Source organism: Budorcas taxicolor, chromosome 15 (assembly GCF_023091745.1).
Source record: "Budorcas taxicolor isolate Tak-1 chromosome 15, Takin1.1, whole genome shotgun sequence".
Lineage (NCBI taxonomy): Eukaryota > Metazoa > Chordata > Mammalia > Artiodactyla > Bovidae > Budorcas > Budorcas taxicolor.
In genome coordinates this window covers 33,915,838-34,492,553 of record NC_068924.1, presented here as the reverse complement: position 1 = coordinate 34,492,553, position 576,716 = coordinate 33,915,838, and the positions used below count along the sequence as shown (strand labels likewise).

Below are 576,716 nucleotides of genomic sequence, written 5' to 3'. Positions count from 1 at the left end.
AATATATAGGACAATTAAGGGATCACTCACTGGGACTTAGAGAGTGTTGGGTCTAGAGGCTGGAAGGGGTACCACATTTGCTATCTCTAATGCAAACCTACTGCATGACTGTGGGCAAATTCCACCCTTCCCTACACCTAGCTTTCACCTAGTGAGGATACCCATCCCACTGCCCGTCATGTGACTGTATTATCTTGAAAAGTGTGGAGCTAGGGGACTTCCCTGGTGGTCCAGTGGCTGAGACTCTGTGCTTCCAATGCAGGAAGCCTGGTTGGATCCTTGGTCGGGGAACTAAATCTCATATGCCTCAACTAAGAGTTTGTATGCCACAGCTAAGACCCAGCTGCTGTTGCTGCTGCAGCAGCTGCTGCTGCTGCTGCTGCTGCTGCTAAGTCGCTTCATTCGTGTCCGACTTTGTGTGACCCCATAGACGGCAGCCCACCAGGCTCCCCCGTCCCTGGGATTCTCCAGGCAAGAACACTGGAGTGGGTTGCCATTTCCTTCTCCAATTTATGGAAGTAAAAAGTGAAAGTGAAGTCCCTCAGTCGCGTCCAACTCTTAGCGACCCCATGGACTGCAGCCTACCAGGCTCCTCCATCCATGGGATTTCCCAGGCAAGAGTACTGGAGTGAGTGGGGTGCCATTGCCTTCTCCCTAAGACCCAGCATAGCCAAATAAATAAATTTTTTAAAGAAGTATGGAACTGGGTGCATAAAGAGGCATGAAAGGACTTCTGGTGTAACATGGATTGTAATCTAGAAAACACCCAAATGTTCATCAATAGAGGGCTAGTGAAAGCAAAACCAAAAAACAAACGAACAATATCATAATTCCATGCTGTGGGATACTGCGAGGCAAACACAGAGAATGAAGTAGGGTTATGTACAGAGATGTGGAAAGATGTCCAAGGCATAGATATAGAGCAGTCTGTGTGTGTGGCATGAAACCATTTTATTTTTGCAACAGAAACAGACAGGGAGCTGCAATGTCTCTATGGGGAGGCACTGGATCTCAAGCTTTTCCACCTCCAAAGATGCTGGCTGGATTACATCAATAGCAGGCTTGAAGCAAGGGTATTCCCCTTTGAGAATTCTCAGCCTTCCTCAGAGTAGAATGGAAAACCTGGGAAGGATTTCACGACCTGGATTCTTGAGCTCAAAGGGCTCACCAGGTGAACGTAGTTGCAGGCAGAGATCATCCCTCGCTTTGCGTACAGCGAAAGGAAACCTGGGTACAAGGCTTCAAAAAACTTCCTTCTAGCTGTGATGTCGTTTATCCTTTAGTGCCCTGTCTCAGGTGTGTCAGTAACCACGACAGATGAGGTCATCAAGATGATAATGGTGACAGTAGAGAAGGAGGATATTTCAGGAAATTAGCCCTTTCAGTAACCCCAATCAATAGTGCAATGGTTAAAAACAAAACCAAAAATGGTTTTATCCATGCTTTGCAGTAAAAAAATGGTTTTATCCATGCTTTGCAGTAAGTGGAGAGAGTAAAGTAGGGCTATCCGTGCATGCATGCTAGGTCACTCAGTTGTGTCCGACACTTTGTGACCCCATGGACTGTAGCCCACCAGGCTCCTCTGTCCACAGAATTCTCCAGGCAAGAACACCGGAGTGGGTTGCCACGCTCTCCTGCAAGGCATCTTCTCGGCTCAAGGACCCAGCCTCCTTCTCTTCAGTGCAGTTGCTCAGTCATGTCCGACTCTTTGTGACTCCATGGACTGTCTCCTCCGTCCATGGCAAGAATACTGGAATGGGTTGCCATTTCCTTCTCCAGGGAATCTTCCAGACCCAGGGATCGAACCCAGGTCTCCCGAATTGCAGGCAGATGCTTTAACCTCTGAGCCACCAGGGCAGACCTTTCTCTTAAGTCTCCTGCATTAGCAGGCGAGTTCTTTACCTCTAGCGCCACCTGGGAAGCCCCAGGGCTATCCAAACCGACTTGGAAAGATATTTTCCCCCGCCCCCAACGCTCCCTTCAGGCAGATGATTGCGAAGGAAATTGCAGGCAGAGAACAGACAACTGATATATCAAAGAGAGAGAAGTTCTTGAGACCAGGAACCTGCACTCAACCTCCCTGCCTGCCTGCTGCACGTGTGTGTGTGTGTGTGTGTGTGTGTGTGTGTGTGTGTGTGTCTGCAGGGTGGGGTGGAGGGGTGGATAGCCACCCAGCAAGGGAAAGGCTAGGTGTCAGTTGTGCCAGAAAAATCCACACAAGGGCCATTAGCGGCGGGGGACCCTCTGCCATCCTTGCCTGGGTGGATGCTGCAGAAACAAGATGAACCCTCCCCAGTGTCTCGGCACCGTGTAAATGGGGAGGTGGGGAAGGAACTCCAAGAAAACCCAGGGTTAACATTTCCTGCCAGCCTGAAAGGGATGGAGGTCTGAAATAAAAATAAATAAGTTCTCGTTCTTGCCCACTTAAGCTCTGGTCCAAGATCACCCTCACCATAGTAACACAAGCCAGAGGACGACTGCATGCGTGGCCTGGTTTCTCTACACGCTTGAGGACAAGCCCATCCTCTCACTGTATTCCCAAAAGATCTGGCTCCCCAGTACCTTGATTTAAAATGGAGGCTTTACCGAAAGCCTCCATGGGGAGGTGGGAAGATGTGCTTTTCACACCTCACAACAGACTTGGTAGAATCTCCTATTTCTCCCCCAGCCCCAGCAGTCTTCTCGGATTTGTGTTTTCCTACATCTCCTCTTCCTTTTTTCCCACACAGCCTCTCTTCAAAACATGCCCCTCAGTCCCCAGGGCAATTCAGCATTTGCCTTCAGCTTCTACACCCACTCAGGGTTTGTCAAGCATGCCCTGTGTCCCTTCCCCAGCTGCTGACTGGCCTCAAGCCTGCTCTCTTCCTGGACAGATTATTGGGAGAGAGAATAAGATTTTTCTCTCTTTTGTTTCCCCAGCAACTGTTGAGTTCTTAGTGTATACCACACTTTACCTGATTTAAATCTCAGAGGAACTGCCTAGAAGTTACTATTATCAGAGAAAACTGAGACTCGGAGGAGTTAAGCTCTTTTCCCAGGGTCACACAGCTGGAGATTGGTAGAGAAAAGATCAAAACCCAGTTGGGGCCAGCTTCAGAGCCTGCTCTGTCAGTCACTCCTTAAAGCGATGCTGAGGGTCCTGAGCATTTTACTGCCTCTGAGACTTCATCTCCGGAGGAGGGGATGAATGCAGGCCCCGAAGGACAGACCTTTGGGGAAACCTACAGAGCTGTGTACTCTGCCTTTTCTCTGTGTTAGAAGCCAAAGGAAACACCCAGTCATGACATCCGTCACTGGCATCAGTCGGGGGGCCAGGTGGGAGGACCTGAGTGTGAGGGGGTCCTGTGGAGTGGGGCCTCACCTGTGGGTGAAGCAGGCTCTCAGGTGACCTTGCATTGATTTGTTTCGGAGATGAATTCCAGCGACAGAAGGAATGATTGCAAGTGAGATGCACGAGGATCCCATAAGGTGCGCTGGGCTGCCTCTTTCCCCACCCGAGGTCGCCCTGCAGCAGAATCCCCATCTGGGCTCCTCTCTCTGGCACAGCCTGGCCCCAGACAGGTGCCTCTGGCAGGTACAGCACAGCCTCAGCTCTCCGGGCCTGAGGGGCCCCACCAGAGCCAGGGCTGGAGGCAGGTGAGGTGGGGGATGCTGCTGGGCCACCTGTCTTCCTTTTAGCTTTCTTCCACCTCCCACCCACCCAGAGGGACCTAAGCTCCCGTTCCCCTGAACCAAGGCTCCTGGACCCAATTCAGTGCTGGGAATGTTCAGGTTCCAGTTCAGCCCCTGACCAGCCATGTGACCTTGGGCAAGTCAGCCTCCCTGGTCTTCATCTGTAAAAGTGGACGAATAAGTCTTCTCTCGGGATTCAATTGTGTAAGAAAGCCTGGCAAACTGGAGACCACGTATCAAGCTTTCCAGTTTTCAAATCAGCTTCTTAATCCAAGGACAAGACACTGATCCCCCTCCTAGTTTTATTAAGTGTAACTGACATATAACAATGCATAAGTTTAAGATGTATAACATAATGGCTAAATATATGGATATGATTATCACTGTGTTTAGTTAACATCCATCTTTTTACAGAGTTATATTTTTTTCTTGTGATGAGAATTTTTTTAAAGTTGCTCTCTTAGCAACTTTAAAATATACAATACAGTACTGTTCACTGTGGTCACCATGCCATACATTACATGCTCAGAACTTATCTTATAACTGGAAGTTTGTACCTTTTGACCACCTTCATCCATTTTTCCTATCCTGTTCCTCCACCCTCCATCTCTGGTAACTACCAATTCATTTCTGTGAGTTCAGTTTTTTTAGATTCTGCACATAAGTGCGTTCTACAGTTATCTGTCTGTCTCTGACTTATTAACTTAGCATAGTGCCCATAAGTTTCATCCATGTTGTTGCAAAGGGCAGAATTTCCTTCTTTTTATGGCTAATATTCCATTTCATATAGAGACCATATTTTCTTTATCCATTTATGCATTGATGGACACTTAGGTTGCTTTCCATGTATTGGCTATTATAAGTAATGCTGCAACACTTACTTACTGATTTTTAATAGTTGATTGAGTTCATACCTAAAACTTGACTGGGAAAGAATAAAATGCCAAGGCCTTTATAGCATTCTCTAGCTTGATCATCATCTCCCTTTAAAGCAGGTGATATAATCATCATTACAGACGTGAGCATGAAGCAGAGTGGAAAAGTCACTGACCCAGGGACCCCCAGCCATGTAGGTAGCAGAACACAGGTCCCTACCTGGAGCATCCTGCTGAGAAACAGGGGTGGGTTGGCGTAGGGGTGGGATAAATGAGGAAGGCCAAATGGGGTATGGGAGCTTTCCAGTTGGAAGGAGGTGCGAGGAGGTATGGTGGGGGTGTCTGGAAGTTGTCTCTGCAAAGCAAGCCCACAGTCCTTATTTAGACTTGGCCGCTTGAGGCTGTGCCTATATGTAAGTATATATACAGCCAACTTCTTGGCGCACTGATGAAAACCTGGTGTATAAATTAAGGTACGTGTGGGCATGCCTGCCACAGTGATTCTGTTGGGGAGGAAGAAAGAAGACCCTTCCCTCTGGTGCTTGGGCAAAGAAAGACCTCTTCACTCAGACAAACAGAGACCTGAAAGGGAGGGAGGGAAGGAGAGCTAGGGATGAGAGAGACAGAGGCGTCGAGACAGACTCACAGCCACTACCTAACATTTACCTACTTACTCGAAAGAGACATTCCTGAAGCACTCCCCTGTTATTTGCTGTACAGACTCAAAATTTATTTTCAGCTAAAAATTAGTGTATTAAGCATTCAAATTCATGAATATATTTAAGTTGAAGCTTTTTGAGTAGCCAGGGTGTCCTTGAGAAGACAATCATTTAATGATGTGAGTGTTCTGGGGCTTGGGCAAAGGACAGAGCCTGGAGAAGTTGTGTTGTGAAGAGCAAAGAGCCCAGTGGTTTGGAGAGAAGTTTCACCTTTTCCACTGGAGCTGGAGAAATCTAATCAAACTCCTCTGATGGTCCAGCCCCCTGGTGGGAGAGGGTTGGGGGAGGAAGACATTGAAATTTGCTTGCTCTCCTATTTCGGAGAAATAACTTGGCTCAGGCCATGGCCGCTCCAGTCTGTATCTGAGGCAGTTAGTCAATCCATTATAGGCTTTATTGGGTATCTGCTGAGTGCAGACTGGGTTTCCCAGATTACATTGTTCCCTGCAACCCTGCAAACTGAGTATTATTGTGTCCTTAGGAAGCTAAAGCCCAGAGAGGCTAAGGGACTTGCCGTAACTCACAAGCCAGTGAGATGCATAGCCTGCACTGAAACCCAGGTTCATCTGGATTTGGAACCATTATGTTTCCCATGCCAGTGGTTCTCAGAGTGAGATCTCCGGGCGAATGGCATTGCTAAGGAATTTTTTAGAAATGCAGATTCTTTGGTCCACCCTAAACTTACAGAATCTGAAATTCTGGGGATGGAGTTGAGAAATCTGTCTTATTTTTATTTTTAAAAGTATTTATTTGTTTGGCTGCACCAAATCTTAGTTGAGGCCTGAGGGATCTTCCATCTTTGTTTCGGAGTTTGAGGTCTTTAGTGGCAGCGTGCGAACTCTTAGTTGAGGTATATGGAATCTAGTCCCCTGACTAAGAATTGAACCTGGGAGCTTGGAGTCTCAGTCATCGGACTCCCAGGGAAGTCCTGAGAAATCTGTTTTAACAAGTCCTCCGGGTGACTCTAACCCCTGCAGAGTTTGAGAACCATTGCTCTCTACCGCATTGCCTTCTCATTAGGAATAACAGATGTCCCTGCCCTCAGGGGTGTACAATCTGCTTGGGAAAACAAGACAAACATACATGTTTTTTTCTTTTTTTTTTTTAAGGTGACTGGGCTTGCAGAGTTAGCTTTCTTGAAGTTTTAGGGGAAACAGTGGCCTTGGGAATGGCCCAGCCTATACAGGGGAAGAAGGGGGAGACTGGCTGGTTAGGGGGGATACCACTGTGTGTAAAGGTGGGAAAGCTGGGGTCAGACTTTTCCAAATGCAGTGAGGGAACCAGTAAGTCTGGCAGGGATGAGGCTCCATGAGGAAGGACAATGGGAGGCTGGATGACTCGTGCTCTGGAGTTTACAGCTGTGGAGCTCCCCCCAGAGATTCTGCCCCACTGTTCATTTGACAGTCCACATTTAGGAAGCATCTGCTGGGTGTGCCCGGCAGGGAGCAATGGGAGCTAATAATAGGCTCCCTGACCCACTGACTGCCTGCTTCTAGGCTTTCAGCCTTGGGCTCAAATGTTACTTTCTCATGTGAAGCCTTCCCTGACCCTCCCTCGTGGTAGACTACTTAAAGGTCCCTCCTTTTGGTCTCTCAGCACTTGGTACAGTCCCTGTCGCTGCCCTTGCCACCCAGTGATGGGCCATTTGCTGGTCTGCCTGACCCACTGTGGGCCAACACTGAGTCTCATGTAACTCTGGTTCTGGCACGTGGTGGGTGCTCAAATCTCAATATTTGTTAAATGAGTGAGTGAGCGGATGAATGAATGAACAAGTTGATCAATGATAATGTTTCCCCATGGGCACAACAGCTGTGTGCTTGCTCAGCTAAGTGGAAAATTGATGTCTATGAATTGATTCAGCTTTTTCATTGACTTACATCGTATCATGCAGGTGCACTTTCTTTGTCTGTCTTTAACAGATTCCTCCTCATTCATTTGTTGGCATATCTCTATTGAACACATATTATAAGACCAGCCCCTTACAAAATACAGAGACCCAGTGGTGAATACAGGGCTTGCTTTGAGTGAACTTATTCTTTAATCTTCTGGGAGTTCCCAACATCTCATTATTAAGGTTTTTTGTTTTAATCAGCACCCTATCATAGAGTGGATTTAACCTCTTTTAAATCAGAGATACTTTTGAAAATCTGGTATAATTTAGACCACTTCTCCAAAAGGAGATTTACATTCTGAGGTTCATAAGCTCTCCCTAAATCTATCTGTGGACCCTGAGTTAGGAACTGCAGGCCTGAGGTGGCTGCCCGGTGGGTGTTGGTAAAACTGTGCAGAAGGTATAGAGCCACACCAAGCAGGATTTTGCCCCTCGGTATCTGTCAAGTGAGTAAGGGGGCCTGAACAGTAGAGTCTGAGCCGACTCCGTGGTCTCAGGATCACCATAAACTGATGAAGAGTCTGTGGTCAGAGTGGCCAGCTGTGCAGCACACAGGCAAAGAGGAAGAAATTCTGCTTCCTCTGAGGTGAAAGCCTTCATCGCTTGCCTGTGATGCTCGCTGAGAACCTCCCTTGTCTGTCCACCTGTGACCAGCATGTGGACTGTGGGGAAATACAACTCCCTTAGATTCCTAGTTGAGGAAGTCAGAATGCGATGGTTACGAGTAACGTAGCTAGCGTAAAATTAGTCAGGAGAGTTATTATAAGGTTTATTGTTCTTTTTCGGGCTAGACCGAAACTAACTGATTGGAAGTCAGTTGTACTGATTAATACTAAAAGGACATGAACCTCATCAATAGATGGAAACATAGAGGAAAAGTCATACTACGTCTACGAAGTGTCAGTATCAGGGGTGTCTATTTAAAAAAAAAAAAAGGGAGCCCTAGCCTCCTGAGATTTGGAAATATATATGATGTAAAGAAGAAATTTTTGCTTTCACTTTCCCTAGAAGCATTTTGCCCTTTGTACACCATGAGAGGGTCTTCCCTGATGGCTCAGCGAGCAAAGAATCTGCCTGCAATTCAAGAGACACAGGAGACATGGCTTGGTTCCTGGGTCGGGAAGATCCCCTGGAGGAGGGCATGTCAACCCACTCCAGTATTCTTTCCTGGAGAATCCCATGGACTGAGGATCCTGGCGGGCTATAGTCCAAAGGGTTACAAAGAGTCAGATATGACTGAACAACTAAGCGTGTGCGTGCGCGAGCAAACACACACACACACACACACCCCGTGAGAATTAGATCTGTAGCCACTTGTTTAGATAATTGCTTTTACCCAAAAAGATAACAAAACATACCCAGCAATTCCACCTGTGGATGGATGCTCAAAATTATTGAAAGCAGAGTCTGGAAGAGATATTTGTACACCCATGTTCATAGCAACGTTATTCACAATAGCTAAAGAGTAGAAGCAACCCAAGTGTACACCAAGAACTGAATGGATTAGAAAAATGTGCTATTTCCACACAATGGAACATTATTCAGCCTTAAAATCACATGCTACAACATGGAAGAACCTTGAGGAAATTATGCTAAGTGAAATATGTGTGCTTAGTCACTCAGCTGCGTCCGACTCTTTGCGACCCCATGGACTGTAGCCTGCCAGGCTCCTCTTCCATGGGGATTCTCTAGACAAGAATACTGGAGTGGGTTGCAATGCCCTCCTCCAGGGGATCTTCCCAACCCAGGGATTGAACCCAGGTCTCCCACATTGCTGGTGAATTCTTTACCATCTGAGCCACAAGGGGAGTTGAGAAAAGATAAACACTGTATGATTCCACTTATATGAGGTACTTGGAGTAGTACCTCATATTCACAGAGATAGAAAACAGAATGGTGGTTGCCAGGGCTGAGGGGACAGGGGTTATGGCGAGTTATTTTAAATTTACTGAGGACAGAGTCTCAGTTGGGCAAGATGAAAGAGTTTCAGAGATGGATCGTGGTGATGGGTGCACAATAATGGGAATGTGCTGAGTATCACTGAACTGTGCACTTGAAAAGATTAAGACAGTAAATTGTAGGTTATGTGTATCGTGTCACAATTTAGAAAATGATAACAAAGCTTCTATCTCTCCAAGAGAGCCAGAAGGTTATAGCCAGGGCCAGGTCCCCAGGTTAAGCCCCTGAGGTACCAGGAAGATTCGAGCACTAGCTCTCTAGGTTTGTACATTCCAGAAGCTTAGATTGAGAATCCTTTCCATTCCTTCTCAAAGAAGAAAAGACTTTTTCAGTGTCCCTTTCAAAAGGGGAGAGAAATGGCTATCTGCCTCCTACAGATAAATGGAGAAAACCCAGTTTGCCATCCCTGGCCTATGGATTGTCCCATTACTCATGTAGGAGACTCTCCCATCTGGTTTTCATCTCATCACCTCAGGAGTAAGATCGGGGGCAATGGGAGGAGTGGGAAGGAGGGGCTGACTCCCTTATAATTGCCTATAAGATAATTGAGAGGAAATCTGCCTCTGATCTAGAATAACTCCTGCACACATTCAGGACACAATTAATGAGGATGAATATTAACCAGCACATGTGTGTGCATGCACGCACACCAGCACACACACTCAGCTGGTGGCCTATTGGGGAACAGGTGCAGCTTCCGTAGCAAGGGAAGGTGCAGGAGGACTTTGTGCACAGAACATGTGGACGGGGGGATAGCCCAACCCCGCCCCCACCAAGCTGCTGTAGTTGTGTGTGTGGAGCACAGAGGCAGGCTGAGCAACACCTCGACCTCAGAGTCCACCTTGGGGAAGCCCCATTCTGGAATGGGTCCCAAGCTCCTCTTTCTATCCATTGTAGATTAAAATAATAATAATAATGTTAATTTGAGATCCAAGAACTATCTCTAAGCACTTTACCTCTGTTCCTTTTGATTCTTACAATTCTATAAAGTGGGTACTATTTTGTTGTTGTTGTTGTTGTTGTTCAGTTGCTGTCACGTCTGACTCCATTGCAACCCTACGGACTGTAGCCCGCCAGGCTCCTCTGTCCATGGGATTTCCCAGACAAGAGTATTGGAATACGTTACCTTCTCCAGTTAGGAGATCTTCCTAACTCAGAGATTGAATCTGTGTCTCCTGCATTAGCAGGTGGGTTCTTTACAACTGCGCCACCTGGGAGGCCCCAGGTATTGTTTTCATAACACTTTTATAGTTGAAGAAATGGAGGCAGCGATTAAGTAACATGCCCAAGGTCAGATTTCAGTTCTCACATCTCTGGACATCTGGAATCAAGTGTTGGAACCCCTGTATCTCAGCCCGAGAGTTCTATGGTCATAGCAGATCTCTCACATCTGCAGTTCCTGTCCCTAAGTGGTGACCAAGCAGCCTGCCCTGGAGTAGGTGAGAGTTCCACACACCAAGGGAGTTATCCCCTGGCCACCTGAGCCTCCTCCCCGAGTAGATCACCAACAGAGGAAAAGGGAGACCAGAAGGAAGGGAGGAAAGAAGGGAGCTTTGGAGAACCAAGATCCTTATGGACACCACTTTGGGACTGCCCAGATCTATTTTTTTGTCCTCCGTGAGAGCACCCCAATTTTCCTCTTGGAACCCAGTCTTCCCCTTTACTGAGTCCAATAAGGTGCTGGTAGGGTTACATGGATGGACATGTGATCCAGGCCTGGACAGTTAGGGAAAGCCTACCCCCAGGACAAGTTTATTGGAACTCCTAGGTTAGAGGAGTGCTCTTCCCACTGAGATAGCACTATCTGGTAGAATATGTTTTGAATACTGGAGGCCATCTTGGCATCAGATGGAAGAACCTATCTGAGAATGAAGCCAACCAGTGGAGGGTGGAGCCAAGAGATGGTGTGATGGATAATTTTATGCCAACTTGGCCGAATGCTACTATGAAGGTATTTTCTTTAGATGAAATTAGCCTTTAAATTAGTAGACTTAAAGAAGATTATCCTCCATGATGTGGATGGGTCTCATTCAATCAGTTGAAATCCACAATAAAGAAACCCTACTTTAGGACATTAGGGTACTAATATCCCCTGAGGAAGAGGGGGACAGATTACCTTCAGACTCAAGCTGCAATATCAGTTCTTTGCTAGGTCTCCAGCTTGCTGGCCTGCCCTGCAGATTTTGGACTTACCAAGCCCCATAATCACTTGAGCCAATTCCTTAAAATCTTTTTCCCTTCCTTGACACTCACAGATGGCCAGAACAGATTCCTGATATCATTGTTTTAACACTTGGATCCAACCAGATCTGGCATCAAATACGCCTGGATTTTTCACTATAGTAGTCGTCTTGAATTGAATTTCTGTCACTTATCTCCTAAAGGGTCCATCTCAGGAGGGAGCAGGAGCTCACACTGACTGAGCTCTATGCCAGGCCCACCGCTCCCCTTTCACAGTCCCCTGGGCGTTGAAGGATGCAGAGACATTCGCATGGGCATGAAGTGGACAGGGTAGAGTGAACATGTGCAAAGACACGGGGAAGTGATAGAGCACGGCAAGCCCAGGAAATCCACGTGTGGCGGATGCAGAAAAAGTGACGGGCAAGACTGGGTTGGAGACGTTGTCAGGGGCTACGTGACGCAGGATTTGAATACCAGGCTGAGGAGTTTGGACTTTGTCCTGAGGACAGCAAGGGAGCCACTGAAGAGCGTTAAGCAGAGCAGTTAAATGAACTGACTCAGGCTTTGGTTGGTTCACTGAGCAGTGTGAAGCACACAGGATGCAGAGATAACAGAAGCAGAGCGAAATCATTTTATGGCTGGTGCTTTTCCTGGTGCTCTTGAAATAATATCCTAGACATCACTTCCCTCTCACCCACTGGAAGTAGTAAAGCACAGTGGTTAATGATGTGGCCTGCTGGAGCCACCCTGCCTGGCTCCCCATCCTGGCTCTGCCACTTACTGTCTATTTAACCCCAGGAGGGTCACTTAAGTCTTAGTGCCTGTTTCTTTAGTGAAAGTAACATCTTTGTCCACCTCTTACTAAAGTCTTATAATGATTACGTGTCATCACATATTGAGGGCTCAGCACAGTATTTGACACGTGGTAGAGTGGCACCGCTGGGGGGGATTGGGGGCAGGAGGAGAAGGGGACGGCAGAGGATGAGATGGCTGGATGGCATCACTGACTCGATGGATGTGAGTCTGAATGAACTCCGGGAGTTGGTGATGGACAGGGAGGCCTGGCGTGCTGCAATTCATAGGGTTGCAAAGAGTCGGACACGACTGAGCGACTGAACTGAACTGAAAGTAGCACAGTGATAAGAGCCCGCCTGCCAAGGCAGGAGATGCAAGAGACATGGGTTTGATCTCTGGGTCAGGAAGATCTCTTAGAATAGGAAATGTCAACCTGCTCCAGTATTCTTGCCTGGAGAATCCCATGAACAGAGGAGCCTGGCAGGCTACAGTCCATGGGATTGCAAAGAGTAGGACACCACTGAGTGACTGAACACACACACACACACACACACGCCTAGTAGTTAGTAGCCATCTCACTCCTACCAAGGCCAGCGGGCAGCCTCCTAGGCTGCAAATCCCAGGCCCCAGGGCACCAGCAGCGGCAGGCCCCTGCCCTCTGTCCTCTCCCTGTGCCAGCCCCACCTGCCTTCCCTGGAGACCTAGTCTGCCTCTCCAGTTCTCACAGAGGCATGGCCAGCCCAGGCCTCAGGGAGTTGGGAAGGGTCACTGCAGGGACAGGAGGAGAAAAGGGCTTTTAGTTCTAGAAACAGATTCCCCTCTAAGTCTCAATCTTGGGAATTAGGCTGGAATCGGGTAAAAACCAGTTTCCCAGCCCTGCACAAGCCCAAAGAGGGTGTCCTGGGATCACAGAGTCTGTCAACTCAGCCCTTTCACTCCGCCTTCCAGATGCAGAGGTGAGAGGCTCAAAGCCGGCTCCACCCCAGGGACTGGCTGTGGGAAGAAACTTCAATGACATGGACACAAGGCTAAAAGTTCAGAGTCAAAGGGTAGCTTTGAATTCCCGGCCGTTTCATCCTGTCCCCTCACTGCGCAGTGCAGTGGAAATGGCAGGTCTAACTCCACCTTAGGGGGACTTTGGACAAGACACCCTCTTTGTGGCCCTAATTTTCTTGAATACCCACTAATGGGGGTTAGATTCAAAGGTGGTTAAATAGTGTTCTGCTTAGGGGCCAGACGTTTGATCGGTTTTAACGGTTGCCTGGCTGGCTGATTAGAAAGAGTGCTAGGATTGAAGGAGTGATGTCCGCCCTGCATGCGGGAGGCAACGGGTGGTGTGTCGGCAGTCTTTGGCCTGGATGGGTTTTTCGTCCTGAGTACTCAGTCTTGGCTCTGAAGTGGATTCCCATGTCTGGCCCAGTCTCCCAGGTGGGCTCTGAGCCTCAGTTGTGCCCTCATGTATCACCCGCCCCTCCCCCACAGCAGGCCAAATACTACTTTTAAGCCTCCCTTCTATACATATTCTCTGAAGTTTTCCAGTTTTTAAGTGGTTGATGCCAATGTCTGCTGGGTACTTTGGGCTCAACCTGGAATAGCTTTGCGATACACGAAAATTGATTTCCTTGAATCATGAGAGTCAGGCGTCATAGAAAAGGAAGCTGAAGCCCAGGACTTACGTTCCCACTGTCTGCAGCTTCCCTTTACTTTATCCCCTCTTCTGGCCCGTCCAATAGCACACTCTCCCAGCTCTTCTTTCACTAACCAGGGGCTCAAAGCCCTCTTTGCCTCACTCATCCGGTCTTGATAAGCACTGATAAACTCATTGACCCTGATGTGCCAATAACTAAGAATAGCTGGAAATGAATTTCAAAGGGTGAGATTCCAGGCATGAAGGAGCTGAAGGCCTCAGCAGCAGTAATTGTAGGTCATATGACGTAGTAACTGTCCTTGAAGAACTGAACATTCATTGCTCTTCAACTGTGGGAAGAATTGTCCTGCTAATAGCCTAAAAACTGAGACATACCAGTGAGGGTTGCCCTGCCCCCTACAGCTCAGAGTGGAGAAAGGTATGGGCTCCTGAGACAGAGCACCTTGGTTTTGAATGCCAGCTCCACAACCTCTTGACTGTGGGACTTGGTGAAAGTCACTTCACCTCTTTCTACCTCAACCTTCTCTTAATAAGAGGGGTTGATGATGGCAGTCCCTACCTGGTGGAGTTGTTGAGGGGAGTAGATGAGCTTACCATAGAAAGACCAGTACCTGGCAGACAGCTGACGCTAAGTGCTGCCTGTTAGCACTGGGCTCCTTGGTGGTGGTGGGGTGGGGGTGGGGGTGGCAGCGGGGCAGGGCAGCGGGGGGAGCTGCAGGAATCTTGCTCATTGCAGTTTGAGGTGGCAGATACCAGGGTCCAGCTCAGGGATGGCACATAGGAGGTTTCCCTCAAAGGAGGGAACCCTTCCTTTAACCTTCACTTTGGAATTGTCGCCAGAGCCAGGTTAGGAGCCAGATAAGGAAACATAGAATTCCTCAGCACGGTTGCTCTCTCTGGGAGCCAGCTGTCAGGAGATCCTCGTGGCTTTGTCTCTTCTGTGATTGGAAAATCCAGCAGTTTCTCCCTCTCTCCTTCCTTCTCTCTCTGCTCCTTCCATTGATCATGACTTGCTGCCCACAAGTCTGCCCTTGCCTCAGCTGCCTTGTTGGGTGGTATGTGACTCTGCCCCAGCTGCAGTTGACTGGACATGAGATTGGCCCCTTCCCCCAAGACCGCCCATTCAGGTGAGTTGGCCCAGTCAGAGTCTGCCTCTGGAATTGAGAATTGGAAAATGGTGGTGGAGCTATGGCTGCAAGGCCATCTAGAATTAGGTAGAAGATGGTGATGGCTATGTTCAAAGTGAGCTCCGAGGATGCAAAAGAAGCTGGTGGCAGAGACAGGAAGCCTAGCCAGAGAGAGCTGCTCCTTTGAGGCACCTTAAATCAGAATCACCTTCCACTTCTCAGAAGGCCTGGGGACCCTCGGCTCCTCATCTTGGATCCCCATGATATGCTGACCACTCTTTTCCTTGGAGCCAGCCTGGGAGCTCATCCCTGGACCCTGAACCAGGAGGGCTTCCACTCACCCCCTCCAGCCCCTTAAAGCTATGTCCCTTCTGCCTCACATCTTGCCTCCTTCCATGAGGATTTGCTAGATGTAATTTCATGGATGGAGTGGACTGCCTGAAGCTGCCTTGCTCACATCCTGTCTTGGTGACTTCAAGAGAAATAGCTGTGACCATGCTGTCTGTGAGAGAAACTGGGACACCTCACACCTTGAGGTGACCCTCTGGAGCTGCAGGCTTCAACTATACTTTCTGGAATTGAGCAAAGTCCCTGCCACAAGAGCTTCATTTCCTGCCATCCTTCTGCTGAGAAGACACTGAAGAGCCCAGCCTGTCTCCAGCTTCCCCAGCCCGCTGCTCCAAGCCAGCCCCTAGCCATTGGATCACATCCTTCAAGTCCGTCCCAGATCCCGGCACTCAGATCTGTTTCTCATTCTTGAATAGGAGGCAAAACTACATGAATTTTAATTTGACAGCCTTGAACCTGCTGTCCAAAGCCACACTCAATCCTATAAGCTAGAAAAGAAATCTGCTTATTTTATTAGTGAGTTCAGAGTAAGGTTGTGTCATCAATCATAGCAGCAAGGAGACCAGGAGAAGGAGGAGAAGGATGCGGGGAGAGAGAGAGAGAGACCCAAGAGTCAGGTCCTAGCAGAGCTCAAGGGAGGAGTCTCCCAGATTCACTGGGCCAGGGGAATGACAGAAGAGTCTGGATCACAGGGCCTCTTCAGAATGGCTGGCTGCTCCCTCCCTCCATGCTGGCCTTCAGAAGGGTGGCCCAGGTGCTCCTTACGCAGCCCTGCTTCCAGGTCAGAGGAAGTTTGCCATCCCTGGGGGGTGGCTGCGGGTTTCCAGGGAGCCTGCAGGTGGCTGTGTCTCAGATTGTTCCCGGCATGACGATCAGGAGGGTGGAGCCACAGCTCACTGGCTTCTAGGGGTGAATTTGTTTTCTCCTCTGAACTTCAGAAGAAGGTCCTGTGGGGAAGAGGAACAAACCAGGCGGGTGCAGGCCTGCGGGCGGGCACTCAGCCGAGGGCAAGGCCAATGGCAGGGAGCACACACTGCACCCCCAGAGGCACAAAGCACTGCCGGTTTCCGGATGCCCCTCTCGGTGCAGGCCCCGAGCAGCCACACCCCAGCCATAGCCGCAGCACACAGGAGCCAGGGAGGGAGCAGGAGGGACACCAGGGATGAGGTAAGAGGGGACCAGAAGGCAAAGGGGCCGAGGTCCCTCGAAAACAGCAGATGGCAAGTGACGGAAAACATACGGCCACTGAGGCCACCCTGCCAGCCACAGGCACAGTTGAGGTCAATTGACTTGGGAGCATGAGGCCCTAATGTTCTGAGAAACTTGTAACCAAAAAGTCAGCACGTCCAGGCTTCGGTCTACCCCAGAAGCTGCCAGCTGTGGGCTTTAGGCCACACCAAACCCCAGGTTCACGGCCACCTACCAGCTCTGTCCATGGGCACCGTCCTGTCACAGGGCAGGAAATACATCCCAAAGCTGGGCTCCACAGTGTCCCACAGGTAGAGTCCAGAGTCAAGGGGGAGGGAAGGTGCCAAGGACAGTCTGGCCTGAGCCGGGCTCAGGCCACAGGTCACAACAGGACATGGACCAGACAGATAGGCCAGCTCTGGTTCTCTGGACAAGCCTCAGTTGCTTCTAAACTGCCCCGGCTCTACTCCAGGACAGTGTCCTGGTGGAGCTCCGAGGGGTGGGCTCACAGGGAAGGGGACATCCAGGCTGTGCTTCCTTTGGGCTCTCTCAGCCCATCATACCTGGTTTGAGGCGCTGCCTGTGCCCAGCAGAGAATGGTGCTCACTAATCCATCCTGCTCAGGGGGTGCGGTGGGGACCCAGGGCAGATCCCCAGGCCTGTGGTGAGTGAGGACACCCAGATCTCAAGCATGCTACAAACTGGGCTCTGCTCGGCTTTGCTGAGCAGGAGGGCCTCTGAGTCCCACAGAATTGCAGCGTCATCACCAGCAGGCCCAGGTGGCACTTCAGGGATGGCACATCCCCCAGACACCAGTCCAAAGAACGTGCTGACAGCGTGGGCAGCAGATGGCCACGACATGCAGCCCCCCTGCCTATTCACTGTGGGGGCTGCCGGGCTCCGGTTGTAGGAGGAACCCATGTCTAAGCACGGGAGCACGGTCCTCAAGGAGCTTTCGGACTGGCTGGGGGCTTTTGGCTGAAGAAGAGGGAAGAGAGGGGCTACATACGCAGAGCGGAGCAGGAAACACAAAACAGGGCTTGGTTACTCCAGGCAGAGCGCCTCTGGACTTCTCCCTTCCCTGGGCTCCCGCTTTGGGTCCTGCCTGGACCCTGGGTTCCAGAATTAGTTGCTACAAGACCTTGATTTCTCTCTAGGACATACAGGACTCAGCTTCTGCTGGGATGGGGAGCGAGCAGGCACAGCTGTGACAGGCAAGCAGGGAGGTGGGGGAGGTGCTGTAATGAAGTGAGGATGAAGGCCAAGAGAAGGGGGACAGTGAGGAAGGCGAGAAGGATGCAGGGGAGAGGAGTGAATGGGAGAGAGAGGGACAGGAAGGATGGGGGAGTGGGAGGGAGGGGCAAGAGAGACAGAATGAGACAGAGAGATATACACAGAGACAGGAATGAAACACACAAAGACAGGCCCTGGACCAAGGAAAACCTGCAGGGTGGGGCCGAAGCCTATGGCCCTGGCTACACGAGGTAAAGGAACTAAGGATCAGGAAGACCCTCCGGAGAACAAAAGACACAGAAGTCTTTAAACTAGCTGGTGATGGGGCTGGAGACGAAGGGTTGCTTGGAGAATCAGAAATCTGCGGCTTTGCCCCTACTTCATTGTTTACTTGGCCTGTTTTCCAAATGGAAAGAAGAATTTGAACAAGACGGACTTGCAGACAGCTCTGGCAGTACTTGGGGACTGTGACTTTGTTCTAGGCTTGTTCTAGACAGGGAGCTTTCTAGGATCAATTATTACTAGATGTTGTGTGCTTGGGCCATTCCTTCAAGCTGGAAGAGGGCTGGGGCTGGGGTGAGAGAAAGTGGCCAAGATTCCGGACGAGGAGGAAGACAGCAGAGTGGGCCAGGAGCCCGCACACACTTACAGCTCATCGTCATACTCCTTGGGGGGACAGACGGCGACGACAAGGTCGATCCAGTCCTGTGGGGAGAAGCTGTGTGACTCTGGGGCATGCTCAGTGGTCGCGGTGTGTCTGCCCCTGACACTCCGTTCCCATGCCTGGGCACTATGGCCCAGGACCAGCCAGCTGGGATCTTCTCCCCATGGGAAGGTGGGCCCAGGTGGGGCTGGAGGTCCTCCTGGTGGGGAGGACTCTCATGGTGCAATCCTTTGGTCTGGGGAAGCTTCCAGTCCCTGAGGTTTCAGAACCACTGAGACCAGAGTTGCCAGGTCCTTAAATGACACCAGATTCCCAAATGGTGATCTGTGGACCACAGTCAGGCAAAAACCACAGAATCACTCAGGAAATTTCTCCAAATTCTAGATTCATGGACTTGGTCCCCAGAAATCTGAGGTTAGGTCCTGGGAGACAGCATTTTTCAACAAACTCCCTAGGTCGTTCTGATGCACAGCCAATTAGGGAACTTCAGGCTCTTTCTGCTCCTAACATTTAAATCCCCTCAATCGCATCACCTCCATCCTTATCTTGTTCCTCATTGTCCATCCTTGGCTTGGGTATATCCAACACAAATTTTGTGGAATATTATTAGGCCCCTCTACCATGTAATCGTTCCTGATATTGAACTGAAATCTCTCCCCAGGACCTCCCTCCATCCAATCCGGTTCTGCCCTCAAAATCACAGAAAACACTCTGTTCCCTCTACCCTAATGCAGCACTTCAGATAATCAGAGACAGTCATCATGTTACCCGTAAGTCTTGTCTTCTCCACATCCCTTCATGGGGGTCCCAGGCCCATCTGGCCAGCATCCTCGGCACTGAACTTAATAGCTCAGGCTCGGCTGCCTGCATACAGTTGCACAGGTTGTGCACTGCACAACATGAGCGGGCACCACTCACACTGTAGTCTGTAGGAGGGCACCCCCTCTGATTGTGCAGTGCACAGCCTGGGAGACCTTACATGGCAGTCCTGACCCAGGAGGGTGTCTAATGAGCCAGAGCAGACTGCCACCAGCCCCTCCTCCATTCTGGGCCCTCTACTTCTGTTAATGCTTTCTGGGAGCCCCAAGCGCTCTTTGATTCCTGTTTGGCATGTACTTAATGAAGACTTTAAGTCTTTTTCTTGAGTGGGCTGCCACATCTGGTCTGGTGAAGTCTATTTATGCTCCTTGGTTTTTGGACTCAAGGTCAGAAACTGACTTTGTGAATTCTATTTTGTCAGATTAAGATCACTGGCCAGAGAGGATATGTGGGTGTCACCCAAGAGTTACCTGGACCTTGGATATCTGCCCTGGGATGGGGCACCCTGACTGTAAGGTCTGGCTGAAGAGGCCAGGGTTTGAGGCAGGCAGACCAAGGAGGGAAGAAGGGAGGGGGTTTGTTCTTACCCCTTGATTCCAGGCTTTCTGCAAGGCGGCCTCAGCCTCAGCCAAGGTGTAGTCTGTCACGATCTTGCCATTGATGGCCATGATCTCATCCCCTTTCACAATGCCACCTGCAGGAAAGGAAGGCTGACATGCAACTGGGCTGTACGTGGAAAACAGGGCGTCACTGTAGGGCCACAGAAGGGCCTGACTCTTGGATTCAGAAAGCTCATATAGGTTCAGAAAGCATGACGGGAAACAATTGACCAGGTTACTCAAAGGCAGCACTTCCTTCCCACCCCATCCACACGCCCTCCCCCGAGCTCAGCAGAATTGGGACACGAGTGATGAATTACAGCCAAGCCAACTTTTGTCCCTCTGACTGCAGAGGAAGGCTGACCTGTATTTCCGGTGAGGTTAACCAGAAACACAAGCTACTTCTGTGAGCCCTCCCTCTCTGTGCTTCAGCCGTTCTGGTTGGTTTTAGGTCCCCGAGCCCGAGTCCTTTCCTGCCTCAGAGCCTTCACATGCTGTTTCACCTGGAGCACTTGCCTTCACTCTTTCCTCATTTGTTCCAAGTCTGAGATAAAACCCTTGAGAGGTCTTCTCTGACTCACTCCCCACACTCAATCTCAAGTGCATCTTTCCTATTATTCTCTCATAACATAGTATTCTCCTGGTCTTTTCCTGTACAGCATCTTCACAATTTGTAATCATATATCTATTTGTTGACTGGTGCTCTCCCCTATCAGACCGGCAGCTCCATAAGGGCAGGGATTGTATTTTTGATTCACCACCACGTATCCAGTGCTTAATGAAATACCTAAAACAAAATAGGAATTCAACAGATAGTTCTTGAATGAATGTGGTTGAAGGTGTTCCTGGATAAGCGGACCTATGATCTGATAAGTTTGAGAAAGGCTGAAGTTATAAACTAAATGGAAGTACTCGCTGCAGGACTTGTCAGAGCCTTGAATATACTAATACAGTATGCTTGAGTATCCTGATATGTATTGTGCCTCTCCAAGAAGTTGATTATGCGTGGTTTCCCCACACATCTTCAACTTCAGAGCCTCTTCTTATTTTTTTGAGGACTTTCTCCCAGTCCTGGTGTCCACAGAACATTCTGTGTTATGTTGACACAGCTTACCCAGGAGCCTCGTGGACACGAAGGCCTACCAGACTGTGGTGTGTGCTACTGAAGATGGTGGCTGTGGTGGCTTAAAACACATGTGCTCCTGGGGGAATTTCACCAGCTGCTTGTATGTCCAAGCAGTGTGGGACCAAACTGTAGACAGCAGCTTCTTCTGGACAGTGGGTCCGGGAAGAGGCAGCTTTCACATTTTCATTTTGTACAAACCCAAGATGGAGCCGCAGGGCCAATAAGACAGTGCTTGGGCTGGGGTTTCATAAGGAGGGGAGGGCTCAGGAAGTCACCCAGCCATCCTGGTGCTCTTTCCCTGCTAGGCATGGCAGACAGGTGGGGCTGAGCATCAACCCTTCCCTCATCTGATGCAGGAAAGGAGGGCAGAGGAGGAGGCTGTGAGCTGGGTGGGGAGAGGTGGGTCCTGGCAGCTGCCTGATTGAGCAGGACCCCCTTCTATGGCAGAAATGAAGGCTCAGAGTGTGGCTGTGAGGGGTGAGCTCATGAAGGCCATGGGAGGCTGAGCTGGACTCACCCTAGTAACTCACAGAAGCCTGGCTGCCACCGTGGCCAGGTCCCCTTGCCATCACTCCACCTCCTTCCTCAGGCCTGCACCGCCCTCTGTTCTCACCTCAGCTTGTGGGAGAGACTCCAGCCTAGCACTGTCGAGAAGGGATCTGACCCCGGGATTCCCTGCAAGGGTGTGTGGTGTGTTCGTTACTCAGTCATGCACGACTCTTTGTGACCCCATGGACTGTAGCCCACCAGGCTCCCCTGTTCATGGGATTTCTTAGGCAAGAATACTGGAGTGGGTTGCCATGCCCTCCTCCAGAGGATCTTCTCTACTCAGGGATCAAACCTTGGTCTCCTGCATTGCAGGCAAATTCTTTACCATCTGAGCTACCAGGGAAGCCCTCTTTGGCCTGTAAAGGGACTCCTCCTTCAAGGACATCTATTCCTCCACAAGGAGTCAGGAGTACTGAAAAGCTGCCGGACTGGAAGAAGAATTCATTAGTGGTGGCATTTTGGACACTGACACATGAATGGGCTGATCATTTGAAGCATGAGTCTGTGCTGGGTCCACAGAGGCTACACTCATTAGCAGGGGCTGTTTTTTTGTTGGTAAGAGGATCAAGGCAAAGCAAGAAGATCTGCTGCAGAAGGTCCCCAGCTGGGTGGCACTTGTGCTGGCCAGTAAAGCAAAGGACCAAACAGTTGTGTCCAAGTGCTGCCTCCACTTCTACTGGCTGCAGGCCCTGAACCCTTCCTGTGCCTCAGTTTCCTGAGATGTGAAATGAGAGTGATAACCGGATCTGCTCTCAGGGTTGTATACGGATTAAACAGGTTAATGCACATGAAATACTTAGACACAGGCTATATGCAGGTACTTAGAATAACGTCTGGTGCAAGGCTAGTTCTGGACAGATGTTAGCTCTTATTGTTGTTAAAAGCACAGGTAAAGTTTCAGCGGTTTCTTTCTTGCCTTTACTTGTGTGGTCCTCTCTGTCTGGAAAGCTCCTTCTCTCCTTCTCAAGGCAAGCATTGACTTACCTTTAAAGGCTCAGCTCAGGTATCACCATCGCAGGGAGCCCTCCAGGCTGCCCCCTTTCCCTCAGTGGGTTAGGCCCTCAGGGTTCCCACAGCTTCCCTCTACCCTCTCAGTCCTTGGCCAGCCTGCAGCACACCACACTGGTACAGTCAGCATTCGGTGATTCTGAGGATGTTTCCACCCCTAAACAGGGAGCCCTTGGAGGGCAGAGTGGTGTCTGCGTGGCTCTTTGCTCTCAGATCCCAACACCATCATGTGCCTGCAGGGAACATGTGGGACTGGTGGATGGATCCAGCGGGGAGAGCATTCCTGAGAGCTGTCAGCCCGCTCCCAGCAGGCTGCTGTTTGCTTTCCTGGAGGAGCCGGTATAACCATCACACCATCCCCAAACCTGAGCACGGCTGGTCCCCACTCACCATGCCGCTCAGCAGCTCCACCCTCGTAAACAGCGGAGACAACCACCTTCCCGATCGGGGAGTCCACGCCGCCTTCCAGGGCCAGGTCTAAAGCTCCCTCCTGATGAGAGGGAAACAGGCCTTTGGAGCCAAGCAGACAACAGACTGTGGGCACCTGGGCACCCAGGACCCTCTTGTCGGGGCCACAGAGAGGGCAGGAGAAGTCATGGGGGGCAATGACGGGCAGTGCCATCAGCAAGAAAATGGGACGTGGGCACCAAGTGGGGCCTGGGCACGTGGTCCCACCAGAGGAAGGGGTGTCCCCAGGGGGGCGGAGGAGAGTGGGGATCTGGGAAGTCACCCAGGAGTCACTTTGAGAGTAGGAGAAACAAAGGACCAAGACAGGAGGGGGCAGGGACAGAGAAGCATGGTCCCCGCCCAACCTCCGTGTGCCCCATACCTTCTTAATGCGCAGGAGCCGGACGTCCTTCCCCATGATCTGCTCCGGGGTGAACTAGAGGAAGAAGATGGAGTGAAGGATGCAGGTGGGGGCAGGGGTGGGAGCGAAAGCCAGGCACCTGTGGGACTTTGGGCCCCAGAGAAGGGATGGACCAGGGGGCCCTGCCCACCCCACTCCTATCAGTCATCAACTGGGGGCCCCATGGACACCCATACACAGAGATGGCTTGTCCCTGGGATTGTTGTGAGGACTGGGGGACAGCATGCCAGGTGTCACCAGCACAGTGCCTGGTACGCAGTTAGTGCTCAGCAAGTGTAACTATTGTTATAAAGCACACGCACACACACTTCACAGTGGAATGCTGTTTGAAAGAAGCCTTCACAGGCAAGAGCCTCCTTGGGGCTCTTCACAGCCCCTAACTCATCCCCAGGACCCTCAGAGCCCAGAAGGCATCGCCACCAAATAGGCCACAACCCCCCGCCCCCTGCTCCTGGGCTTACTCCCCAGGGGAGGAGAGTCATCTCTCACCATGGAGTAGGGGTCGAAGCCTTCCTCATATTTCCGGAAATCCTGGAAGCAAAGAGAGAGTGTAAGGGCTTCGGGCTCCTCCAGGGGCACTGCAGGAAATAAGCTTAGGGTGAAGGAGGACAGCGAATGGCGGGAGGCAGGGAGAGAGCGGCGGGGTAAGGGGGCAGCTGTGGCCAGCATGGGGGATGTGGGGAGGAGGCTGGTCACCCCAACAGCCAGAGCATCTATGTCTGGGAGAAGCAGGAAGCTTGGGAAGCATTTGAAGGACCCCAGCCCTGGACCCTGCACTGTTCTGGAGGGGTGGGCATCTGTGGCTGGCAGGGGCACCTGCTGATGTCAAGGTGGTCTGGGCAGCCTTGCTGAAGGTTGCCTTGCCCACAGCTTTAGGTCTTTCAAGCCCTTTCTCAGTCCCTCCAAGCCCACTGGAATCCAGGTCGAGGTTCTGGGGGTGAAGCCAGGCTTTTCTCCACCCACTGCTCTAGCCCCTAAATAAGGATGATACAGCTTAGGGGTCTTCCTGTGGAAACCAGCTACAGCATGATGGGCATGGGGAAGGGACGTAAGGCACCCAGAGGAAAAGGGAGTGTCTGTGCTTGCCCAGTACCCAGCACCATTCTTCATGTCATGCTTATCTAGAAGGCAAGGCTCCCCCAGAACTCTAGCCAAGGGAGGAGGAGGGAGGCCCTCAGTTCAGAGGACCTGGCTTAGTGGGCGCTGTGGGGACAACATCCCCAAGAAGTAGAAATAAAGTGATGAGCAGGGAGAAGGAGAAGCAGAATCAGAAAGCACAGTCTTTCCAGGAGTCACGCACAGGCAGTGGAAGCCCAGGGTCCACAGACTGAGGGGCTGGGCACCCCAAGCCTCAGTCAGTCCCCTTGGCAAGGTGGGTGCAAAGGAGAAGCCCTGTGACCAATGCCCATACATGCTTTGTTGAGTGGAGCCATCCCCCAGCACACAGTCACCTGGGCCATACTGAGTCCCCTGGGGCTTGTGGTTGGCATCATGGGTAGCCACAGCCCCCTCCATGCCCAGCATGGAACAACCAAGCTCAGGGCACAAGACAGGGGCCAGAGAGCAGCAGACAGGCCCCTGGGCATCTGCCTCCCCTGCCTCCTCATGAGCCTTCATCACTCAGGCTCACCCCCAAAGAGCCTGGTGGTCTCCAGCCCGGCCCAGCTCTGAGGCCACTCCCAGGCTGGCATGTGGGTGTCAGGGCAGCAGAGAGAGAAAGGGGTGCAGCAAATCCACAGGCAAGAAGGGTAACGGCAGGACGTGGAGTCAATTCTCTTCTACCAAGAGGTCTCTGCCTACCCATGGCTGCTTCTTCTGGAAAACTGAGCTATGCTGGCCAGGGGTCTCCCTCTTTCCCTCCCTCTGAGAATCTGCTCTCAGCCACAGGCCAGATGGCAAGGACTTGTGCCTTGCATGAATTCAGATGAGAGATCTATAACCAACTAGCACCGGTCAGCCCTTGAAGGGGGAGTTAGCCCTTCATCCAACAGACTGGAGACACTGGGACCCAGAGAGGTGACATTCATGCCCAAGAGGGAGGTAGAGGATTTAGGAGCCTGACTGTGGAGCCCGACCTCTTAGGTTAAATTCCAATCCAGGGTCTGACACTGGCTGTGCCACCAAGGGCATGATTCCCAATCTCTCTGCATCTACAAAATGGGGATGATATAAGCGCTTACTTCCTAGGTTCTGGTAAAGATTAAAAGAGTTAAAATACATAAAGTAGTTATAAACAGTGCTTGGCACAGGACACCTTGGGTACCTGTCACTGCCCAGTGGGTTGGGGACAGCCTCCTTAGAAGGCCCTCCTGTCTCACTGTACAGCTGATACCTCCCCGTCCTTCCCTGCCTGCAGTCTGTTTCAGCCTGTAGTCAGATATTCGGCTATTGGTGAGCATGTTGGTGGGCTTCCTGAGTAGCTCAGTGGTAAAGAATTTGGCTGTCAATGCAGGAGACACAGAAGACATGGGTTCAGACCCTGGGTTGGGAAGATCCCCTGGAGGAGGAAATGGCAACCCACTCCAATATTCTCGCCTGGAGAATCCCATGGACAGAGCCTGGCAGGCTACTACAGTGCATGGGGTGGCAAAGAGTCGGGCATGTCTGAGCATGCACACACGAGGATGTTGGCTGTAAGATCTCCATCTTGGGCTCTTTCATCGGCAATGGCTAAACCAACGGCTGGCTCTGATGGTATAAGCCCCAGGAGGTGGGATGACAAATGGTTGCCTGCCTGAACCCACTCAGGGACCAGCAAGGACTTCTGCGGGCCCCGTGCACAGGTGTGCCCCTGCAGATAGAGGTCCTTGGGCCCCACTTTCTTCCTGATGCTGGTTTGGGGCCAAGTGGGGTTTGTTGAAGCTGTGATCTGCCTTGAGAAGGAAAGGAGGGGCAGGGGCAGGGAAATGCCTCAGGCAGTGCTTTCTCTCTAGGCTGCAGCAAGCAGCCATCTTGGCCTCTGTGACACTCTGAGCGTTCCCTCTTCCTGCTCCTCTATGAACAAACGGCAGCAAAATAGGTGAGTCCCCAGGGACCTGCGGCCTTCTCAGCTTGGGCATGGAGTCTCACCCCAGGGTTCCCACCTTATATGAGAACCCCCTGCCCAGAGCCACAGGGAATGGGGGACACAGTTTTGGCCTGAGGCTGCCAGCAGATGGTGCTAGGGGCCCCCTTGGAGCTGACAGGCACCCCCAGAGAGGTCAGAGCGGGAGGGGCAGAAGGAGGTGCAAAGGTCCACAGACACACGACGGGGATCCTTTACTTGTCGGAACGCTGTCTGATAAACCACCATCCTCTTCAACATCTCCTGTGGCTGCCAGAGGGGAAAAAAAGAAAATCTATGCTGGACTCTACCAATAGGTCTCCTCTGCCCCCTGGTGCCAGGCCTTGGGCCTGCCAGCCTGGGGCTGCCTGGCCAACATCCTTCCCCAGACAGACGCAGCCTGGTTTATGGTGGAGGGGGCCTCAACACCCCCAGACACAGCAGCTACCAGGTCCAGGCAAGCAGATACCACCCCTTGTCATCAGCCTGAAAACGCAATGCAGAGGCATCTGCAGGCTGTCACGGGAGAGTGAACTTTCGCTCTTTGGGGAGCTGAGAGGACAGCTAAAACTCAAAGTAAGTATCAAAGTGGCCCCACCCTGACATTTGGATAGGCTTTCCTTGAGAGGGGAATATAAACTCTAGCACGGCTCTTCCCACCACGGGTGGGAGGCCTGTCAATGGCTGGCACCTCTGGAGGGGGTGCACCCGGTCCCAATTTGCTCAGTCATAGGTGACGGGAGTGGGAGGGTAGACCATCCCCCTCCCCCCAGGACCACATCCCACACTCCCGGCCCCAGTGAGGAGTGAGGCGAGAAATGGAGAAGGGAAATGGGTCAGCTTTGCTCACTGCCCCATCTGAGGGTGACCCACCATAGGCCTTAGGGGCTCAGGCCAGAGCAACTGGAATTGCTGAAGGTTTTGACAAAATGGCATGGAGATAAGAACTTGGGCTTTGGAGTCTGAAAGACTGGAATAAATAGTCAGACTTGGCTCTGCCTTGGACAACCTACTTAACCTCTCTAAGCCTCAGTTTCCTCAAGTGTTGAACAGGGGTAGCAAAGGAACCATCTCACTGGATTATTGAGAGGATTAAATGGGGCCTGACACATGGAGGCTGATAATAATCAGTCCTGTTATTATTTTTACTTTGAGATGGCGCTCTAGGCCGTTTGATCAAGTGAGGAACAGGAATTTCACTGGTTGTGGCAACACCCACCTATACCCACATGGATTCACCGCCTGGCTAATGAGAAGGTTATTAGCCTTACAAAGAGTTATTACAAACACTGATGTGAGTTTGAATCCCACCTCGCTTTTCCTCTAGAGGCAGCAGCAGCAGCCAGGGGAGACAGCCCATGTCCACTCCTCTGAAGCAGCTTTGCAGGGGACCTGAGGGGCTTACCAGGACCTCGGATTTCACAGGTGGCCTGTAGACATAGTTGGACTCCTGGTGGACCATGACAGGCTTGGAGATGGTGGACACGCCAGGGCCTCGTGGAGGCTGTGGGCTTGGGCAGAATGTCTACAGGGGTTAGTTTAAAGAGAGGCCCATGTGAGGTCATGAGATGGGCGACCCAAGCCAACCACGGCACTTTGACACAAAGGCAAATTCACACCATGCACTGAGCCAGCCTGGCCCATTCGCCCTGTGGGATGTCCTAGGTGTGTGACCTTCAGCAGAGGGACAAGAAGTCCATCGGCCACAGTGTGTCCTGAGGCTACAGAAACGTTTGGGTGGTTCCGAGGAATCAGGGACTTGAGCTGGAGCCTGTTGTGGGGGCGCCAGCAGGCACTGTCACCTAGAGGATACTTTCAAGGCTCCCCCTCAGTGGCCACGGGTGCCATCCATCCCTTTCTCTTTCTAAGGAGGCAGCTGCAGTCCCCAGACTGCACACGCAGGTCTGCTGCTCCTGGTGGGTGGGCACAGAGGCCCTGGAGGCGGGGGCTGGGAGGGCGGACCAGTAAGCACAGCATCAGGAGAGCTGATGCAGCATGTCTTCTTGGCTCTGACCCACTTGATCATCTTGGGCAAGACAAATCGGGTCACAGCCCTGCCTCGAACCCTTCACGGGTCCTCATTGACTACCAAGCTCCTTGGATCAGCCCCCAGGGGCTTCTCTACCTTCCTTGGCAATCTCATCCCTCACTCCTTGCCCTCCTCACGCTGACTAGATTGAGCCTCCAAAGCGCTCGGCTTCCTTGCCCCGAGGCTTTTGCACATGCTCTTGCCTCCTGCTTTACCTGCCCAGGTGTCGGCTTGGATGTCACCACCTTTGGGGACCATTCCTTGAGCTTTTCCTCCCCACCCCTCCTGCATTTCCCTCATCTGTCATGGTGCACGGGCATTTCCTGCTGACTTGGCTGTCCTCCCACCAGACTCAGGACTGGGCTGTCCATCTTGTGCTGGCTCTCAGTGCCCAGCACAGCGTCTGGCATAGAGTAGGAGTCACTAAACAAGTTACATGAGTAAATGAAGGACTTGGTACGTAAGTGGGCGCATGGGACTGGGGGCAGACAGTGCCCTGGAAACCTTCCCCTGGCAGGTGCCTGTGCGGCGGACACGCGTGTTTGTTTCCACCACCCGAGACCTGCTGGGGGCAGGGCTGACTGTGCAGACGTGTGATGCCACACGTCCTACTGCAGCACTGGTGACCCTCGCCTGGGCATGCAGGGAGGAGGAGGATGGGCAGGGTCAGTGGTGCATGGACCCAAGTGCTGATGCAGGAGAGATGAAGCTCACCGAGACAGCTCACCCCCAACCTTCGCGGCTTTTATGTCCCTTAAGGCATTTAGGGTCCAGTTCTTCAGAGGCTCCTTGTGTGGGGGGAGCTTTTAATTTTCTCTCTGCTCTGATCAGGAACTAACAGTGGGAAACTTCATGATGACTGGAGGAATCCAAGAAAGTGGGACCTGGCTTTGAATCTTGACCCTGACTCAGAAGGCTGCAGTTTACCTCTGACCTCCTGTTCGCAGCTTCACTCAAATTTTCTTGTATCCTGATCTGTCACTGATCACAGGTAATGTCTATTGAGCGCCTTCTATGTGCTCCAAGTATTAACTTAGAATGAGTTCATGTGTTAATTCATTTGATTCTCGTAATAAGTAGATGCCGTTAGCATTCCCATTTTACAGATGAGAAAACTCAGGCTCAGACAGATGAGGCAGTGCATGCCCAAAGTCATAGAGCCAGTGACTGAGCCAGGATCCAAACCTGGGTAGCTCCTTCTCGTCATTGCTACGTCCATGGCACCTGCAATAGCCTTCTCCCATCCTACATGTATCACTATCCCCCAAGGCTTAGCTCTAAAGAGGTGCCGTCAACCTTCCATTAGAATGAATCCCTCCCATAGCACCTAGCCTGTGCTGCTGCTATAGCTGATTCCCGCCTGGTCAGCTGTTAATCCTTTAGCTGGGTCCTGGAGAGCACAACTGTGCCAACTGTCTCTGTGCAGTCTTCAGCTCTGCTCCCCGCACCCTGCCGCCACGGCCCCAACACAGAAGCACAGGGAAGGTGCTCAGCTGATTACTGAGCTGAATACATGGAGGAGAAGCTGCTGCCCATCTGGGTGGGTGGCCCCCTCAAGAAGGATGTTGGCTTCTGTGCCAGACGCACTCAGCCCCCTGCAAACCTGCTCTGGCTGGGCCTGGGGGCAAGACATCCTGGGAATGCCAGACTTCTGTCAGGGCTCAGGGCTCAGGGCTCAGGACCCCACTGGGAGTGCCTCTGAGAGCCCCCTGCTGGCAGTTGCAGCCTTGTCAGCATCTGGCACTTTCTTCGTTCCCAAATTCCTTTCTCCAAGCACTCCCGGATGCTCTGAGATGCTTAGTCTGCACTTCATGCAGGAACCCAAACCCATGCAGCAAAGGCTAATAAAAATAGCTGATCAGGTACTACTGACTACCCTGCCCTCAAACCCCACTCTTAGTCGACATGAGTTGCTGTAGTTCTGACTCAAGTCTTCCCTTACAGCTACTGGAGCAGAGAACTATTTCGTTTTTCCCTCTCAGGGATCAAAGCTCTGTGTCTTCACTGTGGATTGCCTCTTAGTCTTTGGCTAAAGAACAATTAATGAGGAATATGTCTTTTTGAGAAAGATCACTGTTCTGCCTGCTGACATCCAAGAAAAAGGGCCCTAATCTTTTAGCTGCAAATTTGGAGCTTTCTAGGAGCTATCCATTGTCATTTTTTTCCGTAGCTGGCAGTTGGCCAGAAATTTCTGGGTATTATGCTTCAAGCTAATATAGTTGGCTAGTGTCATAGAAAAAGGCTTGGTAATGTCTTAATACTTCAGTGGACTGACGGTGTTATCACCTCATTTACAGAGCCTAATACCGCTCCCCTGTTAAACAGAGGATTCATTCACCACATTCAAGGCTTCCTGAGCTAATAACAAGAAAGGACTACCTGGCATATAAATAGAGCTCTGGCTCTTCATTAACACAACCTTGCAAGTGCTACAGTGAAGGTTACCATCGGTACTAGCCAAGAGGAGCAGAGAGAACAATCAACACTGATACACTGTTGCTCACCCCAAGTATCACAGGCAATTCACCATACCATGCAGCACTGCAGAATCAGCAGAAGCCACAGACATGCAGGAAATCCACAACTGCAGGCTGGGGAGCCAGTGCCTGGAAAAGGGGCTGGGGTGATGTTTCCTCCCGTCTGCACTCACAGGAGCAGAGGGCGTAGGAAACAGCAGCCCGGCCCACTCTTCCTGCTTCCCTGCATCGCATGCGGAACAGAGGCAGTACCTTCTGGGTGGGTGGGAAGCTCCGATCAGGGACAGGAGAGTTGGCAGGCTTCCCACTGTGGTTCTTGGCCTCCCAGTCCTCTGCTGGATTGCCTGTCTCCCCAGCGCGGAAGGGGTGGTTGCCCAGTGCTTCTTCCAGTGCCGAGGGCAGTGGGCGGGTGGGAGTGAGGTCTTGGGTGGGGATGGAGGGCGGGGGAGGGATGGGAATGGGGGGTGGAGTGCGCTGCACCCAGGGTGAGGAAGAGGCACTCACGCGGCCCGATGAGGGCAGGACAGGGGGCGCGGGGACCTTGGAGGGTGGGTTGGAGGGTGGAGGGTGAGGCATCACAGGCAAGGCAGACGCACTCTTGGGGGGATAGTAGAACATGTCCAAGGGGATGTCATCCAGGTCAGTGGTGTGCAGGTGCAGGCCGCCTGCGAAGCGTCTCAGGGGCGGGGCCAGGGGAGACACAGAGGGCAGGGGAGGGGGGGGCGCTGTGGTCATCTGGGGGTGGCAAGGAAGTTCTGTCACTGAGGTGCGCCCCACTTCACGATACACTGAGTCTAATGCTCATCTGTTTCTCTTGCTGCTGGAGACCCACCACCCTCAAACCCGAACCTTGGAAGCGGAGGGGCAGTCAATTCTCTGCCACTTGGGTACCCAGCTGATCCCATACCAGGCGGCCAGTAGGGGGTACCCAAACCCATGGGAGTGATGAAAAGGCAACCATATAATTCATCATCTAAACTGGAATGCACATGACAGGGAAACGTACACTAATAATTATGCCAGGACAGCAGGCCTAACTGAGCATTTCTGATGGGCTGGGACTTAGAGGTCACTCTGGAAATAAGCCCAGAAATACAGACACACCTCCCTCCTCAAGAGGGGAGCATGGAGCGGGCTGGTCAGCGGCCCTGGAGGGTGAAGCTTGTCAGTGGCCAGGCTGCCTCCCGCTGTCCCCAGGGTGGGGGGTTCCAAAGGCAGCAGGAGGGCCTACTAGACAGAAGGGCTCCGGGAAGGGCTCTGTTACCTCTGAAATCTCATTATCAGCAGAGGAAATCTGCTCAAGGCGTGTCTGACAGAGCCTTTCCACCCAATACTGAATCTTTTCCGACTCCTCAAGGTCTTCCCGCTCTGTCTCAGATACCTGGGACCCAAGGCCAGAGCAAAATGGAGAGGACAGAGGGCACACTGAGTTACACATGGGTGGCACACTCAAGTCAACAGTTCAAAGCACTTCTTTAAAAACCCAGAGTACTGCTGAATGTGTCAACTACCTAGAAAAAGCCCCAGGCTTGTTCCACCTGGCCCCAGTGGAGGGGAAATAAGAGAGAGAGGGGTTGGGGTGTTAGCTTACAGCAGGTGTAGGCAGAATTCGAGAAGGGGCATATGCCTTGCATGGGATTAGCTGTCTTTAGGATTCCCACAAACTCTGAGGCTCTTAGGATTTTCCAAAAACGGTCCTTTTGTAGGCACATTCCAAGAGTCCAGCTTTACTGTTTGTTTCTTTATCCCTTCATTCCAGGCTGCCTTGTCCTCAGGAGCACAAGCGCAATGTTATCTTTAATTCTGTAGCTAATTTGTTCTAATGTCAAATCTAATGCATCTCACATTTTCCAGGATTTCTCTGGTTTTGTAATCTAATCAGCTTGGCATTCTGATTCTCAGAAGCCTTAAAGAGAAACATAACCTGAGTTGGTGATGGCGGGGGCGGGGTGGGCAGGGAGCTCAAACTGACCCAGATCTAATGACAGGTGAGTAGAAGGCTAACATCAGATCTACAGTCTGGGCAGAAGGGTTAGCCTCAGACTCAAACCCTGAGCAGGGAGGCCAGCCTTACGGCCATACCAAGGAGGAGAGGCCTAGCCTTGTGCTCAGTCTGTGGGGGTGGGGATTGAGGACAGACACAGACCTTTAAGCATGTGCATGGAGACCAACCTGAGACCCACAGTCTGGGCAGAGAGGCCAACTCCTGAGCAAGGAGGTGAGTCTCGATCCCAAGCATACACACCTTAGCCAGAAGCTAGTCTCGTGCTGGGGAGGTGGGAAGATTTCACCCTCCAGCCTGGGGAGGGGGCTGGGCTCACTCCATCCTCAGACTCCATCTGGGAACAGCTACTCTAGCTGGTTCCCCGAAAGCATGGTGGGGACCAACCAAACTGTCCCAGGGATGTTCCCTGGCCTGGGAGCAGGACACATCATACCTCCTGGGCTAGCCGGTTGATCTTCAGTTGCTTTTCCTTCTCCAGCATTTCCTCTTTCTCTTTGTAAAGCTTCTGCTCAAACTCCAGTTCCTTCTTATTCTTTCTCAACTCCTGAAGGCTATCATACTTGGCTTTCTTCTTATCCTTTCCTTTCTGAGCAGATGTGGCATTGTTTATACAAGGGTTACAAAGCAGTGTTGACACTGGCACGGCACAGCAAACAGGGCATTCAGACAACAGCAGGCACCTCCCCGCCATGAGTCCCTCTCCTCGGTCTGCTCAGTCACACTCGGCACTGGGCTTCGGGTTTAGAACAGGCAGGATGCTGCTACCCATCACAGAGCAAGACACACTTCCTGTGCCAGTCAGAGGAACTAGCTTACTGGTTCACTAACAAGCTGTGTGACCTTGGTTAAGCTCCTTAACCTCTCTGGGCCTGGTTTATCTCACCTTCAAAATGGGGGAAACACAGGTTTGCCATCTAGAGCCAATGAAACATCTATGAAAGCACTTTGTAAGCTTCCAAGTGCTGTATTTTAAAAAGGCACTGTATTTATTTCCCAGTGTCTGGGCATAAGCCTTCTCCATTATCTGGATGTTCAGACACCACAGATGCATCCTGGCAGATTCTAGAGAAAGTCTGAGACAGCTGGCTAAGCCTCATTTACAGAGATCCTCTGTCCTGAGCTAAAGGAGAAGGGGGCAGCCTCAGACCTGGAAGCCCAGAGCCAAGGACATCAATTTTGTCCTGCTGCTTTAACTCCGGACCTTTTCCTCCTGCAGAGTCCAAACCCACTGTTTCCTCTGAACTAGGTGGACTAGGGAGAAACTACAGGACTGGGAGTTGGTGTGGAGGGGCAGGTAGGAAGGATGGCCCTCAGGGTTCCAGAGGACTCAGGGCAGGCGGTGGGGGGTGGGGGGGTGCAGAGATGGAGGGCAAATGGACTTCTTTTTCCTGTTTGAATTAGCCCACAAAGTCTGCTTTCCTGGCTGCTTCTCCCATGGGCTTGCAGGGAAGCCAAGGAGTAAAGAACGAAGAGAATTAAGACTTATGGACTGCCTGTGTGCCAAGAGGTTTACACTGCTTATCCCATCCATGGGACTTCCCTGGTGGCTCAGATGGTAAAGAATCTGCCTGCAATGCAGAAGACCCAGGTTCAATCTCCCTTCTCTTGATGAAGGTGAAGTCCCTTGCCTGGTGTCAAACATCTAGCAAGTGGTGGTGCCAGAATTTGGACTAGAGTCTTCCAGGTCCCACAGTTTCCCCACTGCAACCTGATGAGCTGGGGCAAGGGGAGCATGGCAGGAGGGCATGTCGGCCCCTCGTACAGCATGGAGGACAGGGGCCAGGAAACGGGGAAGGAGGAAACCCGCACGTTCGCTGAACTCGCTCCCACCCTCCCAGGCCTTCCTGGGTGGGGCCTGCTCTCAGAACTCCTGAATCATCCCATCATTCAAGGCCAGGAATGAGAAATTGAGTTTCCCAGCAATGGACACATAACTTTGTTCACAGCTAGAGGGGCCTGATGGATCATTATGGACCTGTGACGGAGTCATTCTGTCTCCCTTCCTAAAGACAACAACCACCTCTGTGCACAGGTGCTTTGGAGATGGTCCCCCATCTAGCAGATGGGGGGCCCACTCTCAGAGCAGTCTATGAGCCACTTGAGAAAATGGTTTTCACTGCTTCAGAGCCCTGCTTGGTTCCTTCTCACCTTATTCACTAGACTCTTGGCTCAGTTGATAGATGACTCTCTACCCTCGTGTTATGGATTCAGACAACTCCTCAGGAGGAGTCAGAACCATTCTGCCCAATGGCAGCTTGCTAGACGAAGGGCATGACCTCCCACAGGGACCATCATAATAGGCATGGCCATTCTACTGCTTTAAAAACAAAAAACAAACAAACAAAAAAACCAGTGTTAAGATTTTAGGGCTAGGGCTCCTGGATGGGGAGGGAGCTGTGACAGTTTCTGTCCCATCTCCAAGAAAAGAGCACCTGCTTACTGATGCAGAAAGGCAAGCTGGCCCATAGCGTTGCATAGTGATCTCATAGTAGTAGCCTTCTCCGTATGGGTTACTTAGCTGTGTGTGAATCTGCCTCTCTTGCCAGATGGCAGGCTCCTACCAGGAGGGTTGGTCTGCATAATTTACTCAAGCAGTCCTGAGGAAAGGACTCAGTCAGGACCACAAAGCCTTCAGGCACTGGAATAGACTTTGTGAGGCCACATGCCTGGGCTTCTTGAGCCCCAGGGGGCCCAGGAAAACTCTGAATCTTTTCAAATAAGGGGAATTTTGTGCATTGCTGATCACGGCCATCAAAGGCCACTTGTAATACCTGGGGACTTGGTTCTAGCTGCTTGGAGACAAAGCATCTTATATAACTCTAGAAAAAAATGTCAGTGGATTTTCAGAGTCAGCATGAGGGACATAATTCTGTTGTCCTTTAGCGGTCAGTTAAATTCACTGCAAATGTTCCTTCTGGTCCAGACCGAGAGGACAGGCAGATGGGGGTGGGGGATGCTCTTGCTTCTACCTTCACGTAATTTTTCTCTCTTTTGGAAATGAAATGAAAACCAAAACACAAGTGATTTCTGGTATGACTAGACTACTGAGTAGAGGAAAGCAGGCTTTCTTCTTTACCAACAGCGATCCTCAAGTGTTGCGATTTCTGATGGGAGGTGTGTGTGAAGGAGACAGTAGTTCCTTTAGATTTACCTAGTTATTAGTGCTTGGAAAAGAATTTACCTGTAAATCTCCTCTTATTATTTTTTCAAGTAAAATCCTCTGTGGAGGGGGCATGTGTGTATGTGTGTGTGCACGTGTGTGTGTTATCTGTCTAGTAGAGACAGTATGTATATAGAGAAGAATTAGAAATTGAACCCAGTGAAATATCATAAGCCTTAGAGTCAGCCTGTAAGATGAAAAGGACAGCCCATGAGACCAAGACCTTTCTGAGAGAGGGGCAGTGTAGAAAGGGATCCCCTGAGACGCTCTGTTGTGCTTATTCAGTGCCATACACATCATTATCTGTGCTCCTAACGTAAAGACATTTACCCCTGTCAAGAGTAATACTGCCATCTATTATCTTAACAGTACCATGTTACAGGAAGAGGGTGGTTGTTTCCAGCACATCAGATATTCCCATTTTCCAGACAGGGAGATGTTACATATCATCAAGGTCACCCAGCTGCCAGTGCTTTGGTTTCTGGGGAACTGACATCCTGCCAGAAAGAGCCAGTCTAATGATAACACCTAAATTAGTTCACCCAGATTTATGCTGATGCCTGATTTCCAAATACCAAGTCATTCTGAATGTCCAATCTACAAATATTAACAGCAGCATTTTCATAATCAAATGCCAAAGTGGCTTAGGAAAAAAAAAAAAGAGGGAGCTTTATGGGGTCTGGAGATATAGGAATAAGATTTAGAGAGAAAACTCAAGGCCCCAGAGGCCAGAAAAATGCATTATCCTGGGCACATGCAGGGAAATTTCTAGGATAGAGCTAGGATTGGTGCGGCTTTGAATCCAGCCTGAGGCAGAAAAATCCCCACCCTGGAGCCAGTCTGTGTCTGGTGCAGTCAGCCTCATAACCTGTCCTGCATGCACCCAATTGGATTTTTCACTCTCTCTGACCTTGGCTTCTGCTCTTAGCCTCTGGTTCTACTTGACAGAGAAACAAAGCAGAAGATTCCTGCCATGGCTCTGCCCTGCCCCGTGCCCAGTGGGCCTGGTGCTGACCTAGCAGAGCCTGATGGTACCTGGGAAGGTCTCCACCTGTGAGTACTTCCCCCACGGTGCCCCTGTGAGAGCGTCCTGTCCTGTGACAATCGGCATCAGAGAGGCACAGAGGGGGTTAGCCCCCCCCAGGAAACAGGCGGTCACACTGTTGAGAGGCAACAGGAAAAGAAACAATGGAAAGGTCAAAACCCACAGCAAACGCAGCTGCCAACAGCACTCAGTCCTGGCCTACCTTCCGGATGGTTGGGAATTTGCCATCGTATCGATAAAACCAGCCAAAGGCTATAAGAACACAGAGAACAAAGTGATGAGATGCAGATCAGCTTAACTAGGGCATCCACAGGCAGCAGCCGGGAGCTGGTTCCCAAGGAACGTGTGGCTTTGTGAGCTGAAAGCAGCCCCGGCAAATCCAACAGCTGAACCACACCCTCTGCCTGACTCTCCACTTACCTGGCCTCACCCAGGTTGTAAAGCAGGCCCAAGACAACCCGAGAAACGGCCCGATTCCCAGGCACTGGGCCGCTGTCAACTGCCTCCCCCTGGACACTGGCTTCAGAAGTCAGTGCCAGAAAGTCCAAGACAAAGCCCCTTGTAGAAGGATGAGCTTTTCCCCATCACAGCCACAGTCTGCAAACACAAAGCCCCATTGAGTAAGGCCTCTCCTAACCGGAGTCGGGTCCCTCCATCCAAGAAACAACTCAAAACAAAAGGGAGCCTGGGTCTCTGCCTAGAACGACTGTCAGACAGGACAAAATGGTCTTGCCTCACAGTGTGGTCCATGTCCTCAGGTTTTAATGTCGAAAGAGGAGACCCTGCAGGGTGGGGGGAGGGTGTCAGCCCTGGGAAGGGTGCTCAGGCAGCAGTGGGCAGAAGAACTGCCCCCAGAAAAGCATATCCCCATCCAGGCCAGATCCGCAGCCCCTGCCTTCCCCAACAACAGCATGAAGGATGGGCTAATATCGCAAGGCTAAAGCTCCCTGGCCAATGGTGATGGCTTAACGACCCACACTTGATCAGCTTGAATTCTGGAAGAGGATCTAGAAAGCCCCCTGCTGGAGCCAGCACTTCCCTCTTAGTTGCTGGATGTTGGGGAGGTCTAGAGAGCCCTAGGGGAGAGGCCAGGGCACCAGAGGAGGAACCTGGGCCTGTGGAGTATTAAATATTTGAATCAGCGGTTCCAGCTAACATTTCAGTCCAGGCACAAGTCTTTTCCTCAAGGTTTTGTGGGCAGTGCTTGGATCAAGTCGGGGACTTGGAGGAGCTTCCCAGACTTCAGGAGTCCCCACCACATACTGGCCCCACAGAGCTGAGAGTGTGCAGGTTTGGCAGGAAGAAGCAGGCAGGGCAAGCAGAGCAGCAAAGCCAGGGAGCAAAGCAGGGGCTGCAAACCTGCTCTCCCCGCTTGTCCGTGCCTCCGTCCAAGTCATCTGCTGAGTCAAACTCGGGGTCCACGCCCAGATCGTCTACCCAGGAAAAGAGGAGGAAGCTGGTGAACCAAGAGAGACTCGGAAGACCAAGGGGCCAGAGGTGGCTGGGGGAGCCTGGGGGTCTGTGACCAGCTTATTCCGTGGGAGAGCTGGGAGGTCAGGGGCAGGAACAGGGCTCAGGAATCCAGAGGAAAGGTTTCTTGCTGTAGGACGGTGCAGGCACCACTTTCAGCCTTAGAAGCTCTCATTTCTCTGTCTTTTTTGGGCTAATCTGATCTGACAGCAGCATGAGAAGGATTTTGCAAGGTATTTGGTTGACACGGGAGGGGTGGTGCTGATGACGGGAACACCTGAGTATTTACCAAGGGCCTGCAATGGGAGAACAGATCCTCCCTGCTTCTTCTGATCATCCTGGGAGCTCTGGGTCCCCAGGGGATGTCAGAACTGTGTGGATGGGCAGCAGATGGAAGTTGGGATCTTAAGGAGGTGAGGAGATACCAAGGAGTAAAAGCAGTTAGGAAGACATGGATTTTGACCTAATGTGGAAAACACCAAACCATCTGTTCCAGTGGTTTCTAACCCGGACTCTGGCCTCCCTGGGGCCCTGGAATATTTGAGTCTGTTATGAGCTGCTTATTAATATTCAAAATATTAATGAGAAGAACTTTCCCATTATCAAAGGAAAAGGTTATAAGTATTAATAAGTTCCTTTGCTTTGGGCTCTGTTTATATTTACTCCACAGTGAAACACTTGCTTTCTTGCTAATGAGAGGGATTACTTAATGAAACAATGAACACAAAAGGATGACTTAATAGTTTGGTAGGAAATTAAACTCAGCTTCTAAACCATGGGGTCTAATGGGGTGGGGGCTACCAGATGGGATCCTTGATCGGGAGAAATGGCTAGAAAGCTCTTATTTAAACTTCTTTATCTCTCAAGCCTTCTTCCAGCTCTGGGATCCTTAAATACCCCTCTGCTCTCTGTTGCTTTTGCTAAGGAAAGCTATTTTGGAGCCTCTGTGATGGCGTGTCCTGGCTTTGAGGACTCCATATGGTGTTGGGGTTCTGCTGGGTCAGTCATGGGTAGGCAGCCAGATCCCTGGGACAGGGAGTAGGGAGAAGATCAGGGTGGGTCATTAAGATGACCAGGCAAGAGATGTTCCAGGCAAGAGATGTTCCTCTCTCTTTCCCGTCTGTTCAGAAATGCAGGGTCCACATAGGCAGACACTTGAGTCAGATAAATAACCAGTCAGCTGACTGGTCCCCCAAACTGAAGAGTGGTCAGGGAGAGGCAGGCTGCAGCCTAGTTCCATCAGCTCAAGAAGAGAGCATTCCAGCCTCCCAGCAATGCGCAAGAGGCAGGAATTGGGCTGGCTCAGAGAACTTAGTATATTTCCTGACCAATCTGCAAAGCAGAATTAAACTGCCGATGCAAACAGAGGTGGATGAAGGTGTAGCCACTTCAGCTCAGCTGGCAGGCCCTGGTCATCAGTCACGTGCTTCCCGGGTCCCCCTGAGAAAACACTTATATCTCGAGCAAAGGGAAAGTTCCTGCTCCTTTTATTCAAGAAGATTGATTTGGGTTAAAAGCAGTGAATAAATAGCTAGAGAGAGGGTTTTTATTTTCTACAGTTCCTGAAAGGGTGTGTTTGCTCTGAAGCACAGATCCAGTTTCTAGGAAGGTACTAAATTGACTAGGATTACTTTCATAAGAAGCAATTAAAATTGATTCCTCTCCTTTGGAAGCTCCTAATTCACTCCTAAGAGCAAATTAGCTCCCTGTCTAAAACACTGATTATTCACTGAGAATTTAGCTCAACTAACACCAAATGTCATAGGGTGACTGATGACAGCGTGCTTGGTCCTTGGGAGTGGACCCGAGATGACCCTGCCCTGGTGCCCGCAAGGAATGTGCTGGGGGCTGTCTGCCCTGCTCTAGGGAGGGGTGACGTGGAACTCTCCAGAGGCCCTGCACCTCTTGTTGACCCAAGTGGCCTGTGCTGGCAAGCTGATGTCCCTCCAGGGCTCAGTGTGACCCACAGTTGGGGCCACATCTGTCCAGACCCCATCACAGGATTCCACATGGCTGTTGCACAGCAGAAGCGGGGGAACCTCGGTTCTTGGATGCAGACTCAACTCCATATCTGGAGGATCCCAGGTCAGCTGAGCACAGTCAGCTGGAATAGATTCTGCCCCATGTCAGGTACAAATCAAAACAGCTGGAAAGTCAGAGTAAAGGCCCAACCGGGAATCCTGGACCTGTGACTGCCTCGCCCCCACACTGCTTTGCTCCTGACTCCCCACCACTAGCCCACAGGTGAAGCACTGAGACTGAACCCCCTCCTCTGCCCCTTGAAGAGACGTGACATCCTGGGAGCTGAGGTGGACAGCAGGTGGACAGGCGAGCAGTTGGTGGGGGCCTGGACTCAAAGTGGACGTGGGATCAGAAGACAGATGAGGAAAGATGGGAAGGGTAGAGGTTGCTGACGCCCCAGGATGGCTGAAGCTTGGTGCTTCGGAGGGTTGCACAGTTCTCTCCCCAACTCCACCCTCGGAGGGGAGTGACTGCGGTCCACGCACAGAGGTACAGGAGGTAGGGGTGTTCCCAGGAAGCTCCTCCCATGGCTACCCATCATCCGTGGATCACAGAGTCCTTCTCTCACGTGAATCCCTTCCCCTCTTTCTTACCGCTCTTTCACCACAGCCCCAGTTTAGAACCCAGCAAAAAGAGGACGTGACACCTGACATATGAAGATGATCATCCCTGAGCAGTTCCTGCTTCCACCGCTCTCTAGTCCCTCTTCAGAGGTCCAAGGGCACATACTGGAATCTGTGTCATGGGGCAGAGCGTGGCAGCAGGCCCCAGGACAAGGTGGGCAGGCAGACTCCACCCATCCCAACACCCTGGCAGACAGCCCCTGCACATGGCTGCCCCTCCGTGAAGACAGCCATGGCCGACTGGCCTGGGCAGCTGGTGGTAGGTGTAGCGATACCTGTACTTTTGTCAAGACACCCCCAGGGCCCTGGAGGAAGCCCTCTCCCCGCCAGCACATGATACATACACTTTGGCTTGCGAAGGGGTATTGGGTGCACCTCGGCGGTGATGGTTTTAGGTGACCGCAGCTGTTCCTTTGAGCCCCAGTCTTCTTCCCATTGCTTCCTGAACTTCTCTTCCTCCTCCACAATCCTGAAATACGATTCCCATGCCTGTGACTGGAGTCACAACCTTCACAGGCCAGCCTTCTGCCTATTGGAGAACCCCAACCACCCTGGGGAGTAGCCATGTGGTTCCAGTTGTGGTGAAGGAACCAAGTCCCTGGCACTTGTATTCTAAATCAGGTGGGAAGGCCACCCTGGCAAACAAAACCATGTTCCAGTCACCCCAACCTAGGAAGAGCCATTACTAGGATTATGGAATGGCTGCAAATAAAGGACGATCCACCAGGGGACAAGCTGCTGCTGCTAAGTTGCTTCAGTTGTGTCCGACTCTGTGCAACCCCACAGACGGCAGCCCACCAGGCTCCTCTGTCCCTGGGATTCTCCAGGCAAGGACACTGGAGTGGGCTGCCATTTCCTTCTCCGATGCATGAAAGTGAAAAGTGAAAGTGAAGTTGCTCAGTCATGTCTGACTCTTTGCGACCCCATGCACTGCAGCCTGCCAGGCTCTTCTGACCAGGGCCAGGTAAACTGGGCCTGGAAGTGGCCTCTGGGGCCACACTCCTGCAAGCACACCCACGTCCACACACAGATGTGTGCGTGCAGACATGTGGGGCCAAGGCACTCACTGTTCCATCTCCTTCCGGTATCTCTCATTCTCCTCTGCTGCCTTCTGGGCAATTTCCTTTTTCCTTCTGAAACACAAATTCAGGTTGACATGCTGGAGTCGACATAAGAGAAGTTAAATCTTCCTTGCAGCTAATCTCTGATTTGAGAAAAAGCTTTAAATATTTCTTCCAGGCTCCTTTCCAAGGATGCCTAGACCAAATTTGGATGCTGGGGAAGTGGGTCCAAAAAAGTCTGGGTCCCAAAAAAGTCTGTGTGGTTTCGCTTGGCACTGTTGAGCAGAGATGCTCCTCTGCAGGGGACTAAAGGCCATTCAGGGTAGGCCACATGCCATGCAGCCACCGCTAAACACCAAGAGGAACTGACTGAGTGAGGTCCTCCCAGAGGAGGGCCCCAGACCCCAGAAGCAATCCTGGGGCTGCTAACCAAGGCCAGGGTGGTTCTCCAGGCTAATTCTGTGATGGGAAAGATGGAAAGATCCTGTCCACCTTCCTTTCCCAAATTCTTACTATGCTTGTAGAATGCAGCTAGATTGGAATTTTGACAATGGGTTTTGAGTTATGAATTGCTAGCTCCATTTATTCTCAGTCATCATCCCAGCCTCTCTGGGGTTGGTGGGGGGACAGTTCTTAATCACCACAGTTGGGGTGGCCAAACTGCTGGGGTGTGAATTCCACAGCTTGGCCATATCTGACTTGGTGCACGAGCAGTGTAACCTCTCTGAGTCTCAGTGTCCTCACCTGTAAAATAGGTTAATAACCACATATCTTTCACAGTTATTATGGGAATTCAGTTTAGGAATATAAACAAGGCCCTCATGCAACGCCAGCCGCATGGTTGGTAGTTGACAAACGTTAGCTACTGCTAGTAGAATCCTCATTTTCCATATTTCTGAGTCTTGGAAATCAGGGGGTTTCCTTGTTAAAGAGGGTGGAGCCCAGTGGTCTGGAGGCAGGGGATACTTGCGCTGAGCATCACTGAACCCCTCTGGTGTGAGGACAGGCCTCGGGGGAGAGAGTGAAGTCAGCTCAGGACCCAGCCGACAGGAAGCAAAGCAGGTGGGATGGTACGGGGCCTGGAAGGGCTGGGCGGGGGCTCCCTGGCTGGCCACACTCACTGCCTCTCCATCTCCTGCTGCTCCTGGAGGATCTTGTTGGATTCCATTGCCAGCCGCTTCTGCATCAGGAGCTCCTGCCGCTGCAGCTCGTGCTGCCGAACTTCCGCCAGCCGCTCCCGGTCTGTCATGAACAGCTCCCGGCCCTTGTGGAGAGAAAATAGGCCCCTTGCTCAGTCCCCGGGGAGCCTAGAAATACAGAGCCAGAGTTTTGGGGGGGCCAAGATGTGGGTTGTCTTCTCGTCACCATCGCCCCCCATGTCAGGCATGTGGCTCCTGCTCTCTGTGACCCTAATTTCTGGCTGGGCAGGGGTCTTCCCATCAGCTATCAGAGCTTTAGGGACGGAGACCCCTGGGCCAGGAGAGTGTGGCGGAAGCCAGGGGTCTGAGTAGCTGGGCTGCAGGTAGGGGTCGTGGGGCCCCCACCAGCTCGTTCTGGACTTACAGCTCCAGCTACGATGGAGATGGTCAGGCTGCGGCTACTCTTCAGCACGTTCACGGCCTACAGGGGACAGACAGACAGTCAGCAGAGGCCTGACAGACCAGAGCAACCGAGGCCTCTGGGGAGCACAGAAGGGTTCAGACTCTGTGGCAAGGGAGAGGAGGGTGGAAAGAGGAGTGCAGAGAGGCTCATGGCCGGCAGGTGAAAACCCCACATCTCACCTCCTTGTGGTCCAGGTTGGAGAAGTCGATGCCATTGACTTCAACAATCTGGTCCCCTGTCTGGGGGAGAAGCGGAGAGGCATCAGCGTACTTGTACTATCTGGACACTTTTTCTGTTGGAAGGGCTCCCCCTGGAGGCCAGTATCGGACACTGGCTCTTCAAGTAGCAGAGCCTCAACTCTTTCCAATGAGCAGTGTTCCAACGGGGTCCTCCCAGGGCCCCTCCATTCTGTATCTCTTTCAAATATTACACCAATAGAGGTTCATTCCTTTGGTTGAATTTATGCATTTGCTTAAAAATCTCAGTTTGTAGACATAGGAGCCTTTAAGATTCTCATACAGTAGATTCTGTGTGGAATCATAATTAGTATAATAGCTAATATTAATTGATCCCTCCCTACGTATCAGACACAGTTTGAAGTATATGTGTTAGTTCATTTAATCTACACAATGACCCTAGAAGGAAGACTATTACCCCCATTTTACAGGATAGGGAACTGAAGCACAGAAAAAGGAAGTAATTTGTCAAAAGTAGAGGTTAAAAGTTCTTGTTTTAGCATCAGACCACCGAGAGTTGAATCCCAGCCCGGCCTTACCAAGTACATGATCTTGGGAAAAATCACATACTTTCTCTGGGGCTCGGTTTCCTCATCTGCAAAATGAGGCTAATGACAGTACCTAATTCTCAGAGTTCTCATACGTTTTAAAGGGCTTAGAACAATGTCCAATCCAGTAATCACTCAATGAATGTCAATTCAGATTATTGTTACTACATTCCCAAACTCAGGACCAAAGGATCCCAGAGCTGGAGAAGGGCTGTAGAAAGGGTCAAATGTCACCCACTCTGTGAAGCCTTCCCTTCGAGGGATTAACAGGAATCCTCAGCCAGTGAGTGCTGAGAGAGCACTCTGGGAAAGCATGTGCTGTATCCCTAGGAGGTCACAGTCTGATCTGGTATCCAATGGGGCCCCCCTGGAGCAGGCCCAGGGTCACTCACCTCCAACCCCACCTCAGCAGACAGGGAGCCAGGCTTCACATGGCTGATGAAGATGCCGGGTTTCTGGATAGGGCCACTGGAAATGCTGTGGGAGAGATGGGAGGTGTAGGTGAGCCTCGGCTCCAAAGTGCTTGCTCATTCAATGTCCTGCCCCATCTGCCTGTGTGTCCAGGCCACCTGTGAGCTCAGCACCCAAGTCCTCTGCCATCTACCTCCTCAGCCTCTGTCTACCAGTCCAGGTTCATTCCCCTGGGGCAATAACCACAGGAAGCTACTTCTAACTCCCCACACCCAACCTCTCATCCAACACATGCAGGTGCTGTTTCTTCTCTTTTTCTAGCATTTGCCAATGCTTTCTTTAAAACTCAAATGCTATCTTCTCTTCATGGTTTTAACCGAACTCCTTATTACTCTCAAGATGAAGCTGGTTGCCCCCTTCCCAGTGTGCCTAAAACACCTACAGCTAGGATGGCGTTTGCACTGTTATCCTCCCCTCCCAGGGCTGTGGCAGACATCACTAATCAATCAAACACTCTTTTCTACCTGAGCCTAGATACAGCCTTAAAGTTCTTTTCAAAAGAGTACTCCAGGGTGGCCGCTGCTGCTGCTGCTAAGTCGCTTCAGCCGTGTCCGACTCTGTGTGACCCCGTAGATGGCAGCCCACCAGGCTCCCCTGTCCCTGGGATTCTCCAGGCAAGAACACTGGAGTGGGCTGCCATGGTGGCAGCTACCACTAATTGATTAGAGATAGCACAGAGTAGACAATCTGTTTGCCATGCTTGCATGAGAGCCCCTCAGTACTGTAACTATGTGGTTGGCTTCTATATGAAGCTATAATTTCTTAGAAAGGAGGGACTCTTTTTTTTTTATCACTTACACTTGGCAGAAAAGTGTTAAATAAATGTGACAGAAAGGAAATAAGGAGAATCACTTAGGGAATTCCCTGGAAGTCCAGTGGTGAGGACTCTGCACTTTCACTACCAAGGGCCTGAGGTCAGGGAACTAGGATCCTACAAGCAGTGGGGCATGGCCAAAAAACGAAAAAATAAAGAATACCTTAAATAATAATAGCTAATATTTGCAAAATGCTTACCACCTGCCACGCACTAAGCTTGGTGCTTCACTCTGTCATCTCATTCTTTCTCACAACAACCTTGTGAGGTGAGGACTGTGACCTCTGATTTATAGGGAAAGCTGAGGCTTGGAGTGCTTAAGGAGTTAGTCCAGGGTTCTAGAGCTCATAGGTGGCAGAGCAGGGCCTAGAGCCTAGATCTCTAACCGTTGCACTTATGTGCTTAACAAGACCATGCCATGAGCCTCTCTGTCTGTTAGCAATCCCCTGGCTGCCTCTTAAGGAAGTCACAAAGTAATAAGTGGCAAGAAAACTGTGTCAGAGGTGGCCAACTGGACAGGCTCCTTTTGCGTGACTTGAGGGCCCACCAAAGGAACATGGCTCTGCTTTTGGGCCTCAGTTTCCTCCTCTGAAAAATGAGTCTGATAGAGCTGTCCCTCTGGCCCTACAGGACTGTTGTGAAGCTCAGAGGGGAAATCAAGCACCAAGAAGTAATATTACTAGTGGACAAAAATCTCAGCAGCAGCAGTGAGAAAGGGGAGCGGTGAGAGAGGCCAGCTGGCCATGAGTGAGCCCCAGGGTGCGCCTGCCACCCACCTGCAGCCAAGGCCCCGGGAGCCCACCAGGCTGATGAAGACCTTCTTCTCCTTGTTTTCCTGGCTGCCAGGGGAGCCCAGGCTGCTCCGCCCGCCCTGGTGGAAGGAGAGGCTGAGGTCACCAGGTGTCCACACTGCAAGTGGCCTCCTGTGCTCAAGGCCTCCAGGGTGAGCACTGCTGTGCCCATGCAAGCCTGACTGCCATTCTGGCCCTCGGGGTGTGTGTCTGCACTGGCTGGGCCACTGCCCACAGGGCCATTCTGGATGCACTGGCAGCCTGTGTGAAGCCCCCAAGAGCACCTCCCTAGAGCAAGCCCTCCTTCAGGCAGGCTGCCCCTCCTGGAAGACCGCCCCATCCAGACCCACCACCATGGTCCTGACCTTACCCCAGATTCTGACACAAACTGGTCCACATACTGCCATTTGAGGGGCTCGTCGGGAGAGCTGATAGGATGGGAATGTAGAAGAGGGGTCCTTAGGGAGAGAAGGTTAAGGCACCAGCCCAGAATCCAAGTCTGCCCTCTCTGAAGCCTCCACTGTCACTGGCCCAGGGGCAGAGCTGGCCAGACCCCAGGCCGACCCCAGGACCCTGAGTGCACAGGGGAGAGTCTGCCTGTGGAGGAGGGTCCTGCTCACCTCTTCACAGGGATCAGGCCGATGTCTGTGGGAGAAAGGGGAGGTGGGTTATGATGGCTTCTCTGCCCTTCTTTCCTCCCATTGCAGCTGGGTACCACCAGCTGCCAGACCCCACTCCACCGTCAGCAGCCCTTTGTCCTGGCCTCACTCACGTCTCACTTTGATGGACACAGTCTTCTTGGTGCGGATGAGGTTGATGACCTCCTCATGGGTGCAGGAGGAGATGGAATACCCGTTGATCCGGACGATCTCATCCCCTACCTTGGCCACAGACAGAGAGAACACGCATCGGGCGGCTGGGCAGGCTCACGGCCAGCGCCTTGTCACCAGCCACACCCCCTCCATCGGCTGGAGGACCCCCAGGGCAGGCAGCACTTCCCAGCAGTCTTTCTGCCCATTTCGCAGATGGGGGAACCAAGACGGAGGTGAGCGGCACAAAGAGCAGGAAGCAGAACTGGGGGTAAAAGTCAGAACTCGCTGCCCTCACCCCATGTCACTTCCATCCAGGGGGCACCATCAGGTTCTGGAACCCATGCAAAGGGCGACCTTTCACCCAGATTCAAGCGCTTCTTCCCTGGCCTTTGTCCCCCCAACCCCAAGGAGCAGGCTTGCACCACAACACCACAACTGAGTTGGGGTAGGAACTTCCATGGCTCCTGACTCAAGCTCACATCACGGACACACACAATCTCTTCTGTTCCATTTGATGGAAACTCACTGAACATTTTAACTCTGCCCTGGCCCTGGCCCTGACCTCTGAATTCCTCTTCTGGAAGAAAGCAATGAACACTGAATGAATACAAGGCTCTAGCATCAGATGTCCTGGGTTCAACCCCCTGCTTTTATTTTTATTAGCTGTGTGACCTTAGGCAAGTCTCTTGAGCTTTTTGAACCTGTTTCCCTCATCTGTAAAATGGGGAAATACTGTGGCTGCCATGAGAATTAAGAGAGTGTGTAAAGCCAGCTAGTGCCCAGCACACTGTAAATAACCAATAAATAGTTGCTGTTACCATTAATTGGGCTTCAACTGTAAGCTCTCTGCTCAGATCCCTCTTCTCAGGACTTTAGTCTCATTAACTGGGAGAGATGGGGGCTGAGGGACCTGCAGGGCCAGCCCTGGATACGGATCCCTGGTGACATCAGTCGGTTCCAAGCTGGACACAGCTGTGGGCTCCCCCAAGCACCTTGGCTCTGGGGGTCAGTCCTGAAGTTCCTCATTTAACAACCACAGGCTGGAAGGATGCCCAGACATCAGTTGAAACGGAGGCCCAGGAGGTGATGGTTTGCGCAGGGTCATGGTTCTGAGCTGCAGAAGAGGGACTGGTTGGTGGAGGCCCTCCCCAGTCTGAGACCAGCACGGGTCAGCTGAAGGCTTAATTCACACCACATTTGCTGACCTTTCGGAGGCTTGTCGGTGCATGCAGGAGACTCAGCTTGACTCCTTGGAGGGTCAAGGACTGGGCAGGCATCCAGCCTCTCAGGGGTCCCTTAGGCCAACTCCTACCCTCTACAACATCCCTGCCCCAGAGTCACCTTCTTCCTATTGTCACCCAAACACTTCCAACCTGGACATAGACCCCAGTCTTCTCAGGGGCCTGGGAGGAGTGGCAAGCAGCTCAAAAAGGTGACACGGGGCAGGGGAGGGGCTTGCTAAAGAACTCGCTGTTTCTGGGGATGTCTCAAGGAAGGAGAACAGCTGGATGACCTACCTGCACCCATTCTTCACAACAACCTGCATTTCTGCTAATAAGGTGAGGGAACTGAGGCTCAGAGAGGTAAGGAGACTTGCTCAATGTCATCCAGCTAGTAAAGAGTGTTGCTGAGATTTGAAGTCAGGTCTCCCTGACAGACAGCAAATGCTGGTTGTCTGGAAGCAGGAAAGAAGGGCGTCTGGCCAAGCTGGGCTGCAGTTCCCTGCATCCTGTCATCTCTGGATCTTTGCCACCTGACAGAGCCCCCGAGGACCACAGGAAAGGCAGGGATTACTCTGCCCATTTTACAGCCTGGACAGCCAAGGCACACGGGATCATTCTCCAGCCCTGGACTATACAGTAAGCTGTGCAGGGCAGAGGATGCAGGTTCAGACAGGATACATGTGGATAAAAACCTAAAATACCTCCAGTAGGGAGACTGGAGAAGGCAATGGCAACCCACTCCGGTACTCTTGCCTGGAGAATCCCATGGACGGAGGAGCCTGGTAGGCTACAGTCCATGGGGTCACTAAGAGTCAGACACGATTGAGCGACTTCACTTACACTTTTCAATTTCATGCACTGGAGAAGGAAATGGCAACCCACTCCAGTGTTCTTGCCTGGAGAATCCCAGGGACGGAGGAGCCTGTTGGGTGCCATCTATGGGGTCACACAGAGTTGGACACGACTGACGCGACTTAGCAGTAGCAGCAGCAGTAGGAAGACTAGAGCAGAGATGGAGTTCCAGGGCAGGGTCCAGGACCCCATTTGGAGTTCAGACTCACAGGTCAAATCAGCAGAGCCTCTTGGTGCGGATGAACATGCCCCACCCCTGCCTTCTGAAATCTTCCCCCAGCCACCCTGAGGCATGGGATCTCTCCAGAAACATGAACTCCAGACAGGTGAGTGGAGGCAGACCTTTTTCCCCAAGCTCCTCTGAGTGAAGCTCCGTCTTGTTCCGAAAGGGAACTTGTGGGACCCCAGCAGGATGATTCCCACACAAGCCCCAGCTCAATTTGCAGGATCAGCTTTCCTCTCCTTCCCGCCCCTGCATGAAGCCCTGCAAAAGGCCCTTTGTGTGAGGGCCACGGTGAAATGTCGATCTGAGGGAGAGCGGCACAAAGGAGAGATGAGCCCATCAACCTGAGAAAGGGTCAATAATTCATAAGCCTGAGAAACGGCAGGGAGGTACAACTCTAAGATTCATTAAAATGCCCCGAAGTCCCCAGGCACAGAAGCGTCGTTGAGAAATGGCCTGTCCTAGGAGGAGAGCTCACCCTGGGAGAAAAGAAAGGGCTCAGCTGACGCCAAGAGAGGGGCTCATTATGCTTTTTCTCTGGCTGTGTTTCTGGGCTGGAAAATGTGCGGCACAGGAGAGGGATAATGAAGGGGCTGAAATTTCAGACGCTCCCGGCGAGCCGTGAGACGGGGATTTACAACAAAGCACTGCCTGTCAGCGCCCAGTTTCTACCTCCCGCTCCACAGAGTCTTATACCAGCCTTCGGCCCCCTGAAGCCCCTGGCTTGGCAGCCCAGATTGGGGTGCTGATGAGAAACATGCTGGAAGCTCTGGGGAGGGTGTGGGAAGGCCTCTTTTAGCTGGACATATGAAAACACAGCTCTGGGCTCTGGCAGCAGTGAGACCTGAAGGTCTTCCCGTTGCTGCTCGGACACTGAGGTGTGGAGACCCCAAGGGAGGGACCCTGGGGAGTTGGACAGAAATCCCTGGGCTTGGCAATAAGGAGACCCAGGTTTAAATCCTGGCTCTGTCACTTAATGGCTGTGTGATTCTAGTCAAGTCCCTGATCTATCAACTCTGTAAAATGGGGATGATCCAGCCGAGGCATAAACAAAGAACTGGTTGTCAGCACGTTATCTGGCACATTACAGGTGCTTATTAAATCTCCCTCTCTGCACGTTTAACAAGCACACGGCATTTACTGGTATAGAAAGAATGGATAAACAAGATTCTGCTGTATAGCACAGCGAACTATATTCAACATCCAGTGATAAGCCGTAATGGAAAAGAATATGAAAAAGAATGTATAACGTTTATAACTGAGTCACTTCGCTGTACAGCAGGGATTAGTACAGCACTGTAAATCAGCTAAACTTCAATAAAACAACCATTTAGAAAAAAATAATACATTCATATGATTCAAAAGCCAAACAATCTAAAAGGTGTAGCCGTAAAAAACTCACTCTCACTTTATTCCCTATCCACTCGTTCCTCCTCCAACAAGTAACGGGCTTTCACTGGTGTGTGTGTGTGTGTTCCTGCATACAAATACAAACAGAAGTCATGCTATTCTAGGAGCATAAAATACATGCACATAGCATTTATGTGCCAGGTACTGACACAAGTACTTTGTAATATGAATTCATTTATTCCGTCAGAACAACCTCATGAGGTAGGCTGTTTGTCGTCCCATTTTACAGATGAGGAAACTGAGGTAGTAATTTCACCAAAGGCATCCAGCTAATGAATAGCAAAGCCAGGAGATTCTGGCTCCAGAATCTATACTTGAAGCACTGCACTATGCCAGGATTTCCTTCTCCCTTCAAGGGAGAAGGCTATGTATCCAGAACTTCAGGTGTCAGGGCATAACTATGCTTTTCCTTTAGACGTAAGGGAGGTGGGTGCAGAGCAGCAGAGGCAGCAGCAGCTGGAAGCCAGGTTCCCCGCTCCCCTCAAGAAAACAGGCCACACACTATTAGATATAAAGTGGATAATAAGGACTTAGTGCATAGCACAGGCAAAGCTACTCAGTACTCTGTAATGGTCTATATGGGAAAGGAATCTAGAAAAGAGTGGATATATCTATATGTGTAACCGATTCACTTTGCTGTACACCTGACACTAACACAACGTTGTAAATCAACTATGCTCCAATAAAAATTAAAAAATTGAAAACAGACAAGTGCCTGCAGCCAGATTTCTATGGGCCTGAGGACAATCTGTCAGGATACAGACGCCTTTTCCTCTCCCAAAGGCTCAGAAGGGTGAGGTGACCACGTTACACCACACAACCTAGTGTGGGGAGACAGGAAGCCTGAGGCCTGGTGCCACGACCCCTGGGCCCTGCTCACTCACCTGGAGCCCGACGCTGTCGGCCTGGCCACCTTTGATGAGGTGGGAGATGAAGAGTCCACAGCCAAACTCGAGGCCGCCACGCACGCTGAGGCCGAGGCCTTCGGGGTGCAGCCGGTCCAGACGTACCTCCTTCAGCTTCCTGCCATGGGAGGAAGGGCCGGTGACAGCCCAGCTCTGGTCCGATGGCCAGCACTGCCCCATCCACTTGTCAGCGACCCTGTCCATCCCAGGGTAACCTCTCCCACCCCTGCCTCCAGCCTGCAGCTCCCTCTGTTCCACACCTGGAGCGCCGGGGGGTCAGCTGGTCATACTCCACCTGGTGTTTCAGTGGGATCAGAGGTCTGATGGCATCGAACAGGGGCAGACGGCTGGGCTCGCTGATGACCAGCTTCAGGTCCCCCACAAGCACGGCCACGTCCATGGTCCTGCAGTGACATGGGGGCCCTGGAGCCTCATCCACAGCCATGGCCTCTGAGACCCAGGGATTCCCAGAGGAAGCAGTCCTGGGTTGGGTCCCCAGCCCTGGGCCCAGACCTTGGGTGGACAAAAGCTTAGAGCCCCTAACCCTGGGCCAGGTGCCTCAGAAGAGTCTGTTCTCCCATCTAAGTATCCCAAGGAAACTGTCCAGGTAGGGGTTGCTAAGCCATCAGGCAGATGGTAGCAAGCCAGGGTTCTCACTCATCTCTGCCTAGTTCCAAAGCCCAGGGTCCTTCCAGACAGGAAACGTCTGTGAGGTGGTGGCCAGCCCTCTCATACCCCTGCTTCTCACCTGCAAGCTGCAGCCGAGCTCTGTAAATCCTGAAATCACAGTATATCGCACGAGCCTCTACCTCATACCGTTCAGACCCTCAGCGTCTAGGGCTGACACTTTTCTGGCTACCAGCTGACTTGCTTATTCTCAGTCCATCACCTACTTTTAAAAGTGTAAGTTGCTCCCTTCTCAAAACCCTTTGACGGTTCCCCACTGCCCAAAGGGTGCAGTCCATCCTCTTTGGCAGGTTCAGGGTCTCTGTGACCTGTCACTGTGGACCTGCCTGGGCTGTGTAAATATTTGCTGACATAAGTGAATGGCGTGTCTATCTGATTCCCAGGAACACTGAGCATTGGCCCCCCTGAGCAACCCCAGGATTCAAGAGGGAAGTCGTCCTGTCTCAGAATGACCCATCGCAGGGCCTCCTGAAGATAGAGGTACCCGGGCTGCTCCACGGAACCTGGACCCCGCACACTTACTGGTGGTACATCCGCAGCACATCATAGAGATAGTCCTTTTCTGCATCATTTTCAATCAGAAAATCCACCTGGAAAACCCCAAGGCAGAGTTATATCTCCAGGCCCAGCACCCCCACAGCAGATCCCAGGACAGGGGAGGTCACTGACGGCGGCGGCAGGGGGTGACCCTCCTCCGCATCTCTTCAGGGTTGTGAGAAGAGGAGGGAAGCCAGAGGCCAGGCTGGCACCTGACTGCAACACATCAGAAGTGCAGACCACCCTGACGTGGCCACAGGAGTCCCTCTGCCTCGCGTCTGTATGTGGTCGGGCTGAGCCTCGTCCCCAGGGCGGTGATGCACAGAGCGATACATACGCGCATCATACTTGTGAACCCCTCGTGACGGTGATGCTCCCCCACGACAGCTGTACTGCCGATCACCTCCACGGCTATGTCACCTGTGTCCAGGCTGGCAACTCGAGTGTCAGCTCCCCGGTCTGGAAGAAGCCCACTGTCTTACCTGATGGTGGCTGTAGTGCCGGATGACTGCTTTCAGAAAGGATTTAGGCCACGCACTCAGATAGCACATTCCCCGCCCCCCGCCGGAGCCCCCTAGCACTGAATTCTCCCTTGTGCAGTCCTGGCCTAAGCTGGGTCGGTCCTGACTTCTGGTCACGCTTTCCCCTTCCCACGTCCATGTGTGCCTCCCCTGCCACCGGAGGGGGAGAATCAGGTTACGTTTTTTCAGCTTCCCTGACGTCAATGGCTGGGAGCCCAGGGTCAGGGTCAAGAGCAGGAGCCCCAGATTCCACTCCCTGGGACAGCTCATTGTGTATCTCTGCACTATGTCCTGAGCTCTCTCTTCAGCCCAGGACTGAGTGAGAGAACATGGTGGGGGCTTGAAGGGTGCTTGGATCCCTCCCTTCTCCAGGCCCAGCAGCATGGTCCAGGGCCTCAGCCCACATAAGGGAGAAGATGCTGCTGGAAGCTGCAAGCTCCCACCTGATTGGTCCTCAGAGGAAAATCGGAGCACCTTTGCCTTTTCTGTGGGTATCTTAAGGATTCTGGGAAGTTGGGGGGAAATCTGTCTGTTCCAACCCAGAGAGGACATATGAGCCCCAGCCCTTGGGATTTCTGGCCTGAGCAGATGGGTACAGAATGCAGACTTCTGGTCTTCACCTAGCAGTACCTTCTTCCCTCTTAGAATCAAGCTGAACATTTGATTAGAGATGAGAATAAGCTAGGAGGCTTGCCCTGCACTGACTCACAGTTGGGCTTCAGAAATTTATCCTGCCCGCTCCAAGGAGGGCATTCCTACTTCCTCCTGCTTCAGTGCCCCTTTCCTCCAGGCCAGTAGAAGAAGGGGACAGAAGCACGTGCTAGAGTGGGCAGCACTGAATCTCAGGTGGTAGCCTTGGCTTTTCCACTCACCACAGAAGCGGGCACCTCAAAAAGCCCACATCTGTGAGGACCCAGTCTGGACTCTCTCCGCACTCTGGCTGGGCTTGCATGAGAGGGGTGGGGAGCCACACTGAGACAGACGTGGACTGCCCACATGTGGCTGCCGTGCAGGAGTCTGAGCATAGAAAAATTCTGAATTTCTCTAGGATCAGGTTCAGAAATATTTAAATAAACTGGATCATATCACTTTCGTGCTTAATAGCTTCTCATTATACTTAAAACAAAACTCAAGAACTTCCCTGGTGGTCTGGTGATTAAGATTCCAGGTTCCCAGTGCAGGGGCCCTGGTTCAATCCCTGATCCGGGAACTAGATCCTGCATGCGGCAACTAAGACCCGGCACAGCCAAATTCCTTACCTTATCGAGGCCCAGCTTTAGCTCCTGCCACTCGTCCTAGCTGCACGAGCCTCTTTTCAGTGTTTCTCACAGGCTACACTAGCCTCAGGGCCATCACATATGTGTTCCCTCTGCCTGGATGGTTTCCCTCCTTCCCTGCATGGCTGGCCTCTGCCCCAGGGAGGTCTTCCTGCTCACCAACCTAAACAGAACCCACTCCATCACCCCAAAGATGCTTCAATTCCTTCTTTACAACAGTCACAATTTGCAATTATTTAAAGGCTTGCTTTTTTGTGAACTGGTTTGTTTCCTTCATCAGACAGAAAAACCCCACGAAGGAAAGATGAAGTCTGTTTTTTCTAAGTCTCTTGAGCCTAATGCATAGAATGTGGTCAGTAAAGAAGTATCAGAGGGGGATGGTTCATGCACAGTCAGATGGGAGGAAAGGAATCATGGGAGCTGAAGGGGAAGGGAAATAACATTTGCATCATGGGATGGCATCAGGAGCTTCTCTGGGCTTTACTCCACTTGTTTATCTCACCCGCCCTACAAGGCCAATTTTGCAGATGAGGAAACTGAAGACCAGAGAGGTTACAACATGTCACACAAGGTCCCACAGCTAATCAGAGACAGAGCTAACATTTGAACCTCAGTCTATCTGATTCTGGGGCTTCTCCAGTGGCTCAGTGGTCAAGAATCTGTCTGCAAGGAAGGAGACACAGGAGACATGGGTTCGATCCCTGAGTCAGAAAGATCCCCTGGAGTAGGGCATGGCAACCCACTTCAGTATTCTTGCCTGGAGAATCCCATGGACAGAGAAACCTGGCAGGCTTCAGTCCATGGGGTCACAAAGAGTCGGAGTCACTGAAGTGACTGAGCATGCACACATGCTATCTGATTCCAAAGCCTGTGCTCTCCCTGCTACACCACTGCCTGTGTGAGTCAGGACTTCCAGGGAAAAAACTTCAGGGCCTCTTCAGGCCAAAATTTCAAAACTTTTGCTCTCAAGCAGGTTCCCCTTATCTCGAATCCCCATCTCTCTCCTTTACACTCTTAAGAAATCCCTTTGGGTTTGGTCTATAACAAGCAAGAAAATACCTCTCGTGGATGACTCCTGGAACTACGGACGTTCTGCTTTCTATGAAAGCACAAAAAGCCTATCTGCTCTGATTGCAGTGAGGAGAGCCCAACCAAAGGGCTTCTAGCTCAATTCCAGCCATGGGCGGTGACATAAGACAAAGTAGAGGAGAGGGAAATCTCTTTTTGACTGAGACCTTATGACTGAAGCTCTCTGCAACCTCTCCTTGCAGAAACGCCTCCTGCTGCATCATTAAATGTAAGAAATGAGGCACTGTCCTCGGCAGACAGCGTTTATGCACTGGGTGGAAACTAGAAACGGAAGACAAAGGCAATTCCCAGTATTAGAGTCTAAGGTTCTGCTTTTCTGCATCCCAAGCACAGGTCACCTGGAGATGCTCTTCGAGGAAAGAGCCTATTTCTGGGGGTCCCAGGCTCCTGGTCCTTGTGGGCAGCCCTCCAATGCTGACCCCTGCATCCAGAGGTCCCCACCCAGAAACTATATCCTGTCAGTCTCCTTCTGAGGCAGCCTGCAAAGTTCAGCTCTTTAGCTCCATTCATTCTCAGAGCCTAGGTCATTCCAACCCTGACTTTCAGTTCTGCCCTTCCTTATCCCTCCAGGGTCATCTCTATCACCTCCCAAGTGTGACTCAGGCTGCAGCCAAATAGACCTTCCCCTAACACACTGGAACCGCCTCAACCTCATTCAGAATTGTCCCATCTATCCCCAGCAATTCAACCTGTCCATTAAAAAAATTATCCATTTATCATAATATCTGGGAAAGCATATCTGGCTTATGTAGAATATTTTTTAAACCCCAATGTAAGGGATAAATAAAAATGGTGGGAGTCTCGTGATCCTGACCATTCCCCACCCAGGAATGTCTCCAAAAAGACTCAGAGATAACAGCATCACTTTGTCCTCTGACCACACCTGAGTGAAAACACACACGCCAAGAAAGACAGCTGAGAAGGATGGAACTTTCTCTGGAAATCTGAATGTGCAGAAACATCACCACTGTAGTTCAAATTTTGCTTGTAAGTATTTTAAAAACATATATGATGTCTCTTCCTCCTGGAATCTAGGTTCAAGCAAACTCCCCAGGAGAGTCTCCCCTGTACCAGTCCAAGGGGCAGCTTCAGGGATCCTGTCCCTGAATGGGATGTGTGTCAGAATGGCTGTGTGCCATTCTCCCAAAATCTTGTGCTCAGCTACCTGTAATATACCTAGTACACAGCAGGTCTTAAAGTACCATGCCATGCAAACAGGCGCTCAGTGCTCAGTGGTGTCTGCTGAATGATGAATGAACTCCAGCGGCCTTAGTCTAGACCCTTCCTTCTATCCTCTCTGCCAGTCTGGAGTCACCTTCCCATCACTCCTCAGTACACAGACTCCTGGATCTGTCTCCTCTTAGCTCAGTTCCAGTCTCAGACCCACACAAGATGGCTTGCCCTCCCTCTTCCCACTGACCTCTGTTTTCATTTAAGGGGAGTCCAAGCCCCCTCCTCTAGAGTCTTTCCTGACCATGCCCAGCCCAGAACCTCCTTACCAGCCTCCCAGCCTGAGGCCCTTGACTGGCTCCCTCATTTGGGCCAGACTCTGCTCACAGACAGGCCACCATGTCTGAAGTTCTGTACTTGTATTGTCTTTAACAACCCTCTGAGGTGGATGGATATTACCCCCATTTGACAGATGAGGAAATCAAGGCTCAGAAGTAGTAGAGATGAGATGACTGCTGGCTCCAAAACCCTTGCTTTTTTCCAAACTACCACATGGTATCCACTTACCAGGTAGAACCTCCTTATTTGCATTTGTCTGATACACATTAATTGAGCACCAACTGTGTGCAAGACACCATGTCTTCTTTCTCTAACTAGATATAAAAAGCCTTTCCCTTCCTTGGATCCCTCCTGATGCTGGACACAGAAGCCCTAAGGAGACCACCATGTACAAGTAACTGTGTGGGGGTCTCTTTATCACATCAATACCCTATGGCCACTCATCTTGTGCCCACTCATCTTGTGTCCAGCATGGGCCTTCTCTGGCCCATGTTCAGCTGGCTCAGTGCTATTGGCCTGCATGGTAAGGGATCTCTCTCTCCTCACAAGGTGCAAGCCCTTGTCTAGGGCACTGGAAGTTGACTCTGGGTTTGGCCTTAGGTGTCTCCAACTTCACCTCCCTGCCTTCCTCCATACGGACTGCCCTTTCATATTGGCCTCACAGAGGAAGCACACAACCTTCCGCTCATGAAAATTCATGGATGCACTCAGCCAAAGACGGAAAAAGAGAGCAAGAAGCAGATTAAATAATGCATGTTGTTCCACTGGGTGACATTTGCCCTCCTAGGGCTGTGTTGGGATTAAATGAGTGAATATCTGTAAAGCGCTTAAGACAGTGCCCAGGGCTCCGAAACTTCAAGGGCTCTAAAATGTGTGCTGCGTCACCTCCCTTTTGCCTCCAGACCCACAACCCAGCCTCCTCCACCTAGAGGAGTGTCCCAGGAATCTTTGCTGGGCTCGCTGCCCTCTACTTCCTTCTGGGTTCAGCCAAGGAGGGCGGTAAGACACCTGGGGAGAAAGGGAGTGGGGTTCTGATTCCCCGGCTCTCTCCGTGCCAGACCACCACGAGGCAGGTGCCCCCACCTGAGGCTGCAGCGTCTGACTGGGCGTCTCTCTGCAGCCACTCTCTCCTTTGTTCTGGGACACCCTTCCCTTGCCCCCTGGGGAGCCCCTGGCCTCCAGCTGCGGCCGCTCCCTGGCTGTGTCACCACGCCTTGGCAGCTCAGCCATCCCCACCCTTTCTGTAAGCAGCCCCTTCATAAAACTCTTCAGTCTCCCATCTGAGTGAGCCACCGGCTTCCTGCTGAAGCCCTGGCTGGTGTGAAATCTTAGCTATAAGCACTGGTGGTACCAGCAGTATTTCTTCCCTGTGAGCTCTTCCTCTACCTATAAAAGTCACTCAGTCGTATCTGTTTGTGACCCCAAGGACTGTAGCCCACCAGGCTCCTCTGTCAGTAGAAATCTCCAGGCAAGAATACTGGACTGGGGAGCCATTTCCCTCCTCCAGGGGATCTTCCCGACCCAGGGATCAAACCTGGGTCTCCTGCATGGCAGGCAGATTCTTTACCATCTGAACCACCAAGGAAGCCCAAGTCTCCTCAAATGCCAGCTCCCCTTGGTCAAGCCTTTCCTCAGGCTCCCCCACAAAGCCTGCCCTGTAATTCTCTCTGCACAGGCTGACACTGTGTCCCCACCACTGCCGTGGGACTCACCAAGCTGTGTGAGTTTCTTCACCTGCCTGTCTCCTCACTAATCCATACGTGGTCCCAACACAGGCCTAGCGGAAGGAAGGCGGGCAGTGAGGCCACGCCCCCTTCCCCACGTGGGTCTGCACGTCTCCGCGCTTTCAGTTTCTTCCTTCGTAAAATGGGAATAAAAGTATCTCCTAGGATTCCACCCTTTTGTGAGAGATTAAAAATGGCTTTTAAAAAAATTCTTCCTTGAATGAATAGTTGTTACTTTGAACAGTGCCTGGAAAATAGCAGGTTCTAAGTGTTTGTTAGTTAAACTAGGAATAAATAAATATAAGTTCCGTGTTCTCAGCAGCTGGCAGCGAGTGGACCTCCATAAGTGTTGTTGGGATGTTGGGATCTAGTTCCACTTCCACCCAGGCCTGCACAGTGTGTATCCCGGACTTCAGCTCAGTCGCTCAGTTGTGTCAGACTCTTGGGACTGCAGCACGCCAGGACCCCATGGGCTGCAGCATGCCAGGCTTCCCTGTCCATCACCAATTCCCGGAGCTTACTCAAACTCATGTCCATCAAGTCGGTGATGCCATCCAACCATCTTATCCTCTGTCGTCCCCTTCTCCTCCCGCCTTCAGTCTTTCCCAGCATCAGGGCCTTTTCCAATGAGTCAGTTCTTTCTATCAGGTGGCCAAAGTATTGGAGTTTCAGCTTCAGCATCAGTCCTTCCAATGAATATTCAGGACTGACTTCCTTTAGGATTGACTGGTTGGATCTCCTTGCAGTCCAAGGAACTAAGAGTCTTCTCCAACACCACAGTTCAAAAGCACCAATTCTTTGGTTCCCAGCTTTCTTTATAGTCCAACTGTCACATCCAAACATGACCACTGTGGGCATCCCAGAGAGCACTGGGTTTATCTGACTCATGTTTTATTATCCTTTGTCTTTCCAAGAGACTTGTGTCATGCTTACTAGTTGGTAGCATTTGACCCAGTGCTGGGCTCAGCAGATCACACCCTCCTTATGCTGGTTCTCTTGCCTTGCTTGAGATTCCTTCTCTTCCTCGTCTCCTCTATAGGTTGGGGTGCCCCTGGCTCTGTCCTGAGTCTTCTCTCCATCAGCACCATCTCCCTAAGTGACTTCACCAGTCTCTGAGGTTTAAATACTATTTATACCATAAGAATTCACTGAGGCTTATCCCCAGCAGAGAACTTTTCTGATTTTCACACTCCTACCTCTACTGATCTCAGTTGCTTTTGTACTTGGAGATCTAAAAGGTATTTCAAAGATGAAACATTCAAAATGGAACTCTTGGTTTCCACCACCTCCAGCTCTGTCTCCACCAACCTACTCCTCCTCCTCCCAACACAGTCTCACCCTTGATACCTTTCTCTCTACACCTGCAACCATCCCATCAGCAAAGCCTGTCAGATCTACCTTGAACATGTATCCTGGGTCTGGTACTCCATCTAGTCCACTGCAGGAGCCTCCTAAGGGAGGTTCCCGCTTCTCCCCTTTGCCCTCTCAGTCTGTTCTCTACCAGCAGTCAGAGCAATCCTCTTAGAATGTAAGCCAATCATATCACTCCCCTGCTGGCTTCTTTCACTTAGAACAAAACCCCAAATCCTGAGTATGGCCCATTAGGACTCCACCACCCGTCTGATCCATCTCCCACCATTCTTCATTCCATAAGTCTTCTCAGAAACACCATCCTGCTTGCTGTTCCTAAAGAAGGCAACCAGATGCTTGCCTCAGGGCCTTTGCCTTTGCTGTTCCCTCTTCCTGGAATGTTCTTCTTACCACCTGAGACACCAGGTGTTCTACGCAATGACGTAGAAATTGGCTCATGAGGTAGAAATGACTGCATGCTGATATATCTGCACGACTCCTTCCCTCATTTCTTTTATATCTTTATGTCTTTGCTGAAATATCACTTTTTTCAGAGAGGTTTTCCTGACTATCCTATAAAAAGTACTATCTCGTCACTCTTTATCCCTTCACCTCACTCAGTTTATTTTTTTCATAGCGTTCATTACTACTTGGCATTTTATGACACTTCCATTGGTTTGCTTGTTAACCGTCTATCTTCCCTACTAGAATGTACTCTCTAAGAGGGGAGAGACTTTGTTTTATTAGCCAATGGTTAGAGTACTGCCGAGCATGTATCAGCAACTGAGTCAATATTTATTGTATGTGTGCAGGAATGAATGAAAGATTAGCAAATCCCTAGAAGGCAGAGGCTCTTCGTGACCTTATTTATCCCCCAAACCCCCCAAGCCAGATGCCTAGCTTTGGGCAGGGTACACTACAGATGCCCATGAATATGTGATTGCTGAACAGTCAATAAATACTTTTTGAGCAAATGAGTAACCAAGTTCCTGCAACCTGCGGGTGCAGTGTGCAAGAGCAGGTTTCTTTTGAAAAGCTGGTTCTCTTGGGGGGAAGCCTCAGTCTCTGATAACCTCCTCCCCTTGCCTTGGCGTCCTGGCTGAAGGCTGTGACCAGGAAGGTCCTGCAAGTGCTGCTCATGGCCTTGGGGAAACTGTACAAGCCCAACAGTCTCCGCTCAATGGTCTGGAGACTGTTTGGTCATCCATTAGGATGCTCTGTAGGCATCAGTGGGGAATAGTGAGGCCATTTACCAAATGGTTGCTGCACAACCAGAGCAGCCAGTATTTGAACACCTATTTCATCCTAACCATCCTGTGAGGTGAGCACAACGAATTCCATCTCACAGTGAAGGAATCTAAAGCTCAGTGAGGTTAAGCGGCTTGCCCAAGGTCTCACTGCAGTGCGGGACAGGACTGAGATTTGAGCTGATTTCTACCTCATTGTGTAGAACAGCTGGTAGCTCAGTTGGCGAAGAGTCTGCCTGCAGTGCAGGAGACCCAGGTTCCATCCCTGGGTGGGGAAGATCCCCTGGAGAAGGGAATGGCAAACCACTCCAGTATTCTTGACTGGAAAATCCCACAGACAGAGGAGCCTGGCGGGCTGCAGTCCACGGGGTTGCAAAGAGTCAGACACGACTGAGCAACTAACACACACACACTGACTACCTCATTGGAAAAGACCCTGATGCTGGGAAAGACTGAAGGCTAAAGGAGAAGGGGACAGCCAAGGATGGGACGTTTAGTTAGATAGCATGACTGACTCAATGGACATGAACTTGAGCAAACTCCAGGAGATAGTGAAGGATAGAGGACCCTGCCAGGCTACAGTCCATGGGGTCAAAAAGAGTCGGACACAACTTAGCGACCAAACAAGAGCTACCTAATTCCAGACGACGGACAACAGTAGACATTTACTGAGGCTTCACTAAGTAACAGGCTCTATTTAAACTCTCTGCACATGTGTAGGTCTCATCTATCACTCACAATAAACTTACTAGTTAAGTATTACTGTGATCCTCGTTAACCAAATTGGAGAACGGAGGCACAGAGAAGTTAATAACTTTCTCCAGGTCACACAGCACTTTCCGTGACAACACACTACCTTTAACGCTACCTCCAACGACTAAGGATTTATTTAGATTACAAATCATTCTCAAGGGGGTAAATCTGCTCTGAAACAATAAGGAAGGGGCATCTAAAAAGCAATCAACAGCAAGGTCTCTCCTCGGCTGCTTCATCTTCTCTCCCCAGTTCCCAGATGATCTCCAACCTGGGAGGGGACGGCTGCTGTGGCTTCCGAAGCAACAGGGCACAAAGTCCAGCCCCCGCCTTGCCCAGCACGCCCCGCCTGCACGCTCAGGGCATTAATAGGTAATGACTCTTGTGATGAGGAAGAGCAGGGCGGTGGAAACACAGAGGCCTGGGGCCCTTTGGGGCCCATGGGGCCTGGGGAAGAGAAACAGGGGCTAACCCAGGGGTTGAGTCAGACACCAGGGACCCCAGAAACAACTCTCTCAAAGAGGAAAAGAAAAGTACCTCATGAGGAGAAGACAAAAGAGGACCCGACATTACTTTCAACCCCAGGGCAGGAAAGTGAAATTCAAGCATGAGTCATCTTGGGGTAGGGGACGGGCAAGTGGGTTGCCTGAAATCTACACTCACCAAATGTCCCCGGCGGCTGAAATTTCTCCCCTCGGGTCCCTTTGCAACAGGACGCGCTGGTGAACACTGTCTCACACTCCCCTTGTTATTTCCCAGCCCCCATACTCCTGCGTGAATTTCCGGTTATCTCTCATCCCTGGGATCCCAAGGCCTCATTTTTAGAAGACTCCGGCCAGCAGGAGCTGTCCCCTTTGTGCCCCCACCAAACCTTGCTTCCAACACTCAGCACCCAGGTGTGGGTAGTTATTAGTGTAGGGTCTGTCTCCCACCCACATGACCAGCAACTTGAAGGCACAGACTGGGTGCTCAAAACATGTTTCTTAAATGAACAACTGACCGTTGGTCCTTAGTCCCAGGCCACAACCCTTAGTCCCTGTGGCCTCCATACTGCTGGCCCCTTGAGCTCCCCTGGGCCTCTCTGTGGTGAGAGAGGGGCCAAGCCTCCGGACCTTGTCTACCTGAGCTCTGCCTGCTCAGGCTTGGGAAGTGGGTTGGCTGGGTCTAAAGACACTGCCTTTCTGGGTGGGTCTCAAGGCTCAGTCACCCTTCCCTCAGGCAGGGCCTGTGGGTAGCTCCAGACACCACTGGCTGCACCCTTGGGCTCTGAGGCATCCTCAGGCCTAGTGGGGAGGTTCACTGGATCTCTTCAAAGGGTCCTCTCTGACTTCAGGGCCTCAGCAACTCCTGCACAGCTCTGGAAACAGTTCTGGGAAGCCTGGGTCAAACCCAGTGGTCTCCAGCAATGGTCTCTGACAGTCCTGGGCCACCAATGAGGCCCCTCACTGGTGGAGAGCCTAAAAGGTCTGGCTGACTCCCGTGGCCCCCTGGGCAGTCCCTCCACTGTTTCTCAGGTCCTGGGAAAAGCCCTTAGGTGGGGAGTGGGCTGCCTGACATGCCTCCAACTCGAATTTTCAGGTCAGAAGACAGATGGAGGCATCCGCTTGCCCTCCCTCCCAGTCCTCACCTCTCAGACACTATCCCAGAGCCTCTCCACACGCTCCAACACCCCAGAGCTGGGGGCGCTAGGAGGGAGCGGGCAGGGCGGGTGGACGTTGCCCACTATGAGGCATCTCAGAGAAATATCCCATCTCAAGCCAAGATCGGAAGGAATTCTAACCCCCCACCCCCACGCCCGCAGCGTATTAAGAAAAAGGACACCTTCAGAAAGGAAATCGGTTTAGTGGCTTCTACACCTAGAGTCCCAGTGCTCTTCCCTAATTTTACTGGGGATTCCTGCTGGCAACCAAAGGACCCTCAGGGTCCCACCCACCCAGAGCCCCAGGACCGGCTGGCAAAGGGAGGGGTGGGGCCGTGGGTATCCACCGCCCACCCACTCCGCCCCCGGACTCCGCGGGGGCGCTGGAGGGGCCGCTAGTGGCTCTGACCTTGTGCCGGAACTCTCGGGCCACCTTCCGATCCATGGCTGGGTGGGATCGAGCCGCTTGCTACACAGTTCCGCTCCTTCGGGTGCCGGCTGCTGGGTGACGGGCTGCCCCAGCCCGCAGAGGCGGCGACCGTGACAGGCGGAGCCTGGGAAGGAGAGGGTGGGGCCTGGGCCGGACGGGGCGGGGCGGCGGGAGGCACCTGTCCTGAATCTCGCCGCCTCTCGCTGAAGCCTGAGAGCCTCCGGCCAGGAGGGCCGTGGTGGCGGCATGGTGTCTATGGTGGCGGCAGCGATGGTTGGACGTGTGACTGGCCCTGCCCTTGGAGTGGTTCCCAAACACACGCGGTTAACGGAAAGGCTCTCAGGAAGCTGTCTGTCACCCCTTGCCAAGCATCTCACCTTCAGTATTCATTCTATAGTAGTCGCTTCCCTGGACTTTTCCAACTTGGAAGAAACCTGTTTGTGAACTCCTTGGGGCTGGGTCTTACTGTAGCCCACAGGAACCTGAACAGTGGGTAGGAGGGCCCCTTCTCTACTGACTTCCTCTCCCACAGTTCCCTAGCTCCCCTCCACTCACACACACACACACACACACACACACACACACGCAAACGCACAAGCATGGAAGGGCCTGGAAATGACATCCTGATTTATAGCCGACCTTTACCCGGGGATGAGGCCAGGTCTGGTTCATTAGATTCAAGTCAACTAAGATCTGAGGTAGGAGACAGACGGGCTCCAGGCTGGACATTTACAATCAGCCAGCCTGCCTCCTCTTTGCATTTCCTGAGGCAAGAGATAGGTGGGCTGCAGTTGAGGAACAGACCACCAGCCCCCTGTTTGCTCTCACAAATGGAAGCAACAACAGAAACAGGGTAAATAGAAAGTCTTTGTCTCCTGTAAACATCTCAAGGGAATAAGGCAAAAGTCCAGTCTGAGTGGAGGATACAGGAGACACTGCACATGTGCAGAAAGGCTCCTTGGAGTTAAAAGTCAGGGGAGAACTCCAGGCCACATGAGTCTTGCTCCTCCCAGAAGCCTTCACTTCGAGATCCATCTTGGCTGATGGGGTGTGTGCACACCCCAGGGGAGGGTCCCAGGGTAGGCCAGGTATGGGAAAAGAAATCAGGCAATTGGCCTGAAAGAAGACAAAGGCCCGGAAATACTGACCTATATAAATGATTTAACTGCCTCTGTACTGTACCCCTCCGCATTAGGGGGAGGCCCACACCCTTTCTCTCTGGGTGTGCATCTCAGCCTTGCTTCTATCTCAACTAAACAAACTGTTTCTCTATGCGCTCTCCCACTTGTTGTTGTGCTATGTCTCTAAAACAAACTTTGTACCTGCATTGACAGTTTCTGCCTCCGTGATAAATGCACTTTTCACGGGGGCAAAGATCCAGGGAAAACTTCTAGCCTCTAGCCCTTGCTGGTCTGGTGGCTAGGATTCCTGGTTTTCACCCAGGCTACCCAGATTCAGTTCCTGGGCAGGGAATGAAGCTCTCGTTTCAGGCCACCAGTCTCTGCTGCCCCACCCAGATCAGGTCTAGTGCTGGGCTGCAAAGATAGTGACGCACTACGCCTGAGACAGACTGAGAGCACAGAGAGGGTGAGGGTGATAAAGACAGCTGTGAATGGAAAGAGTGGGCACCTTTAATTACAAATTTGTTTACTTGTTTCTGCATTCCACCCAGGGCGAGGGCCTGCCCTGTTTGCACCACGTCAAAGGGGAGGGGACAGGAGATGGACTGCAGTCCAAATCAGCAAATTACTGTAATTTCAGAGGCACCTAGAGACCCCATCCTTTGCAGCCCACCCGCAATAGCTGAAGTTTTGCCAGCAGACTGTTTTTATTTGTCTAAATTATGACCTAATTTGAGATGTAAATCCTTTCTGAAAAAGAACCTTAAAATAGCATCCATATTCTCCCCTTAGTATTAATTAGTTATGTCAGAGATAAAAAGACTTCTGAGATTTTCAAAGGTCTAGGAAATGTGCACAAAATAAATTCCCCTCCAACTGACTTTTTTGACTTTCTGCATTTCATAACTATGTCATATGGCTATTTATTTCATGTATAGACTTCAGGCAGAGCAGCAAATGCCCTTATGATGGTGAATGACATCCATTGACACCCCAATCTTTCTTTTACCTGAACACTGCCCACACAGATGCTCTTCTCTAAATGCTTCCCTTTTGGTTTTAGGGACAAAACTGAGTCCTGGTTCTCCTTTCCCATTGATACCGGGCCCAAGCTCATACTGCTTGCTGTACAACAGACCAATAAATTGATAGATGACTTGTTGGGGACTTTATTTGTAAAGCCAGCAGACCAAGAAGATGGTGGACTAGAGTTCCAAAGAACCATCTTCCCTGAGTTAGAATTCAGGCTTCTTTTATACTGAAAGAAGAAGCAGGCATCTTTTATACTAAAGAGAGAGGGAGTGTGGTTGGATGTTGCAAACTTCTTAATGCTGGAATCCTTTGTTCTTATAGCTGTTCACATAGCTTGGTTCTCAACGTTCCTGTAAGCATCAAACAAGACAAATGTTATTCTCTGTTCTGAAACTTTTATCTCTGTATAAGTGGGAAAGTATTAGACCTTTAATGGTCAGAGCCCTGAAAATGGGTTATCATGTATATTTCACGCTATTGGCTACATTTTTGACTTAGAGCAAAAGCAGAATCAGTTCAGTTCAGTTCATTTCAGTTCAGTCGCTCAGTCATGTCCGACTCTTTGCGACCCCGTGAATTGCAGCACGCCAGGCCTCCCTGTCCATCACCATCTCCCGGAGTTCACTCAGACTCACGTCCATCGAGTCCGTGATGCCATCCAGCCATCTCATCCTCTGTCGTCCCGTTCTCCTCCTGCCCCCAATCTCTCCCAGCATCAGAGTCATTTCCAATGAGTCAACTCTTTGCATGAGGTGGCCAAAGTACTGGAGCTTCAGCTTTAGCATCTTTCCTTCCAAAGAAATCCCAGGGTTGATCTCCTTCAGAATGGACTGGTTGGATCTCCTTGCAGTCCAAGGGACCCTCAAGAGTCTTCTCCAACACCACAGTTCAAAAGCATCAATTCTTCAGCACTCAGCCTTCTTCACAGTCCAACTCTCACATCCATACATGACCACAGGAAAAACCATAGCCTTGACTAGACGGACCTTAGTTGGCAAAGTAATGTCTCTGCTTTTGAATATACTGTCTAGGTTGGTCATAACTTTTCTTCCAAGAAGTAAGCGTCTTTTAATTTCATGGCTGCAGTCACCATCTGCAGTGAGTTTGGAGCCCAAAAAAATAAAGTCTGACACTGTCTCTACTGTTTCCCCATCTATTTCCCATGAAGTGATGGGACCAGATGCCATGATCTTCATTTTCTGAATGTTGAGCTTTAAGCCAACTTTTTCACTCTCCTCTTTCACTTTAATCAAGAGGCTTTTTAGCTCCTCTTCACTTTCTGCCATAAGGATGGTGTCATCTGCATATCTGAGGTTATTGATATTTCTCCGGGCAATCTTGATTCCAGCTTGTGTTTCTTCCAGTCCAGCGTTTCTCATGATATACTCTGCATATAAGTTAAATAAGCAGGGTGACAACATACAGCCTTGATGTACTCCTTTTCCTATTTGGAACCAGTCTGTTCTTCCCTGTCCAATTCTAACTGTTGCTTCCTGAGCTGCATACAGATTTCTCAAGAGGCAGGTGAGGTGGTCTGGTATTCCCATCTCTTTCAGAATTTTCCACAGTTTATTGTGATCCACACAGTCAAAGGCTTTGGCATAGTCAACAAAGCAGAAATAGATGTTTTTCTGGAACTCTCTTGCTTTTTCCATGATCCAGCAGATGTTGGCAATTTGATCTCTGGTTCCTCTGCCTTTTCTAAAACCAGCTTGAACATCAGGGAGTTCACGGTTCACGTATTGCTGAAGTCTGGCTTGGAGAATTTTGAGCATTACTTTACTAGCGTGTGAGATGAGTGAATACAAAGGTTAAAGTAAAGGAAACAGATTCAATACGGAGTCAGATTTGTCCTTCCCTACTACACCATGAATGTTCCTTTTCAAGCTTTCTCTAAGACAATCTCGCTTTCACCCATTCCTTAACTGGTGTTCTTTAAGGTTCCGTCCTTGGCTTTTTCCTCTTCATGGGCTGTTTCCTAAGCCCATGGCTTCAAATACGCTGTGTGGAGATAGCTATCCATGCTTTATTTACCACTGTGTTTCCAGAACAGTGTGTGGCGAGGAGTAGATGCTCAATAGACTTGTTGACAGGATGAATGAATAAGGGCATCCCAGATATACACCTCTGCCCAGGGGCCTATGAAGGCTAACACTATCATCATCACCATCTACAAGGCCTGGCGTCTGGTTGGTGTTCTAACACTTAGTTGGCCAAGTGAAAAATGCAAAGTTTCCCAAGGCTCTCAGGCCCACATTTCTACCATTCCAAAATTTTTCCTGGGCAAAGTGTATCTTATTCACAAAACTAAAGTTGTTTTTGTCAAAGTCAGGCCTCGATGGGACCAATAATATCTCAGTGTAAGGCATTTCTGTTAGTCAACATATCCTGAACTAGGGGGGGCCTGAGCTAGTGCTGGACACACAGAGGACTAAGGCATGATTCAGCTCCTAGAGGTTGCATCCCTAGCTCAAAACTAGGGGTAGAGTGTGGTCTTGGGGACCCAGGAGGCTGTAGTGGGAAATGGTGTAAGCACAGCCTAGGACTCTGCAGGCCCGAGCCATGGTTCTGCCACTGACCATGAGTTGCACCTCCTGGGACCTCTGTAAAAGGAGTGCATAGGACCAGACTTATACCAGCATCTTGGGTCTCCAAGAACCCAGTAAGGAGCTTCCAGAACCCAGGTTCCTGAGCCAGGGATCTCTGAGGAGCAAGGGATGTTGGAAGCTGCACAGATGCCTGCCTCCTTGCTCCCCCAAGGGACTTAGCGCTGAGTGTGCTCTGAATCCAACCTCCCTCGGGGAAGGGCAGCCACAGGCCAAGAAAAACAAAGGCGGCCACCCCCAACCCCCCCCAACACCCGTCAGGCTCCTAAATTAGGGTAATAAGTTGGGCGGTCCTGTCTCTCTAGCTCTGGGCGGAGGCAAGTGCCTGGGAGGCGGAGCCAAGGGTATCCTGGGGCAAGAGAGCAAGAGGCCCGGCGGCTTCCAACCAGTGGAAGTGTGACTCTACCTTCGCCGGAGAGGCACTCGGACTCGGTCCTGCGCTCAGGCTTCCCAGTCCCCGCGCGCCCCTATGGGGGCCCCGGCGCCAGCGTTCTGCCTGCTCCTAGCTTGCGTCTGGCTGCCCCGGGGTGAGCCAGCAGGGGAGTTTCTGCCACTGCAGTCTCTTGGTGAGAGAGCTGTGGACTAGGGGAGGCCCGGAACCTGGGAGAACGTTTAGAGGGACAGACTTGGGCCAGCTGGAGAGAGGGGAAAGAAAGAAGGTTTGAGGGAAGGCAGGGGGACAGCCAGGGAGTGGGTCCAGGGAGCGGGACCGCAGAAGGAAGGAAAGGCCAGCCGCAGTCAGGGGAATGGCTCTCAAACTGGGCAGCGTGGAAGAGATCCAAGAAGGGGGAACCAGAGAGAACTGGGGCACAGGGTAAGAAGGAGGAGGGAGACCCTTGTTGGAAAAGAGTCCCCAGGGAGGGGGAGAAAGGATTTGAGAAGGCTGCAGGGAGAGAGAATGGGGGTGATGCTAGGTATGAGAGACGTTTCCCAGCAGGTGGGGAACGGGGTGAGAAGGGGTGGGAGGCATAACTTGAGTGGAGAGTAATCCCCCCACCCGCTATCCGCAGCACCCACACCCCGGGGCAATGCAGAGCTGCAGCCTGAGCCAGCCCAGGATCCCAGGTGAGTAGGCAAGAACTGGTAGCTACCCTGCTCACTGGTTTCATCTTCATTCCTGGCATGGGTGACCTCAGGGGTTAGCACAGGGGATGGGATGGGCCTGGGGGTGGTAGGGGGGCATGGCCCACTCCTCTCCCTTCACCCACACCAGGCTTGTTTCTCACCTAGCCACAGCCATCAGGAGGCAGCCCTTGCCATAGGGGATGCTGCCACGGTGATGGAAGGCCAGGTAAGGGGAGGCCTGGGGAACAGGGCGCTTCACTGGGCAGGGGCTTATTTCTGTCTGGTTTGAGGCTGTCTGGGAGCTTTTTAGGTGGCAGGAAGTATGTTTCTACAGTTATTCAAAAGGGAACCAACAAGATTCTTGGTATGTGTCTGAAGAATGCAAATTCATAGGATATTTCTACTTCCACTTTCCTAAACTCTTGGGGCGCTACAGCCAACTTTTGTTTATTTATAAATTGTGTTTTAGAGGAAGAGGGCACAGAGTCGCCATTGGGAGACAGCTGAGCTCTTTCCTTTCCTGGGTGAAAGCGGGAAGATGAGGGTTTGGGAGAGTGGAGTTCTCTGTTCCCTGCCTGGCCTAAACCCTGTCAGAGGTCCCTCTTCATCCCCTGAGCAGCGCCCCAGCAATGATGCTTTGAGGGGAGAGACAGAACTGGGTCCCCTGGTGGGGCCTGCAAGGAAGGGTTGGTTGAGAAGCAGAGCCATCCTCTAAGTCCTGACCATTCTCTGTTGCCCACCTTCTCCAGGTCCTCTGTGCTTTATTACTTTTTTGATTGAAGGATGATTTTCTGTCATACATCAGATCCTCTGTACTTTAGGAAGAGGTGGTGCTTTTCTCTATTTGCCAAACTTTGGTCGGTCTCTGGATCAAGTGACTCAGGTTCCTTTTCTAGTCCTGGCTTGTGTCTGTCTCCTTTCTACAACCACAAACATGATACAAATACAGCCCATCCGATAGCAGGTCTCCCAGAGAATCTTGAGCCTCAGTTCACACAACTTGGCCCTTGGGATCTGCTCTGGGGAGCTCCTTGTGCCAGCAGGATGGAAGCATCTTTTATAATAGAAAACAGTGTGTCCCAAATACCTGCCCTTTTGAAATAGATATGAAGATCCCAAGGAAGGAGGAGGCATGCTTACTTTTGAATGTCTGGATTATGTGGGGGTTTTGTATCTTTTTTTCCCATTTCTCCAGGCCCCAGATTGAACTGAAAGATAATGTCGTCATTCTTTTTATTTAGTTTTTATTTTATTTTTAAAGTGTTTTCATCATTCTTTTTATGGATGGGGACACTGAGGCAGGTGGATGGTTTGCCGGACCCTTAGGGCACAGGCAGATCAAGGTCTTCTAGCTAGCATGTTCTACCGCGTCATAAATGCCCCCACTGGACTCCAGCGATCCCTGTATTTTAGTGGGGTAGTGATCCTCCTACCCAAGCACTTCATTCCCCTAGAGGGCTTCTTTCCTTGCTGGATTCCAGGGTAGGCCTCCCCTTCTTTTCCTTGGGGAAGCATCCAGACCAGGCAACCCCAGTAGGTTTCTCACATTACTCCTTAGAACAAACAAGGGGTTAGAATGGCCGTCCTTGAAGGCAACTGGAGTTGGAGGAGGCTGGGCAGGAATAAGGCTACTTAAAAAGTGGCCTGTCACTTGGTCCTGTGATTTAATGTATTAATAAAGAAGCACAAATATTACCATTACTCATTTTTATAAAATATTTGATCACTGCATTGCAATATGTTTGATTTCCTTTATAATCTTATGTTTTATTTTATGTATTTAGAAACATCTGTTGCAAGAAGGGGCCCATAATTGTCACTAGATTGTCAGAGGGATTCATGGCATAAAAATGATTAAGAACTCCCCATCTATACTGAAGATGAATCATTTGGAAAGGATTTAAATTCTTCTCCAGAAATGGCCTCGATTCGTTGCAGCACAGGCCAGGCAGGAGGTGGAGAGATACAACCCACAGGAAGGACAAAGAGCTGGGGTTGGGCTCCAGGGACCAAGGGTTCTAAATACTTCTGTGTTTCTAGTCTTTTCTAGACCCTGGGGACTTAGCCCAGGGGTGAGGAGGTGACAGTGAGGGAGAAAATACATGAGACAAACACCCTCAGTGTGGTTAGTGCCTTGTCAGCCCTGTGAGCAAGATCACGTGCACCTGTTCCCTGTACTTGGGCCAGGCTGGGCCCTGAGTCCCAGAAGTTGTACAAATGAGAGGACTTAGGCCCTGAGAGTGAGGATCCTACTGTGCCAAGGGTCCCAGTCCTAGGTGACATTAGACCCTCAGGCTGGAGTGCTGAGAGGGACTGAACACAGTGAAATGATGTTCGGGAAAGTCCTGATTTCAGATGTTCATATCTCAGGAGACCATGGGATGGGGTTTCTGGTCTGGGAAACAGGATCTCAGCGGGGCTTTGCCTTTGTCCTCAGACGTGTGGTATCGGGGAGAGTTCTGACTTGGACGAGTTCTGAGAATGGCGGGTTGTGATCCGTGAGGCATTTTTTTGTTGATAGAGCCCAAAGACTGAGTTGGGGTGGGGGATGTTCCCCTGCCCTGGATTGAGGGGCTGCCTTTGTTTCCCAGCTCTGCCCCGTATGGTTTCTGTGGTGAGGAGGTGTGTTTGTTCTCCAGACAAGAGGGTTTTGTGCTGGGCTGTGGAGCATACAAAGGTGTACTAGGGAGGGAGTCGGGGGAGGCCAGGGGACACTGGGGAGGGGGGAGGGGGGGTTGTGTTCAGGCTACAGGCCTCCCCAGCCTGCCAGTGAGATGCCACTCGGGAGGGTGTAAAGCAGGCCTCACGCTACCTGAAAATCCTGCCTCCAGGCTTCTCAGAGTTGGGCTGGGTAACTGGGGCACCCAGCAGCAGAGGGCCTGCCCCCCTCCAGGTAGTGAACAGGAAGGGCTGTGACCTCCAGGAAGCCTGCCATCCCTGAGGTCAGCCCTTCATTGAATTCTTTTCCGTCTCCTCTCTGTAAAAGGAGGAAGCTGAAGTCCTGGACTCCTTGGCTATGTCTTCCTGGGAAAGGCGGCTCCATCGGGCCAAATGTGCACCGTCTTGTAAGTGACCCTCCTTTCCTGGGGCTCGTGGGAGGCCCTTGCCTGCAAAAAGGCCCGTGAGGGAAGCCCGGGACTTGTCTTGGGGCCTCCTGGGACCTCTTTTCCCTGCAGGGGTCCTCTTTCCACCATCCCCAGCCCCAGCGTCCAGCTCTACTCTGCTTTCTCCTTCCTGCCCGAGGAGTGTCCCGTTCTCACGACCACGCCCCTGCGGCTGTCCCCCCTCACACTGTCTGACTCCAGTGAGGCTGAGCTTCTTGTTTAGTGGTGGTTCTCCCCCTGGATCTCACTCTGTGTCTGTGGCCTCTCTCTACTATTTTGTGGGCTCTCCCCTCACCTGGTCTCTGTCTGTGGTCCCTCTTCTCACACTGTGGCTCCCTCCCTCGCCACACGCCACCCTGCTTTGTCCTCTCATCCTCGGCGGCCTTCCTTTTTACTACATTCCAAGGGCGAGGCCCCTCCGCTTCCCTTGGTTTACGCTATGGACTCTTCCCCTAAGCTTATGGAGCGATGAGGAAGAGCAGTCCATGAAAAGCTCTGGGCAGGCTCCTGCTCACCCCTCACGCTCCGTGTTCACAGCTTTGATGCCTTGCCTGGTGGCCAGGAACTTTTAGCTTAGGAAACTGAAGGCCTAGGTGGGGCTGGCCTGGGGCCATTGATACCTACCGAAGGTCAGTACTCAGACTTCACGGCCTATTAGGGAGAGGGTGGGGCAGCTGTCCGAGGCACCCTGCTCCTGCCCCATCAAAGCCAGCTCCTGAGGTAAGTTGGAGCTCGCTGTGATGGGGATCTGAGTTCCATGTCGCTCTGGGAGAGCGGGGGCCTGGGGTCCCATCGTGACGGAGGTGCTGCGTCAGTGGATTCTGCCATTCTCAGCTTGATGGGGCGATGCCTTGCGTCCCTCTTGCAGACTTGTTCTCCTGCTTTAATGGGGGCGAATGTGTGCACCCGGCCTTCTGTGACTGCAGGCGCTTCAATGCTACCGGGCCGCGCTGCCAGATGGGTGAGTCTGGACTCCAGTCCGCCTCTGGGAGGGGCCACAGGTTTAAGAAAATCTGTGGACCTGAGACTCAGGGGTCTGGCCTAGAGGGAGTGGGCACGGAACCCACTAGCCTTGGGCTCAGTGTCCACTGCTGCTGCACAGAGATGCCATTTTTGTCCCTGGCTCAGTGTACAATGCCGGCCCTGAGAGAGACAGCATCTGCCGGGCGTGGGGACAGCATCACGTGGAGACGTTTGATGGCCTCTACTACTACCTGTCTGGGAAGGGCAGCTACACTCTGGTGGGGCGCCATGAACCTGAGGGGCAGATCTTCTCAGTCCAGGTGAGGTGTTCACTGCCCCCTGCCTGTCCGGGAGGGTTCCTCTAGGCCCTGAAGGCTTGGCTGGCCTGGGCTCTGCTCGGCAGAGTTAAAGAGGCTGGCACTTTCCTTCACCCTCCCAGCTCCTGCCCAGGGCTTCTGCACCTGGAGGCAGCTGAAGGCTCCCTGGTTCTCACTCAACCACTCACTTCTGGTTGCCCCTGGCCACTCATTCACTTAGTCTCTCATTCACCAAGTATTTATTAAGTCCATAATTATACTCTTTTCCTGGCACAAAGCCTGGTGCTGGCCCTGTGGACAGCACCTCAGATGTGGTCTCTGTCCTCACATAACTTACAGTCTAATGGGAAAACAGACATCAAGTCAAATGAATCATTTCAAGTGTCACTGAGTGCAATAGAGGAGAATGTCAAACGGTTAGAAGAGCATGTGATGGAAACCTAACCTTGCCTGTTGGGAAAGATGGTGGTCAGGGAGGGCTTCCTGCTGCAGGAAGTGATATTTACGTTGATATTTGAAGAATGAATTAGAGCTAGACAAGTGAAGGGGTAGGGACAGACAGGAGAACACTCTAGGTCAAAGGAACACTGGATGCTGTGGTATGAACCTTAGATAAGAAAGAGTGTGGTGCCACAGAGGAAATGGTAGAGGTCCTGAGTGACTCAGCTTAGGGTGACCTCTTCTAAGACTTTTTGCATGCTCTGACCTCCTGAGTGGGCTCAGGGGCTCCTTTCTGTGGAACCAGAGTTCCACACCATTACCCTATCATTGTGTTTCTTTTACAAAAATCTGTTTCTGGGTTGGTCTCCTCTTCAGATGTAAGTTTTCTAGGCAGGGATCGTGTCTTTTCCATTGCTGTTCCCAGTACCTGGATTAATGCTCAGTAAAAGCTTGTCTTGTGTATGAACACATGTGAGAGTCACAGTCTCATGGTCAGACAGATTTGATTTTCACATTTACCCTGTGTGTCAAGTGGGCAGTCACCTGTAGGTATAGTCTCTACCTGGAGAAGAGTCTAGCTGGGGAGGCTGCTCTGCTGGAGGGCACCTTGGCCAGCGTGGAGTTAGGCTGAGAGGTTGGGAGATGGGGGAGAGCATGGTGCTCAGTGTCACCCCTCTGCCAGCTGGGTGTGCCCCTTCTGTCTCAGGCATAGCCCTGCCAAGGGACTGTCTGGGGGCCAGGCCCTGGATGGACCGGGAACCCTGACCGTCTTCACCTTAGAGTATCATGGGTATCACACATCATGACTGTATCATTTCATGGTGGCTCAGATGGTAAAAAAAAAAAAAAAAAAAAAAAAAATCTGCCTGCAATGCATGAGACCCAGGTTTGATTCCTAGGTTGGAAAGACTCCCTGGAGAAGGGAATGGCAACCCACTCCAGTATTCTTGCCTGGAGAATTCCATGGACAGAGGAACCTGGTGAGCTATGGTTCATGGGGTCAAAAAGAGTTGGACATGAATGAGTGACTAACACACAGGTGTTATGATTACGTAGACCAGTGGGGTGCCAATTCATGAGTTATGAAATGAATAAGTAATAAGTCATAACCAGCATTAAAAAAAAGACAAAATAGAATATAAATAGAAAATATTATAGGAATGCTTTGCACATTAATAGTGGTGAATATTATTTTGTAAAACTTTTTATTTTATTTAATTTATATGTGTATATATTTCTCACTATGGGTCATGGTCGCAAAAGTTTGAAAAATATTTAGGCTATGGAATGGCTTTCACAGGTCCTACTTTTAGTTGAAATGGCTCCAGCCTGCCTAACCATGTTTAACAATAATCTAGTGGAAGGTTTGTTCACTCATGGGATGGATTTTCACATTTGGCAGAGATACATTTCAGACTTTTCCCTAAACTCTGCGAGCCCCTGCCTGCTTTCCTTGGGTCCTGTGGCTTTGGAGGTGTAGGTTCTGTCTGAGCCGGGGCAGAGGAGACGCGCATGTGTCAGGCAACTCAGGAGTGATATGTGTGTGTGGGGGACAGCTAAGCCGCCTCTACCAGGGTGGTGGTAGGAGTGTGTGTTTATAGTGTGAGCATTGAGAGTGCCCTGTGATGTACCTATTTGAGATGTGTGTTGTGTTCATTATGAGTGTGAGATGGTGTGAGTGTATAACTGGGCCTTCAATCTGATGGGATAAGCTGGGGTGGATAAACAAAAAAGTCCGGAAATAGAGACAGCACAGTTGGATTGGAATCCTGGCTGTGTGTGTGTTACCCGTGTCACTTCACCTCTCTGAGCACGAGCCACCTCCTCTCTGAGGTGCAGGTAAAGATAGCTCTGACCTCCCTGTGGTGCTGTGGGGCCTGGGAGAGATGACAGAGGACAGGTGCTTGGCATGCAGCGGGCAGGCAGTCCAGCATTGGTGGGAGCTCAACAGGGTGCCTCTGGGCCCATAGCCGAAGCTGGGGGCCAGGTTAGTGGCAGGTGGTTGCACAGTGGCCTCTGAAATCCCCTCCAGGTGCACAACGACCCGCAGTGCGGCTCCTTCCCCTACACCTGCTCCAGGTCGGTCAGCCTCTTCTTTGCGGGCGAGCAGGAGATCCAGCTGGCCAAGGAGGTCACCCGTGGAGGCGTGAGGTAACTCCAACACCTTCTGCCCTGAGCTCCCCTACTCCCTGGCATGGGTGGTGGGAGAAGGCTGAGCATCTGCCCTTCTCGAGTTGTTTTCTAGGGGCAAACAAAATCTCCACCACTATGGCAGAAACATACTGGCAGGTCAGCTGGGATACAGAAAGACGAGTCCCTCATGATTTTCTGGAACTCTCAGGCCCTGTGGGTTTCCAGACAATGCATTCTCAGGCAATAAGCGAAGTTTCCCAGAGCTGTATAGGCATTATTAACGGGTTTTTGCTTTCACAAGTTGAAGGAAATCTTCCTGAATGTATCCTACATAGTTCAAGCCTCATCAGAGCAGACTTTGAGTACACTTTCACCCTTTTCTGATGGCATGGGGTCATTTGAATGTCACTTACCTTGTTGGGACCTCAGGGATGACTGAGGGACTATTTAAGGGGTGAAGTCCCAGCCTCCTACATCAAAAGTCCCCAGACTGTGGTCCTTTCGGAAATCTTTCTTGCATCTCTTCTTCACTGGCCTCTCCTTCCTTGGCTGTCCACTGCCACTTCATCTTGCTGTCAGGGGGGCCCTCCTGCACTGACCCTTATCCCTTTCTCATTTCCTGCTTCAGACCTGGAAACTGGGTAACCAAACTTTCTCGTGCTGAGTGCAGAATTGAAGATCCAAAGTGTTTCCCTGTGAATGAAGCCTTGGTAGATGGCTCTTTTGGTTCCAGCTTTGACTGGTTAGACACTCCTTTTGCTTTCTTCCTGATTTTCAGCTGTGTTAATGTTGCCAAATTCCAGATTGGCTAGGAGAGTCTGTGCCAGTAAAATGGGAGGATATCAAGATTGCCGGAGCCCTGAACTCTTTCCTTCATGTCCTGTTTGTCTTCTCTCTTGGCTTTTTCTTTGTCTCTTCCAACTCCTTTCTGGCTTCCCACCAAAAATATAAGCAAAGTGGATGTCTGTTTATACCATCACTCCTGTCTAGGAAAAGGAACTGGCAATTTCAGTCACTCTAAGATTTATTCCTGCCAGGGAAATTGCAGTTTTATTTTTTAAGTATTATTTTCTGCTTAACTAACTGCCCTTTATTGAAATACCATCAATAAAATATATGTTAATAATTTTTGTATAAAAAGTCGCCACTATTAGTGCTCAAAATCTCATGATTGTCCTCACTGTGATACCAGATATCAAGGGAAATTATAGTTTTGAAAAACAACTTTAAAACTCTGAAAACCAAGGAACCCCTTTCTAACTATGGACTTCTAAGCACCCAAGAAGTCAGGGGAAAGGAAAATAGGGGCCTGAGACCCTGTGGTGTCGGTGGCCAGGGGCTGAGGCTGATCCTGTGCACATGGTGGGCCCTGCGGGTAGAGGATGGTGGTCCCCTGGTGAAGGGCCTGGGCTGGTGGAGGTGATGTGGATGCCCTGAAGCTCTGGGCTGTATCCTGCAGGCTCCAGCTGCCTCAAGTGATGGGGAACCTGCGTCTACAACAGCTTGCTGGCTATGTCCTCGTGCGGCATCAGTCAGCCTTCACGCTTGCCTGGGATGGCACCTCAGCTGTTTACATTAAAATGAGTCCAGAGTTCCTAGGCTGGACCCATGGGCTGTGTGGGAACAACAATGCCGACCCCCAGGATGACCTGGTGACCAGCTATGGTGAGGCGCAGGCCAGGTGGCCTCCAAAGGGGTTTTGGTCAGGGTGGGGGATAGGCTGGGCTGGGAGGAGTGGGAAGGGACTTGGCACAGAACCTTGGGGTCATGGTATAAGACTGGGGGGAGGTCAGAGGCCTCTTCCAAGTCTGTTTTAACCTGGTTTCCGCATTTTCCTCTGGACCTCAGTTTCCTCATTTGTAAAATAGCTGTAATGAGAATTTCTACTTAGGTTGCGTGAGGATCTAATGGACACTTTGCCAGGTGATGCTGGCCCTGCAAGGTGTCTTGGGGATGGAGGGGCTGAGGGGACTGCAGGGTGCAGGGGCCAGAGGGAGCCAGGGAGAAAAAAGTTCCAGCTAGAGAGGCAGGAAGTTAAAGTGAAGAGTTTAGACCAAATCATAGCAGCTCTGGCCAGAGAGAAAGTGACCTATGAGCAGCCACAGCACACTGAACACTTTACCCGTAGCGTCTTGTGTAGTCCTTGCAATAAATTCACAAGGGGATGGTTTTGCCCTATTCACACGTGGGAACCTCATGCTCAGAGAGGCATGAGAGCTTGTTCAGACTCACATGTTCATTCCCTCTTGATGGCATGGTGCTGCTTTTCTGAGTTTAGAGTGGCAGGGAGCCGCTCCCTGGAACCTTGAGGGTCTTGAGCATTCTTGACTATGCTTACCAAACAACTCTTTCAGGAGAATGGCTCTGTCGGGAAATGCAGACTGAGATGGTAGCTCAGGAGGCTGGTTTTTCAATGCCTTGCCTTTCTCTTGGCATCTCTTCGGCTCCACCTGCTTCCCCTCTGGCCCCCACCTGCGGTCATGCTTCTTCTGCCCTACAGGGAAGCTGACGGATGATGTGGCGGAGTTCGTGCACAGCTGGCAGGAGCAGGCTCCCAACCAGCCTCCAGGTCCCACAATCTCCTCCCTGCCCCGCCCCCCATGCCTGCAGCAGAGCCCGGGAACCATGCAGGTGTGGCTCCTGGGCTGACCCCCCCTACTCCGGCCCCCTAACCCCAACCCTAGTGTCTGGCTTAGGTTGGTTCCCTGTCTACTTCTTGGATAGTCACTGGCTGCAGGGGACCAAGGTTGTTGGTGTCCACACCCCTTCCGTCTCCTCTCCATCCTCCTCCTTCTCTCCCTCGGGCCCAAGTTGGGGTGCTTCATGGGACTGGTGAAGTCAAAGGGCTGTGTGTGGCCCTGCCAGCCTCCAGCTCTGGCTCCTGGCCCACACCCCAGGGTGTGTATGACCGCTGTGAGGCACTGCTGCGACCCCCCTTTGACACCTGCCATGCCTACGTCAGCCCTCTGCCCTTCATGGCCAGCTGTACCAGCGATCTCTGCCAGTGAGTGGGGACCCAGGAGCGAGGGTGGTACTGGGCTGTGGGGAGACCTCTCCCAGTAGTGGGTGAGGGCTCAGCACGTGGGCCACTGAGCTTGATCCCAGGCAGTAACAGATATGCTTCCCAAAGTTCTGAAATGCTTACATATCTGCATGGGTGGGATAGACCATCCTCATTCAATCGAGGCCCAGAAATGGGGCCTGACCACCCCCGGGTCTCATCAGTCAGGGGCAATGCTGAGACAAGAGCCCAGATTTTCTGACCTCCAGTCTAGGGGTCTGTATACCTAGCTGCCTCCCCTGGCTCCCTTTCCCAGCTGTCGAGTCTGAGCCCTGGCAGACTCTATTGGGTGCTGGGGACTGGCTGCAGGTTGAATCTTATATCCTTGGCTTCCCTGCACAGATCATCAAGCGATGAAGCCACCTGGTGCCGGGCACTGGCAGAGTATGCACGGGCGTGTGCCCAGGCAGGTCGGCCGCTGCAGGGGTGGAGGAACCAGCTCCGGTCATGCAGTAGGTGCAGCCTGATTGTGGGCAGGGAGGGATACAGACAAGCTCTGTTCTGAGGCTGTGGGTGGCATTCCCAGGCCTCAAGTCAATGTCCTGTCCTGCTGAGAACCACAGTGATCAAGAGTATTAAGCCCTGAGGTTCCATCCCCATGAGACAGACGGGAAAACTGAGGCTCAGAGAGGGAGGGACTGACCTGGGGCCACCGAGCGTGATGAAAGTGACTCTCAGGGTCTCCCAGGTTCTCACTTATTTCCTGGTCACCCAGTGCTCCCACTGGGACCAAGAAAGCCCTCCTACCCCGACCCTAGGGCTTGGGTAGGCCCTGGTTGTGTCCTGGCAGAGCTGGGGCCAGAAGGGAGCGGGCAGGCCATACTATGCTGCCTTCTTTCCAAGTGGTGCTCTGCAAGGAGAAGGCCTTTGTCTACAACGAGTGTGTCGCCTGCTGCCCGGCCTCCTGCCAGCCGCGGACATCCTGTGTGGACAGCGAGATAGCCTGTGTGGACGGCTGCTACTGCCCTGACGGTATGCTAGTGGTTAAGTGGGTGCCCGGCAGCATTTCTCTGGCCTGGCATAGATGAGCATGAAGCCAGTGGTCAGAGCATGTCTGTTTGTAGAATGAAGGAAGGAAGGAAGAAACAATACATGAGCGAGTGAATGAATGGCTTAAGGGAGGTAAGGGTAGGGGCAGAGCCGTAGCTCTTGAAGATTCATCAGGATATTTAATTTCATTGAGACTGAGCTTTTTAAGGTGTGTAGATGGGGACAAGTTATTCAGTCATTCATTTATTCATTTATCACACATGTAGTTGTTTAAACTTTCATCCGTGTACTGCTTTTCATGGTGTATAAATCTGCAGCACATCTAATGGTGCAGAACTTGCTTGGTGAGGATGAGATAAAGAAATACCAAGATACAGTTGTTGACTTTAGGAATCTGAGTCTGGTTGCAGTGATGACACTTACACATATAACTCCAGTCTGAGGCATAATATGGTGAGGACCAGCTCAGGAGTTCAGACAAGAAAAGATACAGGAATTCATTTGTAGGGAGAGATTATCAGGGAAGGCTTCCTGGAGGAGGTGGCCCCTTAGCTGATTCTAGATACGGTGACAGGCTTCTGAGAGATGGAGAGGAGAAGCTAGTCAGCATGCACTTTGTGTGGGGTGAGTCGTTCTCAGAGCAAAGGTCTGGAGGTGGGATTATTTGCTCAAAGGGGATTCAGATCTGGCCTGAGCCATGCATTTACACTGGAGAAAGTTTGAAAGTGAGCTGGGTGGTGAGAGAGTGTGGATGAGTTGATTTTTATCACAGGCCCTGGAGAGCCATGATAGGTTTGTGAACAGGAGGAGGTGAGTTAAGTGGGCCTTTGCTATCACCCTAGGGCTGATCTTCGAGGACGGGGGCTGTGTGGCACCGGCTGAGTGTCCCTGTGAGTTCCATGGGACCCTGTACCCGACTGGCTCTGTGGTGAAAGAAGACTGCAATTCCTGGTCCGTGTCCACTGCTGGGGAGGGGAACGGTGACCTCTGGGGCTTTCCATCAGGGCTACCCCTCCACGGTCTAGGAGCCTGACCACATGGGGCACTCACTCAGCACCTCTGAGTCACAGATCTCATCAGATCCACTCTGTGGGTGGAATCTCCACCCATTTTAGAGCTGGGAAGACTGAGGGCTGGGAAGGAGCTCTGCAACCCTCTAGCATCTATCCTAGCCCTGAAGGGGTGAGTCCCTACTCCCTTGGCCTCTGTGTTTCAGCACATGCACTGCGGGCAAGTGGGTGTGCAGCACGTCCGTCTGCCCAGGTACGTCTGGCCCCACCTGGACTCCACCCCTTCTCTCAACCCCTCAGCTTTTAGGGCCGGGGAGCTCAGAGGGCCGGGCCTGCTGCTGGAGTGGGGCGCTCACTCAGTTCCATTGGCTCCGCCTGCCCCTCTTTGTGTTCTCAGAACTGCTCAAACTGATGAAGGGTTTTGTTCTGCCCTGGCAGGGAGGGTTTTTCATGGGGTCCCTCCTGAGTGTAGCGGGCTTGGACTGAGACTGGCCTCCATGCTCAGGGCCTGGTCTCCCATCAGAGGGAGAGGAGGGGACAGCTCCGTCTCTCTTCAGACAGACCTGGGGGACTTCTCCCCAGTAACCGGGGCTCTCAAAGGGAGGGCCAGGGCTCCAGGCACCCCCCTGATTCCTGAGGATGGGTGCCGTCTTCTCTGGGTGCTCAGAGCTGCAGGGCAGAGGCACACCCTGTGGGGCAGCCCCCCAGGTCAGCTGCCTCTCTCTGCCGCTCAGCTGAGTGTTCAGTGACTGGTGACATCCACTTCACGACCTTCGACGGCCGCCGCTACACATTCCCCGCCACGTGTCAGTACATCCTGGCCAAGAGCCGCTCCTCGGGCACCTTCACAGTGACGCTGCAGAACGCCCCGTGTGGCCTGGTAAGGGCTGGGACCCCAGGCTCCAGCCAGCCAGCTGCCCCTGACTGCCGCCTCCTAGAGAGGCTGGGGCTTTAGGGCAAGGGCTCAGGTCCTCCCACAGCCCCACCCTGCTGTCTGTTGTTTCTGGGCAGAGCCAGGGGACAGCAGACTGGGTTCTGGCTCCAGAGCATCTGTTGGCTGAGTCACTTCCCTGTCCTGGCCATCGTTGTTGTTTGTTTTTTTTTAATTTATTGAAATACATTTGATTTACAGTGTTGTGTTAATTTCTGATGTACAGCAAAGTGAGTCATTCTTTCTGGTTTTGTTTTCTAAATTTTACTGGAGTATAGTTGATACACAATGCTGTGATAGGTTCAGGTGTACAGCATCGTGATCCAGTTATACATATACATATATTCACTCTTTTTCAGATTCCTTTCCCATATAGGTTATTACAGATTATTGAGTAGAGTCCCCTGTGCTATGCAGTAGGTTCTTGTTGGTTACTGCATATTTTATATGCAGTAGTGTGTGTATATTAATCCCAAGCTCCTAATATATCCCTCCTTCTATGCCATGTTTCTTCTTGGCTAACCATAAGCTTGTTTTCAAAATCTGTTTCTGTTTTGTAATTAAGTTCATTTATGTAATTTTTTAAAAATTAGATTCCACATGTGAGTGATATCGTATTTGTCTTTCACTGACTTCACTTAGAATGATAATCTCTAGGTCCATCCAGTGTTGCTGCAACTTGCGTTATTTCATTCTTTTTTATGACTGAGTAATATTCCTTGTATATATGTATTACGTCTTCTTTATCCATTCCTCTGTCAGTGGACACTTATATTGCTTCCATGTCCTGGCTATTGTAAATAGTGCTGCAGTGAACATTGACAAGCTTGTATCTTTTCAAATTATGGTTTTCTCCTGGGCCGTGTCCATGAGTGGGATGGCTGGATCATATGGTAGTTCTATTTTTAGTTTTTGTAAGGAACCTTCATACTGTTCTCCATAGTGGTTGTATCATTTTACGTTCCCACTAACAGTGTAGGAGGGCTCCCTTTTCTCACACCCTCTCCAGCGTTTACTGTTTGTAGACTTAGAGCATTTTTTTTTAATGTGTGGCTGTGCTGGGTCTTCGTTGCTGCATGCACGGGCTTTTTCTCTAGTTGGGGCGAGCAGGGGCTGCTCTCTAGTTGTGGTGCACGGGCTTCTCATTGCAGTGGCTTCTCTTGTTGCTGTGCGCAGGCCCTAGGACACATGGGCTTCAAGAGTGGCAGTTCCCTGGCTCTAGAGCACAGGTGCAATAGTTGTGGGGCTCAGTTGCTCTATGCACGTGGGGTCTTCCCAGACCGAGGATCAAACCCTTGTCTCCTGCATTGGCAGATGGATTCTTTACCATTGAGCCACTGGGGAAGCCCTATAATAGTATTGTATCGATAGTATTACTACGTGTTATATTATTGTTGTGATTAGTTTTACATTATTATTATCATTCCCCAGGATGCCCCTTCCTATCTCTGCAGCCTAAGTCTCGTTAGCACCCTACACCTGTTTTCAGCACTGATCACAACAATTAACCAACTTTGTAATCTCTTATTTAAAATCTGTAGCCCTCATGAGTATGTATTCTTCATGAAGTCAGGGACTATATCTATCACTTTCATCAGGTATGATTGTGTGGAAGGGAAGTACAAATGGACCCAATGTGTACTGCCCATTTCGGGGATGAGACCCTGAGGCCCAGAGAATATTAGCTCATTTCCTGCCTGCTTATGAGTGGAGCTTGATATTCCACAGGGTGTGACACATGGAAAGAGCTACACAAACACCGATAAAAGGATGAAATTAAAGTCCTGCGTTGCAGTCAAGTGGGGAGGCCAGTGTTTCCGAGACTGGACTCTGAGCCATCTGGGGCCCAACTCTGCTCTGTGTCATAGCCTGAGGGTTGACTACCACTTTCATTTGTATTAGCCCAGTTCTGCCACTAACCTTCTCCAGCCTGGGCCTCTGCCTTCTCATTCCCCAGATCAGAGCATTTGGTTAGAGGACCCCTAATGTCCCTTGGGTCTCTGACACTGTGAGGAGCTTGCCCCTGGCCTCAAACCGTGCTGAAATCCCTGCCTTTGGAGGGCTCTGTTGGGCTCAGCAGGGAGACAGACTAACCCTCCCCATTTGGCCTTCCTCTCTCACTAGAACCAGGATGGAGTCTGTGTCCAGTCAGTGTCAGTGATTCTGCATCAGGACCCTCGGAGGCAGGTGACCTTGACCCAAGCAGGGGATGTTCTTCTGTTTGACCAGTACAAGGTCACCCCACCCTACACAGACGGTATGGCCCTGGTGGACAAGAGCTAGCTGAAAGTTAGCAGCCAGGCTCTTCTGGCAAAAGCATTGCTATATGGGCAAGAGCCCACATTCTAGTACTGGGTGAATCAGGCCAGGGGACACCTTGGTCCCAGGAACATGGACTCTGGCCTTGTAGAATTGTCTCTGCCCCCCACTGCAGTGGGTTTCATGGCAGTATGATGGCTTCTCCTAACTTAAGGATATTAATGGAGCTCTCTTCCATCTCCACTCTATTATTATCCTTTCTGATTTCACAAGGGCTTTGTGATAGCTTGTAGGAAGCACAGAATCTAACAAAAATGGCAGAATGATTAAGAAAAAAAATAGCATCAAAAAAACTAAAAAGAAAAAAAGAATAAGGACTCAAGGCTGAGAAGAGTGAAAATCCAAGGGGTGTAAAGGGGTTTAAAAAAAAGCAAGTCACAAAAGATGTAAAATTCACTACAACTAAATCTAAATTTTAAAACTGCTACAATTGAATCTGAAATCATATTTTCACCTTCCTAGTGGCCACTGTGAAAAAAACAAACAAAAACCGCAAAACGGGTAGTTACAGAATTCTTTTTTGCTAGAGAAGGAAACATACCAATTGCTTAGGGAGGCAAGTCTTTAATTGGCACTGAATGCCAGAAGAAATTTCTCATCTGGGGCTGCTGCGGTAGCTTCTCCCTGGGTCCTGATTTCATCATTGACCAGGATTTCTTCAGGGCTCCCCAAGCCAACCCAGAGCTTCACTTCTTTGTGGCAGAGCTTACTCTGTGTGAAGACTGGGCTGGGTATGGGGTGAGCGTGGGCTATGCAGGTGATGGCGGTGGATGGGGTGATCTTGTCCGAACTTCCTACATCCCTTCTCCTTCTGTGCCTAGACGCCTTTGAGATCCGGAGGCTGTCCTCAGTGTTCCTGCGCGTGAGGACCAACGTGGGTGTGCGGGTGCTCTACGACCGCGAAGGACTGCGGCTCTACCTGCAGGTGGACCAGCGATGGGTGGAGGACACTGTGGGCCTCTGCGGCACCTTCAACGGCAACACGCAGGACGATTTCCTGTATGTGCCCTGCCCCGGAACCGGAAGGAGAGGGGGAGGCGGGACCCTAAAGACTATGTGCACCTGGACACTATCTAATATTTCTCCAGAACCCCCATGGGTTCTCACTGTGCAAAACGTGCATCGTTGGTTGTTTATTCCTCTACATTTAAATTTAAGTATGTTTCTTTAGGGCGTCCCTGGTAGCTCAGCTGGTAAAGAATCCACCTGCAATGCAGGAGACTCTGGTTCGATTCCTGGGTCTGGAAGACCCTCTGGAGAAGGAATAGGCTACCCCCTCCAGTATTCTTGGGCTTCCCTCGAGGCACAGTCAGTTAAGAACCTGCCTGCAACGTGGGACACCTGGGTTTGATCCGTGGGTTGGGAAGATCCTCTGGAGAAGGGCATGGCAACCCACTCCAGTATTCTTGCCTGGAGAATCCCCATGGAAAGTGGGCATGGACTGTGGGGCTGCAGTCCATGGTGTCGCAAAGAGCCGTACAGGACTGAGCAGTTAAGCACAGCACATGTTTCTTTAAGGCAGGAGTTCACAGTCTTTCTTGTGCCAGAGAGTCATCCCAAGAGCTTGTGAAAATGCTGACTCCTCGGCATAGACACAGTTTGGGAACTTGGGAGGGGACAAAGTCAGCCTTTCCAGAAAGGAAAACAAATAATTGATATTGACGGCTGGAGGTTCTGGTCAGTCCTTCAAGTTACACGCATTGGGTGATATAGAAAGAAACGTGAGAGGCGTTCTTCGGCCAGAAATGAGAATTTGTTTGGAAAATCAAGAATACAAAAAACTTGAGAGCTTTTCCATGCAGGTACCTTTTAAAATGTAGCATCCTACTCTGCCTTGCCTGGTGGACAGCTCCTTGCCTGGTGTCAGGCCACCTGCTCAGAATGAGGGAAGCAGACCATGTTTATTTAGTGTGTGCTGCTTGCCGTACGCCTAGCCGTGAATCCTGGGTGGAAATAGTGCTCTGTGTAACTTGCATTCTCACAGTTCTGGAGCAGGAATGTGCCTGTGGTGGGCGCCAGGCGGAATTTGCCCCTCATGGACCTATGACCTCTGGCCATTGTACCATCTACACCAGTTCAGTAACCCTTGGAGACTGATGATATCTAGGAAACTTGAGTATCTCCCGCCTTTTGTTGCCCCTCGTGTGATTATTTCCCACCTGGAGAGAGAGGGAGGGAAAAGGAGTTTGGGGGAACTGTCTATGGAGGCGGGTGAAAGAAATCCTTACTCGGTGAAGTTTGGTTCATGGTCTCCCTGTTTATCTCTTTCTGACATGAAGACCCAAGGGTGGGTAGGGAGTGTGAGCTAGTGTATGGCCCCAAACCCAAATGGAGCCTGTTAAATGTGATGTGTGTATGTATGCCTGCACGTTTGTAATTGTATGTGTTTGAATGTGTCTGGGTAGATCTCCTTTTTGTTTGCATGTCTGTATATATTTGTGGTGTGTGTGTGTGTGTGTGTGTGTGTGTGTGTGTGCTGGTGGTATACGTGAACCTATGAATGTTATATATTTGGGAGGATACGTATGCATCGGAATGTGGATGCTCACTCTTATGTTTGCCTGTGTGTGTGTGTGTGCACATGCTTGTGTACATGAGCAGGTGGACGCTTACCTGGGTGTATGCTGTGTGTTCACTTGGGTGCACATGGGCCAGTGTGTGAATGTGGCTCTACCATGCCTGCAGGTCCCCAGTGGGTGTGCCTGAGAGCACGCCACAGCTCTTTGGCAATTCTTGGAAAACACTGTCCGCCTGCTCCCCTCTGGTCTCTGGCTCCCCGCTGGACCCCTGTGACATGCATCCGCAAGCCGGTGAGGTGGTTGGGAGGGCGGTGAGTAGGACTGGTTTGAGAGAGATGAGCTGGGAACCTGGGCGTGAGGAGGTTGACCATGTTGGGTAGGAGTGATCAAAAAGGAGGAGCTGTCAGGAGGGGACGGGCCTTCCTTTCTGGTGAGGATCAGGCAGAAGCCAACTTCACGTTCTACCCCCGTCGCTTACGCGCACACTTGTACTGGCTCCCCCATCTCAGGGCAAAAGTCCAGGTCCTCACAGTGGCCCCGCCAGGCCCTGCACTCTCCTCCCATCCCCATTATCTCACCTCCTCCATGCACCCACCCTTCACCTAGCTCAGCAGCACTGGCCTCCTTGCTTTCTTCTGACCCAGCCTGGTCTGTCTCCTCTCCAGGTCTTTGCACTTGCTGTTCCATTCTCCTGGAATGTTCTTTCCTCATAGACACACGCCTGACTATCTCTTTCAAGGTTTTAGTCTAACAACATCTTTCCACTGAGGCCTTCCGAACCACTGGGTTTAAAATCACAATTCCCCTCCATCCCTGCCTTGCAACCCCCATTTTCCTTCTCAACTTTCTCTCCTTAGATTCTTTACCTTGAAGTTACTGTTTAAGTTGTTTAGGGACGGTCTCCTCAACCCAGAATGTCTCCTACATGAGAGCAGGGACTTTTGCCTGTTTCCTGTTTTGTCCACCCCTGTGACTCCTGATATGAGGAATGCATTGCGTGAGTGCCTGCACATGCTCACGCACATATATACCGCAAATATATACACATACACGCATGCACACACACTCCTGTGTACAGTCCCTGCTGCTGTGGGGAGGCAGGGAGAAGCTGGGGCCCAGAGCACCAGGCAAATCAGACCCCTGACCCTCACCCGTTCATCTGTCTCCAGCCTCCTTTGCCCTGCAAGCCTGCAGTGTGCTCACGGGGGAGCTGTTTGCGCCCTGCTCCGCATACCTGAGCCCCGTGCCATACTTTGAGCAGTGCCGCCGAGATGCCTGCCGTTGTGGGCAGCCCTGCCTGTGTGCCACACTGGCTCACTACGCCCACCTGTGCCAGCGCCACGGGCTCCCCATTGACTTCCGTGCCCGCCTGCCAAGCTGCGGTGAGCGCCCCAAACTAGTGTGGCCCTGGGAGGGCACTGGAGGAGCCGGAGCTCCAGATCTGAGTGTCCACCTGCCCCCGCCCCCTGTCTGGCTGTGGGAGACCCCAGGGAGTGGGCTGGTGGCCAGGTAAAGAGAGGGCAGCCCCAAGTCAGGTCCCCTGAGAGGCTGCTGGAGGAGCACAGTTGATCTTCACAGCCCATAGGAGTGAGAGAGGCAGAGAGTGTGTGTGTATTTACACACCTGTGTATGTGTGTCTATGTGTGGGGTGAGTGCAGGACTATCGGGACGACCTCCACTCCCCCCACAAAATCACTGCCTAAGAGGAATGCCCTGCAGAGAGAAGGAAATGCCAGTGAGAGGGTCCAGGCTGAACTTGGGAGATGGGATCTACCTCTGTGGCTCTGCCATTCCGGGGCAGTGGGAGGCAGACTGGGTTCAAATCCCAGCTGTAACCTTGACCTGCTGTGTGACCTTGGGCGAATGTCTTAACTTCTCTGGCTCTGGGTTCTCTTCTCTATGATGGTGACCCCACTCCACAAACTTGTGGGTGTGTGAGGGAGGCAAAGCATGGTCACATTTCTCCCTACAGCGTTGTCCTGTGAGGCCACCAAGAAGTACAGCCTGTGTGTGGCTCCATGTGGACAGACCTGCCAGGACCTGGCTGGCCCTGAGGCCTGTGGGGTTGATGGTGGCAGTGACCTCAGCGGGGACGAGTGTGTGGAGGGCTGTGCCTGCCCACCAGACACCTATCTGGACACCCAGGCTGACCTCTGTGTCCCCAGGTGAGGAGGCTGACTTGAGCTCTGTGTCAGGGCCTAGTAAAGCTGGGGGTCTCCAGAGCATATGAAACTGGGTACCTGCCTGGGCCTCTCCTGTGCCTACTTCATCTCAGTCACAGGGCAGGCCTTGGAGGATAAGCTGGGCTTATCGGACACCCACCCCACTTTCCATCCAGGCCTCTCTCCCCAACTCTGGCTCTTGGGTCCAGTCTGACTTTGCCACAAGACAGGACAACCCCACAGAGCCAAGGGGGTCTCTACCCTCATCTCCCCTCTCCTTCCACACATCTCGATTGATCTGGTATGTTCCAGACATTTCTAGACAATTCAGCAACAAGCAAAACGGAATCCTGCCTTCACAAGAACTCACATTCTAGGTGGTGAGACAGATAAAATAAGCAAATAAACGAAACTTAATGGATCTGGTGGTAACAAGAGCTACAGCGCCAAATACAGCCGAGCGAGCCCAGGGAGTCCTGGGGAGGGAGGGGTTGCTCTTATGTCACATGAGGTGAACCTGGGAGAAAGGCCTTTCTGAGGAGCGGCACGTGAGCGGAGATTTGAGGAAGGAGTACTCCAGGCGAAGGGACTCGGGAAGCACCCTGAGACCTGGCTGTGGGCGTTCTCCTTGCAGCTGGAGGGCAGAGTGGAAGGGGTAGGTGGGAGGTGGTGACCTCACAAGATCTCGGGGTTGACTGGCAAGACCCCTGGTCCCCTCCAGGCCTTTTTTTTTTTTTTTTTTGTAAAATGGTATCACATTCAACTGAATGTGGGGGACATCAACATGAATGATGGGGGACATATTTGATTCACTCAGAGCCCTTTTTGAGCTGGAGTCCTCGCTTGAGATCCAGATGTGCGCCTTGGCCCCACCCCTTGAGGTTGAGTGTTGTGAGTGAGGGGAGCCTGTGAGGGTTATGTGGGATGGAGGAGGAGTTAGGGAGGGAGAAGATGGGGAACACTGGGGTTGGATGAGTACAGACAACCCGTCCAGCCCTCAGCTGCTCTGTTCCAAGGCCTGCACTTGGCTGTAACCAACTGTTTGAGGTATGGGAGGAGGAAATACAGTCTTTGCCCTCAAATGACCTACAAAGAGGAACCTATGAAGAGGGTCGCATAAGGATCCCCACTTTACAGACCCCCTGTAAAGAAGAGAAAGGGGGTGCCTAGCCTGATGTTGGGGGGCCTATACCTGGGTGTGGTATAGGCACCGAGCTATCAGAGCAGATGTTGGGTGTGAATGCCCCTGGCTGGCTGCAGGGCAGGGTCCCTGTCCTTGGTGGTCCCTGCCCCGACTCCAGAGTCACCTCACCTTTCTCCATTCGTGGCTTTTATAGGAACCAGTGCTCCTGCCACTTCCAAGGAGTGGATTATCCCCCTGGAGACAGCGACATCCCAACTCTGGGCCACTGGTGAGCTTTCTAGACAGCAGCGTTATTATTCCTGTCTTTAAATGGAAGTTGCTGACTAAAGAAAATGCAGCTGTGTGGAACTTTCCATGAAGTGACAGCCTCCCTCTCTACAGGGAGCCAGAGACAGCAGTGGGATGTCTGTCTGAACTCTGCAATGACCTGAGTGCAGTGACTTGGGGTCTCTAGGCCCTGCAGTGACTGGGTGGGCTGACCCCAGTGCTTCTCTCTCTCTCTGCAGCCACTGCAAAGATGGAGTCATGAGCTGTGATAGCGGAGCCCCAGGTAAGGGGGATTGGGAGGGAAAGGGCTCCTTCATGGTGGTGGGATGGGGGAGAGGAAGGTTGGGAGCTTGAGGACAGGCCAGGACAAGGAGAGCCCGCCCCAGGTCTCGTGCCAAACCAAGCTTTCTATAGTCCTTGTCCTCTTGGGAAATGCTGCAGCTTAGAGCGTGGCGTCGTGAGATCCTGTCCCAACCTCAGCTCCACTCTAGAGGCTGTCCCTCCTGCTTGTCAAGGAGATGCCAAGACTCTGTCTCCCTCAGGGGTGACCAGCTGGGATATCTGGCAGTCCTGATCTCCCCTGGCTCCTGGATTTCCTCCATCTGAACCATCACGTGTCTGCTGAGGCTGACTGTATCCAGTCCATGTGGGATGTGGGGGTCACAGCAGTGAGAAGGATAGGCTGGGTCTTTGAGACCCTCACAGGCAGTGGAAGTTGGGGTGGGAGTGCTGGATGACACAGTAGAGGATTGGCCGGTGAGTGTCTTGGATGGGCAGGGAGCTGGAACCCTTAGGGAGGGCCTTGGAGGGCAGAGGATGCTGCTAAGTATGGAGACAAGCACAGAGAAGATCAGAGAGTAATCACATGGCAGGAGGCTAAGAGCAGGGCCCCCAGACTCAGATAGCCCTGGCTCCACATCCTGCCCAGCCCTCCCCACCTGTGCAGCCCTGAGGAACTCCCTTCACCGCTCTGAGCCTTCACTTCCTCTCTTGCTGTATAACCTGGATGCCTGCCTTCTTCCCACGTTTCCTGGGTATCCCTGAAGTGTGCCTCTTTTTGTAGTTCCTGTCCTCAGATTTCTTCTCTTTGGGACTTTTATCTCATCTCCTGTGTCTGTCCCTTTCTCTCTGTTCCATCCCAGGCTTGGCATAGAACTCAGCCCTGTTTTATTGATTTCCTTAAGAAAGATCACTTGCATGGTATAAGTGTACAAGGCTGACTTGACTGAAGGCTCTGGGAGAGAGAGTGGGTTTATGTCACAGAAATACAGGTGAACGGGAAGTTGACTTTCCTGTTGTTAAACGTTCCCGGCCACTTTGTCACACTGCATGGCTGTCCGCTTCCTGGCTCCGCTTCTGGTCCCTCTGGGATGCTTCTTCTTTCTTTATCATGTCTTTTGAAAGCAGAAGTGGCTTCTCTCCATCATATGGGAAAGTGGGAGATAGTAATACCTCGCAGAGTTGTGGCAGGATAAATAAGAAAATGCAGGTGAAGAGCCGGGAGCAGTACCCGTGAAAGGACACACCTGGTGATTGGTACCAGTGGTGGTTGTCCTGGGAACCACAGTCGTGTGCTCCTGGGAACCTGAGGGATGTCTCAGGGGCAGCCTGGGCAGCAGAAAGCCTCAGAGCCCCATCTCTGCCTGCCTCCCCCAAAGGCTCGTCCACAGGTCTCCCTGCCCGCCCCACCCCCTGCCTCCCAGGAACCCATCCCAGGCCCTCGTGTCACAAGCATCCTTCTGAGGGTCCAGGCTCTGGCCAGCACCACCCTCTCCTCTTCCAGCTGCTGCCTGCCCAGCGGGCCAGGTCTTTGTGAACTGCAGCGACCTGCATGCCGACCCTGAGCTGAGCAGAGAGAGGACGTGTGAGCAGCAGCTGCTGAACCTGAGTGTGCCAGCCCATGGGCCCTGCCTCTCAGGATGCGCCTGTCCTCAGGGGTATGTCTCCGTGTTGCCCTGGGTTTCCATCCCCGAAAGGCTGGCAGAACCAGGGACCACAGGGTGGAGTGAGGGACAGAGAAAACCTCACACAGTCTTGCAGGGAGGCGCCAACCCAGGGCTGCCCAGGTACAGCGTCATAACCAGTGAGGAATCTGAGAAAGAACAGGAGGGTGGGGAGCCAAGCCGGAGTGGTGTCTGCCTCCCTCTGCTTTTCACCAATGTGTGATCTTAGACAAGGAAGGGGCCTCGCTCCTCTGAGGCTCAGCTTTTCATCTGTAAAATGGGAAGAGTAATAATACCTGCTGCCTCAAGAAATGGTTGTGAGAATTAAATGAGGTGCTGAAGGGGACGCACTGGGTGGGTGCCGAGCCTACCCTAGAGGTCTCATGGGCTGAAGACCATGAGAGAGGAAACCCATGTTTAGCTCTCAGCCTTCCTCCCTGCAAATTTCTGACCAGGCTCAAGCCTCACCCAGTGGAAGCGGTGTCCCTCCTGGGTGTCTGAGATGCTGCCATCACAGCTGTGTGATCTGCCTGCACTGACTTTATGGGTTGGCCCATAGGTCTTCTGCTTGCCAAGGTGACTGCAACGGCCCAGTGCCTCACTCTGCCCACTCCTGATGCTGGTCTTACTTCAGGTCTAGGCTGAGAAGACAGCTGGGTGCCTCGTCTCATGACTTGGCAGCATGGGGCTGTGTCCTTCCACCTGTGCAGAGCTCAGTGCTCAGCTGGGAGTCCCAGGCCAGGCCTGGTGGCCAGAGAAAGTGAGAAGAGGGTCAGGGCTTCTAGGGTGCAGAGGAGAGGGAACATTCAGCTGGAGTTTTGCTATTTATAAAACACTTTGGTATAGTGATGTCTTTCAATCGCAGAGCATCCTTGGGAGAAAGGAGGGGGAGGATCATTATTCCAATTTTGCAGATGAGGAAATTGAGGCCAAGGGTTGGATGGAAGGAAGTGGTCTGCCCAAAGATCCATGACCTGAATCCAACTGTGCTTAGTCCAAACCCTACCCTTCGGAAAGAGGATGCTGGCTCTGGGAGGCCTGGGTCTAGTCCCCTTCACAGAGGTCACGATATAGGTCATGAGCCTGCCGTTTCCCACACAAGGGCATCCACAAGGGACCCCTGTGAAGTCTGGAGACCTCGCACAGGATCCTAGACCTGAGACTCTGCATTTCTATAAATAACAAGCTCCCACGAGGTGCCGATGTTGCAGGTCTGGGGACCATACATTGAGGAACAAGCCTCTAAAGCAATGCCTGACATTAGGGATTAGTTTAACTCAAAAGATTCTGAAACCAGAGTGGGGTTCCCTTTTCAATCCCCAGGCTGTGAAGGGTAGGCTAGGATGTGAAGGTTTCCAAGGGCTGGGTGACCTTTGACAAGTGACATGACCACTTGGGCGACAGTCTTCTTGCCTGTGAGGCCCTGCTGCTGTTTGCAAGACTAGTCTGAGCAGACAGTACCTGAATCCTCTTCCTCTGCTCCAAGCCTCTCAAAGTTCAACCCATGCCCTGGTGCTGTGCCAAGAGCATTCACAGTCCAGAGGGCTTAGTGTTTGTCACTAGCTATGTGATCTTGGACGAGTCACTTAATGTTTATGAGCCTGAGTTTGCTCATTCTGTGACTTGAGGGCAGTAACACCCACCGTGCAGGACTCTAGTGAGATCTGATGAAGACAGCAGCTGTGAGGAGCTGGGCACACTAAATTCTCCAGAGAAGCTTGTCTTCTTCCCCTTGTTAGTGTTGAACCCCTATCAGCTCCTGGCGTCTTTGCTGTAGTGACTCATGCTCTGCGTTAAATGCCCTCTGAGGAGTTTCCACACGCCACAGGGGCTTGTCAAAGGGAAATTGTTACAGTCGCAACTGTAAAGGAAGGACAGGCACTTCCTGGCATCATGGAACATTCTCCTGGGAGCTGGGATAGGGCTGCCAGTGATAAGTAACAACCCCTGCCTGGGGCCTTCTGGGTCCCTGGTCCCCCTGCCACCCTCCTTAGTGTTTCCTAGAATCTCTGGGTGTGTGTATTGCTCCTGGGCCCCTTCAGGCATCTGGCGCTGTCTGTGCTGCTCCCAGTTCTTTTGCATCTTGGTGCTGAGCCAAGGGCTCTGGGGTCGCAAGGCAATATAGCATAGTGGTTAGGAGCATGGACTCTGGAGTCAGGCTTGTGTCCTGATTCCACCTCTTACTGGGTGGGCCAGTTAAGGTTCAGTTTCCTCATCTGGAAAATGGCACAGAGTAAGCACTCTCTATGAGTGATAGCACTGTCATCGTTTACTTGGATCCTATGCATTTGCAAATGCCCCTGAGGAGAGACTCTGTTAGCAGTTAAGGAGAAAGAGCAAACTGAGGCCCAGAGCTCCTCCCTGCATATTCCTGTCTGTGGTGGGCACACAGAAGGTGCTGAGGATACACACAGGTCTGCAAAAGGCCAAGAGGGAGTGGTGGATGGTGGGTGGCAAGGAAGGGCCTGAGGGTGAGGATGGAAGGTGATGAGCCAGTCCATCACTGGTGTCTGATTCAATTATGGGGAAAAGAAGGACAAGAAACCAATATTTATTGTGTATCTACTAAGTGCTAGGCAGTGTGCCCAGGTCTATGATTAAATTCTCTTAATGACCTTCGGAAGAAGGTGTCATCATCCCCATTTTACCTATGAAAAAAACAGAGACTTAGAAAGGTTAAGTGGCCTCAGGTAGAACATTGTGGATTAACCACATGCTTTTTTATTTTTTCCTCTCACAACCACAATGAAATGTTGGTAATGGAGTAAAAAGAAATGTATAAATCACCAGGGACAAAGGGAACGAGAATGGGACGACAGTGGCATGAGATGGGCCAATAGTTTTTGAAGAAGGAACCAGGGTGGCTGTGTAGAAACTGACCCTGCAGAACAGAGGTTGACGCTGATGCTTGTAGAGGGGAAGGCCAAGGAGAAACAGGCTACATGGTGTAGACAGCTTCAGGAACAGGATGCTCCAGGCATCTCAGAAGAGGCAGTGGTGGGAGCAAGACAGTGGGATATGTGGCAAGTCTGTGTAAGCAGCAGTTAATTGTCCAGATTCCCTTACCCCATCCAGCAGGAGAAAGAGAGGAAGAGTTTCTAGAAAAGTCAAATCAGAAATTTTGATCTTGGGGACAGAGGCAGGGATGAGACGCAGAGTGACGACAGGCAGATGAGTGAAAGCCAACTGGGGCCCAGCCCGCTTCCCCAGCTTGGTTCCTGGGATGGTGGCGTCAAAGTTTTTGCCTCTCAGGTCAGAAATGGAAGAGGATTCTAATCCTGAAAATTGGCTGGGCAAAAAAAAAAAAAATTTCTCCAGAAACTGACATTTTGGAGCATCCTCAACAAAATGGTGGGCCCCCCTTAAATATGCAGCTTCCAATCAATATGTACATAAAACACACAGATTGTAAATATACAGTTTGCTGTGCATGGGGGCTTGGTCGCTTCAGTAGTGTCCGACTTTGCGACCCTGTGGACTGCAGCCCTCCAGGCTCCTCCACCCATCGGATTCTCCAGGCAAGAATACCGGAGTGGGTTTCCATTGCCTTCTCCAGGGGATCCTCCCAACCCAGGGATCTAATGCCGCTGCATCTCTTGTGTTTCTTTGCATTGGCAGGCAGGTCCTTTTTTTCTTTTTAATATAAATTTATTTATTTTAATTGGAGGCTAATTACTTTACAATATTTTATTGGTTTTGCCATACATCAACATGAATCCGCCACGGGTGTACACGTGTTCCCCGTCCTGAACCCCCCTCCCACCTCCCTCCCCATACCATCCCTCTGGGTCATCCCAGTGCACCAGCCCCGAGCATCCTGTATCATGCATCCAACCTGGACTGGTGATTTGTTTCTTGTATGATATTATACATGTTTCAATGCCATTCTCCCAATTCATCCCACCCTCTCCCTCTCCCACAGAGTCCAGGTTCTTTACCACCAGCGCCCCCTGGGAAGCCCCATACAGTTTGCTGACCTTTGACAAATTTATACCCTCTTGTAACCCACACCTCCATCAAGATATAGAAAACTGCTTCCCCCTCAAAAAAATTTCTTGTGCCCTGTGTCTTTTCCCAGTTGGTATCTCCCCATACCCCTTCACTGTAGTTTTTTATTTTTGGCATAAATAGGCTCTATCTGTTCCAGAACGTCATGAAAATAGTCATACAGTATCTACCCTTTGATGTCTGACTTCTCCTTAGCATATGTCTTTGACTGATCCATTGTTACATTTCCCAGCCATTTGTTTATTTTTATTGCTCAGTAGTATTCCATTGTATGAATGTATTATAATTAAATCATCCACTCAAATGTTGATACATATTTAGGTTATTTGCAGTTTGGGCTATTTTAAATAAGGCTGCTTTCTCTTGGAAGAGCACTTCAGTGTGGAATTGAGTGGTAGGGTAGATGTACATTTCACTATGTAAGAAATTGCCAAACTATTTTCCAGAGAATTTGTACCATTTCACACTCTCATTGTGTGAGAGTTCTGGCTGCTCTATATCCTCACTAACACTCAATGTTTTCAGTCTTTCTCATTTTTGTTATTTTAGTGAGAACATAGTCAAATAACATTATGGTTTTAATTTGTATTTCCCTAGTGACTAGTGATGAGTACTTTTTCATGTGTTGTTTGGTCATTTGCATATCTTCATTTGTAAAGTGTCCAGTTAAGTCTTTTGCTCACTTTTATTTAGCTGATTTTTTAAAAAATTGAGTTGCAGAAGTTCTTTATATATTCTGGATGCAAGTACTTTTTCGGATATATGTATAGCGAATATTTTCTCCTAGTCTGTGGTTTGTCTGTTCATTTATTTAAAATGTCTTAATATGTCCAAACAGTTCTGATGAGCAGAGGTTTAAAATTTTGGTGATATTTACCTTGGCACTTTTTTCCTTATGATGCTGTCTGTGTCCTAAGACATCTTTGCCACAATTCCAAAAATATTCTTCTATATACCCTCTAGGAGCTTTATAAATTTTGCTTTTACATTTGGGTCTATAGTCTATCTAAAATTATTGTATTTTGGTATCTGCTGTAAAATGGAGTCACTTCATTGTATTTTTTTCTGATGGATATCCAGTGGTTCTAGCCCCATTTAAGAAGGACTTTTCTTGTTGAATTGTTTTGGCACCTTAAAAAAATCAATTGACTGTATAAATGTGGGTCTATTTCAGGACTCTTTCTTCTGTTTCATTGATCTATTTGTCTATCCTTAGGCCAGTATCACTCTGTCTTGATTTCTGAAGGTTTATAGTAAGTCCTGAAATCAGAAGTTGATAGTGCCCTGACTTTGTTCCTTTTCAAAGTTTTTTGGACACTTCTAGGTTTTTGAATTTCCATGTAAATTTATGATAAACTTGTCAGTTTATACAAAATGGCCATTGGAATTTTGATTGGGATTGTGCTGAACCTATAGATCAGTTTGGGAGAACTGACATCTTCATACTAGTGTATCCTCTAATCTACAAGTGGGTCACTATTGTTCCACTTCCTTGGCCTTCTTTAATTTCTCTCAGCAGTGTTTCCTAGTTTTCACCCAGAGGTTTACACATTTGTCATTGAATTATTTATAGATATTTAGTGTTTTTGCTGTTCATCCCATAGAAGTTGTCAAATTTATAGGGACATCAATAATAATTTTTCTTTTGCCTGTTTGTTCTATCATTAATGGAGAAAAATGTTAAAATCTCCAATTATAATTGTGCTTTTATCTTTTTTCTCCTTTAGTTCTGTGAGTTTTTGCTTCTGTTTTTGAAGCTCTGATACTTGGTGCATGCCCATTTAAGATTCCTATGTTCTGCTGATAAACTGATTTTTTTTAAAAATTAATTTATTAATTTTAACTGGAGGCTAATTACTTTACAATATAGAAGTGCACAGTCTTAGCCACAGGACACCACCAGGGAAATCTCTGACTCTTATTATTATGAAATATCCCTTGTTATTAGAGTTAATGTTATTTGTCTTGAAGTATACTTTGTGTTGGAAAAGGCAATGGCACCCCACTCCAGTACTCTTGCCTGGAAAATCCCACGGACGGAGGAGCCTGGAAGGCTGCAGTCCATGGGGTTGCTGAAGGTCAGACACAACTGAGCGACTTCACTTTCACTTTTCACTTTCATGCATTGGAGAACGAAATGGCAACCCACTCCAGTATTCTTGCCTGGAGAATCCCAGGGACGGGGAAGCCTGGTGGGCTGCCATCTATGCAGTTGCACAGAGTCGGACACGACTGAAGTGACTTAGCAGCATACTTTATGTAAGTTTAATATAGCCACTCTGTCTTTCTTGTAACTAGTGTTTACATGGTGTCTTTTCATTTATTTGTGCTATTATATTAATATTTCAACTATATCTTTGGGAAAAAGAGTACAGTTGAGTCTTGCTTTCTTAGCCAGTGTTACAGTTTTTCCCTTGTAATTAGACAGTTTATGCATTTGCCTTTAATAATCAGATTGAATTTAACACTACAATCTTATTTGTTATTTTTCTTTGTTTTTTCTTCTTTTCTTTCTTCTTTTGGGTTAAGTAAATTTAGCCTTCTATTTTTTCTCCTTTATTTCATTTAAAATATATATATTAGTATTTTTAATCTGTATATTTTTTAATTTATTATTGTTTTGGCTGCACTGCATGATATGTGGAATCTTAGTTCCTCAACCAGGGATCAAACCTACGCCTCCTGCATTGAAAGTGCAGTCTTAAGTATTGGACTGCCAGGGACGTTCCTATATCCTGATGTTTTTTGTTTTATTTTTGTAGTTCTCTAAAGATTACGATATGTATCTTTCATTTATCACCATCTACTATGAATTAATGTTTTCTCACTTTATGTAGACTACTTGCAACAGTCTGCTTTCCTTTACTTCCTTCTTGTCCTTTTTATTATTATTATCATACAGTCTACTTCTACGTGTGTTAGAACCCCACAATTAATTGACATTAAGTGAAAGTGGAAGTCAGTCAGTCATATCTGACTCTTTGTGACCTCATGGACTATACAGTCCCCGGAACTCTCCAGGCCAGAATACTGTGGTGTAGCTTTCCCTTCTCCAGGAGATCTTCCCAACCCAGGGATCAAAGCCAGGTCTCCCGCATTGCAGGCAGATTCTTTACAGCTGAGCCACAAGGGAAGCCCAATTCAGGTCCAGTTGACATTAATCTTGCTCTCAATGCTCAGTTATGTCTTAAAGAAATTAAGAAATAATTTAAAAAAATATTTACCACCATATTTTCCATTTTGGGAGTTCTTCATTCCTTCATGTGGCTCTGAGTTTCCATCTTCCTGAAAAAATTCCCTTTCACATTTCTTTACAATGCAAGTCTACTAGTTACTCCATGAGCCACCTGGGCAGAAGGGTCCATGCCCATGCCCATGCTGTGTTCATTAGTGTACAGCTAGTGTCCACGGGACAGCTGGCAACCAGCCTGGCCGGGGAGGTGTGGCTGGTAGAGCTGAGCCTTGCTTCCCGATGGCTGGCAGAGACTTCTGAGCTGGGCCAAGCCTGCCTCTCATTTTCCAGTTGCTGAGGTAGCTCTGAACCTCACTGGGCAGGAGCAGGATGGTGGTAGGTACATGGTCACTGTCTTCCAGGGTAGATGCTGAGAGCCATCCCAGGGCATCCATGCGGCTACAAGGTCGTCCACAGGTGGCAGAGATGGAAGGGTGCTCTCCTGACCATCTGCCTGCTGTGTCCTTACAGCCTGCTCAGACACGGGGATGCATGCTTTCTGCCAGAGGAGTGCCCATGCACTTGGAAAGGGAAGGAGTACTACCCTGGGGACCAGGTCATGTCTCCCTGCCATTCCTGGTAAGTGAGAGCCCCGTCCAGGCTCTACTTTTTGTTGGGGCTGCGGGTGGATATGGGATGTGTGATTGTGAGTACAGTCTAGCATTCCCCCTTCAACCACGTTCATATTTATCTTGTGTGATTGTGTGCTCTGTAGGGGTTTGTGTATATATACAAATATATGGACAGAAAGAATGAGGGGATGTTTTTGTGACTATAAATATCAGTGTGAGTTTGTTCATACGTGTATTTGAATGTGTGTGCATGTGTGTTTGTAACCGTGATGATGTGTTTGCATATTTATAGGATGTGTGTCAGTACATGTTCAAAATGCATAGACTGCACATGTGAGTGTATATGCACATTCAAGTGCGTGAAAAAGATGGACATTCAGATCGTGTTATTCCCATGATGAAATCCTCTGAACGCTCCCTGTCTCACTGCTAGCAAAGCTACCATTCTTACCGTGGCCTTCTAGGACCTACGGGATCGGAACCTCTGTTACCTCCCTAAGTTCCTCTTCTCCTCCTCCTGTCTCTATTCTAGCCATGTTGTCTTCCGGAGTGTTCTTCAGGACCTTTGCAAAGGCTGTACCCTCTGCCCAGGACACTGTTTTTCCAAATGTCCATATACTTAATTTTCTCACACCATTAAATCTCTGCTCTCCTGTCCTTCTGTCCATCTTATTTAAAATTGCAACCCACCCCCACACACATTCCCAGTCCTTTTTATCTTGTTCCTTTCCCCACATAGCACTCATTACCTTCTAACTATCACCCACTCGGGGCTTCCCAGGTAGCTCAGCCGTGAAAGAATCCATTTGCAATGCAGGAGATGCAGGCTTGATCCGTGGGTTGGGATAATCCTTTGGAGGAGGAAATGGTATCCCACTCCAGCATTCTTGCCTGGAAAAGTTCATGGACAGAGAAGCCTGGTGGGCTACAGTGCATGGGGCCACGAAGAGTCGGACACAACTGAACCACTGAGCACACACACGTTACCTACTCATGCTTACTTATTATTTTTTATCATTTAGTGTGTGTCTTCCTCCTTTAGAATACAAGCTTCACAAAGGCAGATATTTTGCTGTTTTGTTCACTGATGTACCTCAGACTCCTAGAATAATGCCTGGGATATGGTAGATGCTTATTACTTGTTGAATGAATGAATGATTGGAGTGGCAAAGAGAGTGTGGATATTGGAGTTGAATCGATCTCGAGTCAGTCTTGGCTCTGTTATTGATTGATTTAACCTTCTGAACCCCAGTGTCTCTTGCATAAAATGGGGACCCACCCTCGTATCCTTTGGGCCTTTGTTGGAGGTCGATGATGTTTGTTGGCACTCAGCCCAGGGGTACCCAGTGGGCACTTGATGGGCAGTGGCCCCACCGTGGGTGCTCAGGGTCGGGGGGGGCATGCCCTGTGAGGGGTCTGGGCACGTGTATTTCAGTGTGTGCCAGCACGGCTCATTCCAGTGCACCCTCCACCCCTGCGCCTCCACCTGCACGGCCTATGGTGACCGGCATTACCGCACGTTTGATGGGCTCCCATTTGACTTCGTGGGGGCGTGCAAAGTGCACCTGGTCAAGGTGAGCACCTGCGTATGTCTGCACAGTTGGCTCCATGGGTCCCCAGAGCAACTGATGCATAATTGGATGGTTGGGGCGGGAGGATCTAAGCCCTGGCGTTCGGCAATTCAGAGACTCAAAGAGGTGCTGAGGAGCAAGATCAGGGCTGGACAGAGCCCACCAGTTATAAATACCCCAATCCCTGTCCATTCAACATTATAACCTTGCCCTTCTTGGGTGTCAATGGTCTTTCTGTCTGTTATAGTAAAAATGAATACTTTCTGGGCCCTCATTAGATGCCTGGTGGTCTACCAAGCCATTTTAAAGCATTATTTCACTTAATTCTTACAGCAACCCTAAATGACAGAGTTTATTGAGCCCGTGTTAGAGATAGAGCAAATTGGGCTGAGGAAAGTTGGTATCTCACCAGGTTCACACACTAGTCAGTGACAGAATTGGGGTCAAGCTGGAACCAAGAAATCTGACTGGAGAGTTGGTGTGTAAAGGAGTCGTGTGTTAAAGCCACCAGCTCACTCAAAGGAAAAGGAATGGTGATGTAGGAGAGCATCTTAGAGGCAGGATCCCCTCCAGGAGGAGAAGAGGGTACCAACAGGGCAGGTGGGAGAGGCCTCAGGCCCTTTGGCCAAAGCCCTGCCCATCCCATCAAATAATAGTAATAGTAATACCTTTTACGGGCTCCCCTTGTAGCTCATCTGGTAAAGAATCCGCCTGCAATGTGGGAGACCTGGGTTTGATTCCTGGTTTGGGAAGATCCCCTGGAGAAGGGTAAGGCTACCCACTCCAATATTCTGGCCTAGAGAATTCTATGGACTGTATAGTTCATGGGGTCAGAAAGAGTCAGACACGACTGAGCGACTTTCACTTTCAATACTTTTTATGGAATAAGCCCTATCTATGGCGCAGACACTGTGCTGGGGTTTTTCATATAATTTAAATGATTCCACGAGACAAAGATGATAGACCCTGTTTTATTTTATTTGTTAAATCTTAAAGGCTCTGTGTGCTCTTCGCTAACATTTAAAACAATGGAAAGGCGTATGTTAAAAACGAATATCCCTCTTCACATCTCTTCTGTTCCTGTTGCTTGCTGAATAAGCACTCATAACAGACACGAGTGAATGCTGCAGGAACATGAGTAGGATTATGCAATTTGCTTTCATCACTTGATAGTATACTTTGGGCATTATCTCATGGTTGGTAAATTTCTCTTCTTTCTGTAGAATTCCACAGAAAGGATGTGCTCTAGTTTGTTTTATTATCCACCAGTATGTAAATACTCAATGAATATTTGTGTGGATGTGTCCCTAGACTCTTAGAAGTAGAATTTCTATAAAAGTTATCCCTTTAGAATGCTGTCTGGTGCCTGCAGATTGCCCTCCAAAAAGGCTTACACTACCATCATCAGTGTCTGTAAGACAGTGCTCCTTCCCTCACACTCCCATCAGCATTAGTCATCCCTATTATATATTCATTCACTCATCAAACACTGTTTGGAGAACCCCTACATGCACCAGGCACCCAAAACAAAACTAAGCTTCAGAGAACTGAAGTAAGTTGCCCAAAGTCACACCACTCATATGAAGCAGGAGTGGGTTGAAAACCACTTCAGAGTCTGCATCCCTCTACCCCGTGCCTCTCAACAGAATCTCTTCTCGCCCTGGTTTATTGCGCTAACTTATTTCCCCCCAGAGCACATCGGATTTCAGCTTCTCTGTGATTGTAGAAAATGTAAACTGCTACAGCTCTGGCATCATCTGCAGGAAATTTATTTCCATCAACGTGGGGAACTCACTCATTATCTTCGATGACGACTCAGGAAATCCCGTAAGGCCTGGTGCAGGTGAAGGTTGTATCAACAGTTTGCCCGTTGATGGGGGCAGAAGAGGGTTAAGGACTGGCTTCCTTATCACAGCACTTTCTCTTGGAGCCACTGAGTGATCAGTCCAGATTGAGTTCCTTGGTCATGACCAAGAACCCCAAGGTCACTGTCAGGACATGAGGGAGGCAGAGGAACTGGTGAACTCCTGGGGCTGGGCAGTGACTTGTTGCCAGGGCCAGCTGACCCAGCTGCTGGGGGATGCTCTGGCCTCAAGAATGCTCATCTCTGTCCCCCTAGAGCCCCGAGAGCTTTCTGGATGAGAAGCAGGAGGTCCACACGTGGCGGGCAGGGTTTTTCACGCTGGTGCATTTCCCACGGGAGCACATCACCCTCTTATGGGACCAGAGAACCACGGTGCACGTCCAGGCCGGGCCACAGTGGCAGGTAGTCACGTGAGCAGTGACCCTTATTGGTGCTGTGCTCCTCCCAGAGCCAAGAGCCCCTGGGTGTCCTTGCATGAGCTGTACCCTCGTGGAAGAGCCAGGCGCATCGTACCTCTGTCCTTTCTGCCCCGCCCTGCCCTGGGCCCCTTCTTTCTGACTCTCCTATCTCTCTGCACTCTGTGACCCCAGTAGCTGTTTCTAGGCCCATGACAGACTCCTAGGCTCATAGCGACCCCCCCGCCACGCCCCTGCCACCTATGGTTCACCCTGGGAATGCCTGAAACTGATCATTCTCTCTTCTTTCAGGGCCAGCTGGCAGGACTCTGTGGGAATTTTGACTTAAAGACGGTCAACGAGATGAGGACCCCAGAGAACTTAGAGTTGACTAACCCCCAGGAGTTTGGTGGCAGTTGGGCTGCAGTCGAGGTAAAGCCTCTCCAGGCTGGTTCACTCCCCTCCCCCAGATGGACCCTAGTCAGCACTGAGAGAGCCTGGCCACAGGTCAGGGCAGAAGGACATCGGTGCAAGGCTGCTCCCGCAGCCCGCTGTCAGCCTCTGAGCTGGCGTCCTCAGCCCTGTGGTCTGAGGGCAGGCACCATCATCCCATCTCTCAAGTCAGTCCCTGGACCAAGACGTGGTGGGAGGGCTGGGGCAGGGAAGCAGGCAGAGTCTCTGCCCTAGGAGAGGTGACCACCTAGTAGGGAAGATGAGGCTTGTTGAAGCAGGACCATTTTATCCATCTCTGTGAGGTCTAGCACAGAGGAGAGACCAAGAGAGAGCTACATGGGTTGAGGCAATCAGAGAAGACTTCCTGAAGGTGGCGGGACTAGTGTGGTACTTAAAAGATAGACCATATTTGGATGGCTGAATGTATCAGAGAGAAGACCTCTGAGAGGGTGGACAACATTATCCGAGGCAGAAATTATAGGAGATGTCTCTGAGGTTTGGAAGATGTCTGACTGAGGCTGCCAAGCTGTGAGGGGTGAGGGGACAGCACTGAACTGAGAGCAGAAGGCCTGGGTTCTTGTCTTAGACCATCCAGGGACTTGCTTGGTGACCTTGCATAAGCCCCAGCTTCTCTGTGATCTTCTGTGAAGTGAAGGAGCTGGAAGAGGAATGGCGGATAGATTTTACCTCGTGTGACAAATCTGATCAGTCAGATGAGGCTGCCTGGGAAGCCAGGCTGAGAAATGCCAACCCTTGTGTCAGGATCATCTGGAAGAACTGCGATTGATTAGTTATGTCTGCCATGGATGCTGCATTAGAGAGTGGTGATGGGAATGTTACATATTTGCCTTTCCTGGACTGAGTGGTCTTCCGTTCCTGATTCTCTGTTGGAGAGTAGACGGAGAGAAGCCTGTATAGACTGGAATCAGGGGAGCAGTTAGTCATGGCATGGAGCTCAGGGGAATCCTGAGATGGGACTAATGTTTTCTCAAAGCCTCAAAAAAGTGTGCTCTTAACAGAAAAGCTGAATGGGTGATTAACTTTCATTACTTCCCTCCTCTTACCCACCCCTTAATGTTATTTCTCTCTCAATAATTCCTATGGGCACACTCTAGGATGCTCAAGTGACAATGTAGGCCCAAGGGTGGAGGCTCAGCAGACGTCAGGGTGATCTGTGTTCGTTCACTGTCGCAACATACCTATAGACTTAACAGCATCCAGTCACACACGCGGATTATCTCACAGTTTCTGTGGCTCAGGAATCAGGGTTCAGACTCGGTTCTCTGCATACAGTATCACAGGCTGCAAATCAAGGTGCCAGCCAGGGCTGGGCTCTCGTCTGAAGGTGTCCCTGGAGAGGGCTCTTCTTTCCCAACCACTCATGTGGCTGTTGACAGCATCTGAGAGAACTGAGAACTTTCATTTTTTTGCACACTGTTGGCCCAGGATGACCCTCAGCTCCTAGAGACCACCCACAATTCCTGCCATGTGCCATTCACAGTCGGCGAGAGAGGGATTCCAGCCAGATGGGCCCTGCAGGCTTACATAACATGATCATATGCAGTCACTGACACACAACCACATCCACGCATCACCTTTCCCATCTCTTGTTGGCTGTCAGTTTGGTCCCTCCCACATTCAAGGGCAAGGGATTATCCAAGGACATGAACACAGGAGGCCAGCATCAAGGGAGATGCTCCAGGAGTCCCTCTACCACATCAGGCAGTGGGCGTGTGAGGGGTCAGGAGATCAACTGTGCTGCCTTTGCCCCCTCAGTGCCCAGATACTCTTGACCCCCGAGACACTTGTGTCCTGAATCCTCTCCGAGAACCCTTTGCCAAGAAGGAGTGCAGCATCCTGCTCAGTGAGGTGTTTGAGACCTGCCACCCTGTGGTGAGTGGATGCCGGGCTTTGCTGCTCCTGAGACCCACCCCCTCGCCCCGTCACCTCCCTGGAGTCCCTTCTGCCCTCAGACCCTCTGCCGTATCTTGGTCTAGAGGGGAGACTCACCTCTGCCATCCCCTGTCTCTGGCCTTTTCAGATGACTCTGTCCTGTTTCCCCGGACAACCCAGGACAGACAGACAGTCACAGCTTCTGTGCCCTTTTCAAGCCTATCTCCTTATGTCTCTTCCTTCCAATCAGGCTGTTCTTCTGAATGGTGAACACAGATCCCTCATGCTGCAGCAGCAGCCCTCAGGGGAGACAGAGGAGAGCTGGTGCTCAGCTCTGCATGGGCCCCTCCGGGGCCTCGAAGGCTGCTGTCAGACCCGTCTTGACTGTGTCTGGCCCTGGATGGGGGTTCACACCCCACATCTGTTTCTTAGCCGCACCCTGAGGCTCTGGATCCTATAGCCTAGGCCCAGAAAGGAGAGAGCTTAGTTCTCAAAAGCGGGGTCTGCCCAGGCCATGGAGTTAGCGTTTCCCTCTGAGCTGCCTGCCTTCTGCCCTCACCCAACATGGGCAGCGCACACCATCCTTCACACTTGTGCTGCTCCCTGGGGCTGAGTGGCATCAGCCCAGAAGCTAAAGGGCTAACATTTAGGGCCTGTCCTCTGACCTCTGACTTCTGACCTCCTCCAGGTCGACGTCAGTTGGTTTTACTCGAACTGCCTGACAGACACATGTGGGTGCAGCCGGGGCGGCGACTGTGAGTGCTTCTGTGCCAGTGTGTCTGCTTATGCCCACCAGTGCTGCCAGCACGGGGTGGCCGTCGACTGGAGGACCCCGCGCCTCTGCCGTGAGTGTCCAGACCCATCACCTGAGGGGGACAGTGGGGCCCCCTCTCTGGGCAGGCCTGAGGGGTCCCAACACTCTGGTGAGCATCTGTGGAGTACTTACCATGTGCCAGGCATCAGCATGGCTTGTTTATATAATTCCTCAAGTTATCAAGTACCCAGGTGGCTCTAGTGGTAAAGAACCCGCCTACCAATGCAGGAGACATAAGAGATGCAAGTTCAATTCTGGGTCCAGAAGATCCCCTGGAGAAGGGAATGGCTACTCACTCCAGCATCCTTGCCTGGAGAATCCCATAGACAGAGGAGCCTGGTGGGTTATAGTCCAAAGGGTGGCAAAGGGGTCAGACACGACTGAAACAACTTAGCACACATGTACCCTGTGAAATAGGACTGTTTATTCCTGTTGTTTTACAGTTGGAGAAATGGGTTAGAGAGAGAGAGATTCAGTAACATGCTCAAGGTCACAGAGGTTGGTAGAGGAGCCAGGGCTTATCTCCATGTGGTCTGGGTGCAAACCCAGGACTGTGCTCCTGACCAGTTCACCAGATAAGTCAGGAGCCCTGGGTTCCAGACTCAGAGCTGCATTTGCAAGCTGTGTGACCTCAAACTAGATCTCCAACCTCTCTGGGGCTCAATTTTTTTATCTGAAAAATAGGAATAGACCTGTCCCACAAGGTTTATTGCAGGGGTCAAAGGAGACAGTGAGTATGAAAGCCCCTGTCAGCTGAGACACATTAAGGCCCATCAGAGACACCACAAGATAGTAGGGTTTTTTGACCATTGGTGGTCTACAAAATGCTTTTGGTTGCACACTCCTATCAAGTAAAAACATATGCACATTCACACACACACACACACACACACATATATATACATAGGTTCAGTTCAGTTCAGTCGCTCAGTTGTGTCTGACTCTTTGCAACCCCATGAACCGCAGCACGCCAGGCCTCCCTTTCCATCACCAACTCCCAGAGTCCACCCAAACTCATGTCCATTGAGTCGGTGATGCCATCTAACCATCTCATCCTCTGTTGTCCCTTTCTCCTCCTGCCTTCAATCTTTCCGAACATCGAGGTCTTTTCAAATGAGTCAGCTCTTCACATCAGGTGGCCAACATATTGGAGTTTTGGCTCCAAATAAGTCCTTCCAATGAACACCCAGGACTTACTTCCTTTAGGATGAACTGGTAGGATCTCCTTGCAGCCCAAGGGACTCTCAAGAGCCTTCTCCAACACCACAGTTCAAAAGCATCAATTCTTCTGCTCTCAGATTTCTTTATAGTCCAACTCTCACATCCATACATGACTACTGGAAAAACCATAGCCTTGACTAGATGGACCTTTGTTGACAAAGTAATGTCTCTTTGTATATGTACATGTATACATGTATATATATATACATGTCATATATATATACACACACATGCGTGTACATGTACATGTATACATATATATACATATATGGAGAAGGAAATGGCAACCCACTCCAGTGTTCTTGCCTGGAGAATCCCAGGGGCAGAGGAGCCTGGTGGGCTGCTGTCTATGGGGTTGCACAGAGTCGGACACGACTGACGCAACTTAGCAGCAGCAGCACATATATACGTACATATACATGTACATGTACATATACATAGGTACATGTACATGTATATAATATTAGTAGTGTAAAGTATGCCACAAAACAGATACAAAAATAAATATTTAAAAGATGGAATAAAATCCACAGAAATTCGAATGATTTATTGTTTGTTCCTGCACATCAACGATCTTCCGGGCACAAGACGCCTCACTTTGGGACACAGCACTAGTGCTAGAGCCGACGTTACTGTCATTTTTCGTGGGGGCATGGGTGCTTGGCATGTCCTGAGCCCGGGGAGCTCCAGGCAGGATGACCTCAGGAGGAAGATGGAGCAGAATCACCTTTGGTTTCCCCTTTCTCTGCCTGTTTTACCCTGAGACCCACCGCAGATGCCTTAGGTCCTTGTGCAGTCTGCTTCTCCTCCTACTTTGGCAGGAGTTCTTCAGGAAGGAGGCTTCCCTGGTGACTCAGGAGGTAAAGGATCCACTGGCAATGCAGGAGACACAGGCAGATGCAAGTTCGACCCCTGGCTCAGGAAGATCCCCTGGAGGAGGGCATGGCCACCCACTCCAGTGTGCTTGCCTGGAGAATCTCATGGACAGAGGAGCCTGGTGGGCTACAGTCCGTGGGGTCACAAAGTATCAGACAGGACTGAAGCGACTGCGCGTGCACTTCTGGAAGGAGAAGGAAACATGTCTATTGAGGATCCACTGTGTGTCAGGCTCTGTGCCTTCTGTGCATTAAATCATTTAATATTCACGACTAGGGAAATGCAAGTGAGGCCAGTGCCTGGAGCCTGAGATTTAAAGGAGTACCGAAAGACTCAGTAATCAAGATAAATCACATTTTCAGGCAATACTTTTTAAAAATCAGAACTAATGCAAGAACATCTTCGATGAATAAAAAACCACAATTTTAGTAATAACAGGCTCAATATTATTGATTTTTCTTTTTGCCTCAGGCTCCAATATGGCTCAGCAAGGTGCTGTCACTGACTTTTGTCTTTGTTTTAAAATTTTGATAAGTTGTTCATCATGGATATTTTTCATTAATTCTGAAATTTAAAAAGTTGTATTAAAGTATGACATATCCTGATTACTGAGTGTTTTTTGAGGTTCCCTTAAATTTTGCACCTGAGAGGACCACTTGCTTTACTCCAGTTCAGACCTTACTGGTCTGTGGGGCAATACTTGTGGTGGTTCCCATCCTACAGAGGAAGACACTAAATTTCAGATAGGTTGAGAAACTTGTCCCCAGTGTGCACAGCTGATGAGTGAGAGACGGGATTTGAACCCAGGTCTGTGGGTCTCTAGATAGCTGGCTTTGGGGGCAGCCCGGTACACACTTGAAAACAGAGACTTGGAGATCTGAGTTTTAAGTTCAATCTTCTGAATCCACAAGTGAGGAAAAGCACAAACTTGCCCATAACCACATGGTGGGTCAGTCTACTTATTCCTAGTGCTCTTTCCAGAGGGCAGTGTCAAATGCAGAGGAATAATGTTCATCATGGGGTGTGGAGGGTGTGGGGTGGAGTTGGTGGTCTGTGAGTGAGGGAGGCCCTTCCTCAGCCTTTATCCCAAATCCACTGGGTCAACTGACTTCTCATGGTCTTGCTCCTGGGTTTAGGTGCCCCCTGCAAAGTGTTAGTGATAGTTGCGCAGTTGTGACCTTTGTGACCCATGGGGCAAGATGCCAAAGGGCAAGACCCCATGTACTGTGTAGCCCACCAGGCTCCTCTGTCCATGGAATTCTCCAAGAAAGAATACTGGAATGAGTGGCCATTCCCTTATCCAGGGATCGAACCCAGGTCTCCTGCATTGCAGGCAGATTCTTTACCTTCTGAGCCACCAGGGAAGCCCCCTGCAAAGTCCACAGCTTATCCCAATGGACTGATCCATGGCTGACTTGCCAAAGGAACAGGCTGTGGTGCTGTGCTAAGCCACTAGAGGGCGTATGGAGCACATACTTGGCGGAGCTCATCAAAGCCTGATGGAAACTGCACTCAGGGCCCTGGATCCTGGAGGCCTTTGGGTCCCTTTCCATGCTGTTGAAAGACCAGCTTCTGTCTTGTGCTTGCATTTCTCTAGTACCTTCCACATTTTCGACGGGAGCTTCCATTTCTTTCTTTTAAAAAAATTTTTATTATTATTTTTTTAATTGAAGGATAATTGCTTTACAGAATTGTGTTGGTTTCTGCCAGACATCAGCCACAGGCTTACATATGTCACTTCTCTCTTGAACCGAGCTTCCATTTCTTGATTCTATTCTTGCCCTTTGGGATCACACAGAATACACCCTTCTGTCCTAGCAGTCATTCATTCATTCAGTTCATGCTGAATGCCTACTCTCGGCCAGCCTTTGAGCTTTATGCTGGAGGCAAAGAGAGGAGCCATTGTATTTCTTACACTTTAAGACATCTGGATCAACCACCATGTCTGAATCCTGGAGTTTGGGAGGCAGGCCAGGTCCAGCCCTTGGGGAAGGAGGGAGAGTTGGGAAGCTAGGGCCCTTAGCCTTGTCCGTCTGTCCCAGGCTTCTCAAGAGGTCTCTGTTCTCTGTCTTTCAGCCTACGACTGTGACTTCTTTAACAAAGGTAAGCTCAGCCTTGAAAGCCGAGGCATTGCCATCTGTGCCCTGGTGCCACAGCTCAGCCCTCCTGAGGCCCTCCTGGCCCTGAGTGATGTGGGGCAGGAAGACTCCATCAGGCAGAGAGGGCCCTGACAGTGCAGGGCCCAGAGATGCCCTGGGACTCTGCCCAGCAGCTTCTGCTGCCTCTGTCCAGAGCCCAGGGCAGGCTAGCTTCCCGGGTGTGCTCATGTGGCAGCTTCACCAGGAAATGGAAACCCCTTTTGCACCAACATGCTGCCGCATAGCCTTTATCATCTGGCTCATCAGGCCCATGGATTCTTGTCTTGGGTTTCCTGAAGTTTTGAGTTGGCAAATGCAGATGCAAACTGCTCTTCCTTTGTTGGGGCAAAACCTGTGGTCCAGCGTGGTCTGTCAGATTTGTCTTCAGTTTTAACCAAGGTCGCAGGGTAACGGGATACGCTCCAACTTCTCATTAACTAGGTCATGACTAAAGACTCCAGGGAGGTTAATGTCCAGTGTTAGAACCAATTAGTCAGTTTAATCACTGGGGTTGGATGGGATTGGAGGGCTGCCCAGAAATGGTTTTCAGCACCGATCTTTGTGCGGTGGGGCCAGGTTGGCCGAATTAAAAGCTCATCAAGTCCTTGGTGCCATTCACCTTTGACTTCTGAGGTCCCCTCTGCCCCTGCTTCCAGGCACCATCCTGCCAGGAACAAGTCTATATGGGTACAAGCCCAAGATTTTTCCCTTGTTACCCACATGATCAGATTTTGGTTTGCAAAACGTCCCCTGGAGGGAGTATAGCAGGTGAAACAGTGGGGGCCTGACTAGAGGGACAAGGATACCAGGTAGGGGGACCATGAGATGAGAGGTGGACCAGGTACAGCATGATCATTCACAATAGCTGCAGTGGCAGCTCAAGGGGCACGGGTTTCCCAGACAATCACAAGAGCCCTGTAGCCAACCTCACAGGCTCTGGTGTGCCCTGCCTTCCAGGGTCTTCTTTCCAGCCACAGTCCCTGCTGTGACTGAAAATATTAGCCTCAAGGGGCTCCTGATAGCCCCTGACCTTTAACTCCTGGAGGCCTGAATCTGTACTGGGAGGACTGCAGTCCCTTCACAGGCAGGGTCTGTCTGACACCAGGCAAGACATTTCAGCAAGACAGCTCTGAGCAGAGTTTTCTCCCTTCTGTGGCATTTTGGGTGGCAGTAACTGACAAAGGACAAGCTGCTTCTAGCATCCTCCACCCACCCACCCACCCACCCACCCATCCATTCCTTGCTCGGCTTTTCTGCCAACATTTTCTCTGGTCCAGGCCCTTGCCGGGTGCTGAGGATGCAATGGTTAACGACACCTGTCCCAGTGGAGCTCTGGAGCCAGCCCACCCCGACTCTCTAGAGCCCACTGTGTCTTCTTCACTCCACATTCAGTTGGTGTTTGAAGCTGACCACTGGTGGGAGTATTCACACCATGGAAATCAGCAAACATTACCAAATGGGGGTTTGTGTATTCATTTTTTGAGTGCTGACTGTTCACCATTTCCCAGCACAGCACTGCCTGTGTCCCATCTGGTAGGGGAGACAGATGTGGACTCCCCAGCTGAGACCCTCCTTGTAAGAGCTGTGATCAGCATGTGCCATGCATCGACACTGCTGGAGCACAGGGGAGGAAGGGTGCTCACGTGTGAGAGGGTGTGGGGAGAGCTGCACCACAGCAGCGGCATTTGAGCTGGGCCCCAGAGATGGAGGAGGCGTTGGTCGCGGGCACAGACAGGGAGGACTGTGCTGAGTGGGTGGGACAGCACGGGTGGAGACAGAAGGTGGAGCGCCGTAGTGTTCTTACAGGGAAGAGCGGGAGAAGTTCGGTGTGGCAGGGGCAGGGGTTGGGGCTTGAGGGGTCCCTGAATTCAGGCCGGGCTCTTGGACTCTATCCGAGGGGAGAGGGGAGCTGTTGAGGAGTTGCAGCAGGGACTGGAAAGATGACTCTGGAAGGCAGGGCACACCAGAGCCTGTGAGGTTGGTTACAGGGCTGTTGTGATTGTCTGGGAAACCCATGCCCCTGTCCCGCCTGTGCCGACAACCCCAGGAACCCAAGAGACCCAGAAGTGACACATGTTTGAAAGAAGTGGATAGACGCTAATGCTGAGCCCAGGCCTTTCTGGCCTTTACTCTCCAGACCTCGGTGGGCAGAGACTAGGCAGATGTCTTCTCCCAGGGGCAACTTTGACCAGCACAGCAGCTGGGATGGTAGAGCCTCAGGCAGGGGGACCCAGATGCCCACCCCCACCCCTGTAGGGGTGGCCTTGTTTCCAGGCTTCCCACAGAGTGATTCGGGGGCTATGAAGGGGGTCAGTTCCTCAGTGGCTGGCAGCTTGGGCCTCCCGTCCCTTCCTTCTGGAAATCAAGGTCCCCAGGGCCTGGGGCGAGGGACCTGACCCAGTGGAGCTCTTGGGCCTCTCTTCTCCCCGCTCTCCAGCAAGTCTGGGCAGGTAGGGATAGATAGGAGGCGAGCAGAGACCCAGGGAGGCAGGGCTTATGACTGGGCCCCCTTTCTCCAGCACTAGGGAAAGGCCCTTACCAGCTGGCCAGCTTGGTGGCCGGCGGTGCCTTGGTGGCCCTGAAGCTGGCAGGCAGTGCCCTGGTCCTAGTGAGGGCAGAGGACGTGGCGCCGGGGGACATTGTGAACTTCCTGCTGACGGCTGCACTGTACAAGGCCAAGGCCCACGGTAAGGCCCGCCCCCTGGCCCTTGGTGGAAGGAGGGGCAGATGCTGTGGCCCTAAGCCAGCTCTGGTAGCTGGAGAAATGTGGGATTCCAACAGGCGCCCCTTTCCTAGTTGAGACAGGGTTCTGGGTCAGCCTCTCAGCCTCTTTCAGGAGACACTGTCCATCTTCTTCCTGAGAGATCAGGGAGGCCAGGGTCCCGATGAACCTGTGCACCCTGCTTCACACAACAGCTATGGTCCAGAAAACCCGGGTGGCAGTAATTACGACTTCCCTCCCCTCCCCTCTGTCTCTCTCTTCCTCCTCCTCTGCCCCCTCTATTTTTAAGATTAGACAGACTTCAAATGCCAGGGGGCAGCTGGCTAATGTCTCGACTCCAGCGGAACTTCTCCTGTGAATGGAGGAGCGGGTTCTTGATTTGCTCAGGTTGCAGTTCAGAATTCTGGATTTGGGGTTAACACAGACTGAAGCACACAGCCCATCTCCTGAGTCTCAGACCATCAGCAGACCCGAAGGCTTAGCTGTAGTGGGCACCGTCTTCTCTTCAGAATGCAATAGTGCCTGAGGGTTGGCAGGACCTTGCCTGGTGGGGAGTGACCCCCGGGTGGGATTTGTGTTGGGTCCTGGGCCAGCCAAAGCCTCAGTTCACCGGTGCTGGGAAACCTTCTCTTCTGTGACCATTTCTGCATGACCCAGCGTGCGGTCACTGTGATCAGTTTCTTCCCCAAATCCTGTTGGTCCCATCTAGTCAGTATCTCCTAATCACAAGGATGGTTCACATAGCCAGTTCCAGCATGGACTGGAGTCTTGAACCAAGACACGTCTCAGTTCATTCTAGCCTGAGAATTTAAGTTCTCACATTCTTAGGATCTGTGGTTTGTCTAGCTATGAGGATCATCCCCCCCCCCCCTCTATTTCTCTCCCCTCCTCCCTCCTTCCTCTTTCTCCTCTGTAGCTTCCCTTGCCTCCCTCCCTTTCATTGAGCCCTGTTCCCATGCCAGGCACAGAGTTGGGCACCAGGGAACCAGCGGTGTCCAAGACATCATCCCTGCCCACCAGAAACCCACCATCCCACTCGGGACACAAAGGCAGTTACAGTGCCTGTGGGAAGGTGGAGCCCCTAACTCAGTCTTGGGGAGTCAAGAGAGGCTTCTTAGAATATGTTCCTCGAGGGGTTGGAAGGAGCCAGGGAGGGATCTGTAATCCAAGTGGGTCTTTATCCTGAGAGCAGTGGGGGGCCATGGAAGGGCTTTAAGGAGAGGAGGGACACCCCAGCACAGCTCGGGGTGATGTCCATGGTGGGGCGAGTCAGGGGTACAGGAGGAGGTGCCGGGAGGAATCCCATCAGTGCATGGCGAAACGTGGGCATGAGGAGCCAGGGGCTAGGCTATGGGAGGGCCAGAAGCACCTCCAGTATCCCCCAAAGAGAGCGCTTCCTCCCTAGACATTCCTGACCTTCAGATCTGTGTGGTCTTGCTTGAAGAATTAAGGGTGTCTTACAACCTTCCAGACGTAATGTGCCATCTGCTTAGTGGGAACTTTCTATTCCCCAGTCAGTATTTTAGTCCAGTAAGAAAGGTCTAGTGGAGAGGGGGTGTTGATTTTCCAGTGGTTTTATGGCATGTTAAGCAGAACCTAGAGCAGCCTGACCCTGGAGAATGTCACTGTGGATGGGATGCCCCGAGGCTGTGAAAGCCAGCCTCCATTTCCGTCAGACCTGGGTTTCCTGAGCAGCTGGGGGCAGGACCTAGTGAGGACCCCGCTTCCCCTCCTACCCCATCCTGGGCTCCTTCCCTGTGCTGAGCCCAGAGTACTGGGTAGCAGAAGAGAACGTCCCTTCCAGGTAAGCTCTGGGGTGGCTACATGGAGGAGGTGTCCTTTGAACTTGGCATTGAAGAATGTGAAAGACCGTGATGGAAAGAAATGTCACAGATGTGAAAAGGTCACAAAGAGGAGGACTCAGCGGTCATTTAGGCCTAAGCCTCTCGCTGGCAGTCTTGAGCGCCTGTGGAATGTACTGAAGGGACACATGGCCGCATCCCGGCAGCACATCTCCCTGGAGTATCAATTTTCATTCAAGATTTTTAGAGGAGGTTATCTGTTATTGATTCTATTATTTATTATTAATAATAGATTTATTATTAATAATATCTCACTCTTTTGTAGTACCTACCATGTGCTGGGCACTGTTCTAAGTGTTTCACCTGTAATAACTCACTTAATCCTCACAACAGTCTTAGGAAGTAGGTGCTATCATTTAAATTATTTTTCCAGTTTACAGATGTGAGAACTGAGGCCCAGAGAGGTTAAGTAACTTACCCAAGGGCACATCACTTGGAAGTGACAGCAGCCCACTTTTTGATAGGCTGCCTCCCAAACAGAGAAATTAAAAGAAAAATAAAATTTAGAATGTGGAAGGTGAAAATCACTTGATTCATTAAGGTAAAACACAAGACTGTACAGTCAGTCCTACATCCACAGATTAAAACCAACTGCAGGCAGAATTTCAGATGTGAAACCTACAGATCAGGATGGATGACTTTTAGGACTTTTAACGTAACAGACTTGGGCATCTGCAGATTTTGGTACTGAGGGATGACTGTACCTCAAGGTTTGGGTTTCAGCCTCTCCCCTATTAGGAGGACTTAAGGACAAATGATTGAAAAACTTGATTTAGGGCAACCCCGATCTTCACAAAGGAGAAAGCCAAGACTCAGAGATGGGGAGTGACTTGCCTGAGATCACACAGCAAGGGACTTCACGCTCCACACCTCTGGGATGCCCCATGCCCACTCCTGGATCCCATCCCTAGGACTGACTGCATGGTGGTTAAGAGTCTGGACTCCAATCCTGCCTCCCTCGTCCACCATCAGTGTGACTCTAGGCCTCGCTTCTCTCATCTGTAAAATGGGAATAACAACGTCATCACCGTCTAAGCTATTATACAGAATTTGCTTCTTCTCTAAGTTTACTCCCCATGCCCCTCCACAGCCGCCACTTGAATGTCAGCTCCATGAGGACAGGGGTTTTGTCCTTTTGTTCTCTTTTGTGTCCCCAGTGCCTAGAACAGCAGCTGGCACATGATGGGCCCTCAGTAATATTAGCTGCTGAATGAGTGAGTTCACTACCTCACAGGGCACTCTTGGAATTTAATACAAGCAGCAAGCAGAGGGCTTACTTGCTTAGCATTGCGCCTGGCATGGAGTAAGTCCTTGATCAGTTGCAGTTGTTGTTGACATTAATAATGAATTCTTCCTCAAGTTATCTCATGTCTTCTCACAGCTGCCCAGGGAGGTCTAACAGGAACTCCTGGGGCCACGAGGGGAGGGATGGTGATGGGGGAGACGCACAAGGTCGGGTGCTGGGCTTTCACACGCTGTTCATCCTTCACAACCTGGAGGCGTTAATTCACTTGCCCACAACATGCCAGCCGTGGCGGGCAGGGACTCCAGACACCTGCTTGTGGATTTGGGTCCTGACCCTGCAGGGCTGTGTGTGTGTGTGTGTGTGTGTGTGTGTGTGTGTGTGTGCACGCGCATGTTTGTGGGTGGGGGGAGGATCCACCCAGCAACAATGCACTCTCTAGAAATAGGCCTTTGTGGAGACAAGAGAGAGGACAGAGGGGCCCAGCTCTGGAGCAGTTTCCCCTCCATGAGTTGGAGTCAAGTCCCCAGGTCCCCCAGCTCTGGCCCTCTGGGTTTCTGTGAGGGGCAGGATCACGGAGCCTGAAGCCTGGCAAATCAGCAAAGCCCAGCTTGTCCAGTACGTCCCAGGGAACAGAACTCCGCCAGGATGGCCATTTCTTTCTGTCCTGCTCCCCGCCGTTTTCTCAGCGTCTAGAATAGCACCTGGCACACGGAGGGGCCTCAGAGATGTTTGCAGGAGGGAGGGGGAAGGGGAAAGTGGGGGAGGGAAAGAGGGAGGAAGAAGGGAAAGGGGGAAGGGAAGAAAGGGAGGGAGGGGGTGGTTCGGTCACTTGCACAAGGCTCTGCAGTTGGGACTGTAACTCCCCCCATCGCCACCCCCCAGGCAGAGATGGTGTGTGCGGAGGGGTGGCCACGGGTGGGCCGAGGGGAGGTGGCTCAGGCTTGGAGGAGCAGGGCCCAGTCCTGGGTCGCTGAGACTGCAGACGGTGCCTGGGTGTCTGCCCCACCCCCGCCCACCTGGATCCCTCTCTGCCAACTTTAAGCCCCACCCCGTGGCTCTTTGCAGACCCAGATGTGGTGTCCCTGGAGGCAGCAGACAGACCTAACTTCTTCCTCCACGTCACAGCCAACGGGTCTCTGGAACTGGCTAAGTGGCAGGCTGGCGATGCCTTCCGCCACCATGCCTCCTTCTCGCTGCACCGGGGGACGTGGCGGGCAGGCCTGGTGGCCCTGGAGTCCCTGGCGGAGCCCGGGGCCTTCCTTTACGTGTCGGGCCCAGTGCTGGCCCTGCGGCCGTACGAGCACACGGAGGCCTTCCGCCGGGGCACGCTATTCCGCCTTCTGGGTAGGTGTCTACCCTGCCTCACCCTCCCTGCCCTCTCCCCACCTCACCCTTCCCATTGACCCTGAGAGATGAGACCCTCACTCTCCTGTTGCAGGGAGGCCACAGGGTGCCACCTCTGAGATGGGAGGGGGCCTGGCCTCTGTGTTGGTGGCCCAGGGAGCCTTGGGCAGTGCGGCTTGGTGCCCCGCCAGCCTCCTGGGTCTGCCTACTCCCACAGGCCATTTACATGGTCTAAAAATAGGGCGGCCTTTGTGGAAGCGAGGAGGAAAGTGATCATCCTGGCCACAGCTTGCGTAGCCTGCTGGCTCAGGTTTCCTGCTGATGGGGGCACATGCCTGCCCTGTGAGCTCAAAGACTGCCCACTGGGGCACAGACGAGGAGCCTGCAGACCCCCCATCCCGCTGAGAGGCCCCAGACCCTGGGTGGTGATGGGGCAGCTTCGTGCCCTTTCTAGCCGAGACCAATGACTTCCAAGGCTTTGCCATACCCCTGCCAGGTGGGTCTGCCCCCAGAGTAGTTGTTCTCTGCCTACACCATGGCGACAGTGATTATAGTGTCCTTACCACTCCAGGCTGGCCTGTCTTGTATGTGGACATGCATGTTTGCGCTTGTGTGGGCGCCAGTGCTGTATGAATTGATGCGTTTCCATGCACACGCATGTAAAAGTGTCCCCAGTCAGCCTTTCCTTTACCATCCCCTGCCCCTCCCAGCCCAGGGTGGGGCCAGCTCATTCTTACACTCAGCGGTCACCCGTCAAGTCCACTAGGGACCCCACCCAGCATGGATTCATCACTGGCTATGATGCCAGGACTGTGTCCCTTGCGGGAAGTCACCAGGGCAGAGTGAAAAAAGCCCAGGCTATGAAACCAGACAGCCTTGGGTTTGAATCCTGACCCCGGTCCTTGGCACTTGGAAGAGCCCCGGAACCCCTCTCCCTGTTTCTTCACCTGTACAATGGGGACATTTGCCTCAGAAGGTTGTTGTGAGGATTGACTGTCTCCTGGGCTTTGCTCTGGGCCTGGCTCACAGTAGGTGCTCCTCAGATGTAAATTCCTAGTTCTGGTCTCAAGGATCTTGGAAAAGCAGGCTTCTTTACAGTCAGCAGCAGTGTTGGGGACTGGAGAGTCAGGATGGGGCTGCTCCCTGCAGCCTGGGGAGCTTGCCCACACCTCCCAGCTCAGGCCACGGTTTCAGAGACTGGTCACTTGTGCCAATGTGGTCTGGGGTCTTGGTGGCTCAGACAGTGAAGAATCTGCCTGCAGTGCAGGAGACCTGGGTTCAATCCCTGGGTCAGGAAGATCCCCTGGAGAAGGGAATGGCAACCCACTCCAGTATTCTTGCCTGAAGAATCCCATGGACAGAGGAGTCTGTTGGGCTACAGTCCATGGAGTCTCAAAGAGTTGGACACAACTGAGTGACTAATATACTACCTCGAAACCCCCCATGGTCTCCAGACTTTCCCTGAAGATCTTTCATTTGTCAAGGCACTGGCTACAAGGCCTTTTTGGAGGAAATCACTTCTGGGAAAGTTTAATATTCCCAGCATCTTCTGTGCTGTTTCCTCATCTTTGAAATAGTGCTACCTGTGAGGATGAGTGAGTAAATACCTACGAAATGTTGAGTGTAGTGCTTGCTGTTAAGAGTTGGCTGTTGTTATCATTAGCCACCAAGGTCACAGGGGGCAGTTCTGGCCAGCAGGGTCTCAGAGGGGCAGGGTGACAGGGCAGCCTCATGGAAAGGTCAGGGGTCCCAGCCTCTTTGGCCACTTCTCAAAGTCCAGCCCCAACTGCCTGCTCCATAGTCCCACCCTGCTGAGACTTCAGCCCCCACAAAACCAAGGTCCCAGGGTCCCAACCCAAGGATCCCCCAGACACTGACCTCAACTCTCAAGAATACATTGTCTCCTTAGGTTGGCTTTTCATTTTATTTTAAAATTTCTTTTCAGTCTTCAGTTTTTTTCCATGAGTCCATTCATCTCTTCCATGGGGCAGGGTGGGCATGGGCTGAGCTGGGATGGCCTCTGTGCTCAGGTACCTGGTCGGGAGCTGGTGCCTGATGTCGCTCAGTCTCGGGGCCCTGGGTTTGGGTGCCTTTCCAGATGCCAAGCCCTCGGGGGCTGCCTACTCCACTTGTGAGTGGCACTATGATGCCTGTGCCAGCCCCTGCTTCCAAACCTGCCGGGACCCACGGGCAGCCGGCTGCCAGGATGTGCCCAGGTGAGGGGTCGTGGGAGTCAAGGTGCGTACATCAGTGTTTGAGCATTCATCTGTGTGAGTGGGTTTGTATGCCGTCTGTGAGTTTAGGCATGAGCTTGTACTGACGTGTGTGTGTTTTCAGATGTACTTGTATATATATGTTTTGTTTACTGGGTACGGGGATGTGTGTGAACCAGGGTGAACCTGACTGATATGGGCATATGTGAATATGGATTTGTGCATGTGTGCATATAGCTGAGCCCCGTGTGTGTTCATGTGGGTGTAAAGTGCAGCTGTGGGTGCACAGGTGTACACAGCGGTGTGTATGTACTTGTATATGAGCTGCAAGTACATGGGTGTTGGTGTAGCTGGGTGTGTGTGCATAAGAGTGTGTACACTGATGTTTTGGCGGACTGTGGACATATAAGTGTCTGTGTGAATGTTTTTGAGTCCTGCAGGTGTGGAGAAGAAACATGAAAATGTGCCTAAATGGAGACACATGTGCCATGTGTGAGTGTGGGCACCAGGTGTGCATAACCAGCCCTTGTGCTCCAGACCATTAACTAGCGCCCTGCTCTGTCCTCAGGGTGGAGGGCTGTGTGCCCGCGTGTGCCACCCCCAAGGTCCTGGATGAAGTCACACAGAGATGCGTCCACTTGGAGGACTGTGAGTGGCCTGGACTTCTCACCCCTCCTCCAAAGTCTTGTAAATCCCCCGATCTCACTGACCAGTCATGCTCACCAGAGCCCCTTGGTCCCTGGAGAAGCAAAGTCAGCAGAGGGGCCTCTGGAAGGTGATGATCCTCTAGAGCGGGCAGGGACTCATCCAGTCCATTACCCCACTTTTCACAGAGAGAAAAAATAAGGCCCATGTAGGGAAGAGTCTGGCTTGGGGTCCTGCGCTGAGAATGTGGCCAGATTCAGACCTGAGGTCACTGGGCTCTGGACTCAGGGTTTGAGGTGTGGGGCAGGGACCTGCTGATGTCTTGAGTCATCTGACACCACATAACAGAGGCCCTGGGTGGGTCAGCAGCTGCCTGTCCTCCTCAACGAGGATGCTAGCCTAGGAGCCTCCCGTCACAGCCCTGTCCTGTGATGACCACTGGACACAGGAGTCACCCCATTGGCTGAGCCTCTTCTCTCGTCTGCCCCAGGTGTGGAGCCTGTGGATTTGGCTCCCACAGAGGCCCTTGGCAATGAGACCCTGCCTCCCGGTCAAGCGCTGCCCACTCCCAGTGACAGGGAGCCGCAGTTTCCACAGGAAGCTACCAGGGCCTCATCCCACAGGCCAGCGCTCACACCGACTGCCCCGCTCACCACAGCCCTGAACCCGCCCACAGCAGCCACGGTGGGGCGAGCGTTGTCTCCAGGCCCCGCCCAGGCCACTCAGCAACAGCTCCTGGGAGTCACAGCCTCTAACCTCCCCGAGCACCCCACAGAGGCCCCAGCCAGCAAGGGAGTGACCACTGGCCACCCTGCTAGCCCTGGAGCCCCAGAGCCCTCATCCCTCCCCGTTTCACAGCATGTGCCCACATCTGGCATAGGGTCAGGTGCCATGGAGACGACCAGGGTGACCGTGATCCTGGCCGAGAGCCCCAACATCACAGTCTCCTCTCTGTCACCCCCTGCTCCTCGCTTTCCCCTCGTGACCAAAGCTGTGACGGTCCTAGGCCTTGGCTCCTTGCCCGTTAAGACGATGCCCCTCCAGCCCTTCCCCAGCCTGGAGTTGCCTGCAAGTCCTTCCTCCAGGCCTGTGGCTTCGCTGGCAGTGACCTCCAGGGCCCCCACTTCCTCAGCAGCCCGCGAGGCTTTGCTGACACCTGCAATGACGAAGGTCACGACTGGGACAGGGGTCCCACAGTCCATACAGGCCCAGGGCCCTTCCAGTCCCAGCAGCCCCCCAGCTGAGGCCAGAACAGCTGCAGAACAGATTCCTGCCCATCCCCTGGTGACTGACAGCGTGGAGACCGTGCCTTCCCCAGAGAAGGTCCAACCCGGGCCCAGCCAGCCCACAGGCCTGCCAGCAGCCCCACTTCCAAGCCCGTTCCCCGTGGCCCCAGCTCGCCCCTCCCAGCACACCACCACAGCCGCCAGGCCCCCAGCTCGGCCCTCGGGGACTGCAGCTGCCGCCAGCCTGTCTACAGTTGCTCACGCGCTGGGGGCCACACCCTTCACCACTCTGGAGTCCACCCGGCCAGCCCAGCTCCTCTCTGGCCTGCCTCCTGACACCAGTCTGCCCCTGGCCAAGGTGGGAACGTCTGCCCCAGTGGCCACGCCTGGCCCCGAAGGCTCTACTCTAACCCCTCCACTCCAGCAACAGGCCACGTCTCTCACCGTGGCCACGACTCTGCCTGCTGGGACCCTCGGTCCTGCACCGCCTCTAACCCCGGCTGTCGTGGCCCAGGGTCACCCTCCCGGTCATGTGGTCCCTCAGGCAACAGGCACGGCTCCAAGCCTGCTCCTGGGAGCCACACTGCCAACCCCTGGGGTCGTGGCCGTGGCTGAAGGGGCAGCCTCCACAGTATCTGCTGCCCCACGAAAGAGCACCACGGAGAAGACGGCCATCCTGTCCAAGCAGGTGTCTCTGCCTACCTGGGTATCCAGCTCTACCCAGGGAGGCCCCACGGAGCTCATGCCTGTGGTGGCCCACGCTGCTGCTACCTTGGTGACGGGGGCTGAGGGCCCCTGGGCTGGCACAGTGCCCCTGGTGCCCACATCCTACCCGCTGAGCCGAGTCTCGGCCAGGACAGCCTCCCGAGAGAGCCCACTCGTTCTGCACCCCCAGCTGGCTGAGGCCCACAGCACCTCGGCAGGACCTCAGCCCCCAGCGGTGCCGGAGGGAGAGGCCACCACCCAGCAGTCCGGGCGCTCAGCGCCTGCAGTCCAGAGCGTCTCAGTGGGTTCAGCCGAGGCCTTGGTGACCACCGCTGAGGCCAATACATCTGCTGCCTGTGTCGTGAGTGACTTGTCAGGGTCTGCCCCCATTTGTGGACCCTCTGTGCCTTCCCTCCTCCTGTGCCCCGGGGATTGGACACCATCATGCTCTCACATCCTCACGGCTGACTGCAGCTTCTTAGCCAGCTTCCAGTCTCCCAGTTTAGCGACCATCCTGGCCCCTGCCCAGGCTCCTCGGGCCCCTGATGACGTAGCAGGTCCCTGTTGGATGGCTTGGTGGGACAGCCAGTATGGCAGCATGGTGTGCTGGTGTGCGCGTAGCATGTTTATGTCTGTGTGCCCACGTGGGCCTCTGTGTGAACTCTTTTGTGTTTAGATGTATGGGACTCCCATGTGCTCTTGTGCATGTGATGTATGTTGTTGCAAGATGGTATATGTCTGTGTGTTTGTAGGAAAAGATAAAGTGTGTATGAGTGCGTGTTTTGGGTTTCTCTGAGTCTGAGCTAGTGGTCCGTACGCCTCTGTGCCTAGAGCTCTCTGCAGGGCCAGGCGGTTATGTAGACTCTGGGACTTAGTCCCTGACTCCAGTCTCACGCTCAGCCCAGCCCCAGGCCCTCGATGTTGTGTTGGGTGGGTGGAGGGAGGGTGAAGGCACCGTTTCCTCGTCGTTGTGCCTCAGGGTCCCCCGCCTGCCAGAACCTGCAAGAGTAAGGATCTGTGCCTTCACGGCTGGGGGTGGGCCAGGGCAGGGGGCATGAGTGGCTGGGGCCCCAAAGGGGTCACTCAGGCTGTTCCTCCACCCTGTGCACCAGCCGATCGCCGAGCGGGACTGCGTCCGCCACATTTGCCTGCAGGGCGAGCTGATCCGTGTGAACCAGTCTCAGCATTGTCCCTGGGGCGCCGCACCCCCGCGCTGTGGGGTCCTGGGCCTCGCCGTGAGGGTGGGCGGCGACCGCTGCTGCCCCATCTGGGAGTGCGCCTGTGAGTCGTGGGGTCTGCCGGCACCTCCCGGGTCTTCCTCATACCCTTACCCTAGCCCGACCTCTGCCCCTCACCTGTGTGGTCTCGGCTCTCAGGGTAACTTTGACATGAACCCGCAGTAGGACCTCTGACCTGGCAGATTCCCTACCCCTGTGACCTTTGATCTCTGTGGGACCCTCCAGCCAGCCCCCAGGCCCTCTGGATCACCCCAGAAAAGGCCTGGTGCTCCTGAGTGGCCTTGGCCCTGGGGGCATCTGTTTATTCTCGTCTCTCCCCTCCCCAGGCCGGTGCTCAATTTTCCCTGATCTGAGCTTTGTCACCTTTGATGGGAGCCACGTGGCCCTGTTTAAAGAGGCCATCTACATCCTCAGCCAGAGACCGGAAGAAATGATCACTGTCCACGTCCTCGACTGCAAAAGTGCCAACCTGGTGACTGTCCCCTGCTTCCCTTCCTTCTGGGACCTCAGGACTTGACTAGGTTTGGAGGGGAGACTGAGCAACCCTTTGTTGAGGGTTATCAGAGGCCCCTGCCCACAGCTCCTCAGGCAAGGGCGGGGTGGATGTTTTCTGGAAAGAGTTAGTGGAGCGCCACCTCCTGGCCCTTCCTAGGGCCTGCACCATTCACTGCTCATCTTAGCAGCCTAGGCCCCTGTGAAAGGTACTGAAATGCAGAGGCGCTAGAATGGCATCCCTAGGATGTGGTCTGTGGTCAAGGATGCTGGCTGCAGTGAACCACCTACCAGGATGCTCCCATGAGCCAGGTGGAAGGAGACAGCTTTTTGGGGGGGCTTGCAGGAGATCAGGTGGAACCAGAGCGTTCTGTGGGATTCTGTGCACCATCTGCACAGCTGCAGTGGGTGCTCTTAGCACATTGTAGGAGTGTTGGCTTAGGGGAATGGGGAGAGCTGCTCCCCAGGAGGAGGAGCCAGCAGCACTGGCCTCTGGGTTGATGACGGCGGGGTTCTCTCTGTAGGGGCACCTGAACTGGCCCCCGTTCTGTCTAGTGATGCTGAATGTGACTCACAAGACCCACGAGGTCACCATTGACCGCTTCAACCGCAAGGTGAGTGCATCAGGGAGCCGGCCCACAGGTCAGGGCAGCAATCAGGTGAGGGGCAGGAGGGGCTTTGAAGCTTATTCATAACTTGGGGTAAAGTTGGTGAGGGACCCTCTAGAATAAAGTAGTGCAAAATTAGATATACTTGGAGGTGATTTTCATTAGGATATTTGTGACCACTCTAATGTCAGGGGAGGAAGTGTGCCAGGAGGAATACTGTGACTGAAAAGAAGCTAAATGGCAAGAGAAAGTAGCCTTAAGTGATTGTGGTTAAAATATTGGATTGGCCAAAAAGTTCATTCAGGTTTTTCTGTAAGATGATGTGATGGAAAGACCCAAACAAACTTTTTGGCCAACTCAATATCTCACTTTTGCAATTTTTACAAAAATAGAAGGCCATGTGAACACACTACTAGGGGCTCTTCCAAGAAGGGGACTGTCTAAGCAAGGAGCCCTGAATTTAAGGTGCATCGGCTTCCCATTAAGCCCACCTCTGTCAAGGAGGCCGGTACCTGAGCACAGCCCCCCGCTGTGTGGGGTACCCGCCCCAAGGACCCTGCCTTTGCTTCTCCCAGTGGAGAGTGAGCTGGGCTTACTCCTCCTCAGGTCCCGGAGTCCCCGCTCTTCCCACCTCTTCCTGAGGTAAGACCTGCTGCCCTCTTATTAGAATCTGCTCATGAACGTTACAAGGTCCACGCCTTCTGAGGCTCTCAGAAAAACCCACTGCTTAGTCTTCAGCATAATACTCCCTGGGTTTTGTCCCACATGCTTCAGGATCATGGAGCCCACGGCACTGTCTGGTACAGCTCAAAAGTCTCAGGATAAGAGACAGCCAGGGACTTGCCCAAGGTTAAAGTTTTCTGACTGCTGGGCTGGGACTCCCTCTATTCAGCACAGTAGTTTATGCACTGGATCATTTGCCAAGTGATTAATAAAACAGTGATGCTTGGGTGGGAGGGTATAAAGTCATTATAAATATTTTAAAATCCTAATCTTTTCATCTCACATTTTTACAGAGTAAAACTGAGAATCCATAATACATACAAATTTAACCTTGTCTGTATGTAGCAGGGGTTGTAGCTTTGAGTTTGAAGTGTTGCATATCTAACAAACATGCACTGAGCCCCCAGTTTATGTCAGGCCTCAAGGCAGGTGCTGGGATTCAGAGGTGAGTAACTAGACATAGTTTCTGCCTTTAAGAAGCTCACGGTCCACTGAAAGTCATGATGAAGGAGCAAATCTGTCTTAAAGGCCAGCACAGATCTGGGAAGACCCCAGAGAAGGAGTACCCAACCTAGGGGCTGGAGATGTAGGGAAAATCTCCCAGAATAAAAGGACTTCCCCCATGGTTCAGTGTTTGTAAAGAATATGCCTGCAATGAAGGAGACATAGGAGATGCGGGTTTGATCCCTGGGTCAAGAAGATTTCTGGAGGAGGAAATGGCAACCCACTCCAGTATTCTTGCCTGGGAAAAAAATCCCATGAACAGAGGAGCCTGGTGGGCTACAGTCGATGGGATCACAAAGAGTCAGACACGACTGAGCAGCTAAACATATGAGCTTTGTCCCAGAAGAAATGACCTGAGCAGAATCAGGAAAGAAGAGAGTGAGTGGAAGGGCTCAGGATTTGTGCATATTTGGGCATATAGAAATTGCCTGCCTCTGGCTATTGCATTTGTTTCATTGTTTTGTGCTCATAAAAATGATTTCAGGATTTTTCTACGCCGCCTTAGACTGTGTCTTGCCTGCATGTACCTGAAACAGAGCCTGTCACAGAGCAGATTTTTAATAACTGCTAGTTGGATAGATGGGTGGAGGGATGAGTGAACAAACAAGCTGTGCTCACGTTGAACACCCGCCTCCTCACAAGGTGTCTGTGGACTCGCAGCCTGTGTGGCCCCCTGTGAGCTGGCACGGGTTCAGAATTGAGGATACAGGCCACATGTACGTGATCCGGACGCCGTCACACATCCAGATCCAGTGGCTCCACAGTTCAGGACTCATGATCCTGGAGGCCAGCAGAGCCAGCGAGGCCCAGGGCCGTGGCCTGTGCGGTGAGAGGGGACCCAGCTAGGGGAGGGAGGTGACTCCTTGGTCCACCTCTGTCCCCAGACACCAGTTCCCCTGGAACAGGGAAAGCTGGGACGGAGTGCCGTGCCAGAGGTGGGACCAGCGGAGCTACTGGAGCAGAGACCTAATGTCTTGTGTCCTGGGGCTGAAGTTGCCAGCTGGGAGATGGTGCGGGGCTCTGGCCTCGGCCAGTTGTCGCTTCAGCCAAGATGGTCTGTCAGCTTCCCTGATAGCCTCCTAATACCAGATAATCCCCCCTGTCTGCATATGCCTGGGCACTTCACAAAGCACTTCCACACTGATCTCACTTATTCCAGGTTATTCACACAATAGCCCTGAAGGATAGCCATTGAACTAAGGAAGAAAGGGGACTCAGAGGAGTTAAGTGGCTTGCCTAAGATCACACAGCAGAGCTGCCACAACACAGAACTGGTGCTCTTCAGACCATAGCATGATTACAGAGAGCTTTCCCTAAGAGCCTGGATGCATTTTGATAAGAAAAAGGGGGACAGGAGTCTGAGCATGAACTGCTGCTTCTTGCAGAAGCAGAAGGACCCCCACAAGACACTTCATGACAGACTGCCGTGGTTATAATGATGGATGACACAGGAATACTTAAACACACATACTTGCATGCCCTCCATCCGTAAATCTGCACCCATTTTATTCATTCACACTCCGTCCAAATGCCTTCTACATATGCGCTAACACATGTCAGTCTGCACCCTGCTCATTCTCTCCTTTGTGCACCACATATGTACCGAGTATCAGCCACTAGGGAGTAGGCAAAACAGGCAAAATGTGTCTTATGAAGCTTCCATTCCCACTGATATAACCATCTCTTCTCACACACACACACACACACACACACACACACACGAACAGGCACACACCCTTCCACCACCATCAGCACCTCCTCTGCCATCCTTTCTCACCATTTCTTCCTTCCACCGTTTATGACTGGTGAAGGGTGTTGTGGTCAACCTCTGGTGGGTCAGCTACTCCCTATGATGCCTTTTTGACACCCTTCCATCACTCAATGCCAAGACACCAAAAATCTGACCGTTGGGACTGTTGATAAAAATCTGAGGATTTTGTGTTAAATTATGCTTTATATTCATGAAATTAGTGGCTGGAGGCATCAGAGCAGAAGTCAGCTAATTTATCTCTATTTTATCCAAACTAACACTTGGTGTCTTGGACACCTGCTAGACAACTTGGGGAAATATTGAAAGAGTGAAACTATAAAGGAAAATGAATCTTTGTACTCAGAAAGCAAGACAGACCTGCAAACTGAACCTGTCACACAGAATTGGGAAGGTCAGGGACCATGCATCTGAAGGGCGTGTGAAGGAAGGACTTAAAGAGAACATGTTTCAGACGGAAGACAAGGGCAGGGAAGTGTATGTTCAGAGCCTAGATTGTGAGAGATGAAGCTGGAGGTTAAGGTCATGTTAGAAGCCGTGACAGATGAACTTGAGTCCCATCTCAGTGCCTTAATAGAGGTTTTTTTCCTTGCACATGTAAATTCCTAAATGGAGATTCTTTCCATCCCGTGGCCCTGCCATTTTCAACACAAGCTTCCAACTGCACAGTAGGGCAAAGAATTGGGCAAATTTTATGCATCCAGCCTGGAAGTGGCACCCATCACCTTCACTCACGTTCCCTTGGTGGGGGACTCATCACGTGGTCTCACTAGCCACAGAGAGCCTGGGAGAAGCAGGCTAGTGGACCTTCCAGGAGGAAGAGGAGACAGGTGCTATAATTAGCTAGCAATCTCTACTAAAGCAGATTTTTTGGAGTAACTTTTAGTTTTGATATAATGTTAAACTTAGAAGGTGCAAAACTAGTATAAGAAACTCTCATGTACTTTTTACCCAGATTTACCAAGTGTTCACATTTTGTCCATTTGCTTCTCTTTATTTCTCTCCCCTTGTACCTGTCTGTGTGTGTATATATGCATGTGTATATGTATCTATTCACTTATATATGTATATGTGCATTTTATATGTTCAGTTCTGTATGCATATGCTGTTTATATAAATGCATTTTTTTCTGAACCATTTGAAAATATGTTTGAGACATGGGTCCCTTTATCCTTAGGTACTTTGATGTGTGGCTCCTAAACAAAGACAGTTTCTTCCACAGGGAGTTTCTTGGCTTCTCTGTGTCGTATTTCTCTCATCTATAAAATGGGGATAGCAGTAATACCAGCCTCAAAGAGTTATTGCGAGGAATGTTCAGTGTGACAGCTGGGGAGCTGGGAGTGGTAGAGATTACTGTGGCCACGGGGGTAATTCTGCCCCTTTCAGGTATCTGTGATGGGGATGTGGCCAATGACCTCACCCTGAAGGACGGTTCTGTGGTGGGTGAGGCCGAAGACCCTGCTCCCTTTCTGGACAGCTGGCAGGTGCCCAGCACCCTGACCTCAGTTGGCCAGACCCGCTTCCGTCCAGACAGCTGTGCCACGGCCGACTGCTCGCCCTGCCTTCGCATGGTGTCCAACCGCACGTTCAGTGCCTGCCACCACTTTGTAGGTGTCACTGGGCCCCAGCAGGGGGGACCTCCCGGGCTGAGAATGGCAGCTCCTCTGCTCCTGTGTGCAGAAGGCGAACTCCCCAGAGGTGTTGATCTTGGGATGGGTTGGGAGCCTGCAGAAGCTCCTTGCTGCTTCTGGGCCGGGCTGGGAGGAGTTGAGCCCTGGCACGTGGGGGGTCAGAGTAGCAGCACCATCTGATGCACGGCCCAGGTCCCCCCGGAGTCGTTCTGTGACCTGTGGATCCGGGACACCAAGTACGTGCAGCAGCCCTGTGTGGCACTGACTGTGTACGTGGCCATGTGCCACAAGTTCCACGTGTGCATCGAGTGGCGGCGCTCCGACTACTGCCGTGAGTTGTCGGGGAAGGGAGAGGGGAGCGCGGCGGCGGAAGCGGGGCACCCCAGGGTCTCCTCCATGCCTTCTGTTGCTCTCACCTCTCACCCTTGTTAGAGTGGGAGAAAGGCTCACAGAGCTGAGTCCAGGTCTGGGCTTTCCCAGCTTCAGTTATTCATTCATTCACTAATGATATCAATTAATACATTTACAAATATTTTCTAAATAAATCTATAAACTACTAACAAATTTAAAATTTTACCTTTGTTATAATTTATATGAACACATCAAATAAATATATTTTTTATTTAGTTTCTTTGTTTCCTTGCCTCATCTATAAAATGGGGGCAGTCCCTTGAGTGTTGTTTTGAAGGTGACATGAGATAATGTGTACCAAGTGCCTCTCACAGGCCCATCACGTGTTTCCATCCAGTAAATATTAGCCCTTCTCTCTCAGTTTTTGGTCGTCTTTCTCTTTCAATCTTTCCTCTCCTTCGTTGAGGATGGATGTGAGAGCCGTTCCTCCCCACCCCCCATTATGTTTGCACTGGTGGGGTAGGCGGGGTGGACCAACCTAGAATAGTTTGATTTGTAAATGTGAGCACATCCAGAAAAGCTGGAGACAGCTCAAAGGAAGACCACATCTATAATATGACAGGCAAAAGATGAAAAGACAAGCTTATCTAGGTCAGTGTTTTCCAGGGGCTTCCCAGGTGGCTCAGTGGTAAAGAATTTGCTTGCCAATGCTGGAGCTGCAGAATATGTGGCTTTGATCCCTGGGTTGGGGAGATCCCCTGGTGGAGGAAAGGGCGGCCCACTCCCGTGTTCTTGCCTGGGAAATCCCATGGCCTGAGGAGTGTAGTGGGCTACACGGTACGTGGGGTCACACGAGTCGGACGCGACTGAGAGGCTGAGCATACAGGCAGTGTTTTTCAGACTGTGGACCCCAAGTCAGTGGGTATGAAATCAGCATACCTACTGATTTGGGGGTTGGCATCAGCATTTAAAAATGTAATAGAATTTAAAAAAAAACCAAAACCCTAGTGTGTACTACACCTAGAAAGGTTAAGTATTGTTTTGTGAAAAAAGGTTTTTGTTATAATGCATCAGTGATTCTTAATCCCAGCTACCCTTTGAAATCACTCAGGGACCTTCAAAAAGTATTCATGCCTGGGCCCCACAGTGACAAATGCTAATTCAATTGGTCTGGGATGGGGTCCCAGCCATGATGTTGCCAAAGCTCCGTTTTGCAGTCAGGCTTAAGGACCACTGTTTATGTGTGAGTGTATATTGGAACACAGTGTAAGATCTAGTTTTTACAGTCAAGGAAGTTTGGAAGCACTGATCTACAGCAAGATGTTGGCAAGTGTTTTCTGTAAAGGGCTAGCTAGTAAATAGTTGAGGCTTTTAATTGTCTCTGTCACAATTACTCAACTCTCCTCTTACAGTACAGAAGCAGCCAGATATAATAGTAAGGGCATGGGCGTACCTGTGTTTCAATAAAACTTTATTTGCAAGACCAGGCAGAGGCTGGATTTGGGCTGCGGGCTGTGCTTTGCTGGCTCCTGATGGGGAGGAAGGCAGCAATGCGCTAAACCCTTTTGAATTAATACCCTCTGCTGAGGCACAGATGAGCGCCCTACTCACCCTCCTGGGGTCTGAGCTGGGCCTGGTGCCCGCTGCTGTGCCCCTGCAGCCTTCCTGTGCTCCAGCGAGTCTACATACCAGGCATGTGTGTCAGCCTGTGAACCCCCTAAGACATGCCAGGATGGGATGCTGGGCCCGCTGGACCCAGAGCAGTGCCAGGTGCTGGGCGAGGGCTGCGTCTGCTCTGAGGGCACCATCTTGCACCGGCGCCACTCGGGGCTCTGCATCCCCAAGGAGAAGTGTGGTAAGTCCCCTCCCCAGGCAGAGGGAGTCTGCCCTAGAGTCTGCCCTAGAATCTGGTAGACCCCGGAGTCTCCTTTGCCCTCCTATGCCCATGACTGAGCCCCCCTGCATCCCTCCAGGTCCGCTCTGGGGGTGGTCAGTTTCCCAGGGAGGGTCTGGCCTGGGACGGTCTGGGTCTCCCCACCCCCATCAGTCCCCGGCACCTCGCCATGCCCACTGCAGCCTGCACAGACAGCACGGGCGTGCCGCGGGCCCTGGGGGAGACTTGGAACAGCTCCCTCAGTGGCTGCTGCCAGCACCAGTGCCAAGCTCCAGATACAATCGTCCCAGTGGACCTGGGCTGCCCAGGTCCCCGCCCTGAAAGTTGCCCACGCTTCGGGGAGGTGGCCCTGCTGCAGCCCACCGAGGACCCCTGCTGCCTGGGGATGGTTTGCGGTGAGTCCCACCCTTAGACCTCCACTGTTAGATGGTTAAAAGACTCCAGCTCTGCTCCTTGACCTTGATGGATAGGATAAGTCCTCGGGAAATGAGAGTGTCTTGTGGGGGTGTGTTGGGGAGAGTGGAGGACCACCGGGGTTGAGGGGAGCTGTGCCCTCTGAGTCAGGGTGGGGCAGGACTTAATGATGTGCGCTTGGAGCCAGGCAGCCTGGTGGACGCTTCCACTACCACCTTGCATCCTTGTGGCCCCAGCAGATCATTTAACGTGAGGTCCATTCTCCTGTAACACGAGGCTGATAATAGTGCCACTTCCTGGGTTGTTAGGAGAATTAGAGAAGTTGATGCTGATCTAGCAGAACTGCAAGCGGCACATGGCCCGCTGGGTGAATGTTAACTCTAATGGCTCGTCTGTCTCAGTTCTGAACCCTATGTGATCCTCAGAAGCCTTCTCCAGGAACATGGGTCCTGAGAGAAGTGCTGGGGGCCAGGTGTCCAGGGGCTGGGCAGTGCTGGAGGCTGGGGGGAGTCCCGGCCTCCAGGTGACAGGCCCTGTGGCCCCCTGGGCAGTGTGTAACCAGAGTCTGTGTGAGGGCCTCGCCCCCACCTGTGGCCCCGGCCACCGGCTCCTCACCCACTTCCAGGAGGACTCTTGCTGCCCCAGCTACAGCTGTGGTGAGAGGCCCAGGGTGGGGCTGGGGGTGGGGGGGTGGGGCGCCTGTCATGCAGGGATGGGGAGCATGCCTAGCTCTGGGAATGACTGGCTTCTGGCTGGAAATGAAAGCAGGGCGAGGGTGGGGGCCCAGGCATGGCCACACAGCCTCTGCTTCCAATCCTGAAATTCTGTTTCCTCCAGAATGTGACCCGGATCTGTGCGAGGCAGTGCAGGTCCCCAGCTGCCGCCAGGACCAGATCCTGATCGCGGGCCGCCTGGGGGACTCGTGTTGCACCTCCTACCTCTGTGGTGGGTGAACGTGCCCTCCGATGGCAGCAGGCCCACCCGGATCACTGCCACCGCCTCCCTCACCCCTGCTTCCCTGGGTGGCTGGGAGGCAAGGGTGGGGGATCTTCGGGTGGAAGGGGCACAGGGCAAAGGGTGAGACCCCTGACCAGGAAGAAGTGTAGGAGGAAACTACCACTGCTTCAAGCCGTACATTACTGAGCACAGGAAATTGGGTGCTTGTTCAGTAAAAGAACTTAGGTGGAGGTGAGGGAGAGTCCCCCCAGCTCTGACTGCAGGATGGGTCGCGTGGGACTGTGCACACTGTAAGTGTTACCAAGCCAAACTTGGGTCTGCTCACCTGCCCACAGTAAAGCCCACTTACTGACTCCAGGTTGTGGCGAAGGAAAGTGCAGCCTTTATTGCAGGTGCCAGGCAAGGAGAGTTAGTTGCTCAGCTCTGTGTGACTCTTGGCGATCCCATGAAGTATAGCCCTCCAGGCTTCTCTGTCCACGGGATTTCCCAGGCAAGAATACTGGAGTGGGTTGCCCTTTCCTTCTCCAGGGGATCTTCCCAACCCAGGGACTGAACCCCAAGTCTTCCACATTGCAGGCAGATTCCTTACCATCTGAGCTACCAGGGAAGCCCGTAAGGAGAACAGGCAGTTAGTGCTCAAACTTGAATTCCTTGCTTGAGGCCTGCAATAACCACGGCACTTCCCTTCACCACAACTGGGTGTCAGCAGATTGGCTTTCCTGCGGGCAGGCGAGCAGACCCAAGTTTGGTTTGGTAATGCTATGAGTCTGGCTCCTGTCACACCTGTGGTTTAGGGGCTTCCCACAACCACCTGCTCTGGACCACCCTTCCCAGCTCAGGGACTGCCTGTGACAGGGGTGGCCCGTCTCTCCCCTCAGCTTGTGGAGACTGTGCGGATCCCATCCCCGAGTGTCAGGAAGGGGAGGCGCTCACTGTGGACAGGAACACCACGGAGCTCTGCTGTCCTCTGTACCAGTGCGGTGAGCCCTGCAGGACGTGGGGGCCAGGGCTGGAAGGGGCTCTGGGGACCATCACAAAGTCCTCACTCTGGGATCCATGGGCATTCAACAGGGGGCAGCAAGGAGCCCCCAAGTGGTGGGCTCTGGGGAAGCCATGGAAGGAGGCCCCACCTGAGGAAGCTGGGCTGAATGGTGAGGGTCTGGCTGCCGCATAGATGGCTCTGAGGCTTCCGAAAGAAGGTCCCTGTCCTCCTCCATGGAGGCCCCCAAGAGCCTGGGTTGAGGCACAAATGCTTAGGCCACTGCCACCCACCCAGCCTGGATCGACAGTCCTCATTCTCTGACCCAGGGCCCCTGCCTCAGGGTCTCTACCACTTTTACCGTAGTCCCTACACAAGGCTGCATTCTGAAGCCTCTGAAGCCCTGTTATTTTGCAATGATAAATCAAAGTGGGCCCTTTCTGATATTTTTACAAGACATAGCATCTGTATGTATATAGGATGTACCTTAACATACTACTGTATACAATTACAGTAACATATTACTGTATACAATTACAGTAACATATTACTGTATACAATACCTAATAAGCATAGTCATAATACAGCCAGCATCATCGACCTTAAGCAAATCTATTGGATGAACATTAACAAAAGGGTTAAATTTAAATATGACTTAATTTACAAAAATTACTTTCCATACCAACTGTAGGAGAAATGTGAGGTGGACCACACCAATGCAATTTTCCTCCCTCCCTCCCAGGTATTCCATTGTCAATATCCTCCAATTCAGAGCATTGTAGGGGAGGGGTCTCTTCCAGGATACCCCAAGGGCAGCCCCAGTGGGATCAATTTCTAGAACCACCTTTGAAGCAATGCAGGTTCCCGTGGAGGAGAGTTCCCCCAAAGGCCCAGCTGTACCTGACCAAGCAGCTGCACCTGGGCTCAGAGGCCGCTTGTCACGAAGTGTTTACAAAGCTCATCCGAGCAGAGGGTCAGCATCTTTCCTCTCCTCCGTCCTCTTCAGCCTCTCTCCGCATCTCTCCTTCTCAGCTTCCCTCTCGTGTTTCTCGGGAAGGACTCAAGTAATGTGGAGTGAGTACAGTGGCATGGAGTCAGTCACTGTTGAGTGCCAGTCACTTCTAGCTGCGTGGCCTGGGGCAATGTACAACTTCTCTGAGCCAAGGCTTCTCATTTGCAAAATGCTGATAATAGCATGTGCCTCAAGGGGATATTGTGAAGATTAGAGATAATATACATGAAGTGTGTGCTATGTACATACTACCTTAATATAATGGTGCTTGGCATATAGTGCGTGCTATCGCTTTAGCCGTTTCTGACTCTTTGCAACCCTGTGGACTATATGGCCCACCAGGCTCCTCTGTCCATGGGATTCTCCAGGCAAGAATACTGGAGTAGCTTGCCATGCCCTCCTCCAGGGGACCCTCCCGACCCAGGGATCGAACCCGTGTCTCTTCTGTCTCCTGCACTGGCAGATGAGTTCTGTACCACGAGCACCCTCAATAAACAGAGGCCACTGATATTACCTTGTCCCAGTCTTCACTACACTTTTCTTGCAAAAGCGCTTAGTCTGTAGAAAGCACTGAATCCAAGTAAAGACAAGAAAATGAAAACACAATTTTCCTACCTCCCAGGTATTCCATTGTCAATATCCTTCAATTCAGCACATATTCTTCCAGATATTTTCCATGCCTTTATACAATATGAATGTGTTTTACCAAGTTGAGTTTATACCGTACATGCTCTTTTTAAGCCAGATTTTCAGTGAATGACCTTTACTTTTCTTGCTAATACATTTTCAAGTCCTATCACACCCAGTCTATGATTTGCCTAGTCTGTCCAATCCAGGATCCCAGCCAGACCCACACATGAACATTATGTCTCGTAAGTGTCTTTGAATCTAGTAAGTGCCCTTTCTTCCACGCGATGCTAAATTGTAGAGTTTGGGTTACGGTCCAGCAGGAAGTCCCACCCTCTGGATTTACCTGGCTGCCTCTTCTTGAAAGTTTTACATTGCTCCTCTGTCTTCTGTGCTTCCATAAACTGGAAATTAGAAGCAAGACTTCATGGATTCAGGCTAAAAATCTACACTATTCTTCAGCTTCGTCACACCAGGAGGTACATACTCTGTGGTTGCTGGCCCTGGATTAGGGTGACCTGTCCATCTTACATTTACAAATTTCCTCTTTCAAACAGAAAGTAACCTATCACTTAGACATTATACAAATGTCCTTCTCACCTTTTGCCTGTTAGGTTTTTGAAAATTGATTAATAATTTTTTTTTTTGCCAGTGATCATTTTATTTTATTTTTTATATAAATTTATTTATTTTAATTGGAGGTTAATTACTTTACAATATTGTATTGGTTTTGCCATACATCAACATGAATGAAAATTGATTAATAATTCTTACTTGTGCCAATATTTTTTTTTAGTAGATAAAATAAGTTTTACAGTCTTTCACCTTCTGCATTGTCCCTGGCACCTTCCCTCCCCACCAGAAAGTTGTGTCCAGGGATCCCCTCCTCCTTGTCTTGGTCTCTCAATGAACGGCTGGGGAATCCTAAACTAAGAGGGGACCTGCTGAAGAGCAGGACGAGGGGAAGTGTGAGCCCTTGAGTGTGTGTAGCATCTGCTGAAGCAGAGCAGACTGGGGCCGAGATGCTACTGGAGGAGGAAGTCTCCACAGCATGGGAGGAGGTGTGTTCTTAGAGAGGAACTGTCCATCAGGAGAGCTTCCCTTGGTCCTTGACCACCCTTGGAGCACTAGTCTCAGGGTGACACAGAATCCCAAGAGGAAGGCCCAGCTGAACGAGTTGGAGCTTCTGACGTTGTCATGTTGCTAATACCTCCTGGAGCAGAGCTAGGGTGTCCTGACATGGATCTATGGGGAGACTTCAGGAGCCCATACTTCGCCCCTGGACTCCAGAGGGTGCCTGAGGACGCTGAGGGGCCTCGGGGGGAGCCGGGAGGTAACCCCTCCTTAGCCAGTGTGTTTCTGAGGACTCCAGCTCCAAGGTGTTTGTGTCTGACGCGTCCCCTGCCCCCTCCTGCACAGTGTGTGAGAGCTTCCGCTGCCCCCACGTGCAGTGCGGCATGGGCACGGCCCTGGTGGAGGTGTGGAGCCCGGAGCGCTGCTGCCCCTACAAGTCCTGTGGTAAGTCCCTGCACGGAGACGTCCCTCCCCAAAGGCGGAGACCCAGGCCCGGAGAGGCGGGCGCGACCCAGGAGCCTCCCCAAAGGCGGAAACCCGGGCCCGGGGAGGCGGGCGCGACCCAGGCCTCTCCCCAAAGGCGGAGACCCAGGGCCCGGGGGAGGCGGGCGCGGGGCCACCGCTGTCCACCTGGCTCAGGTGCTCCTCCTCCAGAGTCACCAGACGGAAGCCTTCAAGTGGCCTTCCTCTTGGCTTCATCCGCTCCCTGAGTGCTGGACAGTTTTTTGTCTCCCCAGAATAAAGGGAGAAAATAAGCAACTTCCCTGTTGCAAAAAGGAACTTTTTCACCTAAAAAAAAGTCTTTATTGCAGCCATCGGATAGTAATCATGATTTCGTTCAAATTCACCTGAAGTCCTTTTGGGAAGCAGGTGGAGAGTGGCAGTGATCAGTAATGAATACCAGTGAACTTTATATAAAAATGGTTTTCAAAAGAGTTCAAAACTCTGTTTTGCATCCGGGTATTTTGCTTGCATTTACTAAAATGTAAACTTCATGAAGACAGGGATTTTAGTTTGTCTTATCCACGGATTTGTCCCCAAAGCACAGAAAAATCTCAGCGTATAGGTGCTTTAAACTATTTGATGCATGAGGGGGTGACTCCAAAGCGTGTTTCACAGCCACTGTGACCCTGACTTCTCCTCCCCCTGAAGCTAGAGCTGGTGGAGCCCTATGTCACAGGCAGCAGTGCCTCCAAAGTCAGCTCCTTCGCAGCTTAGAACTGGACCTGCTTATGGGCAAAGGTTCAGGGTAGAGCTCAGCTTGCTGAGTGCATACTTTGGGAAATACAAGTGATCAGAAATTCCACCCTTGCCATGTTCCTTCTTGAAGAGGCCCCACTCTGCTTTGCTCAGTGGGTTCTGAAGCACTGGGAGGGATAAAGCCCAGATGATGGAAGGGAACCTGGGGTTGACCCATCCACCTGCTTGTCCTCCCTGCACATTCAATCATGGGCCCGTCACACCCCACCTGCCCAACCAGGGGAGCTGCAGCCCCCATGTGGGGATAGAGGGAGGCTAGAAGAGAGACCAAACCTATGGTGAGGAATCTGGGAGACCCAGGGGGCTCCCGCCTGGACATCGCTGGTGAGGTGGGTCCTGGCCCCTCCTGTTTTTCAGAATGTGACTGTGACACAATCCCAGTGCCCCGGTGCCATCTGGTATGAAGACCCTGCCCCTCCCCGCTCCCCCTGGTCCCTCCCCCACCTTTCTTTCCTCCCTTTCCCTTCTCCACTCCTTTCATCTGGTCGATGAGCCTTGAACTGCAAGTCAGCATTCTTGTATCAAGTTCTGCTCTCTGGGCATAGTACCCTCGCTTGTAAAGTGGGTCTGATCATAGTTCAGAGTTGTGGTGAGGATTCAGTACTACAAGGAAGACATTGATGGTGGTGATGGCGGGGATGATGGTGGGGATGGTGGAGATGATGGTGATGCTCATGACAGTAGCTAATGTTTCAGTTCAGTTCAGTTCAGTCGTTCAGTCGTGTCTGATTCTGCGACCCCATGGACTGCAGCACGCCAGGCTACCCTTTCTGTCACCAACTCCTGGAGCTTACTCAAACTCATGTCCATCGAGTCAGTGATGCCATCCAACCATCTCATCCTCTGTCATCCCCTTCTCCTCCCACCTTCAATCTTTCCTGGCATCAGGGTCTTTTCTAGTGAGTCAGTTCTTCGCATCAGTTGACCAAAGTATTGTAGCTTCAGCTTCAGCATCAGTCCTTCCAATGAATATTCAGGACTGATTTCCTTTAGGATAGACTGGTTGGATCTCCTTGCAGTCCAAGGGTCTCTCAAGAGTCTTCTCCAACACCACAGTTCAAAAGCATCAATTCTTCGGTGCTCAGCTTTCTTTATAGTCCAACTCTCACATCCATCCATGACTACTGGAAAAACCATAGCTTTGACTAGACTTTATATACATTATCATATTAATTCTCATGATAACCCAAACGAGGTGGAGTCTATGATTATCTCAGTACAAAAAAGGAAACTAAGGTTAATGCAATGTAGCTAGTAAATCTCAGAGCCAGGATTGAAACCCAGGAAATCTGACTTCAGAAAACATACCCTTAACTATCAGGCTGCATGGCCACTGAGAAAAGTTGAAAATACTTTAAGAAATGGAAAGTTGTGTTTAAAGTTATGTTGTTTACATGATTTTCTGGATCAGAAGTATTCCCTCCCTCCTACCCAGCCCTCATCTCTTCTCATGTTTTCCCTCATCCCAGCCTCTTCTCCTTTTAACTGGGTTAGGAGGAAGGAAAGTGTATGAGCAGAGCAGGGCTCTTGGCCACCAGCCATGCAGGGGCCCCACTGATATGGCCAGTGGGTCCTCAGGATAACAAGGAGAGGCCTGAGGCCCAGAAGAGGAAATTGGGGAGCAACTCCTCAGCAGGGAGGAGCCACCTGGGCATCCTTATAAGAGGATGACTGAACTCACAGGGTGCCAAGGGCCCCCCTGGCCAACAGGCCTGCCAGACCCCTCCCTACCCACTGCAAGGAAACTACTGACAGAGAGAGGGCCCCAGGTGGCAGGCTGCTCCGGACGGTGGGGCTGGGCCTCCCCAGCCCTGGGGTGCTGACCTCCTCTGCTCACCCAGTGGGAGAAGTCCCAGCTGGACGAGGTGTTCATGCGCAGTGCGGAGAACGTGTGTGGCTGCGCCAAGTATGAGTGTGGTGAGTGGGGAGGGGGAAGCCAGGGAGGTAGAGCAGGTTGGGTGATCCAGGGCTGGGCCAGTCAGCCTGGGGCTGGTAGGGGTGCTGGGCTCTTGCTGACTGTCACCACCCTGCTCGCCCATCTAGTGAAGGCCCCCGTGTGTCTGAGTCGCAAGCTGGGGGTGATGCAGCCGGGCCAGATGGTGGTGGAGCTCTCAGCAGACGGCGTGTGCCACACCTCCCGCTGCACTGACGTGCTCGACCCTCTGACCAGCTTCTACCAGATCAACACCACCTCCGTGCTGTGTGACGTCCACTGTGAGGCGGTAGGGGGAGGGGGCTGGGGGCCCAGGGAGCTGGGTGTCAGTGGGGCACTTCAAGCTTGCCCAAGCTCTTTGGACAAGTCTAGAGAATGGGCATGGTAGGAGACCTTCAAGACCCCCTGTGCAAAGTGCTGAGGCCAGAGGGGAATAGTAAGAGTGCAGGCCTGGCAAGGGTGGACATTTGACAGAGAAAATACACATTTATTAAGCACCTACTCGTGCCTGGCACATTCCCTATCATCTTGGTTTGTGTCTTTGTGTTGCTACCGTTTGTTGAGTGCTTCTATATGCCCAGGTACCTAGGACAGCAACTCGCTTTTAGTAAGGCCTGGATCGGTATTAGTCGAGTAAAAGATGATGAAATTATTCCCATTTGTCAGATGAGAAAACTGAAGTTTAGGGAGGTCCAGCTGTTTGTCAAAATTTCCCCAGGAAGTGGGACCCAAACGAAAGTCTATCTGGAATGAATACTGGCACCCTTAATTAGCATCAATGCTGTCTCTTGGTCCACTGGGGCTGGGTCAAGGAAGGGCTATAAGGGAGGTTCAGGGTACATAAGGACGGCCTTCCTACTCGACATTGAAAGAGGCTGGGAGTTTCCTTCCCAGCCATCTCCAGGGCCCCTCCTCTGGTTCCTGGGCTCCAGGACAAGCAGAGAGTGGGAGTGCAGGAGGGTGGAGGTGGGCCCCGGGGCTGAGCCCATCGCGTCCCGCCCCATCCTACAGAACCAGGAGTACGAGCACCCGAGGGACCTGGCAGCCTGCTGCGGCTCCTGCAGGAACGTGTCCTGCCTCTTCACCTTCCCCAACGGCACCACCTCCCTGTTCTTGGTATGCAGCCCTTAACTGCGCAACTGGGAAGGTGTCCCAGGCAGAGACACCTGGGACCAGCTCCCAGGACTGGGTCCACATGGGGTCCTGGGCAGTGCCAAGTTCTGGGCGGCACCTGTCCTCAGAGCTGTGCCCTGTTGGTTCACTTGGGCCATTGTCCCCAAGTCCCCATCACCCGCCTCTGTTCCCCCAGCCCGGGGCATCCTGGATCGCAGACTGCACCCGCCTCCACTGCAGCAGCACTCCCCTGGGCGCCGTGCTTGTCCGCTCGCCCATCAGCTGCCCACCGCTCAACGAGACCGAGTGTGCCAAGGTCAGTGCAAGCCACCTCTCCCTACGGCACGGCTGGAGGCCAGGGGTACTGGCTGTCTTAGTGGTGGTGGCGGGTAGGGGCAGGGGTGTCTTTTGGTGTGGAGATGTGTGGAAGGAGGGCTTCCCTGGAACCCGGACGTGTCCAGCCACCTTGACTCCACCCTATCTCCACATCTCTCCATGTATCTTTGCTCTGACCCCATCATACTGCATCCACACACATCACACAAGTGTGTCCAGGTGCACACAGACATATACTGCCACACATTCTCAACACACTCACATACACACCAACATGGGCAGTCAGCCACTCACAGGCACCACACACTCCACAGGGCCGTTAACACCTCATCAGGCCAGTGCACAGGCCACACACCAAGGCACAATTGCACACATGCATCACACAGATGTATTGTTCAGTCCGGCAGTGAGCTAGTGGGTGTCCAGTGCTAGCATGGAGAGCTGGCATTCTGTACAGACCTAAAGGAAAAGGGTTGCCTGGAGGGTTTAGGGCTATAGTTGAAGTATTAGAGTTCCTGACATTCGGTTCATTTCAGTCACTCAGTCGTGTCCAACTCTTTGTGACCCCATGGACTGCAGCATGCCAGGCTTCCCTGTCCATCCCGGAGCTTACTCAAACTCATGTCCATAAAGTCGGTGATGCCATCCAACCATCTCATCCTCTGTCATCCCCTTTTCCTCCTGCCTTCAATCTTTCCCAGCATCAGTGTCTTTTCCAATGAGTCAGTTCTTCACATCAGGTGGACAAAGTATTGGAGTCTCAGCTTCAACATCAGTCCTTCCAATGAATATTCAGGACCGATTTCTTATAGGATGGACTGGTAGGATCTCCTTGCAGTCCAAGGGACTCTCAAGAGTCTTCTCCAACACCACAGTTCAAAAGCATCAATTCTTCAGTGCTCAGCTTTCTTTATGGTCCAACTCTCACATCTATACATGACTACTGAAAAAACCATAGTTTTGTCTAGACAGATCTTTGTTGGCTAAGTAATGTCTCTGCTTTTTAATATGCTATCTAAGTCGGTCATAGCTTTTCTTCCAAGGAGCAAGCATCTTTTAATTTCATGACTGCAGTCACCATCTGCAGTGATTTTGGAGCCCCAGAAAATAGTCTCTCACTGTTTCCACTGTTTCCACATTTATTTGCCATGAAGTGATGGGACCAGATGCCATGATCTTAGTTTTCTGAATGTTGAGTTTTAAGCCAACTTTTTCACTCTCCTCTTTCATTGTCATCCAGAGGCTCTTTAGTTCTTCTTCGCTTTCTGCCATGAGGGTGGTGCCATCTGCATGTCTGAAGTTACAGATATTTCTCCCGGCAATCTTGATTCTACCTTGTGATTCATCCAGCCCAGCGTTTCTCATGATGTACTCTGCATATAAGTTAAATAAACAGGGTGACAATACACAGCTTTGACATACTCCTTTCTCAATTTGGAATCAGTCTGTTGTTCCATGTCCAGTTCTAACTGTTGCTTCCTGACCTGCATACAGATTTCTCAGGAAGCAGGTCAGGTGGTCTGGTATTCCCATCTCTTTCAGAATTTTCCAGTTTATTGTGATCCACACAGTGAAAGTCTTTGACATAGTCAATAAAGCAGAAATAGATGTTTTTCTGGAACTCTCTTGCTTTTTCAGTGATCCAGTGGATGTTGGCAATTTGATCTCTGGTTCCTCTGCCTTTTCTAAATCCAGTTTGAACACCTGGAAGTTCTTGGTTCATGTACTGTTGAAGCCTGGCTTGGAGAATTTTGAGCATTACTTTGCTCGTGTGTGAGATGAGTGCAATTGTGTGGTAGTTTGAGCATTCTCTATCATTGCCTTTCTTTGGGTTTGGAACAAAAACTGACCTGTTCCAGTCCTGTGGCCACTGCTCAGTTTCCCAAATTTGCTGATGTATTGACTGCAGCACTTTAGCAGTAGCATCTTTTAGGATCTGAAATAGCTCTACTGGAATTCCATCACCTCCACTAGCTTTGTTCGTAGTGATGCTTCCTAAGGTCCAGTTGACTTTGCATTCCAGGATGTCTGGCTCTAGGTGAGTGATCACACCATTGTGCTTATCTGGGTCATGAAGATCTTTTTTGTACAGTTCTTCTGTGTATTCTTGCCACCTCTTCTTAATATTTTCTGCTTCTGTTAGGTCCATACCCTTTCTGTCCTTTATTGTGCACATCTTTGCATGAAATATTCCCTTGGTATCTCTAATTTTCTTAAAGAGATCTCTAGTCTTTCCCATTCTTTTTTTTTTTTCTCTCTCTATTTCTTTGCACTGATCACTAAGGAAGGCTTTTGTACCTCTCCTTGCTATTTTTTGGAACTCTGCATTCAGATAGGTACATCTTTCCTTTTCTCCTTTGCCTTTAGCTACTCTTCTCAGCTATTTGTAAGGCCTCCTCAGACAGCCGTTTTGCCTTTTTGCATTTTTTTTTCCTTGGGGATGGTCTTGATCGCTGCCTCCTGTACAATGTCACAAACCTCTGTCCATAGTTCATCAGGCACCCTGTCTATCACATCTAGTCCCTTAAATCTATTTCTCACTTTCACTGTATAATTGTTAGGGATTTGATTTATGTCATACTTGAATGGTCTAGTGGTTTTCCCTACTTTCTTCAATTTAAGTCTGAATTTGGCGATAAGGAGTTCATGATCTGAGCCACAGTCAGCTCCCAGTCTTGTTTTTGCTGACTGTATAGAGCTTCTCCATCTCTGGCTGCAAAGAATATAATCAATCTGATTTTGGTGTTGACCATCTGGTGATATCCATGTGTAGAGTCTTCTCTTGTGTTGTTGGAAGAGGGTGTTTGCTATGAGCAGTGTGTTCTCTTGGCAAAACTCTATTAATAGCCTTTGCCCAGCTTCACTCATTACTCCAAGGCCAAATTTGCCTGTTACTCCAGGTGTTTCTTGACTTCCTACTTTTGCATTCCAGTCCCCTATAATGAAAAGGACATCTTTTTCTGGGTGTTAGTTCTAGAAGGTCTTCCAGGTCTTCATAGAACCATTCAACTTCAGCTTCTTCAGCATTACTGGTCAGGGCATAGACTTGGATTACTGTGATATTGAATGGTTTGCCTTGAAAATGAACAGATGTCATTCAGTCATTTTGAGATTGCATCCAAGTACTGCATTTCGGACTCTTTTGTTGACCATGATGGCTACTCCATTTCTTCTAAGGGATTCTTGCCCACAGTAGTAGATATAATGGTCATCTGAGTTAAATTCACCCATTCCAGTCATTTTAGTTTGCTGATTCCTAGAATGTCGACGTTCACCCTTGCCATCTCTTGTTTGACCACTTCCAATTTGCCTTGATTCATGGAACTAAAATGGCAGCCCACTCCAGTGCTCTTTCCTGGAAAATCCCATGAACAGAGGAACCTGGTAGGTTATAGTCCATGCGGTCGCAAAGAGTTGGACATGACTGAGTGACTTCACTTTCTTTCACTTTTCGTGGACCTAACGTTCCAGGTTCAGATGCAATATTGCTCTTTATAGCATCGGACTTTACTCCCATCACCAGTCACATCCACAACTGGGTTTTGTTTTTGCTTTGGCTCCGTCTCTTCATTCTTTCTGGAGTTATTTCTCCACTGACCTCCAGTAGCATATTGGGCACCTACCAACCTGGGGAGTTCAATTTTCAGTGTCCTATCTTTTTGCTTTTTCACACTGTTCATGGGGTTCTCAAGGCAAGAATACTGAAGTGGTTTGCCATTCCCTTCTCCAGTGAACTACATTTTGTCAGAACTCTCCACCCTGACCCGTCCATCTTGGGTGGCCCTACATGGCATGGCTCATAGTTTCATTGAGTTAGACAAGGCTGTGGTCCATGTGATCAGACTGGTTAATTTTCTGTGACTTTAGTTTTCATTCTATCTGCCCTCTGATGGAGAAGGATAAGAGGCTTATGGAAGCTTCCTGATGGGAGAGACTGACTGAGGGGGAAACTGGGTCTTGTTCTGATGGGCAGGGCCATGCTCAGTAAATCTTTAATCCAATTTTCTGTTGATGGCCAGGGCTGTGTTCCCTCCCTGTTGTTTGACCTGAAGCCAAGCTATAGTGGAGGTAATGAAGATACTGGGGACATCCTACAAGAGGTCCCATGCACGCACTGCTGCACTCAGTGCCCCTGATGTAGCCTGATGCAGGCCACCATCAACCCACGCCTCTGCCAGAGACTCCTGAACATTGACCTTAATATTGAGCTTTTAAAGATTTCTGGTCTCACCTAGAATACAGTTATACACATCCAATCATTCTTTCTCATTCATACAGACACATATGCAAAATCACACATAAATCACAAAAATCACACACATATACTGAGACCCACACTCACACACACATACTTATTTACAAAAAACTGTCGCATCCATTCTTTTACCCATTTCGCTGTAGAGGAGAAAGGCTATCAGGGACCATTGTCCCATTTTAGAGGTGGGAGAATGGGCTTCCCTGATAGGTCAGTGGTAAAGAATCTTCCTGCCAAGTAGGAGATGTGAGTTCGATCCCTGGGTTGGGAAGATCCCCTGGAGTAGGAAATGGCAACCCACTCCAATATTCTTGCCTGGAGAATCCTATGGACAGATATGGGCCACAGTCCATGGATTCGACTTAGTGACTGAGCAGAAGCACAAGCGCGAGAGATGGCAAAACTAAGTCCAGAGGAAAGAGGTATCTTATCCAAGACTGAGAGAGAGTCCAGACCACTGCTCCACGTGGGCCAGTCCCTTCCCTCCTCCTTCCCTGACCCTCTGTGCAGGAAACACTAAGCAGGCCGACGGTGCTGGGGGCAGGGTACATAAGGAGAGCTACCACCACACAGACAGGAGGCCCTGGCACCCTGCCCCATCTCTACCCAGCCTCCAGCCTCACTGGAGGCTAAGGCAGTCTTAGATCCAGTGTCCCAACCAGTCAGGCTAGGCTTTGTGACGGCCAGCCCAGGGGCCCTTCCCGCTCTGGCCTGGGCCTGCTGGACCACTGGAACTCCTGGAACTCCTGCCCTGAGCATCATGGGAGGAAACAAGTCAAGACTCTTGCAATCTTTGTGCCTCTTGCTGGCATCTTGGCTCCTGGCCTGGATAGAGTCTGCCACCCACCTCTTCTCCTCTCCCTCTAGGTTGGGGGCTCAGTGGTACCTTCCTTGGAAGGATGCTGCAGGACATGTGAGTGAGCAAATGTAGGCTGTTGGGGGTGGGGAGGGGGCTCTGGTCGGGGGTACAGGGTATCATGTTGGGGCTCAGAGGGCCAGGTTCCTGGCCTGGCACCTTTGGTGGTGGCTCTTTCTGGGGGGGTACATGAAGAGATAACACCCCCACCGTGGTGTTCACAGAGCTGATGTAAGGCTGCAGGTGGGCAGGGGCCATTCTCACATCCCTTTCCCAATAAAAGGCCTCTGCTTCTTGTTGGACATGGGGGGCATTGGGATGTTTGATCCAGGAGGTCACTAACTCCCCATCTACTCTGCCTCCTCCGGGCATGCCCTGACTTCCAGCCCAGATGCCCCCACGTGAATTCTCCCTATGCTCCAGAGCCCTGTCTTGGAGGTGCCTCCTGGGTGGGCCTCAGGCGCACGGGCTCCCTGACTAGGTCTGAGTGAGAGCTCTGAGCATCTGTCCTCACCCTTACCCCAGGAACCCACAGCCCCAGCTGCATGTGTGTGCGTGTTCCCATCAGCCTGAGGACCTTTGACCCCATGCCTCCCATCCCCCAGGGCCCTCGGCCCTCCCATGGAGGGATGTAGGATATGGGACCCTTTTATGTCCAACTCACATATTCCAAGGACACTGAGCTCAGTGCCTCATTGGCTGATCTCTGTTCCCTGAGATCACAACTCTGTTGTGATCCCTGTGCGTCTGTTTCCTGGCACAGCTCATGTTCTCTGAATGTCCCAGGTGCTCCATGTGACCTGTGACCCATGTCCCTCTCCCCAGGTTTCCCGGGGACCCTGCTTCCCGTGGTCCCCATTAGCCCCGCCTCTCCTCCACGTGTTATTGTCCACTGCCACCCAGGTACTCCTCTCGGAAGCCCATGGGACTGGAGGCATGTAGCTGCATTGCTATTTCCGACAATGTCCCTATTGCTAGGTAGCCCCAAGCCCTGGGGGTGGGGGAGGGGGGCATGGTGCCCCTGCTCCCTGCCTTTGGCAAAGGCCATAAGGCCCGCAGTGCATGCTGGGTAGCAGGCTGCACCCCGGGCTTGCATGGGGATGCTTCATCAGTGCCCGCTCTCCTGGCACCGCATGCCCACCAAGGCCCAGTGGTTTGCTCCCGCTGGTCACTCAGCTGGTCTCAGTCCAGGACCCTGACGCCACAGCCAGGACAGCACTTGGTTCTTGTGCTTCCTGGGAGCAGAGAAGGAGGAAAAAGTGAACTTAGCTCTGGCTAGGAGACCTCCAGCAGGTGTGGTCAGAAACCCACTGTGGTGAAGCCCAGAGGCCGGAAGAGAGGATTCCACCCCATTTCCTATGGGCACACTGGGGTCACAGAGGGAGTCTATGCATCTGGCAAATATTTGTTTAGCACCAATACACCAGGCCTTGTTCTAGGCCCTGCAGATAGAGCAAAAATGACACAGTCTCATGGAGTTGACGTTTTAGTGGGAGAGTGAAAGAAAGTGTGAAAGTCACTTAGTCGTGTCCGACTTTGTGTGATCCCATGGACTATACAGTCCATGGAATTCTCCAGGCCAGAATACTGGAGTGGGTAGCCTCTCCCTTCTCCAGGGGATCTTCCCAACCAAGGGATTGAACCCAGGTCTCCTGCATTGCAGGCAGATTCTTTTTACCTGCTGAACCACAAGGGAAGCCATATTGCTTAGTGGGAGAGAGAGAATGGCAAGTAAAATTACTGTGAGATGGATGTAACTAGTTTTATGGGGGTTAAAATTTATGCACTTGGGGGTGGGCTTCATTAAGAAAAGGATACCAAACTTTCAAGAGTGAAGATTTACTTAGAATGAGAACTCATAACAAATTGTGGAAGGAGCCTGTGCAAAAGAAGACCCTAAAGCTTATGTGTCAAGAGCATCATTTCAAATCTGTCTCTCAGGATGGTGACAGTGCCCTGGGTAGAAATAGGGAAGGGAGGGATCAGGGAAGGAGGTTGGGTGGAGGGAGGATGCTGTCGTTTAAGAAGAGGATCAGGAAAGGCCTTAGTGAGGGAATATTTGAGCAGGTGAGGGTGTGCATGGGCCATGTGATTGGTTGTGGGAAGCATGGTCCAGGAAGAGGGTGTGTCATGGACCATGATAAGCATGGTCCATGCTTATCAGTTTCTATCTCTGCGATGGCCGTGCGAGGTGGGCCTGTCTTGTTTGATAGCTATGGAAGCTGAGTGATCCTGCTATGTGCAAGCATTGACTATGCTAGGGACTGGGGCTTCCATTCACTCCAGAAACTGCAAAATCTCAATGCCTAATCAAAAGTTCAGAGAGTGGAGAATACACACCCAGGGTCACCAATGGGTTAGAGATAGGCGTTGGGGCTTGGGTAGAGGGGCAGCTTGCTTTGTCCCCAGATCCTCCTCTCCCCTAGCCCAGAGCCCCCAGGCCATCTCAGGCATCCTTCTCTGTCTCACCATCTCCCCTGCCTTGCCGCCCCCAACTCCTTCCGGGGCACTGGGTCACGAGCTTTTCCTCTGATTGGGAGGGGCTGTAATGTGGGGCACTAACGCTGGTGGAGGGGCCCTCCAGCATGACACTAACCCCCCAAGTCTGGCCCAGCCTGCAGCCCCGGGAGCCCTCCTTAACCGTAGCTGCCTCACTCACCCTGTCCCCCCAGGTAAAGAGGACGGGCGCTCCTGCAAGAAGGTGACAATCCGCATGACCATCCGCAAGAATGAATGCAGGAGCAACACCCCTGTGCGTGGCCCTGGCGAGACGGTGGGGGTGGGGTGGGGTGGGGTGGGAGCGAACCAAATATGGGAATGGAGGGAGCTTTGCGGGGAAGGAAGCCACACAGGCTGCCTCACTGGCCTGCCTATCTCCAGGTGAACCTAGTGTCCTGTGACGGGAGGTGCCCGTCCGCCAGCATCTACAACTACAACATCAATACCTACGCCCGCTTTTGCAAGTGCTGCCGCGAGGTGGGCCTGCAGCGGCGCTCCGTACAGCTCTTCTGCACCACCAATGCCACCTGGGTGCCCTACACCTTGCAGGAGCCCACCGACTGTGCCTGCCAGTGGTCCTGAGGCCTGGGGGCAGGGGCTGGCCGGACCACTGTCTGCTCTGACTGGCCTAGTGTAGGGTGGGCGGCGGGGGGTGGGGGGGGCACTGAAAGTATGGAGAGCTGGTAAGTGCTGAGGGTGGAATGGTGGGCAGAGCACAGAGAGCGAGCAGAACCGGCTGCACTGGCCCATCCTGCCTCTCCCTTCTCCACATGTGGGAGAATGCCACAGCTTGGGGCTCAGGGAGTTCAACTCTGTCCCTGGCTTGAGATCTGGGAAGGGCCCTCTGTCATTGGAGACTCTGGCTGCAGTGTTGGTGGAGGAGGAGACAGCTTTCCTGAGAAGCTGGGACCAAGGCTGTACCCAAGACCCAGCAGAGAGCCTGGATCTGATGACCCGTCCTCCTCCTTGGCCCTCTGGACCACGGAAGAACCACAAACTCAGTAAAAGGAAAGAGGGCTTTAATTGCAACACCTGTATCTGCGCAGTGCTGTCCAGGAGGGCTTCCCAGAAGCAAAGCGGGTGGGTTCCCAAGTCCATGTGCTCTCACCAGTATCTGTGAGGTCAGGTCCAGAGACTGGGGAGTGTGTTCAGTGACCTTCAAGTTTCCCATAGCCCAGAGAGGGGAGCCCTGGTATTCTGTCATTGATCTTGCAATTCAGGAAAGGATTTAGAAGAACAGGGCCATACTCAGCTCCACTCTCACCCCTCAGAACCAGCCTCCCTGGCAAGTGGCCCTGGAGAAGTGTGATGGGAGGACCATCCGTGAGGGTCCAGCTCCACTCAGCCCCATGTGGCTGCACAGTCCATCCCTCCAAGGGCCTTAGGGTGTTTAATGATACCTTCAGCCTGCAAGGGCAGAACCTGGCTCTGCCGTGTGCCTTTTTCCCGAGTGCACGGTCTCTGGAGCGGCCCAAGTGTGGGTTTCCCAGCTCTGCCAGTGCCCAGCTCTCTGCTCCATGAGACTGTCCAGTAGGAGAGCAATGGTCAGTGGGAAGTGAGGCCTGACACGCGTTTAGCCGTCTCTGAGCCTGTCAGAGCCTGGTCTCTGAACCACAGCGTCCTTCCTAAAGCCAGCCTGGGGCTCCCTCCACAACCCACCACGTGCCACTTTGTGCTGCTGGGTCCTAAGGGTATGAACATGAGGGTGTTCTGACCCAGCACTGCCCTGTATGTCTGGAGACATGTGGCTGCCCTGGCGCCCTTGGGATCAGGGCCCTGTGCCAGGATGGTGCCCAGCTGTTCCTGCAGCCTCTTTGTTCCTGTATCTGTACTCTGTTTGTACATCCAGTAAACCACAGGAACCCATCGGGCCTCTGAGCATCTCTGAAGGTGTCAGGTTTGCTTTGAATCTGAAGGAATTTCAACTCTGAAGACAAGACCCTATTTTAGAACCCTGGAGGTCACCCTGACTTCTCCTGCTCCACCCTCGCTATACACTTACAGGTCGCCACACGTTATGATGATCACATTGATCTCTGGAATCACAGTGTTCCTGGGTTTCCATCCCCCCCCAGGTACCCCCTCCTGCCTGCTTCTCCTAGAAACCCACCTCACACCCCAACTCTGTGGCTAGAACTCCCAGTCCTGTTCCCCTAGCTTCTTCCTGGAGAACCAGCTCTTCTAGGCTAAGACATGAGTGAAAGGTTAACAAGAAGCAAATCACCAGCCAGCACGCTTCCTGCTCTGCACTGGGGGAAGATAGCGAAAGGTGAGGATGTCAAACCTCAATCAACACTGCTCAATGGCATTCAAGAACCCAGTACCCATAGTGCTGATATGAGTGTTCATTGATACAATTATGAGATGTTGATTTACATTAAAAATGCACATACCCTTTGACTCAGTCATCTTATTTCTAGGAAGCTGTGGTGAGCAGCGGTCCTCCAGAAACATCCACATATCAGTGCCAGGAGCTTCTGACTGTGTCCCTTACATGGTAAAGGGGCTTTGCAGATGTGATTAAGTTCAGGATCTTGTGGTGGGGAGATGAACCTAGATTATTCAGGTGGGCCCTACGGAATTACAGCAGGATTAGTGTCAGAAGAGATGCAATGATAGAAGCTGAGGCTGGAGTTTATGGTAATTTGTTACAGCATCAGGAAACAAACACAGCATCTAAAGAAGTAATTCCTAAAAAGAGGCATGTGCCAGGATGTTTATGGCACATTGTCTTAAGTTAAAAAAAAATTGATAACTTTAAATGCCTATCATTAGGGAATGATTAAAATAACCTAGTACAGTCACACCATAGAATACTGCTGCTGCTGCTGCTGCTGCTAAGTCGCATCAGTCATGTCCGACTCTGTGCGACCCTATAGACGGCAGCCCTCCAGGCTCCCCGATTCCTGGGATTCTCCAGGCAAAAACACTGGAGTGGGTTGCCATTTCCTTCTCCAATGAGTGAAAATGAAAAGTGAAAGTGAAGTCGCTCAGTTGTGTCTGACTCTTTGAGACCCCATGGACTGTAGCCAACCAGGCTCCTCCACCCACGGGATTTTCCAGGCAAGAGTACTGGAGTGGGTCACCATTTCCTTCTCCACCATAGAATACTATATAGCCTTTTAATAAACTGGTATGGTTGGCTTTTCAGGATATGTTCAATGAAAGAAGGAAATTGTGGGTCAGTTCCCAGAGAATGACCTGCTTCCTTTATGCACATACGCAGAGACACACACACACACACACAGACACACCCCACCTACCCACCATATCCCTCTCATTCCCTTGAAGGGTTTTTAGGACTAAGGAGGCCCTTCCTGGCTGTTTGGGCCGGCTGGTTCCATGTCAGCATTGCTTCTGGAATAGCCTGTTGGGTTCTGAGGGTCCCAGAGACTGCCGTTGCATACAGAAGGTTGAAGTGACCACCCCCGAAGAGCCTCAAGGCATATCTATAGCATCTCCCCCATCCTTGGTCTCCTCCCCACTCTCTGCACATGACTTAAAGCTTGAGGGAACCCTGGAGGCCACACACCAGACAGGTAAGGAAACAGAAGCCCAGGACCCGGCCATCAGAAAGCTGGTAGCGGAGCTGGGCGGCCGTCCAGCCTGCAGCCCCCTGTGACGTATTTGCCAACACGAGGGGTTTTGAGCTCCAGAACTATCCCATTTTCCGTGCTTCAGGCTCAAGTTCCCGCCCTGATTTTCTGGGCTTAATCCTCTTCCTGTGGAAATCAATAAGGACATTGTGATGGAATGATTCACGTTCAAGGTCAGGCCGGAGCAAATTGGAGGCGACATGCTGATTTTACTGCCCTCACTTAGAGGGGAGCCAATCCTGCTCTCAGACTCCTTAACCCTTTCCTTGCCTCTCCCATCCGCTGTGTCAGCACCTGCCCCAGCTTCAGGCTTCTCCCCCAGGCCTAGATCTCGGGCCTGTTCGCCCACCTGTGGCCCTGGCTTTTACATCTCCGTAAGCCTCTGACCACACGAGCCTTGAAGCCTCACACACTTGTCGTGGTGATTTAAGGGAAGCCAACTGCAACCATAGCCCCAACCAAAAAGGAACAACTTCAAGGTGAAGGTTAAATGCTGCCTGAGTAAGTTCACTGGCCATATCTTTCCTCAGGAAATCTCAGAGCAGAGTGTTTCCTTCTTCCAACCTTCTTTTCAGAATTCCAGCTCCCCTCTTCCTTGTTTTCTTGGGTTTTCCAACATGGGAAGATGGAGAAGCAGGAGGACCCAACTCCTTTTTTTTTTTGTAATGAATAGCAACTCAGATCTTTTCTTGGGCTGAAACATGATAGAAGTTTATCTCTTTCTTACTATGGAAAATGAAAAGTAGATGTTCCTGTGTAGCTAGAACCTCATATCCAAAATGATTCAGAGACCCCGGCTCCTCTGTCTTGAGGGTCTGCCATCTTCAGCACGAGCCTTTAAAAAGTGCTGTGCTTGTCTGCACCCCAGGAGGAGTGCAGGGAGCATGAACGCAGGTTTGAGGGAGCAGGACTGAATGTGTCTGGCTCTCTTCCACTCACATCCCACTGGCCAGAACTCATGTACATGGCCACACATAACTGCAAGGGAGGCTGGGAGACGTGGTCCAGCTGTATGCTCAGGAAGAAGTGGAGGTGGGTCTGGTGGACGGTGTCTTCTCAGTGAGGAGGTAGAGATAATGTGGACAATGCTAGGGAGTTTGGCTGAGGAAACAGAAAAGAGATAGGGCATAAGGTCAAAGGAAAGTTTGCTTGTTTGCTGGTTTGAGGAGGGTAGTGATTTGACCATGTATCCTGGAAGGAGCCAGTGGAGAGAGAAGTGTTTCACTGGGAAAGAGATCTAGGCTCTTAGAGGTCCCGTGGGTGGCACAAGGAGAGACAGTGATCGACAAAGCTGCCTCTGGCTGGATAGACCCTGCCCTGGATCTCTATTTATATCTGTGCCCCTAATATCTAACCCAGGGCACTGAAAAAAGAGAAATAACATGCCTTTAAACGTGAAAGCAAAGGACCCGGGCAGCAAGAAGTTAAAGGGTATGGGGTGGGCTGAGCTGGGAGCCAGGTGCCCCCCACATACCGTGGCAGTGCCAGTTAATCCCCTGCAGCAGGCAGGAGGCCTGCACAGCTGTCTTTCCCAAGCTGGAACCATACCCTACCCGGCCGTTTGCCCAGAGGTCTGGGCAACCCGTGGATGGGGGTAGGGGCGGGGGTGATAGGTGGGCAACACAGTGGGTGCTGGTACAGCCCCTGCACCCTTGGAGAACTTGTTCTCCAGAGCTGAGCATCCTCTGGGCTTGTTTCTCAGCTCTCATTCTCCATGAAGACCCACCTCCCTCTGGGCTGAGTGTCCTCCCCAGGCAGCTAAATCCAAACTCTGTCTCTGTTCCTTCCACACCATGTCTGTTCCCGCCTCTGCCTGTGGCCTGTGCCTCACCCGGAATGTCCTTGTCCTCCTTCCCTCTAGGCAGCTCCTCTCACCCTTCAGACTAGCCTAGACTCCTACCTCACTGCAAAACTCCAGCCCACAGGATCCTTCTGTGGCTGTTAGCACCACCCCCTACTCCCAGCCCTACATTCTGATTCCCTTGGGTGTCCCATGCCAGCCTGTGTCTGTGCTCTGCTCAGGGAAGAGGGAGGCAGTCCAGCCTCCAGCATGTATTTATTGTTCACCCATAACTCATTTACAACACAGGAGGAAGCTAAGGCTCAGAGAGGTTAAGCAACTGCACAGCTCTAGAGTGAGGGAGGCAGAACTTGAGCCCATGCTTGCTTAACTCTAGAGCCCACACTCATACTTTCCTTCTTAACTCTAGAGGAACAGGAGCATGAGGAGGATCGTGGGGGTGCCTGGTAGCTAGTGTCCCAGCCCCTTCTCTAGGAGGCCAGAGGGGACAGTGGAAAGAGGGCTCTAGTCTCTCTTCGGTTAGTTACCAGTTATAGGAATGCTGGAAAATTTCAAGCCTCCATCCCTCATTGTGAAGAGGGCTGACAGGTTCTGCATCCTAAGCTTGGCATGAGGGTCAAGTGAGCTCATGGATGGGAACGGGCTGGACAACTGCAGAGGCCGTGACTCTGTGTGAGGCTGCCTGGCTGAGCCAGGAGATCTCGGCCCAGCTGCGCCCAGAACAGGAGAATAAAAGGGGCTGGGAGTCCCACCCAGCCACAGCCCACCCTTCATCCAGGAGCTCCAAGGCTCATTGCTAGACTTTGCCTCTTCTGGGCCCCAGCCTGCGGTGCACCCGGCCTCCCCTCTACCTGAACTCGGCCACCATTTACAGACTATTGGAGATGAAGACAGAACAGGAGGCCTTGGAAGAGCCTGGACTATGGGGCCAGGCTCTGTCTCAGAGCAGCTGTGTAATTCCTTCTCTCCAAATTCTCAGTTTCCTTGTCACTAAAATGGGAGAATCTGGCAAAGTGATGGTGAGAATGTTTCTGGATAAAGCCTCTGGCCTATGGTAGATGTTGAATAGAGCTACTATTACCACTGTGGACAGAACCTTAAAGATCAGCTTCAAATCCCACATTTTCGGGAGCAGCAAATAGATCCTAGAGAGACAGTGACTTATACAAGCTCTCACTGCAAAGTGAGCCAAGGTGGAGGAAGAATCAAATGACTCCAAACCCAGTGCTCGCTTCACTTCCTCCTCCAGGGAGTCTTCCCTGAGCTCCAACCCAAGCCGGGCCTCCCGGCTTCCACCTCACGGTCTCCATCTCCGCTGCTGTCTGAGACACCTGCTGGGGCTTTGTCTCCTTCTGAGACAGGGCCTGAGCCTCGTGCTCTTGCTCTAGCCTCTCCAACAGTAACTAACACAACGCTGGCTCCTCTGCAAGGTGTTCAGACCCAACCCGGGGATGTTCCTGGGATTTGGTCGAACTGGACGACATCCACTCCCAGGATGGAGGGGAGCGAGGAGTAAGAGAGGGAAGGGTTAAAGGCTTGGCAGCTGGGGAGGGCAGCCTGCAGACGCCCAGCCCAGCACTGGGAGGCCTGCACCATTCCATTCCTTTGCAGATCAGTTACACCCAGCTGTCTCCCTCCCCACTGCCAGTGCCCCTCGGATTAGGCGGGAAAGGATCCCCGGCCTGCAGCCTGCACACGGCCCATGGGGAACAGCGCCTGCAGCCCACGCCTCTGCGACAGCTGCTGAGTGTCAGACAAGAACATAGATCAGCAGGATCCTGGCAGAGGTGCCCCTAGCCCAGGCCCTGCCCCCAACATGTGCAGGAGGGGCTGCCTGAGGAGAAAGGGGGTCTGCAAGGGATTTGGGAGGTACAGGGAAGGGACTGCTCCCAAAAATATCTCCTCTGCCCATATGTCACTGTGCCTCAAATGCCACCATTAGACATTTTGGAAACTTTGGGTCTTCAAAGATACCAATTAAAGCTACACTCCATGGAGTAGCTGGCATGCTTATGCACCGCTTGATGGAACTGTCTTGATAAAATTCAGAAAATATTTATTAAAGTATGGAGTCCTTCAAAAACTGTCTATTCCTTTGTCTCAGTAGTTCCGCCATGGATTTTCACTTAAAGAAAAATGTAACTTAAGCAGTTTATAATATGCAAACATATTCTGGGGTATAGTTTCAAGATTAAAAACATTAATGGCCTGACTATGCTCAGATTACTCAAAAAAGCCATATGAAATGACAAAGAAAAATTTTAAACTAGAAAATTATGTACCTATAATGAAAAATATGAAATAATTCCATCAATAGGTCAGATATGTGACATTTCTGAAAACTGTGAAGCACAGTGTACAGGTTGGACAGACTGATTGTTTTCCAGTTATGGCTGCTTCATTTACTAGTTTTGTGACCTTGGGAAGTTACTGAACTTCTCTGAACTTCAGTTTCTTGAACTGTAAAATTGGAATAATAATTATAATAGTTATGAGGATTATGCAAAGACTTTAAAAGTTCCTGTGTGGGAAACATCCTTGTGATCCTTTCATAAGAGGAACCAGCATCACCCAACGAATGAATGATATGGTATGTTCCTCCCCACTTTCCACCTACATAGTTGCTGGGGAACCCCACAGGGTGCCAATTCTAATTAGTCTTGACTTTTATTATAAATATTATCAATCAATTAAAGCTCACTGGCTATTTAGACAAAAAGAGTGTCCAAGTTGAGACAGCAAGGGAAATTTCCCTCAGTGAAATACCACTAATTCAAGAAACAAGAAGGACATGAATAGTATTCTTATTAACATTCCCAGGATATTTATGTATCCATAAAATAAGAGGCTTATATGTAAAAACACAGTCAAAAAAATGTATGTTTTAGCAATTGAAAACATTCATGACCTCACAGCAGAATACTCTGCAACTGCTGACTTGCCTGGCAATTATAAGCAACTGGAAAAATCGGACAAAATACAAGACATTTATGTCTTCAGACATCGGACAACAAGCAGTGCAGGGCTGGGATCCCCAAGGCAAGGGCAACAAATGAAGTGAATCTTACTAGAAAGCTCCATCTTTCTTCCTGGAGGTGTTTTCTGGAACAAAGAGGGGGAAGCCCCGGAAGAGTATGGCGGTCCCACGGAACTGAGGAGACAGAGATCAAATTCAGAAAGTCTGAGGCAGCTGGAATTTGTGTGGCAGACTATCAGAGCAGAAGTTGCTGTGTAGAGAAAGCTCCAGAAACCTGCATAGATTAAGTCTGCTGCTGAATACTAAGTGTACACAAGTAGGGTGCACATTCATAAGGTTGAGCAGAGAACTATAAATTCATTGTCAACTGAGCAGTTCCTGGAGCTTATACAGGGCTGGGAGAAATTCAAGTGCTGACCAGTCAGAGTGAAGAGACCTCACTGAACATCAGTGTGCTTAACTGACTCTCCAGAAAGGGTCATCCCTTAGAAATAGGACTGGATAAATAGAAATAGGAGTGAGTAAACACTAACCCTAGAGTAAATCCTACCCTAAGCCTACCCTAACCAAGCACAGAAACACACCTCAAACTGATCATGTTGTTATACAAGCAACTATAAGACCCAACAAAGTCTAAATATTCTTTAGAAAAAAAAATCCAGACATGTGACAACATAATAATGTCTAGAATTCAATTAAAAATTACTAGGCATGCAAAGAGGCTGGAAAATGTGACTCACAACAATGACAGTAATCAGTTCAATGGAAACAGACACAAAACAACAAAGGTGATGATAAAAGCTGACAAGCACTTTAAAATAGCTATTACAAATATGCTCAAAAAGCGGAGAAAAATATGAAATTACGAAGGAAAAAAAAAGAAAGATATAAATAAAGAAAATGGAACTTTCAGAGGTGAAAACACAAAATGTTAAATGAGATTAAGAATAGATCAGAGATTTCAGAAGAAAAGATCAGTGAACTTGAAGACATAATAAGAGAAAATACCTAAAATAAATCATAGGCTGAAAAAATGAATAGTGCCTCAGTGGCCTGATGAAGAGACTTTAAAATCCATGTAATTTAAGGCCCTGAAGGAGAGAAGAAGGGAAAGAAAAGAAATAATGGCTGAATCCAGAATATATATAGAACTTCTGTAACTCAACAACAACAACAACAACAACAAAAACCACAATTTTTTTTAAAGGCAAAGAACTTGAACAGGCATTTCTCCAAAGAAATGTATATATCCAAATGGACAATAAGCACAAGAAAAGATGCTCACCATCAATAATCATTAGGGAAATGAGACTCAAAACACAATGAGATACCATACTCATAAGTATAGCTACTATTCAAAAAAGAATCAACAAGTATTGGTGAGGATGCAGAGAAACCTGAACATATATTTGCACATGGTTGGTGAACATATAAAATGCTCCAGCATATAAAATGAAAATCCCTCCAGGGAGAAAGATGGAGCTTTCTAGTAAGAGTCACTTCGTTTGTGGCCCTTGCCTTGGGGATTCCATAGTTGTACAGCCACTATGGAAGGAAGGCTTTCCCTTAAAATTAAAAATAAAATTAGCATATGATCCAGAAATCTACTTCTGGGCATATATTTTAAAGATTTCATAGTAGGGACACAACAGATATTTGTACACTTACGTTTATAGCAGCTTTATTCACAATAATCAAAACACAGAAGCAGCCCACATCTCCACTGATGGATGAATGGATAAACACTCAATGCTTATGCATACAATGGAATATTATTCAACCTCAAACAGGAAGAAAAGTCTAACACTTGCTAAGGATGAACATCATGCTAAACGAACGTAGCCAGTTACAAAAGGAAAAATAGTGTATGATTACACTTACACGGTACTTAGAATAGCTTAGCTTTGTGGTTAGCCAATGAATTGGATGTAAGTTATGCTGAAACACTTCAAAATCCACAAGGTCCATACTCTGCCTACTGGCCTATATGTAGGCTGACGAGTGCACTCGAACTTGCAGTCATAGAATTGACATAGTGACAGAGTTTATTTTCCTGGGCTCCAAAATTACTGTGGATGGTGACTGCAGCCATGAAATTAAAATACCCTTGCTCCTTGGAAGAAAAACTATGACAAACCTAGACAGCGTATTAAAAAGCAAAGACATCACTTTGCCGACAAAGGCCAATAAAGGCAAAGCTATGGTTTTTCTACTAATCAGGTACAGATTTGAGAGTTGGGCCATAAAGAAGGATGAGCACTGAAGATTGATGCTTTTGAATTGTGGTGCTGAAGAAGACACTTGAGAGTCCCTTGGACTGCAAGGAGATCAAACCAGTCAATCCTAAAGGAAATCAATCCTGAATATTCATTGGAAGGACTGATGTTGAAGCTGAAGCTCCAATACTTTGGCCACCTGAATTGAAGAGCTGACTTATTGGAAAAGACCCCAATGCTGGGAAAGATTGAGGGCAAAAGAAGAGGGCAGCAGCAAATGAGATGGTTAGATAGCATCACCAACTCAATGGACATGAACTTGAGCAAATTCTGGGAGATAGTGGAGGACAGAGGAGCCTGGTGTGCTTCAGTCTATGGGGTCACAAAGAGTCAGACTCAACTTAGCAACTGAACAACAAAAACAAAAATAACAAATTGACATAAGAATAACATATAGATCAATAGAGTAGAATTGAAAGCCAAGGAATAAACCCAAACATTTATGGTGAATTAATTTTTTGACACACATGCCATTACAATTCAATGGAGAATAGTCTTTTCAGCAAATAGTGCTGGAACAACTAGATGGCCATGTGATAAAAGTGAAGTTGAACCCATTCCTTACACTATATACAAAGATTGACTCCAAATAGATTATAAATCTAAATGTAAGAGGTAAGACAATAAAAAAACTCTTAGAAAAAAATACAGGTAAATTTCCATGACATTGGGTTAAGCAAAGTCATCTTAGATGTGATATTAAAAGCTCAAGAGACAAAAGAAAAATAGATACCTTGAACTTCACCAAAATGAAAACTTCTGTTCTTCAAAAGACATCAGAAAAGTAAAACAAAAAATAAACAAACAAAAAACCGACTCCACAGATGGGAAAAAATATTTGCAAACTTTATTTCTGATAAGGGACTTGTATCCATACTGAACTATCCATAACAAAGAATTCCTACACATCAATATTAAATAACAACAGCAACAAAACTCAGATAAACCAGTTTTTAAAATGGGCAAAAAATCTGAATAGGCTTTCTCCAAAGAATGTGTATCAATGTTCAATAAGCACATGAAAACATGATCATTAGTCATCGAGGAAATGCAAATAAAATGCACATTCTTGCATCCACTAGAATGGCTATAATCAAAAAGTCAGATAATAATAGGTATTGGAGAAGATGTGAACAAATTGAAATCCGTATACATTGCTATCACGAGTGTAAAATGATGCAGTTACTTTGCAAATGGCCTCGTCGTTTCTCAAAATTCTAATCAAATGGTTTTCACTCTTCTTGTTGCCCAGTCATGAAGTCGTGTCTGACTATTTGTGACCTCACGGACTGCAGCACGCCAGGCTTCCCTGTCCTTCATCATCTCCTGGAGCTGGCTCAGATTCATGTCCATTGAGTCAGTGATGCTATCTACCATCTCATCCCCTGCTGCCCTCTTCTCCTTTGGTCCTCAGTCTTTCCCAGCATCAGGGCCTTTTCCAATGGGTCAGTTTACAGTGGTTTTCATATGACCCTGCAATTCCACTCCTAGGTATAAACCCAAGTGAAATGAAGATATATGTCACACAGAAAAAATTCTGAGAAAGATTAATTACCAAAACTCACTCAAAAAAGAACAAAAAATGTGTAGGACCTATATCTAGTGAATAATCTGACTTGATAAGCAAAATTTGTCCCACAAAGAAAACCCTAGGCCCAGATGTCTTCACTGTTGAATTCTATCAAACATTTATGAAATAAATAACACAGATTCCTACACAAACTCTTTCAGAAAAAAGAGAAGGAGGGAAAACTTCCCAAATTATTTTACAAGGCTGATATTACCTTGATACCAAAGCCAGCAGAGACATGATAAAAATCGAAACATCCTAATGTCTCACATGAACATGGGTGTGTGCATGCATTCATGCATGCTCAGTCGTGTCTGACATTTTGCAGCCCTGTGGGCTACAACCCGCCAAGCTCCTCTGTCCATGGGATTTCCCAGGCAAGAATACTGGAGGGGGTTGCCATTTTCTCCTTCAGAGGATCCTCTCAACCCAGGAATCAAACCCACGTCTCCTGTGTCTCCTGCATTGGCAGACAGGTTCTTTAACACTTAGCCACCTGGGAAGCCCAAACATGGGTGCAGAACTCCTTAAAAAGAATATTGGCAAACAAAATCCAGCAACTTGTAAAAGGGATTGTATACTATGACCAAGTGGAGTATTTCAGGGATACAAGCTGGTTTAACATCCCCAAATCAAGTAATATTATTAATAAAGTGAAGAACTAGTTCCAAGATTATCTCAATAGGCACAGAAAAAGCATTTGACAAAATCCAACACCCATCCATTAAAAGAAAATACTCTCAGAAAAGTAGGAACAGAAGGAAGCTTCTTAAACCAGATAAAGACATCCCAAAATTTTTCAACTAATGTCACACTTAATGACCAGAGGCAGAATATTTTCCACTAAGAGATTCTACCAGTGCAATAAAGTAAAACAAGAAATTAAAAGCATACAAAGTGGAAAGGCAAAAATAATGTTGTCTTTATTCATAAATTATATAATCATCTATGTATAGAATCTTAAGGAACTACAAAAAAAAGCTACTAGAACTATTAACACAATTCAAACTCAATATGCAAAACTCAATTATATTTCTATATAATAGCAACAATCTGAAAATAAAATTATGAAAACAATGCTAATCACAATAATATAAAAAAGAATAAAAGAGTTTGGAGTACATTTAAGAAAACTGCAAGACCTAGATACTAAAAAGTAAAAAACATTGCTGAGAGAATTTAAAGATGTGAATGAATGGAGAGCTATATCTTCTTCATGTATTGGAAGACTTGATATTGTTAAAGTGGCAATTTCACCCCAATTGAAATTCTCATCAATTCTTGTCTCTAGTCTATTTATCTGTAGCTCCATTTTGTTTTCAAGATTTTGGATCATCTTTACTATTATTGATCAACTTCCCAAAGTAACAGAAATAAAAACAAAAGTAAACAAATGGGACCTAATTAAACTTAAAAGCTTTTGCACAACGAAGAAAACTATAAGCAAGGTGAAAAGGCAGGCTTCAGAATGGGAGAAAATAATAGCAAATGAAGCAACTGACAAAGAATTAATCTCCAAAATATACAAGCAACTCTTGCAGCTCAATACCAGAAAAATAAACGATTCAATCAAAAAATGGGCCAAAGAGCTAAACAGACATTTCTCCAGAAAAGACATACAGATGGCTAACAAACACATGAAAAGATGCTCAACATCACTCATTATCAGAGAAATGCAAATCAAAACCACAATGAGGTACCATCTCAAGCAGGTCAGAATGGCTGCCATCAAAACGTCTACAAACAATAAATGCTGGAAAGGGTGTGGAGAAAAGGGGATCCTCTTACACTGTTGGTGGGAATGCAAACTAGTACAGCCACTATGGAGAACAGTGTGGAGATTCCTTAAAAAACTGGAAATAGAACTGCCATATGACCCAGCAATCCCACTGCTGGGCATACACACTGAGGAAACCAGAATTGAAAGAGATACATATACCCCAATGCTCATTGCAGCACTGTTTACATAGCTAGGACATAGAAGCAGCCTAGATGTGCATTGGCAGATGAATGGATAAGAAAGTTAGGTACATATACACAAGGGATTATTCAGTTCAGTTCAGTCACTCAGTCGTGTCCAACTCTTTGTGACCCCATGAATCGCAGCATGCCAGGCCTCCCTGTCCATCACCAACTCCCGGAGTCCACCCAAACCCATGTCCACTGAGCTGGTGATGCCATCCAACCATCTCATCCTCTGTCATCCCCCTCTCCTCTCGAACGCAATCCTTCCCAGCATCAGGGTCTTTTCAAATGAGTCAGCTCTTTGCATCACGTGGCCAAAGTATTGGAGTTTCAGCTTCAACACCAGTCTTTCCAATGAACACCCAGGACTGATTTCCTTCAGGATGGACTGGTTGGACCTCCTTGCAGTCCAGGGGACTCTCAAGAGTCTTCTCCAACACCACAGTTCAAAAGCATCAATTGTTTGGCACTCAGCCTTTTTTATGGTTCAACTCTCACATCCATACATGACCACTGGAAAACCATAGCCTTGACTAGATGGACCTTTGTTGACAAAGTAATGTCTCTGCTTTTTAATATGCTGTCTAGCTTGGTTGGTCATAACTTTCCTTCCAGGGAGTAAGCATCTTTTAATTTCATGGCTGCAATCACCATCTGCAGTAACATTGGAGCCCAGAAAAATAAAGACAGCCACTGTTTCCACTGTTTCCCCATCTATTTGCCATGAAGTGATGGGACCATATGCCATGACTTGGTTTTCTGAATGTTGAGATTTAAGCCAACTTTTTCACTCTCCTCTTTCACTTTCATCAAGAGGCTCTTTAGTTCTTCTTCACTTTCTGCCATAAGGGTGGTGTCATCTGCATATCTGAGGTTATTGATATTTCTCCTGGCAATCTTGATTCTAGCTTGTGCTTCCTCCAGCCCAGCGTTTCTCATGATGTACTCTGCATAGAAGTTAAATAAGCAGGGTGACAATATACAGCCTTGACGTACTCCTTTTCCTATTTGGAGCCAGTCTGTTGTTCCATGTCCAGTTCTAACTGTTGCTTCCTGACCTGCATATAGGTTTCTCAAGAGGCAGGTCAGGTGGTCTGGTATTCCCATCTCTTTCAGATTCTTCCATAGTTTATTGCAATCCACACAAGAGAATATTACTCAGCTATAAAAAAAGAATGCATTTGAGTCAGTTCTAATGAAGTGGATGAAACTGGAGCCTATTATACAGAGTGAAGTAAGCTAGAATGAGAAACACTAATAGAATATATTAAGGCATATATATGGAATTGAGAAAGACAGTAACGATGACCCTGTATACAATATACCAAAGAGACACAGATGTAAAGAACAGACTTCTGGACAATGAGGGAGAAGGCAAGGGTGGGACGATATGAGAGAATAGCACTGAAACATGTATATTACCACATGTAAAAGAGATGACCAGTGCAAATTTGGTGCATGAAGCAGGCACCCAAAGCTGGTGCTCTGGGACAACCCAGAGCGATGGGTTGGCCAGGGAAGTGGGAGGGGGGTCCAAGATGGTGGGGCACCTGTACATCCATGGCTGATTCATGTTGATGTACGGCAAAAACCACCGCACTATTGTAAAGTAATTAGCATCCAATTAAAATAAATTAATTAATTTAAAAAAAGAGAAATTCTCATCAAAATCCCAGCAAGCTTATTTTGTAGAATGTGACAAGCTGATCCTAAAACACATATGGGAATGTAAAGACCCAGATCAGACAAGACAACTTGGTAAAGATAAAAGCTGGAAAACTTACACTATCTTTATTCAAAACTTACTATAAAGTGACAGTAATCCAGATAATGCGGTATGGTCCTAAGGGTATGTGTGTGTGTGTGTATATATATATATATATATACACATATATACATACCAATGAACTACAACAGAAAGTTCAGAAATATACCCACATAACAATAAGAAGTCTAAAAAAGCAATTCTACCATGAACAAAATCTCATTTGACATTTAAATATATATGATGGCAAATAAACACAGGTAAAGCATCTCAACATCATTTGTTATTAGTGAAATCCAAATTAAAACCATAATGAGATTATACTACATACCCTCTAGAACGTCCACATACTGAAAGACTGACCCATCAAGTTTTGGCAAGAATGTGGATAAATGGAATCCTCGTTTCACTTTGCTAGTGAAAATGGAAAATCGTATAGCCACTTTAGTAACCAGTGTGTGAGTTGCTTTAAACGTTAAGCACAGGGCTTCCCTGGTGGCTCAATGGTAGAGAATCCGCCTGCTGATACAGGAGACACAGGTTCAATTCCTGGTCTCAGAAGATCCCACATGCCAGGGAGGAACTAAGCCTGTATGCCACAACTATTAAGCCTGTGCTCTAGAGCTCAGGAACCCCAACTACTGAGCCCACATGCCCACGAGCTCTAGAATCCATGCTCCACAACAAAAGAAGCCACTTCAATTAGAAGTCCATGCACCACAACTAGAGAGCAGCCCCCGCTTGCTGTAACTAGAGAAAAACCAATGGCAGCAATGAAAATCCAGCACAGCCATAAATAAACAAATGTTCTTTAAAAAGTTAAGCACAGACATTCTTTGATCAGTTTGCTCGATCAAAAATATTTGTGTTCTGCCTTCGTTCATGCTGCCCAACCCATAGTTCCTGCACTTTTCAATAGTTCAGCTTCATGGGCTGTGATATTCCCACAACCCTGACATACAGTCTACGTCACTAGCCAGCATGTGTGTGTCCACCCACGTACATGTGCAACAGAAACTTCCTCACACAATACTACACTGCTTGTAGGCAACACTTTCTGGCATGTCAAAATCCACTGGGTTTTGAAAAATTCTTATTGTATTCACTCAACTGACTTCTAACTAGTAGTAAACTGTAGTTTGAAAAACACCTCCAAAGTCAGGATAAAGGCACATCAGTTTACCTACACTGACTTTCTAAAGTTCAAGTTATCCTGTACGGACTGACCTGGATCTTCAAGTTGCTTTACATACTCAGAGGATAATGTTTTAGACAAACATACACAGGTTGAAAAAGGAAGCACTAACCGCTTAGAGTGGATCGATAGATTCCCATCACTGTCGGAGGCCTGTGGTTCAGGACCGGAACATGGAGCCATCCATGGATGTTTTTAGCAGCTCCTGAGTTCTGATTTCAAAGTCAACCATGTGTCTGATTCAAAAATAATTCACTCCAGGGAGATCAAATTCACTGAAAGTTACCTTCCTGCAGGACTTGGTTGTAGACATAGTTTAGGGTAGAGTACCCATAGCTCAGTCAGTAAAAAGTCTTTCTGTAATGCAGGAGACCTGGGTTCAATTCCTGGGTCAGGAAGATCCCTTGGAGAAGGAAATGGCAACCAGCTCCAGTATTCTTGCCTGGAGAATCCCATAGACAGAGGAGCCTGGCAGTCAACAGTCCATAGGGTTTAGTCACTAAGTGACTAAACCACCATCACCACAAGGAAAAGGAAGGGTGTGTACCTGACTACAACTGTAAACAATAGGAAACAATAGCAACAATTCTGTGAGTGGAAGAAGGGATGGCTGACTACAAACCTTCATATGAGATAATGCATCACATGAAGCAAGAGAAGGGGCCGAGCATAAAGATTCAGTTCAATTCAGTTCAGTTGCTCACTCATGTCCAACTCTTTGCAACCCCATGAACCACAGCACACCAGGCCTCCCTGTCCATCACCAACTCCCGGAGTCCACCCAAACCCATGTCCACTGAGCTGGTGATGCCATCCAACCATCTCATCCTCTGTCATCCCCCTCTCCTCTCGAACTCAATCCTTCCCAGCATCAGGGTCTTTTCAAATGAGTCAGCTCTTTGCATCAGGTGGCCAAAGTATTGGAGTTTCAGCTTCAACATCAGTCCTTCCAATGAACACCCAGGACTGATTTCCTTTAGGATGGACTGGTTGGATCTTCTTGCAGTCCAAGGGACTCTCAAGAGTCTTCTCCAACACCACAGTTCAAAAGCATCAATTGTTTGGCACTCAGCCTTTTTTATGGTCCAACTCTCACATCCATACATGACCACTGGAAAACCATAGCCTTGACTAGATGGACCTTTGCTGACAAAGTAATGTCTCTGCTTTTTAATATGCTGTCTAGGTTGGTCATAACTTTCCTTCCAGGGAGTAAGCATCTTTTAATTTCATGGCTGCAATCACCATCTGCAGTAACATTGGAGCCCAGAAAAATAAAGACAGCCACTGTTTCCACTGTTTCCCCATCTATTTGCCATGAAGTGATAGGACCAGATGCCATGATCTTCTTTTTCTGAATGTTGAGTTTTAAGCCAAGTTTTTCACTCTCCTCTTTCACTTTCATCAAGAGGCTTTTTAGCTCCATTTCACTTTCTGCCATAAGGGTGGTGTCATCTGCATATCTGAGGTTATTGATATTTCTCCCAGCAATCTTGATTCTAGCTTGTGCTTCCTCCAGCCCAGCGTTTCTCATGATGTACTCTGCGTTAAAGTTAAATAAGCAGGGTGACACTATACAGCCCTGACGTACTCCTTTTCTTATTTAGAACCAGTCTGTTGTTCCAGGTCCACTTCTCTAACTGTTGCTTCCTGACCTGCATATAGGTTTCTCAAGAGGCAGGTCAGGTGGTCTGGTACTCCCATCTCTTTCAGAATTTTCCACAGTTTATTGTGATCCACACAGTCAAAGGCTTTGGCATAGTCAATAAAGCAGAAATAGATGTTTTTCTGGAACTCTCTTGCTTTTTCAATGATCCAGCGGATGTTGGCAATTTGATCTCTTGTTCCTCTGCCTTTTCTAAAACCAGCATAAAGGTTAAGTAACCCAAACTAGAAGTGCAGAGAGCAGTCTGGATATGAGGGTAAACAGAGCCAGGGCATGTTATGACTTTTAAGGGAGGATATGGTGCAACATATTAACTATTCTCCCTTCCACCCATTGTACTATCTTCCATTCTAAGGCTTCTCTGGGAATTCAGTTGAACACACAAACAGCATGATAACAGATGGTGAGCAATTACTGATTGCAGTGATGGTTACAGAGCTGTATAAACTGCATTATACTTAATAATAAAAGACTAAAGGCTTTCTCCCTACATCTGAGAACAAAGGAAGGATATCTGTTCTTATAACTTCTATTCAGCATTGCACTGGAAATTCTATCCAGTGAAGTTAGGCAAGAAAAAGAAATAAGAGGTAGCAGCAGAGTCACAGATACAGAGAACAAACTAGCAGATACCAGTGGGGAGAGAGACAGATGGGAGAGGCCCTACAAGGCTGGGCTACAAGAGAAGAAAAATTATTATGGGATTTTAGGAAATCATGTGTACAGACTTTTAAAAATTGTAAAGCATTATAGGATTTAAAGAATCTTACTTTCAATAAAAAAATTTTAAGGTTAAAAAATAAAGTAATTTAAAACACTTTTAAAGAAATATAAGGTATAAAGAGTGGAGAGGAAAAAATAAAAGTGTCTCTGTTTACAGATGACATAATTGTTTCCACAGAAAATCCCAAAGGGTCAACCAAGAAGCAACAGAACAAAGTGAGTTTAGCAAAGTGGTAGGATATAAGGTCAACATATCGTCAATAAGGAATTTGAAATCACACTTTAAAATAAGTCCTGCGTCTGCCAGGGCTACCATAGACTGAGCGGCATAAATAACACGTTTATTTTCTCATAGTTATGAAAGTTGGGAAGCCCAAGGTCAAGATGCAGAGGTCTTTGACTCTCCATTCTCCTGCATTGCTACTGGTCTTTGTCATGAGCAGCCACTGAAGGTTCAGGAAGAAGAGCCTGTATGTGAATGTGAACCACCCTTTTGTCTGTTGCTCCCACAATCTCTGTACTTCTGTAATCATCCACATGTAGCCTTTAGCAATCTAAAACTTTTATCTCCTGAAATAAGTCAGAGAAGGACAAATACTATATAATCTTACTTAGGCATACAGATATAGAGAACTGATTGGTGGTTTCCAGGAGTAGGGGGTTGGGGATGGGGGAAATGAGTCACAGAGGTCAAAAGGTACAAGCTTTTCAGTTATAAAATAAAGTCATGGGAGCTATAGTTAATAATAGTGTGCTGTATATTTGGAAGTGGCTAAGAGAGCAAATCTTAAAGGTTCTTCTCACAAGAAAAAAAAAATAGTTTGCAGCTATGTATGGTGACAGATACTAACAAGACACTGTGGTGATCATTTCACAATATATACAAGTATTGAATCATCAGGTTGTACACCTGAAACAAAAATAATGTTATACGTTATTATACCTCAATAAAAAATAAATTCATTTGATGAATCAAAAATAAAAATTTTCTCTCTTTTCTTTTTACCTTTCTCTACGGCACCCTGGTGGCTCAGATGGTAAAGAATCTGCCTGCAATTCAGGAGACCCAGCTTTGTTCTCTGGGTCGGGTAAATCCCCTGGAGAAGGGAATGGCTACCCATTCCAGTATTCTTGCCTGGAGAATTCCATGGACAGATGAGTCTGGCGGGCTATAGTCCATGCGGTCGCAAAGAGTCAACAGACACAACCGAAGCGGTTGAGCACACATACCTAGGTCTCCTGCTCTACCAGAGGTAAGCAAATGCTCACTGTCTGTCTCTGCCTGAAGGGCCTTGTCTTCCCTGAAATTTCAACCTGCTTGGTTACCCTGAATCCTCCACTCTGGATAGGTTATTAGTTATTTCCTGCTATATAACAAATCATCCCCCAAATGTACCAGCTTAAAGCAGTATAGGAGAAATATTATCTCACCATTTCCATGTCTCAGAAATATGAGAGTGGCTTGATGGGGTGGTTCTGGTTCAGAGTCTCTTATAAGGTTGCTGTCTAGCTGTCAGCCAGGGCTATAGACAGCTCAGGACTTGAATAGGGCTGAAGAACTCTCCCCAGCTCATGCCTGCAGCTGTCAGCAGGCCTCAGTGCATTGCTGGCTGTTGTTGAGATTTCAATTCCTTGCTATGTGGATCTTTCTGTGGGTCTGCTAATAGCATGGCAGCTTGCTCCTGCAGAGCAAATGATGAGAGAGAGAAAGAGAGGGAAGAAGGAGAGATAGCAAGGGAGAGGGAGAACTCAAGACAGAATACCACCTTCTTTTATAACTTAATCTTGGACACGACAAAGCATCACTGCTGTAATATTTTATGGCGTATGCAGGCTGACCCTGGAAGGGTATAAGTACACAAGGGTGTAAATACCAGGAAGTAGGGGTCACTGGGGACCATCTTGGAAGGTGGTCACTACAGACAGTTTCAAGAAATGTAGTAGTTTCGTAGCTTATCCAACTTTTTCTTTTTGTTAGTACAGGAACAATGAGGGACTCTCCAGTTTTCCACACCCCAGGCATAAGCAGAAGCCTTGAAACTCTGTATTTAAACTCCTGTCTTACACTTCTCACTTCTTTGTTTTCTTGCTCTGTATTTTGAGAGAATTCCTTGGCACTATTTTTTAGTTCACTGATCCTATCTTGATTATGTTCATCAGGCTTTCCATTATTTTTTCCCCTACCAGTGAGGTTTTTATTTCCAAGAAAACTTGAGTGTTTTTTTTAAATCTATTATAATGTATTATATGGGATTAATTATGCAAGTGTTTGATAACTGCTGTTGGTCCAGGGATGGCGATATGACTCAAAGTTGCTCAAGTAGACTCAAGAAAAATACTTATATTCTATGGTTGAAGAGAGATTATTTTCCCCTTTCCCATTAAATTGAGTAAACAGGTAAAAATTCCTCTTTTCTTCTTGCAGTTACTTCATGACTAGGAGACAACCACCTTATGACATGGATTAAAGCAAAGCTGAGAAAGATTTTGAGGCTTGGATGCCATGGTTGAGCTCCTACATCAACCAATCCTGAGGCCCACTTTATCTCTGAACTTCTTGCGAATGAGTTACTAGATTCTCTCATTGTTTGATCCAGTTTGAGATGGGTTTTCCTGTAGCAAGATCCATCCTGTACCCATGTAGTCAGTCTTCCATTACTGAATGAATCCCTACTTCAAGCAAACAGAAAAAGAATCACACAGATGGAAACCTAATAAGAATGGGCTTCCATTAATGTAAACTGGTACAACCACTATAGAAAACAGTACGGAGTAAGACAGAGTTGCCATATGACCCAGCACTCCCACTCCTGGGCACATATCCAGAGAAAACTCTAATCTGAAAAAATTACATGCGCCCCAATGTTCACAGCAGCGCTATTCACAATAGTCAAGGCATGGAAGCAACCTAAATGTCCATCAGCAGATGAATGGATAAAGAAGACGTGGTACACATGTATAATGGGATATTACTTAGCCAAAGAATGAAGTAATGCCATTTGCAGCAACATGGATGTATCTAGAGATTACCACACTAAGTGAAACAAGTCAGAAAGAAAAAGACAAATGTCATATGATATCACTTAATATGTGGAATCCAAAATATGATATAAATTAATTTCTTTACAAAACAGAAACAGACTTACAGACATAGAAAACAAACCTATGGTTACCAAAGGGGAAAGATGGGCAGATAAATTAGGAATTTGGGATTAGCCAGTACAAACAACTACATATAAATTAAACAATAAGATCCTACTGTATAGCACATGGAACTATAGTCAATATCTGTAATAAACTATAATGGAAAAGAATATGAAAAGGATATATATATATATATATATATATATATATATATATGTAAAATGGAATCACTTTGCTGTATACCAGGAATTAACACATTACAAATCAACTATACTTCAATTAAAAAAAGAATAGACTCCCATTAACATTGCCTTTTATTCTTAGCCTCACTCCCCTCACTTATCCTCCCCTCACTCCCTCTTTTACAAACTGATCCTTAACTTTGCCTCCCTCCCACTCCTCATCTCCAATGAGGGGAACTCAGAGCTGTCATGAAACATCTTCAGGACAACTCTGGCTCTCACTGACCATGAAGCCAATTCAGCCCTTGACTTAGAAAGGTGAAGCATCTTTGATGCCTGTTGCAGGGCTTCACACTAGTCAGATTCGTAACTGAGAGCCTTGCTGCCCATTCTCATCTGTCCTTGTTTGATCACTCTCCTCTCTTAGGGCCCTCATATTCCTCTACATACAATCATTGAAAAATGAAAATGAAAGTATTAGTTACTAAGTCATGTCTGATTCTTCAGAACCTCATGGACCATAGCCAGCCAGGCTCCTCTGTCTATAGGATTCTCCAGGCAAAAATACTGGAGTGGGTAGTCATTTCCTTCTCCAGGGGATCTTCCCAACCCAGGGATCGAACCAGGATCTCCTGCATTACAGGTAGATTCTTTACTGTCTGAGCCACCAGGGAAGGCTGTACAATAATTGGGCTGGACCATATGTCTCAAGGTCTCTCTTAGTTCTGACATTCTAGGATTCCTGCACTCTGAGATACAACAAACTCTATCTATTCTGGTTAGCTCAACACTCCATTCTGCATTCGGCACAGAGCCTTTCAGCACTGGTCTCCTGCACTATATTGTATGATAAACATGGAGGGAGGAAGACAGAAGACCAGGTTCCCAAAGCTTCTGGCTCATGGCCCTGGAAGTCCCTGACTTCAGGCAGCTGATAACAGGGCAGCCTTTGCCAGGACTCACTCCCTTACTGGCCAAGAGGATTGTCCCTAGTCTATCGAGACACCCAGGGTATGAACAAACATGCCAAGAAATGATTTCCTCATCCCACGTGGGATGTGGGATGATGAAAGGGAAGACTAGGGTGACAGAAGGACACTTGGGAGATGAGAAGGAGCGGATTGGAAATCCCAAGGGGGCAGAGTTGGTCTAAGAGATCTCAGTTCTCTCCCCATCACCTGGGAGCTCAGTTGGCCTTTTCCTCCCCCAGCCCCTCCCCAGCAGCTACATCAGCATCCCACCCCTCCCTATCCTGAGCCTTGCTCCAATTTCAAAGCTTTCTCCAGCCCCAGCTGGGTGGGGAGACCAAGGAGGGGAGAAGGTATAATTTTTGTCCTATTTTGGGGACGGGATGTAAAGAAGGAGCTGGGTGAAAGAAGGCAAAGAAGTAGAGCCTTTTGAAATGAAAACCAGGCCAAGTTCATCAGAGATTAATGTAGGAAGCACTCCACTCATCTGATAGGGCCCAGATGGTGGGCAGACTTGTTGAGCTCGCTGACAGATCGTGATGGTCCACAGCCTGCCTCCTACTTCTCACCCTCATCTTGGAGAAAGAGATGCAGGCTCACCCCCTCAGGAACTTTGGGGTGCCCCACAGCTGACTCCAGACCAGCTGGGGCACCAGAACTCTACCTACAGGCTCTTTATGCCAACTGCTCATAAGCATGAGTCCATACATGCCCATAGACACCCACACACACAGAAAGGGGAAGAGAACAGACATGTGACCCAGGCTCCATCTTCCATGGGAAGCCTGGCCTGGAAAAGAAAGAAGCAGACTCTGGTCTCGTTCACTAGCCAGAAGTTGGTGGAAAGAGGGATATAGCTGCCACCACAGCTTGAAGCCCTCCCTCCATCTCCCCGTGGGCTCAGTCACTGCTCCATCTCTTTCCTTCTCTTTCTAGCCAGGCTGACTCTAGCCAGAGCTGTCTCTATTCCCAGTCCTGCACTTCCTCATCCCTACTCACTCAACTCCTTGCCATCTGGATTCCACTCTCTTCATCCCAAGAAAGGTCTTCTGTTCCAACCATGTCACTGCTAAATTGCAGGGACATGTCACATCTCAGTTCTCAATGGTCTGGACCTCTCTGCATTATAAGACAAACTGGCAGCTCCCTCCTTGAGCGTCCCTCTCCTTCCAGCGGAGCTCTTCTGGTCTCCTGGCTGTCCTGCATCTGTCTTCTTCATTGGCTTTTCTCCTTTTGCCTTTCCAATGCCTTCTTTCTTGTTCCATTAGGGGTGGGGGCTCCTCTTGGCACTGTCTTCAGTTCCTTTCTCTCTAGACACTCTCCCTGACACAGGTCTTCTCACCCAAAGTCTTTAAACACCAGCTCTAGGCTGATGCGTCCCAAAGCAACATTACCAGCCTCAGTCTCCCTCTGAGCCCCTGGTTTATCCAACCATCTGCCTCCTGAGAGCCCATTCTAGGCACCTAAAACTCAAGCCCAGATTGTGGTCCTTATCTTTCCCTCAACTTCTCCTCCTGAGTTCCCCATCTCAGGAAAGGACACCACTGTCTATACAGTGGCCAGAATCAGATATCTGAGACTCACCACACCTCGCACATCCTCACCGCCAACAAGGTCTGTTGATTCTACCTCCTAAATAGCACTTGGACTCTGCTTCTTTCCATGCTCAATGCCCTCAGGTCCCCACGTCTCCTCCTTTCTCTCCTGAAAAATTGTCAGCAGCTCCTATCTGATCATGCCACCTCCATCCTTGCTCTTCTCCAATCCATCTTTCAAAAACATCACATGATCACCATTCTAATGCTATCATATTAGACAACATCCCCCCGCCCCCTAGCTCCAATCCATTCATTGGATGCAGTTGACACTGCTTACCCTGCCGTTCAAGGCCCTACATATTTACCTCTAGTCTACTGTCCTGAGTGACAGTAAATAAGAAATATTTCTCTTATATGTTATTTCTCTTACATGTTACCCCTTATGCAATTCCCATGCACCCTACAATCCAGCCACAAAGATGTACTGCTCTCTCTATGCCTTGGCTCAAACTGCTTAAAATTATTTTCCAGCTTTTTGTCTGGAAAACCCAGATGCCACCTTGTCCAGGAAGTCTTCCCAATTTACCAAGAAACAGGACTGTCTTGTTTAAGTTCTCATGGCCTCTTTCACTTGCCTCTAATGCAGCATTTGTATTGACTTCTATTTTAACTCTTGGAGTTCTCCTTTCTTGGCTAAATTGTGATCTCCTTCAGAATATAAATAATGTCTGAGTCATCTTCATATAACCATTCTGTTGTTGTTGTTCAGTGGCTCAGTTGTGTCTGACTCTTTGCAACCCCATGAACTGCAGCATGTCAGGCTTTCCTGTCCTTCACCATCTCCCCAAGCTCACTCAAACTCATGTCCACTGAGTCATTGATGCCACCCAACCATCTCATCCTCTGTTGTTCCCTTCTCCTCCTGCCTTCAGTCTTTCCCAGCATCAGGCTCTTTTCAAATGAGTCAGCTCTTCGCATCAGGTGGCCAAAGCATTGGAGTTTCAGCTTCAGCATCAGTCCTTCCAATAAATATTCAGGACTGATTTCCTTTAGGATTGACTGGTTGGATCTCCTTGCTGTCCAAGGAACTCTCAAGAGTCTTCTCCAACACCACAGTTCAAAAGCATCAGTTGTTTGGCACTCAGCCTTCTTTATGGTCCAACTCTCATACCCATACTTGACTACTGGAAAAACCATAGCTTTGACTACATGGACCTTTGTTGGCAAAGTAATGTCTCTGCTTTTTAATATTTTGTCTAGGTTTGTCACAGCTTTTCTTCCAAGGAGCAAGCATCTTTTAATTTCATGGCTGCAGTCCCCATCTGCAGTGACTTTGGAGCCCATGAAATAGTCTATCACTGTTTTCATTCTGTAGCCCAGGGCTTAATGGGTGATGAAAACCCTTTGATGTTTAACTAATTGATTCTATCAAGTATTGTGGCTGCCTTCCCTATTTCCCTATGCTGATTGGAGGATCCTGAGTACCAGTCTAGTTGACCCCAGAAAGAACATAAGCAGAGCAATTCTTTCCAAAATGAGTGTCTTTACTAGCATAAGCAATACTATGAACATCTTTGCACATAAAGCTATTTCTATATTTTGAATTCTTTCCTTGGGACAACTAAGAAAGAACAGCAATCAGACTACCTGATTTTCTCAGGGAAAGGATAAGCCCCAAGAGTGGGATAAGCCTTCTTTGCAGGTCCTCTTGGCTTCCCAAGTGGTGCAGTGGTAAAGAATTCACCTGCTAATGCAGGAGATGCAAGAGAAACAGGTTTGATCACTCATTTGAGAAGATCTCCTGGAGCAGGAAATGGCAAGCCACTCCAGTATTCTTGCCTGGAGAATTCCATGGACAGAGGAGCCTGGCAGACTATGGTCCATGGCGTCACAAAGAGCCAGACTGGACTGAGGAAACAATCACACACACTCACATGCACTTGGGAACCTACCCTGGATCATACCACCAACCAGTGATTACAGGTGTCACATCTTATTAAACAGTTACAGAACATGGTGCCAAGAAGACCCGGGGACATGATGGAATGATTCTACACCATCGTGGGTGAGAATGCATGGCTCAGGGAAGGAGAGCAGCTCATCCAAGATTGTTCAAGAACATGACTAAGCCAAGTCTAAGGACCAGGGTTTCCTGAGTGTCATGCCTTGCTCTTGCTTCCGGCATCTCATGCCTTCTTTGGAATAGCAAGCAATTAACAATCCCCTAAGGGTAAGGCTAAAGACAGCTGCAAGAAAGAGTGAAGGCTCTGGGGGAAGCAGAACCCTTGAGGATAGGAAACAGTTGGCTTCTCCAAGGAAGCAGACCTTCACAACCTCTTCCATTCCCCTGTCTTCACAAGGGCAGTAACTAGGTGCTTCCCCAAGGAGACGGGAAAACCAGAGGGAATAGCCGGTGGGACTGAGGCACTTAAAGGATGCGGTGGAATCATCCTGTCCTCTCTTCATCATTCTTAAGATAATACATAGTATTAACAACGACAGTAATAATAAACATTTAATTGTCTAAGCCTCTCAATATCAAGCCATCATGTTATTCTTATCTTCATTTTACATATTTGTAAATAGGTTCAAAGAAGTCAACCAACTTGTCTTAAGCCACACAACAAAGACTGGAAAGTCCTCGACGCTGGGAAAGATTAGAAAGCAAGAGAAGGGCATGACAGCTGGATGGCATCACTGACTCAATAGACAGGAGCCTGAGCAAACTCTGGGAGATGGTGAAGGATAGGGAAGCCTGGTGGCTGCAGTCCGTGGGGTCGCAAAGAGCTGAACACGACTGAGCAACTGAACAAGAGACTGAAATGCGAATTTGCCAGATTACAAAGCCTACAAGACAGAAGTTTCCCAGCTTACAGCCAGTCTCAAGCCAGATATCTGCTGGGCAGGAGAGGCAGGAGTCCTGAGTGCAGACCCCTCACCTCAGAAAGAGTTGTGGTGAAGAATAAAATAGATATATGTGAACATATATCCATGGACACCTGACTGATGACAAAGATGCCACTGCAGTGCCACAGGGACGTGATGATATTCTCAGTAAACAGTGCTGGGTCAGTTGGATATCCATAGAGAAAAACATAATGCTGAACCCCTCCACCTCATACCATACACAAAATCAACTCTGCTTGGATTACAGATCTAAATGTGAAATGTCAAACACCAAAGCTTTAAAAAAAAAAAACAAAAACAGGAACATTTTGGAAATCACTTTGGCAAGTGATTTCCCAGGCAAGAATACCGGAGTGGGTTGCCATTTCTTTCTCCAGGGGAATCTTCCCGACCCTGGGATCAAACCCACATCTCCTGCATTGGCAGGCAGATTCTTTGCCACTGAGTCACTAGGGAAGCCCAGGGAATTGCAGGTTAAAACAACAATGAGACAGAGTCCACTACAGACCATTCAGTTCAGCTCAGTTCAGTTCAGTGGCTCAGTCGTGTCTGACTCTTTGTGACCCCATGAATCGCAGCACGCCAGGCCTCCCTGTCCATCACCAACTCCCAGAGTTTACCCAAACTCATGTCCATCGAGTTGGTGATGCCATCCAGCCATTTCACCCTCTGTCGTCCCCTTCTCCTCCTGCCCCCAATCCCTCCCAGTGTCAGGGTCTTTTCCAGTGAGTCAACTCTTCGCATCAGGTGGCCAAAGTATTGGAGTTTCAGCTTCAGCATCAGCTCTTTCAATGAACACACAGGACTGATCTCCTTTAGGATGGACTGGTTGGATCTCCTTGCAGTGCAAGGGACTCTCAAGAGTCTTCTCCAACACCACAGTTCAAAATGAGCATCAGAAGGCCCCAAATGCTAAATACAGATAATACCAAATGCTTACAAGAATGTGGAGCAACAGGAACTTTCATTCATTGCTGGTGGGAATACAAAATGGTACAGACAGTGTGGAAGACAGTCTGGTTGCTGCTGCTGCTGCTGCTTGTTTCAGTCGTGTCTGACTCTGTGTGACCCCATAGATGGCCTCCTACCAGGCTCCTCTGTCCCTGGGATTCTCCAGGCAAGAACACTGGAGTGGGTTGCCATTTCCTTCTCCGATGCATGAAAGTGAAAAGTCAAAGTGAAGTCACTCAGTTGTGTCCTACTCTTAGCGACCTCATGGACTGCAGTCTACCAGGCTCCTCCGTCCATGGGATTTCCCAGGCAAGAGTAATGGAGTGGGGTGCCATTGGAAGACAGTCTGGTAGTTTTTTATAAAACTAAATGTATTCATACCATACCACTGATCTAGCAATCAATCACACTTGGTATATACCCCGAAGAGTTGAAAATTTATGTCTGCACAGAAAAACTGCACATGGATGTTTATAAGTAGCTTTATTCATTTACCAAAACTTGAAAGTAACCAAGATGTTCTTCAATAGGTGAGCTGATAGATAAACTGTGGGATATCCAGATAAAGGAGTATTATCCAGCACTAAAAAGCAAATGAGCTATCAAGCCATGAAAAGACATGGAGGAAACTTAATGGTATATTACTAAGGGAGAGAAGCCAATTTCAAAAGGCTACATACAATACTGCATTCTAGAAAAGGCAAAACTGTAGAGATAATAAGAAGATCAGTGTTTGCAGGGATGAAGGGGAGGGAGAGATGAATAGGCAGAGCATAGTGGATTTTCAGGACTGTGAAACTCTTCTGTATGATACTATGATGGCAAATACATGTCATCATACATCTGTCCATGCCATAGAATCTACAACACCAAAAGCGACCCCTAATGTAAACTATAGGCTTCAGATGATAATTATGTGTCAATGTAGATTTACTGATTATAACAGATGCACCACTCTGGTGCAGGATGTTGATAGTGGAGAGGGTGCACATGTGTAGGGGCAGAGGGTTTTAGGAACTTCTTGTACTTGCCACTCAATTTTGGTGAGAAATTACAACTGCTCTTAAAAAAATAAAAGCCTTAAAAAAAGGTGACACACAGATTGCAAGAGGCTGTTGCAACGCAAATAGCCAACAAAGCACTCATATACAAACTCTTACAAATCAATAAGGGAATAAAAGACAAAGTAATTAAAAAAAATTCACCAAAACTTGAGTAGATACTTCTCAAAAAAAATTATTTTCAAGTGGCCAGTAAATGTATGAAATGGTGCTCAGCTTCACTAGTTCTTAATGAAATGCAAATTAAACCTATCACACAATATCACATGCATTCCATTACATGACTAAAAGGAAAATGACAGAAAATCCCAAGATTTGGTAAGGATGTGAAAGCCAGGACTTTGTGAACTGCTAATGGGAATGTAAATTGGTAGTATCATTTTGGAAAATTGATTTGCAGTATGTATCAAAGATAAACATATGGACAGCCTAAGGTCCAGCAATTGCACTCTTCAGTATATGCCCAGCAGAAATGCTTATATATATTCATCCAAAGATAGACCAGAATGTTCATAATAGCACCATTCATAGCAGACAAAAATTGGAACCCACCAAAAGTGTCTACCAACAGTACAATGGGTAAATAAATTGTGAGACACCACAGAATACAATAATGAGAATAAACAAATTATACCTACACACAGCAACAAGAATAAATCTTGTAAACATAATTTTCAGTGAAAGAACCCAGAAATAAAAGTATAGTGTATGGTATCATTCAGATAAATTTCAAATCCAGGGGAAACCGTTTGTAGTGATGGAACATTTCTGTGTCCTGATTGTGATGGTGCTTACATGTATGTGATAAAATTTTATAGAACTATATACCAAACAAAGCTGTACATAAACCTGGTGAAAGCTGAATAGATCTGTAGCTAAGTTTCTATCATTGTATACTGATGTCAGTTTCCTGGTTTTGATAATATACTATAGTTCTGTGATATATGATTGGGGGAAGCTGAGTAAAAAATATGCAGGAATTCTCTGTACTACTTTTGCAGCTTAGGCATCTAAGATTGTTTAAAAAAATTTTTTTAAACAGATAAAATCAAGGGTGCAAAAGTTAGGAGAGTAATTTCCCATTGGGGAGTCAGAGTGACTGCGAGGGGTCATAGGATCTTCTGCTATACTGTAATGGTTTGTTTCTTAATATGGGGGGGGGGGGGGTAACAACACAGACACGTTCATTTTATGAAAATTCATCAATCTGTACACTTATGTGTATTTTTTTCTATGTATACTATACTTCAATAAAAAGGTTTTTTAAATATATATTTTTAAAAAACAATGATAGGAGCTTGGTCCAGTGTCCAGCACACTATAAAGCCTAGGAAGAGTGTTTCTCTGTCTGTGGTTTTCTCCTGCCTAACTCTCCTGTCAGGTTCTAACTTGTGTTGTCCCTACTGTGGTCATGTCCAGGTGAGCACAGTTCATAAAAAAGCCCCCTTAACCCATAAACTCCAAGACTAGGAATTCCAGGCAGATATTAGGGAATAACAAGACCTTCTGGCAGGACAAATACACTGCAGTACAAAGTTTCAGGTGCCTCCACTCAGGACTGAGCACAATAAAGAAGACTTATTGTAAATACTAGGCACATAATTTTACTAATAACCAATAATTGGTTTATTGGTTAAAACAAAAATACACCTCCTGAAAAAAAAAAAAACTCTGAAAATCTAAAACAAATCTTGACAGTATAATATTCAAACAATATTCTATTGCTGTGAAGAATTTTATACAAACTACAAAGGGTATACTCTGATCTTGCAATGCCTCTGAGCGGGAGAAGGTTCAGTTATTTGAGCTTTTTTAATAAGCTGTGTTACACTCACAACTGATGCTCCTTCCCATAGTTCTTCAAAAGACTTTAATTTTTTCTAATTTGGAGAAAGAATATTCTTCCAAAGTCGAAAGGCATAAAAATTGTTCAGACTGTAGATTACATTTCAGAAAATCGGGTGCTTAGACTGTAATATTTCACAGTAACCATCCTAGCAAATTCAGGCTTATTTTTTGTCATTTAGCATTTAATGATTTTACACAAAGCAGCATTCTTAGTACTTCTGAATGATCACTTGAGAAGTCCTTTTACATTGTTAGCGTGCCTGCTACACTGGATTGTTCATCCAGTTTTAGTGGGTTTGGAGTAAGACATGCAAACGAAGCTGGACTTTTGCCTCTGGAAATATTTGGTCTTGATAGGCAGCTAGTGTATCAATTACAGGATGAAAAATGATGAACTATAATCCTTTCCTCTAAAGAATCTGCAGATCAGAGAACCATCATATGCTCAACAGCAGATGACACAAAAATGTTTAAAGTATTATCCTTTCAACCAGGAGAGTTTCACAATGTGGGAAATATGGTTTAAAACAGTTGAGTTTTGCATAGGCTTTAAGACAATGCCATTGGCCACTGTACACTTTAGTAATAACTGGATTACGATTTATGCATCACAGGTCAGATACGCAAGAAAATATACTTCTGTTTATTACTCTCTAAGCATTTTTTTTTCTTAATTCAAAGTTCCCTAACAGATGTAGGTAGGAGAAAAACTGTACTCCAACTCTCCTAGCTAAAAAATGCTGTGCGTAAGTTCTCTCTGTGGTAGTTACTCAGTCCTTCAAGATGCTCCACACTCACTCCTCTGTCTCTGCTCCCTGAGTGCTACAGAGACCCCTGGAGGAGAGAGGTCTCTGGCCTGGCTTCTGCTGGGGAAAGGGGAGCTCAACCCACCAGGCTTCTGGTCACAAACCTCATCCATTGCTATGACTGGACACCTTGCAGTCTGTGCTGAGCACAGGCAGATAACTCAGTGATTACTTTCTGGGAGATGATTGTCTTCTCCAGCTTCAGCTGCTACCTGGACCTCCAGTTTTGGCCTGCTAACTGCAGCGTCTTGTCGTGGGATCCTCATGCCTCCTCACAATGGGGGAGTCCTTGTGTCTCCACACCATGACCGCCAATCCTCAGTTCTCAGCCACTTTCTCTGTTTGCCGGAGACCTGTGGAGGCTTTGGGATCTCTTTGATAGCATGTGAAGACCACTTCAGGCTACCAGTCCAGATATGTCTTACAGTCAGACGGCGAGAGTGGGAGAAAGTGCAACAGTGGCATGAATGCCTGCAGCATTTCCTGATCCTGGTGGTAGATAAGTATTTCCTCTGCGGCATCTTTCATCTTCCTTCTCTGTATCCCTGGGCTAAGGCAGCACCCTCATCTTACGTTATCTTTTCCTAGCAACTGCAACGCTCTCAGCTTCCCCCTCCTGTCTGTCAGGGCTGCTCTTACATCATCCTCTCCTCCTTCCCCACTCCAGCCCTACAACCTCAAGGTTGATGGTGGAAATGCTATAGGGCACAAGCCCAAACCACTTGGTATTACTGTGTGTGTGTATGCACACACATATATATAAAATCCCTGACACATGATTCTGCAGATTGCCATATACTTTCAGCTAACAAGCAACCAAGTCCCAAAGGACCAACAGATACTGACACAGTGGTCTAGCTGTATCAATGTTCACACAAGCTTCCAGATTCTTCTTGCAAAGAGCAGGCAATGACCAGTTCATGTAGGACCTTCCAATATACTGACCAGGTATATGTATATTATTTTTGCACATGAAAATGATTGCATAGGACAACCTAACCCTAAGAGTTTAGAGTTGGATAAGGGAATGGCAATCCACTCCAGTTTTCTTGCCTGGAGAATCCCATGGACAGAGACGCCTGGAGGGCTGCAGTCCATGGGATTGCAGAGTCAGACACGACTGAGCAACTAATGCAACACAAGATTTTAGAGTAATAAATACAGGTGAAACATTCTTTGACAAAGTCTAAATTCCAAAAGCTGGATTTGACCAATACAGCAATTTCCTGTACCCTTTAAAAAAACCCACTGGTGTTTTTATTAGAACGATGCATTTTGTTTTCGTAGCTGCTTAACAAAGCAAGGACTAGGAGGATAGTTATTAAGTGCTATTGGACAATTGACAGAATGTTGTATTAATGGAATGGTGCAAAGATACACTTTAATACACCTTAGATCTTACTTCCTCTGTTGTTTAATTGTTGCACATCATGATACTGTAGTCATGTGTTTGAAACCAGAGTCTTCATCCTATATTTGAATTCTATGCAAGTATGCATTTCTTCCTTTTTAATGCTTTCATGTTCATTTTAAAACGCTTTAGAGTATTTAATAGCCCCAGCCAATATTCTTGCCACTCCTGAATGACATCGTTCTCTCAGAGCACTGGTCTTAATGCAATGTCTTAATACCTCCTCTTCCCTGTCTTGAGCCTCTAGTCTACACATGAAGACTCTGCCTGCCACTCATGAAGAACAGGTCCAGGTAGGACCAGCCACTGAGGTTGTCCACATCCAGAAAGAGAAGAACTGCATCCATGAGATCACTGAACACCATCCAGGTCTTCCCATTGGCTGATCTTTGGACAGTATCCTTAACCACTTAGGACTGGGTCTTTATTATTCTACCAGTTTCCTTCTCTCTAAATGCACAATAAGTAAGTAAAGTCGCTCAGTCGTGTCCAACTCTTTGCGACCCCATGGACTGTAGCCTACCAGGCTCCTCCCTCCATGGGATTCTCCAGGCAAGAGTACTGGAGTGGGTTGCCATTGCCTTCTCCAGGGGATCTTTCCAACTCAGGGATCGAACCCGGGTCTCCTGCATTCCAGGCAGACGCTTTAACCTCTGAACCACCAGGGAAGCACAATATAAACAGCTAATACTTGCTGAGAATGTATTATGTGCCAAATATTTTATATTCATTACCTCCTTTAATCCTCATAACATGTAGATATTATGTACTCTGTGTGTGTGTGTGTGTGTGTGTGTGTGTTAGTCTGACTCTTTGGGACCCCATGGACTGTAGCCCGCCAGGCTCCTCTGTCCATGGAATTCTCTAGGCAAGAATACTGGAGTGGGTTATCATTCTGTTCTCCAAGTATGTATTACTACTACCCCTATCTTATATCTGTGGAAAGTGAGGCTCAGAAAACTTTAGTAACCATCTGAAATCACACAGCCAGCAAATTATATTTGAACCCATCTAACTGCAGTGCTCTCAGCTATTAAATTTAAGGCATACAAAAGTCAAATTGTTGGTCTGTGCTGCCGCTGCTGCTAAGTCGCTTCAGTCGTGTCCGACTCTGTGCGACCCCATAGACGGCAGCCCACCAGGCTCCCCCGTCCCTGGGACTCTCCAGGCAAGAACACTGGAGAGGGTTGCCATTTCCTTCTCCAATGCATGAAAGTGAAAAGTGAAAGGGAAGTCGCTCAGTTGTGTCCGACGCATAATCACAAAGCTAAGACGAGTCTAATCTGGGATTCAAATCCAGAGCTCATCTATCTCCAATCCTTACTTCCTCACCCTACAAGACAGGGAGCAGGCATTTTAAAGTAGGTTTATTAGAGTTGCATAAATGCAGAAGATCATAGCAGGAATTATTAGCCTTTAAGTAGAAATTATTTCAAAAGTGTGCGAGAGCAGGGTTCTTCCCACTGACTGGCTGGTGGGGCTTACCAACCAGAAAAGGCGATCTTTGGTGAGTACATGGTAGATTCGACCAATGAAAGCTGCACATTGCGAGGAGTGGGTGGTGGATCTGACCAATCAGTAACTTCAAAAAGGGCCTTAGTCAGTGAAACTGACAAGTCGAGGAGTCACAGCTAGACTGCATCTCTGAGCTGGGAACGTTCTCCTTGGAAAGGTAATCTGACTTCCAAAATGGCTAAAGGCCACTCTGAGCTCTGACTGGCGCCAGGGTTCCAAAAAACAGGTTGGAGGCCATTCCCGCGCCAGCAGCAACTGCCAGCGCGCCTTTGCTCATAGATTAACCATGAGGTCAACCGTTTCAGTGACTCACCTCGTGAAAATGAGGCGGCAGTGTCAGGCCTTACTGTTTCTCTGTAAGCATTTAAATTGATTTTTACAGCTGGTTAAATTCTCCCCTTTGTTTTTATACAGAGGCTTAGGATATGGCTGGATATCAGCTCCAAAGATGTTACCAGGTAAAACAGTCCCCCACTCCAAGCAAGATGGGAGCCTCTGGGATCAGTGAAACTGGCTCACCAAAACTGTGGCCAGGTAGTGACCTACCTGAGACAGCTCCACGGGTGAGAGCTTGGGGAGAGCCACCACCAAGGACTGAGGGAGCTCCCTAACTAGAGACAGAGACAGCCACATCCTGAAACACCCTGCTCAGTGATGACCCCACCCATTGCCCCAAATTGAGATCACGTGCCTCCCATTTGGACAGAAATTTCAAGAGCTCCTGGAATTTTATATATGGAGAATCTCCATGGAAGGAGATCCTGGCTCCTGTGTCCCTCTAAGTTTATTTTCTGTTCAAAGTTCTTTCTTCCTTTGCCACCATATCCCCTACCTCACCCCTGCACACAAACGAGGTGCTGCTCCCAATTCACACAGCCTTCCAGGCACCACATCAGGTTAGTTTGGGTCACTCTGAAAGCAGAACAAGCAAGGCAAGGATTTGATGGAGGTGGTCTACTCAGGTGACCCCGGGAAGAAGTGTGGAGTAGGAAGAGCGAACCAGGGAAATAGGAAAAGCCAAAATGAGGGTGTGTTTCCTTCAGGCCTGTAGGCATAGCAGGCTCGAGTCCACTGGAACCTCTGAGAAGGCGGCAGATGCCTCGCAGAAGGGTCCACCCCGTGTATGATAGCTGGAGTCTCTGTCTTCCCCCCAACCCCCTCACTATTGGGAAGTTGTTCCTGGGGAAGTTAACTCCCTTACGCTTCCGGGTAGCATTTGCAGGCTGTGAGAAAGCTTGTGTGGTGTAGGAGATAACCCTGAATCAGAGTCAGAAAGACTCTGGCTCTGCTTGAGGGAGGACACTGGGAATGAGTCTGAGCTCACATAGTTTCACATAGGTCTGTCCTTTTCGGCCGTGACTGAAATCAGAGGCAGGCCAGGCGCTGGCGGAGCAGATAACACTGGCTACACACCCTGACTGCAGCCCTCCTGAACAGTGTTACAAACGCTGAGGGAAAGCAACAGGGAAATAAAGTCAAAAGGAACAAAAAATGTGAACCCAAACTGAAGTATGGAGGGCTTCACACTTCTACCCAAAAGGCATTGGAGAAAAACATATGAATTTTGAACTCTAAATATTTGGGTTCAAATCTACTTAGTAAATTAGTGACATTAGGTATGCTACCTGACTGCTTTAAGCCTCAGTTTCCCCAAATATATGATAGGTATAAAAATACTTACCTTATAAAAACAGTGATGTGCAAAGCCCTTGGGACATAGTAAGCCCTTTCTCAACATATGGCAGCTCTTGCCAAAGGGCCAGCATGTTTTCCACACCCTCAGCCACCTCGAAGCCCCAGATCATCTCTGAGGGAAGGAGGCTATTTCACCTTTTCTAGACAGGAGCTGCCTGACATCCTGGGGCTTTGAAGGCCAAGACCTCATAGCTTTATGGTCTCTGCCGTCCTCCCCCTCAGAACCTCAACAAAACCACTTCTTGTCTTAGATATTAGGTTCGAATCATTTAAGAGGAACAAGGGAAGCAGGTGTGAGTGAGATATGTAAAATCTGGGTATTTAAAAAATGAAATTATGTGGGAAAGATCAGTCTTTAGGAAACTAGTCTTTTTTCTCAACTAAATTCAGTTCAGTTCAGTTGCTCAGTCATGTGTGACTCTTTGCGACCCCATGAATCGCAGCATGCCAACCTAGATAGCATATTCAAAAGCAGAGACATTACTTTGCTGACTAAGGTCCATCTAGTCAAGGCTATGGTTTTTCCTGTGGTCATGTTTGGATGTGAGAGTCGGACTGTGAAGAAGGCTGAGCGCTGAAGAATTGATGCTTTTGAACTGTGGTGTTGGAGAAGACTCTTGAGAGTCCCTTGGACTGCAAGGAGATCCAACCAGTCCATTCTGAAGGAGATCAGCCCTGGGATTTCTTTGGAGGGACTGATGCTGAAGCTGAAACTCCAATACTTTGACCACCTCATGCAAAGAGTTGACTCATTAGAAAAGACTCTGATGCTGGGAGGGATGGGGGGCAGGAGGAGAAGGGGACGACTGAGGATGAGATGGCTGGATGGCATCACCAACTCAATGGACATGAGTTTGAGTAAACTCTGGGAGTTGATGATGGACAGGAAGGCCTGGCGTGCTGCGATTCATGGGGTTGCAAAGAGTCGGACATGACTGAGTGACTGAACTGAACTGAACTGAACTGAGTACTAAAGAAAAACTTCAAACTTTCCTCTATAAAATTTTCTGTTTCATGGGCTTGGTGTCCATACTTTGGGATGAAGCAATAACCTTTGGGTGACCATGATAATAAGCAAACTCAGATTCCAGAGACGAGTGTTCCTATGTGTCAGATCCATCCATCTGTGTTCCTCAATTGTGCTGAAAAGTGTTACATCTATAAAATACATTTTTAAAACATATTGCTCTTACTTCAATTATTTCCATATTTTTATTCCTGCTACTCCCTAAATTTCCAAATTCAAATGACCTGAAATTGGACTTCTTTAATCTGGGTTAAAAGGATCATGTGCTTTGGTTCAAAACTTCCCTCCCCTGATCTCCTCTGCCTGGTGTCTGTGGTTGGATGGGAGCCCCCATATCAGACCCCATCACCCAGACAATGGTCTGCAGAAACACTTCTTCAGGAGGAGCCAGGGAAAGAGCCTGGACTGTAACCAAAAAGATCAGAGCTTTAGGTAAGCTCTTCCATGGACAGGTTGTGTGACCTTGGGCAGGTGACTCGCATTCTGGGCCCCAGTTCCTGTTCTTTAAGGTAAGGCACTTAGACAAGAGGTGCTCTGAGAATAAGTGGATATGATCCTTGGGGGCCTAGGCAGAGGTCCCTGGATAGCTGGGATTTCCTGAGCTCCGCCATGGCGTCCCTGGTTTGGCTAGGGGCTCCCGCAGGGCAGGATCACGTTGCCCCAGATTCCAGGACTGGCTGCAGCACAGACCCAGGATCGGGTGACAGATCCATCCAGCCTGGACTGGCTCAATCTCTCAGCTACAGGCACAGCCATGGGGGCTGGAAAACCAGAGCTAATGCAAGCCAGCTGGAGGCCAGGACAAGATTGATGAAGGACAGGGAGAGGATTTGGCCAGGGGGTTGGGGGACAAGAGCATAATTAGTCCCGCCTGCTTCCCAGAGGCCCCCAAGCTGGGTAAACCTCATTAATTGGGAACCCCCAGTGGGGAATTCCTGCTCATGACCCAGGGAAGGAAGGGCTTGTTAGGAGTTAATTAGGAGTAGAAGTGCCAATCAGGGAAAGTGTTTAAACTATTAAATGACTAAGCACCTGTTTACTTACAAACAACTGATATGTCAATTATCCAAGCATCAAAGAAGGCCCCCTAGATAGTGATTACCAATCTCGGGTGATCCTCAAGGTCATCTAGGAAACTCGTAAGCATCCATCTCCAAAACAGTGATCCTGATAGGTCAGCCAAGGTTGAGAGCCACTGCCCTAAGCTAGCCACTAGCCCAGGATCTCTTAGCCCAATCTCAGTGGCTACTTGTAAGCAAGCAATAAGTAACACCCAACAACTACTATAGCTATTGCTCTTTCTGTAATTAATTTAACATTTACTAGGCATCAAAAATAATGCTTTGCTTTTAGAATGACTTCTTTTAATCCTCTTAATAGCCATTTGTGGTAGGTGTTGTTATCACTTGACTACAGAAGATGAAATAATTGAATTCAAAGAGAGGGAAAACTCACTGAAAATAATGGTAAGTGGCAGAGATTGTATTTGATCCCAGATATTTTAACTCCAGAGCTCAAATCTTTACTTTTTTAATGGTCCCCAAAGCCCTTCCTGTCCTTTGGCTGAATAAGACAAATACTCTATTAGGCTTTTAAAGATAGTCATAGGACTATTCAAGATATTGTCCATTATATTGATGTCACCGAAAGGGGACATTAACTGATTCAAAGATTCTAGGTTTATGGCGTCCGTGCCTGGGCCATTTTCCTTTAGACAAGACTATCACCTGGAATTATGGATTAGAAGAAGAAAAGAGGCCAGTCCCCAGTGCAAAATGTCAACACGTGTGCCCAGGTATTCAAAATGTTAAAAGCATTGGGCTCTAATCACAGCCACACCACGGACTCCAAGTGTGACCTGGAGCAAGGCACTGAACTTCTGTGGGTCTCAATTTACCCATCTGTCAAATGGGAATGCTGCTGTTTGCCTTCTGCTTTGTAAGAAACGAGTGAACTGTAAGCGAGGGAAAAGAGATTTCTCTGTAAGGAACTGTTCCAACTGATGTGGGGCATTCTTGGCATTAGGGAGCTTCTCACACAATTATGTGGCATCTTAGGGCTTGATAAGATGGCCTTTTAGGCCCCAGAGCCAATCTTCCCCTCCCTAGGTTGCAGGATGCTAAAGAAAGAACTTCCTAATTTTCTTTAGAAAACTGGCAAGATGGTTGACCAGATGGCCCCCCTTGGTCTTCCTGTGTGACACCTAGATTTGATTTTACTGGTCGAGCAGACCTAGTCCTACTCCTCAGGCCAACGGCAGCTTCTTCCAGAGCCAGCCTCACCTAGGGGCCCCATCCAGATGCCCGCTTAGTTCCCTTCCGGCCCTAGTGGAGGCATGAGCCTCCCCCGCCTCCCGCTCACTCCTCGCTCCTCGGCCGCCAGCCCAGCAGCTGTTGCCTCAGATCAGTGTGGACCATCTAATCCCCTCTCTAGAGCCCTGGCCCCCTCCTCAGGCAGTAAATTAAGGAGGATGTAAGAACAGAGGGCACCAGCGTCAGCAGAGCGGCATCCAAAACATCCTCCCCCACCCTGTGCCTGAGTCATAAGGCCCTGAACTGGCCCCCTCTCTGCCTGGGGTGAGGGAGGAGGTGGCAAGGAGACCCAGGCATAAGGCAAGAGGGAAGCCGGAACCCAGAGGATGGAAAGGGTGTGGGGACTATGCAGAAGAACCAGGCTGGACTCCTAGAGGAAGGCTCAACTGCCTTCCCTGTCACCTGTGTGAGGCCCCAAATCCATACACCAGAGTGAAAGGGCACGGAGCCTGCACGTTAGCTTCTTTGTCATGCCCTGCCTGCCTAACTCCACCTCTTCCACATGCCACACCCCTAACTGTCATGTCTCCATCCCTTAAATGGACAGAGAATAGTCAACTGACAAGAATAGGGAACACCTCACTCTAGGACCCACCCCAAATCCCTGTGTTGAGGGGCTGTGGTGGAAGGAGCTGTGCTAACCTCCTGCCCCTAAGAGCAAGATCTATAGGGCCGACCTTAGAATTCTATCATTCTCTGACTTTAAAACACCATCTAAGACTGTCTACACATATGATGTATTGAAGTTCATACCAAGAGCTTCCCAGCCTGACACTGATCTACCAAAAACTGAAACTGGAGGAAGAGGGAGAAAGATGGCCAGATAAAACTGATGTGGCACCTACTGGTCTGACCTAGAAAGAAGAGCCACCCAGCTTTTCAGAGATGCACCCTGGGAGGAGGAGCTGGCAAATATTGCAGTGGCTTTCGATGTAGAGATCAGAGTTGGGTGATGAACCGCATGAGCTTGAGATTTTAAGTCAGCAAAGTCAATATCATCTTTTAGACTTCATGGAGACACAGTGGGATGAGGACTCAGCCCTCAGAAACCAGATGGAAACATTTCACGTGCACAAAGAAAATGAATCTGTTCAGAGAGAAGAACAAACAATCCTGTGTGTCAAAAGCATCAATGTGTTTCAGCCCCGCTTTAAATAACACGTATATGCTGATGGCTATCCAATTTCTATCTTCAGCCGAGATTTCTCAACTAAACTCTGAACTTATATTAGCCTGCTTGATATCATCACTTGGATATACAATAAAGCTCTCAACCTTAACTCATCCAAAACTGAACTCCTGATCTGCTCTACGAAGCTTGCTCTACATATAACCTTTTCATCTGAGCTTGCAGCAACTCCACCCATCATGTTGCTCAGGTAAAACACTACCTTTGAATCTTCTCTTTGTCTCTCCTCTCCATTCCCACATCCAGTCTGTCATGAGATCCTGTTGGCTCTACTTTCAAAAGCTGTATCAAAAAGCTGACTACTTCTCACTCTCTCCACCACTGCCAATCCGGACCAAGCTGTAGCCATCTCTCACTGCAGAAGAGGTCTTGTGCAAGACCTCTTGTTTCTAACCCCTCTCCCTTGGCCAACACCCTATCTCCCCACCCAACCTGTTCTAAGCACAACAGCTAGGGGAATCCTTTTGAAAATGCAAGTTAGTTCTTCATAATTTTTCTGCTCAAAACTCTTCAAGGCTCCACATTTCTTTCAGACTAAAATCCAAAGTCCTGGCAATGCCTGCAAAGCTCTACATGGTCTTGTTTCATCCACACTTGGCCTTCATCTCCTGCTCCTCTTCGTCTTTCTCTGCTCCAGGTATACTGACCACCTTGTTATTTCTCAAACTTGGTAGACATGCTTCTGCCTTAGAACCACCTTTGTAATTTTTCTCACTACCTGGAATATTCTCCCACCAGGTATCTGCCTTCCTAACTCCTCCTTCCAAAGACTCCTTCAGGTCTTTGCTCAAATTTCACCTTTCAACAAGCCAAGGTCTGCCCTGATTATCCTTCAACTACAATCAGTTTCCCTCTTCCAGCAGCCTGATCTCCCATACCACAATCTACTTTTCTTCTGTTTTTAATATATAACACAAATACACACAAAGTACATAATTCACTATTTACTATCTTTGTGCTTGTTGCCGTCTCTCCCAGCTAAAAGGCAGTGGCACAAGACCTGTATTTTGTTCACTGCTGTATCCCAGGTGCCTAGAACAAAACCTAGCCCATTCATGAATGAATCAAGCTGGTGAAGGGGAGAAGAAAGTCGCCTAAAGCTCACCGGCCACGTTATAGAAATGGAGTTTGGCATACTGAAGCATGTCCCAGGGCTGACCCAGAGACCTATGTAAGCACATGAGGTCTCCATCCATCCGGATGTCCTGCTACAAGGGACTTAATGGCTAAAAGTCAAACATGCTGCAGACTCTGAGGTGCCTTCAGCAAAGCTATATTTATGACTGATTCAACCGAAAAGGGCAAAAACTAGAAGCAGCTTACTCACAATATTCCCCTGATTTATTCCGTGTATGCTGCCCTGTTGCAACAGGATAACTGTCCTAGTTCTTGATTGAGTCCCACCTCTTAACATTAGATGTCTGTCCTCCCACCCAGGGTGGTTCCAGACCTACCTCATGACAATGCCATTTATTGATTCCTTTGCCACTCAACTCAAATGGCTTCTTTTGTGGTCAACTTTTTCCCCATTTCCATTTTTGCCATCTGGGTTTGAGGAAGCACCTTTATTAGATTTCTTTTGCTGTAGAACAAGTCACCCCAAACGTAGTGGATTTAAACCATATCTACTCAATATCAACTGTCATTAGGGAAATGCAAGCTAAAGCCACAAAGAAGAAATACTTCATCCTTGCTAGGATGGTTTTAATTTAAAAAAAGAGAGAGAGAGAGAGAGAATTAACAGTGGTTCATGGGGTTGGAGAAATTGGAATCCTCACACACAACTGGTGGGAGTGTAAAAGTGTGCAGTTACTTTGGGAAGCAGTCTGGCAGTTCCTCAAAAAGTTAAACATAGGGTTATTATGTGACTCAGCAATTCTGCTGCTAGGTATACGCTTAAGAGAATTGTAAATGTGAGTCCACATAAAAACCTGTTCATGAATGTTCAGAGTGCTTTTTTCATAATAACCAAAAAGTAGAAACAACCCAAATATCTATCAACTGTTGAATGGATAAATATAATGTGCTGTATCTATACAAGGGATTATTACTCATCCATAAAAAGGAGTGAAAGACTGATACATACTACAATTTGGATGAATCTTGGAAATATTATGCTAAGCAAAAGGAGCCAGATGCAAAAGGCTGCATATTACATGATCCTATTTATATGAAATGTTCAGAATAGGCAAATGCATATATACAGAAAATGGATTAGTGTTTGCCAGGGGCTGGAGGAAGTGAGGATCAGGGAATGACTACTTAACAGGCTTCATTTGGGGGAGGTGAGTAAAATGTTCTGGAATTATACAGCAATGATGGTTGCACACTTTGTGAATATACTAAAAAGCATCGAATTATACACTTTAAAATATTCATTAATTAGTTCATGGTTCTGTAGATCGGATGTCTGGACAGACTTGGCTGGGCTCTAATCTCAAGGACTTACAGGCCTGAAATGAAGGTGTGGAGGGTGGCATGAGGCGTATTCTAAGAATCTGCTTCCAAACATACTTGCTTGTTGGCAGAGTCCAGTCCTTGTGATTATAGAGCTGGGGTCCCTGTTGCCTGCTGTCTCTCAGCACCTGCACGCCACCTGCATTCCTTCTCACATGGCCCCCTCTACCTCCAAGCTAACAAATCAGAGCTCTGAGTCCTCCTTATGCTTCAGATCTCTCTGACTTCCCTTTCTGCCACCAGGGTGTGAGAGTTCCTTGCTGGCAACGACTTATGTGAGTAGGTTAGGCCCCCTCAGATAATCACCCCTCTTTAAGGTCAACTGTATAACACACAGCATAATACAATCAGGGGAGTGTATTGTATCTCATCACATCCTCAGATTCTAGGGATTAAACTGTGGCATCTTGGGAGCCATTCCTGGAAATTCTGTCACAACAGCACCTGATAAATATTTGAGGTGGACTTGCTGACAGTTTGATCTCCCAGAGGAGCAAGCATTCCTGAGCACCTGTTCCACTTTGATGCTGGGAGTTCCATGAATGACCCTCTTCTCTTCCTGGTCCCTAGCCCAGCCCCAGCACAGGATACGCACTCCATGAATACTCACCAAGTATTTGCTGAACTGTCCCTACCCTACAGTAGGTCTCTGTTCAGCTGAGAAGACAGAACCATAAACACACGGGAAAGCTTCAAGTGCTGGTCACTGTGAGAGGAGGGTATGCGTGCTAGAGGCACATGGGAGGCCATTTCTTTGAAACTAGTCTTGACTTAGATGAAGAGAAGAGACAGGAACCCTGAAAGAAAGTAACCACGTCACCTTAGAACTTGTGATAACCACAGAGATTATCTGCATGAGATAATGCCAAGCATGTGCCCAGTTTTGGAAAGGCAAATTATAGAAAGTGGGAGAGCAGACAAACTCCCAAGAGCAGATATGTTATTCAACGGTAACATTATTTTTCAGTTTAATTTCAAATGACTCCCAAGAAGAAAATTGGGGGCAGTTCGGGGGGAAGGGTCATATCCAAGGAGAACAGTCTAGATAATAGGGCCTCTGCCAAGTGTCTTCTGGTGACTGCACTTGTTCTTTCAACAAGCATCTCCTGAGAGCACAGTGATAGGTGGGCTAATTCAGGGACAACCACACTGTGATAGGTGATCTCTGCCTCCTGGTTTAATGTAATCCATCCCCTTTGAATATGAATATCAGTGGAAGTAATGGAAGTTACTTCCAAGATCAGGTTATAAAAAGATGCATCTTCTGGGAGGGGGTTGGGATTTGAGCCCAGGTGTCTTTGTCTGCCTATTTTGTCTGGGGCACCAGAATCTGCTAAGTGGTCTTCACAGCATTATCCAGTCCAGTGTTGCTGCCCCTGTGGCCCCCGGGTATCCAGGTCAGGTCACAGCTGTGCTTTCCAGTGTAGTAGCCATCACCCACCACAAGCATTAGAGACCTGGAGTTGAGAAGCACTCTCATTAAGACCATCTGGCAGTTCGGAAGTGATTTGGCCCAGATAAGAAGAAAACGGGAGGCAAATAATCCTTCTATACCTGTGAGGGTTTGGGAGTCTCCTGTGGAGGCATGGGTTGACACTGCCCTGCTGTGGGGTCAGAGGCACTGGCAGAGCAATATCAAAAGACACATCTTTGTTTTGGGTGCCTTCTCTGTCTCTTTCCTCTCTCTGATCACTCACTCTGAGAGAAGCCAGCTGCCATGTTGCAACTTGCCCCATGGAGAGTCCCTCGTGGCAAGGAACTGACATCTCCAGCCAACAGCCAGCACAGAACTGAGGCCTGCCAACAGCCACATGAGTGAGCTGGACATGGATCTGCTCCTAGTCTTGCCACAAGATAACGTTAGCCCCAGCCAACACCTTAGTTACAGCCTGAGAGAAACCCTGGGCTAAGCTGCTGCTGGACTCCTGACCCACAGAAACAGCAGGATAATAAAAGTTTATTGTTTTTAGCTGGTAAATTTGACTGTATTTTGTTGTGCAACAATAGATAACTAGTACAGGAAGCTTTATACTAGAAGTGACAGTACTTTACAATAGTTATGATAAAGAATATAAATGAAGAATATACCCCAAATCAGAGGCAAGACATGCACCTGAGGATAAAACAAAGACAGGGCTCGATAGGAGGGAGTCAGGAGGGGAGAGGACTCATGTGGCGTGAGAGTTGGGAAAATGCTCAAGGTGGAAAACAGGATTTCTTGAGTTTGGTTTAGAAGCAGAATAAAGAAGACTTCCTGTGGGGGTGAGAGTGGTGAGAACTCCCCAACTTTATCCTGCATCTGTTGCCTCCACTGGGATCATGAGCCTCATTCATTCATTGCTCAGAGGTTGCCAAGAGCAGACTTGGTTTGGTTGGAGCAGACTGAAGAAGCAGATCCTGAAGAAGATTGTTCTATAACTCAAAACTCTGCCAAGTGCAGTCTTCTCTTTAGGCCCCAAGAAATCCCAAGAGCATGTGAAGTGAGATTGTTGAAGTGCTATGGGTGGCCCTTAGGAAGATCTGGGGGATGGAAGAGGTCATACGGGATGGAGCAGACGTCCTGATTTTCAGAAAGAAGGAGGCGGATCCATAGATACATGGGCTGGGGGTCCTGACCCGGGGAGAGGGTCTAGCCTAGATTCTGAAGAGAAGATGGTGAGTCCCAGGCCCCAGCCCAGCATCCCCTAAACAACTCAGGTCTTGCCTTGTGCAGTTTCTTAGTTTTTAAACAGCAAAGCATGAGCAATCATACCTGACCAGGATCCAGGGAAGGCTGTGGAAATGGCATATCCTGATTTCATCTGCCAGTTGACATCTCCTAATGTGGAAAGTGGAATAAAAGTAGTTTTAGGGATATTTATAAACATTTAAACAATTATGACCAGAAATGACCAATTAAAGGAAAATTATCACTGAGAATATCCCAGAAACCTGTCAGCCCCCACTGGTTAATAATATTAACAGTTAGCATGTATTATGGATTTCTATTGTATTAATACTAGAAACCATTCTGAGTACTTTCCATGGCTGTTTCATCTGATTCTCAAAACAATACTATAAGATGGATATTTATTATCAGTTCTATTGAACAGATGGAGAATCTGAGGTCCAGAGAAATTAAGTCACTTGACAAGTCACCCAGTTAGGATATCACAGAGTCAGGGCTGGCAACCCAGACTGCCTGCCTTCACCTTTATCATGGGGCCCTGTGGCCACAGAGAAGGCAATGCCCATGTTGTCATACCTGGGAAGAAGCATCTTGGCTCAGCTTGCATGAGAATGAAGCAGGCTCAGACATGGGCATGCATGCCTGCAATCCCTGTGTCTGTCTGTGCTATGTGAATCTGCATAATATTAACCTGATATTTGTGTGCCTGTGTGCTCTGAACCAGCAGGGTGTTGGGGAAAATCTGAAAGGAAGGGGGCAGGGCACAGCAGCCCTGATCATACAGTGCCCAGGGTGAAGCGAAGCAGCAGGAAGTTGGTCAGTGGGTCAGGCAGCCAGTCACCCGAGCAGGAGGGCGACAGGTGGGCAGGGCTGTCGGGGGTGACTGGCCAGCTCCCACCTGCCAGGGCTGTCCATCAGCACCAATGCTGACAGTGCCTGAGGCCAGGACCCCCACCAGGCCAGTCCCAGATGTGCACCCTTCCAGGGGACATCCCAAGGTGGCAGAGACCCCCTGCCCACAGCCAGTCCCAAGCCTTGGCCAAGCCCTAAGCACCCAGATTCCACCTTGTTCTCTCTTACTTATCCCCCATGCATTCATGCATCCTCAGTCGCTCAGTCGTGTCTGACTCTTTTGTGACCCCTTGGACTGTAGCCTACCAGGCTCCTCTGTCCATGGGATTTCCCAGGCAAGAATACTGGAGTGGGTTGTCATTTCCTCTTCAAGGGGATCATTCCCACCCAGGGATTGAACCTGCGACTCCTGTGTCTCCTGGCAGGCAGATTCTTTACCACTGAGCCACCTGGGAAGCCCACTCATCCCCATGCTGCTGCTGCCGCTGCTGCGTCGTGTCTGACTCTGTGCGACCCTATAGATGGCAGCCCACCAGGCTCCCCCGTCCCTGGGATTCTCCAGGCAAGAACACTGGAGTGGGTTACCATTTCCTTCTCCAGTGCATGAAAGTGAAAAGTGAAAGTGAAGTCACTCAGTCGTGTCCAACTCTTAGCGACCCTATGGACTGTAGCCTACCAGGCTCCTCCACCCATGGGATTTTCCAGGCAAGAGTACTGGAGTGGGGTGCCATTGCCTTTTCCGACTCATCCCCATACCAGAGGCTAAAAGTTGCCTTGGACGACTCAGACAGTGAAAGCTAAATAATGGGATGAGACGGGGTGGGGACACATAGCCAGTGGGTGCCCTTCCACATTCATCTGCCTTCAACATTCAGGTGGCAGGAAGTACATGACCTTGCTATCGTTATGGGATTGGAAAAGACAAAAGCTTCTCGGAGGTCATCTCAATCACACTTCTTTATTTTTCAGAAAAGGAAAACTGAGATTCAAAGAGGCCACAGAATACCTCTGAAGGTCCTGGGATCCATCCCAAGGTCCAGCAAGAGTCGGAAATCTAGAACTGAAGTTCAGCTTCCCTGGGGGGAGATGACTTCTGCCTGGGAACAGGATGAGCAGTTGGAGGCTGGAAATATGTGTGGTGGGGGAAGAAGGGATCCTGGAACTTTACAGATCCAAGTAGGGGAGGGGGACCCCAGTTCTGGCTAGCAGAAGAAGGGGTCAGGGCAGGTAAATGAGAGGGGTGAGGCGTGAGGAGGGTGGAGCCCAAGTCAAATCCAGTGGAGGAGTGGGCACGGAGCTGGCATTGAATGGCTCTGGGGCAGAGTAGGGCACCGCGGGTCTTGCAGTGGAGAGACTGGAATGGGGTCGGGGAGGTGCGGGGAGCTCTAACCAGCCGAGGACCCAGATGGAGGCTGTAGTGGGAGGAGCTGGGGGCGGGGCAGTGGGGCGCTAAGGGCTAGATAGGGTGGGAGCCCAAGGTCAGTGGCTGCGGAGGAAGCGCGAGGGTTGCCCGGGACTGGGGAGGTGGGAGCCGGGTGGAGGGTGGGGAAGGCCCCGCGGTGGGCTGGGGCTGCGGTGATGGGCGGCGCGTGGCCGGCCGCCCCCAGCTGTGGCGTCGCTCAGGCCCGGCTTAGCGGGCCAGGGCCAGGGATTAGGGGCAGTGGCCGCACCTGGCGGGGCGGCCGCAGGGCTAATGCTGTGTGACCGCGCGGCCCCGCCCGACAACTGGCTCCCTCCCGCCGAGCAGGGCGTGTGCGCGGGGGTGTGCGGCCGCGGGCGCGTGCGCACGTGTGCCACCGGGGGCCCTGCGGCTGTCGCTGATGGCCGGAGGCTGCGCGGGCCTGAGAGGGTCTCAACAGTGAGCTGCCGGAGGGGGGGGGGGGGGGCAGTGATTTGAAGGTGTGTGGGGACTTTGAGGGGCACGTGGGGGCCACGTGACTGTGTGCCACTGGGACAGCCATCACCTGTGATGGTGTCTCTCGGGTCCGATTCCCGGGGGCTTTGACTGACTGTGTCTCTCCGACACGACAGTTTCTGTTATCACCCTGTGCTGACCGTGTGCCACTGTCCAGGACCTTAAGGCTACTGTGAGACCCACAGACTCTACAGGGATGTCTCTGTGTCTTTAGCATCAGGAAGAACGTCCACCTTCCCTGGGCCGGGTGCCCACATCCCCTGTGCAGACGTAGCCTTTGCAGCAGTCTCCTCCCTCAAGCTGTTTCCCCACAGCAGTGTCTCAGCCATGTATCCTCCTGGTGCTGAGTGGCGCTCTCTAAATTCAGACCTGCCCCCTCAAGCCCATCTGGAACCCAGCGCCTTAGCTCAGGGGCCCCAGGCTTGCTTTCACATGGCCGAAATAACCAGATCTTGGCAAAGTCAGAATTGAAAATTCTTATCTAATGTCGCAGATAAGCCTCTGAGCCCTTGCACCTGCGGTTCCCTAGGCTTCCCTGGCGGCTCAGACGTAAAGCGTCTGTCTGCAATGCAGGAGAGCCGGGTTCCATCCCTGGATCGAGAAGATTCCTGTGGAGAAGGAAATGGCAATCCACCCCAGTATTCTTGCCTGGAGAATCCCATGGACAGAGGAGTCTGGTAGGCTACAGTCCACAGGGTTGCAGAAAGTCGGACACGACAGAGCGACTTCACCTTCTTTCTTTTCTGCCTAGATGAAGGTCCCTCCCTTTCCTAGAATGCAGGAGCCACCTCCACCAGGAAGCCCTTCCTGTAGCACCAGCCCAGCCCGCTCTTTTCTCTCCCTGAAGAACCTTGGGTCACACCTGGCTTAGGCCACTCCAGTGTCATCTGCGTCTCCTGGAGACAGGAGCTCCCTGAGAACAGGCAGGTCTAGACACATGATAACAGAGAATGCTCTCTGAGCGGAGACGCTGGGCAGGCAGAGACATGGACCCTGCCCCTGCCCACCGACAACTAGCAGAGGCTGCTGGGGACCTCATTTCTAAGAGGCAGGAGAGTCTGGCTCACTCCTCCACATACACTCATGTCCTCTGTCCTTCCAGGGAGGCTCCAAGCTGCTGGAGCAGCCCTAGGCTCCCAGCAGTGAGAAGCTGGGCTGAGCTGTCCTCACCCGCCCTCCGGCCTCACCCGGGCCCTTCCCCGGTCCTGTCTGCAGAAGCCAGGCCCCACAGCAGGTGCCTGGACAGACTTGGGGCTGGAGAGCAGGCCTGGGCGCAGCGGGCCAGCCTCTAGCCAAGAACAAGACTCATAGAGAAACAAGTTCCCAAATCCTCCTTTTCCTCCTTCTCCCTGCCCCCTCCTTGCGTGCTAAGTTACTTCAGTTGTGTCCAACTCTTGGCGACCCCATGAAGCCCGCCAGGCTTCTCTGTCCATGGGATTTCTCAGGCAAGAATACTGGAGTGGGTTGCCAGGCCCTCCTCCTGGGGATCTTTCCGACCCAGGGATTGAACCTGTGTCTCTTATGTCTCTTGACTTGGCAGGTGGGTTCTTTACCACTAGCGCCCTTTTCTGTGTGCTTATTGTCTGCCTTAACACAGTGCTTGACGCTGTAGCTACACTATTTAATCCTAAAGCAATCCCAAAATGTGGGTGTTACCATCCCCAACTTTCCAATGACACAGTAATGATTCAGAGAGGTCAGATGCCTTGTCCAAGGTCACCTCACTAGCCAGAGGCAGAGTGAGGATTCCCACTCAGATCTGTCTATGCCCTTGTCCCCCGTGCTGACCCTTGGGTGCTGCTCTCATCCCCATGAATGGTGACTTCGGCAGACCTCTGCCTCCCATATTAGGTGGGAGCTGTGGGTGCGGGCAAGGCTCCCTCTTAATTGCCCCAGTGGAGGCATTGGAAATGCTAATGGATGGTGTTACCTTGGCTGTTAGTATGGCAAGTGAGTGAAGTGAAGTCACTTAGTTGTGTCCAACTCTCTGTGACCCCATGGACTGCAGCCTACCAGGCTCCTCTGTCCATGGGATTTTCCAGGCAAGAGTACTGGAGTGGGTTGCCAGCATGGCAAGTGGTAGCCTTCAAGTCCCAGCTCTATCTTACCTGCTCTATGACCTTGGGACACTAATCCTCCATCCCTGTTTCCTCATCTATAAAATGGAAGAGATAACCGTCCTCTAGTGTTAGGAGTGGAGTGAACTCAGAGGTAATTCTTGTCATACAGTAGGCAGTATATGTGTTAGATATTATTGTTGGTATTGTCTCCCACTAGCCTAGAAGTCACTTTACCCTGGTAACCAACACAACATTTTAAATCTTTTCCAGATTCTTTTCTGCTATGGGTTATAGCTGCTTAGTTGCTCAGTCACATCCAACCCTCTGCAGCCACATGGACTGTAGCCCGCCAGGCTCCTCTGTCCATGGGATTCTCCAGGCAGGAATACTGTTGTGGGTTGCCATGTCCTCCTCTAGGGGATCTTCCTGACCCAGGGATTGAACCCACGTCTCTTGCGTCTCCTGCACTGGCAGATGAATTTTTTTTACCACTGGAGCCACCTAAGAAGCCCATAAGTTATTATATGCTATTGAATATAGTTTCCTGTGCTATACAATAGGACCTTATTGTTTATTTTGTATAAAGTAGTGTGGACACCCCATCTTTGGATCCAGGGTAGGGGCTACAAGCAGCACAGTCCCCTGGCCCACATACCCTTCAGGTCCCAGGGCAGAAGGCAGACAGAGCCTCCTCCACTGTGTGGGAAACCCCACACACACACACCCTGGGACCAAGATGCCTCCTTCTCACCCTTTTCTGGGTCTTCCCTGAGTAACTGGCAGCTTAGGCTTTGGGAATGGTGTCAAGTGGACCAGAAGTCACCCAGGAGATATCCCAAGCCAAACTTCTTTAGAAACAGAATCCTACCTTCAGATCCATAAAGCAGATGTGGGCATGCCATTTTGTTGTTACAAGTTAATTTTACCAGTTCAAATGTATAGTTCTTATTTCTTGTAAGGAACACTGTTTGTCTCTATCAGCTACAACTGAGCCTGGCACAGGCTAGGCCCTCAATAAATAATTGTTGACGGAATGGATAGTCAATTGGTAGGGGGGAAATGAGGTTATTTCGATAAATACAGATATGTGAGATGGGGTCACTAAGATAATTGGAGAATCCTACTGGGTTGAAATGCTCATCCAGCCTTTGTGGTAGCCCCGAGGCACTTCTGAACGGCCCAGGACTCCACCAAGCATAGTTTGAAAACAACTTGTCCAGCTCTCCTTTTAGTGAATGAGGACAGAGGGTCAGCAGCAAAGCTGGGCTGAACCCAGGCCTCCTGCTCCCTGTCCCAGGGCTCCCTTTCATCCTCTCAAACCCTCAGCATGATGCATTCTGGAGCCATGATGCAATGTGGTCCTTCCTGTTCATTTCGCCCTGGGTGCCAGCGGCCCACCATCCTGTTCCAGACATTTCCCACCAGCCTCTGCCCCAGGCTGGAGCCAGGAGGGAGCCAGGCCCTTCCCAACTGACTCCAGTCTGGGCTCTGTTCCTAATGTGTGTCATCCGGCAAAGGAAGGCCCATGGCCCAAGACCCTTCTTGGAACCCTAAGTGGCAGGCATTCCCAGTGGGTTCCAGGTTAGGGTGGGTGAGAAGTAGGGGGATGGGTACAGCCAACGAGGGCCTTGGCAAGGGGGGATCCAGAAGCGCCCCGCATCATGGGCCCCACAGCAGTTGGGGGCATTTATGGGCCTTCCTATAAACTTCTGAGAGGGTAACTTTATCCTGCTTCTTTCGGCCAAGTATTCTCCTCCAGCAGCTGGTCACAAAGCTGGTTAATCTCCCAGAGTGCTCAGCCTAAAACCCGTGACTCACAGCACAGCCAGTGTGGGGGAGGGGGCAGCCGCCTCCAAAACGTGGCGCCCAGAGTCAGCTGTTCTGGGGGCCTTCTCGAGTTTCTCCAACTCAGGTCTGATATTCGGGGCTCTGCCTCCCCTCCCAGAGTCCTGCTCCTCACTGACCCCTAGATTCGAGCCATGAGATGCTGGGGCCCTGGGAGGAGGGCCAGCTCCATGCCTTGGCTTTGACCAAGACCTCAGGCTGTCCCCAGGAATGACCAGCCGGCAGTGGCCTTCAAGGGAAGGGTGAGGTTTCAAGTGTAACTCTGGGAGTGAGCAAAGGAAGCCCTACAGCTGGGGGACCCTTACCTGTACGGACCTGAAAAAATTCCCTTCAACTATGACCCCCTCGCTTCAGAGCTGCTGTTGCTTGTCAGTGTGTGACTTGAAGCCCATGAGTAATGGCTGAAGCAGGCTTGCAAAAAGTAACACAAATGTCAAGTAGCCTGACGTGGGCAGAATAAATACAAGAGCTTTAAGGGAAAAAAGTGAAATGGCCTTAGAGTTGTAGAGACTTGGGTTCAAGTCCCAACTCTGCCACTTGTTAGCTGAATGACTTCTCTGAGCCTCAGTTTCTTCATCTGTAAAATGGGCTGAGTAATAGTACTAACTTCGGTGAGTTAATGTGAGAATCAGATGAGATTCAGTTTTGCCTACTTAGTAGGTGGGAGCTATGAATACTATTACCGATATCATCAGCATCATCATTATAGCTCAGAAGGCAAAAGGCACATTTTTATTTGTCAAGGACTTGTGTCTGTGTAGTTGTAGGGAAGCTAATGGTTTGAAAGTCTTTCAGTGACTCCTCTCATCTGACAGGAATCTATGTAGATGAGCAGGACACTGCAAATGATCAGTGAATGCCTGTCAACCAGTGACACTGTGCTCATCAAGGCTGGAGACCAAACTCAAGAAAGAGCCACGGCAGGTACCTGAGGGAAGGGCTCTACCAAGTAAAGCATACATCTTTGTCACCCTTTGCTGCTGTGTCCCTAGCAATTCTCAGTATCTTCTACTCTATCCCAACGGTCCTGGAAGCAGCCTAAGATTCCTGTGTGAGAAGGAACTAACCACTTAGCAGTTCCCTTCATGGGCCAGGCAGGCCTCTGTTAGACTCACATATCTGACCACATCTGATGTTCGTGGGGAAGACACACCATTGTCCCCAGAGGGTAAACTAATCACATTAGTAGACCTAGTTCCTCACGCCTGATGCTCATTGTCCCCACTGTCATGAGACTCTGCAGCTCTTCACATCAAGAGGCCTATTTCTTCATCCCTCGGTTCTCAGTTCAATCAGGTATCTTGTTGTGGCTCCCAAGAGGCTTGAGCAGAGGTTTGAAAAAATGCTACATGCTTTGGCTTGCACTTTTGCACCACTTCTCTCACCATGAAAACATGCCCAGCCAGCCTGCTGGATGATGACAGACCTGCAGAGAAGAACTGAGTCACCCCAGTCAAGTCCAGCATGGAGCAGCCACAACAGGTGAGGAGCCCAGCTGAGCCCACAGCAGCCCTATCCACATAGCCCACCTGCAGATTCATAAACTAAATGCTTATTGTTTGAAGCCACTGAGTTGTGGAGTGGAACATGACATATAAGCGTTATCATAGGAATGGATAATAGACACAAACCTTTTTCAAAAAATAGACTTTATTTTTTAGAGTAGTTTTCAGTTCATTTCAGTTCAGTCGCTCAGTAGTATCCGACTTTTTGCGACCCCATGAATCGCAGCATGCCAGGCCTCCCTGTCCATCTCCAACTCCCGGAGTCCACTCAAACTCATGCCCATAGAGTCGGTGATGCCATCCAGCCATCTCATCCTCTGTCGTCCCCTTCTCCTCCTGCCCCCAATCCCTCCCAGCATCAGGGTGTTTTCCAATGAGTCAACTCTTCGCATCAGGTGGCCGAAGTACTGGAGTTTCAGCTTTAGCATCAGTCCTTCCAAAGAACACCCAGGACTGATCTCCTTTTGAATGGATTGATTGGATCTCCTTGCAGTCCAAGGGACTCTCAAGAGTCTTCTCCAACACCACAGTTCAAAAGCATCAATTCTTCAGCACTCAGCTTTCTTCACAGTCCAACTCTCACATACATACATGACTACTGGAAAAACCATAGCCTTGACTAAACAGACCTTTGTTAGCAAAGGAATGTCTCTGCTTTTGAATATGCTATCTAGGTTGGTCATAACTTTCCTTCCAAGGAGTAAGCGTCTTTTAATTTCCTGGCTGCAATCACCATCTGCAGTGATTTGGGGGCCCCCCAAAATAAAGTCTGACACTGTTTCCACTGTTTCCCCATCTATTTCCCATGAAGTGATGGGACCAGATGCCATGATCTTCGTTTTCTGAATGTTGAGCTTTAAGCCAACTTTTTCACTCTCCTCTTTCACTTTCATCAAGAGGCTTTTTAGTTCCTCTTCACTTTCTGCCATAAGGGTGGTGTCATCTGCATATCTGAGGTTATTAATATTTCTTCTGGCAATCTTGATTCTAGCTTGTGTTTCTTCCAGCCCAGCGTTTCTGATGATGTACTCTGCATATAAGTTAAATAAGCAGGGTGATAATATACAGCCTTAGCTTTGCCTATTTGGAACCAGTCTGTTGTTCCATGTCCAGTTCTAACTGTTGCTTCCTGACCTGCATACAGGTTTCTCAAGAGGCAGGTCAAGTGTTCTGGTATTTCCATCTCTTTCAGAATTTTTCACAGTTTATTGTGATCCACACAGTCAAAGGCTTTGGAATAGTCAATAAAGCAGAAATAAATGTTTTTCTGGAACTCTCTTGCTTTTTCGATGATCCAGCGGATGTTGGCAATTTGATCTCTTGTCCCTCTGCCTTTTCTAAAACCAGCTTGAACATCTGGAAGTTCATGGTTCACGTATTGCTGAAGCCTGGTTTGGAGAATTTTGAGCATTACTTTACTAGCATGTGAAATGAGTGCAATTGTGCGGTAGTTTGAGCACTATTTTGCATTGCCTTTCTTTGGTATTAGAATGAAAACTGACCTTTTCCAGATTCACAGAAGAATTGAGTGGAAAGTAGAGAGGATTCCCATCTATCCACCATCCCCCTTAACACACACAATCTCCCCAGCTATCAGCATCCTGATACATTATTTGTCACCATCAATCAACCTTCATTGACACATCATAATCACCCAATGGCCATAGTTTTTATCAGGGTTCACTCTTGGTGTCTTACATGCCATGCTGTGCTCCTTAGTCTCTCAGTCAACTCTTTGCAACCCCCATGGACTGTAGCCCACCAGGCTTCTCTGTCCATGGGAATTCTCCAAGCAAGAATACTGGAGTGGGTTGCCATGCCCTTCTCCAGGAGATCTTCCCAACCCAGGGACTGAACCCAGGTCTCTCACATTTGCAGTGGATTCTTTACCATCTGAACCATCAAGGAAGCCCCTTACATCCTATAAGTTTAGACAAATTTATTGTGATATGTATCTACCATTATAGTTTCAAAGAGAATAGTCTTACTGCCTTGAAACCCCTGTGCTCTGCCTATTCATGTGTTCCTCCTGCTTGACCCTTGGCAACCATTGTTTTTTTGCTTTTTTTAGGATATCATATAGTTGGAATCATACAGTATGTAATGTTTTCTTCCACTTAGCAATATGCACTTAAGTTTTCTTCATGGGTCTTTTCATGGCTAGATAGATCATTTCTTTCTAGTACTGAATAATAATTCATTGTTGGATGTACCAGTTTATTTATGCATTGCCCTGCTGAAGGACATCTTGGTTGCTTTCTAGTTTTGATATGCCATTTTTAGGTGAGGAAACAGAAGCACAAAGTGGTTAAGTAGTACATAGCCATAAGTGGCAGGTCTGGGATGCAAATTTAGGTTTCATTCCAGAAATCACAAACTGAGGGGTGTAGGATCTCTCTAAACATTCAATAGGTGGACCCCACCACTGAGTTGTGGACAGGTGCAACCTTAAACATAACAGTTTATTGATTCCTTACTATGTTCCCAGCTCTGTGCTTTGGATCCACTTTTCATACAAGCTCTTATTTAATATCCACAACAGCACTTTGACAAATGTAAATTTACATATGTGGAGAGAGAGGCTCAGAGAGATTAAGGAGTTTGCCAAAGTCACATAGTCAGTAGCAGAATCGTCGTAGGCAGCTTGACTCCCAGAGCCCACAGTCTTAACCATACTATTGACATTACTTCCCTTCCTGTGGCTCTTATTTTTCATCTTCCTTAAAGGTTACTCCAGAATCTCTGCTTCCATCTCAGGGGCACACCATCTACTAGCCTGGGGAACAGTCACCAACCTCTTGACCATCTCTGCAAAATGAAGAAAACTATCCTTGCTTACCTAGCAGGAGTTTGTTGTTGTTGTTCAATCCCTCAGTCATGTCCAACTCTTTGCAACCCCATAGACTGCAGCACACCAGCCTTCCCTGTCCTTCCCCATCTCCTGGAGCTTGCTAAACTCATGCCCATTGAGTCAGTGATGCCATCCAACCATCTCATCCTGTCATCCCCTTCTCCTCCTGCCTTCAGTATGTCTCAGCACCAGGGTCTTTTCTAATGAGTTGGCTCTTCGCATCAGGTGGACAAAGTATTGGAGCTTCAGCTTCAGCATCAGTCTCTCCAGTGAATATTCAGGATTGATTTCCTTTAGGACTGACCAGCATGATCTCCTTGCAGTCCAAGGGACTCTCAAAAGCCTTCTTCAAAACCACAGTATTCCAAAAGCATCAGTTCTTCAACACTGGGCTTTCTTTATATCCAACTCTCACATCCATATGTGACTACTGGAAAAACCATAGATTTGACTTTATGGGCCTTTGTTGGCAAAGTGATGTCTCTGCTTTTTAGTATACTGTCTAGGTTTGTCATAGATTTCTCCCAAGGAGCAGGCATCTTTTAATGTCATGGCTGCAGTCACCAACTACAGTGACTTTGGAGCTCAAGAAAATAAAGTCTGTCACTGTTTCCATTGTTTCCCCATCTATTTGCCATGAAGTGATCGGACTGGATGCCATGATCTTAGTTTTCTGAATGTTGAGTTTTAAGCCTGCTTTTTCACTCTCCTCTTTCACTTTCATCAAGACCTTCTTTAATTCCTCTTCACTTTCTGCCATAAGGGTGGTATCACCTGCATATCTGAGGTTATTGATATTTCTCCTGGCAATCTTGATTCCAGCTTGTGCTTCATCCAGCCCAGCATTTCACATGGCGTACTCTGCATATAAATTAAATCAGCAGGGTGACAATATACAGCCTTGACGTACTCCTTTCCCAATTTTGAACCAGTCCATTGTTCCATGGCTGGTTCTAATTGTTGCTTCTTGACCTGCATAAAGGTTTCTCAGGAGACAGGTAAGGTGGTCCAGTATTCCCATCTCTTTAAGAATTTTCCATGGTTTGTTGTGATCTACACAGTCAAAGGCTTTAGCATAGTCAATGAAGCAGAAGTACATATTCTTCTGGAATTCTTTTGCTTCTATGATCCAATGGATGTTGGCAATTTGATTTCTGGTTCCCCTGCCTTTTTTCAATCCAGCTTGGACATCTGGAATTTCTCTGTTCACATACTGTTGAAGCCTAGTTTGGAGAATTTTGAGCATTACTTTGCTAGTGTGTGAGACAAGTGCAATTGTGCAGTAGTTGGAACATTCTTTGGCATTGCCTTTCTTTGGGATTGGAATGAAAACTGACCTTTTCCAGTCCTGTGAGTTTTCCAAATTTGCTGGCATATTGAGTGCAGCACTTTCACAGCATCATCTTTTAGGATTTTAAATAACTCTGCTGAGTTTTCCCAGAGAAGGCACTGGCACCCCACTCCAGTACTCTTGCCTGGAAAATCCCATGAACGGAGGAGTCTGGTGGGCTGAAGTCAATGGAGTCATGAAGAGTCAGACATGACTGAGCAACCTCACTTTCACTTTTCACTTTCATGCACTAGAGAAGGAAATGGCAACTCACTCCAGTGTTCTTGCCTGGAGAATCCCAGGGACAGGGGAGCCTGGTGGGCTGCCATCTATGGGGTCGCACAGAGTCAGACACGACTGAAGTGACACAGCAGCAGCAGCAGCAGCAGCAGCAGCAGCAGCTCTTTTCCAAATTTGCTGATATATTGAGTGCAGCACTTTCACAGCATCCTCTTTTAGGATTTTAAATAACTCAGCTGGAATTCCATCACCTCCACTACCTCTGTTCATAGTGATACTTCCTAAGGCCCACTTGACTTCACATTCCAGGATGTTTGGCTCTAGGTAAGTGATCACACCATTGTGGTTATCTAGGTCATTAAGATCTTTTTAAAAACATATATAAATATAGTTCTTCTGTGTATTCTTGCCCCCTCTTCTTAGTGTCTTCTGCTTCTGTTAGGTCCATACCATTTCTGTCCTTTATCGAGCCCATCTTTTCATGAAACGTTCCCTTGGTATATCTAATTTATTTGAAGAGATCTCTAGTCTTTCCCATTCTGTTATTTTACTCTATTTCTTTGCACTGATGGCTGAGGAAGGCTTTCTTATCTCACCTTGCTGTTCTTTGGAACTCTGCATTCAGATGGGTATATCTTTCCTTTTCTCCTTTGCCTGTCACTTCTCTTCTTTTCTCAGCTATTTGTAAAGCCTCCTAAGACAACTATTTTGCCTTTCTGGGTTTCTTTTTCTTGGAGAAAAAGCAGCAATTCAGTCCAGCAAAGATTTCTTGTCTCCTTTGTTTATGCCTGCGTAGTTTCCTGGGTGTGTCTCAGCCACCACACTTACCATGTGCTTTCTACAGTTTATTTCGTCAGGACCCATGTCATCTCCAGACACATAGTAGAGATGCATATAATTAGGATATAGGTTAAGCTGCTGAAACAACAAAGATGACTAAAAGTACAGTTTGTTTCTTTCCTACATAAAATTCCAGGGAGGGGCCAAAGACTTGTAGGGAATAACAATACTGGGGATCCAGGTTCTTTCTATTTTGTTGCTTTGTGATCTTTAGTAAATAACTTCCATCACATGATCTAAAATTGTTATATTAGTTTCCTATCACTGCTGAAACAAAGTGCCACAAACTTAGTGGTTTAAAATAACTAGAGGGATGGGATGGCAAAGGATGGTGGAATGAGAAGGTGGCTCAAGAGGGAGGGGATATATGTGTACTTATGGTTGATTCACTTTGTTGTACAGTGAAACCAACACAACATTGTAAAGCAATTATCCTCCAATTTAAAACAAAAACAAAAACATACACACACCTAGAGCCAGACATCTTGGAGTGTGAAGTCAACGGGGCCTTATAAAGCATTGCTATGAACAAAGCTAGTGGAGGTGATAAAATTCCAGCTGAGCTATTTCAAATCCTAAAAGATGATGCTGTTAAAATATTGCACTCAGTAGGTCAGCAAATTTAAAAAACTCAGCAATGGCCATAGGATTGGAAAAGGTCAGTTTTCATTTCAATCCTAAAGAAGGACAATGCCAAAGAATGCTCAAACTACCGTACAGTTGTGCTCATTTCACATACTAGTAAAGTAATGCTCAAAATTTTTCAAGCTAGGATTCAGCAGAACATGAACTAAGAACTTCCCAGGGTACAAACTGGATTTAGAAAAGGCAGAGGAACCAGAGATCAAATTGCTAACATTTGTTGGATCATAGAATAAGCAAGAGAATTCCAAAAAGACATCTACTTCTGCTTCATTGACTACGCTAAAGCCTTTGACTGTGTAGATCACAACAAACCATGGAAAATTCTTAAAGAGATGGGAATACCGGACCACCTTACCTGTCTCCTGAGAAACCGGTATGCAGGTTAGAAAGTAAGTTAGAACCAGCCATGGAACAATGGACTGGTTCAAAGTTAGGAAAGGAGTACATCAAGGCTGTGTATTGTCACCCTGATTATTTAACTTATATGCAGAGTACATCATGCGAAATTCCAGGCTGGATGAAGCACGAGCTGGAATCAGGATTGCTGGCAGAAATATCAACAACCTCAGATATGCAGATGACACTACTCTAATGATAGGAAGTAACAAGGAACTAAAAAAGATCTTGATGAAGGTGAAAGAGAAGAGTGAAAAAGCCAGCTTAAAACTCAACATTTCAAAAAACTAAGATCATGGCATCCTGTCCTATCACTTCATGGCAAATAGATGGGAAAAAAAGTGGAAACAGTGCAGATTTTATTTTGGGGGCTTCAAAATCACTGCAGATGGTGACTATAACCATGAAATTAAAAGACGCTTGCTCCTTGGAAGAAAAGTTGTGACCAACTTAGACAGTATATTAAAAAGCAGAGACATTACTTTGCCAACAAAGGTCCGTCTAGTCAGAGCTATGGTTTTTCCAGTAGTCATGTATGGATGTGAGAGTTGGACCATAAAGAAGGCTGAGCACTGAAGGACTGATGCTTTTGATCTGTGATGTTGGAGAAGACTCTTGAGAGTCCCTTGGACTGCAAGGAGATCAAGACAGTCAATCCTAAAGGAAATCAACCCTGAACATTCATTGGAAGGACTGATGCTGAAGCTGAAGTCCAATACTTTGTCCACCTGATGCGAAGAACTGACTCATTGGAAAAGACCCTGATGCTGGGAAAGATTGAGGGTAGGAAGAGAAGGAGGGCAACAGAGGATGGAGACGGTTGGATGGCATCACCGACTCAATGACCATGAGTTTGAGCATACTTCGGAAGACAGTGAAGAACAAACACCACCACCATTATCTTACAAGTGGCCTTCCAGGGCTAAGATTGAGGTGCTGGCAGAGCAGCATTCCTTTGCAAGGCTTTGGAGGGTAACTCTTTCCTTCCCTGTTCCAGCTTCTAGAAGCCATCTGCATTCTTTGGCTCATGGCCACATCACTCTGACGGGTGCTTCTGTAACCAGTTTTCTTCTCTGAATTTCCTGCTTCTGCCTTTTCCTTTATGGACTCTTGTGATTACCTTGGGCTCACCTAGGTAATGCAGGATTATCTCTCTATCAAGATCTCTAAGTTAATCACACCTGCAAAGTCCTCTATGCCATGTGATCCACAGGTTCTGGAGATTAGAAAAGGGATGTCTTTGGTGGCCCATTAATCTAACACAGATGGCCACTCCAGCTCCTGTCATTCACCCTTATTCCAACCAATGGGAAGGAGGAAAGGAGAAGTCATAACCAAGAAGTTGCTTACAAAGTCCTTCCATTCATACGTGAAAGTTCCATTCAGAACTTACTCACATGGCCACAGATAGCTGCAAGGAAATCTGGAAAATGCAGGCTTCTGGTCATGTTTCAGCCTAAAAATTGTATTAGTAAACAAAACAGCAACAAAACAAACAAACAAACATATGCCACAGAGGTGCAATCAGGAAACTCCAGACTATAGGAAACTCTGCAGGACAAAAAACCCAGCTTTTGTTTGGCCACGCCACAAGGGTTGTGGGATCTTACTTCCCAACCAGGGATTGAACTGGACCATGACAGTGGAAGTGCCCAGTCCTAACCACTGGACCACCAGAGAATTCCCTAAAAAATCGAGGTTTTGTTTTTCAATTAATAAATTACAAAGGAAGAAAGATATTGAAGTTAGATTTACAGGGGCTTAAAAAGATGACCCAATCACAATGTGTAAGCCCAATTTGGATCATGGGTCAAGCAAACAAATGAGCAAATAAAAACATATCTGAGATAATTGGAAATTTGATTATTGTTTGGATATTTGGTGGTAAAAGGAATTACTGTCAATTTTTTAAGTAGCCTGACGGTATTGTGCTTATGACAACAAAAGTTCTAATCTTTTAGAAATACATAATCAGATATGCACAACTGAAATGATATAATGTCTGAAATTTTTTCCATAACAGGAGGGGGGAAAGGGGACAATGCATGAACAGGTCAGCTTTGGATATGAGCTAATGGTTGTCAGAGCTGGTAGCCAGGCTCTTTACGCTGCTATGTCTCTTTCTACGTTTGAAGTTATTCATAATTTCAAAGAACTGTAAAAAAAAAAAAAAAAAGAAGAAGAAGGAATTTTGGTTACGGAGGGAATAAGAGGCAGAGGAGGGGCTGAGTGGACAGGGAGCATATTTGATGGGTCCAGCATGACCCCAATCCCAGATGCCTCTTTCCATGTTCTCCCCACCTCCCTGGCCTCTGGGACAAGCCACTGAGCCCCCAAGCCCAAACAGCTAAGGAGGGACAGTGAGACTAGAGACTTCTGAGCCTGGCGGATCAGAGGTCAGATGTCAGGGCAAAGGTGGCCACCTTTTGACCACAGAGAAACCAAATCAATGCCAGCCCCTGGTGACCTTACAATAGCCCATGCCCAGCATATGGGAGTGTCCTTGCTTAGAAGGCATGAAGTGGGGGCAAATTCATCCTTATCTATTCAGAGAATCCTGGGCATAAAGGGCTCTCAAGAAGCCATCAAATCCTTTCCCCTGTCTCCAAGATCTGGGCTTCCAAGAGCTGGCCAGATGTGTAGAACCAAGAGACCAGAGTTCCCAACCCAGGGCCTCCATAGCTAAGCCTTCGTGAGCCCTGGACAAGCTGCCTAGAGCCCTGGGCCTCAGGTTTCTACACTATACAGCAGGGGTGAATGTTGTTACTGGTGTTGGGTGGGGCAGGGCCATGGCCACTGAGCGGGACACTTCGCTGGACCCCAGCCTTTTCCAGGGCTGCCTTCCACAGAGCTGCCTCCTCTGGCCTCTCCCAGCCCCCGCCCCCCCGCCCTGCCCGCACCAGCCTCGCTGCATCTGTCATCAGCCTGCTCCGCTCCCCTCCCTGGGCCAGGCTTTGTTTGGGGGCGACTGGCAGGCTGCCCATGTGCACGGTGGAGGCAGCGACACCCACTGCGGCAGACAAGGCTTCACGGCTATATGGTTCCCCACGTTTCCAGCAGCCTTGTGCCCGCCATGGCCCCCGGCTCCGAAGGGTTCAGAGCCCAGAATAACCAGGCCAGCCCCCACACTGCCCCATCCTCACCCCACCCACTGCTTACTCAGAGTTTCCATCCAAAGGGAGAGCTCGCCAGGCAAAAATAATTCCCAAGCCCATACTGAGCACCGTGAGATGGGCCTCACTCAAGGATGCCACAAGCCTTGGCATATTGATCCGTTACAATCCTGAGAGATGGGCACCAGGAGTAGTCACGTTTGACAGCTAAGAAAGGTGAGACTCGGAGAAGGAAAGTGACTTCCCCCAAGGGAAGTGAGGGGCAGGGCCAGCATTTGAGTCTTTGTCCGTTGGACCCTTAAGTCCAGTGGAGGTGCTGGGAGCACAGCTCCAGGCACCAGCGACCCAGTCTCTGTGTCAAGGAAGAGCAGCATCATATTCTCCAAGGCCACATTCAGACAGGGCCTGAGAGAAGGTATGCCACACCTTCAAGCAAAGCCGAGGACTGACATTCATGGCCCCCCAGTGCTCCTTGGAGTGGGGACCCTCATGTTAACTGCCTTTCCAGTCTGAGGAACAGACTTCCACAGCTATGCTGAGCATCCCCCTCAGGGCTCCCTTTCACTCACCCCCGCCCCGCTGGGCCAGTGGACAGATCAAAGGACAGGCCTCTCCTCTGCGTGCCAAGAAGGGAGCCCCAATAGGGAGGCAGGGAGGCCAAGCAGGCAGGGACCCCTGGCCAGACCCCTCCCTGAATGAGAGTAGAGACAGGAGGCCAATGTCTCTCTCCTTGTCCAGAGAGTGAGCCCCAAGTAGGGGTGTGGAAGGATTCAGGGCCGGGCAACCCCAAGCACAGCAAACACTCTGGTTTGGGCTCCAATCCAGCCTCTCTTTCTGTACAAACTCGCTATCCTCTTCCTACAAGCCCTCCTTACACAACTCTCTGCCCACGACTGAACCCATTGTCCTACCTGGGAAACTAGTGGGCTTCACCTCTGAAGGGGGGCCCATTTATCCTTCTAGGGGGTCTGAGACCACAGGTGTCAAATGACCAGAGGAACCCCAGATAGTGTCTGTCAGCCACATGGGGACATCCTCTGGCCTTGCTTGGGCTGGTCTCTAAGCCTAGAATGTCTTTCCCTTCAGTAATCCCACTGGGCAACTCTGCTTACCCTCCAACACCTCAGGAAGAAGTATTCCCACACATCCTCGTTGGGGCAGTCTTCACAGCTATCCACAGGAGAGTTCCTTACCCCTTTCAGGGGTGTTTTGAGGATTCATTCATGAGTCTTCCTCCTCCCACTTGATGGAACTCCCAGAGACCCTGTCTGAATTGGCTTCAGATCTTGCTGCATTGCCCAGCTTGGAGCCTGCAACCAGAGTGGCTGCTTATGGAGGAATGGAGGGAGGGGTAGGCCGGTTGGGGCACCTGGGCCATAAATCTCTTGCCCAAACCAAAGGGGAGACAGGAATCAAGGAGGCTTCATGGAGCGGGGCAGGATGTAGGGCAGAGACAGATGACAGAGGTCCAGGGCAGTGTGGGTACCAGTCATGAGGCTCTCTGCCATCTGTCTCTGCCAGGAAACCCCTGTCCTGGGCGCCACTGGCCAAGGGTGGGCAGGTTTGGGGGAGAGAATCAGGCCTCCCCCAGGCGCCCGACCTCCCCTCAGAGGCGTGTGGCTGGGGCAGCTGCTGGGGGCAGCAGCTGGTGTCTGTCCCTGGAGCCCAGCGGCTGTGTGTGCCTTAATCCTGGTTCCTTGGAGCCCCCAGGCTGGCAGGTGGGCTGATTAGGCAGAGAGGAGGCAACGGGACGGTGGGGAGGAACTGAGGCCCCTCCCCAGACCCCACAGCTGCCCACTGGATCCTGCCACGTGTGCCGGCCCTATGGCCGGGCCCCCCATCACTAGCTCTTCCCTCGGCCCTGAGCTGCTCCTCCTCAACCCTGACATGGAGGCCTGACCTTCTCTCAGCAGGAAGACTCAGCTTAAAAAGTTCAAAGTAGAAACTGCAAGAAAAAGATGGATGCCACCGCCAATACGCCCACTTAGTATCTTTTTTTCTCGATGGAGTAGGGGAATTCCAGGCACATAGGTGGAGACAAGTGTTTACACTGAGACAAGGTACAGATGTTGTTGTTCGGTGGCTAAGCTGTGTCCAACTCTTTGCAACCTTGTGGACGACAGCATACCAGGCTTCTTTGGAGTCTTCTGGAGTTTGTTCAAGTTCATGTCCATTGAGTCAGTGATGCTATGCAACCTTAAGTCTGTGATGTATCCAAGGTATAGTTGTACCTGGCCTAGAATACAAGCATGTGGGACACAGGAGTGTTCCATAAGGTTGGTGTGCACAGTGTGTAAGGTATACATGTTTGCGAGGTATACATGGAGTGTGAGGTATACACATTGAATATGATGTGTAATGAGTGTAAGAAGTATGCACCGTGTAGACGATATGTCCTCTATTTAGGATATACAGATGTATGAGGTGGGCATGGGGTGGGAGATACAGATAGAATGTGAGTTGTACATGCTGTGTGAAATGTGCCCAGAGTGTGACTGAGGTGTCCATGGGGTGTGAGGTGCACACGGTGCGACAGACGTCCTTGGTGTCCATAGATGCATGGAGGGACGGCAGTGAGGGCAACGGCCCTTCCAAGGAAACGCGCCTGGCAGCTCTGTCCTGGGCCCTCCTGTGGACTGTCATAGGCAGAGGAGACAGACAGACATCTGGTTTTTCACAGATCCTTACGTGCACAGAGTGGAGGGTGACTTGGAGAGGCCTCTTCCTCGACCTTCTGCAGCATCCACACCATCTTAGCTCAAGGACAATGTGCATACTTTGATAATATTATTTCTTGTGCCTGACTTAAATCTGTGATGCTTCAAGTTAAACTTGCATTTTAGAAATTATTTTTTAGAGTATATTCGGTGAGGATGGTGAACTCTCCTTTCATGAAGTTCTCCTCACCCCAGGAGCCTAAAGCACTCAGTCTGGAAGGCTAATTAGCACCTTCCAGAACCCTGCCTGCGTTAGCACCTCTGGTCATTAAGCTCTTGTCACCTTATTTGTGCAGTTTAGTAAAGCAGAACAAGTTTGTACTTCAGACTTCAGGAACCTGGGTCCACGAAGAGCTCTGTGCCCACCTCTGTGACTGAGAAAGGCTCTAATTACATAAAGGATGAGCTTGAAGAGAAAGAGACTGTACGAGTGAAATCCGTGGGTCTTTCCAGAAGCCAAGCATCAGCGGTTCAGAATCTGGGCCTCAGCTTTCCCTGCCTCAGTTAAACAGTCAGGGCTCCCATTAATTTCCCTTCCCTGGCTTCTCAGGGCTTGGAGAAGAACCTGGAGGTGGGAGGGATACCCAGAGACTGAGGTGTGCGTGCAGCGAGGTGCGCTTGGCCCCTGTGTGAGTCTGGGTAGGCAGGGTGATAATCTGTGCAGCCTGTAGGGAGACATGCCCTTCCCTCCCCTCAGTGCCAAGCTCTCTCCCAAGCCTTCCACCCACTCTGTCAACACGCAACGCCTGGAACACGTGTTTCTGTGTGAACAAAGCATCACATCCTCACCTCACCCTGTCATTACGTCACCCATCCAAGCCATCCCCAAGCCCCATCTCACGCCACCCTCTCACCCTTAGCCTGCCTACACAGCATCAGACATTCAGGCCAAGGGCTCCTAGAACAGTGGAAGCCACACCTGTCTCTTCCTCAATGAATCATCTGCTCCTGGCGGAGGCAGTTATGCTAGAGAAGATACTCAATGGTGATCTGTTCTCCCCACCCAGAACTTTCTTCCCCAGATGGGCATGAGGCTGGCTCCCAAGCCTCGTTTACCTCTTCGCTCAAATGTCACTGTGTCAACCTGACCGCTCTGTTTCATTCTGCCCTGGCGCCCCAGGCCCACTCACCCTGCTCTGCTTTCAATATCTCTGTGCCTCCTAACCTACTCCATGATTTACTTATTAGAGTGCTTATTGTTTAGTCTACCTGTTAGATTGTCAGCTCCCCGAGGGCAGGGTTTGTTCTCTGCTTATACTTCCTGGCACAGAAGGTGCTGCATAAATATTTACTGAATGAGTGAACGAATCACAGAGCGGATGGCCGGCACTGTGCGTACACCCCACAGTGCACACACCACTCCATGAAGCCCCACCCTGCACACAAGGGGGTGCAGGTTACACCTATCATTTGTGGTCTCCCTGTCCCCTTCCCTGTCCAACTCCCAGTTGCACCCCTTTTCTCCAACTCCCAGTTCAACTACTAGACTCCCAAGCCCTGTTTGTATGTGGGAGGCTGGGGAGTAGGGTAAAGTGGGAAATACAGCCACCTGTGGAGGATCTCTGGGACCCTGACCCTGAATCTAGGACCACATCTATTACTGTCCTCAACCCAGACTGGCCTCAGTTCAGGACTAGGGATCTCGTTGGCAGAGACAGAACAGGGTTATCGAGGTGGATCCAGGGGCAGGAAGGGGAAGCCGGGAGACAGAGGGGATCTGAAGCTGGCCGTCCCCCACCTGACCCACTCCTGTGTTCACCCCCTGGCCCTGTGTCTTGTCCCCTCCCCCAGCAGATACATGGCCTGTGCCAGCCCTGGGGGAAGAGGCCACAGGTCCAGCCTGGGCAAGGGCAGGGTGCTTGAAGACCGGGGCAGGTGCAGGCTGGATTGGGTTTCCAGAGGCTATATATATATAAAGGCTGCCGGGTGCCCTGGAGCTGGCTGCTCCCTGAGGGTGCAACTCTGTGGGGCCCAGCCAGGCATGCATTCCTGCCCAGAGGCCGGCTCTCCATTTATAGCCCCAGGCAGGCAGGGCCAAGGGAATTGAGGAGGGAGGACTGGAAAGGGTGGAGAGAGAAGAGAGCCCTCCCTCCCTCCCTGCTGCCAAAGGAGCCCCTCATTGTAAAGACCAGAAGCAAACTCGGGCAGGATGAGGTGTGCCCTTGCTCCAGACCACACCGCCCACCACTCTGCTTAGCCTTGAGATGGAAGGAGAGGTGCTGGGGGAAGCCCACTCCGTAGGTCCCCCAGTCCATTGCTGTTGGCCTCTCCCAAAACAAGTCCTTGACTAGACTCTACAATGTAAGAGCTTGGACTCTTTCTGCTTCCAGGCTTGACATCTTTTTCCCTCTCTGCCCCCAAGCCAGCACTACAACTAAAAGGTCCGAGGTCCCTGGGCAGACACATTTCTCCCTAATCTTTTGGCAACAGGGATGGGATGGTGGTGTTGGCAAACCTTTGCCAAAAGATGTGGTGGCATGTCCAAGAGAGTGACCCCAAGCAGGCATGGGGGCCAGCCCTGGAAAGGTCTGTAAAGGTCACTAAGTTCAGTATTTCCCAAGCTCTTCAAGCAGCCAGACTTGCTGCAAACAAAATCCCACTTGGAATTCTAATAGAAAAATGGCATCATACCCCCAGAATGTGTATGCATTTTAAAACCATGCTTTCTAATTTCCAGAGAAGATGAAGCTACAAATCAAGTCAAAAACTGTCAGTGGAGTTTAGGTTTCTAAACCAAAAGAGATAAAATATTAAATGTGTTTGGTAAGTTTGAACATGCAACATTTACTTATTGTAAAGGCACCTTGATGACAGCCCTGAGGTGGTTTTTATGAATGCAAAACACAAAAAGCAAAGTTCTGATCGTTTAAATGTCAGAATCTAATATATTTCTGTGTTTTCTTTGCTTGCTCAGGTTTGAGAAGAATCCAGATCTGCATGAATAAATGGCTTGAAGAGCTTTACCTGGAAATCTCATGGTACCCTTCAATTAAAGAGTTTGATTCATTTATCCAAGAAACATTTATTGAGTGCCTACTATGTGCCTACCTTTCCAGGTGGTGCAGTGGTAAAGAATCTGCCTGCCAACGCAGGAAACCTGGGTTCATTCCTTGGGTTGGAAAGATCCCCTGGAGGAGGAAATGGCAACCCACTCCAGTATTCTTGCCTGGAAAATTCCGTGGACAAAGGGGCCTGTGGGCTACAGTCTATGGGGTCTCAAAGAGTCGAACACAACTGAGCACACACACATGAGCACACACACATGTACACACACACACACACACACATACACACAGTGTGCCAGGCATTCTGCTGAGGCTTGAACCAATGGGAAGAAATATTTATTTCAAACTAAATTACTAATATGATAACTATTCACATTCCTCATTGTAAATGTAAGTCAAAGGAAAAGACTCAAGTTTATTATAAGCACCAAATCTTCCTATAGTATGCTATGACAATATTGCAGCAGGCCATGCATATTTGATGAACTAAAGATCATTCTTCAGGCAGATAGACCTGAGTCTTTCCTGGGAAGAGTGACCCAGCATGAATGTCTAATCGTGTATGTGACTATCTTGTTCAGAAGAAATACATGCAGCCTCATTAATGACACTTTTCAAGATGTTCAAATATATGCATAGAGATTCAAGGCTATGAGGCCACCCATTCAGTCATTTGACATTTATCAAGTTCCTACTATGTGACAGCCACTCTGATGGTTTCAGAGAATACCATGGTGAACAAAGCATCCTTGACTTCTTGGGGCCACATCAATCAATGAACAAACCAACTAAGAAGTTAAGAGTGGCTGTGCTAAGAAGAAAATGAGCAGGGTGACGTGACTCAGCTACCATAGAGAGGATAGTCAGAGATATCCCAAGGAGGCGAGTTTGAGCTGAGACCTGATATATAAAAAGCAGCCAATCTTGGGAAGGGCTTGGCAGAGAAGCAGCAAGTAGAAAGCATCAAGGTAGGACCATGCTCAGAGTGTTGGCAGACAGGAAAGAAGGTCAGGCTAGCACTGAATGATTGAAGGGGATGGTGGGTCTAGGCGCAACTGCAGAGATGGGCTAAGGCCAGTTCATGTAGGGCCTGGCCCAGGTGAGGAGATGATAGTTTATTTAAAATGCAATGGGAAGCTTTATGGAATTTGAAGTAGGACAGAAATATAATCCCATGTACACGTTTAAAAGATTATTCAAGCCGCTGTGTATTGAATGGATCCTACTGAGACAAGAGTGGAAGTGAGAGGAGGAACCAGGAGGCTATGGAGGGCATTCAGGCCAGCAGTGTGGCAGTGTAGTCCAGAATGGTTACAATGGAGATGCAGAGACTTGAGCGATGTCTTAGAGGTGGCGTAGAGGTGGCGTAGAGATGGCGTGGTCAGTCTACCCATGGGCCTAGACCTCCCCTTTGACACTCCAGCCTCATAAACCCCCTCCCTGCTCGACCTTTCTACCTGGATGTTGAAAATGCATTTCAAATATTGTGCCATCCTGAACTCTCGGTCTGCCACCTGCAATCCTGCTCTTCTCCAATTCCATTCTTCCAGGAGTCATCCAAATTTCTCTTGCCTACATCCAATCACAAATAAATTGTGACGATTCTATTCCAGTGGTCAGCACCATGACCACCCAGATCTAAGCCACAATCACCACTCACTTGGATTATTTCAGTGGTCTCCTAGTTGGTCTCCCTGCTGTGCCTTTGCCCTCCATAGCCAGCTTGCTCCTGTTAAAATGTAAGTCAGATGGTTATTCTTTGCTGCTCAACCTTTCTGGTGACTTTCCATCTCAGAATACAAATACTTTGCTCCCTCTCTGACCCCATATCTTACCACTCTCACATTTTCTCATTCTGCTTCAGATATACCAGCCTCCTTCATGTACGTTAAAGCTGATAAACAGTCCTTTCCCAGGACCTTTGCACATGCTCTTCCTTCTATCTGACTCCAGATAGCTGCTTCTGCCCTCCCTTCATTCTGGTCTCTGCTCAAATGGAATCAAGCTAGAGAGGTCTTCCCTGACCACTCCACATAATGAAATAGTTTCCATCACTTTTTCCCCTGTCTTGCTTTATTTTCCTTCATTGAACATAACCTCCTGACATCATACATTTCCTTGCTTATTTGTTTATTATCTGCCAGCTAACTGTACAGTGTGAACACCATGAGAGCAGAGCATTGATTTTGTTCATTGCTGTATCCCCAACACCTAGACCAGCATTTGGTACACAGTGGACACTCCATGAGGTGTGCTGAATGAATAAATGAAGATGGTGCTATGGAGTGAGAGGAGGTGAGTACTTCCTAAAGGGGGACCTTCGGCACTGCTAGTGCCAGAGGTGTAGAAGTGGCACAGAAGTAAAGAAGATAGGGCTCCAGAAGAGAAGAGAAGGACTGAATTCTCAGAGCACAGAGGGACAGTTTGGACAGCTTCCAGAAGTTAGTGGGAAAGGAACAAGGATCATTCTTGCTTATATCTTTGGGCTCCAGGGGGAGAGACCCAGTAGGGGTGTCTGGTCCAAGAGACCTCTAGCCCAGGTGTGGAGAGGAAGGTGTGGACTGAAGTTCCAGGAAGAGGCTGAGCCACCCTACAGGACTGGAGAGGGAGCCCACCCCAGAGCTTGTGAGAGAGCCAGAGCTCCAGAGTTCCAGGCTGCCTCCTCCTTCTATTACTAGTCTCTCCCGTGGTCCTGCCGAGAAGGCAATGGCACCCCACTCCAATACTCTTGCCTGGAAAATCCCATGGACGGAGGAGCCTGGTGGGCTGCAGTCCATGGGGTCGCTAAGAGTCGGCACGACTGAGCGACTTCACTTTCACTTTTCACTTTCATGCATTGGAGAAGGAAATGGCAACCCACTCCAGCGTTCTTGCCTGGAGAATCCCAGGGACGGGGGAGCCTGGTGGGCTGCTGTCTATGGGGTCGCACAGAGTCGGACACAACTGAAGCGACTTAGCAGCAGCAGTAACAGTCCGTGGTCCTGGCTGGGGAGAAATGCCCTGAGACCTTCACAGGAGCCTAGCCCTAAGGCTACCTTGGCCTCCATAGGAGCTCAGTGCCCCAGCTGACAGCGGAGAAGGCTATAAGAAGCACAACTTCCAGTTGTCCAGCTGGTGTTAACGACAGAAGCAAGCCCTCTTGTTAGTATATCCTTGTACCTCGGACTGAGGGCTTCCACATCTTTGCTCTCTTTAGATTCTCACCACCACCACCACCCCACCCCCCCCCCCCCCCCCCACACACACACACAATCATTCTGAGAGATCGCTATTAATATCCTCAGATTTACAATGTGGGGAAACTGAGGTTCAGAAGGAGAGGTGACTTCCACAAAATCACACAGGGAACTGCGGGGTTCCGCTCATTGGTCTGCAAACTCCGCTCTCAAAGACTCCACCCTGAAGTCAGTTTCTCAGGTGGTCTCGGTATTCTAAGCCTTTGTGCAATGAACTTTCCCTTTTTTCCCCATCAGAAGAGACATCGCGGCTGAGACCCGCACTGGACATCTCCCTGCGGAAACGCGCAGGTTGAATTGGGCAGAAGTTTGCCTCCTTCCCTTCAGACTGGGACAGGCCCTGAGTTTGGAGAGATTGGCACGAAGCTTTAGCAGCGATCATCGACTCCTGTGTAGATGCGGCTGGGTTTCCAAGCGAGCAGAGAAAATGGGCCCGCGACCCTCTGAGTGATTCCATTGGCAGGAGCTGGCCAAGTGGTACGACCGACCGCAACCTTCAGTCTCGGGTTCCCCCACTTGGACTGAGTCTCATTTCTCGTTGCTCATTTTCCTGCCTCTGACTCTAGCTTTCTGCTCTCTCAATGTCTCTCAATGCCTCTTGGGTTAACCCCTCACCGTCTCACTAACTCAGCTTTGAGTGTACCTCTGCCTTATTGCCGTGTGTCTCTTTCCAAATCTCTCCCGATCTGATTTCTACCCCTATCCTGCTCCTAGGTCCCCACAAATCAGTGGACCGAGGGGACCCCAAAGTCAGCCCAAAGGTAAGCGCGCATTGCCAGCGTTTCCCGCGGAAACACGAGGAGTCCAGGGCTGGAGAAATTTGGAAAGAGTGTTCCCGGGAGCCAAGTGCAGTTGCGTTGGGCTGCCAGCCTCTGCCTTCCTCCCCGCCTGGGGAGGGGCCCGAGCGCTCGCGCGCGGGTGTCAAGGGGTAGGGGGCTGGCCAGTCTCTGGCCCCTGCTGCCACCCTGGGGATCCCAAGCTCCTCCCTACTCTGTTCCTATTGGCCTCGGGCGCCCCCGCCCCTAGCCGCTAGCTGGGGCTCGGGGGCCCTTAGGCTACTACGGGATAAATAGCTCTGGGAGCCTGGTGTGAAGGTAGGGGTGGGGAGGCCCCAGGGCGCTGCCGCGGCTCTCCTCGCCGTCCGTCCCTCAGGCGGGACAGGACCGGGGAGGGTGGGGAACAGCTGGTTATACATTCAGACCCTCAGTGCTTTGCTGTCTCATTGCCGGGGCTCCAGAACCGCAGTAAGTTTCTGGCAACCCCTGCCGCTGCCGCTGAGGCTGGGCAAAGCCAGGACCGCGCCGCCCCACGCCGGGATATGGAGCTGCTGTCGCCGCCGCTCCGCGACGTAGACTTGACGGGCCCCGACGGCTCTCTCTGCAACTTTGCAACAGCGGATGACTTCTATGATGACCCGTGTTTCGACTCCCCGGATCTGCGCTTCTTCGAGGACCTGGATCCGCGCCTCGTGCACGTGGGCGCTCTCCTGAAGCCGGAGGAACACTCGCACTTCCCTGCAGCGGCGCACCCGGCCCCGGGCGCGCGCGAGGACGAACACGTGCGCGCGCCCAGCGGGCACCACCAGGCGGGCCGCTGTTTACTGTGGGCCTGCAAGGCGTGCAAACGCAAGACGACTAACGCCGACCGCCGCAAGGCTGCTACCATGCGCGAGCGGCGCCGCCTAAGCAAAGTCAACGAGGCCTTCGAGACGCTCAAACGCTGCACGTCTAGCAACCCAAACCAGCGGCTGCCCAAGGTGGAGATCCTGCGCAACGCCATCCGCTATATCGAAGGCCTGCAGGCGCTGCTTCGCGACCAGGACGCCGCGCCTCCCGGCGCTGCCGCTGCCTTTTACGCGCCTGGCCCGTTGCCCCCCGGCCGCAGCGGCGAACACTACAGCGGCGACTCGGACGCTTCCAGTCCGCGCTCCAACTGTTCCGACGGCATGGTAAGGCCAGGACCCTGGGCTAGAGAAGTGCGGGCAGCTCTTGGTATATCAGGAATGTGTTTACGAGAGGGCAAGGAGCTGGCCATCTGGTAGGGAGGGTTGGGCGGGGAACCCTCCAGGGAGTGGACCCCCGGTGGAGTCCACTGCCACCCCAAGCAGCTGTCACTGGGGTGGCCTAGGGCTTTGGGGACGCACAGGAAGAATACGATCCACCCGACTGGGGGCACTGTTAGAACACTGCTGCGCCGACACGAAAATCTGCTTTTTCTCCTCTAATCCCTGTTGCCGAAATGCAGATTTGTGCTCCTGGGTGACTGTCTGCCCTCTCTTTGGCCCGGCATGCTGCAGACAGCTCCTGCCCACCCTAGCTCCCCAACCCAGACAGATCCGGGCCCGGAACTCTCGTTGCTGAGATTTGGGGAGTTGGGGAGTCGGGGAGGGGGCGGCTGCAGGGAATGGAGCTCCTACTCTGCGCAGTTCCCAGGCCTGACTCGGTCTTCGTTTCCATTTGCAGATGGACTACAGCGGCCCCCCGAGTGGTGCCAGGCGACGGAACTGCTACGACCGCGCTTACTACAGCGAGGCGCCCAATGGTGCGTAATCGCGCCTCCTTCCCCATCCCTTTTGAGCTACTCTGGCTTCTCTTTATCTAAGACCTCCTTGCCCCCATCCTGGGAGATGGTACCGGGAATGAAATACTAAGCATGTAGTTCCCTCCTTTTTCATCCTGAAGTTTCGTGGGATCCTCACGAATTCTGGCTGGCCCTCAGTTTCCGCGTCTGCCTCAAAGCACTGAACTCGGAGGTGGGAGACTTGTGCACCCCTGCATACTAACCTACCCCTCCCCGCGCAGAACCCCGGCCCGGGAAGAGCGCTGCGGTGTCGAGCCTCGACTGCCTGTCCAGCATCGTGGAGCGCATCTCCACCGAGAGCCCCGCCGCGCCCGCGCTTCTGCTGGCCGACGCGCCGCCGGAGTCGTCTCCCGGCCCGCAGGAGGCGGCCGCCGGGAGCGAGGTGGAGTGCGGCACCCCCGCCCCTTCCCCCGACACTGCCCCTCAGGGCCTCGCGGGAGCGAACCCCAACCCGATTTACCAGGTGCTCTGAGGGGTTGGGCGGCCTCATCGGGGGGCGCCGCTGCCCACGGGCCCGAGGGATGCTGCCCCTAGGGTCCCTCGCGCCCAAAAGATTGCGCTTAAGTGCCAACCACTCTCCTCCCAACAGCGCTTTAAAAGCGACCCTCCCGCGGTAGGAGAGGCGAGGGAACTGTTGTGTTTCCGCCTCCCGCACCCCAGGGCAAGGACATGGTCCTTCCCCCCGCAACACCCCCGCGCCCCCGCCCCACTCAGCGCTCTTCCCTGAGACCCTCTGTGGTGGCCACTTGATGTTACTCCGTGGGCCGGAGCTGACCCTTGAGGAGCCAGGCCCTTCCTCTTCCTCGCCCCCTCCCCCATGGCGGGGTGGGACCCACGCAGGCCTAAGCCCCGCCCCCAAGACCCCCGACAGCTTAAAGGGGCGTGCCCCTCCTTTCCGGAGCCCCCTGGTGACTTTAGCTCTTTCCCGCCGCTCCCTTCCCAGGTGTTAACAGGTGTAATGGTAACCACTCCCACCCCCCAACCCCCACCCCCGGTTCAGGACCACTTTTTGTAATACTTTTGTAATCTATTCCTGTAAATAAGAGTTGCTTTGCCAGAGCAGGAGCCCCTCGGGCTGTATTTATCTCTGAGGCATGGTGTGCGGTGCGACAGGGACTTTGTATGTTTATACGGCAGGCAGGCGAGCCGCGGGCGCTCGCTCAGGTGTTCGAAATAAAGACGCTAATTTATACCGCGGTGGCTCCGGCTTTCGCTAGGGTTGGGGACTGGATTTTGACAGCGAGGGAAATCCGCAAACTGGGCCAGCTGTACAGCAGCGACCCCTGTAGGCGGCAGACGGACTGCAAGGAGGAAGCTTGAGGCCTTTGGGAGGAAGGGGCGTGTATGTTTCCATTACGTGAGGAGGTTCTTCTGACCATAACAGCTCGTCACAGCACACAGATCAGTAGTCCTCATGTCAGGATGGATATTAGAGCGATCTGAGTAGTTAATAAAAGGTCCATGAGATTCTGATGTAAAATATCTGCCCCCCAGATACCCCCAGCCAGGTACTGGTATTTTTCAAAACTACTCAGTTCATGCCAAAGTGCATACCTTTGAGAATCACGCCCCTCCAGACACAGAGTGAAGCCAGGTATGGTGTCCAGAAGGATCCCTGGAAAATTATGTCTTCCAGATGCCACTCGAAATCCTCATAGGTATCATAAGGGGCTTAGAGCATTATGAGGAAAAACTAAATGAGTGTAAAGGAGTACCTCCAGGCTCTCGATGATGGGTGTGATCACGAAAGGACAGCAGGGAAGGCCAGGCAGGCACAGACACATCTACTGTAAGCAGCCCAGCACTTAGAGCGTCTTGGCACTGTCGGATCTCATAAGAAGACACGGGTCCAGAGCCTGCAGGGAGAGGGAAGCGTGCACAGCTGCATTGTCACAGGTGGCATCAGTGCTGGTTTCAAGCTATAAACACCCTGAGAGCTGAGAAGGGGCTTCTGATTTAGTCAGGGTGCTGGAGAGGGCTTCCTGGAAGAGGTGCCACTTGAACTGTGTCTTGAGGAACAAAAGGAGACGATGCATGCCCAATGCCACTGACCTCCCCTCACACACGTACACTCGGGGGACACACAGACATACTCAGGGAACACACACACATAGAAGTACCTCTGGGAGGGCACCCCGGATGGATGGCTTGGCAAAAGTTCAGCCCAACCCCAACCCCTAATCCACATACACGTGTCACCAGGACCTCAATGGCTCCTATAATCCCACTACTACAAATGTTTTTTTCCCTGAAAACCTTATAGGCCCACTTTCCAGGGCTCTTCTCACCCAGGAGGGGCAGATGTGAAGAGTGCCTGGGGAATGCAGGCAATGCATAATGGCAGAAGGAAGAGCCGGGGTTCTGCTCTCTGCTCTAGGAGAGCCTCAGCTCTCCCCTGTGTAGGGCCCCTGGGGAGCCACCCAGGGCTCTTTGCTGCTACTAATGATTCTCCACTTTTCATCTGGCTGCCACCCTAGATGTGCCTTGGGGCTCATTCATGAATTCATTCATTCAAATGATGCCAGGTCCCAGGCTGGGTGAAGACAGAGACTCGTGGACACAGTTCTGACCTTGGGATGCACCCAGACATTTTGGGAGGCTGGATCTTTTAGCAGCTGGTTACACGGTGATGAATTAAGTGCTAGAATGGGGACGTACGTGGAGAGGAATACAGTAGGAAAAGAAGGTATAGACAGCAAGCAGCCCCTAATAAGAATCTTGAAGGAGTTGGCCAGGAAAGAGCTGCCAAAGAAGGATGCTCCAAGCTAAGGATATAGCAAAGGTCAAAGGCCCAGAGGTGACAGAAGGTAAACTATGCCTTCACACAAGGGGCCAGAGGTGAGATGGGGAAAAGGCAGAGGTGGAGCCACAATGGACCTCAATTAGGCTTTATCCTGAAGGCCATAGGGAGCCACAGAGGAATCTAACCAGGGGAAGGATACAAAGAAATCTGTATTTTAGGAAGACCAGTCTGCGCTGGCAGAATGGATAGGAGGGAACAAGACTGGAGACTTGTCAGGAGGCCATCAGGGTTGCTCAGAGGAGACATGGTATGGCCTGAACTGGGGTAGTGACTGGGGATGGGAGAGAAAGAGGAATAGAGACAGTGGTGCCAGATAAAGTGTAGGTGTTGACAGGACACCGGAGAACCCTGAGGGCAGAGTTCCTACCTTCACAGAGCTTAAAGAGGGAAACGGCCACTAGACAGAGACTCAAGTGATGTTAGAAATGGTGGGTAATACCATAAGGAGAAACAAAGGGAGGGTGCAGTGGGAGATGATGGTGGAGTATGAGTGAGTAATCCGGCAAAGGGAGGAGGAGACAGAGCTTCTGCACTAAGGAACCAGTAGTTTAGAGGGTTATGGGCTCCTGTATATAAGAAGAAGGCCCCAATAGCCTATAGAGTTACTACAGCCTGTAGAGAGCTAGTGTGCAATTTGAAAAGGGGGTCTCCTCTTCCCCAAGGATGCTGTCTTGCACCAGGGTTCATGGCTAGGGATGGAGAGCAGGCTGGCCTTCACCCCTCTCTCACCCTCACGGCCAGGTGCACTGAACTCTTCACAGAGCCTTGTGTCTGGAGGCCCTGAGGAAGGCGGGAGAAGGAGCCAAGGGTGACCCTGGGCTGTTGTTTGCTTCAGGGTGGAAGGTGGTGCTGTTACAGAGATAGAGGCCTCTGCAGAAGAAGAAGCAGGCATGGGGGCAGACTTAGTCAAGGACACTTTGGTTACAGGTGACAGAAACCTAATTCAAACAAGGTTAAACCCTACAGGGGATATGTTGGAAGGACGAAGGGCCGTTCACATAAGGGAGCAGGGCTGCAAGCACCACAGCACCCGTGGGCCTTGAAAGCTGGGACTGGAGCCCCTCTTGCTCTTTGACACACCTTCTTCTTGCCTTCTTTCTCTCTCCTGGTCCATACTGGTTTTCTGCAGCAACTCAGGGGGTTACCTCACCATTTAACTCTACTTTGAAAATTCCCAGAAAAAAACTTCAACTAGATCAGCTTAAATCATGAGGGAAGATTTGAACCCAGGCAGAGAGGTTCCAGAGATTGCATGCTTAGTGGCCCGGCCCTAGATCCTCTGCAGAGGAAGTAAGGAGAGAGGAAGAGAGCATGTCAGGATGCAGGGGAGTAGCTAGAGAGCAGCCACCAGAGTGGCTCAGACGGTAAAGAATCCACCTGCCAATGCAGAAGACCTGGGTTCGATCCCCGGACTGGGAAGATCCACTGCAGGAGCCCATGGCAATCCACTCCAGTATTCTTGCTTGGAAAATCCCATGCACAGAGGAGCCTGGTAGGCTACACTCCACGGGGTTGCAAAGTCAGACGTGACGGAGTGACTAACACTTTCAGCTAGAGATCAAATCACCCCATGAATGATGGGGTTTGAGGTCCCCTCCTGACCTGTTTTTCATCTCAGTTCCCTGGGCAGGGCCAGAAGTGGGGGACATTTAGCTGAACCCCATTTGCAGTGTAGATGAAACATCCCTGTTCTTGGGGCCATTTCTGCCTGGGCAGGATCTGAGGAGACACTGGGCCATGCTCTCCATAGAGGCATGTGTGTGTCTGTACACACGTGTGCTCACACAACAGCACACAAGTCCTCAGAACATACCATCAAAGCTGGTGTTCCTGGAAGCTAAGGATGTTTAAGCTTTAGGTCCGGTCCTGTCTCTGGCATAAAAAGCCCTAGAAATAGGTTCACATGGTTTAGGTTTTTTTTTTTCCACATATTTCAAAGTAAAATATTTTAGGAAACTGGTTATGACCATTGTTTCTATTCTGACTTCCTCCCTCATGTTGGGTGGCATTTATGGGCATGTTGAGGTCCTCTCAAGAGGTGTACAGCTTGTTTGGGTATAGTGGAATATATTTAAAATAAATGAAATATAAAACAGAAGCAGTAACAATGAACAATGAAATAAATTACAATGATTCTGACATTGAGAAGACAATTGTACCCCTAACATCTATTTAGATCATACCAAATGGAGCTGTTACCCTCGTAAGTTCAAGGAATTTTTCTTAATTTTGAACAGGCTGCATTCTTCATATTTAAACCTGTCTTTCTTATCAAAGCCCATCTGAGAACTTTTTTAGAATTAATAAGCCCTTTTACATGTGAAAATACTGTATATTTTGTTAGTGTAATTTAATTCCTTAAAATTTGAAATATATCTATAATCTATTGAATAATGATTAAATACAAATTTTTGCTTTCAGTTTCTTTGTTAGTGTGCTTAAAGGTATAATTTTATTCTATCTTCATTAGAGGAATGATAAGTTGAAATTCCATTGTTAAAAATTATTTTTAAAAAGGATGCTACTCTTGTAGCATTAAATTTCATTATCTTCAGCATAAAGAGAAAATGATTATTTTCCTGTGGAGCTAGAGTGATACAGGCAGTGCGGTAAACATTATTCTCTGAAGAGTTATGCAGAGCCTTGACTCGCCATATACATCTATATAGTTTTAAATATTTTTGATGTCGTATCCTAGGACAAATTATAGATGGAATTGTCTCTGACTAACATTCACTTAATTCTTAATTATGTAAAATAATACCAGTATAAAAAATGTACTGGCAGGTTTCCCTGGTGGCTCAGTGGTGAAGAACTCACCTGCCAATGTGGAGGATGCAAGTTCCATCCCTGGGTCAGGAGGGTCCCCTGGAGAAGGAAATGGCAACCCACTCCAGTGTTCTTGCCCAGGAAATCCCATGGACAGAGGAGTCTGGCAGGCGATAGTCCACGGGGTTGCAAAAAGAGTCGAACACGACTTACCAAATAAACAACACCAAAAAGCAATTTATTAAAAGAGATAACTTTTGAAGGGAATTACTGATAAGACTCTTGCATTGTTTGGTAATCTAATCAACAAAGAAGAGTGAATTATCTGAGCATATTGGGAAACTATTTAAGTTTTTTGCTGGTCTAACACAAAATAGTTACATCAACAAAGAATAGAATTCATAATATGCCACTATAACAAGACCTCCAGTTCAGTTCAGTTCAGTTCAGTCGCTCAGTCGTGTCCGACTCTTTGTGACCCCATGAATCGTAGCACGCCAGGCCTCCCTGTCCATCACCAACTCCCAGAGTTCACTCAGACTCATGTCCATTGAGTCAGTGATGCCATCCAGCCATCTCATCTTCTGTCGTTCCCTTCTCCTCCTGCCCCCAATCCCTCCCAGCATCAGAGTCTTTTCCAATGAGTCAACTCTTCGCATGAGGTGGCCAGAGTACTGGAGTTTCAGCTTTAGCATCATTCCTTCCAAAGAAATCCCAGGGCTGATCTCCTTCAGAATGGACTGGTTGGATCTCCTTGCTTAGCATCAACAAATTTTTAAATGAACATTACCAATTTAAAAGCATTTATAATTAATCACCACACGGGAAAACTGAAAATACCTTGAACTCCTATAGTCCACAGATGAGAGAAATTTGATGGAGCTTCTGCCAAATTTGACAATTTTAAAAGTGTACATTTTAGATACACTTTCCAATAGATGTTTCCAATAGAGTGGTATGCCTGAAAGAAACTTTCCTAAATTATCAATGATATCAAAACAAGTTTTGATCAACTGTGTTGAGGGAGAGACTGAATTAGCTCTCAATTCTCTGTATAGAAAATGATATTATAGAACCACATGAAGAGGCAATTAAGGAATATACAGCCTGACCAGACACAACTGAGCGACTTCAATTTCACTTTTCACTTTCATGCATTGGAGAAGGAAATGGCAACCCACTCCAGTGTTCTTGCCTGGAGAATCCCAGGGACGGGGGAGCCTGGTGGGCTGCCGTCTCTGGGGTCACACAGAGTCAGACACGACTGAAGCAACTTAGCAGCATGGGTGGAAAGGGGTGGGCAAGACTGAAAAAGGCAAAAAATAAAAATTAAAAAAAGAGAGAGAGATCCAGAAGAGGAAGGCAGAAAGGATGAGGAGATGAGAAGGAAGAGACAGACCAAAATGGTGATGGCGATAATGATGGAAAAAAATAAATTGGTTCTAACTCAAGTTTTTTCTCTCCTATAAAACACTTAAATCCTCGGCACACAGCTCACTAGTATTAAGGGGGACAGTGTGAGGCTGTGTAGTATTTGTTTTTATACCATACAGCATCACTTTTGTATAGTTAACTTTTTTCCCCCAGATAACATTCAACTGTGGATATTAATTCACAAAGAACTTTCCCAGTAGAAGTGAGGTGCAAGTCCCAGCTGATGTCAATGGCCACATGTTTTCCAGGATGTGGGCCTGGCTGTGCCGCTGACCAGCTCTGAGACCTTGGGAATGTGGCTTCACCGTTTTGGACTTGAGCTCTCTCTCTCTGTGTGTAATGAATTAGTGAATTTAAAAGGTATGTTCCAGTTCTGAAACTAACTTAAAGCATTTCAGAGAAAGAAAAAGATAACAAAATTGGTCACTACAGATAAGGGAGCTGGCACCATGACAGATTCTTCTGAGCATAAGCAAATTATTTATAGCCTCCTGGTTTATTAATCCTTCTTTTACTTTTCACAATGAAAAAAATAAGGGATATAATTTACATATCACAAAATTCACACTGGTTAAGTGTTAAATTCAATGGTTTGTACTATAGCCACTGCCATAGCAACCATCATTATTATCAAATTCCAAAACATTACTCCCCAAAGAAACCCATACCCCTTAGCTGTCACTCCCCCTCTCTCTTCTCGCCCCAGCCCGAGGCAACCACTCAGTTATTGTCTGTCCCTATGAACTGGCCTATTCTGGACATTTGACATGAATGGAACCGCACACTAGGCGACCTTTGGTGCATGGCTTCCTTCACTTGGCATGTTTTCAAGGTTCATCCATAGTGTAGCAGCTTAAAAGTACTTCATTCCTTTTTATAGCTGAATAATATTCTACTGTGTGAATACATCATATTTTGTTTGTCCATTCATCAAGTGATAGATATTTGGCTTGTCTCCATTCTTTTTAGCTCTTATGAATAATGCTGTTATAAACAGTTGTGTGCAACTTATTGTGTAAACATATGATTTTAATTCTTTTGGGTGTATACTTAAAAGTGAAATTGTTGGGTATATCATAACTATGTTTAAGTTTTTGAGAAACTATCAAAGTCTTCCCCAAAGCAGCTGCAACCATTTCACATTCCCATCAGCAAGGTATGAGTGTTCCAATTTCTCTGCTTCCTCAACAAGCGCTGTTATGGTCTTTTTATTCTAGTTGTCCTAGTGGGTGTGAACTGTATCTCATTGTGGTTTGATTTGCATTTCCTTAATGACTAACGATGTTAGCATTTTTTATGTTCTTCTTGGCTATTTGTATATCTTCTTTGGAGAAATGTCTATTCAAATCTTATGTCCATTTTAAAATGAGGTCATCTGTCTTTTTATTATTGAGTTATGAGTGTTTTTATATATTCTAGATACTAGACCCTTATCAGATATATAGTCTGAAAATATTTTCTCTCGTTTTATGGATTGTCTTTTCTCTTTGTTGATATTGTTTTCTGAAGCACAAAAGTCTTTTTGGTTTTGGAGTCCAATTTATCTATATTTTCCTTTTGCTGCTTATTTTTGAGGCATCATATCTAAGAAACCATGACCTAATTCAAGGAAGAATTTTATAGTTTTAGCTCTCACATTTTAGGTATTCATTTAGTTTTAGTTGATTTTTCTAGATCTGAAGAGGGGATCCAGCTTCATTCTTTCGCATGTGGGTAGCCAATTGTTCCAGTGCTATTCGTTGAAAAGACTCTTCTTTCTTCCATTGAATTGTCTTGGCATCGTTGGCAAAAATTAAATGACTATAAAATGTATGGGCTTATTGCTGGACTCTCAATTCTATGCCATTGATCTGTGTATCTACCCTTATGCCAGTACCACACAGTCTGATTACATAGCTTCATAGTAAGTTTTGAAATGAGGAAGTGTGAATCCTCCAACTTTGTTCTTCTTCAAGATTATTTTGGCTACTCTGGGTCCCATCTATTTCATGAATGTGTCTGAATAACCCAGTCCTGGTGGTATTTTCAGTAGTCACAAACCTTGCCTGATACACTATGGGAGGCTGTAAAGTGGCATGTAAATTTAAAGCAGATTCATGTTGATGCACAGAAAGAAATAGTTATAAGGGAGGATGATGATTTTTTTTTTCATTTTCAGCCATATTTGATGAAGCTTTAATACAACAAATGTGGTTTTGTTAACTGAACATCATTTGGTAGTTGCAAAAAAAGTTGCAACTGTTTTCATTGGCATTATGAATGCTTCCAAGTAAATACAGCGTATTTAAAAGTATTATGTAGGTGTGTTAGAAAGTTAATAACAATATTAAGCTATTGTTTTTCTGGATTTTATAAAACATTTTTGCTATTTGTTGGCTTTCTAAATTTTACATTTGGTCCTGATTTCTTCTCTAAGTCTCAATAAATATTCACTTTTGTACATAACTTTCTGGTTGTTTTTTTTTAATGTGACCCCAACCCCTCTCCCCACCCTCACCTCCATGCCCCACCAAATGTCTAAACTTCAGGCCTCCCTAGTAGCTCAGCTTGTAAAGAATCTGCCTGCAATACAGGAGACCCTGGTTTGATTTCTGGGTTGGGAAGATCCACTGAAGAAGGGGAAGGCCACCCACTCCAGTATTCTGGCCTGGAGAATTCCATGGATGGAGGAGCCTGGTGGGCTACAGTCCATGGGGTTGCAAAGAGTCGGACGGACACAACTGAGCAACTTTCACATTCACTTTCACTTTCAGGACTCACAGAATCTGGACCCAGCCCTGCAAGGCTTGCCAACCAAGCTTACCTGCAGGCTGACTCAGACATAAGGGCCCAGGAGAACACACAAGGTTCCTACAGGGAGTCGCAGAGGGGGAAAGACTCGGTACAGCCATGCATCTCCAGCTATTTCTGGGAGAACTCGATGGTGCCGACTGGTCCTGTGGGGACACTCTTGCTGTAGTGCCCCCATCCACCCATTTTTCCTACATATGCACACCTGACCATCCTATGCATCCTTCACCACAGCCATCATCATTTCCCACTCCTCACCTCCCTCCTACATTTAAGAACAAGAGGCCAGGTATTGAGGTCCTTCTTCCTCAAAGTCAAGCTGACGCTCTGCCCCTGAGGCCATACTGCCACTGAGCAACGGGCTTGGCTGTGAATGGCACGAGCCAGGAGAGAGACACAGGATAAGCTGGTCACAGAGGGTTTGGAGGAGATGGGCAATCCGAGGGAAGGGGGATGAGGGAAGGAGAGGAAGTTAATGAGAGAGGCTAGCTCACTGAATCCTCACAAAATACTCCCTTTACACAGCTGAGGAAACAGAAGTGTGGAGAGAGAATGCGGCTAGTTTACACAGCTAGTAAGTAGCAAAATGAGCTTTGTAACCAAATCACTCTCCATCAGTGGTTCTAGCAACCAGAGGAAGTTTTACCCCCCTCCAAGGAGTTTTGACAATATCCACAGACCTTTCTGATTTGTCCTGAATGGGGAAGGAGTTCTACTGACATCTGGGCTTCCCTGGTGGCTTGGTGGTAAAGAATCCGCCTGCAATGCAGGAGGCCTGGGTTCAATCCCTGGGTTGGAAAGATCCCCTGGAGAAGGGAAAGGCTACCGACTCCAGTATTCTGGCCTGGAGAATTCCATGGACTGTATAGTCCATGGGGTCGCAAAGAGTAGGACACGACTGAGCGACTTTCACTTTCTACTGACATCTAGTGGATAGAGGCTAGGAATGCTACTAAACCTCCTAGGAGAGCCCCACGACAAAGGATAATCTAGTCCAAAATGTGAATAGCGCAGAGATTGACAAACCCTGCTCTCACACTTGCCTGGAAGATTCTTTGCCTTGGCCCTTTTCTAGACTTTCGCTGGACTAAGAGATCTGAGATCCACTCGCCCAGGGATCACAGGAAAAAAACAACTGTGCGCCCCACCCCATTCCCAGCTTCGGCACCAGGCTCAGTGCTCGCATCTGACAGCCACCGTCACCAGTTTCCAACTATGGCACCTCTAGTTTCACCCTCCCCTGTACATTGGAGGGAGGAGTTCTGATCTGCAGAAGAGATGGGCCTGTGTGGTGCACTGCTTATTATCTCCCCAAAGCCTGCTCTGTGCCCTGGTTAGGTTAGTTTTCAGATTTGGCCACAAGATGGCACCCCAACCCACCAGGAATATGAAGGCTCTTGGCCAGGGAGAGGGCACATAGGATGGGCCAACCTGTATCAAGGCCTGTGGGCTCTGGACTTGGGCCAGTTCCAGAGCCTAGCAGGACCAGATCTAAGGTCTGCAAGGGCCAGGTGTGAGAACACAGGCCAAACTTGGCTTCAGGACTCCCTTCACCTCTTTCTAGCCCATATTCTGCCTTAGTTCATTCTTCATCACTCCCATCAACCCCCTCCTCCAGCCTCAACAAGAGAAATGACAGGGCTGAGGTGTTATGATATAGGGCTTATTATTATTCATCAATAAAGAAACTGACACAGAGAAGTTGAGTAATTTGCCCAAGGTCATAGCTAGTCAATGGTGGAGCTAGGATTTGAACACAAGTAATTTGGCTCCAAGGTTTATGCTCTTGACCACTGAATAACATCACCCCACTGTTAGTTCACTGTACCCTGAGCCCTGCCTGTATGCTCTTTAGTATCAGCCACTGATACCAAAGACACTCTGCATAGTACCATTGCTTTCCTCTGCAAGGGAGGGAGCAAATGTCTACGAGTAAGAGGAATAGCTCAAAAGTGGTGATGTTCTCATCTGGGCTGAGGGTCTGTGGTTAGTCTTGTGGGTAAGAGGCTAAGACTCTGTTCAGTGGTTCCTCCTCCCAACCCCCATTTCTCTGGGGTTATTTCCCTTCCCCCACACCATGATGCCCTCTTGGTTTTTCTGGGCTTTATGCAAATGCCAGCCTTCTCACAGTGTGAAGAGGAAGTGAGAGAAGGAACTTTTATGTCTCTGCTTAGGATAGAGAAGGGGGGCATCATTTGGGGCCTCAGAGTGTCATCAAGGATGAAGGTGGGACAGCATGGGGCATCTCATGGGCAGCTACCCTCTCCCACCTGGGAGGCTCCTCTTTCTGAGCCTGCTCTGCTTACCTTGTAGGGGATTTTAGGTGCGATGGATACACTTTCACACTCCCCCTCCCTCCAGCCCTGTCCTGCTTCTTTCTCTAGCCCTACAGGGCTAGAGAAGGCCCTGACCAGGCCTTCTTCCAGCTTCCCTCTTCTAAGCACCCTTTGCCTCTCTCTGCTTCTACCCACCCCCTGGGGCATGCTTCAGTTTCCCATTATGGTTCACCATGGGGTAGAAGCCTGAGTGGGGTCTGCACTGACTCCCCAAGAAAACCTGGGTGGGTTTCCCCTTGACTCAGCCCTGGTTTAGGGCTCCAGACTCCTATGGCCTCTCACACGAGGATTCTAGGAGCCCAGCCCCTCTCCTGGCCTTTCTCAAATCACCCCACCCTCAGTGAGGAGCTACTGTGGCTCTGTGCGCTGTGAGGGGAAGCAAGCAGGGAGCGCTGGTGCAGCTGAGAGCTCTTTCCCAAGGAAATGAAGTAAGCTACAGTGGAGGCTAAGGAGCCACAGGCTGATCCATGTGGCCCTGCAGGAGAGGGAAGAGGTGGAGCCCTGTGCCCCTCTGGTTGGCAGAATCACAAAAAGCTTCCACAGGGAGAAGAGGGACTGGATATCTGGCTGGAAGGAAGGGAAGGTTTGAAAAGGCTTCAGTCTTGTGTCTCCCCATCTTGATTTCTCCCAGCTCTGTGTGTGTGAAAGAGAGACCATCTCTCTGTGTCCATCTTTTTCTGTCCCTTCTGGGGACTCTGTTTCTCCATTTTATCACCTCCTTGGGTTGAGGCAGAACTTTGTGACAGAACTATGTCCTGGGAATCTGAATTTGGGCCAACCTGGGCTGCACCAGGTCCAGCCTCCTCTTGGGTAGGGGGTGGGATTCACACTGATCAGGGTGAGAGGAGGACACTGAAAAACACTCTCACCTTTGTATTACTCTGAAGTCATCGTATTGAAGGGGAAACATCTCCCCTTTACAAGAAGAATACAGATCAATCTCTGGAGGGAGGAAGTGCCATCCTGGCCCCGGACTCCAGCTCTCTCTGTGCCTCTGCCCATCTCTGCCCTTGTTTCTGCCATAACTCCGCCTCTCTCTGTCTCTCAGTTGTCCTTCCATGACCCTTCATCTCTTGCTCTGCCCCTTGCCCCTCTCCAAACCTCTCCATTCCTCCAGACCTTTGCCCCAGCACACACAGCTTTCCCTAGAGCTGGGCTGGGATTCCCCTGGCAAGTAAGGACAGAGATGCCTGCAGCACAGCTTTGTCCCTAAGCCCACAAGCAGGTCTGTGGGTCAGTGTCGAGGGACAGCTGTCTGCACAGTGAGCAAGTGCCGACAGGTAAATAGAGCCTCGTGTCTTCTTAATTAAATCGCCCTTTGCCCAGGCAGCCTTGTGTTCGATTGGGCTGGGCTAGATCAATAAGTCTCTTTTCCCAGCACAGCCACCCCTGGAGCTGGGCCTGACCTCCCCAGCCCTGTCCTGGCCCACCTGCCCACTTTCCTGACTGCCTGGAGCCCCTGGAGGGGCTTGTGCCTCTCTGCCTGGGACCAAGCCTGGAACAAGCAAGGAGTGAAGGGGTGATGGCTTCATTGAGTAAACTGAGGGACTGCCAGCAAACATGGGCTGAGAAGGCCCAAAGTGCAGCTCCCACCCCAGCATCAACGGTGAAGCCCAGAATCACCGCAGGGGGCTGCTCCTATATAGCCCCCAGATATTGCATCAGCCTCCCCTCCAGTGTAGCTGAAACCCTTCGAGAAAGGCGGCCTGTCAATGTTCAGGACCACTAGGAGTTGCTTCTTCTCACCTCTAAGGACGGAATCCCTACTAAGGATCCTGGACTAGTGTGGAAGGATCAGTGAGCTGGGATCAATATGCGCAATGAGGCACTCACGGGAGACTAGGGTCAGCCTGGAGTTAAGAAGGGCCCAGGGTCAGAAAAGGGTCGAAAGGGGTTAATAGGGGTCCAGGATTATTAGGTTGTTAGCAGATGGCTTAGAGGACAATACAACCTAGTGGAGGTGTGTGTAGTGTATAGGGGAGCGCGGAGAATTTGGAATCCATGCAATAGGGTACCTATGAAAGCGACATGGGGACTCCAGGTTCCCTGGAAAGGTCGATATTAAAGAACTGCTTGGAGCGATCAGGATCGAGGTGTCTCTAATAGCGGTCAAGGGTGTTTCATTTCACTAGGGAATCAGACAGTCCCTAGTTGGGAAAGATAGGGGCGGGTACCAAACCGCCTTCTCACCTCAATTTGACCCAGGGGCGCGGGTCGAGACGTCTCCCAGAGCCCCCACCCACTGAGTGGCGCTCCCCAGGGCGGAGCTTTGGCGGGTTCCTCTCTCCCACCCCTCCCCGGGAGCCGCAGGATGGGTGCCCGGCTGGCGCCCCCAGCGCCGGGGTTGAAGGAGGCCGGGCTCCGCGCGGGCCTGGGAGAGGGGCGCGGAATCAGGGCTTTTTAGGACCCAGCGCGGCGCCTCCCTCCGGGGGCGAGTGCGGCTGCGCGCGCCGTGTGCCCGTGTCCGGAGAGCCGCGGGCTGGACGCGGACCGCGCGAGCGAGCAAGCGAGCCAGCTAAGCCCAGCAGCAGCCCCGGCAGCAGCAGCGTCGCGGGCGGCGGCGGCCGCCGCTCCGCGCCTCGCCTCCCCGGCCTCACCAGCCTTGCCTCGCCGCGCCCAGACCCGCCACCCTCGCCTCCCCGGCCCGACCGCCGCAGCCCCCTCGCCTCGGTCAACAGCGCCAACCGCCTGCCCGAAGAAGGGCGCAGAGCGCAGGGCGCAGAGGCACCGGAGTCAGTGCCCGCCGGCCCCGCAGACGGAGCCCAGTCGGGAGAACCCTAGCCCGGCCCCGCGCCGCTCCGCAACAGTCCGGGAGCTGTCCCTTCAGCACCGCCGCCGGAGCCGGAGCCGGAGTAGGAGCGCAATCCAGCGGAGAGCCCCAGATCCAACCGGAGCGCACGGAGCGCAGCGCTCCGCGGCAGCAGCACCGAACAGCACCCCTGGTGCCCCTGCCCGGGGGGCCCGCCATCTCCTTCGAGAGGCGGGGAGAAGGAGAGAGGAGGGCGGGCGAGCGGACAGGCGCGCCTGCCGCCGGGGGGAGCAGGCAGCCAGGCAAGGAGAGGGAGGGGGCCGGAGTCCGCCCTGCGCCCCGAGCTGCAGCCGGGCCACGCAGGGAGGAAGGCAGCGGGCATCCATCTCCCCCGCGCCGAGAGCGCGCTGCGACGACCACCTCACAGCAGAGCGCGAGTTTCCCGGCTCCCTCTCCTCCTTTCCCCTCGCCCTTCCAGGAGCTGATCTATGTCCGGCCCTGGAAGCAGCTGACCTTCCCCCGGATAGCTTTGTGTCGATTTCTCTATCTTCCCGCTGAGATGGGGACGGGAGCCCGGCCCCCCCACCCTCTTTTTCCTCCTCCCGGGGCTCGCCGCTGAGCGCCGCCTCCCCACACCTCACCCCCTTCCCTCTCTCCCTCCCTCCCTTCTTTCCTCCTCTGCCTCCTCCGCAGCCGGACTAGCTCCCTCCCACATCTGGCGCCCGGAGACCCTGGGGATCCCGCGCACACTCCCTTGAACCAGCACCCGACAGAAAGCGCCCTGAAGGGCTTGGGTTGCTCTCGGAGTAGCCGGAGCCTCGGTCCTCTGTCCCCCCGACGGCTTGGGGGGAGGGGGGAGGAGGCCGCGCGCCCCCCTCCCCGGCGCCAACTCCCCCTGGCGGCCGCTCCCATGGGTGTCGCTGGGCCGCGCCATGCCTAAGGAGGCGCCGCGATGGGCCAAGGGGACGAAAGCGAGCGCATCGTGATCAACGTGGGCGGCACGCGCCACCAGACGTACCGCTCGACGCTGCGCACGCTGCCCGGCACGCGGCTCGCCTGGCTGGCGGAGCCCGACGCCCACAGCCACTTCGACTATGACCCGCGCGCAGACGAGTTCTTTTTCGACCGCCACCCCGGCGTCTTCGCGCACATCCTGAACTACTACCGCACGGGCAAGCTGCACTGCCCGGCCGACGTGTGCGGGCCACTCTACGAGGAGGAGCTGGCCTTCTGGGGCATCGACGAGACCGACGTGGAGCCGTGCTGCTGGATGACTTACCGCCAGCACCGCGACGCCGAGGAGGCGCTGGACAGCTTCGGCGGCGCGCCCCTGGACAACAGCGCGGACGACGCGGACGCCGACGGCCCCGGCGATTCAGGCGACGGCGAGGACGAGTTGGAGATGACCAAGCGCCTGGCGCTCAGCGACTCCCCAGACGGACGGCCTGGCGGCTTCTGGCGCCGCTGGCAGCCGCGCATCTGGGCCCTCTTCGAGGACCCCTACTCATCCCGCTACGCGAGGGTAAGTGACAACTTAGCCATGAGAAGAGTGGGGCGGGGAAGGCAGCGTCCTCTGCCTCCCTCGGGCCGGGTTGGATGCGAGAACTGGTGCCGGGGGAGTCGCAGCAGAAAGGAGGATGTTTGTGCGCGTGTGGCCGAGACAGTGACTCTCCTCAAGGATGGCTAGCTTTGTACACATGTAAAGGCCTGTGTATTTCTGAATTGAGTATGTGTAAGTGAGTGTGAATGGGTGTGTTTGTGTGCATGAGTTGATGTATTTCTGAATTGAGTATGTGTAAGTGAGTGTGAATGGGTGTGTTTGTGTGCATGAGTTGATGTATTTCTGAATTGAGTATGTGTAAGTGAGTGTGAATGGGTGTGTTTGTGTGCATGAGTTGATGTATTTCTGAGTTGAGTATGTGTAAGTGAGTGTGAATGGGTGTGCATGTGTGCATGAGTTGATAGTGTGGCATGTTTATGTAAGTGTGGTGGTGTATATTTGGGTGGTAAGGTATGCGGTGAGAATGAGTGAGCATGTGCTGTGTGTTTGAGTGTGCAGGCGTGCCTGCGCATGTGCATTGCCATCTCTGCAGGTGTACAGGTGAAACTCTGAACTGTCCTTTAGATTTGGGTGTGGGGAGGGAAGTAGGAGCCCTTCCTCTCTCCCAGGTAAGGGGCGTGTGGGACCAGCCAGGGCCCACAGAAGAGGGCTTGAGACCTGATCTGCTGCCTGAGATGGACCACCCCACCCTGGGAAGCAGCCTCAGACCATCCCAGGGAGATGGTCAAGGGGCAGTCTTTATGGCTAATTAGCTGATAGATGGGGTGGGAGGGAGGGTGTGATCCCTCTGAGACCTGCTGCTGGAAACAGAGCCTGCCCTTCTTCCTTGTCAAAAGGAGAGAGGGCTGGAGGGGGCCTCTGGGCTTCTGCCTGTGCTGCTTCTAAGACCTGTCCGGACAGGGAGGGTGTCTACAGGGGTGTGACAGGGAGGTATGTCTTCATCAGCCACTCCCCTTTAGTGACAGCAGCTTGTTGCCAGGGAGAAAGGGCACCCTGCTGCCCACCCTGGCCCATCAACTGGCTCCTCCGATCAGTTCCCTCAAATGTAAAGAGAGAGGGGGGGGGCCTGGTGAATTCTAAGGGTCTTTGCTGCTTAGCTGAGTCCAAAAGGGAGACAGGGGTAGCAGCCACCTACCCTGGAAGAAACCCCTCTTGCCTTTGCTAGGCTCTGCCCTCAGAGATCTGAACAGAGGGGAAGGGTCAGAGCTGGGAATTTAAAGCAGAGTCCCTCCCCCATGTGTGAGCCACCCCTTAATCCCCTCCCAGGCAAGACATTACCTTCAATGCCCAATCTCCTTTGCTGCTCCACACCCCTTCCCTCCTGCTCTGGGAACCAGGGATGGAGGTTCGGGCAGGGGAGGGAGCAGGAGTGCCTGCCTGGCTGACTTCAGTGGGGTGAAGGGACCAGGGGGCACTGAAGCATCCACAGCAGGAAAAGGCTGTTTAGGCACAGGCCTGATGGACGTGTTACTGAGATCTAACACTCAGTGTTTTAGCATCTGAGGGAGAGGGCAACAGGTCTTATATATTAAATCTTAGGTCAGATCTGTGTGTGTTTGGGGCGGAGAGGGGGTGTGTGGAGATGCAGTAATAGGGAGAGAGTTAAACCCTCTGTTTCGGAAAGCCTGCCCAAGGTCACCCAGGGAGTTAGAGGCCATGGTGTACTGTGACCCAAGTCCCCTGGGACCCCGTCCTCCACTCACCTAGCCACCAGCTCCCTGCCATCTCCAGAGGAGACTGGGATCCTCAGAGGTCTCCTCCCTCCCCTCTCCTGACAGAGGCCACCATAGCCAGGGGATTATGTAACTGGAAGCTGTAGCTGAGCTGTGAGGAGGGGCAGGAGAAAGGGGACTGGGAGGTTGAACTGGGGCATGTGGGGGCAGGGGGCAGGGGGCAGGGGTTGCAGAGGCCTAGGTTAGAGCAGCTGCCCATTAGCCTGCATTTGACCTTGGGAAGCATCTTGCTACCACCACCACCCCCTTGTCCCCAGAAGCAAAGAGTAGGCCCAGCTTCCATATGGTCCTCTCCACCTCCTGGTGCCCTAGCAAGAGGCTGAGTCCCCCACCCAACTCCTGGGGTCAGCTTCAGGGCTCTGCCCCTAGCCCCTGAGTTTCAGGATAGGCAGTGGTCACGTGGGAGATATTGTAGCCCCCTACCCCATCCATCTCCTCCCACAGGCCATCCCCCCATGAAGATACATGAGTTGACTAAAGGGGGTCGTGTTGGTGTACAGAGTCTTACAGAAAAGTCCTGGTTCTCTCCAGTGTCCACTGAAGAGCAGCCTGAGGGAAAAGTTGAGCAGTGGGTGGGGGTGGGGGGGTGGGGGGGTGCGTAGAAGGTGCCCCTTCAGCCTGTCTGTGCGACATTCTTTCCCCAGTGGCCACATAGAGTTGTTCCAGCTCCCTTGGGTGACAGCTGAGGACACTGGGGCCTGCCCAAGGGCACACAGGAAGTGAGGGCAGAGCCTGGATTAGAACCCAGGCTTCCCGCTGCACACCCGGCTGGCCTAGCTGCATTGCGCTGCCTCTCTGCGGCTCATCTGCGCAGAGCCCAGCCGGCTGCCCGCCCAAACTCCCTCCTCCGTCTCGGCTCCGCCACCGCTGTCCCCTTTGTTTACCCCTCCCCGTCGTGGGCCCCAGGCCGCCTCAGATTGCTGTGTAGGGATTCAAATGTTTATTCAGGATTCCAGACCAGAATCCTGCGTGTGACATTGTAGATGTGTGTGAAAGACAAGCTGTATGTGTGAGAATCTGTGTAAGAGAGATTCTGTGTGGGTGTGAGAGGGTCTTCGTGTGTGTGTGTGTGTGTGTGTGTGTGTGTGTGTGTGTGTAAGGCCACATGAGAATAAAAGCATGTGTGAGTGAGACTCGGGGGGTGGGTGGGTGTGTGTGTTGAGACTGACTACGTGAGAGAGATTCTGTGTGTTTCTGTATCAGAGTAATCCCATGTGAATGTGAAAAAGACAGATTCCATGGGTTTTGAGAGAGGGACTTTGTGTGTGAGAATGGGACTGTGTGGGAGAGAGTGCGTGTATAAGAGAGAGAGGGGACTGTGTGTGTCAGAGAGCTGCTCTGTGCATGTGTGAGAGAGCAGGGTTCTTGGGGAGGGTGTGAGACTTGAGGTGAGTGTATTTCTGTGTGTGGCGGGTGGGACACAGGAAGCTCTGCACGTAAGGTTGCGTGCGCGAGACCATCTGTGTGAGAGGCTGTGGTGGGGAGCTCTATGTGTGTGACAGAGACCCTGTGGGTATGTGAGGCACGTGTGAGGCAGGAGCTCTGTACGGGAACCTGGTGTCACTGTGGCTGTGTGCACTTGTATGGGAGAGGGGCTTTGGGTTACCTGTGTGTGTGTGTGCCTTGAGGGAGGTGAAACTCAGACCCGCTTCCTGCCTGCTGCCTTTATCTCCTGGGGCTTCTGAGCTGCCTTAGTGAGTGGTTTTGCCCCCTATTCTCCCATCTTCAGTGGAAACGCTACTCTAGCCCAGGCCAGATAGTTGTTGGTAGACAGTGAGGCCACCACACTGCAGGCCTTAGTAGTGGCCCTGGGAGATAGGGGCGAACCAGGCGGGTGGGAGGTTCCATCTGAGCTCTTTGGAGGTAACAGTGCTAGCCAGAGCTGCTGGTTTGCTGGCCCCTCTCTCCTACTGGTTCCTGGGTTCCCACGCTGAGGGAGTGAGGGGTAGGGAGGTGAGCTGGGGCAGGATAAGCCCAACTTGTCTTTTGGCGTGAGGGGTCATGCCCCAGACACACACAAGCAAAAGATGACGATGACACTTTGTGGTGAGGGCCGTGAAGGGGCTTCCTGGGACTGTGAGAGTAAGAACTATCCCGGAGGAGGTAACTCGGGGATGGACTTTGAGGGGCAAGTGGGAATTACCCAGGCAGAGGGCCGGGAACAGCAGTGCTAGCATGCAAAACTGCTGAGGTGTGGGAGCAGGCAGGGTCATGTGGGAGCAGCCTGGAGCAGCCCAGCCTTGAAAACTGCCCTCCTCTCTCCCCTGGGGGCCAGCACAGGTCTGAGGCTCTTGGCTTTTATCTTTGATGTTCATGTTGTCATCAGGAGCATTGTTTGGTGTCAAGTCACACGTCACCAGTGGTGTGCCCTGTGCTACAGACCGCAGAGTGTCCTGTGCGTGTGTGTGTTGATGTGTGGACATCTCTCCCCCAAAGTCACTTGACTTTCCAGTGACAAAGAAGTGCCAGTGACCCCAAGCTTGGGAAGCCCCACCTCCACCCACCCCACTGCCCAGCTCTCCTCTGACGCCAGGTCTCCATCTCTCTTTCTTGTCCCCACCTGTTTGGAACCTGATGTAGTTCTCCTCTCCCCCAACCCCTGGGGAGGATCCTCCCCTGGCAGCTGGGATGAATTGCCCAGCCAGAGACTTCAGCCTTCCCTTGGGTCCCAGCTGACACTGGGCTCTTGGCTTGGCATGTGGAGGGACTGGGGACAGGGGTGCTAATTCATGGGCACATGTGAAGGAGACCCATGAGCAGGGCAGAAGGGCTCGGTGCCTTCCCCTCTGGCCACTCTAAGCACTCCTCACCAAGTGTGTCCACCATCCGGTGTTCCTCACCTTCTTGCAATGTTTTGACAGGTGTCCACGTGTCTTTGAATGGTAGACAGCCTCCCCTGCGCCAGCCCCCCAACCAGTAATGAAGTTGAAGTGAAGTTGCTCAGTCGTGTCCGACTCTTTGCGACCCCATGGACTATAGCCTATCAGGCTCCTCCATCCATGGGATTTTCCAGGCAAAAGTACTGGAGTGGGTTGCCATTTCCTTCTCTGGGGAATCTTCCCTACCCAGGGATTGAACCCGGGTCTCCCGTATTGTGGGCAGATGCTTTATCCTCTAAGCCACCAGGGAAGCCCTCCAACCAGTAATGAAAGTCACCAACCGAGTGTCTTCTAGTGAGTTTCTCAGCCTCTTCACCTCTAAAATGGGCATAATGATAGAACCTGTCCCAGAGGTTGATGGAAAGATTAACTGAGTTACCTACATGTTGGTGGAAAGCCCCAAGTCAGTGCTCAATAAATGTTGGCTTCTGTTATTAAACTCCTGTTGGTCGGATTAGCATTTCACTCCATGACTTTCTCTAGGCTCCACCCTTTGCCCTCTGTCCTATGCCCACTATCCTGGTTTCCAGCCATCTTTGTGTCCCTCAGGCCCACCCTCCTGTAGCTTCCCGACTCCTGTCCTGCCTCCAGCCCCTGGCCCTTCCATGTCATCCTCCACTTGTAAGCCACAGAGATCTCTTCAACTCACAAATCTGTCAGCTCACAGCCTTGCCTGCTTAAAACCCTTCGGTGCTTGCCCAGCCCATTCTGTGGCCCCTCAGGCCCTGCCTGTCTCTCTAGGCTCCTCTGGCCTGGCTCTCTCCATCACATCAGATGAGCTTCAGTCATCCTGGCCGCAATTCAGTTTCTTGCACATGACAGGTCCCCCTGCCTCACGGCCTTTGCATATGCTGTTCTCTTTTTCCTCCTGCGTTGCCCCTCTTTATCCCTGACACCCCTCCTCAAACCTCAGCTCCCTGGCAATGCCTTTCTGGACCCCACAGGCTGGGTCTAGGACCAGAGTCCTTCCCTTTAAAGTAGCAATCTAGTGTGTAACAAAATGCTCATTAACAGTCTTGCTTGATTCCAATCTGTCTCCTGCTCCAGAATCTAAGCTTCTTACATACTCAGTTTAATAGGAGCCATTATTGAAACAGACGAGGAAGGCGAGGCCCAAAGAGGCGTGCTTTGTCCAAGGTCACGTGTGACCAAGTTAGGGGGCTGGTTTAGAAACTCAGGTCTCTACCTCCTGGTTCCGTGGCTGGAAGCCCCGTCTACCTTACAACACCTCAGCGAGTACCGGGGTCTGGCACTCTTGGGGCAGGCATATGTGCTCCCTAACTCTGGGCAGTCTAGAATATGCCAGAGCTTTAGAGGAGACTGGCCTGAACCTCCAAGAGAGGGAAGTATGTTGTTTCAGAGGTGGGGGAAGGGAGCTGGTGCGGGCTCGTTCCAGGGCCCACTGCCTGGACCAAGGATCTCGGGGCCTCCCAAGACAGCTGAATATAGTGCTATGACTATTCTGAGCAGTCCCATGACCAGTGTATTCACTCTGGACCAAAAGGTCAGGGCCTCAGGCTGCAGCCTCCCATGGGCCCTGGGCCAGCCTGGCCACACCCTGGGTGCAGGCTCCAGGGAAAGGGGAACCTAAGAGGCTCTGGGGACGGTGAGATGCCCGGTCCTAGTGCTGGGGAACCACTTGCGGGGAGGGACCGCCTTTCACATGCACAGGACTGTTGGGTGCTGCCAGGCCACCTCTAACTACTGCCCTCATCCGGCAGAGGAAAATCAGGCTCAGAGCAGGGAAGACACTTGCCTAAGACCACACAGCCCATCAACGAGGCTCAAACTCCAACCCAAGCCTCTTGGCCTAGGGGCTGGCCGTTTGTATTTATTTGCTCTGTCAGTTTTAAGAGAATGTTAAATTCCACCTGGGCAGCAGTTAGCTGCCCTCCTTCCTCCCTTCCCCACTCCCCTCCCAGGGCCCAGTACAGCTGGTAGAGACCTCTCTTACCCAGTCAACCCAGACTTGGCCCAGATCCTGTATTCATCCCCCAGGCAAGATTTTCCAGAAGCCCCTTTCTTGAGTCACCATACTAATGGCTACTGTTTACTACCCAGGTGGTGTTGTGGTAAAGAACTCTCCTGCCAATGCAGGAAATTTAAGAGACTCAAATTCAATCCATGGGTCGGGAAGATCTCCTGGAGCAGGAAAGGGCAACCCACTCCTGTAGTCTTGCCTGGAGAATGCCACACACAGAGGATCCTGGCAGGCTATAGTCCATAGCGTCACAGAGAGTCAGACACAACCGAAGCGACTTAGCACACATGCACTTTATTTACTAAAGCATTTACTATGTATCAGACAGCCTTAAGGATTTGATTTACGTATTCTCATTCAATTGTCATACGAACACCCATGGAGCTGTACCATTATTATCACACCAATGTCCCAGATGAGGCTGTTGCAGCTCAGAGAGGTTAAGTAGCCTTTCCAAGGTCATTGTAGACCCTGAGTAGTGGACGAGCATTTAGCTGTAGGACCACCTGACCCCGGAGTTCCATCCATAACCGCAATTCAGTACTGCCTCTTGTCGCTATTCCAGGGAACTGGGGGCTGTGGCTGGCTGTGGCACAGGCTTGGGTTTCCTTCTGTTTTCCTTCCTCCTTCAGCAAACTCTCTTTCCCAGAAACCTGTTTGGGAATCCTGCTCTGCAGTTCTGGCCCCTGAACCATGGCAGGTGAAAGCCCAGCCTGGTGGGGTAAGATGATGCCCTGGCAGCCCCCAAGAAGAGGCTTTTCAGAAGGTGCCTCTCCTGCCCCTGCCAGCCGTGCAGGCCCCCGGAAATGTCTGGGGGGCTTGGGAGGATCAGAAGTTATCCTGCAAGAGGTGACACCTGGTGAGCATGCTGGCTCCTCCTCAGCTCCGCATTCGAGGCCTTCTGCTCTGGAAGCCAGCCACGGGTCCTGCTGCTCCCTTCTGCCAGGCTCCTCCCTTCTGCCAGGCTCCTCCCTGACCTCATCTTCAGCCCTCAGTCCAGCCTCCGGGTTTTTGCTCATCTATTCCCTCTCCCAGTAGCCTTTCTAGTTTTTGCTGAACCGAAAATCCATTCCCCCAGGTCCCTAATGCTTAGCCTGACTACTCCTGCCCTCTGTGACTCCTTTGGAAGTGCATGGTTTGGGTTGGGCAAGAAGTCACCAGGCTTGCCTGATTTGAGCTGACGGTCAGTAGGTCACTCCTGGGGGCCTGTGGCTTAGCACCAGCCCAGAGACGAGGAGAGACGAGGCCACAGACAGGACCCCCGTTGTGGGCATGAGGCAACACAAGGGCAAGATCTGTAGCCAGGCCACTAAGCCAACCAGGCTCCCATAGGCAGGTTCAGGCTATAGTTTCTCTCCCTTTGGAAGATAGTTCAGTTCAGGTCAGTCACTCAGTCGTGTCCGACTCTTTGCGACCCCATGAATTGCAGCACACCAGGCCTCCTTGTCCATCACCAACTCCCAGAGTTCACTCAAACTCATGTCCATCGAGTCGGTGATGCCATCCAGCCATCTCATCCTCTGTTATCCCCTTCTCCTCCTGCCCCCAATCCCTCCCAGCATCAGGGTCTTTTCCAATGTGAAGAGTCAACTCTGCATGAGGTGGCCAGAGTATTGGAGTTTCAGCTTCAACATCAGTCCTTCCAATGAACACCCAGGACTGATCTCCTTTAGAGTGGACTGGTAGAGGACCTTCTAAATCAGCAGTCCCCAACCTTTTTGACTGCAGGGACCAGTTTTGTGGAAAGCAGTTTTCCATGAACCAGGGTGGGGGATGGGTTCAGGATGATTCAAGCACAATACATTTATTATACATTTTATTTCTATTATTATTATATCAGCTCCACTTCAGGTCATAGGGCATTAGATCTCAGAGACTGGGGACCCCTGTTCTAAATGACCACCAAGTCCCTTCACCACTCTGACACTCCAGGAGTCTAGAGTTCCAAGCTTCAGCTTCCCAAAGGCACTGTGGGAGCCAGGCTGTGCATGCATGCTAAGCTGCTTCAGTTGTCTCTGACTCTCTGGGACCCTATGGACCATAACGCGCCAGGCTCCTCTGTCCATGGGATTCTCCAGGCATGAATACTGGAGTGGGTTGCCATGCCCTCCTCCAGGGGATCTTCCCAACCCAGGGACTGAACCTGCATCTCGCATCTCTTGTGTCTCATGCATTGACAGGCAGGTTCTTTACCAGCGCCACCTGGGAAGCCCCGGGAGCTGGGTTAGTCCTTACCTATTTCTCCTTCCACATTCTGGGCCCAGCTCCTCTCTAGGGCACATGTGAGCTCTCCTGGTGTCAAGCGGGCAAGAGCCCAGGGGAGGGGGTCTGAGAAGCTTCCTCCTCCATTCATTCAGGCTCCTGTAGTAATCCCGTCCTGCCTGGTGTCGCCACAGGCGCTGGACCCCTGGGAGTCACTGGGTGTGTAGACTCCCCCAGTCCTCTCATGGCATAAACCGGGGGGTACCACCTCCCTATGGTGTGCTTGCTCTGGCCCAGCGGGTGGCACCTACAGCTCTCTTCTCCAGGCCCTTCTCTTAGCTGTCTGCCCTTCACGAGTTGCAGAAAGGTGTACTGAGAGACCAGATGCTATGCCAGACTCTAGGAGCTGGAGCAGGGCAGGCTGGGGCTATCTTTGATGGTGCTGGGGCACTGCTGAGAAGGGAGGCAGTGGGCTGCTGCTGTGCTGGACGGGCCAGGGGTGTTTGCAATCGTTGTAATGGGGCTAGAGGGGTGTTTGCTGGGGACCCCCATCCGTGGCTAACTTTCAGTTTACTTCAGTTCAGTTCAGTCGCTCAGTTGTGTCCGACTCTTTGCGACCCCATGAACCTCAGCACGCCAGGCCTCCCTGTCTATCACCAACTCCTGGAGTTCACTCAGACTCACGTCCATCGAGTCAGTGATGCCATCCAGCCATCTCATCCTCTGTCGTCCCCTTCTCCTCCTGCCCCCAATCCCTCCCAGCATCAGGGTCTTTTCCAATGAGTCAACTCTTCGCATGAGGTGGCCAAAGTACTGGAGTTTCAGCTTTAGTATCATTCCTTCCAAAGAAATCCCAGGGCTGATCTCCTTCAGAATGGACTGGTTGGATCTCCTTGCAGTCCAAGGGACTCTCAAGAGTCTTCTCCAACACCACAGTTCAAAAGCATTAATTCTTCAGTTTACTTAGGATCCTTCAAAAACATCAGGCTTGAACTTCCCTGGCAATCCACTGGTTACGATTCCACATTCCCAACACAGAGCACAGGTTCAGTCCTTGGTCAGGGAAGATCCCACATGCTAAGCAGCCAAAAGCAGAAGACAGGTCCAACTCCTGGGCTCTGTCCCTGGAGAACTTGACTCCTGGGTCTGGAAGGAGATGGTCAGGATGCTTACTCTCCAGAGTCTGTTCTCCGGCGATGCTGATACTCAGAGAAGGAGGATTTGCCGTGGGGTCTGGGACACAGGCGTTGTTGCTCCTCAGTGTGGTCTTCTGACCAAGAGAATCAACATCACCTAGGCACGTGGTAGAAAGAAAGCGTTACAGGTCCCAGCCCTGCCTCCAGTCCTACCGATTCAGAATCTGTGTTTTAACAAGATCTTCAGATGAATCATACGCACACCAGATTCTGAGAAGTGCTGAGGCAGGAAACCGTTCCCAGTGGAGGGGAAGTATCAGGACACAGAGAGGCCTGGACGGGTGTCTGCGGGTTGGCAGAGCTTCGTGGGTGATTCTGATCTTTCCTTGTGCCCAAGACACTGACATCGGGGTGATGGGCCTGGAGGGTGAGCCCCCAGCTGGATAAATGACAGCCACTTCCATCCGGGTGCTGAGACCAAAAACCTCGACACCCATCCTTGATTCCTCTTTTTCTCTCACGGATCAGCAAATCCTATTGTCTCCGTGCTGAAAATACAGCCAGAACCCGACCTCGTCACATTGCCTCCACCGCTACCTCCCTAGCTGAAGCCACCATTGTCTCCCCACCCCCTCACCCCCCCGCACCCCCCCCCGACCCCGGATTCCTGTGAACTGTCCGCCTGCTTCTGCCCTTTGCTGTGCCTTCTGCACACAGCAGCCAGGGCCCTCCACTTGTCAGGTTGAGCCACCCCTGTGCTCTGCTTACTCAGGGAGCAGCCCAGGCCCCTACAAGGGTTATAAGGCTCCGCAGGAGCTGCCCGCACCCAGCTCTGTTTCCTCCCCACTCATCTGGCTCCTTGGTTTTCCGCCAGCGCAGCGCTGGTGCTTCTGCCTCAAGAACTGTCCTCTCACCCTACCTTCTACCTGGAGCACTTTCCCCTCACTGTTTACTCCCTCACCTCCATTAGGCCTGTACTCAGAGGTCGTCCCCTCAGGTTGCACCCTTGCGATCCCTTCCCCCATTTCTTGCTTTCCCGTTTTCTTCTTGGCATTTAACAGCATCCAACTGTATTTTATTATTGACCTTGTTTATTGTCCGCTTCCCCCACTAGAATATGTTGTTGTTCAGTTGCCCAGCCGTGTCCAACTCTTTGTAACCCATGAACTGCAGCACACCAGGCTTCCCTGTCCTTCACTATCTCCCGGAGTTTACTCAAACTCATATCCATCACATCGGTGACGCCATCCAACCATCTCATCCTCTGTCGTTCCCTTCTCCTCCTGCCTTCAATCTTTCCCAGCACTGGGGTCTTTTCCAATGAAATAGTAAAGAATGTTCTACTAGAATATAAACTCTATATTCTTATATAAGAATAAAAGCTTCACTAGAATTTAAGCTCCAGGAAGACAGGGATTTTTGTCTTTTACCCATTGTTCCGTGCTTGGTACCTGGAATAGGGCCTGGCACATAGCGGGTTCTAAATACATAGTCATTGGGAGAATAGATAAGGAGACCAGAGTTCAAGACCTAGGCCAGACATCAGCACCATGCTTCAGAGCCTATTACTGGCTGACCCCGTCCTTCTTTGCCTCACCTGGGAACACAAGCCCTCCATCCCAACTCACTGCCCACAACCAGAGCTCAGAGACTGAAAAAGTATTTTTGAAAACCAGGATGTGCAAGCTCTTGGGATGATGACATTGTGCATTGCAAGGACTCTGAGCTCTCAGGTCCACTTGGTCCAGCCGAATGCCCACATCTGACTTCCTTTGGGACTCTGTTTCTCCTAAAGACTAGCCAGGTTCTTTTTCTCCCTCTCCTTCCCCACCTCCTTCTCCATTCACCTCCTTCCCTCGCTTTACCGCTCCCATCGACCCCTTTCCTCTGTCAGCTGTGTTTGCATGAAGTTCTAGGTATTAGTTACTGGCTTTCAATACAGACTCATCCCCTGGAAGTCCTCGGATGCCTTTTGTCCCAAATTCCCCTGCTTAAAGCCGCAGTCCTGTGTTCAGTAGAAAGTGCATGGGCTTCGGGGCCGGCCCCCACTTCCTAGTGACCTGATCTTAGCGATATGCCCCGGAGCCCCGTTCTCTCCTTAAAAGCATGGCCTCTTGAGCCAGGAGGCCTGCATTCGAATCCCAGCCCCACTTCCTCTTTTCAGCTGTGTGACCTTGGACAAGTTCCCTAACCTGTCTGTGCCTCAAGAGAGGGTTATTAATAGCACCTGACTCATAGGGAAGTCGGGAGGATTGAATGTGTTAAGCACTTAGCCCAGAACCCGAACATAATAAGTGCTTAATTATCGTGGGTTCCATTATTGTCTTTTTAACAGTGCGTGGCTCTAGAAGAACCAAATCCTGGCCTGTTCACTACCTGCTTCCTTTTTCAGCAACTGACTCTCCCTTCAATACCTCTCTGAGGGTCACCTCACCTACTTGGCTCCAGGGGCCCCTTCTTCCAGAATCATCTCTCTCCCAGGAACCAGATCTCAGTGGTGTCATCTTTGGAGGCAGGCCTAGAATCCGTTTTGGTCCTGCCGTAAACCTGCCGTGTGCCATGGGCAGGTCATAGCCCTCTTCAGAGGGCTCGGTCACCCCCTCTGTTGTCACGGGCCACTCACCCCTGCGCTGCCTCCCTCTCCAGGCGTAGGGGGGTGAGAGAGACGGATGATGGAACTCCCGCCCACGGGCAGAGAGGGAGGGAGGCCGCTGACATCAGGCTGTGGTCGGGAGCCAAGCCCAGGGACCTAAGGTGCTGAGAAGTGTGCCAGTGTGGCGGGGGTGGTGGGCTGTGCCCAGGCATCCCAGTGCAGGGTGTTGAGACGTATCTTCACAGGGGACGCACAGGCTCAGGGAGCAGTGGCAGCAGAGCCCAGGCCGACCCCAGGAGCTGCTGGGGCCTCAGGGCTCAGGACTGGGGCTCCTGTTGGTGCCAGTGGGCAGTACCTATCCTCAGCTGGACTGCCCCACCAGGCTGAGTGGGAACAGGCTAATTTTAGCTGGAGTAGCCCCAGATAGCTGAGCTCAGGGGACCAGAGCCAGCCTTGCTGGGCCCAGAGTCTAATACTCTGTCAGCCGGGCCCACGGCAGCCAGAGGAAGCTCACTCAAGCCTCAGGGCCTCAGATGCTTGCCCCTTCTACCCTGGCTTAACTTGGCCCTTCCCTGCCAGCCTGGCAACCCTAATTCTGCTTTACTTTCCCCCATGGTGCACTCCATCTCACCTTCTACCTCCCCCATCCACAGTGTAGGAAGGGACTGCTGTCCCTACGTCCCGACTGTCCACATGAAGACAGTCTGTGTGGTTCCCCTGCCAGGGGGCTGCTCTTAGCACCTGGTCATTCATTCCACAAATATTTATTGAGCACCTACTTAGTAGGTTGCAGACACTGTTCTAGAAGCTGAGAGTGGAGCAAAGAATAAAGCAGTCAAGAATCCCTGCCCTCAAGAAGCTTACATTCTCAAGCAGGGAGAATAAAAAGAAAGAAATACATGTACTATTTCATGTGTCAGATGGTAAGAAGTGCTAGGGGGATATACAACAGAGGGAAGACCCGGGGAAGGCTGGAGGTGGTGACTTAACTCCTGTGGCAGGGAAGGCCTCCCTGGGCAGGTGATATTTCAGCAAAGACTTGCAGGAGGAGAGGGAGGAAGACATGTGGCATCTGCAGAGCAGAGTGGATGGGACAGGTAAAAACCCCAAGCAGGTGTGTGCCTGGGGTTCAAGGCGCAGAGAGAGACCAGGGTCCAGGGCTGAACCGGGGGACGGTAGGAGGAGAGCAGAGCTCCGCACAGCCCCCTGGGATCCCTGACAGTGGGATCTTACCCACAGTGTGTGTCCTTCCAGCACTTGGCTGTGCTCACATCTGCACTGCCATCTCCTCCCCTCTCCTGGCCAAAGGCGCTGCCCAGTCCGGACCTCCAGGAAGCTGGGCCTCAGGGAAGGGCTCTTGCTTCACCATCCTGGGGGACCTCTGTCCTCTCCTCAAAGGCAGCTGCGCCCAGGAGGAGACACTGGGCCACATGGGGCTGCCACCAGGGTAGGGGCGGAAGGGTGAGCTGCTCTCTGAGGGGTTGTTGGGCTAGAAGTTGGTGAGGGAGTCAGAGGTGGGGGCCCGTTCAGGCAAAGGTCCTGTCTGCAGTTTCCTGTGGCAGAACCCTCACTCCGAGCGTGCTGAGAGAGATGGTTAATGTGGTGGTGATGGGCCAGACTGGAGCCAGGCTGCTGGGGTCCAAATGTAGCTCTGTTGGCTGTGAGCCGTATGACCTTGTCAGCCTTGGCTGCCTCAGCTGTAAAGGGTGTTCTGCAGACGCTGGCCTCACCTGCTGTGGGGGGTTCTGAGAACGTGAACCTGATGTCTGTGAAGAGAGGTGCTGTAACGGGGGGCTTCAGTGGTTCCCCAGGGCCCTTCTCTGCCTGTGCAGGTGGTAGAATGGGGGAGTGGGACTCCCTTGGACCTTGTCAGCAGGACAGGACTGAACATACTTTGGACCACAGCCTCCTGCCGGGGCCACCGTCTTAGCACTTAGAGATGAATGTTTTATGCTCAACCTCAGGGGCTCTCTGAGCAGCTGGGAAGAACACAGCCACCCACTGGGTCACCTGGAGACCGCCTGAGCCCTGGGCTGAGGGCTGCCCTTTTGGAAGCCCACAGGGCTGTCATCTGCTAAGGGTCAGCCCCGGACAGCGTGCTTCTCCTTGTGGTGCCGTGGGCACTGGTCACATGGACCCTGAGTGGCCCGCACCCCTGGAAGATGGCCCTTGTCCTTCTGGGCCTTAGTTGCCTCACCTATAAAGTGTACATGATGGTGTCACCTGCTTCTCAGGGATGCTGGAAGAACCCACTTAGACCAGAGGCAGAAAAGTAGTTTCTGAGGGAGAAAATATAGTCAGAACAGGGCTGTGGTTGGGTGTGGGGTCGATGGGGGGAGACCAGATCCCAAAGGCGGAGGGCATGTGAGGAGCGGACAGGGTAGAGATGAGAGGGCAAGACTTGGATCTGGCTGGGCCTGGCTTTTGGTGCCCCCCGCCTCAGTGTGGGCTTGGGCAGGTGGTCTTGAGCCATTTTCTCCTGTGTGAGATGGGGAAGAGTCCCAGAGGGGTGGAGCCCTCAGCACGGAGCCCAGTACACAGAAGGTGCTGGCCAGGGGTTGGAGCTGGCTGTCTAGGGCACACTGAACCTAGTCCTGGGTTCAGATTCCCTGGGGATGGTGGTATAAGGAGGCCTGGCTGAGCCACAGACAGGGAGGCAGCCGCAGAAGCCTTGTCCGGTAGCCCCATAACCTCAGGGTCATGAACCACTGTCACCAATGATATATTTAGTGGCACAAAGGTCAGAAATGCCAGACACTGGCTTCCCTTCTAGGCGGCAGGAATCATGTCTCCTGAGGCCTGGCTGTCACCAAGAAGATATTTTTTCCTTGACTGGCAGTCTGGGGATCTGAGTAAAGGCCTCAGTGTAAGAAGTCACCATGGTTTATACTGACTTGCTGAGGCTTTCCACGTCCAGGGCTCTTCCCAGACCCTGTTGCGCTACCCCAGGAAATGCCACCCTTGACTTCAAGGCAGCAGAGGAAGTCCTATCTCTCACTAAATGAAAACATTCTAGAGGATGGGATTTGGATGCTGAGGACTTCAGGGTAGAAGGCAGGGTGGAGCCACCCAGCCTATCTGTGGGTTTGCTGATACAAGGAATGGATGGTTTGTGGAGTGAAGGAGCTGGAAGCTGGGGGCAGGGACTGGCCTCGGGAACTGGCTCAATCTCAAAGGTGAGAGGCTCTGATGGAGCAGAACCAGGACGGGCTGGAAAGAAATTGCAGGAAGAACCATGTGACAGGGAGGTCCTCAGGGCCTGGGGGTTTTCCAGGCTCTCTGCAGCCACTGGAGGAGGCCGTGAGAGGAGGATTGGCCTTCAGTCCCTGAGGATTGACCTCAGACCGCACTGAGCATACCTGTGGTTTCAATCTGTTCTGGGGTGGGGAGGCCACTCTTTCTCCTTAGGTCCCCAGCCTTGGCAAGCAGGCTTCCTTAATACCTCTGATGTGCTGGCTGAGGAGGGGCTCTCCTGAGACCCTGGATGAGCCTGGCTCAGGTATGCTGAGGTCCATCCACACCCAACTGCTTTTCTCCATCAATCCCCAAGCTCTAGACACAAGCTCCAAGGGTTTTAATTGCCTAACAAGGGCCAGTCAAGGGACCATGGACATGGGGGGCCAAGAGTTGAGCTTAGCAGGGCTTGGCAGCTTAGATGCAGCTAGTCTGGAGCTGAGGCTCTCACTTTGCATAAGGCACAGTGCTGAGACTACCAGGCCCCCTCCCTAAGCCCTGCTTCAGCGTTCCCCAGCACCAGGCTGCACCCGCTGCACACGCGTGCACACACACACACACACACACACACACACTGGCCCTGGCGATCTCCCTGGGAAACCAGGTCCCAGTGAGAGTGCCTGGTGTGCTGCTAACTGCTCATTACAGTCACGGCTACAGCTAAGTATAGCTCCAGCACACACAAGACCAAGACAACAGGGAGAGTCTTTCCATAAAACAGTTCCGCATGCAAACACATAAACACCCGCACACGCGTGCTCCCCACGCTCATGGGCTCGGACACCCATGAACCCATACTTGCCCCAATACAAAGTTTTACTCATTCACCCAGGCAGTCGTTCAGTCAGTGTTTATCCAGGGGTGAGGCATTTGGTTAAGAGCATGTGTTTTGGAGTCATGGAAAGCTGGATTTCAAATCCTAATTCCATCACCTTCCAGGTGTCTGATCATGGGCAACTTCTTTAACCTCTCTGAGCCTCAGTTTCCTTCTTTGTGAAACTGGGATGGTAACTGCAGTATGGACCTCTGAGATGGTGCAGGGGTCAATGAGATGGGGCACTGGGAGTGCTGATGATGAGTCCAGCTCAGGATGTAGCACACAGTGGATGTTTTTACCCTCACTATTGAATTCCTACTACGTGCCTTCCCCAGTGCCAGAAGCTGTATTTAAAGCAGTGATTTCTGGATGTTCCTGTGAAGCATAAAATAGGCACTCAGTGAATGTACGAAGCTTGAATGAATGACCACGTGAGTGAAAGCTGCATCCGCAGCTCGCTGGATGGAAGACTCCATGCTCACTTGTCTCTCGTCCAGGCTGTGTCTCTGGTAGGACTGAGATGTTCTTACGGGTAACATGGGGATCCTACAAGAGGAGCTGGAGCGGGTCTGGGCCCCCTCTCATTTTGCAGATGGGGAAATGGCAGCACAATGGCACCCGGCAGCGGGCATCGTCCAGGCCGAACATTCGGCCCTGAGTCTAGAGCTACCGCCATGAGCCAGCCTAGCACAGCAACCCAGTGCAGTGCATGGTATCTGGCTCAGCTACAGCCTCTGAGTCTCTGAGCCTGCTCAGGCCACAGGCCCGGTCCCGGCTTGGGCAAACACAGGAGTCGTACAGCCGCAGCAGGGCTGGGGCTGTCGGGCAGGCTGGGGCCTCTGGGCTGGCCCTAGACAGCACTCCATCCACTGGAGCAGGGGCTGGAACTGGCATGGGAACATGAAATTTCCAACCTGGGTAGGAAACAAGATTCAGGATTTGAGGGCAGTGTCACCGTTCCCTACCTTTGAATAGGCCAGCAGCTGAACTGCCTGGCCTTTCTCCTCCCATCGCACCTCCTCAAAAAGAAAGTGACATTTCCTGGTTCTTTTTTAAGCCCAGGCTGGCTGGGCCAGGCCCGGGTGTGGGGTGGGGAGGGGGCGGGTGGCACCAGGAGTCACACAGCCCGAGTCTCTCCTCACCTTGAGTGATCTCGAGGTGCTGGGAATAGACATGGTCTCATCTCCTCACCATGTGTTCCAGATTCCAGCATCCTCACCCCACAGCCTGCACTCGGGTTTTGAATTTCATGTTCCCATGCCAGTTCTGCCCCCTAGGCAGGACTCAGGCTGCTGAATTCCACAGTAAGCGCCTTCAGCTGGCAGCCTGCTGGGAGGGGAGACTGTCTGGCCTCTGAAAAGGAACTTTGGTACCCTTGTGCCCATTCCCCTCATTCATGTTCTCAGCCGGTAACGGTGCAGGTCTTTGCCCCTGGACAAGAGATGAGTGTGACTGGGCCTGCCACCTGTGTAGACATGAGTCTGCTGTCAACGAGCATACCCACTGCCAGTGTAGACCTGATCTGCTCTCGGTCACAGTGCCCCTTGCCAGTGTAACACACCACCTCTATGGGAATGAAGCTGATGACAACACAGCGAAGTGATTAGTGACTGCATCCAAGACCAGGTTCGTCACGGATTCATGGAGAGAGATTATGCTTTTACCAGCGTGGATATCGATCTGCTGAGAGTGTGGCTAGTGCTGGTGTAAACACAAGTTCGAAGCCAACGACTGTGAACCTTGCAAAGTAGAAGCAGATGCTGTATTAGTGAGTCTGTGACTGTGTGCACTGCCCGTGCAGGCAAGGGAAAGTGGGCGTCAGAGGAGGTGATCTCCTCCTGAGGAGGCTAAGGGAGTTGTGCCCACTACGTAGACAGATGGGTTGAGGCAAGCAGATGCATTGGATGGGAAGCTGTGCTCTTGCTTAGCTGTGCCCCTGGTTCCCAAGGAAGGGACCCCTCTTCCCCTACTAGTGTGGAGCGTGTGACTTGAGTCTAACGGCAGGGCCAGTCCTGATCCTCTGATCTGGCCGCCGCATGGGCCTTACATGCTAAGGGGGAGAAAGGCAAACAACAGACATGAAAATGAGCGAATTGGATGGTGTGAAGTGCCATCATTGTCCAGGTGGATGCTTAGAATGGGTAAGTGTTGCTGTATATACCTCGTACTTCAGTAAAGCTGGGGAGAGTTAGTGTTTGCCAAAGGGGGACGCGCTCCATGGGGCGAGCAGAAGAAGGAGAATCAGATCCGCGCGGGGTGCTGGCTGACATTTTAGAGTGGTCAGTGGGCCGCGTGCAATGGCAGGAGAATGAGCCACGAGGACGCTGGGGAAGGGCACCCTGGGCTGGTGTGAGGGCCCTCAGGCGGGCGTGCGTCTGGCATGTTTAAGGATTGTGTTTGAGGAGGCGGTGTGGCTGGAACAAGCCAAGGGGGACAGTGATAGGAGATGAGCTTGAAGGCGAATGGAGAACCCAATCCCGTGGGGACCTCAGGGTGTTGTGAGGCTCTTCCTCCAAGAGAAACGGGGAGCTGAAGCAGGGTTTTGAGCAGAGAAATGACACAATCAGATTTACATTTTAAAAGGATCATGTGGCTGCTGTGTTGAAAACACTCCGAGAGCTCCAGGAATATTGGAAGCTGAGGGACCAGTTAAGAGGCTCTTACCGTAAATCTACGGATGGGGTGGTAATTGTGGTGGTGGGAAGTGGTCAGATTCTGGATTTATTTAGATCTGAGCCAACAGGATTTCCTTACAATTAAATGTGAGGTGTGACAGAAAGAGAGGTGTCGAGGATGACTCCAGGGTTTTTTGGCAAGAATGTCCTGGGAGGATAGAGTTGCCATCTCTTGCAATGCAGAAGGCTGCCGGCAGTGGGGGTGGTATATAGGAGCTTATTTGACGTGCTGAGCTGCAGAGACACTAGTAGATCTCCACCACAGAGACGCGAGGGAGGTGGGTGCTGGAGTCCTGACGCAGATAAGCGTTTGGGAGTGTGCAGTTAGTGGTATTTGAATAGGTGATGGTATTTAAGCTTTCAAACTGGATGGGTCACTAAGGGAATGCGTGTCGATGGAGAAGAGCACCAAGGACTGCACTCTGGAGCACCCCACAAGTTAGAGGCTGGGGACAAGTTTGCCAAGGGTGTCAAGAAGGAGCAGCCAGTGAGGTGGGAGGACAATCAAGAGACTATGGGGACCTGGTAAGTGTGACAGAAAAGAGGGAGTGGTGAGCTGTCTTAGAGGCTGCTGATGGTCAAGGAAGGCAAGGATGGGGAATTGTTCCTGTTCTTTCTGCTTAGAATGCTTGTCCTTGGACCTTGCATTTCCCTAGTGATTTTTACCTACCTTTCCAACCCCTGTACCCTTGTCACTTCCTCCTGGAGGCCTCTCCAGTTCCCAGGCTTGTTGTTAAAAGCCCATTGAATGCTGTGTGCATTCCCCCCAAAGTCCTCATCTCCTCATACAAATATGTGTTTGCCTGCCTGGTTATTTGATAAATGTCAGTCTTTCCCAGCAAGACCTATGGCTGTTTTTGCTCACCTTGTATCCAGTGCCTGGCACAGGCCTGGGGTAAAGCTTAAATATTTTTTGGAGGAAACACAGGTGGGCAGTCAGCTGTGGTCCCACCTGTATTGTGTCCACTGCCCTCCCTGACCTGTCCCCCTTGGGGTCATCTTTTTGTGTCTCTCAACACACACACACGCACACATATGTACACACACATGCATACCCTATGGGGAGTCAGGACCCTTGACTCAGTGCAAAAACATAAGTGAGCCCTAGGGGAAAATTTCCCTGTGGATTCCTAGTGGACACTTCGTAGACCTTGGAGCCTTAGTTTTCTGATCTACCAAATGGGGGCAATAAAGGCTGTCCTACTGATGGCCCAGCTAGTGTGTGTGTGTGTGTGTGTGTGTGTGTGTGTGTGTGTTTGTGACAGAGAGAGAGAGAGCGCATGCATACACACACACACACACGCACATGCACAGTGTTTATATGGGATTCAAAATATGAAGATATTGTAAACTTTAGCCAGCTGTTCCTATGACATTATAATGGGAAGACAAATGCCTTCATCCAAGGGTTGCCTGGATGGATATGAAAGAGATTTATAAATGGAAGCCCTGGAGTATGGTGGTTTTAGCATCAGGGAGACCTGGTTTCAAATTCTGCCTATTGCTTCCCAGCTGGGTGGTGTTTTATTTATTTATTTTTTTGCACACATCTTAACCAATCTGAACCTCAGTTTTCTCATCTGCTAAATGGAGTTAATGACACCTCCCCTGGGGAGGTTTTTAAAGATAAATGAGATCATGTTTGCGAGAGTAGTCATTATTCCTTTACAGCAGAGGTCAGTGAGGCTCAACGGAGCCCAGCACTCTCACCACTGAGGTGGCTGTGAGCGCTGAAAAAGGCCACCTGCAAGTGGGTGCCTAACACAATCAGGCTCTGAAACAGGCCAGGAGCTGGCCCAAGATAGGAAGCATGGATGGAGCCAGAGGAAGCCTGGCACATGGGAGGGACAGCTCAGGGTGGGCCCTGTGGCCTATCTGCAGGTGTGGGCAGGGCTGTCAGAGGGAGGAAGTGTCCTGGTGACCCCAGAGGGCAGAACTGGGATCCCTGGCAGAAAGAGGCAGGGAGGCTGGCTTAAATAAGAAATACCTGTCTGGATAGCTGTCCAAAGACAGAATGTAGTCTCAGGAGCTCCTGTCACTGGTGGTCACCAGCAGAGACATCTGCTCTGGGTTATTGACCCAGCCCCAGAGGGAGTGCCTTCCTGCTCACTTCCTCATCTTGGAGTCTGAGTCAGGTGTTTCTTATTCCAGTCTGTGGCACAAGAAGGTTTGAGGCCCATGAGACACACGTACAACAGAATCCTTAGAAATAAGGAAGGAAAGAAAAGAAAATATGAGTTGGATAATGAAAATAAGAAATAGCAACTCTCCATACTTCCCTGATGACTCAGATGGTAAAGCATCTGCCTATGATGTGGGAGACCCGGGTTTGATCCCTGGGTCGGGAAGATCTCCTGGAGGAGGAAATGGCAACCCACTCCAGTATTCTTGCCTGGAAAATCCCATGGACAGAGGAGCCTGGTAGGCTACAATCCGTGGGGTCACAAAGAGTCAGACAAGACTGAGTGACTTCACTTTCACTTTCATATCTAGGTAAATGGTGGGTTCAGCCTTGAGCATCAAATTTAACTGAGCTTCCTGGCAGTCAGAGCAAAAGAGGAAATATGAAGGGTTCCATAAGTCATCATTTGCTAATAGGAAAGTAGACAAGCTCATCCGGAAACAGACATAGTTCTATATCCTAAACTAGAAGAGGAATTTCCCATGTGGAAGACTGGTATTCCTCCAAGTTTAAGATAATGGGAGGGTTTCCACCTTGCAGTGCAGGAGATGCAGGTTTGATCCCTGGTCCAGGAAGATCCCCACATGCCGAGGGGAAACTAAGCCCAAACGCCACAACTACTGAGCTCTGGAGTCCGAGAGCCGCAACTACTGAGCCTGTGTGCTGCAGCTCCTGAAGCCCACTCGTCCTAGAGCCTGTGCTCCACAGCAAGAGGGGCCGCCTCAATGAGAAGCCCATGCCCCGCAACCAGAGAAAGCCCACGTGCAGCAACGAAGACCCAGCGCAGCCGAAAAAAAAAACAAGTTAAACATTTAAAAGATGCTAATGGAAGCTGTTTACTGTCCATTTTCCAGCAGGAACCCTCAGGTCACAGGAGCAGGTGGGAAGGGCACCTTCTCTGGGGCCCTGACACCTGGTCTCCTTGGCCTGAGGCACGGCAGGGGAGCTCTGTGACCGCACAGCCCCGCTCCTCTGAGGCTCCGGGGCTTGCGGCTGACTGAGGTCGAAGCCAAGCTGGAGCAGCCTCATTCATCTCATAGGGCACAGCCAGGCCAACCTGCACTGTGGACATTTTCCATGGCTGTCTAAGGAGCCTTTGGAGGGTCTGAAATGCAGGGCTTTGGAGCAAAACCGATCCTGCCACTGAGAACCTCTGAGATCTGGAGCAAGAATCTTCTCTTCCCTAAACCCCAGACTCGTTGTCTGAAAAGCAGTAATAACAGCAGAACTTACCTCCCTGGGCTGGCGTGAGGTTTACACGAGACACGATGCTAAGAGAGCCCCAGGAAGCCTGCTCGACACCAGGAAGCTCCATCATCATTTTGTCACCCGAGTTAGGGCCAGGAAGCCCGGAGCTCACTGTGTGACCTTGGGTGTCCTTTCCTGTCAAGCCTCATTTCCTCGCAGTCCTCAGCCTGGGGCTCACATGGAAGACCCCACGGAAGTGGGCCTGTTGATCACCCCCACTCTGAGCAGCATGAGGCCGCAGTGCTGGGTCTGGGACATGGCCCCATCTTGGGCTGTGACCCTGGGAAACAGGCTCTGCAGGGCCAGGTGTTAGCTCTCCACAAGACTGTCATTTTCTTCTGGTTTGTTGTTTGCAGGCAAGTAGTTGCAACAGGAGCAAAAAAAAAAAATAGAGGGAAAAAACCTAAATTAGACACATTTCTCCCTTTAGCTGTTGCTGCTGTTCCTTGCAATCACTCCCCCACCCCCAACAATTTGGGTGGAAAAAACCCAAAATGCTGTGTTTGGATTTTTGTGGAGGGAAGCCTTGGCCCAGCTCCTGGAATACCAGTGTGCAAGGGAACTGGCAGTCTTGGGGTTTCTCCCTGCCCTGGAATTCCACCCTGGATCTGGGAAAGCCCTAGACACTCGGCCTTTCCCCAGGTGCCTCCTTGTGCCTTGCTTCCTGGGGCATGTTATTATTCTTATGATTGTCCCCATTTGAAGAAGGATGGGATTGAGCCTCTGCAAAGTGACTTGCCTGCCCTCACACAGCCAGTGGCAGAGCTGGGATTTGAACTCAGGTCTCAGAAGTCAAGCCCGGGACTCTCTCCCTTCTACCATGCCACCTGCTTCCCAGCCCCCAGTGTGGTCTCAGGCTGAAGAGGTCCCTTGTGCATCAGAGCTACCGGGCACTTGGGTCTCATTGGCCTCGTGGATCCCAAAGTCCAGGACGGGGCTGGCAGCATCAGAGCCACAGAAGACATAGATTAAAGATAAATGTCCAGCCCTGCCCACTGCTGTGTGTGCAGCCCAGGACTCTGCATTTGAGTCTCTGCTCAGTCCTGCTTCCCCAGCATAGTGGCCTCTACCCACCCCTGGCTCCTTTGTGCTATACCAAACGACCCAGAGAGGGCCTCTTACTCCCTGCTTTCCCTTCATGCTTCTGGGGGCTCTGGGTTAGCCTTCCCCCTAAGTTCTCCTTGTTGCTAAATCCAGAAAGTTCTCGCTGACCCTGTCCTGCCCGTCTCTCAGGAAACATGGCTCCCTTGTCCTCAGGGGCCAGGGCTGACCTCCGATGGGCAGGCTTGGGCAGGAGTGTGGACTCGTCCTCACTTGTGTCGTATGGCTGAGCGTGGGCATGGGGTGAATCTCTGAAGGACCAGGGTGCTGTTTTGTGATGGGAGTGGGGGCGGGGGGGCAGGTCCGCCTGAGTCTCCCAGGTGCCTCCAACTCAGCGATTCCCTGACCATAAGATTCTCAGCTTTTACATCCGACGTGCTCTGATGCTGCAGGTGCTATTTTGATGGGAGAGGGCCAGAGGTGGGAGAGGTCCACCTCTGGTTCATGGGGACTGAAGCAGCGCGTTCAGACACCTCCTTCTTTCTTTCTGTGTGCTGTTTCTTCTTAATCACAGCCACCCAGAGGCAGGGGATATTATCTACCCGCTCCCTGTCCAGGAATGAAGGCTCAGAAAGGGGTGCTGTCCAAGGTCACCAGCCGGGCCAGGCTCCAAACTCAAGCTGGTCTCACCTCGAGGTCCAGCCGTTTTTGCTCCAGCGGCTGCCTCCTTTGACAAGTCAGATGTATAGTACAATGGGAAGCATCTCCTGCCTGCTGATCCCTGAACTGGGTGCCAAGAGGGCAGGATCAGTGAGAAGGACCAGGGCTGGAATGCGGATGCTGGACAGAGCACTCAGGATGCAGCCAGGCCTCTGACTGGGCATTCATAGTGGAGGCATTTATTAATGGACCAAAAAGGAGATGGACCCCAAAGAGCCTCCTGTCCCCCTCAGAGCCCTCAGCTAGGCCAGCACAGTGTGGGCATGCCCAGCCCAAGGAAGTCCAGACAAGCCTAATTCAGTTTCCAAACTCAACTCAACTGACAATTTATTTAGGCCAATTGGCCATCCCGCTTGCTCTGCATCACTGACTCCGCATGGATTAACTTAAACGCAGCACACCCCTGCTGGGCAGATTTAATTAGGCAGAAAAACTGACCTGACGCCTCTAGGGGCTTGGCGCCTGGACACCAGCCAGGGCTCCCCTGATTAATCCCACTGGCCGGAGCCTTGCCCAGTGTCAGTATCCTCAGAAGTGACCAAGTCCAGCCCTACTGTACCAAGATGAAACTGAGGCTCAGAGAGGGGAGGTGATCTGCCAAGGTCACACAGCGAGGGAATGGCCAGATCAGCATGTTGCCCCATGCACCACATCACAACCATGGCCTTACTTCTGGAATGCCAAACTGCAAGAACACAGATTCCCCACGGTGAACCCCTGAACAGTTCTGAAAGACAAGCACAATTTTCTAAAGATGACTGTGATATAAATAATTTATAATGAAAGTCACAGCACATCTTGGTCATTTTAATAGATAGTAAATTGCCTTTCTGATTTATAGTTTTAGGGGTGGGGTTACGATAAAAATAACTTGGTGATTTATAAAACATCTTCTTAAGTCAACAGATCGTTAGTAGGTTTGTCTGACTTTACAGCCAACAGTCTCACCACCCTGGTTACCATAGAAACAGGATGCCTCTCTCTGTTGCCATGGCTACCTCTTTCTAGAACACAATTGGTGGGTCTCTCACAGTTTGTGATTCTGAAAAAAAGAAAGAAGAAAAGCCAGAACTACCAGTTTGGGTTTATGCTGCCTTATCAGGCAATATTGCCTGCACTGTCTTGAAATTTCTCAGAGTAACCTCTGAGGTGCGGCCAGACTGGGTGACGGCTGGCCCTGGGCTGCCAGGCAAAGCTCCCTTTGTGGCCGCCTGTTAGACTAGACGCTCAGGAGGGTCGGCCCTCCAGCTGGTCTGGGTCCTCGATGTGGGGGCATATAGCCACTGCTGCTGGAGAGGGCTGGGGAGAAAGGATAGGGTCTGGCAAATGGCAGGAAATCAGGAATTGGTGGGTGACAGGCAGGTCTAGGGATAAGAAATCAGGAGTCTGGGCAGGGAGGCAGGCTGAGGGCATCAGGGAAGGCTGGGGAGGCTGAGGCGGGCTGGGACTGCCATCCTGTGGGAGAGTCAGACATTGAGTCAGTCACACCCAGCGGGGGTGAGGCGGGCAGAGGAGGGGCCAGCTGTGCAGCGACGCCCGGCGTTCGGGGTGTTTGTAGGAGGCATGCTGTGTGGTGACCATCCGTGTGCTCTGAGTGTATACGCAGAGGGAGTGTGGGGGCTGTGTGGGTGTGTGCCTCATGACACAGCGCCTGGGTGCTCGTGCCCGATGGGCAGTGACGTGTTCCAGTACAATCCGTCTGCCCTGTGTTTTCTGTGTGTGTGTGGTCAGGACCCTGGGCTGTAGTTTGTGTGGTCACTCGTCACAGGTGTGTGCTTAGGTAATGGGTCAGGTGCCTACTCTGGGCAGCAGTGTGTGTCTGGGGGTGACCGTCCTCAGGTGCCCAGCCCTTGACGGCAGCTCCTATATTCCAGCCAGCTTTGGGGGCTAAAAACACAGCTCTGTGCACAAGGGAGCCGGCCTTAACTGTGTCTGGATGACTCGATCTTGGGAGCTTGACACCCATAGCTTGGACTCTGTGTGCCAGCCCAGGGGGCCGCAGGGACAGCTCCTAAGGCTCACTGCCTGGGCCTGCCAGGCAGAGGTTCCCTCCCTGCCAGGGGTCAGCTGATTCTGGGAACTCCCCATCCTTGTGCATCCACCCTGTCCCTCTGGCTGAGCTCCCTGAACAAGTTGTGGTCGTCTCTCAGCCTGCCCTCTCTGGGTCTGCCAGAACGCGGTGGGCCAGATAGAGATGCAGGCTGGGCCATCTGAGGCTGCTGTCGGCATTGATTCCCCAAGCAAGATGGGGCAGCCTCCCCACCCCAGGCACTAGCGAGCACTGGGCACTGAGGCCCAAGACCATTTCAGGCATTCTGGGCTCCAGCCTGTGGATTCAGGTATGCTGGTTCTCTCTCTCACTGGGGACAGACATAACCTGACCTCAGGGAGTCCGAGCTATGGGTGTCAAGCTCCAAGACTGAGCCATCCGGACCCCATCAGGGCCGGCTCCCTAGTGCACAGAGCTGTGTTTTTAGCCCCCAAAGCTTTGGCATCTCTGGTGGTGGACAGAGCTTAGACAGTGGAGCCAGATCAGCTTGGGTCCAAGCCTCAGCTTCATCACTAGCCTTAAACCTTGGTTTAGTCCCTGAACCTCTCCGTTTCCTTTTTGGCACAATATGGTACAACCACCTGTCTCACCAGCTCTGTGGGAAGGTTAAAGGTGCACAGTAGGCCTTTTAGCTTCTTTTTTTTTTTTTTTAAATGGATGTACTGGGTCTTTGTTACTGTGCACGGGCTTTCTCTAGTTGTGGCGAGTCGGGGCTGCTCTTCTTCGCTCGGGCTTCTCCTTACAGCGGCCCTTCTTGTTGCAGAGCACAGGCTGTGGGGCGTGTGGGCTTCGGCAGTTGCAGCTCGTGGGCTCTAGAGCACAGGCTCCGTAGCTGTGGTGAACAGTCTCAGTTGCCACGGCATGTGAGACCTTCCCCAACCAGGGATCAAACCCGCGTCCCTGCATTGGCAGGCAGATTCTTAATGGCTAGACCACCAGGGAAGCCCCAGGCCTTTATCTTAGACAGCTTCTCCTCTCTCCTTCCTGGCTCAGCTTCCCCGAGGATGGGCGGGAGGGCACTAGGAACTTGCTTGGCCATGGGCTCTTGCTTTGGCTTTGATGCACTGGGCTGACTTGCTAGTCGCTAGGCTTAGGAGATTGTGGCAGTCTGAGCAAGCTGGGGCGCTTTTCTCCACAGTGATCCGAAGGGCCCACTTGGACCCAGATGTTGCTGGGGCCCTGCCTGTGATAAGGGACTAGGTGCCAGCAGCAGAGCCTAGGAAGCCTGACTTCCACCTCCCCAGCTAGTATCTGACTCTAAGGCTGATCGCTGCTGCCCACCCTGGCACCCCCACTCCTTGGTCACTGGGGCCCAGAGAGGAAAGAACCTGAAAGGGATGGCCATTGATCCCTGAGAACCCAGGCTTTGTCTATCCTAATTTCAGAAGACCTGATTGCTTCCTAGGCCTCAGTTTTCCTGTCAAGACCTGTTGTTCAAGAAGAGCCAATGGGTGTAGAGCTCTGAGGGCCTTTGAGGGCACCTGGGAGGAAGTGAGAAGCCCCCAGGGACATCAGTGCCCTCTCTGGGCTGTTCCTGTGAGGCTCCCCAAGCACTAATGAGCACAAGTTGGAGACAGCCTCGCTGCCTCCCTGGGGGAAATTTAGAGGCTCCTTGGGCAGTGGGGTGGGGGGACTTCATTTGCTGCCTCCTAAGGGCCTCAGGGCCAAGAAGAAGTCTCCCCGAGAGAGGTGTCCCAGGAGAAGGGCTACTTAGTGGGGCACTGATGGGTAGATGGGTTTTTCCACGTGGAGATCAGCAGGAACACCCTGGAGGAAAGGGCAGCAGGTGCAGAGACACCGAGACGGAAGGTCAGAAATGGCAGAGGGTTGCATGTGGCAAGAATGTTGGGTGCTTGCAGGGAGAGGTCCCTGGGAAGTCAATGCGGTCAGGGCACAGGGAGCCTCACAGGCTAGGCTGAGAAGTCAGGCCTTTTCTCTGTGGCCAGATGGCCAAGCAGAGAGCTGGGATTCCAGTGGTTGCCCCCTCTGATAACTGGGTGGATGCTGTACTCGTGGCTGAGATTGAAGCCTACCGTATGCTGGCCTTTATGGCAGTGACCCCATTGGGAGAGAGTCCCATGTGCATGGAGGGGACAGAGGAGGACAACTGTGGGATGATTTAAGAAGGGGATGCCATGGCTGATGGAGCAGAGAGGAGAGGCAGCGCCTCCTGCCTTCCACCACTGGCCGGGATCAGGAGCCCAGAGGTGCAGCAGGCCCAGCCTCTCAGCATCGTTTAGAAACTCACAGTGTCCATGTTCCTCTCCTCTCTCAAAAAGACCAGGGCAGGAACATGACCTGGCCCTGGGAGTCTGGGCTGTGAATTCCAGGCTCTAAGACGGGGCCCTTCAGAGGGAATCTGAGGCCAAATACCCAGCATTTGGGGAAATGTTCTTGGCTCCAAGAGCTTTGACAACTGCTAAAGGAAAAAGTGCTGGAGCTGGATGAACCTGGATCAGAGTTGGTGACCTCTTCCAGTGGCTTCCAGTTTGCTTTCCTGGCCTGCCCCTGTGTTGTCCCAGGTCAGCACTATCTGGACCCTTAAAGTGCTATTTCCAGAGTCGGAAAACCTGGCTTAAGTCCCCGCACTGTCCCCATCGTGTCCAAACCCCATGTACTTCACAGGGCTGATGGGGGCTCATCTTTTCAACCCACTGCATTTTACTTGTCTCTGTGTGTGTCCTTTATCTTCAGCTGTGCAGGGGGCTCCCTGGGGGCAGGGCTGAGGTCTTATTGCGCTCTGTGCTGGGCATAGCCTGGCGCTCGGTGAGGAATGGAAGGAAAAAGTATGCATGGGTGGATGGATGGACAGGTAGATAGATGGGTAGGTGGAAGGAAGGAAGGGAGGGAGGAAGGAAAAAGAGAGAAGGAAGAGACAAATGAATAAATGCATGTCAGATGGAAAAGAGGGAGAGAAGGGAGGAGGAGCAAAGGAAGGGATAGAAGAAGGGAGAAAAGAAGGATAAATGAATATGTGGATAAAAAGGAGGGAGAGAGGGTAGAAGGAAGGATGAGTGGGTTAAAGGGATAAAGAAAGGAAGAAACAAAGAAAGGGAAGAAGGAAGGATGGATGGAAGGAAGAAGGCAGAGGGTCACACTCGATAGTAGTCAAGTATCAAGTTTTTAAAAATTGCATGACTCTCTAAAGCCAGCAGGAGCCAGCATGCCATGATGAGCGGCTTGGGTAGATCGTTTCCTGTTTCTGTGCCCCAGACTTCCATTTATAGCATGCAGTGTCTTGGACCAGATCATCTCTGAAGGCTGCTCTTACTCTGGTATTCTAAAATGCTGACTTTGTCCCTTCCCCTCTCCTCTCCCTTTCTGTCAACCTGGAATGTGTCTTTGAAGGTCCACACAGTTCTTCATTTCTAGATCTGTGCTAGGTTGGGTGTCAGGATGGCCACGGTCGACCCAGACAGGGTCACCACCGAGTGGGGAGCTACGTCAATACAAACCAAAGAAATTACTAGAAGCAGCACGGCTGCCTCTTGTGGCAGATAAAGAGTGGCACCTTGGCACTCCTTGAAGTTTTCTGTGAAGGCAGCTCTGGAGAATGAACTTGCCACCCATTCTAGTCTGTAGCCCAGATCCGCGTCCAGGGAGAAGGCCTTATGCTGTTCATGGTCTGTCTTGACAGGCTGGGAGGAGGGGAGTCCAGAGGGGAGGGAAGCAGCAGGAACATGAAGGCTGGGTTCCTGGGGAAGAATCCCCTGGCCAGGGTTCATCTACCAAGGGCAGTGTTAAAGTTCCATGATCCCACACTGGAGGCTGTAAGAAGAGCCCTTGTCTGGAATTCAGTCTGAGAGGGAAGGTTTGAAACTCTGACAGCTGCTTGATTTTCTTTCCTAGGGTACCCATGTTTGCTTGTGGCTAGAGGAGCCCAGTGGGTCATCAGATGGGGGTGAGAGTGACCGAACCAAACCACAAGGTCTCCTGAACCTCTCTCAGGGGGCAGGGCCACAGCAGGCCATTCTGGACAGACTGGGTTATCCTGGCCATTTCCTTCTCACCCGGGCGGGGGATCTGAAAGGACCAGGCACCCACGTATGTTTGGAAAACCTTAGTTCCCCAGCAGCTTCTTCCTTCCTCCCACCCACCCACTTCCCCTGGGGCCAGCCGGCCGCAGCAGGAGCAAAGCCATCTGTATGGTTTATGGTGCATTTGAGGACCCCTGGTCCCATTCTCCTTATGCCTGAATCTTCAACCCAGTATCTCTGACAAATGACTATTTAGTCTTTATTTCTGTATCGCCAGGATGGGTAACTCACTTCCAATACACGATGTGAGTTCCTGGGACAATAGAGAGAACTGGGTAAAGGAGTTGTGTGAGGCCTTGGGGAAGATACATCTTTTGCAATTCAACATAGGATAGAATATGAAGAGACTGCCTGCATGCGGTACAGGTCCATGAAAAAGAGAGTGAACAGCCTAGCCTAGGGATGGAAGAAAGGTGGGAAATGTGGCCTTTGTGGGGCCTGGCTCCACCATAGCTTCCCTGCCCTCCTTTCTTTGCCAACCTCAGCCTCAGCCACCTAGGTCACTTTTATCAGTGGTGGCGTGGGGTACTAAATGCTTTAATAAATCACATCTAGAGTGCAACGTCTCAACAAAGTAGAAGTTCATTTCCCACCCGTGTATTTGGTAGGTGTCTTTCCAGGGACCCAGCTACTTATGGTGGCCCTGCTGGCTTCCTTGGGCTTCAGCATTTGACTGGCAATCAGGGAAAGAGAGAGGGCATGAAAGGTTGAGCAGGAAGGTTTTGTGAGCCAGGGTGGGCCTTCACGCACACCCTTTTGTGCACTGGCCTGAGACCAGTCATATGACCCCGCCCAGCCTGGAGGGCAGGCTGGGAAATTATGGTCTAGCCACTCATCCAGGAAGAAAGGAAAGGCATTTGTCAAGACAGCGAAATCTCCGCCACAGCCTCTTCACCCTTCAGGTCTCTTAACCCCATACTCCACGCTCTGAAGAGGGGACGGTGGCCTGCCTGCCTGGCCCGTGTCAGAAGGGGCGTCCTGCAGGCATCTTGCCCCGCCTGGCCCCAGACTGGACCTGGCCCAGAGGTACCCAGTCTCTCTGCTTTGGGGGTAGGGCCTCCCCTCTGACACTGTGTGTTTCTCCTCCACAGTATGTGGCCTTTGCCTCCCTGTTCTTCATCCTGGTCTCCATCACTACCTTCTGCCTGGAGACCCACGAGCGCTTCAACCCCATCGTGAACAAGACGGAGATCGAGAGCGCGCGGAACGGCACGCAAGTGCGCCACTACCGGGAGGCGGAGACGGAGGCCTTCCTCACCTACACCGAGGGCGTCTGCGTGGTCTGGTTCACCTTCGAGTTCCTCATGCGCGTGGTCTTCTGCCCAAACAAGGTGGAGTTCATCAAGAACTCGCTCAACATCATCGACTTTGTGGCCATCCTCCCCTTCTACCTGGAGGTGGGCCTGAGCGGCCTGTCCTCTAAGGCTGCCAAGGATGTGCTGGGCTTCCTGCGCGTCGTCCGCTTCGTGCGTATCCTGCGCATCTTCAAGCTGACCCGCCACTTCGTGGGGCTCCGGGTCTTGGGCCACACTCTACGAGCCAGCACCAATGAGTTCTTACTGCTCATCATCTTCCTGGCTCTGGGCGTCCTGATCTTCGCCACCATGATCTACTACGCCGAGAGGATAGGGGCTCAGCCCAATGACCCCAGCGCCAGTGAGCACACCCACTTTAAGAACATCCCCATCGGCTTCTGGTGGGCTGTGGTCACCATGACGACCCTGGGCTACGGAGACATGTACCCGCAGACGTGGTCCGGCATGCTGGTGGGAGCACTGTGTGCGCTGGCGGGCGTGCTGACCATCGCCATGCCCGTGCCCGTCATCGTGAACAATTTTGGGATGTATTACTCCTTAGCCATGGCTAAGCAGAAACTACCAAAGAAAAAAAAGAAGCATATTCCGCGGCCACCGCAGCTGGGATCTCCCAATTATTGTAAATCTGTCGTAAACTCTCCACATCACAGTACTCAGAGTGACACATGCCCGCTGGCCCAGGAAGAGATTTTAGAAATTAACAGAGCAGGTAGGAAACCGCTTAGAGGCATGTCGATCTGACCTTTCACCTCTGCCCCCTGTAGCGATGACTCCAGATTCAGTCAGACTGCTTCCTTAGTTCCGTGGGTGACTCTGGACCCCACGCTCAGTCTCGAGGTGTGGCGTCTGGGGGCCCAGGGAGATGCTGGGCAGCCAAATTCACGAGGCGAGAGCCTGCTAGAACCTCACTGGTGGCCCCCGGTGAGGAGGTTGACACACTGGTCTCGTGGGGTTCTGAAGAGATGCCACGGCCCGCGAGGTTGCTGAGGACTCTCTTGGCAGGAGCCCAGGGGCTCCGCTGCTCGATGGGCAGGAGTTGGGCATGAGTCGCTGACTCAGGCCACTGACCCAGAGTCACGGCGGGGTGGGGTGGGTGTGATTGGGAAACGCCAGACAGCTGCCCATTTGGTCTTTACATGGCTCCCTTCGGGCAGTGCACGTGGCACGGATGGTGCCTGGGCTCTGGCAGGAGGTCCCTGCAGAGACAGCAGCAAGGATTCTCACCCCCCCGCAGAGCCTGTCTCCATAGCCGAGTAGCATTCCTGCTCCGATGCCGGCTGCCTAGCTCCAGGCGCGTCCTCGGAGACGCCTCTTGCCCTCCGTAACAAGCTTACTCACCCCACAGCATGCGGAACCAGCTCATCTTCTACCACCACTCTAGAGTTTAGCGTTTATCTTTAGGAACCTGTTGGAGTGACTCGAGCTTTCACGTTGTCTGTTTGGGTTGATGGTCCAGTGGGAGTTTCCGGTGGCCTTCTTTCTGATGGAAGCGGCTGGTGAGCAAAGGACTAGAGGGGGCCACCACCCGGGCAGCTTAGACGAAAGCGCTTCAGACCAGCAACAACCTCCCACTGAGAGTGTTCCCTGTTTCCGGCGGTAGGGACTGCAGCAGCAATACACGACATCCCAACCAGTGTACGCCCACTTTCCCGTGAATTCAGTGGGGGTCAGGGAGGAGGGAGGGGGGCCACGAAACAATACTAGTCCCCGTGGGATATATTCTCATATTCCATGGCTAGTGGCTCGTTATGGGACTATCTCAGTTTTATGAGAACCTGCACACAGCACATCAAGTTGCTCATGGGGCTCTGGTCCGAAGATAAAAAGCCCGTAGTCTACCTCCACCCACGGAATACCATCGACTTATTCTGTGGACACAGGGAGCTGAAGGGAATGAATGGCCCAGAACAGCATGGCAACGCTGCGCTCAGAAGGCGTGCCGGGCCGAGGGAGGCTGAGTGGGTGACAGGTAGTGTGTAGTCTGCAGAAGACACCCCTGTGCCCAGGGCAGGAGGTAGGGGCTGCAGGCTCCCTCAGCCCTAGAGGAGCAAGTTGTCCCCTGGTTTGAATGGCCTCCCCAGTGGCTGACTGATTCTTTCTTCCCTGATGCCCCACTCTCTGGCCCACCACCCCATCCTCCTCCTCATCCGGCTTCATCCCATAGCTATTCTGCCCAGAGTGGTACCCCCAAAGTCCACATCTCTGTCTGAGGTCTTTCTAGCCCCTTCACCTGGTCCCATACCCCTTCCCACTCCCTGGGATCCCTGTAGACACCTGAGAGGAATGTGGCTAGTGTTCTGGGCTGGGCCAGGAGCAGGACAGGGGTCTCAGAGGCTGGAATGGGAGGGCCTGGGGTGGGGCTGGACTCCTCGGCCAATGCATGGCTTCTGCTTAGCCAGCCAGGCATGGGCCGTGGAAAGCCCCTGCCCCACCTCTCTGCTTTGGATCATCTTGGCCTCCTGTTCAACCTCAGGAGCGCTGTCACAGCGAGGAAAATTCCTGGGGCTCTGGGCAAGGGTCTGGGTGGGCCTTGCCCCTAGCTTCACTCCAGGCCTCAGCAGGAAGAGTTGAGCCTGAGTGGCATCACCGTAGCACTCCTTGGCCCCCTGTCCCATCCTCCCCAGTGATTCACTCCAGTCGGGCACAAATCCTTCAGTCCCACACAGTGCCAGCACTCTCCATATGCTGAGGGCATGTGTGCATGCACACACACACACACACACATGCACACACACGTGTACACATGCATGCATGCGCACACACACAGAGTGCAGATGTGTGTTCTGATATGTACACCAGCTAGCCCCAGGACACAGGCCCTCTTCCCGCAAAGCCTGTGCCCTCCTCCCAGAGCCCCTGCACCCCACCACCACGACAGCCCTGGCCCCAGGTCTCAGGGATCCAGACTGCCCTGGCTTAAGCCAGGTACTTGGAGCCCTTCTCTCTGCGGCCCAGATGCCTCACTCCCTCCCGTCCCCCACACTCTGCCTCCTCCCCTTTCCCAAGTTCTTATTGCTCCTAGGGGTGCTGTCTTGACATCCCAGACCTGCTCTGAGCCTGGTCCCTCACCAGAACCCTCCTCCCTCTGAAAGCTGGTGTGTGAGAACCAAATTATCACCCAAGTGATAAGGATAAGTGTGTGATCCTTAGGGGGTGTCTCCCTATCTCTGCATCCCCGAGTCTCTTTCTGTTGGCCTCCTTTTCTGCTTGCAGCTATGCTCCTTGAGGGGCATGGGGTTGGGGTGTGTTGGTGAGTGAGTGCGGGGGAGGCCAGAAGTGAGGAAGGCAAATGTGATGAGGGGCTGGACCCTGCAGGAACTGAGAGCTGAGATGCAGTCCCCAAAACCTTGACAACCTTTCTCCACCCCAAGGGCAGTCAGTTGGCCCAGTGAGACCTGGGATTCTCCATTTCTACCTTTAGAACCTGGGCTGGGGCAAAGTGCAACATGCTGGGCTCTGAGGGCACTCCCTGCCCAGGGTCAGATTCCTGGGACTTAGGCAAGCCGTCCCAGTCATGCCAGTGACACCCTCCCCTCCACTCCCCTTCTTGGTCTCTCCTGCAGCCTCAGGTTGAGTGTCTGGTATCCTCGGTACCAAGGCTGACGTGGCCCCAGTGTTTGGGGGGTTTGTCCCGGCAGGGGTTGTAGGGTCTCATGGGAGGATGCCAGGATGGCACCCCCATGGTCAGGGACTGGGGTTGATAGTCCAGGAGAAGCTGCTTCTCTCGCAGAAAGGGGGTCCCTCCCCGACCTGCATTCGGGGGCCCAGACCCCCTGCTCTGGGCAGTTCAGAGTGCTCCCTCTGTCCTGCCATGTGCATTCACGTATGTCTCGTCCATCTCTGCTCCTGTGATGTGGGCTGCTCCTCTGTGGTGCTGCGTCTGGGGCTGTGGGGTCCCACCATAGGTGAGCAGGGGGCTGGCACAGGGGACGGGTGGTGGCCAAACCTCCCCCTTCCTGTCCATCAGCACCTAGGGCAACAGCGAGGTCCTGAAAAGCACCCCCGTCTGGGTCTGCCCCGAGCTGGGACAGAGCTGCCCCTGCAGCCTCCAGGGTCTGCCCTGAGCAGCTGAGTTCAAAGCGCCCCCTGCCCCGGCCCTCCACGTCTCGCCTGCTGGCTGCAGTGGGTGTGGGAAGTGGTGTACCCCCCGGGGCAGGGGAGGTGGCGGGATTGGGACAGGGGTGACCAGGCAGGGTGTGGGCAGGGCCCCTCTGCAGGGGCTAACCAAGTATCTGCTCAGGTGCAGGGCCAGGGTGGGCAGTGGGGGGGCCCTGAGTGGGGTCAGCGAGGCCCCCAGGTGGCTTAGGGGCAAGGTGCGGAGAAACAAGGGGCTCTGAGGCCGGGGCTGGGTGTTCTTTTCTGTGCTGTTCACATGCTCTCTCTCCCTCTCTCTCCACTAATCGTGTTTCTCTCTCTCTCCTCGTTCTGTTGCATGACTTGTGCCGGTTCTTGTGATTGTGCTCAGCTCGTGTCTCTCACAGACCGTCCCCAGTTAACCTGGGGCTTTTACCCTGAGCCCCCAGCTGGGCAGCCCCCCTCTGGGGGGCTAAACCCAAGGACATTCCCGGCCACCCCACCTGCCCCACCCTAGCCCTGCGTGCGCCCCCGGCGCCCGCTGCTGGTGTGAACAGTAAGTACCTTGGTGGTGCCCGGAGACCAGGGCACACAAGCCAGCCTGCTGGCTCAGGGCCGGACATCGGGTTCTCCTTGCTCCAAAGTTTAAAAAAAAATGACCCTCTCGCGGACACTCATCTCTCTCAGCCCATTTCAAAGCCTGGAAGCCATCTTTGTGAGACGCTGCCCATGCTGCCATTTCATCATCGCAGGCCCTCGGGTCTAGTGGGGGCCAAGGGGCCCTGGGCCAGGGAGGGCAGGGCTCCCAGCCTTCTGGGGAGCAGGTGGGAACTGAGGGACCTGGTGACCATCTCATCTAAAGGACAAGGTCGGGGTATGAGGGGGCATTCTTGGGTGAGCTGGCGCCTCTGGCTTTTTTCATGAGTTCCCCAGGTTTGGTGAGCTGGCCACTTCTTGGCCAGTCTCTTTTCCAGCCCTCCTCTGGAGTTGGGGAGGGAGAGTATGGTTCCCAGTTTCTGAGAGCACCCCACATCACAGATAAGCCCACAGCCCAGGGAGGCTGGCTCCTTCAAAGAGCAGGACCCAAACACTCCCGCCCAGGCTCGGCCTCTTCTCAGAGGACGTGTTTGGGAGAAGAAGCAGGCTCTGAGAAGGGAAGGGGGTCTGGCTCACACCCACCCAGGCAGCCCCCTCAGCTGCCCCCTGGCCCGACCCCTGCAGGGAAACCAGCCTCAGCTTCAGGTCCTCTAAAGGCTGTGGGAGCTGGCTGCCGCAGGGGCACGGCACTGGGGGGCAGAGTCACATGGAGGGTCTCAGGCTTGGCTACCCAGCCCTGGGTGAGCCCTGCAGGCGGTAGATACCTCTGCTGGCAGGCGATGGCCAGTGGAGAGATCGCAAGTTCTGGCTCTCCCCCAGGTGGAGATGCTGCCTGGTAGGACTTGCTGTTTTCCCCTAGAAGAAAATGTGCACAGGGTACTATGGGCTCCAACTTCCGTCCCCCTATCCACTGCCTCCTCCCTTGAACTTCATTCCCCTCTCCCCAGAGACCATTGGGAGGGCCAGCCAGACTGGGAAGCAGGGCCAGACTGGTCTGTGTGCGTACCTGTGTGCCCTCAGACACACCCCCAGTGTTAGGCAGTGCCCAGTTCCCCAGAGAGGCCCCAACCCCAGTCACGTGGTATCCGAGTTACCCTGGTAACTGGCCTTTCTGGTTCAGAGTGAATTGGGGACTGAAGCCCCTGGGATTTGTCAAGAAACACACTGTACATGAAATGCTTTGCCATCTTGTACGACAGACTTTTTTTTTAAGTTCCAAAATTATGATGGGATTTTTTTTTTTTTTGGATTTGCTTTACGAATAAACCTGATTGGTCCATTTCTCTTTTGACTGACTGCCTCTTTGTAGTGACATGATGTGTACACGGGTGGTGGTCCCGCCCGCGGGCACGCCGAGTGTGTGCACACGGAGAAGGATCACTTCTGCGTGTAGTTACATGATGTGAACAGGGTCACGGAAGAGGGTCAAATCGAGTGGAGACTCTCTCCAGCTTTTTGCCCCTCTTTAGCCTTTCAGAGGGCCTCCCCCTGTGGTCACACCCATGTTGGGTCTGTCTTCCCTTGAGGCTCTCACCCTGGAGGAAGTCTTTGAGGAAACTGCAGGCTTCCCTGGTAACTCAGTCGGTGAAGAATCTGCCTGCAATGCAGGAGACACTGGTTTGATTCTTGGGTTGAGAAGATCCCCTGGAGAAGGAAATGGCAACCCGCTCCAGTATTCTTGCCTGGAAAATCCCATGGACAGAGGAGCCTGGTAGGCTACACAGTCCATGCGGTCACAAGAGTCGGACATGACTTAGCAACTAAACCACCACTACCACCACCAGGGTCCACCCTGGGGACTGAGTCGGTGCCACCCTAACCAGGAAGAGTCTGCTTGGAGGGCAGAAAGCCGGGGAGGGGTCCCCAAGAGTGATGGGTGGGGACAGAGGCCGACAGAGCCCTCTCTGCCAGCTCCAGAGGCATCCACGATGCTGCTCTTGGATTTGGGGGAGCGCCCTGCTCTGGCCAGAGCTGCGCCCTCACCAAATGCGCCCCCAAACTTCTTCCCAGGTTCCTTCTCAGGCTACCGCAGAGGCCAAGACTCGTCTTTCCCACCCGAGTCCATCAGCCGCTGTTGTCTTTACACATCCATTTGCTCTGCTTTGCGGGGGATGCTGCCGAAAGGAGACGGAGGAATGGGAGCCCCTCCCAAACCCTGGCTGCTGTCACTGCCTCATGCCTGCATTCTTGTTGCGCCTGTGCAAGCTGACGAGGCCTGCTTGAGGCAGAGTGAGGTGGAAGACCCTGGCGTGGTCTGGGTGGTGATCGGAGTGGACTGAGTGACCAGCTTAAGTCTGTACGGAGAGGGAGCTGATCGAGTGGTCAACTGCATGGGGGACCAGGAGACTGCGTGACCAGGCCTAGTCTGTATGGGTGATGGAGCATAGAGAGTGATCGGATTAGGCCCATATGGGGGTGGGATAGAGTGATCAGATAGGGTGTGGTGGGGGAACAGCGTAAAGCAAATGACCAGAGAGGATCCATAAGGGCCTGGAGTGGAGTTGACCCTTGGGGTTTGGGTGGGGCGCAGGGATGCCTGAGCAGACAGCTGGATGTGGAGGGGGCAGCCGGGCTCTGGTCAGCAGCAGAGAGATCAGAAAAGGCTGCCACTCTGGACAGGAGTGTTTCTGCGTGTCTGTCTGTCTTCTCCCTGAGCTCTGTGTCTGGCCCTCTACCCATGATCGCATCCACACCATCCTGTCTCATCGGCCCTGCCTTGGACGTTGGGCCTGGCCCCTTAGCACCGCGCTTGCTGGGCCCATCACCAACTCATCTTTTTGCAAACTTTGAGCAAACCCAGGAACCCTCCTCCCCAGCACTGTGGGCAGCCCAAAGGCTGCCCGAACGAGCTGGGGACCTCCAGCCTTGTGCCTCTCCCGCTCACTTTTCTGTCCTCAGTCATGGGCTGCCCTTTGCTGATGTCCCACTCTGGCCTGTCCCCCTCCCCCCGCACTAAACAGTTTTCAGTGTCTCAATAGCTTCTGCTTATATGTTTGAAGATTCCAAACTGAATGGGGAGGTGGCGAAGGCCGCGCTGGCGAACGAAGACTGCCCCCACATAGACCAGGCCCTCACTCCCGATGAGGGCCTGCCTTTTACGCGCTCGGGCACCCGCGAGAGATACGGACCCTGCTTCCTCTTATCAACTGGGGAGTACGCGTGCCCACCTGGTGGAGGAGTGAGAAAGGGTATGTAGAGGAGGCCGGGGTGCTCTGCGTCAGCAGGCCTGCCTCGCGCTCCTGCACAGGGGTGGGCGGGGCGGCGGGTGAGGGGCGCTGAGGGGCAGGCAGGCACACTGAGGGGGGCAAGGAGCAGGAGGAGCCCCAGGGTCGGCCCCCGGAGGTCTGAGTCCCACCCTCCCCAAATGGGACGGCAGGCTGGCAGAGAGAACCTGAGGTCCACGCAGCTGTGGGTTGGAATTGAGCTTGGGGGTAGGAGGGGACTCGAGGACAGGCTGGCCGACTATGTTCCCCCAAGGCAGAGGGTTACCCAGAGACGTGGGAAGGTTCTCGACTTCCCCCAGGCTACTCTGGCAGATGGCAGGTCAGACCCGAAAGGCAAAGTGATCTCCCCTGTCCCTTGGCTGGGGAGACCAACAGGGTAGGCATGGGCTGGCTGGGACCTTGTGGGCCTAGCCACCCAAGATCCATGTTCTGGAAGAGGCATTCTCTAAAGAGAATCCATAGACCAGTTGGGGTGGGGGGCAGTCATGATGAGAGAGATAGCTTAAAGGCTTGGCAGTGAGGTCAGCGTCCTTGCAGAGGTAAGGTATGTGCCAGTCAGGACACTGCCAGTGGCAGATAGGAAACTAGCAAGAGGAGGTGGTTACGTACGGCTCTGTGCAGCCCCTTCCACTCCCAGCACCCATTTAGCGGCCCCAGGTGTGGTCAGCGCCCCCTTGTGGTTGGTGAAGGCGGAACTCCGTGGTGGTCAGGGTTGGATCAGACCCTTGCCTTGTAAACCGACCTCCTGGGGACAAGGCTTCCAATAGAGCTTGAGCATGGACTGGGGAGAGGTTTGGGGCGGGGGCTCAGCGCACCCCAGGGATCCAGGCTCCGGACACTGGGTAGGGCCTGGAAGGTGGAGGAAGCCATACTCGGCACAGCGGGCTGGCTGGGCGGCTCATGCATGTTGGGGAGCGGCTCACAGGCTCACACAGGATGGTTGCATGCTGACTGGGGTGAGCAGGTTGGGCTAGATAGTTGGCTTTTTAGAGCAACAGTTGGTATAGCTGGTGGCCATTCACAACTGCTCCAGTATTTGAAATGGTTCAATAATATGCGAGGAGAAAATAGAGAATTCAAAATAAAGGGCAAACCCAGAAGAGGAGAGGCAGCCCACATGGAGATGGGGAAGTCCTTCTGGTGCTTGGTGTGCTCTCCTGATCCAGGCTGGCCTCTGCTTCCTTGCCCTGCTTGGAGGGCCCATGGACCCCAGTGCGGCATACCACGCCCCGCATGGTGCTGCATGGAAGGGGGGCTGCTGGCCTGGGGGCTGCCTGCCCCATCCTCAGCACCTTCCATGGATAGGCCTGAAGCTCCCCTTCACAATCGGCTTTCTCCCAAGTGGAGGCTCTAGAAAACCAGGATCAGGGGCAAGCCCAGGGGATGGGAGAGGACGGCACGTAGACCTTTCCCCATGGCTGTGCTCTGCTGGTAAGGTCTCATGGGGCTGCCTGTCTCCCTCATCTTGAATGTTGGATCAGTCTGTGTGGCCTGAAAGAGCAGATAGGAGAGTTTCTTGACTGGGCTTCCGGAAGCCCAGGGTGTGTGGGACAGAAGCAGCCTGTAGGGAGCAAGGAGTCCGATGGCAACCACTGTCTGCAGGTGGTACCCACTCCGCAGTCCCCCAGAGGCACTGAGGGTGGGGAGCCCCCACCCACATGCACCTGGTCCCGCTCCCATGGAGTCATGACAGCCGCTGAGGACTTGCTTTTCTCAGGATAATGCCAGGCCATGAGCTGTGTGCGGGGTAGAGAACAGTTAGGGGCTCAACCCATTCCCCCAGGAGGGAGAGAAAGAGGCGTGCTGGGCTGGCTCACTGCATGGGAGAACCAAGCCAACTGGAGAAGATCCTGCCTGCCTCTGCATGCGGCTGTTCGGTCTTTCCTCCTCCTTCCTTAAAAACTAAGTACCAAGCGGGATGGGAAAGCCGAGAAGAGAAGCTCAAGTGTTAATTGTATTCTTTACATACAGATCTTTGCAAAGAAAGCCCTGTCATTGCTAAGTATATGCCGACAGAGGCTGTGAGAGTGACTTGACCAGGCGACTTGGCCCAGGACACTGGTGGCTATTAAGCATCTGGGTGGACCTGCAGCCCCTCCTCGCCCTCGGACAGAGTAAATTCACGCCATGCAGGTTTGCCGGACGAGTCCGAGTGGCCCAGGCCTTGTACTAGGACGGACGTAGCTTTTCTACGGCCAAATGGTAACCGACCGTAGAGGATTTCTTTTCCTTCTTTTTCTTTTTCTTTTTTTTTTTTTAAAAAAAACAACAACTTTTAATTTATTCGGGGAGGGGGTGGGATGGAGGGGTTCCTTAGCATGACTTGCATGAAGTTCAACAGAAAACCCAGCAATCCAAACCCGCGAGCCCACCCCCCAACAACTGTGTGATTACCCTGAACCGCGACAACATGAAGAAAAACAAGCAAGAGTCCTCTATTTTCTTTCAAAGCTCTTTCTTTTTATACATGTTGTTGGAGCCAAACTGTAAAGGCGTTCGGTAGAAACCTGTACAGTTTTTTGGGGAGGGGAGGGGAATGAGCAGGGTGGGGGCAGGAGTGGGGATGAGTAATGGATTGCTTCCCTTTTGTACACGGAGATTCGGAGATTCGAGAGTAAAGGTTCCCAAAAGGGCAGTCGGTCAGTCGTTGGTCATATTGACCTCACCTTCATAGTTCATCTCTCACGTGGAAACCGAAAACTTTGCTCCAAGTAGAATTGTGGAAACGCACTGCCGCCTTCTTCCCTCTGTTTGGCATGCTTGCGACCCAGCGGACGTCTCCCCAAGATCCCTGACAGCGGCTAGTCTAGGTTGATTCGATCATCTTAGCAGTGTGTAGATTCAGTGTGACCAACTTTCATAACAAATTGTTCATAGTAGATAATCAGCACCGTATGGATTTTTCAAGTGTTCTTTCAGAGCACCAAAAAAGATCAGGACTGTGGGAGGGCCAGTCCTCCTCCACCTTTATCAAGGCACAACCCGGCATTGTATGCAATTTAGTACTTCAGAGTTTAACAAAAAAACAAACAAAAACCAAAAAAACTGCATGCCCAATGTTATGCAAAGCGATTCTAGCATGAAATAAATTTTGTATCATGGTTTCTGTATAGTCTAAAGCAGATTTGTTTTCCTGAAGCAATCGGAGGTTTGCAGAGACGCAGTTCTGCATCTCGAATAAATATAGTATTTTCCCAACAGAAACAGAGGACAGTAGCTTGGCTTTGGTCTGATTCTAAAAGTAGTGGTGGGGTGGGGGGTGGGGAAGGATGATATTTTTGAAAAACACATGCTTGAGTTGAAAAAAAAATGCAACATCTCAAGCTCTCACTGCAGCTCGCAACATTCCTGGAAAGAGAGCAATGCTGCTTTAGTTCAGCACCCTCCCCTCCCTGGGCCCTGGCCCTCGATAATAAAAAGCTGACTTTGGACATAAAGCATGAATTTGGGTTTTTATTGCCTCCAGCAGTGTCACAACTCGGTTCTGGGCCCCTGGTCGGGCCTTCTGCGGCTGGGCTGGGCTGGGCTGGGCTGAGCCTGAGCCCTGGCTCCTCTGGTCTCAGGGACCCATCCAAGGTGCAGGCTGTCCTCTCACTGGGAGAAAGCCAGGACCGCTCTGACCACCCCACCCTGCCCCTCCCCAGATCCTGTTGGTTGGGTGTGGGGGGAGGCAGCCCTCAGGAGGAATCAACAAAAAAGGCCTTGACCTAAGATGGGCCCATCCTCTGGGGGTTCACCAACATGGAAACGTCTCTATGGATCCTGCCGTATTCATGACCCTTGAATCTGGTTATGTGGAGTTCCTAACCCCTGCCCCTGCCACTGCCCTTCATGTAGACCATGGTCACCTCCCTCCTAGGGCCATTCTTGAATCTGATGGAGCCAGAGGCAGGGGTCTGATGGGTCTGGGTGCCCCACCCAGCTGTACCCTTGCTGGGCGCTGTCCGGCAGCCACCCCATCACATACCCCTCATTCAGCCTGGTGGCATCTTGGAAGGGGTGCAGGCCTCTCCTAGGGTCTTGATTTGCTCACTTGGTCTTGATTTACTTGGGTATTTCATTTGGTTTTGGTCAGGGGTAGGGTGGGGATCGGCGTTCCAATTCTTAGAGAATCATTAGAGAATCTCAGGTGGTAAAGTCCCTAATGGTCATGGCAGGCCACCTCTGAACACTTTACAGATGAGAAATTGAGGCCCAGAGGGGAGTGCTCTGACCAGGACCACACACAAGTGGAGGTCAGTTCCTCCCGGATTTCCATTCCCCTGATCCCTGCCAGTACGGCCAAGTCAATGATCATATGGTGGGTAGAATGTCGAGTTCTCACCCAACAGTTTCTCATCCCCTCTGAGCACTTACCTCAACTTCTCAGCTCCCTGTGCGGTCCAGCCACCAATGAATAGGGAGTGAGGAGTGCAGCAGTGAGCAAGACCTCTGCCCAGGGGTCACGCTGCCACAGAGCTGCCTAATCCACTCCACCTGAATAACAGCCATTCATAAGCATCAGGACAGAGAGCCAAGCGGTGTCAGCGGCTGCAGGGAGGCCAGAGTTCCCTCGACCTGGGGTCCGTCCTGGGAGAAGTGCCTCTGGTGGACTCAGGTGGGGCTTGGCACGAGGCCATTTGGAATAGGGGTTTTCAGGGACACGGGAGCTGATGGGGAACAGAGATTAACATACACTGAGCATCTGTCATGTGCAGGACACCCGAGACAAGCTGTCTGATGAGGACCCACAATAACTCAACATGCCCGTTATAGAGACAAGAGAAGAGGCACAGAAAGATAAAGTCACTGGTTCAAAGCCATGCAGCTGATGAATGATGAAGCTGAGTTTTTAACCCAGGTGGTCTGACTCCAGAGCTTAGGTGAAGCCATCTCGAATCCTCATCGAGGACTTCCTGGGGCTGGAGGTGGAATTGGTTGGAACACCGGAGTTATTCGTCCTGAATACCAGGGTCCTCAGGCCATGGGTGTGACAGAAGGGCAATTTACCTGCTGCTCTGAGCTTTCCATGCACATATTTGACTACTTCAATTTCCCGCTTAAACACCTGTTGTCCTGAGAATGAAGCCAGAGTTCCTTAAATTGGCTGGCAAGGCCCTCCGGATCTCCTCTCCCAACTCTCACCTCTCTGTGCTCTGGTCTCTGGGGAATTTGGACACTGCCCTTTAGGACCTGGAACCCCCTTTCCACTTTCTGACTCACTACCCTCCAATTTCTATTTATCACTAAGTCACTTCACTCTGAAGTGGTGGATGCAGGTGGAGGGCTTTACTCTGAGCCCCTGGCCTGGGTTCACCATTCTCAAGCGCAGCCTCATCAAATTTTGACCTGATAACCCACTGGGACTGAAGGTGGTGGGGTGTTAAGGGGAGCCGGAGTGCCTGGGAGGGGAGCCTGTGTGGCAGGTTAGGATGTAAACATCCCCGAAAACCTGGTATGTGGCTGCCCTTCAACAGTCATTCCAGGAGCCTCAGACCTAAGACCTGTGAGCACACAGGGGATCTCACTCCCCTCTCTTTCTTCCTTCCCTCATTCTCATAGGGCAGCATGGTGGGGGGAGGGGGAAGGCCAATCAGCTTAGTCTAGCAGAAAAAAAATCATTCTTAGAGATCAGTGGGCATTTTCTCAAGGTGGCTTCTATGGCTCATTAGCTAATCACCGTCAAATGATTGGCTATCCACAGCATAGTTAACAAACATTTGTTAGAGATGAAAGCAGAGGGTGGGTGGGGGTGAGGGCATCTTAGAGCTCACGCGTTCAGCCTCTCCACCCTATGGTAACCCTAAGTGTGTACTGACCAGCTCATTCATTATTACCCATTGGGCACGTCCTCTGTCCCAGGACCCGTCCTTGGTGAAGGGTTCCAGAATCAACCAAGACCTGGTCCCTTGCTCATGAAGAGCTTGAGACCTAGTAGGAATGAAGGGCTTGGGCATCTACAAGTCTGTGAATAACCAATAGGGTTCAGAGGACCCCAAAAGTCTGGGAGACACTGCCAACAGCCTCTTACCCCACTGAAAGCCCTGGGGCTTTCCGGTGCTGCTCTGATCCAGCCAGTGAGCTGACGTGAAGCCTGTCCACTGCTGTCACCGGAGGGGACTGAAGGGTCCGAGGTGTCGCCTACTGCCAAGAGCCATTCATTCTGGCATGAGTGGATTAGCTGGGCTCCACAGGCTTCTAAGAAGAGTCTGGCTCAGGTTCTGAGGCTTAGGGCCAGTGCACCACCTTACCCTGACTCAGGCTGGGAAGGAGCCCCACGATCTTGTGCCCACAAAGAAGCCTTGGCAGGAGCATGAGGGCTCAGCAGCAGAGGCTTCGGGGTTCAGATCTCTTCCAGCAGGTGCCAGAACAGGAAGGGAGAACTCTACACGGCTGTGCTGCAAGACAGACTGCATGTGGGTTCCTCAGGCATGGAAACCCTGTCTAGAAGGTACAGGCCTGAGGACTCACCCATGTGGGGCTGCCTCTGATGCAGACCATTCAGCCTGTAGGATAGCAGGTGGCAGCCAGTAATGGTGGACTTGCTCCAGTTTGGGTCATTTCTGGGCCATCCGATTACTCCATCTCAGAAGGCTTGGTCTCCTTGGCAAGACCAGCTCAGTGTCCAGACAAGCCCTTCCTTCCACTCTGGAAGTGCTTAGAGGTTGGACTGGCCTCTACTGGTCCTGAGATGTGGGAGGACCAAAGGCTTTGCTGGCCAGCGCAGTGATGTAGACTCCATGCACTGGTGTTCAAGGTCAGCCACTGGCCATGGGTGGTCTCTAGGTGCAGGCCTGAGAAGCTCAGGGTGGCCCTCATCCCCACTCTCCTGAGTCGAAGCCCCTGCTGATCTCAGGACCACCCCTTGTCTGTACTCCTTTCCTGGCTCAAAGTACTGGATGGGTCACCTCCCGATTAGGACCCTGGGTCAGGAGTGAGGTGTGTGACCTTAAGATGGTCCCTTCCCCTTTTTGGGCCTCTCTTTTCCCACATGAACAACAAAAATGTTGGATAAGAGCAGTGGTTTTAAAACTTTTTCAAGGACCCCTTGTCAAGTGAAATCTTATGTGAAGCCAGGTTAAAATGATGCTGCTGTGAATAAGGTTGCGGGGGGAGGGGGGGGGCAGACCTCTGTGTAGTGGCTTTCCTTTACCCACAGCCCAGGCAGTGGCCACTGTCAGGAGGTTGCTCTCAGTCTCAGGAGACTGCTAGGGTCTGGAATACAGTTTAGAGGCCACTAGGCTAGAAGGTGATTACAGTCCTCCAGTCATGATGTTCTGGGCTTTTGTCATATTCTCAAGCCTTTGGAGCCTAGCATTCGCAGATTCAAATGCTCTTCTGAGTCAGAAGGAGGCGCTGTGCAATGCACCACAGCCCTGGCTGGCTGGTTGGTGATACTGCCCCCCAGGGAAAGCCACTTTCTGAGGCCTCTGGACAAAGGCCTGCTGGCAGTCACAGCAGAGGGAAAGGTGCCATGGGCCCCAGAGCCATAGCTGCCACCAGGGAAGCCTGAGGCCTGTGGTCTGGCCTGGCCCCTATTTCACCCAAAGGCCCTCTTCCTGCAGAAGCCAAGGGCCTGGTGGGCAGAGCTCAGGGGTTAGGGCTCTTGATGCTGCTTTCCCTTAAGGTCCCCCCCTCCACAGGGTGCCGGTCCCTCACCCAGAAATACAGCTTGGCAACTACACTCACACAGACTAGCTGCAGAGTCCTGCCTGGCTCAGAGGAAGACACTGACCTTGGGAGTTTCATTGGTTCTGAAGATTCCCTCATCTGGCCCAGGGGTCTCTTTGGCCTGGTCTTTCCAGAAGTCTTGTCTCTTCCTCCACTTACTCATCTACACTTCCTCCACTCCCACTCCAGAGCCCTCTCCCTCGGTCCCAGTCACCAAGGGAAGAAGTCCATCCTGTCCAAGGATTCAGTCACTGGATCAGGGTACATCAAACCAGGGTACCTTGAACCAGCAGACTGTATGCTCTGGATGCTGAGAATGAAACCCCAGAGCTGGACTTTCCGTCCCTACCAGTTAGGGACAGGCTGGAGACTTCTTGCTGCTTCCTATGTCCTTGGGTAAAGACCTCTCATGCACTGGGTAGAAATGATGTCTGTTTCTAGAGTCCAGACACCAGGCAGGCAGCCACCCATCATCCTGGTCTTGTCGGCCCACCCACAGTGCCTCCTGAATCCCTCTCAGGATTGCTGCAGCCTGACAAAGCAGTTCTCCAGGGACACGCTAGGTGGGTAAGGTCACTTTATTCAAGGGTCTCTGCCACAAGCCCCCCATTTCTGAACCTGTCAGATTGGGCTTGGGGAGAAGTTTCTGCATGTCTTTCCTTCTGGTTTCTTTCTTGCTCCATGGCTACTTGAGATCTGGCTTCCTTGGTGGCGTCCGGGGAAGGACTGGTAACCCTGGGGTGCTGGCCCAGGTCAGCGAGGGCTGGCAGCTGGCAAAGGGCCAGGGAGTGGCCAGCCCCGCAGCCCACATGGAGTCCCAAGGAGGAAGGCAGGCCCGGCACGGGCTTTGGGGCCCAGACATCCGCTTCGGTGCCGTCCCCGCACATGCCATGCTCGTTCCAGCCCCAGGAGTGACACACGCCACCTGAGACAGAGACAGAAACAGACTGTTGTAGCCGTGGTTCTGGGGAACAGGCCCAAAACACTCCCCCTGGGGGTGCGGTATCCCCGAGGACCCCAGGTTACACCTGAGGAAACCAAAGCTCGGCCACACCTGGGGGCCTGCCTGCCCTCCTACTTCACTCCCCCCACCCGCCACCTTCCTGCCTCAAACCTGGCTCTCCTCCTTGGCGCCTCCCTCTCCCTCCCCCTACAGGCACCTCTCTCTCTCTTGCACACCCGCACACACACACACACACACACTCCTAGACCCGCCAATTCTGCCTCTGAAACTCTCTCCAATCCTTCCCCACCCCTCCATCTCCTGATCCCAACCCCATTTTCTCTCATCTGGGTCACACCATCAGCCAACTAACCAGGCTGCTCACCATCCACTCTGATCTTCAAGGAGCATCAGGATAATCTCTGACAACGGCAGATCTAACCAGGTCACTCCCCTGCTTCAACCCTTCACTGACTTCCCACCGCCCTTAAAGGCTTTTTCTGGCCAGTGAGGCAGAGTGGTCTGGCTCTGGACCAGCCTGCGGGGCTCCCCTTTCACACTGTCCCCACCCCATTGCATGCCAGAACCCCTGCTTCCTTCAGCTCCTAAAACATGCCCTGCGGGACTGACCTTTCTCTCCAAGTCCCGGCTTTGCTGGGCTTCACATCCCCCTCATCCTTCAGATTCTGTTTAGATCATGCTCAGAGGCCAGATTTCCCAGCACCCAGTCAACCTGGATTCCTGTCATCGCCCTTGTACTTTTCCCTGTGGGCGGTGGATAGATGGTCTGGGTGGTGATGGGTTTATTCGCCACTCCTCACAAGACTGTCTGCCCTACAGTGAGGGAGGAACATGGATGTTCTGTTCACTGCCCTATCTCAGTTGTGGCTCAACAAGGTTCACTGAATTGATCAACAATTAAAGAACTCAGACTCCTACAGCCAATCTCTGAGCCAGCATTTGAGTGCATGTCTCTCCAAAAGCCCATGAGGCTCCCACCCCATCACAGCACCTCTTCCTAGGTTTTGGACCCTTTCCTGGAGTCTAACTAAACTCACTCACATTTGTCTATGGTTGTTAAAAAAAATTTTTTTTTTCTGGATATAAAAGTAATACATCTTCGTGGTAAAAGCAAGGGGGGTGTAGAGACAAATATGGATAGGTGTAAAGAAAAGCAGACTCCTAGAATCTTGCCCACTGCAATGAATATTTTAACTATTTTATTTTACTTTTTTTGGCTGCACAACACAGCATGTGGGATCTTAACTCCCCAACCAGGAATTGACCCATGCCTCCTGCATCTTTTTTTTTTTTGCCTCCTGCATCTTAACCACTGGACCGCCAGTGAATATTCCCACTATGAATATTTACAGTCTCTCTTTCAAATCTTCAATTTGTGAAACCTGTAAATATTTGTGTACATATCATCTTGCTTTTCTGCCTTGATAACATAAACATTTCTCCATAGAATTACAGATTATTCAAAAAGTAAATTAAAAATAAATTGTTTGAAAATTTGAAAATACTCAATATGCAGAAAAGTACAAATAATTTAACAGAAAGACATGTTCCCCAATCAGATTTAGAACATAAGTTAACATTTTACCATATTTGTTTCAACCTTTAAAAAAATAAATTATAAAGATACCATTTAAGACCCACCTCTCATCCTTGGCCCTCCTTCCAGGAAGTAACCACTATTTGAAGTTGGTGTAATTGCCTGCATGCTTGTTTTATATTTTTCTACATATATGTGTCCTTAAATACAATGTAATATTTTTAGTTTGTTTTAAAGATTTACATAAGTAGCGTCACTCAAATATATCTTTTGTTTTAACTTGCTCTTTATACCATTGTTTTTGAAATCTATCTCAGCTGATAGTTACAGATTTAGTTCATTTATTTCAACTGTGCATAGTATTTTATTATGCATAAATCATATTTTACTCACCCATTTCCCTTCTGATGGACAGTTCTTTAATGATGATCATTGCTGCTATTTTATCACACAATATATAATTTACAACAATCCTATTACTATTGTTGCTACTATAAACGGCACTGCAGTGTGGAACACGTGTCCTTATACAAATTGGTGTTTGTGCACACTGATCCCTAGAAGTGTGAGTATGGTGGAATCACACGTTTACATTTACCAGGTATGGCCAAGGGCTTCCCAGGTGGCTCAGAGGTAAAGCATCCACCTGCCAATGCAGGAGCCACTGGAGACGTGGGCTTGGTCCTTGGGTCGGGAAGATCCCCTGGAGGAGGAAATGGCAGCCCGCTCCAGCATTCTTGTCAGGATAATCTCATAGACAGAGGAGCCTGGTGGGCTACAGTCCGTGCGGGTGACAGAGAGTCAGACGCGACTGGGCACGCGTGCAGGTACGGCCAAACCGCTCCTCACTGTGGCTGCAGCCTCATCGTTTATAGTCCCGTCAGCAGTGGAGATGAATTTGTTTCCTTCTATCTTTGCCGTTACATTCTTTCGATTCTTATTAAATACATGTAATTATTTTGCAATTTTGACTACTAGTGAGATGAAGCATCTCTTTATGATACTACCCCTAAATTCCTTCTTCTATGTATTCTGTGTTTACATTCTTTCATTCTTCGCCTGTTTTTGGTTGCTTGCCTTTTCTTTCTTCCTAATTTGTAAGTGTTCTTTGTGTATTCTTTTGTTTATATAATCCTTTGTTATAAGCATCGTGTCTTCTCCCAGAAGTCTGTGGTGTCTCTTCACTTTGTTTATGGTGTCTTTTGTTATAAAGATTATTTAAAATGACTGCCTAGTTTTGCCCATTACGGAGATTAAACAGTTTCCTTAACCTGCATTTTATTATCAGATAGGTTGTTTCTAATTTTTCATTATTTTGTATAACATTTCTATGAACATCTTTGTGCATGAATCTTTGCCTACATTTCTAATTATTTTCTCAAATTAAGATTCTTAGAATGGGAATTTCTGGTCAAATGGCATGGACATTTTTGAGATTCCTGAGTATTGCTTTGAGTACTGCCAGAATACTTTTCACAAAGGCCACTCGAATATAACCACAGCAATCTGTGCGAATCTCTGTAGCACTCCAGTATTGTCAGTAGTTATTCATTATTATAATATTTTAAAATATTTTCTAATTTGAAGGCAAAGATTATTACTCAAAGATTATTCAGTCACTCAGTCGTGTCTGATTCTTTGCGACCCCATGAATCGCAGCACACCAGGCCTCCCTGTCCATCATTATCATTATTTTTATTTTACTTTTCTCATTCCCACTGAAACTGAAAAATAATTCTTATTTTTCTCAGATATCTGTATTTCCTCTTTTGTGTACTTTCTGCTTTACAAGTTTTCCCTGTTTTGCATAGAAGAGTTTAAGTGTTCAGACCCAAAAGCCAGATGGCCTGGGTTCAAAATCCCAACTCCTCCATGTATTAGCTGTGACCCTGGGCGAGTTACTTAGCTTCTCTGAGCTTCAGTCTCATCTGTTAAATGGGGGTAATAATAGTATCTTTTTTATAAAGTTTATACATACTTACTCATTTGCACTGTTTCTACTGTTTCCCCATCTATTTGCCATGAAGTGATGGGACCAGATGCCATGATCTTCGTTTTCTGAATGTTGAGCCTTAAGCCAACTTTTTCACTCTCTTCTTTCACTTTCATCAAGAGGCTTTAGTTCCTCTTCACTTTTTGCCATAAGGGTGGTGTCATCTGCATATCTGAGGTTATTGATATTTCTCCCGGCAATCTTGATTCCAGCTTGTGCTTCTTCCAGCCCAGTGTTTTCTCGCGATGTACTCTGCATATAAGTTAAATAAACAGGGTGACAATATACAGCCTTGACGTACTCCTTTTCCTATTTGGAACCAGTCTGTTGTTCCATGTCCAGTTCTAACTGTTGCTTCCTGACCTGCATACAGGTTTCTCAAGAGGCAGGTCAGATGGTCTGGTATTCCCATCTCTTTCAGAATCTTTCACAGTTTATAGTGATCCCCACAGTCAAAGGCTTCGGCATAGTCAATAAAGCAGAAATAGATGTTTTTCTGGAATTCTTGTCAGACTTTTTATTTTTGGGGGCTCCAAAATCATTGCAGATGGTGACTGCAGCCATGAAATTAAAAGACGCTTACTTCTTGGAAGGAAAGTTATGACCACCCTCGATAGCATATTCAAAAGCAGAGACATTACTTTGCCAACAAAGGTCCGTCTAGTCAAGGCTATGGTTTTTCCAGTAGTCAAGTATGGATGTGAGAGTTGGACTGTGAAGAAAGTTGAGCACCAAAGAACTGATGCTTTTGAACTGTGGTGCTGGAGAAGACTCTTGAGAGTCCCTTGGACTGCAAGGAGATCCAACCAGTCCATTCTAAAGGAGATCAATCCTGGGTGTTCATTGGAAGGACTGATGCTGAGGCTGAAACTCCACTTTGGCCACCTCATGTGAAGAGTTGACTCATTGGAAAAGACTCTGATGCTGGGAGGGACTGGGGGCAGGAGGAGAAGGGGACGACAGAGGATGACATGGCTGGATGGTATCACTGACTCGATGGACATGAGTTTCAGTGAACTCTGGGAGTTGGTGATAGACAGGGAGGCCTGGTGTGCTGCGGCTCACGGGGTCGCAAAGAGTCGGACACGACTGAGCAACTGAACTGAACTGATTCATTTACAAGGATTAAATGAATAAGTATACATATAAAATACATAGTATCGCAGTCCGCCCTTATGTGCAGGGGACACTTTCCAAGACCCTCAGTGAATGCCTGAAACCATGGATGGTACCAAATCCTATACTGGTTCTTCCTATAATAGTGGGCATGTAGCATGTACTGCATGGATGGGCTGCACAAAGGGTTGATTTACATCCTGGGCAGGATGGAGCAGGACAGAGCAAGTTTTCATTACGCTACTCGGAATGGCATGCAATTCAAACCTTGTGAATTGTTTACTGCTGGAATTTTCCATTTAATATTGACTGACCATGGTTGACAGTGGGTAACTGAAACCACAGAAAGCAAAATTGTGGATGAGGGGCCACTACTGCACTAAATAAACATTTGCCATTATTGTTCTCAAGAGCCTTACTAAGATTATTTTAAGAGTATTAATTCTGTGTATATGTGGCATAAATATTTTTCCCTCAGTTTTATTTAAAATTTTGCTTTGGGTGTTTTGATGTAAAACATAAATTTTATGGTTCCATATAGTACAATTTCTTGCTCTTTTATCTAATCATTTCTCCCATTGCTGTAAGAATTGGAAGCCCATCTCCATCCAGATCAGAAAATACTTTGATTGTTTCTTTTTTCAATGATCTGAGTTTGTAATTATCTTTACATTTCACTCATTAGCCACTGAAAAATCTGTTTTGTGGACCACTCTTTCACAGAGGGAGCCTGGCTGGCCTGGGATTACCCTTCTTCCTTTTCCCTGGGAGGAAGGCAGTCATTAGCCAAAAGCTTGGGCTTGGGGAAACACAGATGTCTGCCTGTTTGGCCCATGAGTGAGGAAATGCACACAGAGAGGATGAGCCCCAGGCTGCAAGTCCTGCAGTTCAGCAGGCGTTTCATCCAGGCCGATCTGAGGCACAAGGTGGACAGTGGGACAGGCTTCAGACCTGTGGGCTTCATTCGGCACCTGCTGCGGGCTTCGCGCCCGGCCCTGGTGAGCGGCACCAGCTGACAGTCAGCAGGAATGGGGGTGGGAGGAAGGCAGCGCTGACCTAGCAGCAGGACATGGCACAATGGGCACCTGGCAGGCCCCTCTCCTCCTGCCAAAGGAAACGCTCTGAGGAAGCCATGTGCAGGGCTGGGGTAGCCCACTGGGTTGAGAAGCCTGGCACAGGCTCAGATACAGCTTCTTCCAGCCCTCCCAAAGAGGCTGGCATGAGGGTAGGTGCTTTATATTCTTTATCTCACTTTATTCCAACAATCCTGTAGGGCAGTCATGCTTCAAAGAGTATTCTCATTTTAGAGATTATGAAACTGAGGCTCTAGAACCCAGGAGGTGTGGCTCCAGAGTCTATGCTAAACTCTGCACGTTCTATATCAGGGCTTGCCGAATTTATTCTGTAAAGGCAGACAGGAAATACTTCAGGTTCGATGGTCTCATACGGTCTCTGTTGCCTATTCTTATTCTTTATTACAAGACTGTAAAAATCATTCTTAGCTTGTGAGGCCATACAAAACAGGCCATGAATTAGATCTGGCCCGTGGCTTGTAACCCACCAGCCCCCTGGGACATATAGAACACATACTATGGATGACTGTGGACTATGCTACGCTTGCCATGGTTCTCACATCACCACACAGCTGTGTGACAATGGCACGTCTGTCCCCACCTCCCTCACGGGCTCCTAGGAGGAGGCCCACGTGTGTTGATATACATTAATGCCCTGGCACCCTGCCTGACACATGGGGACAGCTCATACCCGCATGAGAAGGAGGAAAAGGCAAGGAAGGCCATGCTGGTGGGAAACCCTCCCCGTAGATGGGGAGGCTGAGGGTGGAATGACAAGTCAAGGGTTCCCCAACACTGCAAAGAAACCTCCTGTAGAAAAAGACCAGGCTGCTGAACTTGGAGAGTGAAAGATGGGCTGCCCTGTAATAGAAGGGCTCACCCAAGACTTAAGTTCTGAGCTCCTCTAGCATTTTAGAAGATGTTTCACATACATACCCGCCTCCCGCCCTCACCGACGGCCACCTATTCAGGGGCACAGTGAAGACGGGAGGGCCCTCTGGACTCAGCAAGGTGCTACTGTTCTCATGTAGAGGTGGGAGCCCATGACAAGTCTCCTCCTAAGCTAACTGGCATATGGGACACCCAGTTTCCAAAACAAGTGCATTCATGACTCCTGGAGTTACACAGGGATCTCTGCAGTGTGTCTGGCACTCACCAGGCTCTCGAGATCCCACCTGATTGACCCAGAGCTGCTCCATGGGACCTGGGACACCTGTCTGAGCCTTGGGTCTCAATCGCTTCAGTTGTGTCTAACTCTTTGCGACCCTATGGACCAACCATAGCCTGCCAGGCTCCTCTGTCCATGGGGTTCTCCAGGCAAGAATACTGGAGTGGGTTGCCATGCCCTCCTCCTGGGTATCTTCCCAACCCAGGGATCAAACCCCTGCAACTCCTGCATTCCAGGTGGATGCTTTACCACTGAGTCACCGGGGAAGCTCCGAGCCTTGGGTAGAGAGCTCATAGATACAGAAGGATTTCTCAACCTCTAGAGTTCAGTGCCCTGCCTATGGGGCTCAGTGGAGCTGATTTGGGCTGTGACAAGTGACAAAGCTTAGAGCCCACCACACTTGCATCAGCCTAAGAGCCCTGCGGGCAGCAGAATCTCAGGGTGGGACGGTCCCTGGCACAGGTTGGACACAGCACCTCAATCTGTTCAGGTCTGTGGCACCTGCCTGAGCTTCTTGGCAACCTGGGTCCTCACAGGGCCTTATGGTGCTGGGACTGCAGCCCAGCGCTAGGAAGAGGGCAGCTTTTCTGTGGGAGCGTACTTACCTAGAAGAGGCAAACACCTGAGCATGTGTGGCAGAAAACCTTGGTTGTCCCTGAACCACAGAATTGAGACTATATTTCCCAACTTCTTGTACAGTGGAGTGTGGCCAATGAGTTGTTCATTGTTCAGTTGCTAAGCCGTGTCCAATTCTTCGTGACCCCATGGCTTTCCTGCCCTTCACTATCTCCCAGAGTTTGCTCAACTCATGTCCATTGAGTCAGTGATGCCATCCAACCATCTCACCCTCTGTTGTCCCCTTCTCCTCCTGCCTTCGATCTTTCCCAGCATCAGGGTCTTTTCTAAGCAGTCAGTTCTTCACATTGGGTGACCAAAGTATTGGAGCTCCGGCTTCAGCATCAGTATTGGAGCTTCAGCTTCCAATGAATATTCAGGGTTGATTTCCTTTAGGATTGACTAGTTTGATCTCCTTACTGTCCAAGGGACTCTCAAAAGTCTTCTCCAACACCACAGTTCAAAAACATCAATTTGTTGGTGCTCAGCCTTCTCTATGGTCCAACTCTCACATCCGTACATGACTACTGGAAAAACCATAGCATTGTTGATAATAGACCTCTGTTGGCAAAGTGATGCCTCTGCTTTCTAATATGCTGTCTAGGTTGGTCATAGCTTTCCTCTCAAGGAGCAAATGTCTTTTAATTATATTTGCAGTCACTGTTTAATTCGCAGTTACTGTTCACAGTGATTTGGGAGCCCAAGAAAATAAAATCTGCCACTGTTTCCACTTTTTCCCATCTATTTGCCATGAAGTGATGGGACTGGATGCCATGAGCTTAGTTTTTTGAAGCAAGCTGAAATGTTCTGTATTAGTTTATAGAACTCTTCTTCAAAGACAGGTGGCATGTGCCCTTTGCCCCTTTCTTCTCTGTCCCTTCCTCCATCCTGTCACTGGAAATGTGGATATGATGGCTGGAGCTCTAGCTGCCTCCTCTGACCATGAAGATGAGGGCTACAACCTAGGGATGGTGTTTCTCGGTTTCATATAAATGTTACTTTAATTCTCACAGCAACCCTCTGAAGTGTTCTTGCCTCCATTTTATAGATGAGGTAACTAAGCTCAGAGAGGTAAAAGAACTTGCCCATGGCCATTCTAGTCAGGACTAGAATCCAGGGCTCCCGAGTCTCAGGGTGCTTCAGTAGTTCCAAAATGGTAATAAAGTCACTGAATACTTAGTGTACGCCAGGCCCTGTGAGAAACACTTTATGTGTGTTAGTTCACCGAATCCCCACAGCAAGCCTGTGAGATACAACCTAACACACCTGGTGAGAAGGGGACCTGAATTCCAAGCCAGGCAAGAATCTCTCTTGTCAATATGTCATCCTCTCTAGCAAAAGCCCTGCTCCTCAGGTAGTGAAGACAGGTTCAAAGTCATGGCCCAACTGGACAGGGACAAGGTCAGTGATGGGAGGCAAGAGGTGTAGCAGGTGGGAGGAGGAGCATCCTATAGAAGAGCAGGATCCTCCCCGAGCCCTCATGAGCACTGGGGATGAGACCACAGCAGCTGCAGAAGACAATGCTTCCTTCTGCCACCACCCACCCCACCACATCTTGGGGAGGGGAAAGAAGGGGGAGAGATGGTGCAAAAAGTCAGGCCGCCAATGGTTCACCTTGCCTGCTGCCTGCCAGAGGCCAAACATGGACCTTGGGCCTCAGGCAGAGCTGCTCTTCTGCAACACCAGGCAGAGACAGAGACAGAGAGAGAGACAGGAGGGGTGAGGTCTGAGCACCTCACGGAGAGCAAGGCTCTGGATTCAGGAAGGTGGTAGATGTCCGTGTGGATGGAGCTGGCCTTAGGGCCAGGCAAGTTTCAGAGAAATGTCTGAGTGTCCAGTCGCCCAAGTTCACGGGTATCTCACCATGTGGGCCATAACTGGTGGTCCCTAGGTGCTGTGAGCAAGGAATTCAGGCTTCCTGATGTGTTTTGGATCCAGGTGGCAACCTCAGGACAGAAAGATGAGATTCAGGGCCAGAGTCTCTCTTGCCTGGACAATTACAACAGCTGGTTTCTGGGTGGGGGAAGTCAGGCTGAAACAGTGTGGACTAGGCCCTCTCGTGGACAATTTCCTGTCTCCCCACCATCTGCAAGGGACCTCTTAACCGATTCTCACGGCGGCCTGTCCCTCTTGGCTGCATCAGTGTTCTTTCCTCTGTTCCAGCCCCACAGGCTTGCCACTATTCCCTGAGTTCACCCAGATCTTTCACACAGTCACGATTCTGCTCAGATGGTCCATTTATTTCATCGTGTGGACGTCTCTCCTGGCTTGGACCCTGTACTGGACACAAGACCCTGAAGAGGAAAATTCAGTTTCTGTCTTGGGGCTCCCAGGCCATTAGGGTACACACCATGTGCGTGCGTGCTCAGCCACTTCCGCCGCGTCCGACTCTGTGTGACTCCACGGACTATAGCCTTTGAGGCACCTCTCTCCATGGACTTCTCCAGGCAAGAATACTGGAGAGGGTTGCCATTTCCTTCTCCAGGGGACCTTTCTGACTCAGGGATTGAACCTGAGTCTCTTACGTCTCCTGCACTGACAGGCAGGTTCTTTACCACTAATACCACCATGCTGCTGCTGCTGCTGCTGAGTCGCTTCAGTCGTGTCCGACTCTGCGCGACCCCATGGACCGCAGCCCAGCAGGCTTCTCTGGCCACGGGATTCTCTAGGCAAGAACACTGGAGTGGGATGCCATTTCCTTCTCCAGTGCCACCATGGGGAAAGACAATTATGGGGACCAATGGCATGTACAAGGGGGCTGGCAAGACAGTGTTTACTGTGGTATTGTTTCTAATTGTGAAAGATTTGAACGGAAACCCCAAAATACCCATCAACAAAGGAATATGCAAAGAAACTATGGTTTGACCCTACCATTTGAACCATATATGGGTCAAGTATATTGAATCATATTGAATAATATTATGAGTTATTTATAATAATTGAATAATATTGAATAATATTATGAATAATATCGAGTAATACTGAATAATATTATGAATAATATTATGTCAATATTATGTCTTGAATAATACACAGCTATTTAAAATAATGAGGTAGCACTCCATGGCCTGACATGGGACAATACCTCAGACATTTTTAAGAGAAAATAGGATACAGAACAATATAGAGGGATTATGACTTAATTTATGCAAAGCCACTATATATTTCTGTATGTATAGATTCTGAAGAATACATCCCAAACTGAGAACACACAGTCTCTGAGGAAGAGAGGGAGACATGCGGGAAGGATGACTGATATTTTCTCTGTTGTGTGTTCAAATATTTTAAAAACCAATAATATAGGATGATGATAATAAAGAAAGCAACAGTATTTCTAAGGGACAGAAGTAGCACAGAGGAGAGAATTATATGCTCTGTAGTGGACATGAGGCAGGTGTCACTGGAAATTCCAGGAATTAATTTTGAGCTGGGTTTTGAAGGATGAATAAGAGTTCACCCGTCTTAAGCAGAAGGTACTCACTGAGATTTGCCTACTTGGAGTGACCTTCACTGATCTTGCTGGCATCTTTTTGGCTGCAGGAGTAAATTTTGGCCCAGTGTAGGGCCGGGTCCTCCTGTGCTGTTGGAAGGCTGCTGATCTCACTTCCACTGAGTTCTTAAGGTACCCAGAGCTCTCTCAGCACACACACCACACTCCTCCTGGATCTAGACGTGTAACTGTCTCACTGGTCTGTGAGCTGGGATGAGAGCCAGGCCTGGGGTCTGGGTCACACTTGTCAACCAGCCCTCAGGTACGCGGTATGGGCAACTCAGGATGGAGCTACTGAGTGAATGTGGATACATCTGGGCCGTTCCCCTGCCCGCAGTCTTTCTGAGGCCCCTGCTCTGTCTGGAGAGCAGCAGAGCTGGAGCACACCCCTGACCCTGAGATCTAGTGCCATCAACGCCAGTCCTGTGCCTGGATCCTTATCTCCATCTCCCTATCTGTGGCCAGAGCCGCCTCCTGGCCACTGGCCTCAAGAACAGAGGGCCACGGTCACGCCGCCCAGAGAGGGGCAGCTCCTCCGCCAGGACAGCCTAGAGAGGGGCTGCGAGGACAACGGGCCACCGGGCCAGTCTGAGGGAAGAGGCACTCTCAGTGCAGCACATGTCTAATAATGCGTCCATTTGTCCCTCTCCGGGCCACTGATGCCCTCCAGGCAGGCTCCGAGGCAGCAGGAGGAAGCAGGCTTCCAAAATCAGGAGGAGGGGGTCTGCTGGCCCATAGTGTTACTCTGGAGATGCTTTCGTGACTGCAGCTCAAGAGGCTAAGCAGAAGCTGACTGGCCTGGGGTCCTTTCCAGATGAGGATCCACGACAGCGTTGAGGACAGGGTGAGAAGAAGAGGTGGGGTTTGGGACTGAAGGTGAGGGGGCCAGAGAGGAGGCTGTGGCTGTGCACCAGGTAGGAACGATGAAGGATTTAGGAAGGTAATGTTTAAAGGACATCCGGGATCTCACCAGCCAATCACTCTGCACGGGTGCTCCTGCAAGGGTGCTCCTGCAAGGGTGTCCTAACTGCTCTCTTGGCTGCCCCTGTTGTATTCTCTACACAAAAACTGAGTGAGGCTGTTCAAACCTGGCAGGAAGTCAGCACGGCACTGCTCTGCTCAGATCCTCCGATGCCTCTTCATTGACTCAGATAAATAACAGCTGGTGTCAGCTTCTTCCTGGACCTCAGGTTCTATCAAGTTCCACCTTGCTGACATCACCAGAGCTACAATGACTGACTCCCTTCCTGTTCTTCAAAGAGCACTGGCCTCCGGGCCTTTGCTGTTCTTGCTATCTGGAATGCTCTTGCCCTGACGTCCACAGGTTCACTCCCTCATGTTGTCAAGTATTTGTTCAAATGTCACCTTATCTGGGCTTCCCAGGTGGTGCTAGTGATAAAGAACCTGCCTACCAACGCAGGAGACATAAGAGACGTGGGTTTGATCCCTGAGTTGGGAAGATTCCCTGGAGGAGGGTATGGCAACCCACTCCAGTATTCTTGCCTGGAGAATCTCAGGGACAGAGGAGCCTGGCAGGCTACGGTCCATAGAGTCACAAAGAGTCAGACATGACTGAAGCAACTTCGCACACGTGCGCACACATTATCTGAGAGGCCCCTCCTGGCGACTCTATATGAAATAGCCGTCTACACCCCTCCCCATCTCTTGTCTCCTCATTTGCTTTATTTTTCTTTGTATTTTTAACTTGTTACTTACAATCTGTCTCCTGACCAGAATACAAGCCCTTTGAGAGCAGGACTCTGTTTGCTGCTATTTCTGCACCTGAAACAATACTCACAGTACACTAGCACTCACACCTGTTGTTTGAATGAACGGACACTCGAATGAATGAAAGGCTGGCAAGAGCAAGGAGCTGTCAGATCTTTCCCAGAGGCTAAAAGAGCCCACAGACCTGGGGAGGAGATGCCACACGCAGGCCGATTTCTGCTTACCATCAAGAAGAACACTATAAGGACTGCCCTGGAGAGGGGCAGGTTGCCTGTGCCAGAGGTTCTGAGCCTCCAGCTGGTGACGGCATTCCTGTGGTGGGCAGAGTCTGAGATGAGACAGAGCAGAAGTCCTTCTAAGTCTGGAGAACTTGCGTGGTGGTGTGGGTGGGTTTGGATGTGAATGAGAGAAAGAGAGAGAGAGGAAGAAGATGGAAGTAGAAGAGCCGAGGAGGGGGACACAGGCCCTGGGCCTGAGGCTGGCTTCCTCGGACCTGACAGAGGAATGGCCTTGGTTCAGATGATAAATAAAAATGGGGTGAATGGATGGGGTTTGCCCTCAGAGGTTTCAATCTGAGGCTGCAAGGCTGGGACTGTTCTAGCACCTCTGTTAGAATCTGATCGCTTAAACTGTTGTTCAGTTTTCCCTGTTGATCTCTCTCCCTTTACATAAGAGGAAGCAGGCCCAGAGTGGGGCAATGTCACGCCAAAGGTCCCCACCTGCCAGCCTTCTACTGCTCTGTCCCCCTCTGCATCTCTGCGGGCGCAACATTTGATGGTGAAAACAGCCCAGTGAGGAAGGGTTGGGAAGGGAGGGAAAGCAGGGTCTGAGAAGGTTCGGAAAGAGCCAGGCTGAGAGAGACGGAGGCCAGCTGTATGCACCCTACCTCCCAACACACACCCAGGGGTAAGGAGGTGCTGTGGCTGCCGTGGCGGCCTGGGTCACCTGTGGAGAGAGTGTGCTGCGGCACGTGGGCCCCACTGGGTGACTATTCTTAGGTCCAGGGAGCTAGGAGCGATGGATTTAGAACTTACGAGCTGGAAACGTGTTGGCCTGTTTTATAAACAACCAAACTCCTCCCCACAGACTGCCTTTCTGAATTCTGTGTTCTCCGTCAGAACTGCGGACTTTCTGGGCTTCTTGGCTGCACCGGGAGAAGGAACAGAAAAGACAGCTCGCCCTCTCGAGGGCCTGCCAGGACCCCAAGTGCAGCCAAGGGCTCTGTGTGACCCACTCACTGAATACAGCCGCCCTGGGAAGGAGGTGTTTTGATCACGCTCTATGGAAGAAGAAACAGAGGCTGGGAGAGGCCCCAGATCAGCACAGCCTGGGAGGTGAGGCTGTGAGTGAGGAGGCCCAGGGTGGAGTCTGCTGCTGCCAGCAGGGGTCTGCCCTGGAGATGGAGTGGTAAGGCCACAGCGTGGTGCCTGTGGGGCTTAATCCCTTTCAGTGTTTGCACATCGCTCTCCTGTCCTCCAGACTTCTCCACTGCAGGTAATAGGGAAAGACTGAATGCGGGAGGAGAAGGGGACGACAGAGGATGAGATGGTTGGATGGCATCACTGACTCAACGGACATGAGTTTGAGTAAACTCTGGGAGTTGGTGATGGACAGGGAGGCCTGGCGTGCTGTAGTCCATGGGATCACAAAGAGTCGGACACGACTGAGCAACTGAACTGAACTGAACTGAATTCAGATAACCTAGTGGCCTGTCCCACAGCCCCTCCTCTTGGTAGGTCCCAAGTTGTCATCATCCCTCCTAGAAGTCTGGTCCCCAGAGCTGGCCGAGGGCTCTATCTAGACGCACACTTGGTTCCTAGGGGCTGCCTGCATCAGTGCAGCCTGAGGCCACAATAGCTGTGTTGTCCAAGTCGGCTGACTCTTCCCACAGCCTGCTTCCACCCCAAAACTGTTTCTGCAGGAGCTGCTGTACTGTGATGTACAAACACTGGCCCCAGTGCTGGTGTCTGGACCTGACTGGGAATTTCAAGATGTCTCCATCAAATATCACTTTTCTAAGTGAACACAGCCACTTCTGAGGGGCACCAGCGGAGGGGTGCAGTGCAGCACTGAGGCCTGGAGCCTGGCCACAGCAGAGCCTCCTGACACTTTGCTCCCCACGCCTGTTTGGGAACCCCCAGGGTTCAGAAGAGGAGGCAGGGCACTAGTGCATTAGCGGGGATGGGAGGAAGAGCGTCTGTTCTCGAGTCCAGCAGCAGGTCCAGAAGGAACCACACTCAGGTTCGGAGGTTCGGGCACTAGAGTCCATTGAGAAGCCACGGGATGACACAAACCTGACCAGGAATTCTCCTTATGCTTTCCAGCCACTTCATAAATACCTGCTGAGTGTCTACTCTGGGCGGGGAGCTGTGCCCGGCTCAGCCTGATCCATTTGATCCACAACGACCCGGCTCCCACACAGGTGGGGTGCTCATCCCACTGTGATGGTGCCGGGAGCTGGGTGCCCTGGAGAGGGTACACCCAGAAAGGCGGCGGTCAGTTTTTCAAAGGGACCACACTCCCTTGGGAATAGGGTCTGTCTCTTATTGATCTCTTTTTATTCCACATGGCAAAATTTTCTTGAATTTCATGACATTAAAAAAAAATTATAGTACAATATAGGAAACAACTAAGGGATTAATACTTTCAATTTACATTAGTGCACTTTTTTTCCTTTTTAAAAATATGTTATTTTTTTACAGCAGTTTTAGGGTCACAGAAAAATTGGAAGAAAGTATACAGTTTCCTGCCCCCACACTCACAGCCTCCCCACTGTCAACATTCCCTACTTGAGCAATACATTGTCACAGTCAACAAACCTACACTGACATCATTATGACCCAAAGCCCACGGTGTACATTTAGCGGTCACTCTTGCTGAAATTAAAAAACGCTTACTCCTTGGAAGAAAAGTTATGACCAACCTAGATAGCATATTCAAAAGCGGAGACATTACTTTGCCGACTAAGGTCCGTCTAGTCAAGGCTATGGTTTTTCTTGTGGTTATGTATGGATGTGAGAGTTGGACTGTGAAGAAGGCTGAGAGCTGAAGAATTGATGCTTTTGAACTGTGGTGTTGGAGAAGACTCTTGAGAGTCCCTTGGACTACAAGGAGATCCAACCAGTCCATTCTGAAGGAGATCATCCCTGGGATTTCTTTGGAAGGAATGATGCTAAAGCTGAAACTCCAGTACTTTGGCTACCTGATGCGAAGAGTTGACTCATTGGAAAAGACTCTGATGCTGGGAGGGATTGGGGGCTGGAGGAGAAGAGGAAGACAGAGGATGGGATGGCTGGATGGCACCAGTGACTCGATGAACGGGAGTCTGAGTGAACTCCGGGAGTTGGTGATGGACAGGGAGGCCTGGTATGCTGCGATTCGTGGGGTCGCAGAGAGTTGGACACGACTGAGCAACTGAACTGAACTGAATGAACTTGCTGCTATACATTCTATGTGTGCATGTGTGCTAAAGTTGCTTCAGTCATGTCCAACTCATTGTGACCCTATGGCCTGTAGCCCACCAGGCTCTTTTGTCTATGGGATTCTCCAGGCAGGAATACTGGAGTGGGTTGCCATTTATATTCTATGGGTTTGAACAAATGTATAGACAGCTATCCACCATTATTATTTAATTGTCCTAAAATTCTGAGGTCCACTTATTTCCCTCTGGTTTTACCTACCAGAGATGAATGAATGAGTGAGTGAACGAAGAGTTACAGAGTGTCCATAAGGTTCAAGCTCAGTTCTAGCGGGAGGGGTATAGCAGAGAACAAGGCCCAAGGTTCCGGTACTCAAAGGGCTTACATTCCAACAGGGGACCAACAGGCAAGCAGACACATAACTCTTCAGCACGTGGCAGGTTACATGAGTTACGTAGAAACCAAAATAGAGTGATAGAATTAGAAGGACAGGTTGTAAGAAGTCTTTCCAATAAGGTGGCCTCTGAGCTATGACCTGAAAGATGAGGAGCCAGCCATACAGTCACCTGGAGGAAGGGGTTTCCAGGAAAGGCCCAAAGCCAGAGGGAGTTTTGCTGGTTCCAGGAACAGGCAGGAGGCCGGTGGGGTCTGGGGATCAGAGCCAGGGGAGAGGCAGGCCTCCGAGTGAAGGGGAGGCAGGGCCATGCGGAGGCGGGGGGAGAGGGCCAGAGTGTGTGGCAGGTGGGCTAAGAAGCCACTGGAGGGTTAAGAAGGGGGGTGATCAGCTCTGACTCACATCTGAAAGGGACGCTTGGTGACGGGCAAACAAGGAGGGAGACGGGTCAGGAGGCTCCTGCAGTGCTGGGGATCAAGCTGGCCAGGACGGGGTGGTGCTCGGAGAGGGCCAGCAGGAGTGGGGATGGAGGAGCAAACGGATTCACAGTCTATTTCAGAAGCAGGGTGTGTAGGACCTGCTGATGGAAATTTACAGGGAAAGAGTGAAAGAAGGGATCAAGAGGGACTCCCTGAACGACGGGCAAAGAACGTGCTTATTAAGGTGAGGCAGCCTGTGGGGAGTGGTCAGCCTGGGGAGCTTTGGACATTTTAAGACGGAAGGACTTTAAAGAAATGAGTGAGTGACCTGAGTGAGAAGTGGGAAACCATGGGAATAACAAAAGGCAGGGGCTATGAGATGTGGGAATAACTAAAGGCAGGAGCTACCAGGTAAATTTATGATGTGATGGGGCCCAGATGGCGCTTTTATCACTCTGAATTCCAGCTTTCTGAATGAAGCGCATGACTGGGATGTATGCATGCTACATGGGCTAATATATAGATTTCTTCCGTGAACGTCCCTACTTCATAAAACACACATTACACTGGAAACAAAATTACCACTTCGGATAATTATAACCCACCAGCCCAAGTTCTCCCACTGGTCCCATGGCAAGTGGCATTCTTCGTTCAAGTCTGTGAGCGGCCAGGCTCCTGGGCTGGGGTGCACAGGCTTGGGGTTCTCCCGGGCCAGGAGACAGCAGAAGCAGCATTCCCAGAGGATGCAGGGCTGGCACGGGAACACTGCAGCCCTGCTGCCAAACTCTGCTTGGGGTGCCTTCTAACTCCCAGGGAGTGTGGGGCCACCCAGAAGTGAGGGCCTCGGGGCAGGCAGCTCCCTGGCCCTGAGAAGAAACAGAGCCGCATCCAGGGAGGACCAGTGAGTCCCAGGCTGTGTGACTGATCACGTCCCCAGAAGGGGCTACTCAGCCTCCTGTGGTCTCAGTCCCAGGTGACAGACTCCCCTCGCAGATAACAGGAGTGGAGGCTCTAAGGCTGAAGCCAGGCGCAGGGTGCTAGTCCTCCAAAGGCACCCTAGCTCAGAAGAAAACCAGAAGTCTGGCTCTTGGCCTCTCAGGTTCCACACCGTCTGGTCCCCAGGCCCCTCCCTCATGCCCACTGCTGCTTCTCTGGTCCTCACTCACTCCTCTCCAGCCACAGTGGCCTCCTTGCTGTTCCTCCAACTCCCAGGCATGCTTCCTGCATTAGCGTTCACACTGGAGGTTCCTTGTGTCTGGAACATTCCTTCTTAGACATCCACAAGGTTCTTCCTCTCCCTCCTTTCACTTGGCTCTTAGTTCAAATGTCACCTTCTCAGAGAGCATTCTCTGACCACTCAACCACCCCTCCACCCCTCACACTGCTGTTTTCCTTCCTAGTATGTCGTGTGTGTGTGTGTGTGTTAAGCTGCTTCAGTTATGTCCAACTCTTTGTGACCCTATGGACCAACCATAGCCCACCAGGCTCCTCTGTCCATGGGATTCTTCAAGCAAGAATACTGGAGTGGGTTGCCATTTCCTCCTCCAGGGGATCTTTCTGACCCAGGAATTGAACCCACGTCTCTTACACCTTGTGCATTGGCAGGCCCACAGCATTATGAGGAAAAACTAAATGAGCCCCCCAGTATGTCACACCCCCCACCATATACCTGTCTTCCCACTGGAACGGACACCTTCAAGAGAGCAAAAATTTCATTTTGTTCAACTGCAGCATCCCCAGCACTTAGAACAGTGACAGGCACATAAAAGGTGCTCAATGGACATCTAGGAATGAATGGGTGTCACTTGCCCCAGGAGGAACTCATCTCCTTGAGGAGAAGCCAACTCTGAGAGCTGGGCAGGCCGTCCACAGGGGCCATCAATCCAACGGACCTGCAGTGGGTATGAATAGAGGGGCAGTCGGGGAAGCCCATGTCGAAGGCACCTGCGGTTTGAAGGGCACTGGGGCCCCCACTGTGGGGGCAGGGAAACATTATAGCTAAAGACTGGGCAGACTCCATCTCCAGCTCTAGGAGCACCAGGGCCTGGCACATTTCAGCTCTTTGCAGGAGCACCAGGACTCGCCCAGCTGCCTGCAGGCCAACCCTCCCCTTCCCGAGACAAGGAGAGGCCAGCTGTGGGGCAGACATCCCCGTCCTCACTCACTGGCCAGAGGCTCCAAAAGCAATTGTTGCTCACTGGCTATGGAGCCTGCCAGACTTGGATTTGATCTTGCCTCTGTCACCTACTATGTGTGTCTGAGCTTCAGTTTCTTCATCTGTAAGTAAGGATGATCATCTTTCTTTTCCTTTTTTTTTGAATGAACAGGTAGCGTGCCCGGCGGAGTCCATCACGCTATACGTGCCTAGATGGCCCTCGCTCCCATCCACATCTCTCCATCCACCGGGGGACAGCCGCAGGCCTCTTGCCCAGAATCTACCCCTACCCCTCCTTGGTGTGCTCTATCTTGCTGCCAGCCATGGGTAAGCTTGGGAGAATCCCCCAGTACGGGGCACATGACAGAAGCACGCCTTCCATCCTCTTCCTCCCTCCTTTCTGCCAGACTCCCTGCGTGGAGCCAGTAGATCAGATTTCACACAGGTTCTCGCCGAGGGTTCACATGAGTGTCTGAGGTGTCCTGACAGGCACAAACCGTGAAGCGTTGCCACGGAAACCATTCTGGTATTCTCTGCGGTGTCATTTGTTTTCTGGCTGAGCTGCAGTGGTGGTGCGGGGGGAAGGGCAGCGGATGCCGTACTGGGGGTTACAGTCCCCACAGGGGCCTCTGCTCCCACGGGGCTGTACGGCCCAAGGGAACACCCTGCTTCTCCTTGGATCTGACTTACCTCAACTCCAAGAAGCAGGCCACTGTTTCTCAAAGCATGGCCTGATGACCATCTGCACTTGTAAACAGTCAGAGTCCTGGCACCCATCTCAGACCAACTGTCGGAGTCTCCCATGGAGGCTGTGATACACACCAGAGTTTGAGAGCCCCTGGTGGAGGAGTCAGATTAGTTAAGATGTTTTCAGCCTCCCAGTGGGTAAAAGATAACACTGAAGCTACTCTGGTTGGAGCAGGGGTGAGTGGCTCAGAGCCAATACAGCCTCCTGGTACCCTCAACTGACTCCAAGGAATCCTAGGTTTTCCCAGAGCACAGTTTGAAAATCACTGGACCAGATGATTTGCAGTGCCTTCCCTAGAAGGGGAGTCAAATATTCATTCATTCATTTACCAATATTTATTAGGTGCTTTTTGCTTTCTTTATCCCAAGTCTTAGTTTGAAGTCATAGCTCTGCTACTTACTAGATGTGTAATCTTGAGCGAATTACTTTATCTCCCTGGGGCTCAAATTTTTCATTTGCATTGGGAAAATAATACTTGTTTTCCCTACCTCACAGGACTCTTACAATGATCAAATAATCAAATGAGAACACCTATGAACAAGTGGTTTGTTACTTGGAAAAGACTCTATAAATGCCAACAACTAGTGTTAGTAGCTAACTATCTGAAATCTGCAGAACTGAATTAAGTCCTTTCAGGCCCCTACGGACTGTTACTTTCCTACTCTTTGCAGCTAAACCTGCAGAAAATGTTACAGGGTATAGGGGACCATTGGTCTAAAAGCTTCCATTAAAAAAAAAAAAACAAACCAGCAACAAATATGGCTCAGTTTGTTATCTTCTAAATAGAACATTTCTATATTACCCAAATTTTCTTCAATGATCATATAAACAATTTGAAAAACTAACATTGTTGAAAATATTGTCTGAAATACACAGTTCTTTCCCCCAAAACTCTTTTTAAACATCTGATTCTTTAAAATGATTTCAAATGAGGCACCCAGAGCAAGGGCAAATGCCAGGCTGGGCAGGGCTGCAGCATGGCCCTACAGGAGGAGCACGGGGCGGTTCTGCCACCAACTCAACTCATGATCTTGGGTGAGTCACCACCTCTCAAAGGGCCTCTGTTTCCCCACCTATAAACCGAAGGCAGCAGCTTTACTGATCTCCAAGGGCCTTGCCAGCTCTGATGGTTAGTGTTTTAGGACAACGGTGTGTAGCTTCCAGCACCCCCAGGCAGTCCTCCACAGCACAGAAGCACCTGCAGTTTTGCTGGGCTCAAGATGGCTCAAGGAGACTGCCTTTGCTGAAAACAATGTCTCTCTCCCCAGTCACTAAATCAGAATCTCAGACTTTCCAAAGCACCCTCAGCCCTACTACAAACCCAAAGAAGGAAGATGAGGGAGTAAGCATGTAGAAGAGAGAGGTGGCTCACCTAAGAGCTGCACCTTTGGAGGTGATGGGGTCCCAGGAAGAACTACAGACCCAGAGAGGCTTCATCCGGTGGGAAGACCACCAGAGTTGGCATCAGAGGATAGGACTGTGCCCCTCCTCCAGCCCTTCCTGCTGTGTGCTTTGGGACCAGCCACTCCCTGCTACCAAGCTTCAGGGTCTCCACCACAACCTGGGCTATTACACAGGACAAATCCAGTGCTATGATGAGGCTCGTGTGAGAGTGAATGGAAACTTCTTGTATATTGTCAAGCTATACATTAGTTACCAGCAACACCATATATTGTGCCCAAAGATTGAGAGGGACCGACTCTACTGGTCCTTTAAGAAACACATAGCCCTGGGGAGTATAAGTCCTGGGCCTCAGGACAGGTGGGTATGAGACCTGAATGGCAAGTTACTTCACTGTGTGAGCTGAGCTACACAGAAAAGACTCTTGGCCTGGCCTGGTTCCAGTGTGATGGAGACCAGGCAATACTGAAACTGAAAGCAGTCAATAGGAGCACAGAGCCCATCAATGTGGACAGTTCTCTATTCCGAGCATTCATGTGTTCACCCAGTTAACAAACCTCTTATATCAACTTCAGAGAGAGTACTACTTCGCTGCCTTGGGTGTGCAAGGAAGGAAGAGGAGGGAAGGAGCAAAGATGAGTAAGATAGTCCCCATTTTTAAGGAATTTCCAGTCTCTTAATCAATAACATTTCCTGAGCTCTTACTATATACCAGGGACCCCACTGTACAACTTCCATGATCTCATTTCACACCCATAATACCACAACAGGGTGGGAATGTTCAGGATTCCTATTTTACCTCTAAAGAAGCTGAGGTTTAGGCTCACTGGAAAACTAAGTGATGCAGCCAGGACTCGAACCAAAGTCATCTTGGTTCCATCTCTAGATCCTCAGTTCTAACCACTATGGTCCATGGCCTCTGTGTTGCTGGGGACCTTAAACAACCTACCTTCCTCTGTGGGTCTCAACTCCCTCTATGAACGTAGAGGATCAGTGATTCCAGTGGGCACACACCATACTGCAAATGACTACAAACCAGGACAGAAAGCAAGACTTATCCACCTGACATGAGGTGTGGAGATTGGTTCCCAAACCTCAGGAGAGGAAGGGGTATGACATAATCTGGGTGAAATGAGGCCAAAGGCTGGGCTTTTGTCAAATAGGGCTCAAGCCAGCAGGTTTCAGAGAGGCCCCTCCACCAACCTCAGTTTTCCCATCACACTGAACTGCCTACCCCATCCCCCTCCTCCAGCCACCTGCCCAGGGAGGCCTCTGTCATGCAGTTCCCCTATGTTCCCCCAGCTCCCCTTATTTTTCTCCTCCAGGAGTTCTCTTCTGATCCTGCAGCTTTTCCCAGGAGACTATAACAGACATTCAAATTCTATTGCATCAAGAAGACATCACATCAATGGAACAGCCTTTTCCTTTAAGACCCTGGTCCTTGGTGTAAGGCTCCCTGTCTTCCCATTTTGCTCTGTCTCTAACGGAGAAAGAGCAGTGGCCCTTCTCCATCTGAATCGTTCACAGCAGCAGATGCCGGTAAGGTTGCCTGGAGAGTCTGGAAATGCCATGTTGCCATGGTAACAACAGACCAAGGTTTGGGATGCTTTATCCCCAGTGAGCTGCCCTGGCAGTGCTACTCCAGGCTGCTGGTGGAGTCTTCCTTGAGGGACAACAATAACAACAAAATCCCATTAATGGACCAAAAACTGCTCTGCTGGTGCCGAGTTTTAGCTCCTGCAAACACACTTGTGGGCTACTTCCCCAGCCCCTCGGCTGTAAAAAGAGGCCAGGCCCTGGCTGTCTGCACTGTGCCTTGCTCAAAGAGTAATATGGTTTTCAACTGGCTCAGCCCACAAAGCAGGCCCTTCCCCACTCCAGCCCCCAAATTACCACTTCTCTTGTTTGATGCCACCAACCAAAGTTCTGCCGGCATGGACCCTGGCAATTAGCACAGCATCCACATTTGTTGGGGAATTAAGAGCCACTGATTAGCCTAATTCCGTGCCATTTACAGGCAGCCAGTGTCAGCCTGAGATTGGCTTTTCCAAATGGTAGCCCAGAGGGAGGCACGATCATGGCTTGGGCTTGAAATGGAGCAAGGGCCTGGTGGGCCAGTCAGTGACCCAGAAGGAAGGCAGGACTCACCTCTGAGCCCAAGAACGTATCAGCCATTGCCTCCCCTAGAACTACCCACTGAAAAGGAAATGAAGCCCAGGAACTATTTCTAAACTGAGGTCATGCCTATTTCCAAGCCAATCTTGTCCAGACAGGGAGTCCATTTCCCTTTAATAGCATCCCTGCTGACTCCTGCTGGGAACGCCCAGCCATAGGACCAATGAGCCCTAAACTAGGGGCTCCTGAAGTTAGAGGCCTGAGTCAAACTCTAGCCATCTGGGCAGGACCCTGACACCCTGCTTAGACTCTCCTGCCATCCCACCGCCTGAGCCTTTTATCTGAACCTTTTATGTATCCCCAGGTTGCTCTCTGACTGGAGCCTCTTGGAATTTGAATGCCCGGTGGTGATCACCTTAAGATTCCCCTGTCAGAGGACCCCTCAATGGGCCCTCCAGGATACTGACATTCCCAGGCTCACACAGGCCCCTACACCTGGACTGAGCCCGATCCCCACCTGGCAGGAGCTAACTCCACAGCCGATATGAGTCCCCCGGGTTTCTACCCTTTTCTGCCAGTTTGCTCATACACCAAATAAAGGGGTCATGACCACATGGAACTAGCTAACTAAATACGTGCCCACAGACCCTGGGGAACTTCCAAAATCTTCAAGAAAATATACAGGCATCAAGACCTGGCTTGACAGGCCTTGGCCACTGAACTTCCAATGCAAACTCTAGCTGCTTGAAAACAGGGACTTAACCAGGTCTTTCTAGTCATTCATAAAACACTTATTGAGTTTTATTGGTAGATGCCACCAGGAATATAGAACGAACTGTTTGTGGCATCTGCCATCAAATCTAGGGGATCAGTAGAGACTTCCAAGCAGAAAAAGAAAGTTAGAGGGGAGGAGAGGAAGGGCATTCCAAGAAGGAAGCACAGGGCAAACAAAGGCCTAGCTGAGAAGGCAGATGGAGCCTATAGATCTAATGGTGGTAGTTAAGCTTGGAAGAAGTGTAAAAAGAAGTAGAAGGAAGTAAATTGGGGGTAATAGGTAGGGGGGAAATACAATCCTCAAAATGCTTGACTAAAGATATGGACCTCAGGAACCTCCCTGGTGGTCCAGTAGTTAAGACTCCCTGCTCCAGATGCAGGGGACATGGATTTAGTCCCTGGTAGGAAGATCCCACATGCCGCATAGTCAAAAGAAGAAAGAAGATACGGACTTTATTCAGGAGCTTTCAGGCAAGAGAGTAGCAGAATCAGAACCTGCTGACTGGATGAGAAGGTAAAGACCTGGAAAGGGTTGGCCTCTCCTGGCTCTGATCCTGGGTCTTCCTGGTGGAGGTCCTTCTGCCACAGTGTACATCAGGCTGGGGCCCCTAGGTAGGGAGGAAACCCTGGTTTCCACCTGTCTCATTTTCTTCTCTGTCTGGTGGCTCAGATGGCAAAGAATCCACCTGCAATGCAGGAGAGCCAAATTCAATTCCTGGGTTGGAAAAATCCTCTGGAGAAGGGAATGGCAACCCACTCCAGGATTCTTGCCTGGAGAATTCCATGGACAGAGGAGCCTGGCGGGCTACCATCCACGGGGTTACAAAGAGTCGGACATGACTGAGCGACTAACACCTTCCTGCAGGTCCCACCAGGGCCCCAAGCTCTTGGGGACAAGTGTCCTTGGGTGGAAGGCAAGAGCCATCTCTTCAGAGACTGCTCTGGTGATAGGCCTCCTGCCTCGCTCCACCCTCAGCCTGGGCTCCCTGGTCTCTGCTTGTGTTCCTGCACCCTCCTTCCCTCTCTCTCTCCTGGGCCAGGCCAAATGCTAGCCTAGCCTTCAGGGCTCAGCTCAAGTCTCCTTCCTCAAGAAAGTCTACAGCAACCATTCCTTCACTGAGCACTTAGAATGGCAGTTTCAAAGCAGGAAGGGAATAAAGTGATCAAAGGCCCAGATGTCTCAACTACACAGAAGAGGAAACCTGGGTCTGGAGAAGGGAAGAACTTGCCCAAGACAGATGAAGAGCTATTGATAGATCCTCTGGACAGCTTCCTGTGACCTTCACAGTTCTACTTTGTGTCTCCCATCCACGTCACAGATTGTGAGACTGTCTGTGGGGACGATGACTTCCACATCTTTGCATCCTTCTCAGTGCTGAGCACAGAGTCCTGGATTGCAGGGAGCTTGGGAAATAGAATTCTCAGTAGCTGAAGGCTCCCAAAGGCAACAGGTCTGTGGAAAAGCAAGACATGGGTGAAGAAGGCAAAAACCCTCCTTCCAGCAACTCTCCACTGTTTCTGGGATGGAAGCCAAGCTCAGCCACTGGATTGGGGGTGGGGACAGAGATGATGCATTCAAAGGGACTTGTATATCCGAAAGAGATTTCTACAGAGCTTCCTGGGAAAGCAGCTTCGAGGCTGGCAGAAGGGTTCATGCTGAGGTCAGCTTCCAGCCTGGGGCACTGGGGATGTTGGTAGCAGCAGCTGAGGGAAGACTTCTCTTTTAAAGCTGAGTCTTCAGATTTTTAGAGAAAAAGAACCCTTCAAGATGACGCACTCCAATTCCTGAATTTTTTGAACAGGGTAACTGAGGTCTCGGTAAGGAAAGGGATTTGATCAGGTCATACAACTCATCAAGGGTCACAGTGAGGACGCGGTCCAGGGCTCTCAATCCCAACCCAGGGCTCTCTGCAAAGCACCTTTTCTCAGTGGGGCTCCACATGGGTGTAGAAGGAGACTACCTGATGGAATTAGTGGCCACCGGTAAGTTCTACATTGTTTTTTAAAATGTCGAAACTCAGTTACTGAATCACTGATGGGTGATGCGGATGTAAAGAAAAGTACTGGGTTTGACTAAGCCTCCAACTGAAGAAGCCTCCTGCTTGAGATTACAGAGCTAGGAAAAGTGGAAGCAAAGTCAAAGACACCCTGGCCTCGAAGTCCTTCCTTTTTCCGCTGGCTTACACTGCCACACACGCTGTCTCTGTGCTCAGAAGTGAGGGAGAAAGACAGGATGGACGGACATCTGAGGGGTCCGACGAAGCGCTCCGTTAGACACATGCTTCCAGGTGAGCCCCGTGCTGGGCGTGGGGGACATGGAGAAGAAACGAGACCAGCTTCCAGGTGAGCCCTGTGCTGGGTGTGGGGGACACGGAGAAGAAACAAGACCAGGAGTGCAGAGACTAGGTGACTTCCAGGAAGACTCTAAAGGAGCAGCCTTCGTGATTGAAAGAGAAACAAACCCTGTCCTTTAAATTCTGAAGCAAGAATGAGGCTGACGCACAGGGATGGTGTGACGGCATGCTGGCGGGTCCTGCCTGGGGATGCGTGCCCCTGACCACGGTCGTCACCCTCCTCATAGAGCCCAGCACGGGGTGAGCCCCGCACGGGGGCACAGGAAGGCACGCGGGGCAGAGCTGCTGGGTTGACGCGTGGATGAGGGAGGTTCCTCCCCGGCAGGGAGTCGAGATGCAGCTCCAGGCCTCTCAGAGGAAGGGTCTGTCCCCCCACCCCGAGGTGGGGAGTGCTCTCTCCATCTGTAGAAGGAGCAGGATGCAGCTGGCAGGTCCAGAAATGCTGACACAGAGAGGGACAGAGCTTTCAGCCGCAACCAACTTCTCCATGGCAACGAGCTGGCAGAAAACTGCACAGGAGACTGGGAAGGCCGTTTTATTTTAAAATAAAGTCACTCGCAGTCTAAAATCACACATGCAGAGCAGTAGCGCCTGCCTCCCAGCCCCTCAGGAAGGGTGGGCATAACCCCTAGGAAAGGTAGCTCCTTCCGACCTGCCATCCCCTGCCCAGGGCCCCGGGTGCCTCCGCTCCTGCTGTGAACCTTCCCAGAGCTGTCAGGCAGAATCGCTCTCGCTCTGCAGTCCATGCTTCAGGGCACCACACCAACTCTGACAAGAGAGGGTAGGGGCTCCGCCAGGGTCAGGGCTGGCCAGGACCTGCAGCAAGCAGGCCATGGCAGCTGGCATCCTGGCGCACCAGGGCAAGGGTAGCTGCAGTGGGGTAGGGGGTTGGCAGGGAGGACGAGCAGGGCAGAGACCCCTCTCCTTCTCTGTCTCCTGATGGTCACATCCTGCTTCAGCCTTCAGGGCTCAGCTGTGTTTGCCTTCATCTCCCCGGGATGGCTTAATCGTACACACCTTCCACTGTAAATCCAAAGCTTTCTGTTTACATTTCAAATATAAAACTTTTCATTATATACGTCTGCTTACAGAAGCAGACAGACAATCTGCTTTGCATTACACTTCTACTCACTTATTCTGCCCCCAGTAGAGAACCTGGTCTGTGATAAAGCCTCAGTAAATGTTTTCTGAATGGAATCTACAGCATGAGAAAACATTTTAATTTTAGTCGCTAAATCGGCCCTCTGTCAGTTTAAGGGCATTCACTCATTTCCCTCCAAAGCCTTGGTGTTTTGGGGGCATGAAGGCAGTGTCATTCCCTCTTCTATGCTGCTGTCTTTCCTGCTGGGTCCCCCCACTAGCTTTCTGCCAACTCCAATGTGTTCCTTCCCTTATAGTTTCATAGACATCACTGTATTCAAAAGGGGACCCAAGAACAAGCTGGACTACGGATCCTGGGTTTAGCGCTAGCTGTATCACCTTCCAACTGTGTGAACTAAGGCAAGTCATTTAATCTCACTGGACCTTCTCTGCAAAATGGGAACAATTCATCTCCATACCTATATCCTGCCTACCTCATGAGTCTGGTATAAGGATGATGAATCATGAAGATGCTCTGGAAGCCACAAAGCGGTCTCTGGGCAAAGGTAAGGAGGAGTGTGGCTTCCAGCCTCTTATGAGGGAGGCATCTGAGGCCTGCACGGGGCAAGTGACTTGCTCACGACCACACAGGGAGACTGTGATGGAGCAGAGTCCAGGTCTTCTAATTCTTGGTCCAGAGCTTTTTCCCAACCTCATGCTGCCTTAGAGATTCCATCCAGGCCTTCTTCAACTTCGCAAAACCAACTCCACATTCCATTAAAACAAGAAGCATTCTAGATCACCTGGGGAGGATAAGTCTGACCAGGAACAGCTCTGTATTTCCAGGCTGAATGACACTTGAAACATTGTAAGCAGGAAGTTAACTCTTGAGCCCCCCATCAAGGCTTTCCTTTCAATTTCTCAGTCACTGCTAACTTACCCATGCCAGAAATCTCATTCTGGCAGTAACACAGTTTTGCTGCGGCAGAGCCCAGGTCTTCTGATTTGACCCTAGAAACGGCAGCACTGCACATATCAGAGAAGCAGATCGGAATAACCTGGACAGGATATAGGGAAAACTTGATATGGCTTGGAGCACAGACTTCAATGGAAAACCACCAAGGCTACTCCAGGCTTGACTTGGGAAGTAGGGACACTGATTCCCTGGAGTGTGAGGTCAGCAGAAACAGATCTGAGGGTCATAAGAGGGACACACAGGCCCTCAATCTAACAGCTCCAGGCCCTCATGTCAAAGATGTCACTGAGTGAGGCTTCTGACCTCTGTAATGATTTTGAAAAGGAGAAAAGGTGGAAGAGAGGGAAGGATATGTCCTTGTCTAGAACCCTAACCCATTCGTGGTGTGATGGTTAATTTTGTGTCACCTTGGCTAGCCCATGGCGACCAGTTGTTTGGCTAAACACTAGTCTAGATGTTGCAGTAAAGGTATTTTTAAAAACATTAGTTTGGCTGCATTGGGTCTCAGCTGCAGCATGTGGGATCTTCATTACATCACGTAGGATCTTTTGTTGCCGTGCACAGACTCTCTGGTTGTGGTGTAGGCTCAGAAGTTGTGGCGCATGGGTTTAGTTGCTCTGTGGCATGCGGGATCTTAGTTCCCTGACCAGGGATTGAAACTGGGTTCTCTACATTGCAAGGTGGATTCCTAACCGCTGGACCACCAGGGAAGCCCTTGGTAAAGGTATTTTTTAAGATCTGATTAACATTCATGATTGATTACAGTGGGCCTTGTCCAATCAGTTGAAGGCCTTAAAAACAAAGACAGAAATTCCCGGAAGAAGAAAGAATTCTGCCCCAAGGCTGCAACATAGGAAATCCTGCCTGTCTTTCCAGCCTTTGGACTTAAGACACTGAAACATCAATTCTTACCTGAATCTCCAACCTGCTGGCTTGCCCCAAGGATTTCAGACTTGCCAACCCCCACCACAATGGGAGACAATTGTTTAAAATAAACCTAGATAAATAGGTATAGTATATCTTATTGGTTCTGTTCCTTTAGAGAACCCTAACACAGGTAGCGGAGAAGGCAATGGCACCCCACTCCAGTACTCTTGCCTGGAAAATCCCATGGATGGAGGAGCCTGGTAGGCTTCAGTCCATGGGGTCGCAAAGAGTCGGACATGATTGAACGACTTCACTTTCACTTTTCACTTTCATGCATTGGAGAAGGAAATGGCAACACACTCCAGTGTTCTTGCTTGGAGAATCCCAGGGACAGGGGAGCCTGGTGGGCTGCCATCTATGGGGTCGCACAGAGTCGGACACGACTGAAGCGACTTAGCAGCAGCAGCAGCAGCAACACAGGCAGAGATGAGTGTTTCCATCTAATTCACCTTACTGAATCCTCCAAATGAATGGAGAGGTAGGTTTTGCTATTCTGATGTTTGTTCACAGATGAGGAAACTAAGCCATTTGGTAAGGAAGACTTCAAAGCCCTTACTTTATCAGTTTTACCACAGGGCCATGAAGAAGCAGAATTTCTCTAAAGAAGACTGGGACAGGAATTCCTGGCCAAATAGTGCTGCTGATTCCTCTGAGTTCTCCTTCTTGGAGTGAGGTAGCCTTTCCCTTCTCCAGGGGATCTTCCCAACCCAGGGATTGAACCCGGGTCTCCTGCATTGCAGGAGGATTCTTTAGCAGCTGAGTCACAAGGGAAGCCCTTCTTGGTGGAGAGGCAATTAATGCCAACAGAAATTAGGGGTATGAATAGGCCTGAGTCCTGCTCACTCAAGCAGGAAGACTTGATTTGCAGAATGCTGTCTTTAGGATTTCCATCCTTTCCGGGATCTGTATCTGGACCCAAGACTTGGGTCTGTATAAACACTGTGGGGTCTCATCACTTCTACACATGAGTTCTTACTGTTAGCCTTTGAGGGAGTGGGCTTTGCTTGTCTCAGTAAGCTCCTGCCGGGAAGCAGGAAGGCTGTGCTCAAGCGATGAGCCCTCACTGGGTGCTTTCTCTATGTGAGCCGCAGCCTTCCTCCACCTCTCAGCTGTCCTTTCTCCCATCCCCAGAGGTTTCTCACCACCACAGTGTCCCCTGGGGGAGGGGAAGCATTCTTCTCCTGAACAACTTTTACCGGAGGATCAAAGAGCCCTCTTGCTTCCATTCCCGTTAAAGCAGCTGAGGCGGAGTGGGATTTGCAGGAGGAAGTTTGTTAAATGCTAGGGGGCCCCTGAAAAGGAAACCATTACAGCAATTCAAGCACATCCACTGGCAGGCAGGGCTGCCAAGATGAGCCTCGACTCTTTAATAGCTCTCTCCTCTCTCCAAAGGGCTGAGACATACATCTGCAGCAGCCTCCGCTCAGCTTCCAGTCATCTGAACATGCAGTAGTTTCCTCTTGATTGCTATTTGGCTTACTGCCTCAAAGGCATGGCCTCCTGGGTAGAACCTCCCAACATGTTTTCAGGCCCACATCAAAAAATGATACTGTTTGGGAAGTCTCTGGTGGTCCAGCGGTTAAGAATCTGCGCTTCCATTGCAGGGGGCACAGCTCCATCCCTGGTCAGGGAACTAAGATCCTGCATGCCACGTGATGTGGCCAAAAGAGAAAGAAAGAAATGATACTGTTTGGGTAAATGTGGAGGTGGATGTGCAGTCCGAGGACTGGTTTCTGCTAGCCCAGGCCTGGCTACCACCCTTAAGTGCTGAGGGCATCGCTGTCTTGACACCCTGCCTGGGAAATCTGTCCTGCGGAGTCTTGTCCCACTCGGGCCCAAGTCAAGAGATCCGGAACCAACTCAGCCTCCTGGCTGGGCCAACCCCTTCACTCCTGGGACTGGTCAGAGGGTCATGCTTGCTCCACAGGTAATGGGCTGGGACGTGGTGATAGGTAAAAGACATCATCTTTCAGATGAAATCTTACCCCCCCTCAACAGATGAGTAACCTTGCACATTATAGACCAAAGAGTCCTCAGAGGACCAGGAAAAGCACTGCTCCCCCAGGAAGCCTGCCTGGCAGACACAGTCTCCCCTGTGTCAACTGAGACACCAAGAACCCATCCTCTCCTCTGCTGCTGTGTCAACACAAAGAGTTGTCTGCATGTTCACACAGCTGCTAGAGCTTGGGATCACCAACAACCAGCACTCCAGTGAGACGGACACAAAAGCTACCAATAATAATAACAATAATAACTAAAATTTACTGACAGGATATAAGGTATTGTGTTTCCCTGGTGGCTCAGACAGTAAAGAATCCATCTGCAATACAGGAGACCCAGGTTGAATCCCTGGGTGGGGAAGATCCCTCGGAGGAGAGCATGGCAACCCATTCCAGTATTCTTGCGTGGAGAATTCCATGTACAGAGGAGCCTGGCGGGCTACAGTCCATGGGGTCACAAAGAGTTAGACATGACTGAGTGACTAACACTTTAACTTTTTTGGTTTTACCTCATACAAGGTACTAAGCACTACTCTGAGCACTTCACATGCTTTAATGTTTACTCATTTATCTTCATCATAACCCTTAAAGTTAGGTACCATCATCACATTCATTTTATAGTCAAGAAGACCAAGGCACAGAGAGATTAAACTATTTGCCCGTATTACACATCTAATAACTAGCAGAGTGGGGATTCAAACCAAGGCATTCTAGCTCCATATCATTTAATCCCAAACAACAACTTTGCCAAGTTGGTCTTATTAATTCTGCTTTAGAGGTTGAGAAAACTGAGGCATAACCATTGTCAGCTAAGACCACATAGCTGCTGCTGCTACTGCTGCGAAGTCGCTTCAGTCATGTCCGACTCTGCGCGACCCCATAGACGGCAGCCCACCAAGCTCCCCCATCCCTGGGATTCTCCAGGCAAGAACACTGGAGTGTGTTGCCATTTCTTTCTCCAATGCATGAAAGTGAAAAGTGAAAGTGAAGTCGCTCAGTCGTGTCTGACTCTTCGCAATCCTGTGGACTGCAGTCCACCAGGCTCCTCCGTCCATGGGATGTTCCAGGCAAGAGTACTGGAATGGGGTGCCATAGCTAAAAAGAAGCAAATCAAGTATTCAACCCAACGGCTGCATCCTTTCTCAAGCTCTTCCTTGTAAGGATTGTGTTACAAACACTCCAGGCTGAATTCAGGGAGGCCAGCTGACCTCATCTGTCTTCTGGGATGAGAACCAGCAATGGATGTCCACTGTTCTTCCAGCAGGTCATTTTGAATGGGTCTCCACAGTACTTTTTATAGATGATTACGTACACAGCCCGTTTCCCCTTAGGGAAACAGAAGACCAAGATGAGCAAGCCTCCTGGGACAGTGGGCACACTTTTCTATTACACCGCATGGACTCTGTAGGGTTGCAGGTTTCTGCCCAGGTGCTCTTCTAGAAGTAGTCTAGTTATATATGAACATTCTTGTACCCAGTACTGAATGAGATACAGGAAGCAGTGTTTCCCAGCGGAAGGACAAAGGCTTAGAGAGTCTGAGAGCTACTCTTCCCTTCTGGTGGGGATTTAGGCAAGTTTCTTAATCTCTGAGAGTTCCAATTTCCTTCTCTGAAGCAAAAAAAAAGGAAACAAAATTCTTCCTTTTGGGATGGTTATGAAAAAAAAAGTATGAAATTTTATAGCAGAGAAAGAAAACATGTTTACTAAGCACCTATAATATGCTAGGCTCTCTGTGTATGCATCTCATTTATGTTTCATAAAAATCACACAAGAGAGACATCTCCACTTTATAGACAAAACTGGAACTCAGGGAGGTGAATGCTGTTCAAAGCCATACCACTAGTGAGTGCCACACCCGAGCGGTGAACCCAGATTGTCTGGAATGCGCCTGGAAACTTTACCACCTCACCAAACTCCTCCCTGAAAAGGCACAATAGGCTCTCCAACTCCACTGGGGTGGGGGGGTGGGGGTGCCTCAGGCTTTTGCCTGCCAACTTGGCCCTCTTCTGCAGGGCCAAGGCTGCACAAACCTCCCCAGAATTTGTTTCTGTGAGGTTTCAGTAAAATACATGAACAGGAATTTCATGCTTGGACTTAAGTGATCGAGTAGAAGGTGAAAGACCCTCCTGTGTCTTCTCCCAGGTTTCCGGTGGGACTCCTCTCTAGCTCTCAGATCTCAGGGGAAGGAGGAGAGGCTGCAATGGTTAAGGTCCTACAGCTTGATTCTGGGGAGGCGTTTCCTTGCAGAGCCTTGAGCCACCAGGATCTGGGATGCAGCAGGTGCTCTCATCTGCAAGATGGGTACAGAGCCTGGCCTGGGCAACTCCAGGCCCAGGGGGTGACTCAGCACCAGCTGGCCCTGGCCCTCTGCCATGGGAGGACATCCTTCAGACATTCATGGGCTGAGAAGTCAAAGCTGGGTCTTCAGAGTGCCTCTGATGGTGGTCTGTGATGGGGGCTGGGCTCTGCGAAGTCCCAGTAAAACTGCTGCGGCTCTGCCTTGTGTCCCTGGCTCACTGTCACCCAGCCCTGGGGCCTCTGCCTAAAAAGAGCCCGGTAATGTTTCCTCCCCTCTGCCTTCATTCTTCCCGTCCTAGTTGAGGCCTGCATCCTCCTTTACCTGGCACGATAATATTAACTAACAATACTCACTAATTTCTTCCTATGTGCAGACACTCTAAATACATTTTTTAAATTCTTATTCTTTTTTTTAAAACTGTCATAAAACACATATGACACGAAGTTTACTAACTTAACCATTTTTAAGTGTTCTATTCAGGGCTATTAAGTATATTCACACTATTGGGTAACCATCACCACCATCCATCTTCAGAGTGCTTCCTATCTTTTCATAATGAAACCCTGTACCCATTAAACAATAACTTCCCATTCCTTTCCCTTCTAAGTCCCTGCCAACCACTGTCGTACCTTCTGTCTGCTATGAGTTTGACTACTCTCAGAACCTCATAAACGTGGAGTCACACCGCATTTGTCCTTTGACAGCCGGCTTCTTTCACTCAGCATAATGTTTTCAAGGTTCGCCCATGCTGTGACGTGTGTCAGAATCCCCCTCCTCTTTTAAGGCTGAGTTAATGTTCCATGAAATACATTTTCTTATTTAATCCTCCTAATAGTTTCTATGAGGTAGATACATTATTATGTCCATTTTACAGAAAAGAAACTGAGGAACAGAGAGTCTAATTAAATGAGTCATTCATCTGGTAGGAAGCAGAGCTGGGGTTTGGGCCCAGGCTGTGTCACTCCTGAAACCTTATGCTTTCCCACTCTGCGATGAGCCCCACACCTTCTCTCCTACTTACAGGACTCCCAAGTTCCATCCTTCAAGCCAGTGATCTTTCTAAAGGCCAATTTAATATTGCCACTCTTCTACTTCACACCTTTGCTTGCTCCCCTCTGCTTACAGTCATCTTAAACTCTGGCATGACATTCAGGCCTGGCCCTGGCCCAGCTCCTATCTGCTTTTTCTGGCCTTTCCCCTCTCCTAACATCCACTAAAACCCAAGTCTTCACCAGCTGGACTCTGCGCCTTTCACCTTACTATTCTCTACAACTGAAATGCCCACTCACCAAATAAGGCAAACTCCTATTCATCTCTGAAGGCCTAGCCTAAATGTCACCTCCGCCTTCCCAGACTTCTCCAGGAAGTGTGTCTAGCTTTTCCTCTCTCCTTCTCTAGAACCTGAATGCAGCTCTGTAAAAGCACTGATTGCGCATAATCTGATTTGTCAGTTTATAAATCTGTCTCCCACACTATACCTGTGGTTGCCAACATATTTGAGCATGAAGACTCCCTTTTAACATCAGAGAATTTCAGGGTTTTTCCATACACACCGATCAAAGCAACATTTAATGACAAAGTCACCACAAATTAAGAAAAGCTTTTAAATTAGAGTCACCACAATACCATCTATATATAGTTGAAAACAATGCTTCTTGCAGGTGTACAGAGGAATCTGGGGGCCTTGTGGCAGACAGACTCTGGATTCTAAGGCACCAGAGTCTACAGTTTGGGAACCACTGCTCCGGCCTGAAGAGGCAGTCTTCTGATGAAAAGGAAGTAACGCCCATCGACCCTATTATATTCTAAGGCTGTGACAGTTACTTTTCATCTTTATCTCCATTAAATCTCAAAAAAGCCCACATTTTCCAAGTAAGAAAACAGAGCCTGGAAAGGTACAGTACGTTGTGGGAGGTCACACAGTGAGGCGGGCAGAGCAGAATCTAGTTCTGGATCCCTCTCTCCTCTTGCCACTCTGCCTCGGGGCAAGGACCACAGGTGTTCATCTCTGAGTGTCCGGCGCCTCACTTCTGGCTTTGCTTGGAAATGTCAGGGAACAAATGACTCAAACCGAGAGCCCTTCCCTACATTCTCAGGCCCTCCAGCTTGTAGCAGGGAGTCTTTGGTCAGAGACCACCCCCAGCTGCGGGCAAGCAGAGAGGTCCTTCAGACATCAAGGAACCAGAGAAGGCGCTGGGCAAAGCTCTAAGACAGCACAGCATGGCTGCATCTCGTTTAGCTGCTGTTTCCCTTATTTAGTAGGTACTCTTGCCCCAGCTCTGGGCTCTGAGCCCCTTCTTTGCCACCAGCGCTCTGCCCCCACTCCCTTCCTTCCCACAAACTTCCTGTCCGGCTGCACAGCAGTTGCTCTCAGCTAACAGTTCCCTCAGGCTAGTTCATATCTGATCCCAATGCCTGGTAAAGCTAGGTGTGGTCTGCCTAACAGCCACTTGTGTTTGAAACCACAGGAGAGATTTCTCAGAAATTCTGGTTGGTCAGGAGGCCAGGGGAGGACAGGAATGGGCTTCAGTGTCAGATACCTCCGGGCGTCCATCCCAGGCTCTGCTGCTTCCTTTCTGAGCGACCCTGGGTTAATCACGTAATTTCCCTGGGTCGTAGTGTCCTCCCATGGAAAATGAGAATAAAATCGACCTCCTAGGGTGAATATGCACAGGTCTTACACTCTCATACCGCATGGTAGGATGAACAGTGGCCCTCCAAAAGACAGCTCCGCATCTTAACCCCCAGAACCTCTGAATGTGGCCTCATCTGGAAAAAAGAGTCTTTACAGATAAGATTTTAAGTTAAGGATTTTGCGATGAAATGATTGTCCTAAATCATGGACGTGGATCCTAAGTGCCACCACAAGTGTCCTTGAAGAGAAAGGCAAAGGGAAGTCTGACACACAGAGAGAAGAGGAGGAGGCAAGGCGACCGCGAGACAGAGACTAGAGTGAGGTCAGGGAACGCCAAGAAACACCGGAAGCTGGGGGAAGCCAGGAATAGGTTCTTCCCTAGAGCCTCTGCAGATGTACCTAAATTAAGGACCCCAAAGTGAGATCATCCTGGATTATCCAAGTGGACCCTAAACCAGACATGTGTCCTTGAAGGGACAGAAGAGGAGAAAGACACAGAGAGAAGGCTGTGTGGAGAAGAAGGCAGAGACTGGTGTTTGCATTCACAGGACAAGGGATGCCTAGAGCCAGCAGAAGACAGAAGAGGCAACGGAGGATTTGCTCCTAAAGTCTCCAAAAGGAGTCTGACCCTGTCAAAGCCTTGTTTTCAGACTTCTGGCCTCCAGACCTGTGGTGAATATATTTCTGCTGCTGTGAGCCACTCAGACTACGGTACTTAATTACTGTGGCCCTGGGAAACGAACACACATTGTGTATCTCCCTAATACCACATATCATCCTTCATCTCCTGTATTATGTCAGAGCCATACAAACCACGTGCACAAGAGCCATACATACCATGCAAACCACGTGCACAAGAGCCATACACACGATGTGCACAAGAGCCATATAAGCCATGTGCGCAAGAGCCATACACACCACGTGCACAAGAGCCATACACACCATGCAAACCACGTGCACAAGGGCGATACAAACCATACAAACCACGTGCACAAGAGCCATACACACCATGCAAACCATGTGCACAAGAGCCATGCAAACCACGTGCACAAGAGCCATGCAAACCACCTGCACAAGAGCCATACAAACCACATGCACAAGAGCCATACACACCATGCAAACCACGTGTACAAGAGCCATACACACTATAGAAACCAAGTGCACAAGAGCCATACACACCATGTGCACAAGAGCCATATAAGCCATGTGCACAAGAGCCATACACACCATAGAAACCATGTGCACAAGAGCCATACACACCATGTGCACAAGAGCCATACACACCATGCAAACCACGTGTACAAGAGCCATACACACTATAGAAACCATGTGCACAAGAGCCATACACACCATACAAACCACGTGCACAAGAGCCATACACACCATGCAAACCACGTGCACAAGAGCCATACACACTATAGAAACCATGTGCACAAGAGCCATACACACCATACAAACCATGTGCACAAGAGCCATACACACCATGCAAACCACGTGTACAAGAGCCATATACACTATAGAAACCATGTGCACAAGAGCCATACACACCATAGAAACCATGTGCACAAGAGCCATACACACCATACAAACCATGTGCACAAGAGCCATACACACCATGCAAACCACGTGTACAAGAGCCATATACACTATAGAAACCATGTGCACAAGAGCCATACACACCATAGAAACCATGTGCACAAGAGCCATACACACCATACAAACCACGTGCACCAGAGCCATACACACCATGCAAACCACGTGCACAAGGGCCATACAAACCATACAAACCACGTGCACAAGAGCCATACACACCATGCAAACCACGTGTACAAGAGCCATGCACACCACGTGCACAAGAGCCATACACACCATGTGCACAAGAGCCATACACACCATACAAACCACGTGCACAAGAGCCATACACACCATGCAAACCACGTGTACAAGAGCCATGCAAACCACGTGCACAAGAGCCATGCACACCACGGGCACAAGAGCCATAGAAATTATGTGCACCAGAGCCATACAAGCCATATATGCACAAGAGCCATACACACCATGCACACCACGTGCACAAGAGCCATACACACCACGTGCACAAGGAAGCATGATTCGGGGAATGAAACTTCGTTTGACTGGTCACTGCTGTAACCCTAACGATTAGCATGGTGTTGGGTCCATGGTAGATGCCTGAGGCATTTTTAAAAATAAATGAATGAATTATAGTTCTCAGAGAACAAGAGCTGTCTATGATTTACTTCTATACCCTCAGCATGTCGAGGACACATGCTCCATATATGCGGAACTTCCTCCTCTCCCCTATATTCCAGCACTAAAGGGGCAACAATGAAAAAAGGGGCAAATCTTCTCGGCCTGGAGCCCAGAGATAAGCTTCCAGGCTCCAAAGAATAGACCTGTTTCCAAACCACCTCTAAACAGAAGGCTTGGAGAGAACCCAGGACTGCAGAATCCTGGGGATGATGTTGTTTAATTAAACCGAGACTCAAGTCACCAGTGTCTGGCCCGGGCTGGGCCTCTGGGACCTGAGCCGGCAACATTTCATCATTAGGAGGAAAGGAGATGACAAATTCTTTCCTGAAAGAACCCAGCAGGCAGTCAGAATTACTGGATGTGGTAAATAAAACCATTATTTCCAAATACATATCCTAGGCAGCACTAAATGCATTCTCCCTATCACAGGCAATACTAAATTTAGAACTGGCAGTTTGAGTCATATGCTGATTCCTGAAGAGAAAAACTAAATTCAAGGAGGGGAGAGATGAAGTGAAATATGAAAATAAAAATGCAATCTTAGTCCCTCAGAGCAACCTGTCAAGAGAAGTTCCTGCAGGGAATTCTGGCTATAAAGGAACTCCAGTGGGGTGGGGCTGGGCCCTGCTAGCTGCCACAGCGGCAATGGCCTTGAAGGAAATTTCTGGAAGACCCTTGTGTGGAACTGCAGAGGCAGGAGGGAATGCTGCATGCGAAGCCACACCGAGGGGATACTGTCTCAAAGCCCTGTCACACAGTCTCACTGAAGCTATTTCTCAATCCTGCAGTGAAGGTTCTATCACCCCATCACACAGCTGAGGTACTGAGCCTAATGGGGTGAAGTGACTTGCCCAAGTCATTCAGTGGGTAAGCAGGAGCGCAGGGATTTATTTCAATAAACTGCTAATTTTACAAGAGTGTTATTTTACAGAAAACTTGAAGAGACACAGTAGTTTCCAAACACCCCTCCCCTAGTTGCCCCTACTGTTAACATCTTAGGTCACTATGGTATATTTGTCATGCCTAAGGGACCAACACTGGTACATTACTACTGACTAAATGCTATACTTCGTATAGATTTTGACTTTTTTTCTTTAATGTCCTTTTCTGCTCCAGGGTATGGATACCACATTATATTTGGTTGTCATGTTTCCTTAAGATCTTCTGGTCTGTTAGAGTTCCTCTCACTTTCCTTGTTTTTTGATGATCTTGACAGTTTCAAAAAGTACTAGTCAGCTATTTTGTAGGATGCCTTCAACTTAGGTTTTTCTGATGTTTTACTCATGGTTAGATTGTGATTACGGGTTTTGGAGAGGAAGATCACAGAGAAGTACCCTCTCATCAGGTCATATCAAAGGTACAAAACAATTTATTACTAATGATGTTATTATAACTTCGATCACCTGGCCAAGGTAATATCTACCAGGTTTCTTCACCATAGAGTTGCCCTCCCTTCCACCACTCCCCCTTCTGTGGTCTACTCTTTGGAAGCATATTACCAAGCAGAGCCTATACTCAAGGAATGGGAAGTTAAGTTCCAGCTCCTAAAGTAGGGAGCCTCTACATAAATTATTTGGAATTCTTCTGTGTGGGAGAGCAGGGATTTATAGACTGGTGGTAGCTCACAGGCTCTGAGAAGTGGAACTGTTCTTGTGAGTGAGAGGCTCACTTCCAGCTTCCTCATTTCCAAAATGCTCATGTTTCTTAGGCAGAGGCTACTGGTGATCTACTCAACTCTCATTCTCTCCAAATTTTGTTCAGAGCAGTCAAGTGCCCAGCTAAAAGACTAACTTCCCAGCCTTCATTATGGTTAGGTGTGGCTAGGTTCTAGCCAAAAAGTTGCAAGCGGACACAGCGAGGTACCACTTCAGGAAAAGTGCCTCAGTGCTTGTGTGCTCAGTTGCTAAGTTGTGCCTGCCTCTTTGCAACCCCATGGACTATAGCCCACCAGGCTCCTCTGTCCATGGGATTTCCCAAGCAAGAATACTAGAGTAGGTTGCCATGTCCTTCTCCAGGGGATCTTCCCAACCCAGGGATTGAAGCTGCATCTCCTGCACTGGCAGGTGAATTCTTTACCACTGAGCCACCGGGGAAGCCCAGAGTGTCTTTGTAGGACCTCTTTTTGCCTTTTTTCCCTTCTGGATGCTTCCTGTCTGAGTGTGGATGTGGCAGTTAGAACTCTAGCAGCCATCTCGGGCCATGAGGAAACCTTGACCATGAAAACCTATGCTAAGGATAGTAAAATACAAAGATGGAGATTACTGGAAACAGTTACACCCTAGTGAGCTGGGTGAGCTGAGTATCACTAGACCTGAGCTGAGTATCACTAGACCTCTCATATGTGAATGTATTAGATTCCTTGGGCTGCCATACAAAATACCACAGACTGGCTTAAAGGACAGAAGACTTTCTCACAGTTGTGCAGGACAGAAGTCCAAGATCAAAAGTTCCCTGGTCGCCTAATGGTTAGGATTCTGGGCTTTCACTCCCACGGCTCAGTTTCAATCCCTGGTCAGGGAACTGAGATCCCACAAGCTAGGTGGCAGAGTCAAGAAAAAAACACCGGGGTTGGTTTCTGGTGAGGCCTGTCTTCCTGGCTTGCAGATGGCCTTTCCTCTGTGCTTACAAGAAGGGATAGTGAGCTCTAGTGTCTCTTCCTCTTCTCTAAGGACACCAGCCCTGTCAGATTAAGACTCAAGCTTTACGACTCAATCTCTGTTATCTCCTTCGAGGCCCTCACTCCAAGTATAGTCAGACTGGGGGCAAGGGCTTTGACCTACAAATCTTGGGCAGACACAATTCAGTGCATAATAGTCACAGAAAACTGACTTATCTTTTTTTTAGTCATTATTATTTCTGGTGTCTATTGCTAGCATGTGCACACAAATCCTTAATGACAGACCATCAAAGTCTAAGGAACGCTTTCTAAAGCTTCCACTTTGATGACCCTATGAGCTGAGAGTCCAAAGGAAAGTACCAAAGATGCCACCCTTCAAGTTACTTTGAACGCTGATTCATTAACATATTTGATTCATTCAACTGACAGATATGTATTCAGCACCTACCACATGCCAGATCCTGGGCTATGGGCTGAGGACACTACCATAACCAAATATGGTCCTTGACTTCAACACATTTATAGTCTTTAGTGATTGACTTACCCTAAACTCATCTCTTTCCAAAGGGAATTTCTATAACACAGTGAGTAAAACAGAAATGGAGATGCAAAACCAGGAAAAGGAGGAGGATCAAACATGTTATCCCTGCAAATTGATGTACACGCTATGTTTGACTCAAGCATTCAAGCTGGCCTTGAGCTTCCTAGGAGTCGTGACAAAGTACAGAGTGATTTGGTCCTGCTTTCTGAAAGGAGCATGAATCTTGGTCACTCATGGAAGCCAGATGTAAGTGGTTTCCTTTCTGAACAAATTCCAGCCACATGACTTGAATGTCCTGCAAACTACTATTTCCTGACCCAAACCCCAATGATTGCTCTAAATTCCATGAACAATGCATTAGCTCTTAGGTGCTCATAGAATAAAGCCAGAGAGCTCCATGGTTTACAGGCATGGCTTCAGTTTCCTATTCTGGAGCAGAGGGCTTACTGAAGACCATGAGCGATCCCTCTCAGATGGTGCAGAGAATGGGGGCTAGTAAATTCGCAAAGCTCTGAGGCTTGGACATTAGGTGAATGATTTAAGAAGAAGAAACAGCAAAAAGACAGGGCCTCAGAAAAAGGGCAGGGTAGATGGAAAGATGTAATACTGAAATGAAGTCAATATGATTCACTCACCCATAGAGTTCCCTTCTTGGTATATCATATCAGGTGGCATCTTACTGAGTATGGGTTTGAAGGGCAGCTCTGTTACTCTGTTACTAGCTCTGTATTTTCAGGGGTGTTAACAGCCCAGAGCCCTTGCTTCCTCATGTTAAATGAAGCTGATATCTACCTACTGCGGGGATTAAATAACAGAACATACATAACAACTTTTCCACAGTGCAATCATAGCAACAACAGTGTACCTATAAAGATGCTATCCATGCCAGGCACTGTATTACACACTTAACATGAATTAGCTCATTTAATCTTCACCATGAGATACACGCTATTGAAGAATTTAAAAGCTGTTGGTTTCTCCCCAAAGTTATGCCAAGCCACATCCTTGGATATCTTTGGAAGGAACGTACTAGTCCTTGGAAGGCTCTTTGAGAATCCATTCCATGCAAAGCAGCTTTGCTCTACATCCATTTGGTAACTATCTGTAATCCCCAAAGTTTGCTGCAACTAACACAGAGCTTTAACTCTTGGGCTTGCTGGTGGGAGTTTGTAGAACTCAAAGAAAACCCTAGCAGAAAGCTCTTTCCAAGCCCCATTTACGGTAGGAAGAAAGACACTGAAGAACTTGGAGAGTGCTATTCCAAGACAGTGACAAGGCTGGGAGGCTGGCAGGAATGGGGAGTTACTGTTTAATGGGTACAGAGTCTCAAAGTGGGTGGATGAAAACGTTCTGGAGATGAATGGGGGTGATGGCTGTACAACAAGGTGAATCTACTTAATGCCACTGAGTTGTACACATAAAATAGTGAATTTTATTATGTATATTTTACCACAAAATATAGTAATAGTAATAACATTACTACTAAAATAACCAGAGTGGTAAGGGGTCTAAAAAACATATATGATGGAAAGCACCCAAAAGAACTCATGTATTCTGCAGGTAAAAGTTTTTGAAAACCCCTGGTTTTCAGGATAATGAGAATATTAGTCACTACTTATCAAGCACATCATATACACAGGCACTTTATCTGTATCACCCTTTATTCTCCATTATGGCTCTACCAGGCATTTCTTGTTTAGAGGGATCAGGTGATGAGCCCAGGGTCACACATTTGGTCCACAGTGGTAATGATGAGATTTGAACTGAACCAGTTCAATATCCCACATCCTCCTATACCACACTGCCTCATTCAAATATGAAACAGCTACCTGGATCTTAAAATGCTGAGATTTCCTTTAGTCATCAGAGCCTATTCTGAACTGGGGTGGAGAGGGTGGTAGGAAGGGCAGACGTCCATCTTCTTGAAGGCTCCCTGGATTGCCAGGGCATGTGGGTAAACCTGAGCCTACTGACCGCCCTACACTCCAGCGATAGCCGTTCTGATGACAGGAACCTGGAGACCTTTGAGATTAGAACTGGAGACAATACGAGCTGATGCTGCCGTGGCTGCAGCGGCGCCATGGGTCACAGTGAGCTCCCAGGGCTGGGGAGGAGGCCGACAGCCAACAGAGAACACGGAGCAAGTTCCAAATACAGCGAGAGCTGCTGAAAGCATTACTCCCCCACAGCATAGTCACCGCAGCCCAGAAGAGAAATTTTGAAGAGTAAGAGGATGGAAGAGGGTGAAGCAGAGAAAGGACCAGAGACAGATGAGAGGGTTCTGAAGCCTCTGTTCGAATCCCGGCCTACTGTTCTGCTGGTGAAAGCAGACTTGTAATCACTCTGAAGCTGGAGCACAATCTCACAACTGCCTGGGGTGTCTTCCGAAGTCTCTTGGCATCCCTTCTACTTCTCAGTGACCTCCCTCCTGTCACTGAGTCATGGCTTCTATAGACAAATGGACTTGGGAAATAGTCCTCAGGTCTAAGTCAGTACCACAATCCCCAGATAACAAAGGTATTATGGCAGAGTCAAGGGACGAGTGCCAGGGAAATGGGTTTTCTGTGATGCTGGCTGTTGATGTGAGAACCCTGGACACTGACTGCCTCTTCCCCACTGGGCAAAATGCAGACTTGCTGAGTCTGAGGTTCTTTCAGAAAGCAGGAGAGCCTTTTGTAGGAGAGATGTTTGTAAACATTCTCTTAAAGGAAAACAGAGAAATTGTTTGAAGTTCCTCAAGAATAATGAGCCAAGCCTTGAGTAATAAAAAAATAAAATAAAATAAACACCTGTAATGTAGCAAGAAGTGGCTGTTACCCAGATGTGGCAGGACCTACTCTGCATGGCCAGAGTCAGCAGCAGAGGCATGCTCTGTTACAGAACCAGGAGCCATTATCAAAGACAAGGTCCAGAGACCCTGTATCTACTCCTGTCCTCATTCCCAACACATACCTGTATCCTCGAGTCATTAAGTCAGAACTCAAAATAATCTTACAAATGGTGTGTGCATGCATGTGTATGTGTGTGCACATATGTGTGTGCCTGTGTGTGTGTTCCCACCAATCCACAGGCTCTCGCTGCATTTCCTTCATTCTCCTTCAAGAATTACCTTCTTGCTACAGCACAAGGAACTCTGCTCAATGTTAAGTGGCAGCCTGGATGGGAGGGGAGTTTGGGGGAGAATGGGTATGTGTATATATATATGGCTGAGTTCCTTTGCTGTCCACCTGAAACTATCACAACACTGTTAATTGGCTATATTCCAATATAAAATAAAAAGTTTTCTTAAAAATGAATTACTTTGTTTCACTGATGCTATCGTGAACACTTGTAAGCTGGGAGGCATGAGCTACACGGGCTGCTCTATACTGGCAGCGAGAGTCACCTTTTGAGAAGGACCCCTGGCATCCTGAGCAGAGTGTGGCTGACCACCCTGCCACATGGGTCTAGCTGGAGTTGGCTGGGCTCCACTCCACACAGGGCTTGGCTGTCGCCTGCTCACTTTGAGTGGAGGATCCAGCACTTATTTTAGGCCCTTATAAATAATACATTCTGTCATCTTGATTCTTCAAGGCCTTCTTTTAAGCTACTTTTTCCCTCTTTGGGAAAACCACTTTTACTCTACGAGACAGTTGTTCATAAATCAAGAGGAGCTCCAAATGACCGAAGATTGAATTCCTGAATTTCTGACTTTGGAGGCAGTGAGCAGCCACCAAATCTGATTAGTTGAGGAAGAAGCTGACCTCATACAGAAAGAGGATCTTACTTCAAGGATGAAAAAACATTCACAATCTCTCTGATCCCTTGACCTCTGATCTAGGAAGTCCCAGTATCATACCTTTAAATACCATCTTCAATCCTTACCTTCCCAAGTCCCTATGGGTCATTTACGCTCAGTAAAAGGCTAAGGATTCTCATCAGCTGTAAAAAGGAGACAAGGCTACATGCCTGGCATAAAGTCAAAGCTCACTTGGTGAGCTCTTTGACTCTCCTTGTCTCCTGAAGGTCTCAAGAAGACACATTTATACCTTGAAAAAATATTATTTTTCCCCCTCTTAATTTATCATGAACTACTGAAGAAGTGTTGTTAATTAATACAGTACAAAGAAGCTAAGCTGTACAGTGGACCAACTGTTGAACTTGGAATTCAAGTAATCAGAGCTTGAATCCTGGCTCCACTACTTTTTACACGATCTTGAGAAAGTTCCTTAATCTGTCTGGAGATGAGTGTCCTAATCAATAAATGGGGATTAATCCCTAACTTTGTAGTCCTTTTCAAACTTTAATGTGCATAAGAATTGCCAGGGAATTTTGTTAAAATATATATTCTGATTCAGCAGATCTCAGGTAGGGACTCAAGTTCTACATTTATTTCTTTTTATTTTTATTGGAGTATAGTTGATTTACAATGTTATATTAGTTTCAAGTGTACAGCAAAGTGAATCAGTTAAACGTATACGTATATGCACTCTTTTTAGATTCTTTTCCCATATAGGCCATTTCAGAATATTGAATAGAGTTCCTTGTGCTATATAGTAGGTCCTTATTAATTATTTATTTTATATTTTATAGTCATTTGCATATGCAAATCCCAATCTCCTAATTTATCCCTCTTCCCCTCACCCCCTAGTAACCATAAGCTAGTTTGAGATTCTGCATTTAAACTCAGAGCTAGCCAAGGTTGAGGCTGAGGACTTGATAATCACCTTTAGAGTAGGAAGGATATACCTGGTCGTGACACTTTCTGCGTTTTGAAGGGCTAGTTTAATTTAGGATCTGATTCATTATCCATTGTTCTTCTACCTTAAAACACTAAGGAAGAAGTTCTACAAGTCAACTTTGACTATGTATTAACCCTTAATTCTTTACAGATAAGCAAAGTAGTAATCATTTATCTAGTAAAACAACAAGGGCTGGGGAAAACCACTTGTCACCAATACTCTTTCCCCTACAGAAAAAAAGAACAACAAATCTAACCAATCAAGCACAACACCTCTCCCATCAGCTGGCTGATATAAAAGGCAAACAAACAAATCTCCAGTTGAGGTTAGTTTGGGGGTAACAATGTACATTGCACCCCTTCCCCCCCCCAAAAAAAGCATTGTTTTAAACCCCAGTGTTTATGACTAAACCTAAAAATTGACTTAGAGTGATAGCAGATTTTGGTGAAAGAAGGAGAAAACTGAATTCCTGAAACTGGTTTGATGGGGGAGGAAACTGATGAGAGAATTGGATGGGATGGAAGGAGGCAGCCAGTGAGTGACAAGGACTATGTAAGGGGCTTTCCTTCTTGGAACAATGATACTTGTGCTCAAGACAGAGCTCTAGGGTCATCTCCTTGGTGACACCTTTCCTGACACCTGATACCTGTTCTTGTTGCCAGAGTAGTAATACCCAGCCTCTACCCACCCTGGAGCCAGTGCTTATCACACCGTATCGAACATTCATTTCCATATTGATCTCCAGCCCCTCGAGGTCAGGGACCATGTCTTATTTATCTCTATATTCTTAGCCTGACACGGTGCCCTGACACATATTAGGCACTCAGTGAATGATGCTGACTGAATGCATGAGGTAGAGGATATTGAAGAGAAAGCTTAACGATTTTGCTTCGGGTTTATCTTTCCTGGAGTTATTCATTCATATTGTCTCTTACTTGGTAAGCAGACATGCTCCAGATGTGAGCACTCAGATCTTTTACCAGTACTCAGTGTATTTCAGTCTGAGAACTATTTCAAACTTTCTTGACCCCAAGATTGTGAACTGAGCGATGCACATAATAATTTTATGTACATGTATGCTGTGCTGTGCTTAGTCGCTCAGTCATGTCCAACTCTTTACAACCCCATGGACTGCAGCCCACCAGGCTCCTCTGTCCTGGGAATTCTCCAGGCAACAATACTGGAGGAGGTTTCCATGCCCTCCTCCAGGGGATCTTCCCAATCCAGGGATTGAACCCAGGTCTCCCACACTGCAGGTGGATTCTTTCCCATCTGAGCCACCAGGGAAGCCCATTAGTTTTATAAATATATGTACTTAACTTTTAACACTTTTTTTCCAAGTGCATTTCTTTTTTCACAGTAAATTGAGTACACAGTTTCTCAATTTTCAAACAAGGAAACTGAGGCCCAGAAAAAGTATTAAGTGATCTAAGGCAGAGTCTCAAACTTCAGGTACATAAAAATCACCTGGGGGCACTTATCCAAAATACAGATTCCTGGCCCCCACTCTGCAGTTCTGATTCAGAAGGGGTAAGGGAGAACCCAGGAATATGCATTTTCATGCTTCCAGGTTCTGAGGCAGGTGGTCTCAGCCCAGACCGTCCTCAGGCCAGGAGTCAGGAGCTCGGTATTTGCTGGAGGTTGTCTCAGGGCTTTGGTTCCAAACCTAGAGTGATGTGATGGGAGGTAAGTCACACGCACAGACCTTCACAGGGTCTGGCAGGAAACCTAAAATCGGGGACACTCAGATGATGATGGTAGCTCCAGTGTCACATATGTAAAGCCACGAAGTCAGAGTGCTGGCTGGTAAATGGATAGCATTGCTGAGGACTTACAACCTGGAAGGTCAGGCTCTGGAAAAGGTCCTCTAGGCAAGAAGCACCAAAAACAAACAAACAAACAAAAACAAAATTACAAAAAAAGGGTTAACATAGGAAACGTTGAGGGTGTTTGATGCATTTATGTTCAATTTGTTTCCCGTCCTGCTTCTGGGAAGGGAAAACTTGAAGGTAGTTTACCAAATTGTTACCAAAATGGGACAACTCGGTAAAGAACAGAAGCCAGAGCACGTACCAGTAGACTCCTCCTTTCCATCTGTCTTCCACACCCAAGCCCCACCAGCTGGACATCGGTGTTTCTCCCCCATCAGCTCCTTCCTTGTCAATCCACTGTCAAGGCCCTGAAAGCCTCAGGTGTTGCCTTTCATCCAAACTTTATACAAAGGTCTCCCAAAGCTCTGCCTCTTTGACTCTTGCCTCTCCTTTCCCAACTGACCTCCACTGGAAAGACTCACGAATCTCTCCCTAGTGCAGATCTCATCCTGGTGGGCAAAAGACCACTGTATCTGAAGCTGGAACATCTGGATCCGGTGCTGGCCCTGGCTCCAGAACTAGCTGTCTGACTTTGGATTAGTAACTTCCCCATTTTGGGATTCAGTCTTTATGTGTGAGATGGAAGGCTGGACTGGGTCATCTCCAAAGTCCTTTCCAACCCTTGGATTTTAAGCACACTGCAATGGCACCCCACTCCAGTACTCTTGCCTGGAAAATCCCATGGACGGAGGAGCCTGGTAGGCTGCAATCCATGGGGTCGCTAAGAGTCGGACACAACTGAGCGACTTCTTTCACTTTTCACTTTCATGCATTGGAGAAGGAAATGGCAACCCACTCCAGTGTTCTTGCCTGGAGAATCCCAGGGATGGCAGAGCCTGGTGGGCTACCATCTCTGGGGTAGCACAGGGTCAGACACGACTGAAGTGACTTAGCAGCAGCAGCAGCAGCAGCTGCTTAAAAACTATCAGTGACATCTTAATGCTTATAGAATTAAATATATAATTGCTTTACCCTGGAACACCTAAGGAGGCCCGCTATAGTCTGGCCCTGAGAGAGAGATAGTGAAGTCGTTCAGTTGTGTCCGACTCTTTGCAACCCCATGGACTGTAGGAGTCTACCATGCTCCTCTGTCCATGGGATTTTTCAGGCAAGAGTATGGAGTGGGTTGCCATTTCCTTCTCCAGAGGATCTTCCTGACCCAGGGATTGAACCCGGGTCTCCCGCATTGTAGGCAGATGCTTTACCATCTGAGTCACCAGGGAAGTCCAGTCTGGCCCTACTAAGGACTAAATGCTTGTGTTCCTCTAAAATTCTTCATGTCAAAACTCTAATCCCTGATGTGATGGTGTTTGGAGATGGGGCCTTTAGGAGGTGATTAGATGATGAGGGTGGAGTCCTCATGATGGGATTCAGTTCAGTTCAATTCAGTTCAGTTGCTCAGTCGTGTCCGACTCTTTGCAACCCCATGAATTAGTGCCCTGATAAAAAGAGAGTTTTCTCTCTTTCTCTCTACCACATAAGGACACAGCAAGAAAGCCATTTGTGAATTAAAATGAGAGTTTTCACCAAGAACCCAACCATGCTGTCAGCCTGATCTTGAACTTCCACCCTCCAAAACTATAAGAGATAAATGCATGCTGTTTAAGTCAGTCAGTCTAGGGAACCCTGTTATACAGCATTCTAAACTGGCTCAGATGGGCCTCAAATTTTTTTTTTCCAAAGCATTGTTCTCCTTAATATTCCTTTTATTATATATAGTCAGACTGAGGTATTCCCTGTTCCCTAAACATGCCTGGAATGTTTTTTTTTTTTTTTTTTTTTTTTCTTCCTCAACGCTTTGGTCATCATTTTATCTTAGAAAACCTACTACATCTATTTCAATGTGTATGGTCCTTACATTTTTTGAGGCCCAAATCCCATGGATCTCTTTTAGGTTTTCCCTTTTTATAGCCTTAAAATAAGGTGTTCCTCTTCTGACTGCGAGCACTTCATTTGCCCCCTCTCACAGCTGGGATTACAGTCTTCCCTCAGCCTGGCTCATGCAGCCTTCTGTCAGCTCCTTGAGGGCAGGGCCTCTATGGTCTGCTACCCACTTGGCACAGGGCCCTACACAGAGAAGGGTTTGACAAGTAATTGTTGGATAAATGTCAGAAAGCATGTGCCCCCATTTTAGTTAGATCTTGAATTTCAGTGGGGGCTGAAGCAGAAAGGGTAACGTGGGCAAAAGAAAAAATAGGAATTCCTATTGCAGTAAACATCTTTTTCTTTGAATTGGCCCCAAGGATAACAGCCATGAAAAGGGGCCCCTAAGCTTGGTGGTGCGGTGTACGCATTGCTCATAAAGACCAATGGCTGAATGCCTGGGGTGGTTTTCCCTGCCAACCAGAGCTTGGGCCAAGGGGCTTGACTCAGTGGCTGTAGGCTAACCAGGAGTTCTGGGCAGCTCCATCCCATGAGAGTATATCCTCATGGCCACGATGGCTCAGTGAATTCTAAGCCCTACACGGTGTATTAAGAGGCTGACTTCCTGCCTGTATGATGTACTTGAAGGGGTTTCCTCCTCCGACCTCCCCTAGTCCTGTCCCAGTTAATTCTCAGTCTACCTGGGGCCACAGTCAAGTGTGTACATTTTATCTTGCTGACTAGACTGTCAGTTTCTGCCTAGAAGGCTCTCGTACATCTTGTGTCTTGTTCATCTCCTTCTCTCCCACATGCCTAGCACAAAGCCCTTCTCATAGCAGATGTCAATAAATGTTTTCTGGATGGATGCTCAAATTTAGATCAAATTGACTCAAATCCCAATTAAAATCCCCAGTCAGGAAGACAAGATTTAATTCATTTTCCTTCCTACCAAAAGGACAATCTTGCTGTTTAATATAACCTAATACATTTTCTTCACAACTCGGAGACAGACGCAGGTTCTGTTTTTAGAAGGCATATCAGAGATGTTGTAAAGTACTGCTTGATTTTGGTATTTTATTCTGATTAAATTTGAGGCATATCAGAAATATGAGTGATGACTTGGCTTGCTCTGAACCATTCTATTCATCATCCTAGAATCTGAGGACAGCAGAATGTCTTGAAGGGCCACGGAAACCAACCAGGTCATTGTATAGCTAAGAGAAACAAAATTTAAGAGCTGGGATTAGAACCCAGGTTGGATGTTTGGTTGGCTGGTTATTTTCTTTTCCTAGTTAATTTACTCAACAAACACCACTGAGCACACACTGTGTGCCAGGTCCCACGCTGGGTGTCAGGGATATGGAACTGGCAGAGACAATCCCAGCCACCACTGAACTCTCAGATGAACGGTTACTTCCTGGTTTCTCAGCCCAGGATATCCTGCCTTCTTCAAAGGAGCTACATGACATTTTCAAAAGAACTTCCTGGCGAAAAGGATCAATGTCAGTTGGACAAGGAAGCCTTACTTACATTTACTAAAACACTGTACTTCCCTATAGATCAAAGGCATCCATTTAGGGACTAGTGAAGCAGAATTCCTCGGAAATCTGGTACTTTCTGCTCAGCACTGCCTCCTTGGCGTTCATACAACCATGGCCACACTCAGAAATATGTTCCTACAGGCTAGATGGTTATTTCTCCCATCAGTCCAACAGCCATTCTCCTATGAACAGCAGGGACGCTGGGTTCTCTCTGACTGTCCCCCAGGTCTTGCACAACGAAGGCAATTTGTACTTGTGGCTGATGAAGTAACTGTAAAAGATAGTTTTTGGTCCTAGAACACTTCTCTCTTTAAACTCATCCACGGATTCATCTTCTTTCGAGAATGGCAAATAAGCCTCATCCCCTGCCACTTCTGGCTGACTGGAAGTGACTACCTGGAGTGCTGTGTTAAGAATGTTTCTGAGGCTGCATCCAGACGCAGTAGGAAATGAGGATTTGATTGATTGGCAGTCTGCGGGGCAGCTATTTGCTTTGCATTATCTAGACCCTGGTTTTAAGACCTCCAATGGTTCCTGGATGCATAAAGGATTAAGTCCAATATACTCACCATGGCACACAAGGCACTTTGCAGTGCAGTCAACAACCTTTCATAGCAGTCCATAAGCCGCCCCTAAACCCCCGCCACACTCGGCTGTTTTCTGTTTCTTGGATGTAGCCCTCTCTTTCAGGAGTCTGGCCTTTGCACATACAATTCCCTTTTCTGGAATGTACTCCTAGCTCCTTTTGATGCCTGATTTCTCTGTGAGGCCTTCTTTTACTTCCTCTATGAAAAGTCCTGTCCTTCATATTTCCACATCCCCTTGTTTATCCCTTTGTCATTATCCTTACCCACTGAGATGTATCTATTTACATTTCTACCTCCCCCAAGAGAAGGGAGGTGCTAAAGAGCAGAGCCTATCTCACTCACCAGGGACAGAACACCAGCCACAGATAAGGCCCTTGCTATAGGACTGCTGAATGAACCGATTCTTTGAAAATCTCCCCGTGTCACTCCTCCGAGCTGCCTTTCAGAGATGCAAGGACTAGCCTCTCTCTATCTGCGGTCTCTCAGACTTGCAGAGACACATCCTGGCAGTCAGGTCTGCAGCCCTTCCAGTCTACCTACTGCCAGGCGTGTGTCATCCCCCACAACTCCCAGTTTAGAACTGAAGCTAGGTATCATCTGGGTTTGCACTAATGGGGTACTGAATAGATGGAGCAGAATGGATTATTTCATCTAATTCTTTTACTGAGCCCTGCTGTCCTAACCTCAACATAATCACAAATTCAGGTCATTTGTCTCCACTGTCATAACCCAGGCCAGGCCACGGTCAGCTCTCCTGGGCTATTCTAATAGCGGCTAACTGGTATTGCTTCACTGTTCACGTTTTACAATCCATTCTCCATTTGGCCGCCTCAGCTTTCCTTCAGGTCACATCACTCCTCTGCTGAAAGCCCTTCGGTGGCTCCCTGCTGATCCTAGACATGCCGCCTCTCCATGGCCTCTGAAACCCACTATCTTCCAGCTCCTGCTCTCTGAGCTTCAGCCTTGTCCCTCTGCTGCCCTGTGCCCCTAGCTATCCAGATCTGCATTTCACTCCTCCAATGGCCAAGCCCCTTCCGCCTCCAGGTCTTTGTTCTCACTGCTCCCTCAGCCTGGGATGCTCCAGCTTTTCCTTGAAGATCACAGCTCAAAATGGGACCTTCTCAAGGAGTCCTTCCCTGACCACTCTGTCCATCCAAAGTACACAATGCACCTTGCAGATACTCTCTGTCCCACAGTCAATTTATTTCATGGCACTTAAAATCTAAAATTCTCTTACCAATTGACTTTCTGTTTTTTTTAATTAATTAATTTATTTTAATTGGAGGCTAATTACTTTACAACATTGTAGTGGTTTTTGCCACACATTGACATGAACTAGCCATGGGTGTACATGTATTCCCCATCCTGAACCCCCCTCCCACCTCCCTCCCCATCCCATCCCTCAGGGTCATCCCAGTGCACCAGCCCTGAGCACCCTGTCTCATGCATTGAACCTGGACTTTATGTTTTTATTCTCCACCTCTCACCCTAGAATGTGAGTTCCATGAAAGCTTCTTGAAGGACAGACCCGCCTGCCTCCTTTATGGCCACACCTAGGGCTTGGCTGAGAGCAGGTGCTAAATAAATAAATTTACTGAGAGCCCAATAAATACATTTCTCCAAAGATGGGGCTCCTGTATTCTCCCCATGACCTATTGTGTATGCCTCTTAAACTTTAAATAATAAGCTGTAGAACATGACACTGGAAGTCAGGAGACCTGGTTTCAGGTCACTTCCATATGCGGGCCCTCATGAAACACAACATAATAACATGAGGGACTCAGGCAAGATGCCAAAATAAGAAAAACAACCTCTATTTGCCTTAGAGAAAGTTGGGAAAGGGGAGAGCCCCAGCTGGAGAGGCCAGGGCAGGCTTTAGCGTTCCAGAACACAGCCGTGGGGCAAATGTCAGGGGTGTGTAGCGTCATGCCAGGAGAGGATGGTGTTTCCTGAACTGGCAGAAGACTAAAGAGGCGGTACCTGCCAGAAAGCTCAGATCAGAGACTTGAAGTGACCCTCTGAGCGGTGCGGGGATAGTGAGAAAGAAAGTTATGAAAGGACTCCAGCATGACCTCAGCTTCCAAATGGGTTAAAGGGGCTGCAACGGAAAGACTTGGATTAGGAGTCAGAGGAGGAGCTAGAGAAAGGAGGGAAGCATTAACTGAGTGCCTCAGCCATCATAGCCCTGTGCTCTGAGTTCCTGGTGGCTCAGGTGGCAAAGAATCTGCCTGCAATGCAGGAGACCTGGGTTCAATCCCTGGGTCAGAAAGATCCTCTGGAGAAGAGAATGGCAACCTACTCCAGTATTTTTGCCTGGAGAATCCCATGAACAGAGGAGCCTGGCAACTAGTGTCCACGGGGTCACAAAGAATCGGACACGACTGAGCAACTAACACACACGAAGTTTATGCATGTTCATTCAGTCCCTGTAATCACCCTTCCAGGGGGGTATTCATATCCTTATTTTATCCAGAAACTGAGGCTCAGAAAAGGTACTCTAGCTCTCTGAATTTCAGGATGCTTATCTGGGAAACCACTGCAGATGGTGACTGCAGCCATGAAATTAAAAGGCGCTTACTCCTTGGAAGAAAAGTTATGACCAACCTAGATAGTATATTCAAGAGCAGAGACATTACTTTGCCGACTAAGGTCCGTCTAGTCAAGGCTATGGTTTTTCCAGTGGTCATGTATGGATGTGAGAGTTGGACTGTGGAGAAGGCTGAGCGCCGAAGAATTGATGCTTTTGAACTGTGATGTTGGAGAAGACTCTTGAAAGTCCCTTGGACTACAAGGAGATCCAACCAGTCCATTCTGAAGGAGATAAACCCTGGGATTTCTTTGGAAGGAATGATGCTAAAGCTGAAGCTCCAGTACTTTGGACACCTCATGTGAAGAGTTGACTCATTGGAAAAGACTCTGATGTTGGGAGGGATTGCAGGCAGGAGGAGTAGGGGACGACCGAGGATGAGATGGCTGGATGGCATCATGGACTCAATGGACGTGAGTCTGAGTGAACTCTGGGAGATGGTGATGGACAGGGAGGCCTGGCGTGCTGCAATTCATGGGATCGCAAAGAGTCAGACATGACTGAGCGACTGAACTGAACTGAACTGAACTATCTGTGAAACAGACAGTAACAAAACCCATCTCTCATGTCTAGTGTGAGAATGCAGTGAGATACGGTTTAGAGAACCTACCACCATGCCAGATGCTTTGGAAACTTTACTGTTATCACCAGTATCAATAACCATCTATAATACTAATGACTAGTATGGGTGAGGTCACACAGCTCAGGAAGGTCACAGGTGAGAGGTGCAAATGCTGGACAGTGTTCTCACTCTGTCAGGCTGCCGCTTACAAGGCCATGGTTTGAAAGACCGCTCTGTCAATCATTAGCTGCATGACATCAGACAAATCAGTGCACCTTGTAAGATCTATGTTCTCTTAATCTGAATAAAGAGGCCAAGAACTCTTCCCAGGTGGCACGCTAGTGGAAAAGAACCTGCCTGCCAACACAGGAGACATAAGAGATGGGGGTTTGATCCCTGGGTCGGGAAGATCCCCTGGAGGAGGGCATGGCAACCCACTCCAGTATTCTTGCCTAAAGAATCCCATAAACAAAGGAGCCTGGCATGCTACAGTCCATGGGGTCACAAAGAGCCAGACATGACTGAAGTGACTTAGCACGCAATTATTAGCTGCATGCATCAGACAAATCAGTGCCCCTTGTAAGATCCATGTTCTCTTAATCTGAATAAAGGGGCCAAGAACTCGACCCTACAGAGTCTGCAGGGATGCTAGAGGGGAAAATCACCAATTAATACAAATCTGCATTGTGTATGTGCAGATGGAAACTGTGATGACTGGGATGGGCACCCTGAACCGGGACAAGTATCTTCGGGCTGGCGTGATTCACATGCGTTAGATGCTGACAGATGAAGCCAGAGTCATGCCGAGGGCACCAAGGATCTTGCAGGCAGCAAATGGCCTTGAGCTGACAGTGACTTTGCTAGCTCTATCCAAAGGCTAGTCCATATTTTGCTAATGCTCCCCTGGAAAATAAAAACAGTGGGATCCTCCTAAGACACCATCAGAAACACGCACTGAGATTTTATCCAACATGTTAGAAAATAACTCCTCATAAAACTGGCTTTAGGAGAGAGCTGGCATGAGAAGGGGACATAGCCAGAATTCTTACAGGGGTCAGATTGCAGCATCACGCCACCCTCAGAACCCGAAAGGATTTCTCTGTAATGAGGACCGAGCTTTCCGGGGAAACTTAAGCCAGGTGGGCTAACTGCTTGTTGAGCCCATGTCTCCCCAGGCAGAAACAGGACAGTGTGTTCCGGGCCACCACAGGCTGCCAGTGAGCTGACATATGCCCTGCTTTTGTGCTTTGGGGAGCAACGAATGTTCTGTCTGAGCAGAGCGTGCAGACCCAGGCCATGCGCACACACCGCAGTTGACGGCCGATGCAAAGCAGCTGAGCGGGAGCTCCTCAAAGCTTCTCCCTATTTTATATCCTGGGGTGCTGGCTGCTAGGCTTAACTCAATTGACCCTCATACACACAAAACTCTGCAAAGTATTATGGACCTGGTTTTACAGACCAGGAGAAGGAGGTTCAGACAGTGGCTTGCCCAAGTCACACAGTTAGGAGACGTAGAGCTGGGATTGAGCTGTGGTCCTCCTGATTGGAAAAGGTCAGAAGAAAGGCAATGCCAAAGAATGTTCAAACTACCCTGCAATTGCACTCATTTCACATGCTAGTAAGGTAATGCTCAAAATCCTTTGAGCTAGGCTTTAACAGTGAACTAAGAACTTCCAGATGTACAAGCTGGATTTAGAAAAGGCAGAGGAACCAGAGATCAAATTGCCAACATTCATTGACCATAGAAAAGACAAGGATATTCCAAAACAACATATACTTCTGCTTCACTGACTATGCTAAAGCTTTTGTGTGGATAACAACAAACAGTGGAAAATTCTTCAAGAGATGGGAATACCAGACCACCTTACTTGCCTCCTGAGAAACCTGTATGCAGGTCAAGAAGCAACAGTTAGAATGGGACATGGAACAACAGACTTGTTCAAAAATGGGAAAGGAGTACATCGAGGCTGTATATTGTCACCCTGCTTATTTAACTTATATGCAGAGTATATTGTGCGAAATGCTGGGCTGGATGAATCACAAGCTGGAATCAAGATTACCTGGAGGAACATCTACGACCTCAGATATGCAGATGATACTACTGTAATGGCAGAAAGTAAAGAAGAACTAAAGAGGCTTTTGATGAAGGTGAAAGAGGAGCGTGAAAAAAAAAAAACTGGCTTAAAACTCAACATTCAAAAAACGAAGATCATGGCATCCGGTCCCATCACTTCATGGCAAATAGATGAGGAAAAAGTGGAAACAGTGACAGATTTTATTTTCTTGGGCTCCCAAATCACTGCAAACAGTGACTGCAGCCATGAAATTAAAAGATCCTTGCTCCTTGAAAGGAAAGCTATGACAAACCTAGACACCATATTAAAAAGCAGAGACATCAATTTGCTGGCAAAGGTCCATACAGTTATAGCTATGGTTTTTCCAGTAGTCATGTATGGATGTGAGAGTTGGACCATAAAGAAGGCTGAGCACTGAAGAACTGATGCTTTTGAATTGTTGCACTGGAGAAGACTTTTGAATGTCCCTTGGACTGCAAGGAGATCCAACCAATCATTTCTAAAGGAATTCAACCCTGAATATCCATTGGAAGGATTGACGCTAAAGCTGAAGCACCAACCCTTTGGCCACCTGATGCGAAGAGCTGACTCACTGGAAAAGACTCTGATGGTGGGAGAGATTGAGGACAGGAGAAGAAGGGGGCGAGAGAGGATGAGATGGTTGGATGACATCACCGACTCAATGGACATGAGTTTGAGCAAACTCTGGGAGATAGTGAAGGACAGGGAAGCCTAGTGTGCTACAGTTCATGGGGTCGCAAAGAGCCAGACATGACTTGGCAACTGAACAACTTCTGACTTCAAGGACACTTCCACTTGGCAGACTTGCCCAAGGCAGACTTACTTTTCAAGATGCAAGGCAAAGCCAAGACTCAGGGAATCTTAGAGATGCAATTCTCAGTCTACCATCCCAGCCTGGGAAGGAGTGGCTCAGCCCCACCCGACACATGGTCATTCTCTGCAGCAAGATCTCCCCAAACATGGGCTCACCATCCACTGCAGTTGTGTCAACTTCCCCTGAGTGCCTAAACGGCATAGCTTTTCTCCTCCCTCACTCTGAATGTGAGCTCAGTTGCATCCAACTCTCTGAGGTCCCATGGACTGTGGCCCGCCAGGCTCTTCTGTCCATGGGATTTTCCAGGCAAGAACATTGGAGTGGGTTGTCATTCCCTTCTCCAGGGGATCTTCTGGATCCAATCTGCGTTTCTTGTGTCTCCTGCATTGGCAGGCGGATTCCTTACCACTAGCGCTATCTGGGCTCCCTCACTGTACAGCATGTTAAATGTACTAGAGGATTTCTGCAAGGACACTATGCTCCCTTTCAGGATGGTAATCACTGTCCTGAATTCATGTGGCTTGTGAGTTTAGATTTTCACAAGGCAAATGTCTTAGAGCACATGGGTATTCACAGATCCTATCACATGGTGCCAGGGCTGGGTGAGTCACTCCTCCGCTCTCCCCCCACTGCCCGCCAGCCCCACTTCCTCGGCCATTTCAGACGAGGACGCAGAGCCAGTGCTGCCACATCTCTCACCCTTACCTGGACACAAAGGGATGCTCTTGGACAACAAACCAGAACATGTGGCCCAGACTTAGGCGTGGGAGGTGGAGCTCAGGCTGTCCAGCTGTGCCCCTTTTACAGTGAAGAACTGGCATTGATGCAGATCCTATCTAGGAAGCCTCTGAGAGAGAGGAGAGGCCCAGAGACAGACTGAGGGGGGCGGGGATTCTTAGCTGCAGAGGGAGCCCCTCTGACAAACCAGCTCTCTGAAGTCAAGGACGTGTCCCCTTGATAAAAGTCCACAGGCAGCATCCTGGAGCTTCAGTGTTCAGAGAAAGGACAGTATCCTGTGTGGTTTCTTTCTGGTCACAAGAACAGAAATGCCAGGACGTTTCTGGAGATGACATTTCCCAAAGAACCAGGGGTCCTTTCTGACTTGGCATCATGCTTGCCATATTAAAGATATATATTCATAGGAAATAATTTAATTAATAAATGAATAAGGAAATAAACACATCTCAACCACAAATTTGGAGGAAAAACACCTATGATAACATGCATCATTGCCTAAATCCTTTCCCCTCGGGATGCTGACTCTCTCCCTAGATTGTTCATAACCCTCCCTTAGGCTGAATTCTCTCATGACACCCCTTTTAAGTCAGTTAAGGAACCAGAACTATGAAGGGTGAGAAGCAGATTCACGAGTCCTCAGACCAACTGGACTAAACAAGCCTGAGCACTAAAGAGGCTGGATCTGGGCCAGAGCACCCAAAAATGTTCCAAGGTCAGTGTGTCCTACGATTGGCAGCCTAGCCCTCAGCCTGGATCCTCTACAGTTGGATATCTAAAAGGCACCTCAAATGTAGTGCATTCAAAATCAGATCAAGATCTTTCTACCCAAATCTAGGTGTTTGTTTGTTTGTTTCCTGCCTGTTTCTGTTTGTTTGTTTCAGATTAGAATGGCAGGGCCATAATCCATGTCTCTACAGAAACCTGGGAGCTGTCCTATATACTTTCTCTTTCTTCACGGTCCATCATGAAGTCCTGCCAATTTTACTTCCTGAATATCCCAAAGCCCTTCTCCTCTGATGTCACCACTCAGCCCAATCCAGCATTCTTCCTTTCTGGGACTAACGCAAAGCATCCTGGTTTCCCCACAGGTAGTCTTGTAAACTCCCACCCATTCTCAAGACCACTACCAAAAGATCTCTTATAAATACCAATTGTTCATATTGCTCCCTATGTGTGCAACACACACATACATTAGGCTCTGCTTCAAATCCTTCAATGGCCTCCAAGCTCTTAGAGAAGAAAAAAAAGACAGATCAGCGAGGCCCTGAGCTGTCTCTCCAGCCTCACACTCTTCCCCATTCTCTATACTCAGGTCCCACTGATTTCCTCAGTTCTCTGAAAGCACTAAGCTGCCTGTCGCCTTAGGGGCCATATTGGTCCATACGCTTAGGAAGCCTTCCCTCACTTTATTCACTCCCTCACCTAATGAACAAATGATCCTTCAACTCTCAGCTCAGATGTTACTTTCCCAGTGAAACTATCCCTGATCACCTGAAGTAGGTCAGGACCCCTGTTATATGTTCTCATGGCAACCTGTCCCTTTATCTCATAGCATTTATCCTAGATTGCAATTTTATAATTATTTTAATAATTATCCTAGTGTAAGTATTTTAATAGTGTTTGATTCCCCCATGAGACTGCAAGCTCCTTGAAGGCAGAAATCACATCTGTTTTATCACCACTGCATCTCCAGGTTTCAGCACAAGGCCCGACACAGAGCAAGTAGTTGATAAAAACACACTGAATGAATAAAATACAGCTCTTCTCTGATTTCATTCCAACCAATCATACCAGGTTCCTTCCAACACCATTTCTGAGGTTCTCCTGAGTTTATCTTAGGAACTTCTGGGGGTTTTGCCATCTCTCCTCCTCCCTCTAGAATCTACTATGATGGCCAACCTTCTATAGATCAAGAGACCATACCGCTGTCACCTTCATTGTAATGGGTCATCACCATACACTGATGGGCTCCAAAATCACTGCAGATGGTGACTGCAGCCATGAAATTAAAAGACGCTTGCTCCTTGGAAGAAAAGCTATGACAAACCTAGACAGCATATTAAAAAGCAGAGATATCACTTTGCTGACAAAAGTCCACATAGTCATAAATATGGTTTTTCCAGTAGTCATGTATGCATGTGAGAGTTAAGCCATAAAGAAGACTGAGCACCGAAGAATTGATGCTTTCAAACTGTGGTACTGGAGAAGACTCTCGAGAGTCCCTTGGACTGTAAGGAGATCAAACCAGTCAATCCTAAAGGAATTCAACCCTGAATATTCATTGGAAGGATTGATGCTGAAGCTGAAGCGCCAATCCTTTGGCCACCTGATGCAAAGAGACCCTTTCCCAGGGTCACTGGAAAAGACCCTGATGCTGGGAAAGATTGAGGGCAGGAGGAGAAGGGGGCGACAGAGGATGAGATTGTTGGATGGCATCACCAACTTGATGGACATGAGTGTGAGCAAGCTTTGGGAGATGGTGAAGGACAGGGAAGTCTGCAGGCGTGCTACAGGCCATGGGGTGGCAGAGTCAGACGCAACTGAATGACTGAACGACGACAACACTGATGGAGGATTTCCTTACCATGTGTTAGGCACTATGTCAAGTATCAGGAAGGTGATATTCACACAGTCCTCATATTAATAGTGTTGACACTATAAGGTTCAATACTGAGCGACTGAACAACAACTGTAATGTATACATTACTAACCCTATTTGCTGACGAAGAAACTGAGACTCAGACAGGGTTGGCTAAAACATGGTGGGGCCAGAATCTGAACCTTGGTCTAACTCTGAAGTCTACACTCTTAATGACAACCTGCTCCCCTATAAAATGGAGCTAATAACACCTACTCATAGTGATGTCAGGAAGACTCAGCACAGGAGGCACTCGGTAAAGGATGGCTGTTGCTGCTATTGTGATGCTGAAAGTATTGTGGGGAGGGATAACCACTGACCATTTTTCTCAGAGAATAATCCAGCTTTCCTTCCAGGGCTGAAACAGCTAGACCTAGTTTGAAAAAGATTTTAATAGGAACCAGCATGCTGTGGCAGTTCCAACACAGAGTCTGCAGAGAGGGGAGCTGACGTGCTAACAAAACCAACCCAAAGATCTTTGACCCTGGAAATTCTCCTCTCTAAATAAACTTGGGTTTCCCACTGCAAGCCCCAGACATTGGGCCTGCATGAGGGACCCAAACCTATAACCATTCCTTGAATTTCTTTTGCTACCTCTTTTCCTACCTTCCTGTAGCAGAGTAATAGAGAGAATACACTGCATTTGGAGTCAGGAGATTCTAAGTCCGAATACTGGTGTGCTTGGGACAGAGCAAGTAGGGGGCAACCAAGCTGCCTGGGCTTCAGTCAGAGTCTCAGGGTCCTGGGAAGCCAGGGAATGACGAAGGGCCTTATTTCATCCTCAGTGGCTGGCTTGGGGATGATCCATTCTTCTGAGTCTCCTTCCCTCCTTTTCCTATCACTTACCATGTAAAGGAAGAAAGCAACTAAAGTATTTGAGAATGTCAAGCACTTTCACGTGTATATTCTCATGTATTAATAGTAAGTTAATCATTACAATTATCTGTAGCAACAGGTGCCATTATTCTTATTGTACAATCAAGGAATCTGGAGTTTAAAGAGATTACATGACTTGGAATAAATTACTATACAGTAAGTGGTGGAACTAAGATTCACATCCATTTTTGTGAGTTTCTGAAATCTCTGTTCTTATCAAATCAGAAGATGTATAATGACTGAGTCTTATAGGAAAAATTATGAAAACTACTTGGATGTGCACAAATGGTAGCGAAGCCATGAAAACTCAGTCATTTCCTTCTTCTGCTCACTCAGCACATCCCGTGTGCCAAGAACTGTGCTGAACTCCAGGGATACAGAGGTGGGCAAGATGTGGCCCCTGCTCCTGAGAGGTTCACGGTCTCATGAGGGGAGCTCTCTAGGGAAAGAAAAAAAGATAGGAGAAAATCAGGAAAACTGAGCAAGAAAGAGAAGGCAGAGGATTCTAAAACAGAACCAGTGGGGTTCTTGGAAGATAACTATTTCAAATCTGGCTGCACGACCTGGCATCACCTGGAGGATTGCTAAAAGTAAAAATTTCCAAGTACTCAATTCCCAGTTCTATACGTGGGCAACTGGCCCCAGTAATCTGTATATGTAACAATTATCCTAAGTGAGTCAATAGCACCAGTTCACAGGCCAGATGTGTAAAACTACACTAATCCATCCCCTTCATTCAGGTTTGAGAGCTGAGGGACAGAAGGGGAAAGTGACCAGCCCAAGGACACACAAGAGTCAATGCTTCAGACTCACGTTTCCAGCTCACAGTCAGATGACTTGAAAATCATTTTTCAAAACTTCAGAATGATTTATTTTTGAGTGTGACAGACGCATTTTTTAAGTGCACATATGACATATTTTATGGGCATGGAGTAAGTACTGCTTTAAGGATGACTTATGTGCCTACTGGAAAACTATATTCTACAAAAGTACAGTATGGAAAATAACACAGATCAATTTAGGAGACTAAAGTTGTACAAAGATATACAAAATGGATGCAGGTTTTCATAATTAACAATATTCTCACCCTCCGATTGCCTCTGACCTACATCTGACCTACCTCCTACCTCTGACCACCTCCATCCTAGGGGAGGAGCATGGTAGGACAGAAAATTTTATTAATTAATCAAGTTATTTCAACATACTGGTTCCCAGACTGTGAGGAAGAGAAGGGGAAAGCCACAAACAGGTACTTTAGGAGCTGGCTAAAGCCTTGTCTACTCACAGCATCTTCCTCTACCCAGAGTGATGTCCCTGGTTACTGAAAAAGTGTTGAGCCTCCCGGTGCTGACTTCTCTGCACTGAACTCAATCCCCCTGCCCTACTAGATCATCAGAAAGATCTTCTCTTCATCCCAGCTTGAGGTTCTTTCCACGGGGCTAAATGGAGGACTCAGGCAAAGGGCAGAGATACAGAGGGGCTCTGCAGCATGAGGTAAGGCTGGCCCCTCCGTGGGGCTCCAGCGAGCTGCTCACCCGCCACCTCCATCAGCTCCCCTCTCCTTTCTGGTTCACTGTCATTTGCCCGTATCTGCCTGTCTGAGAACTCGCAGCAAACTCTACCTGCTCTTCTTCCTCTCCTTCTTGGCCATCTCCCTGGTGGTCTTGGTGAAAGGAATTCCAGTCCTATTCACCTTCTAAGGCTCGCCTACCAGATTAGCCACCTCCGAGGCAGAGCTGATCTTTCCTGTCCACTTGCAGGCTGAAGGCTCCAAGGCTGGTAAGAGAGCCCAGAAGCAGGGGTCAGAGAAGTAGGAAGGAGAGACTCAGGAGAGCTCAGCATTCAAGGAGCCGGATGTAGAAAGGGTTCTGAGGAGGGGCTCATCAGCAGTGCTGAGAGAGGAGGCAGCCTCGGACAGGCTGGAGGTGAGGTTTGGCTTCACCGGGCACTGGCCTCCCCAGCCTGCTCTGCCACTGGGCCAAGTCCCACTCTTTTTTCTCTCTCACATTTTTCTCATCTGTAAGTGAAGAAATTGAACTAGCTTGTGTCCATGGTTCTCATTTCTGATTCTGATCCAATTTCTGATTCTGAAATTCTAGATTTTCATTTTTCCCCCCTTTGGCATTGTATACGAATGAGTAAGATTGACACTAGGATTCAATAATAAATGTTGATAATCCAGGATCACAGATTCTGAAATCTTAGAGCTAGAAGAGATTGAGCAATCCATTTCTCTCTTTCCTACTGATCTGATGACAAGTAAAAGAAAGCCCAGAGAGGGACTGCAAGTTCGGTGAGGGCAGGAACTGTCGGTCTTATTCTCTGTGACACGCCTGGCACATTTTCAAAAATACATGTTGAATAAATGAATGAACAAACGACCCCCCTCCTCTGAGATGATGCAGCCTGGGGCAGAGGAAACATCCTCACCGCTTGCTTGGAGGGAGGGAGCAGGATAAGGTGGGAGCCTCCGACTGCTTCTGGCCCTGAAGGTACCGTGCTCTCCAGCTGGTGAGCCAGAACAGAGCCAGGAACAGATTCTCAAGGCTGGCGGTGCCCGCGGCGGCTGGCCACAAAGTGGGCTTCTGCTCGAGTCCTCCGTGCTGTGCATAATGAATCACGATGTGTCAATTACTGCATTCTGTTAACAAGCTCGCGTCTGCCTGTGCATCGCCAATGAGCACCCTGCAATTTGCCACAGATCTGCAGTTAATATGTGGCAGAGCAAGTGGGACAGAGCATTTTGAGACACCCCAGGTCCAGGGAAATCAGGTGGCTGGTTTGTTTTTGGCAGCTGCTGGCTTCGATGATTGGGCAGCTGCATGGAGAAATGTGCTTTCTCCTCTCTAGGGAAGAGGTCGGTACACCCTTTCCTGTCCTGGAAGGAGTAGGTTGTCTGACTCAGGTAAATCCAGCTAGAGAAAGACATCTCGGTGCTGTTTTCTCTGAAGTGCCAAATAAAAAGGGGCAGAAGTAGAATGGTAATTAAAAAAATCACCTCCAGCATGGTTTGATGGACTGGTCATTTAGTCATCAGCTTTGAAGTCTGACGTGGGATTCAAAATCTGCGTCCACTACACATGAGCTCTGTGATCTTCAGTAATTCTCAATTTCTCTGTGACTCAGTTTCTACATCTGTAAAATGGGGATAATACCTACTTTGCAGTGGTATTTGCAAGGATTAAGTGATAATACATATCAAACCCAGAACAGTAGCTGGTATGTAGTGGGAACACGGTATAAGAACCCCCCCATCATATTCCCTGGGGGGATTCTAACCTCCTGAGGAATCCTGGGGCCAGGACCCTAGGCAAAGCCAGACAAGAACCTCTGTCTTAGATGTGTGTGTGTGTTTTCCCTGGAGTGGCTCCACAGTGACGACTGCGGTCATGTGAGGATGCCAGGTCGGCCTTCCTCACCTCCACACCGGCTGTGTGAGAGATGAACAAGCCTCCCGGTGAGAGGGGAGGCTGCTCGTTTCTCAGGCAGCACCGCTGCAGCCCCTGACCTACTTTCTTACTAAAAATAGCCCCTCTTAGGTCACTGCCGCAAATTGAATTCCGCTGCTTCACTGCGCCCGGTAGGCAGGTGGGTGGGTGTCAGAGCATATTTGGTGAGCAGGAGCCCCCGCTTCTGTGGCGCATGGCTGCCCAAGTCTGCTAATCCCACATGTCTGCACAGAGGACAGGGGCTCCAGGGCCCACCCCACTGCGCCCGGCCTTTCCTCTCCACACACAGCAGGCTACACCTGGCCCTGCCGCCAGGGGAGGCAGAGAAGGGGCCGGAAGGGAGGTTATGGTTCCTGGGCTTTCATGTCTGAATGAACTGAATTCAAATAGGAGCTCCACTCCCTTCTTGTTATTTAACCTTGGGCCAGACACTGGGCTTCCCAGGTAGCTCAGCTGATAAAGAATCTGCCTGCAATGGAGGAGACCCCAGTTCAATTTCTGGGTCAGGAACTTCCCCTGGAGAAGGGATGTACTACCCACTCCAGTATTTTTGGGCTTCCCTGGTGGCTCAGAAGGTAAAGAATCCACCTGCAATGCAGGAGATCTAGGTTCAATCCCTGGGTTGGGAAGATCCTCTGGAGGAGGGCATAGCAACCCACTGGGCTTCTCTGGTAGCTCAAATGGTAAAGAATCTGCCTGCAATGCAGGAGACCCAGGTTCATTCCCTGAAAAAGGGACTAGCAACCCACCCCAGTATACTTGGCTCGAGAATGCCATGGACAGAGCAGCTAGGAGGCTATAGTCCATGGGGTCGCAAAGAGTCAGATATGACAGAGTGACTAACACTTTCAGACACTTAACTCCTCTTTCCCTCATCTATAAAAATGGAGATAATGAAACTGATCTTAAAGCATTGTTGTACAGATTTTTTAAAAAAAGCAGTCATTGGCCCAGAGAGGTGCGCATAACACAGTTATCACAGTTATTCCCGTTGTCTGGCCTGCTGCTCCTCAATGCCTTCATACTGACACTGCTTGTGGCAGGCGCAGCAAGGAACAGGAGGCCCTCCAAGAAGGAGGAAGAATCTAGGCTAAAAGCACTTTAGAGGTACTTAGGTCAAGGGGTCCCACCCGTGACTAAGCATCACAATAACCAAGTGGCTTGTTAACAATACTGATTCCAAGTCTTTGCCCTGAAGACTGCGTTCAGGAAGCCTGTCTAGGGGTGTGGGAATTTGCATTTTAATAACCTTTCCTAGTGATTCTGATGCACTACTAGGTTTGAGAATCTTTGAATTAGGCCAGTCACCTCCTTAAAAATAAATGGATGAATGGATTACTGAGGTTTTTTTCCCTTCCATTTTGAGCATAACGCAAGGTCATTACAAAATATGCAGAAAACATGGAAAAACAAAATGTAAAAGTAAGAAGTGAAAAATAATCAATACCTATTGCATGCCCATTAAACGCCAGGCCCTCTTCTAAGTACAGAGAATTTGGCCATAAGGCAGTTTTGACTCTCCAGAGATGTCCAGGCTATGCATGGAGGCAGATGACAGAATCAGACACAGAAGACTAACACGATACCCAGGGGTGAGAGGCCCCTTATGCAGTGTACCAGAACAGAGGTGAGGGAACAATTGATTCTTTCTAGGAAGTCGGGGAAAGCTAAAGCTGGTCTGGAACGAGAACAGGTGATCATCTGCTGGACAAGGGAGGGAGGGGCATCTCAGGAGGGATGTCAGGACATGCAAACACAAAAGAGAAGGGCATTTGTTAAGAAAACATCCTAGGGTCACCAAAGTGAGGTCACCCTATATGGTAAACAGTGGTGGCATGGGACACTGGTGTGAATGCCTGGGGCCAGATCGTGAAGAATCCCGGAGGACATCAAGAATGTTGCCTACATCGGGGAGTATGATTTTCCTAGTACTTCATATATGCCTTTTGGTTTTCCTGTTTATGTGTCCAAGGTTGTTATTCTTAGTAAACACAAATTAGTCGAGTAGATGGGCCATAAATTTATCTAATCCCAATTGCTAGATGTTTAGGCAACTTCTAATTTTACTAGATTATGAAACACTAGGATCAACATCTTTAATCATAATGACTTTTTCCACATTTAAGATCTGTCCTTAGGAGACAGTTTCAGGATATGAATCAATAAAAGTGAATGGACATCTTCAAGGGTCTTGATAAATAGTTTCAAAGGATTTTCCAAAAGTGGCCCATTTTTTATAAATGAGGAGGTAAAGCCCAGGGAGGTTCCATGTGTCTTCCAAGTCACGCTGTTGAAAAGAGATGGAACCTAGAGCAATTCTGGAGTCTCCTAACCCCAGGCCCAGGGTTCTTTCTTTATATACATTGTCTTCCTACAGATCAAGGAGGACAGTAAGATTTATTCAGCCAGAGTCTCCGATCACTTCCAGCTAAGGAAGTGGCTTTAGATTAGCAATGTATATGGGTAGAAGATGCGAGTAACATGTGTGTGTTTACATGCACATCTGAGCCTCTACATATGAGCTTTTCTCCCCAAGCTTATCGTGTATGCTCCCCATATAGTTTCCACTTCAGTCAAGTCAAGCATATCTTACACTGTCTTACCTTCTTACCTTTGACCCTACATGAAATGTGTCCTGTTCTCCTAGTCAAATTCTATGCATATTTTAAGACAGACCTACATGATCCAAAAAGAATTTCCAGACTATGAGCATTTACTATCATAACATCCATATATGATACTATATCGCTTTGCAGTGCCTCTTGTATTGACAGTGACCTCTGTCACATCTGACCTCTTATACTAAAATTATTTAAGTTTACCTATGAATAAAAATCTCAAAGGCATCTGTTATTAGAAAGAGATAAAACAAAAAAACCCACCCTCCTAAAGCTAATGAGAATATATTTACTCCAAAAAGGCACTTCTAGAGTTTGATGGGCTCAAAGACAGTTCAATCCATTCCCTCTGACCTTCCACATCACACCAGCGGATATCTCGGTAGAATAGAAACAGTGCTGGACTAGGAGACAGAATGTTTCCATGTGCTACGGTTGGAGAATAAAATGGCAACCCACTCCAGTATTCCTGTCTGGAGAATCCCATGGGGAGAGGAGCCTGGCAAGCTATAGTTCATAGGGTTGCAAAAGAGTCGGACACGGCTTAGCGACTAAACAACAACAAAATGTGCTAAGGACCTACTCTGACCAGGCACAATACCAGCTACTTTATATGCATTACACACTTAGAATAACCTTAAAATAATTCCAGCAAGGGCACTATTATTCTCCCTGTTTTTACAGATGAGAAATGTTGGGACCAGAGAGATTGAGTAACTTGCTCAAGGTCAATACCATTAGTAAGTGTCAAAACTGAGATTTAAACCCAGGTATGTCTGACTCAAAAATCTGATTGTTGGTTTTGTTTTTGTTTTTTTTCTGCTTTACTGCACTGTCTTGGCAAATGTCACTTCAGTTCTAGCTCTGCTAATCTCAAGCTAGATGGACCCTGATGAAGCCTTCCCGCTGAGCCCTAGTTTGCTCACGTGTGAGATGGGGATAATTATGTCCCCATCCTGCCCCTCACTCCCACCCAACACACCCAGGGCTGCTGCCATGATTAAATCATACAGTGAGTGTAGCAGACCTACACAGATGCACAGATTGCTATTAGAGTCCTGAACATCACGACGGCCATTGTGATGATGCCTGGAGACCCTGCCAAGATTCTCTGTCATTTAAGGAGGATTTAATTGTGCTCACTAGACAGCCTCTTCTATCAATAGCATCAGAAAGTGGATGGCTGCAATGCATTTCAAAATCATCTTCAACAATGACTGAAGCCAAGGGGTTAATACTCATAGAAAATTCATTAACCGGAACACTGCACCCCAGAGCACTCTGGGGAATCGTGGTCTCCCAGGACATTTTCCTACTCTGTCATTTTAGATGTATGTATTTGTACACAAATGTGTGTGCACCCACACACATCTATCACCAGCAGTCCATGTCTAGGAAGAGGGATTCAGCAGAAGGAAGGTTGAGCTGGGATTCCACCACTACGGGGCCAGTTATAAATGAGTTGGGGGTATTTAGTCCAGCTTTCCAGAGGTTTCTGGTAAAATATCAGGAGACCTGGTTTAAGGTTCAGACTCTGCTGCTTAGCAGTTATATAATCTTGGGCTAGATTCTTGACCTCTCAGCCTCATTTCCTTTTACATAAAATAGGGATAATGCCTATCTTAGATACATGAGTTAACCTCCCTGGGCTGCTGTTTCCTCTGCTATAAAACCGATGCCACAGTCACTTTGCGTGACATGCTTACCGTGTCCCTGGCCTGTGCTGAGGCTCCGCAGGTATTCTTTCACTTGTCTTCACAGCTCTGTGGGATGGGGACTATTATCTCCCGTTGACAGAAATGGTGACCTGCACTCAGAGGACCTCACTAACCTGTCTTAGGTCACAGTGTTAAGCTGCAGAGCTAGGACTCAAACCCTGGTCTCTTTGATTTGAAACCCTGTGCTCTCAGCCACTAAACCACATTCCTGCCCACCAGAGAGGTGCTACAGGGAAGACATGAAACAACATTTGCTGTTACTATTACTCTTAAGTGACAGGTGGCCTGTGGTCTGCACTCCACTTCTATATCACATGAGACCTAGGAGGCTCTCTAGAGCTCTGAGCTTGGAGGGGCCCCTGTGGGGCATTGTACGTTGTGAGAACAAGCCCTGCTGGAAAAACATGTACTGCTGTGCTCCCCAAATTCATGAAATCAGCCACACTGTGGACACGGGCAGGGGTGATGGATGAAATTCCTCCACAGTTTTAAGGTGAAGGCTGGTTTGGTGGTGAGAGAACCTAGAGTAAAAACTGGAAGACTGAAGACTAAAGTGAAGCCCTCATGTCCAAGGATCAGCACGGATTTCCCTGAAGCTGACGGTAGATTCCAGTGAGGAGAAAGACGGATTCTGAAGACAGGGGAAGCTGGGCAGCGGCCTCCTCACCCTGATCCTCCGCTGCTCACCCCGAAAAGGAGGAAGGGACACATGTGGAAGACACCACATTCTCAAACCTTAGGCGGGATGTAACTAAAAATAGGACTGTGATTCCAATGTCTATTACTGAGTCCTCTGCCTCTGCACTCTGGAAACCAGATCGTTTCACCCCTCATCAAATCAATCTCCCCAAGGTGCTGGTTCCCACAGCTCAGAGACTCAGGGCAGCAAGAATCATTGAGAGTCTAATGACCAAGTGGTATAGTTGCAGGGCCCCTTACACCCACGATCTCATCTGAACTGTACAACAACCCTGTGAAGCAGGTATTTTCACTCCCATTTTACAGATGAGGAAACTGAGGCCCAGCTGGGCAATAGGATTTGCTCAAGGTCACTTAGCTAGTAGGTGACAGTGCTGACTCCAGAGCCCATGCTCTTTCAAATATCTATGCCTGGTACATTCCAAAGTAAAAAGCTGAGCTTCATCTTAGGCTTAGTGAGTGAGGAAAGTAACACTGCCATCCAGCTTGCCTTAGGAAAGGACTCAGCAATGCAGCCATTTGAATGATTCACTGCTATGACTGACAAGAAGACTCCTCTTGGTTATAGCTTCAGCAGCTGCTAAATCTGCTACACCTTCCTGCCCCCTCCAGCTGGCTCAGGGAGTTGAGATTATTTAAATAAGAATTTTAGTGGCCTCCTGCCTTAAGGCATGATCATCAGACCTTTAAGTGATAAAACTGTCATAAATCATAATAGAGGATGAGCACAGTCAGGGTTGGGGACAGTAACAGGCAGAGGACCTTCTGAATAGCAGGGCAGTAGGTACTGATGCAAAGGAATACCTGTCAAAGTTTACAAAAACACTCCCCTAGCAAGTCCTGCATCGGGCCCTCAGATGTAAGCGTCTCCATTTTACAGATGATGAACCCTAACGAAAAGTTAAGGTCTAAGGTTCAAAGTCAGACAGAGGCTGGGATAGCAACCTAAGTGTCCTAATCCCTACCTAGTGCTTCCTCCAGCCCATCTGGCTCCTTAAAGTTGTGAAGACAGAAATCTGTAAGAAGTGTAGGAGGAAGAACCCTGTAGTCTTGTCCTCCTGAATGACAGGACCAGGGAGGAGAGAGTGGCTGTGTCAGTATCGGGCAGAGGCAGCACAGAATCTGAAACTCTGGCCTTGAGAATCAGAACTTTTTTTCCAAATCCTCCCTTTGTATGAACTTGGGCAAGTTACTTCATCTCTCTTGTAAAATGTGCTTCATGATAGTACCCATCTTATATGATTGCTGTGACAATTAAATACGAGAAAATAAAGCATACATGCCATCTACATCAAGGCAAACCTTGGTGTTCGCTGTCACCATTTTCACCATCATCATTTTGAAGGCGCCCGGCACCTTCATGGCACATAGGAGGTGCTCGGTGAGTGTTCATTCCTTCTTCTTTCCCTGGCTCCCATACCTCCCAGTACACAACCCTCCATCCATTATCTGCAGACCTGTCAGAGGAGGTCTAGGGTTGGAAGAGCCAAAGGGGGCTTGCTTCTTCCCAGGCAGCCTGCCGGGGCTAGCCTTGCTTTGGGGAGGGGGGGCACTGAGCTGGCACATGGTCGTTAATCATGCCTTTTCTATATGCTTTCAGGTCACAGCCCAGAAATTAGTGACCCCATCCTGGATTTTCCTCAGAAGACAGCTTTTGCAGGTATGGCTCCTACTGAGGCTCTAACTCTTGCAATGGCATCCAGGTAGGCCCCTGCAACAGCTGGCCAAGAAAGCAGTTTCTGCCGTGGGCTAAATCACTGCAGCAGCAGGAATAATCACAGAATGGTCACGCTGATGTAACATTACCAAAGGCACAGTGACAGCATACCCTATAGCCACTTAGCAGAAACATTATCCAAAAACTACTTATGAAGATCTGCTTCACCAAGCTCTCTTTCCAGAAACTCTCTGGCCTCTCCACAGAGCTAAACGTCTTCCTGCCAATCTCCTGCCGGGAACGTCTATTTGGGTGTTTCACAGGCATCTCACAGTTGTGTATGATATGCGTGCACACTCTGCTGTGTCTCTTTGCAGCCCCATGGACTATAGCCCACCGGGCTCCTCTGTACATGCAATTATTCCAGCAAGAATACTGGAATCAGTTGCCATTTCCTCCTCCAGAGAATCTTTCTGACCCAGGGATCAAACCTGCATCTCTGGCATTGGCAGGCAGCCACCTGAGAAGCCCATCTCACACTTGGTTATGTTAAAAATAAATAAAGCCATCACCTTGCTTAAGCCTACTCTTTTCTATGTATATCCCTCACCGGTCAATGACAACACATCCACCCAGTCTGAAACCTCAGTACCATCCCTGATCCTGCTCATTCTTCTCCTCTTCTCAACCCTGTTCATAGCAGGTCACTTAGTCCCAACAAGCTGAGCCTGGCCTTTCAAATTGCTTCTGACTTTCTACCTCAGCTACCGCTACTTAAATGCCTTCCCCTGATGTAATGCACTAGTTTCTCTATTCATCTCTCTGTTTCCAGCTTCTCTCACCTTCAGCTCAGCCTTCCTCCAATGCCCAGAATGATTTTCTTAAAATACAAGTTGGACCCTGTGATGGTTGGTTCTGTGTGTCAATCTGTGCCCAGTTAATCAATCAAATACTAATCTAAGTACTTGATGTGAAGGTATTCTGTAGTTGTGATTAACCTCTATAATTAGCTGATTTTATGTAACAGAGATTATTCTAGATAATCTGGGTGGGTCTGAGTCAGTCAGTTGACAATCCTAAGAAGAGAACTGGGGTTTCCCCGAGGCAGAAGTTCTGCCTGTTGCTGGAGCAACAGCTTGCCCTTCCTGAAGATTTTCCCTCTGGGTTTCAGACTTGCCTCTCCATCCTCCTGTTGTGTAAGCAGATTCTGTGCATTAAATCTCTTAACTGTATGTCTCTTACTGGGTCTGATTCTCTGGTTGATCCAGCAGAGGGGTCTTGTCTCTGAAACAAAATCCTTACTTGGGTAGAACCTACTAGACTAGTGAAAATCGCCAGCTCCTGGTTTGGGCAGGATGTGGAGCTGTGGAAATTTTCACGTGCTGTCGGTGTCATGTACCAGGTCCTTTACATATACGTCCTGTTTAATTTTCATTATAACATTTTAAGTATTCTCATTCTCTATATCCACAAAGGAAAACGGAGGCTCAGGGAGGTTGTAATGTACTCAGAGGAACAGAGCTAGAAAATGGCAGGGCTGATCTGAAGCCTAGTCAGGTGACTTTCATGGACTTAGTGTCCCCCTTAAATCACATCAAATTAACTTGAGATGTATAAAACAATATTTACTCAAACTATGATATTCTATCTTGCTTTTTATTCAAAATGATTACCTTTTCTTTCTAATCAAACTTACACTTTTTACAACACCAGGAAGGCTTTATGAGCAAGAAGGGGGTACCAGATTATTATTATTTTTTTAATATTATTTATTATTTTGGCTGTGTTGGGTCTTAGCTGTGGCTCACACAAACTTCACTGCAGCATAAAAACACTTAGTTGTGGCTCATGGGATCTAGTTCCCCGACCAGGAATCAAAACTGTACCTCCTGTATTGGGAGCACAGAGTCTTAGCCACTGGACCACCGGGGAAGTCCCTATCTTTATTTTTATAGTTGTGCAATTATAGCTCCTGAAGGGCAAGCAAATTACTTCAAGTCACAAAGAAACAGAAGATTAATAAAAGCATCTAAATAGCCTATAAAAGTCCAGATTAAAGAGAAATCTTCCCCAAGGGAAGGGAAGTCTTAGATTTGGATGGTATTGGTTTCTGAGAACACATTGTTTGAAGCAAAGGGTTCTGGACTAAGTGGTGGAAGATCCGCTTTCTCAGCCAGCCTGGGCCTCCTCCCTGAGAGCTCCCAACTGAACCCTGTCACTGCCTGCTCCAAGACTTGGGTATCTCATTCACAGAGGAGAACTGGGGATAAATGGTCTTTGGGGTCCTTTGGCTCCCACCCACTTTACTTCTACAGAATGAACGTTTCCATGCACTGTGGGGGCTCTCCCTGGAGTGGATCAAGGTTAACGTGCAGTGTGGGCATACAGAGGTGATGCTGCAACCTGAGACATTTCAAAACTACATCCTTGTCCCTACCCACAGACTGGACCTCTTTCACTTTTTGTCTTCAGGGTGCTCCACTGCCAGTTCCACTGACAATGGAAAGTGTAAAGGCAGAACAACCCATGAGCTCATCCTTACCCCTCTGCCAATATTTCTGCTGCTCTGACTGTCTGCCCCCTGCTCTGTTTCACTACTGCAAGTTGACCAGGAATCATCGAAGCAGTCAACACCCAATGTCTACCATTAGCCCTCCTCTGACATTTATGCCTAATTGTTACTTTGTTGACTTCAGCTCACATATCTGCCCTTGCTAGATTCTGATCTTATCATCCTTTGTATATATAAACCCTCCCAGTTTTCTGATATCACAGAAAGTAGAACACTCTGCTATGCTTTCATGGGGACAGGCTGAGGCTAGAGCCTTCTGGCAGTCACAAGAGATTCCCTTTGCAGCTCTTATTGATTTATTGCTGAATAACTGGGGAGAATATCACTCACTAATTATGAATCCACCACTTTGGATACCCAGACCCTTATACTGGAGAGCGCCCAGGACAATACTCTTCTCCTTGAGTGAATGATTTAACCTCTTTGTGCCTCAGTTTCTCTATCTTGAAACAGGTATAATAACAGTACCTACTTTATGGTTGATACAAAGAATAAATTCATATTGTATAAAACTGCATATATGAAAAAGAATATTAAAAAGAATATGTATATGTATAACTGAATCACTCTGCTGTAAGGCAGAAATGAACACAACATTGTAAATCAACTATACTTCAATAATGTAAAAAAATTTTTAAAGGAAAAAAAACTGTGTATGGTCCATAAATATTTGAGAGTTGATAATTTCCTGTTTTGGCTTCCTAGGCCCTTATTTCCCCTTCCCTTCCCCTTAAAACTGAATTACTGAAACCTTTACTATTTTTTTTTTTAAGCACAGCTGAGTTCATGTAGCAACCCCTAGGAGAGACTTAGACGTTAAGAAATCAAAGGAAAGAGGTCTGATTTCTATTCCTGGGCTGCATTTGCTGAGAACCTGCGATGTGCTGCTGCAGAGGGCGACGGCGGATGTGGGACCTCGGGTGTGGATGCACAGAAACTACCCAGCAGAGAGCCGGGCCAAGGACTCCTGACGCCAGGGCTGCCAGGTCAGCGTGACATGGGCGGGGGCCTCGGAACTCGCCTCAAAAGTTGCCGACGCTCTGTCTCCAAAGACGTGGTGGTGCCATGCAGTCAGGACTTGGGGGCTGGCATCCTGGGCTCAGCCTCTGAATTACTGCGTGACTTTGGGCAGATAATTTCTTCACTTGGGCCTTCCATTTCCTCTTCGGTAGGGATGAGGTCATTTCTGAAGTCTCCTCCGCCTTCAGACTGTGATTCTAGGACCCTATATCTCTTCTTACATTAGAGCAGCTAAAATTCTCCTTGCCTTACTCAGAAAGGCAGTTTCCTCCCAGAGTAGAAACCTGTAAGCCTTTGGTCATCCATTCCACTTGAAAAAATTAAATTTCAAAAAGTGTCTATCCAAGAATCCCTATCATTTTACTTGTGTGTTTTTTTCCTTCTTGATATATAAAATGCCATTTGCCGAACATTTTTGCAAGTCAGTTCCCAACTGATGATAGTAAATTCCCTTCATATGCAGAATTTATTTAAAAGGTGCTGCCTGAATAAAGCAAACAGACTCACAAAAACTCACAAAACACAAAGGCCACGTAAGAGGCTACTGGTATAAGCTTGTGTGCTGCTCTAGGGCCACACTGTGCAGCTTCCTGACCAAGTCAGCCTCTTGGCTGCCACAGGAAAAGGCTGGGACTGGCCTTGGGCTGGACCTGGAGTTGTGTTTAGGGTGGGACCAAGTCTGGGCCAAGGAGTCTGATGGGGACTCTGGCGCCACGATGCTGGAGGTAACAATCAGACATCCAGTGTTCTGAACCCAAAGGGCAGCAGCAACTTCCTTGCCTCAAGCTGAAAACCACAAACTTACCGAATTCATATCTTACAAAGCCACAAAATCAAACCCACCGCCATTCCTCCAAGACTCCTTTGTTGAACAGCTATTTGCTCCTGGAAACAGATCAGATCAAGTCCCAATTCTGCCTTAAGACCTTTCCTGCTCCCTGTTGCCATACAGGATGAAGTCCTAGCTCCTCAACCTGCAGACATCCCCACAGCCTTGTCTCCCACGGCTTTGCTCCCCTCCCGATCCCTTCTTCGGCCCCAGTTTGCATGCCTTCTGCAAGCCATTGTTCAAATTGATCCCACTCCTTGGAAAGCCTTCCTCTTCCTCCTGCTTATCCTTGAAGACTCACCTCAAACATTATGTCTTCTTAGAAGTATTCCCTAACCCCATGCTAGGGTAAAGGTGTGAATTTATGAATTTTATGAACAAGACCCAAAGTGTCAGAGGTGGAAGAGACCTTGAAGATTACCTTACAGATTTCTTTTATTTTATCCATGAAGAAAAACACACCCAGAGAAGGAAAGTACCTGCCCAAGATGAAAGCAACCAGTCTGTACTCAGGTCCCTTGGCCCAGGACTCTTTCTAGTACTTGGTGCAGCTTCTTAATGAATGACTAAATCTATGAATGAGCAAATGGGCAAACAGAATGCTGAAGAGAGCACTTCGGAAGGAAGAGTCACAGCTGTTCTGCATTTAAGGGCTTAGGTGCACCCAGGCGGAATGGGGGATTCCACAGAGATGAGCAGTAGCAGAGACAGTGGCTGTGGGGTAGGTGTTGTTTAGGGGCCCTGGTGCATGCCGAGGCCTGTGGCTGCTAAGGGGCAGCGCTGTGAGACTGGGTGTTCACAGGGAGACATCAGGGTGTCACCCAGACTCAGGAAGCTTGCTCCTGTCTAAGAAAGGACAGAGCAGGCTTCTGGACCTGACTTCTTGGCCATTGGTAGAGCGGCCCCACGCTGCACATGGTCTCTAGATGCAGTGCTCTGAGGACAGACAGGGATACAGGCTGGTCTCTGCTCCTCTAGACAAGTACTATCAGTTTCTGCTGCCTTTTCCTGTCTTCAGAAGCCATGTGCATGCTATAGGCTTGGTAGATGCTGCTTGATGTGTTGACTCAAAGGCTTCACCTCTTTGAGTCTCTATTTTCCCATCTGGAAAGTGGGGATGATTCTTATATGTCTTCTTTCTACCTTGCATGGTGATGACCTAATAAAATGATGTAAGCAAAATGCTCAGAGTACATATAGTAGGTACCCATTACTGTCAGTTCTCTTTTGCTCTGTAAAAAAGCATTATTAAAAGAAAAAAAGTTTGCTGCTGCAACCATCAACTTCTGAGTGTCTTCCTAAATAATGCTTAATGGAGCCACACTGTCTATATAGTAAAGTTAATGCCCCCGGAGACATGGCCTTAGCTGACCCTCTGCTGTTTTGCTGGTGGACCAATTGTCTCTCAGTCGTAATTCACACTTTAAAGCCTTCCTTCCCTCTGCTCGTGTTGATCCCTCAGAATGCCCTTTACCCTTCCTCCACTCAAGAAGCCCCTCTGCCATGAGGATTTCCCAAATTAATCATTCCTCCCTCTTCACTCTTTCTTTTAAGTGTTATCACCCTCTGCTTTGCACTCATTCATATGTTCATTCAGTATTTAAGTACATATCATGTGTCAGGCCTAACGTAGCTCCCTTTCCCTTTAAACATGAGCTCCATAAGCTAAGACCATTTGCTGTATTCCACCTCAGCACCCAGAATGCTACAGGGCACATTATTAGTCACTAGCAAGCTGATGGGAAGGGATAAGGGAAATACTGTATGTAATATTCATTCAGCATTTAACAAACATACAAACACCTACTGCATGCAAAGCAAGTATAGACAGTGCAGGTCTATTAAGATGTACAACACAGTTCATGCACATGAGGACAGACTTGAGCAATGAAGCAGATTCAGAAATATTTCCCAGAGGGGATCCTAAGGTCCAGAGAGGGAGGGTGCTTGCCCAGACAGAGTTTAGTGGCAGACAGAGCTGGGACCAAAGCTCAGCCCTTCTGTTGCAGAAGGCTGTCTCTATCTCATGTTAACCCTGTATTTTTTTCTATTTTGAATTCACCTTAGTAAGACTTACTTTTGCAAGGCCACAGGCCTCTTGAATATTTGCAAACGACTGCAGTGGGACACAATTACAGGTTTTGCTACTGTAAGCAACTCTAGAAGGATCAGAATATTAAGCCAAAACATGGTGCCGAATCTCGTGCCCAAAAAGGCTGCATAGAGATGAGTAATTAAGCAATTCTGTGAGCCTCCTTGACATTCTGGCACCTTCACCTGAGGTCTCATGTGGAATGACTCCTGTGGAGTGACACAAACATTGCTTATTTAGGAGTAATAGTGGGGGAAAAAATTCCACTTTTATGGAGAGCTAAGGAGGAGAAGGCAATGGCAACCCACTCCAGTACTCTTGCCTGGAAAATCCCATGGACGGAGGAGCCTGGTAGGCTGCAGTCCATGGGGTCACTAAGAGTAGGAGACGACTGAGCGACTTCACTTTCACTTTTCACTTTCATGCATTGGAGAAGGAAATGGCAACCCACTCCAGTGTTCTTGCCTGGAGGATCCCAGGGACGGGGGAGCCTGGTGGGCTGCCGTCTCTGGGGTCACACAGAGTCGGACACGACTGAAGCGACTTAGCAGCAGTAGCAGCAAGGAGGCATTTTTTTGTGATGTGAGGCTATGCTTTGAAAACAAATGACTCAACAGAAATGTGACTCAAATAATAACCAATGGTCTGCAAAAATATCTCTGATTAATTGTGAAACATTTCTCTTGAATGCAGATCTGACCACATTCTAGCCTGGCAGTGAAGAAAATAAGGTGCCTCAAGTGGTGTGATAGAGGCAACAAGTATATCACCTCCAGGGCTAAGAAAAGTGGGACCTGGGACAGAGTACTCAGGACCTAAGAAAGTAAAAGAGGCCTCTCTGCCTTTAGCAGGCCCCCTCCACTTAGCAAACAGCCTGGGAGATCACAATCACTTAGAAAGTTCCTCGAGAGCCAGCCACAAGCCCTGCCTAAGCAATAGGAGCTGGACCCAAGTACTGGCCCCAACTGTGCCACTGATTAGTTGGGCAATCTTGGGTTAGGTCATTGCTCCTCATTATGCCTGAGGGCTATACTGGTAGTGACAGGACCCAGGAAGGCAGCCAAAAAGAGTGAATTCAATAAACAGTGTTGAGACAATTGAGTAGCCATCTGGAAAAATAATGAAGTTGAATCTGCACCTGACATATATCAGGATAAATTCCAAATAGATCAAAGATTCACATGTAGACTATAAAACCATAAAGTACCAGAATAAAATACAAGGAAAGTCCTTTATACCCTGGGATGGGGGAGGGATTCTCTAACTCAAAATCCAGAAGCCATATTCTAAAGGCATCCAGAACTCTAGGAAAAGACTGGTAAATTTCATTTACAGTGAAAGAAAAGTTGCATGATAAAAACAGGACAAAATAAAAACATCAAAAGCAAAAACAAAAGGCAAAAATCTAGGAAAATACATGAGCAATTCAAATCACAGACAAAGGCCTAATCTTCCTAATATATAAAGAGCTCCTAGAAACTTATTAGCAGAAGACCAACAACTCAATTGCTGAAAAGGACAAAGGAGAACTTCCCTGGTGGTCCAGTGGTTAAGACTCAGCTCTTCCCCTGCAGGGGGCATGTATTTCCTCCTACTGCATGGAACAAGCACCTACTGCATGCAAAGCAATTATAGACAGTGCAGGTCTATTAAGATGAACAACACAGTTCATGTACGATACTACTTTGCATGCAGTAGGTGTTCAGTCCCTGGTCAGGGAATTAAGATCCTGCCTGTCGTGCAGCACAGTCAAAAAAGGAAAAAAAAAAAAAAAAAGGAGAGAACATGGAGGGATATTTTCATTTTGATGACATTGAAATAGGCAAAGTGTTTTAAGTAGGGCCCAAATACCTCAAATCATTAAAGAAAAGACTGATTAACGAGACTTCATTAAAATTAAGAATATCTATTGATATTTATCAAAAGATAAATATCATCACTGTTTACATTAAAAGAACAAAGGAGAAAGTCACTGCCCAGGAGATGTTCACAATATATATATGCTACAAAGAAACTGAATTCATAAGACAAAGGATCTCTACAAATTGTTACGAAAAGCAGAGATAAAACTCACTTTAAAACAATCAGCAAAGTCTTCATGCTAGACAAACAGAAGCTATGCGCGTGGCCTATAAGCATATACAAAAGTGCTCCACATCATTGGTTACCAGAGAAATGCAAATTAAATCACAGTGAGACTCCACACTACACACCCAGCAGAATGGCCTAAATCAATAAGACTGAAAATACCTGGCAAAGATATGGCACAATTAGAACTCTCATATGTTGCTGGTAGGAGTATAAATTGGTACAACTACTTTGTAAAACTGTTGAGCAGAATCTATTAATGCTATACATATGACCTAGTAACATAGAAATCCTACTCTCAGTTACATTCTCAAGAGAAATAAATGTGTATGTTCACCAAAAAGCATGTAGAAGAACGTTCATAGCAGCTTTATTCATAATTTTCAAACTGGAAACAATTCAAACGCTCTTCAGCAGTTATATGGATTAATAAATTGTAGGATATTCATAAGTGACATATTACTCATCAATAGAAAAAAACAATTGCTACACAGAGAGTGGATGGTTTTAATGGACACAGTGTGTTGAACTAAAGAAGCCACACAGGAGTTCATGCTTTATGATGCCATTTATATGAAGTTTAAGAACAGGGAAGAACTGATCTCTGGAAACAGAAGTCAGAACAGTGGTTCCCTCTGGGTTACTGACTGAGAACAAGCAGGAAGCAGCCTTCTGGGGTGCTGGAGATGGTTTGTATCTTGTGCTGGGTGGTGGCTTCTTAAGCAGATACATATGTAAACACTCATCAATCTGAACCATTAAGATTTGTGCACTTTACTACTTACATACTGTACTTCAATTGAAAAAGTAAGATAAGCCAAAACCACCCTGAGCAGTTTTTCACCTATTAAATTGGCAAAAATCCCAAAGTTTCCTAACACACTATTAGGGAGGCTGCAGAAGCAGGCACTCTCATACAGTGCTGTTGGGAGTGGAAAATGGTACAATTCCTATAGAAGCCAATTTCTGCAGTATCTTGCAAAATAATAAATACTCTTTAACAAAATAATTTTACTTCTAGGAATTTATCCTACTGCTATACTCACCTAAACATGAAATAACACACATATACAAGGCAATTCACTATGTCACAACTTGTAATAAGCAAAAGACAGGAAATCACCTAAATCTCCAGCAACAGGGCACTGGTTAAATAAATCACGGTACATAGGTACATAGGTACTAAGATCATGCATCTGGTCCCATCACTTCATGGCAAATAGATGGGGAAACAGTGGAAGTCAGTGGCTGACTTTATTTTTCTGGGCTCCAAAATCACTGCAGATGGTGATTGCAGCCATGAAATTAAAAGATGCTTACTACTTGGAAGGAAAGTTATGACCAACCTAGACAGCATATTAAAAAGCAGAGACATTATTTTGTCAACAAAGGTCTGTCCAGACAAGGCTATGGTTTTTCCAGTTGGTCATGTATGGATGTGAGAGTTGGACTATAAAGAAAGCTGAGCACCAAAGAATTGATACTTTTTGAACTGTGATGTTGAAGACTCTTGAGAGTCCTTTGGACTGCAAGGAGATCCAACCAGTCAATCCTAAAGGAGATCAGTCCTGGGTGTTATTGGAAGGACTGATGTTGAAGTTGAAACTCCAATACTTTGGCCACCTGATGCGAAGAGCTGACTCATTTGAAAAGACCCTGACGCTGGGAAAGATTGAGGGCAGGAAGAGAGGGGACGACAGAGGATGAGATGGTCGGATGGCATCACCGACTCAATGGACAGGGGTTTGGGTGGACTCCAGGAGTTGGTGATAGACAGGGAGGCCTGGCGTGCTGTGTTTCATGGGGTCGCAAAGAGTCGGACATGACTGAGTGACTGAACTGAACTGAACTGAACATAGGTATACCAGAATATTACGTAGTGGTAATAATGAACTAGAAAGGCTTTTAAAAAATTAATTAATTTAATTTGGCTGTTTTGCATCTTCATTGTGGTGCACAAACTCTCTAGTTGTGGCACGTGGGCTCAGCAGTTGTGGCACAAGGGCTTAGCTGCCCCATATCCTGTGGGATCTTAGTTCCCTGACCAGGGATTGTGCCCAAGTCTCTGCATTGCAAGGCAAATTCTTAACCACTGGACCACCAGGGAAGTCCCTAGAAAGGCTTTTATACTGATATGAAAAGATCTCCCAGATCAATTACTGAAAGAAAAAAATCAGACAGTAAAAAGCATGTAAAGTATACTACAATTTATGTAAAAGAGAAGATAAAAATAAATCTTAGCATTCACTTATGTATGCAAAAAGCAACTAGAAGGATATGAAGAAACTAATAATAGCATTAGTTTCACATGTAGTAGAAGGGTTTTGGGGCACTAGATAGATGGAAGATAAAGCAGGAGGGAAGTTTTTCATTTAAAATCTTTTTGTGCTTTTTAAGTTTTAAATAATGTACATGTACTAATTATTCACAAATTAAATAAGTAAAAGAAAATTTTAAAGAGAAGGGACACCAGAAGAAGAATCCTAAAAGGGATGGGACGCTCAGCAGGTAAAGAGGGAAATGCGATAACAACACAATGTTATCAATGTCACAATTTTACCTAGTTACTATGCAGAGAACTGCTTAATCTGAACCAGACTGCATATAATCTAAATATACAGAACTTGCCAACATGAAGGGGAACTAAATATTGAAATGAAGAGATGAAATAATCTTATCTGGTGGCCTTAAAAACAGGCTAGACTGCCAGGGTCTGCAGGAAGGCAGCAGCAGGCAGGAGACCATAGACTCTGGAGTTAGAGGCCTGGGTTAAAGGCTCAACACACAGATTCCTCCTGACCTGATGACCTGGTGGTGCAAACAGCTCAACCTAAGCTTCAGACTCTCTCATCTAGAAAGCGGGGTTAACAACCGTGCACCAATTGGGTTTGAGGATTAAATGGGACAAAATAAGTAAAGCATGTCCACTCTGCCCATCCCATTGTGCACAGGACCATATAAGCCTGTCCTTGCCTCGAAGATCTCTACAAGGCCCTGGGGTTTGGAGGTACTGCCTCTCAGATCTACAGCCAGTGTCAAAATAAGTTAGCTCTCTCGATTCAATTCCTATGCGACCCCACTTGACAGGTCTCAGGCCACACCAGTCAGCTGTTCTGCCACACATATTAGAAAAGCACAAAGGTTCAACAGTTGGAAATAATCAGTGAAAGGAAAATAATAAAAAATAAAAGATCCTTGCACAGATTATAGTTCCAGTTTGGTAAAAGAGCTGCTTTTGCTTGGAGGAGGAAGCACTACACTTTGCTGCCAAACCCTTTACCAATGCCTGTCTGGCATGCGTGAACGCTCCAGGAAAGGGCCCCCAGTAAAATCCCTTCTAAGGGCCTGCATGGAGTGGGAGAGAGGAAATGCAGTCCGCTCTTTTTTCTCTGCAGGAAGGGGAGGCTGAACAACTGCCCATCAGGAGAAAAGGCAAACAAATTGCCCATTCAAGCCAAAGTAAGCCGCTCCCAAGGGGAAGGGAAACAGCTGGAGCCAATTCAGCCAGACACAGAGGTGAGGGCCCCAAAGAGAGAGCTGGGCCTGGGACACCTGCCCCTGGCAGCCAGGGATCCTCTGAGCAAGTGGCGGCCACACGCCCTCGTCTCACCCCTGCTCACCTCAGCTATGCCCACGAAGGGGAGCTGGCCAGCTTCGTCAGAATGTGGAGGGGAATCCTGGGTGAAAAGGAAGGAAGCAAGCAAGCAAGCAAGCAGCTGAACTCGTGAACCTGCCAAGTTCACCCGCTGAGCACCTATGCTATGACAGGCACTGGGCAGGCGCCTGACACACCTGCGCCATTTGGAATAATAACTTTTAGAGTTGGGTATTGTGATGCTGGTTTTACAGATGAGGAATCAGGCTCAGTGGGGAAGAACGACTGTACAAGGCACACAGCTAGACAGGGGCCAGGCCGGCCACGGCCAATGGCTTCCGCTTTTCCTTCCTGTCACTGAGTTTGTCTACACTCAGCTCCAGAGGCTCTTCCTTTGTCTAATACGGGAGCCTGCCCTGCCTCACCATCCTCTCTAGCCATGGGGGCAACCTTGTGGCAAACACAGCCCAGGTCAAGAGAAACTTCACTGGACAACTAAGGAAAGAACCAAACCAAACTGCAAAAGAAGGAGGAACAAAGAAACCCGGAAGCAAATGAAGTAGCAAAGTTGAATCATTGATGTTTTGACTTGATGGGTTTCCCCAGTGGCTCAGACAGTAAAGAATCTGTCTGAGATGCAGGAGACTCTGGTTTGATCCCTGGGTCGGGAAAGATCCCCTGGAGAAGGGAATGGCTACCCACTCCAGTGTTCTTGACTGGAGAATTCCATGGACAGAGGAGCCTGACAGGCTACAGTTCCGTAGGGTCGCAAAGAGTTGAACACGACTGAGCAACTAACACTTTCACTTTAAGAAGCTAACGTGGCTGCTGCGGGGCTTCTCTTGGGCTGGAACACGCAGGGCCCCAGTCCCTGTCTGGCACGGTGAACAGTAGAACCCTGACATTGAGCAAAGCTGGGCTGGCACTCTTTCCAGGGCTGTTGGGGTTTCGAGATCCCCCAGATCAGTGTACCCAGGCTGCAGCTTACAAACCCATTCTGCTGCTCTGCCGAGATCCTGGACCCTGACAAGCTAGGTGAGGGAGACACTTCTCTCTCCACTTTCTGGAATTCCTACCATGAGCTTCAGCCTTCTTACAGTCACCTTAATATTACTTCCTTAAATTATATTCTCAACATATAATAAAAGCAACACCAACAACAGCTAACATTTACTGAGCCTTTATTTTTGTGTCAGGCACTGTCAGCACTTTACATAACAACACTATGAGGTCAATAATATGATCTTCCAGATGAGGCAGTCAAGCCACAGAGAGTACCCTGAGGAAACCAGAATTGAAAAAGATACACATGTACCCCAGTGTTCACTGCAGCACTGTTTACAATAGCTAGGACATGGAAGCAACCTAGACGTCTACCGGCAGATAACTGGATAAGGAAGCTGTGGTACATATACACAATGGAATATTACTCAGCTATAAAAATGAATGCATTTGAGTCAGTTCTAAAAACGTGGATGGATGTAGAGCCTACTATACAGAGTGAAGTAAGTCAGAAAGAAGAAGATAAATACCATATATTAACACACATATATGGGATCTAGAAAGATGGTACCAACAATCCTACGTGCAGGACAGCAAAGGAGACCAAGACATAAAGAACAGATTTTTAGACTCAGAGGGAGAAGGGGAGGGTGGGATGGTTTGAGAGAATAGCACTGAAACATACACATTACAATATGTAAAAGAGACAACCAGGATGAGTTTGACATGTGACACAGGGCACCCAAAGTCAGTGCACTGTGACAACCTGGAGGGATAGGGCGGGGAGGGAGGTGGGAGGGGGGTTCAGGCTGGAGGGGACACACTGTACCTATGGCCGATTTACAACGATGTATGGCAAAAACCAGCACAATATTGTAAAGTAATTATCTTTCAATTAAAATAATGTTTTTTTTTTAAGACACAGAGAGGCTAAGTCATCCATATTCAAGGCTACACAGCTCATAAGCAGAGGTACCAGGATTTGGATCCGGGAGATAGGATCCCAGCATCTGTGCTCTTAGTCACACCCCACCCTCCTTGGCCCTGAGGAGGTGAGAGAGTCGAAGAAGCATTCTTGGAAAAGTCAGGCACAGAGTGCTGTCATCTACTGCTACTTAACCCTGAGCACCTTGTTTCACCTCTGAGTCTCAGTTTTCTTCTCCATGAAGTGGGTACAACAAATAGGCTTTGTGGAGTCCTGTGCATTTTAAGACAGAGTAGGGCCCAAGTTACATTGTTTCAACCATCTCCCTTCCCCCTCCCTTCTGGTTTGATGTGTTTCTTCTCCCCCCAACCAGCGAAGTGTGGCTTCTCTACATTCTGCTCCAGTCTATTCGGTAACTGTTTTGCACCCATCACCTGTGTGACCCAGCACCAGGCATGGAGGGCCTGGATCTCGGGGCTGAGACTGAAGGCAGGGAAGTCCACTTGAAGGCAGCAGGGGCAGGAGGGTGGCGAGGGGAGCCGGCCGTGAGAGCCAGGCATCCAGCTGGTAGGAACTGTGCTCCTCCAGCTTGTCTCCCTCTTGCTGGCCTCCTGCCAGGGCTCACAGGGCCTTCTTGTCGCTTCCTGCTGCACAGCTTGCACCCTGCCGGGCACCCACTGAGAGCACCATGCCCCCAGGGGCGCTCAGCCTCTGATCCCAGCTCACACGCAGGCAGGTATACGTGTCCAGAGTCCTGGGACTGGGCCCACCTTTCCTGACTCCGGAACCATTCATTCAGCACACTGAGCCAAGCCCCAGGCTTTGGGAACTAAATGGAAAATAAGAGGTTTGCCCTCAAGGAGTTCACCAGTATGCCATGCCCTGCTCTCCCACTGGCTCTGCTGTTTTCCTCACTTATGTAGGAACGCTGGACACACCTTTCCAGAATGTCATCATTTCTCTCTCCCAACCAAGAATTACTTCACTAGAACAGTTACACTAACAAGTGACTTTCCCCTCTTCCTACCCTGACCAAGAGAACTGAAAAAGAAATGGAATAGTTACTTTATTTCTTACACATCTCCTATATAATACCAGGTACTTCAGATATATTATCTTCTCTAATCCTCACAACAACAATCCTGCAAGGTGGAATTATCCCCATTACACAGATGAGGAAAAGACGGAAGCTCACACAGAGATGGAGCCGGTTTAAACCAGGGCTGTCTGCGCTCTGTCTACAGCCCTAGGCTGCCTGTCGGCTCTGCCTGCCACCCTGCTGACTCTGGCCCCCTCCGTCAGCAGTATTTTGTTCTTTAGATTCCCTGCAATCTTATTGTTTGTGCTGGTCCCAGAAGAAGCCAACCTCTCTTCCAGTCCACTGACAGCAGCAGCCGCAACATCCGAGGCACTGCCTCTGATCCTTTGATTAGCTTGTCTTAATTACACCCAGGCTGGAGCAATTCCAGTATAAAGTATCTGGTGTTGCAAAGCACACAGGTTTGCTGTTACATTTTCTCACTCCCTCTCTGACTCCAGCCCCTTTCCTCCCCCCACCCCCTCTGCTGGCTGGCAGCCTACCTCCTCTGCTGTCCTTGGTTCTGCCTTCTTGCACATCACATTTGGGCCTGCATAGCAGTGCTTCAAACTGCCACCCCAGGCAGCTGAGCCAGCCAGTCTAGCTTAATCCAGAAAACAGTGCTTGAGTTTCTGCTGAGTGCCAGGCACTGCTCTGGGTGCTGCAAATAAGCAGGAAACAAAAGGAAAATGCAGGGGCCTTGCCCTTCAGAGGCTGAGATTCAGAGGCTGGGAGAGGGATGTTCACAGAACAGACATCACCTACTCAAAGCAGACAGCAGTGGGGTTGTAATAGAGCCCTAAGATATTGGGCTGTGATGACCTAAAAGGGTGAGATGGAGGGGGTGGGAGGGAGGCTCAAGAGGGAAGGGATATATGTATATTTATAGCCGATTGATACTGCTGTATAGCAGAAACTAACAGCACTGTAAAGTAATTATACTCCAGTTAAAAGATACCCTTAAAAATAAAATACTGGGGCTGAAGGGAACTTGGTTTTCTGTTTTAACTGCTCCATTCCACAGATGGGGGACCTAAAGATGGGGGCAATTATTTGAACGAATGATATTAGATAATATCAACTAACACTTCTAAAACCCCTACTAGGAGCTAAGTGCTCTTCTAAGTGCTATACACATATCGACTCCTTTAACCCTCACAACAGCCCCAATAACCCCAAGATGCTACTGCCCTTCTCATTTTAAAAATGAGAAAGATGAGGCATGGAGAGCTAAGCACCTTGTCTGGGGTCACACAACTAATAAGTAGAAGCCTGCATTGAACTCAGATAGCCAGACTCTACACTGTCTCTTTAACCTGCCGACTGAGTCTACCTGCGGAAGTAACGAGAAACCTTTTTGAAGGAATTACTCACAGGCCTGATTATAAAAACCACTGAACCTTGGTTATCAACAGTCAATAAGACGAAACATCAATTAATCAGAGGCTTGGGAGTTCCTGAGTGCCATGAAACACAAGGCAGGAAAGCGGTGGGCCAAACCCCCTCCCCCCCAACCACCAACCTGTCTCCAAAGAAAGAGCCAAGCAAGAGGGAAGAACTCGGCACAAAGGACTGACTCAAGAGCCAGGAGCAGCCCAATCCTCTTCCCCTCCTATGTTTGGCTCTCTGCACATGATGCCCTCAACCTGTAAGATCTTTTATTTCCCCCAAAATGCCTCTTCCTGAAGCAGGGAGGCTAGCTCAGGTACCTTTTTAAATGCTCAATAATATGAATAGAAATTTTAGAAAAAGGGCCTCTAGCAAAGCCTTGGTCAACTAAACACTTCCATTTCCCTGAATCTCCCCCCAACATACACACACACACACACACGCACTTTGCCCTTTACTTAACCAAGAGTCCTCCAGTTCTGCCCATGAGTTTCAGAATAAACGCAGTTATCAGGACACAAATTACTTACGAATCACCGCCAGATTATGCTCTGAGCCACAGGAGATCTGTAAAAAGAAATAAAATAAGTTATATTATAGATATAAATAGAAAATTTATTTAAGCCATTACATTTTATGATCAGAGTTATTTTTAAGGATATTAACATCCAGTTTTTGAGCAATTTTAGGAAGTAGAAAGGGGCACAATGAACAAAAGGCTATAATTACAATACACTCACAACTCCATAAAAAGTGAAAAAATAAAAAAAAATATTGAATGGAAAAATACCACAATGTTAATGTATTTGCTTGTAGGCAGAGACCATAAGTGATTTTTTTTAATCCTTTATTCTTTATACTTTTTTTTATTTTTTTAATTTTCTATAATGAGCCTGTGTTACTGTAAAAAAATGAAAATATAAGGCAATACAAATGACAGTTTTGGAAAACTGAGCTAAAAGGTCCATCACTCTGGCCTGCAATGATAAAATGAGCAAAGAATTCAGTGGAAACAGACTTGCCCAAGGGAAAACGCTTGACTTCTGCCCATCTGCTCACTCTCCCTTCTACCTTCTAGCCACACAGACCACCTGCAGTTCTCTGAACACATGTCCTCTCACACCTCCAGGCCTTTACACATGCTGCTCCTCTGCTCTGCATGGCCTCTCCTGAACTGCCTACCTCGAAACCTTCTTTTCATCCTTTAAAATTCCAAAGCATTCAGACACTCCCTTGCTACTGCTTCTAGCTGACTGAAGCACTCCTTCCATTAGGCAATTTATATGTATCCCCACTGCAGCAATCATCTTGTCGTCTTTTACATTTTTTCCCATTTCCTCACTGGACTGTGTGTATCTTGAAGACAGCACTCTGCCTCATTCCCCTCTGCACTACTCACAGATGGACTGTACAAGGTCTGGGGCTCGGAGAAAATGAATGACAGAACAAAGTACCTAAAGAAGAAATACCTAAGAGACAATCATTTGGGGTTCTGAATCCAGTGCTGCACCCAGTGAGAGCTATTTCTTGCCTCTCAGTCTCCGCATGTCCCAAATGCTACCAGAAGGAAGTGACTGGGAAAATAAGAGCATAAATTGTCCCCCAGGTACTAATTAAAAGCAACTCTAAGCTCTGGAGACGATCCTGCAACCTTTACTGTGATGCTTACTTTAGCTCCTGGCAAGAAAAAGGGCTTTCAGGTACTTATGGTGTCAACCGGAAGAGCCCTGGAGATCACGGAGTCCGATCTTTCACACGACGTGGAGAAAATGGGCTTAGGAGGAGGAAATATAACTTGCATCAGGTGCCAGTGGAAGTGTGTGTGTGCCTAAATTAAGACTAGAGCCTCTCTGAGTCCCTCATTCTCACAGTGTCCTGGTGCCGTAACTTCTTCCTCTTTGCCAGTGAAAAACCACTTGGCAGTGATATTCAAGGGTAACTAGCACAGGCCCCTGACAGTCAAGGTAACAGGCTCAAAAGACATTTGAGTATGGCAGGCCTGGTGGCTCAGCTGATAAAGAATCTGCCTGCAATCCAGGAGACCTGGGTTCGATCCCTGGGTTGGGAAGATCCCCCGAAGAAGGGAAAGGCTACCACTCCAGTATTCTAGCCTGGAGAAGTCCATGGACCAAGACCATGGAGTCGCAAAGAGCTGGTCATGACTGAGCGACTTTCACTTCACTTCAAGTGAGAAGCGGCAGCCAGGCTTCTCAGGCTTTTTCCTTTGTAAAATCTATGGGTCTAGGATCTTAGTTTCCGCAGGGAAGAGGGCTACCCACGTTTAGTTGGAGTCCCTGACACTGTCTGGCAAAGAAGTACCTGGATATTAAATATTTCCAGGGTGACTAGTCTCTGAGCTCCTTTGAGGCAGGCTCTGTATCTGATTTATCTGAGGGGTCCCCCTAGGCCTCACCCAGGCCATACACACAGCACAAGTTCATCATGTGCTTCCTGGTTATACTGAGGCTGGTTCCCTTGGTTTTGTCATAGGAAGCTACTTAGATGGAAGAATTAGGAACAAACTTAGATGTCTAACAATAGGAGAATTCTATGTAAGTTACAGTAGAGCCATCTGATGACTTGGAAATTATTATGCAGCCTTGGGAAATGATGCTTACAATAAAGGAAAATACGTGTGATATCCTATGAACTGAAAAACTACATAAAAATTATATATGTAATATGATCTCAACTCTATAATAAAACATGAATAAAAGACTGGAAGGAGTTATTCCAAAAATTTAATAGTGATAGCCTCTGGGCTAAGGATAAGGGTAAGGATAAGGTAAGGGTAAGGATAAAAATAAAGATAAGGGGGGCATTATGAGTATGACTATGCCAAAGCCTTTGACTGTGTAGATCACAATAAATTGTGGAAAATTCTGAAAGATATGGGAATACCAGACCACCTGACCTTCTTGAGCAATCTGTATGCAAGTCAGGAAACAACAGTTAGAACTGGACATGGAACAACAGACTGGTTCCAAATTGGGGAAGGAGTATGTCAAGGCTATATGTTGTCACCCTGCTTATTTAACTTCTATGCAGAGTACATCATGAGAAACACTAGGCTGGATGAAACACAAGATGGAATCAAGATTGCCGGGAAAAATATCAATAGCCTCAGATATGCAGATGACACCACCCTTCTGGCAGAAAGTGAAGAACTAAAGAGCCTCTTGATGAAAGTGAAACAGAAGAGTGAAAAAGTTGGCTTAAAGCTCAACATTCAGAAAACTAAGATCATGGTATCCAGTCCCATCACTTCATGGCAAATAGATGGGGAAACAGTGGAAACAGTGGCTGACTTTATTTTGGGGGGCTCCAAAATCACTGCAGATGGTGACTGCAGCCATGAAATTAAAAGATGTTTGATCCTTGTAAGGAAAGCTATGACCAACCTATTCAGCATATTAAAAAGCAGAGACATTACTTTGTCAACAAAGGTCCATCTCATCAAGGCTATGGTTTTTCCAGTGGTCATGTATGGATCTAAGAGTTGGACTATAAAGAAAGCTGAACACCGAAGAATTGATGCTTTTGAACTGTGGTGTTGGAGAAGACTCTTGGGAGTCCCTTCGACTGCAAGGAGATCCAACCAGTCAATCCTAAAGGAGATCAGTCCTGGGTGTTCACTGGAGGGACTGATGTTGAAGCTGAAACTCCAATACTTTGGCCACCTGATGCAGAGAGCTGAGTCATTTGAAAAAACCCTGATGCTGGGAAAGATTGAGGGCAGGAGGAGAAGAGGACGACAGAGGATGAGGTGGTTGGATGGCACCACCAACACAATGGACGTGGGTTTGGGTGGACTCCAGGAGTTAGTGATGGACAGGGAGGCCTGGCGTGCTGCGGTTCGTGGGGTCGCAAAGAGTCGCAGAGAATCGGACACAACTGAGCAGCTGAACTGAACTGAACTGATGAGTATGGTTTTCCCTTTGCTTTTTACTATGCTCTTTAAATTTTATACACAATTTTAATAATCAGAAAAATTATCTAGTAAAAATAAGAAAAATAAATATAATGCAGTTCCCACCACAGAGGAGTAAAAAAAAAAAAAAAAGGCTCTTGACTATAAAATATTCTATAAAATCTGACATGTTCTGAAGTAGTAGGGATAAAAATTTGAAGGAAATAATTCACTAAATTATAAAGGTAGTTGTATCATGGTGGTAAGATTATAAGATTTTTTTTCTTTTAATTCTCTATTTTTCAAACATTCTTTAAATGTTCGAAATTAAAGCCACCATACACTGAGGACTCATGTGTGCCAGGTGTCATGCCAAGACACTTTATAAACACTATCTCACCTTACTCATAACAGTAATCTTTTAGATAGGTTTGACTTTGCTCATTTCAGAGAGAAGAGAACTGAGGTTCATATATATTCATAACTTCCTAGCTTGCCAAGTGGCAGCCATAAAACTAAAAGCCAGGTTTGTCTGTCTCCAAGCTCATATTCTATACTGCCAGGTTACACTACCTTTATTTTTTTTTTAAATGAAGTTATTTCATTTTATAAATGCAGGCAGAAAGGGCCGGCCTCTGACTGCCAGGGCTCACCCTGGGGCTGCAGGCTGCAGAGCTGACCAGCCGTGAAGACCAGGGGTTCCAGAAACAAGTCACTGACAAACGCCAGCATCAGGCAGCAGATGCTGCTGTGAATTAATGAGCGAGACAGTGATGAATGGATTTTGTCAAGGCAATATAGTGCTTGAAGCTCAAAGTTCCCTGCTGTTTCTTGCTGTCTGCGCGTTGGCACAGAGGTCAGGAGACTGAACGCCACAGGCCACAAAATCCCAGCGCTGCACTCCTTCAACAAGATTGTGTCAATGGCCATTTGCTTCACATTGCCTCTGTCAGCATCTACCCACTGCCCAGCTTTCTAGAAGACTCTGTTAACAGTGGCAGTGTGCCCAGGAGAAAGAGAGTCAGGGTCAGAACCAGGTGAATGCTAAGCCCTCCGCTTTTTGGCTCTCAGACCTTCGGCAAGGTATTTAGTCCTGGAGCCTCAGCGTTCTCAGGAGTACAAGATAGAAAAGAGTATCCTCCCATCTGCCTGACAGAATTGCTAGAGGACAAATGACACAGTCCATCCCCTGACATCCATGAGTGTCACCTTCCTTACATATAACCCTGCACACGTCACGCCCCTATAGAAAACCCTCCACAGGATTTCAGCATTGGAAGGGCAAAGTCTAAGGCACATGGTATGGCTTACAAGGTCCTTACAAGTAGGCCCCTGTTTACCTCTCTGGCCTCCCTTTCCCCCCTTGCTACTCATGAACTCTCAACCCCAAGTCACATATTCCTTTTCCCATTCACACTAGCTACATTTTCTGTAAGAACATCACATGATTTCAGACTTTAACACATGCTGTTCTCCTTGACTTGACTTCCCTTTCTCCTACTCTCCATCTAGCAAAATCCTTTATGATTGTTTACATTGTGCCTGTATGCTCAGTCCTGTCCGACTCTTTGCAACCCCATGGACTGTAGTCTGCCAGGCTCCTTTGTCCATGGGATTTCCCAAACAAGAATACTGGAGTGGGTTGCCATTTCCTTCTCCAGGGGATCTTCCCAATCCAGGGGTTGAACCTGTGTCTCTTATGTCTTCTGCATTGGCAGGCGGGTTCCTTACCACTAGTGCCACATTACCTCGTGGTAAAGCCTTCTCGGACTTCTCAAAGTAGAGCCAGCTGCTCCAGCCTGGCTACTGCCAAAGCACCATGCACCATGGCCCTTACCGCATGATGTTTACTTTTAAACTGCACATGTCTCTCACAGATCCAGCAGGGTGCTTGCCCAGTAATATGTCTGCCACATAGCCCAAGCACAAGGCATGAAGGGACCCAGACAAAGATGGGCCCAGAGATGTGAGATGATCCCAAAACAGTGTGAGTAGTGGTGTGGAGATGGTGTGGAGATGCCAGTCCAAATGCAGAAAGGCACTGCAATGCACCATGAAGGCAGGAAGGGAAAGGTATTAGAATAGACAGGAGAGATGAGGGAGGGTGTCAAGAGCACAGGACTGTTCCAGGGTGGGTTTCAGCTTGCTGGTTCAGGCCTTCAGGATTCAGGGGGCACATCCCCCCAGCAGTGAGGAGTGGGGGACAGAGGAGTTATTGGAAAGTTGTCCTGTCAGTCGGTCCAAACACTAGAGGGGTCTGCTCTGCTCAGGCAACTCAGCCTGAGGAGGCAGAGCTGCAGAAAACAATTTCCAAAGCCTCAGCTGCCATGGGGACAAGATCTCCCAGGATCCCTCCTGTGGAGCTGGACTCTATCAGTTCTCATGAAGGAGGCCACAACTCCCCCTGGGCAGGATCCCACTAAATACAGTTGGACAGCGATAGGCTGGGGCAAGAACTGACTGGTAGTGGACACTACCAGTAGATGCTGAAAGTAAAGGAATAACTAAAAGCATAAGTAGAAATTAGATGACTAGGAAAATATTTGCCAAATGTTGAGTATGAGTGCTTTAGTTTCCACCATCACACTTGTACCATTTCTAAAAGCTGCTGACTGGCCCTTATTGAGTGCTAATGGCCAAGAACCTGGCTAACTGCTTTGCCTATATTATTTCATTTAAACCGAAACCAAATCTAAGATTCTTCTGTTACAACCACTTTACAAATGAGACAACTGGGGTTCAGAGAGGTGAAGTAACTGACCAGAGTCTTACAGCTGGTGGAGGTGCTGGATTCTGTGCTCATTCTCCTTCAACCTTTCTGTCCTGTTAACTGTCCAAACCCTTCCTAGTGCCACACAGCATGTTCTCACATCTGGCAACCCTGTGTCAATTATCAAGGAATCTTACGCTGGGAGAGCCCCAGGTTTACAAGGCTCAACCATCTGCCTCGGGTTACGAGTATCTACCTCTGGTAGATCTAGATTTTCCTCGATCAATGGCTGGTCCAGGGCTTTTTCTCAGGGGACATGGCTGTAAAATGGCAACAAAGATTTGTGGAAGCTATCACCTCGTGGGGAAGGCCACCAGGTTGTTCCACTCCGCACACTTGATCAGGGAAATCAGAGTAGAGCAGGGAGCAACCAGGACGCAGGGAAAGAAGCATTGAGATTCCAATGAGGGAAACCAGGCAGAGGCCAGACCAACGCCGAGGCTAGTGCCCGTCACTATCCAGGGACCATCCTCAGCGCGGGGACCTCCCAAAGGCGAGGTGGCAGCTCAGGGACCACCCTGGTGCGTAGCAGCGTGACAGGCCTACTGATTGGTTCTGCCTCACGCCAATGGGCCTGGGCGCCGGCCGATGCCATGGCAACAAGGCGCACGTGTGGACGCACGTGACGGCGGGCGGGCGGGGCGTCCACTCGGTAGGGTACTCTGCGGAAAGAGAGCTTTGGCGATACAGCCTCGGCTCCCCCATTTCACCGCAGGTCCTTGGCCAGCGCCCCCCCCCCCCCCACCCCGATCCGGAGAAAGAACAGACTGGCAAGCAGCTCCAGAACGGCAGCCTCGCGCCGACCGGGATTAACGGGTTAACAGGGAAGGGAATGGGCGCCTCAGCGCAGCCTTTGCTAAATTCTGCCCTAACCCCGCTGCCACCTGCATAGAACTCAAGGGAGACTAACCAGAATTTCCCAACCTGTTAGAAAAGCAGGCTGGGAGGCTGGGCATGTTTTACAGCAAACTGCAGTCCTGTCAGTCAAAGGCGTTTTACCACTAGACTCCGAAAAAGCTTCAAAGGTGGTCCTTGGTGACAGCAGAGAGGCAGCGCGGTTGCTTGTTCCTGGAAGCACCTACCCTTACAAAGACACCTCTGACTCCCTTTGTGGGGGCGTCAACTTTTGACTGAAGCCTAGATGTCAAAGGAGGCCAAAAAAAAAATGAGACCTCTGGGGCCAGGGGTTTCAGCTTGTCGTCCACCTCAAAATCCAGGGAAGGAAGAACGCATCGACCCTGCAAAGCCTATTTTTCTTTCTTTTGCTTTTTAAATAGATTTACTATTGTTTTTCTTTTGAACTTTTTGTTTTGTATCAGGATACAGCCGACCAACAATGTTGTGACAGTTTCAGGTGAACAGCCAAGGGACTCAGCCATACATATACATGTATCCATTCTCCCTCCTTTTGCACAATCTATACCTAAGAATAGGCCACCTAATGCAAAGAACTGACTCATTGGACAAGACCCTGGTGCTGGGAAATATTGAAGGCAGGAGAAGGGGACGACAAAGGATGAGATGGTTGGATGGCAGCACCATCTTGATGGACATGAGTTTGAGCAAGCTCTGGGAGTTGGTGATGGACAGGGAAGCCTGGGGTGCTGCAGTCCATGGGATCGCAGAGTTGGACACGACTGAACGACTGAACTGACTGACTGATACCTAAGACAATGAACCTTAAACTAGGTCCTACTTCCTTCTCAAATGGAGAGGTTGGGGTGGGGAGGAAGAGAGCTAAAATTTGTTACGTGCCTGGATGCCAAACGTGTGATATTATGGAAGTTCACTTTACTCGCAAACCTGCATCCTCCCAGCTACTCTTAGAAGTGGGGATCAATCTTCTAACAGGTCAGCAAACACACTTAGAGAAGTTAAATAAGTCACACTGGGCTATTTACTAGGTGAGCCTTGATCCAAAGCCTGTGAGCTTTACCCGCTACACATCCTGCCCCTCTTCTTCTGGTTCCAGACTGCCCCCGGCATTAAGGCTCAAACTCTCAAGAGACTAACAGCTCTCTGACTCCTTTGTCTCTCTCCTACTCTGTCTCAAGAGCCTGTTAATTCTGCCTTCTCCGGGTCTTGGTTTTTTTAGCTGCTACCATCTTAGTTCAGTCCTTTCCACTCCAACTTGGAAGCTTTTGAGAGCTGCCTCTCAAGCTTTCTTCTCGCCATCCTGTCATGACCTGATTTTAAAAGAAATTTTTTAAGTTGTCATAGTCTCAAAGCCTCCAACTTCCTGCCACACTTGATCTCTCACTCCTTTCCTACATTAACCCAGCAACACAAGTCTCTTCTCTGTCCCTGGGAAATCTCTGTGTTTTCCCTCTTTTGCACCATTATTTGCACCATTCTCCCTTCTCCATACCATTCTGAACCTACCAACTTTACAAGGCCCAGTTCAAAACTCACTGCCTGGAGGAAGTCTCCCAGATCATCTCAGCCCTTAAAAGATCTGTCTTCTCTCAAATCCTACCACTTGCCTTGGCTAAAGTTGGCTTTTGTCAAACCTCCTTTCTACTGTTAATAATTTGAGTGTGGGGGTAGGGCATATCTCCCCAGGCAGTGTAGGGTAGTGGGAAGAGCTTGGAACCAGAAGATCTAGATTTTGAGTCCTTGCCTTGCCACCTCCTTGTCATAGGACCTTGGGCAAATCTCTTCACCTCTCTGGATTTCAGTTCCCTCAACTTTAGGATGGGATGGTAACAGGTGAATCTCATACATCCTAAAACCCTTTCACACCCTATCCCAACTTCTACAGAATAGAATTCACTTTGAGTTTGACCGTGTTCTGTAGACATCTCTCCAAAACATATAAAATATATAATTTGGAGAACATATAAAAGGAAACTATAAGCACTTGGAACTGGCATATGTTCACTATGAACAGTTCATTTCCTTTTTTCAACAATTACTTACTGCCAGATAAGGAGAGGACTTGAGAAATGTCTAGTTAATTAGAATATAATATACACAATTAAACTAGCCAGCCAGCCACTCAGAATGCTTGCTTTTCCCATAGTGCACTCAAAGAAAATTCCTTTCTCCTAAGTTGCTATGTTGATACTATGTGCACTGTGGTATAATTGGTGTGAATGGGCTATCGATGGATACCTGTACAAAGAAGGTTAACGCAGAGATTGGCCACAGTCTGTGCAATGGCTTAATGTGAAAACTCTGCCTGAAAAATGTTGTACGGTATAAGTCGTCTTGTTGGTAGCTGGAGCGGTAACCGGAAAAAATAGACACAAGAAAGGTTAATATAAAGAGGAGCTACAGTCAGAAGAGTCAGAAGCAATAGGAGCAAACTAAAGAAGAGTAGCTAAGTCACTGGAATGTGAGATTTCTATATCCTACTGCTGACAGTGCAAGAAAGTCTGTATTTTTGAGCTACCTTGTGTTTTAAGTGACTTTCCAGTTGTTCTTTTATAAGGCATTTGCTTCACCTGTTTCCAGTACTTATGCCCATACTAAAGTAACCTGAGAGTATCTCTGATCCTTACAGACTAAAAGTGCCAAACACAACAATGCATCTGAATTTCAGTAAAGGCAACACCAGGAAGTTACTTGTGCCCATGAAAACAAGATCAACCATGTGAGCTGAGCAGCTAACCTCAGAGACAGGTAATTAACAGATTCAGGCCAGCATGCTTCTCCAAAAAACTGAACCCCCTGCCTAACAGCCAAGATAGGCTGAAATTTATAAAGACTGCCAATACCAAATGCTGATGAGGATGTAGAACAACTGGAAATCTCTTATGTGGCTAGCAGGAATATAAACTCAACTGCACTGAAAAATTGTTTGGCAGTATCTGCTAAAAGTAAATACACACAGACACACCAGGAGACTCAAGCACCCAAAATAAACGATTACTTACTTCCACCAAAAGACATGTATAAGAATGTTCACAGCTGCTTTATTCATAATAAATAAAAACATAAAATTACCCAAATATTCATCATCAATAGAATGAATAAAGTATAGTATAATCAGAATACTTTATAACTTTGGGGGGATAAAAACCCTACTGCTATTCAAAAAATGGATAAATCTTCAAGAATAATAGTGAACAAAAGACACCAGACACAGAAGAGTAAATACTGTAAGACACTATCTACATGAAGCTCAAAAACAGGCAAATTTATTTCAAATAAGTAATATAATTGTTCTGAAGAGGGGAAAAAGAACCAGTCCTAGTAACTTTTAAGCCCAGTACTTTGACTAAATAAATTCTGTTTAAAAACAAAAAGAACTGTTAAAAATACCCTTACTCTACTTGGTGGATTCATTTTTTCCCATAGCAGTATGCATGTATTAGTTCTGAAAGTATTTTGTATATATTTTAGGACTGTGCACATGAAATATATGAATGTTCTTGGGAGCTAGAGTTTTCACAGTAGATAAAGAAAACACAAATATGTAATGAGAGAGGGCCAAGAGGAACTCTGTGGATATAAGGTTAGAATTAGACATATCAGTATGAACTCACAGTTTTCTACATGTATACACACAGAGATTGAGTTAAACCAATATGAAATTGTCTAGAAGCAATGACACCCCAGCAGCAATGAGGTCACTTGATGTACCGATTTTGGTTTTTTTAATACTGTTTAAGAAGAATCAGAGCTCCCTGAAGGAATGGCTGATTCCAGGGTTGAGACTGGGAAAGAACAGTTTGAGCCTGGAACATCTATTTGTGCCAAGAAGAAAAGAAGTGATCAAAGAATGACAGGGATATGTCAAAAGGATATAGAAGCTTGAAGGATCCCCCACTGGCTAAGTCAGGGAAAATTGGGGTATCAAAATGAATAATGATAATATATTATAGCTCATTAAATACAAGAAAGAATCCTAAGTATATACTATACTTATGAATAATAAATAAATAAGGGAGCAAGGAAAGCTTGCCCTTATAGTAAAGTGTAGAAAATTATAAATGCAAAAGTAATAATTATTTTTTTATCAAGAAAATAATTTTTTGCAATATAATGGTGAATTCAGGCAAGAAACATTAATAGATGTTAAAACTATTGGGCCAAAGTATGAAGAGGAACAGGATATTTACATAGTCTCACTTCACTGACTCACATAGTATCTCTTCACAGATTACTTCTTAATTACGAAGAAAGGAGAAATGGTAGCTTTATAGTAAAGGAGGCAGACGTCACCTCACTAAGTTAGCATCACTGACAATGGCATAAATCAATATCAGTTGCCTCTTCATGTGATACATTAAAGAAATATCACTTACTTAATATTCCTGCTGAAAGTGCCTAATGAAATCAGATAGAATCAAATTGAGGGTCATTGTACTAAACAACTGTCCTGTGCTCTTAAAAAAAAAAATCAATGTCATAAAAGATAAGAAAAGCTATTCCAGATTAAAGGAAGCTAAAAGACATGACAGGTAAATGCAATATATGATCCTGGATTGGATCCTACATCAAAGTGAAAAATTGTCATAAAAGATGTCATTGAGACAACTGGAGAAATATGAAGATGCTCTGTAGATTAGACAACAGTGTTCTATCAATGTTAAGTTTTTAGAAAAGAGAGAGACACACACACATAAATGCACACAAATGTGGTAAAATGTTAAAACATGCTGTGTCTGGGTGAAGGATTTGGAGAGTTCTTTATTCTTGCAACTTTTCTATAAATTTGATATTTCAAAATAAAAAGTTAAAAAATATAAATAAGCAAAACTAATCTATGGTGGAAGTGTAGAGCAGTGGTAATCTTGGGGTAGGTGTATCTGAGAAAGGTCAAGAGGGATGCTTTGCTGAGGTGCTGAGGTGCCTAATTTGCGTAATTACATAGGTATTTACAAATGTAAAGTTTCATTGAGTTGAACACTTAAGATCTGCATATTTTACTGTGTTTAAGTTATACTTCAATCAAAACAAACAAAGAAGAAAAAGAGAAAATTAAAGTAAAAAGTAGGCTTCCCAGGTGGCTTGATGGTAATGAATCCACCTGCCAATGCAGGAGACACGGGTTCAATTCCTGGGTTGAGAAGATCCCCTGGAGGAGGAAATGGCAACTCACTCCAGTATTCTTGCCTGGGAAATCCCACGGACAGGGGAGCCTGATTGGGCTATAGTCCATGGGGTTGCAAAGTGTCGGACATGGCTGACACACACACACACACACACAAAGCAAAAAAGCACAGTCTTCCTTCCTGAATCATTCAGTTCAAAAGCTGAAGGAAGGAAGGTGGCTAAGCAGGGGAGTGGACGATGGGAGCCCACGTGAGGCAAGTGGTTCAGCAGGGTTGGCAGCAGCCCGGGGAGCTCAGAGCCTGGCTCGACAGCAGTGGCCTGCTGGACCGCGGGACCCCAGGCAAGGAAGATCATAGCAGGACTGTGGGCAGTGCACTGGTTTCATACAGGGGAACTGATCAAAGAAGTAAAAGCAGTGGAAACAGATGAGAAAGTTGAGGCTCATGGAGATTAAGAATCTGGTCCTAAATCTGATACTTGTTAAATTACCTGACCTTAGGCCTAGGGATTTCACCTTTAATCCTTCATTTCTTCAGTGTATATCCTAATACCTGCATCACAAGATTGCAGAGATTCCATAAGATTAAGTATACCAAAGCATCCAACCCCACTCCTGATACTGGGTTGGCCAAGAAGTTTGGGCAGGTTTCCTATAAGATGTTATGGAAAAACCTGCATGAATTTTTTTTTTTTTGCCAACTCAATACTTAGACATAGTTCAATAAATGTTACCTCCATCTCCTGTGATATCCCAACTCTTTTTATATTACAAAGCCTTTGGAAAATAGGTCTTTATATTAATTTTCATTGTTGTGATTTTAAATATTAGGCTTTTCTTCATAAAGGTTCCCCTGCAATAAGACTATTTCATATTTCAGCAGGTTCTACAGATGCTCTGTGTAAGCCATTGGTGTCCACACACAGGAAGACTCAAGTATATGCTCATCTTATAGGCAATGCAATGAGCGCAGTTATATGGGCAGAGATGCACGGGTGGATCAGCCTTGAGGTCAAGAGGCTGAACATAATCTCAGAATATTAAAATTGATGGGCTACATGGGATAAACTTCCACTCAAACCAATGTTTCCATAACAAGAAAACCACAGGCCCCACTACACTAAGGGAGTCAGAGAAGTGGTCTTAGTTCTGGCCTTAACTCTTGCCTGGAATTCTGCAGCAGCTTCTGTAGTGTCCCTCTTCTTCTCAGCCTCTCCCTACTCTGCCAAGATGCTCTTCTGAAAGTATACATGGATCAGCTGTCTCCGTGTCACCCAAACCCACACTCCTTGTCTGGCATTGAAAATCCTCCATGGTCTAGACCTAGAGTGGTTCTCTGGCCTCTCTTCCAGTTGAATTATCCACAGATACTTGCATGCCAGCCTCATCAGATCCCAGACATTGTATCGCCCTACTCCTCATCACACCCAGCTCACGATGTCCCCTTGGTTCAGGGTAACTCTCACCATTCATTCTTGGGAAGGAGGGAGACGGCAGAAGAGGAGAAGGGAAGGGACTGCTAACATCTATGACTGCTAAATCCCATGTAGACACTTCATGGGAATTAACTCATTATATCTTCATTTGATACATTACCTGAGGAATCGAATGGTTAAATACCTTGAATAAAAGCACATAGCTATTAAGTAGCCAGGCCAGTTCAGAAGTAATTACTCCCTCCTCTGGGCTCTGCTATAGAAATACCACTCATTCCACTTATTATTAAGTGGTTCCCATGTCTCTCTTCCCAGACTTTTTAAGTTGTAACTTCCTTAAGCATAAGGGTTGTGTCTCATTAATCTATTTCCTTAGTGCCTTGCACAGTGCCCTGAACATAGTAGGTCCTAAACAGATGTTTGCCAAATTGAAGTCACTTATCTGTGTACCTCCCCAAGCTTTTGGCTCAGAATCTGACATTCAGGGTAGATATTAGGAAATGCGGAGAAGGCAATGGCAACCCACTCCAGTATTCTTGCCTGGAAAATCCCATGGGTGGAGGAGCCTGATAGGCTGCAGACCATGGGGTAGCTAAGAGTAGGACACGACTGAGTGACTTCACTTTCACTCTTCACTTTCATGCATTGGAGAAGGACATGGCAACCCACTCCAGTGTTCTTGCCTGGAGAATCCCAGGGACGGAGGAGCCTGGTGGGCTGCCGTCTATGGGGTAGCACAGAGTCGGACACGACTGAAGCAACTTAGCAGCAGCGGCAGCATTAGGAAATGCTAGATGAATGACGCTGGATTTATCTGAATTTCCTCAGCTCTTACCATGCTCTCATAAATGCTTTGAACTCTGTAAGTAATGGTTGAATTCAGAGACTAGATGATCCTTCAGATGTTCAGATTTTAAGTCACTGGATAAACAGAATGGCCTCTCAGGACAATGACAGCTAGATCCCACAAGGTCTGAGGAAAAGCCCCTGGATGGGAACAGTTTTAGAAAGTGAACTCCTAGTGTGTGGATGGAGACAGCACAACCCTACCCTCTCTCAGTTCTGTTCTCTGCAACAGAACAGCAAAAACAAGCCTACAGGCTGACTCTGAGCCGTTTGTGCACAAGACCCGAGAACGTTTTTTTGCCTTTGCTGCAACTATACAGCAGAGCTTGGCTGGGCCACTGCCAGGCACGGGGCAGGACCACCTGAATATGGCTGTTGACCAAGAGGCCCCTCTGGTGCCCTGGAGCTCCTCACACTGAGGATCAATTTGCTTTTCTGATTAGAACAAAACAAAGTCTAGAGGTTCAGATCCCAAAACTTTATTCTTTCTGGGATTACAAAGCCCAGAATGCAGATAAGATGTGACAGAGATGTCAAAACTTATCATAACAAGCGGGTGTGGTATAACACTGAATGCAGCGCCAAGAGTGACCTTGCGTCAGCAGCAGCTGATTGTGCCATGTGACCCAGCCCGACATGTGTCCTTATGAGGTGGCAGTCCCACTGGTCAACAGTCTAATGAGAGCTGCCATCCTGACCCCAGGGGCGGCCTGCTAGAATCCCACTGCCTTCAGGCCCGTTCCCAGCTGAGTGATCATCAGAGGTGCTCTCGATCTACTGATGTGACTCTGCAACTTTTCTCGTTCCAAACAAAGTTGTGGACTACCAGGTATTATTCTGGGCTCCCTACTTAAAGTAATTTTAAAATAACATTTATTAATTTTTTTCAGATTATAAAAGTAACACACAGTTATTACAAAAAAATATAATAAGGAAAATAACACCATAAGGAAAATAATCCCACCACTCATTATTAACACATAGCAGATTTCCTTTCAGTCTTTCTTTTCCCTAACAATATCTGTCTGTGTGTGAATAAAATAGACATAATTTCAGAAACACAGTTAGGGTCATGCTATATATTCTGTCTTATATTATGACTTTTGCAATAGACAGGGAGAAGGCAATGGCAACCCACTCCAGTACTCTTGCCTGGAAAATCCCATGGACGGAGGAGCCTGGTAGGCTGTAGTCCATGGGGTTGCGAAGAGTCAGACATGACTGAGCGACTTCACTTTCACTTTTCACTTTCATGCATTGGAGAAGGAAATGGCAACCCACTCCAGTGTTCTTGCCTGGAGAATCCCAGGGATGGGGGATCCTGATGGGCTGCCGTCTATGGGGTCACACAGAGTCGGACACGACTGAAATGACTTAGCAGCAGCAGCAGCAGCAATAAACAGTGTTATATTTCTCATGTCATTACTTTCATTAAAAATGTGATTTTTATGGCTTTGTAGCATCAAACGAATGTACCCTAATTTCATTGTTTCCCTATTCTTAGTTACCTAGATTACTTTCAATATTTCACCATTATAAATTGTGTTATGACAAATATTCTTGAACAAAAATCTTTGCCTAGATCTGATTATTTCCTTGGGATAAATTTTATAAAAAGGAGAATTATTGGATATAGAACTTTGAATTTTTTTTTAAGACACTTGTGTAATACAGGCAGCATGTTTTATTAATGTCATTGCCAAAATAGATCACATCCAGAAAAAAAAAGAACAAAATGGCGAAAGAGTAACAATGTAGAAAGAATAATAGTGGCTAACATATATTAGTTCTATGTAATGTGACATGAGAAAGTGATTAACAGCTTTGCATACATTAGCTCATTTAATCTCTGAATTTATCTTATAAAGTATGCATAGATAAAGAAACCAAAGTTCAGAGAAGTTAACTTGTCCAATATCTCAGTAAGTGGTATAGCTGAATTTAAATCCAATTATGTGTGATTCCTGGCTTCCCTGGTAGCTCAGCTGGTAAAGAATCCGCCTGCAATGCAGGAGACCCAGGTTTGATTCCTGGGTCAGGAAGTTCCCCTGGAGGAGGGCATGGCAACCCACTCCAGTAATCTTGCCTGGGAAATCCCATGGACAGAGGAGCCTGGCGGGCTACAGTCCACAGGGTCACAAAGAGTCAGACACGACTGGGCGACTGAGCACAGCACAGCATGGTGACTCAAGTGTACACTGACTGCCACGCTACAGCATGCCCTGTAAAAAGTAAAGGGAACACTGTGAGTGTTTTCAGTCTAGAGAAGAGAAAACTTGAATGGTGCAAGGGCCATGGGGCAGGGAGAAAGGGAATCAGACTGCAGAATGAGATGGCAGAATGAGGATCAATGGATAGAAATGGTTAAAATGTCAGAGTACAGCTTAATATCCAAAAGGCCGTTCTAAAAATGAAAGTCTATGAGAACTGGAAGGGCTGTCTCCAGCTGGCCTAATCGAATCACACCCTTTAGAAGCAGAGCGTTTTCTGTGGCTGACGACAGGAAAAGTCAGAAAGACTCAAGCACCAGAAGGACCTGCAGTACCGTTGCTGGCTTTAAAAATGGAGAAACAAGGCCTGGAGGGCGCCATCTAATCCCAGACCAACAACCAGCAAGGAGATGGGACCTCTCAGCCCTGTTGCCACAAGGAACTGAAATCTGCCAACAAGCTGAATGAGCTTAGAAGCAGACTCTTCCCTAGAGTCTCATAGACTTCTCTTGTCAAGTTCCTCTTACAATATGCCCCATGTATCGAGAAGGGCTGAGTATTCACAATAATTTAACACTATTTTTAAACATATTTAAAATGAGTAGCAGGCAGCAGTGGTGACTGAGGAACTCAAGACTCTGGTCCTGCCTTCAAACAAAACAGAGGCCAAATATTGTTGAATGAATTACTTGTTCTAGCAAATGCCATGTGAAGTTGTAACCATAAAATGCCCCCACCACCCCCTGCCCCCCGCCCTGCACCTCACACAGCAAGAAAGCTGCATGGCAACGGGGAGGAGCATGTGCTCTTCCATCAGACTGTCAGGAAGCTACTGCAAGAGATGTAGTGAAAGAGGTCTCACTTCTGTTTCTAGCACCTGGTAGTCCTGTGAACTTGGCCAAGTTACTAAGACTTTCTAAGCCTATTTTCTCATCTGCATAGCTGGAATTACAGCAATAATCTCACAGGACTATCACCAGGATTGAATTCAGTTACCTGTATTTAATATTTCGGACAAAGTAGATACTTAGGTTAGTTCCCTTTCCACTTTGGTCACTGGAAATCTGATGGTCCAGAGAAACAAAAGAGGAAATGGAAAGTTGTTGAAAGGTTGGGAAGTGTTTCTTTCCCCATACCCCTTTTATCTTTCACTAAATATTTAGTAGAGAAAAACAACTCTTCCTAGTTTTTTGAATTTGATTCTCTCCAAATATGTCAGTCATGATAATTTTATGAGCAAACAAAACATTTTTATATTCATCAACAATGACTTTAGACCTCTAAATGGCACCTTAAAAACATTGTATATACACAAAAATAAACTCGAAATGTATTAAAGACCTAAATGTAAGACCAGAAACCATAAAACTCTTAGAGGAAAACATAGGCAGAACACTCTCTGACATAAATCACAACAAGATCCTCTATGACCCACCTCCCAGAGTAATGGAAATAAAAACAAAAATAAACAAAGGGGACCTAATTAAACTTAAACTTAAACTTGGCACAATGAAGAAAGCTTAAGCAAGGTGAAAAGGCAGGCTTCAGAAAGGGAGAAAATAATAGCAAACGAAACAACTGACAAAGAATTAATCTCCAAAGTATACAAGGAGCTCATGCAGCTCAATACCAGAAAAACGAACAACCCAATCAAAAAATGGGCCAAAGAACTAAACAGACATTTCTCCAAAGAAGACATACAGATGGCTAATAAACGCATGAAAAGATGCTCAACATCATTCTTTATTAGAGAAATGCAAATCAAAACCACAATGAGGTATCATCTCACACTGGTCAGAATGGCTGCCGTCAAAAAGCCCACAAACAATAAATGCTGGAGAGGGTGTGAAGAAAAGGGAATCCTCTTACACTGTTGGTGGGAATGCAAACTGGTACAGCTACTGTGGAGAACAGTGCAGAGACTCCTCAAAAAAACAGAAATAAAACTGCCATATGACCCAGCAATCCCACTGCTAGGCATAAAAACCAAAGAAGCCAGAACTGGAAGAGACTCATGGACCCCAATGTTCATCGCAGCACTGTTTACAATAGCCAGGACACGGAAGCAACCTAGATGTCCATAGGTGACGATGGATAAGGAAATTGAGGTACATATACACAATGGAGTATTACTCAGCTATAAAAAAGAATGGATTTGAGTCAGTTCTAATGATATGGATGAAACTGAAGCCTATTATACAGAGTAAAGTAAATTAGAAAGAGAAACACCAGTACAGTATATTAACACACACCTATAGAATTCAGAAAGATGGTAACAACTATCCTATATGCAAGACAGCAAAAGAGACACAGATGTAAAGAACAGACTTTTGGACTCTGTGGGAGAAGGCGAGGGTGGGATGATTTGAGAGAATAGCATTGAAACATGTATATTACCATACGTAAAATAGATGACCAGTGCAAGTTCGATGCATGAAGCAGGGCACTCAAAGCTAGTGCTCTGGGACAATCCAGAAGGATAGGGTGAGGAGGGAGGTAGGAGAGGAGTTCAGGTTGGGGGTACACATGAGCACCCATGGGTGATTTGTGTCAATGTATGGCAGAAACCACCACAATATTGTAAAGAAATTATCCTCCAATTAAGATAAATAAATTAATTTTAAAAGCATTGTATATATTTCCATATTAATCAAATGTTGATTTTATCCTTAAAATTGGCTTTTTTTCTATTTACAGTTTCAAATTTTCCATCAGTAATAACAGTCCAGCTTTATTGAGCGCTATGAGCCAAGTACAATGCTAAGAGTCTTTTTTTTTAATACACACAAAACATCAATCTCAGCATCGATGTCACCTGAAATATACTTTTTACTTTAACCATTCTACAGTCTATCTACTTAAACAACTAAAAATCATTCCAACTCTCTCATTTGATTTTTTGGGCTCCAAAATCACTGCAGATGGTGACTGCAGCCATGAAATTAAAACATGCTTACTTCTTGGAAGGAAAGTTATGACCAACCTAGATAGCATATTAAAAAGCAGAGACATTACTTTGTCAACAAAGGTCTGTCTAGTCAAGGCTATGGTTTCTCCTGTGGTCATGTATGGATGTAAGAGTTGGACTGTGAAGAAAGCTGAGTGCCGAAGAATTGATGCTTTTGAACTGTGGTATTGGAGAAGACTCTTGAGAGTCCCTTGGACTGCAAGAAGATCCAACCAGTCACTCCTAAAGGAGATCAGTCCTGGGTGTTCATTGGAAGGACTGATGTTGAAGCTGAAACTCCAATATTCTGGCCACCTGATGCAAAGAGCTGACTCATTGGAAAAGACTCTGATGCTGGGAGGGATTGAGGGCAGGAGGAGAAGGGGATGACCGAGGATGAGATGGCTGGATGGCATCACCAACTTGATGGACATGGGTTTGGGTGAACTCCAGGAGTTGGTGACGGACAGGGAGGCCTGGTGTGCTGTGATTCATGGGGTCGCAAAGAGTCGGACACGACTGAGCGATTAAAGTGAACTGAATGCCTTCAACTGTGCTTATTATTAAACTAAAAGTTGCCATTTATTCCCTAATAACCTTTTCAGTGTATGGAGGGTCAGTGGCTCATTGATTTTACCTGGAGGGACTGGGAGAAAATGACAACACATTTCTGACCATTCTAAGTGCCCCTTTAAACCTTCATACAAACAGGAACTTCAGTTGTGATAATGTCAGTTATAATCACCAGACATTCATCTCACACACATCAAGTATATATTTGCATCTGAGGGCATGTGCTGGGGAGACTGGACTCAGGCAATATCCAGTGGCATGGACAGTACATCAGAGGTTCAGAGACAAACAAAGTTCGCCAGAGGGCGACGTTCAGCTGGACTGTAAAAGACAACCAAACGTTTGCTTAACAAAGAGGAAGGACAGAAGGGAGGGGGATAGCAATGGTGAAGAGCACTGAACACAGACATGATTTAGGCTACCCACCAGCACCTGAAATTCCACCTGCACAAACAAAACAAATCATCTACCACCAAATGAGCCCTTCCCACCCCCATATCTGTTTCCCCTTCTGACTTTCCTCTCTCTGTTAGGCATTGCCATCATCATCTCTGCAGTCACCTTGGAATCATCTCGGAGTTCCCTCACACCCCAAGCCCAGCCAGTCACCAAGCTCTGTAATTCTGTCTCCCAAGTTCTGCTCTCATATTGCCCCTTTTCTCCATCCCATTGCCACTGTGATATTTCAGGCCTCAGAACAAGTTGCACTGGACAGTTGCAATAGCTGCTAATTATTTCCTGTTTCCTCTTCTAATTTATTGGGTGCCCAAGGTAAGCTTTCTAAATCTCAGCTCTAACTAGCAACTCACTTGCTCAAAATGTGCTAATGGCTCCCCTGCACCTATAGACCAGGCCATAAATCCTTTTTTTTTTTTTTTTTTTTCAGCTGCGTAGCTTGTGGGATCTTAGTTCTCCAACCAGAGATTGAACCCTGGTCATGGCAGTGAAAATGCCAAATCTTAACCACTGGACCACCAGGAATTCCCCAGACTGTGAATCTTTTAACCAGACATTGAAGTTGATCTGTGAACAGGCTACAGCTTATCTTTGTAGCCTCACTTCCCACTACGTTGTCCCCTATAAGAACTCTGTGTTTCAACCAAAGTAGACCACTCAGTGATGATCTCTGCTGACACCAAAGGCGTTTCCCTCTCTGTGACTCTGTCTATGCTAATCCCTCTTTTCTTGGCCTAGTTTCCTACGTCTTTCTGTCAAATACTATTGCCCGTCCTTCCTGCTCGGTAGAAATCTACCTCCTCCATGAAGTCTTCCCTAATCCTCCTGCTAGGAGAAATTCACCGTTCTCAGAATCTCTGCAGCACCACTTCTGTAGTCCTTGGACAACAGGAATTTTATTCCACACCAGCCTAGAGACTTTTTAGTTCTTACCCACCTCTAGCACCCAGTCCATGGCATAGCAGAAGAGAACATGCTTTTTCCCTCATGGCCTCAGCTTCCACATCTGTAATATTAACATAATCCAACCCAACTCACAGGAATATTGAGAGAATTATATCAGGTAATACATGCAAATTACCAGCACACAGTAGGTAAATCATCAAATCTAAAACCCATTCCTCTCTTTCACACAGCAGGGTTTGTTGAACCAATAAAACCCTGCATGCTTCATAGTTTGCAAAGAAATGTTATTATGTTTTTTTTCAGTGAAGGAGGGAAAGAGAGATGGAGGAAATACATGAGCACCGAGTCACTAAATATGTAGGAGATATGAGTAGCCCTGTCTGACGGGTATGAACAACCCACACTGGAGATGGCAGGTTACACTATGAAAGAGCTGGAATGCTTAACCTGATAGCTTCAGAGAGTTTTAGATTCCAGATTCAGGAAGTGTTTAGAGTCTACCAGTCTACATGAGACGATGAAGGACAAAGGACCAGGAGGTCACGAAGAGGCTGCTGTAGTGCTGCAGGACAGAAGGGCACAGCTACCTGGCCATGAGGGGATTCTGGCCACAAGGGAGCAGACAGGGATAGGCGGGAAAAATGACTGGATTGGTGAGTGCTGACAGATCAAGTGACTGGAGGACGCCTATCAAGCCAAGTCACAGAGGGCTCCGGGCTCCGGTAATTAGGAGAACAGAAGAACAACCAGAGAACCGAGAGATAGCCAGGAGGTGGGGCGAGCACAGGGCACACGCAGAGAGAATACAAATTGCTCTTTTGGTTTGAGGTGCAACACAGGTGGAAATGAAGAAGTAGTGCTTAGTGGTCCTGAGGGACTGAGAAACCACTGTAGAAACAAAATCCTCCTTTGGTACATGAGGGCCGACACGGATTCCCTGAAGAAGAATCAGGTAAGACAAAGGGTCCTGCAGGCCAACCCCCTGAACTCTCTGGGGAACAAGGAACAGGGGATGCAGCGTGTGTCTGCCTGTCCACCAGCCATCACCTGTCTAGGCTGCTTTCCTTCCGTACATTGACAAGACACAGGACTGCAAAACGGGGGTCCCATATTGTTTCACATGCAGTGAGAAATTCAGAGATTTAATGCCTTCCCTAAATAGAGAGCTGGATTACCCAGAGAGGATAAAGTACATTGAGAGCCTAACATCCAGTCTGGCATTAGAGCTTAAAATTTATGAGCTGGGTGACCATGGCTTAGTCACTTAAATTCTTTGGCTCTCGGGTGTTTTATTTGTTAAAATGCAATAGCAGTATCTCATGTGCCAGAATGGACCAGAAGATTTCAGGAGGTCTCTCAGTTCAGAGATCTATGATCCGGTACTTAATCTAAACCCCGCAGGTCAGACTCCAGTCTCTCTGAACCCCTGGGCTGTGACTCACTGCAGAACCCCACATGGTACAGAGATGCTGAGAAACATGGCAAGAGCATAGTTGAGGGTGGGGGTAGAAGTTCCAGCTGTCGGGTCCCAGTCACAAGAAGGCACAGCAAGAATATTAAAGCTGGCCCAGGGACAAAAGATAATTAATCTTCAAGGCAATAAAAATATTTAGTTCATTCATCTGAGAGAAATGACAAGAGAGAAGATAGATATTTGCTTTTCTCCCCACTCTGTTCTGACAAGGTTGCTCTGGATGGATCGTAGAATGTTTAATGAACATTTAATATGAGAGCCTGAGATGCAAACAAGTAAATGATGAGGGGCCTTGGAAGCAAGCAGCGGAAGCTGACATTGTAAAAACTGCAACCAGGGCAGAGGTTTCCAGAGAAGAGGTTGGAGAAGAGAAGCTTATTTGCAATTGTTCATGTGACAAGAGCCGACTCCTTGGAAAAGACCCTGATGCTGGGAAAGATTGAGGGCAGGAGGAGAAGGGGGCAACAGAAGATGACACGGGTGGATGGCATCACCAACTCAATGGACATGAATTTGAGCAAGCTCCAGGAGATTGTGAAGGACAGGGAAGCCGGAGGTGCTGCAGTACATGGGGTCGCAGAGTCGGACGTGACTGAGCAACTGAAAAACATGTGACAACACAACAACAAGAGAAATGAGAAGATAGGGGTAGATTTGAGGGACACTGCAGAGGTGAAATCACAGGATTTTACAATTTTTTAAAGGTCTTTATTGAATTTGTTACAATGTTGCTTCTGTTTTGGTCTTTTGGCCATGAGGTATACAGGATCTTAGCTCCTAGTCCAGGGATGGAACCCATACCTTGCGTTGGAAGGCAAAGTCTCAACCAGTAGACCACCAGGAAGGTCCCAGTATTTGATCACTGAATGGATAGATATGAAAGAGAGGACGGGGCACACTGAAGCTGCCTGACCTTTCTAACTGTTCCCAGAATTAGGGAGTCACCAAAGTAGGCAAGAGGTCAGCCATGGAGAGAGAAGAAAGGGGAACCTCTATGCCCTCTGTGCTGATGATCTTTAAGAAAATAACAGCCATCAGCAGTGAACAATCCTCCTCTACCTCATCTTTACAGGCTTTGAAGGCATGAGCAGAAAGCACCAGAGCAGCCAGCCCATATCTGTTCCATGCCCAGAACAGAGCAGTGGGCATCTGGGGCCGGAGAGTGGGGTACATTAGGGGAAGTTTCAGAGGGAAGAGGAGAAAATATGAGAAGCCCACTGCATTAGACCTTATTCTGGTTGTGTGTCTCGTACCCTGTGTTCCTTAGAGAGGGTGAATGAGGGCTCCAAGAACCCGAAAAGCATCGTCAAGGCTGGAAGTGGAAGCATGGGTCACAGCAGAACCAGTGGGGCAGAGGGGGTCCTCCAGGAGAAGAGCCTGGGTCCTCCAAGCTGCCTTGGCAACAGCCAGCATGAACAGCTGAGAACTAGGGACCACTCTTGAGTGTCCCTGACTAATGAGGCCAAGGCCAGGGGTGGATAAGCTCAGGAAAGACTATAGAGGATCCTGGCCAAGCCACACTGAGCCTGTATGGGATTCTACTGTGACGCCTGCCTTTCGCTTCCTTTATGTAACCATGTTAAGGAAGATAGGTGGCTCTTGACAAACTTCAAATTACAGCTTTTCTGTCTCTTCCAACCATTTCTGTGAATGTTCAGATGATGTTCACTCTACTGACAAGTCCTAGTATGACCCTAAAATGAGAATATATGGAAATTTCTATGAATGTGTCAGCCTCTGGGTGGAAACCTGCCAAGTATCAAGAAGCATTTCTTCTTTCCTTCCCTCCTTTCCTTCTCTCCCTTTCTTTCAGCAAATACCAATTAGATGCTAGGCCTACTAATTTGCAAGTGAATATAACCTTCTAAAGCCAGGAAAATTATTTAGAGGCATTTAAAACCACCTGCTCTGACCTAAAATAAAATAAAAGAAATTCTGATTTGAGGACAGGATCTGTTCTGGCCATCCAACTACCAGGACCATCAGAGGCTGATCTTCAGAGCTGGAATGTCTGATGACTATTCTAATGGGGCTTATTCTTCTGTTCATTTCACTTAGCTCATGCCAGAGGCTATCTAACATGTGAGTTATCAATATCAACTGTATTTCAAAACAAGCTGGCCTTGAGGTTGGCTTTGAAAGATCCTGTACAGATTGTACATTTGCTCAGAAAACTTTGGTATATCTATCCAAAAGTAGTATACATTTCTGCATTTCAACTGTAACATCAATACTTGATCCAAAGACAGAACTCCTCACATTGAATTGAGACTATCCAAAAGATTCAGGGAAAATTACTAGAGAGGTTGTTTCATTCTTACTCTCTGATTTTGCCTTAAAAGGGAAAAAGAGATGCTGTACAGCGTTAAAATGGTCAGGCAAAAGTTGTATTTAAAGCAAATTTCAGTAAATTTAAGTATATTTTATTAAAAACAATTTTCAGCCAAAATGAGCCAAATTCTCTCACAGAATAACATAAAAATTCAATGACCTGGATTCCTGCCATGCTCAACTTTTCTGACTGTGAGAATTTGAGCCCTTGCTCTGAGACAAGACCCATTTCTACTAAGCATTCTTGGGGAGGGACCAGCCCTTCTGAAAAAGCAGTCCTGGCCTGATCTGGTTTGGCTTGAGGAAGGAATGGAATGTAACTAACCATCAAGGATCCAAGTGATCTAGGAGCCCAGTGCCAGCAGGGCCCAGGTCCATTCCCTAACTGGTAATTTATAGGTAGAGACCACTGAGTATCTCTGGGTTCACATAATGGGATCAAAAAACAATAATAGGAGTGAAACCCAGAAGGAGGAGTGGATGTTCTCCGGACTCTGTCAGAAATGAGGCCAAGTGCATGACTGGGCAGAGTATGGTTACAACAGCACTGAGCTGGCCTATCTTCCCGCCCCTTCCTCTCATGCCTTCATTTGTCCATCTACAAAATAAACAGCCTAGAAGAACAGATTCTTGAGGATCTATCAGCTCCTACATGCTGAGATAGATTCTAGCCCCAGAACAGTGAGGAGGTCTCCAGTCACCACAAGGCAGTCCAGAGGCAGCATCATCCCCTCAGTGCCTGCCATGTTGACCCAATTCATTGCTCAAAGCGTAGCTTGAATGCCACTGCCTTCAAGAACTTGCCCCTGAACCTTCTGGCATAATCACTCCCATTTCCTTTTAGGAGACCCTGATTTATCTTGGTGCTCAGCACTGAGACTTTCAGAGATGAATTCAATAATCTTTGGGGGGTGCAGGGTGAGAGAGGAAGGAAGGAAAATCAGGAGAAAGGCAAATGGAAATGGGACTGTTAGGGGAAACATCGGAGAAGGCAATGGCAACCCACTCCAGTACTCTTGCCTAGAGAATCCCATGGACGGAGAAGCCTGGTGGGCTGCAGTCCATGGGGTCGCTAAGAGTCGGACATGACTGAGTGACTTCACTTTCACTTTTCACTTTCATGCACTGGAGAAGGAAATGGCAACCCGCTCCAGTGTGCTTGCCTGGAGAATCCCAGGGACGGAGGAGCCTGTTGGGCTGCCATCTATGGGGTCGCACAGAGTCGGACACGACTGACGCAACTTAGCAGCAGCAGCAACAGCTGGGGAAGCACACTTATTGAAAACGCCCACCCTGGCCAGGCACCATAGTAACAATTTGCATAAGTTGTTTTATGACAGGAGGTCCTGGGGAGGAATAGGGAATTAATAAGCCTCCACCAATCACAAGAGTTCAGGAAAGGTCAAAAGGAGACACCACCTGTCTGACAACCTCCCAGAAGCCTTCTCTCTGGCATCCATCTTGGCTGAACAAGGCGTGCACCACCAGGAAGGACTCTGAGTCACAATGGTTGGCCAAAGACAACCCGGAAACTAATCCCATCATCATAAAACCCGAAACTGCTAGCCACGTGGTAGAGCTGTTCTCCTGGGTTCCCTTACCCTCCTGCTCTCCACCCGGGTGCCCTTTCCCAATAAAATCTCTTGCTTTTCAGCACATGTGTCTCCTCGGACAATTCATTTTCGTGTGTTAGACAAGAGCCCAATTTCGGGCCCTGGAAGGGGTCCCCCTTCCTGCAACAAATGGCAACTCTGGCGGGGACTCTTCTTCGCTGAGACTGACATCCTGACCACTCGGGGTACTCAGGGGCCAGCTTGCCTGCCAATGGACCAGACCCAGTGGCCACAACTGGGACCCTTTTGTCCCTGGTCTCCTCCTGATGTGGACAACTGGCCAGAGTGCCCCAAGCGGTAAGGAACAAGAGACTTTATTGACCTCTCTCCCCTTCCCTCTCTCTTTCCTCTCCTTAACCCTTCCTATCCTTCCCTGTTTTTCTAGTCCCCAAGTCCTGGACACAGGAATCTGGTCGAAGGGCCTCATCCTGAGCTGAAGATTGGAGACTGATCACCTCCTCTTGGCAGAGAACTCGAATTCTGGTTCTGGTCTGGTCTGATTTCTGGTAGGGCCGAGTTCCAGTCCTCCCTTCTCTGAAGGCCCAGGGTAAAGTCCCATAATGCCTGGGTATCTGCAGGTGGCAGGAGATGTCTGTAAGGCCACCTCTTTTGCCCCCCTCTCCCACCTCCTCCCCCTTCTTCTTTCAACCTGGCTTCTTTTCCTCCCTTTGAAATCTTTGAAGACCTGAGATATTTTCCTTTACTCTGTTAGTACTGGGATCTGAAGTTCTGTGTCTCTATAGGAGGTTTTCTGAGAGACTGTATTCTTGTATTTAAGAGAGTGTCTGATGAGGACTGCCAGGTTTATATGTGTATGTTTTAACTCTGTGCTCTGTGTTGTGATTTTTGATGGCCATTTTGCTTTGTCTGGCCACCATTTGGTTTAGACCTGCCGCCATTTTGTTAGAACTTGATTTTCTTTCCCTGTGCCTTGAGACCAGGGCTCTCAGGGACACTTATCTAGACCATCTCTGACTCCTAAGACTAAGGGACAATGGGAAAAAGCCTTTAAAATTTTTATTTATTCCAACTGTTTTTTTATAAACTAGTAAATTTTATATTGTAATATCTAATTCATGACTCAACTTAGAAAATGAAGCTAGATCTTGCACTGTGTCTAAATGTCTTGGTATGTCTTTATCTCTGGGTAATATTTTTGAGGTTAATTTGTAAATGAGCTCTATTAATTGGTTTAAAAAAAGGTAAGCACTTACAAATCAAATAATTCTAAATTAAACAGTAAATTCCAGGTTCATGTGAACTGGGAAATATGCAGTATTAAATACCTGACATTAATGTTGGTCAGGAAGCAACAGTTAGATCTGGACATGGAACAACAAGACTGGTTCCAAATAGGAAAAGGAGTACATCTAGGCTGTATAGTGTCACCCTGCTTATTTAACTTATATGCAGAGCACATCATGAGAAACGCTGGGCTGGAAGAGGCACAAGCTGGAATCAAGATTGCCAGGAGAAATACCAATAACCTCAGACATGCAGATGACACCACCCTTATGGCAGAAAGTGAAGAGGAACTAAAAAGACTCTTGATGAAAGTGAAAGAGGAGAGTGAAAAAGTTGGCTTAAAGCTCAACATTCAGAAAATGAAGATCATGGCATCTGGTCCCATCACTTCATGGGAAATAGATGGGGAAGCAGTGGAAACAGTGTCAGACTTAATTTGGGGGGGCTCCAAAATCACTGCAGATGGTGACTGCAGCCATGAAATTAAAAGATGCTTACTCCTTGGAAGGAAAGTGATGACCAACCTAGGTAGCATATTCAAAAGCAGAGGCATTACTTTGCCAACAAAGGTCCATCTAGTCAAGGCTATGGTTTTTCCAGTGGTCATGTATGGATGTGAGAGTTGGACTGTGAAGAAAGCTGAGCGCTGAAGAATTTTGAACTGTGGTGTTGGAGAAGACTCTTGAGAGTCCCTTGGACTGCAAGGAGATCCAACCAGTCCATTCTAAAGGAGATCAGTCCTGGGTGTTCACTGGAAGGACTGATGCTGAAGCTGAAGCTCCAGTACTTTGGCCACATCATCCAAAGAGTTGACTCATTGGAAAAGACGCTGATGCTGGGAGGGATTGGGGGCAGGAGGAGAAGGGGACGACCGAGGATGAGATGGCTGGATGGCATCACTAACTCGATGGACGTAAGTTTCAGTAAACTCCGGGAGTTGGTGATGGACAGGGAAGCCTGGAGTGCTGCAGTTCATGGGGTCGCAAAGAGTCAGACATGACTGAGCAACCGAACTGAACTGACTAATGTTTGTCTGTTGACCTATCTAATATAGACATGTCTTAGAGTAATTAACATTAAGTAAAATATTTTCTTTGTACCTAGGTTTAATAGAAGTTAAATATTATATATGTTACAAGTGTGTCAACAAGGAAATTACCTCAAGTGAAGAAACTTCTAAAAAATGTAAATGAGATATGAGCTTTTATATAAACTCTATTAAGAATAATTATTTTTTAGAAATATCTGTCTAACATAATAAAAGCTATATTTGACAAACCCACAGCAAACATTATCCTCAATGGTGAAAAATTAAAAGCATTTCCCCTAAAGTCAGGAATAAGACAAGGGTGCCCACTTTCACCACTACTATTCAACATAGTTCTGGAAGTTTTGGCCACAGCAATCAGAGCAGAAAAAGAAATAAAAGGAATCCAAACTGGAAAAGAAGTAAAACTCTCACTGTTTGCAGATGACATGATCCTCTACATAGAAAACCCTAAAGACTCCACCAGAAAATGACTAGAGCTAATCAATGAATATAGTAAAATTGCAGGATATAAAATCAACACACAGAAATCCCTTGCATTCCTATACACTAATAATGAGAAAGTAGAAAAAGAAATTAAGGAAACAATTCCATTCACCATTGCAACGAAAAGAATAAAATACTTAGGAATATATCTACCTAAAGAAACTAAAGACCTATATATAGAAAACTATAAAACACTGATGAAAGAAATCAAAGAGGACACTAATAGATGGAGAAATATACCATGTTCATGGATCGGAAGAATCAATATAGTGAAAATGAGTATACTACCCAAAGCAATTTACAAATTCAATGCAATCCCTATCAAGCTACCAGCCATATTTTTCACAGAACTAGAACAAATAATTTCAAGATTTGTATGGAAATACAAAAAACCTCGAATAGTCAAAGCAATCTTGAGAAAGAAGAATGGAACTGGAGGAATCAACTTGCCTGACTTCAGGCACTACTACAAAGCCACAGTCATCAAGACAGTGTGCTACTGGCACAAAGACAGACATATAGATCAATGGAACAAAATAGAAAGCCCAGAGATAAATCCACACACATATGGACACCTTATCTTTGACAAAGGAGGCAAGAATATACAATGGGGTAAAGACAATCTCTTAAACAAGTGGTGCTGGGAAAACTGGTCAACCACTTGTAAAAGAATGAAACTAGATCACTTTCTAACACCGCACACAAAAATAAACTCAAAACGGATTAAAGATCTAAATGTAAGACCAGAAACTATAAAACTCCTAGAGGAGAACATAGGCAAAACACTCTCCAACATAAATCACAGCAGGATCCTCTATGATCCACCTCCCAGAATACTGGAAATAAAAGCAAAAATAAACAAATGGGATCTAATTAAAATTAAAAGCTTCTGCACAACAAAGGAAAATATAAGCAAGGTGAAAAGACAGCCTTCAGAATGGGAGAAAATAATAGCAAATGAAGCAACTGACAAACAACTAATCTCAAAAATATACAAGCAACTTACGCAGCTCAACTCCAGAAAAATAAACGACCCAATCAAAAAATGGGCCAAAGAACTAAATAGACATTTCTCCAAAGAAGACACACGGATGGCTAACAAACACATGAAAAGATGCTCAACATCACTCATTATTAGAGAAATGCAAACCAAAACCACAATGAGGTACCACTTCACACCAGTCAGAATGGCTGCGATCCAAAAATCTGCAAGCAATAAATGCTGGAGAGGGTGTGGAGAAAAGGGAACCCTCCTACACTGTTAGTGGGAATGCAAACTAGTACAGCCACTATGGGAGAACAGTGTGGAGATTCCTTAAAAAATTGCAAATAAAACCACCTTATGACCCAGCAATCCCACTGCTGGGCATACACACCAAGGAAACCAGAATTGAAAGAGACACATGTACCCCAATGTTCATCGCAGCACTGTTTATAATAGCCAGGACATGGAAACAACCTAGATGTCCATCAGCAGATGAATGGATAAGAAAGCTGTGGTACATATACACAATGGAGTATTACTCAGCCATTAAAAAGAATTCATTTGAATCAGTTCTGATGAGATGGATGAAACTGGAGCCAGAGTGAAGTAAGCCAGAAAGAAAAACACCAATACAGTATACTAACACATATATATATGGAATTTAGAAAGATGGCAAATACGACCCTGTATGCAGATAGCAAAAAAGACACAGAGGTGTATAACGGACTTTTGGACTCAGAGGGAGAGGGAGAGGGTGGGATGATTTGGGAGAATGGCATTGTAACATGTATACTATCATGTAAGAATCGAATTGCCAGTCTATGTCTGACGCAGGATACAGCATGCTTGGGGCTGGTGCACGGTGATGACCCAGAGAGATGTTATGGGGAGGGAGGTGGGAGGGGGGTTCATGTTTGGGAATGCATGTACACCCGTGGTGGATTCATGTCAATGTATGGCAAAACCAATACAGTATTGTAAAGTAAAATAAACTGAAAAAAAATTAAAAAAACAAAATCAAAAAAAAAGAAATATCTGTCTAAAATAGTGTAACTATTGGTGTATCCAGATTGGTGTAACTTAAATTTCTAAGGGTTGTGCTAAGTGTGCTAAGTGTTGAAAGTCTATTAAATAGTTAGGTCATTTCAAAATAAATTAAGATTTTGAAACATTTACTGCTAAACACTAATTTCCTTTTACAGAGAAACTAAAGAAATTTGGGACTATAAATGAATAATGTTTGGTGCCATCCTAACACGTTCTAAGAAGGCAAGGATTTTAGAAATTATCACTGGTATCTATGCTCACCAATTTATAAAATGCTAATATAAAAGTTAGTTCTTGGTTGCTAAAGGAAAGTATAAAGTGTGTTTTCAGTTAAAAAAAAAGGTATAAAAAATACTAAACAGTTATGCATGATCAGGATTTTCTAAAATTGGATTACAATTAGTTAGATAAACGGATTTTGTTTAAAATGACACAACCATAAAAAAAAAAAAAAAACTGGTTAGAGCCAACTAGGTCCAAGATGGCGGGAGCTGACTTTCACTAGACCTTGAGCCTTGGTATTTATGCTCATTATGACATATCAGCAAGCTAAATGATACACCCATCAACATTGACTAAATCTGACCAAATGTTCTAAATGTTTTTCATTGATCTTTTTGATAAAACTTCCTAAATCAAATTCTTTTGAAGTTCCTTAAGTTCCCGCTTCAGAGGGCCCCTGAAACATCCCAAAGAAAGATATTAAACTGTGTTTATTTGGTTGGTTAAATTACATGAAAAAGATTTCGAATGAGTAATAAATCTGCTCACATTATAATATATGGTAAAATTACTAATACAGATATCCTAGAAATTATATGGAGTTCTTAACATTTTGATATGTCCTGGTATTCTAATGAAAAACCTGATGACTTCACAAAAGTTAACAAAAGACTGAATGAACCAGCGAATATGCTTATAACTTCTATGGTTTCTATCTGAAAAATTACAGGTTTGAATCTTGAGTTTCCCGGGAGTAGGGAAAACCTTCCTCTCAAACTAATTATGAAAATAATTTGGTAAAATTATACATTATAAACAAAACAATTATATTTTCTCTTTATCTGACTCCTCCAGAAATTTGAAACTCTTAGTTTTCCAGTAAGTTTATCAAATGAGCTAGGAAGGTTATCTCATTAACAGGTACAAAAATCTCAAGGAATTTTTGAGACCTTAAAAAGGAAAGAATTCACCTAGATTTGTTAGGCAAAATCTGTGATAAGCCTTTGGTGTGAGTTTCCCAGCCCTGTTTTATTTTAAAAGTTCAGTCTGAGATTCTATAAAGGTTTCAGCAAAATAAAAAGTCTATGATCAATTATGGTTATATAAATCATCAGACCAAAATTAGTGAAAACAGACCTATTTTGCAAACAAGCTAGCCTTAATTTGGTTATATTTGATAAAAATGAGGGAAATTTTAGGGAGAAAAAGATGTTTCAATAAATGTTAAATCCCAGTTTGTTAATGGAGGTCTACCAATGGAGGTAGTAAGACTCATTTCTTAGACAGTTCTTTGCTGTTATGTGATATTAATGTAAAATTTAATTGAATTCTTAAAGAACACCCTAAGTTTGTTCCTGAAGCTTATCTCAGTAATCTATCTTTGGATGAAGATCAGATGCCTCATGACCTGCAACCAGGACTGGAAAGAGACATAATTTAAGGGTCTGTCTCCAACCTGGATGGAAGGACTATTTTATCAGGAGAAACTACACTACACCAGGATGAGAAGACGATGACATCAGAGGTAGACAGCTTGTCCAAGATGCTGGACCCGATTCGTATGATTAGTTATAATGTTTTTTTTGACTTCTTAGACCTTTGAATATAAATCGAATGCTTTTCTATCATAGGCCTGATCCTGTGCCAGTTTTAGAAAACAATCCAATTGTTGTGTTTGTGGCCAATTACCTGTGTCTAGTTCTGGGTTACCTTGGTAAATTTCTCTACGACAAGATTCTAACTGGTTGGCCCTGAAAAAATTTACTTAAAAAATTATAGTTATATTCAGGTCACTGTGATATTACTAGACGAGATCCCCTCACCAGGCCAATTAATAATGCTTGCTCTGACTCTGGCTATAAATTTGAGCTTTTTTTCTGTTACTCAAGCTCAATCAGAGCAACAAGAAAAGTTTCAGCAAAGGAAGAAAAAATCTCCCACAATTACGGGATGGATTTATATCGGACCTTAGTCGGCAAAGTAATATCTCTGCTTTTGAATATACTATCTAGGTTGGTCATAACTTTTCTTCCAAGGAGTAAGCGTCTTTTAATTTCATGGCTGCAGTCACCATCTGCAGTGATTTTGGAGCCCCAAAAAATAAAGTCTGACACTGTTTCCACTGTTTCCCCATCTATTTCCCATGAAGTGATGGGACCGGATGCCTGTGAAGAAGGCTGAGCGCCGAAGAATTGATGCTTTTGAACTGTGGTGTTGGAGAAGACTCTTGAGAGTCCCTTGGACTGCAAGGAGATCCAACCAGTCCATTCTGAAGGAGATCAACCCTGGGATTTCTTTGGAAGGAATGATGCTAAAACTGAAACTCCAGTACTTTGGCCACCTTGTGCGAAGAGTTGACTCATTGGAAAAGACTCTGATGCCTGGAGGGATTGGGGGCAGGAGGAGAAGAGGACGGCCGAGGATGAGATGGCTGGATGGCATCACGGACTCGATGGACGTGAGTCTGAGTGAACTCTGGGAGATGGTGATGGACAGGGAGGCCTGGCGTGCTGTGATTCATGGGGTCGCAAAGAGTGGGACACGACTGAGTGACTGAACTGAACTGAACTGAACTGAAGGATAATCAGTCTAGTAACACTAGGAAACTGGGCTTTGTGCCTTATAGACGGTGGTGCCAATATATAATTTCCCTGGAAGATAAAGATTCTACAGAGTAGACCAAGTTAGATGACCTGAGATATACTGGACTACATCTAATGGAAGCTCTTAACTTAAGTCTTACTTGTGACTTTACTAATACTGCTGGCTATGTTATTTGTATTTCACCTGTTTTACAAAATTGCTGTTTCTTACACTGCCAAATGTGTGTCTGAGGCATCTAATAAAATAATATATAGTCCCATATGAGATCGATGATGGTAACAATATAACTTTAGATATGGGAAGAAGCAACAAGTGGTCCAGAAAATTTTGGATACTGTTTTACGGCCTAGTCCAGTAACAGCACATTGAGTGGCCTGTCAACAAAATCTTTGCCAAACCTGAGAATGAACATTCTTAGCTCCATGAGATAAAATGATCATAGAATACCCTCCTCAAAATCATGGTAAAGTTTATGAACAAAAAGGGGCTCTGTCAACTCAAGACTGACATTTGCCATCTACATCTACAAAGATTAAATCATGACCACTGCAACTGCTGATTTTCAACGCCCCTGAAAGGAGTTCAGGGTGAAAATCAGGAATAAGGCACTCTGTGCTCTGGGAAAAACTGGCAAAACAGGCCTTCAGATAGTTAGATCTTTTCAAGAAAAGATTTTACGAGTTCCAATTCTTGCATCTTCTCATACACAGGAAAACACTGACGTCATTAATGGTGACATCTGTTTTGGCTATTAAAAAAAAATTTACAATCAAAAGTCAAAATAGAGTAGCTATGGTTCAGACATCCTGGAAAATAACTAGGTGATACTATGGGTGTAATTTCAGATTAGACGTTGTATTGCTAAACACTTGAGTTTTCTGAGTCGTGTCAGGCTTAGGTGCCACCATTCTCAAATCAATGTCTGCTGGAAGCTAGTAATTGTAACCTTCAGTTCAGTTCAGTTCAGTTCAGTTCAGTCACTCAGTTGTGTCCAACTCTTTGCAACCCCATGAATCGCAGCACACCAGGCCTCCCTGTCCATCACCAACTCCCGGAGTTCACTCAAACTCATGTCCATCGAGTCGGTGATGCCATCCAGCCATGTCATCCTCTGTCGTCCCCTTCTCCTCCTGCCCCCAATCCCTCCCAGCATCAGCGTCTTTTCCAGTGAGTCAACTCTTTGCATGATGTGGCCAAAGTACTGGAGTTTCAGCTTTAGCATCAGTCCTTCCAATGAACACCCAGGATTGATCTCCTTTAGAATGGACTGGTTGGATCTCCTTGCAGTCCAAGGGACTCTCAAGAGTCTTCTCCAACACCACAGTTCAAAAGCATCAATTCTTCAGCACTCAGCTTTCTTCACAGTCCAACTCTCACATCCATACATGACCACTGGAAAAACCATAGCCTTGACTAGACGGATGTTTGTTGGCAAAGTAACGTCTCTGCTTTTTAATATGCTATCTCAGTTCAGTTCAGTTCAGTCGCTCAGTCGTATCCAACTCTTTGCGACCCCATGAATCGCAGCACGCCAGGTCTCCCTGTCCATCTAGGTTGGTCATAACTTTCCTTCCAAGGAGTAAGTGTCTTTTAATTTCAAGGCTGCAATCACCATCTGCAGTGATTTTGGAGCCCCCCAAAAATAAAGTCTAACACTGTTTCCACTGTTTCCCCATCTATTTCCCATGAAACGATGGGACCAGATGCCATGATCTTCGTTTTCTGAATGTTGAGCTGTAAGCCAACTTTTTCACTCTCCACTTTCACTTTCATCAAGAGGCTTTTGAGTTCCTCTTCAATTTCTACCATAAGGGTGGTATCATCTGCATATCTGAGGTTATTGATATTTCTCCTGGCAATCTTGATTCCAGCTTGTGCTTCTTCCAGCCCAGCGTTTCTCATGATGTACTCTGCATAGAAGTTAAATAAGCAGGGTGACAATATACAGCCTTGATGTACTCCTTTTCCTATTTGGAACCAGTCTGTTGTTCCATGTCCAGTTCTAACTGTTGCTTCCTGACCTGCATATAGGTTTCTCAAGAGGCAGGTCAGGTGGTCTGGTATTCCCATCTCTTTCAGGATTTCCCACAGTGTATTGTGATCCACACAAAGGCTTTGGCATAGTCAATAAAATAGAAATATATGTTTTTCTGGAACTCTCTTGCTTTTTCAATGCAACCTTACTTTTTTATAAAACTAGGCAACTGGCTACCTGGCTATAAGTCTCCCCAAAGTACCAGGTCCAGACTGGGTTTCAGGCCTATTCTTCTAAAAAGAAATGAGATTTATTTTGTCTATTAAAATTCCAGTTATCCCTCCTCCAGCTACTTCTAACTGGCTCTGTTACAACAAAATGGCAGACCAAGGGACTGAGATTTTAATCATACAAGGCTCAGATCTAGGACTTGGAACTCAGGAATACTTCCAATTCACTGTCTATTCTCCAAGCTATGACCCATTTTGATAGGAAGTTATCACAGTCATAGTTGCCCTGTTCCCTAAATTAAAACTGAGCAGGACTCTGTGGGGCTCTGACGTAGAGATCTGTTCTGTGTTCTCCATTTCTTGTCTGTAGGATATAGGCTTCCTTTGGCCTCCTTGACCTTCCCTGAGTTCCAAAGGGTGGATTCAAACAATTGCTAATCAGGGAAGGGAGGGGATGCAGAAACAGAGGAGAAACAATCAAATGGTGGTACAGCCTTGAGACAGGCCCTGGTTCCTACTCAAAGAAATATGCGTAACAATGTCTTTGAGTTCTTCTACAGAACTGGAGCCCCCACCCAGGTGGAGGATGGTAACTTCAGACTGAACACAAGATTCCTGGAGCACAGCTCTGTTGCCTCACCACCAACCAATCAAACAAACAAAAAAAAGTCACAAACCCTGCAGCCCTCACCCCAAATGTTGCCTCCTGTTTCTGGGGACCAGTGATGACCATCCTGTTAGGTCTCCTGTTTGGCCCCTGTCTATTTCATCTCTGAGAAGAGCCAACAATTTCAAACTAAATTGCTGTTATTACAAGGGTAAATGCTGGTTTCAGACAAAAAAATACTTTGACTTAGATCAGGTAGAGAGAGACTTCTGCTCTGCTAGGCAAATCTATCCCCATGCACAGCAGGAAGAAGTTACAGAAGAAACAGACCTCCGCCCCAATTCCCAAGAAATATCTTGAGTATGAAGTCTCTCAGGGGGCAGTTGTTAGGGGAAGCATACTGATTGAAAACGCCCACCCTGGCCAGGCACCATAGTAACCATTTGCATGAGTTGTTTTATGACAAGAGGTCCTAGTGAGGAACAGGGAACTAATAAGCCTCCACCAACCACAAGAGTTTGGGAAAGGTCAAAAGGAGACATCACCTGTCCGACAACCTCCCAGAAGCCTTCTCTCTGGCATGCATCTTGGCTGAACAAAGCATGCATCACCAGGAAGGACTCTGAGTCAGAATGATTGGCCAAAGACAACCCGGAAACTAATCCCATCACCATAAAACCACGTGCAAGCCACATGGCAGAGCAGTTCTCCTGGGTTCCCTTACTCTCCTGCTCTCCTCCCGGGTGCCCTTTCCCAATAAAACGTCTTGCTTTGTCAGCACATGTGTCTCCTTGGACAATTCATTTCTGAGTGTTAGACAAGAGCCCAGTTTCGAGCCCTGGAAGGGGTCCCTCTTTCTGCAACAGGACCAAGCCTTTCCTCAACACTGTGCAGGACTCTCAAACCCCTTGACAAATCCAGCTCTGGAAAACCAAAAGACTTGCTCCACGGTTTGGAATACCAGTGGCTGATGAAGGTTTCATGTGAATTAATCTTTGGCTTTTTTTTTCAATTAAGAAAAAGCCATTCCTGAGCTACCAGATATAAGAGCTTTGCAGTTGTAGAGAAACAGAAGGCAAAATGGCCACAGGAAAGATCACCTGCAAAGGCAAGTGGGGGGGTGGGGTGGGGCTTCAGCGCAGAGCATGGGAGGCGGGGTGCTCCCCGGCCCAGGCTCTGGGAGACAGTGCCATGCTGTGGCCACCTGCCGCCTGTGCGCCGCCTTCCGCAGCCGCTGCAGGTACAGGAGGCCTGTTTCCTGACCCAGTTTTCTCCCCAGTCTCTATTTAGCTGTTCGCTAGTGATGCTTCTGGCATGCCAATCAGACACTGCAGCCTTCAGGGCAGTTTGCTACAACAAATTCACAGTTCCTAGTAAATTCAGTGGAAAAGTACTGTGTCAAGCAGCCTGATTAAACTGACGTCATTTCCACCACCATACACTTTTGTCAAATAAGAAAAAAAAAAAAAAAAAGAACACTCAAGGGAAAAAGAGAAAAGAAGGAAATCATGTCTTTTGGATCTTATGAAATTGACTGTGGTTGTGATGCATTTGAAGAATGAGTCTGCCCGTTGTCTTTAGAGCCAAGAGTCTTGGGCCCTAGGTGAGAGCTTGGGCTGTGCTGGAAAGAGCATTAGAGTCCAAGTCTGGAGACCCCTCTACCCCTCGCTCACCCTGCAATCTTAGACAGGCTATTTCCAGTCCCTTTGGAAGTGGGGGGTATGGGAAACCATCTAATAATATACACTTATTGCTAAAGCAGCCTGTAAGTCTGATTCCCCAAACTGTTAAAAAAAAGTTTTTTTATGGAAAAAAAGAATCATGTACTTTTATGGAGCGACTGAAACAAAAACTGAAGTAGAGGGCCTTGGCTCTGGTCCTAGCTTTGCTACTACCTAATCGCGACCTTGGGCAAACCACACCATCCCCTAGAGATCTCAGAGTCTTCTGCAAAACAAGGAAGATGAGCTGGATGATCTCCAAGGCCCCTTCTGGTGCTGATGCTCTATTCTGTTCCGTAAAAGATCAAACCCGTCAGCACAGCCATGGAGAGGACAGTTCCGAGTGTCACCAACCTGGAGCATCTCAATCTGCCCACACCATGCTTCCTATTCTCTTGATGGGGAGTAGTTACTTGCTCTTTTCTGTGTTTAAAGATTTTTCTATTCCAAAAGTGCAAAATACTTGTCCTCTCCTCCTTTAGTGGTAACTTAGCAAATAAAGTCACCTTGTATCTCACTCCCCGCCAGGTAGCCTCTTAGAAGAGGCTGGCACTATCCAGATAGAGGGGGAATGATGGCTACCAGAGGAAACCTGAGTGATACCTCTTGGTTGATCTACAGCGTCACTGTTTCCAAGTGCAAACAGAAAGAATGCCCTGGACACTGACCAGACAGATAATAAAGGTAGGGTTAGCCAGAAGAAGAAGGACCTTGCAGGGAGAATGGGGTAAGGGAAGAGAGCCAACTGGAAAACAAACATCAGATTTCTCTTCTGACTGCAAACAGGGACCGCATAAAGGAGAAGGCAAGGCAGCACATGTAAGGGAGAGACAAAAGAGCATGTGTCCTCTCAATTGCATGGACAGCTAACCAGTTAGTAGCTCCAGAAATTCCACCTTCCGTATATTCTGAATCCATTCACTCAGTCTGTCCATTATTGCTGCCCTAACCTCAATTCAAGTTCTCATCAGCTCAGGCCTCAGTTACTGCCACAGTCTTCTGACTCACCTCTTCTCTCTCTCTCTCTGATCCATTCTTCGCCTGCCACCATATCTATCTTTCTAAAATGCTATGCTTAACAAGTCACTCTTCTATTTAAGATCTTTCCATGACCCTTCATCACCTTTAGAATGAAATAAGAGTCTTGTACAATCTGGTTCCAGACTACTTCTCTTGCCTAATCCTCACCATCCTTACAGTCTCTACTCCAATCAGGTCAAAGTGCTTGCAATTCCCTAAACTTGATGCTCTGGGTCTTTATATAAGCAGATCTTTCTAACTGGCACTCTGCTCTCCCCACAATTCTCCCCAACCACCACCACCACCACTCGCTCTAAGCCAACTTCAACCCACCCCTTAGGACTCAGTTCAGACATCAGGCTCTCTTCCAAGAAAACTTCTGTGACAAGCCCCTGCCCTCTGCCAAATCTGGATCACATGTCCCTCCTCCTATGCTCCCACAAAAACATTTGTTTATGCTTTAACAATCATTACCAAATTGAACCATAAAGGCTCCTGATTCTTTATGGTTTCCTCAACCATGTTTTAACATCTCAGAGCCCCCAGTCCTTAAACACAGTGGCTGACATTGGCATACAGGAAATGCTTGATGAGTAAGTGAATGAACGAATAAATACATGCAGGAAACTGAGCCTACCTGATAGGAGGGAGAGCCTTAGTCTATCACAGAGGCAAGACTGACGGGAAGAACCTTGAGCAACATTGAACAGATTAGAAGAAAAAGGACAAGGGTCTAAGGTTCAGATCAAGGGTAAACTTGACAGTGGGAAAAATAAAGGCAGAGACCAGCAGGAGCTCTAGCTAAGAGAGATGAACGGAGTTCCATGGTCAGCATGGGAAGTCACAGAAAAATCTCAGGGTCTGAGAGAAATAAACTCCTTCCTGCTGAATTCTATGGAACACTTCCAAGACTAAAAAGATAGAGAAGCTGCAGAAAAGGTAATAAATAGTTTAGCTTGGAATCACAGAAAAAGCTGGAGCTTATGCCAGAACAAGTCTAAAAGATCAGAGTACTGGTAGGAGAAGCCAGGAGTACAATGGAAGGAGAACAGGGTTTGGAGTGAGATGGCTCTGGGGACCTTGGGCAAGCCAAGCCTTTTCTTTTTCTCTAGGGAGCTTAGATTCTTCATTGGTAAAATGGGAACATAATACCCATTTCCTAGAATTCTTTAAAGGAACATATGAGATATGTTACACTTTGTAAGTGAAAGGAACAATGTAATTGGCCATCTATTATTATGAATGTTGACCAGAGCCGTGCTTCTTCTGTCCCAAGGCATCTGGTGCTTCTAAGTTGTTCCATATTCCTTGTGAAGGGAAGGAACCCATTGATAAATGAACGTGCTCCAAGATATGAGGGGCCCAATATGTTATCATTTCCAGTGGGAGATGCTGCTGCAAAGAATGGTGCTAACAAGGATGAGCCTGCAAGCTAGATCAGAGCCCAGCAGGCACAGAGTAATGTGTCATTTTGTGTGAGTAACTATCACAGTATGGATATCTTATTGATGATATGACTAAGTAAGCATCATTATCCTATGAGACTCATATAGAAGACAAGCCAGAACTACCTCTGTAAGGAATGGAGAGACAGACGTGAAGGTGCCAAAACCTTAACTTTTCCTATTGCCATGTGCATAAATGCCATTAAAGCAGCCCCAACCATCGGCCTCTTGGCTCTTGCATGAAAAAGCCCCAACCCTTATGCTTTATATCTACATGAGTTTAGAATAAGCTGCCTAAGCCCATCCCAACCCCAGTTTTCTCATCAATAAAATGGATAAACAACTCCTGTCCTAATTAAGTCACAGGACTGTTGTGAGATTCCAATGAGATAAAGGGTGTGAAAGCTCCTTGCAAGCTGTAAAGTCGGTGCATATCTGAGGGACTGACATTCTGAAACAGACTGTGAATAAGGTCAACCCTGGCAAAACAGATCCAGGGAAGAAAAAAATAATCTGTACTAGCAACTCTGGCTTTGCCTGTCCTTTTGAGTAGCATATGACCCTGGGGATGCACCAGATACAGGCAGCATCTGGCCAAGGGCAGGCAGTCCTCTCTGCACAAGCCTGTATCAGCAAACTAGACCCAGTCACCACCTCCCCCCATCAACCCTGCTTTCCTCCAGCCCCCCACACATATGGTGTCCTAGCCTATGCAGATGTCCTATGCACTCAGAAACTTCAGCTCTTTGTAGATGAACATATTCAGATAATGAGAGGCTCCTGGAAATATATCCCCTGGCCCATGGCTCCCGGCCCTTGCTCAAAGCTGTCTCTGGAGGCAGGCTGTGCTCAGTACACCCAGACAAAGCTTAAGAAATTAGCAGCTCCAGATACTGGTCGTCATACCCGATGGTATCCATGGTGCTGGAATTAACCAGAGATGAAGTAAACGCACACACTGCCACATTGAAATAACAGAAACCTCTGTCTCAAAGGTTCTGAGTTTCATGTGTAAAAACTCTTCCCTAGATAAGACGGCCTATCGTTTCAGGACGGAGGCCTTAACAGCACTCTCAGTTCATCAGTTATGCCTAGGACAAAACTGGGCTAGGGGTTGCAGTGGCACTTGGCTCCCCTGGCTTGATCAAAAGGTACTGATCACTGCAATGCCAGTGATTCCACCAAGAGCCCTCAAAGAAGACCACAGCTGGAGGGTGGGCAGGCTTTGTGGCCTAGCTGTACCTCACCCCTTGTCTCCAATACCAGTGATGCAACCCTAGGTCCAAATTACATGGACCATGGTACCACCTCTTAACTGGCCTCCCTGTCAGCTTCCAAGCCATTCATCCTCCAAGAGCAGTCAGGGAAAAGTCTGATGATATTGCTTCTGTTTAAAAACCATTCATAGTTCTCTCTGACTGCAAAACTGAATGAAGCTGAAATCTCTAAGCCTAGAATTCAAAGACCTTCTCAAGCTGGCCACAGCCGACAATTACAAATGTTGCTTTAATTATTCCCTTTCATGCTCTTTAGGCTCCAGCCCCAAATGAACTCCTTCTGATACCTGAACTCAGCCAGTAATTCTTGTCTTTGCACTTTGTCTATGCTGTGTACTCCATTTGGAATGCTTCTTTCTTATCCAAATCCTACTGGATTTTCAAGCCATCTCACACCCTACCTCTTCCATGAAGCTTTCCCTGATTTTTCTAGTTTACATTATTTTAGCTACCCATTATCTATACTTGGGAAGCTCCTATAAAATACTGATGTCCAACCATCACTCAGAGATGCTGACTTAGTATGGAGTAGGACCTGGCAACTGATTTTTTTTTTTTAAGTTCACAAGGTGTTTCTAATGTGCAGGATTTAAAGATCATTGTCCTAGTTAGAGGTAACCTTTCTCTTCACTGAGCTGAAGGGAAGTTTTATATAAATAGACATAATTTCTAGCTTCTTGTGTATTTTTATTTTTAAAAGATTTTACTGAGTGTTTATTTTATCCATGCACTAACCTAGGTGCTTGAGTATAGCAGTGATCAAAACAAAACCCCTGCTCTCATGGGGCTTACATTCTGATAGAGAGGCAGATACAAGACAAATAACACAAAGTCAGGTGATAAATGCTACTAAAAGTAGGGTAAGGAGACAGAGAACAAAAGGAGAGGGCCTCTTTTAGAGACAGTGGTTACAGTATGTACACAACTTATCTACCCTAAGACAGCATGTTACGTGACAATGAAACCTGCGTTTAATTTACTTTTGTTTCATTCATAGCTTTTTGCATAGTGCTTGGCACATAATAGATGCTCAATAAATAAATGATTGTATATGAATGAATGAAAGAATGAATGAGTGAATGGATTTGTGTGGCTTATCTACAGCTACATCACCCATAGCATACAGGGCAGTACTTGAAATACTGGAGACTAGATGCTCAATAGATAGTGGTTGAGTGGGTGAATTTGACTGCATTTTGGGACAAGTTATTATGATGGCACATGTTCCTGGGAATAGGTCATCAAAAGAGCACATAATATCAAGCTGATCCTGAGATCACTGAGCTCAATCTCCTTATTTTAAAGATAAAGGTGATATCCAGAGAGGTGATTATCTAACCTAAGAACACAGAAGAAATCAGAGGGACAGCTGACCTGAGTCCCTACCTCTTTTGACTCTGGGTCCAGTGCTCATTCCATCAAACTGAAATACTGCTCCCATTAGCATCAGAAAGTTACCCTGAGAGCTGTTACATCAAATGGCTCAAAAAGTAATTCAAATTAGCATCAACAGAACTAAAGAAAGTCTCAATTTTCTTTGGTTTCACAACAATCTTTCCTGATGGCTAAAACATGGTACATTTAACAGACAACTTTATCCTTGCTACACCTCACTGCCCCATTCCACCCCCATCAAGACAGGCAGACAGGACCTCCTCCCTCTCCAGAGTAGGCGAGCAGTTGGTTATTTCCAACTGTAAATATAACTCGAAACATTTCCCATTTTCTATCCTTAGCCATAGTTTCATTGAAATATGGAATACACAACCCCAGGCTAAATGCAAAATCCTATGCAAAGAAGCCACTGGCTGGAAAACCAGAGAAGAGCTTAAGGCCCTGGCAAAGTGAGGGAGACCATCAACTGGGGCTGTTGATGAAGTGATGGGGTATGTGTGCTCCAAGCAAGAGGCTGGCTTTGTTGTGGGAAAACAAGCCCTGACCATAGAGAAGCAAACACAACATTTTCTTTTCATCTTTCTTAAAATCCTGTGGAATCATAGAATCCATCTGGATGAGATGGAGACCGATTTCCTAGAAAAATATTCCTAGAAAAAAACAAAATGCTTTTCCTCAAGACAGCCAAATATTATACAGTCAGCCCGGGCTTCCTTGACTGGCCTGGGCTTCCTTGGCCTTCTAATAAATAGAATGCTCCATCACCTAGTCTTTCTGCACCTTTACAATCAAGGGATGGTCAAAATGCAGGCTCCCAAGGCATCTAGGGCTCCCAAAGGGTTTTCTGAAACATCAAAGAAAAACCAGACTTAATGTAACTTTTAATGTAAACATATCGTGTTCTATTGCTGTGTGTGTGTGTGCGTGTGCTCGGTCGTGTCTGACTCTTTGTGACCCCATGGACTGTAGCCGGCCAGCCTCCTCTGTCCATGGAATTTTCCCGGAAAGAATACTGGAGTGGGTTTACCATTTCCTACTCCAGGGGATCTTCCCAACCCAGGGATCGAACCAAGGTCTCCCGTATCTCCTGCAGAGGCAAGCGATTTCTTTACCACTGAGCCACCTGGGAAGTCAGGGAAGCCCCTCTATTATAGCATTTCTTTGAAACTGGCAGTTTTAATATGGGACATAGATGAAAGAGAAGGAGAGAGATAATTAACTAGATGAGAGAGTTCCAGGTCTACCTGACTGTAAGAACCACCGGAGACACTAGGCCTCACCAAATGAAATCACCAGGGTAGAGACCTAGAAATGTGTATTTTTAGCAACCACACCAGTTGACTCTTACAAATCAGTTAACATGGGAAACACCGAGACAGAAAATCACAGTATCCACTTCAATAGAATTTTTATCAGAATTAAGTGGGACTATATAAAGCTTTTGGCACAGTGCCTGGCACATAATAAGTGCTCAGCAAGTATTGCTTACCGTCGTTATTTAATTATTAATAAGACATTCCAGAGCCTTGTCAGTTAATAATTATCATATGGACTTCTACAACCAAAAGAGCAGAGAGCACAAGTACCCTGGCGTTCAAGAATTACCATTACTTCCCTCTTTTTTCTTATTAACTTCATGCCCATTACCTCACAACCACAATGGTTCTCAAAGTGTGGTCCCTCGCCAGCAGCATTGGCATCATTTTGGAAATTATTAGAAATGAATATTTTCAGAACCCAGCCCAGATGTACTGAATGAATACATCATTAGCAGTGGGGCCCAGAAATCCAATTTTAACAAGCTTTCCAGGTGACCTGGAGGCAGGCCGTAGCTTGACAGCCATCACTCTAACCTCTTGCTACTCCAAATATGGTCCCAGGATCAGCAGCGTGGCATATTAGAAACAGAATCTCAGGCCCCATCCCAGACCTACAAAATCAGATTCTGCATTTTAATGAAGCTCCCAGGTGATTCACACCCACCATAATATTCGAGCAGCACTGTCCTAGACCACAGAAACTTCCAAAATGCACAAAATAAAAGGAAAATAAATGTTCTGTTGTTTTGAATGTTGTTAAATGACATTTATAAGTACTTATTAGGACTTACTGTCCTTTATTCAGGTTACCTTGCTGATCCTCATTAAGCCTAGTGGTAGAAATATTTATTCCTGCTTTACAGATTAGAAAATCGAGGCTCAGGTCAGTAAAGTACCTTGCAGAAAATCACACAACTAATAAGCGGTAGAGCTGGTTATCTCTCTGTGACCTCTCTTCACCTCAGAGTGCCTTTGGATAGTGGCTGGCAGTCTGGCTAAGCAGACACTACCTGCCTGCCAGTACAAATGGGGCATCTTCAAAAAAAGAGGCAGTCCCCAACTTATGAATGAACAAGCCGCCAAAAGTGTGTGATTCTAAGTCAGATATTTGGAACTACTAATGGAATTACTCATAACAACTATTTACATCATGGCTTCTATGAGAAAATGCCTTCTGAGTTATAGCACCAGACGATAGCAGCTCCATGCAGACTCAATACACCTGGACTCCAGAAATTTGTTAGTACTGCATTCCTATCAGCATAAGGGAAAGAATTGCCAAGGCAAATCTCTCTCCAGATGTTCTGGTTTGGAAAACATCCACTCAGTCTCTCACTCAAAGATTCACTGAGTGCCTCCTCTGGAAAAGGTGCTGTGCCAGGTGCTATGGGTGGTAAAAGATGAAAATGACCCATGCCTCAATGAATTTACAGTCCTAGAAGGGAAATAAAGTACACACACCTACATCCCAACCTAAAATCCACGGTGGAAAGCTGTGAATGACAAGAGAAATGCTGTGGAAGTTCAGAGAAGGGGGAGATCACTTAGGACATAAGGATCAGGGAAGACTTCACAAGGAGGTGCCATCTAAAGCCGAGTCCAGAAAAGTAGGCAGATCATAGATTAGGGAAAACCAGCACTTCCAGCAGGTGGAAGAGTGTGAACAAAGGCATGGAGGGTGTGAGGGACTTCCCCAGCAGTCCAGTGGTGAAGGCTTCATCTTCCAGTGCAGGGTGTGTGGGTTCGATCCCTGGTTTGGAGCCTGGGTGACTGGGAGAATGAAAATGCCATTGGGAAACCTGGAAGTCCAATGGAAGAGCAAGATGCGCTATAGATGCCTTTTCACTGAATCCACATAACCCCATGACCTCTGTCCTCAGTTTCCCTTATTCTTGCCCATGCTCACTCTGTCTGCTTGAGCCATGCTGGCTTCCTTGCTGTTTCTCAAACACACTAGGCCCGCCCCCACTTTAGGGCCTTCATATTGGGACATTCTTCACCAGGTACCTGCATGGCCACCCCCTCACTAACCCCAAATCTTTTCTCAAATGCTTCCCTCTGGAAGTCCCTAAGGATTTCCCAAAGGCCTTACCCCACTCTCTTGCTCTTTTCTTCTTTTTCTTGTACTCATTATCTTCTAACACATGATATACTTTTCTTAATCACTAGGTTTACAATTTAATGTCTGTCTCCCCTCAATAAAATGTAAATTCTACCAAGAATTTGTTTCCCAAATGCCTTGAATAATGGCTGGCACATAACAGACACTCAATAAATAATTTTTCAGTGAATAACCTCCTTTTATAGATGAGGAAACTGAGGCTCAGAGAGGTCACACAACTTTCCCTCAATAATGGCGGCCTATACTCAAACACAAATCTAACTCCAGCTTCCACTCTGCCAGGCTGAGTCTTGCTTTAGACAACTTAGAGGGGGCAGTGGTCTACCTAGGAGGCAATAATAAGAAGGCAGTAAGAAATATGAAATTAGAACTGACAGCAACCAGGCCCACAAGTCTACTGTGGGCCTGAACCGCCTATGGCCTGAGAAACAAGCACTTTGACCAGAGAATCACCAAGAGAAGCAATGGCTTCATTTTCCAAGTGCAAGTCTGAAGAATCAGGCCAAGTTCTCCAGCAAAGCAGCTCCTAATTTTTCCAGCTGTCTAACTTGTCAAATTATAAACACATCTTCAGGAGAATGTATTTAATAAAGGGACATGTTCTATTTCCTTTTTTACCACCCATCCAGTGGATCTGCCCTTGGTTTCCTTGCTTTTCCAATCCCCCTGCATAATCCATACATCACAGGCTCAATTTACAGCACAGTACATTAAGGCACTGGAGCCGCTTAAAATAAACAGGGTTGGCAAACTGTAATTATTTCCAGCAAAAGAGTTGGTGCTGCATTTTGACAGTCATCTGATATATTATTGTACTCGATGCTAAAACTCGAAGCTGTGAAACTGCAAAATTAGAAGAAAGCATTTTTTTTTAAAGTTTCTAACGTACTCATTATTAAATTATAAGGCAGGTCATTTGTGGTGAGTCAGTCCCAAACCGGAAGGATCACAATGAAACACTGCAGAAAGCTTGACTTCTTCATGTAACCTCTAGCATCCACCATCCAAGGCCATTGTGAAGATTAAATGAGATGGCACAGCCAGCCCAGCACCTGGGCCAGAATAGGTCCTCCATAAACGTCAACTTTCCTCCTTAATTGTTATTGTGATTTTTCCAGCAGCAGAATTTACAAACTACTTCCATTTGTTCATTGGTTCATTATCCCATCATCTCCCAAGAGCTCTCAGTCCACCAGGGAAAGACAAGTAAACAGACAATTCCACAGATGGGGATGAGTGCCAAGAAAGAGGAGACACAGAGGGCCATGGACATGCAGAGAAAGACCCTTTACCACAGAGCCCCTGGGAGAGCCAACCTAACCGAGCCAGAAGGAGGAACAGAGGTCAGCAGGGTGTGGGGGAAGGTAAGGAAGGCAGAGGTGAGCCCCTGGGAGAGCCAACCTAACCAAGCCAGAAGGAGGAACAGAGGTCAGCAGGGTGTGGGGGAAGGTGAGGAAGGCAGAGGTGAGCCCCTGGGAGAGCCAACCTAACCGAGCCAGAAGGAGGAACAGAGGTCCGCAGGGTGTGGGGGAAGGTGAGGAAGGCAGAGGGGCCTGGAGGCAAGAACAAGCACGTGACTTGGGTAAACTGCAATTAGAACTGTCCTCAAATGACCAGTACAGGGTAAACAGATGGCACCTAGACCTGCAGCGGCCCCTCTTTCTGTGCTGAAGTGACAAAGGCACTGACTCCTCTGAACAGTGGGAAACAGCTGCCATAGATCATCCCCCTTAGTCCAAATTCCTAGTCAAGTGATCTCCGGCCCTAGCCACGGAGCCTCCCAGGATTGTTCACAAAGGTGAAACAGGAGAGATGGCTCTTGAAAGGAGGACTTGACGAAACCTCGGTGACCTGGCGGCCACAACCAAGCGTGCTGAATCAGCTGCACTTCAGGAAACACAGCGCCCTTGGGGGACGGGGCATATCACTTACACCCAGAAAACTGCTCCTGTCCACGAAGGACAAACTGAAGCGTTTAACGTTGGCCTTCAATTATTAAAGGAGCCCAAATGAGCTCTGGCAGTAAGACAGATGACACACACTCATACAGAGGGCTCCGGCAGGCCAGCCTAAATCATCTTGAGGTTATTCATCAAGACGCCAACAGACGGGGTGAGACAGAGGGCTCCCTCAGAGATTATGGGGTCATACCCAGAGCTTGTGGAGGACCCTAGGAAGAGACCGCCATGCCCAGGGCAGGGAAGAGAAGGTCAAAAGAACCTTCCACCACTCTTGGTAGAAAACACAGGGCTTCTTTCCTAGCCGCTGCTGACAAAGATCTTATTAACAACTTTTTGCTCCTTGGTTGGCACTTTCATAGGGGCCAGTCTGAGGCTTCCTGTGTGGTATGTTAAGCTTCCTCAATCGTCTCCTCTGCGGGTATTTTTCAGTGCCTGGGGAACAGCAGCAAGCTGAGGTAATGTTTAGGACTGACCAGGCTTCAAAGGCTACTCTCTGTTTACCGGCGACACAACCTCAGTCTCAGTTTCCCATCGATAAATACAGATTCAAGCAGTTGCTATGAACTTAACTAACACACATATTATTACATAATAACCTGGCACAATACACACAGGAGGGGCTCCTTATAGTTTGCTCCCCACTCTTTTATTCCCTTTCTTTGTGCCCCTGAAGAACTAGAATGTTTTCTTATGTAGGCACTGGATTTGCCTCTTTTGATGTTGGATCAAAACAGTTATCCTTTAGAGCCTCTACCTGGTTTGACACTAACATCCACATGGGGGGGTTACTCTAACGGGGAGAAATGTGGGTAAGATCCTGGGGATAGCTCGCATCTCTCCTTACTCTGACCTCAGACAGTCCATCGCACCTCCAACCCCCACTGACTCATCTGTGAGGTCCCCGCCGGTGCAACCTTCTCTCCTCACACCTGATTCCTGTGCGGGTTCAGCGCTGCCACAGGCCCAGGGATCACCCTCCAGACCTACGTAGGCCTCAGCCCCTCACCTGGTCTGGGCTACTGTATCCCGAGCCCCTGAAGAACAGCGGTCACGTCTCAGAGCTCTCTGACCTGCAAGAATCCAGCGCGTGGCAGAGGCCTAGCCAGAGCCTGTGGGGTGAGAGAGACAGGGTGCCAGAGGGCCCAATCCTGGGACATGTTCTTAGAAGTTCTGTCCTGAGGCCAAGAAAAATTTTCCTAGGATGGAAACGCTCCAGGAAGCCGAGGCAATGACAAATGAGCTGAGCACAGGCAATCTCCAGAGACTCCTGGTACTCCAGAAACCATCCCACTCTCACCCACGCCCTCACCCGCTTGGGGCGGTTTGTGTGAATGGGGCAGGAGGGAGACAGCACACGTTCCAAACTTGATGGAGGAGGCGCTGCAGAAGGACTGATGAGAAACACAGAGTGGAGCAAAAGTGGAGTGAGACGCAGAGTGCGGGTTACAGAGGGAAGCAACGCAGGGCTGGGTGCGCGGACATGGAGCACAGCCCCGGTCTGCCCTCCCCCGCCCCCTGAGGCGCCCTGCACCCCCTCAGCACAGGACTCAGCATCCTGGCCTGATACTGACTTACCTGTCTCACCAAGTAGACCACAAGCTCCTTGATGGAAAAGCTGATGTCATCTTGCATGTTATATCTACAGTATCTAGCATGCCTGGCCTGAGCCCCGGATCTCCTAATTACTAGTTCTGGGATCTTTCCAAGTCACTGAAAAACTCTAAGCCACAATTTCCTAGTCTGTAGAGTGGAGAAAATAATAAGCTCTATGCCCATGGAGGAGGAAATGAGTGAATGGAAAGCCCTAACTGTAGCCTAATGCCTGACTCAGAGTCAGAACTCAACAATGGCTAGATAGTAATAGCACAAAGCAGACATTTATATTCATATATTTACTTTATAAAGAGACCCAAGGATTCAACCCAATTTGGTAAAAATGCACACAGAGAGGCACATTTAGTTGTTTTTGTTTTTTTTTTTTAAGTTTAGCATTTGAAAAATGTATCTAATGGGAATTCCCTGGTAGTCCAGTGGTTATGACTGTACACTTCCACTGCCGGAGCCTGGGTTTGAAAATCCCTGGTGGAGGAACTGATATCCTGCAAGCTGTGTGGCCAAAATAAATAAATATATATATATACATACATAAATATGCTGTTTAAAAAGTACCAAAAATCAAATGTACAAGCAAATGCTTGATGTATTTGTGGTAAGAAAGAGGGATAAACATTCAAACAAATGATTACAAAATTATACAATTAAAAAAAGAGCAAGAATACATCTGAATTACTAAAAGCAGAAAAGAGAAAGAAAACACCTAATTTTGCCTGGGCAGATACTTGAATTAGAAACTAAAGAACTAAAATCTTCTCAAAGGACTGGCAAGTGCAAAGGCACAGGGGCAGGGAAGGAATCCGAGCAATCAGGAACTGCTCTAAGTCTGGCCACAAACAGGGTCTGTGCAAAGGCACAGTGGTAGTACATGGGTTGAAGAGACCAGAAAGAGCCAGCAATTCCCCGCAAGCTCTGCCAAGGAGAACAGACTGCTTCTGGGAGACCCTGAGCAAGGAAGGAAGGAAGTGCACAGGCACTTCCTGTGTGGAAAGTGAGGAAAGGGGGCAAGACTAGGGATGAACAGGGAGACCACAGGGTAGTAAGAGGGGTTGATGTGGGGCAGGGGAAGGGAACAGAGATGGGAGTAAAGCCAGGGGGAAAGGAAGCAAGCCAGCCCAAGAAGCTGGTAGAAACTAGTCTCAGAAAAAGCACAACTGGCCCTTGGCACTCCCCAAGGCTCCCTCACATAAAGTACAGGCCTAGGAGTTCGATCAGTCACCTTCTCTCCTCATTTGCTACCTTACAATTTGTGCAACAACAAAGAGGCATGAATATGGAAAATTCCGCCTGAAAGCTTTGATTCAAGTAAGCAGACCCAGAGGTCAGAGTTGCCACTGAGAACTGGACAAAACCACCTACAGCAGGCCTGGGATCAGGGCCAGCACTGCTGTACTCACATGCAAACTTGGGACCCAAGTTTCAGGGACAAAACCTTTCGGGTGTACTTTTTTTTTAAAGCTATTTACAGGAACCCAAGGTCCTCCAAGTACTTCAGAGAAATGGCTTGTATCTAGTTTGTTCTTAAAGAAAAACCACTAGCCTCTCTGCCCTACATGTCTGAGCGCCAACAAAAAGATACAATGAGTCACCAAGTCTCTAGGGTCCCAGAAATCAATCTGTCACTCTGTCTGTCTCTCTCAATTTCTCTCTCTCTGTGATGGAAACATATTATTGTCCTGTGAAACAAGCTGCATCCTAATGGTCTTCTGGAGAAGGAAGGCTGGTTCAAGGCCATATGTGACCATTCCTGCTACAACAAAATGGTTGCTTCTGCCACTTCCTTCCTTGGTTCCAATCTAATTAGACAGAGCTAATGAGTAGGCAGCAATGGTGCTTGGTTCAGCTGTTCCAGACCCCAGTGTTCCTTCCTTATTAAAAATAAAGACACCCAAGGGCTCAATTTGGGGAAAATGCACACAGAGAGGCACATTTCCTTTGGAAAAAAAAAAAAAGTTTTGCATTAAAAAAGTGATATCTTTTTATTAACTACCAAAAATTGAATGTGCAACAGCCAGGTCCCCAGCGGTACCTGTGTGCATTTTCAAACCCGTCTTCAGAGACAGAACATTAGAAAGAGACTCAGCTGAGTTCTAGTATCAGCTTGGCCATTTACCAGCTATGTGATCTTGGGCAAAATATGTAACACCCTGAGCCTCCACTTCCTCGGTATCAAACGGGTATAATGCTCTGCCTATCTCACAGAGTCGGGGAGAGGAATGCCTTGGGAAGTGTTTTGCACACTATAAAGCACTTTGTCAATACCTACTCAGTCAAGACGTATTTACTGTGGGCCTAGCAGGCACCAGACATTGCTCCCCGCTTGACTGTCACTAGCACTACCAACACTGCACCCCTTCCAGCTTGGTCCCTGGATGTCAATTTCAAACACAGCCTGGCCGAGGGGTCTCAAGTCAAGTACCCATTCATCCAGTCTTCTCCCATTGAAGCATTTAGTCACTTGCCTCATCAGGAGACACCTAATGATATCTCAACCCTTGGAGATGTTAGTATAAATGATGATGGGAGCCTCTTGGCACCTCTGATCCCCCAAAGGGCCAGACCTGAGAAGCTTCCTGCACCTTAATCTCTATAACCACAGAATAAGATGATTCTTACAAGGAAAGTAGCCAAAGGCAGGAAGGGTGAGCAGGTAAACAGACGGTAAGCCTGCGTGATTACATTTTTCTGGTCTCAGAGTGCCTGGCCCTATGTTCTCACCAGGTGATCTTCCCTGTGGGCTCAGTCCCAGCCCAGTCCTGAGTAGTCAGCCCTGCCCTCAGTTAGGAGAGGTTTCAAGTATCTGAGGTTAGCAGCTCAGAAGCAAACTCAGGGTGGTGCCATTTCTGTTTTGACCTTTTCCTTGGCTTTCCTCACTGGGCATTACTCCAGAAACCATGCCATCCTTGCTCTGTGCTAGACATCCAGCAAGTATGCCCCTAAATTCTGTCCTCTATCTGAATCCCCACCTATCAAATCGTTCAACCAAGATCAGAGTCCCACTTTGATATTACTCCGAGAGATGACTGTGATGCAGAATCTAGCTGGGAGCCTGCTGCAACCAGAGCTCTTAGGAATTCATCTTCCACATCCACAAGTGCACAGCTCAGCATCTGGTATGTTACAGGCACACAATAAATATTTACAGAATGAAAAGTGTGCCCACTTGCCTGTGTGTTCAGTCGCTTAGTCGTGTCCAACTCTTTGTGACCCCGTAGACTGCACCCACCAGGCTCCTCTATTTGTGGAATTTTTCAGGCACGAATACTGGAGTATGTTGCCATTTTTTCCTCCAGGGTATCTTCCTGACCCAGAGATCAAACTGGCGTCTCCTGCATTGGCAGGTAGATTCTTTACCACTGAGCCATCTGGGAAGCCCTTGCCTGCTTGCTGAGATGACCGCAAACTGCCTGCACCTATGTCCCCTCCCCAACTCCCAGGACCTTCTTGATGGACAAAAGTGTGGTTGCTATTGTACTGTTCTCTGGGCGCCATGCTCTTCCCACAATCCCAGGTCCTCGGTGGCATCTCTGGGTCAAACCTACCTATTGCATTCCAAGGACGTCCCCTTTGCCACTGGCCTGTATAAGCCAAAGGGCTAAGCAAGTCTGATGACTGGCTCAGTGTCATATACCACCCTTTCTGTTCCTTGAATCTGAGAGTTAGTTCAGTCTATATGCTCAGCTGGGGCTACCTAGCACCTTCTGGCTGCTGTGTGAAAGGGACTCAAGTTCTGCTCAACAAGCACCACTGATACCAAGAGTGGTGTGAGGGGGGCTCCATTTAAGATCCTAAAGTTAATACAGAAAAGTGAAAGAAAGTGAGTGTTTTTCACTCAGTCATATCCAACTCTTTGCGACCCCATGGACTGTAGCCCAACAAGCTCCTCCGTCCATGGAATCCTCCAGGCAAGAATACTGGAGTGCGTTGCCATTCCCTTCTCCAGGGGATCTTCCTGACCCAGAGATTGAGCCTGGATCTCCTACATTGCAGGCAGATTCTTTACCGTCTGGGCCACCAGGGAAGCCCCTAACGCAGAAAATGTCTCACTAAAACCTAAGAAAGAAGAAATCCAGGTGGGTCTAAACTATAACATATTACATTTTGGCTCTATGAGGTTGCTCAAAACTTGATAATGCCAACAGAAAACATTTTCATTTCCTTCATTCCTTATTTCTAGTTTTCAGATCATCAGATGAAAAGCATATACAACATCAAGGGAAAGTGATGAAGTGAGATTTAGTCCTGGTCTCTTCCACTAATTTGCTGTGTGACCTCAGGCAAGCCGCTCTTCTTATCTGGGCCTCTGTATCCTCTGTTGTACAGTCACAGGGTAAGATCTGATAATCCATTTCTAAGGCCCCTTACATGCCTGACATTCAGCAATTTCCTAGCTACTCAAAGGGGGAGTTCTCAGACCCCAGCATCAGCATCACCTGGGAGCTTGTTAGAGCTGCAGAGCAGACCTACAGAATCAGAATGTGCATTTTAACAAGATGCCTAAGTGATCTACACAAACACTGCAGTTTGAGAGACACTGTTCTACAGCTCTCAGAAAGACCCAGGCCGACCTAGAGCATGACATCTTCTGCAAGAAGCTGGAAGAAGAATGAGTCTGTCACAGGACTTTGTTGGATGTGATTAGAAGCAGCTGGCCAGTAGTAAGGGCTGGGGAGGGATGCTGCAAGATCCTTTCAAACTCAGCTGCGATCCATAAAATATCTCTCAAGTACTTAGCGTCTCTAAATTTGAAGCCTTTAGACAAAATGACTTAAAAATACTAATTATGCACGGAAGTCTAACCATGAACCAAGCATTAGTGAATCCAGAGCTCCTTCTGTACTGGCAGGTGGCCAGCAAGCACTGAACAGAGCTCTAAAATCAGCAAAGGGGTCACCTCTGAAACGACAGCACTTCCCAGCCCCACTGTCCCCTGACTGGTCCTCACTTACTGGCCGACTTCAGTCTTTATTGGAATCACATGGATAAGACCATACTCAAAGGAACACTGCCTGAGCTTACTAGCAGGACAGAAATGGGAGAGGGTCATAACCTCTGAGGTGATAGACCCATACGGAGTCAGTCCCATGGGGCAGAAAAAGAAGGGGAGAAGCAGAGATTGGAAGCAGCACAGATTAAACAAACCTTGTCCTTGCTTCCAAATCCAGGGAGACCAGCTTTGAATTTGGTGATATCCAGCTGAGAAAGTCTCATTTGGCCAATGAGGCTTTGAGACAAGCAGAGAAAAAATTCTAAGCCTTGGGTTCTACGTGTCCCTGGGAGCGAGTCTCCCTGTCCATCCCTGTCTCCTGCTCCCCATCGCTCTACTCCACACCGTAGAATTATTCATCTTTGATTGCATGGCTACATCACTCACTTGTTGTTGTTCAGTCGCTAAATCGTGTCCAACCCTTTGCGGACTGCAATCCACCAGACTCCTCTGTTCATGGGATTTTCCAGGCAAGAATAATTGAGTGGGTTGTCATTTCCTCCTCCAGGGGATCTTCCAGAACCAGGGATTGAACCTCTGTCTCCTGCACTGGCAGGTGGATTCTTTACCACTGAGCCACCAGGAAAACCAATATCAGCCACTATGCAAGTGTTATATCTCAGCTGCCTGGTGGGGATAGGAGGAGAAAAGAGGGGAGAAGGGGCTCAGACTTGATGACTGTGCAGGTCATCAGCAAGTTAGAAAGGGACTCCTTTCTTGAGACACTCTCAGTGTCACAGTGCACATTTTTCATTCTGAATACACTATGAAAAATAATTTATAGCCCTCAGAGCCCAGCTCCAAAACCTCTCACTGCACCTGCCAAAGGACCCTCCTCTACGAGATGGTTTTAGGATGACACAATAACTGCATACATTGTTCAGGAGGATTTCTGACCACCTGATTTCCCTGACTCTGATAGAAATCTCCAGTGGAAATCTGACTATAGAATTCTCCATAAGCCATTAGCTACAGCTATACTCTGCTTCCAAAAATCAACCTCCAAGAACTCCTAAAGGAGCAAGGTGACAGGACTCTGATTACCTCTTGATTATCCTTCTTGAATACCCCTGCTCTTACTGTGGTGGGGGACATGGACAAGATTACTCTGAGTACTTACTGAATGGACTCTGGCCAGCTCCGGCCTCACTTAGGGAGGGGTGAGGGGCTTGCCTTTGTGAGACCCCTAGGATTCACCTTCTCCAAGGATGCCCTCTCTGGCCATCACTGTTGCATTAGACGCCACCCCAAACCACCGCCCCCCCCCCCGCCCCCCATCTTGTATCTGTCTTACCCAGGCACTGCAAGCTTTGCAAGGACAGGACTGTAAAACTTGTCTCTACATCTGTGGTGGTCTACACACACGAGTCATTCAACACTGCTTTATGAGTGAATGAATGGACCAAGCAATGAAAAACAAGAGCCAAAGACCATTTCCTCAGTTTTGTCACTGTCTGACCTTCACACTCATTTAGTTAGGCCTACTCCTCAGCCCAGAAGTTAGAAGAAAAAGAGAAGACCCAGGAGCTTAAATCAGGAAAAAACTGGGATACAAAGTGGCTTGGAATTTTTTCTGGACCAAGGTATACTAATGATAGGCTATTCTCACCTATTTCAAGGTCTGCAATGTTGTGCTACTCCTATCAGAACTGTTTCTTCTTTAGAAACAGAATACTGTTGATATTTTAGATATTAAATGCAATGTGAAACAGCACATATTTGTTGTTTAAAGTAACATTTGTTGAACCTCTGTCTGTAGAATTCTATTTCTCTGTCATGAACTAGGAATTTGCAAATAGTCAGAGTTACAGAAGCACTCTGGGCCACCCACTTTTGTGAATATAAAAGCACTTAAGTAAGGCAAGCTGACTTTGGTGGAATAGCCTCTATTTTTCATCCACTTATATAACTCTGCATTGTCAAAGTGCACCAATAACTGGTGCTGTCATCTCTCATGCCCCCAAGAAAAACCTCCTTTGGGGCTCTTTCTACATTTATTTTCAATTGCTGGATCCCCAGAGGAAAAAATCAAATCACTGACGCTATTTCAAACTTCATGCTCAAGGCAGCCACTAAGAGGATAATGGGGCAGTTCAGCTTTTGCTCTCTTTGAGGCAGGAAGACACCCCATGGCTGTGAGGGAAAAGCAGGACCCGTGTGAGGACATTCAAAATATAGCGAGGAAACCCAAAACAACAGAAAGCTAAGAAGAGATGGAGGAAAAGGCTGTTTGGAACTATGACTCATTCCAAGGTAACTTATGCTATTACGTAAGAAACAAAATGAACTTCCAGAATTGCCATTCATTTATTGTTTCATCCATCCATTCATTCATTCAGCCAACATTCACTGGGCGCCCATCATGTGCCAGGCACTGTGCTAGGAAGGCGGCAGCAGAAGGTGGATTTCTAGTAAATAGCAGGACATCAATCCACAACTGCTCACTATGTTCCTGCCTAACTAGCTTTCCTTCCAGTCACTGTGCAAGGTCCTTTCACCCTTCAGCACAGGGCTCAATGTAAACATTTCTCCTCCAAAAGGTCTTGTTTGATTTATACCCCAACCCCATTCATTGCTAGATAAGCATCTCCTTCTAACACTCTATATACTCATCATTACTCTGTCTTCCCCAATAGATGGTAGTAAGCTCCATGTGGGAAGGGACTGCCTCTCCAGTGACTAGCATAGGGGCTGAAAAACAATAGAACTCAATAAATACTCACTGAACAAATAAATGGACTGGGATTTATGGGTGAACTACAGGCCCTGACAGGTATAGTACAGAAAGTATGGGATCTGGAGTTCAACAGACTCAAACTTGAACCCCAGCTCCAGCACTCATTAGCTGTGTCACCCTAAGCAAGTCCCATGATCTCTCAGCACTTCAGCTTCCTTATCTGTAAAATGAAATTAAACTTGATGAAAATGTGCTTGCATGCTCAGTCACTGAGTCATGTCCAATTCTTTGTGACTCCATGGACTATGGCCTGCCCGGCTTCTCTGTCCATGGGATTTCCCAGGCAAGAATACTGGAGTGGTTGCCATTTCCTCCTCCTCCAGGGGAGCTTCCTGATCCAGGGATTGAACCTGAGTCTCCTGCATCTCCTGCATTGGGAGGCAGATTCTTTATGACTGAGCTACCTGGGAAGCCCCTCATTAAACTGTGGCAAAGATTAAATAATATGATGTGAGTAAAGTGATTGGCACAAAATAGACATCAACAAATAATACTTCCTAACCCTCCACCCCTACCCCAATTCTCTACAGTAAAAAACAAATTAATAACAATAAGACAGGGCACCAACCCTCTAAGAACTTGTCAATTTATCAAGACAGGAATCACGCACAGAGTAACAAGATTGGAACTGGGCAGCTCAGGATAGGGGTAGCAACCACCCAGATGACATCTTACTGACTCCCAGGCTGTGAACTGGAGCCTCTTCAATCTACCTGATCAAGGTACAACACTGGGCCCAGGACTGAGACTGAAGCTGGAGATCAAATAGCTGTGGCTTTGGGAGAAGGTGGCAGAAAATGGCCTTTGAAGCATACAGAAAAAAGCACACACAACTCTCCTCCATAAACCTGCTGTCTGTAGCTAACTGAAGGGAACCCAAAGGTCTAAAACAGACTACAGTTACCTTGTAAGACTGGCAAGGGGAAAGTAGTGCAGTGCAATGGGAGGAGAGCTGGGCCTAGACTTGGGGCAGGACTCAAGTCCAGACTCTGCCTCCTCTCACCTGTGCTTTCAGTTCAGTTCAGTTGCTCAGTCGTGTCCAACTCTTTGCAACCCGATGAACTGCAGCATGCCAGGCTTCCCTGTCCATCACCAACTCCTGGAGTTCACACAAACCCATGTCCATCAAGCCGGTGATGCCATCTAATCATCTCATCTTCTGTCATCCCCTTCTCCTCCTGCCCCCAATCCCTCCCAGCATCAGGGTCTTTCCCAATGAGTCAGCTCTTCACATCAGCTGGCCCAAGTACTGGACTTTCAGCTTCAACATCAGTCCTTCCAAAGAACACCCAGGACTGATCTCCTTTAAGGAGGGACTGGTTGGATCTTCTTGCAGTCCAAGGGACTCTCAAGAGTCTTCTCCAACACCACAGTTCAAAAGCATCAATTTTCGGTGCTCAGCTTTCTTTATAGTCCAACTCTCACATCCATACATGACCACTGGAAAAACCATAGCCTTGACTAGATGGACCTTTGTTGGCAAAGTAATGTCTCTGCTTTTTAATGTGCTACCTAGGTTGGTCATAACTTTCCTTCCAAGGAGTAAGCGTCTTTTAATTTCATAGCTGCAATCACCATCTGCAGTGATTTTGGAGCCCAGAAAAATAAAGTCAGCCACTGTTTCCACTGTTTTCCCATCTATTTCCCATGAAGTGATGGGACCAGATGCTATGATCTTACTTTTCTGAATGTTGAGCTTTAAGCCAACTTTTTCACTCTCCTCTTTCACTTTCATCAAGAGGCTCTTTAGTTCTTCTTCACCTGTGCTTTGGGGCAAGTCTTTTCCTTATCTAGGCCTCATATCACCATCTGTAAATGGAATGGCCTAGACTAGGATGATGTCCCAGGGCCCTGACAGCATGGAAGAGCTGAGATTCCAGATGCATGTCTATCAGCTGTGACCAGCGGGCAGAGGGAACCTCGCCAATCACGCACATCACTGACCTAATGTTCTCCTGCACCTTCAGTTACACAGCAGATGAAATGGTCAGAAGGAAAAGCTAACACAGTATTTCCTGAGCCTATTTTGTCTCCCGATTCAGCCTTGCACCTGTCCCTTCCAGGCTGGCAATTTACTAGGCAATATCATCACAGGCACACCCAGAACAGCTACCATTTGTCACTTGCTTGAGTATCTCAGGTCTTTTTTTTTTTTAAGACCAGAGTATTATAAAGATTCATCAGTAAAATTGCTAAATAAAGTTGGCCCAGAAAACAATCTTCTCTTTACTTTGTTTCCATCACGAAAGCAATACCTTTAATGAGTTGTTGACCTGTCCTAGAAATCAGACTACCATCAGAAGAGACATGGGGGCAAATATTTAATGCCTACTTTCAAACAAGTGATGCTACACAGTGTAGCATCAATATATCCCATTCATAACCCAGAGCCTTTCTTTTATGGAAACAATACTATAAGTGATACTCAATATCCCAGGCCTTCTGCCTTGCAACAATATCCACCCTCACCCCCAAACATATACCCAAATAATAGCTCTTAATGTAGCCATTTTTCTTAGGGATGGAGAAACAGTGTTAAAACACACATTCTGTCCTTAAAGTCTGAGGCTACAGGTTAAGAGGTCTCAGCTATGGGAAAAAAAGTGGCAGACATGAACCCAGTCTGAATGCTAGAAAATGTTCTCTGTAGGCACACAGGCCAGAGAATGAATTGCAAAACACTGCCCAATACCCACACCAGAGAGACCACATAACCCTGGGGCAGTGGGTTTTCAGAGTGTAGTCCCACGGCGTCAGCATCAATACCACCTGGGGACTAGTTCGAAATCAAATTCTCGTGCTCCATCCCAGGACTACTCAATTAAAACTGTTGGGTTGGGTTCAGCAGTCTGTTATAGCAAGTCCTCCAGAGAATGCATGCTTAAGTGTGAGAATCACTGCCTTAGAGCATCCCAAATGCCGAATATTTGCAGTAAAAGAAAAAAAATTAAACCTTAGAGAAAAACAAGGAAACCAGGTAAGAAATAGGTTTTTAAAATTATCTTGAGGGTTGGCATTTTTAGAAAAAGCAGGCTTATCAGAAGAGGAAGGAAGAGACAGAGACATCAGAACTGCTGGTTCTGATGCAGCAGGGAATGTCTCCATGTATTCAGGGGCCTCTGGGGTGTAGGGCCTCAGGCCTTTTCCTGTGTGGTACTTCATTTCCAAATATAGGCCTTTTCTGGCCCTTAGCTGAGAACTCATCACTTTAGAGGGTGTTCCCACACATTCACTAGCAGGGCTCTCAGTAACTACAAATAAAGTCACTTTTTTTTTTTAGGACTCATAAATAGGATGATGAAAAGTCAAAAAGGAGCAATGAATGTTGTGAAGTCACTAAATTAAAAAATGAAGGGAGTACTAAAAGTAAGAGGGAGAAAGAAATATGTGAGTACATATGAGAAGGAAATTAAGGTAGGATTTGTTGAGCTCTGAATAACAAACGAAAGAAGAAGAGGGATAGGACCAGTCCAAGAAGGAGAAAAGAGGTAAAGAAAAAATGTTGAGATATTTCTTTTTCTTTCATTGGAGTACAGTTGATTTATAATATACTGTTAGTTTTTGGTGTATATCAAAGTGATTCAATTACACAGATATATGTATTTTTTTCATATTCTTTTCCTTTATAGCTTATTAAAAATACTGAGCAGAGTTCCCTGTGCTATACAGTAGGTCCATGTTGGTTACCTATTATATATAGTAGTGTGTATGTATTAACCCCAAACTCATAATGTATCCATTCCCCTCCCTTTCCTTTGATAACCATAAGCTTGTTTTCTTACCTTTGCGGATCTATTTCTGTTTATATGTAAATTCATTTGTATCTTTAGATTTCACATATAAGCAATAGCATATGATATTTGTCTTATATCACTTAGTATAATAATCTTTAGGTTCATCCATGTTGTTCCAAATGGCATTATTTCATTCTTTTTTATGGATGAGTGATATTCCATTGCATAAATATACCACATCTTCTTTATCCTTTCATCTGTCAATGGCCACTTAGGTTGCTTCAGTGTCTTCACTATTGCACACAGTGAAGCAATGAACACTGGCGTGCGTGTATCTTTTCAAATTATGGCTTTCTCCAGATATATGCCCAAAAGTGAGATTGTAGGATCAAATGGTAAGCCCTATTTTTAGATTTTTTAAGGAATCTTCATAACTTCTCCTTAGTGGTTGTACCAATTTATATTCCCACTGACACCATAGGATGGTTCCTTTTTCTCCACACTCTCTCCAGCATTTACTATTTGTAGACTTTTTGATGATGGCCATTCTGACTGGTGTAGGGTGATACCTCACTGTAGTTTTGATTTGCATTTCTCTAATACTTAGCAATGTTAAGCATTTTTTCATGTGCCTTTTGGCCATCTATGTCTTCTTTGGAAAAATATTGTTGGTCTATGCCACGAGGTGACAAAAGAAACCCAGCACAGCTTAGTTGCTGTCCAAAGCTTTCATGGTGATTTGTCTTTTCTTGTTTTTATTGCTATGTGGTAAGAATGGTGATGCAGAGCAACTTGCAGTGGGGTAACTGGGGGAAGGGAGAGAATTATAAGCAATGGATGGCTGTTATGCATGTTAATTCAATCAATGACCTTAATTAAGGAGTATCATAATATTTAAAATGTGGGAGCAACAATGTAATAAAAAGTACCCATGATGATAAAGGCTATATACTGAGTTTTATACATTAATATTTTACCACAACTAAATTTTAAGATAGTACATTTTAGTTTAAAATATCTATTTTCCTGGAATGAAACTCAATGTCAAGTTAGGTCTAATTTTATGATCCAAATGCAATTTTCCTCCAGCACACCACAAAATGTTAAATACTGAGGAAGACAATAATAATGAAAAGTCAGCTGTATTGTAACAGCAAATTTCCTATAGAAATGGTCTGAGGTTCTACAGGTCACAAAGGAAAAGACACACATTGTTAATCATAAATCCATCTAAAGACAGTTTATTTCTAATATCTTTCATTTTAAATGGAAGCTTAAACAACTCTCTGGGCTTGGAAGGTTGTAAATTTAATGATGTTGTTCCAATTCACTACTGCGTCCCATTTATTGTCTCTCATTTTAATCTGTATTGATTGATTAATGTCATTTTGTGACATCCAATTGGCAGATTGAGGAAGAAAAATGATATCATTGAGTTGAGCCCCTCTTAGAAAGAAGGCTAACCTGAGACTCAAAGAGAACTGGGTTCTGGTGTTTGCATCTGGTGTTGCATCTACTGGGTTTTCACCCCAGGGAAAGTCACTTCATCTCTCTGGGCTTCAAGTTCCTCTTTATATTATTACACAATAAAATAATCTTTGTAACGATTCACCAAATCTTTGTGATGAGCAATCGAGAAAACAAAAAGTTGTTACTATGAGATAGTACCTAGATTCCACTAAATTCAAACCAAGCAAGCAAACATACCCTTGCTGAAGAATGAACTGGTGTGAAAAACTTTTAAAATTAGACAAAGAAAACTATGCTGCTTTAAGGATTGCAGATATCAGGACAGTCAGGTAGGAAAACTGAAAAATAGCTCTCGGAGTTGTTAGATACCCTGATTTTGGATCGTCAAAATAACTGTCTTTGGAAAAATTGAGTTTGAATAATCTCAAACATGATGTTAGAGTTACCATAGCAACAGATAGGACCATTCAGTTGAGGCAATCAATAAGAGGCTCTGCTTGTACTATGATGACAGCTACAAGAAAGTTTCTACTAAAGGTGATACCTCTGCACTTATACATACAGTTTTTAAATGCTCACAGAATTAACAATAATGCTTTAGAAAAAAACTGAATAACAAAAAACACTAGGTTTTTTAAAAAAATGTTGAGATACTTGAAAGAAAGCCATTACCTGGGTATTTTTTTATCACTGCTATTATCCAGGAAGGAATACCAACTAAATGAGTCCACAAACAATTTACTCTGAATGTTTCTTAAGCTGCCATATTAATAAAAGGTAATATAATACATGGTAAATATGTACTCAACAAAACAAAAGCTTTCAACCTTTCTTGATTATTAGTGGATACTCAAATTCAAATAAGCCAAACCATCCTTCAAACAATTCAGATCACAGAGTTAGACAAATATTAGCTTAGCTTGCTTCCCAGCTGGTGCCCAGACAGAGTTCAATCCAGTTACATAAGAAAATAAACATCCCGTGTCATTTATCTTTAACTCACTATCTTGTTGAACCCATATATCTGACAGCTTTCCTCCAGGTAAGACCCATGGCTTAGACATTAGCTGTATTATTAACAACAGTGGTCTACTTCAGTGTAATGGGACTAGTGGTGGGCCATGACTGGGGGAATCTTAATGTAAAAACTTCATAAGTGAAAAGTGAAGTAGCTCAGTCGTGTCCGACTCTTTGCTACCCCTGTGCATACCAGGCTCCTCCATCCATGGAATTTTCCAGGCAAGAGTACTGGAGTGGGTTGCCATTTTCTTCTCCAGGGATCTTCCCAACCCAGGGATCGTACCCGGGTCTCCCACATTGCAGGCAGACGCTTTACCTGCTGAGCCACCAGGGAAGACATAAAGGCCCATAATTCTCTGGCAATTCCAAAACAAACAGAGCTCTAGGCCTCAGGCTACATGAGATTGGTAGCCATGGAAGAAGAAGGAACTAGAGGCCAAGCTGCATTAAGCAACCTCAGTCAAATGAGTTTCTAATAAGATCACAGAACCAAAAATAATTTATCCTAATTTTATTTTTGTATAACAATAGATACGATTATTTGCAGAAAGAAAACTCAATCTACAATTCCATCATCTAAACCACATCTTTTTTTCATTATTCAACATCTCCATCAAATCCATATCTCCACACAAACAGAATTTTATGCAGATATATGGCTCCTTCCCATTTCTCACTTAATCTAGAGAAAGAATTTTCAAACTGTGTCTGAGAGAGACCTTGCGTTTCTTAGACAAACCCGTGGAGCTCACAGAAGAACCAGCCTGCCAGCAGGCAGCCAAGTTGAAAGGCCTCATTCTCCTGTTCCTATCCCTAAGCCCAATTCATTCAGAGCAGCTCCATTTTTATCTGTCTTAGATATTAAGATTCTGTATAAAATTGTATTTGAAAATAAAACAAAATATTGTCCTATTTCTACTAAGCATTTAAAAACTAAGGATGCACAGTCATGAAATGTTAGAGCTGGAAAGAACGCTAACTTCAGTTAGAGCTCCAGTGCTTTTATTTTACAGGCACTAAAAGGAGACCTCAAAAAAACAAAGACTTGTCTAAGCTTATACAGGTGATTCGGAACTAGAATTAGATCCCAGGTCTCCATCCCCAACTAATTTGGGAACTATTCATTTGCTCCTACAATAAACAGTCAACAAATGCTACTGTGTACACTGATTTAAACATTGAGAAGTTAAAAGAGACCACCCCCCCCCAAAAAAAAAACAATCCTAACCTCGTGGCACTTAGAATTTAGTCGAGGAACATAGATGATAAAAACAACAGATGAATACAGTATACAGTATATCAGAATAAAGTAAGGAAGGGGGATAGAGGCACCAGGATGGGAGACTGGAGGTTGCAACTAATGAATGTCCTCAAAGACTACTGTCGTGAGGCCTTTATGTCCCTGGTCATACGATAAGAATATGTATGTATGTGCTGTAGTTCTCACTAATTCAGACTAACTAACTCAGAAAAAGAAATGATCTAATGGTGAGTCTGTCTGAAATTTCCCAGGACTCTATCTATTGGAAACAAAAGCCCAACACTTCTTTTAATGGCATACAAAACAAATAAGTATAATGAGCAGAGTTTTAAAAACTCTTTGGTAAAAATGTTAGACAGGAAGATGGCAATGTAGGACAATCCCAAACTCAACTCCCCCCACTGATACACTGAACCCACAGATGTCATGGAATGATTTTCTCTGAAGAAAACCTAAATACTGGCAGAACAACCCCTTCACCTTGAGCAAATGAGAGGGAAGACACATCATAGCAGGTAGGAAAGGCTGAGACACAGTCTTGTCATGATACCCATGCCCAGCACAGCAACCCATAATTGGCGGATGGTGGGGAGCAAAAACCCAGAGCTTCTCCCAGAGGAGCAAAGAGTTTGTACCCCACATCAAGCATCCCATATTTTAAGGCCAGCACCTAAGAGACAAGTCCCCAGAACATGGAGCTCTGAAGTCCAATCCACTTGCATGAGGCTGTGGTAAACTGAAGAAGGTCTTTTAAAGGGCCCTGGACTCACCTGTGCCAGAGTCCCATACAGAAGCAGTGATCTGAAAAAGGCCCACTTTACATGAACGAGACTCATTCCCTAATTTTAAATGTTAGTCTGAGGGACAGGGGCCTGCTGGGAGACTCCAAGGACTGAGGCTGTTTGGGAGCCATCTTCTATGCTCTCCTGGTGGTGGTTTAGTTGCTAAGTCATGTCCGATTCTTGTGACCTCATGGACTGTAGCCTACCAGGCTCCTCTATTCATGGGATTCTCCAGGCAAGAACACTGGAGTAGGTTGCCATTTCCTTCTCCAGGGGATCTTCTTGAACCAGGAATTGAACCTGGGTCTCTTGCATTGCAGGCAGACTCTTTACTGAATGAGCTACCAGGGAAGCCCTAAAAGGCATACCAGGAGAAAAGTCCAAATCAGCCTCACTAAAGCCAGTAGGCATCATCTTTTCTTTTTTTCTTTGTATTGGGTTGGCCAACAATTTCATTCCAGTTTCTGTAGGATGTTACAGAAAAACCCAAATGAATTTTTTGGTCAATCCAATACTTCCTTTCTTTTTTTCTTACTTTTCATTTTTCTCTTTTCCTTTTGTTTTCTGGTTGGTTTTTTTCTTTTTTCTTTTTCCTTTTTGCAGTGAGAGTTACTTTCCCTCTGCCTTATTCTAGAGCACCAGTATCTCAGAGAGGGGAGTTCCCACACACCCTCTAGTGGTCTGGTTTTTATGTATGGGGGCCTGGTTTTTGTGGCTGCCACCCAGGGGAAGCCCCTTGATCACATGGCTCTGGAGGCTGGGGGTCTTGAGTTTCTGGGTGCCATGGGCCTAACAATCAGAGAGACAGTTCTTGGCAGACTGTCACTCCTAGGGCACTGTGCGGACCACAGACTGAAGCACACCCCCTGCCTTTCTGAGAAAGAGGCCTAACATGCTTGTGCAGGAACTGTGGTCTGAGGGGCAAGTGTCTGGTCTGGCACACTTAGAGGAACTAACAGAGGGGCTCTCTGGGAATGAAGGCTGAAGAATGCATTTTTTTTTTCTTTTTATCTTTCTTAACTGAAGTATAGTTGCTGTACAATAGTATATAAGTTACAGGTGTACAATAAAATGATTCACAATTTTTAAAGGTCACACTCCGTTTATAGTTACTATAGAATATTGGCTATATTCCCTGTGTTGTACAATATATCCTTGCACCTTATCTTATACCTAACAGCTTATACCTCTTAATCCACTGCCCTATATTCCTCTCCCCACCTTCCTTCTCCCCACTGGTAACCACTAATTTGTTGGAGAATGCAATTTTTACACTCTCTCTCTCTGCCTTATACCAGCTCATCTTACAGAAAGGAGCTTACATCCTTCTCTGGCACCCCAGTTTTTGCAGCTGCTTCTAGGGGACCCCTCTCCATCACCTAGCTCTGATGAACAGCGGAGCTTATGCTCATGCGTCTCACAAAACTATAAACAAGTGAGAAAGAGTTCTGAAACAGCTACCACCCTCAGGGCACTGAAAGAGGCAATAGACCCAGGAGCTCAATCCTTCTAGAAAGAGACCTATTAGCTGCAGCCTGAGGGGCAGGCTTCTAAGTAAACACACATCCAAGGTTGACTGCAAACCTTTCCTGAGAGCTCAGAGGATGGGCACTATCTTTGTGCTCCCCCTCTGCAGTAACCCAGAGAGTCGCGGTCTCTCAGAGGGGCGCTCTTAAACGTATCTGGCACACCAGTTTTTACATCTGGTGCCCTGGTTTTTGCAGCTGCCACCCAAGGGATACCCTTTAATCACCTGCCTCTGAAGACCAGGTAAGCGTGTGTTCCTGGGTCCCATGGGACTATAACAATCAGAGAGGCAGTTCTAGGCAGGCCACCACAGCCAGGGCACTGAACCGGCGGCGCAGTGAAACACACTCCCAACCTTTCTGCTTGCTGGTCCGGGAGCTTCAGCCTCAGCACGCATCTGGAGCCTACAGAGGTGCTCCCAGGCAATGTAGGCCAGAGGATGCCATCTTTGCACTCTTCCCCTGCCTCACTAAAGCTCACTGGTATCTTCCAGAAAGGAGTTTGTGCACACATTTGGAGCCCCAGCTTTTGCCATTGCTTCCTAGGAGACACCTCCAAATTAACTGGCTCTAGAGGCCAGTGGGGCTTATGCTTGCAGTCCCACAAAACTGTGTATATTTATATCCTTTAAAAGCTGTTGCCTGAGGGTCTAGCTTTCAATCAGCCTAAATCTAGCTGCTGACCGAGAGCCTCCTGTCTGGGACACAGACTGGTCCTGGCACATCCTCAACTACTGGCAACTGTTAAAAATAAAATAGGCTGCTTGGAAAAATCACAAAGGTTGGATAGATAACCAAGAATTAGGGTAGACCTGAATGCTAAGGTTCATGTCCTACAGAAGGTAATCCTTCAAGACTGGGAGAAGTAGCTTGTTTCATATAATGCATAAAAAACAAAGTCAAGCAAAATGGGGAAATGGAGGAGTATGTTTCAACATTGTATCTTCACCTCTCTTTTCCTTCTGGGACTCCTATAATGTGAATATTAGTCTGCTTGATGTTGACCTGTAAATCCCTTGAGCTATCTTCCCTTTTTTCCTTCTTTCTTACTTTCTTCTTCTTCTTCTTTTTATTTTTTTTGCTGCTTTTATTGGGTGAGTTCCTTTGCCCTGTCTCTGAGCTCATTGAATCTTTCTTCTGCTTCATCTAGTTTGCTGCTGAACTACTCAAGCATATTTTTCACTTCACTTATTGTATTTTTCAGTTCCATGATTTCTGTTTGAGATTTTCTCACATTTTCCATCTCTTTGTTGAAGTTTTCATTTTGTTCATCATTTTTATCTGAAGTCTAGTGAGCATTTTTATGACCACTACTTTGAACTCTTTATCAGGTAAATTACTTATTTCAATTTTATTGAGCTTTCTTCCCCCCTGAGGTTTTACCTTGTTCTTTTGTTTGAAACATATTCCTCTATACACAGACTTAACATGAAGGGACAGAAAAAGATATTCCATGTAAATGGAAACCAAAAGAAAGCTGGAGTAGCTATACTTATATCAGACAAAATAGGCTTTAAAACAAAGACTGTAATAAAAGTCAAGGACATTACACATTGATAAAGAGGTCAATTGAACAACATGATATAACTTGTAAATATTTATGCACCCAACAAAGGAACACCTAAATATATAAAGTAAATATTAACAGAACTAAAGGGAGAAATACATAGCAACACAATAACCATAGGAGACTTTAATATCTCATTTACAATCAAGAGGTAGATCATCCATACAAAAAAATCAAGAAGCTTTAAATGACATGATAGACCAGATGAATTTAACAGATACATACAAAATAGTTCATCCTAAACCAAAAGCATATACATTCTTCTCAAGTGCACACGGAACATTTTTCAAGACAGATTAAATGATAGGCCACAAAACAGGCCTTAACAAATTTAAGAAAACTGAAACCATATCAAATATTTTTTGGATCACACTAGAAATCAAAAACAAAAAGAAAACTGGAAAAGTCATAAATATGTGGAGCCTAAGCAAGATGCTACTGAATGACCAGAGGGTCAATGAAAAAATCAAATGTGAAATAAAAATCTACATTGAAACAAACAAAATGAAAATATGACACACGAACATTTGTGGAATGCAGCAAAAGGAGATCTGAGAGGAAAGCTCATAGAAATTAATGCCTATCTAAAGAAAGAAGAACTGTCTAAAATAAACAACCTATGACGCTGAAGCTGAAGCTCCAGGACTTTGGCCACATCATGCAAAGAGCTGACTCATTGGAAAAGTCTCTGATGCTGGGAGGGACTGGGGGCGGGAGGAAAAGGGGACAGCAGAGGATGAGATGGCTGGATGGCATCACCAACTCGATGGACGTGAGTCTGAGTGTACTCCGGGAGATGGTGATGGACAGGGAGGCCTGGTGTGCTGCGATTCATGGGGTGGCAAAGAGTCAGACACGACTGACCGACTGAACTGAACTGAACTGAACCTTATACCTCAAGAAACTAGAAAAAGAAAAACAAAGCCCAAAGTTAGCAGAAGGAAGGGAATAAAAAAGATCAAAGCAGAAACGAATGAAAAAGAGACTAAAAAGACAAAACAAAAGATGAATGAAATCAAGAACTGGTTCTTTGAAAAGATAAACAAAATTGACAAACCCATAGCTAAGCTCACCAAGAAAAACAGAGGGCTCAAAAAAATAAGTCAGAAATGAAAGAGGAGACATTACAACTGATATCAACTGATATAACAAAAATGCAAAGGATCATAAGAGACTATCACAAATAATTATATACCAACAAATTAGACAGCCTAGGAAAAAATGGATAAATTCCTACATATAACATTCAAGGACTGAATCATGAAGAAACAGAAAATCTGAACAGACAAACTGCTAGTAAGGAGACTGAATCAGTAATTAAAAACCCTCTATAAACAAAAGTGCAGAACCAGACACCTTCCCTAGTGAATTCAACCACACATTCAAAGAATTACTCCCAGTCCTTCTCAAAGTCTTCCAAAAACAGAAGAGGGGACACTTTTCAAACTCATCTTATAAGGCCACCATTACCCTGATATCAAAATCATACAAGGTACTATAAGAAGAGCTAATTACAGGCCAATATCCTTGACAAAGATGAAAAAATATACAACAAAATATTAGCAAACTGGATTCAGCTCAGTTCAGTTCAGTTCAGTTGCTCAGTCATGTCCAACTCTTTGCCACCCCATGAAACGCAGCACGCCAGGCCTCCCTGTCCATCACCAACTCCCGGAGATCACTCAGACTTGCATTCATTGAGTCACTGATGCCATCAAGCCATCTCATCCTCGGTCGTCCCCTTCTTCTCTTGCCCCCAATCCCTCCCAGCATCAAAGTCTTTCCCAGTGAGTCAACTCTTCGCATGAGGTGGCCAAAGTACTGGAGTTTCAGCTTCAGCATCAGTCCTTCCAAAGAAATCCCAGGGTTGATCTCCTTTAGGATGGACTGGTTGGATCTCCTTGCAGGCCAAGGGACTCTCAAGAGTCTCCTCCAACACCACAGTTCAAAAGCATCAATTCTTCAGCGCTCAGCCTTCTTCACAGTCGAATTCTCACATCCATACATGACTACTGGAAAACCATAGCCTTGACTAGATGGACCTTAGTTAGCAAAGTAATGTCTCTGCTTTTGAATATGCTGTCTAGGTTGGTCATAACTTTTCTTCCAAGGAGTAAGCGTCTTTTAATTTCATGGCTGCAATCACCATCTGCAGTGATTTTGGAGCCCAAAAAAATAAAGTCTGACACTGTTTCCATTGTTTCTCCATCTATTTCCCATTCAATACTACATTAAAAGGATCATACGCCATGATCAATGGGATTTATTCCAGGGATGCAAGAATCAACACTGTACATAAACTATGCTAACAAAATAAAAAATAAAAAATACATGATCATCTCAAAAGCATTTGACAAAATTTAACATCTATTTGTGATATTAAAAAGCAGAGACATTACTTTGCCAACAAAGGTCCATCTAGTCAAGATTATGGTTTTTCCAATGGTCATGAATGGATGTGAGAGTTGGACTGTGAAGAATGCTGAGTGCTGATGAATTGATGCTTTTGAACTGTGGTGTTGGAGAAGACTCTTGACAGTCCCTTGGCCTGCAAGGAGATCCAACCAGTCCATTCTTAAGGAGATCAGTCCTGGGTGTTCTTTGGAAGGACTGATGCTAAAGCTGAAACTCCAATACTTTGGCCACCTCATGCGAAGAGTTGACTCATTGGAAAAGACTCTGATGCTGGGAGGGATTGGGGGCAGGAGGAGAAGGGGACGACAGAGGATGAGATGGCTGGATGGCATCACTGACTCGATGGACGTGAGATTGGGTGAACTCCAGGAGTTGGTGATGGACAGGGAGGCCTGGCGTACTGCGTTTCATGGGGTGGCAAAGAGTCGGACACGACTGAGCAACTGAACTGAACTGAACTGAACTGTGATAAAGAGAAAGTGGGTAAAGACTGGTCATACCTCAACATAATAAAGGCTGTATATGACAAGCCCACAGGTAAATCATACTCAACCTTCCTTTAATCTCAGGAAAACAAAGATGTCTACTTTCACCACTTTATTCAACATACTATTGGAAGCCCTAGCCAGAGCATGTGGTCCACTGGAGAAGGGAATGGCAAACCACTTCAGTATTGTTGCCTTGAGAACCCTATGAACATTATGAAAAGGCGAAATGATAGGATACTGAAAGAGGAACTCCCCAGGTCAGTAGGTGCCCAATATGCTACTGGAGATCAGTAGAGAAATAACTCCAGAAAGAATGAAGCTCAGTTCAGTTCAGTTCAGTCACTCAGTCATGTCCAACTCCATGCAACCCCATGAATCACAGCATGCCAGGCCTCCCTGTCCATCACCATCTCCCAGAGTTCACTCAAATTCACGTCCATCAAGTTGGTGATGCCATCCAGCCATCTCACTCTCTGTCGTCCCCTTTTCCTCCTGCCCCCAATCCCTCCCAGCATCACAGTCTTTTCCAATGAGTCAACTCTTCGCATGAGGAAGCCAAAGTACTGGAGTTTCAGCTTTAGCATCAGTCCTTCCAAAGGACACTCAGGGCTGATCTCCTTTAGAATGGACTGGTTGGATCTCCTTGCAGTCCAAAGGACTCTCAAGAGTCTTCTCCAACACCACAGTTCAAAAGCATCAATTCTTCGGCACTCAGCTTCTCTAAATTCAGACTTAAACTGAAGAAAGTAGGGAAAACCACTAGACCATTCAGGTATGCGCTAAATCAAATCCCTTATGATTATACAGTGGAAGTGAGAAATAGATTTAAGAGACTAGATCTGATAGATAGAGTGCCTGATGAACTATGGACGGAGGTTCCTGACACTGTACAGGAGACAGGGACCAAGACCATCCCCATGGAAAAGAAATGCAAAAAAGCAAAATGGCTGTCCGGGGAGGCCTTACAAATAGCTGTGAAACGAAGACAAGTGAAAAGCAAAGGAGAAAAGGAAAGATATAAGCATCTGAATGCAGTGCTTCAAAGAATAGCAAGAAGAGATAAGAAAGCCTTCCTCAGTGATCAATGCAAAGAAATAGACAAAAACAACAGAATGGGAAAGACTAGAGATCTCTTCAAGAAAATCAGAGATACCAAGGGAACATTTCATGCAAAGATGGGCTCGATAAAGGACAGAAATGGTATGGACCTAACAGAAGCAGAAGATATTAAGGAGAGGTGGCAAGAATACACAGAAGAACTGTACAAAAAAGTTCTTCACAACCAAGATAATCACAATGGTGTGACCACTCACCTGGAGCCAGACATCCTGGAATGTGAAGTCAAGTGGGCCTAGAAAGCATCACTATGAACAAAGCTAGTGGAGGTGATGGAATTCCAGTTGAGCTCTTTCAAATCCTGGAAGATGATGCTCTGAAAGTGCTGCACTCAATATGCCAGCAAATTTGGAAAACTCAGCAGTGGCCACAGGACTGGGAAAGGTCAGTTTTCATCCCAATCCCAAACAAAGGCAATGCCAAAGAATGCTCAGACTACCGCACAATTGCACCATCTCACATGCTAGAAAAGTAATGCTCAAAATTCTCCAAGCCAGGCTTCAGCAATATGTGAACTATGAACTTCCAGATGTTCAAGCTGGTTTTAAAAAAGGCAGAGGAACCAGAGATCAAATTTCCACCATCTGCTGGATCATGGAAAAAGCAAGAGAGTTCCAGAAAAACATCTATTTCTGCTTTATTGACTATGCCAAAGCCTTTGACTGTGTGGATCACAATTTTTTTCCACAGAAAATTCTGAAAGAGATGGGAATACCAGACCATCTGCCTCATGAGAAATCTGTATGCAGGTCAGGAAGCAACAGTTAGAACTGGACATGGAACAACAGACTGGTTCCAAATAGGAAAAGGAGTACGTCAAGGCTGTATATTGTCACCCTGCTTATTTAACTTATATGCAGAGTACATCATGAGAAATGCTGGGCTGCAAGAAGCACAAGCTGGAATCAAGACTGCCAGGAGAAATATCAATAACCTCAGATATGCAGATGACACCACCCTTATGGCAGAAAGCGAAGAGGAACTAAAAAACCTCTTGATGAAAGTGAAAGAGGAGAGCGAAAAAGTTGGCTTACAGCTCAACATTCAGAAAATGAAGATCATGGCATCTGGTCCCATCACTTCATGGGAAATAGATGGGGAAACAGTGGAAACAATGTCAGACTTAATTTTTTTGGGCCTCCAAAATCATTGCAGATGGTGATTGCAGCCATGAAATTAAGAGACGCTTACTCCTTGGAAGGAAAGTTATGACCAACCTAGACAGTGTATTCAAAAGCAGAGACATTACTTTGCCAACAAGGTCCGTCTAGTCAAGGCTATGGTTTTTCCAGTGATCATGTATGGATGTGAGAGTTGGACTGTGAAGAAGGCTGAGAGCCGAAGAATTGATGCTTTTGAACTGTGGTGTTGGAGAAGACTCTTGAGAGTCCCTTGGACTGCAAGGAGATCCAACCAGTCCATCCTAAAGGAGATCAACCCTGGGATTTCTTTGGAAGGACTGATGCTAAAGCTGAAACTCCAGTACTTTGGCCACCTCATGTGAAGAGTTGACTCATTGGAAAAGACTCTGATGCTGAGAGGGATTGGGGGCAGGAGGAGAAGGGGACGACAGAGGATGAGATGGCTGGATGGCACCACGGACTCGATGAACGTTAGTTTGAGTGAACTCTGGGTGTTGGTGATGGACAGGGAGGCCTGGCGTGCTGCAATTCATCGGGTCGCAAAGAGTCAGACACGACTGAGCGACTGAACTGAACTGATCCAGAGCAATACGCAAAGCAAAGAAATAAAAGGCATCCAAATTGGGTAGGAAGAAGCAAAACTCACTATTTGTTGATGACTTGATATAAAAAAAAAAAACCTCCAAAAAATCCATCAAAAAAAAAAAAACCTGTTAGAATAAATTAATTCAGTAAAGTTGCAGGATACAAAATCAATAGACAAAAATTCACCACATGTCTATACGCTAGTAACAAATTATCAGGAAGTGAAATTAAGAAAACAATCCCATTTATGAATGTATCAAAAAGAATAAAATATCTAGAAATAATATTAAACAAGGAGGTCAAAGGCATACACTGAAAACCATAAGACACTGGCCAAAGAAAACACAAAATAATGGAAAGATATTCCCTGCTCATGAATTGGAAGAATAAATATTCTTAAAATGTCTATATTACCCAAAGCAATCTGCAGAATCAATACAATCCCTATGAAAATTCCAAAGGCATTTTTCACATAAATAGAATTACCAATTCTAAAATTTGTTTGGAAGCACAAAAGACCCCAAATAGCAAAAGCAATCTTGAGAAAGAAGAACGAAGCTGGAGGCATATTACAAAACTATCGTAATTAAAAGAATACAGTATTGGCATAAAGACCTAAATCAATGGAACAGAATAGAGAACCCAGAAATAAACCAAACATAAATGTCAATTAACTTATGACCAAGGAGCCAAGAATACACAATGGGAAAGAATAATCTCTTCAATAAATAGTGTTGCGAAAACCAGACAGTTATATGAAAAAGAATGACATGGGACCACTATCTTATACCATACACAAAAACGACCTGAAATAGATTAAAGACTTGAATGTAAGACCTGAAAATCATATAACTCCTAGAGGGAAAAATAGGCAGTAAGCTCCTATATTGATCTTGGTGATGAGTTTTTGGATCTGACCCCAAAGGCAAGGGCAACAAAAGCAAAAGTAAACCACTGGGACTATTTCAAACTAAAAAGCTCTCCACAGCAAAGGAAACCATCAACAAAATGAAGAGGTAACCTATCAAATGGGAAAAAAATATTTATAAATTATATATCTTATAAGCAGTTAATATCCAGGGGATTAGGGGCATGAACTCTCTGTCAGTCAAAAATCTATATGTAACTTGTAGTTGGCCCTCTATACATGTGGTTCCTCCTCATCTGTGGCTCTGCATCAGTAGATTCAACCAACTGTAGGTACTGTAGTATTACCTATTGAAAAAAATCCACATATAAGTTATATAAGGGTCAACTGTAAAAAGAACTTACATAATTTAATATTAAAAATTCAATTAGTGGGGAATTGGAGAAGAGACTCCATGTGATGGAAACTTCTTCACTTCTCTGCTTACTGATGATAAGAGAGTAGAAAGTGTATTTTGGGGAGAAATGAGTGAGATCATAAATAAAGTTCAAACAGAAGAGAGTGGAAAGTTGGACTAGCATGGTCGTGATGGAGATGCAAAGAAATAGAGAATCTTTAAAGATGGAGAAATCTTGAGGCTACTGTAAGACTAAGACTGAAAACCAGAGGCAGAAGGCTTAAGTCCAAATCCTGAGAACACCAGAGAACTGACTCCAGAGAACATTAATCGGTAGGAGCTCATCAAATGCCTCCATACCTACACTGAAACCAAGCACCACCCAAGGGCCAACAAATTCCAGAGCAAGACACCACACAAATTCTCCAGCAACACAGGAACACAGCCCTGAGCTTCAACATACAGGCTGCCCAAAGTCACTCCAAACCCACTGACATCTCATAACTCATTACTGGACACTTCATTGCACTCCAGAGAAAAGAAATCCAGCTCCACCCACCAGAACACCAACACAAGCTTCCCTAACCAGGAAACCTTGACAAGCCACCCGTTCAATCCCACCCACAGCGAGGAAACTCCGCAATAAAGAGAACTCCACAAACTGCCAGAATACGGAAAGGCCACCCCAAACACAGCAATATAAACAAGATGAAGAGGCAGAGAAGTACCCAGCAGGGAAAGGAACAGGATAAATGCCCACCAAACCAAACAAAAGAGGAAGAGACGAGGAATCTACCTGATAAAGAATTCCAAATAATAATAGTGAAAATGATCTAAAATCTTGAAAACAAAATGAAGTTACAGATAAATAGTCTGGAGACAAGGATTGAGATGATGCAAGAAAGGTTTAACAAGGACCTAGAAGAAATAAAAAAGAGTCAATATATAATGAATAATGCAATAAATGAGATCAAAAACACTCTGGAGGCAACAAATAGTAGAATAACGGAGGCAGAAGATAGGATAAGTGAGGTAGAAGATAGAATGGTAGAAATAAATGAAACAGAGAGGAAAAAAGAAAAACAAATTAAAAGAAATGAGGACAATCTCAGAGACATCTGGGACAATGTTAAATGCCCCAGCATTCGAATCATAGGAGTCCCAGAAGAAGAAGACAAAAAGAAAGACCATGAGAAAATACTTGAGGAGATAACAGTTGAAAACTTCCCTAAAATGGAGAAGGAAATAGCCACCCAAGTCCAAGAAACCCAGAGAGTCCCAAACAGGATAAACCCAAGGCAAAACACCCCAAGACACATATTAACCAAATTAACAAAGATCAAACACAAAGAACAAATATTAAAAGCAGCAAGGGAAAAACAACAAATAACACACAAGGGGATTCCCATCAGGATAACAGCTGATCTTTCCATAGAAACTCTTCAGGTCAGGAGGAATGGCAAGGACATACTTAAAGTGATGAAAGAAAATAACATACAGCCCAGATTATGGTACCCAGCAAGGATCTCATTCAAATATGAAGGAGAAATCAAAAGCTTTACAGACAAGCAAAAGCTGAGAGAATTCAGCACCACCAAACCAGCTCTTCAACAAATGCTAAAGAATCTTCTCTAGACAGGAAACACAGAAAGGGTGTATAAACTCGAACCCAAAACAATACAGTAAATGGCAATGGGATCATATTTATCAATAGTTACCTTAAACATAAGTGGATTGAATGCCCCAACCAAAAGACAAAGACTGGCTGAATGGATACAAAAACAAAACCCCTATACATGTTGTCTACAAGAGACCCACCTTGAAACAAGGGACACATACTGACTGAAAGTGAAGGGCTGGAAAAAGATATTCCACACAAATAGAGACCAAAAGAAAGCAGGAGTAGCAATACTCATATCAGATAAAATAGACTTTAAAACAAAGGCTGTGAAAAGAGACAAAGAAGGACACTACATAATGATCAAAGGACCAATCCAAGAAGAAGATATAACAATTATAAATATATATGCACCCAACATAGGAGCACAGCAATATGTAAGACAAATGCTAACAAGTATGAAAGGGGAAATTAACAATAACAATAATAGTGGGAGACTTTAATACTCCGCTCGCACCTATGGATAGATCAACTAAACAGAAAATTAACAAGGAAACACAAACTTTAAATGATACAATAGACCAGTTAGACCTAATTGATATCTATAGGACATTTCACCCCAAAACAATGAATTTCACCTTTTTCTCAAGAGCACACAGAACCTTCTCCAGGACAGATCACAACCTGGGCCATAAATCTAGCCTTCATAAATTCAAAAAAACTGAAATCATTCCAAGCATCTTTTCTGACCACAATGCAGTAAGATTAGATCTCAATTACAGGAGAAAAACTATTAAAAATTCCAACATATGGAGGCTGAACAACATGCTGCTCAATACAACAAATCACAGAAGAAATCAAAATATGCATAGAAATAAATGAAAATGAAAACACAACAACCCAAAACCTGTGGGACACTGTAAAAGCAGTGCCAAGGGGAAGGTTCATAGCAATACAGCCATACCCCAAGAAACAAGAAAAAAGTCACATAAATAACCTAACCCTACACCTAAAGCAACTAGAAAAGGAGGAAATGAAGAACCCCAGGGTTAGTAGAAGGAAAGAAATCTTAAAAATTAGGGCAGAAATAAATGCAAAAGAAACAAAAGAGACCATAGCAAAAATCAACAAAGCCAAAAACTGGTTCTTTGAAACAATAAATAAAATTGACAAACCATTAGCCAGACTTATCAAGAAACAAAGGGAGAAAAATTAAATCAATAAAATTAGAAATGAAAATGCAGAGATTATAACAGACAACACAGAAATACAAAGGATCATAAGAGACTACATATAATCAGCAATTATATGCCAATAAAATGGACAACTTGGGAGAAATAGACAAATTCTTAGAAAAGTAAAACTTTTCAAAACTGATCCAGGAAGAAATACAAAATCTTAACAGACCCATCATAAGCAAGGAAATTGAAACTGTAATCAGAAATCTTCCAGCAAACAAAAGCCCAGGTCCAGACAGCTTCACAGCTGAATTCTACCAAAAATTTAGAGAAGAGCTAACACCTATCCTACTCAAACTTTTCCAGAAAATTGCAGAGGTAGGTAAACTTCCAAACTCATTCTATGAGGCCACCATCACCCTAATACCAAAATCTGACAAAGATGCCACCAAAAAAGTAAACTACAGGCCAATAACACTGATGAACATAGATGCAAAAATTCTTAACAAAGTACTAGCAATGAGAATCCAACAACATATTAAAAAGATCATACATCATGACCCAAGTGGGCTTTATCCCAAGGATGCAAGGATTCTTCAAAATCCACAAATCAATCAATGTAATACACCACATTAACAAATTGAAAAATAAAAGCCATATGATTATCTCAATAGAAGCAGAGAAAGCCTTTGACAAAATTCAACATCCCTTTATAATAAAAACCCTCCAGAAAGCAGGAATAGGAGGAACATACCTCAACATAATAAAAGCTATATATGACAAACCCACAGCAAACATTATCCTCAATGGTGAAAAATTGAAAGCATCTCCCCTAAAGTCAGGAACAAGACAAGGGTGCCCACTCTCACCACTACTATTCAACATAGTTTTGGAAGTTCTGGTCACAGCAATTGGAGCAGAAAAAGAAATAAAAGGAATCCAAACTGGAAAAGAAGAAGTAAAACTCTCGCTGTTTGCAGATGACATGATCCTCTACATAGAAAACCCTAAAGACTCCACCAAAAATTACTAGAGCTAATTAATGAATATAGTAAAGTTGCAGGATATAAAATCAACACACAGAAATCCCTTGCATTCGTATACACTAATAATGAGAAAATAGAAAAAGAAATTAAGGAAACAATTCCATTCGCCATTGCAATGAAAAGAATAAAATACTTAGGAATATATCCACCTAAAGAAACTAAAGACCTATATATAGAAAACTATAAAACACAGGTGAAAGAAATCAAAGAGGACACTAATAGATGGGAAAATATATCATGTTCATGGATCGGAAGAATCAATATAGTGAAAATGAGTATACTACCCAAAGCAATTTACAAATTCAGTGCAATCCCTATCAAGCTACCAACGGTATTTTTCACAGAGCTAGAACAAATAATTTCACAATTTGTATGGAAATACAAAAAACCTCGAATAGTCAAAGCAATCTTGAGAAAGAAGAATGGAACTGAAGGAATCAACCTGCCTGACTTCAGGCTCTACTACAAAGCCACAGTCATCAAGACAGTATGGTACTGGCACAAAGACAGACATATAGATCAATGGAACAAACTAGAAAGCCCAGAGATAAATCCATGCACCTATGGACAACTTATCTTTGACAAAGGAGGCAAGAATATACAATGGAGAAAAGACTATCTCTTTAACAAGTGGTACTAGGAAAACTGGTCAACCACTTGTAAAAGAATGAAACTAGAACACATTCTAACACCATACACAAAAATAAACTCAAAATGGATTAAAGATCTAAATGTAAGACCAGAAACTATAAAACTCCTAGAGGAGAACATAGGCAAAACACTCTCCGACATAAATCACAGCAGGATCCTCTATGACCCACCTCCCAGAATATTGGAAATAAAAGCAAAAATAAACAAATGGGACCAAATTAAAATTAAAAGTTTCTGCACAACAAAGGAAACTATAAGCAAGGTGAAAAGACAGCCTTCAGAATGGGAGAAAATAATAGCAAATGAAGCAAGTGACAAAGAATTAATCTCAAAAATATACAAGCTACTCCTGCAGCTCAATTCCAGAAAAATAAATGACCCAATCAAAAAACGGACCAAAGAACTAAACAGACATTTCTCCAAAGAAGACATACAGATGGCTAACAAACACATGAAAAGATGCTCAACATCACTCATTATCAGAGAAATGCAAACCAAAACCACAATGAGGTACCATTTCACGCCAGTCAGAATGGCTGCTATTCAAAAGTCTACAAGCAATGAATGCTGGAGAGGATGTGGAGAAAAGGGAGCCCTCTTACACTGTTGGTAGGAATGCAAACTAGTACAGCCAGTATGGAGAACAGTGTGGCGATTCCTTAAAAAACTGGAAATAGAACTGCCATAGACCCGGCAATCCCACTGCTGGGCATACACACCGAGGAAACCAGAATTGAAAGAGACACGTGTACCCCAATGTTCATCACAGCACTCTTTATAATAGCCAGGACATGGAAGCAACCTAGATGTCCATCAGCAGCATGGATAAGAAAGCTGTGGTACATATACACAATGGAGTATTACTCAGCCATTAAAAAGAATACATTTGAATCAGTTCTAATGAGGTGGATGAAACTGAAGCCTGTTATACAGAGTGAAGTAAGCCAGAAAGAAAAACATCAATACAGTATACTAACGCATATTTATGGAATTTAGAAAGATGGTAACGATAACCCTATAGGTGAGACAACAAAAGATACACAGATGTATAGAACAGTCTTTTGGACTCTGTGGGAGAGGTCGAGGGTGGGATGATTTGGGAGAATGGCACTCAAACATGTATGTTATCATATGTGAAATGAATCGCCAGTCCAGATTCGAGGCATGATACAGGATGCTCGGGGCTGGTGCACTGGGATGACCCAGAGGGATGGTATAGGGAGGGAGGTGGGAGGGGGGTTCAGAATGGGGAACACGTGTACACCCGTGGCAGAGTCATGTCAATGTATGGCAAAACCAATACAATATTGTAAAGTAATTAGCCTCCAATTAAAATAAATAAATTTATATTAAAATATTAAAAATCAATTAAAAAATGGTCAGAGGATCTGAACAGAATTCTTTCTAAAGAAGACAAATGGCCAATAGGTACATAAAAGATGTTTAACATCACTAATCATAAGGGAAATGCTAGGAGAAGGAAATGACAACCCACTCCAGTATTTGTGCCTGGGAAATTCCATGGACAGGGGAGCCTGGTGGGCTAGAGTCCATGGGGTCACAAAAGAGTCAGACACGACTTAGAGACTAAACAAAAACCACAATTAATATTAGATATGCTATTAGATAGGATATTCCTTAAGTTTATTGATATAATATGTAACTATTTCTACTAATACTAAGGTGTCAATTTAAAAGTTACAATCAAGTATTTAAAGTTCACTGTGTACAAATTATCAAAAGGAAAAAAGGGCTGTATAATCCTAAGAAAGAATTCATATTAATAATACCCTAAATCTGTCTCGTTCTCCATATTACCATCTAGTTCTCTCTTTTTTTTTAATTGAAGTACATTTTATTTACAATGTGTGTTAGCTTCAGGTGTACAGCACAGTGATTTCATTTTATACATATATTTGATATATGTATTCCCTGATAGTTCAGTTGGTAAAGAATCCGCCTGCAATGCAGGGGACCCCAGTTGGATTCCTGGGTCAGGAAGATCCACTGGAGAAGGGATAGGCTACCCACTCCAGTATTCTTGGGCTTCCTTTGTGGCTCAGCTGGTAAAGAATCTGCCTGCAATGTGGAAGATCTGGGTTCAGTCCCTGGGTTAGGAAGATTCCCTGGAGAAGGAAAAAGTTACCCACTCCAGAACTGTGGCCTGGAGAATTCCATGGACTGTATAGTCTCCATGGGGTCGCAAAGAGTCAGACACGACTGAGCAACTTTCACTTTCATTTCATATATGTATATATTCTTTTTTCCAATTCTTTTTCATTATAGTTTATTACAAGATATTGAATATAGTTCACTGTGCTATACAGTAAATCCTTGCTGTTTACCTTATTTTAAAAAAATAAAGGAAATGGAAATCAGAGCTACAATGAAATATCAAAACCATGCCTGTTAGAACAACTATTATAAAAAGAAAAGAAATAACAAGTATTGACAAGGATGTGCAGAAAAGAGAACCTTTATGCATTGTTGGTGGGGATGTAATTTGGTGCAGCCACTATGGAAAACAGTATGGAGGTGGTTCCTTGAAAAATTATAAATAGAACTACCATATGATCCAGGTAACCATATGATCCAGCAATTCCATTTCTGGGTATCTACCTGAACAAAAAGAGAACACTAACTCAAAAAGGTATATGCATTCCTATGCTTACTGCAGCACTATTCATAATCGCTGAAGTATGGAAACATACTAAGTATCCTATGTCAACAGATAAAGAAGATGGGTATATACAAGACAGATAAAGAACAGATGTATAAAGATGTGATATACACACACACACTAGAATGTTATTCAGTCTTATAAAATAAAGAAATTTTGCCATTTATGACAACACGGATGCATGGATAAACCTTGAGGGCATTATGCTAAGTGAAATAAGCCAGACAGAGAAAGACAAATACCATATGATCTGATTTATATGTGGAATCTTAAAATTTAAAAAGTTTTAAATAATAAAAAATAATAAGCTTATACATACAGAGAACAAATGGATGGCTGCCAGAGAATGGGGGTAAGGGCTTCCCAGATGGCTCAGAGGTAAAGAATCTGTCTGCCAATGCAGGAAATGCAAGAGACACAAGTTTGATCCCTGGATTGGGAAGATCCCCTGGAGAAGGAAATGGCAACCCACTCCAATATTCTTGCCTGAGAAATCCCATGAACAGAAGAGCCTGGCGGACTCTTCTGAAAGACTGAAAACTCTAATTCAAAAAGATACACACACCCCAATGTTCATAACAGCACTGTTTACAGTAACCAAGTCCCTAGGGTTGCAAAGAGTCAGATACGACTGAGCAACTGAGCACATACTCACAGAGGAGGTGGGGAGAGGGATGAGCAAAATAGGCGAAGGTATACAAACGTCCAGTTATAAAATAAGTAAGTCATGGGGATGTAGTGTCTAACGTGGCAAGTACACTTAATAACACTGCATTGCATATTTGAAAGCGGCTGAGAGAATATACATTAAAAGTTCTAATCACAAGAAAAAAATATTCTGTAAACGTATGGTGACAGATGTTAACTAGACTAATTATAGTGATCACTTTGCAATATATACAAATACCAAATCATTACACTGTAACACCTGAAACTAATATAATGTATGTCAATTATACCTCAATTAAAAGTAATACAATTAAAATGTAAAATGGTACTTTAGAAGCACACATGAGCAAGACTGCACTTGGCTTGCACTTGGTTGCACTTGGCTTGCACTTGGTTGCACTTGGCTTGCACTTGGCTCTAAAAGTCAAGAATATAACCCTCCCCCACCAAAAAAAGGGAGAGAGAGAGAAAGAAATAAGGAGACCTGGCTGCCAGCTTATTCTGTTATGTGACATTGGATGGCTAAGTTCTCTGAGACTCAGTTGCCTTATCTGCCTTCCCTTATAAGGAGGTCAGAGTAAATATTCTCTCTGAAGTTCCATGCTATCATTCACAGCTCAACATCCTTTATTCTGCCAAAAGCATTACATAATATCTCAGTAATCATATCAGCATTATTATCTGAATCCAAAATAACCCTAATAATAACACATTACATTTATAGAGTTCTTCACAGGTTTCAATGTGTTTTCACATGCATTATTCTAATCTGACAAGTAACAGAACAGCATTTTTTTTTTTCATGTTCTAATAGGGAAAGCTGGTCCTCCATCATTCCAAGGTAAAATGAGGTTTCCTGCTCTCCAGGGCCTATTCTCTTTTCTGCGTGTGGCTCTGACCAAGGAAATAAACAAACCCCTCACACAGAAACTAACAGTGAGGGGTGCCATTCAACAGGATTGAAGATGGCAAGAGCATTTTAAAGTCCCTTTAAAATCCCTTCCTCATTTGAGAGGAACAGGAAATTTTCCAATGAGATGCTTCAGCTACTCTGGCATCTTTTCTAGTGAGAAGTAATCAGCACAAGGATCAAGGAACGAAATTCTTGATGGCAGTATGGTGGTAATTCTTGCCATACTAAATATGTGTCAAGATTGTTGGTGGAAATGTAAATTGGTGCAGGCACTATGGAGAACAGTAAAAAAACTAAAAATAGAGCTACCATATGATCCATCAATCCTACTCCTGGGTATATTATATACCCAGAAAAGATGAAAACTCTAATTCAAAAAGATACACACACCCCAACGTTCATAGCAGCACTGTTTACAGTAACCAAGACATGGAAGCAACCTAAATGTCCATCAGCAGATGAATGAATAAAGAAGGCTTTGTATATGTACAAAGGAATATTACTTAGCCATAAAAAGAATGAAATAATGCCATTTGCAACAATATAAATGGACCTAGAGATTATACGCAGTAAAGTAAGTCAGACAAAGACAAATATCATATGATATCACTTATGTGTGGAATCAACAAAAATGATACAAATGAACTTACTTACAAAACGGAAACAGACTCACAGACATAGAAAACAAATTTATGATTACCACAGAAGGGATAAATTAGGAGTCTGGGATTAACAGATACACACTACTATATATAAAACAAATAGCAATTTCCTATTTACAGCACTATATTCAATACCTTGTAATAACCTATAATAGAAATGAACCTGAAAAAGAATATATATTTATACATAACTGAATCATTCTGCTGTACACCAGAAATGAATAAAACATTGTAAATCTGTTATACATCAATAAAAAATAAAGTTTTTAAAAATAAAATGTCTTTAAAATATCTGTCAAAGCAGATACTCAACAGTTCCTTTTGTGTCTGTTTTGTATTTTTCAAAAATAACAGTTTTATTGGCAATAAATTTGAGAAATGCAAAATGTGTGTATGTATGTATATCAAGATCCTTAAAAATTCTATATCCTTTCATCCAAGAATCCTATTTCTAGAAATCCTTCTTGAGAAAACAATCAGAGATTTGACCAAATTTTTAAGTACAAAGATGTTGATCACAGCATAAGTTTTAGTAGCAAAAAATTTGGAAACAACCTACACTTCCATAAATAACCACATAAATTGTGGCATATCCAAATAATAGAATGCTATTTTTAATGTTAAATAATATTTTTTAAAAAATATTTAGCAATATAGGGGAAATGTTCCCAATATAGTTGTAGATGGAAAATCTGGCTGCAAAGCAAACATACAATATGCACATCTTGTGGTGCTTTTTTTTTTTAAATACATGTAGGAAAAACTGGAAAAATACATTAGAATGTTACAAGTTATCTTCACTAAATAGTGAAATTATAAATGATCTTGGTGTTCTATAATTCCGCAATGAGCATGCCCTATTTTTACAACCAGAAATTAAAAATTATTTTTTAAAAAATCCTTGTCCTACCTACCTCCCAAAGTAGTGATGAAAGCAAATATGAAGGCTGAGCTTTCTAACAGTAAGAATTATCCTAAAATGGAATCCCCAGGGAGAGGGTACAAGCATCGCCGTGTGACCACACAGCCCTTGATTAGATCAAACGTTTGGAACTTGGAATTCTAGAGCTTTCTGTGAAATCCCTCCACCCTCAGCATGTGTCTTGCATTATTGGCAGGGCAGACTGAGTTGGGTTGGTCCCATTCTTCCTGCTGCTTAGCAGTATGTGCTGTGAGGAGTAAAGCAAGCAGTCAGTGGCCAAGAAAGAGAAACCCTCTAGGGAACCAATCCTAGCAGACAATAGCCACTGTACCCTTACAGCCCCAAGTGGTAAAGGTCCTTCTGCCCAGCACACGTGTTGCTGGGACCCCTGCTACTGGCCCCCAGATAACAGTCCTCATGATAACCTTTCTGAAGACCTAAATTGGTCCTAAAGGCTTTGTTCTGCAGCTGTGATCCACTCATGGCATGGAAGGAAGGACAAGTGAGAGTGTGAAATATAAACCTGAGATGTTTTTCCTTTGTCCCACTATTTGTTTGAGCCAACAAGTTTCAAAAAACAATATACTTCAATAGTTGAATAGCTTGGTCAACAATAGAGAATAAGCAGCTTAACTTAAACTGATGCCCCAGCAGGTACTGAAGCTTGTAATAAATGAAGAAAACTAAGAGAAGGATGGGGATCTGTCCATGCAGCAAGTTACTAGCTAGAATACCAGGTTATAGGGTCTAAACCTGGTATCCTGACTTCCAGTTTGATGTGTGACATTACAGAATCTCTGACCCAGCAGGGACTCTAGAACCCCTGATATCAGGAGATGCCCCCATACTCTCCAACCTTCTATGGGTCTCTTCGCTCAGTATCACAGGAGACTTCAGTCATTATTTCAAGTTGTCAGTGACTACAATATGGGGAAATATGAAGTTCATACTTGGGACTCAAGAGTGACTGTAAGCAAACAGGAAATGACAGCACGTGCTAGGAAGGACGGCATGAGGAAATGAGAGAAGCCCTGCTTCCCCAGGGTGGCTGATACAGAACCAAGTTAAAGCAAGTGAACAAACAGCATCTTAATGCTAAAGAGATGCATAAACAAAGCTACATATTCATACAGCTCCCCAGAGCAGACAGGCAGGAATACTTGTGGCTCTCAGAGAAGACTGAATTGATGGAACAGATGATGGTGAGGAAAAGATGATCCATTTTCACCTTGGTTTCTTGTTCCTCCTTAGCTTGGCTGCAGCCTCGCTCTCATCAGACAGTTCCCTGTGTGGGACAGCGTATAACAAACGTAATAAACCTTGAATGCAGGAAAGTCACATTCTTGACTCCCTCTTTAAATGATGACTCTAATACCTGGGGAAGGGGTAGGAGTTTGGCGATGGTATTTCCCCTACCATTCCATATTTTCATATTCTCAGAAGAACAAATGATACAGGAGTAGAAGGTGGGGCAGGGCTGGGAGAAAGAAGAGTGGCAGGACAAGGAAAAGGAGAAAGCAAGATTAGGGTAGAGGAAAGAAGTGAGAGCAGAAAAGCATATTCATAGTAAACAAGTTGGATGACAATGCAGGAAACATAAGAGTTTCTTCTTTCTAACATAAAAAAAGGACGGTGGATTTCATTACTCTGAATTTTATCCACCCACAGACCTGTCTCCGCCTCCCTCCCCTAGCCTGTCAGCTTCCAGGATAATGAAGTATCAGGGTATATCCGGCAAGAGCATTTTGAGTGTGGACAGAAAAATCCACCTCTTGCACCAGAATACTCTGAACTGCCATGAGTCTTCTCGGCTGGGTGAATTAACAACGGTGAATTAATTTGGGCGTTTCACTGCAGAGGAGCAGAGGTGCCACCTCGCTGCATGAATACAGTGTGCTGCTGGCTTCTGCTGGATCATCTGCGTATGTCCAGACATCACAGGCAGCAGGATCCTGGGGGCCAGAGCAGCCTGGGTGAGGGAGGGGGAATCCACGAGCCAGCAGGGAACAAAGACACAAGGGGTATCCCCAAAGAGCAAACACACTGCAAGGCCAGCTCCTGGGTCAGATTCATAGCTCAGGGGCACCCTATCCATCTGGCAGCAGATGGCTGTTCTATTCTAGACTTGGCCATTCCCCTTGAGAAAACCTCTTCCGTAATGGTGTTCTCAGTCCCTTCCTCAATTTGCTCTTAGTGCTCAGACATCATCAGAACACGCAACCAAGAGCAACAACACAAAGATTCTCAGCAATATTTGGAAAGGAGAAGGAACACCATTATTTGTTTATTTTATTTTTAATTAAAGGTGCTAACTGCAGAGGAAAGAGACCCAGAAAAACTGTTCTAGTAACACAGGCAGTACACCCTCCAGCGGGCTGCTCCTTCCCTCTTCCAGCCTAGCACAGAAAAGGAAAGCTGAACAGGGTCTAGTGAATCAACTGAATTCACTCTCACAGGCATTACAGGGAAGCTGGAAAACCACTTTTCAGACCAAAAAGAGGAGTCAGAGGAACCCTGAGCCACCCTGAAACCTCAGTACTCCTCTCAATGTACTAATGTCTGAGAATACTGACAAGGCTACCTGGGAGAGCACGAAAGACAATGCTCTGGGAGGCGGGGGGCAGGCCCAGCACTGCCACTGGCCTGCTGCGCAGCCGTGGGCCAGGCGCTCGTCTTCCCTGAGTTCGAGCACTGGCCTGCTATGCCGCCGTGGGCCAGGCGCTCGTCTTCTCTGAGTTCCAGCACTGGCCTGCTGCGCAGCCGTGGGCCAGGCGCTTGTCTTCCCTGAGTTTGAGTGTGCATGCATGCGTGCTCAGTCATGTCCAACTCTCTGCAACCCCATGGACTCCCCACCAGACTCTGTCCGTGGAATTTTCCAGGCAAGAATACTGGAGAGGGTTGCCATGTCCTAATCCAGGGCATCTTCCTGACCCAGGGATCAAGTCTGTGTCTCTTGCATCTCCTGCATTGGCAGGCAGATTCTTTTTTTTTAATGAATTAATTTTTTAAATTTAAATTTAGTTTTAATTGGAGGATAATTGCTTTACAATATTGTGCTGGTTTCTGCCATACATCAACCTGAATCAGCCATATGTATGTATGTCCCCTCCCTCTTGAGCCTCCCTCCCACCTCTCACCTCATCCCACCCTTCTAGGTTGTCACAGAGCCCCAGGTGGAGCTCCCTGTGTTACACAGCAGCTTCCCACTAGCTCTCTGTTTTACACATGGTAGTGTATATGTTTCAATGCAACTCTCTCAACTCATCCCATTCTTCATCCCCAACTGTGTCCGCAAGTCCGTTCTCTGTGTGTGTCTCTATTCCTGCCCTGCAAATAGGTTCATCAGCACCATTTTCCTAGATTCCATATATGTGATAATATACAATAATCGTTTTTCCCTTTCTGATTTACTTAACTCTGTATAACAGGCTCTAGGTTCATCAACCTCATCAGAACTGACTTGAATCCATTCCTTTTTATGGCTGCGTAATATTCCATTGTGTATCTGTAAATCAAATTATTTTCATTTTTATTGTTAACATACTGTACTTTTACAGCAAACCTTCAAGTTAGGTAATGTGACTCCTTTAACTTTTCTTGTTTTTCAAGACTGCTTTGGATAATCAAGGTTCTTTATGTTGCCATATAAATGTTGGAATCGGTTTGTCAATTTCTACCCCAAGAAAAGCCTCTTTGACTGGGGCTGCTTTAAATCTATACATCAACTTGGGGAGGACTGACAATACTGAGTCTTTCAATCCATAAATGTTATTTATCTTTCCATTTATTTAGGTCTTTAACTTCTCACAGCACTGTTTCACAATTCTTATATACAGGTCTTTCAGATTTTTTTGTTGTTGTTGTTAAGTTTATACCTGAATATTTTATTATGCTTTGCAATATAATCATAAAAGAATACTTTTAAGATCTTTCAATTTTTTGTTGCTGCTGTATAAAAAAAAATCAATTTCTGAATGTTGAGCCTTTACTCTGTTAAATTCACTTCTTGCTTCTATCTAAAGTTATCTTCTAGATTCCTTAAGACTTCCTGTGTCAACAATCATCTCATCTGCAAATAAAAACAGATTTATTCCTTTCTCATTTTTAAGCCTAATTTTGCGTTTTCTTACCTTATGGAACTCACTAGAATCTCCTTCCAGTATGAGGTTTAATAAAAATGCTGAGAGAGGGCACACACTTGCCTTAGTTTAATCTTAAAAGGAACACTTCCAATTTTTTACCATTAATTATGACATTTGCTTTTTATAAATGCCCTTTATTAGACTGTAGAAGTTCCCTTCTATTTCTCATTTGCCAAAATTAGAGTTATTATCAAAAATGGATGTTAAAATTTTTTCCAACTTTATTGAGGTATAATTGACAAATAAAAATTGTATGTATCTAAGATGTGCAATGGAATTTGATATACATATACACTGTAAAATGATTACTACAATCAAGCTAATTAGCACACCTATCACTTCACATAGTTACTGTGTGTGTGTTAAGAACACTTAAGATCTACAACTCACTTAGCAAATCGCAAGTATATAATACAGTATTAATCTATAGCTAGCATACTACACGGGCTTCCCATGTGGTGCTAGTGGCAAGAACCCACCTGCCAATGCAGGAGACATAAGAGACATGGATTCAGTCCCTGGGTTGGGAAGATCCCCTGGAGGAGGTTGTGGCAACCCACTCCACTATTCTTGCCTGGAGAATCCCATGGACAGAGGAGGCTGGTGGGCTACAATTCACAGGGCCACAAAGAGTTGGACATGACTGAAAGTGACTTAGCACACACACACACCATACTACACATTAATCTCTAGAATTTATTCATCCCACATAACTGAATCCTTTGACCAACATCCCCCCATTTCCTCCACCTGGCAATTACCATTCTACTCTCCTTCTATGAGTTTGATTTTTTTTGAAACATATATTTCTCTTTTTTCTTAATCAGTCCAGCTAGTTATTTGTTGATACTTTCAAAGAATTATTTTGGCTTTGTTATTTTTCTCTATCTTTGTCAGTTTCCTATTTCATTAATTCCTACTCTTATCTTTATTGTTTCCTTCTTTCTACTTACTTGGGGCTTACTTTTCTTTTTTCAGCTTCTAAAGGCAAAACCTTAAGTCACTGAATTGAACACTTTCTAATATGTGCATTTAAAATTATCAATTTCCCCAAAAGCATTGCTTTGGCTGCAATCTACAAATTTTCATTATTATTCGGCCAATAAAATGGACAACCTAGAAGAAGTGAACAAATTCTTAGAAATATACAATCTCCCAAGACTGAATCAGGAAGGAATAGAAAATATGAGCAGGCCAATTACCAGTATAAAATCAAATTAGAAAAATAAATAAACAACTTACCAACAACAAAAAGTCCGGGACCAGACAGCTTCACAGGTGAATTTAAACATTACCAAACACTTAAAGAAGAGTCAACACCTATATTCTTAAACTAGTCCCCAGAATCACAGAAGGAACATTTCTCGACTCATTCTGTAAGGCCAGCACCACCCTAATACCAAAATCAGACAAAGATACCACACACATACACAAAAATTTACAGGCCAGGGCTTGCCTGGTGGCTCAGACGGTAAACAATCTGCCTGTAATGCAGGAGACCAATGTCCAATCCCTGGGTTGGGAAGACCCTCTGGAAAAGGGAATGGCAACCCACTCCAGTATTCTTGCCTGGAGAATTCCACGGAGAGAGGAGACCTGGAAGGCTACAGTCCATGGGGCTGCAAAGAGTCAGACATGACTAAACAACTAACACACATACATCACTGATGAACATAGATGTAAAGTCCTCAGCAAAAATATTAACAACCTAAATTCAACAAGACATTAAAAGAATCATACATCATGATCAAATGAGGTTTATCCCAGAGTCGCAAGTATGGTTCAATTTCTGCAAATCATTGTGATAGATCATATTAACAAGTTGAAGAATAACAATCATATGATCATCTCTCAATAGAGGCAGAAAAAATTTTTAAGGAAATTCAACATGAAGTTTTTAAATCTTTTTTTGAAATAAATTCTAGCAAAGTTGCAATACTATATATTTTGAAATAAATTCTAGCAAAGTTGCAATACTATATATTTTGAAATAAATTCTAGCAAAGTTGCAATACTATATAAGGAACACTCCTATACTCCAATTATTAACATTTTATCATCTTTGCTCCCTTTCCTCTCTTTCTCCATTTTTTTTTCCTGAACTATCTCCGAGCCAGTTACCAATCTGATGCCCTATCAATCTAAAACATGTGAGTGTATTTGTCACCAAAACCATCAATACTCTCTGCATAACAACAATTCAACTATCAAAACTAAAAAAGTAACACTGGTATGTGAGTACCCACACAACTACAGACTCCATTTAGATTTCTCCCATCATTCCACTAAAGACCTATACAACAAAGGCTCTAATTCACAATGGTATATTTCATTTAGAAGCCACACCCCTTTAGAATCCTTCAGTTTGGAACAGTTTTGCAGTCTGTCCTTGACTATCAGGACCTTGTGAAAAATAGGCCTGTTTTTGGTCACTCTCCACTTTCTTCATGGGGTTATATTTTTACATTTTATCTGAGTTTACAGTTGCTTTCTGTGGGGCCTGCTCCAAAAGAACTACTTCACCATTACCAGAAATGGAATCAAGACGGGGGTTCAAACCTCTTCTCACAGCAGATACCACATGGAAGACCTGTCTATCTGACTAGCATGAGCGTTCTCACATCTACAAAAGAGGAATAGCTCTGATAAGCAGCCTCAGGCTACCCTGATAGCTCAGTTAGTAAAGAATCTGCCTGCAATGTGGGAGACCTGGGTTTGATCCCTGGGGTGGGAAGACCCCCCCTGAAGAAGGGAAAGGCTACCCACTCCAGTATTCTGGCCTAGAGAATTCCACGGACTGTATAGTCCATGGGGTCACAGAGTCAGACACGACTTAGTGACTTTCACTTTTTCTTGTAATTTTTCCAAACATCTATTTTATTATTATAATTAAGATGACACCTATTTGGAGTTAAAGATCAAATAATACAGAAAAATATCAAGTGAAAAGAAAAACTTCCATATCTAACATTAAAAGAATTCTCCTTTATGAGCAGAGTCTCTCTATGCTTGACACACCAGTGATAAAGAAACTCTAGCTGAGAATCAGAAGATCTGAGTTTCCAATCCTGGTGCTACTGCTCCAAAAATGGCTTTAGGTAAGTCACTTATTCATGCAAAAAGTATTTACTTAGCTCTTGGTAGCATATATAACTCTCTGCATCTCAGTTTCCTTATTTGTGAAATGCACATAACAGTATCCATCTTTTCCATATGCCTCACAGGCAGGAAAATAATGATGCAATATTGTGCGTTTGGGTGTGCTGAAAAGTTAAAAGCATAACACAAATGTAATAATATATCAAGTATTAGACCTCTGGAAAAATCAACATGGAAATCAGAAGACTTAGTTGGAACATAGGAGACAAATTAAAGATGAGATGTGAATGGAAGAACCCATATTCTGCTTGGTTTTATATTATTATGCTATCAACTACTGCATTGAACCAATGCAGACCATTTCCATTACCATATAAAGTTCTAAAGGAGAGTACTGATCTATATTATTTTTTATAATATATATTCTTAACTGCCTGATATTAATGTTGTTAATTATTGATATTAATGTTGTTAATGTTGTTTCTGTGGAATTAATACATAGCAACTAGCCTATGAAACAACAACAAAAAATGTTTTAAAGCTAAAAAGAAATCCAGATAGGGAAGAGTTCTAACCAAACCAGAATGGTAGTGGCCTTGTGTGTGTGTTAGGCACTCAGTCATGTCTGACTCTGCAACCACATAGACTGTACCTTGCCAGGCTCCTGTCCATGGAGTTCTCCAGGCAAGAATACTGGAGTCAGTTGCCATTTCCTTCTCTGGTAGTGGCCTTAGAGCTTGGGGAAAACCCTTGGAATTGCTTGTCATTACACAGATCTAAAAGCTGAAGCCCAGGAAGCAGATTCTCTGACTCCAAGCCCCACAGAAAATTAACATTCAAGTTTGAAACGCAATCCTGGTTATTTCACAGACTAGGCTTTGCAGTAGGATCTGGATTTTAATCACAACTCTGTCACTTACTAACCATGTGGCCTTGGACAAGTGACCACCCCCAAGCCTCACTCTCCTTATCTAAAAACTGAGGAATAATAACCGCAATGATTCTGGGTTGTCATGAGGATTAAAGGGCTTAGCAAAGAACCTGGCACCCCACCGAGACTTAGAGGATGCTACCTGCTGGCATTATAGCTAAGACACTGCTCTTTTCACTACACTGCAAACTCTGATGGGGAAGGCTTTGGCCCCCACATGCATCATCACCACAGAGCTGGTGAGTGTCGGAAAAAATGGGGAAATTAATGCAGCTTGGCAAAATGTGCCCAGGGAGCAGAATGATAAATGCCTGTATAGTAGTAACTATGGAACTGCTCCCACAAGTCGCCATGCAGTAGCAGAATTTTCACCTTGAGGGGTGCCAAGGGAAATGCACCATTTTCTTGCCTCTGTGCTCTCGCCTTTACATCAGCATCTGAGGAATGGAACACTGCAGACTAAGAAAGCTCCTTCTATTTCAATGACCCTCAAGCTGAGACAACCAGAGGAGTCAGTGTTCTGTTTCCATTCCTCTTCCTCCAGAATGAATACATCACAACTCTGTTAGCAATCAGCAGCTACCTACCTGCAGACCTGTCCAAGCCTGCTTCTGAGTAGGTGGAGCTCAAATCCCTAAGGATTCTCCAAGCACCTGCTGTGTGACCTAGCCTCTTGCCCCCTGCCCATCAGGGTATGAGATTGCCCCCAAATCCTAAAATACAGTGTCTACTCTGCAGTACCATATGCTTTCCTCTGGAAGACCACCATACACGGGGTGATTAGATGCTAGAGTAAAACTAAATAGTAACAAGTGACTCAGACTTCTGAGGAGAGGTTTCCATTCAATTCCATAACTGGAATTGAAGCAGCTACTGCTTTCTAGACACTGTGTCATGCATGAAAGATACAGCCACAACCAAGATATGGTATTTGTCCTCAGGTAGCTTACATTTGAAATGGTAACTGTCTAAGGTAATCAGCTGGGTAAGCTCTAATCTGAATCTTGTAAAGTCATACAACTTGGATTTGCAGGTAAGGGGGCTGGGGTTGAAATATGCCAAAACTCATCCATGTTATATCTTTTTGCTTTTTCATACTGTTGATGGGGTTCTCAAGGCAAGATTACCAAAGTGGTTTGCCATTCCCTTCTCCAGTGGATCACGTTTTGTCAGAACTCTCCACCATGACCCATCTGTCTTAGGTGGCCCTACACAGCATGGCTCATTGCCACTATGAATGGAAATAAAAGCTCAAGAAAGGACACTGAGCAATTAAAATAACTCCTCCTAACTCTTCAAAGGTACATTTCACTGTCCCAGCTTTAAAGTGGCAGTTTTTGGGGAAGGAAGGGCACCACTGGCCTAGTCTGTGCCCAGATACCAAAGAGGGGAGAATGAATTTCACAGGTTCTATCTCCTCTGGCACCATCTGGCCGTTTAGGAGGTGGTGGTTGGTGAGCACCATTCTCAATCACCTCTGCCCTGTAGCCTGCTCAACCACTATCCAGTCACCTGGATGTCCATTCTTCCATGATACTGCCACAGAGCCACTGTGTAGCTCTGCCACTTCCCAGCTATGTCCCCAGATAAGTTACTTCCCCAAGCTTTGATTTCCCCATCTACGAATGGGAATAACATAGTATACTACTTCATGGGAATGCGGTAAGAATTGAAAGGGATGTTTATACAGTGTATGATGGATGGCACATAGTCAATGTTCAACAAATAGGAGCCTTTATTATTTCTTAAAAATCCTAAAAAAAAAAAAAAAAATCCTAGGGTTCCCCATCATGTCTTTCTTAATTGCCAATCTCTGTGCTCAGACCCAAGCCTGCCAACACCATCCCCATGTTTATCATCTCAGAAGCAACCAGCCGCTTCCCATACATCTTTCAGGAGCCTAAAAGGCTTGATCTTCTCACCTACCGAATTCAGTCTCCCCCAGACTGCAAATTTCATCTCCTATGAGAAGCTCTCCCAAAGATTCAAGATGCCTGGCCAACAACTATTCTATGACACTGCCCCTAGATCTTTCTGCTCTCACAGTCTCAGCCCTTACCTGTAGGAGATTCATGCCGTCAGTCACATCCCATTTCAAAAGCTGTAGAACTCTGTGTCCTCCCTGTTGTCACATTCTAAGTCCACAGCTCAAATGCACTGACAGGTAATAATGGATAAAGAGGAACCCAAGAATCACGGAAATGATTCATATCAAACTCCAGCTCTATGACAACTGACAACAATTTCCAAAGAGCTGTAAGAAATGGAAGTTGCCTGAAAACCCACAAAAGACTGGATATGACAAAGAAATCAACCAGCTTAACTAACATTTGTTTGTTGCTTCATGGTTATAAAATACTTTCACATTCATAACATCATTTTGACAACCACTCAGAGAAGCAGGCCTAATAAGCAGGATTATACCTGACAGATGCAAAATCAGAGGCTCAGAGCAGTTTGTCCAAAAATCAAATGACAATGTAAAGTCACTTGATTCTCCCAATTCCCTCTCCTACTGGTTGCTCCTTCACACAGACTCTTATCCTCAAATGATGTGCATGCTCTAGGTTAGTAATGATATAAAAAAAATCTTACCCAAAAGGGCTCCCATGGAAATAAAACCAGAGAAGATACTCAACAATGACTAAATTATCTTTCTAGATGAGGAACTTTCCTCAAGCAATCCCAGCAGTGCTGGCTACAGCGACACATATATTTTGATCAGCAGCCATGAACAACTGTCCCCAGCAAGCTGGATCTCCTGAAGTGGCACCTGGAAGGTCCTAAAGGCAGCGACAAGCAGCCCCCAGCACCTACGAGTGGCTTCGACTCTGCCTCCTGCTCTTTCTCCTTGCACTTTTGGCCCCTCTGAAAAGCCGGAAGATTCACGGCTGATTGTCACAGCAGCTGCTCTTTTCACAAAGACATCTCTGACTGCTTCCATTTCTGCTACCACAGTCAGTCTCCCCCATCTTGGATGACACCAGGCATCCAGTAAAAAAAGCTCCCATACAAATAGCAAGCTGCAGATGCAGGAGGTGGTGGCCACCACCTGCAGAGCTCCCACAGACAGAACCACTGCATCACAGAAGGGAATTACAGAATCACACAAAGACTAACTTCCTCCTTCTAGTCATAATTGGGTGGTCCCACTATCAAATGACCTGGCGTCTTGGGGTTCTTAAGGCTACATGCCAAAAGAAAGGCCTGGTTTTGCTTCCTTGGAAGTGATGAGAATGTTTTCTCTTTACCTACCTCATGGGGAGCCTACCAGCCAAGGCCTCAGCACCTCAGGACACTGGAGGCAAAGAAGAGTCTGGAACTGAATGGGATTAACCTTGGGGAAGAGGGGTAACTACAGGGTTGGTTCCTAAGGCAACCATTCAGTATAATATATCCAAAGGAACTGGCAAAGAGAGGCTTGATTCAGGCCATTGCCAATACCAAAGAAGGCCTCCAGCAGGAAGCTCCAAGCAGTGATAACCCTTGGAATTAAACACTTGACACTCTACTGGGGAACCAGCCATTCCAAACAAGGTCCCAAACAGTGACCAGGGGTCCAGGACACAGAATCTATTCCCCGGGCAAGGAGACTGGCAAAATCCAGGGTAAGGTTCCTGTCCCAGTTCTCTGCTAGAACTGGCAGAGATCCAGCTGTCTGGACTGGATGAGTGTGGGAGGGAGAAGGCATTTAAGAAAGGCAAAAGGAAGGCCAGAGTTCATCACAGCCAAGAAGCCAGGCCTCCAGCAGCCTACCAAATTCCAGAGCTGGAATCTCAAGAGGTCTCAGGGAAAAAGGGAGGTGGAGAGAAAGTGGAAAGCAGCTCAACAGAGTCAAGGCAGGTGGGTAATGACACCAAATGAAGGAAAACTTTGAAAGAAAAGACAAGTTTGTCAAGCTGGATGGCAGAAAAACTGAGATGAATACAAGACATCACCCTTGTTATTCACTGGGGGTGGGGGGAGCGGGCAGCAGTTGTCCAAGCAGCTAAGGGCAAAGGAAGGCAGAAGAACTAATCCATGCAAAGACCCAGAAGTAACAAACAACATGATTTCTCTGGTTTGGCCATGATGAGTTGCAAAGTGCAAGGGAGAAGTGATAGAAGGTGAGGTTGGATATTGACAGGGGTGGGATCAATCTCTTAGGACAAGTCAGAGATTCTGGACTTCATCCTGTATGGGAAGCCATTAAAAAGTATATTCATCCCCATGACAATTATTTGCTGATGACCTACTGTGTGCTAGGCACTAGTTAAGGTGATGGAGACACAGTGGTGAACAAGGCCAACAACAATTCTGAAACTCATGCTCTAATAACCACATTCTTGGCACACTGGCTGTGGGGATTAGGGACTCTGTGTTTCTTGTACCTCTTGAGGGCAGAGGTTGGGTCTCATTTTCTACTATATCCTGAAGGCTCAGCTAAATTTCTTTCATATAAAGTTTTCCAGTTGGGTTTCCAATAAGTGTTTATTGTGGGAAAGGATGCTTTCTGTATTTTTTTTTAATGTTTTTAAAAAATAAGATCCTAACATGGTCAGATTTATATTTTAGTTCATTATTTTGGCAGCTGGGTGGAGGCAGCCAGAATGAGCCCAGCTAGAAACAAGGGGTTCTCAACTAAGGGGTGGTCATTGTCATCAACAGATAGTAGGGGTCCAAGCTAGAGGGACAGTGGTGGAGATGGAGGTAGTTTTAGTCCCCTGGACGACTGATTCACTGACAGCTCACTCAGCCTTCACAGACTTTGTACATCTCTCGTCAAACCACTGCAGCCTTCTTTGAACCCTCATTGGCTCCTGTTTTCACTCTAAACCTCAGCATGATTTACTTTTACCCTGGGACAGCCAGGTTTTCAAGGTCAAAGGCAACAGTAGAGAGCTTGGTCAGCTCCAGGATGACCCTGGGCACAGCCTGGGGCAGTCGTAATGCTGCAGAGCGTGGTGGTGACACATGAGGTCACTGGGACTTTAAATCAGCCCTGATGAATTTCCTCTGCTGCTGAGAGGAAGCGCTGGAAACATCCTTGCTGCGGATGCTGATGGCTACTTCAAAAGACAGGAATTCACGCTCCTAGGAACCGCATGGAGATTGGCCATGGATTCCCAAGTACCTGGCCTCCAGTATTTCCACTGGTTGTGATTCTAAGGGCTTCCCTCATAGCTCAGTTGGTAAAGAATCCACCTGCAATGCAGGTGACCCCGGTTTGATTCTGGGTTGGGAAGATCTGCTGGAGAAGGGATAGGCTACCCACTCCAGTATTCTTGGGCTTCTCTTGTAGCTCAGCTGGTAAAGAACCCGCCTGCCATGTGGGAGACCTGGGTTCGATCCCCGGGTTGGGAAGATCACCTGGAGAAGGGAAAGGCTACCCACTCCAGAATTCTGGCCTGGAGAATTCCATGGACTGTGTAGACTCCGTGGGGGTCCCAAAGACTTGGACACGACTGAGCAACTTTCACTTTCACGATTCTAAGAAGTTTTGCCACAAGATCTAAGATGGTTCTTTGTAGCTCCTAAGATCTCAAGTGATTAAGACAGAAGAGCAGCTCTGATTCAAACTTATAAGAAAACATGTATCTGAAGTACAGAGTGGCTCGCATGTTATGAACCCAATAGTAACTCTTTTATACAGCACTTTACAGTTCATAAGAGCCCTTATATAGTTTATTTGCATTTTTCAATAATCCTGTGGGCAAGGTAAACTAGATATTATTACTCCCATTTTGTAGATGAGAAAACTAACGCTTGGAGAGGTTTTGACTGGCCCAAAGACATATAGACTATAGGTGACAGAGCAGAAATTCCAACCCAGGTTTCACTCCATATTCAAGCCTCTGTCCACCAGAGATCCAACTCCAGAAAGCAGTAGGCTTGACCGTGGTCATGAGTTAACATCTCTGTGCCAGTCCTCATTGAGGCCGGTCCTCTCTTTGCTGCTTTTCCTCATAAGACAAGGACCCAGTCTGGAGTCTGCAGAGTGCTACCAGGATGTACCCACTGCAGAGTAAAGCGAGCTATCCCTCCCTGGAAGCCTCCTCACACTAACCTCATCACAGCAGCAGACAATGTGTCTTTTGATCTAAGCAAGATTTGTGCCCCCCAACAGGAGTTCTTGCACTGTGTCAGCGCACTTCTCCTGATGATTTACTTTGTACCAAGCCTCGCCCTAATTATATAAAAATAAATAAGACAGTGTAGGCCCTCAAAGAGCTCCAGGTTGATTTAGAGATGGACAGACTAGTAAGGACTGTATTACTAATAAATATGGTATTACAGCATCAGGTTAGCAACTTTGCCTTTTCTTTGTGAAAACTTGGCTCACAGTGCTGTGCCTGGCCCACAGCAGGATGCAGTAAACACTGACTGGATAAATAAACGAAACTAAGATAAAACATGACAACAAATGGTGCACACACTTCAATGAAAGCATTGCTCTTCTCCACCTTAAAACTTCCATCTTCCCACAGTCCCTTTTCTCTTTATGCCTGTGCTGAAAGAAAAAGCATCCTTCTTTCCTGTTGGAACTAAGCCCTTCACAGCGATGTCCCTCTTCAGCCTCATTGCATTGGCAGCCCTGTTCCAGCCACATCCCCCAGCCCCCGCCCTTGCGTCTGTCCTCAGAAGATTTCTCTCTTCCCTGCTCTCTGATCCTTGTGTTCAGGTTTCTGTCCCACCCCAGGTTCCCCGAGCTTATAAAACTAACAAACCAAGCTCTCCTTTCAAGTGTCTATGCTCGTCCTCAACCTCCTTTGACCACCGAATCTCCTGATTCTGTTGTTCACGCCTGCAGCTGGGTTTCTCCTCAGTTCCATTTGTACCACGTCCTTGCGTTAGCTTCCACCTAAGCTGGTCTCTGATGCATCATCCCCACTCCCCATCGCCAAGGCCAGTGGTCTCGTCTCCGGTTCCCAGCTCCCTGACCTCCTGCTGAAATCCCCCGGGCTTCTGCCACGCTGCAGTTCCTGGCTCACTTTCTCCCTCTCCTGTCAATAATCATCTCTATCTGGCTGCTCTTCCTCTGCTTTCCTCTTAATGCAAGTTCTTGCCAAGATTCCCCTGTTACTTCACATTAACTCCCTTGAGAACTAATTTAATGTCAAAGCTTCCAATTCAGGAAGCCTTTCCAGTCACCACCTCCCACCCCCACCACCCCACCCCACCCCAACCCTGTAGAACCCAAAAGAACCACAGGGACTGAAAATGCAAGAAAGAAAAAGGTCCCCGAGGGCAGGGGAAGGGATGGGATCAACAGAGTTTCAATGTCAGACTCTCACCGCCTCTGACACATTCTGCTTGTCCTGCAATGAACTTTTTACCTAGCCCTGCCACCAGCTCACAAGCTCCTAAGACAGGACCTGTCCCACTCTGCTCTGCTGCCCCTGTTCGACTCATGGAGTGCTCAGACAGACAGGCAGACATAAGCATCCGCTGGATAAAAGAAGAAAAACCAAAGTTGAACATGCGTGAAGGCATAAACTGGTCAACTGTGAAACTCTAAAAGACGATAAGGCTCGCCATCAACAGACTTCATAGGAAACTTCCAGGTTGCTCGGGCATTTTACAGGTCTGTCCATTTTCTGGCTCTGTTGGACATTTGATGCCCAAATGCCTGAGAACATGGAAGTGCTTATTCCGGAACTGGCCTGGGATTGAGAAGCACAGACTGTAGCGACAGAGAGAGAGAGGGAGAAGCTGAAGAGGAGCTGAAGAGGACCGCAGCCTCGGACACCATCTCTTTCTCAACGTGTTCAATCAGTGAACATCCACCAAGCACCTCTGAGGTGCCGGGATCTATGCCAGACACTGGGAACACGGCTTTGAACGAGATGATAAGGTCCTTGCCCTCCTGGATCTTATATAGTTCAGTGAGAAGAGGTGGATAAATACAAATAAATAAGAAAAACAGCGGGCAGTAAATAAGCGCTTCTGCATCAGATCCTTGACCATCAATTTCAAACAAGACAGCCCTGACTGGTGACTCCTTCTCTCTCCTGAGTGTTCACACAAACAAATCCAGTTCCCTGCTTTGAGGTTTGTTTTGTGTTTTTCTCCTCCGGTTAGGTCAGCAGCTACAGCACAGATGTGCTGGCTTTTTTAATCTCCAACGAAACCCTGTTTGGATGAACACTGCCCCCGACATCTGGGGAGGCCTCTGAAACCACTCCACACGGACAGCTTGGGCAGCCAGACGCCTTGGTCTCAGAGACCTCCCGCCCCTTAAGAAGAGCCAGGATGCTGCGGATTACTTCCCAGAAAGCTACTTGGGGATGCTTTTTCAGGTTGTGTTCCATTCTGTCAGAGCCCTCCGGACTCAGCTGATTGCTAGTGGTAGATTTCTGTGTTATTTAGGGCACCAAAGTCCCACAGTCTTGACACAAACTTAAAATTAGAAATGTATTAAATATAGGAAAGGAGGAAGGTCATTCAGGAAAGGCAGCCTTCTGAGGGAGATGCAGGACAAAGACGCCCTGGAAACTTCCAGGTTCATTAATGGGTTTTACACAGCATTCAAGTGGTATTTCTCCTTCAGAAATAACACTGTGGAAAGCGTAGGGGACTGGCTCAAACCTCAGCTAACACAGCTGAGTGAGTGACTCTGCAAACTAAAAATAGCTTCTTTCCCACTCATTCTGACAGATTTCACTTAGACCCTGTGCACAGGTTGATTCTCCAACAAACAGTTTCAGTCCTGTAGCAAAATGAGGGTTGGTGACATTTGGGCTTGACAATTACCCAATCCCTGGTTCAACTTTTGTTTATTTCCATGTTTCTTGCTCCAGTGGCTGCATATGTGCACACGTGCACGTGTGCACTGAGCTCCCTGGCTGGGATCTGGTGCTCTTCAACCAGACGTGGGCAGAATTTAAACCAGGAACATGACTCAGGACCATGGCTGCAGACGGAGCCCAGAGCCAGGCTCTCAGAAACAGTAGGAAGCAGGCTCTTTGTCTCAGCAAGCCTCTCCGGGTCTCAGTTTCCTCACTTATAAAACAAGGATAAACATTCCTATTCTGGCCTACTTCACAGCATCACACTGGGATCAAGAGAGAGAAAGCACATGAGAGTTACTTTCTTTTAGACAGGACTCCTACCAGAAGGATGGGTGGCAGTGACGGAACAAGTGAAACAGGCAGCCAGACTATAAAACTCAGCTGGACCACTGGCCGGGGCAGCCATCCCGCTCCTTGACCTTCCGTCCAGGAGCTAAAAGCAGATCCAGATTCAAGGCTTTAGTTCATGTTGTCCCCTCTGCCTGGAATGTCCTTCTCCCTTAGCTAAACTCCTATGCATCTCTAAGAACCCAGTCCAAACACTTTTTTTTTGGTTATTGTCTTCAGAGTAAATCATTCCATCTTCACTGCTCCCTTGGCCTTTTGCACATATCTCCCACAGCACTTTTCACTCTACATGGTAAGGAATTTATTTATACACCTGGAAATTCTTTGATGGCAAAGAGTATTTATCTTTGTACCCACCTCCCCAGCCACCACCGTGTGATCCAAAGTAAGCATATGGTAGGTGTCAACCAATGTTCCCCAAGTTGCCTACAGAATGGGCAAGAGCCCAAAGCCAAGAAGGGGATAAACCCAAGAGACATGCACAAAGGTGGGATAACACACACAGAACCAGCAGCGGGGGTGGCAGGAGGGGGATGTAGGAACGTGGAGTCACCCAGGTCTGCTGTTACCAGCAATAAGGTCACAGCCACAGGGACAGGAGTCAGAGCCGAACTGCAAGTCCTGGGAGGGCCAGGTGGGAGCATCCGAGTCCCAATGACCTAAACTGGAACTGGAGGCCCTGGGCATGAGGAACAAGGGCAGAGAGCAGAGCCAACATTTCCAGATCTGTCAAAGTTGGGTCAGCAGCTTGGGGTTGAGTGACCTTGGCTGTGACACCTAGGGACTCTAGAGGCAGGAGTCATTACAAATTTAAGTAATGATCATCTCCTTAGAATAAGAATCAGATGTGGAAGGGAGTTTAAGAGGTATAAGAAACTTGAGGAATCACCTGGTCTAACAACCCTAACCTATATATTGGAGAACGAAGGGTACAGGAGGAATGGGGTTTGTCCAAGTTTAGCCAGTCAGGGCAGAATCGTGGGGCTTCCCTGGTAGCTCAGCTGGTAAAGAATCCACCTGCAATGCAGGAGACCCTAGTTCAATTCCTGGATCAGGAAGATCCGCTGGAGAAAGGATAGCCCAGTACTCTTGGGCTTCCCTGGTAGCTCAGACGGTAAAGAATTCACCTGCAATGTGGGAGACCTGGGTTCGATCCCTGGGTTCAAAAGATCACCTGGAGAAGGGATCAGCTAGCTACTCACTCCAGTATCCTGGCCTAGAGAATTCCATGGACAGAAGAGCCTGGTAGACAACAGTCCCTGGGGTCACAAAGAGTTGGACATGACTGAACGACTCTCCGAAAAAAGGGGGTGGGTACAAGAGGAAAGGGGTTTGCCCAAGTTTACCCAGTCAGAAGAATCATGGCTAGACCCAGGTCTTCTGAACCCCAAGCTGGACCTTGTACCCTCAGAGGCTGTTGACCTTCAGTCAAGAATGTCTCCTGATAGTTCTACTAACATAACAGGTACCCTACTCTAGCTGCTTCAGAATCCTGGGGGAGCCCCACTGAACCCACTAAGTGAGTACAGATACTTCTGTCCTACTGGGAAGTGTGGGCTTCTCCCTTTGGGTGGAGTTCGGAAGCAGTGTTCCACAGGAAATTAACAGACAGTAGCCCCACCGGGAACTTAGAAAGCAAAAGGCGGCTGGCAGGGAGCAGACGAGCCAGTTCACCCACACCCTAACCCTGACATGTGCATGGGGGTAACCCCAACCATTGCGCTCACCTTGGAATTTTCCAAGAGTGGTCAGAGAGGGCTAGTACCTAAGGCAAAGCTGAAAGTACGTGAAACACAGTCTTCAGTACTGTAAGAACACTGAACCACAGCCTGTCTGGTCTAAAATCTCAGTCTTTCTCAGGCTAGAGATAAGACAGGGCTCAGAAGAAAAGAATTGGGGACTCTCAAAGAATCAGAGATCCTGACTCCCAGAACTTCCCTGCGGTTGAGCATACACAGGCAACATTGTTTCATCTCTACAGAGAGTATGAGAGCTTCAAGTCCAAGTCCCAGCCCCACAGTTTACCTACTGTGTGATCCAAGGCCAGCAACTAACCCATTAGTCTCCTTATTTTTACCACAGTGATTATAACATCTATGTCCAAGTTTATTGTAAAAATGAAAGAATAATGTAAAGCATTTAGCATGCTTCCTGGGCCATAATAAACCACCAAGTTACACAGGATTTATTTGCTTTCCTTTGTTCGTGGGAGGGGTCAGTCAGACCGGAGTCCAGCTGTGTCTACCTGTGCCTTCCTCTCCCACTTGGTTATCTCTCTGGATCCTCCTGGGCAGACATCCTACCTGAGGTCTCAGCCCAGATAGCTCCCTCCTCCCTCTGTTTATCCCTGGACATAGCAGAAGGTAACAGGTCAGCTATGGGCTACTCCGGTCAGCAATCAGCTCAGTCCAAGGCTGTTCCTTTCTCCCCAGGTGTCTGTGCACCTCCCTGGCCAAGCCCCTACCAGGGTATCCCCCGGTTTATTACCCCTCTGGTCTTCCCTAAGGTGAACCCACTCCTAGCAGCTTACAGCTCTGGGCCTCCGGCAAATAGCTGCCTGAGTAGCCAGACCTAGACATCAACAGCAGAGAGAATTCCCAGGTCCAATTTACCAACAGGAAACGACCTGGGGTCTGCGCCTGCAGTGAGACCAGTGAGTACACACACTGGTACCAGCTTTCCGGAGTCTGGAGAGGAAACGGAGGGGAGCACAGAAATGAAGCTGCTACAGGGCTCAGAGCTCAAGCTGACTCCTCACACCGCCCTTCCAAGAAGCTCAATTAAAAAAATCACATCAGGGTGAGGCTCTCCAGCGATCTGCTTGCACTGCCACAGGGCTGCATAGCATCACTGCCAGGCCTTCCAAGGCTCCAAAGGGGAAGAAGAGAAAGGACCCCACAGGTACTGCATGCTGGGCGGATGCCAAAAACTTTGCATGTGATATTCATCGATGACCTTCTGTGGTAGGTATTCTTGCCTCGTCTTGCCAATAAAACCAGAGACTCAGAAAAATCCATGAAGCCAGTGTGCCTCTGCTATGCTACCTGACCACTACATCTTAAGCATCCTGGGAAAGAAAAGGAAAGCAAAAGAGTCTGCAGCAACAGGTACCAAGCTCTCAGCACCTTCCTCGCTCAGCAGACAGCACTAGCTCAAGTTCTGCATTCCCTCCTTCACTGGAGTCAACGTCTCTCAAACACAATCTACAGAAATACAGCAGAAGCCATGAAGATGCTCATGGCCTTTGCCCCTGCAGTGTCATCCCCAAGATTTTCCCTTCAAGAAACAGTTAACAGAATATTTGATGCAGAATTCACTATAGTGACTAAAAACAAAAGAAAAGAAAAGAAATGATCTCAATGTCCAATATTCACAGAATGGTTTGGAAAACCCCAGAACCTTCAAACCATATAATATTAGACAGTCATTTTGAGTAATCAAAGACCAGGAAGAAACAAAGCAAGGCATTTGTGATCAAATAAATGAAGTCTGAGTATAAAACATCATAAATGCCATCACTACAACTTTGTAAAGTGTCTACATGTGTATAGGCAAAAAAGGAATGTGGTTGTGTTAGGGTGGCAAGATAACAGGTGGTTTTATTACTAGAGTTATCATATCTAAATTGGTATTGTTCAGTTCCTTTACAACAAAAGAAAAAACAGACAGACTCAACCCAGCACCAAGGAAAGACCCAGGAGGACCAGGGCTGGGATGTGAGGCAAAAATTGAGAACCGTCCTACATACCCGGAAGGAGGAGGCCAGGCAGGCCCCAGAGGAGGGGAAGCCCTCTAGGTATGGAGAGGGTTGTAATTAGTCTGATGCTAATTACAGAAGTCTCACTAGCTTACTAATTTTTTTGACAGACTCAATGAAGACTGAACTCCTACATGAAGCCAACTTGGGTTCAGAGGCACATTTCCTGAGTGGCCATCCTCCTTCTTCTCAAAAACCTAGCCTTTTCTTTTCTTTTTTAAGGACAGCAGTAAAATAAAGTTTAGTAATAGAAACACATACCCTGCAGAAATTAAGACTCCTGCCTTAAATGGAGAAATTCAAGACATTTCAGGGAACTAAGGGGCTTGAATAAGCAACTGAACGACTGTGTTTTCTACACTGGGAAATATAAACAGAAGTGCAAACTACTCAGCTTAGTAGTAGAGGCCCCTCTGATTAAGTTCCAACTCATCCTTCTGATATTACCTCATACTCCCCACCACAGACACCCCAGGCTCCAGCCAAACAGAACCACCAGTGCTCCCCAAACACCGTCCTCACTTCCCACCCCAACTCTGCTGCAGCTGTGGTGCCCACCAGAAAGTCCTCCTTTCCCTCTCATGCCTGCTCAAGTCTCACCCATCCTCCAAGGCACAGCTCAAGCCAGGCCCTCCACAAAGCCCAACCCAGCCCTGTACCCTGAATGCAGCTCTCACCCTCCGAAGTGGACCCGGAGCCCCTGGAATCTCTAAAGGAGTCACAGTCTGCCCTACAGTACAGGTATCTGGGTAACTGCCTTTTCTACCATATTCAACGTGAACAACAAAGCAAAGACCCCTTCAGGCTCCTGTGTGGAACTCACTGTATGGCCTGGACTATAAGCACACAGTAGGCCTTCAGTGAACACTCCCCCAAACGACAAGGAAGAGAGACACATCACCCCTGTGGAAAGAGGTCACTTCCTACCTCGGTTGCTCCCGTCAAGAAAGGCAGACACGAAGGTGTGCCCTTCTGTGGCCCGGAGCCAGGGACGGATGGATCCTGCTTCTCTGACTGCCAGCCTTCACGAGTCTCCACTGTCCTCCCCAGCTGCCCGTAGTCCGCTCGGCCCCAGGTGAACACCTTGCCGGTTACTACAACAAAAACAAAACTTGAATTAAGGCTATATTCCATGGCTGTGCTCCCAGGGGTAAGCAAAGAACTACAAGAGAATGTGTGATCACTCATTTCAGTACCAGTACCACGCAGCAGGGGCCTTCCTACCTTCCTGTAAAGAAAGTGCACGCATGCACATGTTTATAGATATGGGAAGTGAGGCTCAGAGAGGTGAGATGTCTGGCTTGACCAAGATCCAACAAGGGGTGAGTGCCAAAGCTGGGTTCTAACAGAGGCTGCTCCTGCAGCCTGGGCTCCTGCCTTTTACATGTGGACATGGCCACCGAGAACACTTCGACCACTCTGTATGTAACACTTCTAACCCCCCTCCCCTTCCCCACACCCGCCTTGCACTTTGCAGGGGAAAATGATATCTGTTCTTGGGCTCCCCTCCCTCTCATCTAATCCAGAGCCCCCCATCAGCCACTTTGCAGTTCCCCAGGCTCCTGATCTGCCCCCTGCCATAACCTCTCAGTGGCCACTGGCACATGTCTTCCCCTCCATGTAACACAGAGGACCTTCCAGAGTCTGTGCTCTTACCCACAGGAGCAATGCTAACAGTCCCAAGGCGAGTGCCTATGTGTGCTAGAGCAAAGGGAGTGAGAGGGGAATAAAAAAGACAAAATCACTTGGAGCCAGAAAAGCAGTCAGCCCCCCAGATGCACCACCTGGGAAGCTGGCCAGCGCTAAAGACGACTGAAGAAAATGAAGTTCGGGAAAAAGGAACTGGCCTTTCTTCTCCCCGATAAGAGAGAATTCACCGAACTTACTCAGTTGTACCAAGTGCCACGTTTGTTATTTCAACAGAAATGCAAAATCTGACGAGGCATAGATTATTAACAGATTCTCTGCAATAAATATGCATAACCATGTGCGGTGTATAAATTCTTTATACATGTTTGTTTTAACAAAGAAAAACTTTGCTTAAGAGACAAAACACCAAGTAATGCATATTAAATTCTAGACAAATCTACTACATACTCTGTGTTTTAGTATCAGAGCTTCATCTGGCCCCACATTCAACTTATGGTTTATAGTGTCAGTGAAAAAACAACCAGAGAACTCACAGGGGAAATGTCAGAGTTGGGAAGGGGTACAGGGCTCCACAGGAACACAGTTCTCTGGACCAATCTGCTCACAGACACAAACATCAATATCAAGAAGTTCTTCCTGGCTTCCTCAAAGAGGGAACCAGGTCTGTGCAACCCATGGGGTAGCAGATACATTACAAGAACAGGGAGAGGGCCCACTCAGATGTGCTTTTTCTGGCCCCACATGTGCTGTTCCTTTTGCCATGGATGCCCTTTCCTTACATCATTCACCTAACAAACTTTGACTCAACCTTTAGAGTCCAGCTCATGGATCCCAGTTCTGCAAAACCTTTCCTGACTTTTAAACTCTCCTCAGAATGGAAGAAATCTCCTTCCTGCGAGCACCTTTATTACTGTGCTCATCAACCACTATGATCCCATGAAACAGGTGAGAAGATTAAGGTTCAGAGAAGTGACCAGCCCCGGGTCACACAGTTAAGCCACATCTCCTTCTACTAGTTCACGACACCACTCTGCATTGGTTATCCACACTGGCCCACATCAACGTCTCTTAACTCTTCCTTAACTTCTGTAGGGTTAGCGGTGGGGAGCTGGGCGGAAGCTCAAGGGCCCAGGACCCACAAAGCATTCCCAACTGGGAAACTGTCCCTCTGCTTGAGCTGGCTGGAATTTACCACCAGGCTGCCCTAGCAAGAAGAGCGCCAAGAAGCCAGAGGATGAGACTGCTATTTCTTAAAGGACACTAGCATTCCTCCGCTGAGAAGAACTGGCAAGTTGCTAACTGCAAGACTACAGAAAGAACTGTGTTATCACAAACCCCACAGTGAATCCTTTCTTATCAAGTAAGACATCTTAGAACCTTCTCTGCTATTGATTACTGATGTCCAAGACAGGCAAGACTGCCAGAATATGGCACTACCATGATTACATTTCCAATAGCAATTCAACCATTCCACTTATACAGCACTTTTCACCTTCAAAGCACTTTACAAAAAGGAACTAATTAATCTCCATGCTCCCTGGGGATGCCACAGACATTTTATTAGAGACAGTCAGGCTGCCTGGACGGCCAGCCTTCGAGCGCCAACCTAAGATTGCTCAGTCAGGTAGGTCCACTCCCCAAAGCTGTCTGTCTCTCCCCAAAATACATTTTGCATCGGAAGGCTCACAGGGGACAGAGGAAGTGATCCCTTTTTTCTTTTCCTTTAAGCTGACCACCTTCCAGGGGTCTAGCATATTCACAGACCATATCTCAATCAATCCTCATAAGAATTCTGGGAATTATAGTTTATTAAGCTTATTTTACAGATAAGATTAGATGACTTGAGAGGTTAGATGACTTGATCAAGTCCATGAAACCAGTGGGTGATAAAAAGCAAGATTCAAACCTCTGTCTTCTGATTCTAAGACCAATGGCAGATTCAGTGATTGCACAGCTGCTGTCACAAACTGATGAAACCTGGCTGATGAAACAGCCGTTCTCACAATGTTTGAAGAGGGGGAAAACTCAGATTAAATGGATATGTTCTGTGTACCATCCAGCTTTCCTCACTAGAATGGCCTCCTTCCCAGGAGACCATTCAGAACTTGGAACTACAAGCACTGAAATAAAGGCATTAAACACAAGGATTAAGATTTTTAGGTCACCTGGAGTAAAAGAAAACAATGAATCCACATACAAAAGACGTTTATTAATGCACTGTAGATAAATGTCTGCCTGCCTCGAGCTGAAGCATGCTGGCAAATCCAAGCACATTCAGATCCCAAATGTATAACAAATGAATCTTTACCTTATAGTAAATAATAGCACAGGGCTTCCCCAGTGGTTCAAGCAGCTAAGAATCCACCTGCAATGCAGGAGACGCAAGAGACGCGGGTTCGATCCCTGGGTTGGGGAGATCCCCTGGAGAAGGAAATGACAACCCACTCCAGTATTCTTGTCTGGAAAACCCCACGGCCTGGGGTGTCTGGCAGGCTACAGTCCATGGGGTCGCAATGAGCCAGACACAAGTGGGCACACAGCACATCAGCACAAATAATTATATTTTACTGTGATAAAAAAAGACGCATTAATGTCGTCCAACAAGTATAGGTGTGTGTCTCCAGATAAATGGGAGAAACAATATACACCTCAAAATAAAGTCAGCAAGTAAATTATAATTTGAAGGCACATCCATGTGAGAGTTAACATAGGGTAACCAAGAAACATACATGGCCAAGGGTCCCAACGCAGTGGAGAAAGCAATGGGGCCACATGAGTGGTATTGACAAGGAAGGTCTAGGGAACTTAGAGGGAGAATTCCAAGTTGGAATTGTCCCATAAGGCTTGATGGAACAGGCGGCATTAAGGTGAACTTCTGGATAGGAAAAGAAAATGAGAAAATCAGGGAGAACACTCCAGGAGCAGGGAGAGGGGAGAAGCAACGACAGAAATCCAAAAGCATGAGGTGGGCAGGTGGAGAGTGTGAGGGTCACGAGGCTGGGAGGTGGAGGCGAGTCAGGGCTGCCAGGCTGGGACCACCACAGGGCAACGCCAGGCTTAGGCTCTGGACCTGACCTTCAAGACTTGTTTGCTTGCACTTCTATCAGCAAAATACTTTCAACATACCACTGATTATATATCCATATATATGTATATATACACATATATATTCATTTATTTATTAAAGTATGCACTTGCATTATACATATTTGTGAATTAGATACTTTTATGCAAAGGTAAAGATAAAAGTAAAGGTGGCAATGCCAAAGAATGCTCAAACTGCCACACAATTGCACTCATCTCACACGCTAGTAAAGTGATGCTCAGAATTCTCCAAGCCAGGCTTCAGCAATACGTGAACCGTGAACTTCCTGATGTTCAAGCTGGTTTTAGAAAAGGCAGAAGAACCAGAGATCAAATGGCTAACATCTGCTGGATCATCGAAAAAGCAAGAGAGTTCCAGAAAAACATCTAATTCTGCTTTATTGACTATGCCAAAGCCTTTGACTGTGTGGATCACAATAAACTGGAAAATTCTGAAAGAGATGGGAATACCAGACCATCTGCCTCTTGAGAAACCTGTATGCAGGTCAGGAAGCAACAGTTAGAACTGGACATGGAACAACAGACTGGTTCCAAATAGGAAAAGGAGTACGTCAAGGCTGTATATTGTCACCCTGCTTATTTAACTTATATGCAGAGTACATCCTCAGAAACGCTGGGCTGGAAGAAGCACAAGCTGGAATTCAGATTGCCGGGAGAAATATCAATAACCTCAAATATGCAGATGACACCATCCTCGTGGCAGAAAGTGAAGAAAAATTAAAGAGCCTCTTGAGGAAAGTGAAAGTGGCCAATACTTTGGCCACCTGATGCAAGAACCAACTCACTGGAAAAGACCCTGATGCTGGGAAAGATTGAGGACAGGAGGAGAAGGGAGCAACAGAGGATGAGATGATTGGATGGCACGATCAACTTAATGGACATGAGTTTGAGCAAACTCTGGGAGATAGTGAAGGACAAGGAAGCCTGGTGGGCTGCAGTCCATGGGGTTGCAAAGAGTCAGACATGGCTTAGTGACTGAACAATAAGAAAAACACCTTTATTCAAAACTATCCAGTATAAAAGACCCTGATGCTGGGAAAGATTGAAGGCAGGAGGAGAAGGGGATGACAGAGGATGAGATGGTTCGATGGCATCACCAACTTGATGGACATGAGTTTGAGCAAGCTCCAGGAGTTGGTGAAGGACAGGGAAGCCTGGTGTGCTGCAGTCCATGGGGTCGCAAAGAGTCAGACACAACTGAGCAACTGAACTGAACTGAGTATAAAACACACTCCAAAAGTAGAAAATTTAAAAGAATGAAATAAAAATACAAAAGCCATCATAATTTTCTGTCCCCACGCCCTGGCAATTCATTGGGCATGCCCACTCTAGGGACGACTGCTACACGGGCTCTCAGTCTCAGACTGCAGACTTTGGGGCAGAGGTGGGGTCTGATGAAATGAGTGTCTTGGGGGTGCGACATCTGCAAAGAATTAGGGGGGCAGTAATAACACTCATAGCTAACATTTCCTTCCACAGCACCCACTGTGTGCCTAAGCACTCTGTTCTAGGAATTCTCTACATACTGTTCTAAACCATCTCTATGTAGTATCCTAACAACACCATGAGATAGGTACTCTTACCAGCCCCTTCTTACTGACAGGGAGAAGGTTCTAGGGGTGAGGAGAGGGGATAAGCAAAGTCATAGTAGGAGTAAGTTAAAAGGAAAGAAAGGAAGGGAAAGAAGTCACCACAGTGACACAAGCCTGAGATGGATCAGCCACAGCCAGGGCTGAAGTCACGAGGGGCTGGGGAAGTAAGGATTTGCAGGGCTTGACACCCCATTTGATGTGAGAGAAAGGGGATGGGAGGAGATAAACAGCACTCTGACTTCAGGACTTCAAGGTTAGTGGGAAGGTGGTGATGCCATGAAAAGGAACAAAGGGGCAGAGATGCTAGATTGGGGGTTCCACTGTTGGGACTCAGGCAACACTATTTCGTTACTAAGTGATTTAAATCCTCTGGGCCTTTTATAGGCCCCTTTTGATAAGCATCTTAACAAACAGTCAAATACAAATAAAGGGGGAGTGAATGAGGAGAAAGAACACGAGGTGCCAAGCCCTGGATGCTGTGGAGTCAGAGCAGACTCGGGAAGGGGGGTGGGTGGGGAATGGTCACGGAGCCAGCTTCCTTTACCATCCAGGGGGCTGCCCGAGATGTTGGTAAAGGCAGGGGCTGCAGCCACAGCAATAGGCGCAGTGAGAAGCAGCGCCAACAGTATCATCAGTCCTCGGGGGAAGGGGAATCTTCACCCTGTTCAGGAAAAGGGGTCCTGAAGGCAACAAGAAGATAGACTACACTGTAATATAAGGAACATCCATATTTTCTTAACAGAATCTGTCCCAGGAGGAAACAATGCCACTGAAGATATCAAAATGGAGTTATAGCAAATAGAGGTGGATGTTACAAAAAGAATCCCACAGGGCAGGCAGAGGAAAGTCCACACAAGCTCTTTAGTCCCTCCCACCTGGAATGTTCCAGGATGCTATGACACCTTCTGGAGTACACACACACACGGAGGAAACCTCTGTGCACTGAGGAGTTATATTTATAATTCACCTGTTTACAAACACCTATTACTCTCAGGGTTATTAATTCTAAGTCCTTGGAGTATCAGCACCTCATTTCTATAACCCATCCTCCATTCTGCCATGTGGACAGAGACTTTATAAAAAGGCACTTGATGATAAAAACCAAGAAGTTTTCAACACAGAACTAACTGCCCGAGAGTCACCGAGCAGGAGAGAGGAGAACAGAGAAGGGAGCTCAGAGCACAGGGGCCGGAGGCCAGCACACCAGGCTGCTGCCCTCGGGTAGACGTGTCATCCTGCTGTTTCTCAAGGCCTCTACACTGCTTCCCTTCATCCCACTGTCTCCTCTACCCCCCACCCCATTCACCTAGTCAACTCCCACTCATTCTGCAGCTCTGCTCAGTCCTCAACCCAGATCAGACTCTTCTGTGAGATGATCTCAGAGAAGCACTTTCCTTATCTGGGGAGCACTTGTCTCAGTTTATAAATGTACACTCATTAGAAGGACTGTTGATTAAAGTCTGTCTCCCCTCCAGAGAGTTGGCTCATGATAGCAGGCGCTGTGTCTGCCCATTCCTGTATCTTAGAAAAATGCCCAGCACAGAGTAGATGCTCAATAAAATATTTGTTGCTTGAATGAAAAAATGAACAATCTAACCATCTCCACTCACCTACTTCTTGCTCACCACTACTAACCTTTGTCACTTGCTGGCTCTATAATCTTGAACAAATGACTCAACATATGAAAAAATGGGAATAAGAACACCTTCTTTGTAGGGCTGTTGCAAGGATACTTTTTCATAAACTGCATGACACATAACAGTAAATGTTAGCCCTATTACTATTATCCTCCTCAACTCAACACCACCAGGATTCCCATCGCTCCACTCCCAGTTTCTACCCATTTGCCAAATCTTCTCTGCCAGCTGCCGACTACCAATATCTTCAGGCCATTGCTTCTACTGACAATAAGAGAAGAGTACTGAAGTTCCACCATTGGATTTTGGGATTTTTATTAGATGCAAGCATAGTATCTGGCACATCGCATCATAGAGCACAAATAAATTTAAACTCAAGGGTGAAAAGGAAGAGGGTGGAAGAGAGCAATGGAAAGGAGATGAAGCAAGGTGAGCTGGAGAAGATAAGATGCTTTAACCAGAGACTCAGAGACCTGGATCCTAAGCCAGGCTTCTCTCCAAGACTACATTACCTTGAACACGTCCCTTCCCTTTGGGACCTGCTTTTCCCATCCATACGGTAAGAGGACTGGGAGAGATGACCTCTGAGACATTCTCCTGGTCTAAACTTTAATAATGATGTCTAAAAATTTTCAGGGTTAAAATGAGCGGTGTACAAGGAAACCAGAATTGAGAGACATATGTACCCCAATGTTCATTTCAGCACTGTTTACAATAGCTAGGACATGGAAGCAACCTAGATGTCCATCAGCAGATGAATGGATAAGGAAGTTGTGGTACATACACACAGTGGAATATTACTCAGCTATAAAAAAGAACACATTTGAGTCCGTTCTAATGAGGTGGATGAAACTGGAGCCCATTATACAGAGTGAAGTCAGAAAAAGAAACACTAATGCAGTATGTTAATGCATATATATGGAATTTAGAAAAATGGTAACGACGGTCCTATATGCAAGACAGCAAAAAACACACAGATGTAAAGAACAGACTTTTGGACTCAGTGGGAGAAGGCGAGGGTCAGATGATTTGAGAGAATAGCATTGAAACATCTATATTCCCATACGTAAAACAGATGACCAGTTCAAGTTCAATGTGTGAAGCAGAGCACTCAAAGCCTGTGCTCTGGGACAACCCAGAGGGATGGGGTGGGGAGGGAGGTGGGAGGGGGGGTTCAGGATGGGGGGGACACATGTGCACCCAAGGGTGATTAATGTCGAAGTATGGCAAAACCACCACAATACTGTAAAGCATTTAGCCTCCAATTAAAATAAATTAATTAATTTTAAAAATGAGTGGTGTACAATCTAATCTTATAGGCACCTTCTGAATGTCTAGTCTGACCAGTGTCCTCAACTAAAATATCCACTTTAATATCAAAGTGAATATCATCACTTCATGGCAAATAGATGGGGAAACAGTGGAAACAGAGGCTGACTTTATTTGGTGGGGGGGCTCCAAAACCACCGCAGATGGTGATTGCAGCCATGAAAGTAAAAGATGCTTACTCCGTTCAAGGAAAGTTATGACCAACCTAGACAGCATATTAAAAAGCAGAGACATTACTTTGCCAACAAAGGTCTGTTTAGTCAAGGCTATGGTTTTTCCAGTAGTCATGTATGGATGTGAGAGTTGGACTATAGAGAAAGCTGAGCACCAAAGAATTGGTGCTTTTGAACTGTGGTGTTGGAGAAGACTCTTGAGAGTCCCTTGGACTGCAAGGAGATCCAACCAGTCCATCAGTCCTGGGTGTACACTGGAAGGACTGATGTTGAAGCTGAAACTCCAATACTTTGGCCACCTGATAATGAGGAGCTGACTCATTTGAAAAGACCCTGATGCTGGGAAAGATTGAAGGCAGGAGGAGAAGGGGACGACAGAGGATGAGATGGTTGGATGGCATCACCAACTCAATGGACATGAGTTGGGGTAAACTTAGGGAGTTGGTGATGGACAGGGAGGCCTGGCGTGCTGCAGTTCACGGGGTTGCAAAGATTCAGACACACCTGAGCGACTGAACTGAACTGAATATCAAAGGCCACTAATGTGGTTAACAATCCTTTTTTACTTCAGTATAGTTGATTTATAATGCTGTGCCAATCTCTGCTATACAGCAAAGTGACTCGATTGTACACATACATAATTCTTTTTTTTTTTTGAAGTACAGTTGATTTGCAATGTTGTGGTAACCAGTTTTAAAAATTGGAAACCTGGCTGTATATCTTATTTTTTCTTTTTTTTTGTAAAATTTCCCAAGTCTCCAAAGTTGTACCATGAAGAATATCACATAACAAAGGTTTGGAATTTTTTAAAAATTAATATAGAAATAAAAATTCCAAACATGAGCTGTCCAGCTAAAAAGAAGAGAAGTAATCTGCAAAGAGATTGAATAAAAACATAAGGGCCTGGGGAGAATTACTTATTGGGAGCTGACTCTGTGCAAAACTCTATTTTAGGCATTGCCATGAAGTTCTATAATTTGATCAACACTGAACAATGGGTGTGAACCCCATTTTACAGAAAAAGAAACAGGTCACAGAGGTTAAATGACTTGCTCAAGATCACACAGCTTGTGAGCGACAAACCTGCAACAATGGTGATAATGATAATAGCGTGTGTCCTAAGTGGTTTCGGTCATGTCTGACTCTCTGCGACCCCATGAACTGTAAGCCTGCCAGGCTCCTCTATCCATGGGATTTTCCTGGCAAGAGTACTAGAGTGGGTTACCATGCCCTCTTCCAAGGGATCTTCCCAACCCAGGGATCAAACCCACATCTCCTACATCTCCTGCATTGCAAGTGGATTCTTTACCACTGAGCCACCTGGAAAGCCCCAATAATAATAACTAATATTTGAGAGCACTAACTTTATGCCAAACTCTTGACATGGATTGTCCTGTTTAGTCCACGAACCGCCCGTGAGAAGGCATTATTACAATCCTCCAGTTACAGGTAAGTTAAAGCATAGGGAGGGGTGAAGTCTCGGGTTCAGAGCTTAGAGCTGCCCCTAGTCAGTGCCCCTGGTCACTGCCCTGCAGGGGACCCACCAGTCCATGTCTGGCTCACACTGCCTCTCCAAAAGGGAACAGTGCATGGACTTCCAGAGGTTGTTCAGAGTCCCAGGGACACCTGTGTGGACTAGGGGAACAAAGCTGGCCTGGTCAGTTTACTAAGGGAGCATCATCCTCGGCCCACACAGCAAAAACCTGCCAGACGCTCCACACAGCTGCTCCATTTTCACCACTGATTTTATTAGCTGTTCAGCTGGGGGCACTGGTGAGAGAAGACCAGACAGACTGTACCTGAGGAGCCCCAGACTGTACCTGAGGAGCCCCAGACCAGCCGCAGGACTGTCTATACCCTGCAGGATGGGGGCTTCCCAGACAAACGCAGGGAGGGCTGGTTTCTTCTCCAGTCCTGGTGAGGGCGTCTCGGGAAGCCCCGGTTCTAGACTGTTCGTGTGTTTAGCTCTCTCGCCCTCCACAAGCCCGTCCCTCCAAGAACCTCTGTTCTCTCAGCACCGATGAGAGCCCGTCTGTCAAGGGCACATTCCACCTCCTTGCTCCCAGGCCTCAGGGTTGTGCTGTGCCCCAGCCCGTATTGCTGGTCAGCCTACTTGTTCCACCCACAGGATCCCTTCTCACTGTTCAGAGTCTGGCTCCAATGCCACTGCCTCCCTAAAACATTCCATTATCCCCTAAGTCAAAACAGGCCATCCCTTTCTTAGGAGCCACTGGCATGATGCTTATACCCTGTTCCAACTACTATCCTATGCTGCCAAATAGGAGATCATTTGATGACATGTCTTACATCACCCACTGTCTTGGTCAAGGTTCTCCAGTGAAAAAGAACCAGGGGGTCCTATAGAGCAAGATGAAGTAGAAGGAACTGGCTCACCCAGTTATGGAGGCTGGCAAGTCCAAAATCTGCAGAGCCAGAGTCCAAGTTCAGAGGCTGTTGGTTGGTGTCAGGCAGGAGAGTTTTACTCAGAGAAGGGTCAGCCTTTTGTTCCATTCAGGTCTTCAACTGATTGGATGAGGCCCACCCACATTAGGGAGGGCAGCATGCTTTACTCAGTCTACATATATGAAAGTTAATCTCCAAAAACACCCTTATAGAAACACCCAGAATAACATTCACGCAAATATCTGGGCACCTATGGCCCAGTTAAGGTGACACATTAAAAAATTAACAATCATATAAACCAAAGGGTGCAGAACAGTGACCCTTCCTATGCTCGCTGTATCCCTCACAGCACCTAGCACAGGGCCTGCCCAGAGCAGGTGCTCAGTATTTTCTGAAAGGAAGAAGAGTTGCAGGCATTGCTTACCACAGGCTTTTGTTTGCCACAAGGATGTCACAGACCATCCCATCCAACTCCCCACAAACGAAAACAAAAGTGAGGAAAATAAATAACTCTTCCAAGTCACACAGACTACTTGGAAGCAGAGCCAAGCACTCTTAATATTCAATAAATAGTTCCTGAGCACTTTCTACACACCGGGTGCTATCCCAGTGCTAGGGGCCACAGCTGGGAAGGAAACAGACAAAACCCCCTTCCTTGATGAGGTTTACATTCTAGCATTTGGGGGCGGGGGGGCGGGGAGAGGAAGACAGAACAACAGACAAAAATCACATGAAACATACCCCCTGGCAAAGGATTTTAAGTGCTATAGAGAAATACAAAGTAGGGAAAGGGGCCGGGCAAAGCAGGCGTGGGAGGGGGAGGCCAGGACAGGTGCCCAGCTCCACACTTCCTGTCTGGGGCTTTTCCTCTGTAGCACACCCCCTTTCTTAAAGGAAGACTCTTGCATTGAGGAGACCTCATCCAACTCCTGAAGGGGCAGTGAGATCGGCTCTAACTACCTCTCAGGTCTATGATGAAAAAGGAGACAATAAATATGAAAGCACTTTATAAACTCTAAATAGAGGAACTGGCAATATGACTATAATTCTTTCTCTAAAGCCAGTTTGCAAGAACCATCCTGAGAGGCTGGACCGCGATCCTCGGCCCTGAGGATGCTTCTCTGGCTGAGTGCAAGGGCTTCCTGCTCCTCCAGGGGCCCAGTGGCACACCGGACCACTAGTCACACCTAGCAGTCACTTGGCACCCACAGGGAAAAAAAAAATCCCAATAGAGGCCGCTGGCTCTGCAGATGTTTTCCATCTCATTCCACATTCCAACTCAAAGCTTCTCTGCACACTTTCAGAGTCTTATTAATAACATTTTAAAATGTAGATTGCTGCCTAATCTTAGCTGCGTAATTAAAAAAATAATCTTGCTTCTCTCCCTCCCGGCAAGAAAGGGAACTATACCCCAGGGCTTCTGCAGCTAAGAATCACACCCTGCAGAAAAGCTAGCAGGAGCCTGGGTGGCGGGTGGGAGTTGGGGGGAGTTGAAGCCAAGAAGGGAATCTAATCCTTGATTTTCAAGAAAATGGAAAAGGAGGTGAGGGATTTGCCCGAGGATATACAATGTATTTTGGCAGAGCCAGAACCAGAATTTCAGCTTCCTGCTTTCCAAGAGCCTCTGTCCACGGCCTCGTGGGGAGAGGAGAGGAAGCAGGCCACCAGGACGCTCCTGAACCTAGACAGCGCATTAAAAAGCAAAGACCTCACTTTGTCAACAAAGGTCCGTACAGTCAAAGTTATGGTTTTTCTAGTAGTCATGTATGGATGTGAGAGCTGGACCATAAAGAAGCCTGAGCACTGAAGAACTAATGCTTTCGAATTGTGGTGCTGGAGAAGACTCTTGAGAGTCCCTTGAACAGCAAGGAGATCAAACCAGTCCATCCTAAAGGACATCAATTCTGAATATTTATTGGAAAGACCGGTGGTGAAGCTGAAGCTCCAATATTTTGGCCACCCGATGCAAAGAGCTGACTCATTGGAAAAGACTCTGATGCTGGGAAAGACTGAGGGTAGGAGGAGAAGGGGACGACAGAGGATGAGATGGTTGGATGGCATCACCAACTCAATGGACATGAGTTTGAGCAAGCTCTGGGAGTTGGTGATGGACAGGGAGGCCTGGTGTGCTGCAGTCCATGGGGTCACAAAGAGCTGGACACAACTTAGCGACTAAACAATAACAAGGAACCTGTACCTGTGTGATTGTCTGTCAGTAGCGCTCACTGCGTCAGGACAAACAGCTACAGGTCTCAACTGTTGAAGGTGACTGTGGGGCCAAGGCTCAAAATTCTTACATTCAGTTCAGACTCACAGAGCACCAGAGCAGCAAGGGTCCTCAAGGGACTCAAACCCCACCCCCACCACGTGCTTCAGCCATAGAAGTGCAGTCCAGTGAGCAGAGTGACTAACTTACCCAAGGTCACATAGTGGCTTAGAAGCAAAACAGGACTAGAACTCAGGTCATTCTGGCTTCTAGCATATTCTCCTCACAGATTCTTAGAAAAAGTTCAGTCAACCTATCAAAGCTTTCATTGTCACCTGCATCAGTTAATTACCCAAGGCCTCCTGGGCTCCTTGGCAGAAAACAACAGAGACCAGTGAGGCCCACACAGCCCCTCACTGCCTGCCTCCCTAGCATGGCTTCTTGGAAGGCCCAAGGGCAAGGTAATGGAAAGAAACACATCCCCACCCCTATCTCAGAGTTCTCCTCTCCCCACCTAGAACTGCTGTCCTGGCCCTGAACTTCGCCTTCAATTGCTGTCTCTTGCAAATGATCATCAGCAGTTTCCATCTCTGTGAAGCTACAAAAAAAAAAGAAGAAAAAAGGCCAAGCACTGCACCCAGCTGTTGGTGAGGCCGAGTTTTCCACTGATGACGATGACTCACGGTGCCCAAGCTGGAGGCTGAGCTGGGAATGAGACTTGGGAGATCCGGCAGGGCCAAGGGAAAGCCGCAGTTCTCCAGCACGCCTGGGCCTGCAGAGAGGCGCTGCCTGGGTCCCTTGGGTGAATTCCCGGCACTCGGCTGTGTGAACACAGCTCCCCCTGCAGGCCAACCTGAGGCCAGTGGGACCGGGAGCAGGAACAAACCATTACCTGGGGCCAGGGCATCCTACAGAATTCACCGCGGCATCCAAGCTGTTATGTTAGGAAACCAGGATTGCACCTCCGAAACCCCAAGAGATCCCACAACACTATTTGCATCCTTAGTTTTCAAAGAGAAACTGAACTGTTAGTTAATAGGAGGCCCAGATTAAGATCTTCAAGCAGAGAGGCAGATGTTGCCCCCGAACCTTGGAAGGGCAAAAAATTCACCCAGGGATAGGAGCACGGAGGGAAAGCAGCCTGTCCTGGGATGCCAGTCTGTGATCAACCAGCAAGAACACCTTGGGACCTGACTCTGGATATGTGCCTCGAATTTCTTCTAAACCCACAGACTATCCCAGGTTCTTCAGCAGCATGTGTGTGTGCCCAGTTGCTCAGCTGTGTCTGACTCTTTGCAACCCCATGGATTGCAGCCCGCCAGGTTTCTCCATCCAGGGGATTCTCCAGGCTAGGACACTGGAGAGGTGAGTGTAAAAGACCTACTGGGGAGACTTCCCTGGCAGTCCAGTGGTTAAGACTCAGCACTTCCAACGCAGGGGACGTGAGTTCAGTCCCTGGTGGGGAAACTAAGATCCCACATGCCACATGGCATTTAAAACAAAATTTTTTTAAGACCTATTGGAGCCCTAAAAGAGCTGTACTCACAGATGGGGTGGGGCAGGGGGGTTCTCCCATCCCCACCTTGGAGGACCCTGCAAGAGGGAGACCTGAGAAGCAGGACAAGGGCAGGAAGAGTCTGTAGAAGTAACACCCACTCACTGTTGGTGCCCGAGAATGTCCCACTTGCCTCAAGCAATGGCAGTAAGGAGCACCACCAGAAGAGGCCATAAGGAGGACCATTACGATCAAGCACTCATCAGGAAAGGGAAGATAATCAGACGCGGAGTCCCAGTAATTTCAACAAAAGGGGCACTGCAAGTTACACTCCAATTGCTCACCTGGGGGTCCAAGGCCTCACGGTGTGAAGAAGGGCCACCAGGCCAGATCCACAGAGGGACAGCCCGTCTTCCACCGTCCACATCTGATCTCTCCCACTCTGCTCCCTGAGCCCATCTGTCCCTCAGGCCCCAGAAGAAACATCCTTTTTACCAGTACCCCACCTACCAACAAACTGCACCAATGTGACCCTTCTGTAAAAACCCAAGCCAGTTTAAGATGACCTCGGGGACTGACACTAAGTCCCACCAGAAACGGTGAAGCTACAGTGCCTTCCCCAAGTGGCTGGCTTTTCCCGGGCCAGGGACTGGGAAAGGCATCTGCTGCATGGGGTGTTTCATTGCAGAGGATCAGCTCCAAGCAAATCAGCACAGCACTGTTACTATGGACCATCTGCCAGGACCCGGAAACAGCCCTGTTACATAAAGGGGCTGGTGTAATGAAATTTATTAAACTGGATTCTTCCTTCCTCCACAAAGGAGATGAAGCAATTAAAGTCTCTCTCATAAGAGGTGCTGCAGGGCAGTGAAAGGGCCATGGGCTCAAGACCCCTGAGTTCTAATCCTGGCCCTGTATCCATGAGCTGTGGGACCATCTCCCCAGGTTTCTCTTTCCTCATATTTCAAGTAAAGATGAGAATGTCTCTTCCAGCATTAAAATTCCATAACTTCTTACTGCTTTCACCAAAATGGCCAAAAAGTAAGCATACATTGATATGAATTTTGTACTGTAGAGTTTTCTGAAGAAGAGCGATGCCTTCATATTTGCAGACTAAATGAGAACAGTGCTGAGCGGAGCCCCTGGCCCAGGGGCTGGCTAGGGGAAGGTGCCCAGAAGAGAGACCAGAGCTTCGAACCTTCTACCACCAGGCAGGAAAGGCCCAAGGGAGTCACACATAGTTCTCTGGGAAGCAGTGCTTCAATGAGCCATGGCCTATGCACGCAGCATCTGCGTGTATTGTACAAGTGCCTTCATATCCAGGATCTTACCTGATACTCCTCGTAATGCCCTCCAGTTGACAAGGTGACATTGCCGACCCCATTTCACACTGAGCAAGATAAGGCCAAGTAACTAGGTGGGGTGAGGTCACGTCTCTTAACCTCTCTTCCTCACACATACAATGGAGAGGGAGCCTTGCTAGGCAAACTTTGTGTAAGGATTAAATAGACGATTTTGCAAAGCCCTGGCAAAACGCCTGGCACATAGTGCATCCTCGGTAAACACGAATAACCATTCCCTACACCCTTCATCTCCTTGGGGAGGTGTGGGAGAAACCCAAAGCTGCTCATCCAGTGATTCAAGATGGAAGGAAATGTGCCGTGGTCCCCGGGGCCTGAGACAGCTCCCCAGAGGCCGAACCAGCGAGCCAGGTGACTCCAGTCCCCATCTGTTTTGCACTTTCTATTAGTCAGATCACAAGGGAGAGGACTCCCTAGAATCCAGAGTACCTCAAAATCAGCCACAGAGAAGAGGCTGCAGCAGAAAGCTGCCTATAAGAGCCGCTCCAAGGAAGGGCCTCCCTCCCTTGTTCACGTCTCTCACCCCTTCCCCAAAACCTTCAGCCCCCTCCTCCCACTGCTCACAGCAAAGCCAGAATAAATCCATAGCTATATTCTTGAGGGATTCCAGTCCCTTCTTATCCCATCTGACCCTGTGGTAAGCAAACTACACCAGGGAGCACTTCCTACTGCCATACCTTTGTTTCCAGGATTCCTTCTAGCGGGAATGCCCTCCCCTCTCCTCAGCCTATTCAACAAGAATTTGTTGAATAGTAGAGTGAGGATGGGAGAAGGCGACGGCACCCCACTCCAGAACTCTTGCCTGGAAAATCCCATGGACGGAGGAGCCTGGTAGGCTGCAGTCCATGGGGTCGCACAGAGTCGGACACGACTGAAGCGACTTAGCAGCAGCAGCAGCAGCAGCAGCAGCAGAATGAGGACGTGAAAGAAGGAGTGTGCGAAGGAATGAATGACATGATATTTCCCCCTGGAGGCAGCCAAATTAGGGATTATATTCCTCATTTAACAGATGAGGATATTCAGGCCCAGAGAGGCTAAACGACTAGCCCAAGATCACCCGGCCAATTAGCAGCCAAAGTAGGACTTGAACCTGGCTCTTCTGGGCTCTTTTGGCTGCATCAGGCTTCCTCCTGAGGTAGAAAGTCACTCTTAGATTAGGAAAAAGCTGATCCAAGATTCCTCAAAATGGGCCAATTTCATCCTGGCCCACATCCGAGAGCACTTTAAGGCACTGGCTGTCACTATGATTATTGAGCATTCCCGTGAGACAGGCAAGGTCCCCAGAGGAAGGGCAAGCACAGTGCCATCTGTCAAGAACCTAAAAATGATGGTGCAATTACAGCCCGGTCACTTAATGCTCACTTTTAGAGAGCTCCTGGAACAAATCAATCCCCACCAGGAAAGAGGAGGAGGGTTCTCTGAATGGAAACTCAGCCCTCTTGCCAGGGACCAAGGAGCCCTTCCCAGAAGCACCCTGTGAGCTCGTGGCAGGGTGGGCCCCCGGCAGGGTGGGCCCCCACCCCTGCCTCCCCTGGACAGACTGGGCAGCCACGGGCCCAAGTCAGGGTCTGGCAGACATGCAGCAGCAGCCTGGGGCCCTAGGCCTCACCGTCAGCCTCAAGGAGCTGAAGCTCCCTGGCCCTGGGCCTCTCCAAGAAGGTGGGAAGAGGGCAGGGCCTCGAGCCAAGTCATCCAATTTCGGATGCCAGCCTCCAAAAATGGCATCTCTCCCACATCCAAAGCTCCAGGCGCCCATGCAGCTAACTCTCACGGAGCCCTTTTCTATGCCAGGGGAGAGCTGAGGAGCATAAACCAGACTGGTTTATTTCACCTAACTTGCTCACACCTGGTGAGGGGAGAATGATGACAAATGAGTAAACAAGCCATATGTGGTTTCAGGGAGTGAAAACTGTTTGGGTGGAAGATAAAGGTGGGCAGAGTAGACTGCGTCTGAGATAGGCGAGGGGGCCACCTCTGGCGTGGCGGACAGGGAGGGCCCCTGTGAGAGATGACAATGGGCAGAGGGCGATGGGCATGTGGCAGTTGCTACACAGGCAGGGCTCAGGGAGACGAGCACGCCCGGCAGAGGGAACTGCTGGACAGGAAAGGCACTCGAGCTCTTCTCAGATGGCCTTCCACCATCAGGTGCCGCCCCTGAATCTGCTCCACAAACACCTGCCCTTCAGTGCTTCTCAGGCCCCCTCTCCCCAGCAGCCCACCACCACCTTTCTCTACAGAAGAGAAAAACCTATTTGCTCCTCCCTGCCCTCCAGCCTGGGGGAGTCACTTGCTACTTTTCGAGGGCAGTCACTTTGAAGGGAGGTAGCAAAGGCAAAAGAAATGAGTCTGACCTTTGATATCAAATAGAGCATGCTTCTACTGTCTGCTTGGTTAATTAGCTGTGTTACTTTAGACAAGTCACTGAGCCTCTCTGAGCCTCAAGTTCCTCACCTGGACTGCAGGGGAGATGAACCCCACCTCAGAGGGTTCTGGGAAGTATGGATGTGTACCCAGCAGAGCATGGGTACTTAGCAAGTACCCAGAACATGATACGTGCTTGGCAAGATTGGTTCCCTGCCCTACTCTGACTCCCTGGGAAATTTTTTTAAGAGAATTTTTTTGTTCAACCAATTGTGCTAACTTACTGCAATGTGCAAGGCCCTGGGCCTGCAGATCTGTTGGGTGTGGGGACTCTGAGATGATCCTTGACAAAGATTCCATCATGGTACAACCTGATAGGAGGACTGTGAACCAGAGGACGACTGTGCAGGCAGGAGGGGAGCAGAAAGACAACGGACGCCATTCTTACTGAGGGTGGGAGGGTGGAGACCGTTAAGACCAGACACTCGAACAGATCAAGACCAACGCGGACAGTTAACTACTGCCCCCTTCCCTTCCCACCTCCAGGTCACTGGTCCATGGCCTAGGTCTTTGTCTCCTGGTTCTTCCTGTGCGGCGGCCAGCTAGAAAACAAACCAATCTCAGTTCTTCTAACAAGCGAGGAGATAATCACGTGTTAACGCACGGTGAGACCTCAGGTATTGTTGTTGTTTAGTCACTAGGTCATGTCTGACTCTTCTGTGACTGCATGGACTATTGCCCACCAGGCTCCTCTACGCATGAGATTCCCAGGCAAGAATACTGGAGTGGGTTCCCATTTCCTTCTCCAGGGGATCTTCCCAACCCAGGGATCAAACAGGATCAAACCCAAGCCTCCTGCATTGCCAGTGGATTCTTTACCACTGAGCCACCAGGGAAGCCAGAGATCTCAGGTACCCTACTTCTTTCTCTGGGCCTCGGAGTGACCTCTGGGGTGCTTTCAGCTCTGACCTTGCTAATTCTAACTCTGGATGCTGGCTTTATCGGCTCACCCCACGACTACCTGCCTGCCCACTGCTGCCATCTGGTGGCCTCGTGGGACCAGCTGAACTTGGCTTGGGCCAGGCCCTCTGCAAGGCCCTTATAGAAAAACACATACTTCAAAGGGTAAATTTTGCTTCTGCTGCAGCTGGACAGACACTGCACTCCTCTAGACCACGGATCAATGGGTGTTCATTGCCAAACACAAAAACCAAAAATAACGCCAAATCTTCAGCTCTCTAGCAGAGATGACACAGCTGCAGCTGAGAGCTTGACTTCCCCGCCCAAAGAAAGGAAGTAACCTGCCCAAGGTCACACCGCTGCCAGCTCCCAGACCAGTGCGCATTTCTGCACTATTGTTTTGTTTTCTTTTTTTATGTGGGGGGTGCGGTGTTCTTTTTTGTTTGAGTGCTGGTTTTTGGGGGGTTTTTTTGGTCATGCTGCTCAGCATGCGGGATCTTAGTTTCCAAGTTTCCAAGCCAGGGATCAAGCTCAAGCCCCCGCATTGGAAACATGGAGTTTTAATCACTGGACCACCAGGGGAGTCCTACCAGAGCACAGTTCTACTTTACTACAATGCTTAGGGCCAGTGGGCACCCTGAAAACCAAAAGTGAAGTCAACCCCGGGTCAAGGAAATAAAACCTTTGGAAGGTGGCAAATAAAGTGCCAGGACTCCTTGCAAACCTCAAGAAACGGCAAGAGAGGACATGTGAACACGTGAGTACTGCTTGCAGAAGTTCACTGGAAATAACAAACTGGAGACGGTCAGCGTGCCTCCTGCCCTCGGAGGACGTCATTCAGGAGGATGTCTGCAGGTCTTCAGTAAACCAGCCTCCAAGCACTACCACAGCCCGGATCCTAGGCTAGGCAGACCACAGGAGGGTGACAGAGATGGAGGAAGACACATGGGTAGCATCACGTGTTTGCATGGGTTTCCCCCACCAGATGCTGCCCCTTGGGTCTTGTTTTATCTTCTCTTCTCTACCTCCAGGCCTCTTGGCACCTGGCCAGAAGAGCTGGGTGAATGCGTACACAAGCAGATCCCTCAGATTCCTGCACAGTCAGGAGAAACAGTCCATCTTCTGTGCGTGCAACTGACAACATTCTTAGCTCTGTCTATAGCCTTCTTCTTAACTCTATAATAAAGACCCAGAGGGGGGGAAAAAAAAACCTATGTGACTTAAAGTAGGTCCCTTGCCTTTTCTGGCCTCTATTATCTCACATATGCATAACTGAGTTCTGCTGGGTGGTCTTCAAAGTCCTCTTCAATCTAAAATTCTAGAATCTGAAATCAAATTGAGGCAAATCAAGGCCACTCTTCACCCGCAGAGCAGATAGGGCAAGTAGTCAAACAATGCTTCCCTCTAGTGGTGTAACACTGTCACTACACCCTCTGGTCTCAGCCCCATTCAGTTTCATCCCCAACTCTGAATGGGAGAGATCTTACAGCTAGCCAGCTAAATCCAGGTACAGAGGAGTGAAAGAGAAAGCACCCAGTCTCAAGGAATCAGCTGGTTCAGCTCTCAGCTGAATCAGCTCTCAGCTGGTTCCATGACAGTGAAGAAATTCTCCACTTTTAGGAATGAGTGTATCTTGAGCTCAAAGGACTGTTTGTGACCTCCAACTCCCTTCTTCAGATGAGGAAACCAAGGCTCAGAGATGTGCAGAAAGGTCACAAAGTTTCCTCAGGCCACAAAGCTGACTCATGACTGAGCCAAAAATAGACCTGTGCTTTCCTGCCTCCTTCTACAATCTCTTGCCTCTTTTCCATGCGACCTCCCAAACGAGGCCCATGGAAGTGATGTCAAGGGCATATACACACAAGAATACACCAGCAAAGGGGCCAGTTCCCTGCACTGAGGGACAAGAAAGTTTATTCACTGACATTTATGGGGGATATAATCAGGCTGCAAATTACATATTCAGCATAGAAAATACAAAAGAAAAGAAAATTCACCCATGCAAACATTCTTTTTGGAAAAAAAAAAATAGAAGTTGTAGTACAGTAACCTTGGAATCTACTCTTTTTACTTACCATATCATGAGCATATTCTTCTGTTATTAAATATCCTTCTAAAACATTCTATTTAGTGGGTATATATTCCAACATGTTTGTACCATAATTTATTTAACCAAACCCCCTACAATTTCATTTGTTTCCATGGATTTGTTTTTGTCATTATAAATTAGGCTGCAATGAATGGTATTACACTTAATCTTCCAATGTATCCATAATAATTTCCTTAGGTCAGTTTTACTTTTTTTTAATATTATGGAATTTCAGAACTGGGATGGCCTTTGGATATCCTGTCCATAACCTGCTATTGCTCAGATGGGAAGACCAGAGAGTTCTGTGTCTTACCAGGGGACAAAGAGAAAGCAACAGAACCAAGTCCCAAACCCTCCACACATTAAAATGAGACCTTCCCCAAGGATTTCACATCCCTCTGTGACCACACTGACCTCCCCTTCCCCTAAAACCCTAGAACCTTCAGTGTCTGGGCCACTCCTCTGGCTCTTTGCCATGTTTTATAATTTTTCTACTAAATATTTCATTTGTTCACCCAACTATAAAATTCCTGAAGGTAGTTCTGGATTTTATGTTTCCCTGTAGTCTATAGCATACTGTTAATTTCATCTAAGTAAGCATTCCATTTGGAGAAGGGAATGGCAACCCACTCCAATGTTCTTGCCTGGAGAATTCCGTGGACAGAGGAGCCTGGTGGGCTACAGTTCATGGGGTTGCAAAGAGTCGGACACGACTGAGTGACTAACATACAAGCATTCCACTAATACCTGCTGAAGGATCAAGGATAACTAGGAATGTTCTTTCTTGCTGCTTGTGAGAATCATGGGCAAAAATTGAGAAAAGATGCTTCTTTGAAGAGTAAAAGAAATTTAGTTCATCGGTTAGAGCATTCTGAGATATGTGCTTCTTAGAGTCAAAGTAGCAGGTTTGGGGACAAAAGACCAGGTTCAAGTTTTAACTATGTCCAACTGCGTGAACCAGGGCAGTACAGTTAACTGATTAGGGACCTGTCTGGAAAGCAAGGATAATAACACCCATCTTGCCACCTTCCTATGAGAAAATGGAGGTGAAGGCACTTGACAGTGATACAGTGGTCGACGAGAGCTAGGACTGCTGTTATGTTATTATAATATGATAATGTGTTACAGGACTTATGGGGAAAGGAGTTGCTTCTGTGAGTCCCGGGATGGCCTCCAGACCTGTGCTCCCGGAGCACCAGCTCCAGTTTCTACTCCACGTGCAAATCCATTAAAGGAACCTCTGGCTACACATTTCAGGTAAGAATAGGTGTTTTATTGAGGCTGAACTTCATGTACAGAAGGAACTATTATGCCTGGTTTAGATCGCTTGGTGTGTGTAGTTAAATCACGCACATTTCCTCCTCATCTCTGCAGAGAAAGTGAGAAGGTGTAAAGAGCACTAAACCCAGGCCATGAGACCCCAGTTCTGTCCTCCCTCCTACCTCACTCCCAGTGCGTCCACCTCTTCAGGCTTCAGTTTTGCCATCTCTAAGCTGAGAGAGTCAGACCAGATGAGATCTAAGTTCTCATCCATTCCTGACATGCTAAGGATTCTAGGATAAAAAATAGTGGTTTAAACAAGAAGCAAAAACTATCCACTTCAAAAAGAGTCCTTTGAAAAAATAAACAAATAAATAAATAATTTTTTTTAAAAAAGAGTCCTTTGGGTTCCGTTTGACTTTCAACCTTTGCGTTTTCAAAGTTCTAAAGCACAAACATCAAGAATTCCAACATCCCCTGCTTTATATAGAGCCCATGAGGTCAGAACCTCCCTGAGCTCGGTTGAGGTTTCACGATATAAGGTCCCAGAGAAGACAGAGTAATATACACTATCACCCTATTCTGGAGGGATCTTGGCCCCCAAACAGAAAAATCAGCATTAAGTATATTTATAAACTCAGTTTAGTGTGAATCAATGGCTGGGCTTGGATTTCACTAATGCTTAGACATCAAATGCAATAAAATATTTCTCCATCTGTGACTCTTGAAGAAAGGAGAATGGCTAAGATCTGGTCCCTTCCACACGTGCCATGCAATTCCCCACTTTGAAGAAATGAAAGAATAAAAAATATCTCAACTAAAAGGACATAACCAAGAACCAGGAAAATAATGAAAGGAGGGGGGGAAAATTACTGAAAAGTAGAACTTTTTCAGAATTTCCAGCCTCGATGCTGCCATAGACGCACGTTTTTCCTGCCTCTCTGTTTCAGTTTTCTCACTTCCCAAGTGAGGAAGTTTCTCTTTCCATTTCTGATTCTTGAAAAGATAAGACTTCAGGACCTTTTAAGGTGACATTGAAGAGAGTGAGGAGTGTCAAGAACTCTGTGTTGGGGCTCACTTTTTCAGTCCATAGCCTGCGTGAGACCGCAAGGCTGTTCTGGGATACTGCATGGCCCAGGGAACACTTCTAGCATCCCCAAGGCAGCTGGGCTCTAAACATTCTAACCAATCCTATATTAAGGTTTGGATCTCAGGTAAATCGTTCTCCATGAAATTCTAACAAATCACCAGCAACCAGCACTTGGTATCTTTAAACATTGATCTTTCTGCACTCGCCAGGACAGTCCTGAGTCAACCTGTTACCTACCCAGAGACATTCAGATCCAGCCCCAAAGAGACCTCTGCCGGAAAGAGAAGATATGGGGCATTTGACCTCCTGATCACTCCAGTTTCAAAGGACAGAGGAAGCTAAGGTGTACTGAACCGACGCAAGCCCAGTCCTGTGCTGGATGCTGGAAGCTTTGATACACCACCTTATTTAATCCTCATCCAAGGTCAGCAAAATTTCCCTGCTTTCCTAATGAGGAAATAAGCTCAGAGAAATTAGGCTTATTCATTTGTCCGGCACGCACTGAGTACCTACCTCGGATGTGCCAAGTACTTTGCTAAGCACAGAGGACACAATGCTGAGCAAAACAGATGTGGCTCCTGTCCAGATGGAGCTTACAATCTAGTGGGATGGAAATGAGTTAAAGAATCCTATAGAAAATAGCACAAAGGAGAGGCTGTAGTGCTTGAGAAGAGAGAAAAGGGAAAAGTGATGAGTCAGGAATGTCAAGGAAAGGCCTCCCTGAGGACGTGATGATTAAGTTGAGGTCCAGCGGGGTGGGGGAAAACATATTTAAGTCAAAATGATGAAGAAGAGCAGGGATAAGCATGACAAATAGAAGGAAGATCAGTTGCAAAGGTACTATGTGGGACATACAGGATGCACCCAGGTACCAGACGAGAGGTCAGCTAGAGATCAAGGGTTTGCATGGTCAGAAACAGGGCTGGAAAGGCAGGCAGGGGGCAGACCATGCAGGGCCTGGCAACCACTAAGGACTTGTCTTTTTCCTAAGAGCAATGGGAAGACACTAGAACTTGACACATGGGCTTGAAAAGATCTTCCAACTGAGAGATGGGGAACAGAGTGGGTGAGAGCGACTGAATGAATGTGGGAAGATGAGGTCACCAGGCAGGGGCCACTGTGGGACCCCGCAAGAGGTGACATGGCCTGAACTACTGGGTGGGGCGGGGGGGCTGGTGATGGGGAGAGGTGGAGCTGCCACCACAGTCAGAAGCTGGCAGAGCCGAGAGTCACAGCTCAGTCTGTCTGACTCCAAAGCCAGGCTTCTCTCTACCTCACCATTTGTTCATTCATTCAGCAATTAGTTACTAATCCTTTACCCTGTGCCCAGGCCTGTGCCAGGTGCTGGGGATATAGCTGTGAGCAAACGCTGCTCCCATGGAATTTACAGCCTAGACGTTAAACAAATAAGAATGCAAATGAGACTCCCCTGCTGGTCCAATGGTTAATGCAGGGGACACGGGTTCAATCCTTGGTCCAGGAAGAGTCCATATGCCACAGGGCACCTAAGCCCATGCGCCACAACTACTGAGCCTGCGCTCCAGAGCCTGGGAGCCACAGCAAGACAAGATACTACAATGAGAGTCCATGCAAAGAAACTAGAGAGTAGCCCCCGCCCACCACAACTAGAGAAAACCCACACACAGCAGTAAAGACCCCACACAGCCAAAGAATAATAAATAAATACTTTTTTAAAAAGAATGCAAATGGATGTATACGGTTACAAATTGGGGTGGAGGAGTGTGATCAGAGATTTTAACAGGGAAAACTACCTGTAAGGCCATGACAGTCCTACATTGATCATATCAGAGAGCTACATGCCTGCTGCATGTAAGTGAAAAACCTTAGAAAACTGCCTGTCAGAGCTGGATCTCAAGCAAGGCATCCCTAGCCAGTTCATGAGCCCTGTCTCCAGCCCTGCACAGACCCTGCTGAAATAGAAGCCTTTCTAAAAGCACCTGCTAATTCCTTAATATTATACTCACACACCCTAACCACAGCTGTCCCCACTTAGGTATATGGAGCATTTTACAACTAGTTAGGACCATTCATGTAGCTCAGCTGATAAAGAATCCACCTGCAATGCGGGAGACCCCGCTTTGATTCCTGGGTCGGGAAGATCCCCTGAAGAAGGAATAGGCTACCCACTCCAGTATTCTTGGGCTTCCCTGGTGACCCAGACTAAAGAATCTGCCTGCAACGTGGGAGACCTGGGTTCGATCCCTGGTTTGTAAAGATCCCCTGGAGGAGATCATGGTGACCTATTCTAGTATTCTTGCCTGGAGAATTACTTGGACAGAGGAGCCTGGCAGGCTACTGTCCATGGGGTTGCAAAGAGTTGGACACAACTGAGCCGCTTAAGCACAGCACACAGCGCAGCACCATTCAACAGACTGACCCATTTGAACCCTATGGCAGCTGACGGAAGTAAGGTTTTAACATCCTGGCTTGAGAAATGAGGAAACTGAAGCCTAGACAGGTGAAGTGACTTCATTAAGGTCATCAACTAAGAAGGCACCCAGATCTGCCATCCAGTTCTCACAGGAACCACTTCAGGCCAGGAAATCATGAATCTCAGAGGAGACAGCTGCAGGTCACCGAGCCCGGATAAAGTCACCCAGGAGTCCCATGAAGTTCCCGAGAACAATGATCAGGGACATTAAGCAGCTTGGGAAAGGTTTCTAGAATGCAGCTCCACCAGCCTGAGACACAGGTACCTTGCCAACTTTCCCAGATTAGAACAGGTTCTCCTGGACTCTTTCCAAGTGCTTCTGACTAACGGAGAAAAGTATTTTTCCATCGCAAGCACTGCAGGCAGGCACCAGACTCCTGGTGGGGGAGAGCAGAGGCTGCATCCCAGAGTCCCATGCGCATGAACTGCAAGAGTTATCCTGGTACCATGTGGCCTGCCCTCGCTCAGCACCTGCCCTGGGGGTGGCCATCTTGGGCAGCGTTCCTTGATGGTGGCACCACTACCAGCTGGGGCTGGGTGTTCTGTGTTGCGGGGCCACCTCTGCATTGTAGGACACTTAGCAGCATCCCTGGCCTGTACCAACTAGAGGCCAGCAACACCCCAATCCCAGATGTTACAACCACACACATTCTGAAACCTTGCAGACAACCCCCAAGGTACAAAGTGGCCTGTGGCTGGGAGTCACTGGTGTAGGGACTATCACAGCAGTAAGGGGACAGCACTGTCTACTTCCCCACTCTCATCCTAACCCAGTCCAGCCCACCTTACTGGGCAGATCCATGGTCACGGCCCATAAGCTGTTTTTAATCAATATCACACCCTAATGCCTTGCAGAATGAGACAGGAGGCAGCCTTCTATGTTGATGTGGCTGCAGGTAGGTCCCAGGAACCATTCTCCTCCGGAGCTTGTGAAAACAACTCGAATCAAATAACTCCTTGTTCCAATAATGAGTTGCTTCTGACCCTCTAAGCAAATTTTGTTCCTGTTAACATGAGCAGCTGGGTCTGATTAAACTGGAGGCCCTGGCTGTTTTCAATGACACCGTGCCAGGGCAAAAGCATCCATGACTGCTGGGGAAGAGGGTAAAACCGGTGAGTCAAACAGCAGGGGTCTCTCATCCACCCGAAACTCAGTGCGGCAACCAGGCCACTCCAACATCCCAGCTTCCAACCACTCTGCACTCGGGAGAAAGGGGAAAGGGACAAAGCACACAAACAAGAGATCCGAATCAAGGTAATTAAACAGTGAAACTTTACCCAAAGACCATGCTTTCAAGGGGCGGTAAAAACCTGAAGCTGAGCCCCACAGAGAAGCTGGGGTGACTCAGGCAGTGTCAGGGACATGGGTTCCAACCTCCCACCCCGAGGGCCGTGCTGTTGGCCCAGACATGGAGATCAGAATGAGTTCCAACGGTGCAAAGTCAGAATCAAAGCAGCAACACCTCTATGCCTTTCTTTAGTCAGCTGCCTAACCAGCTAACAGGCTTACTGACAGACTCAACTAAACCCACTGCCGCTTGGTAGTAAGTGTATCCTGCTGCACTGCGATTCTCTGAAGACTGACTAAGCATGAAACGCCCACCTGTTAACACCCAGTGACTCACACTACTGCTAGTGTCTGTGCCCCTCTGCACGGTGACTTGGCTCCACTGATGCACTGGGATCGGACGCCAGGCCTGTCTCCCCCACTGACAGTGGGCTCCTCGAGGGCAGGACCAGGAGCAAGCACAAGGAATGGTACCTAAACGGATCCTCACCATGTGTATGGTGGACGGATGGGTAAAACCTTCTGCCTCTGCACTCTTCAGCCCGTCCACACACGGCAGGGACAGGGCATGCGTGCGTGCCAAGTGACTTCAGTCATGAACAACTCTTTTCGACCCCATTAACTACAGCCCACTGGGCTCCTCTGTCCATGGGGTTCTCCAGGCAAGAATACTGGAGTGGGTAGCCATTGCCTTCTCCAAGGGATCTTCCCATCCCAGGGATTGAACCTGTGTCTCTTATGTCTCCTGCATTGGCAGGCAGGTTCTTTACCACTAGCACCACCTGGGAAGCCCCAACAGGGCATGGCCCATCTCCTCTGTTTCTTCAAGCTTAGCCCACTGCTCAAAAGGTTCCCAATAAACAATAATCGAATTCAAAGAGACAAACTGAAGCCTTCTGATCATGGACCTCTTAAGAGGAATCCTCGCAGTCTACCCTGCCTCATTTGAGTATGTTTAGTCTCTTTTAACTAGAAGGTTTAATGCAGCCAATGAATACTTTCTTTGGGAGGCGGTGAAGATACAGATGTGAGCAAGGCTAATATGGGGCTTCCTCTCACAGAACTCACTGTCAGGAGGAGAAGAGAAACAGTTAACAATTATACAAATAAGTAGCTACTATGCTCAGAGAGTCTCTTTAAGATAAATTTCTGTAGATGGTCCCAATCTTTAAGCAGTCTGAACTACTGTGAGGAAAGTCATGACTTGCCTCCAAATGAATGACATCATTAGAGCATCCTCTGAAAAAGTAAATGCGGAAAGTTTATTATACACCTTGGTTATACAGGCCTCTGTTTCAAAGCAATCTTAAAAAAACAAATTTAAGAACCAATTAAAAGCATCATGGATGTAAATACTCCTAAGCCTATGTTTGTGTGTTCAAACATGTAGTATGTGTGACTAACCAAGGATAACTGAAGCGGACTTGAAAACCTGCAGAAGTCAGAAGGCACTGGAATAAGTCATCAGGTATTTGGGGGTCTACTGATCGGCATGGCGCTAACAAGCAGGCCAAGAGCAGACAAAGGGACTCCTGAGAACCCCTGAAGTTCAGAAGGCCTTGACACAATGATGGATCTCAAGAATCACAACCTGCCAGCCTGGGAAACTCTGTGTCAGTCAGCAAGAGCTCTAGGAAGGCTGGGAGGAAGGGCGGCTATGAAAAAACAAACCCTGAGAACACAGTCAGGAATATGAAGACTAGGAAAGAAGAAATGCCCTATGGGAAAGATGAGAAACAATAAGGATGAATCAAGAAAAGACAAAGATGCCAAAAGCTGGATGGCCTGGCCTGGTAAAGTAACGTCTGAGGGAACACGTGAGATATTCGAATCAATGTACAGTTTGTTAGGGTTAATAAAAATCCAAACCAAAACACCATGCCAGCTATGACTCAAAATAATGCTCCTGCCTCAATCTTGAACATTTAACTTAACAGTTGCTGATGCCTTGAATTTAGACTCAGGTGGAAATGCAAATAGAGTCACTCCTTTAGCTATGAGAAGGCAAAGATCTTCCCAACAACCTGGACAAATTTCTGGGTGGTGCCTGTTCCCTCTCGAAACCTCACGGACCCTTAGAACCACAAGGAGTTAACCTAACCCAGCCTTACATTTTTGGATACAAATCTATGATCCAGAGAGGTAAAGCCGCATATCTGACTGACTGCAGAACTATTAATAGATCTCAGGTCCTCCCCTTCCCAGTCCTTCAAGCTTTTCATCACTGAAAACCAACCTACCTACTGCCGCGCATTCATAGCTATTTAGACAGCTGTCCCCCAGCTGCTCTTCCCAACCACAAATTCCCTGCTGTTCTCTCACCTGTCTGAGCAACCAGGTGTGTCCACCCACTCCAGACAGCAGCGATCTTTTCATTCTGGAAACAATGTGCTTCTATTCTCTGGGGCAGGAGCAGGAAAGCAGCCTGGGAAGCCAGTTGCCCGTGTTTGTTGCTTCCCCAAACATACAGCTCTCCTGCATCTTTAAACAAACAGAAGGGAAACAAAAGAGGTGAAGAAACATTAGCCCAAAATGATGGAAAATAACCAGAGTCTGGGGGAAAAAAGTGGTTCAAAGAAGTTGTATTATTCTTACCCTACAATATTGAATAGGGCAAAGCAAGATACCAAATTCATGTATAGCATAATACATAAGATTTTTTTGTAATTCTATAAATAGGAAAAAAGGCCAAATGTTCTTAACAGTTTGTCAAGGAACAGGAAAGTGAGTTTATTTTTTCATTAATTCATTCAACAAATATTTATTCAACATCCACCATGTGCAAGACATATGGTTCTCTGTTTTCTACATTTTTTAAATAAATGCTTACCTTTTGTTAGGAAAAATATATATTAGCTTTTCAAAATAACAAGTTAAAAGACAAATTATTTAAAGTTTAAACTTTATAAATATCTGATGATTTCACCACATGCCCTGTTCAGTGGAAAATATAGTTATTGTATCACATTCGCATAGCACCTAAGCTCATTTGAACCTCACGATAATCCTTTGATATAAGCAGGAATGAGACTGACTGACATTGTGATTTAATAGAAAGAGAGCAAATTCAGAGTCAAGTGACTCTGGCTTCTATTCTTGGATCTGCTAACTAGTTACTGACCTTGGACAAACCACTTCCTCTCCAAACCTTAGTTTCACCAGCTGAAGACTGGAGGGGAAAGCTGATGGTGGAGAAGGGCACTATAACTGATGTACAGTAGAGACTAGCGGGCGACTGTGGCAAACCAGAGGGCACATGGCTGTCCAGAAGGCATTCAAATTCAGCAAATCTTTAACTGGAAGTCAAACAAAAGGGGGCACGGGCCACAGTCTGGCTTATGAATCTACAGTCTGTGACTCCTTGGATGATCTCTCAGTGCTTCCCCAACCCTAACACGTAACACTGTGCAGGACAGCACATGGTGCCCACAGGCGGCTAAGGAGCCAGAGTCACTTGACTCTGAAATTGCTCTTTCTATTAAATCACAATGTCAGTCAGTCTTATTCCTGCTTATATCACAGGATTATTGTGAGGTTCAAGTGAGATGTTTTGAAGAGAAAAAAAAAAAAGCACAATGTATTGCAAAAACTTATGACTTTTGTTTGTGCAAAAACTTAAAACTTTTGTTTGTAAAAACAAAGAGTATGGCTCCTTAAGAATTTTCATATTGATTACACGTTGCAATAATATTTTGGATATAGTGGGTTAAGCAAAATAAATTATTAAAATTAATTCGCCTGTTTCTTTTCACTTTTTGCAATGCAGCTCACATTATATTTCTCCTAGACAGCACTCTTCTGGAAGATAAATTAACCAAGGCTCAGAGACATTAAGTGACTTTCAAGATTGTGAGGCTTATTAGGGATCAAGCAGGACCAGAAGCCGGATTTTCCACTTCCACTGCATCCTGTGACCTCCCAATAAAGGTTTACAGCATCGCTTGCCCTGGAGCAGCTTGATCTATTCTCAAAAACCAATCAGAAGCCAAACAGTATCATTAAAGGATATGAGGCCAAGACTTGGGGTTTAAGTCCCAGATCTGCTGCTGGATCACTCTTTGACACTGGGCACGTCACTTCACATTCTGGGTCTCTGTTTCACAGTCTAAACTCTGTGCTTGGTCCCTCAGTCGTGTCTGACTCTTTGCAACCCCATGGAGGGTAGCCCGCCAGGCTCCTCTGCCTACAGAATTTTCCAGGCAAGAATACTGGGGTGGGTTGCCATTTCCTTCTCCAGGGCATTTTCCCAACCCAGGGATCGAACCTGTGTCTCTTACATCTCCTGCACTGGCAGTGGGGCTCTTTACCACTAGGGCCCCCGGGGAAGCCCAAGTCTAAAATGAAGGACCATAAATCAGTGGAGTCTTTGTGTCCCCCGGGTGACCTTGCAGCACTGACATACCGCAGTTCTATACAGCAAATTTGGTCTGTTTCATGCCTAGAGAGAAGACAACCTCCCTAGACCTCACCAGGGTGTGTTAAGTATGAGGATCCCTTTCAAGAGGGAAGTGGAGCCCCTCGGCAAAGTCTCCACCCATGAAAGGGACTGCTGAGCTACCAAGGGGCCACTGACAGTGAGCCTGTGTCCGTTATAAGCCTTCATTTATCTTAGTAAGTCTAAACCACCTTTTTGCAAAGACAAACTGTCTTCCACATGCAGATCATTACGCTGTGCATCAGCAGGCAAAATTAAATTCTGCTGCAATGCCAAATAGTTACATAAGCTGCAACTCCAGAGAGGTCTAGAGAGCACCGAATAAAACGCAGTGTGTCACAGCTTGAACCGGACCAGGAAAGAGGGATATTAATCTTGACCCTTTTAAGTCACTTTCAAAATATCCAAAACAAATTTATCTTGTGCATATACTCTAAAAATCACTAAATTGCACACTTTAAAGGAGTGACTTTCATATATGAAGCACATCTCAATAAAAAATTCAACATCTGTTTTTAAAACACCATAACAGAAGTACCCGCATATGAAATAATAAATAGTTTTAGTAATATAAGATTTTTGAAGAAATCGATATTAACGAGCAATTAGAAGAATCTCTAGGTTTACATAATACTAGCCATTTTAAGTTAGACTAAAAGTTGAAACCTCTTAGTCTATTCTTATTCTTGGAAAAGAATGCCTTCTCCCAGAGCTAGTGAGGACTACAAGGGATGAACTAGTTACTTCTCGTCCCCTCTATAAAAGGGGAGGTGGGGGATCACACGCCCAGAAGAGTCCCTTAGAGCTATCATCCATTTCAGCTCACCCTTTTTAGCATATCTACAAATCTACCTAATATGAGCCAGAGGCTAAAAGCAGGTATTTCTTTCATTAGTTAGTTTCTTTTAATTCATTAAATATCAAATTATCTATCATTCAGAATTTATAAAGTGTTTGCTGCTGCTAAGTCACTTCAGTCGTGTCCAACTCTGTGCGACCCCATAAACAGCAGCCCACCAGGCTCCACTGTCCCTGGGATTCTCCAGGCAAGAACACTGGAGTGGGTTGCCATTTCCTTCTCCAAAGCGTGAAAGTGAAAAGTGAAAGTGAAGTCGCTCAGTCATGTCTGACTCAGCGACCCCACGGACTGCAGCCTACCAGGCGCCTCCATCCATGGGATTTTCCAGGCAAGAGTACTGGAGTGGGGTGCCATTGCTCTTGTGTTCTGGACACCATAACAACTCCTCAAATTTGATGTTGAAGAATGCATGCCCCCATTATTTTACAGATACAGTGTACACATCTTTAATTTCCACATAAAACACGGAAAATACAGTGTAGGAAAGTCATTTCCCTTGGCTTAAAAAATGAAATGCGTTCAACTCTGGGCAAGAGGGCTTACCAACATAAATCTCTCATAGCTATAGTCTCCACTCTACCTGCAGGAGTCAGGGCAATCTGGGCTTTGAAAAAGATGAACTTTGAGAGAGATAACTTTCACTTTCAAGAAAATGCTGGGGCTTCCCTGGTGGTTCAGTGGTAAAGAATCCACCTGCCAATCCAGGAGACATGGGTTCAATCCCTGATCCGGGAAGATCCCACGTCACAGAGCAACTAAGCCTACAACTACTGAGCCTGTGCTGTACAGCCTGGAAGTCGCAAATGCTGAGCTCCCATGCCACAACGACTAGGTGTGGTAAACGACTAGGGGTGGTAAACGACTAGGGGTGGTAAACCACTAGGGTGAAGCCCACGCACCCTAGGGCACGTGCTCTGCAACAAGAGAAGCTATCACAGTGAGAAGCCCTCGGACCACAACCAGAGAGGAGCTCCCACTTGCTGCAACTAGAGAAAAGCCTGTGCAGCTACAAAGAGCCAACACAACCAAAAAAAAATGCTGCATTGTCACCAGACAGTTTATACTGTATTGACTAAGTGTGTCAAATAGATGGATGGATGGATACATAGCCAAGACAGAGAGATGTACATAGTGTGTGAGAGAAAAAGGGCTAGATAGAGAGTGAAAGCGAAAGTCACTCAGTCATGTCTGACTCTTTGAGACCCCATGGACTATACAGTCCGTGGAATTCTCCAGGCCAGAATACTAGTGTGGGGGCAGATTAAAGAGGTGGAATAGAGAGATCAACTAGGGAAATATATAAAAACATAAAATAAATTAGAAAAATATACACACAAGGAGAAGGCAATGGCAACCCACTCCAGTGTTCTTGCCTGGAGAATCCCAGGGACGGGGGAGCCTGGTGGGCTGCCGTCTACGGGGTTGCACAGAGTCGGACATGACTGAAGCGACTTAGCAGCAGCAGCAGCAGCTTAGCGGTATACGGAGACCTTGGTTAGATATAAAGATGGAAGATAAAAATAGAAACATGTAGTTAAATAAAATAGAGATAAACAGAGAGAACAGACAGGGCAAGAGATAAAACGAGTAGAAAGGCACAGGGCTTCCCTGTCCCTGGTGACTCAGCTGGTAAAGAATCTGCCTTTAATGCAGGAGGTTTGGGTTCAATCCCTGGGTGGGGAAGATCCCTTAGAGAAGGGAACAGCTATCCATTCCAGTATTCTGGCCTGGAGAATCCCATGGACTAAACAAGATCGTAGAGTCTGACATGACTGAGTGACGAAGCAAAGCAAAAGTATGCTAGTTTGGGATTAAATAGCTAGAGAAGAGAAAGCTAGAGAACCTAGACAGCTTAGATAGTTATACGTGTGTGTGTGTTACTCACTCAGTCGTGTCTGACTCTTTGCAACCCCACGGACTGTAGCCCGCCAGGCTTCTCTGTCCATGAGATTCTCCAGGCAAAAATACTGGCATGGGCAGCCATTCCCTTCTCCAGGGGATCTTCCTGACCCAGGGATCAAACTCGGGCCTCCTGCATTGTTGGAGACTATTCACTGACTGAGCCACCAGGGAAGTTTAAAATAGTTACATCAGACATCAGAACAGATTAGATGAATAACAATCAGTTCAGTTCAGTCGCTCAGTCGTGTCCGACTCTTTGCGACCCCATGAATCACAGCGCCAGGCTACGTTATACATAAATTTACTGTTGCTTATACGATTTGACAATCACAACTACTCTGAAAGATATTTTTATCCCTATTGTACAGCTGAGAAAACAAACTCAGAGGAAAGGAAGTGAGCCTCTATTTCACATGAGTGTTTTAATGTGTATTATCATAAGAAATCCTGAAAACTACCCCCAAAATATTTTATAGACAAGTCACTGGTCTCAGGAAGGTAGAGTGACTTGCTAAGAGCACATCAGCAGTGGCATCATTATCCCGACTCCATCGTCTATGCTCTTCCATCTGTATCCCAACAGCAACACTTGAGGCAGAAACACCCAGAATTCTGAATGGCATGTTACCTACCTGTCAGTGAAGCTGAGTGATCAGAGCCAGCAAGAACACATACTGCTTGAGAATTCTCTAGGCCTACCAAAAAAAAAAAAAAATTCTTTTGAAATCACATTTATAACAAAACAAATTGGGTAGAGAAGGGCCACAAGCAGTGACCCACCAGCTCCTGGGGAGAAACTAAGCCAAAGCGTGAAGGTCTGAGTCAGCAGCTCTGGCCAAGATGAGTGATGTGGTAGAGAGACTGGTGATATCCAGGAGGCTGAACAAATAAGTAAATATTTTGAGGATAAAGGAGTCAGATTTCCCACTATCAGAAAAGAGAAGGAAGGAACAGATATGAAAAGGTAAAAGGCTAGAATCAACCATTTGACACTGGATTATAACTGAAGTCAGTGTAAACTCATGGTTTCTACAAAAGATAAACAAACATAGGTAGATATAAACACAAGTGTGTGTCCCTGTATATTTCCTTGCTCTGTCCATGGAGTGGGCCCAGAAGCAATGACATCTCTTATATTTAGCTGCTATCAAGTGCAGACACTGAGACACAAGTCCAGGCCTTCTAACAACACACAGACAGAACTAGAATTTGAACTTGCCTCTCATCTCAAATCCAGGCTCTTCCTCCCTAAATACACTGCTTTCAGTGATGAGGTATAACCCCAATCAACTCTGCTCAAAGCTGTGATTATCTGGTCTGGCATGCAGATATGCAGTCTTATTTCATAACTTTCTTCTGACATTTGTTTAATTTACTCAGTTCAGTTCAGTCACTCAGTCATGTCCAACTATTTGTGACCCCATGGACTGTAGCATGCCAGGCTTCCCTGTCCATCACCAATTCCTGGAGTTTGCTCAAACTCATGTCCATCGCATCAGTGATGCCATCCAACCATCTCATCCTCTGTTGTCCCCTTTTCCTCTTGCCCCCAATCCCTCCCAGCACCAGAGTCTTTTCCAATGAGTCAGCTCTTCACATGAGATGGCCAAAATACTGAAGTTTCAGCTTTAGCATCATTCCTTCCAAAGAAATCCCAGGGCTATAGTAGTAGGAGTAGTCAATAAAAGAAAAGTAGATATTTTTCTGGAACTCTCTTACTTTTTCTATGATCCAACAGATATTGGCAATTTGATCCCTGGTTCCTCTACCTTTTCTAAATCAGCTTGACCATCTGGAAGTTCATGGTTCATGTACTGTTGAAGCCTGGCTTGGAGAATTTTGAGCATTACTTTGCTAGTGTGTAAGATGAGTGCAATTGTGCAGTAGTCTGAACATTCTTTGGCATTGCCTTTCTTAGGGACTGAAATGAAAACTGACCATTTTCAGTCCTGTAGCTACGGCTGAGTTTTCCAGATTTGCTGGCATATTGAATGCAACTCTTTCACAGCATCATCTTTCAGGATTTGAAACAGCTCAACTGGAATTCCATCACCTCCACTAGCTTTGTTCATAGTCATGCTTCTTAAGGCGCACTTGATTTCACATTCCAGGATGCCTGGCTCTAGGTGAGTGATCACACCATCATGGTTATCTGGTTCTTGAAGATCTTTTTTATATAGTTCTTCTGTGTATTCTTGCCACCTCTTCTTAATATCTTCTGCTTCTGTTAGGTCCATACCATTTCTGTCCTTTATTGTACCCATCTTTGCATGACATGTTCCCTTGGTATCTCTAATTTTTCTGAAGAGATCACTAATCTTTCCCATTCTATTGTTTTCCTCTGTTTCTTTGCATTGATCACTGAGGAAGGCTTTCTTATCTCTCCTTGCTATTCTTTTGAACTCTGCATTCAGATGGGTATAGTTTTCCTTTTCTACTTTGCCTTTAGCTTCTCTTCTTTTCTCAGATATTTGTAAGGCCTCCTCTGACAACCATTTTGTCTTTTTGCATTGCTTTTTCTTGGGGGTGGTCTTGATCACTGCCTCCTATACAATCTCATGAACCTCCGGCCATGGTTCTTCAGGCACTCTTATCAGATCTAATCCCTTGAATCTATTTGTCACTTCCACTATATACCTGTAAGGGATTTGATTTAGGTTATACTTGAATGGTCTAGTGGTTTTCCCTACTTTCTTCAATTTAAGTCTGAATTTTGCAGTAAGGAATTCATGATCTGAGCCACAGTCAGCTCTGGGTCTTGTTTTTGTGGACTGTATAGAGCTTCTCCAGTGTCTTAAAATATCCCTCATGCCGTCAAGTATCCTATAGAATTAGAAAGGGACAAAGCAGATGTTTTTGCCACTTTCATCAGAGAGGACGAAATGGTCCTCTAGCGGCCAGGTTGGGAGAGGATGCCCAGGGTCCCAGCTCCAGAACTGATGGTGATGATGTAAAGATGGAGGGGAGGTAAAGCGAAAGACTTTGAGGGCAGGAAGCTGATATCTCTGCTACTGTCTCATCAGAAAACTCCCCCAAATCACCTCTGAATCTAAGCTGTGCCCTGAGAAGATTCCCAACCAGGTTAAGTCAAATCAAATAAAAATATTACTGATTCCTTTTAGATACAAAATCTGTACAAAAACAGAAAGTAGACACAGTCCCTGGCCTTAAAATGCTCATCATCTTTGGCATTTGGGAAAACATGTAAACAACTCCTAACAATACAACACACTGTGCTGTCCCTGCAGAGAAAGAAAATGCCAGCGGAGGCGAGAAGAGGGAAGAGTCTTTCAGTTGCAGCTGAGCTAGGACCTGAAAAATTATCAGGATTTTTCCACGGAGAACAGAAAGGAAAAGGCATTCTGCACAGAGGTAATAGTCTGCCCACAAGCACAGAGGGATGAGAACACAGTGCATGCCCAGGGAGCAGTGAATACCTTGGTGAGGCAGGAAAAATGTTTGGGAAGGATGAGTTTATATTACAAATGCTTTCAATGTGGCATGTGTCCAGTGGTCTCTTCTCCTTCTCTGAGAGAACTCTCCCCAGCTCAACCCCTGGGCTTCAGAGGGCTAACCTTACCCCCGCAGCAAGGGGAAGCCTTGAGGACTAAATCAGATCGACTTCCCTGGTGGTCCAGTGCATAAGACTCCACACTCCAATGCAGGGGGCCTGGGTTCGATCCCTGGTCAGAGAACTAGATCCCACGTGCTACAACTAAAGATTCCTCATGCTATAACTAAGACCGGGTACAGCCAAATAAACAAATAAATATTTTTTTAAGAGAGAGAGAGAGTGGGAATCAGAGCATCCCAACAACTTGTAGCACACTCCCACTGTGGCTCACTTCTCAGTCTTCTTTCCCTGCTTCCTACCACCCTCAAAAATCCCTCCTTTGTTCTGAGCTAGAGGAGAGTAGAGGTTTCCTGACAGCTTTTTCCTAAAGCCAACCCTCAGTTAACTGGATCACAAAGTCAGAGAGCCAGAGAGGAAGAGAAGGAGGAGGTGGAGACGTGTACTACATATGGGGAGAGAAAGGCCCACCAAGAGAGTGCAGAGGGAGAGAGACAGGAAGTCCTAGAGGCCACCTTCCCAACAAAAGGCTGACCAGCAGACCGGTAGGCAGCACGCTTCCTATCTGCTCTTCATGTGCTCATGGAGAGACTTCCCTAAGGGGACACTTCTGGCCCCTCTCTCTACGTCCTCACCCGTTCCTGCTTTCCTTTGGGGAGTGTCTGGGCAGGCATGGACTTCGTAGCTTCTCTCTCTGGGCTGTGCCTGCCTGCAGAGGGCCCCTCCTCCAGGTGCTCAGTGGCACCAGGAATTTAGCAGGACTGCCTGCAGCTGCTCCTGTACCTGGTGGGTAAATCCAAGCTGGGATTCAGAACTTGGAGGCTCACTACTGCTACCCATTATTTCCAAACACCTAACTCATGTCTTCCGATCTAACTGTTAACATTTTTAGAACCACCATTTTGATTTCTACATACCTGACTTGCATCTGTCTCTCAATGGGTTCTGAACTCTGGCACCTAAGAGGGGTACTTTTACTGGGCCTACAAAAATCCCCCAAAATTAAGAGACCTACCAACAGAGAGTTAAGCAGAGAGACCAAGAAACAGCAAAAAGAAAAATGCCATTTACCCATTTTCTTCATGCCTGTATCTCCATTTTCAGACAAAGAATAAATACAGGACTCAGAAGAAATAAGGGCCTTACCTGTCACTGTGCTGGGTTCCTTTGCTGTCAGAAACAGTGGGAGAGTCTGCCCAGGACACAGTCGCCGTCCAGATGATGCCAAACCAGTTCCCCACTGGAACACAGTGCCACTAGCTTCCCACAGCATAGGAGAGAAAAAAGAGAAAATGTTTACCTGGATTAAGACTAGATGGCGCTTTCAACCTCATGCCATAAGAGATTCCCCATTCATGGTTAGTTAGCATGAACGAAAAAGCTTATGAAAAAGTTTACTGCCTCAAGCAGTCCTATGGCTGGTTCTAGGGATTGCCACCAAGCCAATCACAAATCCAATCTTCAGGGCAATCTAAGACCATCAGTGGAAATCCCAACATAGTAAAATTCCCTTCAGAAAGTTCTCCTTTGACTCCCCTGGAGTCAAATTTGACTCCTTCAGAGTCAAATTACTGGAATGATATCTTTCTCATGATTAAGCTGAAAAGACAACCCAGACTCCAGACCAAGCAGGAAACAACCTTGAAGCCTACCACGTCCATGCCTCACATTCACTGGATGAGAAACTGAAGCCTGAAGAAGGCACGTGATTTGTCCAAGGTCATACAGGGAGCAGGGAGCAGAGAAAACACCAGGACTCAACTCTCCTGCACCTAACATAGTGCCTTTTCTGCTACACCAAGATGAATTCTGAGATTCCTAATTGTCAAATAAATACATATTTATGACTGCAAGATAGCTTCTTAATAGCCACCATTTCCACACATGGAATGGTCTTTTGTTTCCATATTCACTGGATCTAATTCATATACCAATGTTCTGAAACTCATACAAATGCGTAGATGAAATATCATATTTTTGGCTTACAGTCAGATGTGTGTAACTAGGCTCCATCACCCAACAGCAACATCAAGATACTGCTCTTCCAGAAGCATCCTATACCCAATGGTCCTCTAGGCTGAAAACAGACAAGCTTACTGTGTGAAATGAAAGTGGTGATGATTGAGCACAAAGTGAACAAAACACAGTGTTGAAGTAAAACGAAACTTACCAACTCTTCAACAAATTGCAAGAGAAAAAACAGAGGAAAAGGTACACAAAGAAACTGGAGATATCCAATAAAGGACTAATGTCTAAAACATATAACAACAAAAACAAAACCTGATTCAAAAATGAGCAAACGACTTGAATAGACCTTTCTCCAAAGAAAATATACAAATGGCCATAAGCACATGAAAAGATGATCAACATCACTAATCATTAGGGAAATGAAATCAAAACTACCCTGAAATTGCCACTTTACACTCATTGGGATGGCACTGGGATTGCTACTACAACCAGGGTTGGCAAGGATGTGAAGAAATTTGGAAATCTTCTGCACTACTGGTGGTCATGTAAATTGGTACAGCCACTGTGGAAAACAGTATGGCAATTCCCCCCAAAACTAAAAATAGAATTCCTGTATGATCCAGCAATAATACTTCCGGGTAAATATCTGAATGAATTGAAAGCAAGATCTCAAAATGATATCTGTACACCCATGTTCATGGCCGTATTATTCGCAATAGCTAAAATACAGACACAACCAACTGTCCATCAACAGATGAATGGATAAGCAAAATGTGGTACACACATACAGGAGAACACCATTAGGGCTTAAAAAAGAAGGAAATCCTGACATTTGCTATAACATGGACAGCCTCTGAGGATATTATATTGAGTGAAATAAGCCACAAAAAGACAGATTCCACTTACATGAAGTGTGTATGATTTCACTTACATGAGGTACCTGTATGAGTGGTCAAAATCATGGAGATAGAAAGAATGGTGGGTGCCAGGGACTGGCAGGAGGGGAAATAAGGATCTATTGTTTAATGGATATAGGGTTTCAGTTTTGCAAGATGAAAAAAGTTCTGCAATGGACTGCGGTAATAGTTGCATAATAATGTGAACGTACTTAATCCCACTCAATCGTACACTTAAAAATGATTAAGATGATAAAACTACGTTATGTGTATTCTATCACAATAAAAAACTAAAAGGAATAGGGACTTCCCTGGTAGTTCAATGGCTAGAACACCATGCTCCCAATGCAGGGGGCCCAGGTTTGATCCCCGGTCAGGGAACTATCCCACATGCTACAACGAAAGATCCTCATTGAAGATCCTGCAAGCCACAGCTGAGACCTGGCACAACCAAAATAAATAAACAGATATTTTCAAAAAGGAATAAATAAATTTTAAAAGAGAAAGAGAGAGACTTGAGATACATATTAACTAACTGCAATGATAGATCTAATTTGGATCCTGAATCAAACAAAACCATAAAAAGTATTTTTGAGACAATCAGGGAAATTTAAATACTGACTGGATGCTTAATGAAATTACAGAATTACTGATAATTTTTTGCAGATATGATGGTGGTTTGTTTTTTTTTTTAGTAATGTTTTCAGAAAAAGTCCTTATCTTTTTGAGATGCAGGTAGAAATATTTACTGAAAAAAGTGGGGGAAGAAGAGGACCTTAAAATTAAACACATAACTGTGTTTCTTTGTAACTTGACAAAAATGTACACATGAGACCAGCGGTCACAGAATCTTGGTGGGCAAGGGGCAAGGAAACCAATGACAGGCAATTCTCTGGCTGGCCCTGCTAATTTCTAAGGGAATCTGCTTATAAAAATATAATCACTACCATACAACTCAGTCATCACACTCCTGGGCATTTATCCCAGAGAAATGAAAATTTATGTTCACATAAAAACTTGTCCACAAATGTTTATAGCTTTATTCTTAATAGCTAAAAACCGGAAACAGCTAAATGTGTTTCAATGGGTGACTGGTTAAACAAACTGTGGTTGTTATACACTGAACTGTATCCCCCGTAAATCCATATATTGAAGTCCTAAACTCCAATGTGACTGTATTTGGAGATAGGGCCTATAAAACGTGATGAAAGTTAAATGGGCCACAAGAGTGAGGCTTCTGAAAGAACTGGTGTCCTTTTAAAAAGAGAAAGATTCACCCGAGATCTCTGTCTCTCTCCACACGCGTGTATAGAGGAAAATCCAAGTGAGGAGAGAGCAAGAAGGTAGCATCCGCAAGCCCGGGGGAGAAATGTCACCAGAAACCAACCCTCATCTTGATCTTGGGCTTCCAGCCTCCTTAACTGTGAGAAAATATTAATAAACTCCTGTTGTTTAAGCCACCCACTCTGTGATGTTTTGTTATGGCCACCCTAGCAAGCTAATAAAGTTTAACTAACAGAGTATAACAAATACAGCTATACTATGGAATACTGAAGCCCCCTTGTGGCTCAGACAGTAGAGTCTGCCTGCAACGCAGGAGACCTGGGTTCGATCCCTGGGTTGGGAAGATCCCCTGGAGAAGGAAATGGCAACCCACTCCAGTAATCTTCCCTGGAAAATCCCATGGATGGAGGAGCCTGGCAGGTACAGTACTGTCCATGGGGTCGCAAAGAGTTGGACACGACTGAGCGAATTCACTTTCACTTTTTCATGGAATACTACTTAGCAATAATAAGGAACAAGTTATTGATACTCTCAGCTTGGATGAATCTCCATGGAATCATAAGCTGAGCAAAACTGCCAACCCCAAATGGCTATATACTGTATGATACCATTTTATAACATTCTTACAATGACATTATTATGGGAGAACAGAAGAGCTAAGAAGGGGGTGAGGGTAGGTAGAAAGTGGGTGCAGCTATAAAAGATCAATAAAGGGGATCCTTGTGAAGGTACTCTTCTGTATCTTGACTGTGTCAAGACACTCTGGTTGAGCTATTACACTATAGTTTCACAAGATGTTATCACTGGGAGAAACTGGACAAACAGTGTGTGTGATCTATTTCACTTCTTACAACTGCATGTGAATCTGTAAGTCTATCAAAATAAAAACCTTAATTTTTCAAAAAACTATAATCAACCTGAAGCCCCAGGTGACCACCATGTAGCATCAGACACTTGATCATCTCTACTCCTCTCCCGGTTCCAAGACTGGACTCACCAACGCTTGGGCCTCGGCTGCCAGAGCCGGTTCAGGCTGTCCTTCAGCCCAGAGGAGTGGAAGCAGAAAGCAGAAAAATGAGCAAGAGAGAGAAAAAAGGGTCATGCCTCCTCCACTTTCCACCTCTGACCTCACACACTCTGTCAGCCCTATACCCATCACCCTCTTAGAGAGCAGGAGACAAGCTCACTAGAAGCTTTTAAATTAATAAACATTAAAATCCACTAGAAAAGCAATGCAGCTCATGACAAAGAATATGGGTCTTGGAATCCAGCCTAGACTCTGATCCCAGCTCACCTTTTATTTCCCAACTCCCTATGTAACCTCAGACAAGCTCTTTAGCTCTCTGGATCTCAGTTTCTTCATATGTAAGACATACAAACAATTATGTATAAAATAAAACAAGCAATAAGGATATATTGTACAAGGAACATGGTCAATATTTTCTAACGACCATAAATGGAATGTAATCTTTAAAAACTGTGAATCACTATGTTGTATACCTAACACTTATGTAATATTATAAATCAACTATACCTCAATTTAAAAAAAAAACTTAACTCACATTACTGCATGGCTATGAAGATTAATGAGCTACTAATTAAACGAAGGGAGCTTCCCTGATGGCTTAGCGGTAAAGAATCCGCCTGCCAATGCAGGAGACGCAAGAGATATAGGTTCCATCCCTAGGGTGGGAAGATCCCCTGGAGAAGGAAGTGGCTCCAGAAATGGCTCCCACTCCAGAATTCTTGCCTGGGCAATCCCATGGACAGAGGAGCCTGGCAGGGCTTCAGTCCATGGGGTCTCAAAAAAGTCGGATGCAACTTAGCGACTGAACACCACCAAACAATTAAACCAGGAGAACCTAGCACCAAGCCTAGAACACAGTGAAAAGCTAGACCACCTCATTTCCTTCCTCCCTACCTGCTGAAGGCTCTCCCACATGACCTCTGCCTTGCATCCCCTCCTTTTAATCAGACTGGAGCACAGCAGAGACTCTGAATTACTCCTTAAAGTTTATTTCTTCCAAAGCTCCATGTCTCCTTATTAAATGCCCATTAAGAAAATAATAGCAAAATGATCACCTGTTGCAGCTAAAGCATGCCTCAGTCCAGCAGCAATACTAACAACCTTCTCTCTCAGGAGCTGTCAAAACAAAGAAAAGGATGGTGATCTCAGATCTCTCCACCTACGAAGTGTTACATAATTTATGCCCAAATACAATGCAGCATGGTCCTCATTATGTGTCTGATTGGTGTGGCGCTCCCAATTCCCAACATTTCCATTCACAAACGCATCTATATGTATCCCTAAAAGGCAAAATATTTACCAAATACCATACGCCACTCAGGGCTAGGAGGCACCTGCAAGGTCACTCAGTCCAGGGGTTGGCAAAAGTTTTCCATAAAGGGCTACATAGTGAAAATTTTAGACTCTGTCACACCACTATACACTGCCATTGTAACATAAAAACATTCACAAATATATGAACAGGTGTGGTTGTGTTCCAATAAATCTTTATTTACCAAGGGGTCTAGTTTGCTGATCTCTGATCTAGTCCAATCCACACTCAATGCTAGAAACCCTTCAACAACACCCCACCAAGAGTCATCTAACCCCTGCCCAAACACCTTCTTCCAGTAACACAGGCTCACCACCTCCCCAAGGTGCCTGCCCATATTTGCACGGTTCCATCTGTCTCCCTAGGTGGAACCAAAGCTAACTGGCTATTGCTTCTGACAAGGCTTTCCAAACATTTGAAGTCAGTTGTCACGTCCTCTCTAAGACATCTTGCAGTGGCTTTAAAAATAGGTCCCCCGGGGGTGGGTGTGGGAGGCTCAAGACGGAGGGGATATATGTATACATAGAGCTGATTCCTTTTGTTGTACAAAGGAAAACTAACACAACATTGCGAAGCCATTATACTCCAAAAAATAAAATTTAAAAACAGGTCCTCAAATTCTTTTGGACTCCTCCCTTCAAGATATGCAGCTTAATTTCCCTCACTTTCACTGTAGGCTGGTCTTAGTGACTTGCTTCTAGTGAATGGAATAAGGAAGTGTTGAGTGACTCAGAGACTAGACGATAAAAGGTATTAAAGCCTCTTGCGTGACCAAAGGCGGTGAAGTTTTCTTTCCCTCTCATCACTTTTCAGTTCAGTTCAGTCGCTCAGTCGTGTCCAACTTTTTGCAACCCCATGAACCACAGCATGCCAGGCCTCCCTGTCCATCACCAACTCCTGGAGTCCACCCAAACCCATGTCCATTGAGTCAGTGATGCCATCCAACCATCTCATCCTCTGTCGTCCCCTTCTCCTCCTGCCCTCAATCATTCCCAGCATCAGAGTCTTTTCAAATGAGTCAGCTGTTCGCATCAGGTGGCCAAAGTATTGGAGTTTCAACTTCAACATCAGTCCTTCCAATGAACACCCGGGACTGATCTCCTTTAGGATTGACTGGTTGGATCTCCTTGCAGTCCAAGGGACTCTCAAGAGTCTTCTCCAACACCACAGTTCAAAAGCATTAATTCTTTGGTGCTCAGCTTTCTTTATAGTCCAACTCTCATATCCATACATGACCAACTGGAAAAAACAGAGCCTTGACTAGACGGACCTTTGTTGACAAAATGATGTCTCTGCTTTTGAATATGCTGTCTAGGTTGGTCATAACTTTCCTTGCAAAGAGTAAGCGTCTTTTAATTTCATGGCTGCAATCACCATCTACAGTGATTTTGGAGCCAGAAAAATAAAGTCAGCCACTGTTTCATCACTTTTGGGGGAAGCCGTATCACGTCTGAACAGTCCTACAGAAAGGGCCATATGGGAAGGAACTAGTCTCCTGCCCATGAGAAAGCGGAAGGAGGAACCACCAGCTCAGTCAAGCCTCCAGCAGACCTCCAGCAGCCGGACTGACATCTTGACTGCAGCCTCATGAGACCAGCTAAGCTGTTCCCAGATTCCTGACCCTCCAAACTGTGAGACAATAAGTGCTTGCTGTTGTAAGCTGCTAAATTTCAGGGGACGTTTATTACACAGCTATACATAACACATACATATCTTTTCTTTAGGCCAAACATCCCCAATTCTATCAGCTGTCATCGAGTTTCCAATTCCCTCCCTCTCTTGTTTTCTCTCCTCTAGACTCTCTTTTAAGGGACTGTATATGCACAACCACAGCCCCTGTGAGGCTTTACCATATTTGCTGATTTAGGTCCACAGTGTCTTTCTAAAGGAGGCCTGGCATGCGAGTCACATGCCCCCATGGAGTCACAAAGAGTCAGACACGACTTGGTGACTGAACAACAGTGTCTTTCTAAATTTTAGAGTCCTCAAAGGCAGGGTCTGAGTCTTATTCACCTCAGTGCCCAGAGCCGAAGAACCAAACCCACACCAGGACACAACATCGCTGACGTAGCGTGACCAGCACAAAGAAGGACAGAGCTCTGGCCTCCCTTCTTCTGTAGACTATACTTCTATTAATTCAGCCCACAATCACATTAGCTTCAGGGAACATCAAATCGTACTGTTCGCAGAATTTGAAAACACTACCTTTAAATTTTTTTAATTTTTTTTTCTTTTCAAAGGTAAATAAAGGGCTTTACATGTGGATTCAATCTCTTCAAAACAACTTACCTCCAATCCTTTCTCTCCACCTCACTGCTGCTGCTTTAGCTTGGGGCAGGATCATCTCTCAGGTGGATTATTAGCAAGAGCTTTCTTGCTGAGGAATCTTCCTTCACTCCACGCCCCTACACTTCCCCACGTGGCCCCTCTCTAATTCACTGTTCTTACCATTTGTCAGATACTACCGGCCTGCTCCCCACTGGCACGTCTACCACTTTCTTACATGACAATCATACTAAGTTGCTTGCAGCATCTCTAAAACTCCTGTTTTAAGCCTGTTTTATCCTTCTGTTTGCAACGTGCTTCTTTTGTACCTACTCTGCACATCCTCCTATCCCACACCAGGTCAATTTCTACTCAACTTTCAAGATTCAGCATAGGTCTGTTCTCACCCTACCTTCCCCTAGAAAGAGTTCAACACTCCCTTTTGGAGGCTCCACAAGCATCTGTCATAGTTCTAACATGGTAATGCATCTAGGTGTTTCTATGTCAACATGTACTACTAAAGTACAAGGTCCTCGAATGTTAGGATTTGGTCTTACTCCCCTTTGTCTCTCCTGCCTAAATACAGCACCTTCACACAATAGTTGCTATTAAATAAATGAATGAATTTCTATTACACTTCACTTTAGCACTTTTCTCCCATTGTTCTATAAGATACGCATGTCAAAATATGTTTACCTTCTTATTTTGTCATCCAACATATTTTAACCTTTGTTCCTCTGTCTTCTTTCATCATGTGACTCAAGCTAAATTAATTACAACTTTTACATAGGTTCTTAAAAACTCATCTATTTGCTACTATTAACAGAAGCTGGAACACTCCTTACAACAGGGACTACACATTCTAGAATTCCATGTATACCATATGCTATACAGACTGAGTGTCTGTCCTCGTTGAAAAGTCATATGTTGACTAATCCCCAACATGATAGTATTTGGAGGTGAGGCCTTTGGAAGGTGATTAGGTCATGAGAGCAGAGCCCTTATGAATGAAATTAATGCCTTTATAAAAGACAGTGCTTTTCCCCTTCTCACGTTTAAGGACACAGCAAAAACAAGGCTATCTATGGACCAGAAAGTGAGCCCTCACCAAATACCAAATCTGCTGGTGCCTTGATTTTGGACTTCTCAGCCTCCAGAGCTGTGAAAAATAAATGTTTGCTGTTTGAGCCACCCACTGTATGATATTTTTGTTAGAATAGCCCAAAGGAACTAAAACACCATGGAAACCATGACCCCAAATAATATTCCCCCAATACCAGCCAATTAGAATTCAGGTGATAGGTGCAGACCCAAGCTCTATCCAATGAAAACAGACCCCATTCTTAGTCACAGTTTAAGAAAATTAAGTATGAATGGAGCAGCTTAGGTGAAACTCATTTTAGATTCCAATGTAATTTCTCTAAAAATTTGCTTCCATATCTTCAGAAAAATGTGTACATTTTAAGTACAATGCAGTGAAAAGAGCTCCGAACTAAAACCAGGAGTCCTAATACTTGTGCCATCCAATACGGTAGCCTCTAACTACATGTGGCTGTTGAACACTTAAAAGGTGACTATACTGAACTGAGATATACTCTAAAGAAAATCTATACCACAGAAAGAGTCTTCATATAAGTTAAAGAATATAAAATGTCTCATTAATAAAGATTTATATTGATGATACATAAAATGAAATAATCATAGATTGGATACACGAGACTAGTTTAAAAGTTATTAAAATTAATTTTACCATGTCATACCATGACTTAAAAAATGATATGCAATGAAAGAAACCACACACAAAAGGCTACATATTATATGATTCCATTTATATGAAATGCCCATAAGAATTGATGCTTTCAAACTGTGGTACTGGCGAAGACTCCTCAGAGTCCCTTGGGCAGCAAGGAGATCAAACCAGTCAATTCTAAAGGAAATCAACCCTGAATATTTGCTGGAAGGACTGAGGCTGAAGCTCCAAGACTTTGGCCACCTGATCTGAACAGCCAACTCATTGGAAAAGATTTTAATGCTGGAAAAAATTGAGGGCAAGAGGAAAAGGGGGTGACAGAGGATAAGATGGTTGGATGGCATCACTGTCTCAATGGACATGAGTTTGAGCAAACTCAGGCAGATAGTGAAAGAGGGAGAGAAGCCTGGCATGCTGCAGTTCATGGGGCCGCAAAGAGTCAGACACGACTGAGCAACTGAATCACAAGAGCAACAACAATAAGGGGCTGTTGAGAGGTGAAAATGGGAGTTGACGGCTATTGGGCATGCAGTTTCTTTCATGATAATAAAAATGGTCTAAAAGTAGATGACGGTGATGGCTGCACATCTCTGTGAATATACTAAAAACCACTGAAACATACATTATTTATTTACATTTTTATTTTTACTTTTTGGCTGCACCACACAGCATGTGAGAGCTTAATTCCCCAACCAGGGATCGAATCTGCCCCCTCCTCCAACCCCCTGCATTGGAAGCATGGAGTCTTAACCACTGGAATACCAGGGAAGTCCTGAAACACATTTTTTAAATAGTGCTCCTAGAAAATTTTAAGCTACATATGTGGCTCACGTTACATTTCCACTGGCCAGCACTGACCTATGCCATCTGCCTCCTTTAGTGTCCTTAGGGAAGTCACTTCCAATCAGACCTATATCTAACACAGTTTCCACTATGATAACTTTTAGAATTTTAAGATGTCATTAATGTCATTATAAGATATATTAGTTTCATTCTTTTACTTCACAAAAAATTATAACATGTATGAGAGCTAGCAGAGGCTTTTCACTCACAGCATCCATCCCTCCAACCTAATTTTCCCAGGAGAACCTAAGTTTTCCAGCATACATTCTAACTACCCCATGAGTTTTCAGGGACCCAGCCAGCCTTTCAGGGTTGGGGGGATAACTGTGATACCTGGAGACCCTTTAACAGGACATAGGCAAGCTCAATATCAAGTGCCGTCCTTACCTCGATGGCCTGGGGGATCACACATCTTCGAGGCCCATGAGGAACTCCCAGCTGGCCAAAGGAGTTGGATCCACATGATAGAACTTGACCCTTTTCTGCAAAAAAATACAAATATTTGAACTGCAGATCTAAGAAGATATCTAAAGTCCAATGGGTAAATTCTGCAGGATGATAACAGCAAAAGGAATGAGAGGCACCAGTGCTTCAGCCCATTCAATCCATAGTTCCTGCTCTGTTTCCCTAGGAATAAAGACTGGGCACTGGGCTGAGCATCTCACACAGACTGCCCACTCCATGCCTGATTAATGACAGGTTAACCATGAAGAACACTTAGCTGTGTACCTCATGTTGAGATGCAGGATACTTATCTCCCACTTTTCACATTTCTGTGGAACAGAATTTCCATTACTTTAATATGTGCTGTGCTTAGTCACTCAGTTGTGTCTGACTCTTTGCAACCCCATGGACTATAGCCCACCAGGCTCTTCTGTCTGTGAGGATTCTCCAGGCTAGAATACTGGAGTGGGTTGCCATGTCCTCATCCAGGGGATCTTCCCAACCCAGGGATCAAACCCAAGTCTCCTGCATTGCAGGTGGATTCTTTACTACCTGAGCCACCAGGGAAGCCCAAGAATACTGGAGTGGATAGCCTATCGCTTCTCCAGGATCTTCCCGACCCAGGAATCGAACCAGGGTCTCCTGCATTGCAGGCGGACTCTTTTTTTTTTTTTTTTTTTAACTTTTATTTTTACTTTATTTTACTTTGCAATACTGTATTGGTTTTGCCATACATTGACATGAATCCACCACGGGTGTACATGCATTCCCAAACATGAACCCCCCCTCCCACCTCCCTCCGCATAACATCTCTCTGGGTCATTCCCGTGCACCAGCCCCAAGCATGCTGTATCCTGCGTCGGACATAGACTGGCGATTCGATTCTTACATGATAGTATACATGTTACAATGTGCAGGCAGATTCTTTACCAACTGAGCTACCAGGGAAGCCCCTACTTTAATATACTTCAGGTCTTTTCCCTGCCCTTCTCCATTTGCACTGCTTTCTGAAGAAGAAGGGATAACATAGCCACCTGGTGAATTTCAGAGAAGAAACAGGACATGTATGGCTTAGCACCTTCCTCTCAGGCACCCTGGGCTGACACACAGGAGGCTCTCCCCTGTTAAAGTTTAGGGGGCAGGCTTGGATTAGAAGAGTGTCAGCAGAACTTCTTGGTGTGACAGTCAATCCCATCCTCCAACTTAGCTTGTATCAGTAAAAAGCTAATCGTTTGCTCTCCACCTGTCTGAGCGTTCTGAGTCTGTCTCACAAGTGGTCCCGAATAGCAAGAAACAGTGGTATCTACTGACTGACTGCCTACAGCTCTGACCCAGGCCCACACTCTAAGTATTTCATAAACGAGAACTATCGTTTGTGTGTGCTCAGTTGCTCAGTCGTGTCTGACTCTTTGTGGCCCCATGGACTGTAGCCCATCAGGCTCCTCTGCCCATGTACTTCTCCAGGCAAGAATACTGGAGTAGCTTGCCTTTTCCTCCTCCAGGGGATCTTCCCAACCCAGGGATCGAACTCAGGTCTCTTACGTCTCCGCATTGGCAGGCAGGTTCTTTACCACTAGCAACTGTTTAGATTCTAATAATTACCCTCCAGATTTTCCATCCCAACCTCCTTTACTGTTAAAACTCTCCTTGCAAAATGCACCCCACAACTTGCCTTGACACTAGAAAGCACATTTGTGTGTGTGTGTGTGTTAATATTTATTTGGCTGTACCGGATCTTATCTGTGGCACGTGGGATATTTAGTTGTGTCATGTGAACTCTTACTTGCAGCACATGGGATCTAGTTCCCTGACCAGGGATTAAACCCAGACCCCCTGCATTGGGAGCATGGAGTCTTAGCTACTGGACTACTAGGGAAGCCCTCTGTGTGTGTTTTTAAATACAAAGCGGGTTTCATTGAATCAGGGCGCTCAGCGTCATGCTCTTCTCACCGAAAGCCTTGGCAGTGATACAGATTTACCTAGAAGTGGACTCACCTGTGACTTAGCAGCAGCGGCACTCACCTGTAAGTATAATAGTAAAGTCCCAGCCACAGGCCACCTGCTGGATGGCACAGCCAAGGAGCGATTTGCAGGGGGTAAAATACAGGACCTCCTCTGTGTGACCCAGCCCCAGCTGCCCATCTTTGTTGAGGCCACACACAAAAAGGCTTCCTTCATCTGCAAAATACAAAGGTTTTGGTGGTAGTATGTGCAGGGGAAATTACAACCGCCAAAGTGAGCAAAAGGATTTTATAAATTATTTGGAGTCATGGGCCCACTAACTTTTTTCCCACCCAAGTTAATAAGCCATGCATGTTAATATGCTCTGGACCTAATGGCACAGGGCCAAGGGGTTACAACCTAATATCTAAATGGAAACTCCAAGTTCTACAGCAGTGGCCAATCAATCACCAAATTAAGCATCTACTGTAACAATAAAAGCCATTATCTATTTGGAATATAAAATGTGCCAAGTACTCTTCTAAGGGCCTCGTGTGTGCGGCCAACCTTTATGCATAGTGCCAGGGTGCACAATACTGGTAGAGGCCCACAAAAATGTTTCAATTAAAAATTTTTAATATAAAATATATGTAATAAAAATATATAATACTAAATCTAGCCTGGATTATATTAATCTTCATATCAGTGCCACTGTAAGTATAATTTTAAATATTTCTTTATAGAGGGAGGCCAAAGTGTCAAGTACCCATGAAAGTCATAATGCAGTCCTGTTAACTTACGGATTCTCCTCATCCACCATCATTATCCTCATATAACAGAGAAGCAACTGTGGCACAGAGAAATTAAGTAATTTGCCCAAGGCCACACAGCCAATAATTAAAAGAACCAGGATTTAAACCCAGGAGGTTTGATTCCAGAGCGCAAGTTCTTAATCAGGATGGAACATGCCCTCTTTGGCAATATTATAGCACTTGTAATCCTTACTAAGTACTACTCCAGCTACTGTGAGGGAAGATTAAGGAAAATACAAAGTTCTTGCTCTCAGGGAATATTCAACTTAACTTCAAAGACTTCTAATTCATAGGTGAAAGTTAAATATCAATATACAGCATAAAGTATAATATACATTGCAACTTGGCCACTATTTGTCTTGTAACTTGAAGCAGTTTTCCTCTCTGAGCCTCATGTGGGGAGGAGAGGGAGGGGAAGAAAGGGCTGGTCTTGATCTCTGAAATCCTTTTGGCTCTGACAACCTAGGATTCTCTGATTCTCTGATTCCATCACAAAAATGCTGTCCTCTGCAAAATACAAAAGGCTGAAAGATGGTAATATAACACCCTAGGGGGAAATGTCCAAATAATAAAGTGAGAGGCTATACATTCTTGAAGAAAGTTACCTGTGACAACAGCAGAGTGGCCCCCTCCTCCTGTGATCTGCTTGATACAACTAGATTTACAGAAGTCACTCAGTTGCTGGGCAGAAAGCACATCTTCCTTGTGGCCAAGGCCAAGTTGCCCATAGCTATTTGCACCCTAGGGATAAAACAAGCCAATCATGAAACGTATGGGAACCTCAATAACCTCAACTGGTCGATTTGAATCTACCAGTCCCCACCTTTCTCACCCTGACACTCCTCTCTGAGCCTATGACAGATAAGACGCCATAGGCTCCTTCTTAAGAAGATGTTATACAACACCTACACTTGGACAGAGATCCCAGAACACCTCAATTTCCATGTGGGAGAAGCCATCAGCATCCACAGCTCATCCTGGGATACTCCTCAGCTTCCCCTTCCAACGTCCCAGCCAATACGTGTTGCTTCAGGGAGACAGCGTAGGATTTCCTTCTGATAAAAGCTAATTATCTAGGATAGCTAAAGTAAGATATAATCAGGAAAAATAGGAACAAAGTGGGCGGGGAAGAATGTAGTAGTACTAGTTCTTATCCCTTCTCCCCACAGCCTCACTGGGGAAACTGGCAACGAGTTTCTGGAATCAAAGTTAGCTGCGGATTTGTGCCCGCAACAGAGCGCATCACTGTTATTTCATACGCACAGTGAAAGAGACTGGCAATGATCTCTAAGGACCTTTCCAAGTACACTGTTTTGGGACTGTAAGACTCACGCCATGAGATTCCTCTAAGGAAACATATTTCTCCTTGGTGGGCAATATGTGTGTCATCATTATTATATGATAAAGGTCCAGAATCCCTAATCTGAAACCTTTGCAGCCAGATGTATTTCAGTTTTGGAAGTTTACAGACTTCAGAAAAGCAATGTGGTATATAAATCATTCACGCGGCTGCAAGGACTGGGAGCAGCACTCCGTGAGTAAAACAGTATTATTTCTGCGGTGAATGGTACGAATACTCACAGTTAGTGGTCAAAGACTGTAAACAGCCTCATGTCAAGTCAGTATTGGGTTTTCAGAGTTTCCTGTATTCAAAATTGAAGATAAGGGATTATGGGTGGGCCTGCAGGGAAAATCTTATTAAGATTTTGAGAATCCTTATAATTTCTCCAACTACCTACTGCTGGTTGGTTCTTAAGTAGTAAAACTTTCAAAACATGTTCGTTTTGTAAGACACCTGAATGAAGAAAAGTGATTTAAACTCAAAAATGCATGCATGCATACAAACTCCTGTCCCGTGTGGTCTATTCCACAGCCATCCCGGCTGCAAGGACTCCCTGCTGGACGAGCAAGCCATGCAGGGACACAGGTCCCAGAAGTCCCAGAAGTCCCCAGGGCAATATTAGCTACCAACAGCTGAGTGCTTGCTTCTCTGTATGCTGGGCATTAATTCTCACAACAGAGGAGAGGGTATTATTGCTCTCAGTTCACAGATGAAGAAACTAAGGCTCAGAGAGGTTAAATAACTTTCCATGGTCACACAGCTGAGTAGACAAGTCAAATGCCCCACTCCTTTCATTATACCCTATTTTGCCCCTAAGAATAAAGAAAAAAAGCATATATGGTGAACCAGCCCAGACCTTACCTAGCAGGAAGCTAACTGAATGACCCTATCTAAAATAGCACCCCAAGCCCATTACGTCCTTTTTCTGCTTTATTTTTCTTCATAGCACTCCCTGGCATTACATTACATGTTTACTTGTTTACTGCCTACCTCTCCCACTAAAAAGTAAACTCCATGAGGGCAGGAACCTTGTTCTTTTCACTGCTGTTTCCCCTGCATCTGAAATGGTGCTGGTCCAAAGAAGGTGGGCACGTATTTTACAGCAAATGAATGTAAGACCCTATGAGTCTCTACCTAGGAAAGACCAAATGAAAGTGTGAGGTGGAGAACAAGTGTACAGGATTTCTCTGTTAGCTGTAAGAGCTCCATGGCTGCCCACGACCAGGGCTACAGGTTGCTGAACAGAAAGTAATACACCAACATTATGGGATTCAAATTTGGCACCAAATTTTTGTGATGCAGCAAGAGGCCCTACACCCATGATAGAGCAAAACAAAGGGAAATTTTAATACAACCTATTACAGCTGTACTTGCTTCTCATCCTTATAAAGAGTCCATACATCACACACACACACACATCTCTATAAAGGTAAATTCCCGTATTATGAACTGAACTGTGTTTCACTGAAATTCATCTGTTGAAACCCTAATTTCAGTGCCTCTGAATGTGATTTGTATTTGGACTCAGGGCCTTTTAAAAGATAACTAAGGTTCCATGAGATCATAAGGATGGGTCCCAAATCCAACATGGCTGGTATCCTTATAAGAGGAAACACGTGAACACTCCCCACCCACAGAAAAAGCCGCATGAGGACACAGCAAACAGGAGGCCATCCCATCCATAAGCCAAAGAGACAGGACCCACACGAAACTAAACGTGCTGATACCTTGATCTTGGATTTCTACCCTCCAGACTGTGAGAAAATAAATTTCCATTGATTAAGTCTCCCCATCTGTGGTATTTTGTTATGGCAGCCTTAGCAAACTAATACATCCCTCCACATAGATAATGCAGCAGGAAAAATACACCATCAAGACTCCAAGCACAGCAAGGTTAGGTTCAACAGTATTTTTGCTTCAGTACTGACAAGGCCATATCTGAAAGGCCTTGTCAGTACCCTGTCTACACAGACCCCAGTCCCTGGCCTGGGACAAACACCCATCCCAGGCACACAGCCAATCCCTAATTCAACCCCCAGCTCAAGGGCCATCTCAAAGGCACATAACGAGTCAGACTACCTCAAGCCACGCCAGGCTCTCCATTCTGCCCGTCAGAAGCAACCCCGCATTCAATAAATGCTACCCAGTACTGATAATTAGCTTTAAAAAAAATTAGTCAATACATACTGGTTTTAACAGCAATAAAGGTCTTATCCTTTGCCACCTCCTTCTCCACCATCCCGAACGCAAGAGCTGCAAGTCTTTAATTCTTGTGCTTTTCCCAAAAGACCTGCACATAGTTCTGCACACAACAGGTACTCATTCATCCGTTAGTCAACAAATGTGTACTGAGCACCTTACAATGTGCCAGGCATAAGCCCTGCACCATACAAGGCAGGCACAGTACCCACCCTCCTGATGCCTACATTCTAGCGAAGGAGACTGATATTATTAACAAGTCATACATTTCAATACAATTATGCGCTGTGAAGAACTACAAGACACTGTGTCTGCTTGTTCCCGTGTATATCTGGTCGGATGCCTGCCACGCTCTCCTGTACACAGGCTCTCCTCTCGCCCAACCACGATACATAAAGATGACCCCGTCTCTCAATGCTCTGGTCAAACCAACACCAGCGCAGTCTCCCACACTCCCAGTGCAGGCAGGTTCCAACCAGAGCCGGATATCCGCAACTATGCAGGGTCTCCGCCGCGTGCACGGTTCAACACGGCAGGCCTCACACCAAAGGATGCTCCAACTAGGCGGGGGTGGAGCTGGGGAAAGGCCTCCAACCTCCTGGCAACCGGAGGGTGAGAAACACAGGTGGCCCCACAGGGCGGTAGTCTCTGCACAGAGCCCGCCGCGCCGTCTTTCCCAGCGCTATCGAGGCCTGAAGTCTGTCGCGGACTCAGACACTGTGTCCGGGTAGCAGGTTCTTCCCTCTGCGCCGCAGCTCCTCCGATCCGAAGCCCCTAAGTCACCCCACGAAGACCCTTCCCTCCCGATCCTCTCCTACCCAGACCCCAGCCCAGGATCCTCCAACCCGGAGCGCCTCTCGGACCGCGACCACTGGACCCCAGCGCCGCCCACACCCAGGCCGGGGGCTTCCCAGGGTCTGTGCGACCCTCAGTCCCAGCTGCCTCGGCCCGGGGGCGGAGTCACGTACCCAAGCGAAGAGCGCGGCCGCTGTAGGGACGGCCTCCAAGGAGTGCGGTTCCGGCTCCATGCGGGCACTCTCAGCCGGAGCTTCCGTGGGGGCCGGCGCGGGAACCGGCCCTCCCGGAGAGAGGGCGGGGCGGGGGCGGGGCGGGGCGGGGCCCTCCTGGGCAGGGGGCGGGGTGGGGCGGGGTGGGGCGGGCCCTCCAGGGTAGAGGGCGGGGCGGGGCGGGGCGGGGGCGGAGCCCTCCCCGCAGCAGGGTGGGACCCGCCAGGGAGGGAGCGGGGCGGGACCGGCCGGGCAGGGGGTGGGGCGGGGCCCGCCGGGGGAGAGGCTTGCGGAAGCGGGGCAGGCCTGGGAAGGGATTGGTGAAGGGCGTGCGGCGCCCACGCCGGGGAAGGGTCTGCGGCTGGCTGTGGGCCGCCCCCTCTTGCAGCTGCTTACCTGGCTCCGGCGGGAGCCCGGTTTGCAGCTCCCCCATCACCCCGCCCCTGCGCGCTACAAGCGTCTCCGCCCCCTGCCTCCGGTCTCGCCCGGCCGCTTGGCGTCTCCTTCCCTCCCCTCGCACTCTATTTTTAGTAATAATTCTGTACACTTGCACTGCGCTAAACGGTTCACAGAGCTCACTCAGGTTAGAGCCCCATGACGGCCCAGAGTGGCTGACAGGACGGGGATTGCATCACCATTTTGATGGGGAAGAAATTGAGCCTGGGAAGGGGGGTGGAAAGGGTCCTGACTCTGTCTTAGGCCGAACTGGCTTCGGGCCTGCTTTGGTGTGGTTTGCAAAATCGAAGGGTGCTTCCTAGTGGGCGAATGTAGTGTCTTACAGCGTTGCTCAACGCCCTCAGCTCCTGGCACGGAGCGGGAACTCACCCCCGCGATACTGAAATGAGGAGCCTGGTTTTGAACTGATTCCTGCCTGCCAGGGCGGCCTTCTAACCCTCAGCGCTGCCAGCATAGCCCCGGCCCAGATTCTGATAATCAGGTAATAACTTGAGTAATAACTGAATGATTTTCATCCAGCAAAAATTTTCATATAAAACAGCCTTTATCAAACACACCTTCATATACTACCGGACAATTTTTCTGACGGAAAATGTAGCAAAGAATACTAAGAATATGAAGATAGTCATTTAGCTAGTAATTCCACTTCTGCTCATTTATCACAAGAAAAAAAAATTGGAACTATGCACAAACCCTTGTACTGCAAGTTCTTCATTATGGGGTTACATATAATAGTAAAGAACTTAGAATCTAAAGTCCTTAAATTTCAAAAACAAATTGATTAAATTGTATAGCCATGCACTTGAATACTAGGCTGCCATTAAAAAAAAAAACGTTTTGTAAAATAGTAACAGACATATTCATGATGTATCATTAAAGCAAATATTATATCAATTTCTTGCACACACACGCTGGGTGTTGGATTACAGGTGATTTTTATTTTCTTTTTTGTACTTTTCATACATAACCCAGACTCCAAGCTACAAATTATCTTGCAGGTACAAATGAGGTCACATTAAAAAGATAGTCCATATTCAGTGGTTCTTGACCCCTCTACTGACACAAGCCTCCAGGACTCATCACCCTTCATACCTGAAAGGCCCTGGCCAGTGTCTCCCTGAGCTCTTACAGTACTTCCCATTCTTTCACCCCTCCCACTCCTTGGTGTTTCTGCCTTAAGACCACTTAAGGGCAGCACCTCATGTTTCCCTGTCCAGTCTGTGGCATCTTGAAAACATGGAGGACCATGCTAATAAAAATGAAAAGCTTAGAGGCAAAGCAGCTCTTTGTTCTCAAGAGAACTTGATGTGCAAAAACTATACTGTTTGCTGATTGTTTTATGAGTTAAATGATTTAGTGAAAGTCACTCAGTCATGTCCCGTTCTTTGTGACCACATACAGCCCATGGAATTTTGCAGGCCAGAATACTGGAGTGGGTAGCTGTTTCCTTTTCCAGGGGATCTTCCCAACCCAGGGATCGAACCCAGAGGCAGATACTCTACCAGCTGAGCCACCAGGGAAGCCTGTTTTATAAGAGTGGCCTTTTATATGATCAGAATATCATTCCTTTTTTAAAAACTAATTAATTGATTAATGTTTTTGGCTGTGGTAGATCTTCATTGCTGCACACAGTCTTTCCCTAGTTGTGGTGAGCAAGGGCTACTCTTCATCGCCGTGTGCAAGCTTCTCATCGTAGTGGCTTTTCTTATTGCAGAGGATGGGCTCTAGGCGCGAGGACTTCAGTAGCTGCAGCACACGGGGCTCAGTTGTCCCGCTGCAGGTGGTATCTTCCCCAACCAAGGATCAAACCCTTGTCTCCTGCATTGGCAGGTGGGTTCTTAACCACTGGACCACCAAGGAAGTCACCATTCCTTTTAAGCATATGTAATTCCCTGGTGGCTGCCTGGAATGCAGGAGACCCGGGTTCGACCCCTGGGTTGGGAAGATCCCTTGGAGAAGGAAATGGCAACCCACTCCAGTACTCTTGCTTGGAGAATCCCATGGAGGGAGGAACCTGGTAGGCTACAGTCCATGGGGTCGCAAAGAGTCGGACACGATTGAGTGACTTTATTTACTTAATAGTATAAAATGAGACCCTCCTCACCTCCATTTGGCTAAGACTCTAAAGTAGTAAGTGCCAATTACTCCCACATTATTAAATGAGGTACAAAACCACCAAAGCAGAACTTGTGAAGGTATCTAGAAACCTTCACATACCCTGGAAGTCTATGAAAGAGATTGAAGAGACTGAGAGAGAATTCTGAGAGGATATGTGCAATATTGTCAGTGTATGTGAATCCTGCCCATTCTGTGTCTAAGGAAAGGCAAGTGTCAGCAGGGCCACTGAGAGAGCTTGGCATGTATCCCTCCAGATTGGGACCAGGCAGGTTGCTGTCTGGGCCTCCCTGGTGGCTCAGCTGGTAAAGAATCTGCCTGCAATGCGGGAGACCTGGGTTCAGTCCCTGGGTTGGGAAGATCCCCTGGAGAAGGGAAAGGCTACCCACTCCAGTATTTTGGCCTGGAGAATTCCTTGGACTGTACAGTCCATGTGGTTGCAAAGAGTCAGACACAACTAAGCGACTTTCACTTCAGGTTGCTGTCCAGTTCATGCTGAGAAATGTCCAATGGCTTCTGGCCAGATAACTGCTCTGATAGTGAGCAGAGATATTGATACTTTGGAGGGGTCTTTCATGTCCAGAGTTTTTTAAGACAAAGAATGTCTGAATATCTCCTATGTGAGTGTTTCCCATGCATGAGCAAATTGCCCAGGGTATAGTGTTAGACCCAACCCATGGGAATTTCTGGAGGGCTGAAGGGACCCCCACAGGAGAGTTGACTACTTGATTCATAGAGGTTGAGCAAGATGAATTCAACATCCCAGTCAGAGACAATAATATACCCGAATTAAGAGATTCCAAGAAATAAGAAGTGGGAAGCTCTTCCAAAACACCCACAGACAATGAGTCAACACTAAATACTTACCAAGTACAGAAAGCATATATATACCAAGTTAATAGTATCAAACCAAAAAAAAACTTCTTACTCCTTACCTCTCCTCCTTATCACCATCCCCAAACCCTGGAGGAGCCAGAAGCATTCTTGTGAGTAGAGAATGAGCCGCAAGAAAATAAAAACACAAAGCACATCTCTTCCTTTCTCAGTTCTAGAGAAGAAAAACTTTAATCTTAAAATTTAATGTTTTGAACTTTTTCATAACACTGGAATTTTTAAATGCTGAAATGAGAGAAAGAGCTTAGAAGCTAAGGACTTAAAGTGAACAGAAAATTCAAGACAGGGACCTGAGATTTCGCCCAAAGGGACACATGAAGGAACAACCTAGAGTCAGTTTTCATAGTGAGAGGATCTGGAAGAATACAGTTGTTAACCAGTTTCATCCCTTGAATGTACATGCATCAGTACTTTAACTAACTTATGTTATTATGTTATATCCCTTAATACAATTTCTTGAAAGTGTTGCAGTAAAGCTACTATCAATATTTGAACTATGTACATACCACTGACTAGCTCTTCCCATTAGCAGCTTGGTTGAGTTCAGTTCTTGAATGAAGCTCAGTTCAGTTCAGTCACTCAGTCATGTCCAACTCTTTGCGACCCCATTGACTGCAGCATGCCAGGCTTCCCTGTCTGTCACCAGCTCCCCAAGCTTGCTCAAACTCATGTCCATCGAGTCAGACGTGAGTTTGAGCAATGAAGCTAGATACAAATTATTTGATGAATTATTGAATGAAGCTAAATTTGAATTATTTGATGTTAACACTTTCAGGTGCCTTGTCTCCCCATAAGAGGAAAATGTGAAGTTTTTTGAGTATGCGGAATACATCTGTATCCTATACGGGTTAGGAAGTTTTTTCTTTTAGATTATCTTATTTGATCCTCTCAATATTACTGGTATAATAAGTATTGTTGGGATCATTATTTTATAGATGAGAAAACTGAAGCTCAAAATTAAATTATTTACTCCAAGGCCAGATTTCCACTTTTAATATAGGCAGATTAGCTAGCTACAGACCAGTTCTCTCACCAAAAACAATTAGGAAAGATGGGAAAATATTTTTAAAATTTGTTTTAAGTCATTGGAGAGCTATGAAAGCAGCCAGAACTTGGAGGGCCAGGATCTAAAAGCTGAGGGATTTCATTTGGCACTACTTTTCTGCTTGAAGCATTTGCTAATTAGCAAGCAGTGACTTGGAGGCTAAGAAGCTGGGCCGAAAGAAAAAAAAGAAGGAGCTGGGCTGAAAGCAGCAGCTGAGAAACTGAACAGCACTTTTAGCAGTTTTATGCGATCAGGAGGAATCAGAGTAAAGGGAAGGAGAGCAGAAGTCCAGGATCCCCACGGAGAAGCCCTGGTACCTACTCAAAACTCTCCTTTGAGATTCCCAAAGAGCTGCACCCTAAGAGCAGAGGTGACCTGGAAATAGACCAGCCCTCAAAGACTGAAACGTATCATCCAGTTGACTTAGTTCCTACTTGGACTGAGATGAGCATCCCCTGCCATTATACACTGCCTGCTCAAGCAAAAGTCAATTCCTTCTGGAGGAAGATAAAGTCATCCAGAAGCTATGAAGGATTTCTGATGAGGAGATTAATGATTCTTTGCTGTTGTTCAGTGGCTAAGTCACTTCTGATTCTTTTGTGACCCCAAGGAGTATAGCATGCCAGGCTCCTCTGCCCATGGGGTTCTCACTAGAGTGAGTTGCCATTTCCTTCTTCGGGGATCTTCCTGGACCAGGGATCAAACCCACGTCCCCTGCATTGGTAGGCTGATTCTTTACCACTGAGCCACCTGGGAAACCCCAGTGATTCTTTACATACAGCTAATAAGTTTATTTTTACAGAGTCCTCTCACAATGTAATTCTTACAATAACCCAGGAAAGTACATCTAACCCACTTAACAGATGAGAAATATGAGACTGAAACTTGTTATTAGGTTTTCCAGGTGTATTTGATTTCACTTATATCACATATTCACAGGCTTTTTAAAAAGAATAAGGATGTTACAGATTTTTGAAACTAATAAAGTTGCTAATATACATTTAAATCCATTTTAACATACATTTGACAAAAAATACATACTTATTGAAAACATAAATTTTGTGTCCTTTCATTATCCAAATGACTAACAAACTTTCAAATCATGAATGTGTATCACATTGTAAAATAAAGACAAGACTGAAATAAGACCACAGTGTCTTTATACATTTCCTAGAGATTAATATATGAACTCTATTATGTGTTGCTCTAGTAACTCCAGGAATTTTTTTCTTTCAGTTTGGACACACTTTGGTGTGTCATTACCACTGTATAACTCCAAATGACAAAATAGGCAGATTAAGAAATGTAGGCATTCTGACAACCAGATTTTAAAGTGTTCTTCAAACAGTCAGGAAAATACCATCTATGTCTCTGAGTAATAACTCGCTGATTAAGAATTATGAACCACACTTTTTGTTCAAATCTATTCTGATATTTGAGTAAGTATTAACATATTCCTTGAGGCTTTGAAGAAATATATTTAAAATGCATGAAAACTCTAAGACTCTCAGGATTCCTCATTTACCAAATATCACAAAGTGAGAGGTTAAAAGATCTGAAATCAATCATAAAATATTTCCATTATTCTGAAGATGTGAATTATAATTGTTGTATCTTTAACATTTACTTTAGTGTGCTTTAATCATAGTGATTTGAAATACCATCATTTAAAAATTCAAGAACTATGATTCTTTACTATAATCAAGGTTGTATGAAAATAACCAGGCACAGTATGCGTAATTTGTTGTTATTTGCTATCTATCATGGTTTGCTTCATAGATTTCCTTGCAACCAAATACTATAAACTACCTAACAAGTATTTCAAATGGTTTCAGATTAACTGACTTCGATCTAGTACTATCAAAGGTATATTTAGCAGTTGATCAGCTATTAAAATTTACAAGTAATGTAAAAATCTGAAGTAGCATAAATTAGTCTTCCTAATTCTATTTCCTTATATAACATAAAATGAAATAAATTTTAAGAGTTTTTAAATTTTCTTTTGAGGCCTAAAAAGCATTAAAATATCTAGTGATTTGTTGGGAAAAAAATGTTACATGGTATACAATTTGACTATTAATGTGAAAAAAATTAAAGACACAGTTTTTAAAGTAGCTGATTAAGAACAGAAAATTGGCTGAAAATATGACCCTGGCTTCCCTGGTGGCTCAGACAGTAACCAATCTGCCTGCAATGCAGGAGACTCAGGTTCGATCCTGGGGTCGGGAAGATCCCCTGGAGAAGAGAATGGCTACCCACTCCAGTATTTTTGCCTGGAGAATCCCACGGACGGAGAAGTCTGGTGGTCTACAGTCCATGGCATCACAAAGAGTCAAACATGACTGAGTGACTGCCAGTTTCAGTTTCATTCACCATTAATAGAAATGAGATCACTGGGAGAGGAAACTGATGGAGCACAATATTCAGGTGATTCTGAGTTCCTTTTTGGACCTATAGAGTTTAAAATTCTTGGCAGGGCTGCCATGTTGCACAACTCCATTTCATTCTATGTAAATAGTGTGACAAGAACTTACACAACATTGGCCTAAGTTATGGGGCATTAGATGGAAATATCTAGTAGGCAGTTGGATTTAAAAGGCAAAAACTCAAGACAGGTGTTAAGAGTTAGAACTCCAAATATGGGAGACATAGGTAATAAGAATTGAAGTTATGGACATGGATGACATCTCCATGAACAGAAAGCAGAGAGGAAAGAGGGCCAAAAGCAGAAACTTGAGGAAAGTCTTCTTTTCGCAGGTGCGGGGAGAATAGGAGCAAACTGAAGAAATAAAGCCTGTCCTGTGGACTCCAGAGTTACCCGTTATTATCAGACCCGCTCCCTGTACTACACCGCCGACACCACATAAAAGCCAGTGCTAACTATCTTCACTGTTTCAGTGTCAGTCCGAAGATGCTCTTCCTGACACATCTTACACCATTTTCTTCCCCGTTCCCTACCCTATGCCCTCACGCCTGGCCTTCCTATTTATGGTCTCCCCTTAAAGTGCTTGGCACTGCTTTCCAACTTTAACTTGGTATGTCTCTCCTCTGTCTCAGTTTGAACTCTCCCTCTAACAACACTGTCTCCTACTAACCTGAGGACATTCTCTGGGGCTGCATGTCTGAGTTCAGGATCTTGCAAGTGGCACGCCCACCAAGTTCCCTTTGGCCTCCTGAGTAGGGCAGATCGTGTAAAACATACACAGCGCCATAGAAAGAAAAGACCATCCCCAAGGAGGATGGTCACTCGGCAGGCGCTCCCTAGTGCCTACAAAATAAAGTCGCAAATTCTTAACGATTATGTCCCAATCAGCCTTTCTAGATTTAGATACTCCTCTTTCCCTATAAGACGTTACACTTAAAATTAGACTATCTGCTCTTTACTAGGCACATTTCATATGCAAAGCTCTCTCTGCTTTTGCTCAAGCTAGCAGTGGAGAGAGTTGGTTTCCTATTAAATTGAGGCATGTGAATGTGACCAAGCTTGGCCCAAATTTGATGATAAGTTAGATGCTGTAGAAATAAGAGGATCTTAGATAACAATATGGATTAGCTCCATAATAACCATCAAGGTGTTTTAAGTGATCATTGTACTCAAGAAGAACTGGGGAAAACAAAATCAGGCTAAGAACAGATCTATACATTGGGTCAAGCAAATTCTCTATAAAAACTGGGATGGTTGGTGAATTGTATAGCATGTGAATTATACTTCACAAAAGCTGTTACCAAAAGAAAAAAATAAGTAGTGGCTAAAATATCTAGATGTGTACTCGGGGTATCTGGGTACACATTTTCAAAGAATAATGGTCCCTTAAAGAATGGGAGTAGAGACTATTGTTTGGCTGCTGTCCCTCCACAATCGGCTCTTCAAGCAAAGCCACAGTTGCACCACAGGCCTCCGAATTGGTGCTCAGATGCTTTCGGGATTAGAACTGGTAACTGTCAGATGCTCAGCTGCCTGCTGACCTTAGCAAGGGCATCACTGACAACATCAAGCTCATGCTGAAGCTCGTTCATGGCGCTGGTTATACTCTTGGTATCTTTCAAGATCTGAATACTCCGTGTATATGGATTATACTTCACTCCAAATGGACGCTTGATTGTTTTGGTAAATTCTCTATGTAAGAAAACAAATAAGAGGCAATCAGTTTCTAGGGGGAAAATGATGAAAACAGAATACTGTCCATTACAGAATACTGTCTAACATTCAGCTCAGTTTGGTTCAGTCTTTGCGACCCCATGAATTGCAGCACGCCAGGCCTCCCTGTCCATCACCAACTCCCAGAGTTCACTCAAACTCACGTCCATTGAGTCAGTGATGCCATCCAGCCATCTTATCCTCTGTTGTCCCCTTCTCCTCCTCCCCCCAATCCCTCCCAGCATCACAGTCTTTTCCAATGAGTCAGCTCTTCGCATGAGGTGGTCTAACGTTGAACATATCTAAACCCTATGTATACTACAAGTCCTTTTTCAAATGCCATTAAGCTTTCCCTTTCCCCTAGCTGGAATGAATTGCTCCTAGATAAAAGAACAATGTTTCATCTGTATCTCTTTAAGGCTTCCAATTTGTTATATAGTAATTTGCATACATTTTGTTTTCCCTATTAGATTATAAACTCTCTGATAAGAAGGAATGGGAAATAACCAGTTTCTCAGTGTATCTGATTCATATTTGCAACCCTGAACATCACTGTAAACAACACATCCTAAATATTTACTGTGGAAGGGAGATATGATCCAGGCAGAAGGTGCCTAGAGGGCTTCTAATTATTAGCTGCTTACTTCTGTGACTTGTTACATTACTGGACCTATCTAAAGCAGAGGCAAATTAAGGCATGAGGAAGATATACTTTACCTCATCTTCTCCTTTGCATCTTCAAAGCTTTCAGATACAAAGTAGACATCCTGAAAAGTTGTGATGAGACACTCCTGTTTGCATGTAATCTTGGGGTCAAAGGGCTTTACTTTGGCATGTCCAGAAAGAGCGTGCTAGAGGACAAAGAGTCCGTAAATCAAAAAATACTATCCATTTTCATGGATCACCTTCTTCACACAGCTGCCAGAATCAGCACACCTCTGAATATATTATTAACACAGTGGTCCCAATCTACAATTCCAAACTTATTTCCTACATCTCTATTTAATCCACAATACACTAAACCAAAACAAATGAACTGCTATTCCCTATAAATGCCCCACTCTTTATAACACTCTTCTCCATGTAGGATGTACCCAAGGATCTTTATTTATTTACTGTTAATATGGCATCTGCTTTCTACCCAACAGTAGTTATTCCTGTACATGATTTTTGCCCTCCAGCAGGTGGTGGGCTCTTTGAGAGTAGGACTGTACTTTGGACAATACTGAATACACACTCACCACCTAACAAACAGAGGTTCATTCCTTTATTAGATACATAATAAATCTCACTGAAGAATTCCCTAGAAAGTACTGAAGTTATTATTAGCACACCAAAAACAGTGAGGAAACAGCAAGACTTTGTTAAGCAAAAACTTTAAAATACTTATTTATTTAGAAGATATATCTATATTCTGAATAGGCATCTATATTCAGAAAACTTAGGAAAGAGAGAAAAATACCTCTTAGGTATGCTTACTGCCACCCCAAGTATTTTCCGCAGTAAGCTCTTGTTCAAATCCAGAAACTATTTCAGGTCGTATCAATTACACTAAGTGAATATGGTTACGTGCAAATATTTACAACTCTTACTTTGAGTTCACTGATGGAAGAAAGTAAGCCGGCACCAAAGACTCTGAGCTGCCCCTCTTGTTTGCACAGACCAAACTCCACAGTGAAGAAGTAGCACTGCAAAAGGACATCAGTATTTCTCTCACATCACGAATGGCTCAACTTAAAACAAATTATGACGCTTAGTCACTGACCCAAATTACCCTGGAATAAAATCCAAGACCCCCAGACTAGCTCACAAGTATTTCTACAGTCTGGCTTTGACCAAGCCAGACTTCTCAAAGTTTTGTTCCGGGAACTCTTACATACTTTTAAAAATAACTGAGGACCCTAAGGACCTTCCGTTTATGTAGGATATAGCTAACTATATTTACCATATTCAAATGTAAACTGAGACAAAATTTAAATATTGACTAATTAATATTAAAATATAATAAACCATTTTATGGGCTTCCCAGGTGGCTCTGCGGTAAGGAATCTGCCAGCAATGCATGAGACCCAGGTTCAATCCCTAGGTCAGGAAGATCCCCTGGAGAAGGGAATGGCTACCACTCCAGTATTCTTGCCTGGAGAATTCCATGGACAGAGGAGCCTAGCGGGGTACAGTTCATGAGGTGACAAAGAGTAGTACATGACTGAGTGACTAACACATTAAGTTCCTTGAAGGTGGGAATTAGACTTTACTCATCTTTATATTTCCAGCATGTTGTCTTATAAAGTGCTAAAAAATACTTTTAGCATCATTTTTAGAGAACCTATCATTTTTACTGCAAAAAGGGTATGTAAACTATTAACATTGTTGTATTCTGGTGTTCTTTGTTTCTCTGCCTTTTTTTTAAGCTCGTGTCTTCTTTGAAGTGAAGTGAAGTCGCTCAGTCGTGTCTGACTCTTTGCAACCCCGTGGACTGTAGCCTACCACATCTTCTTTGGATAAACCTTTAACGTCTTCCTTTAATGTTATTTAAATTATTTAAATTAAATTAAATATAAGCAGAGACAAATTTTCTAATGCTCATCTGGAATATGTACTTCTAAACTACACAAATACCCACAGCCCACCCCAGTTAAGAATTAATGATCTGTACAGTGATTTCCAGATTTATACCGTTGCCAGTTTTTGAACAGCCTCTTCTGAAGCTCCAAGAGAAGCCAGGCCAATTTCTTGGGAGAACTGAGCAAAACTAGGTTCAGCCAAAAGAGGGACATGACCTAAGAGTTCATGGCAGGTATCTCTGAAAAAAGAGGTACAAGTTGTCACACCATGACGTTTAACATAAATGCATGACCAACCATTCAATCAAATAAAAACCTGATCTTACTTTTATTCAAACTGATCAGGTGGTATTACTTTGGAAATGGACGACAAAGGACATTATTATAGTAAAGAAATCATTTTGGTTCAAAACCTTGAACATTCACAAACACATATACATAAATTCATGCAAATACCCACAGACATCCACAGGTCGCCCCACCTCCACCCCCAAATCAGGTCTCTGTTCAAATGTCACCTTCTCAGACAGTCCTTCTCTGATCACTCTTTTCAAAATAGAAACACATACATGTACACACACACATCTGTCCCCTTTCCCTGCTTTATTTTTCTCCATGGAACTTATATTCTAATTTATTCATATTTACTTGTTTATTTTCTGTATTTCCCATTGGAATATAAGCTCTATGAAGGCAGGAAACTTTGCATTTTTTTCAGTCTTACATCCCTTATGCTTAGAACAGTACTTGGTACCTAACAGGTTGTCAATTACTACTGGTAATAATAATGACTAACATGTATAGCGCATAAGAACATGTATTACAGGCCAGGCACCATTCAAAATGCTTTACATGTGCTAATTCACTTGATCTTCAAGGAAAAAAGAAAAACTCATGAGGTAAGTACCATATTGATGGATGGATGCTGCAACAGAAGTACTTACGGTTCTGGAGTGTAGAGAGGATCCGAACTGTGTCTCACGTACTGTGTGCAGTGAAAAACTCGAAAGGCTAAACCTGATAAGAAATCCCTTGGTGATAAGTAACCAGCCACAGGACGGATGGAAAAACCTGTGCGTTCTGCAAAGCAAAGGAGAAAAATGTTCACCAGAATAGACTAGTTACCGCAACATTTTAATTCTGCCAGTGGCACCAAGTTAACGCTTTGAGGGAGAACATGAAACTAAAATGTGTCATACAAGTCATAATTATTAACCACTTAACAGTGGCCAGTGAGTTAAGAATTTTTACACATGACATCTCCTTTCATGTTTATGATTGAGACAGCTATAAAACTATGGCTCAAAGACTTAATAATGTGCCCAAGGCCACACAGTAGATGATAAATGTAGGATGAACCCAGGCCCTATACTACACCTTGCTGTCTCCATGAAGAGGTTAAACTGTTCTTTAGACAATCTTTCTTTTCTTTTTTTTTTTAATTAAAAAAAAAAACTTTAAAAATCTGTTAGTTTAGATCAACCATTTTTTGAAACTATGACATTTTTAGCCAGTACCTTCTTGTAGTTTCTTTATTTTATGTGAACTGACTGGTGCTCTTTCATTCCCCAGCAGTTGAGACTGCATGCCCACTCTAAAAGTTATTTGCTGCAGTGGCTCTGGGGACCTCTATAAGCTCTAATTCTGTCCTTCATTTCAAACTCTCGGTTCAGTTCAGTTCATTTCAGTCACTCAGTCGTGTCTGATTATTTGCAACCCCATGGACTACAGCACACCAGGCTTCCCTGTCCATCACCAACTCCAGGAGTTTGCTCAAACTCATGTCCATAGAGTCAATGATGATACCATTCAACCATTTCATCCTCTGTCATCCCCTTCTCCTCCCGCCTTCAATCTTTCCCAGCATCAGGGTCTTTTCCAGTGAGTCAGTTCTTCTCATCAGGTGGCCAAAGTATTGGAGTTTCAGCTACAGCATTGGTCCTTCCAATGAATATTCAGGACTGATCTCCTTCAGAATGGACTGGTTGGATCTCCTTGCAGTCCAAGGGACTCTCAAGAGTCTTCTCCAACACCACAGTTCAAAAGCATCAATTCTTCAGTGCTCAGCCTTCTTCACAGTCCAACCCTCACATCCATACATGACCACTGGAAAAACCATAGCCTTGACTAGATGGACCTTTGTTGGCAAAGTAATGTCTCTGCTTTTCAATAGGCTATCTAGGTTGGTCATAACTTTTCTTCCAAGGAGTAAGCATCTTTTAATTTCATGGCTGCAGTCACCATCTGCAGTGATTTTGGAGCCCCCCAAAATAAAGTCTGACACTATTTCCACTGTTTCCCCATCTATTTCCCATGAAGTGATGGGACCAGATGCCATGATCTTTGTTTTCTGAATGTTGAGCTTTAAGCCAACTTTTTCACTCTCCTCTTTCACTTTCATCTAGAGATTTTTTAGTTCCTCTTTACTTTCTGCCATAAGGGTGGTGTCATCTGTATATCTGAGGTTATTGATATTTCTCCCAGCAATCTTGATTCCAGCTTACGATTCTTCCAGCCCAGCATTTCTCAAGATGTACTCTGCATATAAGTTAAATAAGCAGGGTGACAATATACAGCCTTGACGTACTCCTTTTCCTATTTGGTTCCTCTACTTTTTCTAAATCCAGTTTGAACATCTGGAAGTTCTCGGTTCACGTACTGTTGAAGTATGGCTTGGAAAATTTTGAGCATTACTTTGCTAGCATGTGAGATGAGTGCAATTGTGCAGTAGTTTGAACATTTTTTGGCATTGCTTTTCTTTGGGACTGGAATGAAAACTGACCTTTTCCAGTCCTATGACCACTGCTGAGTTTTCCAAATTTGTTGGCATATTCAGTGCAGCACTTTAACAGCATCGTTTTTAGGATTTGAAACAGCTCAGCTGGTATTCTGTCACCTCCACTAGCTTTGTTCTTACTGATGTTTCCTAACACCCACTTGACTTTGCATTCCAGGATGTCTGGCTCTAGGTGAGTGATCACACCATCATGGTTATCTGGTTCTTGAAGATCTTTTTTGCATAGTTCTGTGCATTCTTGCCACCTCTTCTTAATGTCTTCTGCTTCTATTAGGTCCATACCATATCTGTCCTTTATTGTGCCCATCTTTGCATGAAATGTTTGCTTGGTATCTCTAATTTTCCTGAAGAGATCTCTAGTCTTTCCCATTCCATTGTTTCCCTCTATTTCTTTGCATGGATCACTGAGGAAGGCTTTCTTATCTCTCTTTGCTATTCTTTGGAACTCTGCATTCAGATGGGTATAGCTTTCCTTTTCTCCTTTGCCTTTAGCTACTCTTCTTTTCTCAGATATTTCTAAGACAGCCTCAGACAACCGTTTTGCCTTTTTGCATTTCTTTTTCTTGGAGATGGTCTTGATCACTGCCTTCTGTACAATGTCACAAACCTCCATCTATAGTTCTTCAGGCATTCTGTTTATCAAATCTATTCCCTTGAATCTATTTGTCACCTCCACAGTATAATCATAAGGGATTTGATTTAGCTTATACTTGAATGGTCTAGTGGTTTTCCCTACTTTCTTCCATTTAAGTCTGAATTTTGCAATAAGGAGTTCATGATCTGAGCCACAGTCAGCTCCCGGTTTGTTTTTGCTAACTGTATAGAGCTTCTCCATCTTCAGCTGCAAAGAATATAATCAATCTGATTTCAGTATTGACCATCTGGTGACGTCCATGTGTAGAGTTGTCTCTTGTGTTGTCAAAAGAGGGTATTTGCTACAACCAGTGCATTCTCTTGGCAAAACTCTGTTAGCCTTTGCCCTACTTCATTTTGTACTTCAAGGCCAAACTTGCCTGTTACTCCAGGTATCTACTTTTGCATTCCAATCCCCTATGATGAAAAGGACATCTTGTTTTGATGTTAGTTCTAGCAGGCCTTATGGGTCATCCTAGAATCTTTCAACTTCAGTTCTCACATTCTGGTAATTCCAGTTCCACCCCCATTCCCTTGTACTTGGATTCTCCCACTCTGATGGGCAAAAGAATTTTCCGCAAAGATGGAGATGTTCATTATGTGGACTACCCAATAGGGTATCCACTAGCCATGTGTGGCTACTGAGCACTGAAATGTGGCTACTATGGTTGGGGAACTAACATCTTGATTTACATTTATTTTAATTATTTAAACAACCACAGTTGTCTAGTGGCCACCATATTTGCCAGGGTAGGTAGCCCTTTCCAACTCACATTTTGTTGGAACTGACTCTCAATTTTGGTTTCTGTCTTTGACACTTTCCCTTGAAACATCTTTAGCTATAAGCTCTGCAGCCTGCTCAAACTCCAGACCCCAAGTGATCAGCTTTCAGTTTCATATCCATAACAAAATATTTCCTCTAAATCTCATGCAAATGTGATTTGATAATAACTTCTGTAGCATATGCTAGTCTATCTTTGTTAAGCCCCACAAGTTCATGTGCTTTGGTTCTCTGCCATTCTTAATCACTACTATTTTTAAATCTAGTTTTCATAGGAACTACTATCATGAGTTCTTCCCTTGTAAAAACTATATTGCCATCTTCTGTTTAGTTCTTAGTTTTGTATACAGTGGTTGAGGAGTGAGAATTATGGAGTTGAAAAAATATTAGATGTTTATAACAGTCTATGTAATAAATTCTATTGTGATTGGAAGATACTGTTATTGAATTTATTACATAGACTGTTATAAACATCTACATATCTATTCAACTCCATAAGATAAACTCCCTTTGGGGCTTTCCTGATAGCTCAGTTGGTAAAGAATCCGCCTGTAATGCAGGAGACCCTGGTTCGATTCCTGCATCAGGAAGATCTGCTGGAGAAGGGATAAACTACCCACTCCAGTATTCTTGGGCTTCCCTTGTGGCTCAGCTGGTAAAGAATCCGTCCACAGTGCAGGAGACCTGGGTTCGATCCCTGGGCTGGGAAGATCCCTTGGAGAAGGGAAAGGCTACCCACTCCAGTATTCCGGCCTGGAGAATTCCATGGACTGTACAGTCCATGGGGTCGCAAAGAGTCAGACATGACTGAGCAACTCTCACTTTCTCTAAACTCTCTTTGAGTCAACAACATAACTTCTATTTTTTCCCCTAAGGTTCTAATCTGCTGAGATCAAAGGGGATGTTTATTTCTCTTACATGTTGTAGACTCTGGAGATCACTGATCATTTTATTTCTTATTTTAGCTAGGAAAAGATAAGGAAACCTGGCCCAAGTAAGCATGATGGACTGAAAGGAGGAAAGTTGTCCTTACTCTTCATTTATGCTTCCCCTAAAACATCTTCTTTCTTGGGAAGACAGTAGAATCTTAGTGTAGAAAGGGGCTTCAGAGATCATTTACTCCAAGCTTTCCGAAGATGCCTGAATCTTCTCTATCACAGGTGGGTATGGAACTTTTGCATGAACATTTCCATGGATGTAGAACTAATCATCTCATTAGCAGGCTGCATTTCAAATGGCTATTTTAGCAAGATCTCCATTTTGAACTAAAAGTTTGCTCTTTCTATCCAACTGTCCTTTACTTTAGAGCTGTATAATAATCCCTCCAATACATAAGATGACCTTCAAATATTTAAACAAAGCTATAAGCTCCCCTAAATTCCCAGGTTCCCTAAGGATCCTTCAGATTTTATGTATCTGATACATTTTTCTATCCCCTCACAATTCTGCTTACTTTCCTCCACATTTGCTCCAGGTTATGAATGTCCCTCTTCAAATGTGGTGCCCAATTCTCCAGGACAGAATACAAAAAAATTCTGACTTTCCATATAACCAGATGTTAGTCCTCTATAAAAAATTCTGTTGTGGTTGAAAAAGAGTTCAATACTCCTCTTATAAAAATTAATTAGCTCATTACCTTTTAAAAAGTTTGAGACATCTTCCAATTGTGGAATATTATCTTCCCGGTATCCACAGTATTTAGAAAGCAAAGGTAAGTTTTTGAGATACTCTCTGCAGGCATGAGTTGGGTAGAGTTTGTTGAGCTCTCGGAACACAGTTCCCCAGGTCTTAATCTCTTCTTCAGTGAATTCAACCCTAGGAATGGGGTCTCCACTAATGAGATAAAGAGAAGAAGTCATTTTTAATTAGCATCCAATAAACAGTAGCATATATTTTGTTTTCTATTTACTATATGAGCATAATTTATGCCATTTATTTCATTTTTTCAAAGTTTTAAGTTATTTTTATAGTACACTTACTGTTTATAGTTCATAGCCAAATCTGCAAAATACTTTCGTCTTTTACGGTAGACGTTGTCTTTGAAGCCCTAATAATTAAAGAAAAGTTTTTAAATATCCATTCTAAAATATACTTGACAAGTGATTTAGAAAACATTTCATTATTATGCAAGTGACTATAAAGAAGGGCTGTATAACTTATTTTGAGCAAGCACTGTTTAGAAGTTTACGATCATTTTAAAGTCAATGTTATATGATAGCTTTATATGATAGTGACTACAAAGATAAAAGATACTATGGATATAAAAATATTACAGTAGCTACAAAAATAAAATAGTTTGAGGAAAAAGAAAAGTACCACCCTAGTTAAAGTACATGGCTGTTTTCCAAGGGCAAGATTTTTTTCTTAATTGTTTGACTACATCTTCAGTTATATTTTCCTATAAAGTAATTAATAACAAAGTAGTAATTACTAATATTTGATATCATGGCAGCTGAATCTAGCCTCAGAGTTTATTGCAAAATGCTGACATATTAATCACTTGCAGAAGAAAATAATGATAATAAAAACAGACAAAATAGCAACATTAGAATTTATACCTATAAAAGATATTTAATAAAAACAATAAGCAAAATAAGGCATCAAACAGTAAGTCTCAGGAGGAAATAATCCATAATACAAAATTGGAAAGAAGGGGAGGACACCTGAAAGGAAAGAATGAGACTTGTATGTTTAACGTAGATTTACAAGTCCCTACTATGCACCTGGCCTTGTGCTAAGATTCAGAAAAAAACAGCACAATCTGGGTCTTCAAGGAGCTTATTTTAACCAATGATTTTGAAGCATATGATAAATGGCTTGTTAGAGACAGGCACAAATACCACTCAAACTCACAAGAGAAACTCGAATCCAAAGTATGTGAAGAGGACAGTGGGGGTAAGGAAAGGGTCCCTGGCATTGACTCCTAAGCTAAGTCTCAGAAGAGGAGCTGAGAGAGCTAGGTGTAGGACAGGAAGCACAGCACTAAGGACAACGCAGAAATAATAGCATGTTGTGCCTGGGAAAACAGACACGATCTGACATTGCGGAAGTCTGGAGAGCGAGCTGGAGTGCAGTGAAGACTAGTTACAGGCCTGCTAACAAAGGTCTGTTTGAGAGCCCGGATTTTAGTCTTGGGGTAATTGGAAGCCATTGGGATTTTTTTTAAATAACAACTTTATCAAGATGTAAAATCACATACCTTAAAATTGACATTTTAAAGTGTATAATTTAGTGGCTTCTAGGATATTGTGAACCACCTCCACCATGATTCCAGAACACTTTATCACCCCAAAAGAAACACCCTACTCATTTGCAGACTATTCCCGTTTTCCCTCATCCCCAGCCCTGAAAGCCACTAATCTACTTCCAATTGCTAGGAATGTGCCTGTTCTGGACATTGTATATAAAAGAAATCACACAATATATGGCCTTCTGTGAATGGCTTTTCTTTCACTATGACAGAGATTTCAAAGTTCTTCACCCATGCTGTAGCATGTTGAGTGTTTCACACTTTTCTATGGCCATTAAAAGGAAAGTGAAGTCACTCAGTTTGTGACCCCGTGGACTGTAGCATACCAGGCTCCTCTATCCATGGGATTTTTCAGGCAAGGGTAGTGGAGTGGGTTGCCATTTCCTTCTCCAGAGGATCTTCCCAACCCAGGGATCAAACCTGGGTCGCCCACACTGCAGGCTTTACCATCTGAGCCACCAGGGAAGCCTCATGGCCATTAGTATTTCATTTTGGGGACATACCATGCTTAAGTTATCCATTCATCATGATGGATATTTGGGTTGTTTCTACCTTTTCGCTACTATGAATAATGCTTTCATGAACATCCGTTTACAAGTTTTCACATGGACTTATATTTTCAATTCTCTTAGATCTGTACTTACGCACAAGAGGGGTAATTGTGACACTCAGGCTTTAGATCATTCTTGTGACTATAAGGAGAACAGAATGGAGGTGGCAAGGATGAAGGCAGGGAAACCAGTTAAGGGATATGGTAAGAATAAACAAGAAGCAAATTTAAGAAGTAGTTAGGAGGTGAAAATCAGCAGGCCTTGGTAGTAGGTCAGTAAAACTGATTTACATCCTTTTCCCCTTTCCATAAACATGCCCCAGATTTTCTTACCTTTGAATCTTTGCTCATTTTGCAATGAATTGTCATTTCTCTCCATCTCTTTACTGCCCAAATTCTCTAAGGCAAAGTTAACAGGTTGCCTTTCTCTGATCTCTTCAGCTAGAAGTGTTTCCTCCCTTGTGTACATCTCAAAACAGCCTTTGCATGCCACTTAGCACACTTTTCATATTTAAATCTTGTGTGTGTGTTTATATATACCTGATTTACTTTTGCTGCTAGACTGTAAGCTCCCCAAGGGCAGTTATAGGAATTCATTCATTCCAATACTTACTTGATAAGATATTATTATAAATTCACTGATCAGCTGGGAGCTGTCCAAAGCAGTACATGGTCACATTTATACAGCTAATGAGTGACAGAAGCTAGATTAAACCCCTGGCCTGTACAACTCTAATGTGGACTTGCTCTTCTCCTCCCCTCCTAGGATCCTAGACATCCATAAGAAGTCCTAATGCTCCAGATTTAGTAATGCTCCAACTCACGCCTGTACTGTATCACATTTTAATAGAAACTGCAGACACAGTCTTAACTGTAGCATAATTCTTGGAAGAGCTCTCAATTTTAAGAATTCCAGACATGGGACAGATGTTTTGGAGCCAATGAAATTGGATGCTCTTCAGTCACTTGGTATCAAGTCCACCAACATGAAGGTCTAATAACACTTCCTGAAACTCAGATTAATCAAGATCCTTATTTAGTCTAGAATAAGCACTTTCTCTAAAAAAGAAAAATAATACCCTTAACATCTTAGTTCATTTTAAATTATTTTCATGAAAATATTATATTTTTATATTCTATATTTAAAATATTTACAGGATGGTCAGCATCCAGTTTGGATCCATACATCAGAACTCTGTTGGAACAATGGTCCAGGTCAGAAATCTTCTTTGGAAACCAAGGAACAGTTTCCATACCTGCAAAATACAAAAACCACTAACAGTTGAAGAGATCCTCTTAAATTAGGCAATAAGAAAGAAGAAATTAAGGAAGTCACAAATCCATTTGGATGAGATTTTTTATTTTGGCTTGCACTTTGAGGCAAAATGTAAACAAGTAAATTGCTCTAGTTCTAATAAGTACATCTTATTCAAAATTTTTGAATTTAAAAATGTTTTGAGCCTTAACTTCCTAAGTCTTGGAGAAATGATGTATTTTAGTCACAGACCAAAAGTTCAAAACAGTTTAAGCTACAACTTTCAGTTTAGTTCAGTCGCTCAGTTGTGTCTGAATCTTTCCAACCCCATGAATTGCAGCACGCCAGGCCTCCCTGTCCATCACCAACTCCCAGAGTTTACTCAAACTCATGTCCATTGAGTCCATGATGCCATCCAGCCATCTCATCCTCTGTCGTCCCGTTCTCCTCCTGCCCCCAATCCCTCCCAGCCTCAGGGTCTTTCCCAGTGAGTCAACTCTTCGCATGAGGTGGCCAAAGTACTGGAATTTCAGCTTTAGCATCAGTCCTTCCAAAGAACACCCAGGACTGACCTCCTTTAGAATGGACTGGTTGGATCTCCTTGCAGTCCAAAGGGACTCTCAAGAATCTTCTCCAACACCACAGTTCAAAAGCACCAATTCTTCGGCACTTAGCCTTCTTCACAGTCCAACTCTCACATCCATACATGACCACTGGAAAAACCATAGCCTTGACTAGATGGACCTTTTTTGGCAAAGTGATGTCTCTGTTTTTGAATAGGCTGTCTAGGTTAGTCATAACTTTCCTTCCAAGGAGTAAGCGTCTTTTAATTTCATGGCTGTAATTACCATCTGCAGTGATTTTGGAGCCAAGAAAAATAAAGTCTGACACTGTTTCCACTGTTTCCCCATCTATTTCCCATGAAGTGATGGGACCAGATGCCATGATCTTCGTTTTCTGAATGCTGAGCTTTAAGCCAACTTTTTCACTCTCCTCTTTCACTTTCATCAAGAGGCTCTTTAGTTCCTCTTCACTTTCTGCCATAAGGGTGGTGTCATCTGCATATCTAAGGTTTTTGATATTTCTCCCGGCAATCTTGATTCTAGCTTGCGCTTCCTCCAGCCCAGCGTTTCTCATGATGTACTCTGCATATAAGTTAAATAAGCAGGGTGACAATATACAGCCTTGACGTACTCCTTTTCCTATTTGGAACCAGTCTGTTGTTCCATGTCCAGTTCTAACTGTTGCTTCCTGACCTGCATATACGTTTCTCAAGAGGCAGGTTAGGTGGTCTGGCATTCCCATCTCTTTCAGAATTTTCCACAGTTTATTGTGATCCACACAGTCAAAGGCTTTGGCATAGCTAAAACTTTAGCTATCTTTAAAAAGTAGATAAGGATGAACTTTACAGATTAAGGTGCAAATTTATTAAAAACTCTGAATGTTTTTAAATTTAAATGTTTAAAACTCTGAATGTCTTTAAATTTAAATACTTTTAAATTATTAAAAACTCTGAATGTGTGGCTTAGCTGTTAAAGAATCTGCTTTTAACGCAGGACACCTGGGTTTGATACCTGGGTTGGGAAGATCCCCTGGAGAAGGAAAAGGCTATCCACTTCAGTATGCTGACCTGGAGAATTCCATGGACTGTATAGTCCATGGGGTCGCAAAGAGTTGGACACAAGAAACTTTCACTTTCACTGAATGTTTATTTTTGTTGATTAAAAGTATCCTAGATATCACATATGTCTTTGCCACTTTGATCTTCTTGCCATCCCTCATACATACAAGCCTTCCTAAAGCTCTTCTCCCTGGAATAACTATTCCACTCCCAGTCCTGCTCCACCCTCATCGTTCAATTTTCCTGAGAATATCCTTCTCCTTCAAGACCCAAATCAAATGAGCCTTCCCTGACCCTGTAGGTGGCGCTAATTCTCTATCTTCTAGGTTCCCGGGACTATGATTCTAATTCTTCAAAAGCTTTTACTATGTTTTACTGTAATGAAACCGTATATGGCTGTCTTACAGAAAAGAATTGGAATGACTCTAGGGTATGATTATTTTTTTATATCCCCATTTCTTAGTAGAAATATCTGACACAAGCTGCTGTTCCCTAAATATCAACTGAACAATTTAGCCACTATAAGACTCATCATTTTATAGACGAGGTAACCAAGGTTCAGGGCTTCCCAAGTAAATAATCTGCCTGCCAGTGCAGGGGACACAGGTTCGATCCCTGGGTCAGGAAGATCCCCTGGAGAAGAGAATGGCAACCCCCTCCAGTATTCTTGCCTGGAGAATCCCATGAACAGAGGAGCCTGGCGGGCTATAGTCCATGGGGTCACAAATAGCTGGACATGACTGAAGTGACTTAGCACACATAGGCATACAAACACATAACAGATGACTATCAGCGCTTATTACATCCCCAATCTTGTAACATAATCTGAAGGGATTATTTAAAATTGAGGACCATATACAAAAATGACTGATTTATTTGCTTGTGTTTTGCCCTAGGTAAACTACAAGGATTTTTTCACAATAGAGATTTTAGACTATATCCTTGCTATCTGACCATCCAAAAACTTAGAGGGCTTTACTGCTTTTCCATTTGGTTTCGGTGGAAGTGAGGGCAAGGAAGAATGTTGTATTTCACATATAAAGTATTTCATATCATAGTTGTCAGTAATTGTCAACAGTTTCAGCAGATTTAAATATCCATTTAATATCTGCTAAGAATCTTCCCTGTAAGAGTTATTAAGTGCTCAGAGATTGTGAATTTGAGATTTGTGAAACCAAGAAATGCCTGACAATTTAAAAATTGAGATAACTAAATGGATTTCTAACTATTCTGAATTCTTTATTATACTCAAGGTTTTCTTTTCACTTCTCACCTTTGATAAAGTGTTGCTTTATAATTTTTCTTTAGCACCTTGAGCAGTTACATTTTGTATTTCTTTATTATCAGATTGTAAGCAATTTGAAGAGACAGTATTTGATTTTTACTTTCATGCCTTTAAGATAAACATAAGATCAGACACATATATTATGCATTTAATCATCTGAGTAGCATTTTCACCTTTCAACTTACCGTCTTCCTTCACAGTAAAATTATCTGGTAGATTCACAGAGAGAATATTAGAATGAGACTTCAACAGATGAAAAATATCATTCAGTTGTTCTCTACTGATATCACAGTCAACAAAAATCTCAAATTCTGAGCTTCTTCTCTTTGATTTTCGGGACTCGATGTGTAACAGGTTCACATGCTTCTCCTGTGGAAAGAAGAAGGTGAAGAGTATCCATGGCTGCCACAAATGGTTATAGTCTCTGAGCAAACTGCTTTCATTACCGCTGAAAATCAATCTCATCATTTGTCACGGTAGCCAGCGGGGGGAAAAGTCCATTTTCAGTCCTGCCAGCAGCAAAACAATTCCTCCTAAATGTTAGGTACTTTTTTTTTAAGTTTGAAAAATTCATCACACCCTCCAGAAACCAATAAATGAAATGAACACCCACTAGGGAGTCCCCCAGATTTCCACAACTGATTGGCATTCAAATCAAAAGACCTAGTCTTCTAGATGAAAAGAACTCTTTGAAAATTCTCACAAATAAAGGCTAGCTTTTTGAAAAAGTTATCTTAGTGTCTAGTCCTTCAGAAAGAAAAGTTTCCTTTGAAAAAATCCATTTACTAAAACTAGATGAACAGCTTGAACACAAAATGTTGAATACCTCCAATCTCCTAGGCTACAAACTCAAGTCACCAGCTGAATCAGATTGCTTCTTCTGATGTCTTCCCATGCCAGCCTGAGCTATGGGTGCCATATGTGTAAACCTGCTAGGGGAGGGTATCTTCTGTTACCAGTTTGGGTGGTGAAGGAAAACCCTGGTGACATAATCATGAAACATAAGAACCAATCATCCAACATCTAAAAAATGAGAAAGAGTAGATGCTCTCCAATACTAACATGTCGAATCTGAATTAACTTCATGAACACCTGTATAGCCAGGTAAGGGCGGTGAAGCATACGAAGAAAGACAAGACATACAAGAAGCTGACAATCTAGTTGGCTAATACATGAAAGACTAAGTGTGTGTGCGTGCGTGTGTGTGTGTGCACGCAGGCACGCATGCACGCATGCGCTCAGTTGTGTCCAGCTTTTTGTGGCTCTGTGGACTGTAGCCCACCAGGATCCTCCTCTGTCCATGGAATTTTCCAGGCAAGAATACTGGAGTGGATTGCCATTTGCTACTCCAGAGGATCTTCCCCACCCAGGGATCAAACCTTCATTTCTTGTGTCTCCTGCATCGGCAAGTGGATTCTTTACCACTAGCACCACCTAGGGAGCCTGAAAGACTTAAGAAAATACAAATAGTTTGGCTTCAGGAGCAGAAAATGTTCCACAAAGGGAAAAAGCATCATGAGCTAGAGAAAGTAGACGCTTCTATGAAGTAGATAGGAACTGAGGCGAGTCTTAATAAACAGAAGGGGAGAAGTGGGATTCCAAACAAGAGGGACTTGTATGAGTAAAAGTAGGGATGAGATAATTATCAGGGAACATGAACTTGATAAATAACAATAGAGAGTGAGTGTCAGGGATGTTGGGAACTGGAATAGGCAGGGTTCATCCTGGAATGTTGAATCTATCATGGAACCAATAGAAGAAAGTGAGCTACAAATACTGGAGCTGATCAGGAACAAAGGAGAGTTTCAGTGAATCTATTTCTTATGAATTTTATAATTAGAAATATTTTTTGAATGATTACTTGAACAAATGTAAAGCTATACATTATGTTTTGGTAGAAAAAGACACAAAATGTCATTTCTTCCTAAATCAATCTAAAATTGAGTGCTATTAAAATCAAAATATTGATGGAATGTGGCAAGGAAATATAATCAAATAATTTAAAAGTCCATCCAGGAGAAAAATTTAGTCAAGAAGATCCAAGAAAATTCCAGTAAAGTTAAAGCAATAAGTGAGACATTCCCTATCAGATATTTCAATTACAGAAACAGAGGCACAAGGAGGTTAAGCAGTTTACCCAAAGGCACACAGTTAGTAAGTGTTCAAGCTGGAATTCAAAGTCAGGCTGTCCAAATCCATAGTCTATGCCCTTAAACACTATGTTGTAATCTTGCACTAGGTACATAAAGAAATAAAAAGTCAGAATAATGGATAATATGGCTTTTCTCTGAGCAAGATTTACATAATCTTAATAATGAAAACACTAAAGACTGATATAGCCAAAAATTGGGGCATAACTACACTGGGAAGGTGGGGGAAAGGGGAGTTGAGGACGCCTCTAGAAAGGGAGTTGTGCCAAGGAAGCTAAATGTTTACTTCCATAGGAGAAAACCAATAGGTAATATCTACAAATGGAAAAATCAAGAAATAGCAGCAGAATACACATATTGTTTATAAATGTAGAAGTTAATACCATACAATATAGTTAAAAGAGTTGAAAATGGTTGCCCCCTATAGGTTGAAAAAGTGAAAAAAGAGAAAGTCAAACCTGAGTCTCCTGCACTGCAGACAGATTCTTTACCATCTGAGCCACCAGCGAAGCTCAGTGGATAGGAATCCGCCAGCTAATGCAGAGGTCACGAGTTCACTCCCTGGGTCAGTAAGATCCCCTGGGGAAGGGAAAGGCAACCCATGCCAGTATCCTTGCCTGGGAGAGGAGCCTGGCAGGCTACAGTGCGTGGGGTCACAGAAGAGTCAAACACAACTTAGTGACTAGAAAACAACAACGATCATTTCTCTACTAACGTAACTGTTCAGTGTTTGTCTTCTGCACTGGATTGTGTGCACTGGGAGGACGGGCACTGGGTCTGCTCTGCTCCCCTGTATCCAGCAGGGCACTGTGCCCTTAGTGAAGTGAAGTCGCTCAGTCATGTCCAACTCTTTGCGACCCCATGGACTGTAGCCTACCAGGCTCCTCTGTCCATGGGATTTTCCAGGCAATAGTATTGGAGTGGATTGCCATTTCCTTCTCCAGAGGATCTTCCCGACCCAGGGATCGAAGCCGGGTCTCCCACATTGTAGACAGACGCTTTACCATCTGAGCCACCAGGGGGGAAGTACTGTGCCCTTCAGTTCAGTTCAGTTCAGTCACTCAGTCGTGTCCAAGACTTTGCAACCCCATGAATCGCAGCTGGCACTCAGTAAGCACTCGTGTTCCGACTGGCTGACCCAAGTTCCTTAAGACAGATTTATGAAAGTAGAACTACTGGGCCGAAATGTGTGAACACTTTCAGGCTCACAATACATATTGCCAGATTGTTTCCCTACACATCACAGCAATTTTCCTTCACATCAAAGGTGTAGTTAAGTGCCAAATGCACTGAAGCTCTGACAGTAAGGAGTAGTATAATTGTAGAATCTTTGCTATTTTGCTGTAGAAAAATATAATTTAACATATTAATATCAATGATATCATTAAAATCTAAATATTTATTTAGCTAAAATTAAAATTTGCTTCTTCAAAATCTATGAAGTAAATCTTTCTTTCTCCACTTCTTTATTAAATAATAAAT

The 576,716-nt window shown here is 47.5% G+C and overlaps 6 protein-coding genes across 6 annotated transcripts in view; 3 read left to right on the top strand and 3 right to left on the bottom strand.

Annotated features, from left to right (window-relative positions):
- Positions 1–17,277: 17,277 nt before the first annotated feature.
- Positions 17,278–64,869, bottom strand: USH1C (USH1 protein network component harmonin). Its single transcript, XM_052652105.1, has 28 exons — positions 64,779–64,869; positions 53,653–53,774; positions 53,301–53,368; positions 52,352–52,495; positions 52,071–52,209; positions 47,439–47,547; positions 47,287–47,311; positions 47,037–47,094; positions 46,652–46,746; positions 44,983–45,067; positions 43,986–44,045; positions 43,768–43,824; positions 43,326–43,468; positions 42,211–42,276; positions 41,488–41,612; positions 37,231–37,280; positions 33,257–33,409; positions 32,083–32,199; positions 31,071–31,553; positions 27,718–27,837; positions 26,532–26,582; positions 23,759–23,800; positions 23,231–23,284; positions 22,792–22,891; positions 19,707–19,813; positions 19,241–19,243; positions 18,286–18,341; positions 17,278–17,404 (listed from the first exon to the last, which is right to left on the bottom strand). Exons 1-28 carry the CDS (start codon positions 64,867–64,869, stop codon positions 17,278–17,280), a joined length of 2,850 nt encoding a protein of 949 aa, XP_052508065.1.
- Positions 64,870–70,082: 5,213 nt separating this feature from the next.
- Positions 70,083–152,088, top strand: OTOG (otogelin). The gene is made up of 56 exons (XM_052652980.1): positions 70,083–70,179; positions 70,618–70,678; positions 70,844–70,904; positions 73,665–73,743; positions 74,651–74,743; positions 74,911–75,065; positions 77,536–77,654; positions 79,096–79,301; positions 80,137–80,267; positions 80,534–80,640; positions 81,040–81,149; positions 81,541–81,669; positions 82,530–82,638; positions 82,904–82,950; positions 83,432–83,577; positions 85,753–85,885; positions 86,769–86,946; positions 88,633–88,757; positions 89,636–89,848; positions 90,439–90,631; positions 91,966–92,040; positions 92,279–92,322; positions 93,823–93,976; positions 101,694–101,801; positions 103,230–103,368; positions 105,058–105,192; positions 105,485–105,631; positions 105,937–106,056; positions 107,854–107,970; positions 108,659–108,815; positions 112,958–112,984; positions 115,539–115,706; positions 119,915–120,193; positions 122,292–122,409; positions 122,975–123,054; positions 123,542–125,343; positions 126,095–126,263; positions 126,547–126,692; positions 127,237–127,326; positions 129,190–129,373; positions 131,702–131,922; positions 132,139–132,277; positions 133,958–134,152; positions 134,374–134,586; positions 135,157–135,261; positions 135,443–135,550; positions 136,441–136,542; positions 139,600–139,698; positions 140,872–140,912; positions 142,356–142,431; positions 142,558–142,736; positions 143,459–143,563; positions 143,757–143,876; positions 149,019–149,064; positions 151,680–151,759; positions 151,888–152,088. The coding sequence occupies exons 1-56, from the start codon at positions 70,083–70,085 to the stop codon at positions 152,086–152,088; spliced, it is 8,781 nt and encodes a 2,926-aa protein (XP_052508940.1).
- Positions 152,089–226,369: 74,281 nt separating this feature from the next.
- MYOD1 (myogenic differentiation 1) lies at positions 226,370–229,023 on the top strand. Its single transcript, XM_052652849.1, has 3 exons — positions 226,370–227,217; positions 227,732–227,810; positions 228,071–229,023. The coding sequence occupies exons 1-3, from the start codon at positions 226,588–226,590 to the stop codon at positions 228,319–228,321; spliced, it is 960 nt and encodes a 319-aa protein (XP_052508809.1). The 5' UTR covers positions 226,370–226,587; the 3' UTR covers positions 228,322–229,023.
- A 14,568-nt stretch (positions 229,024–243,591) lies between these two features.
- KCNC1 (potassium voltage-gated channel subfamily C member 1) lies at positions 243,592–286,218 on the top strand. The gene is made up of 4 exons (XM_052652739.1): positions 243,592–244,252; positions 275,911–276,844; positions 283,806–283,994; positions 286,002–286,218. Exons 1-4 carry the CDS (start codon positions 243,683–243,685, stop codon positions 286,064–286,066), a joined length of 1,758 nt encoding a protein of 585 aa, XP_052508699.1. The 5' UTR covers positions 243,592–243,682; the 3' UTR covers positions 286,067–286,218.
- Positions 286,219–292,249: 6,031 nt separating this feature from the next.
- Positions 292,250–549,771, bottom strand: SERGEF (secretion regulating guanine nucleotide exchange factor). The gene is made up of 11 exons (XM_052653055.1): positions 549,662–549,771; positions 545,758–545,893; positions 544,422–544,577; positions 542,343–542,437; positions 536,841–536,901; positions 531,757–531,870; positions 527,672–527,734; positions 522,166–522,324; positions 492,320–492,486; positions 382,645–382,681; positions 292,250–292,605 (listed from the first exon to the last, which is right to left on the bottom strand). Exons 1-11 carry the CDS (start codon positions 549,719–549,721, stop codon positions 292,259–292,261), a joined length of 1,395 nt encoding a protein of 464 aa, XP_052509015.1. The 5' UTR covers positions 549,722–549,771; the 3' UTR covers positions 292,250–292,258.
- Positions 549,772–558,152: 8,381 nt separating this feature from the next.
- Positions 558,153–576,716, bottom strand: part of TPH1 (tryptophan hydroxylase 1) — an 18,847-nt gene continuing 283 nt past the window's right edge. Inside the window, exons 2-10 of the mRNA XM_052652968.1 lie at positions 573,270–573,453; positions 570,079–570,179; positions 567,103–567,170; positions 566,760–566,956; positions 561,857–561,992; positions 561,025–561,151; positions 559,941–560,036; positions 559,066–559,199; positions 558,153–558,327 (exon numbers count right to left, since the gene is read on the bottom strand). Of these exons, the coding sequence (XP_052508928.1) occupies positions 558,153–558,327; positions 559,066–559,199; positions 559,941–560,036; positions 561,025–561,151; positions 561,857–561,992; positions 566,760–566,956; positions 567,103–567,170; positions 570,079–570,179; positions 573,270–573,453 (1,218 nt within the window). The remainder of the gene's footprint in view (positions 558,328–559,065; positions 559,200–559,940; positions 560,037–561,024; positions 561,152–561,856; positions 561,993–566,759; positions 566,957–567,102; positions 567,171–570,078; positions 570,180–573,269; positions 573,454–576,716) is intronic.

Coding starts and splice junctions, on each gene's coding strand:
- KCNC1 (XM_052652739.1), top strand. CDS start 243,683: ATGGGCCAAGGGGACGAAAGCGAGCGCATCGTGATCAACGTGGGCGGC. Junction 244,253..275,910: donor ACTCATCCCGCTACGCGAGG/GTAAGTGACAAC, acceptor TCTCCTCCACAG/TATGTGGCCTTTGCCTCCCT. Junction 283,995..286,001: donor TGGTGGAGGAGTGAGAAAGG/GTATGTAGAGGA, acceptor CTTTACATACAG/ATCTTTGCAAAGAAAGCCCT.
- USH1C (XM_052652105.1), bottom strand. CDS start 64,869: ATGGATCGGAAGGTGGCCCGAGAGTTCCGGCACAAGGTCAGAGCCACT. Junction 53,369..53,652: donor GGTTCACAAGTATGATGCGC/GTATGTATCGCT, acceptor GGGGTTTTCCAG/GTGGATTTTCTGATTGAAAA. Junction 41,613..42,210: donor TACCGGAAGGAGATGGAACA/GTGAGTGCCTTG, acceptor ATCGTATTTCAG/GATTGTGGAGGAGGAAGAGA.
- OTOG (XM_052652980.1), top strand. CDS start 70,083: ATGGGGGCCCCGGCGCCAGCGTTCTGCCTGCTCCTAGCTTGCGTCTGG. Junction 75,066..77,535: donor GGCAGATCTTCTCAGTCCAG/GTGAGGTGTTCA, acceptor AATCCCCTCCAG/GTGCACAACGACCCGCAGTG. Junction 85,886..86,768: donor CACCCCACCCTACACAGACG/GTATGGCCCTGG, acceptor TTCTGTGCCTAG/ACGCCTTTGAGATCCGGAGG.
- MYOD1 (XM_052652849.1), top strand. CDS start 226,588: ATGGAGCTGCTGTCGCCGCCGCTCCGCGACGTAGACTTGACGGGCCCC. Junction 227,218..227,731: donor CCAACTGTTCCGACGGCATG/GTAAGGCCAGGA, acceptor TTCCATTTGCAG/ATGGACTACAGCGGCCCCCC. Junction 227,811..228,070: donor CTACAGCGAGGCGCCCAATG/GTGCGTAATCGC, acceptor CTCCCCGCGCAG/AACCCCGGCCCGGGAAGAGC.
- SERGEF (XM_052653055.1), bottom strand. CDS start 549,721: ATGGAGCCGGAACCGCACTCCTTGGAGGCCGTCCCTACAGCGGCCGCG. Junction 542,438..544,421: donor CTTTACTATTATACTTACAG/GTGAGTGCCGCT, acceptor ATTTTTTTGCAG/AAAAGGGTCAAGTTCTATCA. Junction 492,487..522,165: donor ACACCTGGTTGCTCAGACAG/GTGAGAGAACAG, acceptor TTTTTGTTGTAG/TAACCGGCAAGGTGTTCACC.